The sequence below is a fragment of the Equus caballus genome, chromosome 4 (assembly GCF_041296265.1).
Source record: "Equus caballus isolate H_3958 breed thoroughbred chromosome 4, TB-T2T, whole genome shotgun sequence".
Taxonomy (NCBI): Eukaryota; Metazoa; Chordata; class Mammalia; order Perissodactyla; family Equidae; genus Equus; species Equus caballus.
The window spans coordinates 46,207,078-46,783,793 of NC_091687.1; the positions used below are offsets into that span (position 1 = coordinate 46,207,078).

The 576,716-nt window shown below is 37.4% G+C and overlaps 1 protein-coding gene, 1 long non-coding RNA gene and 1 pseudogene across 3 annotated transcripts; all 3 read left to right on the plus strand.

Moving 5' to 3' along the window:
• The first annotated feature begins 68,712 nt into the window (after nucleotides 1–68,712).
• On the plus strand, nucleotides 68,713–350,222 carry NXPH1 (neurexophilin 1). 2 transcript variants are annotated; one of them, XM_001494784.7, is made up of 3 exons: nucleotides 68,713–70,256; nucleotides 71,116–71,279; nucleotides 346,105–350,222. In XM_001494784.7, exons 2-3 carry the CDS (start codon nucleotides 71,226–71,228, stop codon nucleotides 346,864–346,866), a joined length of 816 nt encoding a protein of 271 aa, XP_001494834.1. In that variant the 5' UTR covers nucleotides 68,713–70,256; nucleotides 71,116–71,225; the 3' UTR covers nucleotides 346,867–350,222. The 2 variants fall into 2 exon arrangements, with proteins under 2 accessions (XP_001494834.1, XP_070120653.1); XM_070264552.1 differs by lacking the exon at nucleotides 68,713–70,256 and having other exon boundaries at nucleotides 70,505–71,279.
• A 176,838-nt stretch (nucleotides 350,223–527,060) lies between these two features.
• On the plus strand, nucleotides 527,061–550,071 carry LOC100064528 (large ribosomal subunit protein uL6 pseudogene; annotated as a pseudogene).
• Nucleotides 550,072–562,031: 11,960 nt separating this feature from the next.
• LOC138923955 (uncharacterized) lies at nucleotides 562,032–572,645 on the plus strand. The gene is made up of 4 exons (XR_011438333.1): nucleotides 562,032–562,417; nucleotides 565,544–565,644; nucleotides 570,132–570,256; nucleotides 572,296–572,645. It is a non-coding gene; the product is annotated as an uncharacterized lncRNA (long non-coding RNA).
• Nucleotides 572,646–576,716: the final 4,071 nt, after the last annotated feature.

The window sequence follows — 576,716 nt, forward strand, 5'->3', positions numbered from 1 at the left end:
AGTGGTAACCAGGTACCTACCTACTGACTCAGGGATAATCTCACTAGTTGTTTTTCGAGAAAAGAGGAAGAAACAACAACCTACTGCTCTCCCAAACTCTGCTTGGAAAATTGTAGGAATTTTCTCAGCCATCTGTGAGCATGAGATGATGTATGCAAAAGCCACTCAGAGAGAAGGCCTCTTTTTCTAGACACTTATCAGCCGAACACAATGCCCAACAAGGAGCTAGAAGGTTTCGTTTCACCAGGGAAGAGCTCCTGCTTTGAAATGTTTTCAAAGTTTCCATGACAAAATATTCTTTCACAGTCTCTGCATCAGTGAGCCGCTTTGTATTTCTAGCTCAGCTAAGCAATTAAAAGAAGATGAATAGATGTATTCCGGCATGTGTGATAACAAATGGCATACTTAAGGTGACAAGGTTTTCTGTGTTAACTGGCTTTGCAGTCACTTGCAAGTTTTTGAAAAATATCCACTTTTATCGGGAGTTTTTCCCTGCTTAATCTGAGCTTAAAGGCTATTTTTTCTCAAAGCAAATTGGAGGAGGACTTTTCAAGTCATCTTTGATGGGACAAAATACATGTACATATTCCCTCCGTGCAAAGGAGCTGCTGCTTTTTTTATGACAGCTCAAAATTGACTAAAGTTTTAAGCATCAAGCTGTTCAACATTACAAAAGATGCTCGTCCTGGCTGGAATGATGAGACTTCGGCAAGAAATTGAGGTGGTCCATTTAAATTGCTTCTCTATGGCTCATGCTTTTCGGTAAGGTCAGTGCAAACTAATGATGCTCTCCAAGGATTTAGGACTAAGGATATTTTTCGATCTAGACCATTCCCAGGAACAGGGAATAATGGGAATTTAGATACCATTTTGGTTGCAAATTGATGTAAAGAGAAGCAAATGACATTAAAGCCCTTTTAATTTAGTCTTCAGTTCTCATTGTCTGTTTTATTTTCTCTTGCTCTTTTGGAAAATTCACCTACCCTGGACTTCAGTTAGAATCTCTCTAGTTGTTTGAATTTATGTTTATTAAATCTGATAATTAAAATCATAGGGCATACTAACCACCTGCTTGTTCATGTGCTGTTTTGCAGCTTTGGGAAACAGGCAGTGTGGTATAAGGTGACATACACTGACTTGGAGGAAAATGAACCTAGATTCAGGTTCCGGCTCTGTCTGATAGTTTTGGCTCTGTGAACTTGGGCAAGTTCCTTGTCCTTGTATAGCTACTAATTGTAAATGTAAAATGAAGCCCTGGGATCAATGACGTTCCCTAAGGGTGGTAATTCGGTCTAGTGGTTAAGAACCTGTCTTTGCCATCAGGTAGACCTGGATCTGACAGACCTTCCACTTCATAGCTGTGAAACCTTGAGAAATTTCATTTAATCTTCCCAGCTTGCTTATTTCCTTACTTAAAAAATAATTTGAATGTTAAAATATTAGTAATTACCTCATAGAGTTGTTGTGAGGATTAAAAGTGATAATGTATGTGCTTGATAAAGAGTAGCTCGTGAGCTCAGAACTCTTGCTCTAAAAAATTGTGTACCAATGTAAGATTGTTAATAAAGAATCAAATCACAGAACACTGGAATGGGATGCAGATTATCTATCTAAATTCCTCCTTTTACACATGGAAAAAAAAAACCCAACAACCCTAAAGCCAAGTAGAGACTAAGTGACATGCTCCAAATCCCACAATGATATCCCATACTTGACTCCAACTCCAAAGCACTAAGTGTGTGTGGCACATTCAACAAATAAATATGCTGTTCACTCCAAAAATTTCAAATATAATATTTCACCCCCAAATCAGTGAACTCACCAAAAGTGTCTTCCTTGTGGGGGAAAAAGAGATCTTTAAGATCATTGTATTCACATTCCTATCTAAAATAGCAAATTTTTCATGAGTAAACAAAGAAATGGACAAATAAGACACAGAGTTCACCCTTCAGCAGAAGAGGTAAAACATTTATCAAGACAGAGTCCTTTGTCTAGGGAAAATCCATCTGTGCCTTTCAGTAAACGAAAAAATACTGCAGACCACTCACAAGAGTTGTGATAAAATTTTTATATTAAATGTTTAAATTTTGTATTCCAGTTCTTGTGCCCTCCATAGAAGATGTTTCCAACCTTCTCTAACCATAATCCTTTCAAGAATTATTTTTATTGTACATTCACAGAAATGTTTTGTCCCTTAGTTCCATTTTAGATACTTCATTTGGCTGAAACTAACTAGGGTTCCCAATGGAGAAAAGGGAAAACGTGAAAACTCAACCATAAAACAAATATGTATTTTATGACCTGCATTTTGTGAAGCTACCTTGCTGTGTATTCTGGCTAAATGGTGCCTTTAGACATAATGAATCTTACTGTCTGATAGACTAGTCAAAGAAGTTAGAGCACTTCCCAGCTATTTAAAACTCTAAAGTGGGAACATTAAATGACAGAATGCCTTCCAGTGTTGTTATGGCCTGCATGGTAAACACATCTGCCATTTCACAGTTCTGTGCATGGAGTCTTTTAAAGATATCCCTTTCACTCCTTACTCTTTTCTTCTACAGTGGAAAAGAACCTTATGCAAAGGCATAGAGAACAAATATCGTACAGGATTTATCTACAGCACATGTTGAGGCTGGAGCTGTAATGTTTACCCATATTCTCCAATCTCCATCTGAATAAATAAAGTGGTATCGTGGGATAGGCTGCTTTACAGATAACGAGTTTTAAACTCATTCATCCTGAGAAATTTCAGCTGATATAGTTTGCCTATCAAATGGATTTAAAATTGTATTGTCACTGCACTGCTTTCCATGGTGATTGCTTCTGCTCTGTGATTCCATGCCTCAATAGACGGTTTGATTGTATATATCTGCTGCTTTGTTCATACGATTCTGTTTGTAATGGTCTATAACGCACAACCCTGCTATCCAGTAATAAAGCTGAACATAATCCCTTCCATAATTTTAACTAAGGAGTTTGTCTATTTCTAGTGCTATTATCTGAGAGTAAATGAGGATATCCTTTTTGCGGATGACTCTTTTTCTTTCTTTCCTTTTCTTTTGTTCTCTCTTTTCCTTCCTTTTTTCTGGCCCCCCCTCCCTCCCTTCTTCCTCTCCTCTTTCTTTCTTTCTTTGATCTATGTATCTTTCACAATTTGAGTCTGATGAATATTTCTGCTGAATTTTTGTGAAGAGAAGATAAGTTATCAATGCATTTTCTCCTTGTTAATGGCTTCAGTGGCCTCTCATTTATTATCTGAGGGCTCTGTGCCTTGAATAGACAGTGGGGTAGATGAGGCAGCCTTTCACTTGGTCATCTGCCCCCAACTGTCAGGGAATGGTCTTGGATCTTTGATCGGAATCAAGGACTGTCATTTGCCTCATACTTCGCTGGTTCCAGGAAGGAAGCCAGGATTATTTTCCCCTGGAAAGAGAATCAGCTATATTTCCATCAGATGCCTAGATTTTACTCTCAGGCTCAATTATCTATAAAAAGAGCTTTTATAGCCAAGAGACTTCACCACAGAGAAATGATGTTAAGTCAAATGGAATATAAAGAAAACCATATTCCAAACTCTCTCTGATAAGTAATTTAATATTAACTGAAATCTGCAGTTGCAGAATATAAAAAAGAAATAAAAAATAACTCTGCTGCTTTCTCAAGGGAAAGATTACTAAGCCTCCTTGCTGAAGTTGGCCTCTGTGTCCTTTCCACAAAATCAGCCTCTTAACCACTCTCTCTGACTAAAATACTTAAAACATCAATATAGGCATTACATTTTATTAAATTTGATGCTGACTCAAAGTGACTAGGTGTAGGACATCATTGAATTTCAAACTGACCTTGACATGTTGAAGAAATAGGCAGCTATGAACAGGCTGAACTGGCTTAGTCTAGAAACAAGGTGAGGAAGAAAGACTATGTGTACAGAAACCAGAGGGGCAGGACTGCTGGTGTACAAACAGGGCAGAAAACAGGTCAGGACACACATGAGCCACTTCCTTCCAGATTCTCTTTAAATATTACCTCCTCAGAGAAAACTTCTCCGACCACCCAATTAAATGTAGAATCATGTTCCATCCCTCATTCAGCTTTATTTTTCGTTATATATATATGTTATTATATGATGCGGGGTCAGTGAGCCGAGGAGTCGAAAGAAAGATTTCTTGGACTCTCAAGGTCTGGCAGTAGTGCTCTTTTATTTAGAGAATAGTGTGGAATAGCATGGGGACAGGACCCATGGGCAGTCAGAGCTGCTGTGTGGGGACAGGGCCCACGGGCAGGAGGAGGTGCTGCTGCTGCTGCCGCCGGCATGGGGACAGGACCCATGGGCAGGCAGAGCTGGTGCTGGCAAGCTGCTGCTACTGCTGCAAAACATGGGTGGAGAGTAAGGCTAAATTTAAGGCATAGGTATGTGAGTTATCTCTTTACAAGACAAAGGAAAGAACCTGTAAAAAAGTTAAAATGGTATCAGTGCAGGTGGGCTCTGACCATTGGGTGGTCCCACAACTTTTAGATAAGAATCAAATCGGATTAAGTAAAGGCCAGAAGCCACCACCCTAAATCAGTTACATGAGGTTGCCAGACAGTAACCAACTTAAGTCCTTGCCTTCCCCATTAAGAGTTTCCAGAGATAAGGCCATCCCACCTTCCTCCTGGTGCAGAGGGGGAGGCGTGGAGATTTCCTTCATAAATGCAAATGTCTCTCATCAAAGGGCAAGCATATTCCACTCCTCGGAGCCTGCTTCTCATCTGCAGTTTTAAAATTAACCAGCCTAAAATCCTCATCATTATATACATTAAATTTATATCATAAATATGTATATTTAAAAATGTGATTATTATCTGAATTTCCCCTCTAGAATATAACCTCAGTGAAGACATTAACTTTATTTGTGGGTTCATTGCTGTAGACTCAGAACCTAGAATAGCACCTGGCACTAAATAAATATTTGTTGAAACAAAAAAATAAAAAATGGAAAATATAAATTAGTTATGTTACGTTGTAGATGGAAGGTTTAATTAGGAGCCTTGATTGCTAGTAATTCTCCCAGTCACTCAGCATTTTTTAGGCTTTACATAAGAACCATGCTCTGTTTGGTACTCAATGGTGCGATATTAGAAACTTGTCACAGATCTTGAAAAGATAGATGAAAAATACATATAGTTCAGCCTTTGCAAGAATGCCCTCTGAGGTCTATCACAGTTGGAGGAGTCAAGGTGGATTATCTCTCTTAGGGAGGAAAACATAGCAGGAGTATGAGATTTAATAGTACTTATTGAATACATGTAGAAATATCTAATATTTAGTGAGCAATAGTAGCCAACATTTCTATAGTGCCAGGCAGTGTTTTAAGTACTTTACATTTATTTGCTCTTTTAACGCTTAAAACAAGCTTTTGAGGTAGGTTTTGTCCTTTAGCCCTGTTGTATAATGAAGATTTGGACTGACATTTCTTCCTGGTTCTTGGAAGGGAGCCTCTAAATTCTTGGAATTCCCTCAGTTATGGGAGTGTCTTTGTTATTCATGGTGAGCCCTGAAAGTTATGCTAATGAGATGACTCATGGTGGGTCCCTAGAGAGTTTCAGGATGGAGGCTAACTATGCCAGAAAGACCAACCCCATGATTAGAGGGTTTGAATCATGCAATATCAGCTCATACTTCTGGGAGGGGAGGGGAGCTGGAGGTTGAGTTTAGTCATGTGGCCAATGATTCAGCCAATCATGCCTACATAATGAAACGCTAATGAAAACTCTGGACTGAAGCTTGAGTGAGCCAGACAATGTGTGCTGAATCCACAGGGAGAAGACATGGAAGTTTTACATTTGGGACCCTCCCAGACCATGCCCTATGTGTCTCTTCTTTTCACTGGTTCTGAGTTTCATTCTTTTGCTATAATATAACTGGAATAGTATAGCACTTTCCTGAGTTCTGTAAGTTGTATAGCAAGTCGTCAAACCTGGTGATGGGGACCCCTAAATTTGTAGCTGGTTGGTTAGGAGTGCAGGTGGCCTGGGAAACCCTGAGCTTATGGCTGGTGTTGAAGTGATAGCAGTCTTGTGGAGGCCTGAGCCCTTGACCTGTGAAGTTTCACCTGACTCCAAGTAGTTAGTGTCAGAATTGCACTGTAGCCCCACTAGACAGATGGAGGAATGCAGACATGCAGAGGTCAAGTAATTTGTCCAAAGTCTCATGGCTAGTAAGTGGCAACATCGGGAATTAAATCCAGGCTATCTACATGCAAAAAATGTCTGCTCTTAATCATTATGCTATTGTCGCTCTCAATCGAAGAGTTCTTTTCAGTTTTCAATAGATGTAGGATTGGAGTGAATCAATTAGAATTTATTACCCTGTCTACACTTTGATTTTGAGCTTCTGGCATCCAGAACTGTGAGAGAATAAATGTCTGTTGTTTGAAGCCTCCCTTTGTGTGGTAATTTGTTACAACAGCACTAGGAAACTAATACAGTATCTCAAACATGATATGACCAAAACTGAACTCTTGCTCTGTCCCCAGCCAAAACCTGCTTCCCCTTAGTCTTGCGTTCTCAGCAAATGGAAACCTTATCCATCCAGTTGCTAAAGCCAAAATTTGAGGAGTCATTCTTGATTTCTCTTTTCCGCACCTCCCACCTCTGACCCTTTAGCAGACCTACCTGTTGCCTTTATCCTCAAAACAGATGGACATTTTCCACCTCCATTTCTCTTCATCTCCATTGTTACTATTCTGGTCAGAACCATCATCATCTCTGGCCTGGATTACTGTAACATCGTCTTCACTGGTTTCCCTCCTTGTGTTCTTGCCCCACCACACTTAGAATAAAATCCAAGGTAAGAACCTTAGCTTACAAAACTCTACCTGATCTGGCCCATGCCCATCCCTTCTGAATTCATCTCACCTCACTTTTTCTCACTGTTGCTTTAGCCATACAGGCATTCTTTGTTTCTCAAGTCATTCTTACCTTAGGCTTTTGCACTGGTTGTTTTCTCTGCCTAGAATGCACTTTCCCCTGCTCTTGATGCAACAAGTTCCTTCTTGTAAATTAAATCTCAAGTTCAGTAACACCTCCCCTAAGAGGCTTTTTTCTGATCATCTGGTTTAACTGGACTTCCTGGTATTTACTCTTTGTCACACTAGCCTATTAAAATTTTTTGGATTGCACCCATCATTATCTACATTTTTCTTCTTTATTTGCATATCTTTCCTCACTAGAATTTAAGCTCTATGAGAACAGGGAACTTGCTTGGCTGGTTGACTAATGCTTTGCTAATGCTGGACAGTCCTCAGCATATAAAAGGAACTCAGTCAATATTTGTTAAGTGAATAACTCCCATTCTCCCTACCTTTTGCAATACCATGTAAAAAATATTGACACAATTTTTCAAGCACAGAGCCTTGAAGTCTTGGGTAAATCAGTAAGAGAGGGGTGAAGAATCATCTAACATGCTCCTTTTTTCTTTATAAGAGTTCTTTATACACTTTAGTTCTCTTACTGAATTTGTAGAGTTCTCTCTGCTGTTGGCATATACTGAACACCTAATTGGGATGACTACATGTTAAGGAAAAAATACATATTTATTTTTCAAAAAAAGTTTGGAAGCTCTAAAATTGCTAGTATTAAGGGGATCATTGTATAAAACGAATAAGTTTGCTTTTAAGTGGTATCTGCAAGCCATTAAGACCTATTGAGGCATGCCTAATTTAATCATTTTAAATCACTTACACACAGGGAAAATAATTTTTCCAGTTCACTGATAGTTTTAGAAATTTTTACTGTCATTAGAAAACAATGAAAAACAAGTCGGTAAATTTCTAAAAAAGGATTGCCTTTCAAAGAAGCATTTATGATAGTCTTCACTCTGTTTTTAAAGTATGAATTTCAATTTAATAGCTATTTAACTCATGCTTTCAGAAGTTGAATTTTAGGTTGATGTAAAAATGCTTAATAAATTCATTTAATATCTTAGCACAAGGAATATCCCAACCCACAAATATCCTGACACAAAAAATGCCTGTGTTTGTGTCATCTTAGCTCAGAAAAACATTTTTAAATGTTTGAAACAAAAATCAAAGAATATTGCAAATGGATTAAAGACTTGAATGTAAGACCTGAAACCATAAATCTCCTAGAAGAAAATATAGGTAGTACACTCCTTGATTGGTCTTAGCAGCATCTTTTCGAATACCATATTTACTCACGCAAGGGAAACAGGAGAAAAGATGAAAAAATGGGACTACAGCAGACTAAAAACCTTCTGCAAGGCAAAGAAAACCATGAACAAAATGAAAAGACAATCCATCAAATGGGAGAAAATATTTGCAAATCACGTATGTGGCAAGCTGTTAATTTCCAAAATATATAAAGAACTCATACAACTCAACAACAAAAAACCAAAAAACCCGATAAAAAAATGGGCAGAGGATGTGAGTGTTTTTCCAAAGAATATTTACAAATGGCCAACAGGCACATGGAAAGATGTTCAACATCACTAATTATTAGGGAAATGCAAATGAAAACTACGAGATATCACTTTACACCTGTTAGAATAGCTATAAACCAAGACAAAAAATAACAAATGTTGGAGAGGATGTGGAGAAAAGGAAACCCTTATACATTGCTGGTGGGAATGCAAACTGGTGCAGCCACTATGGAAAACAGTATGGAGAGTTCTCAAAAAATTCAAAACAGAAATACCATACAAGCCATCTATCCCGCTACTGGGTATTTATCTAAAGAACGTGAGATCAACAATACAAAGAGGTTTATGCATCCCTATGTCCAGTGCAGCATTAGTCACAATAACCAAGACATGGAAGCAGCCCAAGTGCCCATGAACTGATGAATGGATAAAGAAGATGTGGTAGATAGGTACAATGGAGTACTAAGCCATAACAAACACAAAATTGTCTTTGCAACAGCATGGGTAGATCTTCAGGGTAATCTGTTAAGCTAAATAAGCCAGACAGAGAAAGACAAACACCTGATTTCACTCGCATGTGGAAGATAAACAAACACCTGGATAAGGAGAAAAGATCAGTGGTTACCAGAAGGGAAGGGGTTCGGGGGAGGGCGAAAGGGGTAAAGGGGCACATATGTATGGTGACTGATAAACACTAGACTATTGGGGGTGAGCAAGATGTAGTCTATACAGAAACTGACATATAACAATGTACACCTGAAATTACACAATGTTATATGCCAGTATGACCTTAATAAAATAATTAGAAATTTTAAAAAATCAAAGAGTATTTTGAGACAAGTGAAAATTATATGAATTTTAAATTTCAGTATTCATAAAACACAGCCATGCTCATTCATTTATGTCCCATCTGTGGCTGCTTTCCCATGGCAACGACAGCAGTGAGTAGCTGTAACAGAGACCACATGGCCTGCAGAGGCTAGCTATTAATTATCTGGCGTTTTACAGAAAAAGTTTGCTGACCCCTATTCTAACGTATAAAAATATTGGAATAGTTTTCTCTCTCTGTTCATCTTAAACATCTAATTAGACAGCAATGCAGTATGTTCTAAACTCAAATAAGTATTTTCTTGTATCCAAGAACTTTTGCCGTTCAGTATAAGGACAGCAACGTGACAAGAGATTGTCACATACTGAGGTATATAGGGTAACTATTTGTGTTCAAAACCGATTCAGCTTGAACTAAAAAGCCTGACTTAAGGCCTATCAAGTATACATTGTCCATCTGCTTTAACCCTTTAAGCAAAGAATGCACTCTCTCAAGATAAGAATGCATACTTGCCCTCCTACACCCTATTGGTAATGCCCACCGGTATTAGTCCATTTCTGGACATCAGGGTCATGTTGACCTGCTAATTTGCACCTCAATACCTCTTGAAATTTAGATGACTGTGTATCCTGGGCATGTTTAATGTATGTTCTTTGTTCTAAAAAGGTGTAAGACGGTACTGAAAACTACTCTTCTCCGGAATGCTTTCTTCCTTTCTGGAAAAGGCCTCCCCAGATTATAATCCTCACTCTGGTTCAAGTAAAACTCATCTTATTTCTCTTATCTGTAGAATGCTTATTGGTTATTTTGCATTGACAAACACAAACAGATATAGGAAAATGGATCTATCCACGTCAACTGTAATGGCATATATCTCTAGAACCTATTAGTCAAAATGTTCTTCCCTAGACTGTATGGGGGCAGGGGACTGTCTTTGTTAGGGCTTCTATTTATATTCAGGTGTACCATTCAATCAAACATGTCTATAGAGTCCTTGGTGCTGTGACACAAAGATGAATGAGGAAGTCTCTACTCTCTCAGAGATCCTGACAGAGCAAGAAGTTCATATTTTCATTCCCCACATAACTCAATGAGATACTTATTATTGCTATTTTGGAGATGAGGCAACAAAATGCAGAGACCAGACAATTTGCTTAAGACATTGTGAAACAGTGGAAATTCCTATGTTTTTTCTGGATTTTGGTTAATATAGTAGTGAAGGATAAATACATCTTTACAAATAGCATAGTGCTGAGCAAGCATGTCGGAAGAAGGAAGACCCTAAAGAGGTCCAGACCCGGTAGGGGAAATCTGTCAGGGAAGACCATGCCAGAACGAATTCTAGGCCCGTGTTGTTTCTTCCAGCATCTAACGGATTCCTGTATACGCCCCAGGTTTAATATGGGTGAGGGTCAAGCACAGGGGACATTGGGAGTGAGAGGACATCAGACTGGAGTCTGTCCTTTAGCACATATATTTCAATGGATCACAGACACCATACCAACTTCCCCATTAAAAAAAAAATCTCAAAATAGACTCGGTGGAGCCCTGGAAAGTGTAATGATATGAGGAAGAACAGCATGGGTGCTGAGAGAAGCTCTGAAGTCTGACCTTTCTCAGATGTGGATGTGGTGACCCGCTTCCATTCCAGGCGGAGAATGAATTCAGATAAAGATACGTGCTGCCGTCCTGTAGAGCCACAGTGGCCTTACAAATGAGCATGCTGCCAGAGCTCGGAGCAACCCGGCTGATACACAGTGACAGTCACTTCTCTCGCTCCAACGGGAAAGGCAACTCAAATGAATAAAGGTCTAGACAGACTGTAGACTCTGCCAATGTTAGAAGGAAACGGCTCCTCCCTCTGGCCTCTGCTATATATATGACATTATATATATATAAAATTACACACACACACACACACACACTTTTTTTTCTTTCCCTGAACAATTTGAGTTAGTTGCAGTCTTGCGGGATTCATGTAACTTCCCCTTTCAGCCCACATCTTCTGAGAAATGGGCTTTCTTTGACGTAACTAAACATTGTTATCATGCTGAAGACATCTCATCTAACATTAACATAGCAGTATGGTCTAATATACTGTCCATATTCAAAATTACACAGTTGTACCAATAATGTCTTTTATAGGTTTAAACATTTTTTTTTTTAATTTAGAAATTCAGGATCCAGTCAAGGAGTATGCATTGCATATACTGGTCATGCTTCTTTAACGTCTTTTTAGGATAGTTCCCTGGCCCTTTTGGGACATTTTTGAGGTGTCATGGTTAGTTGTTTTGCAGATTGTTTCTTAATTGGGATTTGTCTGATTGTTTTATTGTAATTCAGGTTAAGCACTTTTTTGTTTTGTTTTCAGGAATACTACAGAGATGATGTTGTGCCTACGTTTAGTTAGGAGATACATTAGGCTACTTTGTCCTAGAAGTGTGATGTTAAGTTTGATCATTTAATTAAGGTGGGATTCATCGGATTTTCCCAGAATCAAACATACTTCCTCTTTGAAATTAACGAATAATCGGTAAAGTGATGCTTTCAGACTGTAAATATCCTCTTCTTCAACAATCTTTCACCCATGTTTTGGCATCTATTGTTGATTCTTACCCGCATCACTTATCACTGTGGTGGTTTGCCAATGGTGATGTTCTAATTCTATCGACTCTTCTACAATTGTTAGTTATAATTCTTCCATAAAGAAGAGCTTTTTCTTCTCCATTACACTTACAAATATTATGTATTTATAATTATAATGCACATATATATACACAAACACATGCAGATAAGATGTATTTTATATCTGTATGGACTGGTGAATTTAAAAAAATTCATTGTGTGGTAACGGGTTTCTGCCATTCTTCATTATGGTTCTCAAATGAGAATTAGTTTAGTACAGAGGTACACTAACTTCTGCTGCTGGGAATCTGACATCTGTGTGATTGTGAGTCCAACCTGGACCAGAGCTCTCCTGGGAGATGTAAGACTATGGCTCTTAAGAGTTGGAAGAGATCTTAAACATTACCTTCTCATGGACAGTAGGAATCATCTATATAATGTCTTGTATCCATCTGTGGAAAGTGTCCATACTATTTGCTTTCTCTGGAATGCCTATATTCTTCCCAATCAAGATGCCCTTACACATCTGATTCGTCACACACCTTCTGCCATCTGGTGGTATGTTACTGAGCCTACAAGAAGAGACCAGACAGACACAGCCCTTAGACATTTGGAGACCAAAGCAAGACCTGTATTGTCTAATACTGTTCACACATCAAATGGCAATGCCTACTTAGCAAGTCATTTCTTTGTAGGTAGGAGTCTTTCATTCTAAATGCTTGTGAGTTTTTGGAGGAGGACAGACAATGGGATATATTCACTGGTCTCTGTCACAAGTGCTATCTAAGTTAAAGCTCAAGAAGCTCTATGAGGTAGATGTTATTATCCTCATTTTACCGATCAGAAAACAGGGAGTTAACTATTCTGTCAGGGTCGTGCAGATTGTAAGTGGTGGAACCAAAATCTGAACCAAATTTAGATAACTTTGAAGCCTGTGTTCCTTCCATTCACTACACTGACACTAAAGTGTGTTATCCGTGTGTGTGTGTGTGTGTGAGAGAGAGAGAGAAAGAGAGAGAAAGGAAGAAACAGAGTGCTATTTACATTGTAAATCATTGGTTGCCTCCCAAAATCCCCAAGTAAAATTAATTGGGTTATAAACAATTAAGATATATTAGAACATAACATTATATACATTTTTAGGTGAATGCTGTTCATTGATATCAGATTTCCTCATTTCTACAATAAATTTAAGGGAAGCAGCAGGGTTAAATATTTAAGAGAGCCTCTATAAAGTATTAAGGATTTGATAATCAGACCTGACTTTGTTCAGATTTGTCTCTGCCACTTGAATGGGTGAATCTGGACAAGTCAGTAAATGTCCCTAACCTTTAGTGTGCTCATACATATAATGGTAACGTATATATAATGTTTGGTTTACGGGGTTGCAAACATTAAGTTAGATAATATCTGTAAAGTGTTTGGTTTGGGTCCTGACAGAATTTGTGCTCAAAAACTGATGATGATTACCATTGTTAATTATGAGATGAGTAGGAATCCTTTTAGGCCAGTAAATATTCCTCACTTCTGAAGACTTTCTTGATGCATCTTCTTAGAGATGAAGCAATGAGTTACTTTCGCTTTTTCTCTTTGACTCTACTTAACATTTAAATTAAAGTGGTTCTTAGGCAAACATTTCCAGTGTCTTAGTACCTGTTAATCAGACAGACATCTGTGACTGATCCATGGAGACTCTTAACTTCCTTCCTTCTCTAATTGTTGCTGACTAGAGTTTTCAGAGACCACCTGACTTGGGAAGAACAATTGTTCAAAGGTCATCTGGACATAACCTGTGACAGTTTTAAATCATTGGAGGATAAGCTTATTTTAGGTGACATTTGTAAGGCATATTTTGATATTTATATTAATGTTGCTGAGACAAAGAAATAGAGCATCAGCTTTTATTGTCGTCAAATATTCTTAGTGTGACGTTTTTTGCATGAATGTGTGCAATTCTTCCCTTATCTACTGCTTACCAAATAGAAATACATGCCATTTTAATTGATTTGATACATTTATTTTCCTGTTATATTTTATCATTTTGTAGAGTAGTTTGCAATGGACTCACTTAAATATATTTATTGAGTATTTCTTATATGAGAGGCACAAAGTCACTTTACATGTTAGGGTATAAGAAAAAATTAGTAAAATGTGTCAAGCACTCATGTCTGGTATATGTGATATAAAAATTAATAAGATATGGTCTTTTTCCTCAATGAACTTAAAGCCTGGTTTATCATTACAATTTAATGAAATTAGTATTATTAAATACATTTATTGGGAGATGAGGAAACCAAAGTTGAAAGAAGTTGAAAAAACTTGAATAAGGTCACACAGAGAGTAACTGGTGCAATTGCAATTTGGGTTAATCACATATTTTTATAATATTGTTTTATTTCTTATATTGGGTTTGGAACTATATCTCAGTTTTTATAACGTTGATCTGGGATGAAAACAAGCATTCTTAACTTGTTAGAGTCTGCTTAGAATCAGTATTGTACAACTTCACACATAATGTAATAATCATACTTCCATTTTCCCCTTTTTTACTTTCAGTATTTTAAACATTTTGCCCCATTGTATCCTTGCTTGCTTTGTTTCAGATGAGCAATCTGTTCTCATACTTATTTATTTATTATTTTTAAGGTAACACACTCTCCCTCTCCCCACCCCTGCCTCCTCCCTTGGTTGCTCTTAAGATTTTTTCTTTATCACTGGTTTTGACTGATTTGATTAGGATGTATCTCGGTAGTTCAATTTACATTTCTTGTTCTTGGGGTTTGTTGAGCTTCTTGGATCTGTGAGTTTATGGTTTTCACCAATTTAGAAAAATTTTTTCATACATTTTTTGAGTCTTTCCCTTCTTTTCCCTTTCTTCCTCTCCTTCAGGACTTAAATTACATAAATATTAGGCCACTTGAAGTTGGCCCACAGCTTACAGATGCCCTGTTCGTTTTTGTAAATTCATTTCTTTTTCTGTGTTTCATTTTGGATAATTTTTAATGTTACTTCTTCAAGTTTACTATTCTCTTCTTCTGGAATATCTAATCTCTTGTCATCCCAGCCACGGTAGTATTCAAGTCTAGAAGTTTGATTGCCCCAGATTTGTGGCTTCAGAGAATTTCCCTTTTTAGAAAATATTTCTTGTCTTTACTTAATATTTTATACATATGAAATACAGTTATAATAATTGTTTTAGTATCCTTGTCTGTTAATGCTAACATTAGTCTCAGTCTGGGTTGGTTTCCTTTGATTGATTTTCCTGCTCGTCATAGGTTGTATTTTCTGGCTTCTTTGTATCACTGGTAAATTCAGATTGGATGCCAGACACTGTGAATTTTATCTTGTTGGGTGCTGAATATTTCCGTATTCCTATAAATGTTCTTGTGTTTTATTCTAGGTTGCAATTAAGTTGCTTGAAAATAGTTTGAACCTTTTGGGTCTTGCTTTTACATTTGGGTAGGTATGACCAGACCATCATTTAGTCTAGGGATAATTATTCCTCGTGTCTAATACAATGCCCTTTTGATACACTACCCAATACCCCATGAATAATATGACTTTCCAGTCTGGTTGATGATAATGGGCACCAGTCTTTTTCCTGTGTGACCACTGGGTACTGTTCCCTTTAATTCTCTGGCTTCAGGTAGCTTCCTCAAATGAATGTGCTGCATACTTGAAGGAGACACTCTGGAGATTTCCAGCCTTCTGTTTATACAGAGCTCTCCCTTCTGGTACTCTGTCCTGCAAATTCCATCTGCCTTGTTTTCCCTTGACTCTAACCTTCATCTTCTCAACTCAGAAAGTCTGATGGGCTCTGCCTGGTTTCTCCCTCCCTTCTGGTGGCCTAGAAGCTCTCAAGCTAGGAAGCTGGAGCAATAGTGAGGCTCACCTTATTTATTTCCTGTCTCTCAGGGATCACTGTTCTTTGTTGACTGATGTCCAGTGTCTTGAAAACCATCGTTTCATATATTTTGTTTTTTCCTTTGTCTTATTTTAGATTATTTTGTTATTCTATCTTGGCTGGAAGCAGAAGTCCCCTCTTTTAGCACATTAAAGATGCTGTCTCATTGTCTTCTGGCAGTGTTTCTGATGAGAAGTCAGAGTCATCTCTATTATTGTTCCCCTATATGTAATAATTTCCCCCCTTTGGCTGCTATTAAAATATTTCTTTAGCTTTGGTGTTAAATTGTTTTACTATCATGTGCCCAGATATGATCGTCTCTGTATTTGTACTGTTTTTGGTTTGCTCAACTTCTTGGATATGTAGGTTGATATTTTTCATTGAATTTGGGGAAATCTCAACCATTATATCTTCAGTCTTTTTATGCCCTAATCTCTCTCTCTCTCCTATCCTCATGAGACTCTAATTGTATGTCTCTTAGATATCTTGCTACTGTCCCACAGAATGCTTAGGTGCCGTTCACTTTTTTTTTTTTTTAAAGATTTTATTTTTTTTCCTTTTTCTCCCCAAATCCCCCCCAGTACATAGTTGTGTATTCTTCATTGTGGGTTCTTCTAGTTGTGGCATGTGGGACGCCACCTCAGCGTGGCTGAATGAGTGGTGCCATGTCCGCGCCCAGGATGCGAACTAACGAAACACTGGGCCGCCTGCAGCGGAGCGCGTGAGCTTAACCACTCGGCCACGGGGCCAGCCCCAACCGTTCACTTTTTAAAATTGTTATCTTTGTTCTTCAGTTTGGGTGATTTCTATTGTCCTATCTTCAAGCTCATTGCTTACTTTGTTTCCATTGTCCAATTTTCTCTTAAGCTCTCTAGTGAGTTTTTATTTCACATATTTTATTTTTATTATTTATTAAAATTTTTTTTTGTGTGTATGAGGAAGATTGGCCCTGAGCTAACATCTGTGCCAGTCTTGCTCTATTTTATATATGGAATGCTGTCACAGTATGGCTTGACAAGTGGTGTGTAGGCCCATGCCTGGAATCTGAACCCACTAATCCAGGGCCACCAAAGCAGAGGATGCAAACTTAACCACTATGCCACCAGGCCAGCCCCCATATATTTTATTTTTTAGTTCTTGAATTTTCATTTGGTTCTTCGTTTTAATAGTTGTCATGTCTCTACTAATATTTTCTATCTATTCACTCATTCTATCCACCATTTCCTTTAAATCTTTGGAAATGTTTATAATAGTGTTTTAAGAACACTTCTCTGATAATTTCAACACCTGCATCATCCTGGGAGACTACTTGTATTGACTGTTTCTTATTTTGACTTTAGGTCATACTTTTTTTCTTGTTTGCATGTATAGTAGTTGTTAAAAATGTATACTGGATATTGTGGATAAGACATGATTTACAGATTACGGTGTTTTATTTAAAGAATGTTGAGTTTTTTCTGGCTGACAGTTAATTCATGGTGGGTCATTTAGATCTTGTAAAGTGGTAGCTCTCAACCAGGAGTAATTTTGCTCCCCTAACCCCAAGAGATGTTTGCCAGTGTAAGGAGATATTTTTGGTTGTCCCAACTTGAGGGTGGTGGTGGCATACAGTGGGTAGAGGCCAGGGATGCTGATAAACATCCCACAATTCACAAGAAAGCACCCCACAACAAAGAATTATTTGATCCAATATTTCAGTAGTGTCGAGGTTGAGAAACTCTACTGTGATGTTTTAGATGTTATTAGAAAGGGTGTATTTCAGTTTTTTCCCCCAGTCCTAGAGCATGTCTCTTATTCAGTCCTTATTTCTAATGTGTGGCCTTTCTGAGGTCTTAACTAAATGCCTAAAGTACTAAGTGAAGTATCTTTATTACACTCTGACTGGCTAGAACTCCAAAGTCTCCTAGCACTTTACAACCTCCGGTATTTTCATTCAGGAATCACTGCCCAGCAGCTGATCTCTGGTTGACCTCATTGAGTCTCACCCTGCACAAGTGTAGTCCAGTGCCTGGCCAACGTCCTGAGAGGTGCCTCCGTGCAGAGCTCTGTGGATACCACTTTTTGCATCTCCTCCATCTCACATATCTTTCCCTATAAATTCTAGCCTCCAAAGCAACCCTAAATTCCAAATTCTGTTTCCTCTGCCTAATGCACTCATCTTTTTGGTTAAATAAATCCCTCTCTTGCTTGTGTTTGTGTAGCACTTTGTACTACTCACAGTCTGCTTTGTGTCCCATCTTCTCTCCTAGGGCACAAGCTCCTGGGGAGCAGGTGTCTTGTGAACCTTTCTATCCATCTCCCACAGTGCCCAGCATCACACCTTGTTCAACGAAGATGCTTAGAAATGCTGATTGGGCAAAATTAAAAGCAGGATGTGACATTAACTGTACAGAGACCTTTTCCCTGAAATAACCTGGAAACTAATAGCAGACTATCCTCAAAATCACTTGACAATAGACTTGAGATAAACTACTTATGCACAACCTAAAAGTGCATCTAAATGTCTTCTTTTTAAAAAAATAAGAAGTAATTCCTTCAAACGGTTAACTTTTAAATAGATCTATAGTTTAACACTCTGCATTCTCTTGAAGATACTGTTATATGCACTCATTAGGTAGGAAGGAAGGTGGGAACTATCCCTATAAAAATGTATTCTAATTTCCAGTTTCCAAAAAGGCATTTTAAATGATAGATATCGAGTGTGCCTGGGATAGTGTCATTGTAGGTGGCTTCTTTAGCAATGTCATGGATACAATTTTGCATCGAGATTGGCTTTGCCCAGGAAAAGCACAACTTTTGTCAGAAAACACAACTACTGGTGCAGCGGGGCCACTGGAAAGGGTTGCCTGTGAGAGGTCCTTTAGAGAGAATGTGTATCTTCATCAAAATTCTAAATGCATTGAAACTGTCATTCAAAGAGTTAACATCTGTGAAGAATAAAAAATGCAATGGAGAGGTTTCAGGCAAAGCATGGGGAGACTGATAAAATTATCAGTGAATTAAATTCAGACAGATGGCTTTGGAAAGGAATGAAGTACACAAACCTTATGTGGAGTATAATGACTCTTAGCCTGACAGGGGCTTTGTCAACAGGGTAAGCCTCTTTTTTTTTTTTTTAATCTGGATTTTAAAGCAGTTGGAACTCAAATTCTTCTCCTTTTCTGAAGGTGTTGTTTACTACTTAAAGCAACAAAACAACAATAGCTTCTAAAGCTACCTGGATAGCCTGAGACGCTAACGTGCCCGGTATAGCCGCACAGCTTGCCAGAAGGCACATGGTAGCCATCATGCGGGCTGCTCCTCCTCGCTGGCCTCACAGTCGCTGACCACATCAATAGGTCCTTGGCAGTTAAAGTATTTCTAGAGAATAGAGGCCAATCATTAGCTCTGTTTACAACAGCTGGATGACAAGAAAGGCTTTCAGCCATTAAACACACATGCGCGCGCACACGCTAAAGATACAAATCGACTGATTTCTGCTTTTTAAAATTTCGATTTTATCATTGTTGTTGGCTGCATTAAAAAAAAAATAGAGTGACTAGAAAGAGTATCCTAGCTGATTCTAACTGTCCTACATTTAGACAAAAATGATGAGAAAATAATACGTTAAGTCTCTCTCGGGGTTTCCTTTTCCTTATAGTTTCTATTTTATCTTCACTTATTTGGTTCCAGGGCCCCCCTCTTTCAGGTGACAGGCGCTGGCATATTCACGCTTGGATGCGGATGGCCAGGCTGCTTCTTAGCGATGGACTTTGCCTTTGTTCCAGACCAGATGTTCTGTTTCTCCCTGGTAACAGTTTGCATTGTGGTACCTTATTATACGGCGCTCTCTGGAACTGGTGCCAGGGTAGACTCAGAATCAGCCAAGAGCAGCGCTGAATCAATGAGGCAGCTGGCAGCCTCCCTGGGGAGGGGACCATTTTACCTTTTCTAATTCATGCAGTCTCTGCTAGTTCAGATCAAGGATGCCATGAATGATTTTTCTTAGCGACAGGTGAGAACAACAAAAGCTCTGTAAACCTAATTCAATAGAAGCTGGAGTCTCAGTGTGCTATTGATTAAAAGGAGAAGACAATGGAGAGGTAGTGTACACACAGTCCAGTGGCATTTTCCCCATAACCGACTTCTGTGCTTCTGCCTGTGTTGGAGTTGTCAGGGTCGCTGGGAGGAAAAGCTTGAAAATCAAGAGTATTTGTTTATTGACCTAAGATTAGGGTTTTAATCATGTCTCTGAGATTGCAGGTCATCTACAAAAACAACAAGATTATTCCTTTTTCATCTTTTAGCTGTAAAATTCACTGATCTATTGCTAACTTTGCTAAAATTCGAGATTACTTTAATGGGCTTGTTCACATCATCCACGCTTCAATATTTTGGATGTGTTTATTTATTAGGGCTATGGATTTGTGTAAAAATTGTCCTCCTTTATACTCAAGCAAAGGATTACAACTCAGTTTGGGTCCTTACCCTAGGTCATACACATGTTAGCATGCTTTTTGAGTTGGGAAGAACACTGGTCTTGCACTCCCTGGCCTCCCACTGCCCCATGAAAGCAGGCCAGCTCTTGAGCCATTGTAGCCAAAGGACCATTAGGAGACAAGATGGCACTGTGCCTGGGAGCTCCAGTCCTGGTATGGCTGAGAGGCAAAAATGTGACAGTAACAGAAGTCAGGGACCCTGCAGTGCATCATCCCCATCAATCATGGCAGACATATTGGCAACATGATGGATAACACTCAACTATTGACCTTGGTGAGTCAGCCTTTGTCACAAAAGTAACCGAATAAGTCAAAGCAGTGGGTCTACCTACCATCAAATAGGAGTGATAAGATGTGACAACAGCAGAGAGAAAATGAACATTAATGTCAAATGTTGTCAATATTTCTGAGCCGGGAGAGTTGGGTATATTTTTGCTCACCTGATGAATAGGATGGGGTAAAAAATCACTGTCATCGATGCATGTTTGTGCAGTATGAGTTTTTCTCTCTTAACTAAGGTATAATTTTGAGAGTAGCAGGTCTGTAGAGTAGACATGCTCATAGGGTGAAAACTATTATAGCATAGATTTCTTTAAACCTGAGAAAAAATTAGTCTAACCAGTGAGCAAATCCCATACAAACTAAAGTTTCAAGTGCATTTGCAAGACATTGGCTCATGTACATGCATACGCCAACATTCAGTTGGTGACTGATGGCTTGGCTTGGGAACAGAAATAATTTAGTTTGGGATTCCTGGAGATTCTCCTATGATGGTCTTAGAACTTGTCTCTCAAGCAATCTCCCAAAGCTTCACAGTTACAAATGACTTATCCCAAATCCCTTTTCTGGGTTTAAATATTACTTGGTTGGTCATAGAAGGCAAGGAGAAATTCTCAATGAGATATCTCACTAATGTGCAGCAGGACATGTGGAGGGTCCAATGGCTACAGAGGATAAAGGAAACAGAGAAAAGGTTATAGTCAATTTGCTTTTCCTAAGAAAGTGAGGTTAGATCAGACTGAAGCAAGATCTGCCCATTTATTTTCCAGATGGCTTTATGCCATGTGGTAAGGAATTTGGTCAGCCTTATTAGTGGAAAGCATTAGTAGTCCTAACCACACTGCTAAGCCAGTGATCACTGAAAATCCTATGCCATCTCTTTTGGGATCAATATTAAAAAAAAGCGTGTGTCCCCTTCCAAACCAAAATATTCCCATTGGCATCCTGAGGCACCTAGAAGGCTTTATAAATTTTTGGAACTTCAAGAGGTGGGTACAAGCTGAAAATGCATATAGGGTCAGGAAGGATTTTGGGAAAAAAGGAGCAATATTGTATGCATACTAGCCTTATTAAGGAAAGGAAATCTAGAGGTATTTCAAAGCCAACCTTCCTTCTTTTAAGATTGATGTCAAGGAGGATGAATGAACGTATCCTGCAATGGATGACCTGATGATATAAGCCATTTGTCTGATCCAGTAAGACATTTCTTATGTTCTCCAGTTCTTGTGATGAGCCTAGACACTGAGAAGCCAAAGCATCTGAATGCACCGTGTTTGGCAGTGTGGACTGCTGTCTAGACAGAGAAGATATGGAGGAAGCCCTGATGGTATTCTGAATGCGTTTCTTTCCTTTCTGGATGAAAGCCTAAGATGCTGCTAGACTGAAAACTGAATTAGTTCTCTTGGTAATCTTTCCCGTTCTTCTCGGCTGCAGGGTTTATAAAACATTGCTCCTGGGGTCTAGGTATCATTTTGGGATCACATAATGATAACTCTATGTGCGTGTGCTGGGAGGGCAAAGTTGCAAAGCAATTACTCAGCAGTGCTGGGGAAAGAAGCAATTACTGGAACATGTTTTAGCCCTGCTTGTCAGAGTAAGTCTTGCTCAGGCACAAGGGAAGCATTAACTTGGGCAGTATCCCTTTTTTGAGGCTTAATTTAGTTTTTTCTTCCCTTTAATTGTGTGATTCCAGTATTTTAGCTACAATCCCTAGGCTGTAAGAACCTTTAAACAGCTCTTTATTATGAAGCAGGGCATGGGTTTTTGAAGAAGACTAAACAGGGAGCTGCATAATTTATAGAAAAACTGCACGATGGACTTTTTCTTCACAAAGAACATCGGGCTTGCCTTGGCACAAGCCAAATACCTTTTTAATGAATAGTCAGTAATCAGCAGCAGCTACAGTAAGTGCTTGAATTTTTTTCTTTTATGTCCTATGAGTCCAGAAATTAAGCATCTGATTCTGATTGCTGTCGTGAATGCCTCTGACTATCGCTACCCGCCCCCACTGCTCGGATCTCCTGCATCAGCTCGCGCTCAGTTCAGAGCATTATGAAAAATGGAGGGCAAGTCTCTTTTAATATGTTCAATTCTCATTCACTTTAAATACCATAATGGGAAAAGAATGTTGACAATGCCTTCCACTTTCCTTTTTGGATCTAGAGCAGCGTTTGCATTCGAAGACAGCAGTATTACATTCTAGAATGTTAAGAAAAAGAGTTTATACCAAGAGCCATTAAAATAATCTGAATTGCCAAGGTGTCCTTTTTTTCTTTACTTTCAGCAGAGTTTTATCTAAATTGTGGGCTTTCAACTTGCTCATTCCTCTAAGATTTTGCACAGGCTATTTTCATCACTTGGAATGTATCTCCCATTTTTCTATTCTCTGCTGCTCAATATTTCTAATTCTAACAAAAATCCAAACAAAATACTTTAGAAAATCATCCTTTTCTAATCTCATTTGCAGCAAGATCCTGTTCACTTCCCTGCTTAATGGTTCCTTGGCCTCTCTGAAGTTAGTGTGAATAGATAGTTATTAATTTATAACAGATGCTTTCTAAAAGTTTGAGTATTTAAAAAAATCTAAACATATTTTCCAATCAGAACAATGTTACATGTAGTAGTTCTGGCTCCAGGTCAAGCCACAAAATTCATTTAACCCAAAGTAGGGTTTAAATACAAATATTTAAAATTAAAAAGCAGCATCACAAAATAATATTGCAAAATTGACAATAAAATAGAATATTAGAACTTTATATATGCCAGCACTGTTTAAGTCTTTACAAGCATTAATTGATTGATTTTTTCACCATATTTCTGTAAGGTAAGTACTCTGATTTTGCTCATTTTACAGTGGCGGAAACTAAGGCACAAGGAGGTGTGAGTAACTTCTGAAGTTTGCATAGGTAATAAGTAGTAGAGCTGAAGTTTGAGTCCAAATTTAACACAAAATTCTATGATTTTAACTGTAACGTTCATTGTATTTAATTATTATTATTTTTACTTTGGTAATTGAGGTATGGAAGAAAGAAAGCTTAGAAGACAGTTTTAGTAAATATATTCAGAAGATAATCTTGGGACACTAAATGCTTCAGAAGTTGGCAAAAATGATTCTATTGAAGTCTAGATAATTTCAGCCTTCTTATCAAGTTTGGTGACTCACAAACGCAGTAGAGAGAAAAGCTGTAAAGAAAGTGGGAGAAAGCAAGTGAAAATTTTTCTATGTAAATTTGTTAAGAATTCAGAACAGACAGAAAACAGGATGGAAATTGAAGAAAATTTATGAGAAACAGATTTTTTTTTTTTAAAGATTGGCACTGAGCTAACTGTTGCCAATCTTTTCTTTTTTTTTTTTCTGCTTTATCTCCCCAAACCCCCCAGTACACAGTTGTATATCTTAGTTGCACGTCCTTCTAGTTGTGGGATGTGGGATGCCGCCTCAACGTGGCCTGATGAGCAGTGCCATGTCTGTGCCTAGGATCTGAACCCTGGGCCGCCGCAGTGGAGCGTGAGAACTTAACCACTTGGCCACGGAGCTGGCCCCGAGAAAAAGATTTTTAAAAAGTAAAAAATGAGCATTGAAAGAGAAAAATATCAAATTGTAGCATGTGCCCAAGTTCCCTTACAACTGAACCAGGAAAGAAGAAAAAAAAAGCCTTCATAAACGTGGGATGTGATAGTTCCCTCAAAGGCCACTAGGCGGCAGTGTTGTCTGAGACAGCTTTGCGGCTAAAGCCGCTTAGCCAGGGCCTAGGGTTTGTACGGGAAGTGAAGTGAGAATTTACGGGAATTTTCTTATTCAATTGCATAACTTGGAGAGTGCCTTCTTAACGATTGTCAATTGTTTTTATCCCTAAATTTTTTGTTTCATTATATTTTTCTTTAATTCAGTAAATTATAATATTTTAGTGACAGAGAACGTTGTATCACTCCATAGCTCCTGCAGTTGACTTTCTCATATTTGGAAAAATGGCAGAGGTTGTTCCTACAGAGCGAAAGCTAAACCTTGCCGTTGGAGAATCACCTTCCTGACCAAGGTATTCCCTCGCCCAAGTAAGTTTCTTACTGGATCTGAAGTAGTGGTCTGAACATCATGTTTACCCGTTTAGTATTGTTGACTAAATGTCATAGGGCATTTGGAACCTTGATTTTGTATAAGCACAGTGATTTTGTAGTTTAAGTCTGAAAAGTATCTGTTGTGTCATTCCCTCAGCTGAAGACAGTGGCTTTGCTGCTTTCTTTTGTATTTCACTGTTACGTGCCTGAGAAGGGAGCAACATGGAAGAGAGGAAACCCAGGAGATGATTTAGGTAGAACGTAAACACGAGGAAGTGAAGTGTTTAGCTTTGCATTAGGTAAGCAGAATTTCAGCAAGTCAGGATCAGCAAATTCGTGTGGCATTCTGGTAAGCCACTTCCCTTCTGCAGCCCACTCGTTAATTTTCGGAAGCCTGACAGAATGGCTAAAAGGATGATCAATTTCAAGTGTCACTCCTGGCGTGTTTTTAGCCTTATGTAAAGGGAGCTCCTGACAAGTAACCCTGTTAGTGCCCTCAAAATGTCTTCTATTATTAAATATTGAGAATAAGCTGAAATAATGAAACTAGCTTTTTTCTGTCACCAGAGTGGTTAGTTTAGAAGGTGAAGTGATTAGTGTCTATTGCTGACTTTTAGGTGGGCTTGAGCACTCAAACCAGTGAAACTTGGAGAAAAATGAACAAATTTCAGGACAACTACTTTTCCTTAATGGATTTGTGTGGAACTAATGGGATATCTCTACTCATTTTCCAAGCGATTGCATGACATTGTTACCTAGTAGATAAAATTCTAACTCTCACCTCCTCCTACTCCCTATCCATTTTTATTCTAATGGTTGCTTTAATCCTGGGTAGATGCCTGGTGTCACTGGGGCCCCTGAGGGAGTTGTGGGTGGCACTGTAGGTGTCTCTGTAGGGAAGGGACAAGCTCTTTCCCTCCTTGTATTTGCTTCTTCTCTCTTTCCCCTTCTCACTCACTCATTTTTTACCTTCTTTCCTGGATGTCACCTTTTCCAATTGACAGCACCTTCTACCCTTAAACGTTTAGGCCAAATCAGAGGCAATGTTGAGACATTTTGATGTTTATTGGCGGTAGAGCATTTGCTGACATTGGTCTTAATTCCTTTTATATCTTAATACTTGGTGAGCTCATTCTCGATTTCCTTTATATCCTCATACTTGGCAAACTCATATTGTTCCCTGTGTGCTTGGTGAGGAAAGGGGAGAAAGTTTTTGCAGAGCCCAGTTACAGAATCTCTATTGCAAAGATGTGGAAAATTCTAAGAAAGCTAGAGCTATAAGATCAGACAAATAGTGCATGGCTCTGTGTGTGGATAAGTAGTGGCCACAGGAGCCAGGCAGGTAAAGCAAGTCAACGGCACGGGCCTAGTCAGGGTGGGGAGAACGGGAGAGCAGCTAGTCCACTCAAAGGGCGGCTGCTACTCAACTCCACTGCTACTGCCCTTCGGAATGCGAGGTCTATGTGAATTGACTTGGTTTGATGCTGACTAATCAAAAAAGTATACATTGTCCTGGTGAAAAAAGAAAAAGAAAAGGAAAGAAAAGAAGATAAAGGTAACTAAGAGAACAGAAAAACTGTCTGCAGGCCTAGAGTATCATAAGCACCTTGTTTGTGACTCCTACCATCAATACTATAAATTCTGGAGACGGAGTATTATAATTTTGTTACACCTGGGAATCTTAATGTTACCACAGCATTTGGACAGAAGTTTGAGCACAAATACTTTTCTAGATGAATGTTCATCCACTCAATTAAAACTCTAACTCATCAGAATGTGAAATTCTGAAATAAGACTGGAAATAATAAACTGACTAATTAAACAGCATCACCTACTGTTAAAATACAAAGAGCCATTAATTTATAAAGCTAATTGGATTGGAGTTCAACTCCACTCAAACCAGAGTTACATTCTAATTGCTCTTCTACTTCAGAGACTATCAAAGACCATGAGACGATATTTGTATGGTGACAATTCTTAACAAGCCATGCATGTCTTCAGTAGAAGCCTTTGTCAGAGTGGTGGCATTTGAAAGAATTAAGTGTAAAAGGCCAACTTTATGGAATTGGTTCAGAGTGCGTTAGAGAAAAAGAATTTGAAAGGACTTTTACAAACACAGGCTTCATTTCATATACACTAATATCTTATAGTCTCATAATGCATTTTTTAAAACTTTTGTTCTTTGCGATGTGGTCTGAAATATCTGCTTTACAAACCCAGTCATCTTCAATACTTTGAAGCAGTTAAGAATTGTTTCCTTTGTCTTCATGGAGCTGTCAGGCTGTTGATAATCATGTGCCTTTGATGTCTATCAAGGATGGACACACAGAGAGAAGGTTGGGAGACCTGTTTGACATGACACTCCCCCACAGATGCAAAGTGACTGACTTAACCAAGTGGAAGAGCATGTACAGGCAATGTGACATGGAGTAGAGGACACACGGTCTCTAGTCTGAACGCCCACTGATGTTTGAGCGTTGGACCGTGAATACTTCCATTCGGATATATTTCTCGGATATTTGCCTTCAAGGAGGGCCTCAGATCTCAGGTGCTCTTCCTTTCATAACGTAACTTAAAATGACCTCAGACAGACCCGTGAGTCATTTCAGTCTTCCTCCTCAGTGAGTTTCCTGTAGCTGTTACCCAGCCCCTTGCACCTGTGCAGCCTTCGAGCTTTCTTGGAAGTCCTGAGCGCACCCACATCCCTCACTTCCTTACAGTCTCATCAGGAAGTGTCTGCTGCAGCTTAATCTTCAATACTGAGGATTATCAGAACACTAATCCTCACCCACTGGGGCTCTCAGTAAAGTGAAATAACACCCAGGAACAGGACTCCCGAGGCTGGCAAGGGTCGGGGTTGTGTCCTCTTGGGCAGCCCCCGCCTGTGGTGGCTGCCTGTGGAATCTGGAGCCTCCCCTTTCCCAGTCATTGCCGCTGCTGGCCATGGGCAGGTGCCTCTCAGGGAGGGCAATTTACCTTCTTGGGCTCTGTCAGTCATGCATTCTGCTAGTGATCTTTCCTGAGCGTCTCTTTACTGGGTGCCCGTTTATGGGTGCAAACAATGCCTCCTTATCAGGTCCCTCGCTCTTCTTTTGCCAGTTTTGTGTCAAGCACATCCTGTCAGCAACCTGTCACCCGTGGTTCAGAAGCAATGCTCCTGCTCATTGTTTTTCGCGCACATCTCCTCTCTGTCTGGCGTTGGATGGAGCCTTAGTGCCACACTCTGGGAGCCACTGTGGAGCACGAAGGAAGACAGGGTTAGGAGAAGCTATGAACTCAGTCACCTGTCAAAGATTATGTCTCTATGAGGCAATTTCAACTAGGCTTTAGTATTTGGTTTGTGGTTCTTTCCTGCTCCCCTCCCAGCCACTTAGCACGTATCCAGGTGCCCGCAAGTGAGAACTGTGGGACATATGTGGGACATATGGGATTTTAACCTGAACAACTTTAGGACGTGAAAGGTGGAAGATGAGGGCAATACCAAGGCAATGAACAGGAGGAAAAAACGATTGCAATGAAATTGCCACGGATATACCTCTGTGGGGAAGGTGATAAAGAAACAATGGGCTTCGAGGAAGCATTCATAAGGCACAAGAAAGTTTTGAAGTTTTGCACAAGAAAAGAAATAATCTATTTTGTTTTAGATATAGGCATATCACTTCTGAAGCTGAATGGTCTTGTCATATGACTACACTGTCTTCTTTTCAAATGTTTCATTTCTCTCTCTCTTTTTTTTTACTAGACGTAGAAACCTACTTCTTACTTTAATGGCACTGAATTCAGTAAAGCTGCATTTCCTTGACAGTAAAAGACTATGCAACCCCAACAAGTGTGTAATGTGCACATATTTCATCCCCAGGCTTGTCTTTCTGTGAGCAATGCGTTTGAACACAAATACACACTACTCCATAACAATCTCTTTGTTATATCTTTGCCTAGGTAGGTAATGTCTTATGTAAATCAAGTCTTTAATTAATTTTACCACCTTGGCAGCCTTCTGCAATTCTTTTCCTCGGCACCATTGTGTACAGAGTTAGCATAATATTAAATTTTTTTCTAACAATTTTTATTCCTTAATCTGCTAATCTATTTCTAATCTGTGGCACTTTAAAAATCTTTCCATTTTCTTTTTTCTTTTGAAATCTTTTTTTCCCCCTTAAACTGGACAGTTTTGTAATTAGGCGGCACGATAACATCAGTAAAATAAAAAAGGATTTCTCCAGATTTAACCCCTTATGTGCTATCTTTAGACAGCGATTTGCAAGATGCTGAGAATGCGTGGTCTGCAAATTTGTGTTTGGACTGTGCTTTTTTCAATAATTGAAGTAATAGCTCATGTGTGGACACAGATTATGAAGTCCTGTAACAGTTCCAGTTTGTTCCTATTTTCATCCTTGCTGCCAGCACCTGCTTTATTTTCTGACTGCATTTGTAAGTATTCTCTAGAAGCTGTATGAGAATTTAGCCTTCTGTCTTCCAGAGGTCAAGGGAAGACTGACAGATGAGGCTCTAAAGTGATTTTTTGTATCTTCGCATTTTCTAATCAAGTAGTGCATTTTACTCTGTTTTGGTTTTACGATTCACAGAGAGTGAAGACAATTTCACCCGTATCACCTCAGTCAGGGACGTATGCCAACAGGCCTGTGCCTCACGCGCTCAGAGGAATTCTCACCGCTGATTGCAGAGAGCTGCTTTTTAAAATTTCCTGGTAGTAGGATTTTTATTCTATTTTATTCTGGAGACCGAAGCATTCCTCTGGGTTCTTCTGTTTTGTGTGTGTGCAGCCAGTCTCCAGAAGTCAGAAGCTGTATCTTCCTTTGCTTTGTTGTGGATAAACTGTAGAGGCTTCTTGTTATAGACTGTGTAACTTGGCATCATCTTTACAATCGCGACAGAACTTTCCGCTTAGTTAACAGGATGTGTTTCTGAAGACAAACTAAATCTTTTCCACTGAGAGCAGAGAGATCTTTTTTTTTCCCAGCCAGAAAAGATCTAGTTAGCTTTTTAACAGAATGCTCCATATTATGGCATAACTTTCTCACTGTGCATCTTCTGAAATGCTGCTCACGTGATTGGGTGTAATCAGGAAGTGGGTGGTACAATTAAATAAACTTATTCTATCTTGGGGGTAGCCTGGAGCCAGAAGCTTCAGAAACTATGTGTAATAACTCCTCATATTTCTGTTATTTTATTTAAACAGTTTAACATGCATATTTTCCAGAATTTGATACCTCATCCTGCTCCTGATCCACTAATTATTCTATATTGTAAATACATTGAATTCTCATAATTGATCACAAATTCTAGAAAAAATACACTGATTGCTGGAAGAATCGTTTTGTTAAAGCATCTAGAGGGTGAGGCTGAAGCAAGCACAAATTAGAGGCAAAGATCCGATGTGGTTATTGCCATACATCTCAGGTTGGGTGCCTCAGGTTAGGTCTACCGCGGAGATGAGGATTCAGCTGTGAGTGATTTGCTAAAGAGACGCTCCCTGGACAAACATAAAGGAGTGAGGGAACGGAGGGTGTGATTCCAAGCTAAGTCCTGGAGGAGAGACTGGCTTCTGTCTACCCTAAAGGGAAACACTTGAGGCAAGAGAGCTGGGCTTTCTTGCTCCTGAATGCCATGAGTCATTGGCTAAGTACCCTGTGAGAGCAAAGCAAGCTGATCCAGTAGCTTGAGGGCCATCTTCCCTAGAAGAGTAACAAGTATTATCCATTGGAGGTTAAGGCACAGTGCAGTCAGAAGAGGCCACAGAAACAGCAAAGGAATCTGAGGGCAACTGGGCAAAGCATGATACAACCACATGCTACAACTCCTGTGAAAGCTGCTTTTGGCTGCGTAGTACCACCTTGGTGTTTCCTCAAAGGCTAATTGTTTTCCCTTTAGTTAAGCCTTCTAGGATCCTAGTCCATTAACAGGAAGCTTGAATGCTAAGTTGGAAGGATATTCTGGAGCCCACTCCAGTCTACTTGCAAGGGCTGATTGTGTGCATCTCTTCCTGACTCCTTGTTGAGTGGTGCATTGGTAGCTTGACATCAGCTATGGTGGGAATATTCACATATGGAAATCTGCAGTCACTACCAATCAAGGCTTTTTGTGGGGGCCAGTTAGGGAGGGAAGCTGGTTCTCAAGTGATTACCATCATACCACTCTGATGCTAAGCTAAACTGTTAATAGAGACAAAGACAATATTCAAAGCGAATCCATTAAATAAAGTATATATTAAATAATGTATGTGAAAACAATTTGTAATCCTGAAGTGTTATAAAAATGTAACTCTTGAAACAATAGCCTATTTCCAACATATGAAACATACAACATACAAAATTTCTCCCCAATGCAACTAAATTGGCAATGTACTGTAAAAATAAATATGAAAAGCGAATTCTTCAGTTGTTCTTTTATAACTATTGCTGATATTAGGCAAAAACCACCCCAGAATAGAGTTTAGTTACCATTTTCTTCTTCTTCTATTTCCTTTCCCAAGATGCCTCGTTAATTGCATTATGACTCATGTCTTATGTGCTGCTTCTCTCATAGGCAGATATAAAGTGTTTTATTAGGAAAGGTCACCAAATAAATGTGTAATACCCTCTTTTCTGGTTGGTATTGTGAGGGAAATAGGCTAGTTCAACAGAAAGAAGCCCTAACAAAAAAATCAAGAATTTCAAGCCTACCCAAGCATTTTAGAGGAGCACAGTATTCTTCAAACCTTAAAAAAATTCAGCAACAAATCTCTTAAAATACGATGTCATGAAACCCTGTTGAGGGCTGAGAGGGTCACTTCAGTTCCTTCAGCAGCCCCTGACATGCCATGACCAGTACCCAGGCCTTGGGGAATACAGTGAGGAAAATTGCCCTGAAAGGATTGATTCAGACCCTCTCTCCCGTTCCAGAATGGCAACGAGTCCTAAATTTGATAGCTGAGGTTTTGAAAGCTCAAGTATAGTAGAAAAAATAGTGTATTCCTCCTCAAAAGATGTCTACATCCTAATTCCTGTAACCTGTGAACATGTTATTTACATAGCAAAAGTGAGCTTGCAGATAAGATTAAGTTAAGGATCTTGAGATGGGGAGATTATCCCGGATCATCTGGATTGGCCTAATGCAGTTGCAAAGATCCTTATAAGAGAGAAACAGGAGGGTCAGAGTCAGAGATGGTGTGATGATGGACGCAGAGGGCTGAATGACACAGGAAAGGGCTATGAACCAAGGAATGAAGGTGGCCTCTAGAAGCTGGAAAAAGGTAGGAAAGAGATTCTCCCTAAGGGCCTCCAGAAGGAGCACAGCCCTGCCAATGCCTGTTTTAGATTGCTGGCCTTTAGAACTGCAAGATACTGAATGTGTGTTGTTTTAGGCACTAAGTTTGTGGTAATTTGTTATGGGAGCTATAGGAAACAAGTGCACAAGGTTGTGGGCTCGTCTCTCCTTTGAAGGTGGCCTGTGTACTTCCTTTTTCACAGTGCTGTTCAGTGATTTCCATGAGCTGAACAGGGACAGTAATAAATGCAGCTCCAGAGGAGAATGCTACATGTGACTTTTAATGAGCTCCAAGAACTTTTCTGTGCTGATTCATTTATCCTAAGAGATTTTTCTTTATTAGAAAGGATTTTATTCTAACTTAGCACACAGAAACATTAACAATTTCTAATATATGGAGTCTTTTCACATTTTATCTTCCTGCAAACCTGAGTTTTACAAGATAAGCATTTCCTATCATAAATGAATTAGGTATTCATTATAGAAAATTGGAAATAGACAGAGAAGAAAAATAAAAAGCATCCATTTTCCCGTTATTAGAGAAAACCACTCAATATTTTGATATATTTCATTCTAGTGTTTTCTATTCACTGTTTTTATATTTATTGCACTCGTGTATAACATTTTATATCTTGCTATTTTCACTTAACATTGTATAAATACTCACTGTATGCTTGTGAACTTATTGTAACTATAATTTTTTCTGTTCCCCAACTTATTTTCTTGAATAAACACAAACCCAGAAAGGGTTCTTGCATGGAAATGTAAAAAACCAACTCTGGCTATGGAAGCAGAAAAGTATTGCATTGAAAGGGTATTCAGGTGGCTTATGGAACCGATGGGGAACCAGGGGAGACAAGATGTAGCCAAGATCACACTGCACAGCCCACTTAGGGTCCTGGTCTTGGGCTTTCACTACTGACTGCCTGTGCCATCCTTAAATGTGGTCTGCGATGACCAGAGGGGCCCAAGAAGCATTGTGCTGGTCTTTGTGGTAGGAGGCTCCCTATATAGCAACTTGCCCTTTACGTTGGAGGGAATATTCTGACATTGGCCCCCATAAAATTCCTTACATTGTCAGGTGCTTATATTTTTATCAGATTTATCTGCCACTTTGTGATACACAACTATCTTCCCAAGGTTTCTAGGATAACTTCTACCTTGATTTCCAGATCATTTCACGCTATCATCCATATAGGGAAAAAACATGATGTCCTGTGGAGGGGTGTGATGTTCAAAACCTTTTTGGACCAAATTGTGGCATGGATGTAGAGATTCATACGATTCTGAAGCAGGATAGGAGAGATATATCATCTTCCTGGCCAGATTATTGCAAACTTCTTCTGGTCCTTTCTGCGTTTAGTGATACAGAGAGAGCAAAACGCTTTTTTAAGATTAAAAGCCAAATACTAATGCCAAGACTTGTGTTTATTTGCTTCAGGAAGGACAGCACAGCTGGAACTGCACTTTCAAAGAGGGAAACCAACTGATAAAGCTAACATGTCATCACTCCTTAAGTTCTCTAAGACCCACGCATCTTCTGCACAGGCTAAACTGGAAGGTTACATGGAATTTTCCATTCATTTGTTCCAAAAATATGTACTGAGTGCCTACTAAGTGCCAGGCCTATTCTACATCTTTGAGGTACATAAGTGAACAAAGCAGTCAAAGGTTCCTACCATGACGTGGCTTACATTCCAGAGGGAATCCTCCCTCTGCATTTTTCAGGTTCGGAGGAAGAAACATCCCTGAGATTCACTGTTTTTGGAGAGAGGGAGAGCACCAGGAATTTCCAGGTGGCCCTTTCTACTGTCGTAACACTTTCTCCCTGCACTTGTCCTCAGCGTGGGTGGTACCACCCTGAGGGATATGTTGGAAATTTGTGGGTGCACTTTTGATCACTGCAATGATTGATCAGTGCTACCTGATTTAGTAGGCAAGGGCCAGGGATGTTAGTCATCCTGTAGTATGCAAGACAGACCTCTGCAAGGCAGCATCATCCTACTCCTGCACAAACTGTGAATGACACTCCAGATATTCTATAGCCTAAAACCTTATTTCGTCTTTCACAAAAATACCAATTATTTTTGCACAGTTTTGATACTCTTTGGACCTTCCAGGAGTGGAACTACCATGTAAATTGGCAGCTGATTTTACTTTCTTTGGTTGGAATTTTTTGGGGGACTGTAGGGGGAGGGGGAGATTACCTTGAGCGAACATCCGCTGCCAATCCTCCTCTTTTTGCTGAGGAAGACTGGCCCTGAGCTAACATCCGTGCCCATCTTCCTCTACTTTACATGTGGGACACCTGCCACAGCATGGCTTGCCAAGTAGTGCATAGGTCCATGCCTGGGGTTCAAATCGGTGAACCCCGGGCTGCTGAAGCAGAGCACATGAACTTAACTGCTGCACCACCAGGCTGGCCTCTGTTTAGAACTTTTCTTTTTTAAAGATTGGCACCTGAGCTAACAATATTGCCAATCTTCTTTTTTTTTTTTTCTGCTTTTTTCCCCCAAATCCCCCCAGTACATAGTTGCGTATTTTAGTTGTGGGTCCTTCTAGCTGTGGCATGTGGGATGCCACCTCAGCATGGCCTGATGAGCGGGCCTTGTCTGCGCCCAGGATTCCAACTGCTGAAACCCTGGGCCGCCGAAGTGGAGCACACAAATGTGAGCATTCTGCCATGGGTCCGGCCCTCTGTTTGGAACTTTTTAAGAGTTGCAAACGGGAGCCAGCCTGGTGGTGTAGTGGTTAAGTTTGTGGGCTCCGTTTCCATGGCCTGAGGTTTGTTGGTTTGGATCCTGGATGCAGACCTACACACCGCTCATCAAGCCATGCTTGATGAGAAGAACTGGAAGGACCTACAACTAGGATACACAACTATGTACTGGGGCTTTGGAGGAGGGGGTAAAGAGGAAGATTGGCAACAGATGTAAGCTCATGGCCAATCTTCCTGACCAAAGAAAGAGAAAAGTTGCAAACCATTTTGCAAAATCACATCAATGGTGGCAACACTGCTTCTGGCCCTTGAGTTGCCAACATAACAGAGTATGTCAGTTTTCATTGGTAGCTGCAACATTCATAATGATTCTATGTATGGGGCAAGCATCTAAATCATTATGACTGCTAATGCAATCATGCCTACACATTTCCTTTATGTAACTATGAATTAATTTCCTTTTATTTCTTCTTCATGTTATAGGAGGCCATTCTATTGTCCTTTTTAAAATTATGTGTGTAGATTGGTTATATTTATGAAATTCATTCCAGGAAAGTAAAGCAGGCTTTAAAAAATGTTTGAAGGAACCTTGGGTCTGATTGACCTGAGATTCACCACTTCATTAGCCCCACAAATCAAAGAGCCAAGGAAGGGATTCTGCCAGCTGATGAACTGGCAATGGACACCCAGGAAATGGGGAAATAACTCATGTTTTGGGTTATTTATTGCATTATCATACCCAGGATAAGTTTAGTGTTTCACCAAAACTACTGTAATATGCTCTTGGTTCAGAATTTATTGATATTTATCAGCAGACCTACATAAACTCCTATTACAGGTGAACTCCAGTGGTGCTCTGGGTGGCCAAGATTTGAAGTGAGCTTTAGCAAGTGACCCAAAGTCCTCAGTGCCACAGGTCCCTTTGAAGACTAGGGGGGAAGGTTCGCATTAAATGCTTGTATTGTTGCAAAGTCCTCCTCAAGAATCTTGCCCTTCCCCTTCAGTTGAGGAGCTCTTCGTCTGTGAGGTAATGTGACTGTTGACACTTGTGGCTCAGGTTAGGCCTCTGTGCACCAGCCTGGAGACTTACCAGTTATACAAACCAAGAAGCGCTGTGGTGATCTGCTCATGTGTTTTGGTGCTGAGGACTAAATGGTCAGTTGTTCTCTGCCAAAGAGAATAACTGCAAGTCAACCACTCCAATTTTCACCCTGACTCTCCTTTTTGCTTCTGGTGGCCACTCTTATCTTGTGTTGGGTAGTTCAGCAGTGCTCCCAAGTCTCTGTCATCTCTGGATCCTCCTGTCCCTCATGGAAGTGAGGGAGCCCATTTCCCTGCAGTGTCTCCCACCAGTGTCCTGGCCTTAAGCAAGAACCGCTTAACGCTTCTCAGAGATGCTAGCACTCTCCTCGCCAGGGTATTTCTCAAGGCCTTGGTTGAAGCATCAGAGTCCCTGGAAAGACATAGTTAGAGGATGGGTGCGGGATCAGTTGCATATGATTAATCCATTCCAGTGTTCTTATTTCATTAGCTCTTTGTATATCTTCCTGTTTATTATACTGAGGACTTTCTTTTCTGGCATCTCAGCTTCATTTAATGTTGTCCACTATTATGTCCAGATTTCAGGAAAACCATCCATACACTGATGAAAACAACTTGTAGCAGGTTGAATTAGTTTATCCAATGCAGAACCTCTGGTGAATGTTCTTGTGCTGAATACATTTGTTTGAGCACCTTCAGAATTCATTTCCACACACATTCCTCAGATTTTTCTGATTTAAAATTGTAGGGTCCAGCAATTCTTTTGGTGTATAAACCTTCTCTGCGAGTGTTTGAATTTATAATCGTATTCCCAAAACATACTGGGACCTGACTCGAATTATGAGATGAGTGGTGGAGGGAAGTGAAGGATAAAGAGAATCGGCTTTCCCTTGCAAAGCAACTTCTTCAAATGAGGCTTCTAGAGGGTCTTCAAGTGTAGTAGGAACAGCTTCATCAGACAAGGGTAGCAGTTGAAGGGTCAAGGTACGTAGAGGTCTTCAAATCTTCCCATGTGTATTAATTAGTCTGGGCTGCCATAACAAAATACCATAGACCGAGTGGCTTAAATAACAGGGAAGTACTTTTTACAGTTCTGGAGGCTGGAAGTCCAAGATCAGATTGCTAGCTGAGTCTGTTCCCAGGTGTGGGCTCTCTTCCTGGACTGCAGACAGCTGCCTTATTGCTGTGTCCTCACATGGCAGAGAGAGAGCAAGCTGTCTGATGTCTGTTCCTACAAGGGCACTAATACCATTATGAGGGTCCCACTCTCATGTCTTCATCTAAACTTAACTACCTCCCAAAGGCCTGATCTCCAAATACCCTCGCGTTGGGGGTCAGAGTTTCAACACAGGAATTTTGGAGAGAAACAATTCAGTCCATAACACCGTCTATCCTCAATATAATTCACAAAGTCCAGTTACTTTCCAATCAATGCCCTGATTTTCACATATGACACATGGTGAACACATAAATTTAAATGATATTGTGATTCAGTAAATTCCAGGATAAACATCCTCAATTACTGTCAATTTCTGACCATCCCCTGGCTTGCTGGGTCACTCTCTCAAGATTCAAAATTCCAGATGTTAGGATCCAAGCTACTGCGCCTACGTTGCAGACACATCCCCTGGTTGTCTTCCACAGTGGGAGACAGGGCCCTGAATTCTTTACCTCTGGGGATTTCCCCTACGTCAGAAGGATGTTCAGGTCCTGTGCAACCAAAAAATTTCCAATTGTTTACTATAAAGATCTTTGGATATTTTTCTTCAGTTTTCTTGCTATTTTAGATGACACTGATAAGTAGCAAGGTTTTCAGATCTTTCCTAGGATAGATTCTCAGAAGTAAAGTTTGGTGTCAAAGGTTTTACAAAAAATTTTAGGATGTGTCATATATACTGTCAAATTGCTTTTTAAAATTTTTGTGCCAATTTATTCACACTCCAGCAATGTTTGAGCGATCCTGTTTCACTGTGTCCTCATTCCCACTGAGCTGACTTAAGATATTTTCTTTTCTGTCAAGAGTCTGTTCTTCTTTCTTGAAAGCATCAACTTTTCATCTTTTAAAGAAACTTAACATTTCTCCATGCCAAAAAAAATAAATCTTCCTCAAGCCCACCAACTCTCATGCAAATTCACTCTTGGCAGAGCTACTCACGGCATCAGAGTAGTTTAGATACTTCTAGATTCTCCAGATTGAGCCTAAGGTGCACCCCTGCCATCTCTTTATGTCTTACGTGGTACCATTATTTTTCTTATGATGACTAAAAAATTGAAATGTGCTTTCTTTTGGATTACACTGTCTGGGTCTCTGAGGTGACATCTCTGTTAGCAATATTGGGAGCCTCTGCTGAGCCTGCTCCGTGTACAATGTCATGGAAGACACAGCAATGCATGGAGATGCTGAGTGGATCCGTAATAGGAAGGATTTTCATTTCCAGATTTTTCTCATAACCCTGTTCCCAAGGGAACTTGGCCAGTTCCCTTAAACCTGTGTCTAAGGCTGAAAAACTCTTAAGGGCCTTTATAAAATCCGTCAGTGAAGCTCTCCGCCCTTGAGTACTCTCTCTCTGCTGGAACATTTCTCTGTTATGCTTCTGTTTGTTCGTTATGCTCTTCTCTTCTCCAACACACCTCCACCCCCCAGCCCACCCTCCTTAGAACAGCTCCTCAGTGTTTCCAAGAAAATGAGTGAAAGTTGCTTATGAAGCACATTTGGTTGTACTTTTGACTATTAATCTTTTCTCTGAAGAAATTAAACACACTTTCCATTGTGGGGGACTTTCGTACACTATGTTTCCAACCTACATCAGTTTGTTTTCGTGATGCCTCAGGGTCTCTCCTGCTTTCCCTTCTGTCTCCTGGCATGGACATGGACACATGGAGCCCTGCATGTGATCATGGGGCTTACTGGTCCCTCCTGCCTCAGAAGAACATGCTCACTGATGAAAATTCTTGATGGCATTTTATGCCCTTGGACATAATTACTGCTGTAAGACTGTCAGGATAGTGTTTGCTGTCTGCAGTTCAATACATGTACAGTAGCATTTCCACAAAGCGTGGCCCATGGATTACCTGTATGAAAAATCCTAGGGATGCTGGTGAAAGTGCACATTCATTTGACTCCTGTCAAACTACCACTCAGTTAGAGTCACTGAAGTCTTGAAGAAATGTTTGCATGTCTGAACTGTCTTCATTTTTCTTATTTACTTATGTATTTGTTTGTGAGGAAGATTCGCCCTAAGCAAACATCCGTTGTCAATCCTCCTCTTTTTTTTTTGCTTGAGAAAGATTCTCCTTGAGCTAACATCTGTGCCAATCTTCCTCTACTTTGTAAGTGGGATGCCTCCACAGCATGGCTGATGAGTTGAGTAGGTCTGCACCCTGGATCGGAACCTGCGATCCCGGCCCGGAGCATGTGGAACTTTAACCACTTGGCCACGGGGCTGGCCCCGTTCATTTTTCTCTTAATCTTTTTTTATTGAGGTATCATTGACATACACCATTGTAATAGTTTCAAGCGTACAAATAATGATTTGTTATTTGTGTATGTTTTGAAATGTTCACCACAATAAGTCTAGTGAACATCCATCCCCATACATAGTTACAAAATTTTTTCTTGTGATGAGAACTTTTAAGATTTACTGTCTTAGCAACTATCAGATATGCAATACAGTATTATTAACTATAGCTACTATGCTGTACATTACGTCTCCATGACTTGTTTTATAACTAGAAATTTGTACCTTTTGACTCCCTTTACCCATTTCACCCACCTTCCATCCTCTGCCTCTGGCAACTACCAAGAAATAATAAGTGTTGGTGAGGATGTGGAGAAAAGGGAACCCTCATGCTCTGTTGGTGGGAATGTCAGTTGGTACAGCCACTATGGGAAACAGTATGGAGGTTTCTCAAAAAATTAAAAATAGAAATACCATACGATCCAGCAATCTCACTTTTGGGTATTTATTCAAAGAAAAAACCCCACTAACTCAAAAAGATATAAGAACCCCTATGTTCATTGCAGCTTTATCTACAACAGCCAATATATGGAAACAACCCAAATGTCCATCGACAAATGAATGGATAAAGAAAATGTGGTATATATATATATATATATATATATATATATATATATACACACACAATGGAATACTACTCAGCTGTAAAAAAAAGAATGAAATCTTGCCATTTGCAGCAACATGGATGGAACTTGGGGGCATTATGCTAAGTGAAATAAGTCAGACAGAGGAGGACAAATACCATATGATCTAATTTTTCTCTTCTTCTTGATTGAAAGTTTTTCTGAATATATAATTCAAAACTGAAAATAGTGTTTACTTAGAATTTGAGAAAAATGTTTGGCGGCAAGAATTTCCTGGCTTCTTTCTTTGTAAACCTGGAACTGTAATTGGAAAGATAGAATGTTTTAATCAGAATCTCTTGGTGTGAAAACAAACAATCTATATTTTTAATAAGAATTTCATATTTTTATTATGGTTTGTCTTGTCTTTGGACACAACTACTTCACTCTGCATTTGACTTTTCTGGCCTTACTTTTACACCTCCATTTAATGGAAAGAGTAATTGATTCATTCTTTTAACAGACATTTCTTCACTGAGAATCTACTTTGAATTAGACACTGATGCAAAGAAGAGCCAAGGTCCCTTCAAGGTATATTCAAGGAAATACCCCTCTGAAGGGGAAGACAGACAAGTAAACAATCCACCTGAGAGGGCTGCGGAGGAGCCTGAGAGGTGGAGGAGGGCACACGGGAGAGGTGTCCGCTCAGCCTGGGGGATTAGGCAGGGCTTCCTGCAGGGGCTAACACCCAGGCAGGCAAGGGTTGAGGGCAGCAAGTGTGCTGCGGTTTCTGTTCCGTGTGTGCACATGTGTGCCCCTCTCTTTATGCTAGTTTGATTTACTTTAGTCAGTTCCTCTTTACTATTTTTAGTTCTATAGTTAAACCCCTTTCATTTCTTACATCCTGCTCCACCTCCTTTCACCCACCCCCTTTATTTCTTTAATTAAACCATTCTTAGGACCCAAACTTCTCATCTCCAATGGCCTTGACCCTGCCAGATTTCTCCAAGTCTCAACCATTTATTTCCTACTCTGTTGCTTTGTTCTTGTTGGGCCTCGAGTGAGTAAATGGATGTGTTCCTTCAGGATCCTGCATTCCCGCACCCTGTGCTGTGGGCCCCACCAGCGACTGACAGGGCTAGTCTCTGACATTGAACGAGGAGGTATGATTGGCCCAACACATGCACAATGATTTCTCTCTGCTTCCTGGTGAGAGTTGGGAGCACGTGGTTTGCCACAGCCCTCTCCTGCCCCAGCTCCCCCGAACATCAAATTCTCCCAGTCTACTTCTGCCTCATTTGGATGAGTGAAGGCTGTGATAATGCCAGCCCTCCAGAAAGACTTTGTTCATAAAGTATCTGTCATCCTCATTGATCTCTGGATCAAGTCTTGGAACATTTAAGGTGACAGTAATTTTGGTTCATTTTGGGGTCAGTTGCTGCCTTCTGTAGTGTATCCATAGCTGAATGGCAAATTATCTTATGATTGGGCCTCCTCATCCTTTCTTTCTCCTTTGGAAACCATATTCATCTCAATTTCCTTCTCATTCTCCTTTGAGGCAGACTTTAAGGTAGGCAAAGGTAAGGTATTGCAACAGTAAAAATTTGGAAGGATTTGAACTAAGAAAGATTCAGAATATGGTCAGGAAGAAGGCCTCAAAAGCATGCTGGTCACCTGTATAGGACACCACTTCAGAACCAGTTTGCATCCCATTAGCCACATTTCAGTGACCTGTTCTGTGGATCACGCAGGAGGCTTCTCACAGGTGTCATCTGGTAGCACCTCACCTCAGGTGCTGCATCTATCTTGCTTCCTGCCCCTGAGCTTTTCTAGTGCCAAGAGCTTAACCTCCGTGCATGTGCATCCTGGAAGTGCATCTGTGGAGCCATCCTTGACCAGTGGAGACAGAAGCCAATGGGTAAGATACATCTGTCTCCCTTTGTCCTCAGGGTGGACAGTTCTGATATTTCCTAGAGCTACTCAGAAGGTTGCAGGAGGGTCAAGCACGAGTCACCTACAGCAGTGACAAACTCGGCAATGTATCTTTGTATTGTTTTTTCCTTTTCCTCTGTTTCACTCTCATTGGTCCCTCGCTGCTGCTACCTGTACGTATTCTCCAAATAAACTGCCTGCGCCCAACATTTACATCAGTCTCTGCTTTCAGGAGAAACTCAGACTGTGACATCGTGAGCAATTTTAGCACATATGCTTAATAATGCTGCATTTTGTTTCTCTCTCCTTTTTACATATTTCTCCCTTCATTCTTTTACTCCAAAAGTATTCATTGAACATTTACTATGTGCTAAGCATTATTCTCCACTTTGGGATACATCAGTGAATAAAATAAAGATCCCTGCCCTTGTAAAATTTGCATGCTACTGAAGGGAGACAGACAATAAACAGTAAATCACTGTGTGATAAGTGAACGACAGTCTGTTAGAAGGTGGTAAAAACTGTGAGAAAAATACACATGAAGGGAGGGTTGGGGAAAATCAGGCATTCTGGGTGTGGGGTGGGGGTTGCAAATGTAAATAGGATAATCAGGGCAGGCTTTCCAAGAAGACGGCATTTGATTAAAGACCTGAGGGAGAGAAGAAGTTACCCACGCAGTTAATGGGAGGAAGAACTTTCCATCAGAGGCAACCACTGTGCAAAGGCTCTCAGGCAGGAGCTCCCATGCCGTATTCAAGAAACAGCAAGAATGAACGCCCCTTCTCCAGGTGCTTTTCCTTTTTGCTATTTGGCTATTCACCTTAAGGCAGGTGTGAACTTCACACACTGCGAGTTTCTCCATCTGGTTATTCAAATCTCCTGCTCTGTCTCCCATCATTCTCCTGTTTTCTTCATGCTCCTCCACACTTATAGGAAGATCTGGCCATTTCTTCAGAAGTAATCTCAGCTATCATCATGCCTCTCATACAGATGGAGAAAACATGTTTGTTTTTATTCTGTAAGATGAGAAGGAGAAGGAATAACCCAATTTTGCAAAAGTAGTGACTAAAACATACAAAATTTGTGATTGGCCCGAGAGAGGGGGAACTTCCAGTCTCATGCATTATAGATTTTCCTAGTTTGATTGTATAAAAATAAAATCTAGTACCTCACACCCATCAGGAGGGCTACTATTTAAAAAAAAGTGTTGGCATGGCTGTGGAGGAATTTGAATCCTTGTGTACTGTTGGTGGGATTGTAAAATGGTGCAGCTGCTATGGATAACATTATGACAGTTCCTCAAAAAATTAAAAATAGAACTACTGTATGATCTAGCAATTCCACTTTTGGGTATATACCCAAAAGAATTAAAAGTAGGATCTCGAAGAGATATTTGACACCCATGTTCATAGTAGCATTATTCACAGTAACCAAAAGGTAGAAGTAACCCAAGTGACCATCGACAGATGAACAGATGAACAAAATGAGGTGTATAATACAATGGTATATTATTTAACCTTAAAAAAAAGGAAATTCTGATATATGCTTCAACATGGACCAACCTTGAAGACATTATGCTAAGTTAAATAAGCCAGTCACAAAACGACAAATACTGTGAGTATAGCATTTCAGATTCACAAGATGAAAAGAGTTCTGGGGATTGGTTGCATAACAAAGTGAATGTACATAACTGCCAAACTGTACATGTAAAATTGGTTAAGATGGTAAATTTTGTTATGTATACTTTACTCTAATAAAAAAAATCTACTTTTACCAGAAGTTTTCTAAAGGCTTTGATAACCAATTTATGGATGGTACTTTGAGAATCAACAGGATAGAGGAATTATTCATATCCATGACCCTGTCATCAATTTGCTAGTCCAGAATCTAGACTATTTTCAGGGTCTGTCTGGCCTGAACTGTGTTAGTGAGTGAAAACGTGGGAAGAGGCAAAATCAATCCAAGGCTCAGATGACCTAGTTGAGTCTTGGAGTTCCTTTCAGGCCAGTACCCTAGAGACTACAGCCTGGGAACCTATGGAGAAATTCACAGGCTAAACTGTGTGCTTGTCCTGAATCCCTTTGAAGTGGAAATGGACCCCAAGGAGGGACCAGGGACTAACTCTCAGGCCAGATAATCCCCAAAATGGAAGATGTAATGATCACACTAACAGAGGATGTCAACTCTTGTTGACAATCCAGATTCTACATTCTGGAAACAGACAGAAGAATTGGCTCTTTCACCAGGTCAAAATGGTTGTGCAATGACCAGTGTTTACAACAAGGTAAACAGAGCAGTCAGCTGGGGTTCTGCAGTTTGCGTACTGCCCAAAGGTGTGGCTGAGGAATGATTGGGGGCCTAGAACCCAGCTCATGCCATTCACCAAAACTTATGCCCTCTTGCAGGGCTCCATCTGCCTAGAGAAGGGGCAACATTTTCTTCGCATAAAGGTGTCATCTGTTTGCAAGCATGAGGGTCTGCATCTTCCTAGAGGGAGCCTTTTCTAACTCATCTGCCCAGAGTGGGAGCCTTTTTAAAATTTATACAGGTACCTTATAGACTAGCATTGGCTCTCATTCCAAAAGTAGGTTATCACGTTGGGTGATTTGGCCAAGATTAAGTTCACACTAAAAATCCAAAAGTATTTTTCAGACCTTGGGCAGAGGGTGGGTAGAGGGAAGAAGAGAGCCTGAGAAAGATAATAGTTGAGAGACATCTTATAGGAGGAGGAAAACTCCTATATATATATATAGTACAGTGGGTGGCCAGTGTACTAATGATATACCTAGTTGATGTACTAGTTCTGAGCATGGCCTCATTCTCAAGTCATTTCTATGATGCCACATGGGCTGAGCTTTTTAATGGATGCAAAAACACTTTGGGGGCCATCCCAGTGGCACAGCAGTTAAGTTCGCATGTTCTGCTTTGGCGGCCTGGGGTTCACCAGTTCAGATCCCGGGTGTGGACATGGCACCATGTGGCAAGCCATGCTGTGGCAGGTGTCCCACATATAAAGTAGAGGAAGATGGGAACGGCTGTTAGCTCAGGGCCAGTCTTTCTCAGCAAAAAGAGGAGGATTGCCAGCAGATCTTAGTTCAGGGCTAATCTTCCTCAAAAAAAAAAAAAAACCACTTTGAAATCCTCACGTATACTGATTGACATTTTTATTGTTCCCTCTATACCAAGCCTTCCTCTGCAGTCTCTGCAGTTCAGGCACATGTTCTGTTTTGTCTCACATCTGCCTGCATCCCAGCATTCCCCATGGCTCCTGGAACTTCGACTGATGCACTTCCATGGACCAAATGTCCTTCCAGCTCACAAGGACACCACTTCACATGAGTAAAGTGGGCACAGTGATTTTTTGCTTTCTGCTATATTGGTCTTCAAAAGTTTTCGCTTGTATTTTCACCTCCAAAAATTTGTAAAACTATTTACAATCTGATATCTAAAAATAGGTATATAAAAATTTTAAACGGAGTTTAAATAGTTTCAGAAGATGTATTTTCTGACATATTGCATATACTTTAAATATATTTGCATCAAAACTTTACAGTCTCAAATTTAGCTCATTCAGTTGATTCAAATGCCCAACATGTAATTTAATTAGCAAAGTCAGTCCTTGCAGTGAAACTTGCAGCCAAATCAGTTTATTTTCTATTAGAAAAATGTTAGACTTTCTTTTTTAAAAATTCAAGTCAATGTGTTAACACATCCCTGTAATAACCTTCTTAGTTCTGAATTAAAATTTTTAATTTGGTAAGTTTATCAGAGTAATGAAGTAAACAGGGGAGGAGAGAGAGAGAGAGAGAGGTTGATTTGCTAGAGTTTAAAAAGGGTTCGGCTCTCATGATTAGTGCTTCCTGCTGCTCTTTTTGCTTTCCTCCCACTGAACTCGCCCTCAGAGGCATTTCAAATTTGTCTCCTGGTTTGCTTTTACAGGTTGTTTTACACCCTAGGGCAATTTACCACAGCAAGATCAAGTATGAGGAAGAAGTGTGTTTTCTTTTGTCAAGTGGGAGAAGGATCATTGTGAAATAGGAAGAAAGAAGAAGAAAACTTTCAGAAGGAGAAATATTCTCAAGCAAATCAATTTTAAAAAACTTTTATTTTGAAATAATTTTAGATTTATAGAAGAGTAGCAGATACAGTCCAGAGAGGTTCCATAAACCCTTTACCCAGCTTCTGCCAGTGGTAACATCTCACACAACCAGGGGATAGTTATCAACGCTAAGAAATTAACATTGGTATTGACTTTACAGGTTAGTACAGATTTCAACAGTTTTCCTACTAACGTCTTTTTTCTGTTTCAGGATGACAAATTGCATTTAGTCCTTGTGTCTTCTTATACTCTTTAATCTGTGACAGTGTCTTGGTCTTTCGTTGTCTTTCCTGACCTTGACACTTTTGAAGCGTACCTGTCATTATTTTGTAGAATGTCTATTAATTTGGGTCTGTCTGATGTTTTCTCATGGTTAGACTGGGGTGGCGCATTTTTAGGAAGAACACCCCGCAGGTGAAGAGCTCTCATTGTGTCAGATCAGGAGGTGTGTGATATCAACATGACATCATCCGTGATGTTGACCTTGATCTCTTGCATAAGTGGTGTATGCCAGGTTTCTCCACCATAAAGTTACTATTTCTCCCTTTCCATCATCTATTTGACAGAAGAGTCACTAAGTCCCACCCACACTCAATGGGAGAGGATTAAGCTTCACCTCCTGGAGGGAAGAGTGTCAGAGAATGTGGATATATGCTAAAACCACCACAGTAATTCACAAATATTTTGGAGGAGATTCCTTGAGGCTATTCAACTATCCCTTTTCTCATTCAAGCTTTGCTCATTAATTTTAGCATTCATCAGTGGATCTTTTCGGTGGGAATTATTACTGTGGCATTCTAATGGTGATTTTCTAGTTCACCCATTCCTTCCTGGCTTCAGTCATAGCCAGGCTGCTGTAAAAAAAATTAGTGCCTTCTACATTGATTTATTTATTCCATCATTTTTTATATCACTACAGATTCATGGACACTTATTTTATTCTTTGGGCTGTAAACCATTATTATTGTTATTTATTTTGTTGCTCAATTTCTTCCAGCTTTGGCCATGGGGAACTCTTTCAGGTTGTGTCATTTTTGACATGCTCAAATCTTCCCTCCCTCTAACTCGCCTTCTCTTTTTCTCTTTTTCTTCTTTCCTTCTTTGCTTCCTCCTTTCCTATGTTCCTCCCTTCCTCCTCCCTCCTTTCCCTTATTCCTTCCTCCCTTCCTTCTTTTCTTCTTTCCTTCCTTCCTCCCATTTTATTTTCTTATTTTCTGGCATTACAAGATATTATAGGCTCATCTTGTATTTTCCCTTCCCCATCCCTAGAATCAGCCATTTCTCCAAGAAGCCCTGATTCTTGCTTGGAATATAGTATTTAGAAACCAAGATCTGAGTCAGAGTTAAGCAAATAAATTTTAAGAAAGAGTATATGTGAAAGCTGATGATCTGGAAATGGATTCCCTTAAAGCGATCTATATTCACATGTCCTCGGAAATTCTTGTGTGTTAAATATTAGGGATTTTTAAGGCTTAACGATATGATGTGTGTAGTATAGTCTAAATTTCTGAGAAATAAGTTCTATAAAATGCTAACACATTGGCTGGCTGTGGCTGAGTGGTTAAGTTCACGTACTCTGCTTTAGGCGTCTTGGGGTTTGCTGGTTTCGATCCTGGACGTGGACCTAGCACTGCCATGCTGTGGTAGCATCCCAAATAGAAGTACTAGAATGACTTACAACTAGGATATACAACTATGTACTGGGGCTTTGGGGAGAAAAAAAAAAGAGAGGAAGATTGGCAACAGATGTTTGCTCAGGGCCACTCTTCCTCACAAAAAAAAGCATGAGCTCTAGAGCTGAAAAAAAAAAAAAGGCTAACACAGTCAGTATGTGTTTACAGCCTATGTTATATGGGATAGCTACCATGCTTTGTCAGAAATGAGAGCAATGGCAGATCAAAGCTGGTAAGGAAAAATGATGCCTGCTAACTAAATGCTAAGGATTAACCCCATTCCTTTATTCATTAAATCCTTAAAGCTAATCAAGCTTAAGTCTATAATTAATTAAGTGGCGTTTCACTTCTTGAATGCAATCTCTGAACCCTTTAGTCTCTGTTACAGGCGCTTTGGGTTGGTGTTAAAATCTCGGCATCTTTGCTTGGTATCCTCACATTTCCTCCCTTCTTCCAAATATGTTGCATTAGCAATTTCCTGCTTCACGGCTCCTCCCTATAAAACAAGCTGTAAGGTTTTGTAGTCTTACAGCAGAGTTGAGTAACAGCACTTCCATTTCTCTTTATAAAAATCAACTTTCTTTTTCTTGCCTGGTATCTGCCTTAGCATGATCATTTAGGCTTTGAAGATATTTAAATGAAAGCAAATGAATCCGAGAAAACCACCCCATCAGCTGATGAGGGATCAGCTTCCCTGTAATTCTCTTGACCCTGCACTGACTATATGTGCCTTCATCTACATTGTGGGAAATGTATAGATCAATGGCTGAGATTGGACACACACATGTAGTGACTGAGGGAGGATCCGGGCTATGCTTGCATTCACCCTGAATACTGTGGCCTTAAGGAAAATTTTGACCCTGAAGGTGGGTGCTGTTGTCATTTTATTTCTTTTTTTAGTTTGTTGAAGTATTTCTTATTAAAACATGATGGTACTTGAACTTCTCAGAAAGGGATAAAATAATTAAATTTTAACCCAATATAGAACACAGGATCATTTGAGTGACAGTTGGTTTAAAGTGTTCTGTAAGTGCATACCTTACCTAACACCACCAAATTTACACACGTACTCTGACACCTGTTTAAGTAGTTTCCAACATTTTTTAATGTAAAGAAACATTTTTAATGCCCCCCAATCTCTGAAATCTCCATAATAGTAGTTGTGTTTTTATGACCTTCTGAGAAAACACTTGATGATAAAAGCTATTATGAATTCGGAAAGGCTTTGAAAAAATTTGTGTTTTCGTAACAATATATAATACACACTTTGGAAAAATAGTGGTCTGTCCTTACAGGATACATAATATTTATTCAATCTATAAATAACTCTTGGTTCACATATTGATTCTGGGACCCCTCACATAAATTTAGGGCCTGGATCAGAGCCTGATAACCAGGTAACTGCAGATGTAAACAGTGGTTGATTTCTTTAACTGATATTACCAAGAGTTCTTAATTAAAGGGTAAGAAAACTAAGAGTAAACCTTAGGGGAGCGCTGGCCCCATGGCCAAGTGGTTAAGTTCGCACGCTCCGCTGCAGATGGCCCAGTGTTTCGTTGGTTGGAATCTTGGGCGCGGACATGGCACCGCTCATCAAACCACGCTGAGGCAGCGTCCCACATGCCACAACTAGAAGGACTCACAACAAAGAATATACAACTATGTACTGGGGGGCTTTGGGGAGAAAAAGGAAAAAAATAAAATTAAGAAGAAAAAAAACCTTAGGGGCGGAAACATGTCCCCTCAGAATATTTATTAAAAAGAACAATACTTTACAGCATCAAGAGATGCACATTCTTTTTGCTGTTTAATCAGAATCCTATACAGATAGCTTAAGTCTTTTTGGAATCACTTAATATCTGGAAGTAAGAGGTGAGTAAATTAAATTGCACTTGGTCATAAGAACAAGACTCAATTCTAGTGACCATTTGCAGAGTAGAAATTGATCTTAAACAATAATATTAAAATGTGGCAGTGAAATAATCATTCTGACAATATTGAAGAAATTAAGTTACGACAGCTTCCTATGATAACTATTTGGCAAAAGGCATTAAAAACCTTAAACACTTTTTTCAAGTAATTCTATCTCTTGGAGATATAAAATTAATTTCAGCATTTTTTATGTTGGTAAAGAATGTGAAACTCTACATTTCCAACAATAGAGACATGGTTAAGCTGATTGTGGTCTATTGGCTGGATGGAACATTAAGCAGTCATTAAAAATTATATTTACCAAGAGGTCACTAGGTATAGAAATGCACATATGTTATTTAGGAAAAAACAGTGTACCAAATTGTACATATTATACTTAAAATGACTGTATAAAGAAATTTTCCCAGATTTTTATAGTAAACCTGAATACTTGGAGGCTGGCTGGTGGCGCAAGAGGTTAAGTTTGCACGTTCAGCTTCGGAACCCTGGACCGCCGAAGTGGAGTGTGTGAACTTAACCACTTGGCCATGGGGCTGGCCCCTCTCCATTTTTATAATATCGCACAGTGATGTGTAGAATAGCAAGATCATTGGCTTTCTAAACAGGCAGACTTGGGTTCAAATTCCACTTCCAGACTTGGTATATGTATGACCTTGGGTGAGTAATTTAAAAACTCTAATTTCAGAGTTTCTAAGTTCCCTAATTTCTAAGTTCAGAGTCTCCTTATCTATATGATGGATTGTTGTGATAAGATGTAAAACTTACATGTAAAGTGCCTAATGTAAAAAGTGGTAGCTATGGGTTAACAGTTCAGAAACTGGTAGGAATGTATGCTGGACCCGGACAAATGAATAAGTGGATGGTGGATGATGGGAGCCAGGGTTCTCCTGCTGGAGAAGGAAGTTATAGACAAGCAGGGAGGAGGGACAGGAGGCTAGAATGGACCATGCGGTACTGGATTAGAGACAGAATCATCAGTATGAAATCGTGTTTAACTTAACACAGACAAAGATGGATAGATACAGAAATAATTATAGATGTTGGTATAATAATAATTATGGACCGGTTGGTATATACACATATATTTTTCTAATTCTGTCTGCTGAGAGGGCCCAGAAGCAGTGACACCCAGTAGCAACAAGCACACTTAGAGCATAGATCTTGGTTTCTAATACTATTTTCTAATAAAAGGAACCAGGGGTCCTTGGAGAAATAGCTGATTCTAGGGCTGGGGCAGGGAAAATACAAGATAAGCCTGGAGCCTGGACACAGGAGCCAACCTGAAAGAATTCCCCATGGCCAAAGCTGGAAGGATTTGAGCATCAAAATGAGTAATGGTAGTACCGGATTGTAACCCAAAGAATTAAATAGATATTTATGGGTCCATACTGATCTAAGTGATTGATTGAATAAACCAATAAATAGGGAGAAGAGAAAAATCTTCCTTACAGAAGAACTCCAAATAATTTATGTGGATACTGTACCACCACTTCCAGGAAGTGGAGCTAATTCCTCTCACCTCCTAGGGAGGCTGTGCAGTGACTCCCTTCCAAAGAGTAGAGTATGGAAAGGAGCAAAAGCACAACTTTACAGTGGAGAAATCGGACAAACACTGCCTCAGCCAGACGATCAATATTAATACCTACAGTCATAAGTCAGGTGGATAACACGTACCCTTAATGTACTGCGATTAAAAATGATACTTTACCTCTGTGGTCTTTCTCCCCCAAGCCCACAACCCCAGTCTAATCATGAGGAAAACAGACAAATTCAAAGAGAAGGACATTTTACAATAGACCTCAAAATATATCCTGAAATTGGTAAGGTCATCCGAAACAAGGGAAGCCTGAGAAACTGTTACAGTCAAGAGGCACCTGAGGAGACATGACAACTGAATGTTATCGAGTATCCTGAGTGGGATCCTGGAACAGAAAAAGGACACTAGTGGAAAAGTTAGTGAAATCTGAACAGTGTGTTCGGTTCATAGTAATGCACTGATGTTCGCTCTTAGTTGTGAGAAACATGCCATGGTAATGGAAGAAAGATGTCATTTTTGCTGCCCCCTAGCAAGTGGTTCGAAAGTTCCTTTTTGAATCTTCCTACCCACAAATCGTGGGTGACTCACCCTTCATTCCCATTCATCCACTCAATTAGCCCTGATTGTATACCTGAAGGCCCCATGCTCGGGCATTAAGGTAACTTGGTGGAGAAAATGACTAGCCTCTGCCCTCCAGCAGTGATTAGAAAGTGCATCCCTACAAGGAGCAGACATCTATTTCCATGTAATGTTCACCCAATGATCCTGGTTCCACCCATTTTGGTGTCACAAAGCATTTGGGCAACCGTCTTGCTCAAAATAATCTTCAAATTTAGGAAGACAATGACGATGTCTGTCCTGGCCTTCCTCCAGACAAAAATGCCCTCTTACCCTTCAATATTTTCTGAAATATACAGTTGTGGTTTCCCTCTAAATCCTGTTTGTCTTCCAGTTTTTTCTTATTCTTCTTGGGATATACAGTTCAGAGTAATTTTAACTACTTTTTAGCTATTCCACTAGTTGTGTGACATACTTTCATGAGCTGTTTATTTTTGATAATGCCAAAAGTTGATATTATTACCTCATGTTACCAATGAGAAACTGATACCTTGGTCAAGGACATTAATTCATTCTACAAATGTTTGTCGAGGAACCGCTTTGCTCCAGGCCCTCCTCAAAGTGATGGGGATAGAACACGGAATAAAGCAGATTACGTCCCTGCCTAATGGAGTTTATTATTCTAGAGCAGTGCTGGCAAAGGACCATCCTTGGCTCAACCCAGTATCTGTCTCCTGTTTTTGTAAATAAAGTTCTATTGGAACACAGCCGCACCCATTTCTTTACATTTTGTCAGTGACTCCTTTCCTTTACAAGAGCAATGTTGACAAATTGTGGCAGAGACTCATATAGCCCACAAAGCCAAAAATATATACTATCTGGCTCGTTGTAGAAAAAATTTGCTCACCCATGTTCTAGAGAGTTGAGAGTGTGGGGGATGGTGGTTGGGCATCAAGGGAGACAGAAAAAAATATATGTGTCAGATGATAATGACTGCAGTTGAGAACAATGGAGAAGGGTAAGGGGGACAGGGAGTGCAGCCCTGGGGTGTGTGGGTGTGTGTGATATAATTTAAGACTGGGGAGGAACTCTCTGAAGTGGTGACCTGGAAGCAGAAACCACAGGGCACTGAGGAGTAGACTGGGAGGATACGTAGAAGGACGTTCCAGCCAGTGGAAACTGCAAAGGCCCTGAGGCTCGGGAGAGTGTCCCTGGGTTTGAGAAACAGTGGCTGGAGAAGAAAACCTGAGGGAGAGTAGGGAGGAGAGTGGGAAGAGATGAGGTCAGAGAGGAGAGGGGAAGAGGAGGGGTGCAGGGCCTGCCTGCCTTGGGGCCATTTTACCTCTCTGGCTTTCCTGCTGGCTGTTGCGGGGAGTCCTGAGAAGATTGGGGCAGAGGAGTGAGGTGACAGGGTCATAATGTAAAGGATTGCTCTGGCTGCTGCACTGAGGACAGACTAAGAAAGGGCAAGAGCAAAAGCAGTGGTCTACTGCAGGGATGCAGGCAGCGGGTAACTGTGGCTCAGACCACCGTCACACGCGGAGTGCGGGGCAAAGCAGGACTGCAGCCCCAGATCTGCCTCACCCCAGAGCCATACTCTGTCAGACACGGATTCTAATAACAGAACCTGATACCTCAGGCCTGGGGCATGCACAGCAGCACTTACCTGCAAAAGATGTCATGCCGTCCTTGATTCCCTGTGTCCTGTCAGAATTGGCGACACTGATAGGTAAATCCACAATGATGAGATAATTGGAGGGGACTGTTAAATCCTGTGGGCGGTGCTCATTAGCTCTTTTGAGTCAGAGCAAGGCCATGCTTGAGCATCAAACTAAAGCTTTGAAACACACTTTCCATAAAAGAAAAAAAAAGGGACATATATACTAATACATTTTACATATATTTTTAGGTTCTTTACAACCTATGCCTCTAGCATTTAACATTGAGAACCCATTCCTTTGGGGTTATCTAAATGAGAGCTCTGACTTTAAACTTGGGAATCTGAGGTTTGGCAAGAAGGGAAGATGACACTTCACCGAGTGAGGGGAGATATTTCAGCACATGTGAAGCTTATGGCACCCTCTTCGTCACACAGAGCAAGTCACTAGGAACGGACTGTTTAGTCTGGATGTGTCTCCTATGGTATTGAAATAAAATGGTGTATTTATTAATCATTTTTCACAACATAAACTTGTTAATATTCTAGAATATTGTAAATTTTCTTTGATACAAGTCAAAACAAATGTCCCTTTTGACAAGGTGAGTACAAGGTGCTATCATAGCTCCCCTTGAGCATCAAATGCCTTTGTTACATTTCTGATTCTGTTCATATTCTATAAATGAAGAAATTGAAGCAGTTTTACAGGAAATCTAGATTCTTCTCCATCATTGACTTGGCTGGAAATGTGGGAAAAAAGGCCATTCAGGCCTAAATGATGAGCTTTCTCCTTTCTCCTTTGTCACTTGACTGAAATTGCACAGCAATGTTGGATTCTCCATGAGCAGACTAAGCTGGTTTATTACCCTGGTGAGTATCAGGATTTGAAAGATCCAGACTGCACTTCTATTTCCTTAGACAATGCTTTTATCTGACCCAATCCTAGCACTTCTTATCCAGAAGTGAAGACGTTTTTCTAGTTGTTGGATTACTTTGATAACAAAATTTGAGAAAGAGAAAGCCAGAATAAGAATAATAGGATATTGCCTCAAGGCACATACAGAGACCATCTCATTCCCACATATGTTTAAGAGTAGGGGATTTTTTTTCTTCTTAGTAGGTGTTGTGCTGTGACATACCTAAGGTATCTGACACTTGGAGTGGATCATTTTTTAACACCACCTTTTCTCTATATGGCAAAATTATTTTCCGTAATTATAATGAAATAAGATTAGAGATCTATAGCTTTTACTTGTAAGGATAGTGCTTAAAGCCTTATCTGTAAGCGGTGTTGTGTCCAGCCGCTGGTTCCGGATGATTTCTGGTTGCCTGATGCTGGTCGCAATACAACAAAATTCTGCCTCAAGGGTGTTGCCACATCTGCCTCTAGTGAATATTTCAGACAGGGTAATTTTTTGAACACTAAAAAGAAGAGAGCTGGGACTTTCTTAAACTTACAGAATAGACTGAATGAACAGTTTTGTGCTTGCTAGCTGTTGAATATTTAATAAATGTCTATGTATGTGGCATAATTTGATCTGAGACATGGTTTCATTATAATTTGGTAATGAGGTTGTAGGGGAGTAGCTGTCACACACCTTAACCTTTTTTTTTTTTAAAGTTTTTTTTTTTTAAGATTGGCACCTGAGCTAACATCTGTTGCCAATCTTTTTTATTTTTCTTCTCCTCAAAGCCTCCCAGTGCATAGTTGTATATTCTAGTTGTAGGTCCTTCTGGTTCTGCTATGTAGGACGCCGCCTCAGCATGGCCTGATGAGCGGTGCTAGGTCCATACCCAGGATCCAAACTGGTGAAACCTTGGGCTGCTGAAGCGGAACATGTGAATTTAACCTCTTGGTCACGGGGCCAGCCCCTTAATTTTCTCTTGTGACCACTGTTTCTAATAACAAGAACCTGAGAGTGTTCTCAACCAATTTTGTTTAAGTCAATTTGCAAAAATTTGGGTATTCAATGGTCACCCTTTGTTTCCGTGTTTCCTTGGCTGTTTCTGTAAACTCAGCACTTACGTGTGTAAGTCTTCCACCCTGAAATGCTCAAATGGATCAAGTATGAAGTGACTTACAAAGGTCAAACAGGATCAACCTTATAATTGCACCAGTTTGCCAGGAAGCAACAGTAATTATGCATTTATCAATGGGAATGGACCCCAAAGACGTAAAAGAATTTCTATTCAACAAAAATGACAAAAGCCCTTCAGCAATTTAAAAGTATTAAAAGAAAAGAATGGGAAATATCTTGATTATAAGATTTAAAAATCAAGCCATGAGGTTTTCCTGTTTCCTTTTATTTAGGATGTATGAATACCTTTGTGAGAAATTGTTTGGTTTTTTTTATTTAGGATGTATGAATACCTTTATGAGAAATTGTTTGGTTTTATAGGTGAGCTGGGCTACAGCAATAAGTGGAAAACACTAGGTGGTGCTGGAGGACTGTAACAATTGACCACAATTAGAGACCGTTGCAATTCACACAATCATCGGAATCAAGAAGCATGTGAAATTTTACATTAAAAATGACGCAAATGATCAGATTGCTTTCTCTTCTGACTATGGCTTTGCTCACTAAAAATCCGAGTGCAGTTTTCTCATGAGCGAAATAGAGTCTATGCAGTGCTCCTTGGGCAATAACTTTTCAAAACAAATTGCACTGGAGAAGCAACATCCCTTTTTGGTTTGGATGCTCCCATTTTCAAATTCTGTTGATCCTCAAAGTCATGGTCTTAGTTTGGCTAACAGTCATCAACTCCTTGTAAACCATCCACACGAAAATATACTTGATAGTCACCTCTCCAGTGTCTGACGGTTTCCTTATTTTGTACAGCTCTTTCTTTTTTTTAGTGTAGAGGGTCACTGTAAATCTTGGAGCAGAGCAGAGCATATGATGAAAGGTGAAGGCTGCTCCTTCATCCTCCCTTTGCTCACGTTGTAAAAAGAATGAAGAATGTCTGCTGCATAAGCTGATCTTCATGTTTCATCTTCACTCTTCAACAGGAAAATCCATTTCGTGATCATTCCATTGAGAGTTATTTTTGTCCGTTTTCATTGAAAGGTATCCACTTTCTGGAAGTCAATTAAGAGTTGGCAAATGATAAAATAGTATGCAAGGTTAACTATCCTTACATTCCTATTCTCTTTTTGAAAATGTTAAAGGAAAGCAAAGCATATACCTAGTTTTTAAAGACTTATTTGTCAAATTCCTCTGCAATATGTAGAAAGGGTCTGTCTCATTAATTAATTCTGAAACCCAAGACACAAGGTAAAAATAGTGAACTAGAGATTTAAAATATAAAAATACATAGTCTAAAGATGTAATAGTATCTTAGTCAATGGGAAGATCATTTCCGTAAAATTAACACGTCTAATATAGTTCATCTTATTTTGAAATACAGAAACTAAAATCCAAAATCTCTACATTGCAGATTCACAATTTACCATGGAAACAACAAAGACGCATTTAGTATTATATGAAATGAGAAAAATAATTATTAATATACAGTAAATATTGTTAAATTATCTCAATTTTATATTTCTTTATCAAAGATAATTTTAAAGATTAAAAATAGCACTTTGGTTTTATATATAACTCCTCTGACGATCTTCAGGTAACCTCAAGATTTGTGGCAGATGAATTTCGGGCATAAATTACAAACCAAGAGCACCCTGGGTGGGAGATTGAAAGGCTGAGTGAACTCCTTAGCTGCCTTCACTAATTGGTCTCTCACATTAGAGAAGATATTTCCTTTATAGCATCACATGTTGCCATATATCTTTTCTTAGAGTCCGTGACCAAAAGGAAAGCAAATAAAATTGCCAGGCTTTTGTTGTTAACCTTGAAGGATTCAATCATGTTGACTTACCTGAGTAAATTATTCACTCAGATCTCTAATGGTGCCCCAGTGACCTAAGAGGGTTAAAAAAGCTTTCAAAATTCACAACTTCCCACGCTGAGGAAGTAAACAGAATATCTTTTTAAATATATCTGAAGTCTGGAGTTCATATAGGCTCAGAAAGCCCTTACTTAAACTATTCTTTGTTTTCTTCTCTTAAGATCAGAAATCTGAGAGGAAGTTCTTTCTGTAGAAAGAAGTCCACTCCGAAGAGGAAATGTATTCCCAGCGAACATGTTTATCCTAATTTTCAGAAACTAAAACTTGTCAACTATTACTGTTTGAGTCAGGGGTAGTTTGACAAAGCTTCTGAGCTACAAAAGATCAAAAGCAAAGAGAGTTGTTAAAGAACAGCATACTCTGTTTTGTTATTTTGTTCAGTTAAATGATCAAACCAGTGGTGAGACTAGAAGTTCTCATGTTATTAAAGAGGAAATGAATAGAATTAAAGAAGTACAATTTCATTGAAAAACAAATTCAGCAAAACCTCGTCAATTCTAAATGAAAAGGCTTGGAGAACAGCTTTGAGTTAGGTTCCAAGTGGTTTTATATTTTTATCCAGGAAGCAGCTATTGTGGAAAGAGGAAAGAACTGGATTCTATAGTTAGAGATTTAGGTTCCAGTTATTCCTGGAATAACCTTGGGCAAGGTCAACCTCTTTAAGACTATTTCGTTACAGTCTTTTTTTTTTTTTGAGGAAGATTAGCCCTGAGCTAACTGCTGCCAAGCCTCTTCTTTTTCGCTGAAGAAGACTGGCCCTGAACTAACATCCATGCCCATCTTCCTCTACTTTATATGTGGGATGCCTACCACAGCATGGAGTGCCAAGCGGTGCCATGTCCGCACCTGGGATCCGGACTGAAGCAGAACATGCACACTTAACCACTAGCCCACCGGGCCGACCCCTCATTATAGTCTTATAAAACGTATACTACTCACATTCTATGGCTCTTGAGGGTATTAAAGAAGATAATGAATGATGTGTGTAATAACTGTACAATGTAAAGCCCTTTGCATCTATCCATCCATCTATCCATTCATTTTTTTCATTCTATCATGTATTAATCCTTTATTGAATGTCTTTATGCGTGGTAAAATTTTTTTCTCATTTGATTTTTCATTGATCCTATAAGTGCTATTTGATGGATAGAATAAACATAAAAGTAAGCTAAGTCTAAGATATTTTTTAAAGGGAAGGTAGATAAAAGTAGAATTTTTGAATCCAATAGATAATACAATAAAGGTCATTATGTTGAGGTACAGCTCATAAGCTCCAAATCTGGAGTAACTATATATTAAAACAACGAGCACCAAAAAATGAGATTAGGGTTCTGTCTTGGTTAGTGTCTGAGAGGAGAAAAGCACTTGGGTTGGAGGAGGAATTTCCCGACAAGAAAAATACCGTAATTAAAATGACAGGTAAAAATAAGCAGCCTCTTTTACAAAATGATCAAAAAACTATCCTGACTAAAGCAGAGGGCTATATAGGAAAATACTAAGAGAGAAATTTTGGGTAGGACCATTTCATGAAGATCCTTAAAAGTTAAACTAAAGAGCAGAAATTTGACCTACGAGTTGCCTAAATTACAGTCAGGCAGAAGAGCTAGAAAAAGGGTCAGAGAATGTCATTAAAAATATTTATTTAGTTCATTACATATTTTCTAATGTTCACGATAAGCATAGAATTGTGCAAAGCACTGAGGGTGGTTTGTAGACGTAAAAGGAAATATTGATTCTCTGCGCTAAGAGCTTCCAAATTAGTTGGAAAGAAGATATAAACATAATGGGAGTTAAGGATCATTGATGGTGAAATATGATAAAATACTGAAATGAACAGACTGGTATTAGATGGTACAGAGACTCAGGGAGAAGGAAAGTAAGAGGGATGAAAGCAACATCTTGAAAGAGTGGTCTATACTCACTGTGTATACGCTTTCTCTATAAACATTTCTTTCTTGAATCTACTCCATTCAGCTTCTCCCTCATCCCTGCTCTGAAACTGCTCTTGTGAAGGTCATCAAAGACTCCCATATTTCTAAATTTTGTGGTCATTTCCAATCTTACTTGACCTATCAAAGCATTTGTCTGAGTTGCCTGTTCCTCTTTACTGGCTTCCTCCTACATCAGTGAGTGCTCATTTTCAGTCTTCTTTGCTGGGTCCACCCCAATCCTGCCTTTATGAAGTGCTCAGGGGCTCTTTTCTTTTTTACCTATCCTGATTCCCTTGATGACCTCATGTCTTTAAATACCTCTTATATGCTGATAATATCTAAATTTTTGGTTTCAGCCCAAACATTTCACCTGAATTCTTGACTCATCATACTCAATATATCCACATGGATGTCTAATATACACCTCAAACTTAATATGTCAACATGTCTCAAACTCAGTTGTTGACTTCTCCTCTCCCTCTGCCTACATTCTTCTCTCACAGTCTTCCTCATAGTAATCAAAGTAATGAGTGCAAAAACCGTGGAGACAAGAGTGTCTCTCACATTCCACATTCAATCCATCAGCAAATTAAATTATCCATCCCTTCAAAGTATACCCAGCATTGGTTCACTTCTCATCACTTCTACCACAATCCATGTCACCAACTCATCATTGCCTCTTGCTTGGATTATTGCAATAATTTCCTAACTGTTCTTCCTGCTACTACTCTTTCCTCCCTTCAGGCTGTTTTTGACATGGTATTTGGAATACTCTAGTTAAAATATAAGTCAGACATGTCATTCCTTTGCTCAATGTAAGGGCATCCTTATGAAGCCAAGTCATTCCAATGCCCTTCAGATACTACTCTGTCACCTCTGACCTCAACACTTTGCCACCTCTTCCTGGCTCACTCTTCCCCAGACACATTGACATTCTTGCTGTTCCTCTAATACATGAGATGTACTCCTGTTTCAGCTTTTTTCACTTGCCATTCTTTCTGCCTGGAAAGCTTTTACTCCAAATATCCACATGGCTTACTCCTTCACCTCCTTCAATTGTTACTCAATTGTCATCCTCTCATGAGGCCTTCCCAATCATGACATTTAAAATTCCCTTCTACATTTTCACTCTTGTCATTATCCAGCTCTCTTCTCTTCTTTATTTTCTCCATAGAACAATTTATCACCATCTAACGTACTGTATATATTTAACTTATAATTTATTTATTGTCAGACTCTCCTCACTAGAATACAAACTCCCCAAGGACAAGGATTTGCGTTTATTCGTTCACTGTTGTATCCACAGGACCTAGAACCACTGCTCCTTCAATAAACTTTTATTAAATGGATAGATAGATGGACGGATGGATGGATTGGTGGGTGGACAGGTGGATAGATAGATGGATGGAGAAGCTTCAGGGAGGAAGGCCTTCATCTAGAGGATGCATAACGACTGGATTTAGAGAGATATAGAGGAAGAGGAAGTGAATGGAGAAGGGCATTCCAGTTAGGGGGAGCAGTATAAGAAAGAAATTGAGGTTTGAAATAAGTCTAGTATGACTAGGGAACAGTAGGGCAATAAGCTGAAGCTAATGTTCTTGGGAGCACTGTGTTATTAAATCTTGGTGAGTGGGATGAATACTAGACTTTGACAGACCTTAATTGCTACCACAAGAAGTTCACGTGTCATCCTGTGAGACCGAGTTTTTAAATTCCAATCCACCACATTCTAGGGTAAGGTTTCTCAAAGTGTATTCTTCTGACAGTGTTCATCAGGATCACCTGGATGATCGTAAAAATTCATCCCTTTCGAGGTCAAAGACCAATAAATTATAATTGAAAGTGAAGCCTGGTAACGTGCATTTTAATAAACCCTCCAGGTAAAAATTAAGCAAACTAAGGTTTGGAAACTACTGTCTTAGGGTATTCTAGACAGTCACTAGCTCTAGGATTGCTTGGGGATGGGACAGAGGAAAGGACGTGAGGTAGAGAAAGCTATAGGTATGGATCTAAGCATTCTACCCCAGATTCAGCCAGAGAAGCCTTGAGTAACTGTTTTACTTACCATGTTTCTGAGTGAGAATTCTCTTGAAGAAATGGCTTCTTGGAAAAAAAAATAAATACGTAAAAATAGCCCTGATATAGACATGGGAAGATAAAAGAAGGAATTTTTTTTTCGCATGTGTACAATGGAATAACAGGGAAGATATATTGCTTAAGAAATAATCTGGAAGTGGTATAAGGAATTGACCCATGCATCAGGCAAATATTTATTGACCATCTACTATATGCTAGACACCATATTAGGTGCTGAAAGTACAAAGGTGAATAAGACGTAGTCCCTACCATCATGGTGCTCACAGTAGCGAGATTAATGGGAGCTGAGAAAGACTATAGCCAGGGAAATCAGTTAGAAGGTAGCTATCCAGATATGAGATGACGAAGGTCTGGTCTAGAGTGGTGGATGCAAGAGACATTCTGAAGGAAGACTTGATGAGGTAATGTGCCTGACTGGTCTATGAGATACACACAAAAAAAATGAAAGCTAATTCTGTGGTTTAAAGGCTGTGTGCAAAGAAAATTTGGATGCCACTAATGAAATTAGGGTTTCTTTGAATAGGAACATGTGTGTGTGTTGGGGGTGGGGTGGGTGTTGATGGTACTGGCGAGTTCACTCTTGAAAAATTGTGTATCATACAACAGTAGGACATTTGAATGAAGATGCCCTCTGGTAGATAAAGATACTAGACTGTAGTTTAGGTCAAAGTAGAGGGCTTGAGATAGAAAGTTGACAACCTGGGGAAAGTTAGTTGGAAGAGCCATCATAGGTGATAAGAAAGAACTGTCAGAGAGGTTGGAAAGAAACCTGGGAAAGATAGTTTTGTGAGAATTGATGATGTGAAAATTGAGAAAATCCATGAATTCAGTTAAATGTAGGCTACAGGTTACTTTAGAGTCCTGTCAATGAAGGGATGGAAATACGATTCAGGGGTGCTTAGCAAGACCTTGGAGATCATGAAGCGGGAACTACTGTTGTGTATCATGTCAGGAGTTTAACTGTGATAGGAAGAAGTGCTAGTGGTTTTCCTTGGCCAAAGGCCTCACAGTTCTCCTTTCTGCCAAAAAGATTTATTCAGAAGCCCAGAGCCATAAAGTCTAGTGTCCTATTTTTCTATGGGAATGCCTAACCCCATTTACCAGGTCCAGAGTTGGTGGTAGTCACGATAATGGTGTTCACGCTCCTTTCTTGAACTCCTCTCTCTCCATCCCCTTCCCTCTTTCACTTGGTCCTGAAAGCAGAGGGATAAGACAGGTCTGATTGTAATAAATCTTTGGGTAGGATACTAATAAGGGATGAAACGACTAAAATGTGAGACAGGATTTGGGGTGTACCTGGGCAGGATGAAGCTAGCATTTAGGAACATCTGGAGATTTTTTGGTACCAAGGCACACTTGGCTCTGGAAGTTAGGGAAGTTAATGAATCAATCACTGAGAAACCCATTCAGGTCAAATTTCTCTTTCAGTCCCTGATTCTGAGAGGAGTCTTTGAGGGTGTTTGGAATAAGGGATCTTGTGCCTTCTGGCCCAAGTCTCCCACTCTGGTCCTGTTCCTTTTGCTCATTTCACTGAGCTGAGATTTTCCTGAAAACTTTTTCCAGTTATGCACAATTTGAGCTCTTCATAGATGAAGATTTGCTATTCCAGAGTCTCTGATATGCTCTCTTGCAGGAGGTGCACCAGGCTGCTTTCTGGACACTGTGCTTTCCGGACACTGTGCTTTCCAAGTGTGCCTGAACATTAGCTCAATCCAGTTCAAGGTAAGGTAAGGGGTACAAAACTGAATGAATCAGTCCAGTAGAGAAGACAAGTGTACAAACAGCATGGTGTAAATGATTTAATAATACGTTTTAGTGCACAAAACTCTGTGAAAAGTGGCAAGGATAGGAGGTGATCTCTGAGCAGAGGTTTGTGGGATGATTAGGATTCACCTAAGAGGTTGAGTTGAGAGGATTTAAAGCAAAGGAAAGAAGGTTCAGAGGCCCCAAGTTGGGACGTACAGTGTGTGTTGAAAGCTCTAAGGATCTTGTAACTGATGAATGAGAAGTATGTATGCAGTCAAACGGGGACCAGGAGGCAAGAGATGAAAATGGAGGAGTGGACAGAAGCCAGCTTAAAAGCAGTGTTCTTTGCTGAGCTAAAGAGTTTGTCTTGATTCTGTGAGCAATGGAAAGTTGTGAAGAGATTTAAACAAGTGTGTGATGTGGACACAATTTTGTTTTAGCTCTGTCATTCAGGTGGCACTGAGGAGGGCATGTGTATGGAGATAGAAGCTGAAAAAGGGGAGATCAGTGAGAAGGCCGTTGTCAGAAACCAGATGACTGATGAGATGGGCCTGAGTCAGTAGCAAAAGCAGGAACAGAGAAAAGAGGAGAGATATAAGAGCTACTTAGGTGAAAAATTGAGAGGTGTTAGTAATTTCACTTTTGATAGATAGGGGAAAAAAAAGGAAGGCATAAGGGAATCTGATCCTTAGGTTTTCCAGTAGGGAGTGATGTCACTAATTAGTCAGCTTTGGCTGTGATAATGGCATAAAACAATCCCCAAATATTGACGGTTAAACAACAAACATTTATCTCTCACTTTTGGATCCGTGGGACTGCAAGTAAGCTTGGCTCCTAAGCTCCAGATCACAGGTCAGGTTCTAGTCGGCTTCTTGTGTTTTTTTAATTTCAGGTTCCATGCCAAAGGATGCAGGTTTTACCTGGTGTGCGCTGTTCTCCCGGTGGCTGGAGGATCAAGTGGAAACATGCTATACCTCTTGAGGGCTCAGATTAGGATTGAAAGGAAGCTTCAGGAAGGATTTCCTAGGAAGTAAGGAGAGGAAGAAAGAAAGAAATGTGCATATATGGGGAAGTATACTTGCCTGTTCCACTGTGAGATCACTTGGCAAAAGATGTGGGCTTAATTCTATTATGAGTAGAGAACTCCAGAATCTGTCACACAGGATACGTGTGTAACGTAATGACATAATGTGTTCAGTCTGAGGGATGTTAATTCTAGGTATCTCTAGTGCATCTAAGTGGACATGTAGACAATTGAATAGTTGGGTCAAGAATAATATCGGAGCTGGACTTATGACTTTGTTGGTCATTGGGTGTAAGTAATAAATAAAACCATGGAAACAAACAGCATTGCCTAGTCAGAGTGAAAAGAGAAGAAGAGATTTACTAATGGAGCCCTGAGAAGCACCAATATTTAAGGTATGAAGAAGGGCATATAGATAATCTGGGAAGGAATGCTTAGAGGGCTAGTTGAAAAACTTGAGAGAGAATGGTGGTACTGAAACTAAAATAGAAGAGAGAGCTACAAGAAAGGAGTGGGAATCAGTGGTCCAATGGCTCTCAGATTTGTTTTAAGTCCACCTCAGTGGAAAACAAGTGTAAAGAAGGAGATTTTATCTAACGTGAGAGATTTCTTTTCAAAACGAAATTGCAGATTGATGCTCAAGGAATCACTGGGGAAACAGCAGGATCATGTAAATAAAACCCAGGGTGTAGTTCCTGGCATGTGCCTGGCACTCAGTAAATGGTAGCCATTATTATCCTATTGAAAACTGTGGAGTTTTGAGAAATTACCATCTGTTTAATACAAAATTTGATGTTAGACCATTTTGCTTTGAATTTTATCAAGATAATTTTATTATTAGAGCTGCAAGAAGCAGAAAAATATAATATTATGTGATTCTTATGACATAGACCTTGAAGTTAATTATGGTGAAGTTCTGGTATAGTTTTTTTCATTAATTTGATGTTAAAAAGGCAAATTGAGAGGGTTGTTGCATCCCAGTGTTATCAACTATTTAAAAGACGTCTAATCTCAAAGATGCTTATCATTATGCTTTTGAGTTGAAGCAGTCACTTGTTCCCTGCCTGTATAAAGCATCTTGTTTTAAAGTTCTGGCTTCATATTGCCGAATCAGGGTAAAAGTTGGAAAAACATGTATGTTTCAAAATATCCAGGTACTTTAGGTTATGGAGATATATGCATTTGCAGACTTGGTTTCAGTTTTCAGGTAACCACAGAACGTGCAACCTTTGTCCTCGTAATTTCTTCCATCCCTACATGATTCAGAGTCCCAGTGTTCTTTCTGACTGAAAGCAGATACTGTATTTGGCTTTGTTAACAGAACATTGGTTATCAAGTTCTTTGTCCTTAACAATTCTATTTAGGGAACTGCCAATTAATTCCTGGAGGGACCACCATGAAGAATTTCTGTAATTAGATTATTATGCAAAGGTTTCCTTAGTCACATATTTTTTAGGAATTTTAATTACAACTTTTGAGCGATGACCCCAATCTTCCCATCTTTTACATTCAACTGCCTTTTTAATGCTGACTTTCCTCAATTTCTCTTTTCATGTTCATTCTCTTTTTAAAGTTTGTGAGTACAATTAAAACTACCCTACCTTTGAGAACCCTCTGTCCTTACCTGGCAGAGTAAATGAAATATGGTTACAAAGACTGAGCATTTAAATTACCTCTAAAATAGAAGATGCCTTCTACATAAAGCTTTTTGATTCCCTTTATTTTTTTTAATTCTAGAGCTTGATGGCTATTTTTTCTCTCTAGTCCAGTGATCTTTTTATTAAAGCATTCTTGTAACGGTAATTTAGCACACATACCTCATAGTTATTAACCAAGTTATACTACATTCAAATACCAAATCACTTTGCAAATCATCCTTCTTTCCTTCCACTAGCGAAAAAGCTTGGGGTGTGTAGGGGCCAGGGTGTTTCCTGGTTGTCCTGAGTGGCATTTAACAGTTCTGCAAAAGTAGTGGAAATGGCTTTGGGTCTTTTAAACAAAAATTCATAGGTACAATAAGGATGCCACTCCGAGTGTAGATTCTCATAAATCAATGACATTAAAAACATGTGGAGAACAATTTATGTGAAAAAATGATATAATTAATATAATAGAGTCAATTCTTGAACTAGAAGAAAGGTTATGGGGGTGGGCAGAGACGAAATGCACAAAAAAGGCCTTGGTCCAAACCCACAGACAATTGATTTAAAATCTTTGAAATGCACTGAACAAAACATCTTCTTTTAAATTGTTACTATCTTTGAAAATCACAATGTAGTATACAATTGTTATTTGTGAGGTAAAATTTATCACCTAAGTTTTTTAAACCAGAGATGACTGTCACATTTAATTAAACAAAAAATAGAACAAAGGAATTTTAGAACTGGAAGTCACAGTAGACATCATCTAACCCCACTCCTCATTATGTAGGGGAGGGATCTGAGGCCAGGGGAATCTTCGGCACTTCCTCAAGGTCATGCAATGCAAATACCAGGTCATACTGAGGTGAAGGCAAAAGAATAATACGTGCTTTGTAAGTTTTTTAGCACTATTAGGGAAAAAATAGGTACAATGCAGTACTGTGTACAAAGTGATATAATTTGGCCTAAAGCTTAAGCAAGACCACAGCTGGGTGCTTCATAACAACAGTTTTCTGTTTTTACTTGGATTTTGGATAAAAGATGATGATATTTGTGTGTTTTAAGACAGGTTCATTTTAGAACAGAGTTTTGTAGAATTCAAAGCTAATCTCTTTCTTTCTCTCTTCTTCCCAACCTCAAGATAATTCAAACTTGCAACTCCTGTCCTCCCTCTCTGCCTCAGAAAAAGAGAATCATATAAATGAACCAAACCAAATCAACCAAAACAGCTAATTACAGTTAACAGAATTATCAGTATATTTCAGATGAATTCTAATTCTAATTTCTTCTGGCTCTAATTATCAGGAAAATGGTTTAATATCAGTGTTTCCTTTTTGAGGTCAGCCCATTTTAATTCTTTTAAAATATATGTTTACTGGAAAGAAATGTATATTATTGCTTTATACTATTCATTTCAGATCAGATTGGTAGACTTGGGGAAAAGCAGAGGGTAGAAGACTGAATTTTACTGTGGGTAACATTCATGCTAAGTTTATAATGTTAAGTTGTATCACACACAAAATTTAGAAAGAGAGTGATTTCTGAAAGGATTTTTAACGTGAGGATAGTCTGAAAAAAATTGGCACAAATATTATTCTCCTAAAGAATAATCACACTTTGGTTCCATCCTGGTAAGGCTGATTGTGGATGTATTCTAAGAGTGTATTTTAGAGTAGAAAAGAATGTATGAGAATTATGCCCTTATTGTTTTTAGGTCTTTTTAAAGCAAATGATAGGAAAGAAGGAGGGTGAATAAGCCCTTTGTCTCCCCCACCCCAATATTATGTCATTAAAATTAGGGAGGCTTTGCAGAAACAATGCTAAGTTTTTCAGTGTTATTTGGCTTCGTGTCCTTTTCTGACTGAATACTACAGGAAAAGAAGACTCCTGCAAAGATGGAAAAAAATGACAATCCACTACTGTTTTATGTCCCAGGCCAAGTGTCTCATAGAATCCAGTGAAAGTTGAATGTCTGGGCAGAAGGTCTCAGGTCATTACTGTGAAAAGCTCTTTGGCACCCTGTGTCATAGAACAAAGTGTCGGGCCAGTTCCCATTACGAGGTGCCTGGGGTGCTTTTCTTAAATAATCAGTCCCATTCAGACAGAGATTTTAAGGTCCTTGATCGTCTTTCTATTTCTCAAGCAGTAATTTTTTAAGGCTAAATGGCACTAGAGGCAGAATGTTTTTGAAGTAAGGTTTAGAAAAGAACTTGGTATATCCCAAGGCTGGCCTGATTCTTTCTCCTTTTCCCAAAGGTCAGATGCAAGTTCAGCTCTGACAGCATTGTACTTGGGCATCTGGGTAAGGAAAGCAACACTCACTCCAGCTCCACACTCCTCCAGTGTGGGAGGGCCTGGGAGCGCATATAAATGGGGATCAATTTTAGGATGGCCTTCTGAATCCTCGAGGGTGGAATCAGACAAAGCTCCCTTGCCCTACTTTGACCCTTCAGCCTCAGATACGGGTGCCCTAAGACATTTACTTTTCTTCTTTAAACTTTTTAAGAGTGTAAAAATCCTGGCAGGTGAAGATAGCTAAGATAACATTGCAACTATGCTATATATAAATGTGTATTTTTTTCTAAAGTGCATTTTCAGAGTCCCAATTAGATAGCGTGCTCCACTGCCTCACTCTGCATATGCCCCAGTGAATTCCAAGAGGTCACAGCAGCAGAGTACAACTTTTGAGATTAGAAGAGCTTGCTCTTTAAAGACCTATTTTTAGCTGGAAGGGAGAGTGTAGGCCTCAAAGTGCCTGGCAGGTATGTCTTACAGAGGGAATCTAAATTGGAGGTCTGATTCCAGACAAAGGACTCAGTGGGGCTCCTCCTGCATCTTCTCCAGAAAAGGGTGGTTCTGCTGATTGTCACTGCTATGTTGGGGGGTGGGGGAGCTTACCAGCTCTCCCTAGGGGAATTCAACCTATGGTTGCTGGGACCTCTTGTGCAGAGCATACATTGTTTCTGGGCTCTGACCCATCTAAGTGGCCACAGTAGAGCCTGAGATGTCCAGAAGCTGAGCTTGGGGCAAAGACTCCCCAAGATTCCTTAAAAACCATGATTCTAGTTTGATGCCACCAACTCGGGTTCCTGAGATAAATTTCAACCCAACTCTTATGGATTAATATCAAATGTCATAGTGCAGTGTACATCATTCCGGGCCAGATTGGCAAAGGGCAGGCTTGGAGAACCGGCAAGATAGGGTAAGAAAAATGCCCTCAGCTGAGCTCAGACTTGTAGACTGAATCTGGGCACGTTAGGAGGCGTTGGCGGCTGGCACCAGAGGGGCCTGGTCCTCGGATCTCAACAGATATGGGTGAAGCTGGCTTTCACCAAAGGACGAAGTTTGAGAGGTAGTGGCGGGGGTGTGGTAGAGACACAGATATACAGAGTAGAGAGAGTCAAAAATCATGAGAGACACACAGAGAGAGGTAGAAAGACGCCAAGGGACAAGCATAAAGCCCAAGAAATACGGAGCAAAAAGATAGAAAAAGAAAGATACTGAGAAAGACAGCAAGGGAGAGATTGAGAAAGACAGAGGCAGAGATAGCGAGAGTCAGAGCAAAGAGGTGAGACTGGGAGACGCCGGTTGAGTAGGAGGTGTCAGGAGGGAGGAGGTGGCAAAGCATCCCCCCGCATCCTCCCTCTACCAGCCGGCCGTCCCCACTCCCAATCCGCCTCTCGCTTGGCCCAGCCCGCCTCGAGGAGTCGAGAGCGCAAGGTCGCCCAGTCCTCTCCGCTGTCGCTGCTGAATGGGTGGCAGTCCGCAGAGCCCCCGCCTCGGGCCGGCAGCCACAGGTCGGCGGAGCCCCGCGTCGGCGCCCGAGGTGGGCTGGGGAGCCCTGCACATTCCTGCGCCCATCACTGCCCTACCCACCTTCCCGCTACGCTCCCCGCCACTCCTCTGGCGGTCGCAGTCCTCCCCGCACCTCCTGGGAGGGGGCGCTGCGGCCACCAGAGACACCGCAGGAGCCTGGGAGCGGGAGCTATTTACATGGGGTGTTAATTAGTCTCTGAGGAGTCCTTCACCCACGTGCCAATGTAATTGCCGGTGTCGGGAAGGTAGGCGTGCCGAGCGGCGGACCTGAGGAGAAAGCGCCACAGGGTCAGCGCCGCCAACTCCAGAGCGTCCCCCAGTGGCGGGGCAGGACCACGGACAGCGCCTGCGACTCCGCTCCCGAGTGGCTCCCGGGCTTCCCAGTGTCTCGGGTAGAGAAACAGCGGCTCCGTGCGCCAGGAGCCTCCAGGTTCTCGCCACCCCACCCCTCTCTCAGAAACTCGGACTGCCTGCGACTGCCTCGTGGCTTTTTCCTTCCGAAAGGCTAGTGTCTTATCTCTCAAGTTCACTGGAGGACTTGCCCAGTCTCCTCCCCTTAAGTCATTTCTACCATCCTTCCGCGGCCTCGGGAAGCTGGGAGCCCTGGACTGCTCTTCTCTGTGCCAGCGCTGGCAGTCCCAGTCCATCCGGCGCAGTAGCCCGGTGCATTTGCCTCTCTCCCTCCCTTTCTTTCTCCCTCCCTTTCTCTCTTCCTCTCTTTCCTCCTCTACTTCCCCCTCCCTCTCTTGCCTCTTAAGTTTCCTGCACCGTGTATTCAACTGTGCCAAGCTTAGGCTCCCACGGAACCAATACTGAGCGCGACCCGGTCACTGGGACGCCGACTACCGAGGCTGGACGAGGCCGCGGGACCTGTCTGCACCCGAGCATGGAGACGAAGCGCCAGGGAGGGCATGTTCGGGGCGCCGGAGACACCAGGCCCTAGTAGCTCCTCCATGGAGCCTGCCCAAAGCCATCCCTGCTCGCCGGATTCGCCTCCTGTCCTGTACGGTGCGTACCCTTTTCTTCCACAGTCCCAGAGGGGATACTTTAGGGTCGAGTGGCGCGGCACCATGAAGGGGCGGCAGGTAGGGCCACTGCTTGGGGGACAGAGTGCGCCTGGAGGGTGACCCTCACAGACCCAGGCAGGCTTTCACTCTAGAAGTTAGCGACTGGCTGTGCCCCTTGGATCGGAAAAAAAGTAGTGACGGAGATGTGCGTGTAAGCTCCTGTATCTCTGTATGTGCAGGGGCCTCAATGGGTAAACTGAGCCCGCTTTCCTGTATGCAAATTGCATTCCCTTTCCCTACCCCCACCCCACCGAACCTGTGGAGACACCCAGCACCTAATCCTGGTCAGCTCTACCTACCCCTTCCTCTTCCCGCGCCCCCCTCGCTCAGTCTCTCTCGCTCGCTCTCCCTCTCTCTTTCTCTCTACATCTCTCTCTGCTGGTGTGTACGTGTGTGAGCGCTGCCAAGGCTGGCGAAGAACCAGCCGCCGCCTTTAGTCCGAGCCGCTCGGCCATTAAGCATTAGGGCAGGTTTCGCCGCCAGAGACGCTTGGGCTCCGAACCAGCCTGCACGCGGCTCTGTGTGCCCCGCCACCTCTTGTCTCCACCGCACGGGAACTCTCACCGGAGGAGCGCAGGGCGCAAGGAGCCCCTCATCCTCCCACCCTTTCGCCCGCCTGCCTGTGGACCGCGCGCTCGCTGGTTTCAGGCGCTGGATTTACTCGTTTTTCAATTTTTCCTACCTCCCTCCCCCGGGTTTTTTGGTCCACCCCTCCCCGCCACGACCCTCTTTCCCTGCTTGGTCGCCAAATGTAACCTTGCCCGCGTGGTCATGGGATGTCTAATTTCATTTGTATCTAGGCTGCTGAGAGCGCTCCTTGTTCTGTAAAGTGGATGTCAGGTGGATCTATGTTTTTGAAGGAACAAAGACTCAGCGAAGGCACCGCCGAGGAAGTTTGAGACGCGGGAGGATGCAGGCTGCGTGCTGGTACGTGCTTCTCCTCCTGCAGCCCACCGTCTACTTGGTAAGTCGCTGCGGATCCGGTGCCCCCGCAATCCCACCCTGGCCGCTAGACCAGGCAACTGCGGGCGCGCGGGAGTGGGGTGAGACAGCCACTTCAGCGAGAGCAGCGTTCCTAGCGACTGTGTTGGAACAACTTTGGCAAGCTGGTCTCTGGATCCCTGCGGGATTTTCCGGGGTTCCCACCTACATTTCTCGCTCCGGTCCCCCTCTTCTGCGCCTGATTCTGAACAGGGTCTAGGCCGCCCTAGACACCCAGAAACCGAGGAGATAGGGGGACTGGATGCTCTATGGGTGGAGAGGGCAAAGAGAAGGGGTAGAAGACGTGGACCTCTCATTAGTTCATCCAAGGAGTTTAGACGAAAGGAAATGGAAGTGTAGAGTGGGGAGAACGAATCTGTCCAGGTCTGTGACTTTGAAAGTGAACCCACCCACCTAGACCCCAGTTTGGAGATATGGCACATAAAGAAGTGCAGGTAACTTTGTTCGACTTGTAGGGTTCAGACGGGACAAGTTTATCAGATAGGAGCACCACAAGATATCAGATGGTTTGATCAGAGATGCTTCAGCAAATATGTAGCAGCTCCTCCTCCCTATCCTCCCAATCTCTCCTTTCCATCAAATAACTGAACCCCAGTTCCACTGCCTAGCCCCTTATTAAGGAATGACGGACCTTGTCGTCAGGGAGAGAATGCTAACCAAAGCCACCGTCTGAGTCCTCCTAGAGCTGAGTTTTTGGGAGTCTGGACTTTGCACTCTGTTGGAACTGGGGGCGGGGGCGAAGCGCTTTATTGTGGCGGGGATGGATTGGTAGCTGTGGGCACCACGCAGAGCCAAGACGTAGAGTGCCATCTTTCGGGTCTGGCTTCAGGGAGGGCCAGGGACACTAGTACCCAGCTGGAGAAGTTGCGCTCAGTGCACCGATCCCATATCCCATCTCTGGGCCCCAGAAGCGCACTGAGGGCTCCGTGTGTTCTGACTAGGGGCGAGGAACGCTGGGCGGTCTGAGCTCTCTGACAGGGCTGGATAAACGGGATGGGGCGGGGGCGTTGCCGTCCCTCAATCCTCAGGGCTTCAGAACCCACAAGTCTGGTAGCAAAAGAGTTGCTGTCCCTGCAATTGAGAGCGTTTCCCAGCCGTTGCCCTGGTGCATGTGACTGCAGAGCTGCTAGTTGTGTGAACTCTGTGTATGTTAGTGAGTGTGTGTGTATACATGTGTGTGCGCATATGTGTGTGAGGGTGTGTGTATTTAAGGGGTTTCTGCTTCAATCCACGAACCCTCGGTGTTGCCTGTCTTTGGACCTTTATCGCCCGACCATGGCAACCGTGGACGCCAGAGGGCGCTGCGCGTCAGTGTCCTCGCCCACAGGACACCTTGGGGTAAACAGGTGAAAGCCTGGGCAGCCAATCCAAAAGAACAGCCTTTCTGACTCTCTCACCGAAGTCTGTGCCTTCCCCGCCTGGAACGCAGACAGAATGCAAAAAGTGTCCTTCCTGTTTCTCATCTTCAGTTTTTCTTGCCCCCACCTGTGTCCAGTAAACCCACTGACATTGAGAGCCCAGAAACAGAGGGCAGAAAGTTTGGCCAGAGGAAATATAGAAATTGTTTATTGAAAGAGGCGGGGGGGGGGGGGGGCTTCAAAGTGAAAGCTACAGAGGGGGAATAGTAACGATTCCATCGACCATGGAGACCCTCCCGCCCCTCTCCTTTGCGCACCTTTACGCATGACCTGAGCCTCAGGACTGTCCTTACGTCCTTGGACCGTGCTCACACACACGGTGAAGGCTCGCGGCTGTGGTGCAGTTTATTGCTTGGAGCAAGTATTTCGATAGTCTGGAAAATAATCTATCAAAAACAGAAGTGAAATCAATACGTTGTGTTAAATTTTAAATGTGTTTGTTGGCAGTTAAACCGTTTTCCACTCATTACAACAACAGTGCTGGATTTATTCTAATGCGCTGCGTTCTCAACAACAAGCGCATTAATTCTCCTTTAATTGTAAACTGGGAGCATTTGAAAACCATTCAGTGTGCAAATTATGCTGATTCAATTACCGTTTAGTTACAGACTTCATTACCTGAATGCCTTTTGGCAACACAGGGAAAGGAGACAATTTTTTCAATTTCACTCAAAACAATACGAAATGTGAACAATAAAATAGAGAAGGCGATTTAGAGGTCCATTCTTTTTTCTCCGATCTAAAGTTGTTTTGTGTGTCGGGGATTAGAAGCCACATGCACCACAAAAACAAAAGGCTGGTGGCTGTGACCCAAGGCAGTATTTCCAGAGATTGTAATCCCGTGGTTATTTGCAGCGGAATCCTGAGCTATTTCCATGGAGCAGCAGGAAGCTGACTCTTACCATGGAAATGAATTTAAGAGGGTGTATTGGGCAGTCAGGACAGTAAAGAAGGAGAGAGCCTTGATGAAAGCTCCAGGGCAATGAGACAGACCAAGAAGTGGCCAAGACTTCTTTCTCCATCTATTTTATTAAACACCAGATACAGTAACTGAATTTATCATTCATTTATAGCAGAACATCCCAGACCTTTGTAAGGAACTGAAATAGATGCATGCAGGTTGTCAGGAGCTGCTTAAAGTTATGCTCCAAGGAGGTAGAAGTGGCAAAAGCATCACTTTATTTTTTTCCCCCCCTTGAATTGACGTAAGCCAGGGAGGAGCTTAAGGAGTAATTTTTTTGTCTTTATAAGCTCACACCACAAGTGAGGTGAGAAGGGTGCTCTATTTACGCATTGTCTCCCAGCTGATACCACAGTGCACCTTTCCCTTAAGCCCCTGGAATCCCAGTTATGTTTCCCAAGGTGTAATCACCACATTAGGTCCAGGGAGAAAGATTTGTTTAGGTATCTCCTATGTTAAAAAAAAATAGGCTTCTGCTTATAGAGAAATGCCCTAAGTACTCCCTAATTTGGGAGGAATTTTTAATGAAAAGCTTCTCTATCCAGCAGATCAATGCTCCATACTTAAGCCTGTAGTCATGAATGTTTTCAAAGTATGTTTATTGGCCCAGGGCTCTTTGAATGTCTGTGCTAGGTTGAGGATTTTTGAGGCTACTTGTGTTTATTGAGAGATAGGTCTGTCCTATTTCAAACTAGAAGCTTATTTTAACACTGCAATGGGAAGTTATTTAGAAATGTGTCTGCAAAGTTACCTTTTGAAGCATATTAGTTAAAACACTCAAAAATCAACACAGCGCTAACTCTACCCATAAACGTAGGGAGACAGGAAACCATTTTTTAAAAATAAAGGCAAAGAAATTTGTTTACTGAATGTTGTGTATTATAGATTTAAAAGTCTGAATTCAGCAGGAGAAGAATCTATGGCTTAACAATACCTGTTAAAAATAAAAAAGTCTTGAAATCTTTATTCTCCTGTCAGTTTTGGACAAACTCCAGGATATTTTCAGTATGGTATAATGGGTTAACAGAAATACAGCTTTTTAACTGAGTTGAAGCATACACTGGATAAACTAGGGAATGGTGGTTTCTGGCTCTGAAAAGTGGGAGTCCGAAATTGAGTTATTCTCAGTGGATCAAGCTGAGGGATAGGCCACTGCACACACAGAGAGCACCTTTCAGCAGAAAGCTGAGGCATCCTGTTTGGGGTTCACCTGTGGCAATTTTCAGAGTTGAGAATTGAATCTAATGTCTGCTCCTGGGGCACGTCAACAAAAAGTTCCTCAGAAATTGAGTCCAGAGAAGCTGACAAGGGATTAAATGATGTTATGGTGATCAGTCATGCGTCTAAAGTACTATTTTAATGAGAAGAGGCCCCTCATCCTCCATTATAGTTCCCACCAATTCGGCTAAGAATTAAAATTGCTAATAATCTAGTTGCTTTTTAAACCAATATGGACATGAATTGAAAATTCTTTCTACACTTTGTGCTTAAGTAACATTTTGAGTCATCTATTCCCTCGAATTTAGGGTGTCTTTAAAATGTGAATTCCACACCAATTGTTTGAGATTAAAAAGTGATTAATATATTCATGGATTACTACCTCTACACTGTTGGTAGCCAGACCCTTTGCGTGAATTCCACTCATCATGAAGGTGGCTGTTAAGAAATGTGGAAGCTGAGGGAAAAGCAGCAGGAGAGAGACCACCAATGTTTATCCTGTGGCCTAGGTGTGTGTACTTCTCATCTTTTGAAAATTAAGCCTGCTGCCCACTGAAAATTTTAATCAGTTTGAGTTTATTCCTGAAAAGAAAAGCACATTAACTTAACTAACAGTGGCTATTCAGTGTTCTTTATTAAGGCCAGTTCTTGGATGCAGTACTAAAAGTTCCCCGACCCTACCACATTTCCCGATTCTTCTACCCCAGAACAGCCTCCCTGATAGAAGATTAAACCTAGAGTTTTGGAGGGATCTATGCTCCAGCAGCACAAATGAGAACTCATTTGTCCCAAGACTATTCCAGGGCTCTGTGAGAGGAGAAGTTGCTGCTATTCCAGGCATTTCCCTGAAATGTTTAACTCTCCACTGACCAGAACATCCGCTCCCGGCTGTGAGGGAAGCACTTTGGCAGACGCCCTTCTGCGTTGCTTCCCGGAGGATTACCGTGGTCTGGGGCCTTCTAGTGATAGTTTTGGGGAAACTGCCTTCAGTATTAGAAGGAGAGAACCAGAATTGCTCCAACTTTCTCAGCAGTATTTTCCCAGAAAGCCATTAAGTTCGTGGCTCCTCTTTGTGTGAAGTTGATTTCTATTTGGCTTTGAATTGTTGACGGCTATTTCCTCTTTAATGAAAGTGTTGTCTGGGTGAAAAATATATCGGGTGGCAGGGAAATTGGTTGATTTTTTTGAGATAGGTGCCCAATGTCCTACTTTTCTAGCTGAGGAAAGATTTTCTGCAGACTACAGAAATTGACAGCATTGTCCGGGTAATAACCACCGTCGACAATATTTTCAAAAGGGCATTTGAGTGATGAAAGCATTTGGATATTGCTTTTTCAAATAAGCAATTTTCTGTCTTGGGCTTCTTTGATTTTATAGGGGACGGGGGAGAAGGGGCCACCAATTGGCAAAGGGATGCCTTGCCCCTTTCGCCCAGTCCTGAAATACCCAGGTGTTTGCCAGCCTCGCTTAGAATTTCCGGGTCTGAAGAGCCCTCAGTGAGTCTGGCTGTCGCGGCGCTAATATTGTGTCAAAAGGGAATCCTGGGAATGAGGAATAACACTCTTCTTGCACTTCTCCACCCATAAAGAAAGCCGATGGAAGCTCTGAAAGTTTGCCTGCTCTCGTGGCGAGTTAGGAAGTGTGAATTCTTACTGGTTTTATTTTCTTAAAAGAAAGAGCCTAGCTTTGCTTTGATTCAGAAGAGTTCCCTTAAAGCGACCACGTCCTTTAGGAGCTTCAGATCTCCTTCTAAGACCTTAACAGTCTTCTCCATTTTAATTAATAGAGAGAGGCGGGCGAGGCCGCCGGCCGGCTGCCGTCGGGTCAGCGGCCTCCCGGAGCAGCCGGGCGGCTGGGAGGGTCTGCTCTCTCGCCTTCCTCTGCATTCTCCGAGCAACCACTCGTCTGGTCCCGCCGCGTGTTTGCCGGAAGCTGCGGTCTTGATTTATCCGATACTCAAGCTCTCGACCAGCTCTTTTTCTCCTTGTCAGCACTAACCCCTCCCGGAGCTTGGTAAACACGGCGCTCGCATTTTTCTGCTGCAGATTGGCATGTTGACGACTCTGCTTGAAGGAATGTGACAATAAAGTGGGAAACCAAAGCTTGGCAAGCACTTAATCAAGGATAAAAAGGTTCCGCTGTAAGGATGTCACTCAATTTATTGTGAAAGTCGAATGAATTACGTTTAATGAAAGTGCTCCCCAGATGAATATTACCAGCAATTTCCTGAGTTGGCTCTGTCAGCTCGAGATGAGGAAATGCCAACCCAGATCAGAAAAGAGCGCCCATCTCAATTACTATGCAAGCTTTCCAAGAGCGGCTTTTTATTGAGATGATATATATTGGCGGCTTCTTCATGCCCCTCCGCGCGCCCGGCAGCGCGGTTGCGCATTTTGCAAGTTTGCAGTCTGCCCTCGCGGGTTACTGGCTGTTGTTTAAACTTCTGATGGGCGCGCCACACTTCTGCTGCGGGCTGAAAACCTAATTACCTCCTCTGTAAATAGCTTTCCCTAGTATATTTTGTTTGATATGGAGGTGAGGCTGGCAGGAGTGTGTGGGGCGGAGAGAATTCACTTGCCCGGTGCCCTTTGTACAGAAAGTTCCTTAGGCGTCTAGAGAGGGCTCCGGATGGTGGAAAGCGAGGTGGCGACTGGAGCCCGGGCATTGGGATAGTGTGAGCAGTGGGGTCCCAGGAGCAGCGGGAGTGCAGCACGTGCCTCTCTGGCCGCAGCTAGCCGAAAGCCTTCTCTCACTCCTACTTCCCACATTAGTGAGGGTATTTTACTTCTTCAAACCGGAAATACGATGAGGAGGGGATACACAGGCCGCAGCCACAGCGCATCGCTTCATCTGCATGAGAATGAAGAACCAAGAGGCTTTTCTTGTGCTGTTTCTTTCTCCCACAATAAGACAAATTGCTGTTTAGAAAAACCCAGTATTTCCTTAGAAACTGGCTCGTGGGGGCTCTGCTCGTCCCTGTTAAACCTGACTCCGGCCGAACCTAGCCCATCATCCCCGCCACCTTAATGGATTCTGACGGGAAGGATCCGAGGCAGCGGCGAAGGGCGCAAAGGGAGGCTGGGCGCCCTCTCCCCAGCGGAGGGTGGGGGCGGGCTCCCGATAGACGCCGCCCTCCGTCTCAGATCCCCTCCCCATCTATTGATTTTAAAGGTCATTTCAAGTGGTCTTCAACAGTCAGGAGCAAGAAACTTTCTTCTACGTGGGCTTCGTACCCTTGACTCGGAAACTCAGTCCTCTGACCGAAGCCACAAAGTGTTCCGGGCCCGGGGAAGTTCCCCAGTCACCGCCGTCGCAGCTGCGCGCTCTATTTTCTGCTTTCAGCCTCAAGTGACCTCGAGCAATCCCAACTGGTTTATGAAAACACAGGTGCAGCCCTCTCGTGTCTGGACCGCAAGCCGTCACACCAAAGCGTTGCTTCTAGGGAACTTTTCTTCGTCGCTGCTGAGCTTTGGTGCTCCTGGGGCAGCAGGCAGGACTGCAGCAGTTCTTCGGAGAGGTCGCGGGCACCGAGATGAACGGGGCGTAGCCGGCGGCCTGGCAAGTCTAGGCCCGCAGACCGATTGTTCAGAACCACGGACAGCGCCACAGGCTCCGCCCCGCCTGGGGTCAGCAGCTCAGCTTCCCTCCCACTCCGCGGCGCGGTCTGCGTCCTTCTGGAAGTAGAGTTGGCGCTTTCTGCAGACACCTCCCTACTGCCCAGTCGCGACTGTAACGACCCCCTTGCCTCAGTCATTCGGGAGCACTAAGCTCCGATCTTTAGGTCCTCAGTGTTTCCTGCGGTCAGAATCTCTCTTGTGCACCCGATCCCCACCTCCGGTTGCGGCGTCACGTGATTGCCACAGAGTTTATCCTGAGGGGAGGTGAATCCATTCCCTCACTTTCTCCTCTCCTGCCTCTATTCTCTCGCACAGTTCGTTAAACTTACCCCTCCCCCCAAACGGAAATGTGAATTGTGTAATGTAGAGCTGTAAGCGTCTTTAACAATGTAAAAGCATGGTTTAACAGACAAGGAAACTGAGATGCGGAGAAGGGAGTCAACTTTCTCGCAAGAGCAAAACCAAATGGGGAGTAAAACCCCTGCCCTATTTCCCGCTAGCGGGGGCACTGCTGGAGCCTCCAAGACGCCCTCCAGGATCAGGCGCCTTTAAAAAGCCGCGCGGGTTGGGGGGGTGGGAAGTCCTAATTATTATGAATTTCTAAAAGAGCAGTAATTATTCACGGCGAGCAGTACAAACCACGGCCCGGGCAAGGGAATCGATATATTTGCTATCGAAAGTGCCTGGCTCGCCTTTAATGCAGATGAATGGGGATGCAACCTCATTATTTTCCATGGTTAGGCTTCCCGGCGCGGGGCCTGATGCAGCATGGAATCTATCATTATTAGCCCCGGCGTGGGGTGGGGAGATGTTCTCCTTATTTACCTAGCAAAACTACTAACCAACCAACCCCCCACCCCCACCCCTCAAACTCCCAGACAATCTCCAAAACACTCATACATAACCATTGTCCCGCCTCCCTTTCCCCTCCCCCCAGTCCCTTGCTCCGGCTGCAGTTCCACAGTCCCCCGGGGCCTCTCGGAGCAGTCTAGAGCGGACACTGCGGTCACTTAAAGTGTGCTCAGCTCCTCCTTGGCGGCGGTCACAGCGTTGATTTGGTCCAGATATAAGCCAGAGTACCGAACGTTGGCGCTAGGGGTTCTCTGTGTCAAAGGCGAAGGTTGGTCGGGAAGTTCTGTCCGTTTCTCTCGCCTCAGTGTAAGAGTCAGTCCTTTCAGGGCACCCGATTCTGCAAATCCCCGCAGTATTAAAGGAACAGAGGTCTGGCAGTTAGTGCTCCACCAACCCGTGTGAGAAGCCAGCTTGGAGGAAGTCAAGCTCTCGAGAAAAGAACGAATCTGGAGGTGAAGAGAGATCGAGATTTCGATAGGAAGGGAAGGGTAGGGAAGGTTTAGGCGCAACGCGTCCAGGGTATTCTCGAAGGCGTGGGTGAGACGGGCCTTCTTCCTTCTCCAGGCGAGATGCTGGCCTTTAGCCTGCAAGCCAGCCCGCTGCAGTTTTCCGGGGCTGGGAATGGGTCCCACCTCCACCCACTGAAGTCACTGAACTGTTCAGGGTCCAGCCTGCTGGATTGCACAGAGTTTTCCCATTTCTCCTGCTGTCTGCAGCCGGCACTCTCTGGCAGTCTTTCTCACTCTTAGAAGTTGCCTGACATCCCTGGTGGGCAGCTGCTGGGAGGAAACTTGTATTCCTGTGCGGGTGGCTTCACTGTTCCTTGCAATGCCATAGTTCTTAGGGTCAATTGAGGTATATGTTAGAGTGTGTTTCTCTGTGTGTATTTTTGAGTGCTTGGCCTTCATCTGGCATGCCCCTCCCTTATTACAGCAGATCAATTGCTGCAGAGAAGATAGGGTGTGGCACTTAAATAAAACTAACTCCTCCTCAATTGCATTTGTAATAACATTAATGAGCATAAAATAGAAAATTGTGGATTTCCAGGCCCTGAAGTAATAGTAATGCTCTTCTCCACTTGGATTTCCTTTCCCTCAGAGCCTGGCCTTTCATGGTGTATTGTGATAACCTGAGTGTCTTTGTTTCCTTGCGGACTGAGACAGCCAGCCAACATAGTACCAGGGCTGTATGATCTACTGGCATCATTTCCTCCTGCCATCTTCATTTTTAGAGGCTTTATAATTAAACTCTGTGAGATATATGTAACATACATCCAGTGGAGAGCCTTTTTATTTATATTTATGTAGCACGCTGAGGAAAATTAAGGAAGTGCTTATATTGAAGTAATAAGCCTGCTTTGATATTAACAGAAATGTCCTTTTAATTTACTTTTCTCAAGTCTAAAAGATTATCTCTGTGAGACCAGACCCCACAGTCATGCTTTTTTAAGGAGAAATCTCAATAAAGTGAAAAAGACATTTATTAGCTTGTACTCACTTAGTGGAATAAAAGGCCAGGCTAGGCACTCACTGGAAATGTACACTAGGCTTAGCATGGCAAAGTTGTGGTGTGATACAGGAAGCCGAGCAGAAAAAGCCAGCTGGAAACAGCTGCAAGGCCCTGCATTTTTCTGCCTCTCCCTGCCCCTAACATATCACAATGCACACATTTACACATAGTGGAACAGGGCCTTCCAGAGCTAACACAAAGACGTCACACTGCAAACCGGCAGGAATTTTAATAAAATTGAAAGTCACAGACTAAAAGGAAGGAGGCGCAGATTTTCTTCTCTAAGATAAGCTATGCCAGAAAAATTATGATAGAAGGGCTTGGAGAAAATTTCCTAGCTTAGAAGAGCCTTTTTCATTTACTGGTTAAACACGCATACACACACACAGAGCAGAGCAAGACTGGATATATATCTGTACATCTACTCTTTGAAAAATTCCATGGAAAATTTTAGTGGGAAATTCTTTTGTTTTCGTAAGCTGTTGGCCTTGAAATTCCATCCTAGGTTTGACAGTACTATTTCCTTGATAGGAATCTGGTACCTGACACTGCACTGTTGTCCTATTTATGTCAGTATTTTCAGCTATAGAATGAAAGCAAATTTGGTAAAGAGGAACTACTGGCATGATAGCTAGAATTGTAGTTACGTATATATATATGCCACCCTCTCCAACTGAACTTTCGAAAATGGTTCGTCTCCTTGTAACCTTGTAGCTGAATGTTATTAGAGGCCCACAGGTATATAAAACAGCTTATATAAAATTAATGGACTGCTTTACATTCACAATCTCTTACTTGTGAAGCCCTTGTAAAATATCACATCTATTTAAAACAGGAAGAATATAAAGTCAGGTTTGGTGTGCAATCAATAGTTGTAAATGGTTCGATGAAATGTTTGATTGTTTTGAGTGAGTTTGACAACGTGCTGGAAATTTATCATCCGTCTTTGTGCACTCATGTGCTAATCATAAGGATGCCCCCTTTTTTATGTACTTGACCAGTTTTGAAACTGATTGTAAGATTTCAAGGCAACATCCAAATATATCTCAAAATTTTAGGAAAGGTGCATTTATTGACTTAACAGATTTCAAAGAGATCCATGGGTCACCACGAAGTCGCAAATGGGAAAGAAAAACCCATCCAATATTGTTTTATTATTTTCTTTAAAATGATCAACATAGCATATTTATTAGAGTTGTGTATACTGTATATTTTTTATGCATCTTTGAAGAAGGAAATGAATAGAGGTTTTAATTTAGCATCAAACTTCATAAAAGTGAGACTTTCTGAATATAGTGGAATTATTAAAATAAATCTCTTCTTGTGTTCCATAAATGTGGGCAAAATTTGGAAAAATTGGAAAATTGGAGGTCCTTTTTCTTTTCTTCTTCCAAACATATATTAAAGACTTTTTCTTTCTCTTATTTCTGTTTCTTGGTTTATGGATTTCCAAGACATGCCATAAGCCTACTATGAATTTACTTTTTTCCTTGCTGTGCATTTTCATTTGGGATGAAGAAATTTCTCTTTTCTCTTGCCATATTGGACTGAGAATTACACATGGCCAAAAACCATAGTGACATTTTCAAAACCTTCTTCCTCTTTCCCCCCATTTCACTTGAAGTTTACCCAGAATAGTCATACTTTTTTTTCTCCTTGTAAAGATGGCTACTGAACTATTGTGTTAACATCTCTTCTAAATAAGAAACAATGCCCTAACTTACCAACCAGCTGCATACATTTCTGATGCTGCTCAATACTTGATGTAAAACTGTTAAAAACATGGGCTGGGTTTCATGAGATCCATTATACTTTCTTTTTGAGAAGTTGTCAATGAAAATACCATAATTAAATCCAAGTTTGATTCTAAAATCCATTTGTAGAATGATGCATTGTGATTTGTTGTTGGAGCGGCTGTGATGTTGGTAATTAGGCTGACTACATGATCTCTGAAATTGAAAATATAAAATACCATTACTCACCTATCTTTTCCAGTTATTTGTGAGTAATTTCTTGCACTGTTTATTTATTGTTTTACAGAATTAAATGCAGAGAAAGATGCAAACCACTGCATATGAAAGTAAGTTATTTATGCATAGTCAGTGTAGTGTTTCTCTGGTCTTGATGTGAAACTTAATTACTATTGATGTGGAGATTTTGCAGAACATGGCAGAGTTTTTGCCTCTTTCTCAGGAAATATGTAACTGAATGATGAGTGCCTTGTGTTAGATTTTCAACCTTATTTCTTTTGGTTTAACACGGCAGAGTTATGGATAGCTGCACCAAAGAGGCAGCCACAATCTCTAGCCATTATCAAACTGATGCAGATTTGGAATTGGTGCATGTGAGCTGAGCTCCCACTTTTGGATCTGCAGCTCTGCTCTCAGGTTGAAATGTTCTGGTGTGTGAAGCATGAAAAGTGGATGATTTGGCCTGAGATGTTTAATCCTGCCTTGCATTCTTGACTGAAATCCTTCACAATTATAATGGCTCTAATTAATAGGTGGCCAGATGCATTTGCACGGCTCTCAGATTGATGGATTTTTCCTTCCCTGGTGTTCCTTGAACAAACAGTGAAAAAAATGAGAGGCTTTAAAGGGAAATCCACATGCCAAAAGATGGCTGATATCCTGCCAAAGACCACTACTTCCAGCTAGGTGGGTAATGTTGCGGCATCTGTGCAAGTGTCAACACTGGATTCATGGTAGAAACAGAAGAGTTATGATGAGAAAGTGGGTGACTTCTTGGCTTCGATGAGAACCTGGCTACAGGAGAGAGAAAACAGGCCCTTTTTCAGTCATCCCAAGATCTCTTTTTTTGTCTCTCTCAGATCCCTCACTTCAATTCTTAAGGGAAGCAGCATTGAAAAAGATTTGTTAGGAGAAAAGAGGAGCAGAGAATGGCAAAGTATTTTCTTAATTCTGTGACCTTGGGCAAACTTTTTAACCTCTTAGACCTCAATTTCTTTATCTGTAAAATGGGGTTAACAATACCTCCCATCCCATAGAGTTACTACTGAGGATTAACTGAGTTAATGTGTCATAAAGAGTTTAGAAATGTGCTTGGCACATAGCAATGGTGAACTAGCAAACAAAAAATGTCTTGTTACCCTTTAGAGAGAAAGGTTTCTTAACCAGCTTCCCATGCGCCCAACACAGCCCTGATAGGGGTGAAATGCAAGGGCTAATTCTACCCCAGGACCATCCTACCTTGTTTTCCTCTTTCAGCTGGTTGATTGCTGTACAGTTGCACAATGCTGTCCAGATAACCATATGTATTTAATGTGAATAATAGCCATTATGACTAAAGCCAGAAGAAAAAGTCCATTTCTACATCAACTGGTCAAGTGTTTATAGAAATGAAGAGACAAGACAGGCCCAGTAAACAGGTTGCCTAGTTGAGATGATTCTTGTGATGTTTTAATTTTGCTTGGCAAATGCTGTGGACATTTATTAAGATCTGATTTAAAATATTGATTAATTTAGGAGCAGTATTTGCTTTTAATTACTTTTAACACTTGAAATTCTCATAAAATTTGCACCCCAAGTAATCAAAATTTATAGCCCAGTGGGTTTTAAAGTGCAGGATGTTTGGCCAAAGAATGCAGTCTGCTTTTCTCCTTTGAAGTTAATTCTAGCTGAATGCCTGGATGTGGAAGCATCTCAGCTCCCCAGAAGTACTAGATGGAATAGTTTCATGGAATGAGAGCCACAGTACCCTCTCACATGCTGCTCAAAATAGCTCCTGTATGGCACCAGATACCTCCTGCCAAGGCATTGCCCTGGGTACTGAAGCAGAGTTCCTAGGCAGAAACACTATTTTGTGTCTTGGATTTGACATGAAAGTGGGGAAGATGTGGGGATGACTGTAAAGGATAAAATATTCTGTTTTCCTGTTTACACCTTGAGCCAAGCACTGTGCCAGGACTTTAGCATGGTTTTTTTTTTTCATTTAGTTCTCTTAATAACCTTATAAGATGATAGGTACTATTAATATCAGTAAGGTACTGTTGATATCATTAATATTAATATATTCATATGCCCATCCTCACCATATCATTAATAATACACCATTTTATAGATGAGGAAATTGAGGCATTGACAGTGTGAGTATCTGGTGCAAGGTACCAAGATTCTATCCCAGGCAGTCTAATTTTGAGCCAGTGCTTTTAGTTACGATACCATATTGTGTGTGTGTGTATGTGTGTGTGTGTGTGTGTGTGTGTGTGTGCGCGCGCGCGCACTTGTGTGCATGGGCGCATATAGTGTAGGGGAAGGACAATGAGTCTCATTTGAAAAATGTTTTTAAAGAAGTCGCTATGTTGCTTTCCACTTTAACGAATAGTTCTTCTTTCCCCTTCCTCTCGGTAAACCTTATTTGGGTAACTGGAGTGTGCATAAAATTGCTGTTGGTGCTACTCTAATTTTCTAGTTTTATTAGATGTAGTTCTTATTCTTGAGGGACTTCCCATCAAATGAGGGATACAAATGTCACAAATGTAGGTTTGTGATGGTTGTGACTCTAGCTTCTATCGATGGCATGGGGGACACAATCTCTTTAGGAAGTCTGCATCTATTGACTTGACCGATATGAAAAATGACCCTTGGGCCTCAGAGTAAGGTAATAAGTGAGACCAGGGCATAAAGCACAGCCCTCACAGTCATCTGTGATGGAGTTTAAAATGATCCATAACATCTGTATCTCTCCTAACAAATCACACACCTGTTTTTTGAATTACTTGCCATGCCTGGGCTGGAGGAGGTGGGAGAGGAGAGCAGAGTTTACTTGTAAGGGGCTAACCACATGTAAGAGGCATAATCTCTATGAGTTTTGTGTTTCTGACAGCTTACCAGATACAAAAGGACATGCAAATCCATATTCTTTTAAAAGAAAAATCTTTGCACAATGTTGCAAACTAAGAAACTTAAAAAAAAAATCTGTTTAGCTTAATCCCTTGCAGTCAAAACAGTCCCAAGCATTCAACTAGCTTAGCACAGGTATTTTCATTGTAGTCTGGATATGTGATTTGAAAATAGAGTAGAAAAATTCTCACAAAATATTTTATAGAATTACTCAGTCTATGTTGGATTTAGAAATTTTTGTGTTTCTGAAGCATGAAGGTAGATCCAAGATACTCCTGCCCAAAGTGAGAGCTCTCTGGCATGAGATGATGTGGGGAGAGGCCGGCTTCATTTCAATCTTGTACTACATTTGACCTTGGGAGAGCTTAGTTATGCCTTGGGGCAAAAAATTAAATGTTCCATTTTGCAGCAGTACCATCTTTCACCTTTATGTGGATTTAAAAATGTAAATAAAATTGCTTTCTGTAAATGGTACACATGAAGGTCATATTCATATTCTCTGCAAGAATTCAAAATGCCATTTGACCCATCATTGGCTCAATAGATAATAATGTGTTCTATTAGTTTCTAGTAATCTACTTTTTAAGCATTTTATGACCCAATATTTTTACGCCAAGTTCCCAGTTTGTGAAATAAGAAATAAGAAATAAACCTTTTAGCACTTCATTGTAGATTTATTTATAGAACATGTGCCTTCAACTTTGAACTTTTAAAAATGCCAAATCTTCCCAGAATACATTTCCTTAGTTATAAAAGTGGTCTGGCTGAAAATCTGCAATGAGAGAAGAACGTACTTTTGAAAAATTTCAAGGGCTCGAGCTTATTCCAATTGTCATCCCTGTTCCTTTTGCGTATTATTTTCCTTGTAGCTCAGTCAGGGAACACATTTTGGGAACCCTATAGCAGAGTGCAACCGATGGGCTTAAAAAGTAAAGTAGATGTTCTTCTCTTTGAGAGAGAGGGTGTTTGAATTCTTTTCATTGAAATTTCGATAATAAGACCCTGATAGATCCTTGTATTTAATTGTCATGATTTTGATCGTTAATGACTTTTGATTGCTTCTTCTGGAGGCACCTGTCAGCCGTTTCCGAAGCACAGATGGCTTTATCAGCAGCAGGAGGAGTTTCTTTTTCCTACTAACCTTGAGCTGAATGAATTATTTTGGGAAGATGAGCGGACCAATGTCATCCCAAGTTTTTCTGTCTTTGGGAGGTTATTTTGTTTATCGAATAGTAATGAACTGAGATCACTCTGTTTCAAAAGCTTCTAGTTATTTTTTTAGTTGTGAGGAGTATTAGTCCTCTCTCTGAGTAGGTATGCAATGAATATTCAGTGACCAAGGCCATAAGTCTAAGATGATAAGACACCCTTTTTACTTTGGGTAGTTCTATTTTATGCCTATTATTTATATCAAAAATACTTTCTCTTATTTTCAAAAGTGTCTTGGTATGGATGATAAATTATATAGTCATCTTACATACACTTCAGTATTCAATGGCTGACTGAGAAAGGTTGATTATAAGGCTTTATGAAAGGCTTATGATTATGAAAGATTGTTGAATAGGCAAGAAGAGTGTTCCTCTCTCTCTTTTGTGCTCTCTTTTTCATGAGGCATTCATGGTCCTCATGAACTTTGGTAAACAGGGTCTGCTACCATGATGTGCTTCATGGAACATATCCCCTACACTTTTATTTCAAAGTATAGCAAAACTTTTTATTAAATATTGTGCATTACACACTCATGGGTAAACCTGATAGGAGAAGACTGACTGATCAGCCACAGAGGTCCTGGGCACGGCCTCAGCCTGGTGAAATTGCTTTGGGCCGCGGCCCAGAAACGGAACTTTGGCAGTGCTTCTAGAGTGAACACTCAGAAATAGACTCCCTCTAAGCAGAATATCATTTTGATAATGCCCTTTGCCTGTGAGAAGAATATCTGAAACGTTATTCAGAGCACGTTCCTTTCAATATGGTAGCTCTGGAGAGTCCAATTAGTAGTCAAAACTTGACATATAGGTATATATAAATATTAACATATTAATATAAATACATAGGAAAAGCTTTGAGGTTATTTCATAAGAGGCATGGCAGAACCCAAAGTAGAGTTGAAGTTTCCCTTTTTCCATCTTGTGTCTTCCTGCCTTTGAGAGTGGAGAGCATGCATCAGTTTGCTTGCTTCTCTGAGTCCATTTTCTATGCTGACAAACCCGTTCAGTTTCTTTGATACTTTCTTTCTCTAAATGTGTTATCAGTGATGAAACTTCAAACAGCTGCTCCTGTGAACTGTTGAATATTCTTCCTATTCGCATTTTGTATTGATTTCCTTAGATCTCCTGAAGGTGTTGTTTCTCCCTTAATATCTTGGTTCTTATGGGCTAGAATCTCATTGACACCCTTGACTCTCTACCATGTTTTACATCTTTCCTTTTTTAGGGCTCTGCAGGCCTTGAGACTGGGAATGTGAACATGTGATGTTGATTTAATAGCTTTCTCTTTCACATCTCAACTTGGTGTTGTTCATGGTGGGTAATTCAAGCAATTAGATGAGCATCTAGGCAAAGCCGTTTAGTGTGTGGTGGGAAGAGGGGGGAAGAAAGCATTTTCCACTTCTCTGTTCAAATGCTTCACTTGTTTTTACAGTAGGCATCCTATAGACATGTCTTGGTTTTTCCAAATTTCTTGGGATTGTAGAAGTTAGTGCCTGGTAAAGCATTAAAAGGAGTGTGGTGGGGTGGGGGAGGGGAGGGTGAGGTGGCTGTGGGATTGATACTAGAGCCACTTCACAAATCCTCCTCTATTTTGCAAATACACTGGCAAAAATTAACTGGATTCTCCTTGGTAGGAAGCATCAATGCAGATGGTTCCTTCTGACAGCTCAGGAGGTGAATGTGCTTCCTACTTTTCTCCTCTGGGAAAATCTCATGAGGAATTGTTCCATAGGAATCTAAATTGTGCAGGTCTCTGGCGAGGATAGAGTTAAAAAGTTTTTTAAAATTTATTTTTATTTTTAATTGTGATATAACATAATTGTGATATATAACCTAAACTTACCATCTTAGCCTTTTAAAGTGTGCAGTTCAGTAGTGTTAAGGACATTCACATTGTTGTGCAACCAATTTCCCAGAAATCTTTTCACTTTGAAAAACTGAAGCTCTATACCAATTAAACAGCAACTCCTCATATCACCCTCCCTCAAGCCCCTGGCAACCACCATACTACTTTTTGTCTCTATGAATTTGACTACTCTAGATATCTCATATAAATGGAATCATACAATATTTGTCCTTTTGTGACTGGATTATTTACCCTAGGGTAATGTTCTCAAGGTTCATCCATGTTGTAGCATGTGTCAGAATTTACTTCTTCTTTTTTTTTTTGAGGAAGATGAGCCCTGAGCTAACTGCTGCCAATCCTCCTCTTTTTGCTGAGGAAGTCTGGCCCTGAGCTAACATCCATGCCCATCTTCCTCTACTTTATATGTGGGACGCCTACCACAGCATGGCTTGCCAAGCGGTGCCATGTCCACACCCGGGATCCCAACTGGTGAACCCCGGGCCGCCCAGAAGCAGAACGTGCGAACGTAACCACTGAGCCACTGGGCTGGCCCCTCCTTCCTTTTTAATTAAAATGTTTTTTAATGTGGTCATATTTAGAAACCTTTCTGTTGCCTGTTGATTTTGAGTCAAAGTTAGAAAAATTTAGCCACCTGTTAATATAGGGATTGACCCATATTTTCTTCTTGTACATATGTGGTTTTATTTTTTTACATTTAGAACCCTCATCCATTTGGAATTTATGTCTTGTGTATGGTATAAAGTATTAGTCTAATTTTTTTTATTTCAAACAGCTAACCAGACATCCTAGCATCATTTAAAATCCCCTGTTTGCTTTAGTGATTTGAGATGACGCTTTTATCATATACTAAATATCCTTTCATCTGTTTCTATTCCATTGGTCTGTCTGCCTCTGTATGCGCCAGTACCACACTGTGTTAATTAGAATGACTGTCTAGTTTTACTTAATATCTGTTTGAGCTGGTCTCCTCCCATGGCTTTTTTCCTAGCTTTATTGAGATATAGTTGACATATAGCATTGTATGTGTTTAAAATGTACAATGTGATGATTTGATATATGTATAAATTGGGAAATATTTACCTCAATAAGTTAGTTAACACCTCACTCACCTCACATAATTATCACTTCATTGTTGTTGTTGTTATGGTGAGGACATTAAAGCTCTACTCTCATAGCAACTTTCAAGTATTCAATACAGTATTGTTAACTGTAGCCATCATGCTGTCCATTAGATCCCCAGAACTCATTCATCTTAAACTGAAAGTTTGTACTGTTTGACCAGCATCTCCTCATTTCCCCCATCCCTCAGCCCCTGGAAACTGCCATTCTACTCTCTGTTTCTATGAGTTCGATGGTTTTAGATTCCATGTAGAAGTGAGATCATACAGTATTTGTCTTTCTCTGTCTGACTTATTTCACTTGGTCTAAGCCCTTCAAGTCCATCCATGTTGTTGCAAATGGTGGGATTTTCTTTTTTTTATGGTAGAATAATACTCCCTTTGTAAATATATATCACATTTTCTTTATCCATTCATTGGTTGATGGGTACTTAAGTTGTTTCCATGTCTTGGCTATTGTGAATAGTGCTTCAATGAATATGGGAGTGCAGGTGTCTCTTTGAGACAGTGATTTCATCTTATTCTGATTTATATCCAGAAGTGGGATTGCTGGATCATGTGGTAGTTCTATTTTTTATTTTTTGAGGAACCTCCATACTATTTTCCCTAGTGGTTATACCAGTTTACATTCCCACCAACACTGCACCAGGGTTCCCTTTTTTTCGCATCCTTGCAAGTATTTGTTATGTCTTTTCTTTTTGATAATAGCCATTCTAACAGCTGTGAGATGATATTTCGCTGTGATTTTGATTTACATTTCCCTGTTGATGAGCAATGTTCAGCACCTTTTCATGTACTTGTTGGCAACTTGTATGTCTTCTTTGGGAAAACATGTATTCAAGTCCTTTGCCCATTTTTATTTATTTTTTATTTTTTATTTTTTTTTTGGAGGAAGATTAGCCCTCAGCTAACTACTGCCAGTCCTCCTCTTTTTTTGCTGAGGAAGCCTGGCTCTGAGCTAACATCCGTGCCCATCTTCCTCTAGTTTATACGTGGGACGCCTACCACAGCATGGCTGCCAAGCAGTGCCATGTCCGCACCCGGGATCCGAACCAGCGAACCCCGGGCCGCCGAGAAGTGGAACGTGCGAACTTAACCGCTGCGCCACCGGGCGGCCCCCTCCTTTGCCCATTTTTAAATCAGATTGTTTGTTTTGCTATTGAGTTGTATGAGTTCCTCATATATTTTGAATATTAATCCCTTATCAGATAGATAGTTTGCAAATATTTTCTCTCATTCCGTAGGTTGCCTTTTCATTTTGTTGATTCCTTCCTTTGCTGTACAGAAGCTTTTTAATCCAATGCAGTACCACTTGTTGATTTTTGCTTTTGTTGCTTGTACTTTTGGTGTCATATCCAAAAATCATTGCCAAGATCAATGTCAAGGAGCAAGGAAAGAGTTAATAGAATATGCCAAGAATTTCACTCCAGCCTGGAAACTAAAATTGACTAAAAGATAGAAATCATCAGTCTTTTTCCAAAGATACTTTTTTTTTCTTCCTATAGAGTTAGGAGGAAAGAGAGAGGAGGAGAAAGAGGAAGAGGAGGGAGGGAAAATTTGCATCTATTCTGTATTTAGAAGCTATCATCATAAAAACATTACCCTCTCCAGTGAGCTGAACAGTTGACGTGAGCTCCTGCCTTCTTAGTCACTCAACATCTGAAAATGATTCTAAATATTTTAATCAGCAGAAAAGAAACCAAAGAGAGGGGAGAACCCTCCCCCCCCCGGCAAATAAACAAACAAACAAAAACCATGTGCAACCACCAAAAATTTTATGAACATATCTTGTTAGTTTCCAAGATGGTTGTATATCCTAAACAGGGCATTTTGCAGTGGAGTTGTTTTTCTAAATGTGGTAAGTGGGCAAATATACTCTTAATCAAGAGCTGTAAAGAACCATTTGCTCTAAGAACACTCAGTGTTTTATTTTTTAAACTCCTTTAGCTGAGGAATTTCTGATTTGTGCAGGTTACAATTGCTCTGAAGGCTATCATGGTATTGCTATTAGTGAATTCCAAAAGTGAATGACTTTCTGACATATGCCTTATACATAATTTTGAAAGAAAAAGTTAGAGGACTGCCTTTGGGGCCTGGCAGAGTACCAGTGAACAAGATGTGGCTGAAATAATAGATTATTTTCTATGTATTAGGTCCTTAGAGTTTAAAGGGGGTGATCAATTTTAACCACCACAAGGTCTGGGACAAAGCATTTCTCCTCTGCACTGTGCATCATGCTTCCCCTGCTACACAATTTTTCATCTTTTCCAAGCCCTTAGTTCTTTTCCATATTTGGCTTCCAATGACTGTGGAAGTGGTAGAATTAGGGCCATTCATGGAGAAGGATGTAGAAGATCCTCTGATGACGTATTTTGGCCACTAGCTCCTCTTTCTGACCTCTGTTGTATCTCTCTTCCTTCTATCTATGATATACTGAAAGTTAATAATGACTGAAAAAGGGATCTTTAAAAAGAGAAATGTGGTTCTAGAGAAACATTGTTGGTTCATGGTAAAGGCAGAAAGGATGCGTCAACTTTTCTAGCAATCAGTGTTCATTGGACTCCCAATGTTGAAACCAGAGTTCACATCCCCATTGGGCAATATAACACTTTTTGGTTTTATTTGGTGAGGAAGATTAGCCCTGAGCTAACATCTGAGCCAGTCCTCCTCTGTTTTGTATGTGGGATGCATCTACAGCATGGCTGATGAACGGAGTAGGTCTGTGCCCGGGATCTGAACCTGTGAACCCAGGCTGCCGAAGCCAAGAATGCGGAACTTTAACCACTCTGCCACTGGCTGGCACCTGGGCAATATAACGCTTTTTGTGAATTATGAATTTCTCTATTCTTGGGGGTTACCACAGCTAGACATTTGTCTGTCCTAGGAGCCATTGCATTATGTTTACGTGCTTATGGTAAGTTGTGTTTCAAAGACTGGAAACAGAGATAAGAAGAGATTGTGTAGAAGTCTTTTTTCTTTGGTAAATACAAATGACAAGGACAATTAAAAAATAGAGTCTAGAAGTCTCACTTATGTTACTTATTTCATCATTTGAGTTGCCATGCACTCTGCTGTGGATGGAGGGCCAGAAGGGCTGGATGTTAGTGCCTTAAACTATCAGAGGTAAACTTGCAATGGTATGCTGTGCCAATACTTTCCATAAGACCCCAAATGAATCAATGAATTACTCCATGAACTATATTGTTAGTTCTCCTATATGTAAATTTAACAAAAGGAGACTAAAGCTGTGTTTGCAGAACTGTAGTATGGGGCTGAAAAGAAAATGTATTGGCTTAAATTAAAGATCACTTTAAAAGACTAATCCTGAGACTTTAATCAGCTGACGTAGTAGTCCATGCATGAAGAAAATTGATGTACCATATATTGTGTCTTGGTGAGTAACCTTGGGTCCTATTTTAACTTTGTGCTGCCATTGAAAAAGGAAATGAGTGAAAAAGGAAACAGCTTTAGCAGAAGGGTGAAAGGTAAAGCTTTATTTCCGAGCCAGGGCATTTCAGCTCACAATGAGAACAGACTTCCTTCTTTCTGTATGCCATCTGTACAATCTTGTGTCCTGGGTTGCCATTACTGTCCAGAGAAAATGGCACTTCCCAGAAAGGATCAGAATTTGAGCAATGTTCCAGCCAGGAATTTTAACATTCACAAGGTGTTTGTGAGCACAAGTTGGGAGGAAATTGCCTGATGCTTATCAGGGTCCACTTTTTGTCAAAAAAGTGCAAAAGTGTTTGGGCCAATAGTCAATGTGAGATGCTGTTGGAAGCCTTTAACCTATGAAATATTAAGTGGCTTGTTACAATGCACATCAGTGTGCTTGTCATTCGTTCAAACCAAATATGAGATGCCAGGTTTTCTTTCCATGTGTCCTAAGGGCTATTTCTTTGCCAATCATTTATTTGCTGACCCTTACAGAAAAGGGCAATTCCTTGGAATGGTACACATTACACTTGTGAAGTCATTAGGCACTTTTCTAGATGTAACCTCTGCTCTGAAATGGTAAGAGAGGGAAGCTAGGTGTTGGTAAGTTACTTTATAAGTGGTGAAGCTGAGGCACAGGATTGGTAAATGTCTTACCTGGGTCATGCGTATTGGAGTTAGAACTCCAGTCTACTAAGGAAGAGAAATTAAGAGCCACAGGATTTCCTACTATTTGAGTGTTCCCTGTCTACATAAAGGGGAAAGCCTAATATACTGATTTAGAGGGATCTTACCTAAAAGCAAAACATTTGTAAGGGAGATAAAAATTCTGGTTCATCCTGGTGGGAGCTGATTACCTCATTGATCCCTGGCTTGAGCATAATAAAGCATGAATAATTGTGATTGTTTGTCATTATTTCTTGATTCTAAAGTTTCCATAGTTTGAGCAATTTCATGAAATAACCTGCCCATCTCTTTAGAATTCACAGAGGCTGTGGGACCTTGAGTCTGATCCAAGTGGCTGTGTGTGCTCAGCATGTGACAAAAATGATGAATGGAGATGCAGGTTCAAGGAAACAGAGGTCTTATTGGAATGACATCTGCTTCTCTTCCAGGCCAGACATGACATACCAGGGATCAGTGAATCATGGTGGAAGAGGACTTTGACAGGCTTGAAAACCTAACTGTTTTTCTGGTATATTTGATTTTGAGCAGAAAAGGCAACAAAAACAAAAGTAGTTGATTTTTCTATTTTCCATACTTTGAAATCTAAATCTATAAAGCTACATTACATTAACTGTAAAAGGAAACACATTTTTGGCTTTATGAGACTTACAATTTAAGCCATGGTTGCCATTTTATGTCTATGCACTTATTAAGGTCCAGCTTGTTGAAAGCAAACTTTCGTTTTCGATTTGCGTTTTCAGTTTATTTCTTTGCCAATCATTTCTAACTCTCTATTTGCACCACTCCCCCTACCACTGTCTAAATAAACTCTCCAACTCTCAAACCTTATTTAATGGGCAAAATAATGACCCATTATCCTAGGTACACTTCCAAATACTGGACCTCATGTCTGGAATAGAGAATCTCTTATTTCCACACAGCTCTACTGAGTATTTATGCTCAACAGGTGGACTTTTATTTTATTTTATTTTATTAATTAATTAATTAATTTATTTATTTTTGAGGAAGATTAGCCCTGAGCTAACTACTGCTAATCCTCCTCTTTTTGCTGAGGAAGCCTGGCCCTGAGCTAACATCCGTGCCCATCTTCCTCTACTTTATATGTGGGACACCTACCATGGCATGGCTTTTTCCCAAGCAGTGCCATGTCTACACCCGGGATCTGAACAAGCGAAAGCCGGGCTGCCGAGAAGCGGAACGTTCGAACTTAACCGCTGAGCCACTGGGCCGGCCCCTCAACAGGTGGACTTTTAAAAACACGTGGGAGGTATGGGTTTTCACATTTTCAAATGGCTTTTAAGAGGTATTTTCAAATTCTTTAGTGATGGAAGAGGCATTACTTCTTGGTTTTTCACTTAATTTATGGTGCCTTAAAGAAATGTCCTTGACTGTGCAACCATTTTACAACAGTTGGCAACTGATGCAAATGAAACAAATCTTTACTTCTCTGGTCTAAGTAGTTTAATTTTCTCTGGCAGTTCTAGAGCCTCTTCTTAAACAGGGGAAAGAAACAACCCAGAGATGCAGTCTGTGACTCGTATACGCTGGATCAGAATTGGTACCCCGACGCAGAAAATATTTGTCAAGCTATGCAGCTAAGACTCATGATGCCTGTGACAGCTTAGCCTGGAGGCCCACATTCTTAACATAGTTGAGAAATCAAGGATCTAGTCACACACTATATTTTTCATTGGTAGGATACTTTTCATTGACCTAATTCTTACTGAATTTTTTTCAAAAACAGTTGAAAGGAGCCTCAGAAGGCAGGTAAGCCAATTTTATTGGTCCATTAGGTCTCATAGCTTCTGGCACTCTCCCCCGTTGTTCATACTTAGATTTCGTCAGCATTCTCTTTGAATTGAGCTCTCAGTTAGGGTCCACATAAAGTACTTGTGTATCTATCCCTTGCTTCTCAGCCTTCTGGCAAAGACTGGGTGCAGGCTATTTTTCCCCCTCTGGATGTGCATATGTGTACGTTTTCCTTTAAGGACTAAGGTAGGCATTTCTATCCTCTTTGTTGCCATTGATTCAAATAATTAAAACACTTTTTAGAGCTTTTTAATTCAAATGATTAAAAACTTTAGAAGTTATTCAGACCAATTCCAGTCCACTTACTCTTTAAGTTCAGACAGCTGGTCAAATGCCTGAGTCAGGTTCTCAGAGCAGTTCTTAATGATATCATATTAAATGTTTTATTTAATTCTTTAAGACATGTTTTAATTGAATTGACATATTTTAAAAATTGTGAAAATAAGTGCTAGCCCACAAAAATAATATAGTGGTCCTAATGAACTGATGTCTAATGAGATTGCATGTATTCTGCTCTTTTTCTGTCACGGTCCGCGGGACTGTGCTTATGTGAAGCGATGAACAAAGGTGTTCCAAGGAGGCTTAGAGGATCCTTTACTTTCAGGTTTATTGACTTGTGGAGAGAGGACTAGATGAGTAATTGAAGACCTGTATCCTAATTCTGATTCTCTCAGTCTTGGAGAAGGCTTAGAGTTTAGAGCTAAAATGCACCTTAGAGTTAATTTACACTAGTTCCTCATGTTATTGCTAAGGAAAGTGAGCCAAAGAATGATGAGATGACTAACTCAGGAACATATAGTCGAGTACAGAAGGAATAAGGAATATAGTCCTGGCCTCCTGATTTCAAATCCTTCTGTATTTCTCCTACACTGAACTGCTCTCACACTCATTCAGCTTCTCCAAGCCTCAATTTTCTCATGTGTGAAGTGATGATTGTGGTATTTGCTCAACTGTTTAATAGGGTTGTTGAAGAGAGTAACCTGCCCAGTAAAAAAGAGAGAGCGAGAGAAAGAGAGAGAGAGAGAAGAAAGGACATGTTACAATAGTTTAGTGGAGTAGGAATTATGAGTGAAACATTGCAAATTTAGCAGGTTGAAATAATCTTAATGGAAAGGACCACCTTACACAACTATTTGAAAAGATGCTTTCTGGCATGGAAATGGAATTTTGGGGCAAGGTTAAGAAGGAGCAAATGATCCCCTCCCTTTCTTAAACCAAGTTTATTAATTGATTATTGCCTTGGGGACATTTTTATCCATAAACTTATAATTACATAAAACAGCCCCCTTACCGTATAGTAGCTTTTTGATGCTGATCTATTAATGATTTTTTTTCAAGCAGAAGAAGTTAACTTAATGAACATCTTGGGTTGTCTCTGTGGTCTAATAATTTAATGCTTATCTAAGAATTTTAGTATTTTGTAGGAAAAGAGGTTAATGAGGACATAAAATTATGCATTTTTTTACCTGAATTCTAGATGAAATGATATGAGAGAAGGATGATTAATTTTATCATGTGGAGGCTTTACTGGATTTTACAAATTAAAGCCAAATACCCTTCATGAAAATTCTTGGAGATGTGACAAACCAATTTATATTCCATTAATTTAACTCTATTTAGGCAGAATTGTGGACTTTTGTAATAAAACACAAAATTAAGTAAATTGCCCAATAGTATAATTACAGTTTCATCAACAGTGAAAACAACTTTGAGTGCCAGAGTTCTGAAATGTTAAACTGCATTTTCAGTTCAATTTGGAAAATGTGTAATTGTGTGCTGCCCTGCCATCTTCTTCCTTCTAGAAGTATTAATGCAAATGCACACACTACTTTCCCCTACTAATGACTTCAGCTCTGATTCCAGTCTATTAATTGTGTCCATTGTGGTTCCTGAAGGCTGGAAGAAACTGAGAGGTTGGGGAGATGAAAGCATCGAAATGGAGTGGAAAGGGTAAGGGAAATTTAAGGGGAAGAGAATAAGGTTAGGTAGTAGATATAATTCCCATTATGAAGTCTATGTGTCTGTGAAGAGAATGACAGAAAGCAATATAGAGCTAGATAGGCAATAAATATTTGTTGCATGAATGAATTCATGAATGAATGATATAGGGCTAAAGACCCCTTGAAAATGAAAGCAGTCATGAGGTATATAAAATACGGATGCTTAGCCAAACTGAGCTATGCCATGATGACCCACAAAGTTTAATAAAATAAATGGCCTTCTTTAGGATTACAGTTCAATATGTGACATTTCCTGTTTTCATATTAGGTCCTCTGTTAGTTTCGTTTAGATGAGTAAATCAAAAGCTTCCTTGTCTTTAAAAAGAACTTAAACATTTTATTTACAAATATAAGAATGATGTGCTCTATCATTTTTTACCCAGGCTAAATTTTTGAAGTTAAACTTTTATTAATTTTATCTGAAATTTATTATTTACCAATTTTGCATCTCTTTTCTTCTCATTTATTCTCATAGTCCAGACTTCCCATTCTAAAGGGAGATGAAGGTAAAATGGAGCTCTCTTTATATCTTTTCTTGCCCATCTAGTCGTTGTTTTGGACTAGATTCCATTAAGAATCAATGTAAAAAAATTTTTTTTAGAAAGATTGGCCCTGAGCTAACATCTGTTGACAAGCTTCCTCTTTTTTTTCCCTCCCCAAAGCCCAGTACATAGTTGTATATCCTAGTTGCAAGTCATTCTAGCTCCTCTGTGTGGGATGCTGTCACAACATGGCCTGATGAGCAGTGTGTTGGTCCGTGCCCAGGATCCAAACCAATGAACCCTGGGCCGTCAAAACATGCAAACTTAACCATTTGGCACAGGGCCAGCCCTAAGGCTCAATTTTTAAAAAATCAAACAGCAGTTCACAAATTTAGATATTTGAGCCTTGAGAGCGAAATTGATTCCTCTTTGTATGATTCTTTGCTTAGGAGTTTCCTGAAGCAGGTCTATTTCATTAATAGTAGAATGGGAGCAACGGGGAAGTTTTCAGTGGGGAGGCTAACTTTCAAATCTTCCATTGACCATTGGACATACCTAGCTCAGATCTTTCCAGATGAGCAGTATGTTAGGAGAAACAAGTCCACAAGGTTTTAAGTGGTTTTTACTTCTTGTACTCAAGGTTTTTATCTCCTGGCATAATGGGAAATGGAAAGTAAAACAGCATGAGCCTTGGACTAGACATACTTGAGTTTGAATCTCAGCACTCCTAATTATTGCCTGTCTTCAGCAAAATTACTGAATAGCCAAGCCTCTGTTGCCGCATCTGTAAATAGAAAGATTATAGTAACGATCTCCTAGGACTTTGTGAGGAATAAATGAAATAATATATGTGAAAGTATCTGGCACACAGTAGGACTTCATTACATTTCCTCATCTTCTGTGTCCTTTCCTTTCAGTTCTTTCTATCTGGAACTTTTCAATATTAGGTACTAAAAATGACTGGCTTACACTGCTGACAGAGTACTGGATTTACTAAAAAGTTGATAGCTACTGTCTGCTTAGAGGATTGGGAAAACACACGAAGATCTGAGAGCTGCTTCGAGATGATCTCAGCATTGAGTTGCAGGGGAGGAGAACATCTGGAGAGTGGACACTGTCCTCCAGCACTTGTGCCTAAATGTTCAATTTTTAATTCTCCTTTCTCCTTCTCTCACGTTGCATGATCAGAATGCCAGCTGGCACAAATCCTTTTATCACTTTCCAGTTCTGTCTCTCTCTCTTTGTTTAAAACATCAGTTGAACAAAGAGAAACTTCAGTGACTACCATGTTCTAAGGAAGAGGAAAAGAAAAAGAAAGAAGGAAAATAAAAAAAATTAAGGAGCATAGAAGACAAAGGAATGCCTTGTGGAGACTCTGGTATCAAGTATCATTAATTTGAAGTAAATAGTATATCTGGGTCACTGAATTTCCCCCAAATCCAAGTAACTTTATTGTTTGCTAACTTTAAGAATAACAAACACACACACACATACTTTCATGTGCAAATATGCCAATAGTACAGATTCTTAGAAGTGGAATTGTTGGGCCAAAAGGCGGGCAAATTTAAAATTATGATAGATATTTCCAAACTGCCCTCCAAAAGTTTTGTCCCAAATTATATCTCCACCAGCAATGGATGAGAGCTATTTCTCACATCCTAAATTTTTGATCATTAGTGTTTTCACAGATGAAAAATGGTAACTTACTTTTACTATTTGTACTTATTTAATTTTGACTGAGTTTAAGCACTTTTCACGTGCTTAAAGCCATTTGTATTTCTTTTTCTGTGGACCGTTCGTGTCGTCTTTTGGGTTGGTCACTTAAGCTTTCTAAACATCCGTGTCCAAGTCTGTATACTGAGGGTTTCGAGGACTAAGTGAGGATGTAAGAGCCGTCTGCACAGTACCTCGCAGAAAATGGGCAGTCAACAAATGCTGGCTGTTACTGTTGTTTTATTATTTCTACCACTCTATGGCAGCACCTTTTTTCTCTGTCCGTCATCTCATTTGGACCTTTCTCTGGAGTTCCAGATTCATATTCCTATCCCTCTTTTTTGCTTAAAACAATATCTTTCCAGAAACTTTTCTCCTCTTCTCCCTCCCCTCCTCTCTGTTCTCTACCTTAGTGGCTCCTTCGTGCTCCTATATAATCACGTTTGACAATTTTCAGAGCTCTTGACTCCTCTTTCTCGTTCCCTGTATCTAATACACTGCTAAATATTATCAATTCCACCTCAATAATCAACCCATTTAATCTCGCTCCCTAGACATCTTCTTTATATCCATTGGCAGAGCCTTTCCTACGTTCCTTAACTGTGACCTCTGGTCTCTTTAATCCATCCTTCTCACTGCTTTGGTCATTTTTCTTTCTAAAAAACAAATGAGCTGTGATACATCTTTTTCAAATTATTTGATAGGTGCCTGTTGCCCACAGGCTAAAAGTCCAAACTCCTTAACCAGGCTTTCAAAGCACTTTGCAATCTCTTAGTCCACTATCTGAGTTCTCTCCAGGACCCCAAAGCATCTTCCTGATATTTCACCGTTCTAATCACTCTGTTCTCTACTTCCTAAACATGCACAAGCTGTCCCCTCCATACCTGTCATTTATTTCTTGAAGCTTGCCCATCCCTTAGGGACAATTCAAATGCCTTAAGTGGTATTCTTACATGTATGGGGCTAGAATTAAACCTCTTTATATGAAAACAGCGCTTGGCACCTATATAGCCTTGTGAAACAATGTGACTTGTTTTAAAGTAGGAGTTAAGCAGATCTAGATTTGAATCCCAGTTCTGTTAAGGTAAACTGGGAAGGTTGTTGAGACTCAGTTTCCTCATTTATTAAAATTTAGGATAATAAAGACGAAATGATGATTGTCAAAGAGTTTAGTGGATGAGAGGCACTTAGTAGATATGTAATGCATGCAGTTTTATTTTCTTATCCTTGAAGACTGTTCTTGACAGCTCGTCTGGAAGTCTCCTGAGAATTCATATAGTGAGTGTACTGCTCATTGGACTGGCACAATTTATTGCCAAGGATTCATATGCACATGCTAGCCTAAGTAGTTTAGACTTTGGACTTTTGATGTTTTTGAGTAAGGGAGGGATATGATCAAAGTGTACTTTGGGAAATTAATCTGGCGGTGTGATCTAGGCCACATGGGAGAGAAGGAGACACGGAGGCCAATTAAGAGGTAGATGTAGATACTAGAACTGGGGCTAGGGGGCTGGGAAGCAGCTCTAAATAGAAATGGTGGCACTTATAACAGAAAGGACAAAAGGAAAAGATACAGCACAAGAGGTCTTCCAAAAATCTAAAAGAAAAGTTTTCAATTGCATGAGGAAGTCTTAGTTTGATGGAAAAGCATGAGTGAAATCTAATTAAAACATCCAGAGGATTGTCATGGCATCCTTATAGAAACACTTGGTTTTCCTTTAGAATTTCTGACATAGCCCCTTTTCAGTGTGATCTCTATAAACAACGTAGAATAGTGGAATTTCCTACTTGCTCCTCTATGTTCAGGTGACATTGGGGATTGTGCCTCCTTCAGGATTAATTACCATAAAAGTCCTCTCACCCCTGAAAGGCTTCCTTTCAGGTCATGGTCTAGCTTAGCCCGGGTCAAGCTGGGAAGGCTTGTACATGGGATGCCTGCAGTGTCCCTGACAAGTAGATAGATGAGCTCTAATTTCCCACATTGTGCTGTTAGACTCCTGAGTCAGTGTAGTGCAGGATACCAGGAAAGTATTGCAAAGCAGGGGGCATTGTCACAGTCCCTTTCCAGCTGCTGGCTGTTAGCAACAACATCCATTCTGCTGCTGACACTCTGCTCTCCCCAGCGGCACTTATGCTTAGGAATTATTTAAACTACTTAAAGACAGTGGAATATTTAAAAGTCAAAATGCCTGCTTTCTAATTATTCCCTAGACCTCACTTAGCAATAGCTGGCTTCATGTCACACAATGTGACTCTCATGGGGATTTCAGCAGCCCCCTGAGCAGAGGTGATGGTGGCGTGCTGTGTATTAACAAAGCTGGAGGCTGCTCTGCCCGCAGCTTTGAAGAGGAAAGCGAGAAGTCCCTCCCCACCCTCCCCCTCCCCATCAGTTCCAAGTCTCTAATCCAGTGGACAGGGCAATTTCAGTGGGTAGTTCCTAGGTGTTGAGGCGGAATCTTGAGGCTATTCCTTGGTTTACTTCAGTTCACTTAGGTCATTCTTAATGAAATTATCTGTGAAAAAATGGGAAGTAGTGAAAGGGAATTTGATACTCTTGGCCTCTCTTGACTCTTCCTGACTTTCATGAGCATCTTGAAAAGTGGTTACAAAATGCAAAGAATTAATGAATTAAAGAAAATCAAGACCAGCACCATCATATTGTCAGGAAGTTTGTTGAATGGGCTTTTGAATTTGCTTTGTTAAATCTTGAAAATGACATTAAGCAGCTAATGGGGTTGATATATTAAATACAGTCCTAGTCTGTACACACATTGGACGCAAGCTAATCAGTGATTTGGTCCATCAATTAATATGAGGAAGATGAGCTCTTTTTATTAGGTCAGCAGAACCAGTGATGTATAGAGGCACTAAAACAAGGGAACAGATAAGGCTGTTCTTTGCAATTTAAATGATGAATTTTTTTGAAAAGAAAAATAAAATATAGACATCTTTGGGAGAATAAAGGTGTCTGCAGTGTTAGCTGGAGTGATGATTTATTCAAGTTCCAATTTTCTTTAGCCCCACATCTAGATAAAGATTCTAAGGGATATTATGAATTCATATATTCTTAGTTTTTAATATATTATTGAGGAAGATGAGATGTGAAAAATCCTTTTATCTGATTTCCTGTGATAGTACTCATATTACCCATTTAGAAAAAAAATCAGAATTTTAGACCTAGAAAAACCTTAGGAGATGCTGAATCCTAGTCCTTTGTTCCCTAGTTCTGAAAATTCACTTTTCTTTCCATTTGTGACCCCAAGTTATCAGTGTGGGAGCTGGTGTAGAGCAGTGGTCATGAGCCCAGTGGGAGGTGGTGTAGAGCAGTGGTCATGGGCCCAGGATCTGGTCATCAGGACTGATGCAAATATGGACTTTGCCACTTGCTAGCTATGTAACCTGGGACCTTTTCCCTCATCTTTCTAGACTGTAGTAGTTTCTACCTCTGTAAAATGGAGATAATAGCTCCCTTAGGGCTGTTTTGAGGATGAATAATATAAATGAGGGAAATATAAAACACTTCGCACACTGCCTGACACTTAGTGTTGAATGAATGTTTTTTATTATTTGGGTACAAGTCCTGCAAAATCCTCCCATTGTGGAGTACCTTTTTCTGTATGGAAGCCTGTGATTAGTTTGGGCCTCTTCTGTATAGCCAAGTTTAACTCAAATCTGGTTGAAAAGGTCAATGTATTTTATAGGTCTATGAAAGGGTATTAGTAGCTAAATACTGCTAAATGAGGAACCATAGAAGCACCAGGTGATGAGGCCTCTTCTAGAATCTCCCTAAGGCCATATCATGCACATTTGCATATAGTTGGCATATGATTTACAGACGCTTCCTATCTGTTCTGAGACATTTTCAACTTAGGCTTTTATTATGGCTCCCCTTAGGACACTAATTTCCTGAGTTTCCCTAATCTTCTTGCAGACTTTCTTATATCTTATGCTCTTTATGTAGTTAATTTTCTAAAAGCATGAGCCTGAGACAGCAGATATATAAGCTAAGCGAGGGGTAGAGTAAGGAGGTGGCAAAACCTTTGCCAGGTTGAACTGTTGAATTTTCAGTAAAGCATCTTTAGATCTTGCTAGAGCATCTTGGAAGTTCACAGGTATCAGGTTGTAATTAGGACCAGTTGGTTAATGTGGTCAGCAGTAACAAGATAGCAACCATTCTCAATTTAGAACTTTTTGATTTAAAGTGAATAATCATGAACAGACATTTTCTTGGAAGAAAGGCATTAGTGAGTATTCTGCCTATTTTCTTCAAGAAATTTATTACCAAGCACTGCTATTTATTTTGAGGCCCATTCCAAGTTTTTCGGGCAACTCATGCTGTCAGTGTTATTGATTGCACTCTGTAGGGATGCCCATAATTTGAATGCAGTTAATTAATAAAGTTTATTGAGCATTTAGTTGTGAAATAAATTGCAGAAAAATAAAAAGGAGAAAAGAAATTGTGATCTGTCCATACTCCATTTAAATGGAGCAGAAAAAATAAGTAAGGAAAGTATTTTGTACCATGTTTTAATATGCTTTCACCAAAATTTCTAAGACAAACATATCAGGTTATAGGATAAATGATAAACATAAATCCTTACAGAATATGATATATAGGATGCTATGTGAAATCAAATCTAGAAGTTGGCTAGAGCTTTAAAAATAAAGTCAGACAAATGTCAGCAAATGGCCAAGTGAAAATGATCTTATCTTAGAGTTTCTTCTAAGAATGATATGCAGATGAGTTTGGAGAAGTTGAAGAGGATTTAAAAGCAGTTAAAAAATTTAAAGCCTATTTGCATTTTGACTTGAAAAGCCTCTTCTCTGAAAATGCTGACTATTAGATAAAAGTCATGCTTGTCGCAGTCTGCATTTTTTTTCTCGTATCTCATTCTATCTATGCGATTTCGTCCATAAATAGAAAACCTTATGCTTGGTTTTTGGTTTTGAACTTGTGTTGTTTAACCTAAGATGTGTCCCATGTCCTGCTACCACTACTCACCATTGACCAGGGAACTCTGGCCTGCAGGCGTCCCCTAACTTAACGCGCCGCACTTTCCCTGGCAGCCTCTGAGTTAACACCAGCCTTAGACAGAAGGTTCAAAGTTTTGGGTTAAATTTCTGTGCTGCTTGCAGCTGATCTGTTGAAGATACTTTAAAAAAATTTATTGGTAAATTCTTCTCTAGTAGTTATGCTATCATAATTTTAGATCTTAGATTTGAGCTATAATTCTAAGTGTGCTAGTATAAAAAATTACCTGAGATGAAATTCTGGAAAGGTGGTTTCATCTAGAAGAATTTATCTCATTTCCTTCTATTTCTGGAAAAACACATAAGGCAGTTAATCAATTTTTTAAGATTGTTACATTTTATCTGTGGTTTTAAGACTATTTCTTTTCCTTGATAATATTGATATACGAACCTTGTTTTTAACTAAATGCTTCTGTTGAAATGCTTATTTTTTTAATTCGTAAATTCAAAACTCACCTAAAAGTAAATATTTAAGTCAGAAAAAAGATAAGATATTTAAAATGCAGAAAAAAGAAATGTTTAATTTAAGAATTTACATTAAATAATTTAAATATTTAATATAAGAAATCTTATATTTAAGACACAGAAAAAAGATATTAAAATGTAGAAAAATCACGTCAATACCCTCAGAGTTCTATATTATACAAAGAAAAAGGTGAACATGTTAAAAAATATTTTTTAAAGCACTAGTGTGAATTTTGGAGATCCTGCAATCTCTGGAATTTTAAGACTTGGACTTTTCTAGACTTGCACAATGAGTTTATCTAGACTTTGAAAATGACTTCTTTTATAGTGACCCATGGACTATCTGTGATAATAGTCACACGAACATAAATACAACCCTTATTTGTCAATACATTTTTTTTGTTATTCTTTTGAGGAAGATTATCCCTGAGCTAACATCTGCTGCCAATCCTCCTCTTTTTGCTGAGGAAGACTGGTCCTGAGCTAACATCTGTACTCATCTTCCTCCACTTTATATGTGGGACGCCTACCACAGCATGGCTTGCCACGTGGTGCCATGTCCGCACCCAGGATGTGGGCCGGCGAACCCCAGGGCACCGAAGCAGAATGTGTGAACTTAACCACTGCACCACCGGGCTGCCCCCTCTTTATTTGTCAATACATTTTTATTGAGAAGTTGTTGGGTGCCAGACACTGTGCTGGGTGATTCCGTTCTAGCTCAGGAGCTCTCGGCTTTGTGAGAACAGTCATCTAGGACATAATGATACAAAGGGACAAATAGGTCTTTGTGCTCTCAGCTGTTTCTTTCCTGAGTCCTGTTTCCCCCAGTAATGGTTCCTTCTCCCCTTACCCTTTCGTGAAACTACTGGTCTTTCATCTTTCTTTTTCAAAGTATCTTCTCAGGAAACAATCTGATAACTTACATCTTATCTTGAATAAGTTAACTATGAATAAGTAGAATAAGTTCACTATGAAGGCTCCCAGAGATCTTTACACATTGCTTCTATCTAGTTGTGGATTGAAATGCACACTATGTTGAGGGTAAAATACACATTGTTACTATTGTTGCTACCTCTAGAAGTCTACCATGTACGTAGCATCTACCATAGGCTAGACATTATGGTGAGCATTTTATATACATTGTCTCTAATCCATGCAACAATCTCTGTGAAATGTCATTATCATTACTCTAATATTACATGAGGAAGCTGAACTTTAGTGATCATGGGCTTGCTCAAGTCCATGTGGCCTATGATTGGAAGAGCTGTGATTCCATCTGAGTCCGATCTTTTCCAAAGCCCATACCCTCCTCATTCTACTACTTGGCTTCTGAATATATCTTAATATTGAAAATATTAGGCAATGTGAATTGTATCTCTTATCTAGTTAAATCTAGTTAAATATCTCTTATCTAGTGTGTTGTGAAAATACAGTTTAGGTGCAGTCAAATTCATTGAAAGTACTTTTGGGCTGAGTTTAGCTTAAGAATCTAGAGTTGGCCAGGGCTCAACTTGTCAGGCTTACAGAAGAGACTCTATTTGCCGTTCATGCTGTACTTGCATTGCCAGATGGATCTTGCAGAGACCTACGTTGACCACTAAGATGGCTGAAATATAGATTCTAATTGATGCATGTATGAGTGGTGTTAGTAGATATCTAAGAATGAGAGGGATTTAAGGAGTTGAAGTTTTTGATATGTGGTCAAGAGTAACAGACTAAAATTTCTGACAAATCCTGAATCTGGAAATAATTTTCCTACAAAGGGAAACATTTCATCTTATTCAAGCTGTGCTGTTTCCAAAATTCTCAGAGAATTCATACTTTGTTTAAAGCTGAACCACTTTTGAATTTTAGACCATTTAAGGCCAACTTCAGCTTTGTAGGGAAAACTGCAAAGTAGGAATAGGGATAGATCTCAGGAAGGGACACTTGGCTGGGCCAGAGGGATGGGGCAAACCTGTACTGGAGGTTGATGTGGGTGTGAGTATAAAACAACACCCACTTTTAAGATCCTCATTTATGCATTTCATAGTCTTGTTTTCATACGGATTTTTATAACGGTTCTTTAACAAGTTCTTTCAAATGCCCTGTAATAACCATAAAAACCTTTTTGCAAGGGACTGCTTTTTTTTTTTTTTTAAAGATTGGCATCTGAGCTAACATCTGTTGCCAATCTTCTTTTTTTTCCCTCTTCCTCTCCCCAAAGCCCCCCAGTATACAGTTGCACATTTTAGTTGTAGGTCCTATCTGGTTGTGCTATGTGGGACACCAACTCAGCACAGCCAATGAGCGGTGCCGTATCTGTGCCGTGGATCCAAATCCGTGAAACCTTGGACCATTGAAGCAGAGAGCACAAACCCAACCACTCAGCCACCAGCTGGCTGCAAGAGACTACTTTTACACAATGTTTTCAGGGCCGATTATTATGAACTCTGCTCCTCCCCACTAACTATGCCTCCAGGGTGACAAAAAAACCATTTTGAATAAAAAAGAGGAAAATGGCAGGATAGCGTGGATGTGAGGATGGGATCTTACAAAATTCTGCGGTTTAGGAAGATAACTGGAGGTTAGGGCAAGGGCAATAAAGGGAGTAACTACTTGGACCTTTTTGGGTTTCCTTTTTGGACAATCAGGCAGTGGGCAGATGCAAAGTGATGGCATTTCGGTTTCCAATGGGTTCATCTCTGAAAATCAGAGCTACTTCAGCAGGCCTGGTTTTATCCATATTGGGTCTGAATGACTTATGTGGAACTGCCAAGTTTAGCATCTCAGAATTAACGAGAACAAGCAATGGGACATCGTCATCTTTGTGTTTCACTCTTTAAGGTGGAGATCAGGCCAATGAGGCAGCACTCTACTATAAAAGTTGCATTTAAGGGAATTTATAAGTAGAATGAGCCCTCACTCTAAGAGGAAGGATTTGTGAGGAGTGAAAACTCTGGGTCACAGGAATATCATTAACATAAAAGATATAGTCTCATAAAACTGACCTGTAGTTCAGAAGAGAGATGGAAAGACAGAGGTTTGAGAAGGATGAATATTAAAAAGTCAATATCTCGGTTTTGCTACTCAGGGTAGGAGCTGTTGAGTCCGAGATTGCTTTGGAAATAGATTTCAATACAACAGAAGTGACTTCTCTTGGAAACTCATTTTGTTGCTTCTAGAGACCAGATCTTGACTTAGCATGGAACGTTAGGAGGATGGATGTGTCCATGGCCTTCCACTAACTGGAGAAACCATTTTTTAACTTTTTCATTCATGTGCTGTCTATATTTATTCTTTGATTCCCTGGAGAATAGATCAAGAACTTTATGGAGGTTTCCTTTTCTCATGAAACCAAGTGCCTTATAACTCTTTCATTTTTTCATTATTAACGTGCTTCACAGATTTTACTTTGTTGGAAGACATAGAATGGCATTTTTAATTCTTCTCACTCAAAATAACAGATTACAAAACAGTAGGTAGTGTGTAATCTCATGGTAAGCGGTGTTTACCATCATGTTAACATTGATATATTTCTTGAGAGATGGATGATGAGTAATTTTTATTCATTTATTTATTTTATGCTGCCCTATAGTGTGGCCATAAAAACTGAAAATGTAAATAATATTATTTTATCATGCTTACAGTGTAATAACAATAAGCCATTTATTATGTATTCTAAACTTGGTGGCCTCCTTGATTATTTCCTTTTATTTCTATAGGAATTGTGGGGTTTTTTTGTGCTAAGAAGAAAGAAAAATAAGCTATTAATATATTTGCAGTCACACTGGAATTGTACTCATTTGTAATAATTGTGCTTTGACTTGTATAGAAGCTCTGCTTCTGTTTGACTTTGTTCAAGTGATGTCAGCACTTGGGGACTGTTTCCTCATCTTTATAAGGGACTGCACTAAATGATCTCTAAGGTCCTTCTAAAATTCTGTAGTTTTATGAGTGAGCATTTTTCAAAGTACTTTCATATTCATGATTTCATTTGACTCCCTGACCACCCAGTGAGAGAGATAAGATCATCACTGTTTCACAGATGAGGAGCTGAGTCACAAAGGGGTTGGATGGGCTGTCCAAAGTCACCCTGCATCAGAGTCAGAGCCTGTGTGAGGCTGTGGCTGTCCTTGTCTCGGTCTGTGTTTCCGTCACTGGACTGCCTGCCTTGTTGCCTCCAGTGCTCTCAGAGGTTGTGGTGTCTGGAAATGCTGTGAATGCCATCCTCCTGGATGGGCCCAAGTGCCTGGGGGGAAAGAAACTCTAGCTGGGACGCCACTCCCGAGAGTTCCCCTGTGGCAGGAGAGGAGATAGAAGAAATCACCAGGCCGAGGCAGAGGAGCTGTTGGTCGCAAATCATCCTTAGCCTAATAAAGAGTGAAACCAGCCTGTGGAGGGAACCAGCTCATTAGCCACAACAGATTCCACTTGCCAATGGAGGCAGGAGGTTGAATACAAGGATCTGGACTAAAAGAGGGAAACTCACTTGGTTTTAACACCTAGACCCAGCTTTCCCACAGGCTTCTAGAAGTTTGGAAAAGCCACTACTGCTCTGATGTTCCGTTTTCCCCATAGTTGAATAACAGAGCCAATCTACCTCCTCACTGAAACATCACCTCGTGGACCTTACATAAAAGGGGTAGATTACTATTAGTGTTCTGTGCTGCCCTCTGATTCTAAAAGAAGAGAATGATCTGTGGCCAAGAGCCACTTTTCCAGTTATGGCGTTTAGCCACGGCATAACTGATGGTCCTTTCTACTCTTTCTTACTATTACCACACCTGGAGTTTTCAGGGAACACCTCTGGATTACTTCTTCGATGTAGGGAAATGGCCACTGTCAAGTGCCTAGAACTGTAAATGCTTTAGCAGTGCGGCTGTTCCCAACCAAGGCTTGAAAATCATTGACCGAAGCAGACTGCATCATCTAAGTTAGTTGTTTCAATGCATTACACCCAGGCTGTGTTATCCATCATAAACGTACAAGAAAGGCTTTTTCCCACTGCTATTGATTTTCCATGGTGACTATTTGTCTGTGCTCTTGACAGGATGACAGTTGGCTGACATTGCTAAGCTTGAGTGTCCTTTTATGCCTCCTGCAGCCTAAAACTAACATGTGGGTGGGAAGATTCAGATGAAAACTCACTTAAATAATTGCTCTCCTATTGGAATTTTTTGCATATCACTTATTAGTGTACAGTACTGTCTGTTCCAACATCTTGTCTCCTTTCACCAAACTTTGGCGTTATTTTTTCAGTATTCCTTCTCCTTACACTGTTTTCTGTCTAAATAGATTATATTCTCATTTATTAGTTCTAAAGTCATTCTGAGGCAGTAGACAGTGACTTGAGGTAGATATTAAAGTGCCACGCTTTTCTCGGAGAGAAGGCAAGTTGCCAAACCCCAGCAATGATAGACGTTCCTTTTAGTTAACTTCTCAGTCCAATTTGACTAAGCCTAGATGAATCCACCCCCAACGAACAGACGTTTTCAGCTTGAGCAGGATGTCATTTCCCCTTTATAGGCTACTCAGATTTCATTTTCCACTTGAACTGCTGCAGGTATCCTGAGCTTCTTCCAAATTACCCAGGGGCTTGATAAATAGCTGGACTCACCCGTGAGTGGACAGCTCATTAGCCAATCTGTGAGGGCCTGCTGTGACTATTCTGAATCAAAAAGCTGGGTTTCTAATGGTGGATAGCCAATTAACAGCAAAATGTACCCTCATGAATTTTAACTGTTGCCTTGTCAGAAATCTGAGTTTGATGTTCTCTTTCATGATGTTTATTTTCCTTATTGTAATTGGGAATATGGGAGGACTTGGTTGGAATTAAGAATCAGGCAGGTAAAGACAATTTTAGGATTGTGATGATTGTTACGCATACTTTGTGCTATTTTTTTCTTTCTCTTCAATTGGTACAAACAATTTTGATCACAAATTTTCATCAGATGGGTGATGGGAGAAAGATGCGGAAAAAGAAGTAGTAGCAAAGCTTTCTTGTTTTTATTAATTACTAGTATTATTGTATGTATTGTAAAAAGTTGGAAAGTATAGAGAAGCACAAAAAAGAAGAAAATTGTCAATAATCCTATCACACAAAATAAACTCGTGTTAGTGTTTTCTTGTACATCCTCCTGTCTTCTTGGCCTTTGTCTGTATTCCCATCTCTCTCTCACACACCTAATATAATACATACATGAGTATACTAACCTCTACATGTTTAGATATATTTACAAAAATGAGTAGATACTCTGCAAACTATTTTGTAACTTGCTTTTATCATAAACCAGTACACTGTGAACATCTCCCTTGTATTATTGCATATATTAGCAAAGACGATTTCCATTGTTGCATAGTAGTTCACAGGGTTTGACTCAACCCAGGCCTAATCACTGACCATTTTCTTCTAGTTTCCTTCATCCAAGCCCACTGTTTTTCATTTTTCTTTTTTCCAACTTCACTTTCACGCACCTCTCTCTATCCTTAGTATATTATGCGGCTCCCACTGGCTTTTTCTTCCCTCTCAGCTGGAGTTCAAGTTGAATATGTCATGAAGTTGGGGCCACACTGGTTGTTGCAGGAACCTTCTCCCAAGGTGAGTAGAATACATGTAAGTGAGGCCTGAGGAAAAAGGTAGAAGCAGGTCTGAGAGCAGGGAGGCCACAAGCAAAGTCCTGACTCTGGACATCACCTCTCCTTGTGGGAGGCCAGCCTTGGCTGTGCAGAGGCACTCTGATTTGAAGGGTAATGAGGCATGGTTTTCCTGTAGCGTGTTAGTCTCTTTGCTTTTGCCTCCACCTTCCTAGACTCCTTCAGAAATCCCTAAACTCCAGTTGTTTAAATCTTGTGTAGAGAGTTCTAGGATGTGAAGCCTGAGTCCCATCCAGGCTTGTCCCCCACAGGCTCCATTTCAGCTCTTCTGCTTGGTCTCCTTAGAGGGAACCTCAGAGGCTTTATGCATCCTTTGATGTTTCCCTTTAATATGAATCTTCCTGTTCCATAACCAAACTATAAGGTTGTACCACTTAACTTTGGTCTAAAAGTAATGGATCATTTGAGAAGATTTGAGATGAAGTATATGAAGGTAAAGTTGGATGTGATTTACCATTATATCATAATTAAAGAAACCCATGGAATGGAGAGCATTTACAAGAAATAGCAATAGTCATATGGAAAAATCAACTAGACCAAAAAATAACCCTCTATGAATTACATGAAACTGGCTGCCTTCATATGCCTTCCCTTTGTGCTGCCCAGAGCACGGCAATCATGACCAATTATGGAAGAAATTTTAGTGTGCCAAGTGTTTCCTCTTTGGTGGGAAGATCTTTCCTCCTTCAAGTTCATAATGCTAGTGTTTTCCAATGTTTTTATCCTTTTACTTCTCTATTCCTTCTTTTCTTTCCTTTTCTCCCCCATTAAAATAAGGAGGATCTGATATCACGTACGTAATCATTGACTAGGGACTGCTAAACAATTTTGTTGAAGTAAAACTTACTCATAGTAAAATGTTATCGCAAACAGGCTTTGGATTCTATGACCTTTGTCACTAATTGTTTTTATTCCAGCTAGTGGCCATGTGCCCCACCCCTACCCACCCTCTCCAGGTTCCTCTCACCTTGCCAACAGGGAATATGTTTGTTTGTTTGTTCTTAGGGTGATGCGATTGGGAGTGAGTCTGAAATGATGCTAACATTATTCTGTTGATCCTGAAAGTAATTTAAGTTCTTCTATGGAAGATTTCTTAACATTTGGGGGATTAGAGTCCCTTTTCAGAATATGAAAATATTTATGGATTCTCCCTTTTAAAGATGTGGTATTTCCTTCTCCCATTATGTATATATTTAAAGGAAGTTCATGAATCCCTCACTATGGTACCCATTCTTAGCAACACGTTGAGTGGCATCAGTGAGTATGAGAAAGCCCTGATTCTTTCTCTATCAGCTGACCAACTTCTTCACTGAAGCACTTGACCTACTTTTTAAAATCTTTTTCTCTTCCTTTGGGCCTGGGTTTGTGTCTTGATGTCCCCAGCACGGATATGCTCTTTGGATCTCTCCTAACAGAACCCTCTTACCCTAATTCATTTCTTATCTGAGATCAGACTCAATTCATTTTCTGCCCTTTCTAACATTATTCAGATCTTGTCTTGTTTTCTTTCCCCTCAAGACTCTCAGATTCATATTTGACACATAGTGTTATTTTAGTTAATGTTTAATGATATTTTAACACTAAACATCCTCTGATCTGACATCCTGAAATGCAACTCTATGCAGTTGTTGTTTTTTCTACCTTAGCTATGAAGTATGTCAACAATAGGCCTGCTTTCTGTGAATAAAGATAATGACTCTATCATTGCATTTAAAATCTAGCAACGTGAAAGTGTTCCATGAGCTGACTTCTAGAGCAGATTGCAAATGTTCCTCACTCCTTGCAGGCACCACAAATTTATTTCACTTCATATATTGGCTGGGAATTTTGGCTAAAGGTAGGTATCTAAGTTCAAATGTGATCACATTTTTGTGAGACTTGGGGCTTGTCTGTATGTTAAATAGTACCCCAAATGACATTGCGTCTGTGTAGTTGGGAGAGTGAACAGATGAAGAATTCATCCCCTCCTTCTTGGTTCTAAAATGGAGACAACAGTCTGAGGCACAACTCTAAAAAGGTACTTCCCTGGTAGACGGCCTGGGGCAGAAAACTCCCACAGTTCCCATAAGCAATAAAAAAGAGAAAAATCTGATCTGCCCAAAGATTGGTGTATTTGTCCACCTGGCGTTTACTCGCCCTTTCTTGTTTCTTTGTAATTTTGTTGCTAGGGTGCAAGTTACTGATGACTGTAGGTTATCTCTTCAGCTGAAGGAATATATTTCCTTGAGGTGAGGGTCACCGGGAAACAGCAGTAATTCTCTTTCCTTCCTAGCTTTTGCCTAGAAGTGCGTATTAATGTACCATAGGACAGAGAGAACTATATAATTAAAAAAAGGAATATGCAAATGTGCCTAATTTTGTCACAAGCCTTTAATGGGCCTCTTAATATATTTCTAGGTTTAATGGCATTTTAGCGCTTGAGTTAGACCAACAATTCTTAATAGGAGTCACCTCCTGCTGCGGGGGTAGTGGTGGGGAGGATGGCTGTATCAGAAGCAGGTGGAGAATGGTTTGATGTGCTGCCCTAAGGAAACATGTTTTCTGAGCTGAAGAATCATCACTGCCTAGTTAGCCTATTGCCTATTGCTGTTCTATCCCTCATGTATGTTATGGTAGAAAAAAGGTTGGGGACCACAGAGGTGGATTGTCTTTAAGGATTTCATTATAATTACCTGTTTGATTTTCTGACTCCCTTATTAGGTTGTAAAGCTGTAATGGCTGAGACCATGTCTGTCTCATTAAGCATTCATTTTATTAGTCATTAAGAATCTTTTTAATAATTTGATCCCCATTCCAACACATATAGTAGGTGCTCATTAGACGTTGTTGGCTGAATAAAAGAATGAATGCATGATGACTGGGGAGGTGTAGCAGATGGAAATTTCTCTGAGGTTTAAGTTGGATCGTTTAGTTAGGAGTTAACTTGCACGGGCACTTGCAAAAATTTACCACTTCCCTTTACCCTTCTAAAAACCCACCAGAAAAACATGGTTAAAAACTGTAATGTATTATTTAAAAGTAAGCTAAAACATTAAGAAATGGCTTGATGTATGGATCAATCTAATCCAAATGAAAAATCCTTAGAAATGAGGAAATGTGACTCAGGAAAGAATCAGAAATAAAAGAAAACTCAGCTCAGAAATAAAGACTAAACTAGAATAAATACAAAAATGAATCAGCATAATAGATACTGCCTTAAAAGAAATATAAGGTGAAAAGGAGAAAAATTTTAAAAGTCAAAGAGAAATGAAGAAAGAAGCAAAAAAGTTTTGAAAAAAAGAAGATCCAGCATCAGTATAATAGGAATCTCTGAAGAAGTAAACCAAGAAAACAGAAGAAATTCTAAAAAGTACAATTCAAGAAAATGTTCCTGAAATTAAAAAAAAGATTTGAAACTCCATATTGGAAAGATGTAGCTGAGAGTCTCAGTCCAGAACAATTAATGCCAAGACTTATTCCAGTCAAATTTGATGAAAAAAATCCTTCAAGCATCTTGACAAAACAAAGTGACTATAAGGGAAAGAAAATTAGATCATCATCAGACCCTTTTCTGTTTTTGACAGCAGTGCTCTATGCCGGAAGAAAATGGAGTAACATATTTAAGAAACTCAAAGAAAGAAAATACGAACCAAAGATTTTTGTAGCTAGAAAAACTGACTTTCAAATGTGAAGAGCATAAATTTTTATTAACAGACAATTACCTAAGAATATTGTTCCTATGAGATTTTTCTAAGGAACCTGCTAGAGAATAAACTTCAGGCAATGAAAACAGCTAGAGAGTCATTGCCATTTGGACTAGGGAAGATTATTAAATGTACAGTTACTTGTAGAATGAAGACTAAGCAAGGGCTAAAAGGGAATAAGTATTTATAAAATACCAGTATGCTGTAAAATGCAGATAAAGAATAAATATAAAAATGGGGACACAAATGGGGGAAACATTTGGAAGTAAATGTGTCGAAACTGTTCTCATTAATTATATTGGTGGTGGTAGTATCAGTATTGTTATTCTGAGAATTATGTATGTAATATGGGAAAAAGTAAATGAGTATGTGATTTTCTAATTCTATTATCCTATGTGTCTTCAAGAATTATAATTTTTGGTGTGGAAGCAAGGAGATATAGATGTAATATTGAAATGATTGAATAAAAAGCACTATTTCTTGAATTAGGAACATCAGTATGAACTTATGAAGTATTGCATATGTATAAATATACGAATGTATATCTATTTCCTATCTCTGCCTACTGGAGAGGCCTAGAGACAATGATCAACCCAGTGGCAAAGGGCACACCTAACATCCAGATTGTAGCTTTGAAATAACATTTCCAATTAAAAGAAAGTAGGACTTGGAGAACTGACTTCTTCTAGGTCTGTGACAAGAAATGTACAGGATTAATCTGGAACATCTTGTCACATCATATAGCTAGGAAGCTATCAAAACTACTGGAGTTATGTCAAAAGAACTCAGGAACCAACTTTAACAGCTTCCCATTAGGACAATTTAAGCTTCAAAAGAGATAATAATTGCAATTAAATGAAACCTATAAATTATGCTTAAATTTTTGAGTACATAATTGTATTTTAAAAACTTGGCCATTTTCAGAAGATTCTAGAGAACCAATTCATTTTCTTGAAAATGAGTGAGTAGAAGGAAAGAATCAAACATTTATCGTGCTTTTCCAATGTGGACCACTGGGAAAACAAATAGTAGATGAAAGGAAGCATTTCTTTACAAAAATATTTTAACTAATAAATGGATAAAATTTAACTATCACCATTTTACAAACCCCAAATAAATTACTAGATTTAGGCATAAGCCTCAACAGCTGCTAACAGAAAAAGAGAGACAGAACCAGACATTAAGTGCTTTTTGATGAAAGACCACACTAATTAGGGTCTTTGCAAAGGGGTGGAACCCAAACCTACTCAAGGTTCTGGATCCAGCTGTCGATTTGCAGGGAATACACAGGGCAGAGGAACCTGTTGAACTGTACTGTGTCTGTCAGCAGCATCTGGACTGTGAGAAACTCTGCAGGCCAAATGCCTCAGATCCTTGGACAAATAAATTGTAAGGCAATGAAAGGGATAGCTGAGAAAACTGTGAATTAAAATAGACTTAAAATATGTATCCAAATAATAAAATGGCCATGACTAAAATATATCTAGGAAAGTGCACTTATGTGATAAAACCATAGAGAAGTGATTATTATAAAAATTAGTATAGTGGTATCTTTTGGGAGGAGGATGATGTTTGAGATACAGATGGGGTGTTTTAGGTGAATTGCAAAAGTCTCTATCTTGACCTAGGGGGTGGTTGCAGGACGTCTGCCTTATAATAACTCAAACTATATATAAGCTTTGTGTGTTTTTCTGTGTTTTATTTTACAATTAAAAAGTTAAAACCAAAAGGGAAAATAAGATTGGATGGGATTTTTATTTCCCCTCCCAGGTAAATTCTGTGATTCTTCTCCTGCTTATATATGTGGTCTGAGATCTTATTTAATGCCTAAAGTCCAAAGACTTTTAAAGTAGAGGGCAAATCCACTTTTGCATGAGAGCATACCCAATGCTCTAGAGAATTGACGTGGTTCAAAACAGGTAATTTCTTTTTGGAATCGAGCATTTTTCTGCATTTTATTTGCCTCCAGGGAAAACAACGTGACTTTATAGGCTTGTTGTCTTCAGTGAGAATTTCTAACACTGAGGCGTCAGGGAGCTGGGCAATAAATCTCAGTGGACTAAACCACTGCCTAAGTGGCTTTCTCATGCCTTAGCACTCCTTGAATAGCTGCTAACAATGACTACAAGCTGTACTTTGCAGAAGCTAGAGTTGGTCTTTATTTAATCTATCCATCCTTTGTGTGAACTTGGCCACCTGAGAATTGTAAGAAGAAAAATGAGTCACCAAGACTGGTACATTGTGGAAGGCAAACTCTCCTTCTCCCACAAGCAGTCCTAGAAATTAAGTCTTTTTTTCCTTAGTGATTCACTAAGTGTTTGCAATCATGGTGTACACATTTAGTCGTTGTCAAGAGGGATGTTTCTAAAGGAATTATTTTTTCATTTCATGGTGAGATTCTTTTATCTTCCAGACACTTCAATTGCTGACAGAAACTGGACATGAGGGGCTCAAGTAGTGAGGTTTCATTTGCACACCAGTGCTCAGGGATGAGGATCACACATGCCCTGCATCCTGTCCAATGTCTGAGGAGCCACAGTAGCCTTTTCATGGACATTGATGGAGACTTTTGAAACCCCATTCAAGGTCTACCTTTTCAGTCAACATCTAGAAAAAGAAAAGGAATACCCAGCTATGATTACACCAGTCAACTCTCTTTTCTTCTTTGCAGAACTCATGTAGAATAAACTGCTTCATAAATAATGCCAGAGTGACTGGAGAGGACTGAAGGGAAATTATTTGCATTAGGCCATGGAGTATCTATCAGAGGCACTTGCAAAGGTGCAATTTACTCAGCTGCAATGGTGATGGGATGGGTATAGAAACATCCTGGGAGAGAAAATAAACTTCCATAAAAATATTTGTTGGAAAGATTTTTTTTTTTTTGCTGAGGAAGATTTGCCCTGAGCTAACATCTGTGCCAGTCTTCCTCTATTTTGTATGTGGGTTGCGACCACAGCATGGCTACTAACAAGTCGTGTAGGTCTGAGCCTGGGAAGTGAACCTGGGCCACCAAAGTGGAGTGTGCTGAACTTAACCACTAGGTCACAGGGTTGGCCCCAGGAAAGATTTTTTTCTTCTTCTTTTTAATTTTTTTTAAGAACATTAGCCCTGAGCTAACATCTGCTGCCAATCTTCCTCTTTTTGTTGAGGAAGATGGGCCCTGAGCTAACATCCGTGCCTATCTTTCTCTACTTTATATGTGGGGTGCCTGCCACAGCATGGCTTGATAAGTGGTATGTAGGCCCACACCTGGAATCTGAACCTGTGATTCCTGGACTGCCAAAGTGGAATGTGTGAACATAACTGCTGTGCCACTGGGCCAGCCCCAGGAAAGATTTTTGAATTTGAGGGCTTGGGAGTATTAGAGAATGAAATAAATAATATAAAATGAAACACAGAGGTCAGAGGTGAAATAGGAAGCTTGGTTGCATTGCTTTTGGGTTTGTTTGTAGCTTAGAGATATTTTACTAGGAGGAAGTTAATATTCAGAGGAAGCAATGTAACTTATACTAAAACAAACAAACCAACCAACCCCTCTACCACCATAAAAATGCTTTATCTTGCTCTAAAAAGTGGTTTTTAAAATAAATTCTGATGACTTCGGTTTTGAGAGTGGTCTGGAGTTTTTGCACAGACCAGACTCTGTGCTGTAGAACAAGCTGACCAGGACCCAAGGCCCCCTTCGGGCTTCTTCATTTTGGCCTGGACCTAGGAACATGGAGTCCTGTTGACTTTATGGAGCTCCGTCTAAGACTGGCTCGGGAGGCCCTGAGCATCTGGCCAATGTAGCAGAATCCGTGGGCTGGGACTCTGCAGAAGCTTTGGCCCAACAGAGTGAAACTGCTGAACTTGAGGTTTTCACCAGTTTGCTACACTTTAAAGAGCAGCCTCAGCTTGAACAGCTGGGGCTAAATTACAGGGGAGAGTGTTTCCATGAGCCTCACTGGCTTTCCCAAATGAGTGCGTGGAATCTGGCCACTGTCAGCAGTGCCCAAACACAGGCATCTGATTGTGCCTCAGTGAAATGAGGGTGGTTTCATTTCCCTTTTTAAAGTCCATTTCCCACACAATCGAACCTCCTCTAGTCAGGCCACTTCAGTTTTTAGCAAGGAGCTGTTTAGGTGAAGGAAATGTCTGGAAGCACTTATTGTTCATATGACTTTGGGGGCCTTTAGGTCCCCTTCTGGGCTTCCCAAGCCTAAACTGGCAGATAATATGACTTACATGAAGAGCTAGCCTGCCCTCGCTCAGGATTTAAGCCTTAGTATTCCAGCCTTTTACTCTCTTCTGAACTTTTGGCATTTTAAATCAAGAATGGTGACAATGACATGCATGCCTCGTTTTTCCTTTCCTGTGCCAAAGGCTCACACTGGTCATGATCATTGACTCCTTTCTGCTAAATCTGTAATTAACCTCAGAGTACTTATTAGTATGGTCAACCAATGAGTTAGCCTATGTGTTGAGTCCTAGTTTCCATCTTTGGTAAGAGGCACTTGAGTGACAGTGGAGTGGAGTGGCCTTGCCTCGGTGTGGTAACGAATGGAGTCTTGGATAGAATGGTTAGAAGAGCTGCGTTCTTGTCTCAGCTCTGCTACTTACCGGTTAACTACAACTACATTTGATCTCTTCAAAACTTAGTTTTCCTCATCAGAATAAATGGAATACTCGCTCTAAATACCTTGCAGTTTGTTGTAAATACACAGGAATAAGCAAATGGATATGAATGCCTTTGCAAACTGCCCAGTGTGACATGCATAAAAGCTGTTAGCAACATAATATATTGCTAACTTCTGCTTCCCTATTTCCTCGACTTAGGAACTTTTAGGTGCTAGGTACTATAAGTACCTAGAGTTCCCAGTATTAATAGTGCCGTGGAAGGAGCACTAGATTGGGATTTAGCACATCTGGATTTTTGTTTACATCTTGTAACAAACTGCTTACAACATCTCAGGTGTTTGGGCTTTACATCCAGATTTGTAAAATTAGAAGGTTGAGTTAGATGAGTGGATCTTAAACGTTATTTTTAGCACTTGAAATCACACTGCTAATGAAATCTTATGAAAGCTTGATATGTAAATGAGATACATAAAAGGAGCTATACTGGATCATATGCGAGTGGGGTGTCCAGAGGCCTGCCTGTTTGACCTCTTCTGCAAGTGTCCTAGAGGCACACTTGTGGCACCCTGGGGTCCCCTGGAACACAATTTGAAAACCACTAGGTCAGGTGTTCTCCAAGTTCCATTCAAACTTTAACATTCTGTTATTCCAACTGGACAAAGAAGACTAATTTCTCAATGTCTTGATCAGCTTTTTTATTATACAGTAGAAATAACTAGAAATTTACAGCCATGCCTATGTAAGCACAGCCAGCAGCTAGACTAAAATGACATACTCATTCCTTTGTTTTCTTTTAAGAGGCAGATTATAGAGGACATCAGAAGTGTCTCTTACAGTCTGTGGAACCGTCTTGTGTATGGAGCTATCTGTTTCATTAAGCCTTGAATCTGCCATACTCTCTCCCTGCAACAAATTCAGGTCAGAAATTTGTTTAGTGTTGTTTATGTGCTGAGCACAGTGCTGCCTGAGGTAACTTTGTGCTGGAGTTACAAAGGTCACTAACATACAGCCCTACCACAAGGATCTCGCACAATCACAGTAGTTTTCAAACTGTGCTCAGCAAATTACAACTGGAAATTTATATCTTGGCCATTACGTATCAGGATTTTACTAGATTTTTAAGAGTTGATACAACAAAATAGTTTGATTTTTGTACCTGAAATATTTGTTCTGCTTTATTTGCTATAGTTTATCTAGGTCTATACCATCAAGCAGGACGATGGCAATGCTTGTGACTCAGAGCTCAGTGATGGCAAATGTCAAGGACTAGGTTTTGGCCCCGTGTGTGAGTTCTACAAAGCTTTTGGATCTTCTTTTTAAAAAAAATAAGAAAAAAGTTAGAGATTTAAAAAATACACTTTTTAAATTTTACAAATTAAAGCAATCATGAAATAAAATTAGCCCTCCCTTTTCTAAACTGTACACAACATAACCACTCCATTATGCTTTAGGGTTATTTATCCTGAACTTTGTTGAGTAAGTGTCATATAACTGAGCTTTTTTAAAAATGATGAAACAATCTTCCATAAGCTATCACTTTGGGGAGTAGTAATAGGAAAATGGGCATCTGTAGGTGTGTTTAATTTTCTCTTTTCCTTCAATAAAAATACTTGTCTTCCTTTTTCATCCAGCAAAAATATTGTATCATTCAGTAATATACTTTTTACCTTTCAGATTACATTCCAAATGTAATCAAATTCCAGTGATGATCTTTAAGCTCTGTCATTTCAACTATGCTTAGATATAGAGACCAGCACCTAAGCAACTTGCAAAACATGTAAGCTTCTGACCAAAGGGAAAAGAGGACCGGTGTGGTAATCATGAACATGAAGTACACTTGTTAGGATACCAACGCCTGAACTGAAGTCAAACTAAATGTCAGTCTCTCAACTCATCCTTCAGTGTCCTGTTCATGGAGATCTCAGAAGTTCCTGTGAGAGGGACTTTTGATTTCTCATCACCTGCCCTCACTCCACAAAAGGATGACCCAGAGAGCTAGTTATTCTCTAGGTCCCATGAGACTCCATTCTCTCTCAGGAGGTAGGTGGAGGTGGAGGTGGAGCTGGGGTAGGCTGGAGGTATAGGATTTTGGTTAAGTGGGGGAGGGGGCTCAAAAGACAACTTGCCATTTGGCAAACATTTTTTGTGATTTAAATACAATATTAAAAAAGGGAAACCTATTTTTTTTAACTTCAGGCTAATACATTTCAGGGGATACATCAGAACACCAGCGGCAATAACTACAAATTATTTTCCTGAAGTGAACATTTTGAATTCAGGTATTGATTAGGGCCCTCTGTGAAAACTAGAGGAAGCCAGGGTTGATAAGCTCAAATCAATGCCAAGAAAACCGGAATAGTAGCTGCCAGAACCATTTATGGGTTAAACATCATTGGTGTTTATCTGGCATTGACGCTGGTTATAAAGATCAGTTTCAGCATACCTGGTTTTCTCTTTCCAACCTGACTAGCTAGGACAAAGTGCTTAGAAAAAGAGTTCCTCCCTAGATGTTAAAAATATACATGTGCTATGGGATTTGAGATGCCCCCAAAAATATCACTTCTTTCCTACCTAAGTGTGAACCAGTTGAAATGTGTCAGGAAAATGGGTTCAAAAATATCATCTTTATATCTGATGAAACTGATTTTGGAGAGGGTGGCTTTTATCTGCTCACAAGGGGATTTCCTCATCTGAAGGCAGAATTAGGCAGAATTCCCATCAGCCAAGGCAGCAAAATGGTATGGTGTGACTCCTGATCTAAGACATGGAGGACCAGTGGGCTTCTTGAAGGAAGAGAAAGGGAGGAAGCAGAGCTGAAGTTCTGAGTGCCCCCTTTCGCCTTCCAAACTCACCTGTTGGATTAAGTTGCTCGTTCTGCAGGAGCAGAGAAAGGCTGGCCCGTTCTGCTGATGGAGTCTCTCATTTGGAAGGAATCATCTGTAGGGTAAGGAACATTTCCTCGAAGGATATAAACTTATAATAAGACCACTCTCCCACTGAATAGCTGTGTGAACTCAGAGAATTCACTAATTTTTCTGAATCTTTTTCTCGTCTGTGGTAGAGACATAATAAAGACCTACCTCTCTCACCAATTGAGATAATACACACATGATAAGCTGGATCTAGCCCCCGCCTACCTGTCCAAACGCATCCTGTGCTATTCCATCTTTGTTCTCAATGTTCTGGCTTTACAGTCTTTCAGTTCCCGCACACATCAGGCTCTCTGTCTCTCGAGACTTTTGGTACGCAGTTGTCTCTGCCTGGACAAGCCTTCCCACTTTTCTAGATCTGGTTAATTCATACTTATTCTCAGCTTAAATATAATTCCCTTAGTTAAGCTTTTTCTGACCCCCTCATTGTGTAAATTATCTGCCCTTTATTGTTTCTCACTCATAGCCTTTATAATTCAGAATTTCTGTTTATTTAAATGATTCTTTGTTAAATGTCTATTTTCCTCGACCAGATGTTATACATGGGAGAACAGGGACTGTATTTATTTTGTTTTCCATTGTATACTGGGAGCCTTGCAGAGTATCTGACATATCACAGTTGCTCAATAAATATTTGTTGAATGAATATGTTGTGTCTGGCGTGTAATGTGTGTCTCATCAGTTAGTTTCCTTCTCTTCCTCCTCAAAAGTCATCAGCTCACTGGTTTCTATGATGGTAAACCCATCACAGGATAGCTTCTCTCCTATCCTTCCATTTTATGACTCTACCTCCAAAGAAGAGTACTAGTTACAAATTATTACTATATCTTTTTAATCATTATTGAAGATTTTTAAGTTTTTTGAAATATGAATCTTTTTATTTAACTTTACTCACCAATTTGCCCTGAGATAAGTAACTCTACCCAAAATAGAAAGTCATAGTAAAATTGTGGAATTCACTTAATGAGGGAAACTTCCCCATCTAGGGTGAGACCATGGGACGTTGTGACAGTGTGGGGCAGTGGAGAGAGCTCAGAGTTTAACATCAGAAGATGTGGTTCTGAGTCCCTCTTCCCACACTAAATCACATGATTAAGTCGTTTAAACTTCCAAAACTTAATTTCCTCATCTGTAGAATTTTGAGGGTTGCATGAAATAACATATGTTAAAAAAAACTGTAAAAGGCTGTTATAGGCTTATAGGGGTATAGCTTGGTGGGATTAGGGGCTTATCAGCCCCTACAAAGCTCTTTAGGGAAATCGTTTTACCCATCATTTTATCTCCCATAGTTCTTGTTCTTAATTTGTTTAACGATAATAGTAGTATCTAACTTATAAGACTCATGAAGACACTGCATGGAAAGTATCAGCCTATAGTAGTCACTTCTATTCTTTCCCACCATACCTTACTATGCTGCCTTAGAAATATATTACATCTGAGACATTTATGTACTACCATAATTGATCTCTCAGTTTATAAATCGTACATTAATTGTGATATCAAAAAAGCTAATGACTTCCCTCTCTTAATACCTACAACATCTGACCACTTTGTGAATGGTTAACCCTAGAGATTAAATTGATTAAGTGATTTTCTTGAAAGCATGAAGCTAATCTCATAGAGAGCAAAATGACTGAAATCCAGGCCTCACCTCTCTTAGTTTTGTGTTCTTTCTTCCAACTGTGGCCACTTATGGTACTGTCAGAAGCTACATAGTGGGAATTCCATTTTGTGTATTTTATTCTCTCTCTCTTTTTTTTTTTTAAGATTGGCACCTGAGCTAACAACTGTTGCCAATCTTCTTTTTTTTTTTTCCTGCTTTTTCTCCCCAAATCCCCCCAGTACATAGTTGTATATTTTAGTTGTGGGTTCTTCTAGCTGTGGCACGTGGGACGCCACCTCAGAGTGGCCATACCAGTGGTGCCATGTCCGCGCCCAGGATCCGAACCAGTGAAACCCTGGGCTGTTGCAGCGGAGCATGCGAGCTTAACCACTCGGCCATGGGGCTGGCCCCTGTGCCTTTTATTCTAATTTAGATTATTTTGATCTTCTGAAAGTTAATGGAGGATTTACCTCTTTCACATATCCTTTCACATCGACATCTAAGACTATGTCGGCCACCTACTAGCTGTGGGACCTGGGATAAATGACTTAACTTCTTCCAAACTGAGTTTCCTTATTTGTAAAATCGGCATGATGGTAGTACTCATCTCAAAGGTTATGAATGTTAAATGAGATAATCTATGAGTTGCACACTGTACAGTTTCTGGCAGATAGTAAGAGCTCAATAAATAACAGCTAATGCTATTGATTCTGTTATGCAATTGTCTACCAACTCTGTCTTTGAGCAGCCTACTGAACCTCAATAACTCTCTTCTGAATTCTGTAGTAAGTCTTCCTAACCTCTCAATATTTGTTCTGATGAAGGGTCTTCAGACTCAGACCTTTCACAGGCATTTTATTGACTTCTTCAAATTTGCAAATCATAACATATTGAGCTCTGGAGGATGGGGTGTGGATACAGAATCCTGCTTAAGGGGATTTCGAGTGATCGGCAGTCCCATTATCAGAGGCTGAAAGGTAAAAGTAAAATTACAGTGACATCTACCTCCCTGTGTGCTGCGTGGATTTAGCCTGTCTGCTTTCAGCATGTTCCCTTCTTCCTGCTGTGCTTCATATGGGACCTTCAGGAAAGTGAGTGTCCTCTCCAGATGGAAGAGAAGACTTCTTCATTCAAGAGTGTCTGAATTTTTATGATGTCAGTAGTCATTTTTCCAGTTCCAGAAAATTCTGCTGCCGTAATAAAGGGCATTAAATCACTAATCACCATAATGAAGGAAGGGAAAGGAACTAAAATTTATTGAGTGTGTGTGATGTGTCAGGTACTGTACTTAGGCGCTTTAGAGCCATTCTCACAGTTTGTGCCTACAACAGCCCTGGAGGTCTGGCTGGGGCTGACGGTTGAGTGGGTGGCACTGTTACTATAATTGAGTGGTTGATTCATTCATGAGTCCCTAGGCTGTGCAGGGGGAACATTCTCTTAGCTAACAGTAGCCCCTCTGAAAATAGCTGTCTATCAAACATCAGGACCTCCCAATTTAAAAAGAAAAGCTCAAGGTTTCTGCCTTGGAATTCCAGTCTATAAAACCACCTAGACTGGTGGCTTATTAGTGTTTTGAGTGGCTTGTTGAAAGAATCTGACTCAACATACACTCAATTCCCTAGCTGGACACCCGATTGCAATTCAGCTGTGCTCCTGGTTCAGAGACCAGTTTAACGGTTGGATCAGGAGGATTTCTTTGCATCTCAATAGCTTTTCTGGATCCTGTTTTGACTTGACATCTGGTTCAGGGTAATTGAGTCCTTGATTTAATTAAGTCAAATTCCACTTTATTCTCCTGAGCCTGTATCTTGGTTCCTCCCCAAGTCCTGTTGCAAACTCATTGGTAAAGCCAGAGACTCACAACCCTAAGACCCAGCTTTGAGAGGGGTTCCTTCTGAGTTACCTGCTGACTTAATCTTGCTGTTTGGAACATCTCTCTCAAGATAAGCTCTTGATTTGGGCATTTAAATTCTATAATTCTCCAAACAATATACTCAACTACTTCCCTAGTAATAAAAGGGCTTTCAGAAAGTTCTCTTACAGAGGAAAAACCAAATCACCGTGGCAGTACTTCAGATTAAGAATAAATGAAAAAAAAAAATCAAGAGAAACTAAAAGAATCGAAGAACAGTATTCTAATTAGTACAGAAATTGCTGGACTAACTTTTCACTTCACTTATTCCAATATTTTAGCGGAAGGCCTGGGGAGGGGAGTTAACTGTGTTTGTCCTCACATAGACACAGGCTGTTTTTCCAACACAGTTAACTCACCAACTGCAGCTTTGTAACCAAACTTCCTACTTGGTACTCCATCCAAAGGCCCTTATTTTCCATTCTCACTCAGCCTTTTGTGAGTGAGGAATGTGGAAATGATGATTCATTTTGTGTGGTACTACACTTATAACTGGCAGCTCTTGGCTTCCTGTGAAGCAGATCGGTTCCAACATTCATGGGAACTTCTGACTACCACTGTTTATTAGCATAAAAATCTGTGTTAAAAAATGTGAGAATCACGCTTTTCTATGTAGGATGTCAATAGTTTTATAATGGAAATAAACATTTAAGGGAGGAAGGAGGCACAGTGTTTAACTTATTCTGAAGCTTGACGTCCCAAGCTATATAATTTAATCACAACAGCCCCACCCTCCAGTGCTTTAATATTTTACCAAGTACATTTCATGAATAAATATTAGCCAAGTACTTCTGGAATTTGTGATTAAATATTAACAGGGTTATTTTTACAAAATGCACAGGAACATTTCTCAGGATTGTGTCTATGAATGTAAATAGGTCTACAGACATTTTGACAGAAACTTGTGGTTTCTTTTAGCGATACCTGCCCTAGGTATTATTTGTTGTTAGAAAGATTATTTTTGCTAATGTACATCATTTGCCCTCTTCCTCATCAACGTAGCTTACAGTTTATCATCATCTGAAAGTGTGATATTACCAGGACAATGAACAATAAAAAATTTTGTAATTTATTCTAATAAGCTTGAATGGGAATCCACTTGCTCTGGACGTTTCCAGCCAGGCATAATTTATCCCCATCCTTGGCTGTGAAACAGTGTGGATCTTCTTAACTGAGTCCCTGACAGATGGTTTCAGCGTTTTCAGGACTCCATTTCCAATCATTTTGCCCATATTGCAAAATTGGCCTTGAGAAAGGGTAAAGAGTTGTTATGCTGCATTAACATCCCTTCAGAATTGCCTGCTGTGAAGGGCATGAAGAAATGAAGGAAATCAAGAGAGCAATGGTTGAGAAATATGCTTCTGGAAGTTAGAAATGTTAGCGACATACTGATGGCCCCAGATTACATCACAATCTCCATTTAATTTTGATTATAAATCACAAAGACACCTTAAATATAAGAATAAAAACACAAATATTCAGTTAAGTTGGCTCATAAGCCATTCTGACGGCATCTATAATGTGGAAAGTTAGAAAGGGCTCTAGTTTAGGCTGGCTTCCTGTCATCTTAAATCCTGCTGACAGTTGCCACTACTGACTATTAGGTGAACAGGGATTCTCATAGTACCGTTCAAGTCTTGCTACTGGCTCATAATGAAAGCACTCAGATATCTACATTCATTTTCCAAGAAACATGAATTGATCACTTTCAGCATGCCAAATTTTCATTTTCTTTTGCAGCTTCAGCTGACTGACTTCTTCATCTAAAGTGCTGTTCTTTTCTTTTTGTCGCCTTTTAGTTTATGATCAAAATCAATGAGGACTGAAGCTTTCCACAGCCATCTATAAAATGCAATTACTGTATACAACACACAGTAAAACTCCTGTGGTGTATATGTTAAGACATAATTTATGCCACTTACCTCCAGAGAGGTATCGATCTTTTTCTGTGAATGTTTTACAAAAGGGTCTCTTGAGTGCAAGCGCAAGGAAATATGTGGCTATTGGGGCTGATCTATAATTTGATTAATAATGACCAATCTCTTGAACTTGACTCCTCACTGCACTTTTATTGTGATCTGACCTTAGATTTTTTTCTTGTGCCATTCTTTTCAGAGGCATAGTTATTGCTACATTTTGACATGCTGATCATATTACTTGCCCTATCCATGAGGTAGCTTTCATCAAACTTGGCAGTACTACAGGGGGATGAATACTAAATTTGGAGTCAGAAGACTTTAGATTGTCTTCTTAAGTTTGTCACTTAATAGCATATACCTTGGGCAAACTGCTTACCTCCCTGGGTCTCAGTTTTATACTGTGTAAAATAGAACCAATAATCCACTTCAGGGGAAATTGTTTTCTGAGGATTAAATAAGGTATTTAATATTTTTATTGAACAGACATTTACCAACCAGGCATTTTGACAGGCATCAGGCATTTTGACAACCTCTGGAGGACACAATGGTGAATAAGACAGACGTGATACTTGCTTTCATGGAGCTTGCTTAGTCAACTGGTATGTAAATAAACTCCATATCCTTGAATATGTTATACGTACGGAAGGTGGCATCACCATCATTATTGTTATATTGCCGTTGTTGTTGTCATGCCTGACAGTGGAAAGCAAAATAATGCTGATACTGTTCCTGACAGTCGGTCCCATTGGCGGAGGGAGCAGTTAGAGCTAATGACATGGAAATTGTTCTGAAACTGCACAATGAGCTTTCTTAATGCTCCAAAGCTTAGCATTTACTAGTTTATCCCCTTAAGTTTGCCTGGAAGCTCTGTTTATTGATCATTTCCCTTGTAGCCAGAGTGTTCTAAGTGAAAGAGACAGAAAGAAAAAGAAGGAAAGGCCTTTTCTTTATACTCTTCTAAATGTAATCTATCAGAGTCAATGAGCATGGGAAGTTCATTTTCAAAGAATAAACGTTCCTGTTTCACCAACAATCCCTCAGGATCTTACCTTGGGTCACCATGTGATGGATAATCCGCCATTGTCTCAACTGTCCTTGTAAGGCAGGACAAATATGTGATTAAGAGGTTGTGGCCCTTTGAACTAGAAGGTTTTAGTCATCACCAGGGTTATATTATAGGAATTTACGTCTCCCAAGTAATGTGGGGACAATGGTTAGCTTACTTGGAGGGATGTCTCCTTCTGATCCTCCTGTACCAGCCATGGAAGGAAGTGTGTTTTAAATTACTTGCAGTTTCAACCCTATAGCTCTGGGTGTCTCAACCCTGCTGAATGAAAGGTAGGGTTCAAACCCAGTACTTTGCTGGTATAAGAAAAATGGCAGCAGGTAAGAAAATGATAAATGATCAGATTGCCTTGTACTTTGACTTTGCTTACTGCTGTTCTCAGAACCTCATATTCTCCTGAAATATTTGTTTGTACCTTGTGACGAAAGAACATTTTGTTCTGATAGAATGAGGGAACAGCTAAAGCTAATTTACCTTGAGCAGAAACCTGGGAAGTAGTATAAACTTCATTGTTATATGACTATAATATATTTTCCCACCTCGACCTGGTGTTAAGTGTCCACTTTTGGGATTAGAGGAAAATTAATTGCCTATTTTCAGCTCACTGAGGTCAGCAACATAATATATGCAACTAGAAAGATTATGTGGTCAAGGAAACTTTCCAGTGAGGTCAAGGTCCATCTTTTGGCTTAAAAACACAAGTCTGGAAGAAGCCACTTCTAGTCAGATGAGATCTTCATGTATGCATGAAAGTGAGAGCTCTTTCTCTTTTAGTTGAGAGAATTTTTTGCAAGTTTGAAGCACTGAGAATTAAATGGGAGTGCTGCTGGATAAGATCCATAGAATGGAACAGTTTACCCTAATTTGTTTGCTCACGTAAGAGTGAGAATCCAAAAGCAAAATGAAGGAGAGCATATGGAGCAGTTAGCTGATTTTTAAAACCATTTCTTTATTAGGAAGGAACATACCTATGTATCTTAGGTTTTTCACTGTCCCCAATGTTGGAGGCCCTTCCTGAGAATGAGGTAGGCTCACAGGAGGTACTTATTGGCATACTTTGTTTTCTGATTCCTTCTTGAATTTTCACAGCAGAATAATTTTTGGGGGGCAGATAAGTATATTTTCTTTAGCTGGACATTTATTTGTGCAAAGAGGAGAAGGAACTAATATTTCTTGAATACACAGAATGTGTTAAGCCCCGTGATGGTACTTTTAAACATATAGTTCCATTTTCCTGTCTTTGTATCAAATTCTGAGGTAGGTATTATTTTTTAATTTTACTGTTGAGGGAACTAGGATTTAAACTTACTCATTTTTCAACCTTATTTGACATTTGTTACCCTCTGTTTCTTACTTTTTCAAGGAAGCTAATAATACTTTCTTCATAGATGTTTAATGATAAAATATCTGTAGAGCAAAATCACACATGGTAAAGATTCAGCAAATGATTGCTTTTTAAAAAATCTTTCCAATTTTTTTGCTGAGGAAGATTGGCCTTGAGCTAACATCTGTGCCCATCTTCTTCTATTTTATATGTGGGACACCTGCCACAGTTTGGCTTGCTAAGTGATGTGTAGGTCCATGCCTGGGATCTGAAATGGCAAACCCCGGGCCCCTGAAGCAGAGCATGTGAACTTCCCCACTATGCCACTGGGCCCGCCCCCAAGTCTTTACTATTATTACAAGTGTATTTCCTCCCGAAATACCTTGACAACGCAAACAACATGCAGTCAGTCATGTGAATGGTTTTCTTTGCAAAGTGCCAACCGATTGGTTCAAACAAGTTGACAGAATTATCTTGAGCTTAAATCACTGCATTAACCGTTCTTGTCTTAGGCATACATAATTTCCTGGGTGAATCCACATATGAGATACAACTGATTTAGTGGCTCAGCTTTTATGGGCATGCGATAATACTTGTGGTGGGGAGAACATGGTCCTTGGAGTCTGAGAGACTTATTCAAATCCCAGGGCTACATCCTTACAATACCTTCACTGAAAGCTGTCTCCTTGATTAAGTTTACACTTTATTGCCTCATCTGTAAAATGGGAATAATATAGATTTTCATGACATTTAAAAAAGGATGTTAACATAGAAATTTCAGCAAAACATGTATTTGTCAGGGTTCCCAAGAGAAACAGAACCAATAGGAGATACATATATATGTATATATATATATATATATGTATATATATGTGTGTGTGTGTCTATGTATCCTTTTTCACACTCTGAAAATACGAAAGAGGTAGGGAGAAGTAAGAGGAGTTAATATTTGTGAAGAGATGTAGTTGAAGGGAGGTATAGGGTATAGTGTGTTGTGGACCTGCACCTCCCTTACCCCAAGGAAGGGGGGTGGGTGTTACCTCCTTTGTCTCGAGCTTTGTGAGGGAGATTTCCATAGGTCTATTTGGAGAACCTGAAATGTGTTCTTTGCAGTTGGGAGAAGACCTAGAGGACCAGGGCTTACATATTCATGAGAATGTTAAAGTGGGCCTATGGCAGCAGCTTAGAAATGGCTGCTGTGGGATTGATGTGTATTCCTGGAACTTGTTGGGGCAAGATATGTAGCAGTGTTTCTGGTGAGCCACAGGAGAGAGAGTTAACGTGAGTGGTCATGGCCTCCTGAAGGGAGAGACGGACCTTGTGGCAATAGTCTAGAGGGTCAACACTAGATTTCTAGGGACTGAGGAAGCAGTAGGTGGCAGCAAGTTAGAATAGAGGTATACCAGATGACTTGCAGCACTGCGATTCTCCAAATTACCAGCTACAGCAGCCGCTGGAGAGTCAGCTTCAAACTTTGCTTGAGAGTGTGTGAAGGCTGCTACAAGTTCATGTAAGGTCTTTCTTCATCCTTTCTGTCCCTCTCTTTTCTCCACCCCCACAAGATACCCTCCGCCAACCACAGAGGAGCTGGGTATGTAGAGGAGAGGAGAGCATGCGGCAGAGAAATCCAGAAGCCAGCCATGCCCCTCTTTCCCACTCTGCCGTCTCCCAGCCTGAGAAAGCCTGAAGAGGAAGAGTGGAGAAGTTTTAATATTAAGTTCAGAGTTTTAATTAATATCATAAACTGGACATTCTATTTTTTGAATGAGGTTGTTTATAATTTAGAGCAATTGTATTTGCAATATGAAAGAACTCAACAGAGAGCAGAAAAGCCTTGGGACCTGCTCAGGTGGGATCAGTGGCAGACAAAAGAGAATTGTGTTTTGAGTACCTGACAAATGGTTCTCAAAGTGTGGCCCGCAGACCCTCCACATTAGTGTTGCCTGGAAACTTGTTAGAAATGCAACTCCCTGCTCCCTGTTACCCCTCTCCTGCAATTCACTGACTCACAAACTCTGGGCAGTGGGGTTCAGCAATCTTAAGCCCTTCAGGTGATTATGATGCGTGCTGAACCTTGAAAACACTTATCCTAGAACAATGCCTGACAGCAGCACGAGAAAAAAGTGGTGCCCTCCTACTATGCTCAGATAAATCTATGTAATGACCAATGCCCATTAGCAAATATAAAGGAAATATGTAAATAACAAAAAATTTAACCTGTTTCCTTACAGCAATGTATTACAACTGACATTTCCTTTTCTGTATGAGATGATCATCTCCGTTATGCTTGTTTTGTGAGAATATTATATCAAATGGGCTAATCCCTATATTGGAAAATGCTTTTTAAACCATGAAGCAGTGTGCATATGCAAGTTAATATTGTTACACGAACCTTATTTACATGGACATCAACTTCATTTTGAAAGTGATATCTCTGGGATTTGCTGATCATTTAGCTTTCATTATCACACCTCTCAACAAGTTCCTACCACTAACCAATAAGGTAACAAGCAGAAGAGCCAAATCAGAGGGGAAAAGTTGTCAAATCATGGCTGAATGCTTTAATTTTAGTGAGAAAAAATAGAGTTGATGGATTTTGCCAAGGCTGACATTGGATATTAAAGCAAGTTAATGACCACGGGTTTATCGATCTCCCTCTTTTCTTCCCCCACGTTCAAAAATGTTTCTGCCCGTCACATAGACACAGTCTCGGGTGAGGTTAACACATTTGCAAACCACAAGGAATTTAAGGATGAGATCAACTGTTCTTGAAAGCCCTTTCCATGTTGAAAATAGTCTCTCATTTTGCTTGTTCTGATGGGAACACCTCTTTTTCAGTTCTGTTGGGGAATTTGAGCCCAATGGGATTTTGTCTTCATAGATACTGACAATCGTGTGTCATGAACTTCAGTATTGCTAGCAGTTTATGATCATACTATTTTGAGGAGCTATTATGTGCAAAGTCCCAGGGGGACATATCAAATGTGACACTCACTCTAAGTTGTTCTCAGAGCTTAGTTAGATAGAGGGATAAGATTTAGACCCAGGGAAAGCAAACGTGATGTCAGTCAAAAGAGTGGTATGAACAAATAGAGTCTAGGTTTGGGTAAATATTCCATGGGCGTGAGTGGCTTCATTGAGAATTTGGGATTTTAGCTCTGATTAGTTGGTATGTATTTTGTTTAACACGAGAGTATAATATTGGCATTTGGCATTCCAGTAGCTTGGACTTGTGAATATTTAGCATAAAGTAAACAGGTTCTGCACAGTGCAAACCTCATATCAGGCAAGATGAGATGAAGCAGTAATGCTAGTGGGAACCCTTACTACAGGTGCCTGGGTGATGATTAATGGAGTTAGACAGGAAAAGTCTTTGAGCTGTACCAGTGGAAGATTCTTTTTCAGTTCTTACTTCAAGCAAGAAGAGACCATTCTTAAGGAAGCGGCTTTAAAACCCCTCCCATCACTGCTACGAAAGAGAACAAGTGGTTTGAGCACAAGAATACCCCCTCTGGCTGAGGCAGCATAGACAGAATGCTCAGGAGACCCCCAGACAGGGCAGTTTCATACAGCCACTCATGAGGTTCACAGCAAACAGCCAGTACTCCAATCTGTGTTTTATCAAGTGCCCAGGCAAAGACCAAGACTCGATGGTAAGGGCCCTGATGCAAACAGCAGATAGCCCAGCTGAGCTATGCAGCCCACAAAGGCCTATTTGGGTGTGAAGATTAGCAACAATGAGACTTGGATTTGGCTTAAAGTGCTTATAGTTTGGTTAACTAGTGAGCTACTAAAACATGGAACATAAAGATAAGGGTAGAATGAGTGAGTGGGTATAGCAGCTTCCAGGTGCTTCTCAGGTTCCTCACAAAGATAGACGCCCCCAGCTTCTGCAACTGATACTGATGCCTGGTGGGAAACTAGGTCACAGCAGCAAAGGCTGGGCTTGCTATACCACTGGGTGGGAAAAGGCCCGATCAGCCCTCAAATGTCTATTTTAGGGATCTTTACTCTCCATGCCGTAGTTGCACACTTCTGAATGTGGGCCTGTGCAGCTGGCCTAGCGATGGCTTCCCACACCACCACAAACTTCTTGGGAGAGGGAAGGATGGGGCTGGCAAAGAGACTCCTTCTGCAGCCACATTAGTTACAGGTGAACTCCACTTCCCTCTTGAGGAAGAACCACAGACAGACAGAAAACTCTCCTGCTCCTTTATATAAACTTTGTTTCGTATGAAGTCAGTGAACTCTAAAATAAAACGAATAATGTTTTTACAATAGAATGTAGGTTCCAACATTCTGAACGAATCTTTTTGTCATTTTCATGTATTTGTGTGTTAAAATACTGCATACAGCTATTGCTATGTGTAGATTTGCCCTGGCAGAAGTGTCCTGACCATTAGGGTCAGGATTCTGGAACCCCAAACAAGGCAAGGCTTTCTTGGTGTCTGGGCATGCATGGGTTTAAAAAGACGGTGAAAGCTCAGTGTTCTGGATGTGTGGATGTAAGTAGTGGTCCTTTCTGCATTTTAAGTCTCAGTTTCCCTTCAACAGCGTTAATTCCCATCTGTCATATAGCTTCTGATGGTAACAGCGTTGGATGAGGCGTTTGAATTTCTTTATTTATGGTTTCTCAGGAAAACTGATGACTCACTGATTTGTGGAAACAATTCCTGATTGGAAATATTTTTGTTTGGTGAGCTGGGAAGAGGCAGGATATCATGACGATTAACAGCACAGATTTTAGGATTAGACTGTTGAGTTAGCATCCAGCCTAGTATTTCCTAGCTGTCTGACCTTGGGCAGGTTGTCAATATCTCTGCGATTCAGAGATGGCACCCGCCTTATTTGGCTGTTGTGAAGATTAAATGAGTTGCTGTGTTTTGCAACTTTATAACAGTGCTGACATGTAAGTGTTTGCTATTATTATTTCCAAACACAAGCCTCCTCTTTTGTGAAGGGCACAGTATCGTCTTGAGTGCTCAGGGTTTTGCTTGCCACTGTAATACAGAATTTTTGAAAGAAACTTGTTTTTTAACTAGAATGCTAATAACACTGTCTGTACCCGTTGGAACCAGCTGATGCATTATCCATAATCCTGATAGAAAAATACCAATTCAACATTTTTTACTTTCTTAGCCTTACCTTTTGAAGAATCATAAAATTGTAATGCAGATTTTCTCCAGTTGGACCTCTTCGTTTTTCAGACATATGACCAAAGGTTAAGGACACAGGTAGCAGTCCCCTAGCTTGTACTTACTGAGTCAGAATTTGAGCGCTAGTCTTTATACTCTTAGCTCTAAGAAGTTTCCGGTAAAACATAATGTTCAAAGATAAATACCATAAATGAGGTCTCTGTAACTCTGATCTTGAAAGATTTGGTCTGTGATCATGAAAGGTGTCATTAAATCCTTTCATGATACTTGTTTCTGAGTTGGGATCTTCAGCATATGTTTTTGGATTTTGCTTTTAGAGCTTTGAAAAATCTGTCAGCTGTCACAGATAGGATGATTTCTGTCATCTGGCTCTTTCAAGCACTAAGGATCTGTCATTTCTAAATTTTATAATATAATGTGGCTATCAGTTCTCACTGCTGAACTGAAGTCGGCCTTTTCATGTGCACAATGCAAAGATGAGAAACTGTAATTTGTAATCGAGTAACGAAATGGCAAATAATCAGTTTCCGGAAGCTTTTAGAAGTTGTGCTGTATGAGATATGAGTCTAAAACAATGATCCTGAGTGCCTGGAAGCAGAGATTCTCACACTCAGCCATGCAGTTGCTGGTACCCAGGACCTTTTAAAAATCTAGATCTCTGGGCCCATTCAAGCCCTTGGAAATGGTATATCTCACGGATGGAATTATTCTTAAAAAATGCCATGGTGATTCTGATGAACCACTTTCCCAAAAGACGCATTAAGATGGTCATGAAACTCTGGAGTCACATTTTAAATATTAGAATCAAAGCGCTTGGGCACTGGTAGGAATTTAATGTAACTCCAGTCCAATTCCACATTTTATAGATGAAGAAAGTAAGACTGGGAATGCCTTAGCAATTTTAGGATTGTAGAGATTTAGAGGAGAAAGAAAGCTCATAGATGATCTGATATGTCATGAACACTTTAGAGAGGAGGAAACTGAGACCCAGAAGGCTGTGTGACTGACTCCAGGTCACAGTCTGAGCAGCAAGCTGAGATCTGTCACCTTTCACAGAGATACGGGCACTATACTGGGACATATTCAAGGTCCTTCTGAGGCCGTGGACACATTGGTGGTGGAGAAGGGAATCAGAGGGTAAGGCCCAAAGCCTACATACCCATCAAGTTGGCCTGCATGGATCTTGTAAACTTGTCTTGCAATATTTCACATTTAGAGAAAAAATTAATTCAAGATGTCACTTGCGGTTGGATCAATCTTGATCATTGTTGTTGGGGAGTTCATACAGCAGAGGGAAAAAGTGTTTGGCTGAGAATCGAGAGATCTGAGATCTGTCCCCACATCCATCACGCAGTAGCGCTGTGGGATCCTAGGTGAGTCGTTTGACCTCTTCTAGCTTCAGTTTCCCTGTTTCAGAAATTACAGGGATGCTATCTTCCCTAAGTACTTTACAGGATCATTATGAATAGACCATTAAAAAAAATCTATACGGAAGTACATTGAGAAGTATAATGTATTATCCATTTTAATCTTGTTATATGGGAAACATTTAAATAGAAAAGCCTTTTTATGAAATAGGGCAATGTTAGTAAACTTAAGTTTAATTCATCCTCCTGCCAGTGCTAATATTGCCCACCAATTAAAAACACTAAAAATATATATGCTTTCACTATATATTTGTTTTTAGTATCACTTATTTAATGTAAATGCTTGGTCTTTACCTAGCAAGACAGGCAATAGGTTTTGTTGCACTAAACATATTTAATGGCAAAAATGGTAAATAAAATAGAGGGAAAACATAATTTTTCTTTTCCCAGAGATACCAGATCACAGAGGACGTTTACATGATGTTAGATCTAAAACTATACTTATTCCTTTCCGTTCTGGCTGTCATATTAAAAGATTAATGTAACAAACACTTTAAAAGTGCTTATTATGTACAAGGCACTCTTTTATAATTAACAAATAGGATTTTATTAATCCTCCTACATCAGTCAGGGTCCAACCAGGAGACAGAAACCACACAGTAATGTGAATAGTGAAAGTAAAATATAAAGCATTAATAACTCTAACAAGGGATTGGAGTAATGAGGGATTGGCTAGAAGAAAAGAGAACTCCAAAAAATATAGGATTAGCAAATACAGGAGCAGCCACTACCCCCGGGCTGAGATAGAGCTCCCAAGGAAGAAATAAACTCAAAAGTGGATCCCCTCTCCTCAGGATTAAGATCCGGACCTCACTGGAGAGAGTGTGGCCATGGCACACTGGATGGCAGGGGAGATGCCAAGGCGTGTCACTGGAGGAACCTCCTGGAAGCGCATCCTCTGGGGTGCTGGGGAAGCTAGTCACAGGGATGTGTGGAACGTCAGTACTTGCTGCAGTATTGCTCAAGGAAGTGTTCGGTTGGTGGGGGAGGCTGCTGGGTGCTGGGTTCTGGGTGCTGCTGGCTGCTGCACACTACAGAAGCTGAGTACTAGAAAACTCATTCCGTAAAAGCCTGACACTGGAAAGACCACAGAGAGAAGCCTGATGAATGAGACAAGCTGCACTGGGAGGGAAACCCCTTCCTCCTCCAGTGTCTCTCCAGTGCCCTCTAACGATAAGGCTTAGCATCCCTCCAGTTAGCAAAGGAGAAATATTTAAAGAGCTCAACTCCATTTGGGCAGAGTAGGCAGCAAAGGTTGAATTTGGAGCTTTGAGGGAAGAAATTGATAACTGGATCACCTTTCAACAGTTCTGTGAAATAGTTACTGCTATTATCTCTATTTTACAGACAAGCAAACTGACACACAGAAGGGTAAAACAACGTGCCTAAGGAAGGGCACATGGGTCGTAAGTGGCAGAGCCAGGATTTGAACCCTGGTATTCTGGCTCCAGTGTCTACTCTAAATTACTCCCCTGTGCAACCTCTGTGTCTGTGTCCTCAGCTGAGATGCGTGTTCAGTGTTATTTCGTGGCTTCATGTGCAAGGCTTGCTATAGTCCAACTTGACAATTGGTTCCCATATCTATAGACATTATATAAAATCCTTAAACTTTAGCACAAAGTTTTCTTGTTGCTTTTCCTTTTTAACTACTCTCCTGTTTGTTTTTCATATTTGTTTTTTTTCTAAAATCATATATCCAAACCAAACCTCAAGTCTACTCCTTTTTAACATTTCCTGTTGTGTACGAGGGAGAAAATGTGAAGGAGCAGAAAATGTAGATTCTCTCTGTAACATTTCTAGATCTATACATTCTGTATCTATACATGTCTATACCTGCTTTCTGCTTTCCATCTCACTACAGCAGTGCAGACCCTTAGTCTCTCTTACCTGACTATGAACACAGCCTGCCTACCAGGCTGTTTGCTGCCAGTTGGAGGTCCAGTTCATCTTGAACACCACCAACGCATTAGCCTTCACGAAGAGCAGCTCTGCTCTGATCACCCCCTCCTCCAGCGTCACCAGTGGCTCCTCAGGCACTACCCCATTAAAGCACATTCCCTTAGCCCAGCCTGAAAAGCCCTCTATGCTGTGATCCTGACCAACAGCTTTCCAGTCCTAACTCTCTTCCTTCTACTGGCGCTGATTCTTCTAGCTAAAGTGACTATTTGGTGTTCCTCCAGCTTTTTTCCCACTCCTGTCCTTTCTTTCCGGTGTACATTTTGCTGGAAGCTTTCCTGCCCAGCTTCATGGATCCAGTCCCTCCTCGTCTCAAAACCATCTCAGAAACACTTCCTTCCACAAAACTTTTCTAATTTTCCAATAATCTTTTTCTTGTTTGAAGCTCTATAGTGCTGGATTTTTCTCCTATCATAGCTTTTTAGGACAGCAATATTATTCTTGCATTCTACCCTATTATTAGATCACAAGTTCCTTGAAGGCAGGGGTAATATTTTATTAACTTTTCTTTCTTTTTTCTATCTACCTACCTACCTATCTATCTCTCTATCTATCTACATACTTACCCAACTAATTAATTGATTGTATTTCCCAAAATCCAAGAGACCACCAATGTAGGTTTCAAGGTCTGGATCATCAGTCAATCTCACAAGACTCAATTAGATTTACTTACCATCAAATTTACTTTGAGAGAATATAGAATAGGGGATACAAGTATGTACAGCAGCAACATCACAGACTGCAGCCATTCAGATGCAGTTTCTGTCTCCTGATCGTTGCTGGGACATGTTTCCACCTCAAGATTAACAGTAAATGGATTAAATAGAAAGCAAGGTGTATCAAAGAAATCACTGGTTCTGGGGTCCAGCAGGTTAAATGCCCTGTTAGCTACGCAGCCCCAAAAGGATTAAGGACATTCCATAACATGGTACCCTGCATATAATAGGAGAATTAAAAACGCTTTAAAAATTTAATTTTATGTCATTTTTGGATTAAATTTTTGGTTTTGCTCTGTACTGAAATCAACATTTTCCCCTGGGCCTCTTTCTGGCTCTGCGTCTGTCAATATATACCCTTACCAACCTGTTTCTAATTCCTAACCTCATTCACACCTCCAACTTGATCTTTAAAACATTCCTAATGACCTGGGCTCATTTTCAATGCTGACAACCTGGTTGATCCTTGAAGACTTGCCTCAGCCTCCTCTCTATCTCTAGTTCTAGGTCCTTATTGTTTGTCTATAATTTGCCTGAGAGTAACCTGAGGGGCCAAAACAGTCATTTATGAACAATGTGCCACTAGAATGTCCATGTCTAGAAAGAAATAATAGAGTTCAACACTACAGAGTGGATTCCTGAGCCATTCAGCAAAGGTTCCTGGTGGAAGCAATAAAAGAAAAAATAGTTTTAAAATCACATTTTTCATATTAGCAAACTTTAAAGATATATCACTATCTCTAGAGAGTGTATGTTTATTAGATAATTTCCATAAAAGTTTTTGTAAAACTTGTACCTTTTTGTGCCCATTAGGTTTTCCACGTGACTAATTGAAGATTTCAGTTTGCACTAAAGTTTTACATACACTAAGCATTTAATAGCCGTTGGCTGAATAACTGTGTAAGATGCAGGGGGTGTTTTTGTTCTCAGTTATCAGAAATCTCATTGTTTCCTAGAAAATTAACTTTGAAGAGCAAACAGGTATCTCTATACAAGGTCTTCAATAGGTGATTAGGCTTCTCCTTGAGGACACTTGCCTTGTAAAAGCAGTCTTGCTGCACATAGATCACTGCTTCCAGACTTTGATGTGCAAGAAGAGGGTGATGTTAGCATTGTAGGTGAAGGAGTCGGGGACAATGTGGCAGAGGGTACGCGGTACATTTGAAGGATGTAAACAAATGCTGGGGTAGCTGGAGGGTGAAGCTCGAGGGAGAAGGTGGTGTTAGGGAGCAGGCACCAGACCCTGCATGCTCTGCAGCTCACGTAAGGTTCAAAGCCTAATCCTTGAAGGGTGTTAAGTGCATGGGCAGGTGTGTGTGACGTGACCATATTTGCATTGCCAATGCCCACTCTGGGAAGATGAAGGGTTATGGGGGGAGGGCAGAGAATGCCAGAAGGCCAACTGGGAAGTTATTGCGACCATACAGGTGAGAGACGATGGGTGACAGTGGTTGTGGTAGACCTAGAGCAATGCTGGTATATTTGAAATAGATTTAAGGGATGATTAAATTTGGCTAGGGGTTCTATGTGGAAGATGTGAAGAGAGCGGTGTCTAGAGGACTCCTAGATTTCTGACTTGCATAATCGAGTAGATGGTGGTTCATTCACTAGGATATGGAACACTGCAAGACACAAAGTTTGAAGTCCAAAGAGGAGATTACGCGTAAAGCATATGTAAAGGACTTAGAACAGTGCCTAACGGTCAATGAACGGCAGCCGTGATGATAATGGTGATTTTAAGATGCCTTCAAGGCATCCTAGTGGATATCTTGAGCCGTAATGAGCAATACAAATGTTGGTTATTACTATTATTTTGGTCATAAAACATGGCTAGCAATATATGAATTCATATTTTAGTTTCTTTAACTTATCCTCAAAATCACTCATAACATGAATCCTTCCCCCAACAGTATAAAAGCAGGATTTTACTGCATTAAATAGGAACCCATGTTTCATAATCTTCCAAGTTTATTGATTGAAGCTGAAAGCTTCAACTAGATCATTCCTCAGAGCTCCTCTAGGGAGTGTTACATTAGAAAGATAACAGCAGGCTTGTAAATTAGTACAGTTTACCAACCCACAAACATTTGTCACACTCTCCCCTCTTCACAAGAGAGCAGAAGGAAAATAAGCAGTCTTTCCTCAGTGCCTCCTGCCTCATGATTTGTTTGGCATAAATTGCTACCTGCCTTGTGGCTGGGCAGTTACCTAATTTACAGGCTGAGTGAGAAAGCTCTGAAAACAGCCAGAATGTTCTATTGAAGTAGATGGCCAGTCGATAGGGAAAAGGGGCAATAAGCTGATTAATGGTGAAATCAGGAACACCCTTTGAAAAGAATCCCTACGCTTTGCCAAGCTGCTTCAAGTGGACTTCATGTTCCTGGTCACCTGGTGCCTATCCAATGTTTCTGATTTCGACTTTAGATAGTTCCCACCATAACCTTATTAAATCGTGGCTGATATTTTTTCAATGGACCTAGACTCAGATAATTGTGACTTAACTTTTATTTTTATGTTATAAATTTAGTTGCTTCTCCACCTGTGAAGCAAAGTCATAATTAGATGAATACTTGCATATTGACAGGTGTTTTTCAACCCAACAGAAAATCTAGGTGTTTTTGGCTCTCAAAGTTAGAAAGATTGCTAAAGGCACACGGAGTTAGTGGTTCTTTGATGTCTGACTTAGGTTAGCATTCTGATTGCTTCATTAATTGTGTGGCATTGGCCATGTTGAGTAACCGCTCTAAGCTTTGCCTTTCTCATCTGTAAAATAGAAATGATAATAATATTACCTCCCTCATAGGATAATTGCCAGAATTAAATGAAGCTAAAGTCTGTTGGAAATAGCTACAAAATGTTTTGAACAGTGTCTACCACATGATAAATGGCTTAGTCTATTTGGGCTGCTATAACAGAATTCTGCGGACTGGGTGGCTTATAAACACAGAAATTTACCTCTTATAGCTCTGGAGGATGAGAAGTCCAAGATCAAGTCGCTGGCATATTTGGTGTCTGATGAGGACCCACTTCCTGGTTCAAAGATGGCCATCTCTTTGCTGTGTCCTCACATGATAGAAGGGGAAAGGGAGCTCTCTGGGATCTCTTTTATAAGATTTTTTTTTCAAGCTTTGTCTGCTTTATTTCACTACATTAAATTAAGCAATACGGCAAAACATAACCTGTCATTCATAAAGCTTAAGGAGTGCCTCTCATTCCCAAAAGGAACTAAAAAGAAGTTTCTTCACAGACATGTATCACATTTAGCTCATTCATGAGGGCTCCACCTTTAGGACCTAATCACCTCCCAGAAGCCTCACCTCCAAATAATATCACATTGGGGATTACGTTTGAACATATGAATTTTGAGAGGACACAAGCATTCAGTCTATTGCAATAAACATTCATTCAGTGAAGGCTATGGTTATTGGTAAAGAGTCCCTTCCTAGCTCAAAATGGAGAGAGAGAATGTAAACATTTTTCCATCTTTGGGTGAGCACTGTGGGTGGAGTATGAGCCAGACGAAAAGAAGTTGCTCTTCACTTATGACATCGCCTGTTTGCTCAGCATCTTTCTTCCAAATTTCTAATGTTTAGAATGTGATCCTGGTGGGCCAAGTCTCCACCTGTTTCTCTTTATAACCCCAGTGTCTGGCCCTGTGCACTCTATGGAGTCAATCAACGTGTGTTGCATCGATGAACACTGAGTACAGTGATTTGTCAGCTTTTCGTTGGTCCTCAAGTCTCTGTGGAAGGAACAAGTCAGAGTCTTTTAAAAGGAGAGGAATCAATCTGAGGCTCTTACTAACATTCCCATGGTCATTTGGGGATGTGGGAGGCATTAGAGGAACCACAACTGGATCCATGGCAAAAGAGAAGGCTGATTCTCACAACATGATTTCTTGTAGCACAGTCCCGACATTTCTGGCCCTGATATTTGTAAAAATAACTCCATATTTGTGCATATTTCCTCATTTTAGATGATCAGATTGGTCTGAAGTAAGCGTGAAGCGCCATGAAACAAAAATTCCAACTTTGCATAATTTTGATATCTTTATTAAATGATATTATCCAGTAGTGCATGACTGCTGAGTCTACTGTTTATCAGCCTGAGATGAGCTGCAAAACTTGCTCACATATATTATTTAAAAATTAAAATATTGATTCCACAGGGTTATTAAAAAATCCAAGTCATGCTGATTTAATATTGCAAGACGGAATTAATTTTGGAAGACACTTTGTATAATTTGAGTAGCTTAATTCCACATTAATAAATATATTGCCGTGTCTAGGATGAACACCTTGCTTTGGAGGAGCACGTTTATTTTCCAAAGTCAGTGTCAACTTGTGCCCTGTCATAGAGAGTGATATCACCCTATGTAGAGTGTCTTTTTCTTTCTTCCTTTCTCTTTTTCTTTTTTCTGTCTCTGACAACAAATATCTTCATTTGCCTAGGGTCTATAGTGATCAGCGTCACCTTGAGGAAACTGATGATGGGTTTGGCTCTTCCTCTCTATTGTGTTCTCCACCCTTTTCCTGTGTGTGGGGTTTGGACAGGGGTTTATAAGGGTCAGCTGTGGGCAGAACCTTGTGTTTGATTTGAGGGAGAGGAGAGTAGTAAAAGGGGACTGGGAAAGTTGGGCGTGACGTATCCACTCAGGGTGACCTGAGTTTCTTGGGATGTTTTTAACCACAAGCTTCGCTAACACCAGTGAAATGGTTAACACACATTGCAAGAAAAGTAAAACCAATAGGGGGACATCTCATCAATGCCTTTGGGTGGTAAGGAACAGGAAGTATGGGGGACGACATTTTATCGCGTAGCTGAGAATTAGCAATGATTATTTCTTCTTAAAGCATCTGCCTAATGACAGCTCTTTTAAACTTCTTCAGAAAGAGTTAGTGAAAAATCCGTCGTTATAAATCTTGCTTTGAAGGGTTCCATTTAGATGTTTACTGTTTCAGAGTCACTAGCTCTGAGCTAATCTCAAACTTTAGGATGCTTCGTATAGACCCTGACAGTCTGACTATGTGCCAGGCACTACTCTAAGCAGGGCTCCAGCATATGGCTGGGAAAGTCCTTTATATACAAGGAAGCCTAACTGAGGGCCAAGTGGGGCTGACACCCAGGTGTGGCAGAAGAGTACGCTGGGGAGGCAGGAAACAAACTTGACATTTTGCCTATTTCTGGCCCTAAAATGACTATAAGTCAGCGATGAATGTAATCATAATCTTATTCATAATTCCTGTTTATCACTGTACACAAATGTTAAATGCAATACTTTCACTAACATTATTTCACGTAATTCTCACAACCTCTCTGTGAGGTAATTATTATTATTTTCATCTCACAGCTGACAAAATTGAGGCTCAGAAAGGTTGAGATATTTGTCTGTAGTAGAATTGGGACTTCAATCCATGAGTTTTTGGTTTTTTTTTACACACTTTGCACATATGCTTCTAGTATTAGCCCCATTAATAAGATAGGGTCACAGGGAAATGTATAACAATTTCAAAGTTTTTGAAGTTTGCTGATTGAAGAAATATTACATTTCAGTTTTAGGTAGGATGAGAAGTATGGGAACAAAAGCATAGAAAGCCTGCTCCTTTTTGGGGAATTATATAAATATATACTCATGTAAAATATAGGGATGTGTAACTTTAAAAGATACTGTAGGTGCATATGTTCGTGTATGTATGTATTTATATATACCCACCATTAATATATATTTTAAATATTCTGTTATTGGGTCAAAGTGAGGGAATAGTACAGATTTCAGGTAGTTGTTACTCCTCGCTGAAGCTATAATCTCTCTCAATAAACACTTGCCTTTTGACTCCAATTAATTTAAGTTTGAACTTCTGAACCCATTCACTGGAATATTCCATTTATTTTGTCATGGGGTCTTGGGAAATAAATATCTGTAGTATGTGCTACTGGTCTGATCCTCTTTTCTTCCTTGACCTTGGATCAATAAAGGAGAGGCTGCGGTAGAGGTTCTCAACTTTGCAAACAAACCTTTTAAATAGAACAATTGAGCTTGGTTTTACCTGGAATCCAAAAAGAATAAAACTTGAATTATGAACAAGTCTTCTGAGGAAATAATGCATTGTGTATAGCATTAAAGAATCCTTCTAACCCTTAATGATAAAAGGCAAAATGGGGCGCTAAGAATACCTCATTTATGAATCCTTGCTGTATAACCAGGCTTTGTGTGGGTGACTTTCTGGGTTAGTTCCTGAAGAGTTTATCTCCTTTTCTATAGAGGCCACAACTCCTGTGTTGGAAGCTGCCAGACACAATTTTGCATTTCCTTCTTAAGTATAGAAACTGTCCTGACTATGAGTATAGTTCTGGCCTTTGATTTCGGATTTCTGCTGCAAGTGGTCTTTGGTTCAATGGTGTCTGGCACCCTGCCTCTTCTCTCAGGTGTGAGGTCATGATGTACAGCGTAAACCGATCACTCACTCAGCTCGAGACTTTGATATGTCTCCCTCAGTTTATAAAGACTGGGCAGGAGCAGCCTAATAGTAGAACCAAAGGGAAGCTGCACATTGTACCCAAGGGGTTTGAGGAAGACTGTCCACCTCTAACCCTACCCTCTGGCCCCAGAGAGCGGGTGGGCTATACGCCACCGGCACTACCATAATACAGCTAATAGCAGTTGTTTCTGTTCTGGTGCTGGATTGGATTCTTAGCTTCAAATCCTCACACAGCGGGTTTGTAGACCCTGCTGAAGATTCTGGCACAATTTCAGTCCTAGTACAGGCAGCTTCAAGAAAACATGGGCCAGGGGACTGAATTGAAGGCATATTTCCTTTTATCAAGGTTGACTGAAAGCAAGTAGCCACCAGGAGGTTCTGACAGCCCAGGAATGGGCGACCCTGCCTAGGCAGTTCTGGCCTTGAATCCTGGCCAGGGCAGACACTAGGGACAAGTCTCACTATAGCTGCAGATGCCAGGGCTCAAGATGCATAATCCAGAGCTTGACAGCTGCCAAACTAGCCCCCTGAGTGCCCAAATGAGTTGGCTCTTCTGAAGGAGATGACAGGAAGGAACCAGAGGGATTGCTGTGGCTCCTCTCCAAACGTAGCATTAAAGGGAAGCCAAGAGAACCTTGCAGTTTCCTCTGTATTTTAAGAAGCACAAGGAATACAATAATCCTAACCCAGTGTATCATTGCAATACCTGGAGGAGGTTGTGAGCTAAATCCTGTACATTTTTGTGATCCTTTTTGCTTCTTAAAGCATTGATTTATTCAATCAGTTGATAAACATTTATTAAATGCTCACTACATGGCAAGCAACAAGGATACAGAGCTTCAGTAAAAGGCTGGTAACTTACCTTAAGGTAGTGGTTCTCAAACATTCTGAACAGAGCCCACTTAGGAGGGGCTGAAGGCTCCATGGCTCCCCAACCCCATCTTTTTCCTCCTTCCAGGTGGATAATTTGAGAGAGTGATTATGATGAATTTACTTTAGGATTAGCGATATATATGGTTCATATCTGAATCATAATGCTTAGTCTAATAATGTAAAACTATAGGCTAAAGTAATTTTGATGCAAATATACATTTCTTTGTACTATAGAATTAACCATGTAACCCAAAGTAAATTCATGATGATGAAGTTAAATTAATAGTAAATTCTTACTAATTGTAACAAATGCAAGGTGTTTTTCCTCCAAATGCAAAATTTCATTGATTTGCTTGTGTGTGTGTGTTTAGAGGAGGAGGTTTGCAATGTTGAGCAGCATTGCATTGCAGCCAGACTTCTTAGCGGAAAACAATTAGAACTCTCAGAAACACTAATTTTCAATTGCAAATACTAAATGTTAGAAACTTCTGGTACCCTTAGTACTTTACTAGCAAGTAGCCCTTAGTGCTATGTTAAGATGAAGCTGTATAGTATTGACCTTCGTTATCCCTAAGGACCTGGAAGAAGGTGTTCTTTTTGGATGTGTACACAGTCAATACAAGAATTTCTAAAATAGAGATATGCATATAGAAAGTATCATGGAAGAAGGAGGGGAAAGTGCCCAACTGCCTAAGTAAGGAGGGAAGGTTTTCTTGGGATCAGTGCTCTTTGAACAGGATTATAAACAGGGCATAATAATTTTACAGGTGACTAATGATACCAGAAGGGCATTCTGGGTGAAAGAAACAGAATGTACAGGGATATTGGAGGAATAGAATGATCTGTAGGTTCTTAGTCAATTACTTGCAATTCTGAAATCCCTAAAGCTTTAAAACCTGAAGGTTTTCCTTAACTTGTTTGGCAACAAAACTGACCTGACTTGATGTGAGGCTACACGTAGTTTCTATATATCTCCATTAGTATTAATATTCACATATTTAGTTGCAGAAATATTAATACGTTGGTTATAGGGTGTACTACCATACCCTACTGGGAATTTTACACTAAAGATGCTACATGCACTATACTTTTGTAAGGTCTGAAGATTTCTGAATTCCACATCACATCTGCCCCAAGGGTTTCGAGTAAGGGATTTCATGTCTTTGGGCAACTACAGGCATTTACTTGCTGTTTGGGGAACAAGGGACATTTGGAGTTGTGGTGGGAGATAGGATGAAAAAGGTAGGGAAGAGTCATGTGAACCTCTTGATTTCCCTTAGAGCTCACCACTGAGGGTTTCACCAAGAGCTGTATATGTCATATGGTTTGTTAGACTCGCCTGTGTCTTGCTGCATGTGTTGGTTTCCTAGGGCTGACATATCGAAGTACCATACACTGGGTGGTTTAAACAACAGAAATTGGTCTCTCCCAGGTCTGGAGCTAGTCTGAAATCAACATGTCAGGAGGGTTGGTTTCTTCTAAGGGCTGTGAGGAAGAATCTTTTTCAGGCCTCTGTCTGTGGCTTGCAGTCGGTCGTCTTCTCCCTGTGTCTCTTCACATTGTCTTTCCTCTGTGCATATCTCTGTGTCAAAATTACCCTTTTTTGTAAGGACACCAGTCATATTAGATTAGGGCCCACCCTAATGACTTCTTCTTAACAAATTGTATCTGTCAAGACTCTATTTCCAAATAAATTCTCATTCCACGGTACTAGAGGGTAGAACTCCAACATGTGAGATTTGAGAACTCAATTCAACCTATAACCCTCCACATGTTGCCTGTTCTCAATTCCTTCTGTTTCTTATATTACTAGACTGAAGATGTAAGTGTTGCTTCTCCCTCATGGCTACTCTTCCTCTCCAAACATGTATTAAGCCTTTAATATTCACAAAACCTGTAAGTTACTTATTATTGTCCTCACTTCTAAGGATGGCTCAGAGAAGTCCAGTAACATCCCTAAGTTTACGCAGTAAATAGCAGACTTGGGATTCCACCATGGGCTTTTCTACCTCTATAGACAAGCTTTGGGGTTTTTCCTGATATATAGGTATTGGAAAATGGTTAAAACAAAATGAGGAATCTGGGGCCGGCCCGGTGGCACTGCGGTTAAATTCGCACGTTCCGCTTTGGCGGCCCAGGGTTTGCTGGTTCGGATCCCGGGTGTGGACATGGCACTGCTTGGCAAGCCATGCTGTGGTAGGTGTCCCACATATAAATTAGAGGAAGATGGGCACAGATGTTAGCTCAGGGCCAGTCTTCCTCAGCAAAAAGAGGAGGACTGGCAGGAGATGTTAGCTCAGGGCTAATCTTCCTCAAAAAAAAAAAAGAGGAATCCATCCCCTGTACTACCTCAGGATGGTGTGTAAAACCTCACTTACCCCTTTTGCTACTTGCATCATGACCACGGATTCTTAAAAGTCATAGGTATAGTCATGCCAGACAGGTAGGTCCTGCCATCTCTTTCGTGTTTTACACTGTCAGCTCTGATCCAAACAGGCACTCTGCAAGGCAGCATGTCGAGGTTTCCATGCTGTTCTGTTTCACCAGGTGAATGTCTATCTCACTACACCTCTTACCCATCCACTCCCCTCCCCTTGCTAAAAGTCAGTGGTTCAATTGAGATGAAAACATAGATTACACACTCTAAAGAAGTTTACTTTACTATCTTATTTTCCAAATGTTTTACTGTCAACTTGATTCCTGTCACTCTGTGTCCTCTGTCCCACACAGAGGCAGCTGCATGCTTCGTGCCTCTTCTCCCTTTCCAAAGAACATTAGGATAAACAGAGCATTGTGGAGTGATGTGCGCGTGCACACACACACACACACAGACACTCACACACAGGCAAGAGAGAGAGTAAAACTGAGAAAGAAAGAGAAAGAGATGGTTTATGCTTTACAAAATGTTTGCCAGCTAAAGTGGCCCTTTTCACTAGTTTCTAATCTAGCTGGGCTGAAGATGTTTCCATGGGGACTGATTTTGAGTGAGGCAAAAAGTCCGCATTTCTGGGCAGATGTGTGTCTAGGTGGGAGGTGGGATAAATAAGAGAACAGTTCTGCAGAACCCCCACTAGTCTGTGTGATTCTGCTTCATCATCATCAATTAATATTTACTGAGTGATAGCTCATGGGGCACATGGCACTGGATGCCGCTCCAAAGAGTAATATTTTATTTCCTGCCACGGGATCCTGGAGAGTTGCTACATTTCACAGCTAAATGGTGGATACTTGAACAGTTGGTTAAAGGACTCTTTCATATGTTGTTTATAAAATTATAAACAGTTATAAAACTGTGAAGTCACAGTCCTTAGAATCAAAGAAGGCTTTTATGATGATGTATCATTTTAGCTGATTATCACAGAGAGGAAGAGGGATGTATATATTACAGTAAAAACTAACTTTTAATTTTTCTGCTAAGAGTATAGTAATAACACAACTCATGAACTCCATACTACTTTTTACCAAAGTGTTCTGGAGTGCTTTAGATAAGCCCTAATACATATTTAGAATTGTTACTGGGAAATGTATTTATTGCAAGTGTTATCACATTTTCCATTTAACAGTTGGGAGAACTGAGACACTGAACATTTTAATGATGTCAATAAACTCACACATGGAACATGGGTCTGATCACATGGGCACTCTAAGCCAGGGAAAATTGAATACAATATAAATTTCTTTTCATTGTGGCCCAAGGGTTACATGTTTCTCTATAGTTGTATCACCCTCTAAATCTTCTCCCTTTCCCTTCTAACTGCCGCTTGACCCCCCACTCCACACCCCGGCCCTACTCCCAACTCAGCTACTCACACACTCATGCACCTGGTACTCTTGCTAAGATAGACTATTCAGAACCTTCTATCTTAGTCATATATTTTCCTGCCACCAAACCTTAGATTTTATTGTTTTTGCATCTGTAACACTGTGTGCTATTATCCAAATTCTGCTTGCTTAAACCTTGAGCATCTTTAAGGAGCTGCTCAAATTCTACCAGTTCTCAAGGCCTCTTTAGATATCCTTTCCTTTTTTTGCTCTTCTACCATTACACACCGTTTGGATCATGTATTATAACCACCACCGCCCCCCTCCCAGCCCCGGACCATTTCTCATGCTCTATCTACCTGGGATTTGTTTATTAGTGGGTAAATATCCTGTGTCACTGGCTGGATGCTCTCTTGGACCCTAAGGCATGAGAATGATCAATCAATAAGCCAATCAATCAAGAACATTTGTTCACTTGTCCACTGTGAAGTAACAAAACAGACACAGATCAAAGAGCATTACAGTGAGCTTCAAAGGACTTTTTTATACTGTTTTTGGTGATTCGGAATTAAATTGTTTTGTATCAAGTACCTTTTGAAAGTCTTCAGATATTATCTGGGGCTCAGAAATATCTTGATCCTGCTGAGATTTTCATCAGGTTGATCAGTAAAAGTAATGGTTTGCACTCAAGGAAAGTATTTGCCCAAGGTCAATGCCTGGGTGGGGGAATTGCTTTATTCAAGTTATTCTTGCCCTTATGTATGTGTCCAAGTACATAAATGGCCAAAGGGAGGTAGAACACTAGAGTCTTTTGAGTTTAGAACTTCAAAGAGAATGAGTCTCTTGTCGTTCATTCTCACTCAGATGGGTTTGTAAAGCTCTTTATCAAACAAAACCATGCCTAATTGCAGATGGGTTCAATACCCAGGATATAGAAGGGTTGATGGAAAAGAAAGAAGGCAGATATTTTCCCATCATGACCCATGTTTGACCACCGTAGGTTTCTCTTTTGGCCCTTTTGGGAATAAATCTGATAGGATTCATCATGTAATATTTAAGAAAGCATGCATAAATTAATAAAATATGAGCAAACATTAATTTCTGGATTCATTCAATCCAAAAATACTTACTGAGCACCTATTTGTGCAGGCATGCTGTGAGGCACCGAGAATACACTAGCGAAGAAGAAACAGACAGCATTTGCCCTACCTGAGCTTGTAGACTAGTGTGCATAACAGCAGTTCAGCAGTGAGCAGCAGTGGAGTGTGAGCAGGCTGTTACAGGGGAAGGACAGGGTACTGCGGAGGCAAGGAGAGCTACCTCACCCAGATGTGGGGGCTCAGAAGCAGGGTCATCCATAAATTGGGGACTGAAGGCTAAGTAGGAGTTAATTGGTTAGAATGAGGAGAAGAGGGTTGCAAGTAGAGGAATGGACGTGTGAAGGCCTGGGATGAAAGAGAACGTGATGTGTGTGAAGGTCAATGTGACTGCAGCACAGAGGCCAGGGGCACGATTCAGTGCTGCCCAGATGTGAGGTTTGTTTCTGTGGGAGCGTACTTCCTGGATAGGGGAGAGAGAAGCGGAGTCTGGAGTGGTCCTTGTTCAGTAGCTTTTACATAGGTTGCTTAAGATCTGACTGAGTTTGAAACAGATACTCACACAAAGGCTAAAGAGGTGTTCTGACAGTTTCTCTTTAAAAAGACCATATGGCGCCGGCAACCTGAGCCCTCCCAGAAGAGAGCTCTACCCATATTTGTGCCTGGGCTTCTGTTTATAGGAATAGTAGAGAGGGGTTCAGGGAGGGGAGAGGAATAACATTTATTTTTTTAATACTCTACTAGGGACATTTACGTAGAGGTAGTTCTTGGCAATTCTTGGAGATAACGTAAAACGTGCGCTGGGGAGAGGGCTGCGGAGATGATCCTTGACATCTCTGAAGAGCTGCTGGGAGCCAACAGAGCTTCCGGGATTGAGTTTTGGTAAACAAAATTGTGTTAGAAATTGAAAGTTTCCCGTATGTTTGATGCCCTGAAGCAGTTTCCACCATTGTGATATTTGTGAAACATGCAGAAGAAAGGTGAGTAGAGAGGGTGATGATTAGGTGCAGAATTTGAGTAGTTGTATTTCTGGTACTTAGCAAGTCTGAGGTATGCCTTCATGTAGATTAGGACACAGTACTTTGTGCATAGTAGGTGTGCAAAAATATTATTGAATTGAAGTTGACTTTTGAATATGTCACTAGAGACAACAGATCAATATGGAATTTAAGGAAAATCCCAGATTCTTCTTCCATCTTAAGAACAATTTATTTACTTCTTCTGCATTATCTCAAGTACTGAGCCAGGTACTGGATGTGTAATATTCACATGACATGATGAAGAGGGGTACTCCTAATTAAGAGGAGCATAAGAAATGCCTTCACCATCAACAACACAGTTATTATGATGTCTCACTGTTCCCAAGGCGTTTTCATATGTATCTATCCTAACTCACAAAAAATTATAAAAAAGAGGAAAGAATATTGGTGGTAAAAGCAGAGAAGAATTTGTAAAATACACATTTTTTTCAAGCTCCAAGTAGCTCTTTCTGGTGCATGGATTTTGGAGCCATGCAAATTTGTGCTTAAATCTAACTTTTTCACTGGGAAGAATATGGGGCAAGTTCTTAAATTCTTTGTGTCTCCTCCAGGTCCTCCTACCTCCTGATCATTTTTTTAAGAAATGGAGATAATGCCAATTTCATGGGATTTGGTGACGATACAATGAGATATGTCTCTCTGTAAAGAGGGCCGGCCCAAAGCAGGTGTTCAATTGTGATTTGTCTCTTCTTTCAATCACCCTTTCCTTTGATCTGAAGATCCAAGCTTTTGAGCACAGCTCAGCCTTATCAGTGCTATCTATTTGTTCTGAATTATTTATTATTTTGCCAGGAATAGACAGAGGTTTACTTTTGTAAACTCTATAAGAGCAAGTTTTCTTAAATAAATTCTGTCAAGAAAATTATAGGAAATGTGTTAAATACACTTAAAAAATACTTTTCTAAAAGGTGAAATGAATAACATAGACATTAATTAAAGCTGCCCCTTTGTATATAGATAGTTCCTAAAAGAGTAAAGTGTTACACACTCTCTAATTCACTCCTTCAAATTCAGAATGGCTTTGCCATGTTGTTTGACTTAGTAGCAACCTTTCTCAACATTACAAATGCTATTTTGTTTTTAGCAATGAACACACTAAACTGAAAACACATTTGACCTAGGGGATTCCAAGGAGAGAAAAGAAATAGACTTCACAAAGAAAGAGTGATAATATGGAACAAGCATGTTCACCACTTTTTTCCTATGAAATTGAATTGTCAATACTCCTATTTTGATAAATTGCAAAACGGCATTCGTTTTCCTCTGCTTTCTTCTCTGCCCCCCACCCCCCGCCTGTCTTTTTACCTTTTCATATTTGTGTGCATTACTTGAAAGCCAGGTATGGACTGAAGGAGGTTGAAGTAGAAAAAACAAGAAAAAGACAAACAAAAGCTTATTGATTTTTGTGGTTTGTTATCATGAAAGAATATATATTGTTGGATATGTATATGAATTAACATATAAGTTGGAATGGGAAAGTTTATGAGAAAATATCATCTCAAAAACTCAGCACTATATATAGCTATATAGTAGCTATAGAGAAATGTGCTAATGTTACTCCCTATCTTCATGATAATGCTCCTCAATAATTATTTAAAGGTATATATAATATATACTCTTTATTATGTAGAAAGAATAGGAGTTTAGATCCCAAATTTAAAACTGAGAAATCTGGACTGAGAAGCTGCTTGCCCATGGTATCATGGGACTCTGGAATAGTCTTCCAATCTTTCACGCTGACCTGGATGGGGCACATAGAAAATCCATTGCACTGATCCAGCCTCTCCTAGCAGTGGCTAGACAACCTAAAAGAAAGGTTTTTTGCAAGTCACTGTCTGACTTTTCCAGGCAATTCAACAATTTCTTTTTAAGGAAAAAAAAAGCAGCGTTTGTTTTCCTTCAAAGCATTTTTGTTCTATGATTGAGATGACATGGTTTTCGGACTGCTCCCTGCAGGAGGAGAAGCCAGACGGAAGGCAGCTTTCTCTCAGCTCTGGCAATTATAACAAAGTCATAAAACCCCAGGTAAATGGGAACTCTTTAAACATTTGCAGATATAAATCCGACACAGTAGGAAAGTGACCCAAAGGGAAGTGCTTATTGATCCATTTTCCCCCAAAGCTGTCAGTGACGAATGAACATCATCTAATTTAATAGGAATGGCTCCAAGTCTGCAACCTTGCAGGTACTCTCCCTGGCTTTTCTTTGGTAGCTGTTTGACTGTGACCAAGAAACTTAACCTTTTCAAGTATCGCTTTCCCCATCTGTTAATGGGGATAGCAATGTCTCAACTCTGAGCCTTCCTATCTAAGGCAGCTTGAGGGAAATGCACTGTTGTGTTGTATAGTGTCATAAATACATTTCTTGCCAGGTTTTGTCACTTCATTTTCTCTTCAGTAGGGCTTTGTCCATCATTGTTGATTTCATTCTGTCATAGAGGACAAAGTAGTGAAGGGGGAAGTTTCAAAGTTGTGGCATTCACATGTAGTCAATTGAGATAGCCACAAGAAATTCTGACATTCCTGCCATAATCATTTGTCTTGTAAGCTGCACTGTTTCTGCAGCTAGAAAATGGTGCAAAGAGCTCTGGAAGAGACATAACTTGATCAGATATGATGTTTTCCCTGTCAGTGTTCAGGTTAAATCCATCAATGAACACTTTTTAAGGCAATTCTAGTATATATGAGGCATAGTTCTAGGAACTCCAGCAGAATCCCAAAGATGTGTATGATGAGTGCCTTACACGTAAGGATCCTAGAGAGCTCAGACAAGCCAACCCTTTGCCAAATGACCTAAGTGCAGTTTAACTCCAGTTAGCATCACTGATGTCCCGGTCTATTTGGGAGATGTCATATAAACTCACTGTGGTAGAGAATACTAGGGCTCACCCATATCCAGTTCTCCTATTCTTTTGCAACATTTGGGAATACCATGCTCCCCAGCTTCCTTGTTGGTAGGTGGGCTGTGTGACTAGCCAATTACATGTCAGTGGGTGTGACGTGTGTCTGATCGGGGCTGAAACATTTAAGAACTGAGAAAGCTACCTCCATGCTTTCCTTTCTTACCATGGTGTCTTTGAGGGTCAGGTGTTGAGATGGCAGCATGTCTAGATGGACAGAGCTTGGATCTCTGAGTCCTTGAATGGTGGAGAGACCCTAATAATCCTCATTGGACTTTATATGAGTGAAAAATAAACTTTGGAAAGATTACGCAATCAAGATATAGGGTTTCTTTTTTAGACACCACAGCATAGTCTGGCCTATTCTGCCTAATGGAAGGTTAAGTAAAATCCTAAGAATTAAGTGGCAACATAAGACAATGAGATAGTAATTGTCACCAAGAATAATCATCAAATGAGAAGTAAGCTCAGTGAGTTTCCTTAATACAAGGAGGGGTGAGATCAGTGCACATGGAAGTGGTTTGAAGGATATGAAAGATTTGGATGAGTGGAGGACAAGGACAGGAGGAAAGATGTTCCAAGAAGGCAATAGTATGATGTTGTGAGCCAAGACATGCACGGCTGCATAGGAGGGCCTCAGTGTAGTACACTGGCACTGCTACCTTGGAGAGGGGAAGTGAAAGGAAACAAAAGTTCCTATCATTAAATATTGAAAGCTACAAACCTATAGACATATAGGTAGTTATTGTTCTTAATTAAAAGGCAGGGTTTCAAGATTTTGGGCTGCATTACATTACTAACATTCAGGGGAGAGAATATCAGAGTTTATTATTTGGAAGAGAACAACTGAACAAAGACAATAAGGACCTCTGGGCAATAGGCCACTCTTGTGAAATCAATGATACCAGCTTGAGTCTAGCTCTATCCGTTGGTCCCACTCCCTGCTGAGCCGTTTCTCCAGAGGCGTGGTTTGGACAACAGCAAACTTTCACTGCACAGTGTTTGGGCCTGTAAATCAGTTAGTTTATACAGTTGAATGTGATGACTAATTATGCTACAACATTGCTAAAAGTCCCATAGAAAATGTATCTAATTTGTTTTATGCAGTTAATATTATTTTATTGAGTATGCATTATTGATTTTACAGAGTAGACAATTCTTTGAGAGATATGTTCACGAATTTGTATCAACTCTAGCACCATTCTTTTAAAGGACAGAAGATGCTGGTGAGGGACTTAAAATTCAAGTCCACATTTTGTGATTGTTAATTTTATTCCATTGTCATTTAGATTAATTTCCTCCTAGGTTACAGAAAACTAATTTTCCTATTTAAAGTCTGAATTGCCATCTCAAGCCTGGTTCTCTCAGCCTGTGTCTTCCATAAATGGCTACAGCTGGGTCCACTGCTGCTTCCCGCCTGTGGGGCCAGGCCCTATGTGCACCCCGTCTCTCTGACGGTGATTGTGATTAAACCAGGCTCTGAGTGTTAAAGGCCTGCAGGCTCTTCAGTCTGTTGGACACCTGTGGGGCTTCCCTTTGAGAGTGTTACAATGTGACAGAGATGTGTCTTTGCAGGCAGACAGACCTGGATTTCAATCTCAGCTCTGTCACATATTAGTTGCTTGACTTTGGGTAAATCAAGTTACCTCTATTTGATTGAGTTTCCACACCTGTAAGATGGGAACAGTGCAGGGATAGTAGTGGTGAGAATTAGAAGAGATGACGCGTTTCCTGTTTGAAGATAACAGGTACTATATAATCATTGCATGATCATAACTGGCAATGCTGGCAAGGTGCTATCCCAGGACTTCCTGTGGCTACATTGGGCCTGATTCGGTGTTCATCTTGAGCCTACATCTTCTGGATGTACTTAAGGCAAACTCCTCTGGAGTGAAGGCAAAGAGCCTATTCCTGCCTCTCACACCTGGTGCCTTATCACAGTTACACTCAGAATTCCCTAATATTGGGAGATGCTGCTAATTTAGCCTTTGTGATATCTGCATCTTGAAGCCAGGGTCTTCCTAACCAAGGTACCCCATATGAAACTTCTGAAAATAGCTTTTTTAAAAAAATTGAGGTTATGATAGTTTACAACCTTGTGAAATTTCAGTCGTACATTATTATTTGTCAGTCATATTATAGGTGACCCACTTCACCCTTTGTGCCCACCTCCCACCCCCCTTGCCCCTGGTAACCACTAATCTGTTCTCTTTTGTCCACGTGTTTCCTTATTTTCTACATATGAGTGGAGTCATACAGAGTTTGTCTTTCTCTATCTGGCTTATTTTGCTTAACATCATATCCCCAAGGTCCATCCATGTTGTTGTGAATGGGATGATTTTATCCTTTTTTATGGCTGAGTAGTATTCCATTTTATAAATGTACCATATCTTCTTTATCCAGTCATCAGTCAATGGGCACTTAGGTTGCTTCCACATCTTGGCTATTGTGAATAATGCTGCAGTGAACATAGGGGCGCATGGGTCTCTTTGAATTGCTGATTTCAAGTTCTTTGGATAGATGCCCAGTAGTGGGATGGCTGGGTCATATGGTGTTACTATTTTAGTTTTTTGAGAAATCTCCATACTGTTTTCTATAGTGGCTGCACCAGTTTGCATTCCCATCAGCGGTATATGAGAGTTCCTTTTTCTCCATGTATTCTCCAACATTTGCTATTAAAATAGTTTTTTTTAATCTTAGGATTGTATGAAAACGACTGAAGGATTTGATAAATATGACTATACACTTGCCTTTTAATGAGAATTAAGTACAATTTACTCTATACTAGCATTTCCAAAACTGTGTCCCAGGAAATACTAATTCTCTGAACCGGTCTAAATGTTAGAAGGATAAAACATAGGATTCTAAGGATTAAATACAATTGAAAAATGTTAGGTTAAATCACTGTTTTCTTTTAGTTCAGTATTTCTCACGGCTTTTGTATTCTAATTTGCACCATGGATCTCTAAGAGACCTGATATAGAGTGGGCATGCAACAAATATTTGTTCCATGGGTGAATAAACAAATGAATGGCTGAGTTAAACCTAGATTGCTTTTCTGGATCCAGTTTTGGAGCCGTATCAGCTTCGCTGTGCCCCTCACCTCTCATCCCTTCCTAATGCAGGCCTAGACCCAATTTGTTCTCCTTCTCTACTAGCCATATATTTTTGCAGAACTGCGTGTGCCTGTCCCAATTCTCAGGTTTGAGAGAAGACACCAGAGCTTCTGGTTAAGGATTCAGGAAAGCTACTTTCATGCTTATGAGTCCTTATAGCACGGATATAGTGACCCCAATAAGTCTCAATCAGTATCCTGTCAAGGTAGACCTCTTTTCTTCCTGGAATGCTCGGCTCTTAAAAGAAGCACCCCAGGTAGGCCTTGTCTGTAGTGGTCAGTCTTGCAGGTCTTCTTCAGAGGCTCACCTGTCTTGTCCTTCTGCTCCTTCTCTACACAACCTGGCAATTACCCTTTGGAAATCACCAGGTGGTTTGTTAACTTGTTTCCCCAAGCAAAATAAGGGGTCCTTTGAGAAACTGAGCACCGCCTTTGCTTTAGAGAGACAATTCTAGAGGTGTCTCAGCAGAGGTAAGGCACAGGTAAAATGGATCATTCTGCTTGGATGATGTGGGCTATTATAGCTTTTAATTCCTATTCTCCTTCTCATACCATCCAGGACCACTGTGATGTGTGTGTGTGTGTGATGTCTCATCGGGAATTTTCCCATAGTCATTTACCAATAGAATTTCCAAAAGAAAGTACATAGAATTTTCCTACTACCTGACATTCAGCTAAACCAGACCTAACAACCCTCTCCTCTCTCAGCAGTAGCTGGAGAAATAACAGCCATTGGATAGGAGAAGGTGAAGCCATTCTGAGTGGCAGCTCCTTATTATGCAGAGATTCTGGCTAGGGTCGTTGTTGCCAGGGCCCCTATGTTGACCTATCACTTCACATGCAGAGCACCAGGGACTGAAGGCCTGATCCATGCATGATGACTGGGCAATAGACAGGGAGGAGAGGGCTCAGTGAAGCTCAGATGGTCTCTGCGTTGCCCTCAGGATCTTATCTTCAGTGCTTTCAATTGATATTCCTGCTTCAACATCTTGTCCTTTCAGATAAAAGTAACAAGTCTCATTAAAAAAATGACAGCAAGTATGGATTTGGCAAACTGATATAGAAGACAAGTCAGGCCCCAGCAATCAGAAGGGGAGGACCTATGTCATTAGTTGATTCGAGGACTTAATCATCTATAAGTTTGGTGTGAATTAGTACAGGTGGTCCATAATTTGAATGAGACTTCTTCTCCACGAGCCCCCAAATGGACATACTTTCACGGATCCAGACTATGGCAAGGAGAGAAACGCACTTGCTGGATTAGCCGAATCTTTAGTGTGTCCTCCAAATACCTCATTCACACAGAATCCAACCTGAAGTTGTTTCACAGACATTTCTCCCTCCTTAAGAGGCCCAGCTATAGTGATTTAAGATGGCAAAGAGATACACACAACTCGATGTAATTTTTAGTGGGAGAGTTAGGGAAAGAAGGAGCATGGGATGTGGGAATTGATTGGATGGATTTTGATCCACTATTAATGGCCCGTGACATGCTAATTATGTTTCTAACTGTTTGGTGAAAAGAGTTTCCTGGGGAAGACGCTTCCCTCTCTTGACTGTTTTCTTTGCTTTAGTCTTCACTTTGTGGCTGACAGAACTCACAAGGGTGGTTCTTTGACCCAGCTCCAAAAGCATAGTAACTGATGCTTTGAATGAGAGAGGAGCTGTGGTGTGAAGGAGCAGTTTCATGTATAGAAAACAGAGGCTAGAGGAGGGAAGGAAGCAAAAGCTTCTCTTGCAAAGGGCTCTTTCCGAGCTTGGAGGCCTGTGGTGGTGCCACCAGCAGCAGCACAGATTGTGCCCTTCTCCTCAAAGCCTGGGCTGCCTGCTGTGGTGACAGCTCTGTGGGGAGCCCGAGTGGGTGGGAGCACCCACGCGGCCCGGGGCTACAGGCTGGACACATTTCGGGAGAATGTGGTGGAATTTAGGCATGACTTCGGATTGCAGAAACGCTTTTGTTTTTCCAACAGATTGGATCCCACAAGTAAACAACACGCACAGACACATGATTCGTTTTAACATGAAATCTGCCCAGATGAAGTGCAAGGCATGGACCATATTGAATTGTCTTTGTTTTAAGACTCTTTGTCTGGAATGATGCCTCATTTGAATATGAAAAATATGTTCCTTTTTGCAATGGTCTCTTCCCCCTCATTTTTCTTTCAAGGAACATCTCCCATTTACCACTGAGAAGCATAAAGTTTTTCCTTTGTTAAAGAGTAGAGGGAACGGCTTAGTGGCTGAAAGGAGAGATGTCAGGAAAATTGCACACACTTGCTTAAAATTTTAAGTTTTATTTTAAGATTGAGGTATCTGCTTTTCTTATCCCGGGTGGACTTTGAAGGAAGAGTAGAAGCTTACAAGACAGAAGGCAGTGTGTTAATTTTCTATTGCTGCCATAACAAATTGCTACAAATTTAGCAGTTTAAACAACACTCATTTGTTATCTCACAGTTTCTGGAGGTCAGAAGTTCAGCGTGGTGTATATGGGAAGGTAAAGGGAGACATAATCAGTATTTTTAGTATTTTACAATCATTAGGATGATTGATTGTATTTTAGGAAGAACACTGGAGATAAGGAGACTAGTTAGGAGTCATGATGTGGTCTACACTTGCTAACACCCACTCTTCATGCTGTCAGCAAAGGACCTCGCTACTAGTACTGTATAGTGGTTAAGTGGGGAGTGAGGGATCAGATGGCCTGTGTTCAACTCTTGGCTTTGCTATTTATTAAATTTATTACTGTGGTCAAATTATTTAATTCTACTTAGCTTGAATTTTCTCATATGTATAATGAAGATAATAATAATACCTAGCTTATAGGGATGTTGTGAGGATAAGTGAACTAGGGAATATCCTGGCATAAAATTAGTAGTCAATAAATGTTTGTAATTTTTGTGATTACTTCCTTCTGTCCCTGTATCAGAAAAATGGTTCAGAGTAATCCATAACAAGCCAGGAATGGTTTGAATTTAGCTTCTGTTCTCTCTCTTCCATCAGTTAGCTGTGTGATCTTCCCTTGTTTGTGTCACAGCTTTGTCACTTTTAAAATAAAGATGATGTTACTTATGCTAATCATGTCAAAAGGAAGTTGGTGATGTGAGAGCACTTTGAAATAATTGTTGGTTATTTATGAAATGTATATGATTATTCAGAAGAAAAAAATCCTAATTTCTTTTAGCTCATTCTCTATGAGAGTCACCCTACAACTAATGGAAGAAGTCCAGGAAATTTCCTGTGGGCCCATCATTCAACAGGACGTAGAGAAAACCACTCATCATGAAGAGCATGTTGGGAATGGACTTCCCAATCGATGGGCAAAGTAGCTGGCTAGCTAAGGGATGTGACTTAAGAGGTGTCAAAAAGTCAGACTGCCCCCAAAATCTCTTCTATCAATCCATAGCAAATGCCCCAAATACTAGAGATTTTTTCTTTTCCAATATTAAGATCTAAAAAGCAATGTGATAGAGTACAAAGGACACTTGACTCAAAGCAGGAAATCTGCATTCTAGTTTGGTTCTGGGACTAAATAGCCATAAGTCCAGTACCCTTTTGGGTCCTATTTGTGAATGATGGAGGTTGGTCTAGGATGATCTCTAAGGTCCTTTCTTTCTTTAAGATTCTATGAACTAGATTGCTGAGACAGGGTGGATTTGTAAAATTTTTGATCTTAGTGTGTAAAAGTTGGACAACCATTGTGGTGAACAGCACATGCTCCAGGAGGATTACTCTGAGAGAGGGCCATTGTAGGGTTTCTGCAGGCAACAGAGGAGATTGGCTTGGATGGGACCAGAGTTGGGCCTGAAGGGGCATGAGGGAGAGGGTGAGGCAACAGAGGAGATGGTGAGGTGCAAGGAAAGGATGCCATGCAGGCCCTTGACCACTTTCCCGGCCCTGCTGACAATCTCTGAATAGAGGGATCATCTATTCAGACATTTGATCCATACTACAAAGTTACCAGCCTGTTTCCTGGGGTGATTGAACTCTATTGGAGAAAGCTGCATCTATAAATGAGGCTAATACTAATTTATTTGTCTGAAGAAAGGGGGTCAAGGTATATAGCTTTTGGATGTTCATTTAGCAATGAGGTACATTTATTCCGGAATGTATGTTATTTCGCTTGCCTCAAAAGAAGCCCCAAAATTTAGGGTTTGTATGTCACAGTTTGAGGAAAACTAGAATGGGGAGCAGAAAACCTGATTTTAGTCTGAACTCTGGCACTAAACAGAGATGTGAAGTTGGGCTCTCTGTAACCCATCTGGGTCTCTTCCCTTAACAGTGATGTAGAGATAATAATAGCTGCCCTACCAGTCTATAAAGGTATGTGAAGTGCTCTGCACAGTCCTTTGCACTTAGTAAATGCTCCATAACTATGAGCTATTATTTTCCCAGCCCTGGGACAGTACCTGGAAAATTTGAGACAGTCAAAAACTAGTCATTGAATCAAAGAATGAAAAAAAAAGGAGTGTTGTGAAGTACAAAATAAGTCAATATGTGAAGTGCCACATAAGAATAAGCTATACTCTGTTAAATGAAGCAGCATTTCCACACATATAGCAACATTGTAGAAAAATTCTTTGACGTTAAAAATCTCTTCTTATCAAAGTGAAGTGGATGGTATAATTGCTAGTCTGTTACCTTATATCAGAGATAACTTCCCTGAACACCATATCTAAAATAGAAATCCCTCTAATTACTCTCCTCCTTTTATTTTGCCTTATTTTCCATCTCAGCATGTACTGTTACCTGATAAGTCTATTTTTATTTGTTTATTATCTGACTAGCCCCACTGAATGTGAGATCCATGAAAGTAGGTCCTTTACCTGTTTTTGTCTTTTCTCATTGCTGTAAACTGAATTTGTAGAAAAGTACATGATACATAGTAGACACACAAGAAAGATGATGAATTAATATCTTTTGGGGATGCTTCAGCTGTGAGAATGGCTTTTCTTACTTAGTCAAGCCCCTTTTACTCTATCAGCCATTACTGAAAGCCTATAATGCATTACATCTAGTTTTAAAGCAATAGCAGTCATTTTTCTGGATGGCTCATAGTAGTTATCATTGCATATAGATGAATCTTATGATCAGGACCTGGAAGTTGTTGTCGCATTAGGGATGGTCAGGATAATTGCTTCCCAAATGGAGGTACCCCAATCCCAACAGCTACAGGGTTGTCTAAGTTAGGAGCAACACCAATAACTCTGCTCTGTGCCACATAAAAAATTAATAGCCATAAAAGTCAAATTGGCTTCCTCACTAGCAAATGAACTTTACTACCCGCTTTAGCTTACAGACTCTTAGTAACCAATATGTAAAGAATACCAACCAGGGAAAGATATTTTCCTGCTTTATAGGCTTTAAAAAAACCATTTAATTCAATCTGGCACCCAGGCTGAATGTAAAATAGCTGCAAAGCAGTATTGATGGGACAACACATGATATAATTAAATCTATGTATCAATCCATCAAGTGTAAGATAAAAATCAATCCCCTGCAAACAGACACCTTCAGGCAGGAAAAAAAGCAGAGGTTTGCTGCAGCCCTGCTCCCACATTGTTCCCTGTTGGTCCCTTCTTGGAGCCATGCTCTCGCCTGCTCCAAGACTATCCTTTGGTATTTTCTGGAGCTTTGGTATTTTGTGAGGCTCTGAATAAAATCTGAAGTTTTGAGCTTACATGGAGCTTTTGAAGTTAGCCCTCTCTGGAAAAATGACAGAAAGTGACTTTCCCATGTAGATCACAATGTGGCAAGAAGCTCTGACCTAGAATCTAAAATCCACCTGGAGAAATTGTTAAACTTGCAGATTCTTGGGGTGCATTCCAGAGATTCTGATTTTACTGATGGTGGTCCCAACACCATACTTCAAAAAATAGTGTCATTGGCAGCCACAAGCCCTGGGTGAGAATCCAGGCTCCATCATCCACAAATTCTATGGTCTTGGGCAAAATAATGACTTGTTTTCTAAACTTTAATTTTCTCATTTGTAATTTAAGTTTATGGATGATAAAGTGCTCTGGATACAGTCTCATTTAATCCTACTTTATAGGATAGTGTGGGAGTAAATGAGGCAGTGGATGTAAACCATTTAGCTCCGAGTCTGACAAATGTTGTACTATTGTTGCTGCCTGTAGCTAGATGTACTGAGTTCTTCCTGTATGAGGTGCACTGTTGTAAGTGTTTCACATGGATCCGCTTTCTTAAATCTCAGGTAGGTACTGCTATCATGCCTGTTTTATACACTTGAGAAAACTGAGGCACAGAGAAATTGAGTAACCTGTTTTAGGTCAAAGAACAATGAGATGGTAGAACAAAGACAAGAATCCAAGTTTGTGTGATGTCAGACCCCACATACTTCATCTGCTATTATTACTTATTTTCAGCTGGATCCCCCCTTTTTTCTTCTAGCCTTACAACTGGTTGTCATTAGCCCCACATTGATGTCATCTTCTTTATTACTCTGTTGTTCTCCTACACGTTCTGTCACCGATACATTTATTGGTGAAGAGGAACTCAACATATACATTCTAAAATAAGAACCTACCTCACAGAATTTAAGAAGTGCAAATAATCTACTATTCCAAAAAGTTCCAAATAACCTACTATTCTAAACAAAAAAATTACATATTTTTATGTATAAAATCAACATTAGGTGACAAGTCAGAAAAACTATTGTAGGTTTTTTGGTTCAGGGTAGTATGCATCCTCAAAAGGGATCAGTAAGGAAATATCTAAAAACCAAATTGAAAATGCAGTATAACAAATTTAGTTTGTTTATGGATAACTATGACCAGTGGAATTGTGGGTAATTTCTTTACTCCTTTAGAATTTTTGTCTTTTCTGAATTTTGTACCACGATGAACTCATGTTACTTTTGTAATCAGAAAAAAAAATGCTTTCTTCAAATAAAAAGCAAATTAATTGCAAATAGAACTTCACAGTATTAGTCCTGTATTTCCTCAGGCAGCTCGCTCCTAGGCAAGCATCCTGGTCACCTCCATAGGACACTGAGAGAAAAGCTGATCTATATTTTGGTGCCAAGGGGAGGAAGGAGGGGCTGGTGAGAGAGGGAATATTTTAAAACTCTGTGAGCTCTGTTAGAAGCATGCCTCAGTTCACTGACCTTGAAAATTAACCTAGGGTAACCAGAGGACTAAGCCCCAGAATAAACAAACAAGCAAGAAAATTCATTTCCACTTCCTACCAAATGTTAACAACATGTTGTGTTTTCATGATGCCAAAACTTATTAATTTAATGAAAAACAACATCAGTCAAGTCATTGGAAACACACAAAAATCAATATGGGTGTTATTTTATAGATCAAGCTATCACTTTATAGATGGAATTTCTCTACTATTTATGTATTTGTTTAGTTACCACTTGACATAGTTAGAGGTCATACTGGGTTCTGAACAGATCCTGGTGCCTCCAAGAGAATCATTATGAAAATACTACGTTGCAAAAGGAAATGTGATGAAAAAGGCCCTAGTACCTTTCAGGGCTATAAAAGAACCATTGGAAACGTTCCATTTTCTAAAAAAGTGATCGCTAAATTTTTTTTGATAGCACAGTGCAATCCATTTACTACTAGGTTGGAAACCTTTTGGCATAAAGAGATTGTAGACTGTATAGAACAATCTTCCACACCAATAACAATCTCCCAGTCACACTGATGCATTAAACTACTTATAATAAGAGTCGCTTGGTAGCTAATGGGAAAGGAGGCTCTGGAATTAAGCTATTTCATAATCTTTTATATTAAAGCAGAGCTTCTGAGGAGAGACATTATTGTACATTCCTGAGAGTGTGGAGAGGAAAAGCCAATTACTTGAGTTAGCTAAAGAAGACATACCTACAATGATGATATTTCACATTTATAAATGATAATACTCTCAAATATTTGACGTGTTTTCTGATCTATTTTATCTCTCTGTTCCTGTCACAGCTCTACATCAGGTAGACATTTTCACTGCAGATTGGTGAAGAAACCAAGGCATGGTTAAGTCATTTGCTCAGTTACTGGGAGCGTAAAAACTATAATAGAGGCCATTATACCTGCTAAGTTGGGCCTTACTTACACACCTTTTTTTGTCTGTTTTGAGGATTTGTGTCATGGCTTAAAAATATCTGTGTGAAAAGTAAAAAACAAATGAGCAAAAAGAAAAAAAACCCAGCACCCAGTTTTCTTTGCCTGCATAACATTTAACATCAAGACTTGCCCAAATCAATGAATACAAAGTGCAGTGTTCCAAAAAGTTTGGGTAATTGACTACTATTTTTCTTCTTATCCAGATGCTTTGACATCATTTATACCCAGCTGAAGTTAAGATATGGGCAGATGTAGAGATGCACAGTAAAGATTATCTACATCAAATTATGCATTTTATAGGAGTTGTGATTTAGGTTTTAATATAGCTAGATGTTTGTCACCTTTAGATTTGTACCAAAAAGCAATCAGTGGAAATAATGAGGACAAATCGAGTGATACATAATAGAATCTCATGCTTCACGTAGGATTTTTGGAAAAATTTATTAAAAAGATTTTCCAGTTTAGGCTCTTGATGATGTGTTGCTGACTACCCTTGGCTATTAACAGGAAAAGAGATTGAAATGAGGTAACTGGGATTCCTATCACATGGGCCTGATGTGCTGACACTGTCTTTGTGCCGGGGATTGACTGAGATACAGCACAGAAATAAACAAAAATAAGAACAAACTGAGACTCTGCTCCCATGGTGCTTAGAGTCTAGTGGGTGAAGAAAGAAAGAAAAAATATATACCATCACAGGTGGTAGTAAGTAGAAGGATGAAAAATACAAAGGTAAGAAGAAAGAGATAGTAACTGGGGTACTCTTTCAGATAGGGTGGTCAGGCAAGGCCTTTTTTTTTTGATGAGGTACAATTTTAATAATATATTTCAATCAATTTATGCTTATGTTAAAAAGGCTGAGATTTCCAAAGATAGTGGACATGAAAAGATTAAAGCAATCTGTGATGACACAATCACATTATGTTCATCTTTTGTCCACCACGCTGCTTCCTCTGCTGGAAGCTTCTCCTTTGCTCCCGCATCCCAACCTGCTTTCCCCTTTACCACGATTCTGGTAAGTTCTGTTTATTCTTCAGTCTCAACTTAGATGATCCCTTGCTCAGACAGGCATCATCTTTTCAATTCCCCCTAAACACTCCATATTTGCACTTTTGTCATAGGAATCACACTTGCAATGGTGCGTTTAATCATGTGAGTCAGTTACTAGAGTGCTAGATCGTTCTTCTCTATTCACCTTTGCATTTTCTTGCTTTTCTCCCTGTAAATGTAGAGACTTAAGGTACGAACAGAAGAGTTTATTTTCTATTTGGAGGATTGGAGTCGCATGTCTAAACATATAAAATAATACAGAATGTTTGAAATTCAATTATAATCACATTATTGAGGGCAGCAAAGATGGGCAACAGTACGTGGATTCTAGAGTGACAAGAAAATGGTTTTAGAATGTTTCTGTTTTTGCATTGTCAAGATGGAACTAGCAGTGCACTTTTCTGCTGTTGTTGTCTGCTCTTCTAAAGAACCATATCATGTAACATACTCTGGTAACTGAAGTCACTAATAGCTCTTTCAGCTAGTAGGTTGAAGTTGACTAGGGATGCTAGTTGCACCTTCTTGGGTTTATTTGGAAAAGCACTTCATAAGCTCAGTTATAAACTACAGAAAGGAGCCTATTATGACTATCAGTAGACTTAAAAAAGGGAGTGACATCTCTAGCTCACTTATCATTAAAAACATTCTGCTTGCTAGGTAGAAAATGTATTGCAGGGGATCAAAGAGTAAGAAGAGAAACTATTTAGGAAGCTATGTTAATAGCCCAGACAAGAGAATATGGTGGCTTAGACTAGAGTTGTGGAAAGGGAGAAGAAGAGAAGTGAACATATTTGAGATGTGTCTTTGAAACAGGATCAAGAGGACTTATTTTATGGATTAGATACAGGGTGTGAGGGAGCCAAAGGTGCTTGTTGGTTTTTCCATGAGAAGCTGGCTGAAAGGTGGTGCCATTTACAGAGACAGTGAAGCTTAGACAGTAGGTGAGCGAGACTGAGTTCCGCTATGGATACTTCAAATTCTAATTGCCTGATTATATGTCCAATTCTCCTTTTTTGGATTTAAATTTGCAAATTATTACATTTATAATATTTTAAAATGATTTCCTAAACTGTTCTTTTCTGTTTTATTTGAACTCCTTTTAAGGATAGAATACTTTTGTACTCCTTGTATTTCTGGGGAATTAGTTCCACATTGCTTACTCTTTGTCTCCCTGTCTTGCCTCTTTCTTTTCATTCACTCTATGTGCCATCTCCCTGCTTTCCTTGGTTTAAGAAAAAGCACCAAACTGAGAACATCACATTTGGGAACGAGCCTCCACCAGCTGTATGACTCTGGAAGAGCCAATGAATATTTTTCTGAGCCTCATTTTCTTCATCTGAAAAATGAGGCAATTAGAGGTGATCTCTAAAGTTCCTTCTATTTTGAAAATTCTGTAATTGGTATTTTTTTCTCTGAGATGTTTCAAATCCAATATATACTTGTAAGTTTTACTTTCTAACTGTTTCAAAGGAATGCATTTTTATTACTTATTTATTGATTTATTTTTTAATTTTTGAGGAAGATTAGCCCTGAGCTAACATCTACTGCTAATCCTCCTCTTTTTGCTGAGGAAGACTGACACTGAGCTAACATCTGTGCCCATCTTCCTCTATTTTATATGTGGTACACCTTCCACAGCATGGCTTGACAAGCAGTGCATATGTCCGCAACTGGGATTCGAACCCTGTGTCGCCGAAGTGCAATGTGTGAACTTAACCATTGGGCCACTGGGCTGGCCCCAGAATGCATTTTTAAAAAGAGACACTTTAGAGGTAGTCAATTCAACCACTCACATGAAAGGCGAGGGAAGTAGAACCTTGAGATATGCTTCCCTACTTAAAAAATGAGACTAAAGATGGTAATGGTCGTAAGAATAATAACAATAATGTAAGAAGAACACCTACATCAAAAGATTCTTGTGGGACTAAAATCAGATGAAATATGCAAAAGTGCCTAGCTAGGAATAAATGCTCAATAAATTTTGGTTCTCACAATGATTATTATAGTTAGATATCATGTGACTTGACCAAGGATGTCTGACCAGCAAGTGGCAGAGCTGGAACTACACTGTTTCCTTCAGAGACACAAGCCTTCCATTTCCCTTTGAGGCCCTTCCTGTCTTCTCCCCCAGCAATCAGAGCTGAACATGCTTCACACTCTGTGCAGACAGTGCACTAAAATGGTGATGAGTCTACTTTAGGGAAGAGATAAAACCTGGGTTTGAAACCAGGTTCTGGGACTCTTTATCTGTGTGACCCTGCATGAGCTACTGAATGTTTCTGAATCTCAGTCTCCTTGTCTGTAAAATGAGGATAATAATAATGGGTACCACGCTTAAAGAGATGTAGTGAGGATAAATGATGTAATGTATGTCAAGTAATTGGCAATGTTCATGGCATGATAAGGTCAATAAATAGTATGTCTCCTAATTATCTGCCCTCCCAACACTTGCTAGGTGGCAGAAGTTCTCCACATTGCTTACGTAGAAGATATTACATGTAGTCTTTTTTTTTTTTCAGGGAAGATTCACCCTGAGCTAACATCTGTTGCTGATCTTCCTCTTTTTTTTCCCTCCCCACAGCCTCAGTGCATGGTAGTATATCAAAGTTCTAAGTCTTCCTAGTTCTTCCACGTGAGCTGTCACCACAGCATGGCAACTGACAGACAGGGAGTGTGGTTCCACAACCCGGGAAGCCGAACCCAGGCAGCCAGAGTGGTGAAAGCGCCAAACTTTAACCACTAGGCAGGCCATCTGAGCTGGCTCGTACATGTACTCTTGAAGGAAGCTCTAGACACTGCCAGTGATGGCAGACAAAGATATCAATTTAAACACTGCCCTGGGAAATACTGTCAGAGCAGTTCAGTTTGGGTAGAAGATGACAACAGTGCTTCAGGCCTAGACAGCAACGAGAATGGATTGGACAGGAGGATGGAGGGCCATTGGAGGGAGGTCTCCAGGAAAGAAATGAAACTGTTAGATTATCCAGTGTGTTTGAATATGAAAAATATTATTGGTATTTGACAGATCTGTTGAAACATTTAAAAATGTTAGTGATACATCATGTAAGTCTAACTAAACAACACAAGTAATGTCAAGAAAATATGAATAGTAAAGAAAATATTATCATTATACGTCATTTAGCTTGATGAAGGTTATCAGACAGTCAAAATCATTTAAACACTGATACCTGTGTACCTAAAAGTACTAACTTCACTCTATTGGGAAGATGGGGGGGGGCGTGGAAGGGATGGAGTTGCGGCTGGTGGTGATGAAGAGCTAAATTTTCATCCAAAATGACAAGACGTTAAAGAATAATATCTAAATTTAATAAATAAAAAAGCAGTATTTGTATTTAGAAACATGAAGGCAATTGTAAGAAAAAGCAGCTAAAGGAGTTGAAAGTGGTCATATGCGGAGAACAGGACAGGGGAGTGGGGAGTGGTGGGAAGGAGGCCACTGTCTTTTCTTGTATGCACATATGTACCGCTGGACTTTTAAAATGATGAGTACTTTGATTAAAAAAATAGAAAAAAGACGTGATTTACATGTATCTTTACTTTTTGTATCGTTCCTAAATGAGATAAAAATGAGTGATCTGTAAAATTTGTGTAAAGCTTTTTCTTTTAAAATGCTTATCAAGACTCACAGTGGTTTTAGAATGATAAATCCCACACATTATATATAAGGATGTCTATAAAATGCAATATTGAGCAATAGATTTTTTCTGACATTTAGATACAAACTTATTGTTAGTGTTGGAAATAAAGCTTGTATTGATTATATTATATATGCAAGATAGTAAACCTTTATATTTTAATTTAGATAATGGTTTACTTAGCCAAAAAGATGATTGTGATAGGCTCATTTTCTGGTTTTGTTTTATACTTTTCAGGAAAATATCCTACCATGCATTAATTTTGTATTTATTAGCAGATCCTGTAATCTTAAAAACAATATACTGGTAATTCTTATTTGGGGAAGGAGGTGAATGATGTGCTAGTGTAATCATAGAACCAAATGGGAAGTTAATTTCTTAAATTACTTCCCACCTTGGGTATTCAAAATACATCTTCGATGCCATGGGGAACTCAGATGTAGGTTCTTATCAGAATATGAGAAAAGTGGTTTTTGAAAATATTCCTTAGGTTGATTCTATTAAGACCTTACTGAGACCTACATTATAAACTCAATCCATTATTTCCACGGTTATATTAAAACCTGATATTCCCATATAAAGCTTAAAAATAATATTAATGAGATTGACTCAAGTAATTTTTAGGCATGATACTATATTTAAAGTAATCCACTTGAAGTGGGGCTTCTGTTTCCAGTAAAAACGAAGTAATAGAAACTGAATTTACACTTCTACCTAAAACAACCAAAGATGGACAAAATGTGTGAAACAAGTTTGAAGACATTGGACCTCACATTCCAGGCTATAAAGCAGTCTCAATAAATTTAAAAGGATTCAAGTCACACATTCTCTGACCACAATGGAAATAAATTAGAAATGAATAAAGTAGTCCATTTAATAAATTAGCAAATGAAATTATTTATATTATACAACAATTCAAGCAAAAATATCTTTGAGTTTTAGGGGAAAAAATCCTCTCAGTTTCCATCCCTCAGGAGGAAAAATCATGTTGGAGTACAAAAATGGGCAATATAGAAATATCATTTTAGGTATGAGTTTCACTGGCAAAATAATGTGAGTACTAGAAGGAAATAAAACTTATTCAGCAAATAAACGTGCTCTTGAGAAATGAAATGAATTAGGGACTTTGAGATCTAGAAGGTTTAATGCATGGGGTAATTTTATTTTCTTCTTGAATTGCGTATATATCCTAAAAATCAGTGAAACACATTTCAGTCAGACAACATTTAAATAGAATTTAAATGTCTTTGAACTAATTTTTTTCCATAATGGCTGTCCTTTGGGGAGGATAGACATTTTCAGATTAGTTCTACCATACGTGTATACAGCTAACTCACTTTATCTATTATTTCTGCTGAACACATCTATTGCTATTGTGGAACTCTTCACTGACTTCCAATTACATCTCATCTACTCCCACGTCTGTGCCTTTGCTCATATTGAAACTCCACATGAGTGCCTTTCCTGGCTCTTTCGATCTTACTCTCCAAACCCTGTCTATTTAAGTCCCATCTTACTTGCTATAGACTTTCCTTCAACTATTCTGACCTGCCAGTGATGTTCCTTTCTCTGAACTCCTATAGAATTTCGTATACCGTCATGTGCTGCATAAGACCGTTTCTGTTAATAATGATCTGCGTATATGATGGTGGTCCTGTAAGATTAGTACCATATAGCGTAGGTGTGTAGTAGGCTATGCCATATAGATTTGTATAAGTACACTCTGCGATATTTGCACAATGACGAAGTGATCTAAGAGGCATTTCTTAGAACATATCCCATCACGTGCCGCATGACTGTATAATCAAGACTAAAGAAGTATAATACAGACTCTCTTATTCATTAATTTTTAATTCAGTGGGTTTTAAACCATAGTATACATAATAATCATGTGGGAGTGATTGTAATAATGCAGGTTTTGAGCCAAATTCTCAGAAAGATCAATCCACTAAAACTAGAGGATCAGGAATTTGTATTTTGCCAAAGATCTCAGGATATCCTGATGTGGTCTGCACATTACACTTTGGAAAAAATCACCACCTCTTAATGATTTTCTTAATGGATTTCAATAATTCAATCTAGTTTACTGATGGAGATGCACAGTGTCTAATCCTTGCTTTATATCTTTATATCAACAAGTAGAGTGCTAAGCACATAATGGATGCTCAATAAATGCTCTTCAATTTATTGAAGCAGTGCAGTTACCCATTTAATGTATGTACTCTTCACTTATTTCTGTTTATAATGATTGTATAGCCAGGTATCATAATTTCTAAAACTTTTTCTAAACTTGTGATTTCGTTCTTTATTTGAATAGTAGAATTTTAAAACTGGAAGGGATTTCCCAAATTAACTTGGCTTAGTTCTCTCATTTTTTGATGAAGCTATTGAGGGCACGGGAGGTTAAGTGACTTACCCAAGTTCACGCAGTTCATTAGTGAGAGAGCTACATCTACAGAAGCCAAGTCTCCAGGCTTCCCAGCCCAGGGTTCTTACTGCTGCACACGTCTCTTACTAAGAAATTTGCCCAGTAACTCTAGGTAGTGACACACGTGATGAGATTTTGAACATCCATTTCTCAATAAGTTAAGTGACTAAAATCTTCATGTCATTCTAAAGAACTCACAGCAGCTGTTGCTTTAACTTATTTGGTCTGGATAATTTTGGGTCAGATAATTCCCTGTTGTGAGCCTGTCCTGTGCACTGTCGAAATTTTAGCAGGATCCCTAGTCTCTAATCGCTGGTTGGCAACAGCCCCCTTTACCCTAGTTGTGCCAATAAAAAATGTCTCTAGACATTGCCAAATGTGCTCTGGGAAACAAACTCACTTCTAGTGGAAAACTTCTGCTTTATGCAGACAAGGACATAGATGCTGGGAGGCTTGGATTCTTAGACTCTTCGAAGAGTCATAAAGGGTCTTTCAAGACCCTTTCAAAGCAGAGATTTGTGCATGCAAGGATGCTTTGCATTTGAAGCAATCACCGTCTGAAGAAACTGTACACATACATTGTAAACAAAAGGATAGTGAAGAGTGCAGTGTAATGTTATAAAGTAGAATGTACTAAGGCATATGATGGTGTGAGTTAGATGGAATTTTATGGCTTTTTTATTTATATGAATTTTTATTATGCTCCTTTTTATTTTATTCCTCGGTGCTGCAGAGCCTATTATTTCTTTAAGTGGTACATTATGGTGTAAAGAGTGGTTTTCATCTTCTATAAACCAACGTATATAAATTGTAGACATGAAGTATTTATCTTGCGGATTTTTCAAAAGCCAAGAAAAATTATGCAGATACACTCTTTGGAAAATGTAAATACATACAATGCTTTGTTATATGTGTCTTATCTCTTTTTTTCCCCTCCCCGTTCCTTGAACGCAGATTAGGGGAGCTTATTTGACCACTTTAGTCAGGTTTGACCTTAATGGAATAATTCCTTAGTGGATATCTGCTCGTCTTTGCTACTGTGCTGAAAGAAACAGCATCTTTTTGTTCTCACAGGATAGGAAATATGAACTGAAATTTAACAGACGAACAACGTATTATTGAAAAGCTGCCAGAAAAAACATCTCTTTAGTGTAAGTAAGAGTCCAAAATAAGAGAAATACCACTTAAGGAAAACTTTATCCCAAAGAATTGCTTCTGAAATAGAAGCTCCATCGGGGGAGTGGAAGGTGGAATTCCAGTCCTGGCTCTGTCACAAGGACACTCTCTGATATTGGGTACAATTTTATTTGTTAATGATCACGGTGTTTGGCTGGATGGTCTTCTACATGCCTGTACGTTGCATCTACAGAACAAATTCCAATTATTTATATTGCTCAGAATAGAACATTTTTCAGCGGAGGGAAGAAAAATAGCACTGTAGAAATGCTCTAGGTAATAATGTAAACTCCATCAGGAAAAACTGTCCCCTTCTAGAGAGATGAACATGGAATTTTACTTAGAAGACACACACACATAGAGATCTCATACACAATGGTTCTAATTAAAATAAAACAAAACAATAACCTCTAAATGATTTTTTTCTTCTGTGGCTAAAACAAAATATTGTATTTGCTCTTAGCAATATTCTGCTCAATTAAGTCAATTAGTGGATTATACTTAAAGGAAATAATATTCAGTGATTATAATGTTGATGATTTTATAATTAAAATATAGAAATTATAAGTACCAAATGCCTAAACTCCATTTAGCTTATTAACATGCAGTAGAGAATACATACCTACATTGTTGACATAACTTTTCTTATTTAATCCATGACAACTAAGCACCGTCAGCCCTTAATACGATTATGTCAAGCTCTCATGTAAGTTAGCTCCCAGCCAAAGTCTGACACAGGCAGTCAATATCTGGGCTTAATTATGTTGATGAAGAAAAAAAGTCACCTTTTTGTGTGTGGGCTAAATACTCACCGTATGTAGAGAGACCAGTTGTTGCACTTTTGATTTCACCCTAAAGATTGGAACAAAAGTTCAGGGATCTTTTGATGCAAGCTAATTAAAATATCAATGATTATGCACACCTTGTAACCTTGTTCTTGGATCAGTGTGAAAAGCAGAAATTTCATTTTAATGTATATTATGACTGTGCACTTTGGGCTAATGATATAGACGTGTAAGTGCCAATAAGATCTATGTGTTAACCTTTGAAAGAATACTCAAACATTCCGGGAGCTGTTTTTTCTTCCTTTACAAAATTGGGTACATTAATGTATGTTCCTCCTACTCATGCCAAAGGGCAATTGAGTTTGGGAAAGAAAATTGTGAACATGGAGAAAAGTAGGTTCCATCAGATCATTATTGAAACCAGATGGGGATATTCTTCACTGGTGGTTGTCAGGCCTCTGGTGGTGTATCTGTGGATATTCCAGCTGAGGCAATTGAGTTAGCTTTCTTAGAAATTTTTCTCCTTAGATCAAAGTATGCTCTGTGGGCTACATACCTTGGAATCATCTGTCTTTCTTAAAATGCACATTCCCTGGCCTCACAACCAGGTATTCTTTTCCCATAAGTCTGGGGCATTGCTTGGGAATACACTTTGCCAAAAAAATTCCAGGTGATTCTGACACTCATTAAAAGTTCTCAAACCACTGGCTTAGGCAGCAGCAGCCAGAACTCAGTCAAGGCAAATATTTTGTCTTTGGCTTGCCTGCTTTTCTGCTCATTCGTTTCCCAGTGACCACTCATCCCTCTTACAACCCCTACCATCAGCTTATCTAGGTTTCAGTGAACTGTCAACTAATGTGTGCTAATGAGAACTTAATGTATTAGGCTTTCTAGGGGACATTTCTATTTTAACAACAATGACAATAACAATATTTTATGGCTCTATACCTTTCAAAACTTGTGCCTCTTCTACACACATACTTCTGGCACCAGAGGCTGCAGAGCATTTTCATATTGTGAAATGACCTTGGCTCTGGACTTCCGTGTGACCACCTGAGATGAGTGGGCATATTGGGTAGTAGGAAGTACTCCTGGACACCCTCCTAAAGCGAGATGGTTAGCAATAACTTACGTCTAAATGGAAGTGACTGTAAGCCACACAAATATATTCCATTAAGGTCCAACTAAATGTAACTATTCACAACTCAGTTTCCCCTCAGGTGGATGCCCCCGGATCCCTGCACTCACTCCAAAGCCACAGTATACAAGGAGAGGAAGTGTGAGAGAGGGGAAGTTCAAGGGGAAAGTGACAGTGGCCTTACCTGATTGTAGTTAAAGTATCTTCTTTTGCAAAGTTTTGAAAAATATGTGATTGTGAGAACACATTATTGTCCCCCCTCTGTCAATTCTTCCCTTGAAGGGGCCCAGGAAGTGTGCGGCCCTGAAACTCAAGCTTCATTAGCTTCTCAATAAACTCACTTCTGCCTAGCCCTACTTCAGTGATAGACACCTCACAGCTGTACAAAATAGATATATAATAAATGGATGAATGAGTAGAAAAGGTATAAATCTTATTCTCAGAGCATTTCAGATGAAGAAATTAATATTCTTGAAGTCGCATGACTTAATAAAATGACATTCACATTAAAAAGCAAGTTTCCTGTTCACGGATTTTGCTATATGTCTCAATGATCGAACTTTCAGTATTGTTGCTTGAGTACCATGTATTAGCAATGCTTTGGGTTCAGGGAGTAAGCTGTACATTGATAGTCTCTCTCCAAGAAAATTTTCACCCACATGAGTCCCATTCTCTGTTAAAAGTAATCCAGAAGAATGTGAGGGCTATCAGGTTATTTTTTCCAGATATCAAAGCTCTCTGACCTAGTTAACTTGTGAGTTCTTAAGAAGGCTATTAAGTGGTTGTATAAATGCTGGAGGATGGAGAGGGAGGGATACTAATATTTTCTCGTGATGTTCCAATAGGACTGCATCATATGCCTCTGTTGCTACCTTTGCCGTGAGAAGGACTTCCATGTCAGTTCACTAGAGTCAGTGTGCAATAGGGGTTGAGAGTATGGTTTCTATACTTGGAGTTCCTGGGTCCTCAGTGCAGTCTGCTGCTTACTATGTGATCTTTGGCCAGTCATTTAATCCTATTATGCCATCGAATTTTTGTTATCTGTTAAACGGGACTAATTTGAGCATTGAATGAATTAATATCATGATTTGTAAGTGCTCAATAAATGCTAACAAGTACTGTCATTATAGTTGATCTTGTCTTTGACATTAACACCTCTTGACTTTGGCAAGCAAGTTATCTATGTGGCCTTCAGTTTCCTCATCAGTAAAAGGAGTAGTTAAATTATAGTTCAGATTCATAAAATTCTTTAATAAGAGTAGCCTTGAATCACTATGCATCTCACTTACAAGACATTATTTTGAAGTCAAAATTGTTGTGAATCTCTTGTGTTTAATAATTGAAAGATAAAAGCCCACTCACTCTCTAGTATCTTGAAAAATAAATGAAAAACATCCAACAAGTTGGCTTCTTTCTTTCTTTGTGGAAACAAGTATACTGAAGAGCCAGTCTTGTTGCCTAATGAACCAAGAACCCAAACCTTGGATTTCATTACTGTTATGACTCTGGATCCCACCAGAGTCTCTTATTAAATGTGGCCTCATTAAGTGCAAAAGGCAATGCACTTCTCCATGAAATTGTGCTGAGCTGACTTGTGGCTGACAAGAGCCAAAATGAAATGTAATTATTTTAAGTCTGTTCCTATTGGACTGTAGTTGCACATTACAGACAGATATAAACACATGCAAAACTATTGGAAATCCTCATTTATCCAGGCTCTATTCTGAGAAGGAAACTGAATATCAAACCTATTTAATGAGGCTTTATCAATAATAAAAACTAAATATAAAACCACTCTAATGTGTTATCCTGTTTTGAGTAAGTTACCTCTAAGACTAACCTAATTGCCTGGCTTATTTTTTTCTTTTGTAGAAGATGGAACTGTTTATAAACAACCCCTCTAATACTTGCTCTATACCAGAAAGATTTTCGGTTCTATCCATCCATGTGTTAACTAATTAACTCAATTAACCTGTTTTACAGAGGAAGAAATGGAAACACAGGGAGACTATGCAGTTTACCCAAGATCATATAGCTTGTGAGTGATAGAGTTGGATTCACAGGCAGGAAGTCCAGTTTGGGTCTCTGGTGGTAACCACTAAACTATTATTTCTCAAATTTCTCCTAAATTATATTGGTTTCCCTAAGGCAGAGAGACACACTAAGCACTGAACAGTGAGAAATGAAACTAGAGAATGCAAGTTTGTATCTGGTGATATTTATGTCTTATTCTGTTTCTCGGTGAGGAAGAATATGATATCAAATGCAACCCGATTTTGAAATAGGAGAACCAGCTAATAGGTGGTTATAAAACTTGCCTGAGGTGAGCTGGAGATGTTAGTGAAAGCAGGGATAGGTACAAGCTTCCGACTGACTCTATTTCTTGGCTAAAACCACTAGAGAATGTGTTTTTCCAGTGACAGCCATCGATGGCTGTAGGGGACAGAAATAACTAGGAGATAATTAGTGACTCCAGAGGGAAGTGACAGAACATGATATGCTTGGGGGAAAAAGGGGGGCTGCAGAAATCTGGCTTATGTTTATAACTTCACTGGCAAACTGAGCTTAAAACAAAATTAATGATATGTTTTCAAATGGCATTCCAAAAGGATCTTACTATTCAACTCTTGAGTTTCAAGCATCTGTATTACAGAATTAGCCCACAGTTTTCATCCCTGAAGTCTTTTTTCAGAGGCAATGACACATGGGTGGTCCTACAAACTCTTCCCTAGACTAATGGGAAGCATTAGTGCTTCTGCATTTCCTTGATTTTGAAAGTACAGTAATAATTTATATCAGAAACAATGGCTTTTGAATAGATGTATTTTATGCAAAACAAGCTAAAAATCTACACAGATTGGAAAACAAAAATCATTTATAATCCCACTATTCAGAAACTAGAAGTTAACATTTTTTCCCATGCATATTTATAGTTACAAGAACTTTGGGATCACATGCATCTATAATTTTGAATCCTGTATTTCACTTTACATGAATATTTCTCCAGATCATTACAAATTTTTAAATTTTGTATTTGAAAACACCATTTAATCAGTGGAGAATAACTCATTGCACATTGCACCATAACTTATTTGATATACACCTATTGTTGGACGAGATTGTTTACAGATGTCTGTTATTTTGAATAATAAGTATTTTTATACGTGAATCTTTGTCTGAATTTTTTATTATTTTTAGGATAGTAATCCTTAGGATAGGTCTTCATTCTTGGAGACTGTACAGTTTAAAATAAAACATTTAATATGTATTATAAAATTATTTTACAGAAATTTCTCACTGATTTTTGCTCTATTGTTGTATAAATGGGTTTCGGTGTCACCAAATCTTCAACCTCACAAATAATTTTTTATATTTAAAAGCTAGGACATTATCATTAAAAATGTCTTAGTTCATTTAATAGGCCAACCATCAAGTCCTATTCAATTCCTATTTCTCAAATAAGTTTACCTGCCATCTGGATTTCCTCTTTTGCATATGAATTGTCTACTTACATCTTTCGTCTAAGATCAAAAATATTAAGGAAGTATTAAGTATGTTGTGATCAAAACGTGGGAAAATCTGAACAAACTTGTTGCAAGAGAAACATACTAAGTGCCAATCAAACAATTTCACAGGAGTTTAAAAGTTTTCCTTTACCAATGCTCATCAAGACTGTTTTTATGAGAAATGTGGAAAGATTTAGTCCAAGCAAATAATGTTTATAGTATCTTGTAAATGGTGGTAAATTGTAAATAAGGCAGAATTATAGTTTACAATTTTGGAAGAAGGGAAAACATTCTTTATATGTAGATATATTCGTGAGCCTTATTTACTACTCTTAGGGTATAATCCATTGCTTCTGCATTCCTATAACGGTTTATAGTAATTTGGGAGAGAAAACAAATGAGCCAGAAAGCAGAGTTGTACAAACATTGTCAAATGTCTTTTCCCCATGTCCAACCTCTATAGGTTAAACAGTCTAATGGCTTCTTTGACTCTTTTCATCAAATTAGTTTCCATTTGTTCAAGTAGATATACAGCTTTGAAGATGTGCATTTTGTTTGAACCTTTCCCCCTTCAACTCCCTGGTGTCTCTTTCTCTTATACAAAGGTCACAAGTTTGCTTAGCTGCAAAATTTGTCTGTATTTTTCAGAAATTAATGTGGATCTTCCCAAGTCTGAGAACAATAATTCCATTTGGCTTAACTCCAGTGATCCTCAGAAATAAAAAATAGCAAACTGTAAGGAGAGTAATGATTTGTAGAAATCTGCAGGAGGGCTTGGTCCTTGGTCCAGGAGTATTACTGCTGACAATTACACAAATGGTGTTCCTATGCAATTATCCAGGCAATAACCGATAGCAAGCAAAAATTATAGAGGCCTAATGCGATTTATGCCCAGAGGTTTCTATGCAGTACTTTGAAGCAAAATGGCTATCTTTATTTTTTCTTTTCTTTAAAGAAAAGAATCAGTCAACTCCTTAGGAGAATATAATTTTCTCCCATCTAGTTTTAAATGGCATTAGCAGAGCAATCAGATGCCAAGGTGAAAGATAAACAAGTCTGCTCCTGGATGCATAAATGGTGAAAACACCAGGTAATATGGTACCATCTCCCTGGCTTTTGCATTTTAAATAGCATTAACCTTGTGCAGTGTAGAGTTATGATTTCTTAAACTATTTTCTCTCTACAATGGGCAATCAGTTCCATGGTTTAAAAATATACTGTGTACTGTCAAATATTTCCATTGGATGTGAGTGCATAGAAGAAAATTCAATTTGTTTTGTTCTTCGTTTTTGCATGATTACTGCATTGTATTTATTTCCACGATTCCTTCAATGTCACCATTCCACTACTCTTAATTGAAAATCACTCATGTTTACTCTTTGCCCAGGAGATTACGTTTCAAGACACGTGCAGTACACTTTAAGCAAATCACATTGGAGGAAAAAAATATATTTTTTCCTTTTTAAAGATGCAAATATTAATGGTCATGTGTGAAGTGTGTTTAAAAGTAATAATAACCTACGGGTCTGTTTCATTCTGGTAGCCATTTTAACAAAAACTAAATGCAATTACAAAATGGAAGAAGGAAAAAAACACCTGCGTACCAAATCACCCTCAACCAACCCCTCTCAAAAACGACTAGAGATGGAAAGAGAGTTTTAGTGAAGCTGCCTTTGAAAACTGTGCAGACTCTGTTTGGCTGAAAGAGAAAAAGGCAGAACTGGAGAAACAAATCTATTTCTCTACTCTTAACACACTGAGTGGAAAATGGATTCCGCTGGACAAATAAGTTATCTCCTCATTGGAGTTAAAAAAATGACATCTCAAAGGATTGGACATTTGATAGCTTTTTATACATATTTTTTTCTGAGAGACATAGTGGGCATTTTTTTGCTTGTTATATCAATTAGAAAAGCAGAACCAACCTAATAATTTTTTATATTTAAATACTAGAGTGGAAATTGTCTGGTACATGGTTATTGCTAAATATACGCTTGTTAGTTTAAAAGTATCATTTGGCATAATCTTGGCTTGAAGCCTGAGCCCGTTTCATAACTACTTGTGTTATTGGGACTACCTCCAGGTTTTAGTCCTAATCCAGGATGGGTCTTAAAGGGATGGAGGAACTGCTCAACAAATTTTCTTGGTGTGCTAATTTAGCATATAGGCAGCAGTCCATCTCCAGGTTGATCTATCCACCCAACATTTGCTTTGTCCTTCAGTCTTCCAACTAGCCTATCTCTAAGGATTTAATGAATCATCAAGAAGCATCAGGTTAAGATGCTCAAAGAAGGGAATCAATCATCCTGAGTCCTGATCATCTTAATCATTTGTTCTGTTTTATAAAGACTATGAAGTCCATAGGTCCTCCCCAGTTAAGCCACATTACTAATTCCATATTATTGCATAGTCCTCTGATTAGCGTTGAGATTCCCCGTGGCACTGGGAAAACTTTCAACTATATTTATTTACAGGCACATTTCTTAGAAGAAATTCTTTGATTTAACTGTGGAATTTAGTATTGAATCCCTAGAGAGCTGAAAAAGGTCATATTAGTAGCCAAGGTGTGATTTTAATCCGCAAAACCTTAAGAGGTGCACAGGATGTTTAGGATGGGAGCTAAGCTTGTTAAAAGCTAAAATCTTGGTCCCCACAGGATGTGGGATCTAGGGAGCTTATAAAATGAAGGAGAAAAACAAAACAAAAAATAGAAAAAATGTTATGTAAATGTTTGCTAATGTCATTGCTTAGGTGTTAGCCTTCTGGCATTTAGGATGATACCGGAGTTGTCTAAAAATACAATAATAGCCAGGGGCAGTCCTTCAGTCTAATGAGACAGATGTGATCCAAACCTAGAAATGATGCACTCATCAGTGGAGGAGAGAGGTGGACCATATGGTGTGAGATCAGCTCACATCCATCAGGACGAGCCCATCAGTGTTCTTTGGATTTGAAGCTGAGGGTGTTATGTTAATGGATTATGCACATGTTTGGATATATCTGGGTAGGTAAGTGAGCGGCAATCCTCAGCACCATGAATTGTGGTACATAAATACACTTAAAATAGAAGGGTTCTTATTCTCTTAGCATATGTTATTTACATTTTCCTCATACTTCCACATCCTTTCTCATTTTCACAATTCAGGAAAAGTAAAACAGTATTTGGGAACAAAAGAGGCTCTGGAGATATCTGTTTAGACATTAAAAAATAAACAGAATATGGCTGATCTGTTTCCTAGATTCTTTAGCTTTTTCAATTTTAAGTCTTTCTGTTCCCTGGGAAGGCTCTTTGCTCGACATGTTACCAGAACAATAGGGTTTGTAACAGAATGTGAAGGAATATTTTAAAGATTTTAAAAAAGAGAGAAACAGTGAGACCTCAGCTTTTCTAATTGGAATTCTAACTGGAATCAAGTAAAACTTTAAACTGCAGAGAGGGATCTCATATTGGTGGGAAATTGCCATGATTTCCTGATTTTCAGGGATTTTAAGTCCCTTTTGGATCGGAATATATCTAGATGCCATTTTCTGCCAAAGCTTGACTGTAGAGAAGGATAGCCCTTGGATGGCATTGTGGTTGGGCCCTACAGTTTGGCTTCATTTCTGATAAAAGGTAGGTCCTCAGTGAAAGGCACTGAATGAAACGGTAACAGGTAACCCAGATATGCTGGTGTCAAGAACCTGTAGTTTGAATGGTCAGGAGCGAACAGAGTCCACTGGTTTGGGAACACTGACACACAACTGATAGACCGAAGTCCAGTGGGAGTTATTTTCTACTCAGCACTCCATTGGTGACTGCATTTGTGAATCAACTAAGAGCAGCTTTTATTGATATGGTCACTTTGCTTTTAGTTCCCATTTTGAAGTGTTCCCCTTTGATGGATGTGTAAGGAATCTGCTTAGACACCTCTGACAGAAGACACTAGGCAGAAGATACAACTAGATTTTGAGCAATCCCAATTCCACAAAAGAGATGACATAGACTGCTGAGTAAAACACAGCAAGCCAGTTTGTAAAGAGACCAAGCATTATGTGACAGAAGCACCTAAGTCACTGTTCAGCCTGCTTGTCTTTGAGGGCTGGAGAGAAGGCTTCTGTCTGAAAGGGGAAAAGAAAAACTTTCTCAAGGCCAAAGCACACCAGGTTGTAAAAGATTTGAGTAGAGATTTGTTGACCCCTTGTCCCGATCTCCTCAACCTCATTTCTTTGTTCTTCTTGGCAAGGACCCTCTGCTAGAATTTGGACAGTCTCCTTCACAGGTCTTGTCTATGGCTTGTTCATTACTTGTTTTGAGCCTTCACATCTGTCATTTCTAACTTACAGAATATATTCTCTGCCTGCCATTTGTATATCTATTCTCTGTTTTTGCTCTCCTCCAAAAATTTGGCTTAAATCTAACTCTTGTGGAAGCATTTCACAACTAAGCCAGTCCTAGCTGTGTACTCCTTGTTTAGCCTTTCATCTGCATTTGGAATAAATGGATCTGGTTCAGGCTGCTATAATTTGTAACCCCTGCACTGGGGTTAAATATTTGATAACTATATATTTTGGTTAATTCTGCATCACCTACTGAGGACAGGAACATTTACTTATATGATGTATTCTTCCCTCCTCCCTCCATCCAGCACAGACCAGCGATTGGCAAACAGCAGGCGCTCAGCATATGTTATAGTTATAGATCCTAAAATAAGAAGTATCTTTATGATGGACCCCCTTAGGAAAGGTAAGTACCAGGGAAGTGGAAACAAAGAGTGATTACATAAAGTGCTGTGTTCTGGGTATCTGCTGCTGCATAATAAATGATCCCAAAATGTCATGACTCGACACAACAATAATCTACAATTTAGTCAGGGTTTCAAAGGAACTGCTTAACCCTGCTCCATATGGAGTTAGATGGGCTTTCTCAACTGAGGCTGGAGGATCTCCTTCCTAGATTGTTTACTTACCTAGTAGGCAAATTGGCTGTGGTTGTTGGCTGGGAGTTCAGCTGCAAGTGTTGGCTGGGGGCCTTGGTTTCTCTCCGTGTGAGTGCCTCCATGAGGTTACTTGTGCTTCCTCAGCACAGTGGATGAGTTCTAGGAGAAAGCGTTCCAAAAGGCAGGAAGTTAGCCTTTACTGGCCTCTTAGCCAGTAAAGGGCTGTGTCTAGAACAAGTATAGACTTACTTCATCAGACACAAATTCTGCCTCTTTATGGGGGAGTGGGATGGTCGTATTGTAGAAGACCACATGTGATAGAAGATATTATTTTGATTATATTTGGAAAATACAGTCTACCAAATGCTGCTTCACTAATGAAACTACATGAAGTCACATAGTGTAAAGGGAAGAAACCCCTTGATAGTGAACTTATCTCAATATTAATTGACGATAGTTAATGTGCATTTGTTTCTTATTCTGTATCAGGTACTGAGTTAAAGGTTTATACATGATTGCTCATTTGATTCTCACAAATTTGAGTTGGACATTTCCTATTGTCCCCATTTTACAGATGAGGAAAATGAGATCAAAGAGATAATGTAATTTGCTCAAGGTCACAACTATTAAATGGCAAAGGCAGGATGTTAAACCAAGTGGTCTAACCCCAGAACTCACACTCTTCTGTCTCCTGTTCAATGACTATATAGAACGAGACGTTGTAATGTAGCACAGAGACACAAGAAATATCAGCAGTCATTCGTGCAGGGGTTAAGAACCTGGGTTTGGGTCCATGTGTTCATGGGGTACTAGAAGCCTCTGTGAATAATGCACAACATAGTCATGTGTGTGTTCTTTGCTTTTATCAGTCCTAAAAAGTATGCATCATAAACTCTTGAATGTTAAAAAAAAGCAATGTAATTAGTTCCCCTTTTATTCAGGCAAGCTTACTCTCAAATACCTTTCAACAAGATCAGTTAACTTCAGCCTTTAAACCTTCAGAAAGAGGCATTCATAGTCCATTAGGGGCATACCTGCTTGGGGCCTGTGATTTGGTCCAAGTCCCAGCCACTCTCTCACAATCCTTATAATTTTGTGTTAACTACTGATCCCCACTTCCCCACCCCGGTCCTGGTTTCCTGGTTTATAGAATAGGGCTAATCACCTTTAAGGGTTGGGAGGACAAAATAATATACTGTGTATAAAGTACCCAGCAGTAATAGGTTTTCATCACTGTTATTTCCTTTAGAGGTGTTTTGAGTGTTGCACAGAACTGGTGCAGCAAAACCATTTCCTTCTCAAGGTGCTACCCTCTAAAGGCAGGACAAATCCCCAAAGAAATCCATATACCAAATCACTACCTGTGACTACATAGATGGCCCAGCTCACGTTTCAGTATTCAGTAGCATGCTAGACTCCATATTTTCCTCCTTGTGTGAAGCATTCTGCAGATTTAGTACCAAGTGAAGGGATACAGAAAATCAATCCAGGCAATTGCTTCTTCGCTTTCTGATCAGTTCTTCCCAGTTTACCCCCAGCTTTGAAAACACTTAATTTCTTCTGTGTAGACCAATAACTACCCCAACCCCAGTCCTGTGATAAAAAGAAAGACTCAAAGCGCTTCACACACGTAAGAAGACTTGTTATTAAAATTTCCATCTGTCCTCCCTAATTTGATACTTTCTTTGTAAAGTCTGAGAGAGATTTTCACTTGAAATTGACATCTGAGCAACACTTTGATTTTAAATTCTTATAATGACTTAGGTTTTGGATGGGTTCCTTTGTTATCAGCTTTTATGAGGCAGAATTTCATCCGTGTTTTTTAAGAACAAACATGAACGTATCTTCGTGGGAGGCGGGAGCTCTTGTATGTGATGGAGGTGGAATGGGTAATTCTTCCAGAGGGCTTTGCTCAAGTGACCACCTGGACATCCTTCTAGACATGAAGAGTTGGAGCAGCTGAGGTTTGAGAGAGAAGGTTAATAAAGGTTAAGGGTGAAATAGGCTTTATCCTTTTAATGTCTAAGAGACAGAAAAGTCAATAAAACTTGGTTATTATTTGGAATGACATATATTAACAATGCTTCCAGTCTGGTCTCTTTCTTTGTCCTTGAGACCTTTTCTTACAGGTAGTTTTACTTCCTCAAAACTTTGAAAATGGCTGAGATGGATTCTTAAATCTCTTAGGTCCAAGTCACCTATGACCCCAAGCCATGCTTTTGTCTTACCTGTTTTCATTAAAATTCACAGCAAACTCATTATTTGGATACCAACATTTAATAGAAGTATAAATGCTTTTGGTTTGCATTTTCTTCCTAATTCCTTAAGACGTAGTAATCGCCTTACACTGAGAGCACTCATTTTTATCTCATAGAAGAGTTCCCTAAAGCTTTCAGCCGTTAAGTCCATAGGTGCATGTGCTTTTCAGCTTTTATTAATAGAGCGCTTGGTCTGATTCTGGTGCTTAAGCACAGCCAAATGTAACCTCTATCAGTTTAGGTGTGTAAATTTTATTCTTCCTTCAAGATAACTCTACAGAGACACAGACTTCAGTCACAGAACCTCAATTACTTCATTCAATACAGAATGAGTCATCATCATGGCACCAAGTTGAAGTGGTCATGACCTACTGGGCCAGTTCTCAACTTGCTTGCCGACTCTGATCCATTTGTAGTGGTTGCTGGAAGCATTGGTTTTCTGAAATCACAACCGGGCTGACATGAAAGATTGATGATTCATGTCTTTCATGGAGGTAAAAATGGTAATGAGAGAGCCATATATTTGCCATCTTTATTATAGGCATTCATTATTTATTAAGAAAGGAAAGGTCTCCTTTTCATTTCATTTAGATGCCTCCACTGCAAAACAGGATCCTAACCTGAAGGGTTACCATAACACATTTCTGAACTTCTTAGTACCCACTTAACTTCAACATATATGTTATAGTCAGGTTGTATTAAAAAAACAGCAACATATGCAGAAATTTGTCATTATCAAAAGATTTCAAGTTGTGAAGTTTGATTTCTCAGACTAACCTTCTCATTTTATGAAACTAAAGATAGTCACTGACCTGCTTTACTCCGTGGCAGCAGATACCTCAAAGCCTGCTGACATTTGAAAACCAGAGAAGCTGAACGCTGACTCTCTCAAGAACACACTCTAATTCTAGAAAAAAGGAGATCTGATCTGTATGACTGTATTTGATGTGATACACTGCAAGGGAGTGTACTCTGCAGCCACAGAGATGCTCTCATTTCGACAACAGCCACTTGCTTGAACCTGTATTATTTCTGTCGCGCCCTCCAATGGTAGGTTGTTGGCAAGTATTTATTACCCGTTCTGCAGTGTGTAAGTTAAATTCCCTTTCTAAGGCAACGGGGGCCCTGAGGGAATGTCAAGGAGAAGGGGAGAGGGAGAGGAGTCCGGGATGAGACGTCTGGTTCTGTAACTTCCTTCCAGGCCATTAGTTGATCTATTAGATCAGCTTTTCTCAACCTTTTGTGTGCAGCTTTCCTGGAAGAGTTCTTGAATTATGTGCAGCCACTCTCAGCAAGCTGCTTAGGTCAGGGGGCTTTTCTTTGGCATTTAGCTCCCACGTACTTAAACAAAACCTCAATTTGCTAAGGTTTTTAACACTAGAAGCTTGTCCTCCTTATCCGTTTTTATTATTTCTTCCACGCATTGTTATTCATAACACATCTGGCTGCAGGTTATGGCACTTTGGCTGCGTTTCACCATGCTAACCTCTGTTCCCTCTCCTAGGGTTTAGGAAACAGTCCCCTCTGGGTTGAAATATTAATGATCATAAGTACAACAGCAACCCCTCTGCTTTTCAAGTAATGCAATTCTAAGCCGAAGGGCAGCAGCGCCAATTATAACTACAGGAATCCTATATACTCTCCCAGTAGGATACACAGATGCACACACGGGGACTCAGCTGGCCTCTGATACTTGCAACTCGATGCTTCCTTGTGCTTTGGTGTTTTGAGGCTCTAAAAGAGAAAAATGATGCCAGCAAGGAGATTTGGTTGGTGAGAGAGAACCGCTCACAACTGCTGAGCTAGCTGTGTAGGAAATTGCCCTTAGGTGCATGATGGGGTCTCCTTACCTCCTCTTCTAACACTCAGTTGTGGAGATGAGAGAAGCCTGTGTGACTCACTCTCTCAATTTCTCCTCTCTCCTTTGGGCTGTTTCCAGTAATTAGAATAGTGTACCAGGGAATGTAGTAGTAGATTTTATTTTCAGTTCCACTGCTACCTGAGAGACAGGCCCTCTGCACCTGGGGACATTCAGCCCAAGGGTGAAAACAAATGAGCAAAGATTATAGAACGGGTTGAGTCACATGGTGTAGGGAGCCTGTTGGCAGAAACAGATCCACAGACCAAATCTTTTAAGGCTGACTTTTCTGCTAGACTACTCCCTAACTCCAGGCTGACAGTCAAAAGCCTTAGACTATTAGAGGGCATAATCAGGTTTGTAAAGGTCTGTGAGTTCTCAACAGGAAGAAAGGAGAAAGAAAATGTAGAGCAGAGCACCAGGCAAGGAAAAATTGAAGTATTTACATAAAAGGAAAGTTATGCCCAAACAGTAAAACTAGAGAAAATGGGAACACAAAAATAATTGCCAAGAAACAAAAAGAAAAACCCACACGTGATTAAGGAACCAAATGAGAGTTACAGATAATGACAAAGCATTTACTGAGTACCTGTGGTGTTCCAGGCACCATTCTAAGTGCTTGATATACGTTGACTTATGATCCTTACAGCAATTTTATGAGGAAGGGAATATTTTCATCCCCATTTTACAGATGAGGAAACGGAAGCACACAAAGTTTAAATAACTTGCTCAAGGTCAACGTTATTTTCTTAACCATATGCTTCAGCTTCCTCCCAAGAGATAAAAAAGCCTTTCTAAGAAATGGTTGAAGCAGTTGGTCAGGTGGAGAAGATTGGTCCACAAAAAAAGGTAGAATTGTTCTAGGCAGATGAAGAGTATTAACAAAAGTATTTTAGCAAAAGGATGTCTTTACAAAAGGGGCCTGTGTAAATTCATGGCTTTCAAGGCTTGGTTAATTTTCTAAAAGTAATTGATGAACTTACTTTCCTTTGCCTCCACAACTTTGGATTCTACACTAGATGCAGTGAAATGCTGAATTTTTCTTTTCTTTTGCTTAGACCATCAGCTTCTTTTTTCTTTTTCTCTCTCTCTCTTTTTTTTTTTTTGCTGAGGAAGATTCACTCTGAGCTAATACCTGTTGCCAATCTTCCTCTTTTTGCTTGAGGAAGATTTGCCCTGAGCTAACGCCTATGCCAATCTTCCTCTATCTTGTATGTGGGTGGCCACCTCAGCATGGCTGCCAACAAGTGGTGTGGGTCTGTGCCTGGGAACTTACTCAGGCCACCAAAGTGGAATGCACTGAACTTAACCACGAGGCAACAGGGCTAGCCCCAACCATCAGTTTCTTGAATGTGATTTTTACAGATATTCTTTAATGACTATCATTTTGGGATTTTGAAGAATGTTAACTGGAACATTAATGTAAAAATAAATACTGTTGGTGGAATAATATTAAGATATTTAATATAATTGGGAGTGCTCATTGTATACAAATAATATGTGTATTATGAGCCTAATTTTGTTTAAAAATGTTTATATGACTGTGCACATATTCTAGAAGACTGGAAAGATACACCTCCAGTTATTTCTGGGTGATGAGAATATGAAGGATTTACATGATTTTCTTTTTCTCTTCTGAATTTCCCAGTTTTTAAAAATGACATGCATTACCTATATAAGCAGACAAGATGCTATTAAAAGTGGAAATAAATACAGTTCTGGCATCCTGTTTTAGAGATGGCTCTGGTAGATACTTAATCTAGTTATGAATCCTGACCAACCAGCATACACATAACTCTGCGTTTTTTTGTTTGTTTTTTGTTTTATTTTTCGGTGAGGAAGATTGGCCCTGAGCTAACATCTGTGCCAAGTTTCCTCTATTTTGTATGTGGGACGCTGCCATGGCACGGTCTGATGAGCAGTGTTCAGGTCCACACCCTGGATCTGAACCCACAAACCCCGGGCCACTGAAGTGGAGTGTGAAAAGTTAATCACTATACCACTGGGCCGGCACCGAACTCTGCTTTTTATTTGAATTAAATCTTCTGAATTTATAAGCAAGATAGAACATTGACTTCCAAATCTAAAATAGGATTTGTCCAGCTCCAGAAGGTCAGAATGGAACCAATTCTCTATCACACATCGCAACGAAAACTGTCAGCTCCCATTCTAAACTTTGGGTCTGTAGAGTCTTTTGATGCTTTCTTAGTTTATAGCACTATTTATTTAGGGGAAGAAAAACAATTTTATGTGTGAAATAGAGAAGACACTATATCTCAAGGCAAAAAATCAGCCCTATTTTATACAGGTTATATTCAGCCATTGGTTCTGAATTCTCAGAGCTCTTAGAGACTGCCCACTCATTGAGAATTTGGATACACACACTCCTAGTTAGCTCCTAGATTGGAAAGTGGAATTGGTGTGTAGTATCTGGAAATCAGCCAACTTATGAAAGTATAATATGTTGATGTAACCATTTTCTTTGATGGCATAAGAAGGGAGGGAGCAGGGGGACTGAGATGAGACTCTAGGAAGCACCTTCTGACTATGACCATGAGAACATTCAGAAGCAGTATGAGGGCTGGTGAAGGAAAAGGATTTCAGGAGAAGTAAAACTGCTTGGGATGATTCTAGTAGGGGGAAAGGGTACCCTCTTGAAAATTCCTCCTTTTTATAGATTGAGACAACCTTCACCTGCAAATGCTTATCTCTTTACCTAGAGTAATGGCCTCTGTGATCTCCTAGTAATGTACACAGAGATTCCTTAGGGATCCCTCTTATCCTGGTTAACTGGCCTGCCCAAACTATAAACCCTGGAGAGAGCTTACTTAAAAATTGATGGGCCATTGAAATTAAAAGAGCAAAACAAACAGCCACAAAACAAGTGAATAAGTGATACTTGTTCAGTTAGCTAAGACAGAACTGCTCCTTGCCAGTCAGAACTTGTGCAAAGGACAGGGGAAATGTCCATCTCAGTTCCATTGTGTGGAACTCAGAGCCCCTCTATCCTTTCTATTGCATCCAGAAGACAAAAATGATAGATTTAGCTTATGCTTTTTGCCTAACTGCTCACTCCTTGGGCAGGAAAACCAATAACCTTGCCAAACACTTGCTCTGATGGGGCTGTGTAGTCTTTCCTTGTTCATTGTCTGCTCCCCATCCTAATTTTTTCTAGTAAAACAGATTCATGCCAACTGCAAAAATAATAGAAAAGTAAATATTTTAAACCAGTGTAGCAATAAATTAATTTCATGCCTGTTCTAAATGGTCCTGTTAATAAAAATAGAACTCCTCTGGTGCTTGAGAATGTACAGAAGATGTGATTTTGTTGGCTTTCTCCTAGGGATGTGACATTGCTCACAGCTCTTTCCAACTGCTGCCAGAAGCTGTGTCGGTCGTTGGTTTTGGGTGCTTAACAGCCATCTGGAAGGAAAGTTGGCATCACCTAGTTGAAGGCATATCTCAAATCGAGGGATTGTTGTTGCCATCTCAGTTAGTAAACAGTGTAGCTTCCCCGTTGGATTGAATGTCGACTCCAAATTCCTGACGGGAAGAGAAAATCAAGAAGGAGAAAAAAGGATAAGCATCACCTGAATGCTTTGCTGCCTGGAATTCATTAAGGCATGATGTTTTTCTTTTATTCCAGAACTCTATCCAGGCGAAGTGTGGCCCATTTTTGTTCTCAATTTCATTAGCCAGGGCTAGCCAATTGCCGCCCCTGCTTAGAAAGAGTGTATGGACTGTGTTCTTTAGAAATCAGAGTTTGAAACAATCTTTGCTGGAAATAAACGAAGGAGCAGGAGGCATAGGATTATTTTGTTCTTTGTTTACTTGACACTTCAGTTGCCAGTCCCAGAAGACATGGGCAGTCATTCTGTCGAATCTTCTATTATTTGCTGGATTGTGTCTTTTCAGGAAGTGGACTTCAAGAGTCCCCTTAAACTTTGGATCAGAGGTAACAAGCAGTAGAGATAAAACAGGAAACTTTTCTTAAGAGCTCTTCCCAACCTGATCACCTCTGGCTTATAAAATGGTACCTCAAAGCAGATGTGACCTGGTGTATCCTTTCTCATGATTATGCTTGCAGTTTTCAGGGTCATTCCGAGAAGCTTGGAGAGTGAAGATGGATAGATTCCAGCCCTCTTTCACCATGGGTGGTTTCTTTCAAAACAAGCAAAATGTGCTTTTGCTGTCATTAGAGTGTTCTTCTCTTCTCTCTCAGGAGTTTTTCCCTAAGAAAACATCTGGATAAAATTTGTCTTATATCCATCTTTTAAGGATGCATACAATATAGGATCTTGGCATTTTTAAAGCCAAAAGCACCAAGGAGAGCATGAGCCAACAGAAACGAATCCAGATTTGTTGCTTAAATTAGATTAAAGAGCTCTGGATTTAACTGGGGGAATAAGCTGATATTTGGGGACTAAGCTGATATTGTCTTTTGGCCCACAGTTGCATTTTACTAGAGTTTTGGGGACAAACAACTTCACAGTGGGTTTGCATTTCTAAGGTCATAGCCTAGTAGATTGTAGGGTCACAGAATAAATACCAAACTATTCTTTAGATTCAGTCTTCTCCCACAAATCCCACTGTAGCATAACTCCTTTCTTTGGATTAGGGATGGAGGATTCCTTGTGCGCCTTAAAGTGCTGACATTTCTTTTGAAATTTCCATTGGCTTTGACCACTCCTAACTAGGTGGGGTCCCACCAGATAAGATTTCCAACGTCAAGAGAATCCAGTTGTTATTTGCTTCTTCCTTGTCCCCTTTGGTTTCCAAGGAAGCACAGCATTGTGTTTTCTGAGTCTCCCAAAAACACCAGCAAAAGAGCTTTAATCTCTCTAGTTCCTTAGCGCCATCTCATCTGCTGATGACTCAGGCACATGTCCATATGGAATCATTGGAAGGTTCTCTATGTGACAGCACTATGATGCCCTCTCTTGTATGATCATGAAATTCTTCCCAAACTAAACCTGTTGCTCAACTTCATTTGAAAGTTAAGGCCCATTATTTACTCAGATTATTTCAAGCAAAAGGGTATTTAGAGTAAGGATTCTTGTGGCCTGGAATTTCAGTGGGAATACTGTGAGGAATCTGGGCCTCTCTGTTGACTAGTTGGCTACTTCTTCTCTCCCACAGACTTCCAACTTTGATGGAAGTTTTGCTTTTCTCTTACTTCTGTTATATCTTCTCTACTAACTGATTTTCTTTACTCTTGTCTCTGGTCCCCCATACTTTCAACTTACTCCAAGTCTTATGGTTCTAACTCTAACTATGGTTTTAGGTCTCTCAAGTAACTATTACAAGTCTTCTGGGGTTTCCAGAAACTATATCCTGAGAAGCCCTATCCCATTTTTATTTTAAATGGGAAGTCTTCTCATAGGTCAACTGCTAAATTTGAATGATTTGCCTTTGGTTTATGTTTCCACTTCTGCTCAAATCATCTCTGGCAGGGGTCTTAGAGTAAATACTGTACCTGCTTATTGTGAGCAGGACATTTGTCATTGGAAAAGACTGTGGGCAGGGCCTAAGATCATGGACATCTGTGTATTTGATTTGTCATCCTTAGAATAGATCTGTTTCTATAGGACCACTACGAGTCAGACCTACATTTAAAGATAAGTGAGGGACAAACTTTATTTTATTCTAAACTTGAACATTTTTATCTGCGTTATATTTTCATGACTTTGAAAATAAACAAAAAATGTGAAATTATGAAACAAAATATTCTGACCTACACCAAATCTTTTCAAACTCTACCATTCTCTTTGTCTTGGGTATTCAGTGCTACTAGATTGAAGCCTGTGCATTTCTCTGAGGTGGACTGTATTTGCTGCTCTCTGAGGTTACTTCTCTGCTAGTGAGGCTATGTGGAGTGTGATGTTCATTATAGATCTAAACATAGTTTTGTTCAAGGAGAACATATGGTCTTTTGGTGTTGCTCAGGGCATAATTTCATTGGACTAATTTCAGTCATGTACTTTTTTTTGTTTAGCACTTAGCAAAATCATAGACAGTTTGAGCTGGGAGTGGCCTTGTACTGCCTAGTCCAATCTCCGAACATTGTAGGAAAAGATTTGTCCAAAAACAAATAAAGTGTGGGTGTGGAAATTAGGAGCTAAGTCTGCTGAATTGCAGGACAAGGCTTTTTCCAATGCCCCATGCTATTTCCAAGGATGGATGAAACATAAGGCTTTAAAATTGATGCTCATCATAAGCCTTTTAAATACGGGTAAATAGGATAAAGCAGATTAGGTAGATACTAACTAGAAATATCCTGAGGATAGTAGAGAACTCTGACACCCATAACTGGTCCTGAACCAGCATACTAGGCTTTAATTTCCTCAAATGCTTTTAGTATTTGATATTTCCCTTGGATGTTTTTCTTTGGGACACAATTTCCTCCACCAAAGAATAGGCAAACAGGAACTAATAATGTGCTTTCATTAGCTACATTCTCCTCCTTGATGCTATGAATTTCTTTATCTGATGTTCTGTGTAAATATTTTAGGTGATAAGTTTTTACACAATACCCAGCACAGCGGCTTATCATGTAGATCCGCAAAGAAAAGACTATATTTTGAAGAGTAGGCTATGTTAATGCAGTGGGGAAAATATTTCATTTAAGTTTCTCTTCACAGTATTATGACCTCTTGACTATGATTCTATGTTTTGTGTAGATCTCCAAAACTGATGTTTTGGTCAAACTACAGGTCATCAAATATCTCTTCTGTGATGCATAAAAGAGTTTACTTCCTTTGCAATATCTTGGTTTTAACATGATAAACGTTTATTGAATCAGTGCCAAAATGTTCTGTGAAGAACCAAGTACTCTGCTGGTACTTGAGGTCTATGTCAACTATAGTTTGATGGAGGCCTTTTTCGTTTTCCCTGCTATGGATAATAATTTCTAAGACTAGAGACCTTTGTTTATCTCTAAGGCAATACTGAAAGCAATGTTTGATGTTTTGGTGTTTATACCCTGATCCATTTACTGAGTAACCCGACAGGGGGTTGATGATCAATAAGAATCCCAACTTACAAGTGCAAAAGAAATTATAGAATTAGAAAAAAAAATCATCATTTCAAAAACTCTTAAAATATTGGCCCTTGAAAATGGAAGTCGATGACTTCTAAAACTGTTGATAAATTTTGTTGGAATGCGGAATAATTAATAGATCAGGCTGACAATTCTTGAATCCACTGATGGATCTTACTCTCACAAAATTTGGGACCTCCAGACATATGTGCATCTTGATTGGTGCCATAGGAATATATAGCACTATCCATGAAGGTTTTGCCAAAAATAATTGAACCTGAATTTAATTAAGCCCCTAGACATAGCTACCAGTTTTTCAACAAATAAATAGCATGAGAAAAAAAAAAGGTAAGGAGAATTATTATAGATTAAAAGAAATTTAACATACTTAACAACCAAGACTGATGGGTTGATGTTGCTAGGATCTTACACCAAACACATCACTGTAAGAAGACATTTTTTTGAGATAGGATCTTAAACCAAACACATCACTGTAAGAAGACATTTTTTTGAGATCAAGGAATAGACTGGGTATTAGATTATATTACAAGAAATTTACTAATTTTGTTAAGTGTGATGGTTATCTTGTGTCTAGTTTAAGATACCTGGTAGAGATATATACTGATAAATTTACATGTGAAATGATATAATATTTGGGACTTACTTTCAAACAGTTCAGTGATAGACAAATAATTGTGGGAGGTAGATGAAATCAAGAATTGTGTACTGTTGATAATTTTTGAAGCTGGGTAATGGATCCATGGGAGATTATTATGGTGTTGTCTCTATTTTTGTGTATGTTTCAAATTTTAAAAAGTTACAAAGTAAGCAAACAAAGAAGACTTTGTCTTCTTCTTAGAATGTGCAAGAGTTTTAAAACTGGAACCCAGGTTTCCCTTGGTAAGAAAAATAGACATTCTTCAAGGTCCCACGCTACTCACCACTAAAGACTGAGAACTTGTCTCTTTGGATAGGCCTGCTTTAGGTACTGTTTTTCTGTGTTGCTGGTTGTGTGTCCATGGGCATTAACCCCTATCAGCCATAGAGTTAGCATCTGTATTATGAAAATAATAGTATCCACAGTACATGGTAGTAATGTGGTTTAAACATGACTTTGTGTGAAACACCTGGTATGATGCCCAGCATGCCTTCACTCCTCGATAAATGGAGCTGTTACTACCTTTGCTTCATTTAACAAAGACCAACTAAGTGTCTCGCATGTGCCAACCTGTGCTGAATCCAGGAGATTTTTATGGAGAAAAACATGTGGCATCTGCCAATGAATTGTTCTTAGTTTATTGAAAAAGTTGAACCATAGGAAGTTGTTGTTCATAGGCGTAAAAGAGTCAAATGCCAGCAATTTCACATGGTTCAACCTGATAACTGAAGTGAGATATTTTCATAGAGGTAGTGTGGTACAATGGTTAAGATGATAGAATCTGCTATCAGACTGTCTTGGCTTGAAACTTGGCTCTGGCACGAACAAACTGTGTGATCCTGAGGAAGGTCACCTTTAGTGCCTTTACTCATGGTCTGTAAAATGGGGATATAATAATACTTACCTTATAGGATTGTTATGAAGATTACACATAGAGTACATACAACAGTACTTAGTATGTAAGTCCTGTATATTATTGTCATCAGTGCATGTACAAAGCAACACGTGAATGTATCCAATTGTGGGAGGTGCAGAAAATTGTATTAGGTGCTGAGGATTGGTGCTGAGAGGATGATAGGAAGTTTCACAGAGAAAGTGTGACATTTGAACTTCACCAGGAAGAAGGAGCCACTCAAGCAAAGAAGATGACTCTAAGGACATTTTAGGCAGAGGGCCTGGAATGGACATGTGCCTGGAAGTGGGAAAGGAGAGTTTCAGGAGGAGAAGGAAGTGGAGTGGGATTAGAGTTTAGAATGTGGGTCTGGGGGACGGAGAGGAACTGGACATGAAACTGTCCTGGTAAACTGAGTGGTTTATATGAAAATTTTACTGAGAATAGTGACTGCAATGTGACAATTCTTTGTAATGAAAAGAAAGCTTGCTGGGAATCTACAAAAATAACCTAGAACCTTGCTATTCAAAGTGTGTTTCCCGGACCAGTAGCGTCAGTATCACCAAGAACCTGTTAGAAATGGGATTCTTGGGCCCCACCTAACCTAGGAATCAGAACCTGCATTTTAACAAGATCTTTAAGTAATTCATGAGCACACTGAAATTTGAGAAACACTGGTCTGGAGACAGCCTCGGAGAGCCTGGGCTGAGGCAGGGACAGTGGGGACGGAGAGGAGAGAATAAAGACCACTAACAGATAATTTAAGAGGTGAAACTCAGAAGATCCGCCTGATAAGGAGAGGAGGGGGTGGTTAAAGAGGATGCATTGAGAATAAATCTGTGATTCCTCATTAGGATTTCTGGATGGATGACGGGGAATACAGGCAAAGGGGAAGTTTGGGGGAACAAAGGGGAGAAAAAGAATTCATTTTATGGCATGTTGATTTTGAGCAGCCTTTGGGATGTAGAAGAACATCTATAAAAAATGGATTGAGGAAAACGGAGTCATATTATTAAGAAGAAAATCTGAAGAAAGTAGTTATCTTAATGCCAAGGAAGAATCCAACAATGACAAATGCTAGACATATTCCCTCTACCATTCTTCTATAAAAGAACAAGGGCACATTAGAATTGGTTCTCTAGTATGCATTGAATGCTCTGAAAAATTTTGGAGCTCATAAAGTCATACATTTCTGGCTCCTCTGTTAAGTATAAATGAATAAAAATAAAACTATAAGGCACAACAGAGCTTGATAATTTGTGCATAATTCTCTTGTATGGACTTGGCAAGAATTCAGGCTCTGGAATTTGGAGAGGTTAGGGAGTCCTGGTGATTCCCTGGCATCAATATTAGTGGATTTTCTTTTTTAAACTTGGTTTGGAAGGATGTGGAGAATTCAGACATCTGAGTTGACTGTCTGCTGAGTTTAAAAGAAATGCTGCCCAGGGGCAGGTTTGAGAGGTTATTTAGCCAGATTGTGGAGTCTCTAAATATGCAATCACTCTCCCATCCAGAGATGCTAGACTTAGCAAATAAAAATACAAGACCCCCAGTTAAATTTGAATCTCAGGTAAACGTGAACAATTTTTTAGTATAAAAATATTATACCGAATATTACTCGGGATATACATACACCAAGAAAAGATCACTGTATGATCTGAAATTTAAATTTAAGTAGGTGTCATATATTTTATCTGGCATATGTACATATATACACACATATATACTGCAAATATAGCAAATTATAGCAAATATTAGTGTTTAAAGGCAAAGCTGAGAATTTTGCAAGATGTTATGTGGAAATTTATAGCATTAATTCACATGCACATCTATACATCCAATTTGGAGGAAAAAAGCAGAACAGACTTGGTGAGAGAATTATGCCATGATTTTTCTTGCTGTGCTTGTGATAAAATTATTGGTTTATTCTTTTTAACCCCTGCATACATTTTGGCACCTTGTTCCGTAATGTTAATACAGCGTTTAGTGAGAAGACAGTCTATAATTAAGGCATAAGTTTTCAAACAAGCTGCAGATGTAGAGCTGCGAGGACAGCCTTGATGCATGGTTTGTAAAGGACACTGATGTTAAACAGATGTGACATTACTGAACAAGGCAATATTGAAAATGAAACTGCATTACAGGTAGCATCTAATGTATATAGAAACCTCCTCTTCAACTGGGTCTGTTTTTAGAAATTCTAAGACATGGATCTATGTTGGGTCTTTTTTTTTCAATTAAATTCAACAAATATGTCAGGCAGAAAATGTGATGAAAAATAGTTGAAAGTATTATGGGACCACAGAGAAATAAGGAATTAATTCCATCAAGGGTCTTTGGAGAAGGTATCACAGAGGGTGGCATGTGAACATCTTCTTAAAACATAGGACTTTTAAAAAAACCTTTTCAATGTGTTAGTTTTTTCTGATTATTAAGGTACTATATGCAGAAGTTTTGTATAGCAGAGGAGAGCTCATAGAAGCAGCAGAAAACAATTACCCCCAAATCTCAAGACCTAGATATACCACCATTTTAGTATAGTATTTCCTTTCAGTCTTCTAACTCTTTTTTATGTATATCATATTACGTACGTGAATTTTCTATACTGCTATTTCACTTAACGCATGTCTTAAACATTTCCTCTTGTCATTAAAAATTCTCTGTTAACATCGTTTAAACAGCTAACCAATAATCCATTATATGAATGAATAATGATGTTTTAGTATAATCCTCTAACTTTGGGTTGTTAGGTGTCTTCCACGGTTTTTTTCTTTTGCTATTATAAAGCACATTGTTGTACATTTAAAAAAAATATAGCTCTGATTATTTCTAACACTTAGAAGTAGAATTATTGGGTTAAGCATATAAAATAACATTAATAGTCTTGACACGTACTACCAAACTGCCTTCTGAATAGAGTGTCCCAATTTAGACTTGAAGAGTCAACAGAAAGGATGAAAGGGGAGCGTTGAAGCACAAAGGTGGGAAGGTATGGTGTGTAGTCAGTAACAAAGAATAGTTGGATTTGTTTGGAGTGTAAGGAATAAGTGATGGATGGATAAAATCAAGCTAAAAGGGTAGTTTAGAATCACATGATGGAAGATCTTCAATAGCAAGCTTTTGTAACAAGCCTTCCTTCTGCAGGGAGTTGTGAGCCATGGAAGGCTTCTAAGCAGGAGAATGCCATGACTTTAGAACTTTCTTCCAGTTAATTATAGGTTATTAAATGTCCCTGAACTTTTGGATCAGGCCCAAATAATATTTAAGGTCATCAGCTATCAAAATTTGAATGTCTGGAAATAAACTATGCCATTGGCTCATCATGTTTAAAGATATCATTGACATTTACCTTATTGAACATAAATTGATTTTTACACACTTCTGTCAGTGACTGCATAAAGCACCTGGAAGGTAGAAAGTGCTAGGTCAACTCTATGTCATGGAAACCTTTTAATGTGTTTGCCGGTGGTGTATAGAACTGTGAGTGTTATAAAGATTTATTGAGGATTTAAGATGTTTCTAGGACTTTCTTGTTTAATGATGTGCCCTGTAACCGTTCCTGGCTCAGAACAGGGCTAGAAGAGCAAGAATGCTATAAAAAAGTCAACTCAGGTACATATTGTCTATTTAAAATCAGGACGCAGTGTACTCTTTTTCCCCAAGTGCTTCTGTTTATCTACGACACTAAATATTTATATGAAAAGTTAAAGAAATAAATTACTCAAATATCTAGATTTATTTTATGTCTTGTAGGTAAAACTGGCTGATTTTATTTTCTCCCAATGCACAGATGCTTTCATGGAGCAAGTATAGACTCAGATTAATGTTGCTCAGTCTGGTCAGTGGAGATTGTCTCTTTCTGAAGGAAAAAAATAGAATCTGTGAATTTCTTTTATATGAGCACATGCCCACAAAAAGAAAGATGAGACACTGTCTGACTCTGACAATCACATGCTTCTTACCACGGGTTGTTTTCCTGGTGTCATTGTATCCTTTACGCTGGAGAATGCAAGCTTCCAAATTTGAAATCTGTTTAAACGTTGAAGGTTCTGAGTTTCAAATTCAACTTGATCTTTTCAGCCTTTGGATTCTGTCTCCTGCTGTCACAACATCACTTCTTGATTCAAAGGGGAAAAAAGAGATTCATAGCACCTCAAATAGAGCTTCTCTGGCATGGCCATACGTCAAGCGTAAATGAATCAGAAAACCGAGCGTTAACTTTTACTTGAAATAGATAAGACTTTAAAAAATAGAGATAAACTTGCATTGATGGTTTGAAATAGCTATTCAAGTGTTTTATGACACCTACCACCAGATATACTTGGTTAAAAGCGTGAAGCACTCCTTCTACCTTACAACAGTCATTGAAGACATTTTGTTAAATCTAAAATGTAAATAGCCTCTCCCTTTTATTCTATGTTGGACTCTGACATTAATGCTGCATCATTTAAGTGACTAAAAGAGTATTTCTGACCAGGCTCTCTAATTTGTCACAAAATTTTGCCCAGAATGTATTTTTGCTTAAAAGGCCAACCATTCAATATATTTTTCTTTCAGCCAATTTAAAGCAAATAAATCAGGTCAGTTCTTTTTATGACACAAAAGGGAAAAATGATAAGTTTTCTTACTTCAGACTCTTTTATTTTAAATTTGTACAACTGAAATGTCTCTTCTCTCGTTTAAGTACAAGCTGACAGGTCATTAATCCTTAATGTGGATTTGTACCTCTGGGTATTTTGGGGAGAAAACTCATTAAAATTCTTTTGTTTTATATGTGACTGTCCTAATAGAAATTTGGAGTTCTTGTTTAGAATTTGCTCAAGTGAATAGAAAGCATAGAAATTCTATTTAAAAGAGTTGAAGTACATGAACTCACTTATACCTATAGTCAATGCTGTCACTCTATTCGTGACCGTTTGCTGCTAACTTTCCTACAGAAAGAACGTAAGTTCCGTAAGCTCCATATTTTCAATATGAATATATTTATTCCATTTGCATTATCTGGGAGGGTCATATGCACTCGTAATTTTCTATAATACTTTCCTGTATTTCTGAGAAGCATTGGGTATGTTTTTCTTTAATTCTACCAAAAGGTGAGGCATTGGGCAATCATCCTCCTTTTCATTTTAACGAAATAGGCTTTTGTTTGGTGAAGGTTGGCTAGAAATGATTTCTCGGTAGGCAGTGGGGAATGTTTTACTAATACCGGGGGATCTATTCTGCACTGTGTGGCCACACCGTATTTTCCCCTTATTTCCTGTTTCTCCTTTCCCCTCTCTTTTCTATTGAATGTTTGAAGTCCTTCTAAATGGAAAAGAACTGTCATCCACAAACTTACATTTCAAGCCTGTCTAGAAAGATTTTACTCTCCGTAAAAACCTCCCGACTAACTTGGGGACTGGGATTCCCCATTCCCTGATTGTCCAAGAAAGCTTCTATCTCTTTCTATTTTAGCCATTGATAAAAATACAAGAATTCATAGAGAGAAGCATTGTACTTTGCTTTTTATTTTATTTTTCTTAAATAAGTGTGCCAAATTCTTCTAAGTCTAAGCTACATTTTGCGTATGCATTCGACATCTTCATTTATTCAATCCCTCTGTGCATCGTGAACATTAGCTCTGTGTTGAGCCCGGTGTTGGGCACTGGAAGCACTATAATGAGCACAGTAGTCACTGTCTGTGCCCTTGGGTGGGACTGGGGAGAATGGGGAAAACGGGAGATCAATGCTACTCGATCTGTCTCACAAGGACTAAAAATTACAGTTGGGATAAGAGCTACATAGGAGATACAAGGTGCTGTAAAGTGTGTAATAGAAAGAACTAATTTCCACTGAGGCTTTTCCACTGAGAAAAAGCTTCCTGGGAGAAGGGACTTTTGAGAAAGGACGTAATGATGGACGTTCTAGACAAGGTAGCTCACAGAATAAAGTGGTAAGAGAGCATGTATTCAAGGACTGAAAGATGGCTGTGGCACAGAGTGTGAGACGGGGTTCTTGTTAGGTGAAGCAGGAGAGTTATATCTGGACCAGATCATACATGACTCTGCAAGTCATGTTAATGATTTTTGTCCTTAGTCCATATTTAAGATGTAAAAACCTTAGAAAACTTTCGAAGAGGAGAGAGAAATGAAAGATCCTTGTTTTTTAAAATGTCAGTCTGGTTGTTAAGGGAGTACAGATTAGAGTCAAGGGAATATGTGTGTTGAAATATGTGTGGGGCTATTGTGATGGTCCAGAGTGGTGGTCGCAGAGAGTAGAGAATGGGTTTAGGGGATATTGATGGATTAGGTAAGGGAGGTGATGGAGAGGGAGGTGTCCAGGATAACTACCAGATTTCTGACTTGCTCCCTATGTGAATGGCAGTTGTTCTTCATTGAAATACTGTCCTACTCTTGGGTTCATTAGCTCATAAACTCCTATTGGGTCAGAGCTATGTTTCCAGAGAGAGCTAATAAGCTTGAATATTAAAGTAATCCATTCTGGTCTGCAATGTTCCCTTCTTACTCTGAATGGTCTTTACTGTTTCATGGTCATAATTTACAAATATTTACTCAAGTATTTAGAAATTCTTTCAAACAACAGTGTCAAAGAAAATGTAAATAATGTTATTATTAGAACTTTGAAATGATAATTATAGTAATGCTTGTATTAGTCAAAAATTCTAAAAACTCAAATCCCCCTGTATTGTTTAATGTGTTTGCATAAGATTCATGAGGGTATCTAAATTACAAATTTCCATAACAAGAATAATGCAAAAAAAAATTGACTTTGGCAGTTTCTAAGCCTCTCATCAAATTTTTTTGTAGAAGAAAAGTCCATTTATCTGTACATTTTGTTCTCAGCTATGCTAGAGGGTTAAGAGGAAGTAAGACTGGATTCAGAAACTTGAGAATTACTCCAGGGGCACATGTACTCTTCCACTATCACTAACCTCTCTTTTGTACTCTTCCTAAAACTAGTAGTTACAATCTTTGCTGTGGTGATTGGGGAGTGTGTGTGTGTGTGTAGTTTCACTAACGGCTTCAGTCTTCCTTCTGATTTTTCCATCACTAGCATCAGAAACTATGCAGCATCCACTACCTGCCCACCCTTTTATCCATCCATCCATGATTCCAGCCATAGGTCCTGTTAAACATTTATTTTAGAGTACATATTGTGCATGAGGCACTGTGTTAGTGACTCTGGACAGAGAAAAACTCTATGGAAGCCAGACCTAAGGGCTCCCAATGTTCCTTGCTTCCTGGTGTTCATGTCCTGTGTAGTCTCATTCCACAGTGAATCAGGGTTTGTCTGTTTGGCCGATCAAGTATGACAGAGGTAATGATGTACAATTTCCAAGGCTTGGTTTTAAAGGACATTCTATCTTTGATCTTGTTTCCTTGGATCCTTTGCTCTGAGGGAAGCTAGTTGACATGATGTGAGGACACATAAGCCACCTTGTGGAGAGGCCATGTAGGGAGGGACTGAGGCATCTGTTCAGTACCAACTTGTCAGCCATGTGAATGAGCCCCCTTGGAAGTAGATCTCCCAGCCCTACTCAAGCCTTCAGATCACTGCAGTCCCAGCCGACATCTTACTGCAATCTCATGAGAGACCCTGAGCCAGAATCACCCAGCCAAGTCCCTTCCAATCCTTTCCCCACAAAAACTGTGAGAGATAATAAATGTTTCATCTTGTTTTAAGCTACTAAGTTTTGGGGTAATTTGTTACACTGCAAAAAATTCTCCTACTGGTCCCTACCATCATATTGTGCTTCCTTCTATAGCAGGGGAAAATAGTGTTTACATCTCAGCTATGTCCCCATCAATAATAAAGAAAGCTCAACCATGGCTTCAGCTTAGAGAGATTTAGTTATAATTTGAGGTTTTTGGAATTCAGAATGTACATAGATAATGGTAGTGACTTGGATTTCTACAGCAATTTGCAATTTACTTTTGCAGTTTTCAAAATGCTTTCACACAATATATTATAACTACAACCCTCTGAAAGTAGTGAGGATTTCAGAAAAGGAGCTAGTTATTAAATCTGTTTTGAGTATCTACCATTTGCCAGTCAGTGAGCTAGGTACTGGGGTCATGGCAAAGATCAAAGCAGAAAAAAATCTCTCTGTTTTCACTGAAGAGGGCAGAAACACTTAAATGATTACAAGAGTGATGCTTACTGCCAAGGTTCAAGTGCAAGTTTCTATGAAAACATAAAATAGAGGGAAGCCGAAGTAATACGAGGGTAAAAGAAGGTTTCTCTGACAAAGCTATAGTTTAGTTGAGACTTAAGATTGAGGTAGTTATCTAAGGGAAAAAATGTGGTAGGTGAAGGTAAGGCTGAATATTCTAGGTATGTAAAGCCCTGAGTCAGGATAGAGCATGCTTTGTTTGACAAACTGAAAGAAGTCAGATATGGATGAAGTAGGATAAAGAATGGGACAAATGTCGCTAGATGATGATAGAGAAGTAGGCAGGAGTCAGCTATTCACCATCTTAGACCGCGTAGTACTACATACTTCTAAGAGTTAAGGGGAATCACTTGAAATTAAATGCAAGGTTGTATGTGGTTGAACTAGGATTTGAACTCAGTTTCTCTTTCTACCCCCTTTCATTTTATAGCATTTACTATTTCTTTGTTGTAGTATTCTTGACAGATAGACAGTAAGCAAGCAAATACTTGCTTTATAAGAGATGAAGGAAACTAAGTTTCGGTGAGGGCAAGGAAAGGCTTACCTAAAATTATAACCTGTCCATGGTAGAACCTGGAACTTGGATGTTGGTCTAATGGTCACGGAGTTCAGGTTTCACGGCTGAAGATTCAGTATGTAATTCATTTTATCCATTTGATTTCATGTGATCCACATGATTGTTCCACCTGATTGCTGGAGGCATCTTTAGTGTGTGTTGCAGAGGATCGATCACTGGGTGGCTATCAGAAACCTTGGCTTGTCCAGCTACAGCCAGACCTGACAAACCCCTCAGGGACTTCTAGGGACCATCCAGAAGGGAGTCAGGCATTTGTCAGCTTTGAATGCCTCTAGCTTCAGGATCTATAGAGAGTGGAAGCAAAGTCTTTACATCAAAAATGACTTGTGTATTTGTCATCAGGAGCAGTGAGGAGAGACAGTTGGGAAGAGTCTATGCTATTCCACAACTGCTTTGGCCAAGAACTGAAAGGTTTAAAACGGGTGGTGGCTGCCAGTTAAGGAGTGCACGTTAGATTGAGCCCTGGGGCTTGCTTCACTGGGGAGTGGGGACATAAGGATATGGACTAGGCTTCTGACCTTTCATGTAAGAGAACATAAAGAAGGGGCATAAGGGCTCCAGAACACTGCTAGAGGATGGATAAGGGTGACAGATATTGCTAATGGAATATGGAGCTTACAGGAGATTGTCACAGGCTGCTATTATTAAGAGCTTATACTTTCACTGTCTATGACGCTTTGAAAGATTGAAGGGACAGAGAAGGAAAGAGGGTTTTACATGGGCTCTTGCATTTAACTGGCATCCATTGATTTATTCCTGGTAGAAAAAGATTAGGAAACCAGGGATTCTTGAATTCCTAACCAGAGACTGCTTCCCTAGGCAAAGAGAAGCTATTACTCTGTTTGAGATTAGGAGCCTGAGAATAGGAGACGGGCTGATCCTTGGAAAATTGCAAAGCTGCTGAAGAGGCAGCAGCTGAACATATTTTCCTTTTATTTTTGAATGTTGCGATGTCTGAAGAAAAAGATATCAGTCATAGTAGTGACTGGCAGTGATCCAGCCAAACCTCTGGATAGCTTAGAATTCTGGTGATTGGCACTTGAGTGAAGTTCCCTGACATCCAAGCTAAATCTGCTGTATTCATGCAGGCTGACTTGTGTTGGTCATTTTTTTTCTTCCTGTGGGGAGGGAGAAAAGTATCTGTACATGGTACTGGGCCATAAGGAAGAAGCTCTTTCCTTCAAGCTTCAGTCCCTCTATTAGTGAAATACTTTATATTCTGGAACTTAGCAGACAGAATTATTCTTATTTTCTTAAGATTTTCTTTTATATTTGAAGTCTTTTTTACAAAGATCTAATCATCAATTCATTCAGTCCTCTGGAATTTCTGAATACATCTTCACCCCTGAGAAACGTCAACGCCCTCAGCAGGAAAAAGAGTTGTACTCACGGACCAAATGCAAGTCCATTACACCCACCTTCCACCTCTGTGATCATAGAGTTCGTTGGTTTAAAATTCTACGATGCTCCAGGTTTATTGAAATTTTCTCTACAGAGGGATTAGGATGGAAGAAGAGAAAGCAAATATTTTACATTTTTCTTTTCTCACTTCCTTTCTTCCTTCCCTTTAATAGAATTTATCAAAGACATAAATGTCTCAAGCATCGGGGGAAACAATGGTAAGCATGATATGCTGGAGTCCTCACAGAGTTTAGTGTCTAGAAGGAAAAGTACTATTAAAGTCTCGTGTATTAAGAGCCATAATAGGAAATTGTAGGGAGCTAGAGGACAAAGCAGTGACACTCAACTAATTTGAGAGGAAGGTTGGGAGGGGATCAAAAAAACTCCCCATAGGAATGACTTTTAAACGAAGTAATAGGGAGTCAGGTGAAATGGAGCAAGGCAGAGTGTTCTCAGCAGAGAGAGCAACAATTTAAAGAGATCCCGAATAGAGAGATGATGGGAATGTGATAATTTGAGGCTTTGAGAGAAGTTCATGTGGGCAGGGTGAAGTTTGGTGGTCAGAGTGTTGGAAGAGGGTGTGACTGTGGATGGGGCTGGAGATCATGAGAAATGGTGCTGGAGACATAAGCTGGGCCAATCCATGGAGAATATGAAGGTCATGTTTAGGAATCTGTTCAGTTATAGGCTAGAGGCTCTCTTACGCACAAGGCTTTAAAGAGGACCCCTGCGGGGACTTCTATATTGTTTGCAGAGTGGGTATGGAGACCTGGCATTTACAGAGCACCTGCTGTATTGCCAGGCACTGTGCAGTGGTTTATAGGCTCTGGAATCACAGTGTCTGAATTCAAATCCTGGTGCTACCTATAGCTATGTAGCCTTAGGCAAGTTACATGAACTCTCTGTGCCTTGGTTTCTTTACCTACATGCAAAGCTTAAATATTAATAGTACCTATATCATATGATGGTGTAAATTTTAAATGATACAGTGTGAGTGCTCTATAGATTCTAAGCATTCAATACGTGTTTACAGTTATTATCGTTGTTCTTATCCACATTGTACAGACAGAGAGACTGGGCTGCAATGAGTTTCAGTTGTGTGTTGCTCAACACTTGGTGACAGAATTGGGGTTTGCCTGAGCTTGGTGAAGGATGCTGCTTTTCTCTATTCTGGAAGAGGGAGCAAACATTGAACCAAGGAGTAAGACAGCAAGTCCTGGAGGGGTCCAGAGCAACAAGTGCAGTGATAATGGTTCACAGATACTTGCTAGATGGTTAGCACTTGAGACCTGACAAAAGACAAGGGGGCAGGTAGCCCAATCGCGTTCTCTCCTCATCTCCTGTTGGAACTCCTCTAAGAGGTGGGGGAGAGGAAGCTGTTCTTTCATGCTGCAGAGCCTAGTAATGTGGCTCTTGTGCAGAGATGGGGAGATATAAAGAGGTCTTTAAGTTTCCAGTTGCTAACGGCATGCAGTCAGAATGCACTTATCTGTGTGGTCTTGGGCAGGGAATTGAACACATCTGAGCCTCTCAGTTCCCCAAATCCGTTAATAAGCTAATAAGCTAACTTTTCTTCAGATATGGCTCTGTATCAGGTGCTGTTTCATATACTTTATATGCATTAACTCAATGAGTATTCATAACAAGTCTATGAAGTTGTTACTATTAAGATCACCAATTTAAGTATGATTAAACTGAGGCACAGAGAGGTTAAACAACTTGCTCAAGATTGTACAGATAGGAAGTGGAGCCAGGATTTGGCCCTAGGCAGTTGGACTCCGGAGCCTGAACTCTTAACCTCCCTATTTAGAACCTTTTTTGTTGTGAACATTAAAAGATACTGTTGAAGCATCAATAACATTGTACCCCAATCACTCTTGGAGCGCAGAATAAGTTAGTTTCCTTTTTTCCCTACAGATTTTCTTCCTCAGCAGGACAGATTAGTTCTTCCTGATTTAACAAATGTGCATTCATATTTTTATTATGTGTAAGTTATTACTTTAGGTCTCATTGGGGGATCAAAGATGAACGAGATGTCTTGCAAGAGGTCAAGATCCAGTGAGCCAAATTTTCGTACAGAAGACAGACTTACACACAGAAGAAGTCTAACCCAAGACAAAGTATTAATTACTATCTTAGAGGGATAAAGTGACATAGAAATATTATCAATGTTATGGCTTCTGAGGACTTGTTCAAAAGGCATTTGTGACTTATTAGATCTCTAACCACTGATTCCAAGCAGAATCTGTGGAATCAGAATGGAGACTGCCCTTAAGGTTTGAAGCTGTTTGTGACCATCTTTTTACCAATTAGTTCTCTTTACAATCCTATTGTGGTCAAAGTAGCCCACTTCAAATTATTGTCTATCTCAGTGGCCTTTTCTCATTATTCACAATCTTATATTTCTTTGTGTTGCAGATATTGAAATATTTCTCTGCCTCATTTTAGTTTCTTTAGACTGATGATATAAAAATTGCTTAGGTAACCAGTACAATCTATGCCTCTTTCTATGTTAAAAAAAAATTGACTGAAGGCTATTCTACAGCACAAGAAATGTTATCATTTTTCATTTTGATTGCTTTTCTGTACCAGAGATTTCAATAGTGTTCAAAGTCTGGAGAATAGGTCTACGCAGTATTTTTATAGATCTCTTTTCATTGGGAAATGTCAATAATTTGTGGGAATTTCTCTAAAATCAATCTATTTCTGCAATGTCTAGTAACATGAGATACTTCACCTGGACTGCTTATACTTCAATAAGACTCTTTCTTTTGTGTTTTTAAAATATCTAGTGATATATACCTCTTCAATTTCCTGGTGCCTTTCAACAAGAAATCCAACCTGCTGATAGGTGCCCATCCTTGCCTGTGGTGTCCAAACGTGTTACGCTTGCTCAGCCAAGGGTGGGGAGCTCACTTGATTTTGTGTTTCTGCTACAAACAATATTTCATTAAGGATCTTGAACTGGGGTTTTCATATAATACAGAATTTCTTATAGAGTAACTCAGTTTTTTCAGTAAAACTTGATATGCTTATCTATGGGTAAATCATAACCAGGATCATTGATGGCACAGTCAGTTTTAGTAGAGAGAGTCTCAGGAACTGGGAGACCATGCTCAGTCTTGCGACTCTTACATCTAAGTGTTTCACATCTAAAAAACCTTAAATCTTGAATCAGTTTTATGCACTGTTTTCAGTCTCACTTGCAGTCTGGCAATGTGATATGCTTTGGCTGGACTGTTTTATTTCAAAAAGCTTCTCTGTGTTTTAAAAATAAAAGGATGAGTATGCATTACATATGCCAGAGCATTTGCAATTTGTTGGTGTTACACTCTTCAGTGATTGGGCAGGGAAGGCTGACTGCCAGCCTTGGCAGTATTTTCAGATTCTTTTTCATGCCAATTTGCTTTTTGTGACAGTGCCATGTTTTTATCAGGAGGGTTTTATTGAACTTTGGGAATGACTACTTCTTGACCTGACTAGGTGGATACTTAGCAAGAGTCACAAAACTGATTCTTCTTCAAATATTTTTCCATAGAGTTATTTGGGAGAGTAATTCAGGAAGCTTGGTGTGGCATAGATATTGCCTCATTACCAGCTATCATGGAGGGATTTGGAATTGAGTTTTCTATGGAGATCTAGAAACAGTGACATAGATAGTCACAATGGACACACCCTGTCTTAGTTGGTTAGATAGGAATGGAACTGGCCAACTGAAGTCAATTGAAAATTTCAATCTCCAAACACTGAGGAACCCGAAACACTGAAAATTCTGATCCAAAGACATTCTGTTTGGGAAATTGTACTAGAACCCCAGAGGGTGAGAGTGGAAGGGGAGAAAATTGTGGAGGGAGGCTATGGTAAAAATGGGTTTAAGAATTAATTTCTGGTATTACTTTTTTCTTTTTTCTTTTTACATTTGACTCCTTTCCCTGTTTCTCCCGCCTCCCATCCTCCACCTAAGGCAACCACCAATGTGTTCTCTGTATCTATGAGCACCTCAAAGAGTAGGTAGTTTAGTTTGGAATTCAGACTTGATTCACAGACACCCAATTAATAGAATCCCATGTCATATGCTCAGGGCCCAACTGTAGCGTTGGAGTGCAATGAGGACTCTGTGTCTGAGAGGAAATGAGGTCCCCGAGTACTGAGGCAGGCAGAGAGGATGCCAGGGAAGATGGAAGTTTTGTTTATTCTTGAAGGTAGATACAAGTCAGAAAGGGGGAAAGTGGGTCAAGGAAGAGCATGACTGAAAATTCCAGGGGTAGGAAGCCATAGAGAATAATGAATAAATACACATTGAACAAAGGCCTACAAACTGTAACATAAGTTGGAGATTTGTCTTACAACAAAAGTAGCAATTGTCAAACCTTGTTTCAACCTCTCGTATTCCTGTTGGAGCAGCACCAAGGTCTTTCTCTGGGTTGGTTTTTCTGTCTTGCTTTTATGTATTCTCACAGAAGCCAAATCTGATATGTCCCGGGTAAAGTATTTCAATTGATTTGAGTTGAAGACTTTAATTCATAAGACGATGAAGGAAAATATAAAACACCATGTAATAATCTAGCTCTTAGAAAAAAGACCCGTGTTGACATTAGGTAAATATTCAGGCAATTCTCTATGAATATGTTAAGGTAGGTGGATAGAAAATTGATAATCGGAAATAATTTTACTAAATGGGATCACGCCGTACATGCTTTAAAAATTCTATCCTTTATTATTTTTAGTGATAAATAATTTCAAGATATAATTAAACATTTGCATGTGAGAGAATTCAAAATAACATTTCTTTTCATTGCCTCACTGTATCTTAAGTACCATGTTCCTCATAAACTTTAATATGTTGTATATGACATTTATTTGAGAATAGTTGTTGTGGGATCCTTCATTTTAATTTTCTGGGCTTGTGTATGTAATTCCAAGTCTTATCCACAATGCTGCATTTATTCAGGGGTGGATTTTTTTTAAACGTTAAAAATATTGTATTAATTGACACTCTTGGATTTAAGTAGCAGAAAGATAACTTGAACTCACTCAGAAGAGAGAATCTACTAGAGCTATACTGGGTCGTCTAATGTAAAGCAAGAAGGACAGGAAAGTTGGGCCCCCAGAATGGAAAAATAAGGAATTGAATTTCTGCTTTTCTCTGCGTGTCTGTCTCTCCTTGCACAGTAGACCAGGCATCCACATGGCCTGATATCCCACAGCTCTCCAGAGAAGGACTGACTCTCTTCTCTTAGTTCTAGCTTGAAAGATTTTGAGGAAAGTCTGATTGGTTTGGCTTGGGTCAAGTGCCCAATCAACTTTTAATGGAGTCACCTGGCACATGTTGCAATTAGAGTCCATTCTTGTATGTTTGGTGTGTTCCAAGATGAAAGAGCTGAGCAGCCACACTCCCCTAATTGGTGTTAAATATATCTATAAAACTACACTTGGCTTAAAATGTAGAGAAACAGCGAAGGGCAGTTAAAATGCTATTGTAAGACCATAAAAGTTCAGAACATCCTAGCACTTCATTTTTACAATTATAGAAATAATGTTTGATAAATGTACAGTTTATTTACATGCATGCTATCATCTTTCTTTTTAGCCCTTTACATATTAGCATTATATAGAAATTCATGGATAAAGTATCTAGGCTGTTCAAGTTTATAATTTAAGAATAAAGCAGTGTGTTGTCAGTACGGAAAAAAAGCTTTAAAATAAGTTTCTGGTGGAATAAAGTTTGACTGCTTTCACACCTGGATAACTGACCTTTAGAAGAAGAAAATTTAACTTCTAAAGTATTTTTCCTCTGCTCTGGGCTGTGGAAACAGACTATAGATGAATAATCAAAAAGGGAGACTTAATCTTAAAGTATAAGATTAAAATAGACTCCTAAAATAGAATCTGGGAATCGGAGAATGATAGGTGGAGCTGAACTATCTTTCTTTGGCAGGCCTGGCCACTTCTATTATATTAAGCCATAGGGTGTATGATTGAAGAGCAGAGCTTCTCGAAATTATAATTTTTTATGGGTCCAATATTGGTTCCTAACATGTACTATCCAGAGGGAGAAAGTAGCTATGCTCACCAGTAGCCCGGAGAAGACAGCTGAGGGCTATGTGGGTGGAAGCTTGCTAAAGATAGGACATGGGGAAGAGGGGTTTCTGAGGGCGTATGCACCAGACAGGGTACCAGGATCAGCCCATACCCAGCAAAGGTGTGTTTGTTAACATCAGCTCCGACACTGGGCTCCAGGGACAGGAGAGGACAGTGTGGGCCACACAAACAGGTCAGGTCGGCAAATCAGAAAAAGAAAAAAAGATAACCTGAAAAAAAGTGGGTGAATAAGTATTAAATCTTGAATCAAATATGAATGTGAGGCGGGCTGGTGGCTGTTAAAAAATATGTTCAGGCAAAGGACAAATAGATTGGATGGCAGGGCTAGTATTCCAACTGCACTGTCCAATAAGTAGCCACCAGCCACATGTGTCTATTGCACTATATTAAAACTAAGTAAAATAAAAATTAAGTTCCTGTTTCACTAGCCACATTTCAAGTGCCCAAGAGCCACATAGGGCTGTGCAAATATAGAACATTTCCGTCATAGCAGTTCTATTGGACAGGACTGAGAGGCTCTGGCGGTGAGCCTGAAGGCTTGACCCAACATCACGGCTTTATTTTTCTTTTCGTAGTTATCGGAGACTGACTGGGTTGGGAATCTGCTTGGATCCTAACACTAAAACGACATGTTGGGGCGACTGAGACTTGGTACCTAGCATCACTAGAGAGACAAATACTGGGATGGGTTTACATATGTAACTCTGCATCTAGAATCTTCCACTTCTTCCTTCCAAAAAAGTTATGCCTCTCTGTAGGCCACCAGGCAAAGACTTGTGTTAGTCATGGTTAGTCAAACCCCAGAGCAAGTCCCTCTGCTTTCAGCCAAGGGTGTACCTAAGCCACATAAGACAGTTGACTAACCAAGCTGGTTTTAAATGTTGCCTCACTTCCCAAAGAAAATTCTTCCTACATCTGGGATTTAGTAGTAAAATCAGATCCTTCATCTATATCAAGCAGATACTTTTCCAAGTCTCTTTTCATATGTAGACGGTTCCTGCTCTATTCTAAGAATGTAGTAGATTAAGATTCTGAGACTAAAGCCATATATTTTCTTGCAAAAATTTAATCTGTTCAAGGGGAGAAAAAAGATGTTAAAAATTGGAATCCAGGGCCTGGCCAGGTGGCGTAGTGGTTAAGTTTGCACACTCCACTTTGGCAGCCTGGGATTCGCAGGTTCAGATTCTGGGCGTGGACCCACACACTGCTCATGAAGCCAGGCTGAGGAGGCGTCCCAAATATAAAATAGAGGAAGACTGGTACAGATATTAGCTCAGAGACAGTCTTCCTCAATCAAAAAAAAGAGGAAGATTGGCAACAGATGTTAGTTCAGAGCCAATCTTCCTCACTAAAAAAAAAAAAAAGGTATCCACATTTTACCATTTAGAAATGTTAATTCTTTGACTTGGTGTATTTATTTTAGCTAGATTTTAGCTTAGATTTATTTAGCTTAGATTTATTTTCCTTGCCCTCATCAGTGATTCTTTCCAGGGATATAAACCTCTTTTCACAGTAATTGACTCCAATTTTGTTGAATTGGTGAGCAATTTGGATTTATGTATTTATTTATTTTTTGCTAGATTTTGCTCTTTTTTAAAGGGTGTTGAGGAATAATGTCAAGGCAACTCATAGAAGCTCATTCTCCGACTCCCTGAACTGTTCCTATTTTTAGCTCAACATTCTCCTTTTTTTAAAATTGCAGCAGCTTTCTGAGGCTATTAGGCTACTATTCAATTAGGTACTGCTTCTGTGTACACAATGGCACCCCAAGAGCTCTAAAGTGCTCACGCAGTTTCAGAAATGCTTAATTTGCTACCAGGGGATAGTTTGGTTCAGAATAGCATGAGGAAAGCAGAAAGAGGAAAACAGGATAGCATTTCTCACACCTGTGGGTACTAAGGAAAGATAATAAGAACAATGAAAGCTGACATTTACTGAGCTCTTATCATGAGATAAACATTGTGTTTTCTCTTCATGCATTTTATCTTATTGGACCTGCACAAGAACCATTTGAGGTGGGTAATATTATTATTTCCATTTTGCTGATGAGGAAACTGAGGGTTGGAGAGAGAGAGTAATTTCCCCAATGACACAGAGCTAGTAAGTGGGGGATTTAGGATTCGTTCTCAAACTGTTTGGTTCTAGAAACCGCATTTTTAACCACCCCGTTTCCTTAGTTGACTAAGATGGCTAAGCTGGTGCTGAACATATTCTGTGCTTTCCCAAATGTCTTTCCTTGAGCTGGGCTGGAAACCCTTCTTCTCCTACCTGACTTTTTAAGTTCTATCATCCTTGAAGATCCAGATTAAATCTCATCTCCTCTAAGAAGGCTTTCTATAGCTCTTCAGCTGAAATTAGCATTCTCTCTTAATCCTATAACACTTTCTGTTTCCATTATTGTCATTTTCAAAGTCTACCTTGTATTAGAGTTTTGCGTCTGTCCTGTGAACTTTTGGAAAGTCAACATTTTAACTTATGCAAATTATTTTTCCCCTGGTGCCTGGACTAGTGTCTTGAATATAGTAGGCACTCAAAATGCTTCTGTTGATAATGATTTTGAAAACACGCTAACAACTTAATGAACGTTGTACTTTTCTAATTCTGGGTTAAAAGGAAGGGTACAAAGCTGAGTTTTCTTTTTTGATAGTCTCTTCATTGCACTTCATTATGTTTAAGGACACATTGTTCTTTAAAAGTGATCTCCAGGGTTGCAAGCATTTATTTACCAGATACTAATTGTCAGTTTTCAGGGTTCTAGGAGCTGGGCACATAATGGTGACAGAGAGAGATTGTATAACTCTTTTCTTGGAGTTTAGAATCTAATGGGGAAGACAGATACTCGTAAGCAGGTTGCCACCTAAATATATAATTATAAATGTGCTGTGAAGGAAAGAGGAGATGCTAGGATGGAGTAATTGAGGAAATGGTCTTTAAGGGAAAATGATGGGTGGGGGCAGGAGAGAGCCGTGGGATGAGCAGAAGGAAGATTGTATTTAGCAGACAGGACATCATGTGTGAGAGTCCTGAGGTGGAAAAGAGCTTGAAGAATTGAGTCACCATCCACTCAAATGTCCCGAAATAGATAATACAGCGACAATTACTTTCTGGTGGTCAGTTCTCCATCATGCATGCATGACAGGCACTACATGTGTTGTATTGTTATGCTTAGACCATGTCAATATTTTAATTTTTTTAGGAGCCTTATTGGCTAATTACTTAATGGGTAAGTCATGCCTTTTGTAGCCTTATTTACCTTTGAAGTTGTACATTTGTTTCAAATTATAGTATCTCACAAAATAATCATAATATATACTATTTATTGAGTGCTTTTATGCCAGGTTCCATGTTAACCATTCTATTCATATTATTTCTTTTAATTCTCTATAACAGGGTTCTCTGCAAATTTTTCTGTAAAGGGACAGATAGTAAATATTTTAGGCTTTGCAAGCTGCTTGACCTCTGTTGCAACTGTATGACTTCCCTGTTTTAACACAAAAGCAGCTAAACACAATATGTAAATAAGTGGATGTGGCTGTGGTCTGATAAAACTATTTCTGGATACTGAAATTTGAATTTTATATAATTTTCAAATATTATGAAATATTCTTTTTTTAAAAGAAAACCAATTTATCCTCTTAAAAATGTAAAAGCCATTCTTAGCTCACAGGTCATACAAAATCAGGTGTTGGGCAAGATTTGGCCTATGGGCTGTCACTTGTCTGTCCCTGCTCTGCTCATTGTCCCCATTTAACTGACAAGGAAGTGAAGGTCAGTGAGAAGTGAGAATTCTGTCAGGTTCCTGGAATGATTTCCTAATTGTTTCTGGAACATAAACCCTATTCCCCAGCCAGACTCCTGTTTCTTAGAGGAAGAGACTCTTTCTTCCATTTGTCTTATTTCCCTCCACAGCCATGATGGGGGGTTTGCACTTTGCACTTCCAAAGTGGCTTAACTGCCCTTCAAATAATTTCTCTGAAAGTGACTCAGAACTGTAGGATTTTGGGGAATACATAGCAATCGTATTTCTATTTTAGTCTCCTAAAATACAGCCCTGAAGACTGATGAGAAATGTGATTAAAATTCTAGTGCAACTCTCATGTGACATCGTAGAATTAGTGTGATATTATCTGTTTTCACATGCAAATCTCATAAAACACAAAAAAGTTGATTCTCTTCCTTTGTGGAATAAATTGCCCTCTAGTCCCCTAAACCATGGGAGATTCTTTAATTTCTTGTTTTGAAATTGTGCCTGTGGAGTCAATTAAAGGTGAATGGAGCTTTTAAAACCTAAAAAATGAGTAAATAAATGGAAAATTCTTGAAAAGATTCATAATTGTCAAATAATATGTGGATAGACTGTCTTGCTGTGTTGCTGTCTCTCTGTTTCTCTTTTCATGTCCCTCCCCAATAACCTTAAAATTAGAATTGACATGTGACAAAGTTGTCACAGGGATGTATTAACATCTAGAAAACGGCTAATTGTTTTAACAATGAGCGCAGTCTTTGTTATTTAGGGTACTGGTTATGGCAGACATTTTCTATAAATTGAAAGACCTAGAATACAGAGTACTGAGGTTTTGGTAAAAAGTACATTTAAAGCAGATATACAATATGTCACCTGCCAGAATACATATCCTTTTACAAACATTTCAGCTTATGATAAAATTGTAAGATGTCAACTTAAAAATGTGCGAGAAGATACAGTGTTTCAAAATTCTTCTGGAGGGTAGGATAGCAACAAATTTTGGAGACTACTGATTTAAGGAATTCCTTTTAAGGTGGTGTCTCTGGAAGCTGGACTTTCAAGATCCCGAATGACGATCTGCCTTTAGAGGCGTACTTTTTCCTGGACCACCCTCTCCACCGTCACATTTGCTTGAATGGTAAATGTAAGCACAAGAAGATGGACAGCCAATGACATGCACATAAGCTACAGTGGTTTTGAAATAAATCTCTTTCACTTTCTAGTATTTGAAGGAAGAGGAAATGTTTTGATGTTTACTCTGGATAGGAACATGAAAGGGCTGTTTTGAAGTTTCCTACATTTCAGACATGCAGAAGTATGTCATTGTCGAAAATGGTAAACAGCTGGAGAAGATAACTGCCTTGAACAGCTGGAGGAGGGAGTTAACAGTGCCGTGTTTAGAAGTCTGGAAACAGAGAAAGCATATTTTCTTAACCACAGTGTACCTCAGCAGCATAGATGCATAGTCTATATGCCTATAAAGCAGCCATTCAAGCTTTAAAAGTATGCTTCTCTTTGCTTATTTGCGGGACAAGGCTGTGGCCAAACATAGATTAAGCCAGTAGGTTCTGACCTCAGCAGCGAGGACTGACAGGAAGAGAAATGAAGTTTATTTCGCCTCAATGGGGTCTTCTCAAGAGAAAGTTGGTGGCAAGTTATATTTCTTTGGAAGTCGACTTGACTTTACTGTGGTTCAGTGAAGGGAGATTGTACTTTAAAGAGCCCAGATGTCCCCAAAGAATCAATGCTGCTTCCAATTGGCACTTTCAAATTTAAACAAATTATCATTTGAGCCTCCACTAGGTTTTCATGGAGGATAAACTTCCTGCATTTGCTGCAGGCTGAGTATGTATGTATTTCCATTAATTAACTAGGCAGAAAGCAAAGAAGCCAAAAGATGAGCCAGCCTAGGTAAGACTCAAGGTCTTCTTGAACCTGACTAACAGCTACCTGGGTTGACAAAAGCAAAATTATAACTTCTACATGGTTAAGTAGAATCCCAAGGTGACTGGCTGGTGAATTATTTGGCCACAATTTTTTAATTGCAACATAATCACAATCTTCTTTGGAAAAATACTTTTATCTATAGTTTTAAAAGTGATAGTTCTCTGTGGTATAAAGAAGGAGAGTAATGAAACAGTAAATAAATAAATAAGCATTCAATTTTTTTAATTTTTATTTTTTTCGGATGTACATCATAATATATTTCGAATTCTGTGTAGATTACATCATGTTCACCACCTGGAAACTAATTATAGTGCATCCCCTCACATGTGAGCCTAATCACCCCTTTTGACCTTCCCCCTCCCCCCTTCCCTTATGGTAACCACCAATCCAATCTCCAATGCTGTGTGTTTGTTTGTTGTTTTTATCTTCTACTTATGAGTGAGATCATATTGTTATATGACTTTCTCTCTCTGACTTATTTCACTCAGTAAAATACCCTCAAGGTCCATCCATGTTGTCACAAATGGCCGGATTTCATCATTTCTTACGGCTGAGTAGTAGTCCATCGTGTATAAATACCGCATCTTCTTTATCCATTCGTTCCTTGATGGGCACCTAGGTTGCTTCCAAGTCGAATGCTGCAACGAACATAGGGGTGCAAGTATCTTAATGCCTTTGTGTTTTCAAGTTCAAGAATTTAAGCGTATATTATTTTGAGCAATCTCAATACAATAAAATATGAAATAAAGATGACAAATATGGATTTAAAGAAGGCATGAAGAGAATTTTAGAGCATTTAAAATGTGATTGGATTCACAAATAATTATTTTTGACAAGAAAAAAATGAATGTTAAATCATGTTTACAAGTTGAAAAGCTGAAAAAGAACCATTTGGAAATAATTTGGTGAAATTGTCTAAAATTAAAAAGTATATGTAAGTACCTCATAATGTAGTCTGTATTGTGGAGGTCCAGTAAACACTGTCCATCTAAACTGGTAATGGGGTATATGATATTGAGCTAATCTGCTAGGCATTTGTTTGGAAGGTGTTTGATGAAAATCAGTTTCTAATCCTGTAATTTCCCACAATTTGTGAAGGTATAACTTACTTGTATAGATTCCAGAGTGTTCTTAGTGTATTTTAGTTGAGCTTAGTTTTCTTATTTGTGGTTTTTGGGGGCCTATTTTTGTGTTGAATTTTAAAGCTTCATGTTCCAGTGAAAAAAAGCATTGAACAAAGACCATCCTTCACCATCTCTTTTAGTGGGTCATGTAGCCATTTATGGCTCAATTTTACAACGTGTTGTCTGTTCTTAAAAGGTTATCATGAGACCACATAAATAATAGACTCAGTGATTTTTAAGTTACTCAGGTGAATTAATTTATAAGTTAATGTTGTATTAACACAAAACTCTTTTAAAAACTTAGTATATGAATTTAACATGTCTATAGAGTGCATGTCACAGAAAAGACAAATGGTATATAAACACAATGTATTTTTTTCTGAGGACCTTATATTATTCCTCTGTTATAATGATATAAAATTCGGTAAAGTTAAGGACTAGTGAAACTGGATTCTTTTCCAAGGTGAGCAGTGAAGCTGAGACTGGGAAGTTATTTCCTGCTAAGTAAGTTCATTAGCTCTTTCTGACTTACCTGGGGAAGTTCTGCTCAGGACAAGAATGACAGCATTGGTACAGAAATACAGCCCTAGAAAGGATGAGTGTGTTTGAGAATTAATGTTTGAAAAGAAACAGAATAACATTACTGAAAGGAGTTAATGAAGACATTGAGGTATTAGGGCTCCTAGAAGAATGTTTCCTGCTAAAATGGCCCACAAAATCTGGCATCGACCATTGCCAGAATGTTTCTGTTGGAATGAACTTTACTATTATTTCTTTCCTTAAGTCGGTTTACACAGTCTAGTTCAGTTATCATGCCTAGGTCTTTACCATGTGTCCATTGCAGATTAAATACAAACGCCATTGGCATTTCAATCTGATAAATAACATTCATTAAACATTTACTATGATTTACAGGAATCAGATTTTCTAATCTCACAATAGCTCTCTAAGGTGTATATTGTCATGGTCCTCATTTTACATTTGGGGACACAGAGTCACAGAAAGTTTAGGTAACTTGCCCTCAGTCACACAGTAAGGAGTGGTACCAGGATTGGAAAGCAGGGAGCTCCAGATCCCCTGTTCCTCATCAGTGCTTTGCTTCAGGAGCAGCACTTGAAGAGCTCGCCCTCTACTACAGGGGAATAGGAAACACGTGCTTTAAATATGGTAGGATAAGTGCAATCAAAGAACTATGCACAAGATGCAGGAATACTACAGAAAAGGGACTGTTAATATTGTTTATGGGGGTAGTCTTGTGGAAGGAGTTTACAGAGCCAGTGACATCCAGCCAAAGAATTGAGGATGAAGAGAAGCTTTGCAGGAGGGCAAAGTGGGGATGAACATTCATGGCTGGGGGAAGGGTACATACAAATGCAGGAGGCCTGGCTCTCCAACATGAGTTTGTGTAGCTACGAGTAGTTCAGTAGTGATAAATGTGAATGGCGTGGGAGGGGGTGAAGTGAACAGGAGATGAGAATAAAGAGATTGGCAACGACCACAAGAGATGAGTCTTTTCAGCCAGAGTAGGGGGCTTCAGCCATTAAAGCTCAGATTTGTTATTAGCTAGATTGGTTAGGTGGACAGATTTGTGGTGGCAGATGGGATGAGTGGGAGACCAGTTAGGGGGCCAGTGCAGGAATCTAACCAAGGGCAATACTAGCTCTGAGGTGGGCACGTAATTGCATGGTGGAGCATCTGTGTTAGAGAATACAGAGCAAGCGCAGGCTTGGGAAAAGTAGTGAATTTGAATGAAGGTTATACAATTACTGAATGAGTGACATGGTAGTATTTTGTATTTCCTTTTTGTCTAGAATTTCCTTTAATGCAAATTTAAATATACAAGTGTTCTAAATATTGACTCTGAATGATCCATTTCGTGGGGACAGATAGTCAGGAGACCCAGTGCTAAAAACCAAACAGCCTCTCTCTATCTGCTCATCCAGACTTCAGAGTTGTCTAAAGAAGGGTCAGACCACTGTGACTAAGTGCCTCCAGCTCTGCTCATAGGGTCAGAGCCAAGACACAGACAGAGGGGGCAGGGAGGGGTGAGCAGCAGCTGTAACTTTTCTGTTTGGCAACATGCCTTCCTACTCTGAAGACCAGTCATTCTTTAGCTGCTGCTAGTGCTGATTATACAGAAAATTGCACAACACTTCACTTTGATTTGGCCAATTGAAATGCCCTTTTAGGAACACGAGTGGCATCACCAAATTGCTCAATTCCTGGATCAATGCAAATCTGAGAGGTTTTTTGCTCCAGACAGTGGTCGTATTATTTCAGTGTAGTTATTTAGCAGAGGTGATATGAAAACATCTAGCTTTGCTATAGAAACCACATAAGCTTTGGATGATTATTAAGGAATTTTTCTCATGTGTTCCTTCCTTGATGGAGTTAAAGGCATTAGGTCCTGAATCCTGCCCACGCTCACTGTATAGAGCATATGTCACTCTCTCCATCTTTATTGCTATTCAGATTGAGGTCAATTATGAGCTGCTGTTTAATGTCACCATGAAATTGTTCAATTATTTTCTCTCAGCATCTAAGCAGCTATCCTCAAAACGATTTAGAAGGAGTGGTATTAATACTGAGGAATTCTGAGGAGGCCAGTAGCCCTAGATGGCTTTCCTTTTGTATTTCACTCCTTCTCAATTATGGGATCCAAAATGCCTGGTAAGTTGTTAATGAATAACTTAGTAACCAATCTTCTCTTTGGTTAATATTGGGGAAAATAAACATAGTTCCTTTCCTTGATGGTGGAGTCATAATTAAAGGAGAAAAGCTGTTATCTTTGCCACTTCCCCCCCCCCCCACCTCATAACTAGACTTTCCTTGATCCCCAAGAGCTTGTATTTATTCTTGACTAGGGAACCATTAGGGTGAGTTTGCTTTTTCCATTTTAATGTTGGAATGGAGGGAGGAGAGAGGTAAAAGTAACATTTTTCTTTTTTGCTGTGAATCACAAGTTTCTTTGTACAATGCCAGTATTTCTCAGTTTGCAGTTTACAAATAAAATGCCCTTGGATCTCTGTTACTATTGTCATGATTTGCAGGAGATGCACAGAGAAATCTTTCAATAAAGAAACAAATATCAGTGCTTACCTAGAGATATCTCATGTGTCAGTTCCTCCTTTTTTCTCTGTAGCCTAGCTTGGGTCTTCTGAAGTTGCCCTGTTGTTCCTCATCATTTTATGTCTGCTCTTGGCTCTGGAATTTGGTTATCTCTGTAGCAATGCAAAATCAGCAAAGTGTTTCCTTGAGGCATTTCAGTTTCTTCATTTATTCATCCAAACTATTATGTGCAAGGTACTGTACTAGGTGTTATTGGGGGAGGGGAATAGCGGGATGGGATCAGCCAAGGACCCTCTTTCAAGGAGTTTGCGGTATAATGGAGGCGGTACACATGTGAACTGCCAGATCTAACACAAGGCAGAACGAACTGAATGTTATGAGAGGCAAACAAAAGGCTGTGGGAGAACAGATGAAGTTTTAGAGGGATGACTTCATGGAAAAAGACGCATTTGAGCTGAAGCCTGATAGCGAGAAGGACTTTTGCAGGCAGTGTGGGGTTGGGCTTTCAGGCTGAGGAAAAATCACAGCAGTCACAAATGTCATTACCCTCTATGATTTCATCTTCTTAACCATTCCCTGCCGCTGCTTTTGTCCTGGTTTTCAGGATCCTTCTCTTTTCTGTTGTTGTACCCTCTTCCAATCCAGTCTCATTCACTTTCTTATCTCATCTCCATATTGCTACCACAGTAGGCTTCATAACTCATAAGTTTCATACTGTCTTCTGTGCTTAACAAGCACAATAGTATTCCATTGCCCCCAAATAAAAACTGAGATTCCTGTCTTAGTCTATAAGGTCTACCATGATCTGTAGTGCCTGTGTCTGCCATTTCATGTCTTTCTGCACTCTAACTCAGGATTACCTATTTGGAAAGCATACCTTCGCACCTATTTGTCTTTCTGCCATTAATACCTTTCTCTCTCATCTGCCTGTCAAACACTGAGTTCAATCTCTTTTATCTCTACTATAGTTAGCCATCAAGACTTGGTTTACTCAACTAGTACTGCAGGCTAGCATGACTGCAGCAGCTAAGTAGCACCATTACAGAGCACTATTTAACCAATCTTATTTATATTTAGTTGTGCCCATGTTATCCTCTATGGTAGAGATTTCTTTTTGTGGGGGAGGCGTTGTTGGTGTTAATTTATTAGTAAATAGAATTTTCAGCTTTAGTGATTATTTATGTACTTTTCTGTCATATTATGATAATTAAGCAGATACTACAATAGGTTAATTTTGAAGAAAGCTTACGAAATGAAAGAGCAAAGGAATGGAGAAACAAGAATTATCTGAGAGGAATATTGGTAGTTGAAGGGGAGGAGATGGCATGGTGGAAGGTGTTTTCCAACATCCACAAACCCTTTAGTAAGAAAGTATATATTTATACAATCTTGGTCTTCAAATGAAAAGTTGGATTCATTCATTCATTATTCAGTAAATAATTATTGAAAAAAGGCCAATTGTAAGACACGGGGTATATGTTTGATCTGAGGCCTCTGCCTGTTTTTTTCCCTACATTGACTCTTTTAATGGATCCCAGTAAACCCATGCCAGTGGTTGAAAGGAACCAAGTAGAAAGCTGATTTGGAAACCTGGAATCCAGCTCAGCGGATTTTGCAAAGCTCAGTTTATTTCCTCTTTATGCTTCACCTCACTCAGAGCTTGACCCACTTGGCTTCTAGTGCTGTTGGCTCTCCTTTCTGATCTATTTAGGCTTGGTTACTGGGGTTCAGATTGCATTCCCATACCATTCACTTGACAAGTGGGAGGTCGACTGGTCTGACATAGAGTGGCTTGCAGACTCTGTAGTCTGGACCTGTAGCAACTTGCAGGCTCTGTCTGCCCAGGGTGGGGTGGGGGAGATCAGACACAGATGTTCAGAGCAGACTTGTGGATTATATGGTATCATCAACCAGACCTAGTCCTGAACTTTAAACCACTTGCCTTCATTGAATCTTCTTTCTACCCTACGCTAGGATTTATGTTTGACCTTTAGTTTGAGAAGAATATTTCAATTTTGTTGCATAATATAAATGAACTGCTTTGCTTTCTTCAGGAGACTCTATACAAATGCAAATATTCCATTTGTTAAAGAAAAAGTATGTATATATATATTTCACATATTGTGATCATAAATTTTTCTTTCCTGAAGATTATGTAATGTTACTATCATTCCTCTTCTATGGGTGTTTTCTTTTTTAATCTAACTTTAAAAAGTAATCAAACTTCTTTTTTTAGTATATGAATTTTAATCTACTATGGTGGTAGGTCATAGGGAAACCAGACTAAGAGGAAGTAAAAAAGAAGAATTTTTTTCCCCAAATCACTTCTTAATACATTAAGAGAAAAGAACTAAAACAATGCCACCAAAGTGGTAAATCCCTGAAGTTACCTAAGTCCTCAGGACAATAGCTCCCAGAAGTCTCTTCACCATTTTCCTTTTCTTCTCCACATGCAGTGCAAGTAATCTTGCACCAGGAAGGGTAAATGATGCTGATCCTTGTCCTCACAGATGTTATATCTAGATTGCCTTTTATTAAAAAAGGGGACTGAGCCCTTAAAAGGAACCTCTAGTCACCCTGGAATATATCACGTCAGGACATGATTTCCTAAAACCCAGGAAGTCAGTGTGTCCTTGAGCTTTTCTAGTACCTTCTTGCTTTCTGATAAGAAACTCCTTCACTTCCTAGATTTGTGATCCAATTGGTTCTTCTTCCTGTAACTCAAGGAGTCACAGTGCTATTCTAGGACCAGACCTCAGGATATTCAGGAAAGTGCCATCATTTCCCAGCTGCTGGCAATATTTGGCTTTAAATCAATTTCAGTAAAAGTTTTGACCAAAGACCAATAGCTGCATTTTGGCTTAATCATTACTGAAAGTTAAATACTTACATGGCTTTAGATTTTTTTTGCCTCTAACTTCTTATATTTATGTAATAGTAATAATGGTATATTTATATTGATGGATATAGTATGTCATAAAAACTTACAATTTGCTTTAAAAAATACACCATTCATGTTCATTGTAAAACATTTAGAAAATATCAATAAGCAAACAGGTAATTGCTGTCATCGTTAAAAAATATGACATATGTGAGTATTTTGATATATGTTTTTTATTTCTTTCTTTATTTAAAATAGCTCAGTAAATCCTTCATAAATGCTTTCCAAACTTTTCTTTTGAACCAGAGGTCTGATAACATTACTTCTTAACTCAAAAATCTTCCCTTGCCTTCCTTTCTTACAGAATAGACTCAGATTCCTCGGCCTGGCTATTGAGATCTCTCATGATTTTCTGACTGTCTCCCTCAAACCTTCTGATCCATCTTCTGGTGTCTGTCATTTGAATAGGTGTTGCTTTGGTTACTAGATCCTTTCGTCTCAGATCCCCTTCCCCCATTGTTACCCATCTCACTAAACCTGTTGAAATGCTCTTTCCCTTAGAATGTCCTCAGTTAGAATTAATGCCTTGCGTTACTCTGTTGCACAACTCATTTCTCTCTATTAAGTGTATCTCTCAGTCAGCCTTACCTTAGCTCTGTGTTTGCATGCCTCCTTTCTCTACTAGATTTTAAGTCTGTGGGGAGGGCATTATCATTCTCATAATTTGTTGTGATGTCTTGTTTAATGTCAGTTTCTCTCACTTTCCTATAATCCAAATAAACACAGGAGCCACCTTCATTGCTCCAGCATCATGTTCCTGTGGTTGGAGACAGACTAGCACAGACTCAACAATATTTGAGTCCCATTTACCCTTGTGTTGTTTGCAGCTCCTAGCATAGTGCCTAGATCATGGTAATGCCTAAGAGATATTGGTTGAATTGAATTATTTGTTTCTGACCACAAATAAGGAACATGCATAGGTCAAACACGGAAGGGCTATGACTTGTTCACATTCTTTGGAACATTTTCAAAGGAAATAAGCTCGTTACTTTGAAGCTTATTCAGGAGTATAAAGCATTTTGAATAGAAATACAGTAAGTAAATATTCCAGGCAGCAGGGGTATTACAGGGTGTTCTTAGTGACCTCAATAGCCACCATAACCTTTTGAGACATTATTGCTCTTACTATTTTTGTGTTTTGTTCAGCTGGCCACATCATCATTAAGACTGGATCAATAATGGTGTCATCAGCTATATTCCAGGCAGAGTACCACTCCTTTACTTAAGAAGATCTTTCAAGCCTGCCTTCATTATTTTGGGTTTTATTGGTCATCATTGTCATTTGCTTAGCTCTTCCACAATTCATGGTACTTTTTCAGATTTTACCTATTATGGTTGGAATTATCTTTCCAAGTCTACTTTTGGACAGAAAATGATTTTAATTTTTTTGGTCGCTCTCTAAGTGACATTGAAATGTACAAGCTTTTCTTATTCTTTCTGGGGAATAGGAAATAGTACATTTTATTTTCTATCACACTGTGCAACTCCCAAGTCCCTCTTTCTTTATTTGTTGGATTTTTCTTTTAATTAAAAAAAATAATGTCTGGTTATGTTTTTGCTTATTTATCTTTCTTTCCTCATTTACTGTCTGGCAAACTAATTAAGAAAGGTTAGTCTTCAATTCTGTCTGAAAAAATATAAAAATTCTTGTTGAAATCTATTCCTTTGTATTCTTTAAAATGAATGTCCCAAATCATTGCTCTCTCATGGAACAGATGCAATGACATTGGAGTGTTTGCTATGTTGTATTAGTGACAGTGCATGTAATTGAGAAAAACATTTTAAAAATGTGAGTAGTCCTATCCTTTCTTCTAAAGATTGAGCTGATAGCTGCATTCAATGTTGGTGGCATTTTCTTGGTCAGCATCTTGTGCTACTCAATGAATTCTGAATTTTTTCTAATAAGAGGTGGTTTGGATTTAGTTGTTATGAAACACCATGTATTTTTAAAAAAATGTCTGTTGATTTAGCATTCTCTACAAGCGTTTCTAATGTAGCCTGGTCCTTTAATTTCTAGTTATCTTCTGCAAGTCTTTCCTGAGTATTTATAATACCCAAACTGAAGTAGACTCTCTGAGGGGCACAAACAGAGTATAAGATGTTGCAATTAGAGAAAATACTAAATTTTCACCTGTGTTTTCTCTTTAGTTGCATTGTTCTTACTTTTTGACTACATGATTTTCCTTTCCCTTCCATAGCAGACTGCTTTTCCCTCACACAGTTTTGGTTAAAATTGACTTATGCAAAAGGGGCTTTGATACCAACAATATTGGAAAAATATAATTTCCAGTCTGACTGAAAACATATAATTTTCAGTCAAAGTTGGCACTTCATGTTTACAATTTTTCCTTTGCATTTTGGAATCTCTAATATTTTATCACATTATATATATACCCTTTCTTGATTGAAGTTTATATTGAATCCTTTTTTAAAACAAAGTATTGTTGTCAGGTTCTAGTGCGGTAATGGACTAATGATGACAATAGCATAATCAAATATCAGTCTTTGGATTTGTGAATACAAATTCCTTACAAGTTTGTGGCTCGTCAAAAGGCTGACATTCTGATAAACTGGAAGACTGTAGCCTAAAATAAACCGGACCTGACTTACTCATTTCATAAAAGAGTTATATAGGATACTTCCAAATAATTTACATTATGTGAAAATAATAACATACTTGTCATTTTTACCATTTTAGATTGATGCTTAAATGTCACAACATTATTTATCACTGCTAATTCTTGGAACTGCCTAGCATACACCATGTTTATTTTTAAGGCTTTATACTTGTATTTAAGATTTGAAATAACATCAAGTGAATTCATTCAGATTCATTCTTAATTACTAGATTGTAGTAGGACTGTTTAAGGAATGCCTTCTCTTTGGTGTGTGGGAAATGAAAGGTGATATAAAAATGCAGTATTGTGGGGTGTCTTCTGTGTAATTTTGGCTCACTAGAGTGCCAGTTGGGGAATGGCAAAGGCTAATACTCAGCAGATGGCAAAGTCCTAAAACCTATAATAATGGTTGCAGTTATTTTCATTACTGTCGTTTGATGACACATACAATAGTGTGAAAAGGCTTGAACTGGGTAATCACAGTAAATATACTCAAAGGGACCAGATGCATTTGAAACAATCAAAACAGTGATGGATATTCAGGCTGAGTGCCACTTCTGCACATATTCTAGGTGCATTTATTGCTGGGAATTAGAAGCGACATTACTTGTCACAGAGAGGAGCTCCATTTCCCCTTTTAGTAATAACAAGCAACAAAAATTGACATCTGTTGTAACACAGACAGATTATTTCACATCCTTATGATTGTGTGTCATTATCATGCATATAAATTTAGTTTGCAGATGTTCAACGTCAGAGATCAAAATACCAATTTTGCCTACAAAGGAGTTGCAATGGATACCGAAAACCTAAGCACTTTTGAAAGTAGATAAGTTAAATCTTTTAGAGACGGGACAATAAAAATCAAATGAGATTAGGAAGAAAGAGCATCAAAAGGCATCAGAAAGGGATGTGCGGAAGTTTCACAAGATCTTATTATTTTTATTTCTAACTTTGTCAAAGCACCTGTTCTTGATTTTAATCTCCAGAAACTGCAGTTTTGGATATCTTTGTTGGTTTCTTCAGTACAATGAGTAAAATGAGGCCATATTTTTTATTGAAAGGCAGAATCTGTCATTCTAGAACAGTAATTAGATCATATTTGAATGTTAATAATTCTTCCTGTGTCTAATAAGTAAAAATAGTTCTGGGTGATTGTCTGGGGGAGGCGGGGTGGAAATGACCTAAAATGATGCTGTTAAACATAGTACAACAGACAGTCTTACCTTTTGAGGTGTTTAATACCCAATTTAACATCATTGTTTGTTCTACGTATATTTTGCCTTCTTAATTTTAGGAAATAGGGATAGAAGATGAGAGGGAAGTTTTTAATATTTTGTGGTACAATATAAAACATCTAAGAATACAAAGATAATTGTCTTTATGGAAAACACTTCTCCTTTTCCTCACCCCCGAGCAACCCCAAACCACAAACAACTTCATCCGAAGGAAAGAAACCCAAGCCGTTCATTTTAACAATCCTGTGCCTGCTTCAAAGGCACTGTTAACAATGTGGATATATTTTGTATTTGCCTCTGGGGATTTACCACTCAATATTAAAACACTTCCCACTGTGACATTTTTTAAACTGTCTCTTTCCTCTGCTGAGCTAACAACATAATGGGGATCAAGAAACAGTCTGGAACAAGCACAGCACAAAATCCCTGCCAAGCACTGGAAGCTAAGGCATGGTTTTGACCCTCTCTTTGTAATGGGCGAAGGTACAGGACTGCTGTCCTCTGATACTCTGCCTTTTCAAGACTTGTTAAATGAATTGGCTCTGTTATACTGTAAATTTGAAATATTTACACAGAATCCTTAGTTCAAATCTACGTGAATATCCTATTAGATCAGTGAATACATATAGAATAATACATGTAAATCGAGAAGTGATACTGATGACAGTATTTGAAGAATCTAAAAGGGCATAGAGTTGGGAGGATACTGTGATTACATGAGGAGAACGTGTAGTTCCCTGGAATATTGAAAAAGATCTGTTTTCTTTTTCCTAGATATTTTTCTATCTTGAGAAGTAGGTCACTAAGTTTAATGATTGTGTATTTTCTGGTGCTTTTTGGATATAATCTATTCTTAGTAAATTTGATAATCTGAGGATGTATTTTATTGAAAAATTTTACTTAGGGCTTTGATTCTGGTTTGTTCTGTGACCAAGAAGTTTAAAGATACAGTAAATTTTGATAAAATTAATTCAAAGAAGTTTGAACCTGAGCAACATGAAATCTCATTGGATCATTTTAAATTTAATAACAATATTTGGCCTATCCGTAATTAAAGAAGTACTAATTATTATTGCTCACATAGCTATTTAAATTTTACATGCTCTGGATAATTTTAGCTTAAATGGGTTAAAATCACAGTTTAATTAAGACCAATGAGATGCTGAAAGAATGCATTTTGCTTCATACTTTGCTCTCTATACAGTACTCATTTACCAGTGGCAAATAAAAAAGTCAATAAATCCCTGTTTCCATCAACTAGACTAATGAACTTCATTAGTTGATCATGTTATCAGTATAATTACTACAGACTACATTTTGCCCTTGGTTATTAATGCAACAGACTTCTGCAACTTATTCTTAGGAGAACTGGCTAAGAAGACAAGAACTCAGTTTAGCTCTGGGAATAACATCAGCTCTTCTCTTTCCAAACTCATCATTAAATCCACCTGAAATACTTAGAATATTTCATGTGCCCAGTTGCAATGATTTTGACACTCCGTTTTGAGAATACTTTGCTGGACACCTTTGTGTTGTTATGGTTGGCTATGCCTCTATGGGATACTGTTATGAGTTGAATTATGTTCCCCAAAAGATATGTTGAAGTGCTAACCTCTGGTACCTGTGAATATGACCTTGTTTGGAAATAGGGTCTTTGCAGGTGTAAGTTAAGATGAAGCCATACTAGAGTAGGGTGGACCCTTAATACAATATGGCTAGTGTCCTTATAAGAGGAGAAGAGACACAGGGAGAAGGCCATGTGATGACAGAAGCAGAGATTGGAGTGATGCAACTGCAAGCTAAGGAGTGCCATGGATTGACGGTGACCACCGGAAGCTAGGAAGAGGTAAGGAAGGATTCTGTCCGGAGTCTCAGAGGAAGCATGGCCCTGCCAACACCTTAATTTTGGACTTCTACCCTTCTTAACTGAGAGAGAATAAGTTTCTGTTGTTTTAAGCCACCCCATTTGTGGTACTTTGTCAGAGTAGATTTCTTACTTGAATTGCTAACCATGATAGATTAACTAGTTAGGTACCCAGAAGGATGTAATCAGCTGTTCTCAGCGATGAAGGGGAGGTTCAGAAGTCAAAGTTGTTCATCAGGACAAACTTTCAAAAATGAAGTGAGATTTCTAACAGAGCTATAGGAATGGGGGTAGTGGCAAGGAAGGGGCAGAGACGGAAAAAGAGAAGATAGAAGTAAAATACAGAAGTTGGAGGAAGTCACCCAGGTGAAAGAGCCCTTTCTGTGCCTTAAAAATGTGTGGAGTTTGGTCTTTTTTTTGATATGTCACTGTGAAAACTTTCAAGTTTTTCATGCATTATATGTCGTTACAGACAAAATTACCCAACAAAATACTACTGTGAACTTCAGATGAAATGAACCCAAAATAAAAATTTTTTTGATGTGATAAGAATGGCAAATGATTACAAGTAACTTTAATAATTTATTTACAAATCTAATGCATCATATCATATGGTTGATAGCTATGCTAGGGGAGTTTGGGATCACATTTAAATATCATCTGTGTAAGTAGGTACAGCATTAAATGAGAACCAGGGAGATACAGACACACACACACACGCACGCTGAGTGTTATTAGGTCCAAAGAAATATTAAGGCCAAATATCGATCCTAATATCACATATATTAGGTCCAAAGATATATCTCAGGCTTTCTTACCTTTCTACGTACAGCTGATATCTACCAGCTATGCTAGCTAAGCCAGGAAAAGCTTAGAAACTCAATATATGTTAACAACTAAAAACTCCAAAAACATCTTTTTGATGATTCTTTAACTTTTTGCTTCAAAACTATAGCAGGTGTTATGAAGAAGAGCTTTACAGTTTTTCTCTACTGTTTGTAAATGACAAATATAACAATCAGGAAACAGTATAAAAGACTGGCAATGGAAGGGAGAAGGAAGAGAAATGTAAGCCTTAGCTAATTCATGGATTTGCTTCAAATAAGAAGCTGGTGTTACCCAAACAGATCTTATGAGGGGGAAGGAGATTGGGATTGTGACTGTGAGTACTTTGAGATACTCTCAGAAGGGCTTAAGGACGAAGCTATTTCTTGGTGCAAAGTATGTTATTATCGATGACTGTTTTTGGACAGTATCTTTGAACTAATATTACAAAGGAAAATCATTATCACTTGTGTAATCCTCCATTGTGTACCGAGATTTTGGTGGTCTCAAGTTTGTATGTGAATAAAGAATCATCTGAACATAATACAATTTTAATATTTTTTCTTTGCCAAGTCCTCGGAGCTATTTTTTCTGTTTTAACATAACAGAGAGTGTAGTTTTCTGATTGTGCCATTCTAAAGGAGAACTATCTTCGTCTTTTACTTTATGCTAAGTAAAGGAAAAACATTTGTGCAGTTAAAACGAATGAGGATGATTATTTTTGCCATTCAGACTTTCAAATCCCTTGGTGAAGAAGGTATTGCATTATTAAAATTTACTTTGATTTAGAAGTCCTGCTTTTGGACATGGTAAGAGTTTTGAACTTTAATTTTGATTTATTTGCTTGCTATAGTGATAGCTTTGAAGAATTCATAACATTTATTTTAACTGGAAAATTACCAACAGAAATAACTAGACTTTATAGTCTTTTTGAGACAGTTTTGGTTGCAATTTCACATTTGAAGATGGCATTAAGAGAGACGATTCCAATGAAGGGAGGTGGCAACTATTTCCCTTTGAATTTTGTGAAAAGCGCTGAGTGCCTTTCTATGAACCAAAGCCTAGCTTGACATACATAGCTATATGTAATCCAAGCACCCTCCGTAACATGACAGAAAGGTTGAATTAGCTAGGAATTTACATTTCAATGCCATTTTATTCACTTATCAACTTTCTTCCCATCTGTTTTCATTTCATTACTGTCTATTTCCAACTCTTCATTCCCATGACTATGTCACACTGGACTTCGTAGAAGGAGTACAGGCACTATTGCTTATGACTTTTCAATTGAAGGCCAGGCAGCTATCTACGTGGTATGATTTGATAGGTTCTGTGAGGTCTCTCTTACCCCAAATCTCCTACCACGTACCCCTACACCTTCCAGTCATCCTCCTATTCCTCTGGGTTAAATCATTGTGTCTTCAGAAGGTGTCTTAGAAAACAGACGTGTTACATGGGAGGGACAATCATTCTACACAGATTACCTGCCAGAGAAATGGACTTAAACAAGAATCTTGACAGAGGAAAGGGGACAGATAGGTTTGTATTGTGGATCACTATCGGTAGCAATCAGGTGAGGGGTTCTGAGCCACTGGGATTCAGTGTGAGAATCCAAAATGCTCAGTGGGAATTTGTGAAGGGAGACACTGAAAAAGAAAAAGTAAAACTAAGATTGTGTTCGGTCAGTGAATCCTTGTGACGCATTTAACAAATATGCTTTCTATATTCCAGGTGTTCTCTTAGTATGCTGTAATTTCTAATTTTCCTGAATTTAAATCAAGTTCATGGTGAAGTGATGATAGGAGGCTTGGTTAGCTAGTAGACACAGCTAACCAACCACATTGCATGTGCTTCTCAGCAGAGCTTTGTTTGTTCTAGCACTATGAAACCCACGGTAACAATAACACCATGGAGAGTTATTTTAAAATGGTCTCCCCAGTGAAACTTCAGGCAGTTAATTTGTGGTGTCAGGAAGTTCCCAGCACACACATACCTCTGGAAGGAAATGTGATTTCAGAGTAAGCCAGATGCGCTTAGAAACTTTTCAAGACTGCGACTTTCTTGAAGTTTTCAAAGATAATAAAGAATATCAAGAATTGACTCCCTGGGAATCCAGGGTGTTAGGAAGGTAACTGAGTATGTGAAGTTTATTTTATAAGCATGTTCAATGTTCGAGTTTCTATTCTCTATTTTCTTTTCCCTCTTCTCTTCTCTTCCCTTCTATTTCTTCCCTCCCTTTCTTTCTTCCCTTCTTCTGTTTTTTTCCCTTTTGAATATTTATAGTGATACAATCAACCAGCTCAGAGAATTTGGCTGCAATAAAGAGTTTTTTGGTGAATCTCTTCTACTCTTTCTTTCTCTCAAAAGTATTTGTAAAGAGAGGAGATTGAGTAAGGGCTAGTAGGAGCAGTAAAGAGAAGTTTGTCTTATCTTGTAATTTTATCAGCATTCCACTGCTATCACATTAGACCTATAAAAGTATTGATGAGGCCAATTTTGCCAAGAGTGAATTAATAAGCATTTATTTATCTTAGGTTACAAGAGAACCTAATCAGTGCTGCAACCTTACAGTATCTCTTGTTCTACTTCTGTTACAGTTCAAAGTGAATATTTAAGATATTCTGTGTTTATGTTCCGATTTTTTGCTGTTAGATCACTACTTATTCTGTTAGCATTTTATCTTCACAGTACTTCTCTTTCATTCATCAAACCCTTCTCCCAGCATGGTATCATTAACCTTGTTTTGTAGACAAAGAGACACAGAGGTCAACAGTCTTGGCAAGTATTTTTGTCCACTCATTGCTATTGCTGATATTAGATAAAAGTATTGAAGAAAATACAGCTTTATCTCCTTGTTTACCTTGTATGAAGTTAGGTCTCAATTATGTATCAGAGCCTTATATGCTGCAGTGAAACTGCATAAATTGAATAAACCATAATAAAGAAGATCAACATGTTGCCAAATTACAGATATATGTGTTTTTACCAGGGGCTATACACGTATCTATCCACGTTTATATACCCATGTGTTTGAGTTTCATGCTACTAATACCTTCGATTTGTTTGGGTGAAGAGCAGATGATCCTGGGTCTTCCTAGTGTATAAGATTCAGAGGGTTTATTTCATCATTAGCTCCATTACTTTTATACAGCCAATTTAATAATTATAGTCATGTTTTAAAGTATTTGCACATTTTTTTTTCAGCCAGATAAGCTTCCTTTTAAATTCTATCAAACTCAGTAAGTCGAAAGCTTTCAAATATAGTCTATTGTCCAGGGCTTTCATGGTGCATTTCAACAAAGACAATCTCTGTGCTCACTCAATTTGCAAACATCTGGAGGAAAATAATGTGATAATTAGGAGGCAACATGGGTTCATCAAAAGCAAATCATGCCAAACTAACTTAATTTCTTTCTTTGATTTCTTAACAAGCTGAATGGGAACACAGTGGGTATTTTTATTATAGACAGAAAGACACTTGATGTAGCTTCCAAACATTCTTAAAAGACCTAGGGAAAATGCAGATTAGGTAAAATGACTGGCTAAAGTAGGATATCTTTGTAAAAATGAAAAAGCAGCCATTATCTATCTATGGCTCAATATATAATTAGGAGAGACTGTTGGGTACATTTTATTTTATTAATTGTATCCTCATTAAGGTTCTTAAGCCTTAACTCCGGTTGTACATATTTTATTTCTCATAGTTTTTTTTTTTTAAGGTAACTGGCTATAGGGATTTGATTTTTAAAAATTAACAGTGGTAGTTTTCTTTTCAGAAAGAAACATACCCTGGCCAATTTTTTTCATTGGAAAATTGTGAAAATCATACACACACACATATATATATATATACACACACACACACACATATATACATTGTAAATACATGTATTTGTGTGTATATATAATAATCCATAATCCCAGTTTCCATATACAACTAATATTATTTTGATAGTCGTTCTTTCAAATTTATTTCTGTTCATAATATGTATGTTTTTACAAAAGTGGAAATATACCATGCTTACTATTTTCAAACTGATTTGTTTTCACTGTTAAACATAGTCCCAAGTCAAGAAATGTGCTTCTGTAGCATCTTTTCTAATGGCTGCATAGTATTTCAGGATCTAGATGTGCCATAATTTATTGGCTGATTGTCTCTTGTTAGACAGATTACATCTTTGTTGTTGTTACTATAAACCATACCAGAGGAACCATACTTATAGTTGTCTTTCTGTATCATCACAAGGTAGATGCCTAGAAATTGTGTTATTGGGTCAGAAATATAACATTATAAGAATTTGATATATGCTTCCTAATTGCCTTGCAAAAGTTTGAATCAGTTTACATTCCTGTCAACTGTTTATGAGAGGAAACTGTGTATATGTATTTACATCTACAGACATGAGCATATATCTCTGTTTCTCATGCACTCTTGCTATATATATATCTTCTTGAAGAGAAAAGGAAAGTTTCTCCTTGGGAAGAATGAAGTTCACTGGAAATATTTAGTGGTGAAAGTTTCCATAAATATTTTATAAACTACATGTTTCATTATGCAGCTGTGATGTAAGAATTCCAATGTATAGCCTTAAATTGACTTTTCTCTTATTTCTCTCTAAAGATTTCCCTGAAGGAGAGATTCATTTCTGTGGCAGTTATTGTTCTTATTGAACATCCTGAAATAAGAATTATTCTATGCCTCAAACTGACATCAAATTACATTCTTTGTTAATATATTAAACAAACCAAGGTCTTTTAAATGGTGTTTGAGATGAAAGATTCTGTTTTGTGCTTTAATACTGCGGCAAATACAATTTCTTAGATTCTGTTAGGTGGCTCTGATTTTCCATTCTCTTCGCTTCCTCCTTTTCACTTGTTGTGCCTCATTAAAATTTCAGATGAAACTGTGTGACACTGATTGGAATTGTTTTTGTTGGGGAGAAATGTACACACTAGATGTGCGGCAGAAATTCATCTGCTCTTGAATCCTGCTATTTGTTTGACACAATGGATTCTCAGGAAAGGGGTGGCAGGAGCTAAATCTTTAACAAAATTGCCATTGACTGTCCCTGCAGGAGGCAGTGTGCATGGCGGCTAAACAGGAAGGTTAGAACCCACAGCTCTGCAGCTTATTGGCCATGTAACTAATCTAAGTACATTTACTCATCTGAAAAATGTCATGATACAAACCCTTAAGCCCATTGAGAGGATTCAACAAGATAATTTAAATAAACTACCTGGGTCCTAGTAAGCTCTCAATAAATGTTAGCCTTTACTGCTATCTCTTGGTGATCCACACTTCCCTTGGACGGTAGGGCATAACCCTTCTTATGTCCTTTGCAAAAATTTCTACTCTGTTTGCCCCACATTATTGTGTCATTTTGGAGCAATTATACCAGAATCTGTAAAATAACTCTTGTATCAATATTTTACCTTTCTCCTTTTCCTTTCTCCCTCCCTCCCTCCCTCTCTCTCTCTCTTCCTCCCTCCATCTTTACCCTGCCTGCTATGTATTGCATGCCAAGAGTTTTCTACACTTTTCTAGGCATTGGAGAAGGACAAACTGATTGGATCTTTTCCTGAAGGAGCTCATAGACAAGTGGAAGAGACGAATATTAATCAGATAATCACACAAATAATATGAAATTGCAAGCATGCCTATTGCTACATAAATGACAGATACATGGGTTATAAGAGCATATAGGAGACTGGAAAAACTTCTTTGAGGAAAGGAAACAAGGATACAAAGAAAGTATAAGAGTTAAATAGGTGAAGCAGTAGACTTCTAAATAGTATCCCTATTGCTGCCATTTCCCTTTTACAGTCTATTCTCCACGTGGAAGGCAGGGTTGTCCCATTAAAATGAGTCAGGTTACATTAGACCTCTGCTCACATCTCTCTCATCATGACTTCCCATCTAACTCAGAGTAAATCTCATAGTCTCGACCTTGGCTTATAGAGCCTTATGTGATTGGCTTCTGTCTATCAGCCTGACCTCTTCTTCATCCACTCTCTTCTTTCATATTCCTCTGCAGCCACACTGGCCTCCTTGCTGGTCTCTGAACCCATAGGTAAACTCCAACTGAGTATCTTTCACCTGCCTGTGCCCCATAAGCACCCTCACCACATCAGTGAGGTCTCCCCTGATGATCCTATATAATATAGCAAATCTATCTCCATCAGCACTCCCCATCACCCTTACACTGTATTTACCACCATTTCACATTTTATAAATTTTGTTTGTCTTTTTCTCCCTCCCCATCTCTACTGAACTTGAAAACTTCGTGAGGTCAGGGGTTTGTGTTTACTGATGAAGTCCCAGATCCCAGAAAAGTGACTGCAAGGTATTAGGAACTCATTCAATATTTGAGAAATGAATGAAGGATGAAAGGACATGGAGGTAAGACCATTTAGGACAGAGGGAGAAGCATGTGCAAAAGCCCCAAGACAGGCAGAAGTGTGCCAGCTGAAGGAAGTTAAGGGAGGGACAGTGCTACTGTGAACAGAATGAACAAAAAAGAGTGGAGTGATAAAGGCTAAGAAGGTAGGAGAGGACTGGGTGCCGCAGTTGTTAAGAATTTTTTCCCGAAAGCAAATGGAAACTACTATGTTTGTTTTAAGCAGGGCATGAGGTGACCTGATCAAATTTATGTTAAAAAAACCCTCACTGTGGCTACGGTGTAGATATAACATTATATAAGATTGGAGGGGGCAGAGTGGGTGTGGGTAGGTCAATCAGGAGTCTGTTATAGTAATTGTGTGTGCCAAGAGACAGTGGCAGCTTCAGCCAGTGGCTTCAGTGGATCAGAAGAGGAGTAGATAATTTGAGACCAGTGGTTCTCAGTTAGGGTGATTTTGCCTCCCAGGGGATATTTGGCAATGTTTGGAGACATTTTTTGCCATCTCATTTGGGTGGGAGGTGGAGGGTGGAGGTTGCTAGTGGCATCTAGTGAGTAGAGACCAGGAATGCTGCAAAACATCCAACAATGCACAGGTCAGCCTCCACAACAAAGAATTAAGTATTCAGCACCAAATGTCAATGGTGTTGAGACTGAGAAATTCTGTTTCAGAGGCGCATGAGGCAAAAACTCAGAACTTGGTGCTGGAGTAGATATGGGGGTTAAGGAGGGTAACTCCCAGACTTGGGGCTTGCATAACTAAATGAATAAGAGCATCATTCACTGAAGAATTATAGTACTTCTGCCCATATGGAATCATTGATTTCTGTCTGCTTTATATTTTGTCTTTTCTTTGATAGTGACAACAGCAACTGAAAAGGTAGAATGGTAGTCCTGTCTGTACTTTGTGACTGGGATGTGGGCATTCTGGGATATATTTTATGGCAGTGGTATGGAGGTTAGGAATGATGACATTTGGTTTTATATTTTCACTCAACCAATTGGTGTCATTGAGTCACTAACTATTTTCGCACAGCTGACATGTGTAGTACTGATTCTCAGAGCATGCTTGAATAAAATAACCATTGAATCTATCCTTTGAGAACATTAACACTCTACTAACAACTTGGATGTCCAGCTAATAAGTGGCTATGTAAAGGTAATTAAATATCTTATTAAGTTTCTACAAAAAAGTCCAAAGCATTTTGGTATCCAGTTTTCATTCATACTCTTCACATCCTTATATTGACAGGAAGAGGCCAAATTAGCTGTATTGTATTATGGAGGAAACTTTGAGGTGCTGAGACATTTGTGAGGCTTCAATTTCACTTGAAAACTAGGAGAGGAGCTGGAAATGAAGTCAGGATTTAGCCTTTGCTAATGTATTGTTTTCCCAGAAGTGTGTCACTGCAGCGTTTTTTCCTTTTGAGGGCCTCCTGGGGTTATACAAGATATTTAACCCAATATCTTTGTGTGTTGAAAGTATTCTAAAACTTTAAATAGAATTTGCTCTATTCTTTCTGTATTCTTTCTATGTATTTTTTTCTATTTCATTTGTTTGAATTTATGCTAAACACACTATCCAGAATTCAGGTAATTTTTTTTTTTTTTCTTAAAGATTTTATTATTTCCTTTTTCTCCCCAAAGCCCCCCGGTACATAGTTGTATATTCTTCGTTGTGGGTTCTTCTAGTTGTGGCATGTGGGACGCTGCCTCAGCGTGGTCTGACGAGCAGTGCCATGTCCGCGCCCAGGATTCGAACCAACGAAACACTGGGCTGCCTGCAGCAGAGCGCGCGAACTTAACCACTCGGCCACGGGGCCAGCCCCCAGAATTCAGGTAATGTTTAATTATGTGCACCTCAATTGAAGTTATTTGGACCCCAGTTCCTTCTCTTCTCTTGCTGCATATTTCACAGTAGGAAATTTGTAGAAGAGGAAAATTGTAAAATTCAGGTCTTTTCATTTTATATCTTACAACTTTCAAGCAGAAAATGTTTAGTATGAACAAAAGAGGTGGGGTAAATTTCTGTGGCATCAGTTGGTTATTTTCTCTCTTTGCAAAGTTGAGACGTCACTGAGCTGGATTTGGAGATTGTGTCGGCCCTGGTGAACATTTCTTTGTGTGCCACGTGTTCATGGTATGGCTCTGCATTTTGGCGTATGCATTTTGCAGGAGCATTCCTTTCTGTTTGGAAGAAATCAGGCTCTCTGTCTAGTCAGCACTCTGTGTCTTGTCTCCTTATTCAGGTTGCCCTCTAAATCTTCTGTTCCCTGCACTTAACTTCTGTAATTTGCTCCTGTGCTCTTATTAACATTTGTCCCTGCTTAGGGAATGAAGCTTATAATTATGTGTCCGTTGTGAACCCTTCACTATGGTTTTGGTTAATCCTGATTTTATTTTGTTTTTGTTTGCTTAGGCAAATGATGCTCTGGGCTCTTTCAGATAAAATGGGATCAATAATCTAAGCTTTAACAAGTTTTCAGATCCTGGCTGACCCTGTTCTACCATCATGTGTCCATGGTGTTAGTTGTATCTACATTGAGCAACCTCATTGATCCCTATGGATTCATTTAGCTACAAAGCAGAATCAGATAGTAGTGTAAATTCAGTGTAAGAAAGAATTGTAGAGATCTCCTATCTCCCGACTTATTTTTCAAGTGGGAAACTGAGTCCCAGAAAATAAGAATAAGACCTCACATTTGTGTAACACTTTATAGTTTACAAAATACACTGATAGCTGTTACTTTATGCGCTATTTTTCAGAATTCTGGAAGTAGGCTAGGACTATCCTTATTTTACCAATGAGGAAACTAAGATACAAAGAAGTTGAGACTTTCTTGCCTCAACTGCTTCCAGCAAGTAAGTGGTAAACCTGGACCTAAAAGCTAGGACTTGAGGCCTCACTTGATTAGGTGCCCTTTCCACAATACTATGCTGCGTCTTGGACAGAGGGACAGAACTTCCCCACCCATCTGCTGCTGTGCTGTGCTGAAATACCTACTTTCTCAGCATAGAGAGTGGCTTGGGCTGTGTGACACAGCACTATTATTTTCTGTATATCACAACATTAAAAAAGCTTGGAAGCACAATCCTTGCGTATAATAGAAAAGAGAGACTTGCTTAAGTCACTGAATGAGTTTATTGAAGGGTGACTATGTGCATAACAGTCTGTGAGTCCTGGAAATGTTTCCACAGTGTGCATTCATCCACCCTCAGATGCCTGTATCCCTTTCCCTCTAAGGAACCACCCTGCCGCACCTGGTCCCTGTGGTACCAGGAAGCCAACTGGCAACACCTCTGACCCAGGTTGGAGATGTGGGCCTCAGTAGGTCTATGTGCTGTCTCCTCTTGTCATGGTGATTGGCTCAAGGGTAATCATGGGATTCAACCAGAGTTAACTGCATCTCATGAAACTTTCTCTGTGATTTTTTGGGAAAGAGAATATTGCTACCCATTTGGAACTGAACCACAAAGCATGCAGGCTGGTACTACTGACACCACTTGGCTTCTCCTGAAGCTAACACTGGAACTGAGGGGAGGTGAGAGATAAACTGTGCCTTACTATATCATTTGATGTCAAGCTGAACAAAACAACCAAAACTAATTTTGTGGAGTTATATGAACCAATAAATTCCCTCTTTCCTGAAAATAATTGGATTAGATTGTTGTCATTTGAAGCCTGAAGAATCCTAATATATTACTGGTCAAACAACAACGAAAATCATCTGCACTCTTTCACAAATGGTTAAAAATTCTGATTTGTCATTATAAAGGCCTTGTGGAGACATTTAGAAATGAATGTTCTAGGTTGATCTTATCTCTTCCAGCTTAAGTGTGTTTTTCTTCTACCTTTAAAAACATGATTCGTAACCTACAAATAAAATCTATCACTATGTAAAGATTCACGTAATCTATGAGTTTCCAGAAGGTGCTTTTTTCATGGTCAGTTACCTATATTAATTCAACAAATAATTATTGTTATGACACTGAATGAGGCTAGGGAATAAGACATAATTTTTGCCCTCAAAAAATTTGTAATTTAGGTAGTAGAAAAGATGCGTTATTACGGAAAGAAAGGTAGGTAAAAGTCAACCTATAGCTAAATGTGATATGAGTGTCACTGTGGAAGTCAAAGGAGGACAAGTCCATCAGAGAATGAAAAATGACAATCTCCCTTAAAGAGACAGAGATGGCATCAAATCATCAGACTTTGGCCAGGTAAAGAGGAAGAAGGCGCTGCAGGAGCTGAAGCATAGCACAGGCAAGGCTCAGAGACAGGAGAGAACAGTGATTGAGGAAAGCAGTGACTCAACAAGATGGGCTGCGGCAGGGGAGGAGGGCAAGGAAAAATATAGCTGGGAAATTTCCATCTATTATTTTTGAGAACAACTTTGGAACAAAGCCCTTTGCTTAGGGCTTGTATTGAGAAACAACACCACGGTAGGAACACTTTATTGAGTACTTACTATGTGCATGGCATTAGATTAAACACTTCACACGGATTATCTCACTTAATGATAATACCTTTGAAGTGAATGTTATTGTGGTCTGCATCTTATACAGAGTTGCACGTGTTTACCAAGCCTGGAAGTGGTTGCGGCAGAACCAACTGAGGTCACTTGGCCTGAAACTCATGCAGTTTCTCTGGACATGAAATTCCCTCTCCTCTCTAAAACAAACGGAGCAGTGACTTTGCACAAGCAAGCTGATGACAGTGCTCTGCATGGTTCAGTGATTGTTCATATTTTTGGAAGTTTAATATTCGGTCTTACTATCTGCAAATTCTTAGAATAACTGAATTTCAAGCATTTGAAGAGCCTCTCTTTTAACAAGAGATTCATTGTTGTTTCTTCTAGTTTTCAAGCAAGAGAGTAAAATCTCATAAATTAGATTCAACTAACAATTATTGAGAACATCACAACAGATAAGGATTAAGTTAATGTAATTGTATCATTATTATTTCATTTTTCCCCCAGCAGACTGGGAAGGTGTCATTATTCCCATTGTGTAGACAGTAAAACTGAGATCAAAAGTATTTAAAAGCTTGCCTGAAGGCATATGGTTAGTGTGGGCAGAGCTGTGAACTCAGGTCCTTTAAAGTCCAGTTCTTTCTCACAACTTTAGGCCATCAGCAGCTGAGGGTATGTTTCTGAAATTTGCCATTTGGATTTATTGCTAGTTAGTATGAAAATTCAAAGTAATAATTGAATATTGATGATTTGACAAAGGTTAAGCTTCTTTCAAACTCTAAGTTTGCATTTCTCACTTGTCTGGTTATTTTTCGCTATGATCTATCAATAAGTCAGATAACAAATATTTATTAAGTACCTATTATTAGGTGAAATTATGCATCAACTTAAAAAGAACTTTGCATGACCCGATACTACTGGAACTTAAAATATGATTAAGGAACAAGGTGAAAAGTTATACAACAGTACATGAGAAGTAATATAGTACAAGTGGTGAGTAATCTATGAGGAAACATCAAACGACTGTTTTGAGCCAGTACATAACTAATTGCCAAATGAATGATATCACATGAATTCCAAGGATTATGAGTTCAGAGGAAGAAAGTAATCGTAAGCACTGGAGTGGTCTGGAGAAGCTTCATGAAAGAAGTGTTTGAACTTGTTCTTGAAGGCAGGACTTGAAGAGGTGAGAATGTCCAGAAAGCAGAAAGAGTAAAAGCTGAGAGACAGAGAAGTACGTGGTGTGCTCCAGGGGGCGGTTCATCTGAAACCAAGATTTAAACAGGGGAACGGCTAGGGATAAAACCATAGAAATGGGTCAGGACCAGCTTGAAGAGGTCTGAAAAGGGAAATTCAGGGGCCTGGATTTTATGATGCAGGAGGAATGGTGGGTGGGAGGGGTTGGTGCAGAGGGAGGAACAGGGAGGATTTTAGCAGAGGAATTAAAACGTGTGGAAAGTAGCGATAAAGATTCATTTGCTATATGAAAGACTGGGAAAATTAGAAGAACTAAAAAGGAACAATTACGGTTGGCCTGATGGCACAGCGGTTAAGTTCACACTGCTCTACTTTGGTGTCTTGGGGTTCGCCAGTTCGGATCCCAGGCATGGACCTATGAACCACCTGTCAAGCCATGCTGTGGCAGGCATCCCACATATAACATAGAGGGAGATGGGCATGGATGTTAGCTCAGGGCCAATGTTCCTCAGCAAAAAGAGGAGAATTGGTGGTGGATGTTAGCTCAGGGCTAATCTTCCTCAAAAAAAAAAAAAAAGAAACCATTAGAAGGCAACTGGAACAGATCAAGCTTCTACAAGTTATAGGGGAAAGACGTAAAAGAGAAATAGTATTTTAAGGAAATAATCAGATGAACCCAAGTTATCTGACATTCTCTTGGACGAAGTAAACTGTCATGAAAAATAAACAGAAGGGAGGGAAATAAAAATGAGATCAAAGAAAGAATAATTAATTACAACTTGTGAACTGTGATTGAATTGTAGTTTTAAAAAAAACAACTATAAAAGCCTGTTAGGAGGGGATCAGTGGGGACTTTTGAATGTGGATTGGATTTCAGATAATATCAATGGATTATTGCTAATTTTTAGTTGTGCTAGTGATATTGTGGCAATGTAAGAGAAAGCTCTTATTCTTAAGAGATGTGTGACATGTGCTGAGAAGTCTTACGATATCTGCCCCTTACTTTCAAATTGCTTGGCAAAATATTTGTGTATGTATGTGTATATCTGTACTGTATCAGTATCTATACCTACAGCTTATTCAGGTCTATGTCTTTATTTATGTCTATGTTCTTACCTATACCCAACCCATACTCACCCCTATCTCTATCTCTATCCCTACAGCTATCCAGATATAGATGTAGAAAAAGAAAACATGATGTAATGTAAAAAATTATTAAATCTAGTTTGAGGGTATACAGATGAACACTGTGTTATTCTTTCAATTTTTCTGTGTGTTGAGGATTTTTATAATAATAATTGAGCCAGAGGGAACAGGGAAAAATAGGTCGGGCCTTGGAGCTGAAAGCAGAAGTAGTATGAGTGGAAAAGAAGGAGCAGATGTGCAGGGATAATTGGTAATGCTGGGCGATTTGTATAACCCAAAGCATCAGAGGACTCTCTTAAGCATGAGTCTTGGCTGATTGGATATGGTCACATTTTGTGTCAAGACAGGAAAATCTTCATGGGAAGTAGGGTGGGTGGAGAGTACGTATTCAGTTTTTGAAGGTTTAGTTTCAAGTGAATCTGAGCTTTCCAGTTGAGGAAAGCTAGAGGACGTTGGCCCAAATTCTGAGGAGATGTGGGCTAGAGATGCCACTTCGTCATTCAGTCTCAGAGGGTGATGGCTGAAATAGTGGAATTGGATACAAGTTATGAGTAAAGAAGCTTATAAAAGGAAAACTTAGAGAAGCCTTGAGAAACGACCATATTTAGGTGGTGGGAAGAAAAAGTGGTGCCAGCAAAGCAGACAGAGCAGGTCAAGTCAGAAGGAAATAGGTTGGCGTCATGTGGAGAAATTGAGGGAGGACATGACACACAGTAGGCACTCCATAAATCTTTTTGAACAAATAAATGAGTGGAGTTTTACAAAAGAGCGAAGGTCATCCAAGTAAAAAGATACGGAGCAGTCAAGAAAATTGGGAAGCAAGAAAAGGCATTTGGGGTTGGTAGTTAAGAGAGGTAAGAGGTTATTTTTAACTCAGACTAGAAGTTTGTGAGAGGATGTTGCAGTGGTCCATTGGTGAAGCACAGTCAGCATCAGGAAGAGAGAAGCTGAGGTGAGGAAGTCTCCTCAGTGCAGTCTGGAGATAGAAAAACCCAGATTCAAGTCTTGGCTCTTAACTCACAAGACTTCCCTGGGCTTCAATTTTTATTTCCCTAAAAAAGTGGCTGCACTGAGTGATGTCCAATATTTCTTCTAACACTTACATTTTATTGGTCCTTCTATTAAAAAATGTATTTAGACTGGAATGTTCTAAGTTCCATATTATAGTGTCATTTTGAGAATCCTGTGTGTAACAGTTGTGTTGACCATTGAGACCATATGCAGAATTAGAAACATTTTACTCTTTTTTGCAACTTCATTGACTTATAATCAATTATTGGAATGGGCATTAAATACATCCCTATAACATTTTGATAGAAACAAAATGTGACTTGGTTGAATAGCAAAACTATGCTTTAATTTTATATTTCTAATATCAAAGATTTCTTTTTAAGAGCTAAGGAACTGTCACGATAGGTTGCTATGCATTAGTACCTATTTCTAGTAGGAAGTTTTGGGGGAGATCTGCTCAAAAGTTTCTATCTTTTTCCTACTCCATTATAAACTTTTCAACATCTTGTTAGGTCCAAATATGCAGGAAAGAATTATGCAGACAGTACCATTCTACTTAAATGACAAACCTGGAATGATAGATGCCTTCCCTAGTCAATTAACCTCTGCCAGAGCTCTCAGTGACTAAAAGAAATGCTGTGGAATACAGTCTCAAGTAGACTATAAAATACACGAATTACAGATCTTCTGAAGAGGATAGCATTGCGTTAGAAATCTACCAACTCCTTTAGCTCTATGGTTCCCTATTTCTCAGAACATTTACCAGAGGCTTGAGCAGAAATTGGCTCCTAATAAGTTTTCCTAACAAAGATTTTAGATCTTTGTTATCACAGAAAAGAGATAAAAAGTCTGAAATGCTCCTTACGATTCAGGTATCATCTGTTATCCTAGATCAATGTCGAGCTAAAGATTTTTGGAAAGGATTTTGGCAAAGTGCAATTGTAGATTAACCCATAGCATTCCATTAGATAAGTGACATAATGGGAGAATTTAAACAATGAGTCAGAGGTCTGGGCTCTAATCTTGAGATGACTGATTTTCTCCATGACCTTCAATTAGTTGCATAATCTTCTTTAGGTCTGTAAATCAGTTATGTTATCTGTGATAAATGGAGACTGTTTTTCTGTTTGTTGGTTTAGGGCCATAGGAAATGCAAGGTGCTATTATTTCTCATGTTTTGGGGAGATCCATTCTTCTTTACATTTCTGCCAAGGGACCAATTTCTCTTTAAGCATTCCAGAATTCACTGACAAATAAAGGATGCATTAACCTGAAGAGGTAAGTCAATCCCAAAAAGAGGAAGAAATTTTGTTACGAAAAGTGCTGGCATGTCCAATAGTTGGACATGCATAATGAATCTTTGGGTCTTGGTCTCTGTTGTAACCTACAACTTTGTTGAATTTTGTGGATCGTAAAACTGTATTTCAAAAGAATATAATCATTTTCACGTAGTTTACTTTCTTTTTGGCAACTTGTAGTACTTTCCCTACTCCAGGTCCTTATTCTGCTGAGGGTAATTTGCCAACCAGCTTAGACCCCATGACTTTTTCACTGTCCCGGAGGACTCCTGACCAACCATTTGAGTTTCCACTTTTTTCTTTTAAATGACTTTTTACAATGACTGATAAAGACAGGCTTCATTAGCACATTTTGCCAGCACTTTGTGCTAATATTACACTTGAGTTTGCACTACTCAGGTCAAACAGTTACCCCTTTTGCAAGTTCAAAATGCTACATATGGCCTTCATAATCTGGCTCATGATAATTGATACCAAACCTCTTAATCTCAGGATCATGTGCCCAATGAGCAGTAAGCCAATCACTGAGACACTGGTGCTTGGAGGTACAGAAAGGTTTATACAAATTGGCCGAAAGGAGAAGGCAGATCTCTCAAGTCTGCCTTAACGAAAGAAGACAGTAGGGGGGATCTGTAGAGCTAAGGTGCTTTGGCAGGAGGAGTTTCAGAGAAACAAAGGGGAAATCCATGCTTCTTTCACTTCAGATAAGCCCTTGGGCAATCAGACTTCTTGTTGTCAACAGCATCTGGGGACTGGTTATCTGGTGATTGTAACTTCCTTAAAGGCATTCTGTTTCTTCAAGGCAAAACAAGCTCATAAACACTTGTGACACTTGAGTCACCCCTCAGGTTAAACAAGAAAACAGCAAATTAACCAGATTAACTTTTTTTCATTGGTGTCTGTGTTGAGAACAAGGTCAAAGGGTAAACATATTCTTATTGAATATTTATGGTAACATTTAGGTACCCGGCTTCATAATGTCTTCCATTCTTTGTACTGGCATACTCCACTCAGATTTTATATTTTAATAGGAGCAAACAAGTAATTCTCCAGATGCAATGTGGTGTTTATCATCTCCAAGCCATTATTCATGCTTCCCTTCTTCTTAGAATGCTTTTTCCATTATTTTGCCAACTTAACTCCTCTGCTCAGACTTTCTCTTTCCCAGTTTATCTTTCCTGACCTTCTCACTCTCTTCCTCAACTGGGCTAAGGGCCTCCCTGCACATTCTCTTAATATCCTGTAACACCTCTGATCATACATCTCCCATCTTGTTTATATTTCTGTTTATGTATGTTACCTCCAATAGACAATGATCTCCTTGAGAACAGGAGTAGGATTTTCTTAATCATTGTATTCTAATACCTAGCTCAGTGCTTGGCACACAGTAAGCGATTAATGCATGTTTAGGTGAATGGCCTACTTGGAAGGAAGAATAAAATTGGAGATTCATGCAAATTTTCATGTACACTTGGTGTCCCAAGAACTATCATTTGGGTAGCTGAGCCCTTGTGTGTGACCTTAGGGAAGGTAACAAGGAAATGATCATTGGATAAATGAAGCATTTGTTAGTCTAGAAATAAAGGCCATATGTAGATAGGCAAGCATATATGGGAGGGAAAAATGGACTCAGAAGAAGTTGGCAATGAAAAAAGCTTCTTTATTATGCAATACATTTTTTTCAGGTAATATCTCATATAAAACAAAGAAAAGACTTCCAGGCCTTCAATGCTCCAAAAAGCTGTGGCAGCAGCACCATCATTCCTGGCTCTTTGAGTAGTAGGATTGCAGGCAAGAATGGGCTGACACTAGTAGGCAGATTGCCAAGGGGCTGGGAGAGGTTACTGAAGCATTTTATTACTGACACTGAAGAAATGATTATAGATCTCGAAGCAGGAGAACCTACCATACCGTGGCAATGAGATTCATTGGTTTCCAGAGAGCTGCATTTTGACTTTTAAAAGGAGATTTTAAAAAATGATAGTCAAATGTACTTCATTGGATTAAAAAGAATAGCCATTTTAAAAGAGAAGGGTAGAAGCTGCTAGAGAGTGTATTCAAATCCATGCCTCTTAGCAACCAGACTAGATTTCACCCACAAAGAAAGCTAGAGCTACAATAATAATAAAAAAAGCTTCTTTGGTTCTCTAGAGAATATAAAGGCATATTAGAGAAAAAAGAACCACTCTGAGATCTTTAGATGAAAGGCACGGCATGGGCATAAAGTATTTTTATAAAAAGAGAAGGATAAGGAAGAACTGATGTCTAGACTGGACAGGTTATCTTGGATATATGTGAGAATAATTGCCAAAGTCAAAATGAGGGAAGATCACGATAACTAGAATCAGTGTGTTCAGAAGTTACTATTTTTTTATCGTAATGGATATGATTTTTTTCCTGACTCAAAGCAAGGGAAATGTAAAGGGTGAATATGTGGATGACTTGGCAACTTGAGAATATTTCCTCAAAAGGTTTTCACAGTGAAGAGTGATGAAAAGGTGCAAATAAAAACGTCGCTAATGTGTTACAGAGTTAGATGTCATCTATTTTCAGACAAAGTTTCAGTGAAATCCTACCCAAGCACTTGGTTCTTAGTGATTCAACCAGGTAGGGAACATTGGGGCACTTATCCCTAGTTCTTTGATAATTTAAGGTCAGAGGAGTCACCATAAACAAGACAGAAACCGAAAAAAGACAAAAAACCCCAAACCCAACAACAAACGTCTTTTTAAAGAGGACAGTCAGTGGCAAGAATGTCATTTCTGGTGATAAGATTGAAAAAATTTACTAGCTAAACTAGAACTTTCATTTTCTTTGATTAAAGGAGGCCTTTTGGTGTACACGGACAGAAGGAGCACTATGGGCTGTGAAAGAAATGATTCTATTCACATGCCAAAAACAATGCATAGGTTATCTGCAGAAAGATTCAAGCGTGTTCTTGAGGGGTATACAAGAAAGTTGATGTATTTGAAAGAAAAGAAATGCAAATCAATGTTTTCTGGATAAACAAAGAACCTAAGTTTGGAACTAGAATGTGTAAATTTAGCACAGATTTGATGCCTTGGTTGGAACAAACTGTGGTGCAGTTGCTATCTGCCGAGGTTATTTTGTGATGGCTGCATTTTCCCTTGAAGCCAGACCCCATATGGGGTGGGATGACGAAAGCCTCATATATCTCACTATCATTAGGCTAATGAGATTGGTCAAGGCCACATGCATTCTAATTCTGGCAAAATTTAAGATAAATCCAGTAAACCCTTCTAATTGCTTTCTGCTATTTTTGGAAAGAAGGAGTAAAAGAACTAAGGAATGAATAAAAACAAATCTTCACTAGATTCTACTTCAGAAACACTTGTATTATCAAAATCATTCTAAGAAAGACTATTTATTCACATTATTGTAGAATTTTATGGTCACAGAAAAATTCTAATCAGATGTTTATGAAAATCCAATATGGAAACAAAAAAATTATACAAAATTTGTTTCTTAAGCATTCCTTTTATACAAAAAGTTTCAGATTCAAAGTTAAGAGTTTTGAAAATTATGCATGAGTACTGAAAATAGGTTGGCTTAGGTCTGGAAAGTTTATTCTTGAAGTAAGGTCAACTTTTGGAAATGATGGCCGATTTATAATTGCTAAAAAAGTTGAATTAGTAGGAGCCATAATGAATGCTTTCTGATATAAGGCTTATAATGACTTACGTGTAGTTGGGGGAGATATCGTTTCATTTAAAATCTTTGGATAGGTTTTCATAGCTGGTTAAAAATAATGCAAGCTCATTTTAACTTTGGTGTATGAAAATAATAGTACAAGCTGTTATGTGGATAATTCATTGAAATTACTGAAATTGTTCTTTATTTTGGGTAGGTAATAAGTACATTGTATTGTCCATAAAGTGGAGGTTACTGGTGAAAAATGTTGAGATTACTGTCCAAAGGCTGAAGTTATGATACACGCAGAGCAACACTCAGTAATAGATGGAAGTACCGTCTGCAGTATATTACAAATGAGTCAGTTTAAAGCCATGTGTGGGACTCTCTAAACACAGTTGTAGCTACACAGACAAAGTGAAGTGAAGAGTTTAGAAATTATCTGGTACATTTATCAGCTTAGGCAGTCACGGTGAATAATTTAAGTCCTACAACCCCTCTCTTCTCTGAGAATTAGATGTTCTTGGCCTGAATATTCTATAAAATGGCTTTAGATTTATATATTTCTTTGCCTGATTTGGTTGTACTGTGCTAAAGAAGGCAAGATGGATGGGTTGGTGAATATTTCCCTCCTTCACATTCTACCTCTAGGTCTTAGAAAAAATATGCTGTTAACTTTGCCAGAACAGCTCATGTTGTGCGGCTTACTGAAGGGAGTTCAGTAGCATCACACTGACATGATGTTATTGTAGTAGATTCAATTAGAGTGACGTTATAATGCTGGGTCCTGTGCTGATTAAGAGACTGCACATAGAAAGCCATTCCTAGTAAGAAAATTTCTAAAATTATAAGGGTTGAGTTAAATTCAATCCAACACTGAATGAAAAACCAATTGAAGCATTAAATTATACAATGTTTTGTAATTACTCTCTATTCTTAAAGACATTTAATGCTACATTTTACACCTGGTACCGGATGTTGTTCCAAATGCAATGCATTCCCATGAGTGCTCCAAGATTTGACCAAGGGAAAAACGAAAACAAATATTTTGAGGAATTAGTGCAAACAGAACTAGACATTTTGGTATGATATTTATAAAAACTTTTTATAAGTATAGGTAATAAAATCCATTAATGTTCTTAGTAAGTTGTCATTTTACCAGAAAAAGAAATATACCCAATTTAATTAAAAATATTGAACTAATTTTTTATGTCTTGAATTTCCCAGTTCTCTTTTTGTCTGTGATATTAATGAGCCAAACAAAGTAAAACTATTGAAGATTATGCATAATTTGACTTCATTTTATTGTTTGAAAGTACAAATGCAGGGATTTTTTTTTCCAGCGTGCCATTATTAATAGAATTAGTTCTATTTCAACTGTTTTACTTTCAATTACTTTGCTTTGATTTGTTGTTTTGTTAGCTCATGAAAATTACCTCTTACAAACACTTTACCAATTTTCAGTCATCCAAATGTTAAGTTATTCACAAGTACTGTGGTCAACATCCACAGGGCCATAGATTATTGGATATTCCAGGTATTAATTCATTTTAATTTTATTCCATTCTTTTCCAATGTTCTCTTGTTAGAAGCAAGTTATACCTTATAACTGTTGTTAGGACATGAAATTGAAAACCACAATTCTAATTTTAATGTGCTTTACATTATTTCAGATAGATTTAATTAAGATGAGTATTGCATCTTTCATAGTACAAATATCCTTAGTCCCTGGTCTGACAGAAGACACTGTTATACATGTGTAGGGTGCACCCTGAGATATCTACAATACTGATAAAGAGCTAGAGACTCAAGTAAGCTCTGAAACCTTTGATCTGCCATTTGGGAAGCTGCCATCAGAGGCTGTGGCAAACCTGAAAATTGCTTGTTCTTCCTTTTCTCTCAAGGGACGAGTGGCTGGGGAGAAGGGATTTATTCATAATTGCAATTTTCTGTCTTCTAATTAATCTCTATTTAAAATAAATATATTGAATTAGGAAAATCTCTTTACGACGATTAAACAAGGAATTTTAGCTTGAAGAAAGATTTTATATATAAAACATCTCATGACTCGTCCAGTAATATTTTCTCTGGGTATTTTATCTATTAAGGTTGCTATTTACTTCTGTATTGGTGGTCTTGCTTCTGTTGTTCATTTGTTTACATGTAACTGTATCTGTGACTCTGTGTCTTTGGGTCGTTTTTCTCTGAAAGCCTCATTTCTGGCTACTTTGAGTTTGCCGGAGGTGAGTGGGATATGAGTCACTTTAGGTGCTTGCCTTTGATTTTTCTCCCTTATACGCTCACTGGCAAGTCTCCCTGTTTCCCAAATGTAGCAGCTGCAGCAGTGACTGGAACATGGACTCTCTCTGTTTTTCATTCCTCCTGGTTCTTCTGAACTAGAAAGCACTCTCGTCAAAGATGCTAGCTGTGTGACTAGCTTTCTTCTTGTAAGTTAACATGATGTCATCTCAACTCACCTTGAATCCCTCTTTCCAACACAGGGATTTCCATGGTGTAGAGTTGGAAATATAAAGTAGGGCTCTGAAGGCTCCTAGAAATCTTCAAGTTTGTTGGAAGATTTTTAATATATCTTCCTGGGAATTTTTTTTTGAGACATATTCTATTTAGATGAGCATTCTAGTAGATCAAATACCTAGTGATGAAAAGGAAACATGGTAAATATATTTTGGACAAGACTGTTTACTCCTCTGTGCAATGTTCTTTGGCCATAGAACAATGGGCGATTCTTTTTCAAATTGCTATGGATTCCTGTGTCTAGTATGTGGAAGACTAGTTGATGGAATTTTACAGACTTTATCAGTGATGAATCCATGCACTTCCATATGCAACCAAACAACTCAAATGAACTCAATTAATAATAATGAAGTTAATATAACCATAATGTATCATTAAAAGAGGAACAATAGCAAGCGAAAGCCGTAGTCACCTCCAGACATTCCTGTTGGTGATCTGACAACAAAGATTCCCTCCCTAAAATTGTGGGAATGTGAAAGCACACATTGTACCCCACTGTTGTGTGACAATCAAATTTCTCAATAGAATGCTTAATTTCAGCCTCAGTAAGCTCTAGTGATGTGCTAACATTTGTTTATGAACCCCAAACTTTAGAAACACTTAATAAACGGTTCAAAAGAATATTTAGTAGCCTTCAACAATTTGTAAGAAGAAATTTCCAGTCAATTACTCATAAGAACTGAGGAAAGGACTTGTAATTTTTATACAGTCCCCGGCTCATCAAGCTGGCCCCATGTGAGCTGACAACAATGAACATATTTGACAATTACTGTTTCAGTTGAACCCTCCTTTTGCAGATGAAGAAAGGAGGTCTAAGATGGAAGTGACTTGTCAGGTTGTACTAAAGATAAATATTTTTCTTTTACTTTGTCAAGTATTTGCTGAAGAATCTGAATTCCTAGGTTATATACTGGGCCTGGTTTCCTTATTTATTGAAAAACCTTTGCTTAAAAGCATCTGTAAATAGGGATTTCTGCCCATAATGGGGCCATTTATTCCATTACAGAGCAATTCGGATGGTTTGGAAGTTGAGTTTGATGTTAGGCTGAAATCTGTCTTATGGTAGCTTCTATTTATTTTTTCATTTCCTGGGTAATGATAAAATTTGTTCTGTTTTGCTATCACACTTGTCTGAGTGTCTCAGGCCTATAAGATGGCCACATCTGCATTAATTTACAAAGTAATAGGAATGAAATTCTTTGGAGTCAAATCTTTCTTCTGTAGTTGTCTGCATTGTAGAGATTGTCCAGAAGATTTCTTTCCAAAGAGAGCTGCCTCCTCTTCACTGTGTGATTTGCTTTGAGATGGAAATGGCCCAGGAAATGATAGGGTTTATATTTGTTTGCTTACCTAATAGGAAAGCAAGCAGACACAAAGAGTTCATCTTTGGCACAAATCTCTGATAATTTTCCCAAGAAGAAGTATTGAGAACTCCAGAATTCAGAAGTTCAACTCCTTCACCAGGCATTTTTGAAGTACTTGAACAATCTAATAATTCCTATATCACTTTCTACCCTTTATACAAGTGACTCTTTTCTTCCTTCCATCAACATATTACTGAAAACAAAAACAATATTTGAGGATGTCGTTATAATATTGGGAATTTGTTAAAATAGTGATCTGTAATCATTTTTGTCAAAAGCAGTCTATAAGTCTTATCTGCCAAAAGCAGTCAACCAGTAGGCAATTTTTCAAGGGGCAACCTGAGGTGCTGAATAAGACTTGCAAACAGAAAAAAATGCTATGTCACTGAGGGGGAGGTAAACTTGGAGCCCAAGCGCTATACGTATTTCTTCAAAGGTTATGGGAATGACAGTTATTAGCAGGCTGAAGGTACAATTCTTTAAGAACTAATGCACAGCAGTATTTGCTGCCTTTTGCCCTAAAATCTCACATCACATTCTATTTAGTTAGACAGCTATTGAACTCAAAAGAACTTTAGAGTTTCTTTTAAGTTTCCTTTTCTCCCTTTCTCTTTTTGGTGTTATAAATACAGTGAATCTCTTGGGTACCATTTGAATGATTCCATTAAATTCTACAAGATCTTAGTAATTGGTTCCTGAGACTTCCTCTATTATCAAGACCACTGTTAAATCTTAAGGGCAATGCCATGGCCATAGAAAAAAGAACATAAAGACATATCAAAATAGATAATTTGGATGAAGAACCATTGTTCAGTCACCTGCCAGAATGGTGGACAGTGACTTGGCAACATTGGGTCTAGACACATTTGTAGTATTTAAATAAGTGAAAAAAAATATTTAAAAAAATATCAACACCCTGTGGAAATCATGTTTCATTCTACTGAATTGTTTTTTGAAAGCATTTGTCTTAAGTCTTTAACCAATGGAAAGATAGAATGATTTTTTTGACAATTAGAAAAATTGGTCCAACTGAATTTAGAACATATACAATTGCAGTTGAACCAGTTGCCCAACTGTTTCAATTAATTGGTAGAGTTTTAAAATATGTATTAATTTTACCTCCTATTTACTAAAGAGTGTTACTCTTTAAGAGAGAGAATCCAAGGAATATGATGCTTAAAAGTAATGCTTTTTACTTACACCTACTGAAGGTCACTTTATCCAAGGGTAAGCCTTTCTTTTCTTTTATTTTTATTGAAGTTGGACTGCAGCCTGCATAGACTTTCTTTTTCCTTTAAAGATATCGTTTTTTGCTTAATTGTGCCCAGCTTCATTTACACCCTGAAAAGGATTGTGTTTGAGCTTATAGACTCAGGAGACTCTTTCACTCAATAGCCAAACTCCAGCCATAGCCCTTTGGGATATTTGAGTAAATGTAAGGGAAAGCTCCCTGTGTTTGTCTCTGTGCTCCCTTTAAACAAAAGTTTAACTCAGGACACTATGGGAATATTTAAAGAAATTTATCTGTAGAACTGTCTTCTAGATAAGATATGAAAAATACTTTTTGGCCTGTAACAGTGTTCATCAGTCAGCAGAATTTTCAATTGCACTGCTGATCTTTTCAAGCCACCTTCTCCCCACATTAGTAGGTAAAGGAACTATGTCTGCCTACAGGAGATGATGACACTTCTTTAAAATTTTCCACAACAACCTAACAGCAAAGGATTATAAAGGAAAGGGCAAATCAAGGATAGCAAATTGATTTCACTTCCAATGGAGTGTCAATTCCAATCAATTAGTGATTATGACATCAATTACAGGCTAAGGCAGATAATGAGAATCTATCTGCATTCGATGGGAAAGCATGCTGTGATTGATTTTTGATGTCTGCCATGGGCATGGGAGAGCAAGTCCATATTTGAACATATGTTCAAATGTTGACATATTCTACCTCTAGCTTAAATCCTCAACATCAGGTTTGAATAGATCTACAATTATAGTGACCTGTTTGGTTGCCTGATCTGCATCACTCACCTTCTCTTAGTTTAGGCTGTGTGGACCCAACTGAAGACTCAATTCATTAGACTAAAAAGCCATTGTACCCCTACAATAAGTGAAATGTTAGGATCTGAGTAATAATTGAAGCTTCAAATAACAGGTTAACTTTGCTCGCTTGGTCCTCAAGTTCCAGAACTAGGGGTTCTGACTTTAATTTTATGATCATAACCTTACGTTGTGTTGCAATTCTAATTGAACAGCTGGCTTCCTCCCCCTTGGAACCCTGTGTATCGTATTCCAATGCTTTTGTGTACTATTTTGGTCTACCCTCTCCTTCCATGGAGTAGAGCCTCGGCACAGATCACAGCCTGTGGGCAGATGTTACATACAAACTGAGGAACTTCCAGGACCTCTGCCATTTGTCCAGCTATAATCCCTTAAAACCATGTTCCTCACGCCTCATGTCCTTCATCTTGACTGTTGCTGGGACTGACTCACTTGCTGGTCTGGCCAGTGAGGCTGGACTGTCCTTGGTTACCCTGCTTTCACCACAGACTGATCTGCTCCAGTAGCTCCTTTTTGTTTAGATATTACCTGCTGTCTTTTAAGCTTTGAGCTACTCCAGCCTTTATTAATTTGAGGAATAAACTCACAGTGTTTCACATGCTCTTCAGCTTCCTTGAATTTTTTGCTAAAATAGACATTGGTATTTCTATTGGATATGTGGTTTAAGACAGAAAAGAAATAAGTTATCCAACTGGGTAAGTATATTAATAGGAGGGACTCCAGTGACATTGTGTAAGGCAAATCAAAGGAATTTATTTTAAATGTGGTGTTGGGTTAAAAAAATGCATTGTACAAGCTCAGTGCTTACCTGAAGTAGAAATCCCATTCTAGACTATCAAATCAAATAAGACAACTTCTCTCAAAAATGAAAAGCCTGCTGAAGAAAATTGAAGAATCAAAAACAAATATGGATAAAGTACAGGGGGCCATTACTTTGAATAGAAAATACTCCAGCTTGTAGTGATGAAGATGAAGAGCCTGGAGAAGAGAATGCTGATCTAGTGAAGCAGATGGTCCAAACAAACATGAGCTAGGAAAACAAAGCAGAAAATCTGGGAGGAGAGCCAACATCTACAATGGATTAATAAAAGCAAACAAACACCTCGGCAGCCGTGTCAGACAGCTAGGAACCTGAATTGGCACTACTCAGCTCATTGTCGTGGACGTATCAGAAAAAGCAGAGGGACCGCCTGTCTGCAGATGCTTATGGTCACTGTGGCCCAGCAATCACTGGGGAGAGTTAGAGTCCTCCTGGCACCAGGAAGCTTCTTCAGCTTTGCATATTAGCCATTGCTGGTACTATTTCTATTTTAAATATATTAGCAAACCAAGGAATTATGTGATATTATATGAAGAAATTGTTTTTTACAATGGGAATGTTTAAAGAAGGAGAATGGGGAGAATGAGTAAACTCCTTATTTAGGGATTGATTGTTGTATCATATTTTTCATAAATAGTAATGTTTTTGGGTAGATAACACTTTCAGGAGTTCTTGAGAGAGAAGAGCACAGTAAAAACTCCCTTGCTCTGTGCAGTGCTGTACATATTAATTCAGTGAATGATTTATTTTTTAATGTTTCAATAGTGTGATTCTAACGGCGGATCCTATAGTTCATTCTATGCAATAAAAATTCATTATATAACCAATCTTGACTGCATTATTCTTTACCCTTTGCAATTTATTTATTGCTTGTATTATACAATCATAACATAAGAGTTGGGATCTTTGGAGACAGTCAGATCTGGGCTTGAATTACCTGCTAACTTGCTGTGTGACTTTGGACAAGTTACTTAGCCTCTCTAAAGCTCATCTCCAAACTGAGGATAATAATACCTCATAAATATTATAACTATGAAATGAACCATATATAAAGTGCTTAGTATAGTTTCTGGCATGGAGTAAGCTATCACTAACTGATAGCTATTAACATTTTTTTCCTGTCAGTGTTGCATATACACAAAACTAATCACATAGTTGTTAAAAAATATTTCATATAAACTAAAAATGAAACCTCTAGTGACTAATTAAGGATGAGACTAGTATTTTGAGAGTTCTGACTTTTCTAATACCACGTTATCAAACTTTAGACCTGTCTAGAGCTTGTTTAATGTGGAAAAAGATTAGTCTGCTGGCTGCATCTCTATGGGCAGATGGAGACACAAAGAATGATCTGGTGAATTCTACTCTGTGTAGTCACGTAGACTTTCACACAGCTTGACCCTAGACACTATGACAAAAGACATGGGCATTTACTTTAGATAGATATTGCTAAGTTGTCTGCCAAAAGATTGTACCAATTTGCCTTACTACCAGTATTGCAAAAAAAAAAAAAAGACAATATTTTTCTACATCCTTTTTAATTTTTCCCAATTTGTTGGCTAAGAAATTGTATCTCTGCATCTTGTTCTTGGACATTTCACTAATTATGAGTGAAGCTGAGCTTATTTTTTTATATGTTATTGGCTATTTACCTAGCTTCTGTGAATTGTTTGATCTTATTCTTTGACCACCTTTCTATTCAATTATTTGTTTTTCTCATTGATTTATAGGAACTTTTTATATAGGTATTGATTAATAACATATATAGCAAATCCTTATTCTCAGTGTTGCCTTCTAATTTTTGATTATGTTGTATTTTAGTCCATAGAAATTATTACTGTTCATGTCAGTGTAAATCTTTTCCTTTAAGGCCTCTGGGTTTTATATCCAACTTAGAAAGATCTTTTCAACTCCAAATTTAAAGAAAAATCTGCATTTTAAATGCTTTTAAACTTTTAAAAAATGTCTAAATTTTTTTCTGAAATTGATCTTTTAGTGTTATATGAAATAGAAATCGAAATTAACGATTCAAGTTAATATTTTCCCTTTAAGAATATCCACTGGTTTTCATGTTATTTTTGAGTACTCCATTTTCTCCCCACTGATTTAAATATTATATTTATTAGTGTATTTTTTAATTTCTGTGCCCTATGTCAATAACATAATCTTTAAATAAATGTGGCTTTTGGGTATGTTTTAACATAGTATAGCAGGTGCTAACTCCTTATTCTTTTTTTTTAATGATAATCTCCTATAATTCTTACTCTTAGATTAAATTTAGAATCCACTTATAAAATCCTATTAAAAATCTATTCAGATTAGATTGAGCTTTCAATTAATTAAAAAATTAATTTGTGGAGCTTTCACACTTTAATTATGTAGTCTTCCATGTAAGAAAGTAGTCTCTTTTTGGCCTTTAAATATCTTTAGTTAAGTTTTCTAATTTTCTTGATATGGATCTTTAACATTTCCAATTATGTCTATTTCTAGGCATTTTATAATTTTTATTACTTATAATAATGTGATCATTTTTATTACATTTCTTGTTTGTTTTTTTGTTTTAAGCTATCACACCAACTAATCTATTAAGTATTTGTTTATTATTTTTAAAGTAATACGTGTACAGAGTTTTAACATCAAAACACAGAGAATAGCTATCCTTGGATTTAGAACACTGATGTGCTGGGGTCAGTTCGTGTGTGTCTCTTCCCAACTCTGTGCTCAGCAGTGATGCGCTGGTAGCTTTAAATCAGCCATGATGGGAGTATTTCCACCAAGGAAACTGGCTCATGCTGCCAGTAGGGCTTTGCTTTTTTTCCAGAGAACAAATTTAAATTTTTTATTTTTTATTTTTTGAGGAAGATTAGCCCTGAGCTAACTACTGCCAATCTTCCTCATTTTTGCTGAGGAAGACTGGCCCTGAGCTAACATCCATGCCCATCTTCCTCTACTTTATACATGGGACACCCACCACAGCATGGCTTTTGCCAAGCAGTGCTATGTCCGCACCCGGGATCCGAACCAGTGAACCCCAGGCCCCTGAAGCAGAACGTGCACATTTAACTGCTGCGCCACCGGCCACCTCAGAGAACAAATTTTAAACATTTGCCAGCCTATCACTGGATCAACACTACTCTACTCCAATTCCTACCCCCAGAAACAATAATTTTCAACATATTTAGCAGTTTCTTTGGCTATGTATAGCTGTTTCTAAATATCATGCTTTACTGGTAAGGGTTTTTTCCTTCATTTTTTAGACATTGTTTATGATATTTACTTCATTCTGTGGGCGATGAGAATTTCACTTTCTTATACCATCCCTCTCTTTCCCACCCTATTACAGTTACATCACATTTTAAGTTAATTCATTATTCAGGTACGTTATTATAACTATGCTAATATTTTTCATGAGAGCTGTTTTATTTACTATAATTTTGGGGTTTTATTCTTTTTGCTGAGGAAGAGTCATGCTGAGCTAACATCTGCCACCAATCTTCCTCTTTTATTTTTTGTACACTAGCTGCTTCCATAGTGTGGCCACTGACAGACGAGTGGTGTAGGCCCATGCCCAGGAACGGAACCTGGGCGCCCTAAGTGGAACGCAGCCAGCTTAACCACTAAGCCACCAGGGCTGGCCTTTGTTTCCATTTTTAAACAATCCTTTCATTCTTATTGGAGTTAATAATTGTCTTATTTTTCTCTACCTAGTTTTCTATGAATCTCCTACACTCACAACCAAATATGTGAAACTCCTTTCAATAAAGTCAAACACACTGGGCAGTCAATACCAGTTTTGCTTCTTCCTTCTTGGAGACATTCTTTTGGGATCCTTCCATCTTCCTGTTCCACTCTGCTCTCTAGGTCTACAGTAGAACTGTCAACCTTGGGCTTTCCTTCACCATCATTCTGGGAATTTCTTGAAGTTCTGTTCCCTTGAATTTCTTTTTCCTGGGCTATTCCTTCATTCTGAAGCAGTCTCAATTAGCTTCCTTAAAAAAGTGGATGGGAGGCACACTTTTTTCTGGGACTTTGCGTGACTGAAAGTATCTTCTTGCCTCATACTTGGTTGATAGTTGAACTGAGGCTAGCACTCAACTTGAAAATCATTTTTCTCTCCGAATTTTAAGGGCATTGCTCTATTTTGTTATAGTTTCCAATGTTGCTGTTAAAAAGTCTGATGCCATACTCATTCCAAATCATTTGTAGGTGGCCCCTTTCATTCTCCCTGGAAGATTTTAAGATCTTTTTTTTTTATCCTGGGAATTCTCAAATTAAAATGGTATGTCTTAAATGGGCATTTTCCCTTCATTTGGTAGGTTTTTTGAGAATGGAAGTGAATGACCAGTTACCTCTGGGATTTATTAATATTTTTAAATTGATTACTGATAATATATAGAAAAGGTTTTTTTTTTTTTTTTTTTAATGTTGTCTTTTAGTTGGCCTCTTGATTGATTTTTTTTTCCTAAAGTTTTCTGTTGATTTTTTTGGATATTTTAGGTAAGCAATCCTATCATCGACAAATAATGACCCTTTCCCGCTATATCTTTTCATATTTATTCTTCATTTTTTCTTATCTTATTTTATTGGCTAGGATGTCTAGACTAATGGAGAATAGTAACTGGAGTAGCAGATAGCCTTTTCTTTGTATGACTTTAATGAGAATGTTCCTAATATTTTGCTATGGATATCTGGGGCATATATTTTTCAAGTCAAGGAAGTTGCCTTCCATTCCTAGCTTAGTATGATCAGCATTAGGAATAAGTGTTAAGTGTTTACTAATTTATTTTGCAACAGTTTTTAACTAATATATATGTATACAAAATTTTGTTTCTTGGATAATTCATTTGAAGCCATGATGCATTGTTTTCTTAAGAAACTGCTGGATTGTTGCTAACATAGTTTTTAGGAATTTTAAATAAATCCTCACAAAATAGGTGTCCTGAGACTACCTATTTCATGCTTTTCTCCTCCTGTTTTGTTATCAGGTTATAGCTGCCTTTAGAAATTTTCTGGCTAGCTCCCTGTTGTTGATATGAGAATTTGGCTAGTTTATTTAAATATCACTTATATGAAGGTATTGAGACTTTTTTTATTAGCCTTATATGTCTTCAGATTTTATACTTATTGCAAAGGACAATTGAAAGAATGTATAGTTTCTGTCATATACAAAATTTCTCTATATGTCTACTTATTGTAAGCTTACTAATTTATTATTATTAAAATGACTAAAATCTTACTTTTGGATACTTTCTTACTTTATAGTTTTTGTGTAAAGGTGTATTAATGTGTCCCACTGTAGTTTTAACTTGTGCCAACATCTTACATATCTAAGAGTGTTAACCTTCAATGCTTTGTTTGATCTACAAAATTTACAACCATGTGCATTATGCCTTGTGTCAATATAAACATGCATATTGTTTCATTTAATGCTTTGGTCTTGTATTGGTCTCCATTTTATCTGACAGCAAAGGTGTGCTCATGGAAGGCTTTCTTTGGGCTTCATGGGCAACAGCAGGCTGGCAGTCTGCTCTTGGGGTAGAGAAGTCTGGTGTGTTTCACTTCTGGGCCCCCATGCTACTTAGTTATCTCCTTGCCCTTTGTGAAAGTTTGGTTTGCTTGTCTCTCTGCCCTGGATATCTAGCCTTCTCAGGGAAGATTCTCCTTTGTTGAAAGTAATTCTCGAGGTTTTATCCTTGGAAGCAAATGCCAGTGTTGCTAGCTGCTTTGTTTTGTGTCTTGGAGAAGGAGAAGGAGGTCCAGCGCTGGCACAGCAGCTTCTTTTTGACTGACGGTCTTTTAATTAATTGCCCCGACGGGTCGTCCTGCTGTGAATTTGCTGACTCCGAGCTTTCAGTTTCTCTGGAGCTTCTTTGGGGAGAAAGGTTCTCACCCTGGCAATGACCTTCTCTTAGGCCATGTGGGTTGAAGTTTTCTCACTGTGGTTTCTGTTAGCTTGATCCATCTTTATTCTCTCTTCTAGAAATCCTTCAGTAGTTCTGGTTTGTTTATGGCATCATTTTTTCTTGATCACTACAGGTATTGTTGAATTCTTAGGATCTGTTTTTTTCTGCCATATTGAGATTTGCAAGAAAATTTTTGCTCAATCTGCTGTCTTGACTTGATCTTGCCACATTCTTTAAAGGACCAGAATTTCAAAAAATGAATATAAATTATCTAAAATATCTAAATATAAGAAATAATATCATAAATTCCACCCAGTTTAAGAATTAGAAGATTATAATGACCATTGGATCCTACTGTGTATTACTGCCCAATACCCCTCCCTCCTTCTCTCTAAGTGGTGACCTGTATCTTAAATTTTGTGCAAATTGTTCCCTTGCTTTTATAATGATTTTACTCTGTATGTTTATATCTCTCAACACTACATCTAGTTTTCCATATTTTTGTTCTTTACGTAAATGGAATGTCATCTTTGGCAGCATATGTTTTTGCTTAACAAATTGTTTGTGAGGTTCATCCCTGTTGATAAACGCAGTTCTAATTCGTTTGTCATTTTTTTCAGATGTAGAGTATTCCACTGAATAAAGATGGCTCTTGTTCTCTTGTTGGTGATCATCTGAGTGGTTTCTAGATGTTTTTGTTAGAAACAATACTGCTATGATTCTCTTACTTTACTCCAAATGTATATAGAGGAGAATTCTCATAGTTAGGATTAGAATGGGTGAGTAATATACATCTTTGATTTTATTAGATAAATTATAAATTTTTCCCCCCAAAAGCTTGTATCTATTACGTTCCAAGTCCTATATAAAAGTTTGCAAACTCCACACCCTCAGCAACGTTTTCAAGATTTTAAACTTCTGCAAATATGTTGTATATGAGATTGTATTTCACTGTGCTTTTAATTTACAGTTTCTTGATTACTGATGAGGTTGAACATCTTCTCATATGTTTATGGATGTTCAAATTCCTCTTTCTAAGAAATGCTTCTTCATATCATTTGCACATTTTATTTGTTTTTTTGTCTTTTTAATTCATTTGTAGGAATTCATCAAAATAAGTTTGAGATATCAATCCTTCCTTGATGATATGTAATGAACATCACGTGTGCTACTAATATATTCCCTCTGATTTTTAGTTCATCTTCTAATTTCTTCAGGCTTTTTCTTCATGATTTGTGCTATTTTTGTCTTTTTATGGAAATCTTTCCTTATCTTGAGGTCTTAAAGTTATTCTCCTATATTTTCTTCTAAAAGTTTTAAGGTTTTATTTCTTATATTTAAGTGTTTAATCCAACTGGAATTGAGTTTTTGGGTATGTTATGAGGTAATTACATGATTTTATGGATTTTTTTCCATATGAAATTGGAAAATTCCATGTGGAATTCCCAGCAGCATTATTTCCCCCACTGGTCAACAATTCCTCTTCTTATATATTAAGTTTACATATATTTGTGGGTCCAATTTTTTCCATTCTGTTTGTCTCATTATCATCTTTTTGCTAATCCCATGTTTATTATATTTTTCTAATAAATGCTAATATCCTGAGGGAAAGCATGTTATCATTTCTGTGTACATTTTAGTATCATCTTGTCAAGTCCTTTGAAAATCCTGTAGCTATTATGATTTTGATATGCATTAAATCGATTTGAAAAATTGCCATCTTTTAAATATATTCATCCTATCCATGAATATGGTCAATTTCTCTATTTTGTAAAAGGTCTTCTTTAATGTCTTTCAGCAAAGATTTTATTTTTTCCATGAAGATCATGCACCATTTTTCTTAGAAGAGTTACCGAGTATTTATTATTTTTTTTGTTGTAAATGAACTTATTAGAGAAACATTTTTAAACTCTTTATGGCTGTTAGATATAAATGCAATTGATTTTTTTCTACATTTATCTCATATCCAGCAATTTTGTTAAACCCTTATTAATTCTTACAATTTGCATATTATTTCAGGCTTTCTCTGTGAAACTTTCGTTAAGCAAAAAAATATACTGCCAAAGATGACATTCCATTTATGTAAAGTTTCTTATTACAGTCTGTGAATAATGACAGTATTGTTTCTTCTCTGCCTATCTTGATCCATCTTATTTCATTTTCTTGTCTCATATTCCTGGCTAGGGTAATACAGAGCATTTTCTTGCTTTTAAGGGAAATATGAATATAAGCTTTGTTGTATTGTTTGTGGTTATATTTTTAAAATTATTTTCAAGGCATTCTCTTCTACTCCTAGTTTTTGAGGTTTTTTAAATCTTAAATGTCAATTTAATTTTCCCATGTGCTTTTCCTAATTTATCAAGGTGATCATATCCTTTTTCTTGTTACATGTGTTAATATGATGAAATATATTAATAAATTTTATACTAGTAAATCAATCTTCATACCTAGAATAAGCCCAATCTCACCATGATTATACATATATAATGGTTATTACATTTAATATGCTAGTATTTTGTTTGGGTTTTTGTGTCTATATTCATTAGTGGGTTTGTTAGTAATTTTATTTTCTTGAAATGCTTTTGTCTGATTTTGATATCTGTAAATGATTTGGTGTATGTTCCCTAGTTGTTAGTCTCTAGTGACATTTGTATAATATTCGAATTATGTGTTCCTTCAACTTTGGTAGAAATTTCTTACAGGCAAGGTGTTTTTCTTATGTGAAGACTTTTAACTACTGATTTCATTTCCTTGATCATTTAGGTCTCTTTCTTCTTGCATCAATTTTGGTAAGTTACATTTCTTTTTAAGTAATTTGGCCATTTCTCCTAATTAATCTTGACCCATTAGTTACCCACAAACGTGTTTAAAACTACCCATATGTGAGTTGTTGTAGTTATCTTCTTGTTATTGAGTCCTAGCTTGATTTCATTTTGGTCAAAGCAAGTACATGGTCTGTATGAAACTGTCAAAACTTGCTCTGTGCCTTTTCATGGTAAATTTGCAAAATCAGTCACGTGTGCGTGAGAAGAATGTTTATTCTTATATTGTTGGGAGCAGACTTCTTTATATTTTTATCAGATTAAGTGTGTTAATCGCCTTGGAAACATCTGAACCTAATTTATTTTTCTTTTGTTTGCTTAATCTGTTAATTACTGAGAGAGGTACCTACTTAGAAAGCCAATACTATGATAATGGATTTCTTAATTTCTTCTATTTCTATTAGTTTTTGCTTTATATTTAACTGAAGCTACATGAATAAATAAATACAAGTTTAAATTTGACATGTTCTTGCCTTAGACTAAACACTATTATTATGAGGACCCTTTTTGCCACTATGCTTTTTTGCCTTAAAATCTGCCTTGTGTGATACATTTATACCCCTTTGCTTTTGATGGTATTTAATTGATTAATATTCTATTCTTTTTCCTTTATATACATCTCTTTAAAACAACCCAAAGATGGATTAAAAAGATTAAAATTCTGTGTGCATATCTTTGTCATTTAACTACAGAGTTTAGTGTATTTACATTCATTGTGATTATGAATATAGTTGAATTGTTTTTTGCTACCTTTTTTTGTGCTTTCTGTCACATGAGATTTACAGTTTTTAAAAAAATTTCTTTTCTTTTATTATTCAATGTTTATCTTCTTTAATTTTCCCCTTCATTTTAGAATTTACACTCAACCCACCTATATCACACAGACAAAAACCACCATGCCTCTCCACACCTGTGCATGTGCATACACACACACACACACACACTCATATAACCAAGAACAGGAAAAATATTCCCTTACTATCTCCCTTTGGAGGGTGGATTTTCTTCTTTTTTAGCTTACTTTTTCACTTATTGTGTAGGCTTTAAAGAGGGTTTTCTTTTCCTGCTTTATATATCCAGATTCCAAGTCTACTGCAAGTGGGCCAAAGCCTTGTTTTTTGTCCCTATTGGTTATTATCAGAAATAAATTTCCTGGGTTTTAGATACCCTTATAATAGCCACAGGCTTAAATTACTCATTAAAATTTTCTACTTTACTCCTACTTTAATTCTTCTCTTATAAGTATTTTCCTTACTTCTTTGCAGAATCAGCTCTATATTTTAAGAAACTTAATTTGTAAAATCCAAAACTTTTTGGTGTTTAGTAGTGGGAGTGTCCCAGAGGATATCAAACACCAGCAGGGTCACTCATAGTGGATAGGTTTCAGCAGAGTTTTTACACTAAGACAGACTTGGAAGAAGGACCTGGCCACCCACTTGCAAAAAGAATGGCCATGAAAACCCTATGAATAGCAGTGGATCATTGTCTGATACAGTGCTGGAAGGTGTGAGGATGGTGCAAAACCCCGGGCCGGGTTCTGCTCTGTCATACACGGGGTCGCTAGTAGTTGGAATCCACTCACTGGCACTAACAACAGCAAATACAAATAGAGAGCAGTGAACAATTTTTATTTTAATTTCTTTTTATTTAAAGAAGAAAAAGAAACAGGCTTTGAGTGATACAGGAAAAATTTTATTCAGTGACTTTTGTTCTTAATGCTTCATCTGCAAGATTTGAGATTAAAATGAATTGAAAACTTCCAGGCTTGCTTTTATTCTTCTTTTCCTAATGAAATGATTAGTTGAAAATATGACAACTTAAAAATCGCTTAACGAAATATTAAGGTTTACTAGGGGATTTTCGTCTTTCAATTAAAGCTTCTATCACATGTGATTTCTATAAAATTTAAAAAGATGTGACGTAAAGACAGTCTCTTTGAATGAGCAGTAATCAGGAAGATGGGCCGTCTGAGCTTTAATATTGTCTTGGTCACTGAGCCAAGTCGGTTGGTTTCCATGTTTCAGTTAGTTTCAGATGTTGGTACATTGTCTAGTACTTGCCCGACTTTATTCGAAGAGGTGTGAGAATATAGCGGGTTCTCGCAGACCTCTTCTTTTTATGTTTAACTTTCAAAATACTTGCTTGTCTATAAATTACAATATAATATGCTCTTTTTGTCATTTAATAAATAGTTTTAGTTGCCACATGGCAATACTCTTTTCCAGGCACCAGTTCAGTTTTGACAACATACCTGTCATTATTCATTAGAGTACAGGCCATGATTTAGAAAAAGGGAAATAATGCTGTTATGACAAAGGTGGGAGCCATTAAGATGGACTGAAACAGCAAACATCTAGCCCCAGTCAGGCATTCACTGTACTGATTATGAGTTCAATTGTGAAGAAAATGAACAAAATTAAACTGCATGGGTAAAATGTTGGAAACATATCATTGAAGATTTATCCAAAAGATAAGGTCTAATATGAGACGTTATAATTTTAAGTTGTCAGATAGAATTCCTCTGTACCTGCAAGGCTTTTGGTGACCGATTTTAGAACATTTAACTTTACGTCATCATTTCAAGTTCATATTTCGTCTTTATCACATGTTGTGATACTTGAAAGAAATGTTTCAAAACAGTTCTAAATTAGAGTATGATCGACTTTGGGTATTATTAGAGTACTGGAAGTATTTTTCAATACATTTTTTGTAAATGGTATAATGGATAATTCATGGTTAAAATATGTGTCTTGTCCTCCTTTTTGTGTAGTCTACAAATTATTGAGAACGAATGCAATTTTCTTTTGGAGATTTTCTCTTACTTGGACTTTTTCTGTATTATTTTTCTGGCACACAGAATAGGGTCATTTATCCTCCCCCATTCCCCCCACACACTTTTTTTCCTCTCATTTTTTAATCCCAGAAGGATTTTTAATTCTTTTTATCCCTTTCTAAGTTTTCAGCAATCTGTGAAGGACTTTTTCACTTTCTGGATCTCTTAGATTCAGTCTCAACTTTTACTTGATCAAATCAGCCTTCCATGTAAGCGTATATTGGGCCAAGCTTCCTTTTAAAAGCAATATAAAAATTCCACAAATGATAAATTCTTTTTATAGAACATAGCACATGAGAAAAAGCTATAATAAAATCACCTGTATCTCCAACACCCAGAAATAACCAATGCTACATTTTGACATACACTCCTCAAAGTATGTTTATGTGTGAATATAGCAATTATTGTATTTATTTTATATACAGAAATGAATGGGATCATATTTGACCTATGGCTTTATAATCTTTTCATTTATTCAAGATAGAGAGCAATCTACATCATGGGCATCTTTCTACATCGATAAATATACCTCTAAACCTTATATTTTCTATATGCCCAAATTCAATTACATGGATCTACCAAGATTTACCCAACTAACCCTCAATTATTAGAAATTCAGGCGGGCCAGCCCCATGGCTGAGTGGTTAAGTTCACGTGCTCCACTTCGGCAGCCCAGGATTTGCTCATCAAACCGTGCTAGGGTGGCATCCCACATAGAAGAACTAGAATGACTTACAACTAGAATATACAACTAGGTACTGGGGCTTTGGGGAGAGAAAAAAAAGAGGAAGGTTGGCAACAGATGTTAGCTTAGGGCCAATCTTCCTCACCAAAGAGCCTAAAAAAAATAAAACTAACTAACTAACTAACTAAATAAATAAAAGAAATTCAGGAGGTTTCTAAGAACATTAATTTATTGAACATATGTTTTGAACACCTACTGTGTGCCAGGCCCTATTCTAGGCACTGGGACTTAGCAGTTAACAAGATGGGCAAGTTTTTGCCCATATGGAGCTTATTTTTGGAGTGCAGCGTTCAATTAATCTCTCTGTTTTTTTGAGTGAGCTACTGTCTCTCATGATCACATAAGTACCTTACTTTGTTGTCTACAGATGATCCTTTTAATACAAATTAAGGGGAAAATGCCTTATGTATACTTCCCCATCCCTCTCCCCCTAACTGTATGAATAACTGTTAGCTTTCTGTGCTTTTGTTTGGAGACTTTGATGGTATAGAAAAATGAGCGTTCTTGTAGAAATCTAAAAGCATAGCTGGAATTATTAGTATTTATTGACTTCAGAGTCATCTTTTAATGTCACTCATTAAAAATAAATGTTCCTAATTGAACACATTTTAGTATGGATGAATTATGGTATAATTGCATCTGATTCTCATAGGCTACATACATTTTAGTAGTTGTTTTGGTGGTAGAATGTAAAAAACTGATTTGTACTCTAGTGTTGCTGTGTGGCATTGCTCTATATCCTCAACATAAAAACAGAGTTTGACTAGATGATTTCTACAGTGCTTGCCAGCTCGGGCCAGGGAGCCATTGCGTTATCATAATATAGTTCTTAAGACTTTGGCTCAAATGACTTCAAATCCTTTTGATGTACACATATCCATGCCATCTCTCAGCTTCTGGTTCTTATTTTTGTTAAATACGATTTACTGTCTTAGTCACAGGATGGGCAGGATTTTCAATTAAACATAGTCTAAACTAAAACCTGTACTTAACTTTGATTTCTCTCCTCTCAAAGCTGGAGAATGTTTGCTCTCTCAAATGTAGAAGGGCCACCCATCTACCTCCTCAGAGAATTTTCTTATCTGTTAATTTGGTCCATAAACTGATAGAAGAAATTTTCACAGGATTTTTCATTTTATCAGAAAAATGATGCACCATTGGACCTCATTCATTTTCTTGTTTCCATTTCTAATAATACATACGTGAATATTTCCCCTTCTATATACTTTTATATGGCCAGATTCAACTACTATCATTTGGAAAATGTAGACTAAAGATGGTGCTATTAACATACCACTAGTTAACCTTGTTTGGATTCAGCATGTGGAAGTTCAGAGATAGAGCATTAATTGGGCTTTCATTGTAGTTTTGCTTTTTAATCTTTTGATGTATAAATCTATTTTCAGAGGATGGACTGCCAGTAGGACAGTAGAAATCAAAGATCTCTCTAGCCTTTAACTCTTGGCAAGCACTTCAGGTTACTTTTGGATATTCTCAATTTCTTCTGCCATTTCTCCTGGGAGAATTCAGAATTAGTGTTCAAGAGTTTTTCTTCTTTTTGTCAAAAACAAACTCTATTAGGTTCTTTCAAGTGAGTCACTTACTACAGATTTTATAAGGTCAGATTGCAATTAGTATTTATGTTTTTAATTGACATTCAGGAAAGATTTTTAGTTGGAGTTAAAGACAAAGAGAGGAGGGATAAGCACTTATAGCTCAATTGTTCTGAAAATGGTCTAATTTTAAAAAGGCCACAAAATGAATATGATTATCCTATTATTCCTAATCTGAATTTACACCATTAAAGACACATTCTATTGAAGGAATGTATAATACAAATTCATTACCATATAGTGTCTCATTGAGGGACTCAGGTGCAAAGGAAAGACTCAGTCCTTTGAAAATCAGTCCACTCACCGCTGTCGGTAGAAGGATTTGCCTGGGCCGTCTTTGTGTGGTTCAGAAAATATCCCATGGGGCATGTGGCAGTAGCTGTAATGATGGTAGTCTCATCTCCACCCATCTTTTCACTCCCACTTAACTCACCTCTTTGCTTAGCTACAGACTTTGCGATTGGAGAGATGTGCTGTAGGTGTGAGACCTCCGTCTGATCCAAGTAATTCCTACTGACATCCATGACAGGTTCATTCTGTTTCCCAGAGCTGGAGACTTTGGTATTCTGGAAAAGAAGTGATTTGGGGTAATATCAGCCTAATGATTTTGGCAGTTTCTTCCCGAGGAGGAGGGGATGGGTGGGTCTAATAATCCAAGGGGAATGAAATGCAAAGGAAGCTGTATGAAAGATCCAAGGGCAAGACGTCATAATTATCCAGACCATTTATTGCATAGTCAGAAACATTCAGCTATCCATGAAGGCAAGACTCTCCACTGTATCTTTTTTTCTGGAAATTGACTAATTTCTGAATACGTGAAAAAAAATATGAGATGGCAGCATATGATCTGTTAAAATCTCCAAAGAGATTTTCTTTATAGAATGCTGCCCTTTTATTGAAATAACTGTCCAAAGAAGAGGACAACAGGCAGTTCAAGAAAAGGGTAGGTTCATATGGCAGCCATGTAAATAAGGCTATCTTTGCTCAGACTCTCCCCTGTGCCTAAAATTCTCTCACCTTCTGCACATGGAAAATGTGACTCACTCTTCAAAGCCTCTTTCAGATGTTAGATCATCAGAAAAACTTTCCTGGACCTTCAGCAGAATTCATGACTCACCCCAATGGCATATTTTACATACTTTGATTGTCAACACAATTGTGTTTTAAAATATCATATTTTGTTGTTCTTGAGCCTTTCTCCCCATACGTTAAACTATATAGGACTAGGAAGGCATTTAATTTTGTATCTCTAGTGCATAAGAATTTGCTGGCACAAATTAGATGTGAGATAAAATTTTATCAAGTGAATGCTTTTTTCTTTGAGGAAAATTAGCCCTGAGCTAACATCTGCTGCCAACCCTCCTCCTTTTATTTATTTTATTTAAAAAACCTGAGCTCTTTTTTTTTTTTAAAGATTTTATTTTTTCCTTTTTCTCTCCAAAGCCCCCCGGTACATGCTTGTATATTCTTCGTTGTGGGTCCTTCTAGTTGTGGCATGTGGGACGCTGCCTCAGCGTGGTTTGATGAGCAGTGCCATGTCCAATGAAACACTGGGCCGCCTGAAGCAGAGCACGTGGACTTAACCACTCGGCCACAGGGTCAGCCCCTGCCAACTCTCCTCTTTTTGCTGAGGGAGACTGGTCCTGAGCTAACATCCGTGCCCATCTTCCTCCACTTTATATGTGGGACGCCTACCACAGCATGGCTTGCCAAGTAGTGCCATGCCCACACCTGGGATCTGAACTGGTGAACCCCGGGCCGCTGAAGTAGAATATGCGCACTTAACCTCTGCACCACCTGGCTGGCCCCTGCTCTTTATCTAAAGGATAAATATCATTGGCTTCAGTTTAGGTTTACATCTTGGTTGCCTGTACAAGGAAGATATATATATATATATGTATATATACATATATATATATATATTTGCATGTAGGAAATATAGCTAAGTTAGACTCTTCTAGTTCATTCCTGATAATATGAATAGTAGGGGTGATTAATAGTGAATATCTAAATATTATTTCCTTTCTATTACAAAAACACATAGCAGGTTCTTAGTAATATTTGTAGAATAAATGAATAATCAATAAAAACTTGTTTTTTAAACACTTATGTGCTAGACACTGACTAAACTGCTTTATTTATAATATCTCATTTTACTTATATTACTCTGTGAGTGAGGCTATGATAATCTCCATTGTAGAGATGAGGAAATAGGCTCAAGGAAATTAAATAACTTTACTGAGGTCAGATAGCTCGTCCGCAGTAGGTTCAGTATTTGACTGAGATGTGTCTTATTCGCTTTCTCGCTATGCTCTTAATCACTCTACATGTTGCCCATGAATTTATAGCTCTTCATTATGGACTTTTAATTTTGGTCCTCATTCCAATTATGTGTGCCAGAGTCAGTACTGAGTTTCCACAGTTGATGCCTCTTTGATTCAATAAATGTTTATTGAACTTTTATGTACATGATATTTGCTATGGGATGTACAATCTTAGCTACTTAAGGGCAGGAATTTCTTAAAGCATACAAACACTTAATATGCAATTCTGAACAAACGTACCGCAAACAAAAAAACAGTACCATAAATTCCATAAGGTAGTATAAATGCCAAAGAAATGTTATAGGCAAAATGAGCCATGAATTCGGAAGTGAGACAAACCATTGTGGGTGGGCGTAATCAAGACAGTTGGATTGGTAACTTTGAAGGTATTTTGAAACTTCCCAACTTCGGTTGCTTTTGGTAGTTCCTAACTGCTTTGCAGCAGCAATGTGCAGGACATTTCCTTACATGAGAAAGCTCTGAGCACTTGTCTTGGGAAGAGTGTGAAAGGTGAGAGTGGAGGAGCCCTGTTCCACTCCTGGGACCTGGGTGGGGGATGGTGGTGGGGACCAGCACCAAATCAGAGATGAGGTCATGGCGGCTGAAAGAGAGTGGACAGCAGGCTGGAGGGTAAGATTCAGGTGTCATTTATAATCAGTAGTCCAGCAGCAAGAGACATCAGAGACCACTGCAACATCATAAGCTTCAGAAACGAAAAATTTCAGGGCCTCAATAATAATGGGAATGTTGGGAGAGTAGTTGTTTTTTGAAGGAGAAAACAAATTCAGTAAAACGCAACTGTTCAAAATTAATTTCACTCCAGACTCCTGTTTTCAGACAAGTATTTGTTGATTTTGGAAAAACAGTATTTTTAATAGGTACATTCATGTATACTTTCCACATCAATTTTGAACCAAGTAGTCCTAATACTTATATGTCATACACTATCTAAGTGCCTAAATTATGATTTCTTAATGCTATGTTTTATTCATCTTTTTATCCTCGGTACTTACCATCATGTCTAATTTATAGTAAGTGCTCAATGGGTGTTAGATTAATGAACAAATTTCCATTTAGTGTATTAGCATTGTTAAGCACTGAAGAAAGAAATTCGTTCTTGAGTTTCAATTTCTCTATTGTTTCAGAAGACATTGTAACCACAGCTACAATAAATCTACTATGATATGAAGCACATGGCACATGGCAAAGCAAACTTTGTTTTATTCTGATTGCTTGTTATAAACCGATTTTGAGATTTTTAAAGAACATGTAAATTAAATGCGACCACATTCAGATATCTTAAAAAATAAGCCCCTTATTTATCTTTGTCATTGATTTGTACAATATACAATCAAGTAAATTAAAGCACTCATTTGAAACCCATCTGGGTCCCTACATCATCACTTATTTTTAGCAGTTTATATCCAGCTCTCATTGAAAAATATATTTAAAAATACTTAATATGGTCCTGCTTTCCAGGTGCTTACACTCTGGTAGAAAAAAAGATCAATCGATTTAGGTTACATATGAGAAAATAAAATAGTATAAAATAACATTTATAAAACAGTGTGAGGGGAGGGTAGATTAGTTTTGAACAGTCTAAAAGAAATGATTTATACGGGCAAAATTTGTATCTGATCCTTAATATGTGAATGCTGTGACTCAGAAGAATGGTAAAAGGGAAGTTGGCATGAGAATAATTTTTTTTGGCTGAAATAGAAAAATTTGAACTGGATAGACTGGCAAATGGGTTTGTTTCATGGCTTGGAGCCAAACGACAGGTGGCTTTGTGTAGCCATGATTTTGAGCCCTGCTTGACAGGCTATAGGAGAATGCTGGCAGTTTTGAAGGCTAATTAACGTACTTAAAAGGGAAGATTACCAGAGTGCTACTGACAAGAACTGAGTAGAGATAAAAAGGAGCTTAGACAGGTTTATTAGTCTGGGAAACATTACTAATATCTAGAAACACATTGGCTGTCCCCAGTACTAAGAGTTATTGTTTCTTAGACCCTCTATAAAGAGCTATGAGAAGGAAATAGCCTTTAAGAGGAATGGATTAGTATAATTTAGTAATAAATGCATTTATTTATTTAATCAATCAGCTTGAAATTATTATTTATTGTGAAGTTTCCTGAGGACGCACAGTAAACTAGAGAGTCTCAGCCCTGAGGAACTCATCCTCCAGGGCTAGGCATGTGTGAATGGTTGCACAGACAAGTGATCCGGGACACTCCACAACACAGAGAGAAGGGCGGGACGGGATTGTGGTAGGGTCCTTGGGAACACATAGGCGTGTTACAGTCCTGCTTGGAAAAAAACATGCATGATTTCCTTCAGCTTGCAACATTACTCTAAATTAATTTATATTGTTAATAATATGATAATGAAAATGGCTGAACGTATATTGAGCATATTATTATGTGCCAGCCCTGTGAAAATGTTTTATGTGCATTCTCTGATTTTAATCCTCAAAACTGCTCTACCAGAAAAGCACTATTTGTTCTGTTATTGTTACTATTTTACAGATGAGGAAAGTGAGACTTAAAAAGATTGAGTAACTGTCTGATGGTCACAAAACTAGTCAGGAGTAGAGATAGGCACAAACTAAAATGATACTTTAACTTTTGTAAACACGTGTGAAACTTCTGAAAGGAACCACTAAGCAGGAGCACAGAGTGTGTGTAACTAACACAACTACTGCTCAAAATTAATTAACTGCAAACCCTCCCACACTCAAGGAGCGATAAATCTTTAAAATTACAATGGTACACTTGTTGAATTATTGAGATCAATAAGGCTCAACTGTAAAACTCACTTTTTTGGCTTCTGAGGACAGGAAGTGTAAATTTAAAATGAATTGGACAGGCCACTCACTGGAGCAGAAATTCCTTTCAATAATAATAACTGAAGGCTTCTTTGGCACAAGAATAATTGTAAAATATTTATGTATGATTGAAGCAGCAGTACCAGACCAAAAAAAGACTCACAACCCTTCCAATAATAGGTTTGGAAGCAGGCAAACATCTTTTTAATGTAGTGCAGGAAGCAGTTGAAGGTTAGTTTTGAAGGTTAAACATTTGATTTTTAGCTTTCTTATTTGTCTTCTGTATGTCAAAAATCTCCAGCTTAAAAATGGTTAATTTTACAAATAAAGGGAAATGCCAGTTACATGAAAATCAGAGAACCTAATTTATATATCATTCCCTTATTTAAAAAAATGGCTAACACTGTTACACATAACCTAGGCTTAGATGGAATGATCTTTTCCTCAGGTAATCTCTTTTGATTAAGAAGCTGCTCAGTGGCATAGAAAAGGACAGCAGAGTGTTTGCTTCCTCTCCGAATCATGTCTGAATAATAAGTAGTCAAAGCAAGAATAATTTGGAATATTGAGGTGTCTTTATTTTGTAACCTCAGAACATTTCATCAATTGTTTTATCCTTACAATATAGATTTGAGACTTTTAGCTGTCTTAACGTTATAGCACATAAACGATATTGATGGAGAACAGCTGGGACTGTGGACGGGTTATAAAAAAGACACTTTTTCATCCTGAGTAGTACCAATATCAGAGCGATCATCTCCTGCATCTTATTCTTAAATAACAATTTGGCTCATCAAATACAGACTTATCAAAAGAACTCAGTCTCATTGGATTTAACAACTGCCTAGAGCAATAATTAATAGATAAAGAGGGGGGACGTTAAAAAGGCAGTGCAAAGCAGGGAAAAAACATAATGTAAATGGAATTAATGACTTTGGTCCAATTAGACCCAAAATATGTAGTAACCACAAGAAATAACCAAACTGAGGTAAAAATTCTAAGAATTGCTAAGGTTTTAATTTCCTAAATGATGAGAAGTCCTAGGTCCTGTATAATATTAAAATAATCCATTGCTCATGTTTTGAAATAGTTAACTACCACGTATGAGTGACACATAGAATTTTGCATCCCAAAATTGAGGAAAACTTACAGATATTTGATACACACCAAGTACAAAAAAATAAACAACTTAAAGTTCTAAATTAACGTACGTTAAGTAAATAAAATATAAAGACTTTTCAGGTAGCTTCCAACCAAAAACTTGCTCAGGATCTTGAAAGTGACTTCATAAGTGCCTTATGCCTTGGTTCATATTTAAATGATAATTGCATACTTTTTAAGATATTGCATCTATCTATCTATCTATCACCTATTATCTATCTATCTATATCTCCAGAGGAGATGCAAAGTCTGTATTTGTTTCCATGTTTGATTCAACACCGCTGTATAAAACACAGTATACAGTATACAAAAAAAATGTTGTATACAACAGTACTTGTAACTAGCACTAAATAATGTTAATTCCTTGTAATTCCCATAAATAAGCAAGGCAGGCAGTTGCTTATCATTTAGTTTAGTTTGTAACTGTCAGAATAGGTTCCCTTAAACTTTGGAGATAGATTTGGCTTAAGTTACTAGAACTTATTCGTGAGCTTATTTAACCACAATGAGAAAGTGTGCTGTGACAATTTCAAACATAATTATGATTTTATTTCTTAAATATGAATTGTACAAAATTAAGAATTTTACCTAGATATATTTGTAAAGTTTGTGAAAGAAAGGCTTTTAACCCTTCATCAGTTCTGGGTGATAGGTCAGTGTAATTGCATTGCCTTTTTGCCAATTAGAAAATCAGGAAGTGAAGTTCCTTACCTAATGTCAGACAGAAAGTAAGTATCAGAGTCAGGGCTTAAACCACAGCTATCTGACTTCAGGTTGAATACTTTTCTCTGCCACACCACAACTAATGTTTAAAATCTATTCAATATTGCAGTGTTATCTAAAAGTTATAATCTGTGATGTTTGTGCTGCTGCCAGTGCTATTACTTAAATATTAATAAATACGTGTAATTATTAAATATTTGGAAGATGCCACAAAAAGTTTATTCTTTATTTTCCAAATTTATTGAGGTATAATTGATAAATAAAAATTATATATATTTAAGGTGTCAACGTGATGGTTCAATATGCAGATGCATTGTGAAATGATACCATAATCAAGCTAATTAATGCATCCGTCACCTTGCATAGTTACCTTTTTTTTTTTTTTTGGTGTGGTGAGAAAACTTAAGATGTGCTTTCTTAACAAATTTCAAGTCTACAATTCAGTATTATTAACTATAATCACCATTCTGTAATTAGATCCCCAGAACTTATTCATCTTGTAACTAAAAGTTTGTACCCTTTGACCAAACTCTTTCCATTTTCTCCATCCCCAGCCTCTGGTAACCACTATTCTACTGTCTGATTCTATGAGTTTCAATTTTCTGGATTCCACATATAAGTGAGATCATACAGTGCTTGTCTTTCTCTGTATGGCTTATTTCACTTAGTGTAATGCCCTTAAGTTTCATCCGTGTTGTTGCAAATGGCAATATTTCCTTCTTCTTTATGGCCGAATAATATTCCATTGTATATTTATACTACGTTTTCTTCATCCATTCATTGGTTGATGGACACTTAGGTTGTTTCCATATCTTGGCTATTGTAAACAATCCTGCAATAAACACGAGAGTGCAGATATCTCTTCAAGATACTGATTTCATTTCCTTTGGATATATGCCCAGTAGTGGGATTGCTTGATCATATGTAGTTTTATTTTGAATTTTTTGAGGAATCTTCATACAGCTTATGCATTTTTTAACAAGTGAAGGCATTTCTAAATAAGATCATCCATGCTATCTGTTTTTATCTCTATTAAGATGTTCAGTGGTTGTAACACAGTAAGTACTAAAGAATGGAAGGAATGGGTGCAATACTCCAATCTAATATGAGTGCAGTATTTCGTTGTGTTGGGAAACAGAATGTCTGCCTACAAAGGATTGACAACAAGATCAGAGGGCATCAAGGTGCCATCCCACAGAGAGCTTTAGGCTAGAAAATTGGGACCTGGGAGTCACTTAATATACATGGAGTCACTTAATATATGTACGTATCAAATGTTGTTGCTTGTGAAAATGAGGTGACTGGTGGAGTTTAGGGTACCCATGGTGTCTGCTGGCTGATTCTTCCTTCTCTTCCCTTTTGCAGGCATGAGGCACACAATTTTCCTTTTTAAATCCGATTTTCGTAACACACACTTGACATTTCACCATGGGTCCCTTCACTCTCTCTAGTTTTAACCATCTGTCTGATTCACACGTTTGTTACTTGTCTGACCCCAAAATAGATGAATTCCAAGGTCTCTTCTTGCTCAAAAATTCTGTAGCTTTTCCATCTACAATTAGCTGATTCTATATGTCATTGCTCATAAATAATAGCTAAGGTCTGCTTCTGTTACAGACTGTACCATTTGGGGGCTAAAAAAATCTGTTTTAAATGTCTTCTCTGTTCCTCAATTGCCAAAAAAATAAAGATATCCCTCACAAAATTAATAAAATTAACCTAATATTCCAACTTATGGAAATTCTTAAGAAGTGTATTATTTACTGGACTTATCAGCTGGGGGAGCCAAAGTGAGCTTTCTCAAACCTAACCGAGCTGATGGGAGTCTGATCCTGTGACACACAGAAACAGTCCAATTTCCAAGGTCTGATGGTCACGATTCATGGAGACACAGCTGCCCTCTCTTAAGGAGAGCTAGTCATCTCCTTTTTATTTCTGATTATGTCTGGCTATCTGGGTCTGTTAGCCCCTCATCCAAATCCTGATTTTCTTTTCAAAGAAGATCCCTTTATCTGTTTTACTGAGTTTAGGATGCCCAGTAGGATGCTTTAACCTTCCATCCCTAACACGTTCTCTCTATCTCAGGTTTTGGTATTTTCACTCATTCTCTTCATTTTGTCTCCTATCTCAGAGGAAGACAAGGCTAATCCCATCCCATCTCCTCCCTCAAGTACTGTCTCTCTCTTTTATCTTTCTCTCTGCTGTTTCCTTTCATACTGCCAGGACCAAGAAACCCTTTCCTGGGGCCAGCCCGGTGGTGCAGCAGTTAAGTGCACACATTCCACTTGGCCGGCCCGGGGTTCACCAGTTTGGATCCCAGGCGCGGACACAGCACTGCTTGGCAATCCATGCTGTGGTAGGCTTCTCACATATAAAGTAGAGGAAGATGGCCATGGGTGTTAGCTCAGGGCCAGTCTTCCTCAGCCTAAAAAAAAAAAAAAAGGAAAAAAAGAAGGAAAAAAATGATCAAATTAAAAAAAAAAGAAAACCTTTCCCAGTGCTCCCTGGGACACTTGCCCTCTTTCTTCCACCTTTCATTGCTAAACTTGTAGAAGAGTAATCTGCACGAAGTTCACTTCACGTGCACCTCAGCTGCTCACTCCCTAATAATCTCTTGCAATTGGTAATCTTCTCCTACCGCCCGTCCAAAATCACTTCTCCCTCTCCTTGACTGCATTTATTGTTTTCTTTCTGATTTTAAAAGTGATCAATCATGGTACAAACTTAAAAAGATGTAAAATAGAAAGAACAAGACCTTTAATTCCATTCTCCAGAGATGGATATAACCACAGCTGATATTTAATAACATTTGGTTTTATATATTTACATTGATAAATTTGCTTTCAGTCTTTATCAGTAGTTATGCATATATTGTCTGAATATAGGAGTGTATATGGATATACATAATATATGCAAGCATATATTCGTATATACATGTACACTATGATATATATCATATGTATGGAAAAGTATATATATATATATATATACTGTTGTGAAATTGTTGTAATATTAATAGATATTAACTCTTTTTGCATATCTCTATAGCATGAAAACTTTCTCACTGCATTATTATTTGAAAATATGATTTTTAATGGTTGCTTAGCATTTTGTTATGTACCATAACTTCAGGACTTAATCTTCAGTCATTAAGCATTTAGTATTTTTCTATTATACCCAAGTATTAGAATTGTTCTCTTAAAAGTTAGCAACAACCACTGGTTATCCAGCCCAATGCCACCTGGCATTTGAAATGGCTGCTACATCTTCTGCGGTGAACTTCTCCCTCTGCCATCGATTCTTCTTCTTTGCTCTGACTTTTCATTCCTCTCCCTGTCCCTAAGTGAAGGTGGTCCTCAAGACAGCGTTCTTGGCTTTCTTCTTTTAATAGATTCTCCTTTAAAAAATTCGTTTTTCCAAAATCTACATTTTAAGTCTTGAAATCTCTCACAAGTTCTGTCACCTCTTTTCTTACTAAACATTTCTGCCTAAAACCAATGTTTAAAACCAAATTGGACTTATACAAGCTTACATAAGATTGAAGTGAACTAACGGAAATTCAGGACTTTTTGTGACCTCCAGATTTCTTTCAATGGTACCAACTCTTGCTGGTCTGTTGTCCGATGAATTGTCCAGTGCAGAGCTTCTTATGTAAACTCATTCCCATTCATCTTTTCTGCCGACATGTCCAAGTTCTTTCTTTTTCTTCCTTTTCTTAATCTCACTGAAATTTATCCCTCACTGTTTCATTTGAATGTGCTTCTATTTACTTCACTATTACACTGCCCAATGTCCTCATTAAAAAAAAAAAAAAAAGCTAGTCTTTAAAATGGAAGTCAGTGGTAAAACAGGTTCTCACATGTAATATATCCCAATATAAAAGCAATTTGAGGAAACTTTTGATACTTGAAATACCTGCATCACAGAAGAGTTTTGTTTGTCAACACAGCGGGATGGGGACAGGGGTATCTTTCTTCCTGTTTCTCTAAGGGTTTCTGGCCTGTAAGCTCTTTCACTATGTGCACCCCTCTGGGATTGCTTTCTAATCCTGAGATCAATATGCAGTGTATTCGGTGTACTCAAACTGATAGCACCTTCAACATTGTCTGACTGACCTGAGATGTGCCCATCTCTCTGAATCGCCATCATGCTCTTAACAAGAAACTCCCCTAAAATTGCCCTATCATGGTCTGTGGACAAAGTCAGGTCAGGCCTTCCACAGATGCGTGTCATTCAGCTCTGATAAAGGATATACATTTTTCAGAACTCTTTATTTATTTATTTAAAGATTGGTATCTGAGCTAACATCCATACCAATCTTATTTTTCTTCTTCTTCATCTCCCCAAAGCCCCCCAGTACATAGTTGTATATTCTAGTTGTGAGTGCCTCTGGTTGTGTTATGTGGGATGCCACCTCGGTGTGGCCTGATGAGCTGTGCCATGTCTGCTCACTGGCAAAACCCTGGGCCACCAAAGCGGAACACATGAACTTAATCACTCAGCCACGGGGCCGGCCCCAGAACTCTTATTTATAATGGCAAAAATATTTCTGTACAAAATTGTTAAATAAATAACATGTACTATTTATGTGAGTTGTTGTGCTTAAATAAACAGTTTGATTTCTATGTGAGAAGAAAAAAATTGGGAAAGTTATTATAGGAAAGTACTATTACATGGAGAAGACCATAGGTTTGCCCAAGGATTTCATCATATTAAGTACCCAGCTGTCTTTGGCCATTGCAGCTTTTCTGGACAGACATGTGCCTGGGTGTTCTAAAAGCACTTTTCTGATTGCCAATAGAAAGTTTGGCTTCAGGGACTATCTCTCATATGTTTGCCAGAAAGAATGAAAATACTGATGCTTTTCCAGAGTTTCAGTGAGAGAGACATTTTAGAGCATTGGAATGAGGTACTGTGGAAGGTTGTATAATTACCTCCCATTAAGGCCTTTTAAAAACAGAATAGCTATTTATATTCCCGGAGTTCTTAATGAAGCTCTTTTCTACAGTGAAGGAGCAATTCTGTGATGGTTTCTGAGGTCATTCTGGGTCTTGTTTTGAATGGTTCTAATGTCTTAGATAAGTTTGGTTCAGGAAATACTCTTGTTCAGAAAAATTGGGTCTGGCACTGGCTTTATCATAAAGTTATTGCATAAATCTTAATTTTTTCACCATTTCTGAAGAGGGCCTTTAAGGATAAAAGAAATAATAAATGTAAACAATTTGTTGCCTCTTTACAAAAGAGCTTGAAAAAGAAGTTCACAATCGTCCTGTGCAATTGCTTTCTAATCTCCGTACAGCTCAACTGCTGTGATGGTTGAGGCCATTAATAAAGGAGGTTTGTATTTTGAAGAAATAAAAAGTGAAGCCCAAAGTTGAAGAAGAAGCATTACTTCATAGAGATGACCTACGTGCTTTCAATTCATACGGACATTATGTGCTAACTGCCGTGGGTTGCAAGAAGGGTCTTTTCTCCCTTTTCAACTTTGAGGATTTTCTTCCTTTCTGTCCCACGGTCCCCTCTGCCATCTCTTTCTCCATTACTTTTTGCAGCCCCAGCATCTGTTTCTTTCCCCTGTGTGCTGTCAAGGGAAGAGGCAAGGTGGTAGAGTGAAAACCACATGGGTTTTGTATCAGACAGACCTGGGTTTGAATCTTGCTTTGTCACTTAGCACCTGGACTGCCTTAGTCAAGTTACGTATCCTCATCTGAAAACACTGAAATAATTTCTACCTCTCAAAGTTGGCACAAAATTAAGTGATAACTTGAAAACATCTTAGCACAGTTGTTGACACAGAATGAATTCTCAGTAATTATTAGGCATTATTGTTTTATTTTCATATGCCATATCAAAATACCACTGCTCATTTTGAATATAATTATTTTGAGCTTGAAAAAGGATACAAGTTGACTTTAGAAAAAGGAGTAAATGATAAATAAAAGTGAAAGATATTTGAAAGAGAGAGTCAAAAATAAAAAGAAGCAATGAATATTAACACAATTTCAATTGAGATATATGCTTTTAAGCCAAATAAATACTGGCAATAGTGTTAAATTCTCAAATATAATTTGATGATGGATGCCTCTGGTAATCTTCCTAAATTAGAGGCCACCACGGAGAAAAATATTCTAGAAGTACAAGTGTAGAGGGAGGGTGTATGTTTGTGAAAGCCATGTCTTCGTTGAGCACGGGGTGTTTTCCATGTTAGAAAAGGTATGTAGCATGGAGGTTAAGAGCATGGGTCTGGAGCTGAGTGCCAGGGTCGGTACTCCAGTTTCACCAGTCAGTAGCTGTGTTACCTTGGACAAACTACCTAACTGCTTTGTGCGTCATGTATAAATTTGGGATCATAATAGCTCTCTGCAATGTAGTTCAAATGTATGTGGTCATTAATTGTTAATTATCAGAGTTAATACGTGTAAAGGGATTACAACAGTGCTTGGCAAAGAGCAAATGCTCCATATTTATTAGGTGCTATCATTATTATTATGAGTAATAGTAGTAGCTACAGGGAGATAGTGCTACTTGGAAATGATTATGTTTAGTAAACTTCCAAGAATTATTTCATGGCTAACATTGACTAAGCATTGCCTATCTTCAAAGACTAGAAAAGGCCACTATTTGAGCCTAAAATAAGGAGATTAATATTATCAGTATTTTATTTATTCATTGATAAAGAATTTAAAGACAGCTACAGTTCTTAAATCTACACCATAGGACAGAGAAAGATCTATCATCTATTTTCATTTGCAAATAAAATACAGTATTGGGATTGCGTCTAAATTTAAAAAATATTTTTTTCAAGGAGGTATAAATCTATTGTGAAGACATGAATCACACCTTTACTTTATTGAAAGATGCAACTCTAATCTAAGTCCCTAGTACACACACACACACACACACACACAATCAACTCAATCTTTGCTGCAAATCTGCAAGGCAGATATTAATATTTCTATTGTACAGATGGGAACACTGAAGACTAGAGAGATTTTGTGGCTTGCCTAAGACATGCACTGAGCACGTGGGAGATTTCTTGACTCTATTGTGTCTCTTTGTCTCTCTAAAAGTATATTAATTTCCTGAGAGTATTACTGTTATGCCACTCTGTGGACTTTTGCTATATTTTACTATGTTTAGAAAAATGTATCAAATTTAAAAGAAAGTTCATTCTTGTAAATCAACCTCTACTAAGAAACAAGGGTAGGTTCAGATGGGGATCCACTGAAGTTCTGAGGCTGCACAAGCAAAGCTCTGGAGGCAGAAAGGGGAGTAAACTCACTCTAGAGGAATCCAGGGCTCTGGCCTCAGAAAAGCAGAAGACCAGAGATGAGAAGCTGATCAGTGGAGGAACCGGTAAAATGTGAGCACAGCGACAGAGAGGGGGGATTGCAACCACCTTAATGAAGCAGGTTCTTGTCAGTTGTGGGTGAGTCATGCTGACATGCAGCGGCAGGCACCAAAGAGTAAATCATGCTCCCTGGAGGCCAACCCAGAAGGGATGCAACTAATGAGATTCCGTGCATCACTCTGATGAGGAATGAATGAACACTCATCAGGAACAACTGACCTGGAAACTGAGGCCAGTATTTCAAGGGGTATTTTGCAGCCAAGCCCCTACCCATGTAGGCAGTTCCAGATGAAATATGTGATTTTTCTAAGCCAACTTAGTGACAGAGCAGCCCTGACTTTCTCCTACTATTGCTGACAGGGCTTTTTGGACACAGTGTGTGTGGGTAAGTCCTAAATGGAGCAAAGCAAAGGTAGACTAATTCTTCCTGGTCTTGGGTGAGGGAAGGGAATAGGAACTCTGGCGTCAGAGAGCCCTAGCTTCAAATTCCAGCTCTTCCATTTATTTGCTGCAAATTGAGTAGGTTACTGACTATTTTGGCAAGTTTATTCATCTCTAAAATGGGACTAAGAATACTTACTTCAAAATGCCTAAGACAAGATACGTAATACCCTGGCATACAACATGTATTTAATAAATATCGGTTCTATCAGTCCACTTCTATTTAGAGACAAGAATTGATATACAGTGAGCTATTCATCTTTTCCCGATTACAATTTCCTCTCATTCTTGCTCCTTTGCTACAATTTAAGATTCTTTCATTCATTCATTCATTCAACAATCAGATATTGAGCATTTACAGTGTGCCAGGCGCTGGGCCAGGTCCTGGGATTATAGAAACAGAGGACACAGCCTCTGCCTCCACATTGCTCACTGATCCCTGAAGAGTAAGTGGAGAACTTCAGTGCAGTATGATGAGTACAGGCCGCCAAGGGAGCATCTAGGCTAGATGGGGTGGTGGGTCATCTGTGGAGCCTTTTAAAGTATGAGTGTGGGTCATCCAGGTAAAGGAGGGTGAGGTTGATGGTATACTCCTCAGCAAGGGTAACATATACAGAGATATGAAGGTCTGTGTAGACAACTATGGCTCTCTTGCAAGTATTTTAAAGGCTGTTTATAAGGTTTAAATGGCTTCCAATAAATTAGTCAATTCAACTCTAGTCAAGGACACACATTTCCATTTAGTCTCCTCCTTTGCTACTCATTGCCTCCTACTGTTGGCTCCATCTACATCTAATTATCAAAACTTTTCCATGATGCTTGGCTGTGTAAACTAACCAAGCTCTAGGGCTGGGCCAACTAACCAAGCTCTAGGGCTGGGCCTTAGAATTGTAGGCACAGTCTTAGATGTTTTTATAAAGAATTTAACAATTTAACCACTACGGTCAGTGCTATAGATGTGTTACATGCAGCCTTGAAAAAGAGTATTATAGACTGAATAAGCAAAAAGGATTATGATTCCTTGTTCTTTTTCTTTTTTTAAAGATTGGCACTGAGCTAACATTTGTTGCCAATCTTCTCTCTTTCTTTTTTCTTCCCCCAACCCCCCAGTACATAGGTGTATATTCTAGTTGTAGGTCATTCTGGCTCTGCTATGAGGGACACTGCCGCAGCATGGCATGATGAGCAGTGATAGGTCTGCACCCAGAATCCGAACTGGTGAAACCCTGGGCCACTGAAGCAGAGTGTGCAAACTTAACCACTGGGCCATGGGGCCGGCCCCTTGATGCCCTGTTCTTAAGATGCATGTTATCCTAAGCTTCTATGGTGTGCTATAATGGAACTAGCTTAAAAACATGCTTTAAGTTTTGTTCAAAATATTGTCAGAACAAAGCATAGAGTTCTGAAGCTCCATACCTTCGTTGTGTTGTGTGAACTAAAGTGAGTAGCAATAAACTAAAGTCGTTTATTTGCATAATGACCCAACTGAGAGCCCCAAATCAGTATTCACCTCTACACTTGTGGGGTTTTTCTTCCTGCTTTTTCCTCCCCAAATCCCCCCAGTACATAGTTGTGTATTTTAGTTGTGGGTCCTTCTTGTTGTGGCATGTGGGACTCCGCCTCAGTGTGGCCTGATGAGCGGTGTCATGTTTGCGCCCAGGATCCGAACAGGTGAAACCCTGGGCCACCGAAGCAGAGCACGTGAAATTAACTGCTCAGCCACTGGGCCGGCCCCACACTTGTGGTTTTTATTTTAGCTATCAAAAAAAATGGTAGAAAAGATGTTTTGGACAAAAAAGTCCTTTTGTTTGTATGTTATTGGAACACATTTCTTTAAAATATTACTCTGCTGAGCAAAGTCTAGTATAGGGAAATGCATGGATATGTAGAAAAAATTCTGAATATATACATTTACATTACTAGAAAAGAAGGGATGGCTAGTGGCTCAAGATTTCAAGGGGTGCTTATTTATTTGTATGGAGCTTGGCTGTGTCTGTATAGTTCCCAGTGCTTCTGAGATACTGGTTAGTTGCTTAACTGGATATAGGAATAGCGATTTAAATAAATCTGATACTTCATGATATGGGACTTAAAGGCCAGAAGAAAAACATGTTGATGGGACCTGTAGTTTAATACTCTGTTGTTTCAAATCTTATTATTTATCAAGAACTAGAAAAGCCAACTAAAGTGATTAAGGAGGAAAAGGCTCTGAACCAAATATAACTTTACTTATCATTCTGAAATATATGGGTCAGTGCAGAAAATCTAACCCTGCTATAAACTTATGCTCTTGAACAGATATTAGGTGTTTATATTTTGCATTTCAAGAGCCTCATTTAGCTTGTAGTCTCTGAAAGAGCATTACAGGTTAGATGTGGTGTCCACCTCTGGTGTCCTGTCTGCTAGATCAGAATTGTCTTGATGACAGAGAGCAGTAAGTTTAGAGATGTTCTTTATTCTTCCTAATGTGGTGTTGAAACCTAAGGAAACTAAGACAACAATTACAAAGGGTATTTTTTGAAGAAATTCCCCATGCTACGTTTAACCAGATTGATAATGGCAGAACTGGAGAATAAAATTAAAACTAAAAATTTTCTAAAATAATTATATTTATATCAGAATCTTGACTCTTTAGAGAGTAAATATATTAGTTGGATTCTATTTAAGTAGAAGGTTATCAGAGTGTAAAAATAGAGACTGTATAGATTTTTAATGGAAAGATATTTAGAGGTAAATTTAAGAAATGACTGTCCAAAGAGAAAGCATTAGTTTATTAATAGGAACAGTGGATATTAAACAAATTATTTGCTAAGATATTTACAGGGAAAAGCAGGGGACAGATGCCAGCAACAGACATGAAGTTCCCTGGAGAGGAAAGAAGAACTGTGATTGCACAAACCCGCATGATCAAGGTATTAGAATGGGAAGTCTGACAAAAGCTCCAGGCCATATGGAGCCCATCTCAGAATCATGAAATGGAAAAAGGAAGTGATAACCTTCTCCCCAGCCTTGGTTTAGAAAGAAACAAGACCTCATATCACAAGAAAACTCAAATATATTTAATTTAGAGCACGGAAACCAAAGATAAATTTAGCTATAGAAACAAGATAATTTTTATTGATAATAAATCCATGCATTTTTCCAAGCTATAAATTAATTAAGGTTTATTTGAAACTTATAAAATGAATAGGTAAAATGCACTCTCAATGTAATTTATTATGCCATGATGTGATTAGATTATAGTATCTCTCCATTGCCCAAAGTATTAGTGCATAACAGATATAGATTATATTAGGTTATAAAAAATAATCCTTAGCATCAGAAAATATAAGCATTTCAATTTTATATATTGGTTGATTTTTGATCAATGAAAAATCAAGACTAATTAGAGAGAATGCGTTAAAGCGTGAAGCAGCTGGAGGAAACTTCTGAGAAAACCTGTTGAAAAGAGGAAGAAATTCATCCTTATTTTAATCACTCTCTAAAGAAGGTGATTTCCTAAGGTTCTTAGATTGCTAGCACTATTGTTTAGTAGACCAAGGGTCTACAGGACTCACCAGGTTATGGATGGAGAAGGAGGTTAAGCTGGCAGTTAGTCCAAATTCTCAATAAACCCCACCACTTTGGTGTCTGGTCTAATTGCCAACGTAGAAGTTCATGTTTCACTCCTTGAGTAGAGAAACTTTTCCTTTTTCTGCATTCTGCTTAGGACCTCGCTCGGACTTGGCGATTTGTCTCTCTGAGGTGCCATCCCCAATTCCAGAATATCTCTGGAAGTCTGTGGGACTTTGTCATGCGGTTTTTCTCCAGCTGCGTCTTTTCTTCCTCTGGCTGTCGCTCACTGAAGCCTGCCCTGGAGCTGCTCGCATCGATGGGCAGCGCTGCTAGCTTTCGGGAACGACGACCTCCCTTGGATCACTACCTCTCATGCCTCCCACCCCACTGTCCTCAGTCAAACTACAGACTCTCACAGGCCCCTTGAGGCCTCCTGCTGCATAGTGGGTCACTTTGTACGGGTTGCTGCTTCTGCCATTTGCAACTCCTCAACACTTCACCACTGCCTCCAGGTTTGTGGTCTGCCCATGAACCATCATAAGAAATAAATAATTTTCTCTTTTTGTTATTGTCATTTTGTTTATGTGGAATGGACCCACTGCAGAGTTGCTTGGGGCTCTAGTATTACATTTATTTTATTCTCACAGTTCTCTTTCTTCATTTTGGTTCACTTTTCTAGATTTATCTTTGCTTTACTCCACTCACCATGATATCGCAGTGTCTCCTAACACTTTAGGAAATATTTACATTTAAATGTAATTCACTACAATTTTCAGCTTTATGGACTAGATAAATATATTCTCAAGGTACTAAGGTACTAGAAATCTTTATGAAAAAGAACCTGCCTTTTACTTGTCTGTGTATCTCACGTATTGGCCAGATTTTTATCTTAATCAATGTAATCTGTTTAATTGATAAACAATGATCAGGTAAAGTAATGGACACTCCAGTCACAGAAGAATTGTTATTAGTTAAAATCTTATTTTCAATTTTCTCTCTAATTTTTATTTGTCATCAATTAATTCTTCTTCTTATTTTTGGTACGAGTTGAAAGTCCTTTGGTGAAGAATAGATATGTATTTGATCAGCTGTGTCTGAACTGGCTGAGAGACTGTTTCTTGTTGGACATAATCACACAGTTCTATTTGTTACAATCTATTAAGATTTAAGCTAAATCAGCTGTTTGAAAATCTATTATTTTTTCAGACATGGAGTTGTACTCCTTCAAGCTATGGTTACTATCACCAGCATCAGAAACCTTTCATTCAGTGCCATTTGTGGGTTTGCCTATGTTGGTAATTGTACAAAAGAAGTTGAACTCATTTCAAACATTTCATGCATAAAGTACTATGACAGGTACGGGGGCTATGGAGAGGCATTCACCGTGGTAAGGGTGTGCTATGGTGAAGACGGAGAGAGAGAGTTTGTTTCAGAAGGAGGGAATAGCACGTGCAGAAAGCATAGAGTGTGGAAAATACATGGGCTGTGACATCAGATGAATGGTTAGCCACAGCTAAAGTGACAAACATAGGGGTCTGTTCCTCGAAACCATATAATCTAAGATTGCACATTGCACTGAACAAAACAAATCTCATGTCTTGTAAATTATTTCCCCAAATGATTCAGGAGTAAATGCCAGGTAGTATACACAGATGCCTCAGTAAAACTCATTTGATGACAGGAAAGCATTTAAAAACAAAACAAAAACATGTTTCTGATAGAATTAGGAAGATGGTGTATGTGTGTTTTAAAAAGTGAAGTACTTTGTCAAGAGACTTAGTAGTGACTGAGGAAAACTGTAGAATTATCATGCAGTAATCAAAGGAGGGAATTCACTTAATACAACAGATCATTGTAAGAGTTAGTGACATGAAGGTAACACCTGGTGCTGCCGCTGCTAATGAGGTAGCTTCAGTTGAAAATACCTGCTATCAGCATCTTTCATAAGCACAGAAGCACTAAAAGGCTCCCACGTAATCCAGGAGGGAAATTTCTATTAACAGAATGTAAGTGCAGGGAAAGGATCATCGTGATCTGCATCTATCAGCAACCTTCTGAGTACTTCAACTGGGACCCCTTAAGAGAACATCTAGTTCAATCGCATGTTTTACAAATAGTCAAAGTGAGGTTCAGAGAGGAAAAGTGAGTTGCTCAAAATCACACAGCTGGTTAGTAACAGAGATGGTCCTAGTGTCCAGCATAGTGCTTGTCTCATACATTTTGTTGCCCTTGTCCTGTGCCTTTACTTTTTTTCTGTACCGTCAACACGTCAGACATCAAATGTGTGGGTTTTCCACACGTTGCAATTCTGACCCTAACTAGCTGGAGTTAACACAGACTCCACAAGTTAAGAGTTCAGTCCTCCAAGACTGACATCCACTTCAGATGCCAGTTGCAAGCCCCAGGTTGTTGCCTGTACCTCTGATCAACAGGCTATAAATCAGGAGTTCCCACAACTCCCTCTTCAGGTTCCATAATTTGCCAGAATGGCTCACAAAACTTAGGAAAGTGCTTTACTTCCCGTCACTGGTTTACTAAAAACAGTCAACTGAGGAGCTGTCAAATGGAGGAGAAGCCCAGGGCAAGGCATGGAATGGGGTGCAGAGCCTCCGTGTCCCCTCTCACGACCTCCATATGTTTACCAACCTGGCAGCTCTCTGAGTCCTTTAGGTTCCTGAGTTGTTTAGGGTTTTATGGAGGTTCCATTACACAGGCATGATTGAATCGTTGGCCGTTGGTGACTGAACTCAATCTTCACCCTTCCTCCCCTCCTGGGAGGTCTTGGAGGTGGGCTGACAGTCCCAACCCCCTAATGACAAGCACTTGGTTAGTTCCTCTGGCAAACAGCTTCCATTCTCCCAGTCACCTCATTAAAATAAACTCAGGTGTGGTTGAAAAGGACTTGCTATGAATAACCAAAGACACTCATCACCTCCACCATTCATGAAATTCCAAGGGTCCTAGAAGCTCTGTGCCAGGACCCTGGGACAAAAACCAAATATTAATTTATTGTATTACATTGGTAGTTCTGTGCCAGAAAGTGAGGGGTAAAGAAAAATATATATATATTTCTTATTATACCAGCTATTAGGTAGTTAGATAAATAGATATTTGTGGGAGAATTAAGTGACCTTTCCAAGTCATTTGATTTCTGAGCTATAATCATCATCATCATCATCATCATCCAGCCTTTTTACTTTTAGATTTGTGATCTTCCTACTGTATCACACCAACTTTTGTGAATAAGTACTTATTTTCTGGTCAAGGTGATATATGATGCAGCAATACCAAATTCCAACTAGAATTGATTTACGTTTCTTTTTGTGAAAGTTAAGTGATTTTGAGATAATTTTACCAGTGACGTGGATTGCTTTAACTTCCCGGAAATCAAAGGGACCTTATATTTATTATAATAAATATGTATGATTTATTGTTTAATATGCAATTTAATAAAACTACTCAGAGTGGGGAAAGCCCATTAGGTGGGATAGTGCCACTGTCCTCACCTCCACTGGGTCAGCAGACCACGATTCTCCCTGACTAGACGTAAGGTCACGGGACTTCTGAGAGGAGTGTGACTTGTGGAAGGCAATTACATTAGGCGAGGCATTTCTTCAGTATTAACAGTCATGTCTAAGGATTTCGATTTCATGTTATAAAATGTATGGAAACATCCAATCTTAATTATTTTACTACATTAAGAAGTTTGTGATTGTTCCTACAGGGAGGTTGAGATCCTTGAGAAACATCAGCCCCATGTCAGGCCGGGTCCTAGATGTTTTTGAGACATCGCCTGTTTGGCCCACTCCATCCATGTTTGCTCATTCTCCCTCTACTACTGGGAGATCTTGTCTGGCTCCTATGGGCCCTGTTCATTGCAGTGAGACTGGTAGAGGCTGTGGGTCTTTTCTAGAAATCTGAAAGCTGAGATCCAAAACCAGGAGGAATCCTGGAAAAAATTAGCAGCAGCCAGAGGGGAAAAGGAGGAGAGGAAAGAAGCAGGAGGAGGAGAGGAGAAGTGATGGGTGAGCAGGCCAGCAGAGGGTGGTCTGGATGAGCTCTGGGGGTAGATGGGGTTGATCGCCCTCCGTAGTGTACTTGGGTGAGCCTACTACATTGTAAGGGCAAACAAGGTCAGAGTACATAATGGGGATGGAGTGGTCACTCAGGGTCCAGGGAAAAGGCAGAGAGCAGAGTCTAAGGCTGAAACCAAACACAGGGACATAAAAATCCCCTCGGATACTTTGGGTGAGCATGTGAGAATGCAGAGCTCCCAGCCAGGGTGGCTGGTGCAACAAGAGCAAAATCTGAGTGGATATACATAGGTGGAAAAAGAATTCAGACTTCTATAAGAAGTGCAGGCCTTTGGAGTAGTAATTCCCTAACTTAACTATGCATCAGAAGCTCCTTGGGATCAGATTCCCAGGGTGGTGCTTAGGAGATGCATTCTGACTTTATAGGTCTTGGGTCGGGATCAGGATTCTGTTTTTAAAAGCTATCTTAAAGGATTTTGATATGCAACTGGATTTGGGAATGTACTTCTCTGGAAATTCTTTACAGTGCTAACAAAATTATTCAATGATTATAATTTAATGTTTAATAAAGTCTTTGGAATGCTTACAAGAGACTATTTTCATTTTACCAAATTTCTTTGGTCCATAGAAAAATCATAAAAATAAGAGGCAGGACTTTACTCTCCTACTCTTACACTGTTGGAAAAAAAATTATCACTTGAAATAAGCATAAGTGGGATCAACATACAGATACAAAATTGAAACAGAATCTCATGCCCCCAGTGCTTGATGGAAATGAGTACCCAATGACTAGACTCCGGGCATGAATAAATAGAAGTATTGACCACCAGTCAGAAGAAATCATTGTAGCATTTTATAAAGGGTGAATGATGCCTCTTCAGAAATGTAGCACAAAATATGCCATTTGAAGGAATGCACACACTATTAACCTTTTTTATAGTTCAAGTCATTAGAATGTGATGTTGAATATTTTCAGACATCAGAGAAGATATATTTACCATGAGGCAGCTTGTTCGAGGAAAAAGAGCCCTTGATGTTAGTTCAAGAAATCTGGGCTCTATCCCTCATTCAGCTAGTGACCCAGTGTCCCAAAAGAAAGGAGCAGGGCTGTGTCTCCAAATTTCCCAAGATCTGATATGCTATGATATTTGTCATTGTAACCGAGGATTCTCAGACAGAAATGGGTCAGATGACAGCAGTACGGTAGTGGTTGGCAGAAAGAGAACGTATCAATACAGCTTATGTACTTCCAGTCAGGCCACAACTGACAAGATCATTTCTGTGTTTGCCATTTATATTCCCTAAATCCTTAAAGCTCTTTTAATTCTTTTAAAAAAATGACAACTTGTTTTTTCTTTGCTCCTTAATCTATTTTCTTTGTATAGATCATCCTAACTTGTCATTCATTCATTTAACAAATATTTGTTGACACATATTGTGTTCAAGATACTGTGATACTTACTATGAAAAATCTACTCCCAAGGAATTTAAAGATTAGTAGAGATGATAAGAAATACACAATGTTCCAAAAAAGTGGAAACAATATATTAGAAAATCATGATTATCATAAGAATTCAAACTAGAAGATCTTATTTCTGGTGTGATTCATATTTCTAGAGATGGCGTGTTTGTTGCATCCTAAAGTTCAGGTAGGTTTGGGGACTAGAAAGTTGGTGGGGAACAGTAGTTCAGCACAGAGAGATGGAGGAACTGGATCGTATTTAGAAAATAGTGAATAGTTTAGCTTGATGTACAGGATATGCGAAGGACATCCCTGGGAAATGAGCTGAAAAGATGAGTTGGACTAGTAATGGTGAAGTGCCTCAAGTGAGGCTCACAGGTTTGAGTTTTCAGGAAGCAATTTTCTACCGATCAGGCCATTTCTGAGCTTGTTAATTTCTTATATCTGCCTTCGAGGCACCTTTGCCTTCCACTGTGATCACCACGATCGTGTGTGTATGTTGCCTCACATCAGGGCTTATTTTCAGGAAGACATTTGACTGGTATCCTGGCTTTGAAATTTGGCCTTTGATATGTGAGACTGGGATGCTAAAGGTTAGCTTCAGTCTTTCTGCTTTCTTGACTGTTTTTCTCAGGCCATACTCTGATTTTATTAATTCTTAATCTTATCCCTTCAGTATGTTTCAAGATGGTATGTATGTTGGAAGAAGAGACTGTTGCTTGAAATAAAAGAGAAAATCTGGCCTCCTGGTACTAAGCACTGGAAATCCTAGGTGCTCAGAGCTTCATTATTGTCTTACTAACAACTTCGCATACTTACAGATCGGTAACTGCGGGAAGAGACTGTACGTGTTTGATAAAGCTTTATCTTAAAGAACAACCCAGACCCACTCATTAATTACATTCGAAAGCCTACTTTTGTCGCTGAGAGAAAAAAAATCCAAATCATTTCCTCCAATATGCAATGTCTCATATTTCTCTGGAACTATTTTGCCTACTTCTTTTAAAGCTATGAATTTTGCTCCCTCAGTGACATTTAGAATCTTTCATGGGATGTATTTGTTGTGTTAATTGTTTACATATCTTCCAAGAAAAATAGGAAGTGGGTTTGATTTCAAGTGTGGCTAATCTAGAATGTGACTCAAATTCACTGTGTTGCTTTGTCTAACTGCATTAGGTGTATTTGGGGCTGATTCTAGGCAGGTAGGAAGTAGGGAACTTCGTCTTCTGGTTCCTTAGCCTTCTCTCTTTTTCCTTCCCTCTCTTGCCAGTGGCTCTGGCTTTTCTCTCAGGTGCAGTTTCTTCTTATTCCCTTCAAAACCTGTGCTTTGGTAATGCTCCCTTAAACTCACTCACACAAAGGTTTAATAAACTGATAACTCTCTGTGGGTATCCTTCTTCATGCCTATTTGCTTTTAACAACTTCTAATATGCTAAGCTAAAGGAGTTATTTTCTAGTTAGGTGTGTTTGAAGTAGAGAGGCATTCCTGGCTTTCCAAAATAACTAATACACCCTTTACCCTCTCCCATCCCAACCAAAAAGAATCATTTTTTGATTAAGTACTTGTTAGATATTTCTAAAGCTCCTTGTTGGGTATGACCTTAAGTTAGGTGAATGTGCTTGATATCTTATACCTATAAGCTTCCTGCTTTTAGTTTGCATTTACAATATGTTCTATTCCTCAAGTGTTTGGTGTTTTCTGCTTACCTCTAATGAAAATTCCATACTGCTGTCAAAATTCAGAAAGCACAGTTATCATTTCACTGTAGTAGTTCAGGAAAATTTAAATTAGATTTGAGCTCTTCAAAATCATAGTCTGTTTAGGTATAAGCAAATTACATGCAAATAATGTTGAAAATATCAGGTGTACTTTTACATTTGGATATGACTTTTGGGAAAATAATATTGGAAAGTGCCTGGCTGTGATATAGGACCAACAGAGAGGTCTGGCAGAAAGGGGGCCATCTGCACACAAAGAAACTATAGTTTCTTTATGCAATCAGTCACTTGAGAATTGGTTTCCTGCTGTGATAAGCAAGGGAAGAACCAAGGAAGGTTAACCCAAGAATGTGCTCAAGACAAAGGGACAAGTGGCATTATGTCAGCTGTCTTAGTGCTAACCTTCTTAAATCAAGGAAGAAAAGACAATGTTAAAAATGCGATGTTAGGAATGCCACATGCAACTCAAATCTACTTGCTTCAAATCAGCTTAATTTTATGATGAACTTGAACTGAAGTAATTCATGTCATTATTGTATTTGTGGCCCAGAATGCTACATTTTATTCTGATTTACACATTATGGTAAACAAATTATGCTAATTTTGCCGCCTATAAGAAGTTGTCTGAAAGACAAAAAGCAGGCAAGAATTGCACCGTTTGGCAAGATGAGTTTTCCATGAAGACAAAGTAAATCCCTGTCAATGTGAGATAGTTTGGGAAGTGCTAACTGAAGGTCTCTCAGACTCGCCCCTGCCCCCTTGACTTAAAGCTATGCTATGTGCTAAAGTTATCCCTCAGCTTACTCCTCCTTTAGGTAGATCTCATAGTACATGATCCGCCAGTGCTCAGGTGCTGAGGATACCATACAGGTAAACTATGATGAGGTGGGCCTGGGTGGTGGAGTGTTGGGATCATAAGGCTGGGTCTGGATTTTAGAGGATTGGGCACTGCCAAGTGAGCTAACAGAGGTGCTGGAGGCACTTGTGTAGCTAGGAGAAAGACAAGGAGAAAGGGGACTCCAAGGAAGAGGAGTGTTAAAAGGGGGACACGGGAAATCCAAATTTTGTCAAATCTTTAATATCGAGGAAGACTAATTGTACATCTAGTTGTTCATTTTTTCCCATTTGATATTTAACTTTGGAAAGTCAACATGAAGACATTTGGTTGGGAAAAATATTATATTAAAACATCATTTTAGTCTCATTTTTCTAACCATAGAAACGTGGTTCTTCTTTCTGTCATATTTATGTCTCTGGGCATTTCTTTCCCTCAAAATGCGTAGACACAGAATTAGAGAGAAATGGGTTTAAATACTAGTATTGCTACTCAGGATCATAGTGATCTCGGGCAAATGAATTAGTTTCACTGGCCATCCATTTTCTCATTTGTTGAGGAGAAATTGATGATATCTGTGTATCGTTTGGTGGAGTGCCGGTACATAGTCAATATTTAACATTAGCTAGTATTGTTACTATTGGTACAGCTCCCTCTCTGCTGACACATTCTGAAAATTATTTTTTCCTGGAAATAAGCCTATTGGTCAGATTTAACACAAATGAAAGAAATTTCATTTCTCTACAACTTTGAAATCAGAACCATTGAGCTGTGTCATTCTCTTTTCCTCAAATGGTACAAATATATGCATAGTTAACTTGACGTCAAATAAGTGAGTTAAGAGAATCTTAGTCTAACTTTTTTGTCAAGAAATTTAAAGGTTTCATTTTTGAAAACGGATGTGGTTCTTTGTGCAAATATACTCCTTGTGACATGCATGTTATGACCTGCTTCTCCCTGGCATCTTGGGCAGAGGCCCCTGCCTACTTTGGCTGAGCTCTGTCTGTAAGAGGCTATCTCCCAAATGTCGAGCAGATGAGCTGATAGGTGTGCTGGGATCTGATGTTTTAATGTGGACAAAACTTACTATTCAGAAAGTTGATAAAAAGAAATGTAAACTTATAGTAACACTAATACAATTAATAACACTAATCGTTCATTATATGTCATAAATGCCTTTACACGTCTTGTGGTTAACTCAACATTTTCGATAAGTTTATTCTTTCCTATAGTCAATGTACTATCATATGTGTCTCAGTAATGCGGTTCTCATTTTTTCCAGTTATCACAATATCTTAGACTGCTCCTTCTGCTCTTATTTTGCATGTCCTCCTCTTATTAGTCCAAACCAATCTGTAGATTTCTCAAATCCAAAGTTTCCCAATAGAACTGGGAAGAGTAGTAAAGGAAGCAAAAGGTCATAGATCATTGATCTGGGCCCAGCAGACAAAAGACGTGATAGAAAGTAAGTGACATTTGAGCTTAGTGTGTTGTGTTCAAATTAGATAAATGGATTTAACTTCTTTTAAGTTTAAGACTTTGGTACTCATCAAAAGTCAGTTATCCTTATATGGAGGGAGCCCATGCTAGAAAGACCATGATAGGTCCTGTTCTTATCCAGCTCATCATCTGACAGTCTTATTGAGAAACTGACTTTGAGATTACAGATAGATTTTCCTTGTTAGGACATAGCTAACAATCAGGATTTCAATTTATCAGAATGTAATCAATAAGAATTGCAGAACTGGGTTATTACTTTCAAACACATCCTTCTAAAGATGCTCTTGGCTGCTATATTGTCACATTTTAAAGTTGACATCAGTTAACATTTCAAGGTACTTTTGCTTTTTATGGCCTGTGCTTAGACCTCTTCTAGTGTTTTCCTGAATTAGCACATTACCTAATTCATACTGGTCACTTGCTCAAATAGTGTTTGTTGAATGAATGTATGTTCATATATCATTGGAATTTTAGAGAGCTTATTGCATCCTTCATTATCTAATATAGGAAGAGAGTATACAAGTTCACTAACTTGACATAGGAGGATAACCCATATGTTTCAGAGTCAAGGCACCCAGATTTGAATCACTTCTATCATGTACTAGCTGGAAAAATAAAGTAGCTTCTCTGAGCCTTAACTTTTTCAGAAACAAAATGCATATGCTTTCTACTGCCTAGGATTTCTGCGTAGATGAAGAGAAAAAATAATTCTCAGTCAGCTTCCTGGCAGGAAACATAGGGCACATTCAAATGAGAAATTGAAAGGAGAGACTATTTTATGAAGGTATGGGCAAGTTAAAGATCATCTTCAAGGAATTATGAAGCATCCTGAGGTCAGCAACAGTGGGGAACCATTGCTATTCCTAGGTCTGAAGGAGCAAGGGTAGTGAAGAGTTTACAAAACCCAGAAATACTGCTGTGCGTGAAGGAGAGAGCCATCTGAAACTGTGGCCTTTGGTTGAGGGATTCAGCTAGACCATAGCCATGTGGGGAGTGAGATCAGGGAATAAATATCCTGACTGCTCTATATTCCCACTCTCCCACTTCCTGCTAATGCCTCTGACTGGCCAACACACTCAGAAGGACCATGATAATACAGTTCATATGGGTCAGCCTCTGGGGAACAGAGCAGAGTGGAGTAGAGAAAATCTCTTTCTCTCTCTCTGCCGATCTATGGATCCATCATCAGCGTAGTGCTTGCTACCTAACACACAGGGTAATCATTTAATTTATTGTCTAAATTGCAATATTTTGAAGACTGAAAGGGGACACTACTATTAATAATTACTCTGGGACAACAAGCATAGAATAGAACTGTGCTAGGCAAGTCAGGGCTTACTGTTACCTTACTAACAGAGCATAGTAAGCCTAGGTAAACGTGAATTTCCTTCCCTTCCTTTATCACTTTTCTCAGATTCTTTCCTCTTGTAATTGAGTAACGTGGGTATTTTGAGAAAGAATATTGGATTATTTTAATAAAACAATCTAGACTTATCCCCCTGTGGCAGGTTTTCTAAATTTGGTAATTATTACTGAGTCCCTTGCTAAAATCTGCCAGAAGAATGAGAAGGATTTAAGTTACTCTTTAAATTTAAGACCTGATTATCTTGTTTGGTAGTCTCCCTCTGCTTAGAAACCTCAGCTGAACACTGAAGAAAGGAGAAGCTACAGAAAGTCTATTACTCAATAAATGGGATGGACGTACTATGCACAGGGGAATTTGGTGAGCTATTTATTCTTCTCTGGCCATGGCCCTTCCATCTTGTTTATATCTTAAAACCAATTACTACACACATTGGTTGCTTTGATTTGGAAGACACCTGTGATTAACATTTTTAGTCTGGGTAAATATTGATGATTGACCAGGAATGGTTTTCAACGTCATTGTATATAACACAGAACAAGAAAAGGGAGAATACTAATGAACGCAGGGAATTAAGGAGATCAACAAACATTTCAGCATACGCTGATAGGTACGTATAAGTTCAAAGACAAAAATAATTTTAGTTAAGCCAAGCAATATCAATACAATCAAATGTGACAAAGTAGATCTGGCAGAAAGGAAGCTGTAATTGTGAAAGTTGTATGTGGTTTACCTCCTACATGTACATTGGCTGGAATTTTTGATGACATACTTGGGAAATAAATACCCTTGGTATTTCTGTTTATCAATATTTCAGCTTTCACATTTATGTTTTTGCTGCCCTGTTTATGACAGCCCTGTCAGCATTAGGGCTGATGCTTCCCTTGGAGGTTCCTGAGATCGTGGACAGCCAGGGCTTGAACTCATCTCCAGTGCTCCTGCTCCTGGGCTGCTGACTTTCTTGACAGCATGACCTTTGTCTAGCTTGCATGAGTCTCTGTGCTTATAGGCTCTTGCACAGCTCTTTTGCCATTCATTCAGTTTTGAATAAGGTCTCCCCAAGTGACTTACTCTTTCCTCTAGAGGCTTCTACTTAGTTAACAGTCCGGAAAGTCACTTGACTGTGACTCTAATTAGTTGGGGTGACATATGGCTCACTCAGCCCTGGTGTTTTCCACCCCATTGGAAGATAGGATATATTATTTAAGGAAAATGTGTACTAACTTTCCAGTGAATTTTTTTTTAATTAAACATTTTATTGGTGAGCAAACATTCAACCTGGTCATTCACCCTGTTCTGTGCCTTCAAAGAAGTCTTATCTCTCTGGAATTAAGGTGCCTTGGCCTTACACTATATGAAATTGTTCAACTAGGTGCAGATGCAACATTATAGAGGCAGGATTTTGTGTCTCTTAATTGGTGTCGTGCTATCAGCTCTCCTAAACCCAGGTTGGCCACAGCCCCAATTAAGGGTCAAGTCTTCCTAAAAGTACAGATTACAGGCCTCACCAGTTTTTTTTATAATATATTTATGGAAGGGTTTGTAGTTTCAGTGAATTCTTTCTACAACTTTTTTTTTTGTGTGGAAGATTAGCCCTGAGCTAACATCTGTGCCCATCTTCCTCTACTTTATATCTGGGACACCTGCCACAGAATGGCCCAACAAGTGGTGCGCATGTCCTCACCTGGGATCCGAACCGGCGAACCCCGGGCCTCCGAAGTGGAACATGTGAACCTAATCACTGCCCAACGGGGCTGGCCCTTCTTTTTACAATTTTTTGAGGTCACCTCCACAAAAAGGAATCAAGGAATTTACACAATTTGACATTGGTAAACATACTTTTTAAAGTCACATATAATTATAAGGAAAGATTTTTTTTATTGTTTTTTTACGATTTTATTTTTTCCTTTTTCTCCCCAAAGCCCCCGGTACATAGTTGTATATTCTTCGTTGTGGGTCCTTCTAGTTGTGGCATGTGGGACGCTGCCTCGGCATGGCCTGACGAGCAGTGCCATGTCCGCACCCAGGATTCGAACCAACAAAACACTGGGCTGCCTGCAGTGGAGCGCGTGAACTTAACCACTTGGCCATGGGGCCAGCCCCTATAAGGAAAGATTTTTGTTACCAAATATGTTTTTACATTGGAAAGTGGAAATTGAAAAATTTAATCCCTTATAATTATCATATAAAGGTAAAGCAAAAATTCATAAATAAATTGGTTGACTAATTTATTTGTTCACCAAATGCTTTCTGAGGCCTGTTGCGCACTAGATGTTCTTCCAAACACAAGGGACACAGTGGTGGCTAAGATGGGCATGTTCTCTAATCTGGTGGAGTTTACATTTTCAGTAGGGAAGACAGGCAATAAACAACTACAAAACAAGTTAATAAAAAATAAACCATCAGAGTATCAAGTGCTATGTGGAGATTACTATGTTAGGAAATAATGGAGGGGCTGACATTTAGGTTAAGGAAGGTCTTTTGGAGGAGGTAACTTTCAAACCTTGGTCTGAGTGACAAGGAGCACCAGCTAAGCAAAGATCTGGGGAGACAACCTTCCAGTCAGCAGGAATAATGAGCACAAACGCCCTGGGGCCAGCACCAGCCTGGCACATTCCAAGCACTGGAAGAAGGTTGGGGAGACTGGAGCAAGCAAGGAAGAGAGTGCAATAAGAGGTAGGAAGGGTCTGCAAGGTGCTGCTGGGGTTTGTGAGTCAGGATAAGGAGTCCAGATTTTATTCTAAGTGCTATGGGTTGTAATTGGAGGGTTTTACGTAAGACAGTGACGTGATCTGATAAACAGATTTAAAAGATACTTTGGCTGCCCAGAGGAGAATTAACCATAAGCAAGCAAGAGTGGAAGCTTGGAGACCACTGACAAGCTATTGCACCACCAGCGAGAGACGGTGGTGACTTGCACTGGGGTGCTGGTGATGCGGAGGGAGAGAAGTAGGCAGAATGGGGAGAAGTCTTGCTTTGTGGATATTTGACTTTAGAATACAGTCTACATGAATATGAGAGTCAATGGCTAGCATCAGAGGATTGTTTGTTTCTTAAGAACAGAACAAGATAAGAACTCAAGAGGGATTCATACGTGTCCTTGCCATACTACCTCCTCCTTCCTTAGTTTCCTCGGCCTCTTGTCTAGAATAGTGCTACTTAAACTTTCTCGTAAAACTGTAAGGAAACTCCCCATAGTTGCCTTTCAATCTACTCATATTGATGGAACGTTTGTGTTAGCCTTCCTCCGTGCATCATTTGTGTACACAATGTAGTATAGAGATTTTCATGCTGTTTAGAAAGGGGTGATGATAACTTCTCAAGCCAAGTTGAAAAAAGGACAAGTATGACAGAAAGGGATGCCGTGGATAAATTTATTTGGAGGATGAAATGACCTATGCTGAATAAATTTGATAAGAAAGAAGGGGATTTGAACAAACCACCCTCAGACAAAACACAGCCTGTAAGTGATGTAAGGGATAAATTACAGAAGCTCCTTACTAGTAAGCTAAGGTTTCCGACAAGCCCAGGCCTGACATCTTGATTAAATATTTAGAAGGAGCTCTGAGAAAAAGAGTAAAAAAGACACAAGCGAGAGGGCAAGGAGGGGAAAGTTTAGAGTGGAAATGGAGCTCAAGCAGAGTCAAAGCAGGAAGAGGGGAGGGGTTCCACTCCTCTCCCAAAAACCCAAACCCAAACCAACCAAACAAACAAAACCTCCGTCTCTGAACAAAGCCCAGTCAATATTTTGTAGAAAGAACACTGGAGTCAGGCAAGTCTGAGTTTGAATCCACATTCCAGGTTATATGTGAATCCTTGAACAGAGCACCGTCTCTGAGTCTGTTTCCTCATTTATAAAATGAAGATGCTTAAATCATAGTGACCTTGGAAAAAATGTAATGAGCTGGCACAGTGTTTGAATCCAAGTTCCATCTTTTTATCTAAGTGTCTTTGGCAAGAAACTTCACCTTTTCTAACTTTGGTTTTCTTATCTGTAAAACAGGATTAATATCTGTCACAGATTGTGGTCCAATAAATTATCGCTACTGCGCGTGTTATTCTTCTCGGAGTTTTTAGTGTTTAAAAGCTTGGCCAAAAGCAGGCAATTAATCAATATTATTTTCTTTCTGCTGTTTTCTTTCCTTCCACTCTTGTATCTCATTACCACTCATCCTACATTAGAGAAAATCTTTTTATTCTCCCCACAATGTTTACATTTTCGTCTTCAAGTTTGAATAAATGAGTATATGCTTACTTTAAACTATTTTTTTCTTAAGATCACTACACGATTTCTTCCTCTCTTTTTGGCATAATTATTTATAGTTTCCCTATTTGTTCTCAAATGTCCTGGTTTGAACCACAGATTATATGGTCACTCCACTTATGGTTCTGGTTACTCATGTAATTATTCAATATGTAATTGAAAATATATATCTTTGGAAAACTTAGTGCTCTGTGAAGGAAATTTCAAGTCAAGATTACATTTATAAAAATGGTTTTCTGAGAAAAGCACTGTGTTTTTTTACCGGATAACACAATGACTCCACCAGCAAGCTCTGATTGACAGGGACACTCATGATGACCTGTCACTCCTAGAACATTCTGGGGCAAACCAGATGCACTCCTGTGGGCAGTTTCCTCAAGCTGCACGTCACAAAAGTGCTTATGATTTTGGAAAACATTCATGGCTCCACTCTCTCCCAGGCGCAGGTGCAGAGTTGCCTGTGTGATTCAGGCGCCGTTACATACCTGTGGGGGGAGGTTGAATTGTCCTTTGCCACCCATGTCATGTGTGCATGTCAGAGAACCACAGCTTCCTTTGGGAAAGTGAGCTTTCTATGTCCCACCAGAAACTACACCAGGATGTGACATTTTTCTGGGATGGTGATTTCATTTCTCAACCTGTCCATTGGTGGAGAGAAATGCTCTTTTAAAAATTTAGTCTGGACCTAGCCATAGCACCATGTCAGATTGGAGAAAGCATGAAACTTTGAACCCTGAATATTTCATTTCTGTCTAAACAGGTTATAGTAACACATCTATTTTCTTCATAGGGTGATATTTGATTCATAATTCAGTTGATTATTGTGCATTCCAGCAGGAAAGGGGCAGAGGAATTCATAATGTTATAATTAACAAATGTCAGGCACTTTTAGCATTCATCTCATTCCCCTCCCGTTACCAACCCATTCCTTACCGCAGTGTAACTAGAAATTCATGTTCAGCAATCACACGAAATAGCCTCTGCCTTCAGGTTGCTTGCTAACTTCTTAGAGGTATACACATGAAAAAAAGATGAAAAAAATGGGAATATGTTATAAAATAAGTGCTCAATTAAGTTAAAAATGAATGCTTCAGGACAGGATTTGGAATTGTGTTGACTATTCAATCCATCTAGCAAAGGAAATCTATGAATATATTATTCCTTTAAAACCAAATATTAGATGGTTTAGACTTCTAAAAGCATTGGATATAATTTTAGATGTCTGGCAGAACTAGGGTATGAACTTTTATTAAAACATTTCTTTTAGGAAAAAAGATGAAATATTCATTGCTAATATTAAACCAAACTTCCTTTTATATTAAATCTGGAATTGGAATACTTTTAATTTTTGTAACAGTAGGTATATTATCCTGTAACAATAATAGCTGCAATTTAAGGACTTGGTGGGTGCTGGATCTGTGATGTATACTGTGTTACATAACCCTCCCAATCTTCTTACCAGTTAGAGATTGTTATCTCCGTATCACAGATGATGAAACAGAGGTTAATAACTTGGTCAAAGTCACACAGTTATTTACAGAGAGAGTTTTCAATGCCAGGCCTTCGTGTTATTCACTATGTTGCGGAATGCTGTTGTTTACCAGGGTTATTATTATTCTATTTTTCTCCCAGATGTCATCATTACTTTAGTGAAAGTTACAATTTGCTGCTGACCTAAATGCTTGCGGAATGCCTTTTTATGCCTTACTTATCAGATAGTCATTACCAGTCTTCACTGCATTCCTATTTCTGCGACCCCTACCTCTTTGCTCCTGAGGATTAGGTACATGTGAGACAACTTGGGCTTTCCTTATTAAAGAATTTTGGATATCTCTTGGTCCTCGTCTTCTAGCTTGACCTCTAATACACTAAGCATTTGGTGCTGTAGTTAACATTTATTGCCACCGACAGGAACCAGCAGCACTCAAAGCTTTTCTAGAAAGAAAAAAAAAAAACCCTCACAAATGTTAAGATTCAGAATTTTGTAAATTACCCAACAAACAGGAAATTTCGTTTATCTCTATTGATTTTTTTTAATAGAGCATTTGCTTGCTCCAATTATTGTTCATGGAGTCATTCCTTTGTTTCTTAAGTTTTTTTACATCAGTGTAATCCCTTACCACTGAGAACAATATACATGGGAGATCTGGAAGCATGGTCTGTAAGAACCACTAAAATTATGAAATTTCACAGAGACCTCGTTTTATATTAAAAATTCATATAAGTAGTATGTTCTAGTTCACGACATTTGTTATCTATTTTGATATATACATATTGTTTTAAATATTTTCACGTAAAACTAATGTTTCAGGAAGATATGCCACATTTTCCAGTAGTTTGAACTATTTGGCAAACTAACTCATGTTTTCTAGTGATGCACATACTCTAGTTTGAAAATCATAAAGTTAAAGAATTTTATCCAGGGAGATCCTGTTCCAATATTGAGCCGCTCATTCATTTATTCATTCCACAGATGTTTTTCAGCATCCATTCCCAGTAATGACTATCCAGGCATTGGGTACAGACTTATGGCTAATTTAATCAAGGTTCTTGCTTTCATGGATCTTATATTTGGGGAAGGGGCATTAATAAATAAATAGATATTGTGAGATGGAGTAAGTGGGGATTCCTTCAGACCTGGTAGGTCAGGAAAGACCTCTCTAGGGATGTGACATTTTAACCTGACACCTGAATGATAGGAAGAAGCCAGCCATACAAACATATTTTGCAGTAATTTCCAGATATATAATTCCATGATAGAGCAAAAGTCATAGAGTGGGGATAAGTGTGACTTGTTCTTTTATCAGAAATAAGGCCAGTTGCATATAGAGTGAGTGGAAGAAAGGCGGATGATGAGGAAAGGGAACCAGATTGTCAAAGCCCTTATAAACTATGGTGTGCAGAGTTTGGATTCTATTGTAAGTATGAAAAATCTCCATGGAGGGCTTGAAATGTGGGAGTGACATGATCTGATGATTCTTTTTTAAAGATCATTCTGATGCTGTGAGGAGAAAGGATTATAGAGGGTAAGGATGGAAATAGCATAACTAGTTAGGCAGCCTGCGAAATGATACAGGTGAGAGATGATAGTGGCTCAGTCTGAAACAGTAGCCATGGCTCTGATAAATTTGGGATATATTTTAGAGGTAAAGATAAAAGGACGTACTCATTGATTAGGTAGGCAGAAGTGTTGGGCTAAAGAGAAGAGAATTGTCAGAGATTTTAGCCTTAGCAACTGGCGTGCCATTTGGTAAGACAGGGAAGATGATGATTTGAGGAGAGAACAAAATCTCTGCTGTGGGAAATTCGATATCCAGGTGAAGAAGTCAGGTAGGACACAGGAGCCAGAGAAAGGGTCAGATGAGTGTGTCCCAGACAGAGAGAACTCAATACACAGCCCCAAGTCTGGAAAAAGTTTGATGAGTTTTAAGACCAGCAAGAGAGACACTGTGTCTGGAGCATGAAGCAAAAGGACACTGGTAGAATTGAGGTCACAGAGGTTGGCTACAGGTAGGATCATTCAAGGCTTGGAGGTTGTGAAAAACATTTAGACTGTATTCTAAGTGTGACAAGAGATCACTGGTGGGTTTAGCCCAAGTAACACAGTCTGATTAACACTTTTTAAAGGATCACTCTGGCTGTTATGTGAAGAAGTAGTGGGGGTAGGGTGGTTCAGGAACAAGAGTAGAAGAGGAGGAAGAAAGAATTCAGTAGAAGGCTTTTAGAACCAGGGATACAAGACATCTTGCAATGTGTGGGTGAGTTCTGCACAGTCACACATTTTTTCAACCATATTCCATATGATCTTTGAACACCCAACTGGAGAGTCATAGAGGTGAAAACTCTATTTACAACTATATTTTATATATAAACACAAATTATTTATGCATAGTTCTAGTCTACACTAAATTTTCTAGGAATGCAAGTTTTATGTATATTGAAGGAAGTACTGTACTAGTTTTGTTCAGAAATGTACAAATAGCTGTTCACCAGTTTGGAAAAGCAAGTCATTGATGACAATATCACCCATGGTATTTAAGTGGCCAGTACTTCACATCTATGTCTATTTGCATTTGTAATTGTCATCTTATTGATGGCTCTATGTATAGGTACAAGCATCTGGTACCAAAGTGTCTTGTAGAGTAGCAGTATCCATACGTTTACATATTGAAATACAACTTATGGGACGCGATACTGATATTTTGAAAAATGTGTAGGTTGTAATATTGATGAATTTTATTTTAGAGTTATAAACTAATGTTATATAAAGGGAATCATGAATCTGATAAGTTGAGGACCACAGATCTAGGTAATGATGGATTACGTGGGAAGCTTAGGTTTCTAGTGATGACCGATGTTAAGCAGAATAGAATTAGACCTGACAGTCTCTTAGATTAATGTAATTTTCCCAAGAACACATAGCTAATTAGCCATGGATGCTTGTTTTGAACCTAGCTCAGAATGTCTCCAAAGCCCATATTCATTACATCATACCCATCAGTGTAAAGACCTGTTTTCAAAAGTTCGTTCATTCATTATAGTGGAGTGTCTTGCTTAAATTCTTAGCCCAAGGAAAGTATACTAAAACTGTGTCTCTACTGGTAATAAAATAAAGTTGATAATTCAGCCAATTTTGTGATTAAAATAAATTTGGAGGGTGAGAATAGATATAATAATTGTTTGGTCCATAATATGAAGAACAAATCCTGATTGTGGCTTTTTTTCACTTCTGGTTGTTGAGATGTCTTATAGAAAAGCCTAGGTTTTATTATGGTTTCTAATTTAAACTTGAAAATATGTTTTACTAGTTTTTAATTATCTTCCTCTTATCACAAGCTTCTCTCATATTGGTTAGGTAAATGCTTCATGACTACTACCAATAGAAAACACATATAGATTTTTTCCTTTAAGATTTTAAAACTGATACTTTTTTACTACAAAAGCTGTTCAGTTTTTATTTCTGAGTTTTCCTTTGTAGAAGTTCACCTAGTAAAATGTTCTTTTGCATGTCAACGTTTTCTCTCATGAAGTACCAACAATATTATAATTCTGTAGAAGAATAACTGAGAAGAAATTAACTTGGCAGTAATTCTCATGTAAAAAAGTAATTTTGAACAGGCATGACAGCTTTGTGAGCCATAGTTCTAGGGACTATCACCAAAGCATTTTAATTTTAATGTTGTAAGAATTTGCAACATTTAAGAAAAATAGTTGTGAGGGAATATATCAACCACATTTTGTTACTATATCAAGGGATTTTTTGATACAGTTTTGACAATGGGAAAAATATAAGTTAAAATACTAAATCTGTCTTCTGTTTGGGCCATTTTGCACCAGAAATTGACATAATATTAAAAGTGTGATTTTTAACATTTCACTTTCATTGTGAGGCGATGAATGGCTTGGATCCACAGCATCGTAGGAGACTTCTTAATCTTCACGGTGCACCTTGCTCTTCATGGTGATTTGTGTCTGGCTTTGTCTTATGGATAGAAAGAGAAGATCCACTGACTGTGTTGAAGATATAAAAGAAATTAATTACATTGCCTGTGGTTACTATCTGCACAGAATCAAATTACTTGGTTTAGGAAATATTTCATCTGTTAGAACCCCAGTGTGGGCTAGAGATATTGCACCTCAACCAAATAATGGTGAAACCTCAAGATAAGTTTACTCTTCGTTACTCTGCCTGTGAAAGGCGGGGCAGCACGCGTCTAGAAAGCTCGCCAGTGAGGCACTGAGACACTGTCATTCTTTCTTAACCAAATTGAATTGTAAACTATTCCTATTTATGATCGTTTCTGAGTGATTTCAGTGTTACTTAACAGGCATAATGTTGTGGAGTAGTGTTACATATTGCCTAAGAAGGAGGTTTCTATGACTTCTATTTATCTTTTGCATCAGTGTTTGACAGGTAACAAATGAAATTCCTTTTCAAAAATTAAATCCAGCTTCATTTCTGTCTTTCACTCATAAAGGATGAAGCATTATTTGCTTCTTGGACAGTTCCTGTGCTCTATCATCTTTCATTACTTTTATTAGTTCTGTCATAAATGTGTTAGCTCTTTGGCCTTGGCTTCTAACTGCCTATTATAGAGATAAGTGTCTGGGTTTGATAATATAAAATCCTCAAATGTTGCTTTACCTTCAATTAAAAAGTACTTTAAAAGCAGCATTAGAGTACGATATCATCTTTCATTTCTCTATTGTTTTACCTTCTCACATAGTTTGGGTTCTTTATGACCACGAAGACCAGTATTTCTAGAGCATTTGGGACAGCTCCCTTTACTGAGGTCCAGACCTGCATACCTGCCTTCTGGACAGCCTCACCTGGGTGTCCCACGGCACCTTAAACTTAACCTGAATGCTGTTCTTTCCCATGTTTTCTCTTTTGTAGAGGCTGGTAATTTATGGCCGTTGGGTCAAATCTAGCCCACTGCCTGTTTTCGTATGGTCTTTCAGAAAGGTGAGAATATTTTTACATCTTTAAAAGAAAATGGAAAGACTATTATTTTATGGTGTGAAAATTCAATGAAATTCAAATTTTTGTACTGTCTGTGGCTGCCATTGTGCTTCAATAGCAGAACTGAGTAGTTGTGATGATGCCATCTGGCTCTCAAAGGCTTAAAATAGCTTAAGCTATCTGGCCCTTAACAGAAAACGTTTGCTGACTTCTGATCTATTTGAATGGAAGATTTCAGCACTCTCTCAACTCTTAATCTCTGAATATCAAAACCTCTGAATTATGCACCAACTTTTCCTTTCATTCATATACTTATCTTGCTGTTGTATATAAGGAATATCTCCAGACCAGACTCCTCTGTTGCCTAGACAACTGCAGTAGCTCCCCTTAACTCCAGTTTCTCCCCAATAAAATTCAAATTCTATACTAATAGCGAAGCTATCACATGAAAATTAATAAATTAGATTATTCACTCCCTTGTTAAAGATGTCATTGGGACACTGCTTTCCCACAGAATTGGGTCCAAACTCCTTAGTATGGTAACAAATCCCTTCATTCATTGGTCCTGACTTCTTCTCCAGTTTCATCTCCCTTGGCTGCCCGTACCCTCCACTCCCACTCTTGCATCCTAAATTCCTGCAGCACAGTACTTCTTATTGTCCCCCTAGAATGTTGCTGCCTTTCATGACTCTCTGCCTTTGCCATGCAGCTGCCTTTTTCTTTACTGCCCTTTTACTACTTTCTAAATAGCCAACTTGATTTAGGTTTTTGGGATTCAGCTTAAATGTCACATTTGAGCATTCTTTCCTGGAGCCTTCAGGTAAAGTTAATTGTTCTCCCACTGCATCTCAGCACTTAGGTTGTAATCATCTGTGTAGATATCAGAGCTCTTCCTCATTCTCATATCCTCAGAATTTAGCATTGACAAAGAAGATAGTAAATATTTTTTGGCTGAATGAACAAGTGCTCATATACTTTTAGAGAGATTCTCCAGTTTAATTCAGCAGAGTTAAAATTCTAAAATGGTAATAATCAAGTCTGTTAATTCTATCTGGTCTGGATTGAAACTCTGAATCTTTGTGGGTGATTACCCAGAAGTCTCTGATAGGCATCAGTAAGTGCTACAGTCTTCATTATTTAATTTTATGGTTCCCTCACTTGCAAAGTTATTGCAAATGCACCGATTTATCTATTAACTGTTTCCTTCCTAAATAGTTATTCATGACCTCAATTTTTTCAAAAAGTTCCCTTCTATTCCAAGTTTTGTTATTTGCTTTACGTTGGCCTACTTTTTATTCACCTATTTATTTATTTTTAATTTTTGCTATTTGTGTAGTCAAAGGTTAAATTTTCACATTCAGCTTTCAAGAGGAGCAGGTTGTGTATAAATAGTATGTGTCTGTGTTTCAGTTGTTCAAATTGGCCTATCATTTGGAGAATCAGCTAAGCTTCTGACATCCTACCATTCTCCCCTGGTACTACTCTTGGATTCACATACTGCTCATTAGTATCTCTGCAGAAGGCTAGACATGGGGTTTGCTGAGCTGTTTTGTATGTGCCCTGCAAAGACTGGTTAGATGGGAAAGAATATAAAGCCGTCTAAAAGAAGATTTTAAGATTATCTATGAGTTTCAGTCATCTATTATTTTCCTGACTCCATTTAGTATAGATAATAACAGTGAGACTAGCTTATGATTACATAGTGCTGTATACTCATTCAAAGTGCTTTCACCTACGTTATGCCTCCTGTGAGGAAGGCATGGATGATATTGTTATAGTGATTTTTTCAAGGGAAACTGTTGCTCAGAAAGGTGAAATCACCTGCTAAAATTCTTACAGCTTGTTAGAGATGTGGCTGACACTAAACCCTGGTTCCTGACCCCAGGTTATTTTTCTGTGATTCTGTTTTCTTCATATAAAATACATCGTGGTTATCAAGTTATTGTCTCTTGGCTTTAAAGCTACCCTTGCATCCTCTGATTTGTGGTACTCAGGTTTGGACTCTGCAGAGTATTGTTCTCCTTTATCAGTTGGCTTCCTGTTAGGTCCTGCCAGTAGTCGGTACATGAGCAAAAATGTATATGAGGAGGGGAAGAGAAAGGACTTTACCACTCCCTTTTAGCTTGCTGTTCCTGTCAGCATATACTTAGCGAGAGAAGTTGAACAGAAGCTCATCAAACCTCCTCAGAATTATCGGCACCTGCTAGGCAGTACCTGTATGCAGGGGTATGGGTCTTAGTCCCTTCTATCAGCTTCTAGATTCTGAAAACTACAATCACTTCTCCTCATTTCTCTAGCTTTAGAGATGAGAGCTGTTTCTATAATTATTATCTCTGTGTTACTTTAGTGTTCCTTTTGTGTTTTTTCAGTCCTTCAATACCTGTGAAATCAATTCCCCATGCTATCTGCTCTTTGTTGAAATACTTGGTTTGGTTTTGGTTTTCCTGACAAAATGCTGAATGACAGCATACCTCAGATGTGGTCCCAGGAAACACGCTCTCAAAGATGATATCCTAGCACTGGTTAGGTTATGTATTTGTCTGGAAAGTAGTGCTGACCTCCTTGCTTGTTGTGTGTAGGGGCACACAACTAATTAAATTATTATCTGTGTTGATCGAAGTAAAGTGTCTACTGAAGCAAAGTTTTGGGGGGATCAAATGTGTGTTGAACTTGACTTGTACGGTAATGATAATGACTACAAACACCATGAGGTGGGATGGCTTTTTATGACTATCCTGGGGATCTTAAAGAAAGAAAATAACAAACTCACTGCTTTAAACCCTTATTTCAAGTCACTGTTAGAGAATCAGAGAGCTTTCATAGCATCCCTAATAGATTCCCTTATTTCATGTTGCTTCTGAGTCAACTTCACTAAAAACAGACACAAAATTACGCTAGGCTCCCCTCACTTGATGTTCCCGCAATTATGTACATGTTGAGATGGCAAACTTGGTGGAAATTTGTGAGTTAGTGTTTTAGTCTGTGCAGCTGGATGCGGTTCTAAAAATTTACTTGGTTAGTTGACTGAAACTTTGATTCAGTGCTGGCCTACATTTAATGAGGCTGAAATTCCTGTGGTATAATATTGAGTAAAGAATTAAAAGGTAAATGGGAGTAGGTATTTTGGAGTAGACTTATTTTACATGACCTTCACAATTAATCCCTGCCCCCATCACTGTCACCACTACCACTACCACCACCACCACCACAACACATGCACACTATATTTCCAGAAAGAACCCAAAGACATTCCTTCAATTTAGGCATTGGAAATACATTATTGAGTAGAACACCCCTGAGGTCATCGTCTTTTATAGGCCAGATCATGGGAGATGCTGACATTGAGATAGGCTTCTTGAATTCACTGGGGATGTTAGAATTCTGGAGGGGCAAAGTCCAAGTGGCACTGCCTTTAGAGTTAAGGTGAAAGCATTAGTAGAATGCAGTGGGGGTAAATGAGTATTGAGTATTTGTACCTACATGGGTTTTTGGGTTGTAATAATTATCATAGTATTCATAGAAGGAAAAGATATGATATGGGCACCTTACTAAAATATCACTTAAACTATAGGAAGACAAAACTCTAGGTCTGGTGCCCATAAACCTGACTTAAGTCACCACAATGGAGGGTCCTGGTCTGCCACTAAGTTTCCAGACTAAGACAGTTCGCAGACCTAGAGGCCAAGTCCTTCTAAAGATAAACCTTGAAACCCTGCCACAGTCTATGTTTATTCTTCCTCGAAGCTTTCCCCAAAGGGATCTGCAACCGCTAACTAGGGCAATTATATACTTGAGAGAGGAAACACCCAGAATTCTTAGGGATTAGTAAACATTGTTTCTAAATTTATGCTAATTCATGGGGACCCAAAATATTACTGCAATTCACCATTCGAATTGGGAATATGGTCATGGTCAAGCGACACAGGGCTTAGACTAGGGTGAAGCCAGAGAGGTACTTAGGGCACCAGATTAGATTTTAGAATGCACTCACAGGTGTGTGCAAGTGCCGATCTGCCTGAGGTCTCAATCCTGAGGTAACAAATGGTGTTTTGGACAAAGCTTATCCCCTCAGTGAGTTTATGGAATCACCCTGTGATTATTACCCTGGTGCCTGTGGGTATAATTGGAACACACTTATATAGTAACTGTAAAGTCCCACACATTTGACCCTGACTCCTGAAATAAGGACTATTATGGCAGGAAGGGCATGTGTAAGCTTCTGGAACTTTCCTTCTCTGACAAGATGGCGAACCTAAAGTAGTGTAGTAGCCCTAGGAAAATTGCAGATTAGTGACACTATCAAAGACTTGAAATATGCAGGGGTGGTTATTTCCATTATGTCCTCATTTAATTCACTTGGTTGGACTTTGAAGAAGATGGATGTATTTTAGAGAATTACCGTGGATTATCTTAAACATAATCAAGCAGTGTTTCCAATTGCAGCTGTGGTTCCAGATGTGGTTTCTTTACTGAAGCAAATCAACACAGCCCTTTGGACCTGGTGCACAGCTATTGATCTGGAAAATGCTTTTATCTAACAATTTGTAAGGATCAGCAGCAGCAGTATGTTTTTACCTAACAGGATCAGTAGTGCATCTTCATGGTCTTGTTTTAGGGTGGTGGCAACACTCCTTCTCTCTGACCTAATTTAATCCTCAAAGATTAGGGTAGCACAAAGTTTGGTTGGTTTATTTGGATTTGGAAGACAGTATATACCACATTTGGGTTTGTTACTCTACCACATTTACTGAGTAACTCAAACCATAGCAGGAAAAGTCTCTGCAACAAGTAATGTGGCAGTGCAAACTGCTCTTCTTTTTGAGCCCAATGACCCATCGGACCCAATAATATTTTCTGTATCTAGAAATAGAGATCCTTGTGAAACTTCTGACATATCCTTGTAGGAAAATCACAGTTATGATCTCTGAGGTTTGGAGCAAAGCTATGTCTCCTTTTTAAGATATCTTTTTGAAAAACAGTTCCTACAAGGCTCTCAGCCCTTGAAAGAGTTGGAATGCCTGACCGTGGGCTATCAAGTGGCCATGCAAATTTAGCTGCCATCATGAACTGGGTATTCGGTTAGGCACGTGCAACGGTGGTTCATCACTAATGGAAAAATGTGTTCAAGATCAGGCTTCAGAAGATCCAAAAGGCATAAGCAAGTGGCTCAGACTTACTACACATATTCCTACTATATTACCCCTCTTCCCTCAATGCATAACTAAAGCCTCAGAGGGGAATTTCTTATGACAAGCTGAGTGCTAAGGAGTACTCAACTTGGTTAAGGTGAGTTCACAATCCTCTTGAAATGGTCAGAGTGTAAAGATGTTCATGTTCCGTGTGAATGTCCAACAAAGGGCATTTACCAGAGAACCAGCTCTGAATGACCCTGTCGTCAAGATGACCCTTGCTCTGATTGTCAGTTTTCTTCTTTCCTCAGCCATTCTCATTCTTGCTCAATGGGCCTGTGGACAGAGTAGCCATGGCTGCAGAAATAGAGGCTATTCCTGGACTCAACAACATGGACATCCCCTTACCAAGACTGGCCCGATTACTGTCAGTCCTGAGTGACTAACCTGACAACTATAAAGGCCAACACTATGTCTTCAATATGGCACCATACCCAGTTGGGGAGGGAGGAGCCTCAACTGGGGGCAGGTTGACTACACTAGACAGAACTCTTTTAATTATCTAAAAAATAAGTATTAAGATGTTTTAATGACTTATTGGCTCTTTTAGGTTGACTGTTACTATTTAAGCTAGAAACCTATATGTATCTTTGATTTCCATTTCTCTCCCTCCAGCTCATTACTCTCTCCCAATTTCCTAGAGTTAAAAGAAACTTATTTGGCCTTACTCAATACATTATGCTTTTTTACACTTTTGTGTTTCTGGCAGACCCAGCTTCTCTATCCTACCTACCAAAATACATCCAAAATTCAAAACTCATCTCAAGTATCACCTCCTTTAATTCCTACAACACTTTATACACATTTGTAGCATAGCACTCCTCAGGCTGTATTATAACAACTTATGATAAGTGCATGTTAAATTGTGTCCCCCAAGAGGAGCTGGCAGTGCTGTCCACTATTGCATACTGCCCTTCTATTCCCAAGTCAATGACTATCATGTTCATGGTTCTCCATACATATTCAGTGAGTGAGTGGAATATACTCCTCTTTCCTTTTTTTTCCCCTCTATTTTTAACACTATATTGAGTTACAATGATGTTGGGGTCAATTACAATGATGTTGGGGTCAGTTTGAATAATGATAGTAGAGCAGTGTGACATATGGGAGACAAGCAATGGTCTTGTAGTCAAAGGCCTAACTCTGGGATTTGTTAGCTGTGTGACTTTGAGAAAGTCATTTCAGCTATGTGAGCCTCAATTCCTTCTTTTCAAAAAGGAGGCTTCTTTTAACTTTGTAATTCTACTGTTTCATGATTTACTTCAAAAAAGAAATAAATTACATTATGGAAATAATTAATTTTAAAAATTTTCCTTACTTTTTAATTTTTACATAGTTTAGAATAATTGCTTAAATATTGCAGATGAAAGTTTTTTTTTCTTTTGAAGATGATCAATGCTTGAAATTTTGCTTAGAAAGAAAACATAAATCTTTAAATAATTTAACATGCATTCATATATATGAATATGCAAATTTTACATTGAATTAATTTAAAACTGTTATTACAAAGGATTCGGCCTACATTTTGAATCACTATGATGACAAAAAACCAAATCATACTCCGTAAAGAATTCTTAATTCTTTTCTTCACTCAGAAAAATCATCAGACATGAGGAACTTAATGCCTATTAGTTCATTCATTCAACTGACATGAAGGAAGATATATTGTTCACCCTTTGCTTGTCCAAGTGTTTTAAATTTTGCCTTTGGGCCAAAGTAGACATTCAGAGATATGTGTGCCTGGGACACATGTTTTTATACTCCATCTCATAAAATTACTTTTTACAGAATTTCACTTACTGTATTGATGTTATGCCATCAGCATACTATGAGGAACGCTATAGGAAATTAAGTTCATTATTGATGGATTGCTAGCAAGAATATCCTTGATATTGTCTATATCCTGCTACTCAACATGCTGTCCACGGACCAGCAGCCTTGGCATTACCCAAGAGCTTATTAGAAATTCAGAATCACAGGCTCCAACTATAGATGCACTGAGTCAGAATTTGTCTTTTAATCAGACCCCCAAGTGATCCATATGCACACTATAGTGTGAGAAAACCAGACAACATCACCCAGTAGTGTTCTTTTTCTGAGATTCCTCATAAAATTATTTCATGAAATTTATTTACCATAAAATAATAATACAATTATTATTATGAGTACACATAATCAAGAAAAAAACCTGTGCTTCTCCAAAACAAGAGTTTTTGTTATAGTTGTGTTTTAATCTTTTTAACAGTGAATTTTGTGGTTGATTCTGTTTCCCATTCTGCCTTGTCCACATCTTGTAGCCTAGGTACCATTTTTTATCCTTTTGCTTGATCATTTATATGTCATCCACATTTTCCTTTTGCCCTGATATTTTCAATTAAAAAAAAAGTTATGTGTGTATTAGATGCCTCAAATCCTTTGCAGAATGAGGTAAAGTATAAACAAATAAGACCAATATAAAGAGCCTAAATATTTCCAGCTTTGTTATATGATTTGAGCATTGCAAACCTAGGCTCTTCCTTCTTTGCCACTTACCCTTCTGGGCATCATAATTAATGTTCAGTATGAAGATCTTAGGCACTCTGGGGCTTACAGTTATCAGAGAAGTATTAATTATACTCAGCACATTATACTGTACTTACTGAGCCAGAAACATGGACTAATGTGTTTTATAAAGAGTGGAAAACCCAAAAGATTTCTGACTAAATCAGAACATTCCCTTCAATTGAAACATCCTATTTCATGAGCACACTGGTAAATATCAGTCTTTATGTCTTTTATAGACAAATTATTTTTCTTCTGTCTTTTTTTTAACCAGGTACAATAATTTCCTGGGAATTTAGAAATCATTTACATCAAACATATACTGATAAAACAAGTAGCAGGTAAATTCCGAGCTAGTGTCGGGCTATATATCTCTACCAGCAGGCAGCCAAATCGCTGAACTTACTGCCTCAGGAGGCCATTGAACCAAGTATGGTGGCTGAATAATTTTATGACCAGTAATAAGACTCACGCGTTATACATGCTAAGAGAGGGGTAATCAAATCTTACGCTTCAGGGCATAAATTAATCACTGCAGGGGTCAGAAAAGAATCTCCTTTGCTCTATGAACAGAATTGAATAATTAGGCAGTGGCTGTATTGATATTTTAAAAGCCTTCTTTGTAAGGATCAGCCCTGGTTTTAAGAACAATTCTGCGACTTCATGGGGGTGTTTGAGCTCTTGATTAGAAGAGGCGGGCGCTGCAAGTTGAGCAGTTTATTCTCACAGACAGACAGGTTGGGCAGCTTCCTGATACCACACTGTTCAACCTGATTTTCATTAAAAGCTCAAAGTGCCTGCTGTTAAAATGTCTCCAGGCAGCTGGGGCAAATGGGCCTTCTTGTCTATCTGGAAATCTTGAGGTGGATTTTCATCTTTTAATCAAGTCTCGTTGTAAGGCATGGAGGGTGCTTTACTAAAGTGTGCGGTTCATTCTCTTTCTTCTGCAATTCACATTTTACATTTTCAAAAGACACATTTCTCTGGGATTGGGGAATTAAACCTTGAATTCTTTTTCTGTAAAACAAGCTCAAGAGGAAACCTGTTAATGAAATGGCATTGAAGACCAAGTGTGATCAACTGCCAAACACATAAATCTTTTCCGGTTTGCCTACCTGGTTATTGGACAAACATGTCAAGTATAGTTTTGTGATAATGCAAGGATGCTGTATTCCATGGAAAATAAATTTTATTTCCTATATCCTTGTACTACACCTCTATATTCAGCAGTTTTAAATTAAGATAAAGCAAAATAACTTTCAACTTGTATCCTAGAGTGTTCCTAGTAAAAGGAAAATTGAAGAATGACTCGTTTCCAAATGGTGACTGCAAACAAGTGACCTAGATACTCAATACTCCTAGAGATGAAAACAAAAACTTTATTGACATACCTATTTATTGACCCTGGTAGCCTTTCAGATGTTTGCATGTGTAGTTTTCTTTGCCTTTTCCCTGTCTTAACTTTGAAATCAGTCAAATATTACTGTGTGGTTAGTCCAGCAGTGGGTTATATGTATTTACCTGTGGTGTAAAATAGTATGATTTTTTAATCAAAGGATTGACTGTATCCTTCCTATGAGTCTAACACTGAGGCAGGCATGGAAGTTGAAATGAAGGCAGCAACTCTTCCCTTTAGAAGCTCATGATCTGGTTGGGAACACAGAACATAACAACTAAATACAGTTAAGTCACATTACAAGCTGCGTCACAAAAAAATGGTGTCAGAGAGGCCTTTGTATGTTCAGAAAAAGGGAGATCAGCATGGTCTGGTATGATTCTTGGCAGGAGACAAGACTATTGCTGGGCCTGAAGAGTACACACGTTTTGAAGGGCAATGGGGAAAGAAGTTTTGTGTATGGGCCTGAGAGTGTGTGTGAATGTTTGTATATACGCCTGTGTGGGGGCATGCACCTGGTAGGGGACACAGATTGTTGAAGAATGAACAAAGACTTGAACTTAAGCAGGAGGTGAGCATGAACTGGGAAGGACTGAGGGTCTGTTTTATTGATAATAGGGAACAGGTTTAGGTAACTAGAGAGGAGCCTGATCCTTGTGGAATTTGAATGCCAGGCTAAGAAATATCCTACAGAAATTAGGAAACCATTGACTTTTTTGAGTAGACAATTGGTGTGTTGAAAGCAAATTTTGGAAAGAATACTATGGTTACAGTATGGAAGATGGACTAATGTAGAGAGCGGCTGAGGTCAGGGATACTGGTTTGAATGCCGTCCGGTTGTGAGACAATTATGTTTATATTATCTGCCATTAATTTTCTAGCTTCATAACCAGAAATTCTACTCTATCATATTGTTTTGCTCATTTGTTTTTTTCCGAAAGCTCAAGATTGCCCTTTAACAAAAGAGAGATGAAAGATGGAGTTTGATTTACTGGATGTGTGCTAATGTGACCACAGCATTGGCATTGCCTGTTAGGTACTGGATTCAAGTGTTTCTATGTATATTGACAGTGGACACAATTAAGTTATGTGTCCCTAATTCAATGTTGAATTCAGTCTGCTTAATTTCAGGATCACTTCTTTCTCTTTTTCTTTTCTTTTTCAGTAAAATATCCAAAAGTTTTACCAGGCTGTTTCTGAATTAAGTCTGCATTAAATATCTCATCTAGATAATAAATCTTTGTGTCAGCAGCTATAGTAATCCCCACCAGGTTTTGTAATGCTACATTTTCATGACACTCTAAGATAGCAAAGTAAATCAACTCTTCAGACAAATGAGTAGTTCAAACTCTTCTGAAAAGTCAGTCAATATTGCAGAGTGCCCAGTGAATGAGGAATTCTTCCCTCTTGTGTCTTGGGAAGATATGAAGTTTTAGATGAGTAGTCTGCCCTTGATAAGACTGCAATAGAATGAAAGAAAGAGGAAAAGTACAAATTAAACATTAAACTAAAACCTAGGAAGACCCCTAAAATAGCAACAGCTCTGAATCAAATAATGACTCTGTACCAAACAGTTCACAAACATGATCTCATTTACTTCTTGTATCAGCCCTATGGATTATATGATTAGCATCCCTAATTTTGCAGATGAGGAATCTGAAGCTCAGAGGGGATAGCCATCTTGCTAATGGTCACACAATGGCAGACCCAGAATTTGAACTTGCGGCTCTCTAAGGTTTGAGCCAGGTTTCCTTGCAGGCTGCTATAACAGGTTACGGAAAGGCAAAATGCCAAAGTTACTGTTTTTTGATTCCAAATAAGGTGATTTGGGAAGGTTATAAAGAGACATGATTTGAAGGCAACTGGGGTTGTGAAAAAGAAAGTAACACAGGTTACGTAACAGTCTTTGGGAGAACATTCCAGATCAGGAAAATGGCAGACTTGTAATCAGAATACAATAAGCTACAGGTGTGGGATAGTAAACAGGAATAGTCAATTGAAGTAGGAGATGAAGGGAGACGTGTCCCCAAATTAGGAGCATTATCAGGACTTGAAATCCTGATCAGAAAATTTAGTGCTGGGCACAGGTAATGTGATTGACATATGCATATTGAGACGATGATGCCTTGCGGCGCTGAGCACTGTTGGGGGTTCACGTGGTGAAGACAACAAAGCAGGAAAGCAGACAGGGAGAAGGAACTGGCATCTCTAGGAGTTAAAAAGAAACTCAAATTATTCTTTAAAACTTTCTTCACAGTAGTGAAGCAATGTGAGCACCGGGTGAACTTCAGCTTCCTCTTTGCCATATCACACACCCCAAAACATCACTGAGCCTTCTCATTTCATTTCCCCTTCAAGGTGGCTCTGAATATAACTTTAGTCTATAATCCTTTGTATAAAAAGCACTAAGGAAGGGAATTTAGCTAATATAATTTTTCCAAATCCTAGACTCTGCGATTAAGTTTAATGGATAAAAAACCAAAAGGACAAAAAAAAAAAAAAGAAAAAAGCATTAACATTGTTTCATAGTCTCATGCAAAGGTAAGTTTAACAAAAGTATTTACTTAGAAAATTCATAATTAAGTACAGTAGATTTTTATCCAATTTATCATATCAGTGATAATGCTAAAGAATTCTACCTATGCATTACAGAGGGTATATGTTAAAGATTAAGGAATTTTTAAAAGTGCGCAAAGTGTGTTTCTACGCTTTCCATTGCCTTTTAGCCATTCTGAATTCCTTGGCTTTTGGTGTTAAGTGGATATTATTGAGATATATTTGTGTTTCTAGACAGATGAATGGTGAAGTGTAACTGATGAAAAAAACGGGGTAGATATTTAGCTAGTATGCACCAGTGTTAAAATATTTAAATACTTATGTAATAGTTGGTAAATAGCCACTGCCTTGAGCCACTGGAGTGTCCCCACCCCCACCCCGCCACTCCCACACCCACTGCTATGCTGGCCACTCTGGTTTCTGGCTCTTTCCCCAGGATAATTTCCTCACCTCCCTAAGGCCCAGCCTCTAAAGCGTCGACTAGCACAGCAGCAAGACTCCAGGACACTGCCTGGTGCCCAGCATGTATCCTCATGTTGCGCAGGTGTTAACTATTTAACATGCCAAAACAACTGGTTGAATGTGATTGGAAATGTGTCCATTTCTTCTCTTACCCAAGTTGTCCTATTCCTATTTCTTTCTCCCTCTTTCTTTTTTCCCTCCATAGGCTCCCAAAGGAGCATAAAAGCATGACTTTAGGGGTGATGCATCTTTTGTCTTGAATTAAGGGTGCCTCTAGGCATACTAATTTTCCGATCTTCTTGCCCTATTTTATGCTCTCGCTTGTGAATATGATTGAATAATGAGAAACATTTTGCTTTTTACAACATTTACATCTGATTTTAAATGACTTTGATAGTAATGGATTCTAGATTTCCCTAATAAATGTTAAACAATAAAATGAAAAAATTGCATCGTGTGTATATATACATGTATGTGTGTGTGTATTCACAGAAAAAATCTTGTTGATATGTGTGTGTACACACACCTATATATATACATACATTCATTTTGACTTCATAGTTCAGGGTTTGAAAAGTCATAGCTATTAATAATTAATAATATAGGAATGTATTCCTGAAACAATATTTCTTTAGGTGCTTGTAACACTCCTTATGATATGGCACTGTTCTTTCTTTGCGTTTCTCCTTGAAATGCATTTGCCCCTTCAAATTAGAGTATTTATGCAGTCTTACTTAATGTGAAAAAGGAGTCTTTCTTTGCAAATATTATATGTAAAGCAGGCTTGAACTCAGCTTTTGATTAAAACGCAGTGTGGCCTTCTAGCTCAGCTTTAATTGCATTTAAAATTTCTTTCTGCACCTGTACTGAAGATTGCAAACCAATATTAATAAAGTAGCTTAGAGCAGTGCGGCACCTGAGCAATAGGTTCTTGACAAAAGTTATTTACCTAACTAGAGTTTCATTTCAAAGTTAACATGTCTCTGTGCTACTTGAATAAAGCACTCATCTGAAAACTCTGTTAGACGTTTTAACCCAATTTAATTTATTCCCTGAAAGTTTAATCCCCTGCTGAAAAGAGTAGTTGCAAATTTTCCAGAGTCACAATCCACTGAAGTGAAAAATGTTTAATGACATCATAGGTACTGAGCTTCAAGAGTTTAGTTAAAAATCTTCTTCAAAATGTAAAACAGGGGGCAAGAGTTAATAGGATATTTTATATAGTTATATTTCAATCCTATTCCAAATCTTTCTAAAGTCACTTCCATCTCTACCATTAAAGCAGTATGAAATGAGTTACTTAGACTTCTCCAGGGAGTAGGGAAAAAAAACCACTTAAATTTTAAACCATAAAAGCAAACATCTTCTGAGCTTTGACATTTAAGTGGCCCATTCAGTCATTTTACATTTTATAAAACTCTCTTTGTAAACCCATCAACCAAACAAAGGAAATATGAGGTGCTGACCATCCACAGCATTTTACCCAACTGTACAAGAAAGCAGCCAGAGTGCACAGCACAGAATGCTTTGGCACCCACGTAACATCAACCCAGACTTGGTTCTATGTGCTAAATTGTGCAACAGAAGTCTATTTATCTGTTATTGAAATATTTTTGGTATGACTGCCAGAGAGTGAGGATAAAAACAGAGGAGGAGAGAAAATAAAATCTGAATTGACTTTGTTTTTGGCACAGTAGAAAGCATTTTGGTCCTCTTTATCGTCTCCTAAAAATCTAATTATTCATTTGGCAAATATATCTCTATAGTGCAACTGGATAGTTGTTTTAAAATATGCAAAGCACAGATTTCAGATTTAATAGGAGATAATGACCACTTTATAGCCTGTCAGGTCATGGCCTATTTGGCCTAGCTACAGAGATATTGCTTCATGGTTCAGTGCTCCCAGAGCTGATGATGGCTCCAGGCCAGCGAAGGTGTCGTTGACATAATAGAAAGTAAGGGTTTCTCCGGAACTCTAATGGGATGCTGTGTAAAGACTAGATCAAAAATGTCATGGCTTGGATAGTACAACTCTGATGGGTGGCATTTCTCTCTCTTGTGTCTTAGAAAGAAAGAAAGGGAAAAAAACCAAACGTAATAATCTATTGTTTGAATCAGGTTTCTCTGTAAAGTCATAATTTCATTTTCTAAAACTAAGATTATTAGTGAAAATCATATTATGTTTGGAGAATTACTACTTGAAAAAGATAACAGTTCTCTGGTTGCCAGAATGACTTGGAGAGTCACCATTTAAGCAATTCCCATGGACAGGGGCATCTGCCTTAGAGCTGGGATGTGAGCCCGTGGCCTGGCTGCAGAGTCCGCACTCTTACCGCTATGCCAAGACACGTAAAACGTGAAAATTTTTCTACATGAATTTAAATTATGGAAATTAAATTCTTTCACACAAAGTTAACTACATGAACCAACATAGCCATCTTGATGAGTAAAAAAATAACCAAATAAATTAAAGCAAGTGTTATTAATATCTATTGTTTATTGAGAAGAAACATTCACATACATTGTCTCAAAATAATGCTGGGGCAAGGATATTAATATGTCTAATTTCGAATGAGACAATTGAGGTTTAAGAGATTATGGTTTTGAAATTAATTGTCATTTGGCCATGAAGCACTTGCTGGTTATATAATTGAGGGTCTGTATACCTGAGCACCCGGCATATAATGAACATTGTGATCTGCAAGTCAGCTCTTTTTGGAAAATGATGATTCAAGTTACATTTGAACTTGAAGTTCTACATCTGGGGTTGAAGCATGAGGATACCTCTCCTTGGTCAAGGTCAATTGGCTCACACCCATTCAAGGAATTGAATCACTATGTATACTCTTATTAAATAGTAGATGGTATAACCACTTTTCTTTTGCTAACAGGAAAACAATCCTGGGATTTTCATTCAGAATTTGAATGTTGCTTCCTGGATGTGTAATTCTAAGGAAGTCTCTTTGCCAGCAAGGCTCAGTTTCCTCCAGTCTGTCATTGGGTTATTGGTATCTACATCCCAGGAAGGTTGTTGGAGATCAATCCACTCACATAACATGTTAATATAGGAAGGAAATAATGAACACTATTCAGATATTGCTTTAAAAATCTTTCTGATTAAAACAAAAGAATGTCAGTTTCAGACTGATAAGTTTAGTGAATCAAGGAAATAGATGTTTCCTGAAATATTAGCTTCATTTAAACACAATGTGAAATGAAAGAAGCCACAAAATGACAAAATTTAATGAGTTTATTACCAAAAATAGGAAGAAAATTATATGTAATGCAAATTAATTACCTGTAAAATTATATTAAATTGTCTAAATGACTTACAAGGCTATGGTTTAGCAGAGTCCAATAATATTCTCTCTGCAACTACTCAAAGCTTTGCTTCCTACACTCTCAAATCAAGGAACACGCTTTCCCCACTACCATCTTTGTCCATCAAAAGCTCTAGAACTTTGTTATAAAATGATTTGCAGTGTACATCAGACAAATCCAAATTGAGGAACATTTTACAAATTAACTAGCCTACAATCTTTATATTTAAAAAAATGCAAATGTAAAGAAACAGAAACAAAGGCTGTGGAAGGGTTCTGACAATCAAATGCAGTGCATGACATTGGACTGGATCCTGGACCCAACAAATTAGTAAGTGTAAAGGATATTATTGGGACAGTAGATGGCATTTGATATTGACTGTAGATTAAATTATAATAATGTATCGAGGTTAAATTTCCTGATTTTGTTAGCTACATTATGGTTATATAAGAGAACGCAATTTTTCTTAGGGACTAATATAAAACCTGTTTAAAGGTAAATGGGCATGATGTCTCCCACTTACTCTGAAAATGGTTCAGAAAAAATCTCTCTATATAAATACATACATACATACATACATGCATATGTAGAGCAATAAAGCAACATGTGATCAAATGGAATTAATTGGTGAATCTGGGTAAAGAGTACATATAAGTTTCTTATAATTTTTAGTAAGTTGGAAATTATACCAAAATTTAAAAATTACAAAAATATAAACATAAATATTATTTTCTGTGCAAATTCGAATTAAGATGGATTATCCTTGCAGTCTATCTAAAGAACAAAGAGTACTTAGCAACATGATTTCATTTGTAAATACATTTCTTGACTATTTAAAACTAACCTCCACTTTAAGAAAAACACATAAATCTCACAGCTTCCCTTAACATCACGTTGAACCATGAAATAAATATTTTGACTGAAAGCAAATCAATGGTACATTTGGAATATGCTATTTAATACTGTATACATTCCAATACCCACACTGCCAATTACAACAAGATCCCCAGCACACAGTACAGCTCACGTTACCCTGGCTTTTCTTTAGTGCTCCCAGTTGAGCATTGCTGACTTTCAAGGCTCATAGCAGGAGGGGGCCTCCAAAATCTAGGACCTTCATCTGTTAGAGAGTAAAAAGCACTGATGTAGGTTATCGAGAGTGAGCTTAACAAATGCTTGTGATGAATTTACAGAAGAGAGAATCTGATAAACTTTTGCCTTAACTTTGCTTTTTTAAAAAATAAATCTTCTGAAAATAGGAGCTAACAAAATTTTTAGAAACAAATATACAGCATTTTCTCTTTTAGAGACTGAAGAATGGTTCCCTCTGTGTTATAATTTGCTTAACTGAAAACCTGTGACAATGGTTTCCTCGTTTTGATCCTTTCTTTCCTTAGAGCTGTCACCATTCAGACTTAAGTCTTGGAAGGTCTGAGCCTAAGTCTGTGTGCACAGTCAACCCAGGGGACCCCAAGCGGTAATTGCAATGCACTAGATTAGTGTGCGTTTGTTTTAGGGTTGGCAAAGGATGCGAAATTTCCATAGTATCCTTTCTTTTCACAAAATTAAGAGACTCTTTAGCCAAGATAAGCCAATTTCTTTTTTTGAATTTGGCATCCTGATTTCTAGAACTTTAGTAAACTCTGAAGGACATATAAAGTACCAGCTCTCAATAAAAGAAAACTTTAGAACACAAGAAGAGTGGACTGGCTGCCAGAAAACCTTCACTACAGTTTTAACTCTGCCCCTAATCATCTTGTGAAATTTAGGCGAGTTACTTCAGCTCTATGGGACTTAGCTTCCTTAGTTGTGAAATAATTTCTAAGGCCTCTTCCAGCTTCAGATGTTTTGTAATTCGTACTCTCAATGGTCATGGATTTTTGCAACACAGCCACAAAGCAGAAATGTCAGTCATACTGTATTTATTTATACTCTGTCAGCACTAGGGTAAAGCCAAAAATGCCTTTAAGACTCTCATTCTTAAGAGCAATTTAACTTGTACTGTTAATGGCCACTTTTGCAGCTCAATTTTGAGCCTTTGCAAACACATTCATAAAACTGGTTGTGTTGCTTCACATTTATTGCATTTTCCAAGCAGTATTTATGCAAAAAATAACCTAATACATGTGTAACTGTCTGTTTCAAAGCAATTATTATTTGTCAATAGAAATGTCCACTTGAATAGTGCAAAGAACATGCCCCTAGAAACTCTGTTAGGCTCTTAGTGAGGGAACCTCTGCTTTTAGAATACCATTAGCATTTTCTTTCATTACTGTCTTAGGATCAAATTTCTGGAAATTCAAGGAAGAAAATCTAGAGTATGGCACTAACTTTCTTTCCACCCAAGGGAGCACACTTGTGGTTTCATTAATCTTTTCTGATGTTTCTCAACCCCCCAAAATACAGTTACGTTCATATAGGCATTTTTGCTCTCCTTTGCTTTTCATTTTTATTTAAAACAAAATACTCAGATGTATTTGGAAATTTTTGATGTAACATTCTCAACTCATTATAATGGGCTGTAGCCTCCACTCACTTGTATTTTCTTAGAAAAATGTCACTTTTTCTCTTGCATCATTGTGCATGGTACCAGAATTACACAGAGCCTCCATGAAGGCTTACAATATAAAGACGCTGATCTATGTCAGAAAATGAGCTGTCTATCTGCTTGTGGGGCAAGCTCATCTGCAAAGGGATATCATTATGTGTGGGTAGACACTCCATTCAAACATGCATTTATTCATTCAACTGATGTTTGCAGAGCACCTACTTGGAAACTGGTATTTTATAAAGTACAGTAAAAAATAGTGACCAAAGTATTGAATGGCTCCCCCGATGGAGATGACAGTTCGGGGAAAGAAGATAGATAAATAGATAGACAGATAGATAAACAGATAGACAGATAGATAGATAAAGAGTATTACTTTTATGAACAAACAGGACAGGGTGCTCTGAGAGAATCAACCATTCCTGTGGAAATGTTTAAGCAAGGCTAGAGAATAAGTTAGCTAAGCAAATGGGAATGGGTAGAAAGGATTCCAGGATAGGGAAGCAGCCTGTGCAAGTCCCTGAAGTTGAAAGGGAAGGAACACATAAAAAGTCAGATGTGATCGAAACTCTGAGGCCAAAGAGAAGAGTAGCCAAGATGAGTGTAGAGATGTAGAAATATGTTGCACTGACCCAGATTATTTTCCAAATAAATAAATATAAATACCTTACCCCTGAACACACCCTCTACCAGAGATCAAAGTATCACAACAGCTTCTTTAGTTGGTAATGACTTCTGTAGTAGTTCCTTGAGCAACAGCAGCTGCTTTGTGGTCTCTGCAGCTCACAGAAGAGGTGGCTCCTATGGGTTACGTCAGTTAGCAATTACCACAAATGTTCCTGGCCCATTTTCGTTTTCCAAAGAGCCCTGGGACCCTTAGTGACATAATTCTGTCTGACTTCAGTACCCTGAATAAAGACAGCTGTCAGATGTCCTACCTGTGCCCTCTAGTGGTAGCTGGAGTGTTACCCAGCTCTCTCAAAAAGGGTAAACTACCTCTCAGAGTCTGGAAATAAGTGAGTGTATGGACTTACTAGGGGCGGAAATTCTATCCTAACAACCTGTCCTTCTTTCAGTTCTCCTGTGATACTTTCTATCCACAGTGTTCACGGCAGTGCAAACTACTGATGCTGTGATAAGTCATTTTAAAGTACATTAAAGGTCAAGGGGAACTCAGAGCTCTGACTGTGCACACACTTTCATCCAACTTCTCTATTGTGACTTCTCTTACAGCATCCTCAGTCATTTCTGAGCTCTGTTTGCTCCATTCCTTCCATGACCTGTCTCCTCCTATGCCATACTGTTTGAGTGAACGTTCTTCTTTGATGTAGGGGAACTGTTTACTTAATTCCCTTCGTAACAAAAAAAGCCAAGTCTTCTTCTTTTTGGACTCCAAGTACACTACTCCATTTGATATCTGATTAACTTAAAGCCACAGCACCTAAATCCAGAGGCCATCTTTTTGCTTGTTTATGAGATTTCTCTGCCTCAACATCCTTTATCCTCAGCCCCTGGCTCTTTGGTATGAGATTCCACATGTCGTACTTTAAAAAACTAGGAATAGGACAGAAGGCAGATGCAAGACCGAAGTGAAATCTAGCCCAGACTCTAGACAACAGGTGCATCTGGTTCCAAAGCTGGCAGTAACTGGGTAAGAGATCTGTGGAGGACAGAGTGTGCTTACCCAGTGATAGGAATCCTTAAAGGAAGAAACAGAAGGTCAGAGAATGGATGCTAATCTTCTTTAGAAAATAACAGGTTGATTTAAGAGCTTTCCAGGGAATTGTCTCCTCATGGACATAGCAGCTGTCAAAGTTCCCTCAGCACATGAGCTGTGTCTTCCTTGAGCTATACTTAAGAGCCATTGTGGGGCCTGGTGCTCTAGGCCGGATGTGCTTTTATCAAATCATGCTCTGGCTAAGGCATGATCCAAAAATATCTAATTACTCAATGTTAAAAATTTCTGTATAATTTGAACGCCAGCATCACCAATCTTTGATGAAAAGGGGAGCGATCCATTCTCTCTACTAGGTTCTATCTCTTCTTCTCAGAATATGGATATGCTTCACTTCAGCAGGTTGGAGATTCCCAGTCCACCAGACTTTTCCAGGACTGGGGAAGGACCACATTTCTAGTATCTTCACCCCTTTTGGTAATTCTGGGATGACTGTCTGGCTTGTTGTTCACTCCTCTTCTTCCCAGTCTGTCTCGGAAGCTCTGAGCAGTGTCCATGCACTATAAAGCTATAAGAAAGAGGTCCTAGAAGAATTTTTGAGCTAATCCAGAATCTAAATGGCACAGGGCTAATATTTCCCTGCAACTAGTCTCTATCACTTCATTTATATAATGATTTCTTCCTCGTCTATTGGAAAGTTTCCAGATCAACCTCTGGATAATCAGAGGGTAGGCATATCCTTTCAAAAAATATCAAAGTCATTATTTTCTCAGAAATTTGGGCTCATATTGGATAAGGTGTACTATTGTTACTACTCAGTATGTTCTTATATACCATACCAACCTAAGGTACAGGTTGCTGAAAATAGGGTTGGAAGGTGAGCCAATCCTTTCTTATTTGGTCCATTCTAGACAGATATTCACTTTGTCTTTGAGAAGCTATAAACTTCCATTAACATCCATATAACCAGCCTTGTTTTGGACAATCACTCATATTGACCTTCAATTCAGATAGAAAGACTCTGGATCTAACCCAGCTATTCCTATATGTGCAACATGTCTCTTTTCCTTAAAGACATCTGAATTTACTGACAAATTCAAATCTCTTTATGGGTAATGAAAAAATGATGATTAAGTGGCTTTGTTTTAGCCAAGAAATAGTCTTTCAACATGTTATTTAAAACTTATGTTTATTATTATAAATGTGTACCTAGGGTCTCTTGCCATATATAAGGCCTTCTCTATATATTTTAAATGGAAGGAACACAAAATACTAACAAAAGGAGCAAATTTTGCAGTTCAAATCTGGGTAATCTGTAATTATGTTTTGAGAGAATGGGCTAAGCAGAGCCATGTGGAATAATATTTCTTAATTTCTCATCAATATTGTATCTGTATGTCAAAACTTATTTGTATGTGTGTCTGTTTATAAAGTGAGCATGAGGGAGGGGACAATATTTTCAAAGAATAAAAAATTCAATATCTCAGAAGCTGAAACAATAGTTCATGGGTCTTCACAAAGCATGCTTTCCTCCCACGTTAAAGACCTAAGAACATTTTCAAGGTAATTTTTGTAAGAGTACCTACAGGAAAAGGAATTAAAGGGAAGGATAATTATTGTGGTTCTACAAACTTGAGAGGAGCTCAATTACCATGTCTCCAATACAATAACATAGGGAACAGCTGGTACACTATGTTAGAAGTGAGCCTTCCTCCATGGGGTCAAGAGAGCTCATGGGGTAACATACCTAAAATTCCTAGCCATTTGAGGATTCTTCAAACTGATAGAAACATACCATGTTTCCAGTTCTTGAGGATGACTTGGAATGCCCAGGCTGGTCAGAATGTTTTCTCTTAAAGATGTTATTCTAAAGATAAATTGCCCACATTTGCCAATACTAAATCATAAGATAATCAGCATGGTCTCCTCCCACCACCTACTGCTAAAGATGATCACAGAGTTGTTATAATTATGCTAATTTCCATCTCAGTTTGTTTGAACCATTTGAGCAGATGTGATGTCTCCAGTCAGAAGACAGGAATAGAACAGTAGTGTGCACTCTGAAAGCCTTGTTTTCCTTTTATTCAGGGTTTCATGACCTAACTAAGTGCAATAGCTCTCATGTGTTGAACTCAGACTAAATTCCAGACTCAGTGATATGTGCTACATATAAAATGGTTTATTTTATCTTCGCAAAAACCCAATGAGTTAGATATCATCTGTTTTCTAGTTGGAGAAAATATGGCTCTAAAGGGTCATTAGTGATAAAGTAGCAGATTTTCGATTTAGCCCTGTGATCTCTGACTGCAAAGCCCAATTTCTTACTTTCTGTGCAATATAGCCTCCCAGCACCTTCTGGGTTAAGGGAGAGACATGGAGTTCCTTTTTTGCTTTTCCATTGTTAACACAGCACGGCTGCTCCTAGAGCACTGCTTTGTAGCAAAAGGAAATGGTGTATTTTTGATGTACTAAAACACTAACCCATTTCCTTTGGCTTATCATATAAGTTAAAGGCACTCCAGGCATTGTAAATGAAGTGCAGGCTGTAAACTTGTAAGAGAGAAATCCCTGAGGACCACATGTCCCCCCCAAATTTTGATTGTGACTAAAGAATCAATGAATCTTCACTACTGAAATAGATACAAGTAAGAATATAAACCATGTAGGTAATTTATTGAGTGCTTACTCTATGCTAGGCACTCCCCTTCCCAACGTACAAAATAATATTGAAAGAGTATAGAATATAAACATATAGAAAAATCACTCAAAGATTTTGTAGTCCCCTTGGGGAAACTTTAGGAAAAAGAGCCTAATATATGTAGAAATATTTGCATGTTTTTCTCTAATCTAGTTAAGAAAAGGATTGGAGAAAGCATAGTACACGTAGCTCCTAAAAGTATTGGAGAGAGGGGCTGGCCCTGTGGCTGAGTGGTTAAGTTCGTGCGCTCTGCTGCGATGGCCCAGGGTTTTGCTGGTTCGGATCCTGGGCTCGGACATGGCACCATTCATCAGGCCACATTGAGGTGGCTTCCTACATGCCACAACTAGAAGGACCCACAACTAAAATATGCAACTATGTTCTGGGGGGATTTGGGGAGAAAAAGCTGAAAGAAAAAAACAAAATAGATTGGCAACAGTTGTTAGCTCAGGTGCCAACTTTAAAAAAATAAAAGAGTTTTGGAGAGAAAAAAATCAAACAGAACAATATGAGTTAAAGGATGAATGAATATTATACCCAGTGTAACCCCATGGCCAACAAAGGCATTTTTAGGCATTGGCAACTCAAATTGTTTATCCCCTATTAACTCTTTCTAAAAGAATCACATAAACTTGTATGAAAACGAAAATCTCATGAGAATGAAATCCAACCCAAGAGAGAGTGGAGTGAGGTATGTGAAATAACAGTGAGCAGAGACAGCAATGGAATCAAGGCTAAAAAATAACTGTAGGTAACCTGGATATGAAACAATGCAATGATTGAAGACCTATCACAAAAGATACACGAATGTAGAAGTATGATATATTCATATTATAGAATTCTATATTACCACTTAATAAAGATGGTATACTTGGATATACTAAGATGTGTGCATCTTTAAGATATTCTGTTAAATTATATAATGAAATTAATAAAATATAATAATATTATAAATTATATTATAATATTTAATATTATATAATTATAATTATATATAATATATATAATTATATAATTATAATTATAATAATATTTAATATTATAAATAATATTATAAAATTAATAATATTCTGTCAAATTATATAATGAAATTAATAAAATATGACATTATGTATGAAAAATATTTATAAATGAAAAATAGTGAAAATATTTAGGAATGATGTGCACGAACACATTTGACAAGTTTTACCTCTGGAGAGAGAGGTGTATTTGCAAGAGAGTGGGGGTTGATGATGAAGACAGGCTTTTACTTTTTACTGAATAAATCCTATAACATTTGAATGCTTTGATAAGCATATGTTAACATAGAATTGCTTGATTAAAATGATTTTTAAAAATAAAGGACATACCTTGTGGAGTAACTAAGAATTAGATCTTTCACTTACCAGTGGTGATCTTGGATAAGCTCTTTTTGAGCTTCCATATCCCCATCTGTAAGCAGAAGATAACAATATGGACTTCAAAGTTTGCGTGTGAGTATGTGCGTGTGTGTGCACATGCACGTGTGTGTGTGGTTCAATGAAATACGATGCCATGTGTAAAATGCTAATTACAATGTCTGGAATATAGTGTGCCTTTAACCGAGAGCAGTTAATAGTATTAAATATATATTCAACATAGCAAATCATAAAACTGCCAGAATGAAGTTGTAATCATAGAGCCAGGCCATTTTGTTGATTGGTTATTCACTGATGAGAGATATTGCTTAAGCATCAGGTTGTTTAAAATTTTTGTTTGGCTTTAAGTATTCATACATTTGATGAAATAAATACATGATTTTCAAAGTAATCTTGAGATTATTTATATTGAGCACAGATCAAGAGTAAAATGTGCAGATTGGTAGAAATTAAAGGGTATCTTATTGCTCTTTTATAAAAAGAGGTACACAGGGACCGACCCAGTGGCACAGTGGTTAAATTTGCACATTCTGCTTCAGCGGCCTGGGGTTCGCCGGTTCAGATCCTGGATGCGGACCTATGCATTGCTTGTCAACCCGTGCTGTGGCAGGCATCCCACATATAAAATAGAAGAAGATGGGCACAGATGTTAACTCAGAGCCAATCTTCCTCAGCAAAAAAAGGAGGATTGGTGGCAGATGTTAGCTCAGGGCTAATCTTCCTCAAAAAAAAAAAAAAGAGGTACACAAACATCTGGAGACACCTCCAGTTGGAGATAGTGTATGTAAGAGAGTGAAATTGTTATGTAAAATCTCATAAGGTCAGGAAGCATAATTGAGGTGGCAGTGAAATTGAGGAAGGGTTATTTTCCAAAAGTGATGTCTTTCAACAATATTTTGAAAGATAACATATTGACATTATGATTGTAAGCTATAATGAAAAAATATTAGAGAAAGCAATGTGAAAGTAACTCTAAGACGTATAAAGAAGGAGCTAGATCGAAGTGTGGAAACTCTTTATGTGTTTACACTCCCACCAGCCAGTGGTGGTCTTTTCTCCTTGGCCCCTTACACAGGCCCTTCACTAGACATGCTCCCTTCATGTTAGAGCCGAGCTCTATCTTTGTTTACAGTTGAAGGAAGTGACCCTTCTTTTTGTGCCTATTTCTGAATGTTCTCAAAAGTAACATATGCTTTAAAATGAATATACCTACTTATGTTAAGAATCCTTATGATCCTTGGTGTTTCTAAAACAGTGAGACAAGCAATGCATACAATGTGTGGAAATGGTATCCCTGAAGCGGGAGCCAGGGCCTTTCTAATGAGCATTGGCCACTTTTGACAGGAAAATTATATTCAGTTAGAGGGAATGGTTAGTGTTTTCATTGTTATATTGTAGAAAAAATACTATTATTTGTAGAAAAAGCCTCGCAATGCTTTGCCTTTTTGGATTTGGGTTAATTAGAAGTTGTCAGGCTTTTCTTTTGTACTCATCTTTATGCCATAGTCCTCATCACTTCTGTTAGTACTCAAAAGACTGACAGCATAGGATCTTCAGGTGACTTTTAAAAAGAAACTCCTTTAATATGTTTGCAAAATCAATGGTAGAGGGTGTTCTGGGTATAAAGTTTTCTTTTTCAATGATATTGCTTATTCAGTAACATTCAAAATCTATTTCAATTTTCTATGTATATTTATGTGTTTCAAAAACAAAAGCTCTTAAGATGCCAAAGAATATGATAGAATGAAAAAGCCAATGATACCTGATTGCATCTGGGAGTAGACATATTCAGCTGGTTGCTCTTCTTTCTCATCTTGCATTATCGCTTCACCACTATGGAAAGCAGCCTTAATAAGGTGGAATTCAAAAGTCAAGAGGCTTCTTTTTAAGTGCTTGTACTATTAGACTTTCCTTGGGATTTGAATCTTACCCATGCCTGCTTTTCTTCCTCACCTCTTCTCTTTGTTTCTACAACATTATTTTCCTTCTAATACCCCTTTTTGTCTGTATCTAGCCTGGCTCCTCTTCTGCCTGTCCTCAAAGAATTGGCATTTCTTAGACGTTGTCCCCAGCCTTCTTCTCTATCACCATGCTCTGTGTGCACAGTGCCGTCTACTCATACCACAAAATCAATATCACCATCCCCTTCATTTCTCCGGACCTTCAGACCAATCCTACCAACTTTCTTTTTGAATAGCATCATCAGAATGACTTGTAGGAACATCAACCTCCAATGTCCTTATGAGATTTAATTTTATTTTCTAGCTAACTTGTTACTTCTTTATTCCTTATGGTTGCAAGCAAACTCAGTGATTCTCAACTTTTTCATGTTCCTGGTTAGGCAATAAATCATCAAGTTGAAATATCTCTTATATCCACTTTTTCTTTCTTTTTCTCTCTAGCATTGCCTTGGTTCAGGCTCATTTACTTTCTCAAATAAAGTATTGCAATTAGTTATTTAACTAGTCATTCCTCCTTCAGGATCTGTCCCTACTAATTCACCCTTCACTGTCCAATCAGTGGTTCTTCTAGAACCAAGATGACCTACTTAAAAACAAAACAGAACAAAATTTAGTGATTCCCCATTATCTATAAGTTTAAGTGTAAATGGTTTAGCAGGACCTTCACAGTTGACATTCACCTACCTTCTTCAAATTCTATCAGCCTCTTGCAAGTTCTTCTATTTCTCCTCCCTATCAGTGATCCCTAAGATTCAGCAGTAAGGAGCTATCTTCCATTCTTACATTTGACATATGCCTTCTCAGCTCTGTGCTTCTTCACAGTATGTTCCTTGTGCTTAGAAGAGCTCCTTTGGCCTATTCTCTGTCTGTCGAACTCCTAAACCTCTTTTACCTCCCAGATCTGAGGATCATCTCTTTTGTTGCATCTTCTCTACCTTTTAACTTTGACTATGTCTCTAAGAATGTCGTACATAGTGTTGATCACATCATGCTGTTAGTTGTTTAGCTGATTCCTCCATTAGACTGTGACCTTCTTGAGGGCAAGAACCCCATCTCATTATCTTTTTATTCCTATGTTTAACTTAATATTAGCAGAGTCTCACTATATAGTTGTTGAATTAATAAAACTAAATAAATAGGGTTGTTTATACTGGGCAGGTCTGAGGACTTTCCTAAGGACCCTTCCTGGTTTTCCATGATTGATATTCTCTTTTAGACACTGCCCTGGTCCTCTCCTAACGTAAGCGAAAGGGAAGGGAAGAGAGAATAGGAATATTCAAGACAGTGTTGACAATTAGAGCTGAAAGCTGCTTTGATTCTGTACCCAAACTGAGACGTTCCAGAGAGGTTTCTTGACTGTCGGCACTACTGGGAACCTTTCACATCATACCATTGAGGGCAAATAAATTCATTGCATTTCATAGTTGAGCAGTTTAATAGATGAACTTATGTTCATCCTTTGTTAACCTGATATCTACTCGACCTGCCGTATTTTTTAGGCTATCACAGCAGCACTTTCAAAAGTATGTGCTTTTTAAAAACATTGTTTGCTTCAGGTTTTTGGTTATGTAAAAGGGAGATTTTCTTATAAAAATACTTTTTACTCACAAATCCTGTGATAAGTTATTCGTTTGCATAAAGTATTACCCAGTGAAATTCAGACTTAAAAATATTTGAAGACGACGATAGTTAGTCATACTAACGTTGAGCACTCACCACGGTCCAGGTACTGTCCTTAGTGCTTCAAGTGGAATGTCCTATTTAATTCTCATGACAGCTTTGTGAGGGAGGTAGGTATTATTCTCCTTTTCTCTAGAAGAGAAAAACAGAAGCTTAAACAAGTTAAGCAACTTGCCCACATCCTCCGGCTGTTAAAGATCACCGTCTGGACTGGGATTTGGGCAGTCTGGCTCCCAAGCTCACACTTGTAATCACTACAGCTGTGCAGAGTATAATTTAAATGAAATTTCTATTCTACCTGAAAACCAGAGGTTTGTCTGCCTGTCAGAGTCTTAGCATCTTTTTGAATAGATTGGTTATTCCTCCTTGAAATCATAGCTCCCATTTCCACGTTTTTTTCTTTCATTCCCCATATGCCACTGGTAAATTGCACTCTAATTCCCTTTTACCTCCTTCTTTGGGACAATCTCATTACTGCTTCATGAGCCAGTGCACCATAGATGCATCTCATTACAGCTCCTCTCCTTGATCAACTGTGTTGATGCTGAGATACAAGTACCAAGCTGATATCAAATGCATGCCTGTATTTATTCTTCTTGCCACCCAAAGAATGGGAAACTTTCTATGCAATTCCAGTTAAAAATCAGAGAATGCCTTATTCATTTATGTCTTTTATACTAAGGATAAATATAGAGGCTGCAATAAGAACAATGCTTATCTAATTAGGCAAGTACAGATTTGGATGTTCGACCAATCAATTAGATTTCATTGAAACAAAACAAATACACACCCATGCAAAATAAACTCCAAAACCAAAGATCTATACTACTCTTGTCAATTAATGTTTGTCTTAAATTTTCTCTTATAGCTACTCTATATTATAGAAATGTAGCGTATGTTGAAGTGTACTTCCTTCTGTGAATTAGTAGAACTTTAGTTGTTTCTATTAGTTTTATAATTATAATGATATAATATTAACAATAGAACTACTATGAAACTCTTACAAAGTACAAAAGGATTACACTTTTTATATTAGAGTAAAAATTATCCCATAGAGTACTGGCTTTATTATCAGGCAGTGAGGATAATGAGAAATTTCATGCTTTTCCCTTAAGAAAACTCGTACATTTCTATGCATCATCCCCCTCCCTGAAGAATATTGCCCTCTCAATTTCATCCCTTTAAGACTTACTATTTAGTCCTTGTTATAAAACAACACAAATCTTGATAAAGCAACTACTTTGCTATCATTCATATACTGCTTGAGTGTGATCCATTTCTAGAATGATGTTTTGGCATGAAGAGAATCTGTAAAGAGGAAACAGTTCTGGTGTAGAGGAGAGAGGAGAGAGAACAATTCAAAGGTTGAGCAGAAATAAAGGGGAGTACCTAGAACTAAAGAAAGTGGCAGCAAACAACCTTCTCTCAATTCCCAATATTTGCCCCCAAATCAACAATGGCCCATCCGATAGCCATCTTCAATTCCACACAAGGGAGGTTGTTCATTTTTGTTAGGTGATATGTTTGAGAGTTTAAAGAATGAGTGTGTACATGAGGCTTGTCTGTGCTCCCTTAGATGTGACCCCACTCCCACCATAATCTGTCCATCATTTCTGGGCCTCATCCCATCCTTAGGATCTGATTTTCTATTGGTTAGCTTTTGTCTCTGTTTCATTAACCCATGTGAAAAATGGCCTTCAAGATCTTTCTATGAAGTATCACTGTGACCTCGGGGATCACAGGAATGCAACTGGACCAGACAAGTAGCCTGAAATAGTTGACATGCTTTTGTGTTAGCCTATCCAGTGTTTTAGTCTTGGTTTTTCAGAGTGCAGTCATGGGACATAAACCTGTAATAAAACCTCATTTTCTTTTAGATGCAATGAATTTATGTGGGGCTAAACTTGCAGGGTTTCTTAAGCTCAACATTATTGGGAAGAGACCAGCTTTGGCCTGTATTTTTTTCCAGCTGAGCATAGACCCACACCATTCATGTTGTCCCAGTTTGAACTGGGCAGAGAAGAGACTATTTGCCAGCTGGTAGGCTTTTGTTAAAAGGCAAGATTGCAAGATCTAAGTGACTTTGTTCTAGCTTATATTACCAGGAACCCCTGCATCTATGCTTCTTGGGGAACCCATACCATGTTGGGTTCCAAGTACTTGGCTGTACAATCAAGAGCAAAGCTACTCTCAGGAAAGACTTACGTCTGTACCATTTGGTGGACTTCTTTTTCTAATTGTCTTTACACATAGGTTTGGGATTCATAATAACAGCTAAATTTAATTGAGCCCTTCCCATGTACCAGGTACTCTTCTAAAGACTTTACATGTCCTGGGTCACTCAGTCCTTACAGCAATGCTATGAAGTAGGTACCATTATTATCTTCACTTTATAGATTCAGGAAACTGAGGCATAGTAAGGTTAAATAACTTGACCAAGAGCATGCAGCTTGGAAGGGGCAGAGCTGAGAGTAGATCCCAAGGAGTCTGGCCCTAAAGTTTGTGCTCTTACTCCCTAGGGATTGGGATAGAGTCTTCCTAGAACAAGTGGCAAAAAAAAGGCTATTCTCAGGCCAGGATTGTGTCATAGCAAGAGGCCTTCACAGCTATGTCTATAGCAAGGTCTCTAGAATGCATCTCTAGTTCTTAGGGGACCTGAATAAAAGCTCTCCAGGATTGACCTCTCACTTCGAGAATAGTTTGGAAGGAGACTAGAGGGTCCAATGAGACTGCTGAGTGGTAGTCAGGCTCATGTCTGAGGCAGGATTCAGAACAGGTTCTGAAAGGGCCTGGCAATAGAGGTTTATTGTGAAACTTAGCTTTTTAGTGGGCAGCTGAGGACTCCCTGTGGTAGCCCTGCCCTAGAACAGTCAGTCCACATCTTAAGAGGTTTGTCTGTATTGGCTGGTTTGGTTCCTGTGGGTTCTTGGCTGTGTTCTCTTCTGTCCTTGAGCCCTCCATGTCAGGAACAGAACTTTAGGCCAATCGGGCCATTATGGATATATATTTATTTCTTTTATACTAAGGCATAAATATAGGGGCTGCAATGAGGACAATGCTTAACAATTAAGCAAGTACAGATTTGGATGTTTGATCAATCAATTATATTTATGGTATATCTGAATCCCTGGTCCAGTTGAGGATCTAATTCTTTTCAAAGAGGCAAGACTGGGATCCCAGGAGAGCAATTTCCGAAGGTGACTGTCACAGTCTGACCTCAAGTGACCTCTCTGTCATTGATCACGTGTTTTGCTTCTCTAGAATGACAATTATTTATAAGACATTGTGTATTAGATGTTTCATTTATGTCCCTGTTTCCAGGCTGCATTTTAAGCCCTTTAAGATAAAAAATTACATCTTATGCAATATGTCCCTTACTTATAATAGGTGATAATCAACATGTTATTTTGTTTGACCAGTTAAAATATACTAGAGTCTCTTTGCAAAACTAAGTTTTCTAACTTGATTGTGGCATGGATTACTAAATAGGATGTTGGTCAACATATTGCAGAGAATCATATGGTTTTAAAGCTTATGGTAATTTTGAAGTAGAAAAATAACAATGGTTTGCAAAATTTTACTTCAAAAGTGTTTGAATTTTGGTTCTAAAAATAATTACTTTAGTTTGATTTATGTTTGAATTCAATTTGGTTTATTCACTTAGCCATTTCCTCGTCCAAGTCAATGTTTTTACATAGTTTTTCAGTCATGTTTAGTGGTTTATATCTGCCTACATTTCCTCACTCCCACAATTACATAAAAATTGAAGTGGTGTTTTATCACATCTTAATAAAGATTGGCCAGATGCTGAAGGTACTTTAAGAAGAAGTGTCATCATTTAATTCCGAGCCTCTGAGAAAAGGCTTAGATCTGTGTGTTGGGTGTTCTCAGATACAGAGATGTAAACGCCATTTTTCTGTTCCATTTTCAGGTCACATGTGCCAATTTAACGAACGGTGGCAAGTCAGAACTTCTAAAATCAGGAAGCAGCAAATCCACACTAAAGCACATATGGACAGAAAGCAGCAAAGACTTATCTATCAGTCGACTCCTGTCACAGACTTTTCGTGGCAAAGAAAATGATACAGATTTAGACCTGCGATATGACACTCCAGAACCTTATTCTGAACAAGACCTCTGGGACTGGCTGAGGAACTCCACAGACCTTCAAGAGCCTCGGCCTAGGGCCAAGCGAAGGCCCATTGTTAAGACGGGCAAGTTTAAGAAAATGTTTGGATGGGGTGATTTTCATTCCAACATCAAAACAGTGAAGCTAAACCTGTTGATAACTGGGAAAATTGTAGATCATGGCAATGGGACATTTAGTGTTTATTTCAGGCATAATTCCACTGGTCAAGGGAATGTATCTGTCAGCTTGGTGCCCCCTACGAAAATAGTGGAATTCGACTTGGCACAACAAACCGTGATTGATGCCAAAGATTCCAAGTCCTTTAACTGTCGCATTGAATATGAAAAGGTTGATAAGGCTACCAAGAACACACTCTGCAACTATGACCCTTCAAAAACCTGTTACCAGGAGCAGACCCAAAGTCATGTATCCTGGCTCTGCTCCAAGCCCTTTAAGGTGATCTGTATTTACATTTCCTTTTATAGTACAGACTATAAACTAGTACAGAAAGTGTGCCCTGACTACAACTACCACAGTGACACACCTTACTTCCCCTCGGGATGAGGATGAACATGGGGATGAGACTGAAGCCTGAGGAATTAAAGGTCATATGACAGGACCGTTACCTCAAAGAAGAAGGTCACATCTGTTGCCTGGAATGTGTCTACACTGCTGCTCTCGTCAACCGGCTGCAAATACGCTAGTGGAAAACAATCTGATGTAATTTCTGCCCAGTCAGCTTCATCTCTCAGTATAGTTGTAAATCACCACAGATTTTAAAGTCACACTTGAAGACATGCTCTCACACGTAGATGTACACAAACACACACTCCTACACATTTCAGCTTGCATCTGTCATGATTCCTGTCGAGAGGGCTTTCGTTGTCTGACTCATAATGGTTCAGGATAAACTATCATCAAGCAAAAGGATTAACTTGACAGTGAATGGAAATCTCTTTTAAAGTCTTGAGTACATGCTAATCAATAATCCCCACTCATGCATTTCCTACTGCTTGGAGTAGCTGTACTGGTAAATACTACTGTAGGAGTATATGCTTGTTAAAATGGAAAAAATGTGTCTTTAGAGCTCAGTATTCTTTATTTTATGAACACAACAAAGTGTAGTAACTTTTTTCCAGCATACAGTAGGCACATTCAAGGTGATACAAGATGGCTCTTTTTTCTATGGAGGGAGCCTGTTCTCAGTAAAGATGAGCAAACATTTGGAATTTACATGTGGGCAGACATCGGATTACAGCTTTCATCACGAATCACTGGACTTGTGCAAAGTGAAGACCAGCCAAGGTTGCTTGAAACAGGTTCTGATCATTATGTAAGAAGGGAAATGCCTGACAGACACCATGTAAGTTGTAAGTGTCTGTCTTATCTTTACTACACATATTGTAACAAACTCAATACCCTAGTCTTCATTTGTATGAATGGTTTGTATTGTACATAGTTTAACCAAGTGTTATTCAAGCTGCTTATTAATATTAACTTGTACTTGTCTCTCTGCTTGTTATTGGTTAAAAAAGAAAAAAAAGATATGAAGAATCCATTCTATCAACGTAGCTGTGAACTCCATAAAAAAAAAAACAATGTACAAAGCATTTATTCAGCTCAAGTATCGTTGAAAGCTATACATATACAACATTACAGTCTGTCTGTATTTAGATATTTTATTTCTGGACAAAACAAAATGTACATAAAAATAAAATGCTTAAAGTTGAGTTTCAATATGTACTTGTGTAAGATGATGATTTAAATGGTTCTGACAAGAAGAATGTGCTGGAATACAGTCATGGCTTTGCAATTCGTGTGTCTAAATTCGTACAGAACTATCTAAATTGCTATTAGTTGCCCAGTCAAAACAACTTAGGAGTTTCAACCTCAAGCCTGGGAAACAGTTGTGGCATACAGCATTGCACACATTTTTGGTTTACTGTCATGCTAGTTATTCAAGAATATCAGAAATCAGTGAGCATAAGGACATAACTGAGGTCTCCTAAATTAATTATAACTAATTGTTTTTTTTCCTGTATAGAGTCTCTAATTAACAGGGGGATTGAGAGGAAGGTAATTTTTTTTCTTTGAAAGAAAGTCAAGATATCTGAAGATTTTGGCTGACTTTTCCTGATCCTACCGTAATGACTCAACTGAGAAAATTATAATAGCATTGGAGGGCTTCGATGCTCAATTTACCCATACCAAATGGAATCAATTTATCTATATAGCATTATTTATGGACATTAAACTTTCTTTTTAAAAATAATTACTGTACATAATCACAGGAAATAAACAGAAGAAGAAATATGCAAAGTAATCCATTTTTAAAGTCACCAATCGGGGTTTGAGATATGAAGAGTCTTAAATGTTAACCAAAGAAGCCAAATTAAGAACACTAACCCATTCTCATCTTCCCTTCATACTGCATAGGGATAAGTGTGTTTTCATATAGAAAATAATAGAAGGACTACAGGGAACAAAACCACAGAGTTCTAAAGTGAGAACTAATTGACTTGGCTAAAGATTGCCTTCAACTACAAATGAAAGACATATCATTCTGTTAAATGTCCATCTCTCAAAGTCCTCCAATATATCTAGACAACCATTTACATCAGTGTGTTAATTAATTTGCATGGAATTTGGAAGCTAATGTTAGAATGCACTCTCTTTGGCACAATAGGCAATAATAGCTTCTTCGGTTCTGGCTGTGGGACATATTTGCCATGGATAAATCTTGTTATTCTGGGTTTATTTATCCAAGTGGTCACTTAGGAATTAGTTTGCTCTTAGCAAAAAGGGGAATAAGTGAGAAGGGGAAAATCATTTTTTTAGGGTCATTTGATAGTGGACTGTGACTTTCTTTATGTGGTCTAATCTGTCTTTTTGTAATCCAAAATTCAAGATGAGATAAAAATATGCTTTAATCTCAACCCATCTGCCCTGTTGTCCAACCTCCTCATGAAATGTCACTTCTACATTTTTATAAACATATAGAACATAAATAACTAATATTCAACAAATTGAATTTATTTTTCTGTTGTTTTTCTTTAGAAGAAAAATGGAAAGAAAATGTAGCAAACTTCCAACAAGGATTTCAATTTTTAAAAATCAAACTTTTAGGTCTCTTTTTCTGGGCCTGTACACTGTTATCCCAAACTCCTACATCTGTAATACAGAAAAGTCATGAGGACATAGAACTTTGTCTCAAAAGAAAGTTTACTTGTATCCAATATACTCTTCCTGTTTTAGGCAAGGAAGTAGGAAAAGCAAGATGATGTATACGATGGTTCAAAGGTTCAGGTTAAAAGCTTTATTAGAGCAACTTGTTGCTTCAGCAAACTGGTTACTTAAGTTTTAATTATGCTAGAAAATTATTTGCTACTTGGAAAAAACAAACTTTAAGCTGCACTAAGGAGATTACCTTCTCTAGAATCTTAAATATTATTTCACACTTTTGCTAAAATATAGAAAAAACTTCAAGGTGGAAATAGATAGCATCTGATGCAAACATGGGTTTGTCATCACCTATTGTTCTTTTCAGAAATATTTTAGTAAAGTTGAAATTATTAAAAAGAAATGATTATTGCAACTTTTTGCCTCATGGAAGAAAAATGATACAAGTTACTGGTTTATCTGTTTATGATGAAAACAATGAATTGTCATGGTTTGGTTTCAGTTGGGCAGTTTTTGGGTCCATGGTTCTTGTGAGACTTGCTCTGCCTGAGTAGAAGGGGTATAACTGTTAACAGCACAGTACTGAAGTTCCGGAAGTGATTATTCTGCAAGTAATGGAGATACTTGTTAGATTTAAGACTGTGGATTGGGAATCTTCATGTTCCAACACTTCAGCAATAAACTGTAAGCGATATTTTTGCACAGAATAGATTAAAAAAAATCATGAGAAGCCTGAGAAAGTGTTTGTCTTTTTCCTCTTCCCCACTGATTTACATGTAACAAGCAGCTTAACCAATAGAAACAGCTCTTTGCAAAAGCAATTTGCATCTCCACCATCAACTTTGAATGTCAAGTTTTAGCCTGAAGCAAACTCAAATGGTTGTGTTTATAAACCTTTGAGACACTTGATTGATATAGCAGTTTCAGACAGTTATTGACATTTATTCAATTATCAATCTATTTTCTATTATTTATCTTTACATCTCTATTTAAATTAAATGCAAATCAGTAGATATATTAAAAACTTAATGAATTTAAAAACATTAATTTGCATAAAAATGATTACTATTTACCTAGTTTGTAGGCGATGAAAACTGAGTAACTTGGTAGCCAGCATTGAATCCTCAAAAGCTGATTGCTAAGTCAGGCTTTTCTCAGGAGTCCCATGCATATCAAAGAATGATTTCAGGGGTTAGGAGCATAAGGAAAACAATCTTTCTTAATTTAAAATTGTGATATATCATTGAGTTTTATATCCAATACCATCAGAAATATTTTTAGGTAACAAATTTATGATTACTTTTCGTTTTACCAGGACGCAATGGACAGAAATCTCACGAGAGAGCTTTAGTTTCAATTTGTTTGTGTGAGCAACGTCTAGAGAAATAGCCTCAAATTAGGAAACTACAGTTTCTGAGTAGTTGTCCAAGTGTCCCAAGTTTGATCAAAAGCACTTTAATATTTATAATTCTGCACTTGCAGGAATATGCCTTTTATCACTGATGGATTGGAGGATGACTTTAAAGGTCCCAGAAGTGATGAATGCAGAAGGATTTGAGACCTTCTGTCATTGACTGCGATGGTTGTTGCCATTGGAAGTGCCAGGGTGTTGATTCTCCCAAATTCTAACCTGTGAATTAGGCATACGGCTAAAGCTCTGTTCACATCATCCTCACCCAGCAGCCTCTGGTTTCTGTTTCCTAATCCTATGTCAAGGCTCCAAAGAGACAACTAGAATGTTAACTGCTCTCTGATGGTCAAACTCCTTGACTCAAACACAGGAGTAAACTTGGCCATTGAGATGGTGACTATTTAAAGAAATAAGGCAAGAAAGTTGTTAGAATGCCACTATTGTCAAATAAGTATTTTTTAAAAGTAAAATATCTACTATCATTAGTTACTGTCAAAATTCACTTTGTGAATTTTCTGAAATCCAGTTTTATTATTGCAATTAATTTCTTTTTGCATATTATAAAAGTTTTTAGTACAAAGCATGGTCAAGTGACATATCCTAAGCAAGTCGAAAATATTTCATGAACTTTTTTTTAAATTAAGGTCTAATTGATATATAACATTATGTTAATATCAGGTGTACAACATAATGATTCGATATTTGTATATATTGTGAAGTGATCACTACAAGAAGTCTAGTTAACATCTATCTCCATACATAGCTAAAAAAACTTTTTTTCTTGTGATGAGAACTTTTAAAATCTACTCTCTTAGCAACTTTCAAATATGCAATGGAGTATTATTAATTATAGTCACCACATTGTACATTATATCCCCAAGACTTGTTTATTTTATAAGTAGAAGTTTGTACCTTTTGATCCCATTCACCGGTTATGCCCACCCCACCTCTGGTGACCACCAATCTATTCTCTGTATCTATGAGCTTGCTTTTGCATTTTACATTCCACATACAAGTGAGATCATATGGTATTTGTCTTTCTCTGACTTATTTCACTTAGTAGAATGCCTTCAAGTTCCATCCATGTTGTCACAAATGGCAAGATTTCATTCTTTTTTTATGGCTGAATAAAATTCCATTGTATATGTATATATACCACATTTTCTTTATCTGTTCATCCATTAACGGACACAGGTTGTTTGCATATTTTGGCTACTGTAAGTAATGCTGCACTGAACACAGGGGTGCATATATCAGGATGTGTGATGCCTCCAGCTTCGTTCTTCTTTCTCAAGATTGCTTTGGCTTTTTGGAGTCTTTTGTGGTTCCACACAAACTTTAGGATTGTTTGTTCTATAGAAATACAACAGATTTCTGTAAATTGATTTTGTATCCTGTAACTTTATTGAATTAATTTATTAGTTATAACAGTTTTTTTGGTGGAGTCTTTAGAGTTTTCTGTATATAATATCATGTCATCTGCAAATCGTGACAATTTTACTTCTTCCTTTCCAATTTGAATGTCTTTTATGTCTTTTTTTTTTTTGCCTTATTGCTCGGACTGAGACTTTCAACACTACTTTTAATGAAAGTGACAAGAGTGGACATCCTTGTCTTCTTCCTGATCTTAGAGGAAAAGCTTTCAGCTTTTCACCATTGAGTATGATATTAGCTATGGGCTCATCATATATGTCCTTTACTATGTTGTGGTAAGTTCTCTCTATACACATTTTGTTGAGAGTTTTTATCGTAAATGGATGTTGAATTTTGTCAAATGCTTTCTCTGCTTCTATTGCGATGGTCATATGATTTTTTATCCTTCATTTTGTTAAGGTGGTGTACCACATTGATTTTATTTATGGATGTTGAACCATCCTTGCATACTCAGAATAGATTCCACTTGATCATGGGGTATGACCCTTTTAATGTATTATAGAATTTGATCTGCTGATATTTTGTTGAGGATTTTTGCATTAATATTCATCAGAGATATTGGCCTGTAATTTTCTTTTCTTGTGGTGTTCTTGTCTGGTTTTGGAATCAGGGTAATGCTGGCCTCATAAAATGAGTTTGGAAGTGTTGCCTCCTCTTCTATTATTTGGAAGAGTTTGAGAAGGATTAGCATTAATTCTTCTTTGAATGTTCGGTAGAATTTACGAGTGAAGCTGTCTGGTCCAGGACTTTTGTCTTTTGGGAGGTTTTTGGTTCCTGATTCAATCTCCTTAACAGTAATCAGTCTGTTAGATTTTCTATTTCTTCATGATTCAGTCTTTAAATCTGGAAAACAAAACATTAAATAACCAGTAATGATTTAAATGAAGTCATAAAAATTATAATCATCTTTATCAGTTAATTCTGTCTCCTATAATTAATTCTTGTTTTGCTTCATCTTGGGTTAGCAGCTTTATGAATCAATCAGTTTTCCATTAGAGCTTAGAAATTCTTACCTAGTTCAGTTGTTGTGATCCTAAAGTTATCAAACCTGTAGTTTTCAGAGTCTTTCCTATGAATCTCCTTGAACAGTTTACCCATTTTCCAAAAAGGCACAAGATCCTGTCCAGAGTGGGTATGCATATAGGGAATAGGAGTTTTTTGAGGGAAGTGGAGAAAGAATTTTAGATCAAGTGGCACCCATCTTTGCCTTTAGATTCCCTAAGACATCTTAAATATGAGGGGACCTATTTCTTAGCAGCTGTTCCAAAACACAGAATAGGGTGACTTACCAAGACATTTCAACAAACAAAATACAGGTAAGTACAATAAAATTGGAGAGTTCAAAACACAAAGAAAGCAGAGCTTGGATGCAAGAGACACCCTCAAACTCCAGGGTAGGTGAGAAAGCAACAAGCCCAGTAGGCTCTGTGGGTACCAGCATCTGTTTGCTCACTGGCCTCGAGGTTGCTGGGGTTGTGGAGGGTCTTCACTGGATCCCACGTCTGATGCCATGAATTGTCAAAAGTTCAGAAATAATAGAAGAAAAGCTATTGAATCATCAAAGCAGTAATTAGCGACAGTTTATTATGCACATACCAAAAACACAGTTTGCAAACCGCAAGCATTCAAACCAAAACATGGAATGAGGCTCAGGGGTATATTGTTATAAAGCGGCTCATATAATGAGAAGGTAGTGACTGTTTATTCTTCATAGTGATTGGTTATAATATTTACATTTTCTTAAATGATAGGGAATTGGCTGGTGGTTATCTCATATCACTTTTGGGAAACAGTTTAAGTTTTGCTTATGATTTCTAGAGGCATAAACAAGAAATAACCCAGGTCAAATTCGTCTTGCAAAATAAGCTAAGTTAAGCTTTGTTTGTATGACTAAACTAGTTTTGTCTGCTCAGGAAATTTTCAAGGCTGGTCTCTGATTGTTTTTAATGTTAACAAGCGGAATAAAAAAGAAAAAGATGGTGTCTGCAAGCTTTAGCAAGGCAGAGGGAGAGTGTGAAGATGGCGCCCACCAGCCCCGCTCCGCAGAGTACCCCAGCAGGCCTCTGGCTCTCAGTCTGATGCTTTACACTTGGCAAATGCTAGCCTCTTTCATGAAAACTCTGGGTGTTTTTTGAAGGGCTCCTTCTGTGCCGAGCCCTGCACAGGCGAGTCTGCACACAAGCACTTTAAAAACCATTCCTCAGCTCGCCACAGTCCAGCGGATCTCGTGGCCATCGGACCTGTTGGTTTTCAAAGCTAGATGTTTTGGGGGCTTGTCTCTCAGGTGCAGATCTTAAAAGTTGGGGTGCTCAATGTAGAGTATGAACCCTTCACTTCTAAGATAGAAGCTCCAGGTTTTGTGTTCCCTCCCGATTGTGGCTCTCTGTACCAGGGTGGGGTTTATGATGAGATTGTGTCTTAGCCTTTTCTACCTGCTTCGGTGTATTTCCCTCTCTTTTGCCCGACGTGAAGCAGTGGCTCTGCTAGTTTTTAGTTTTCTTCAGAAGATACTGTTCCATATGTAGCTATAGATTTGGTGTGTCTGTGGGGGGAAGCAAGTTCAGGATCTTTCTGTGTTGCCATTTGAATTGGAATTTCCTCACCAACTTTTTTAAGAGAGGTAAGCAGTGGTTATTCTCTCTTAACTACTTCCTTCACCCAAAAGACAAAGGGATACAAATCTCTGATAATGGCTAATAGTTATTGAACAGTTAAGGATGAACCATTTCATGTGCTAAGCAGTTTCCATGTGTTCCCTCATTTAAGAACCTCAGCTTTATGAGGTAGGTACTCTCATTAGGCACCTGCTGCAGTGAGGAGTCTGATGCTTGGAGACAAGAAGCAAATTGCCTGAAGTAGCACAGCTCTTAAGCGATATATCCAGGAGTCAAATCCCAGCTCCTTGACTCCAAAATCTGACTTTTTAAACTGTTACTCCTCTCTATTACTCTAATTGTTCATTTTTCAAGTTGCATTGAAAAAACTTATATGCAAAAGTAGCATATTTAATGTGAACATAGGCATAGCATCATTACATGGAAAAGAGATGAATAATCCATTTAATCCATTTGTTTTTCTTCAGCTGTTTGCTCTTTCTTTGATTTTTTTCAGGACCCCTTAGAGTCCTGTGGCACATTCAGTCCTCGTGCCTGCTTCGGCAGAAACCAGCTCGGCCCCAGATTGCCCATTCCAAGCCACTGCTGTGGCAGCCAGTGCTGTTCCTAAACCACTTTTTGTGAAATCATTTTGATTTGGGGCCAGAAGTGTTTTTGAGTTTGATGAGTATGAAAGTTGTAGGTCAGGGATGAATAGAGTATAATGCAATCTTGAATTCCCGTTCTCTGCATAGGAATCTCGTCTCCGGCAAATCCTACTGTATGTTCAGGAAACTTTCAGCAATGTGTCTTCATTCCTCAAAAATGAGTCAAACAATTTTAATACAGTTTTTAGTCGACTCTTTTTATGTCATTTCATAATGTGTCTTTCTGCCCTTCTCCTACAGACTTTGAATTGGTTTTTTTCACAGAAGGAAAACAAACACACATGATGGCATTTTCTGCATAAAGCTTAAACGGATGGAGAGATTCAGAAAGATGGCTCAATCCTCTTTTCTGACATGCTTCACTATTCTTTTGCCACGTCTTATTCTTAAAACAAACACACCAAAAAATTGTAATGATTTTCGGGCTTTACTTCTTCATGTTTTTTAGAGACCAGGCTCTACACACAAAACAGGGATTGGAGTACTCTTAATGGTTTCTCCTGTTGTAGCCCTCCGACTATCATTGTGATACTTACATTTGTTCCAGTTTTTTCTCTTACTCATGCTTTGCTTGTGTTCAAAATTACCATTCTTTAAGGGAAATTATATGTGTGAAGGCAAGTTATACTCCATTGGTTTAACTAGAATCCTGGCCAAATTCTGTCATGTTACAAAGAATTTATGAGCTCTCCTTTCATTGTTAGCTATGCCTGATCTCCACCTTTTCATTTTTCCCTAAATTTTAGGGAAAATTGCATTTATCATTAAAGCGACATTGTGTTCAAGTCTGAAACATTTATAATATTTTACTTTACATAAATTATAAAAACTAAGGGATTAGTTGAGTTTACAAATGTCATTCTTCATTTTCTTTAATTCACAGATTTTTCTTTTCTTTCTTTTTTTCAGTCAGATATTATTCATGCAGGACATTTTGAAGAACATGCTCCCAACCCCTTCACACAGACATTTCCCTCTTTGGAACATGTGGGTTTTCCTCGAATTAGGCAAATACAGCTTTTCATATTCAGGCCTCTGTTGCTCCTGCAAATTTGTTTTTGAAAATGTAGCAGACCTAGTGAGTTTGACCAAAAAATGTTTCTTTGTTGCTTTGTTTCTTTTAGCTTGAGTTACGTATATCAAAAGGGAGGCTTTGGAGCATAAGGGCACAAATTCTACATCACATCTAGTAGAGTTGGAATAAGTTATGATCAGATCAAACCAGTCCCTCCTCTCTCATTACCTCCACTCAGAGCAGGTGCTCCTTATTCACACTATGAAGAAGAGGAATTCACTAGTGGAGGCAAGACTATGAATGCCAGCCTGTCTCTGGGAAAGAGGCTTGTGCTCTGGGGCCTTGGGGATTTGAGAGCAGAAGATACTTGCTTTGGGATGGAATCTGGTGAAACAAGAAGCCTTGCAGCGGAGTTGAGATGGCTGTACAGAGTATCTAGGCTGTCGGGAAAGGGGTATAAAAAGTGTCATGAGAACAGCAGAAAATTTTCTTTTGTATCCCAGAGTGGCATAAACTTGACAGAGCCCAGTGCACCCAGGAGGCCTTGAGGTTGGGACAGGAGTATGCAGGAGCAATCTACCAGACCTGACTACTGGAGCCCAGATGAGATCTGTATCTCTGGGGTGGCCAGCGTGGGCTGATGATGAATGAGAATCAGGTGCCATCTCTTGCCAACACTATGGCGTTATATATGCTCCATGAATGTTCTTTTGCAACCTAGGGGACAAGTTGGGAGAACCCCTAGAAGGACAGAAATTGGCCTTAATAGGCTGAGAGTTTAGTGTTCTCCATATGGTAGAATTTGGGCTTAAGATAAAAATTAAGTTATAGAAAGGTAAAATTACATTTATTCCACAATTGACTATGTGACTTGAAAGTAACATCTGCCAGATATTATTTCATTCATTTGATAGAACTTCTTGATATCTGTTTTGTGGAAGATGCAATGCTGGCACAGTGATTCTGAAACAGAGGAGTTTTAATATAGAGAAATCTATATTGAAGGACAAAATAATTTATTAAAATGCAGAGAGGATTGTGTGACCTTATGATACTTTCCACCCAATATAAATCATTAATTTTTTATTGCCTTAAATAACATCATAAGTACTAGTTTTGAATTAAAGGGATAATTAGAGAGATATGAAGGAGATAGATAGATGGTAAATAATGTTTTCAACTCACACCTTCAATCATTCTTTTTTCCTCCCTTTTCAGTCACATTTTTACGGTTTATGGATAAATGTAGAACTTAATTCCAAACACTGACACACTGAAAGGAACTGAGTTTTTAGGAACTCTTATAGGACCCTGCCAAGGGAAATGCCCTGCAGTGGGAATAGGGCTCAACCTAACTCATCAGGTTTCAAGTCGAACACTACTTCCACCACACTCCAATTACACTTTCCCCACTCTCCCTGGGAGCTCCTACTTGAATATTTGTACAATAGTGTTTCTAGACTAGAGTCATGGTTTGCGAGTATGTTCCAAGAATCCCTAAATTTCCAAAGTGGTGCCTCCTGGGCCTCTGGGGTGGGACATGAAGGAGGCTAAGAGGGAGTAGTACTGAGCCATCTGTGTAACTTTTCTCTCGAGTATTTGCTTTTTCGTTTGACGCATATTTGTGGAATGCCTATTATGTGTAATGCACTGGTATTTGTTCTAAGGTATAGCAGTGAACAATAGTGACAAAGTCCTTGCCATCATGTAGCTTAGAATCTGGCGGGAGAAGACAGAACTGACCAAATAAATACATTATGGTCTGGTGATAATAAGTGCTATAAAGACAGAGAGAGGGTGTAGAGGTTTATTCCTATTTTGTTGTTCTTTGTTTATTTTCATATTGCTGGTTTAGAAAAGTGGCTCTTCCACAGTGACATTTGAAAGAAGTGAGGGAGCTAGGCATATGGATATCCAGGGCAAGAGTATTCCGTGGATGGGAAAAACAATCGTACATGCCTGAGCCAAGGGCTTGCTTGGTGTGCTTTTAAGGAAAGGCAAAATGGCTAGAGTGGTGGAGCAGAGTGAGCACTGGAGAGAACCTTAGAAGATGAGCTGAGAAATGAAGCAAAAGTTGGACTTTACCTACGAATGTGACAGGAGTCTTCAGAGGGTTTAGAGCAGATGAGTGATCTGATGTGACTATGGTTTGAAAGGATCACTCGGACTGCACTTGGGAGAATGGACTATAAGGGGGAAGGGTGGAAGCAGGGAGGCCAGGGATGAAGCTACTGTAATAATGCAGGTGCGAGGTGATGATGCCTCAGATCTAGACCATAGTGGTAGCAGTATTGGCAGTGAGAAATCATTAACTCCTGGATGTATTCCGACGGTGGGGCCTAGGATTGACAGATGGGCTGGTTGTGATGTGTGAGAGAAAGAGAGGATTCAATGACGCCTTCTTTATTTTTTAAATTCAGATTGCATATAAACACAGATGCTTTATAAAGACAAACATATTTTAAACCTCTTTGAAATTAACTGGAAGTTACAGATACACATGAACCTTCTGATCTCTATCAACTAATAAGTTTGCTCTGTCTCTTTGGAACCCGTAGAAGGAAAAAGAACTAACCTGACATTTCAAAAAGTCTGTAATATCATCTTTGGGTCCATTCTGACAGTCACTTTATGGCTCTTAAAGCATTATGAGATTAGCATAGTTCTTTGTTTATGTGTTGCTTTTTAAAAATACATGAAGAATTTTTTCATATAAGTCTTTGTATTGATCTATTGTTGAAAATTTGCTTTCATGTAAATTGGAAGAAACAAGTGAACAGAAAAATGCTACATGTAAATCTCTTCATGTTCAATTTTAAGCTCATGTTATCTAGTTCATGTCTAAGCAGATCTGACTATAACTTGAAAATGGGTTAGGATTTCCAGAGCTGACTTTTATGGGAGGCCAAGAAACTCCAAAAATTGTATGTATATTCCTTTTTCTTGGAAGAGAGATTCTATTTTCCATCATATTTCCAAAAGAGTTTTTAAAAGTAAAAAAGTTGAAGAACAACAAAATTGGGTGATAAGGAGTTATGCACTAATGGGAAGGACCAAAGCTATCAACCAAGGGAAATTTTGAAAGATTTTAGAGAGGATTACTTAAAAAGTGTATCTACAGGAGTCTCCCCTTGTCTGCAGTTTCATGTTCCATGGTTTCAGCTACCTGCCCTCAACTCAGATCTGGAAGAAGATGACCCTCCTTCTGAGGAATCATCAGAAGGTCAATAGTAGCTTAACACTACATCACAATGCCTGTGTCATTCCCCTCACTTCATCTCAGCACGTAGACATTGTGTTATCTCATATCACCACAAGGAGAAGAAGGAAGAGTACAGTACAATAAGATATTTTGAGAGAGAGAGACCACATTCACATAACTTTTATTACAGTATGTTGTTATAATTGTTCTATTATTTTTTATTGTTGTTAATCTCTTACTGTGTCTAATTTATAAAGTTTATAAATTAAACTTTATCACAGGTATTTATATATAGGAAAAACGTAGTATACATAGGGTTCAGTACTATCCTCAGTTTCAGGCATCCACTGGGGGTCTTGGAACATATTCTCTGCATATAAGGCGGGACCGCTGTATTATGTACTTAGCAATCTGTAATTTTAAAAATTATTTTTGATGCGAATGGAAAAAAGTGATCATTTTTCATATATTTTTAACGTCTGAATAAAAATTGAGCAAATAAAATAATAATTTAAACTTTAAAATATTACCTCATCCTAAAATATCTGGAAACATATTTGAGGCATACTTTAAAATCAGATGTTGGCATCAGAATTATCTGTTGTCCTACAAACCTTCTCAAAATCTGTGAGTACTAACATTAAACTCAGATTTTCCAGAAATGTGCAATCAAAACTTTGAAAAGTGAGAATCTACAAATCACAAAATGGAAAGCCTTAATAATTCATATGGTTAGAAAAAATGAATTAATTGTGTAATTGGGCATGTCATTGTGCTCTGGCTAATGTATTTAATCTATATAAATGGGCCATAGTGGGATAATTGACTCAAAAGTATTGCTCTTGGAGATTAAATATGTAGAATTTATATTCATTTGGAAATTTAAATATATGTCGTGGTTGAATAGCCTGTTATAGCCATTGGTTGATGCTGATTCTTCTCGTGTCATTAAAAAAGAAAACAAGACAGTGACAAGTCTAATTCTTTCACTTCCTGTGTGGGAATTTATATTCTCTTACCTTTCTAGGATAACATCTAGTGTTCTTATGTTGCAGAAAAATAGTTTGATAGTTATAACAGTGAAGTGTCTTAAATACCCTATTTATCCCTAAACATATTGTTGCTAATGATTGATCCTGGGAGAATGTAATTCTATGCCACATAAAGACCACTGCAGGAAAAAATAATTAGAACATTTCTAAATTGTGTTCCTATTTTGTCTTTTCTTTACATTGATGTGTACTTAATCTTGTGATGACTAAATTTGATGATATTTACATTTTCCAGCATATTTGAATAGTGTAAACCTGACTTTCAAATTTGTGATCAGTTCCTGTGGCTTACATCTTTAAAGTTGTAAAAGACGTGTTAGTCTTGCAAACAAAGTGGAAAAGAAAGTATAAAGTAAACATGAAAATCAAAATTGTCTTTAACTATAATATCTGTATGGCTGAAGTTTCTGAATTAGCAATGTACTTTGAATTGTTGGGTGTTCTTTTCCAGTAATATTGTAGCAAGCAGTGACAGTGTCCCACCCAAGTCCCCACTCCTCTCACTACTTCAGTTGATATTAGCTCAACCTTCCATTGCCAGGCACCTGCATTTCTTTTCCCAGAGGCTTTCTCTGTCCCCTGGGGCCTGCTTTGCTCCTTGTGCAGAAGGCCAGATGTGCCCAGGAAAGAATGCTCTGCAGGTGCACAGGGACAGCTTCCAACAACGACTGGAGTAGCCCTCAACCAGTGGTCCTCAGGTGGTATAACTTCGATGTGTGTTTTATATACTGGTTACGCCAAACCCCACAGTAGTAACTTCCTTAATGGAGCACACTTTATTGAATTTCTTCCCTCCTCTGCCTTACTTCTTTATTCCGTTACTGATGCCTCCTTTGATCACCTCCAGTATAAACTGCTTTCATTCAAATCTTTGTGTCGGGAAATGCTTCTGGAGAATCCACATTAAGACAAATGTAGCTTGCAAAACTTTCGTTTGATTGTGATATTTGCTGTCAGTCATAAATGTAAAATAATATCCTTAATGAATATAGATTTCTAAATCACATTTATTGAGGTATACTTCACGTGCAATAAAGTGAAATCCTTTTAGATGTGTGTTCAGTAAATTTACATGCAACTGTGTAACTGCCACCATCGCAATAAGACCATCACCCTGAAAATCTCCCTCACTCCCCTTCGTAATCAATCTCCCACCACGTTCAATCTGCCCTCTCTTGCTATAGATTAGTTTTCCTTATTCTAAAATTTCACCTAGAAGGAATCATGCAGTGTGTACTTCTTTTGTCTGACTTCCTTTGCTCTGCATTATGCTTTTGAGATTCATTCTTTGTGTGTCTTATGAATCAATTGCTTTTTTTAATTGCCAAGCACATTCCATTGCTTAGAAATACTACAGTTTGCTTATACATTCGCCTGTTGAAGGACATTTGGGTTGCTTCTAGTTTTGGGCTATTGTGAAAAAAGCTCTTTGAACTCTTGTGAACAAGCCTTTGTGTGGACCTATTTTTTCCATTCTTTTAGGTAAATACCTATGTGTGGAATTGTAGATTGTATGATAAAGATATGTTTACCTTTAAGAAAAAAATAGACTCATTTACAAAGTGGCTTTACACATTTTGCATTCCCACCAACAGTCTCTAAGAGTTACACTTACCCTATGTCTTCCCCAATACTAGGTATTGTCAGTCTTTTTAATTTTGGTAATTCTAGTGGATATGTAATAGTGCCTCATTATGGTTATGATTTTAATTTTAATTTGCATGTCCCTCATGATCCCTCATGATATTGGATATCTTTTCAGATGCTTATTGGCTATTTAGATATCTTCTTTTTGTGAAGTGTCTGTTAAACTATTTGACCATTTTAAAATGATTGAGTCATAGAAATTCTTTATATATTCTGGATATCGGCACTTTGTCACTTATGTACTGCAAATAATTTCCCTCAATCTTAGCTTGCCTTTTCATTTTCTTAACAGTGTCTTTAGAAGAGCAAAGTTCAATTTATCTTTTTTTTTATGGTTTCTGCTTTTTGATGCCCTGCCTAAGAAATCTTTGTCTAGTCTTAATTTTCTTCCAGAAGTTTTAGAGTTTTGGCTTTTTAGTTTTGATCTATGATGCATTTGAAGTTAGTTTTTGTTTGTGGTGTGAAGTAAGAGTTGATGTCTTTTTTTAAGTGGATATACAGTTTTTCCAGCAATATTTGTTGAAAAGACTATCTTTTCCCAATTGGATTATCATGACAACTTTACAAAAATTAATTGAACATGTATATGGGGTCTACTTTGGGACACTATTCTGTCCCATTCATCTATATGTCTGTACATTTTGATGTGTTTTGATATATTTTCTAAGTTTCCTTGTCATTTTTGGGTCATGGTATATTTAGAAATATGTTGTTTAACTTCTAAATATTTGTGGATGCTGCAGACATATCTGTGTTATGGATATTTACTTTAATCCATTTGTGGTCAGAGAATATACTCTACAGGATTTTAGTCTCTGATTTACTGAGATTTATTTTATGGGTCGGCATATGGTTTGTTTTAGTGAATGGTTCATATGTACTTGACAGGAATATGTGGCCTGTTGTTTGTTATAGTGTTGTATACTGTCAATTATGTCAAGTTGGTTGATAATATTTAAATATTCTATAACTTTACCAACTTTGTACATACTATTTTTTCCATTACCAATAGAAGATTGTTGAAGCCTGAAACTATTAATTTTAGTTTTATCTGTTTCTTTTTTCATTTTTACCACTTTTTGATGCCTGTCTTTTGAATTTCTATTATTAGGTACATGCGCATTTAGGATGTTATAGCTTCCTGGCAAATTAAGACATTTTCATTATGAAATATCCTTCTATTTTCCCAGTAGTATTCCAAATCTTAAGTATACTTAAAAAAATTAATGAAGTCACTCTTTTCTTTTGATTAGTGTTTTTACAGAGTACTTTTTAAGAATCCTTTTATCATTAACCTATCCATGGCTTTGTTTTCACATTGTGTTCCTTATAGACAGCCATATATTGAGTGTAGTGGATACTCTGATGTTTCACTCCTATTCCCCATCAGTAGAGGACTTCTAGCCCCAGCTTTTGAGAGTGCTGTTAGTGGACAGGCTTTAGCTTTCAGCTTTTTCATGAATTGCCTCTGCTCCAGAAGTTGGCCTCGTCATATCTTTTGAGAAATTACATCTTTGTCTCCAGCGGACTTATCAGGAGAGGATAAGGCTAATTTGAGTATTTTGGTTCCTTGTAGAATACTCTTTCTTCGGAATCACTTTTACGCTCTACCTTTGTTCTGATGCTTCATTAAATTCTATAGGAAATCAAACAATTATCTGCAAATGTTTAAGAATTTTAAGAGGCATTTGTGTGATTAAACTTCTTCTTCTATATTAATCAATGAAATATGGCCTTTCAGTTAGTTTCATGGTGTTTGGAGCTGGGAACAGATCATATGTGTTAATCTAGGAAGGGTCATATTTTCTGTAAAATATGCCAGTTCTTTAAGGAATTGATTTAGATGAGACAGAACAAAATAAAATATCAGAATCACATGGAAAAATCTTTTGGTAAATTCTCATCAGCAGCCTCAAAACAGATGTACGGTTAGTTTATCCCTTTTTCCTCTAGAGGTGTTGTACAAGAATACTTACATAGTAGGGGCCAGCCTGGTTGTGGAGTGGTTAAGTTCACATACTCTGCTTCGGCGGTCTGGGGATCGTATGTTCAGATCCAGGGCACAGATGTGTGCACCACTTATCAAGTCATGATGTGGCAGGCATCCCACATATAAAATAGAGGAAGATGGGCACAGATGTTAGCTCAGGGCCAATCTTCCTCACGAAAAAGAGGAGGATTGGGGGTGGATGTTAGCTCACTTCTACTCTTCCTCACCAAAAAAAACCCCAAAAAACCTTACATAGTATATATGAGCTGTTAATTTCTGTAGGTAGTCAATTTCCAATTTGATAGCTGAATTGAAAAGGCAAGAAACAGTAACTGAATGTATATTAGGTCCCAATCACTCTCCTAGGTATTTTACGTAAGTTAACTCTTTTAATCCTAAAAGTAGCGCTGTGAGATCTATAGATACAATCATTCATGTTTTACCGATGGTGAAACTGAGGTTCAGAGAAGTTAAGTCTGATTCTAAACAGAGTGTTGCTCTTGCACTATCATTTGTTTTTAAGTTTTGGACATAATTAAATCCATGTTGGATATAAACATGTTTTAGGCACTGATTTCCTAGATGCCTAGTGAAAATACTGACATATCTCTGAGTGTGATTTTATTGTTGGTAAAGATATATAAAGAAATTATAAATACAGAATCACTCAGCTTATGTTTGAAGAAGGTGATATAAGTAGTTTATTCCAAATAATGTGCATGAACTGTTTAACTCTGATGACCTAGAAACATTAATGCTGTACAGTGGTATCTGAATAACTAGCATTGAAAAATGCACTCACTTTTAATATAAACCCTTATTCTGAATCAAAGGGTCATGATATAACATTTATACTAAATACCCATCAGCAATGGCAGAGGTTTGACATAACTAGGGTTGTGACTTGAGGATCTTTTTCTCTCTCAAGGTAACTTTTTACGCTAACCCTTGCCTAAATATAAGGATAGGAATGTGTACATAGCATAGTTTGGCATGAGTAGCACATAATGTGCAAAACAACAGTCTTTAATGTCTGAACACCAGAGAAACTGTTATTTTTTAGGTTTATTTTTTTTACCTCACGTGAATAAATTGCATGAAAATACATTTTAAAAAGCATATGGATTTTCACATAAAAACAATTAGTTTACGACATACCACAGATGTAACTGGGAAGCTAATACATGGCTATAATTTTGGCTTAATATTCTGTTTCTCAACCATTGCTTAGCTTTCTCTACCCAGATTGTTTGTCTTTTTTTCTTGCATAATGTTGATTTCTCACTTTATTAGAAACATTTGACGGGATCAAATAATTGCTCAAATACTGGGCTCTTTGTTACACTTTTATTTTTTTCACTTTTAATTTTTTAACTGGCTTTACTTTATTGGAGTAGTTGAGGTTTACAGCAAAATTGAAGGGAGGGTACAGAGATTTACCATATACCCCTGTCTTCACACATGATAGCTTCTCCCATTATCAACATCCCCTATTAGAGTGGTACATTCATAAAAATTGGTGAACTCACATTAGCACATTATTACCACCCAAAGTCCATAGTTTATATTAGGGTTCACTCTTCGTGTTGTACATTCTATGGGTTTAAATAAATGTACAATGACGTGTATCTATCATTATGATTTCATATAGAGTATTTTCACTGCCCTAAAAATTTTCTGTGCTCTGCCTAGTCATCCCTCTCTCTTCCCCAATGCCTGGCAACCACTGATATTTTTCCTGTCTCCATAGTTTTGCCTTTTTGCAGTTATATTTTTAAAATTTCGTTTAACAAGTAATTATTGAGCACCTACAATGTTACAGGCATCATACTCATACCAGGTACTGAGAACACCAAGGTGAATGTTTTTAGGAGCTGACACGTTATAGGGGGATAAAAGCAACTTATGTCACATGATTGGTAATATAAAATAATGTAGCATAATATAAAATAATATAATATGATATGATATAATGAACAATAATGTGATATAATATGTATGATGTATTGCTTTGATAATCCTGGTGAAGAAATAAAATATTATGCCTGTAGATAGTATGAGAGGGCATTCTAGTCTATGTTCCCTGCTAGCATACCCTGAAAGACAGGTTTGAGTGAAAGTATTTATTTGAGAAGTAGAGAAGCGAGATTGGGCAGGAAGCACAGCCAATAAAGAGGTCTTATAGGTAAGCAGAGGTGATTGTTACACATGGGACTGAAACAGCATAAAAATAAGCTGAGCATTCTCTGAAAGCTGTGACACTAACTGGGAACCTTTATTAACACATTCATCCTTGGTTCTAAGATAAAGAACAAAAGATTTCAGTGGCCTCAGACTGAAGATAATTCTTTAAGAAAAAAAGTGATCTATTGAGTTCTTTCCCAATATGTATACATTTCAGAATTTTCTTAATCAATCCAAGGCACTTTGAAGACTTAATGTGAAAATATCAGACCAGTATGAAGCTGATGTTCTCGCCTGAATATCTCATCTGTGGGCAGGTTGTATGCAGCAAGTGGATAGCTTTCATTATTCTTTTTTTGCTTAAGATTTGATAAGAATCTGTGAGGCAGATGGTTGGAGTTGATAAGAGAACCTCTGAAAAATAGCAACATTCTTTGCTATCCAGATTCTACACAATTGGAGAAATAAATAAAGTGTAAATTTGGAGCTCAAAAGAGCAACTCTCATTGATAGTGGCTCTCTATTAGGATGTAATTTATTGTGAGAGCCCAATCCATCTGATATTCACACGCCAGAATTAGGTTGACTTGTCCAATGGTCGGGGCAGTGTGCTGTACGTGGATAGCCTGCCCAGGGAAGACTGAACAAGTTGAGAAGAATCCCTACTCTTGTAGGGCAAGCTGGTTCTTTTTTTTTTTTTTAATTTTTTAATTTATTTTAAAGATTGGCGGCACCTGAGCTAACATCTGTTGCCAATCTTTTTCTTTTTCTCAAAGATTGGCACCTGAGCTAACTTGCCACCCCCTCCCCCCGTTTTTTTTTCTGTTTTTGCTTTTTCTCCCCAAATACCCCCCAGTAGACAGTTGTATACTTTTAGTTGTGGGTCCTTCCAGCGGTGGCATGTGGGACGCAGCCTCAACATGGCCTGATGAGTGGTGCCATGTCTGTGCCCAGGGTCCGAACTGGCGAAACCCTGGGCCACTGAAGCAGAGCGCGAGAACTTAACCACTAGGCCACGGGCCAGCCCCCAAGCTGGTTCTTAAATAGAAGGTTGGAACTGAGTTGGACACGCCCAGTCAGTCTTCCTACATTTACTCATGAGATATGTCACTCTGCTCTGGAGGGGTAGATAGTGAAGGGGTAGAGAGGAGCTGGGAGTATCTGTATAATAGATTTTCCCTTATGGAAATGAGGGTTTGTGTTGAAGTGGTGGCAAGGGGCATATACTCCCTCTTTTACAGGGATTATGTAAAAAAGATAGAGATTAGAAAGGTTAGAGAAGAATATAATCTAATATTTTTCCCATTAGAAGAAACATTTGAGGGTTGTTAGTGTTTAGCACAAAATGAATAAAATCCTTTATTTTATAACCACTCATAATGCTGACAATATGGGAAATCAATATCAAAACAGCCCTTAAACTGAGAATTTTCTATTTGTTTAAAATTTGGTCATTACATTTTAGACACCACCTTTGTTCTAATTAGTAAGTTTAAAACACAATTTTAATAATATACTTAGCTGAAATTTAACTTTGCTCCAAATTAAGCCTAATTTAACAGTATCACAGTGCTTTTTAATTTAACATGCTCTATACCATCTTCCAAATTATACTCTATGCATCTAAGCAGGAAGATGCTGACAGTCAAAAAAGGGCATGGTCAAATTAGTTGGGGAAATACTGAGTTAAAAATTAAGTTTTACAGATTTCCTCACTATGATTATAGGACTTCTTAAAATATTTAAAATTTGAATATAAATTGTAAATCTTCTAGCATTTTCAAAACTTACTTGACTGCTGTCCTTTCTTTCACAGACTACTTCATGGGACCAATTTTATTTGTACGTGCTTTGGGAAATAGTGTTTTTCAACTTTTAAAATTCCTTCATACATGTTATTTTATTTTGTTACTGAAGTTTTTTGTTCAGGTGGGTCTAATATTAGAATATGAGAGTTGAGAAATTTTAAGTGTTAGGTTATGTCGTTGAATCAAAGCACACAGGTCTAGAGAAACCTGGGAATTGAACTTGAGTCTTCTGACTCCCATTCAATTAGTCTTTCCACCATGGTGTTATTTCTTATTAAGTAAAATATAAAGTCCACATACACAGGTCAATACAGTCAATAGAAAAGTGAAGAGAGAAAGGTAACTTAAGCACTTTAATAATAACAGAAGAAATTTATGTTATTCAAAATAAATGTTTTAGATATATTTTGTCTTACTGGATTGATGAGTTAGTATGGAGTCATGCATAAAAGATTGAATTACAATGTTTTGTGCCAAATGGTTTCCTTGAACCTGAATCCAGTTCATTTCTTTGACTTTGAGATAAAGTGCCGAGGTGCTATCAATGTTCTAGAAAAACTCTGGCATGATATGAATAGAAGAATATCACTCTTTCTTATAAATATGAGAAAATTTTCTCCTTCACTTGATATTTGAAGATGAAGTGTTCATTGATATATTTTTTCCATTAACCAGTAGATTACAAACTACTATATAAGAGGTTCTTTATTCAAGATTGTAAAGAAAATAAACATGAACCTGATCTTGATTTCTGAAAAGCTATTTCTTGTGAAATAGGAATGGGATAGCTTGTTAATGTAACCTCTCTAAAAGTGATTTTATAACTTCACTGAGAAGGGCTTTACTCATAAGAGCTTCATCTTCTACTTGTTTGCATGACATTTTATAAGTAAAACATCCCCTTTAGCTGAAGCTAGGCTGGTGAAACATTTAGGCTAGAGGAAAGATTTTTACTTTTGAACAAATTTTGTGTATCAGCTGATAGCAAAGGATTCTACAGTTTTGGGTTTTTTCACTTTTTCTTTAACAAGTGTTTTTGCTCAGGGTTGGTGTTTACTAGTAGCTGAAAATTGCATGGAGATACATTGAATTTCAGTCTGCTTCTGAGATGATTTATGTGCAAGTAAATCCTGTAAACCGTCACTCCAAAGCATATTTATGGCTTCAAATATCTGTTTCCTCTGCTCTTAGGCAGGCGGGAAGCATCTCATTTTGGATTCAAGTCTTCCAAGAGGGAGAGAAAGTAGTTAATACTAGCTTTTGAGGATATTTTCTTAAAGTTTGTTCCCATTATTGAAATCTTTTTGAAGCCAAAATACAGACAATTGTGTCAGCATGCGATTCTTTACGTTAATTAGTTGAGGAGGACAGTTCCCACGCTCTGTAATGTGTTGACTTGACTCCACGGTGAGTAGATATAAGGCCAGATCAGTTTTTGTTTGAGAAATTGGAGATAGAATTGGAAAGCAGAGGGACGTTGGGAAAGACGCTCCATATGGATTTGCTTTGTAAGCTGTTTTGGCTTCGCTTAGTGCAAATCGTTTTACCTCTCCCGAGTCTCAGATTCCTAATCTGTGAAATAGATGTAATAATACTTACCTCCGAGGGTTATAAGGATTAAATATGATAAAGTTTATAAAGTAACCTAGCCTGATACTTTACACATAGTGGACACTCCAGGAATGCTGGCTGCTATTATAGACTTTAGTCCAGGATATCTTTTAACCTGAGAATCCAAATGTAATGTTAATGACAACACAATGTTGTTTTTGCTTTCCACAGAAGAAAGCAAGTAGGCTTCTGAAGGTCTTAGGTCAAAGTTATTTATAAATGACAATACTTTTCACTACCTAAGTTTATATGTTCATAAATGCATCTTTAGTCTAAAGCAGTAAGTTCTCAACCAATTGCATATTAGATTTGACAAGGGAGCCAGAGAACTTTAAAAAAAATACAGATACTCAAACCGCCACCTCATACCATTTAACTCAGGATCTTGAGAGTAGAGCCTGTGTATCAGTAGTTTGTAAAAGCTCCTCAAGTAAGGAGCAGACATAGATGAGAATCTTTGGCCTAGTGTCCATCTGGCCCCAAGACTGATGCATCATTCGCATAAATTGTCTGCAGTAAGACAGTCAATGTAGGTTGAAGATATGAGTGTCAGCTTAGGCTGTGATGCCTAATGACCCACCGTAAACACTTACTGCTTGGTTATGAGCAAGATTAGAAACTTGCAGTGAAGACAAGTTTAGAAGAATCTGCTTAATAGGCGGTTGGGAAGTGCAAAAACTGTAAGCAGACAAGGGAATTTTCACTTGGGCAAATGCTGAAAATCGTAGGTTAATGGTTACTGATAAGCCTCCTAATTTACCATTATTTGAAGAAAAGAAGAAAAAACACGATCAACTCCTAACTAAGGCTGACCTCAGAAAATTTTCATAGGTGAGATCGAACAAGCTCTGAGGCTTTTATATGGCCGGCTCCTCTCCTTTGCTATAAGTTATCTGCCTGGAGGCTCATTCGGGGTTTGGTCTACTCAGCCAGAGTGAAAAAAGGAAGAGGCATGTTCCATTAGCAGATGAACTTGGAATTGACCAGCTGCCCAATGTGGATGATGCAGCCAGAGTTTGCTTTGACTCTGACACCCTGGATTTAATCAGTGTTTGTGAGCCTAGTTCATACTAACACCCCCTAGGCAGTCAGCAGCAGTGGAGTTCATTTAGGGTATCAATCTTTCTGCCCACATTGGAGTTGTAAATCTGGACATTCATAGGACTCTTGCAACAGTAATTTCAATGTGGGTAAGAAGTGATTTTTTATTCCCACGAGATTTGGATAGCTGTCATTTTATATAAAACTGGTATATCCTTGATGACTAGAAGACATTTCTCCTCGTAGGTACATATGTATTATAGTGAATGTATTCACAGACACATCTAGATAGCACGTGTAGCGAGAATGCATCTCTCTGTTTCTAAAAAGCATAAAGCCATAGTTAACATATATCACTCTACCTTACTCCTTCTGCAAAGACTATACACTGGTCACAGTATTAGTAAAGACATACTCTGCTATACATTGTATAAGAACTGAGTTAAGAAAATCACAACTATTTGCTCTGCTGGAATCGATGCAAGAATTAACTATTTTAATCCATAATGTTTTGTCCAGTGATAAATGAAGGTGTTGGTGCCTAAAGGAAGGACATGGCATCCTCTGGGATGCTAGATAGATTGAGATATGGACTACTCTGAGAATGATAAACATAAATATGAAAATTTTTTCCAAAATTATGAAATATAGTATTAAAAAAACTCTTCATTCTTGGACAATTTAGATTGACTATCTACCTTGAACTAAAAAATACGCAAATTACAAACTAAAAAAAATGCAAAAAGAAGAAACTTTCCTTGTTCTTTATGTCTGAGTGAGCCATTTCTTTTGATATGTGGTTTTACATTGTTGGACCTTTGTTGTTTGCGCAGCCTTGTGTCACCAAACTGCGTCTCCTTGATGCCTTACTGTAACCCAGTAGAGTCTACTACAATATTGAGAGTATGTCTCATGTGCTTAATGAATTTGCATCGAATCAAATTATGCCATTCAGTGTTGCTCTGGATAAACAGTATTTTCCTTGTTGTTAATTTCTTAGAGAAAAAAGCTTGTTTTCTAGTTAAAATATATGTTCTTATATATAATTGTATCCCAGAGATGTTAAAAGTGTTTCATACATTTTGAAGTATATTCACTTTGAGTATAATAATGGATTGTATTAAGCAGTGTAATTTTATCCACGAAGATCAAGGTAGCTTAGTTTTATTATATGAACTTTTCTGTGAATAATTTTATGAAAAAATGTTAAATACAACTTGGAAGAAAAGTAGTGCACACTATAACTTTCCTCTGTGCTTAATGAATTTCAAAACAAAACAAAACAAATTTATGTGTAAGGAAGCATCTTTTGATCCAGCTTTGTTTTTGAAAATTAAAGAAATTCTTATTGCTTTTTAAAAAATTGTTGTTCCAAATTACCTTATGTGCAGTCAGTAAAAATTATTCAGACTCAATGTACTTTGTATATTTGCTTGTTTTTTTAGTATAAATTACTTCCAAAATGCTCATAGTGGGGTATTAATAAATATTAGTTAAATTGCTATAGTATTTTACCCACTCTTTCCATCTTTGCCGCCTGTTGTCCCTCTTACAACAGAATAAGGAGAGTAAATTGGTATCAAGATTTTGAAGGACCGTTTGGAAGTCTGTACTGAAAGCCTTTAAAAATGCTCATAAATTTTGACTCAAAAATTCTTCATCTAAGAATTTATCCTTAGGTGATAATCAAAATTCTATACAAAGATTAATGTACAAGGACCTTTATTACATCTTTTAGCATGCAAAAAGACCATGTAAAATGAAAAAGGTTAAATGTCTAATAACAGAACTATTGAATAAATAATGGTATATGCATACTGTGGGATAGTATAAGCTTTTTAAATTTATCTTTCCAAAGGGTATTTAATGGCATGAGAAAGTCTCATAGCATGATGTTACCTGAAAACCTCAAGATCGCAGGCCGTTTGAATACCAGGGTCCTGGTTGTTGTGATGTGGCGGTAGCAGCACTGCGAGTGTGACATTGTATGTTTCAATACATTCAGAAGGAAATATGCTGAATGTTAAAAGAGAATATTGCTAGCTAGTGGCACAGCAAGTAATTAAGAATTTCTTTCTTATAGTTTTCTATCTCTTTTCAAAGTTTTTAAAAGTAAATATGTGTATTTTTGCCATGAGAAAGATGTTACAAAAGAAAACTGTGTCACTCTATTGCTCAGCAAAGATAACAACAGACTCCAAGACCATCATTTAAAAGCACAGTTTTTTGTTAGTAGCTGAGGATCAGCCTGCCAGGTGACTGCTCCATAACCAGAGAGCAGAACATCGCAGTCAAACAGAGGCAGATGAAAAGCATTCAGAAGCTGCCACTGACCTCATGCCAAACTCAAAGACTTAGTGTCAGCTCTGTTATTCGCAGGTTCAACAGCCCTGCTAGCAGCAAACATTTTGTTCAGATCAAACAGTAAAAAAGCTGATGTAGTAAAGTTTTAAACACCATACTGTGAAAAATAATATAACAATTTCAGAAGTAATTGGCAATAAATATCATGAGCCTTAAAAAGGTGTGTATTTTTGGACTTATTAATTTCAATTCTGAGGATGAATCCTAAGGAACAAATCTTAAATATTGAATAAACTTTATGTACAAATCTGTTTAATCAAGTGTTATTTTCCCTGGAAAAATATTAGATGGGAGCAAAGTATCTACTAGGAGAATCACTAAATTGATTATAGCATGTTTACTTGGACTATTGTGCAGATATTAGAAATATGACATTTTTGAAAATGCTTAAGATATTTTACGTGAGAAAGCAGAATCTATCAATGAATCTACATAAAGAATTTTAACAACTTTGTGTAAAGGAGGCTTTTATGGAAAAAAAGAATGGAATAAAATATACCAAAATGATTTGTGCTTCTGGTTGAAGGTAGGGTAATTATTTCTTTTACTTTTCTCTGTCTTCCAAATGTTCTTTTTCTGGGTCTCCTTTTATAAGACAACACAGGAATCTGCAGAGAGAATGTTTAATTGCACGTTCTTTGTAGTGGAGTAGTCAAAGGAATTTTAAGAGCTGAGATAGAGTATTCAATTCCTGTTTGTTTATTCCTCTGTCATGTAAATCTCATCCATTGACTCTAGTCTCCAGTAAAAGTCAATTTCAGACATAACCTTTTATCAGTGACTGTTTTGGGGAATAAAGGAATTAGGATTCTTTCCAATATGTAGAGATTCAGTGAAGGAAGAGGACAATATATATGGAACAGCCAGGCAAACTGAACTAATTAAGAGGAAAGAAGGACTTGAAGCCAGAAATGACTAGGTAGGATGTAAGCTCCCAAGAATTCCAAGAGAGATTGAGAAAGATACCCACTCCCATTTGTTTGCCAAAAGCAAATTTTATTTTTATTTCAAAAGGCAAGTTGATACCAGTTGGCATATAATTTATAGCTGTAAAGGGTAGAATTTATTGTATAAGCCTGGGAACTAAATAACAATCTAACTGATATTGAGTAAAATCAGAATGGCCAATCTCCCTTGCCTCTGCCAATTTTCTTTTACTTCTAATAGTTAGAAGATGGTTCTAACATCACAGAGATAAAGGAATTTATTTTCTAAAATTAATTCATTCACTCAACAATATTTTACACTGGCTAATATATGCCAGGCACTGTTATAGGCACTGGGGACATGTCGATTAGCACAACATACAGAAAGCCCCACCTTCTTAGAACTTACAACTATTATAAAGTTGGAACCTCAAAGAAAAAAAAAATCAACAACAGAACCAGTGAAATACAGACAAGTTCATTGCATTTAAGTGCCCATTCAGTCACATTCTAGAAGACAGTAGTTATCCTGCAGTGATGTTAGAAACTTTACCAGGTCTGGAAAGATGAAAACATTATCTTTACACAACTTTGACTTATGTTGGATTCTTGCCACCAAATGGGTGATTTAAGATTGAAAATCCTAGAGTTTTAGGGCCAAAATAGAGCCCTCTCAATTCTTCTAGCTCAGCTAATTTACAGAGTTGTTGGATTGCGAATACTTACTCCACTCTCTGGTTGAAAAAATGGAAGTAGATGTGGGTAAGAGATGAGCTATGGAGCTAAACAGTGAAAATGCTGTTCAGAATGGATCTGAAGATAATTTGATATTTTCATCTAACATTACTGATTTTATTTATTTCCAAGCCAAATGGTCAGACCATATGGTTAGAAGTCTCTTGACAACGTTGAGAATTGGTTCTCCCTGAATCACTGCAATATACTCACATAGCAACTGAAGCGAAACAAAACAGAGAAACACAGAAGCAAAATCCAAGGAAGCACCATAGAGATTGTGTGTTTTTACTACTGTTTGGTCACAAATACTTAATATGGCTGTTATTAGGAAAATGTTGTAAAATAGTAGCCTCTTATGAGTCTAGAAAAAAGATTCAATGGTCAAACTAGTTTGGAAAAGCACGTCTTTCATGGAGGTTCACAACGCATATTGGTCCAGTAAAGTCCCAAAGACATCCAACAGTAAAGAAATCTCTTTACCTTGTGCTTACTTAGAGTTTTTTGAATTTTTTGATCATGAAATATAGTTTATTTATGTATTTGATGTTTTCTTGTTTTGAGAAACATCAATTATCATCCCATGAATATACTTTGAAATATCACTCTAAAATGATGTAAGTTTTACACTAAAGGGATAATTATGTTAAGAAGAGAATTCATTTAAAGTTCATGAATGGTGCATAAAACAACATTTGATAGGCCTTGACAAAACTGAAAAATATTTTTGAGGTCTTTGTTATTCTTTTTTTCTATTCAAAGTCAAAATGATTTGAAAATAGCAAACAGGTTCCTGGGCCATATGTGGCTGTTAGCAATTTGTTGCATAAATTTGCACTGGTACATAATCGAATTTTTATCACTCATTTCAAACTGATTACACTCTTTGAAGATGTTCTGCTTTTTCCCGACTTTTCATCTGAGGCACACATTAGCTGGGCAATTGCTTGCAGTTTTTGTTTTCCTTTCTCTAGCTTTTAACGCCATTTGAAGATCCAAAAACTTTCGAGAAGCAGCAAAGCAAGAAAGTACTAGCCTGCTTGCTAAAAGAAAATAAAACCATTTTCAAGGTATGCTTATTTTTCCAATTTCATGGATGCTAAAATCCATGAATGGGTTCCATCTCAAGGCCATCTTGAGCAGAATTACACTGCTTTGCATCTAATGTTGCATTTTTCCACCTGGGAGTCTTTTTCCTGGAAGAGCATTTCTTATTAAAGATGAGCAGCAGCATTTCCCACAATTAAAACACTCCGTAATGACTTGAGTTTTAGACACCTGACAGGATATGTTAATAGAAGCAAAACTACTTCTCTGAAAGAGTGACACCATCCTCTGGGCAAAAGAAAACAACACTTTGCCGTTTTTACTTTTGCTGCTAATTAAAATGTTATAATTATAAAGCCAATGAGTAGATTTCTTATCCTGTATAGAATTATCTTTCCTTATTAAAATATTTTTAACATTTAAAATCTATTTATATTTCATTTGTGCAGAGAGACCACTATTCTGGACTAAAGTTCAGTTGAATGGCTGGATCATGCAGGAAATTAATATCAATCATATATTTTGTTATCTCTAAACATAATCCAATAAAAGAAGTCAGCTTCAGGGGTCAGCCTGGTAGTGTAGTGGTTAAGTTCGTGTGCTCCGCTTTGGTGACCAAGGGTTTGTGGGTTTGGATCCCAGGCATGGATCTACACACTGCTCATCAAGCCATGCTGTGGTGGCATCCCACATGCAAAATAGAGGAAGACTGGCACAGATATTAACTCAGACTCATTAAATCTTCCTCACCAAAAAAAAAGAAGTCAGCTTCAAAGTAAGACAAAAACAGCTTTTAGTTAGATTTTAATCCTATTAAAAAGAAGACCCAAAGTAAACTTGCTAGCTATATCAGCTATCAAAGCAAACAAAAGTTAATTAAACTAATATCTATCAAACTGACATGCATTAATCTTATATTATGGGCTAGGCATTATGATAGATGTTGGAAAGATAGAAAGCAAAGTCATAGTCCCTCTCCTCAAGAGGTTACAGTAGAGAAAGCACAGTAAATAGGCAATTCTGCCTTATCCAGCCTTAGGAAGTAGGAAAGGAATGGCAATTCTTGAATGTTTCCAGAGCTAGTAAATCTGAATTGAAGTTTTAAACGTGACTGACAGTCAGGCATGGTAAGCTGAAGAGAGTAGGACACTCCAGGTAGAATGTACAATATATGCAACAGGGCAAGATGAAAGGAAGCATGTTGAGTTCTGACAACAGAGGTTAGTTAGGACAAGGCCAGAGTGTAAGGGATTGGGATGGAATGATGCTGGAGAAGTGGGCAGGAACCAGATCACAAGGAACCTTGTATGCTGTGCTAAGGAGTTGAGATTTTATCCTGTAGGCAATGAGGGTTGTTGTTAAATCTTATTCAGGGATCTCATAGGTTAGGCCCTATCAGGTATGTGGCTATGGTTAGGGTGGGTGGCATTCAGTATATCAGATGATGGTGGTGGTTGTCATGTGTGTGTATGTGAGAGAGAGAGAGAAAGAGAGAGATTGGTTGTAGAACTCAGCAATGGAGGGGTTTATGGGGTTTGGTGGTTGAGCAGCAGTAATGGTGCAGAGTGGATGTTGGGGTATGACAGGCATGCTACAATGCTAGTAGATGCAGGTAAGCTTCTTTTTGTTATTAAGAATAATTCAGCATTTGGAGCCAAAGATTAGAGATTTTCTCTGATTGTTCAAGGAAATAGTGGTGATTCCACTTGTGGTGAGTCAAGAAGGTGGATGCCTCTGGGAATTGGACCTCAGTCTGGGTGGTAAAGATGCCTCCTTTCCTGCTGCAGTCACTCTTCTCTTCCTTGATAGACTTGTTTTACTTCTTCAATCACTTATCTATTTTATGTCTTTCAATTTTTCTTCATTCCATAATGTAATTTAAATTTTTCCCAAAGTGAAATGTGCAGTTGATTATGAAATAAAAACTAAAGCTGCCTTGTGCTGAGAGTATATCAGCTTTATTAATCAAATGTTCAGACATTTCTCCCTAATTAATCCTTCATAGAGCTGTCAGACTCTTTCCTCTTAAAGTAATTTTTTCAACCTTCTGTGTACGTACAGTAAAATCTTTAATGACCCTTTAACTCCTCTTTGATGCAACACAATTTCCTGACATCTGGCAATGTTTATTTTTTAAAAATCATTAATACTGATTGGGCCCCAAGTTTTCTTAATACTTCAGTCATGATTTTTTTTGGATAAAAAGTGTTCTTTAGCTATGAGGAACAGCATTCACTTAAAAAATAAAGACATGAGGTGAGGGGACTTTTGGAAGGGTTCAGGAGTCAGATTTCAACTCAGGGTCAGGAAGTGTTGGCCAGGCACTGGGAGCCACAAGAACCAGAAATTTGAAAGTCAATTGTGCTGTTTTTTCCTCTGGGACTGCATGGTCTCTTAGCCCTGTTCCTCTTCAAGTACCTGTTTCAATTCTTCTGATATGAAGGAATGGCTCTGTTTAGGCATGAGTGGAGGTCTTAATCTGGACTGGATGTAACCTCTTCAGTCAAGACCTCAATAAAAAATAGGTAATGTGTCTGTGATGCATTTCCAAAATCACAGGAAAGAAATCCTAATTGGTTCATCTCAAGTCAACTATTAGCCCACTCCCATCATTTAAGAGGAGGATCCTAGGTCAGATGGGCCAGTGCCCACTCTGTGGGGGTTTAGAGCAGAGTGTCTAAGAAGAGAGAATGGAGAGCTTCTCCAAGGAGGGAATGTTGCGGTAGGAAGAAAATAATTGGCACCTGTGAATCAACAGCTGAGCCTTATATCTGAACCTGCTCCTACTCTCCCACCTTTTTTTCCTTAGAGCATCTAACAAACCTCAACTTAACCTAAGTTCCAACTCTTTAATTTAGATTCTAATGAGCAGTGGAATGACCAAACCATGGACAGGAATAAGGAAAAAGTAGAGAACAAAGGTCTAAGGGGAAACTCATGAAGAAGATAATGAACCCTTAAATAATCCAGCATTACCTGGAATATCTGTGACCTACTGTCTGTAGGGCAAGAGGACTCACTCCATTGATGTGGTTACAGGAATCTGAATTTTTGCCTGCCCAAATAGAACAAGCTGAATTAGTTCTATGAATCTTTCCTGGAAATCACTTGGTACTTAACCTCTCCTCACCCTCTGCTAGAAATTCAGAAGTGGTTATTTGTCTTGTTTCTGTTTGTGCTGTTTTATTCTTCTCTTTTCACAAACTGCACCCTTAGTATATTTCTTAGCTTCCTTAATAATGAGAATATAAATGTCTCTAGAGGCAAAGCATGTAAAATTTAACCTTCTCTGCCTTTTCATGTGGACAAAAGCTCTCTGGAGTTTCTTTCCTCCCTTTTGTATGCGTGTAAGGACAAAGATTTATAGGTACAGGAACATTTTCTTTCCCCTTTGGGTGATCCAGGATTATAACTAGGAGTAAGGAGAATGGTCTTCTAGTCACACCACTTTTATCTTTGGGTGAAGTAACAGTAGATCTGCTGGGCACAGGCAAAACCATTTTGATGCTAAAATAGTGGCTAAAAAATGAAAATACCCAAACTAGTTTTCAATGGGTTTAAATAATTGTGGTTTGATATCTGGTCTCTTTTCAGGGTCTACCTTCCCTAAACAATACCTCTCCATTGAACAATTGTCTCCTTTGCCATTGGCAGAAAAATAAGGGCAAAGAATTTAATTTGTTTAGAAAGATCAGTCACTAACTTAAACCAACATTTTCGCAAACTTTGGATGCCAGGGGTTCCACAGAGGTATGTCTGAAGCATTAAGAGAACATAGGAATGAGGTTGAGTGGCTAATTCCCTTTGAATTAAAGGAGCTCCATAATCTCAAGTGTTTTATAATCTATGTGGAAGGTAGATCACTATCTTTCACTTGTCAATTCATCGATCTCATTTCTAGTTACCTCTTTTTCCTTCTCACCTCAACAACCTACCTCTATAATCATATCTTGCCCCATAAGTGCTCCCTCCTATAATTGCTAATTCAAGAATACAATTTGTGACCCGAATCTCCTCTCTTTCCAGTGTATTTGTTCACTAACTCTCATGATCCTTATTCTTAGATCTTTTCAGCTCCTTCTATGCCCAGACTCATTTCCCAGTTCATCAGCTCCCTCCTTTCTTCACTGCCCTCATACACAGTTTAAATCCCAAGACCTACCACATCAAAAAACTCTCGCTAATATCATAATTTCCTAGATGAACTCAACTATCTGTTTTATTTGTACCTGTGTCCAGGTGAAACAAATGTCCTAGAGAAAATTTTACAATAAAACAGATTATTGCTTCTATAAATTCATGATTTTCAACTGCAGATCGACTCAATATTGTTCAGCAATCCTGGATATTTCTCTGGCCAACTCTCACACCCTCCATATTGATATTCAAAGTTTCTCCCCTCTTTTCAAATCTCTAATGTTCACTGTCCTACTTCCTGTTTGATTCCCTCAGTCTCAGCATATTATTTTACTTTCTATTTAAAGAGACATAAAGGGATAGAAATAGACAAAAGAGAACTCATTCTCAAACTTAGTTGTACTTCTACTCATTCTCCTCTCTTCCTATTACAATGGAAGAACTGGCCCTCCAAGTCCTCTTGGCCAAGACTAAAATAACTCCATCTGTTTTCTCAGAAACAGCACACTATTGCTTATTTCTCTATTCTTCTTTTTAAACGGCTTCCAATTTCTCCCTCTCTACTGGATTATTCCCAGTGACAATTAAGTGTGTTCAAATCATCGCTGTTAAGAACAACAAACTCCTACTAAAAGAACAAATAAACAACGTTTTGTAACATATTTTCTGAAAGGAATTGTCCATACTCACTGCCCAATACTCAATAAGTGGTTTGGAATAAATGAAGAAATTATTTGAAAATATTTGGTAATTTAGCAATATATTTTATTTTGAGAAAGGTCATCACTGCATAAAAGTTTTAAAACAACTGAATAAATATTTATGGAGGTCCTACTGTACTAAGTGCTGTGGATAGAGAATATGTAGCAGTCCTCTCTCTATTCTGGTGGGCTTACAATCTAGTAGGGAAGACTGGCATGTAAACAAACATTAACAACACAATTTGATATACACTATATGAAGGTGTATGTCTGGGACTATGGAAGCATGTCCATAAGCAATTGAAAATTTAAAATGGAAGCACAACACAGTTTTCATGGAAGAAAGATAAAACTAAGACAAATGTGTTTTTGAGTTAAGATAGACAAAAGTTCTAAAAAAAACTCTAGCATTGTGTGTTCTGTCTACAAATTTTATATAAATTCCATTTTGTGATATCTTTTAATTTGGGTCAAAAATTGAACTAGGGATTTTAGTTGCATGCCAAACTCTACTTTAAAATCATCTGCTTGGCCATCGAATCTTTCCAATGTTTAAATGAGGTCTGTTTTTTCAAGGTACTGCTGTGTTTTCCTTCTCTGGTGAGTCCCTGGTGTTGATTCACAGTTCACAAATTCCTTTTGAGTTTACCAGCTTTGATAAACTTTCTTGTGTCAGAAAAAACTTCTCAGGAGGAGCAATTATTAACACTGTATTCAAAAATAATCTGAAGCTCTTGGGAGATTTACCAAATCACATAGAACTTACAATATGAAAGAGTAAATGTGTGGGTAAAGCCAAATAAATACTGAGTGATCAAAATAAAAAAATAATTTGTTGTGGAGGCTACACATGTATACACAAAGATGTGTTTGTTTATATGTGTGTCTGCATTTGTGAAGTAGTAATACATAAACTTTGAACTATCAATAATTACGTTAAATGTAAATGGACTAAATAGTACAATTAAAAATATTGCTAGAATAAATGAAAAGATTAAAATCATTTAGATATTACTTATAAGAGGGGTAGCTTAAATTTAGTCATGGAAAACTTGAAAGTAAAATATAAAAGATACAAACCAAAAAAGGCTAATACCACTATCCAGTATCATAAAAAAGCAGATTTTAAGATAAGCCATGTTCTAGAGATAGAGGGATAATTTATAGTAAAAGTGGGTTAATATATCAGGAAGGTATATTATAATTGTATGGACCTAATAACAAATCTTCAAAGCATATGAAGAAATAATATGTAGAGAGAACTAACCAAATCCATAATCGTAGTCTGAGATTTGAACATATTTCTCTGGATAGATGATAGAATAAGCAGAGAAAAGATAAGTACATAGAAGAATTGAAGAACGTAATCAGCAAATGTATAATTATATTAACACAAGTTTATATAATATAAAAGTTCACGTGTACATACCATGAACAAGTATATGATTATATAAATATATATAAATATAAACACAAAAATATGTGTGTGTATATGTAGGTTATAAAACCAACTATGCAAAGCACACAATCTTTTCAAGGGCATTTGGAAAATTTGTTAAAATTGACCACATGATGCTGCATATAGCAAACTTTAACAAATACCTAGGAATTGAAATATTACAGACTATGATTTCTGACATTGAATTAAGCAAGGAATTAATAACAAAAAGATAAAGATAAATTAAAAATTTTAAGCAATACTTTTCTAAAAATTTTTTTGATTAAAGAAATGAATCATAATGAAATTTACAAAATATTTTAATTGAAATACAATGAAAAGATACATTTCAAAACTTGTGGGATGCAGCAAATCAAGACTAAAAGAGGAGTTTATAGCCTTAAATGAGTATACCAAAAACAAGATTAAAAAAGTATTGATCCCAATAAGAACAGCAAATTAAATGTAAAGAAATTAGAAGGAAGAAAATAATATAGTGGCAAAGATCAGTACAATAGTAAGCAGACCTATAACAGGATTAAAAAAGCCCAAAAATTAATTCTTTATAAAGATTAATGAAATTAATAAAGTTCCAGCAAGCTAGGTAAAGAGAGAGAGAGGCAAGAGGCATAAAATTTCAATATCAGTATCAGTAATGTGAAAAGAAATATAAACAGAGATTCTACAAACTTTCTAAAGATTATAAGGGAACATTATGAACAACCTTATATTACTAAAATTGAAAATGTAGGAGTAAAGACAAAACTCAGAAAAATAATTAATCAAAACTAACAAAAGAATAAATAGCAAACCTATTAAAGAAGCTATGGATAATTTTAAAACTTCCTACAAAGAAAACTTTTAAGCTCAGATGGCTTTACTGGTGAAGTATTTCTTCCAGGAATTTTTAGGAAGAAATAGTATCAGTTCTATACAATCTCTTCCAAAAACAGAAAAAGAGGAAATACAAACATATCAGCATAATCTTGATAATAAAATCTGACAAGGACCTTACAAGAAAGGAAAATTATAGACCAAAACTCTTCATGAACATATATGCAAAAATTTTTAACACAATATTAGCAAACTGAGCACTGGTGGCATATGAAATGCTGTTATATCGACGAATGAGAACTTCTGATAATGAATTCATTTGATAGACTCAATATATCAAGAGAATAATAGATGCAGAACAGTCGTTTGATAATTTCTTTATCCAGTCATGCTTATAACTCTTGGAAATATTGAGAATAGAAGAGAACTTCCTTAATCTGATAAAGAGGCTGCACAAAATAAAAGCTAAAGTGAAAATCACATTGAATTGTGGAATCTTGACATTAAATCAAACTTATAAAATGGAGGGATAGAGTTTATTCTTGGATTAGAAGTATCTTTGTTGTATAAATGTCAGTTCTCCTTAAATTGATTCATAGATTTAATCCAACCTAATCAAAATCTCAGAACCTCAACAGCGTTTTTTTGTGTAAAGTTGACAACATTAGTCTAAAATTCATGTGGTAGCTCGTGTGAGAACAGCCAAGGAAAACTTGACAAAGATCAAAGCTGTAAGTCATGTACTGCAAGTAGCAAGACTTATTATAAGTTATATTAATCAACAAATTTATTATTCATGCAAAGAGAGAAAAATGGGCCAATTTACCAGAAAAGCTATCCAGAACAAAGGACCACGCAATTTGCAAACACTTGATTTATGACTAAGGCAGAATTCGAGGGCAGCAGGCAGAAGACAGGCTTTTCAATAAATGCTGCTGAGTCCACTGAAAATCCATATAAAAAATAAATTTTAAATCCTCTCTCACACCATATACAAAAGTCAATTCCAAGAAGATTACAGATTTAAATGTGAGAGGTAAGAAAACATCTTCTAAAAATGATCATAAGAGAGCATGTTCATGGCCTTTGGGTATACAAAGATTTCTTAAATAGGACAAAAAATTACTCCACTAAACATTAAGAAAAAGTAAGCTATATTACACTTTTACAAAACTAAAACATGTTTTTTTTTTCAACGAAAGTCACCATTATGTGCTAAAAAGGAAATCCACAGAGTTCAAGATCATTACAGTACTATGATTGAAAAAGGGAGCTATTATCCAGAATATGTAATGGTCTCCTATAAGTCAGTAAGAAAAAAATGGAAAACAAACAGAAAATTAGGCAAAATACTTGAACAACTACATTACAAAAGAGGATATCCAAATGGCCAAAATAACGTATGAAAAGGGGCTCACCCTCATTAGGCCTCAACTGAATGTAAATTAGTCCATGAGCTCCAACCACACATTTCCCAGAATGGCTAAAGCTAAATGACTGATGTTATTCCTATCGGCAAGGTTGTGGGGTAACTGAAGCTCTCATACATTGTAGTGGGAGTGCAAGTTGGTACAACCACTTTGGAGAACTGTTTGATAGCATCTGCTAAAGCTGAACCTAGCCAAACCCTATGACTCAGTTCTAACATATCTGGGTATGTATGCATCAGAAATACATACATTGTTCGTTAAAATAATAATAAAAAAGAATGCTCACAGCATTAATAGTAACAGATAAAAACTGGAATCTACTCCAAATGTTCACCAAAGGCAGTATGGACAAATACATTGTGATATGTTCATATAATAGAATACTATATAACAACGAATATGAATGAATTATTTCTACACCCAATAGCAAGGACAAATCCCACAAACATAATGTTCAGTGAAAGAAAGCTGTCACAGAAGTGTGCAAACTGTACTATTCCATTTATGTAAAATTCAAACCCCGGCAGGATAAATCTCCTGCATTAGGAGTCAGGCCACGATTACTGTTGGGAGGAGAGGTAGCCTCTGAGAGGGGCACAAAGGAGTTTCTGAATTGCTGGTTGTGCTCTCCCTCTTGTCTGGGTAGAGTTAGACGGATGTATTTACCCTCCGTACATTCATCAAGCAGTACCATTATGATGTATGTGCTTTTCTATATAAATGTTATACGTGAACATAAACCTTTATTTAAAAAGTTTGGAGATGCCTGTAATTCAGAATATTTAGAGTTACAGGGAGTTAATGTGAAACAACCCCTGTTATTGTTTTAAGCAAGGGAAACTTTTCCATCAAAAAGCGAGACAGTATAATAAAAGAGCATGTACTTTGGGACCAGGCAGTTTTGAGTTCAATTACTAAATTTATTGCTTGCTAGCTTTATGACCTGAATACATTACTTAATTTATCTAATCTTCAGCTTCTAAAATAAAAAGGCTTTAGAGAAAATATAATATGTGTCAATAGACCTAAAGCCTTTTCTTTTCCCAGAACTTTGTGTGTTTAGCACTGCTTAAAGAGTAAAGCCATCATGCTCCCAGGATGGCTTACAGCCGATAGACGTGGCTTTTGTGGTTACTGTCTTTCCGCCTTTACTCATTTGGAAGAAGCCAATTTAGAAAAATACAAGGCACTACTTACACAGAAGCCATAATTGCTTTGCTCGTGACTATTGCTCTCTCCTAGTTAGCTCCTAGGTACACTAAAACACAGTCAACAGAGTAATCATTCTCTTATACTGAAGCCTCAGTCAGGAAACGCATTTATCTCATCTGTGCCAAAAGCAAATATCTTCACAGTCCTCCCTGCTTTGCCTTTTAGGTGACTCAGAACACCTGGTTGCCAATTGCTAGCTGACGATAATTAGCTTTCAATTATCACCAGTTACATTTTCACCTGTTCAATTTGCAAATTTCTGAATTTTTTGGCTTGTCCTCTTAGCAAGTTCTGATCTCTTCCATCTTCGGTACACCTGCTCTGTGAGAGTGGGGAAACAGGTCTCCCACTGGGGAGTTCCCCCTTCATCTGCCGTCCTGTCCTGCTTTATCCATCTGGCGTTAGATGGGACATGCTACATGGAAAGAAATTCAGAGAGACTCAGGTTCTTGTCTCAGTCTCTTACGTTTCCAGGGCTGTCTTGCTTTCTTGGAAGTATTTCCATGACTCTCCTAACTTTGTTAAGAAATAGCCAAGTAATTCTTTATTTCTGTAAATTAGCTTTCTTAAGAGATAACCAAGACAATGTAAGGAATGAGTGAATTTTTAACAATGAGGGGCCCCCAAATTCCACAATGGATTAAGATTCAGTTAACCAGGAAATGAGATGAAGTTAAAGGAGGTAATGCAGTAAGATTTTAAGAGAGAACAAGAAAAGTATCCTAGTGAGATTTGTCGGAGGTTGTTCTTGAAGACATTTATGTCAATTAAACAGAATATGTTCAGGAAGTGTCTGATAGGTGGTCTTGGAATAAACAAATAGTAAAATAGAATTCTCTAAATATTGTGATAACACTGTGCACAGGGCACTGTTACAATGTAGGATATTAAACCCAGTATTAAGTGAACACATGACATTGATTTATGCATTAAATAACATGAACATAGCTCATATATAAGGAATTTTAAAGTGACATTGAAAACAAAACACATAACGGAAAATGATTTACTTGCACCATATAGTTTCCTTTACTATCTATTTAAAATCATTATTTAAATTAGAAAACAGTGACCGGCCCCCTGGCGGAGTGGTTAAGTTCTCAGGCTCTGCTTCAGCGACCCAGGGTTTCACATTTGGATCCTGGGCGCAGACATGGCACCGCTGATCAGGCTGTGCTGAGGCGGTGTCCCACACAGCACAACCAGAAGGATCTACAACTAGAATATACTATTATGTCCTGGGGGGTCTTTGGGGAGAAGAAGGAGAAGGAAAAAAACGAAGCTTGGCAACAGATGTTAGCTCAGATGCCAATCTTAAAAAAAAACAACAAACCAATATCCTAAAAATAAATAAATAAATAATAAAACAATAATAGCAAAACCGTGGCATAAAAGAAAAGTTTTCAAAAGAAAAGGAACACATAGTACCTTTCTGTAACTTTATGAATATTTAATTTTGCATGTTGTCTTATCTTTGTTGACATACATTCTATATCATTGTAACCATAGTTTACAATAAATGCTATAATATGTTTGTAATTTAAGTTTTTAACATTTTTCTATGTTTCCATAGTTTCCATTACTCTAATGAATGCAGATTAGCTCACCAAAAGAATATATTATAATATAAATCATTCACTTATTTTGGGGGATTTGTCTTGCATCTGTTTCTTAAATTATAGTGAGTAACACTGCAATGGAGATTCTTCTGTTTTTATCATTTTTAGTATATTTAATTATGTGGCAAAGGATATGATCCAATTCTTATGTGCCTTGCTGTATTGCAAACTGCCTTTCCAAATATTGTTTATCAATTCATGTTTTCCAATTCCAAATCTGCATTATTAAAATGGGATTTTTTTAACTTCTTTTACATTTTTTGTCAGAAAGATATATTTTTATTTTTAATATTACAAAATAGCTCATGCTTCATGAGCAAAACTTATAAAATTAGAAAATTACAGAGAAAAGCAAAACCAAAACTACCATGATTCTACGACCCAGAAAAGCCCTTAATATTTTGGCATATATTGTTTCAGACTTTTATAAGGAACTATTTTAAAACTCCATTATAATGCTGATGATTTGAAACAATTAACAATAACCACTTCGTAGTCTAGTCTCCTCAATTACATTTTGAATGTTTTAGGCATAAGCATCATGCTCTATATTTATGTTGAGTCTACACAATGCAAATCATAGTTCTATCATATGAAAGAAATTCAAATTCTTGAAAAATTGTTGAGGTTCACTGTTTTCTTGGAAGCAGGCATTCACATTTTCAAAAATCCAAATTATTGGGACTACAGACTTATTTTAATATTTCAAGGTTGTGCTATCTCCGAAATATTGTTTACTTATATATTTATTCATTCACTCAAGGGACACATTAAATGGTAAGCAAAACACAAAGAAGGACATGGCCTTCTCTTAGGATGGGCAATAGGCTAGCTAGAAAATGCTTCATTGCATAAGCAAAGCTTCACATGAATATTAAAAGCCAAATAAGTCTTTATGAGTGTCAGGCAAGCAAGAGAAGGAAGAATATTTCACTAAGAAGATGCAATATGATCAAAGACTTGAACGTATAAGAGAACAATAATACCGACAGTAGGTTGATGGGAGCAAGAAGTGATAAGAAATGAGCCTGGAGAAGTAAGCAGGGACCAGATCAGAGCAGACATGATGTGTCATGCTAAGGATGTTACCAAAGGCATTACAAAGCAGGTATTGACTTAGTAATAGGAAAATACCAAACTGTATTGCAATTAGATGTTAGACATTTATTACATCAAACCCAAAATTTCCTACATTCCCAAAAACACTTCATCCAACTAGTCAGTATAAACAAGTATACATGGAAATTACTTCTTAAATACCAAATCACATAATCGTTGTTTCACATAAATGCTCACAATCTACGTGATGAAAACGGTATGTTTCATGAACATCTCCTTCTTATGGTGAATGTGTGAAAAGGCAGTTTTTAGATTCATCTCAACTAAAATTTAGCCCTCAAGTCTCTAAACATGATCAAATACCGCCACATCTCTTAAAACAACAGGTTCTAACTTGGCAAATATAGGTACTAGATGAAGACTTACTCCCGTATAGACCTTTTCACCTTGAAACTAACACCCTGATTTTTTTTTAAATGGCAATAAATATAAAGAAAACAACAAAAAGATTATATTTACTCAGGGATGATAGCTAAACTGAACTGCCATGGATGGTCAGAGACCAAAAATACACTTAATGCGTGGTCAGCAATTTTAAGTGACGTAGGTTTGTCAGACCAAAGGATGTGGCTCCCAGCGCACATCAAAATATGCACAAGTGATGCCATTTGACTAACAGCAAACATTAATGTTGCAGCTGAAAGTGCTAGAGCCAGTATAATGGAATTCAGTGTATTCTATTTGTATTTAAACATTTCATGAGTACTACAAATATCATGTTTGAAGTCTCTGTAGGGTCTCCTCCATCAAGATTTGACTCATTTTATTTCAACTGCCGGGAGACCTGTTGCACCAGGCACTATAAGATAACACTGTAACTTTTCATCCCTCAGACTTTTGCAGGAAATCAGTGCAGGATAGAGAAGAATTTATAGTAATTACTGAATTCCGTAAATTGGTTTTGATTTCTGAGCCTCAGATAAGAAAAGCTGAGTTTGTAATTGATTCAATTACTTAATACCCTCTCTATTTTTTCCTGATTTCAGGACATTCATTCTCAATCCATAATAGTGGTCTCTGGATTTTTATGCACTTGTACACCACTGAAGTTTTTTCATTACAAATACTGAAAAATGTAGTCGACAAGAAAGAATTTATGAAACCTTTAAAGATACGGCATATACCAGTGAGTTTGCTATGTCCATTTATTTGGATAGTCAGTAATTGCTTGAATTGATAAGCCACTAGTATATGAACTCCTGGCTTTAGTGGTTCACTGATTCTGTGATTTATGTTTGTGCAATTTAGCACATATCATATAGAAAATATGCTCTCTTGTATTTGGGACTTTTAGAGTAATATGATTTTTTTATATCTTCATTCATCTGATAAGACTTAAGTGTGTTGACTATTTTCCACTCCTGGTTATCGTGAATGGTTATCATATCATTATGGTTATTATACTCCTTTCAAAATGAAATCATTAGTAAAGACAGATAATTTCTATCATCTACCTGAGGAGACAAGGAGTGAGGAAAAACTTCAAAAAATCCAGGTCTTTTTTTCATTTCCACTATGGCTTCTCATTTCCTGATAATTGATGAGTTTATGCACTTGTTCTCTTAAAAAAAAGAAAGATCCTAGAGCTGAGATGGCATCTAAATGTTGAATAGCAGGGAATCAATTAATAAAATTATAGTATGTCTATACTACTGAATACAAACTACCTATCGCAAAAGTTGTAGTATATTTAATGAAGTGTGGCTTCCAAATGTTTCCTTTTGGTATGGGAATGTTGACAATGTTCCAGATGTGAACAAATCTACATCTCCCAGCTTTCCCTTATCTCAAGGTGTAGTTATGTGAAATAATTATGGTCAAAAAGATGTGAGAAGAAGTTTCCAGGTGGGAGCAGATTCAGCTGGCCCTTGCCATCTGTCTTTTCCCTTCATTTCCTGGAACACAGATACAAAGATGAAGGTAGAGCAACCATTTTGCCTTTGCAAGACAACAATAATGAGAGTGATATCACTTTCTAAGGAGCATATATTTGTGTTGGCATCATTACCTATCTCTGAACTTCTTGTATGAAAAAAGAATCCCTTCTTGGCTAAGCCTTTATAGATTAGGTTTTCTGTTATTTGTAGCCAAGTTCAATTCCTAACTCATATAACAAATACAAATATTTACTAAATAGTACTAATTAAAAAAAAAGAAAAAATGTGAACTTTTGCTTCTGACCATAAGGGAATAACTGGTATGGAATTATTCTCTTCACAGAAAAAGCAGAAAAATGGAAACACAGTGAAACCACTATTTCAGACACCAGGCAGCAGAGAGCTGACATCCCTGAGAGAAGAGAAACAAATGAGTCAGGCCATACTTTTGACTAGGCTTATTGTCTGGAGGCAATTTCTAGATGGCAGCCCAAAAAAGGGGAATCCATGCAGAATCTGAGTCTTGCTGATTTATGAAGACAAGAAGTTCTCCAATAAAAAATTAATAGATATATGAAGGAAGAAATGTGATGCAGCATCAAGAGAAAAATCAATCAGTAGAAACTGTTTAAGAAATGACTATGATGATGGAATTTGTCAGACAGAAACATTCAAAAGCTGTTATACTCAATATGCAAAAGTAAAAAATGATGGTATTAAAGAAGTAAGTTGGAACTTTTAGAGATGAAAAATACAATGTCCAAAATTAAAATTTCACTGGATAGGGTTAACAGCAGATTATGCCCTGTAGAATAAAAGACCAGAGAACATAAGACACTGATCTTTGTATGTCTCCATAGTTTTTTCTTTTCCAGAATATAATATAGTTGGAAGCATACAGTACGTAAACTTTTCAGATTGGTTTCTTTTACTTAGTAATATGCTTTTAAGATTCCTCTATGTCTTTTCATGGCTTGATAGCTCATTTCACTAGAAACTATCCAAGATAAAACACAGAGAATGAAAAGACTGAAAAAAAATGAGCAGAGCCTCAATGACCTGTGGGACACTATCATGTTTCTTAACATACGTGAAATTGGAGTTACAGAAAGAGGGTAGTCAAAAAAAAATTTGAATAAATGAGGGCCTACAGCATTCCAAATGTGATGAAAACAGTATCACAGACCCAAGAAGCTCAATGAACCCAAACAGGACACACACACACACACACACACACACACACACACACACACAGTGGTGTAGCAAAATTGAATATATTAAAACTAGTAATCAAGATAAAATGGTAAAAAGCAGACAGAGAAAAGAGATACACATCTCACAAAGGAATAAGTATAAGGAAAATCAGAGATTTCTCATCAGAAACTATGCAATATCTCAGACAATGGAATGACATCTTTAAAATGTTCAAAGGAAAAAAATAGCTGTCAATTTAGAATTTGTCAAAAAAATCCTTCAAAAATAAAGAATAAATACTTTTTAAACTCTTTTTTAAAAATTAAGACTTTATTTTTTGGAGCAGTTTTAGGTTCAGAACAAATTTGAGGGAGGAGACACAGAGGTTTCCCATATATTCCCACACTTACCCTCAGCCTCCCCGTTAGCAACATCCCCTACAGAGTGGTACATTTGTTACAATTGATGAGCCTATAGTAACACATTATATTCACCCAAAGTCCATAGTCTACATTACGCTTTTATATTGGTGTTGTATATTTTACAGGTTTGGGCAAACGTATAATAAGATGTACCCATTATCACGGTATCATAAGGAGTATTTTCACTGATCTAAAAATCTCTTTGCTCTGCCTATTCAACTCTACCTTCACCCCAACCTCTGGCAACCACTGATCTTTTTATGTTTCCATAGTTTTTCTTTTCCAGAATGTCATATAGTTGGAAGCATACAGTGTATAATGTTTTCAGATTGGCTTCTTTCACTTAGCAGCATGCATTTAAGATTCCTCTATGTCTTTTAATGGTTTGATAGCTCATTTCTTCTTAGTACTGAATAATAGACCGTTGTTTGAATGTCACACAGTTTATTTAAAATCCATTCACCTACTGAAGAACATCTTGGTTGATTCCGAGTTGATTCCAACAGGGAATAAAGCTGCTATAAACATTGGTGTGCAGGTTTTTGTGTAGACAGAAGTGTTCAACTCCTTTGGATAAACACCAAGGAATTGGTGAATTATTTGGCAAGAGTATGTTTATGTTGTTAGAAACCACCAAACTGTTCTCCGGACTGTATGATTCTGCGTTCTCACCAGAAATGATTGGGAGTTCCTGTTGCTCCACATCCTCACCGGCATTTGGTGGTGTCAGTGTTCCAGATTTTGGCCATTCTAACAGATGTGTAATCGTACCACATTGTTCTTTCAATTTACATTTCCCTCATGACATATGATGTAGAGCATCTTTTCGTATGTCTATTTGCCATCTGTATATCTTCTTTGGTGAGGTATCTGTTAACGTCTTGGCCCATTTTTTAATTGAGTTGTTTGTTTTCATATTGTTGAGTTTTAAGAGTTCTTTGTATATTTTGGATAACAGTCCTTATCACAAGAGTCTTTTACAAATATTTTCTTATTCATAATTCCCATGTTTTCTTCTCAATGTTATTCTTTATTTTATATATTTTTTCAAATGAACTCATATTGACTTTATAAATAGAAAAAATATTAAAATAGAAAATGAAGGGTTGAGTTTTCAAGGCTGACATTAGGTTTTGACCTATTAGGCAGGTTAATCAACATGAATCCAAGCTATTTCCTCTGGTCTTTTATACAAACATCATAATCATTTATAAAAAAATAAACTTTGTTCCTTTAGCCCTGAACAATCTGTTAAAATTATCAATTTTTATAATGTATCAAGGACAGCATTACTTTTCAACTGAAATATAAACAAGCCCTGATTTGATTTAACAGATCGATAGAGTGTTTAGAAAAATCTTACATTTATATATCCTAAACCCAGCATCTAGTGTTTCCAGAAAATCATCTATAGAGAACATATTTTAGCTCATTTCACACTGTGTTAATTGTGTAACACACTGTAACCATTACCTTTTACCAACTACAATTACTCTTCTAATGAAAACTGATGAATTTAACAAGAAATTATTAGATCTGTTTGATCTAAGCATGAAGTGGTTGATGGGATATGCTTCCTAATGAATATTTCACTCCTTTTACCACTCCCTCCTTCAATTTTATAATTGAATTACATGGCTCAATTTAGTTAAAGAAAGAAATAGTTACATAAAACGTTTAGTGTATAAAATACCATATTATGTAACATTAGCTATAAGGAATAGTCTCTTTATTTCAGACCAGAGAAGATATTGCCCTCCTGACTGTTTTGCCATTTGCTTTTAATTCATCCAATATATGAAGGCAAATATTTGGAAGTTACTTTTCTCTTAAAAAGTATTTCTTCTTTCTCAGTTTCCTGCCCTCCAAGCATCTTTGAAATATATTCAGATATTCTCTTCTCCCTTTGTCACTGTCTATGCAAACCACCATTATTTCTGGGATCCTGTTTGCTGTTTCTATTTTTTCCTTCCCATTTTTCTGATAGGAAATTGGAAGAAATTTCTTTAAACATGCTTAAATTCCAACTTAGATCTTTCAGTAGTCTCCCATTGCCTTTAGAATAAGGTGCTAACACCTTAGAATAGTGTAAGAAGTCCCTGGGATCTGTTTTTTGTCTATTTCTCAGTGTCATCTTCCCTGTGTTGTCCAGTGCTCCAGCAATATTGGACAATTTTCTGCTTTTCCAACATTTGCTGATGTCTTGTAGGCATGCCTCTACATATTCAAATTTCTCCGCTTGAATGTTCATCACCAGAGTTTCTCTGCCCTGTGCCCCACTTAGTAAATTTCCATCCATCATTCAGGAAGAATGTTTAAATATTTTTTCCTAGTAGGAGGGCAAGATGTCAAAGCATGTCATAAACATAAACGTCATCCTAAGGATGCTGTAAAATGATTTATTTTTGAACCCATCTTCCGTATTAATTTCCCATTTCCCTATTTCTACTGTGTTTACAAACAAAGCCTTCAAAGAATTCATAATGAAGTGGAGTGCAGGTCAATTCTCCACCCATATTCCTTCTTTCTTACCTCCTCAGTGGACACTAGAAATGCAGAGAATCAATAAAGCTCTGGGAGCAGTCCTCAGCCCATTATGGAGGAAAGCTCCTTTGCCTCTAGGCTAGGGTATATGTGAGGTGTTCCTCAAAGAGATTAAGATCCTCTTACTAGTAGTGGTAACTTGCCAGACAATTCACCTTTCATTGCTTCTCTTCTCTTCCTTCTCACATTGCCTCAATTCATTTCTTGAGATAATCTCCAAAATAAACTACTTGCACTAAAATCTTTGTCTAACAGTCTACTTCTAGGAGAACATATCCTAAGAAAGATAGTGATATAGTACCACTTATACATTAAATTGTTTTTGCATGTTATAATCTATTAATAATAAGCTTTGCTAATCAGAATATCTTAGGGGCTTCAAAGTAAATAATGACAGCTTCTATAGACGTATATAAACTTGTATATAGTTCATATATAAACAGAGTTCATATAGTTCATATACAAACAGAGCATATAAATTCCATTGAAAATCAAATAAATGAAAGTAATTTGAAGGTTAAAGAATAGCACAAAATAAACCAGGGATAGTGAGGTAAAACCAGTCACAATCTATGGATATTTTGGCATTATTTGACCTATAAGATTCTTCTGTTAGCACTGGAAAAAAAAATCCCTAAGTCAATCTTAGTACCAAAGTATCACTTAGATCTATCTGTGTTCTTAGCATCTTGCAACACAATGTTAGGCTTTGGCTAAACTTTAGGTTTGGTTTTGTTGTTAATTTATGCCATTTAGTCCACAATAAAAGTTTAGAGCCAGCCCTGATAGCCTAGAGGTTAAAGTTTGGCACACTCTGCTTTGGTGGCCTGGGTTCGGTTCCTGGGTGTGAAACCACACCACTCGTCTGTCAGTAACCATGCTGTGGTGGCAGCTCACGTAGAAGAACTAGAAGGATTTACAACTAGAATATGCAACCATGCACTGGGGTTTGGGGAGGATAACAAAAAAGAGAGGAAGATTGACAACAGATGTTAGCTCAGGGTGAATCTTTCCCAGCAAAAAAACCCAAAACATACAGAGACCCATTAAAAAAATTTTTCTTTTTATAACAGAAGATAGTAAATCAAAAAGAAAAAGAAAATGAAAACTATAGCCCTCATCATTTATCCCTAAAAGATATCACTATTAAAAATCCGACATAGTTTTCCCTACAATTTTCTATAAGTATAGGTTTACGTAAATAGGCTAACACTGTTCATATCGTTTTGTGAGGTCCCTTTCCCACTCAATAGATTCTGAATTTTCTCATATCATTAAATATTATTCTGCAAAGTTGTTTATTTATTTATTTATTTGAGGAAAATTAGCGCTTAGCTAACATCTGCTGCTAATCTTCCTCTTTTTGTTGAGGAAGATTGGCCCTGAACTAACATCTTTGCCCATCTTCCTCTATTTTCTATGTGGGACACCTGCCACAGCGTGGCTTGGTAAACGGTGGGTAGGTAAGCATCCAGGATCTGAACCAGAGAACCTCTGGCCACTGAAGCAGAGCATGCAAACTTAACTGCTGTGCCACTGGGCCAGCCCCTCTGCGAAGTTATTTTTGATGGCTATACACTACTCCACTTAAGGGGTTTTGTTTTGGTTGGGTTTGCTATTATACGTGACACATTTATAAATCCTTAAAGTTAAAGTTTGTAAACTGATACTGGCTACAGGGCCTACTCATGGTAATCGCTTTTTGGTTCACAGAATCTTGGAAAATTTTACCACTGGCATCAGAGAATCAAATAATTCAATGTCTTAAACCTACTTCATATGTCTCTACTCAAATTTTATTTTTTAGTGATCCTTTTCCTATATAAGAAGCCTTCCCAACTTTCACTCTCATTTCAAAACCAATGATCCCTCTTGTTCTGCTTCTCCTTATAGCACACATTACTACCTCACTTATTGCATAGCTATTCATTTTTTATTTTTATTGTCCATTTCCCCAGAACAATGAATATGAATGCAGTGCCTGGCACGTGGTGAGTGTTTAACAAAATTTTGAAAAATAAAGTGCAACTTGAAAAAGGCCTTTTCCACATTGTATAATCTCTAATTCTAGCTATTGCCTCCCATTAGCATAAGAACCAACATTCCAAAAGAATCAATAGGTTAGATCTTTTCTTCATTTTGGAGATTTTTGTCCATGGGTTGCTCAGTTGCTAATTTTTCTGTGGGTTCTTGGCCTATATTGATAAATGTCATCTGTTCATTTGCCCTGGAAAAATCACAATATGAAACTGGATGATCTCAACACAGAAGAGGAAAGGACTGATTTCCAAATGTGAATGTAAACTCTGAGATCTACATGAGTTATCTCAAAGCCCAGCATCAAAATTAGGTTACACACAGAACCATTACAACGATTATAGGAGTAAACGTAAATTATCACTTGATAGGTATCTAGTATCTATTATATGTTAAAGTCTATACCAAATGGAATATCTTCCTAGTAGAAATAAGTGCGTAAACATTTTAAGGCTGTTACACGTTCATTATTTTCAGTTAGATTTTGGTATGTTAAAGATGTATGATATGATTTGGAGAAAGGGAGTAAAAAGAATTTTTCATTTAGTCACATTTTGAGTGCTTTAAAAAATTTATTTCCCCTTGCTTACTGCTTTTGGGGGCAATGCTAAGCACTTTAAGAGGAGGAGCTTTCCCTTTCCACTGTTAAGCTCAGGCAGAAGTGTACCATGAGACTGGGAATTCCATCCTGATGCTGCCGCTACTCAGAACAGATTTTAATGCACGAGATTTGACTATTATCTTAGCTCTATAATTACAAATGTTGTTGTTTAGCAAGAAATTGTTCATCTCTCTTTGGAATCAGCTTGGTAGTTGGCTCTACGACCTTGAGAGTTGAGTCAATTCCCCCAGCAGATTTATCAGATTCTATAGAAAAAGGAAGAGGTCACTTGATTAAAATCAGCTTGTCATTAATGCAACCAAATCCCTTTCTTGTCCCAGAAAAATAAAATGATTTTCAACGATTATATAGCATCCAGAAAGAAAAATAAAACATATAAACATTTAGATTACAAAAACTGAGAAAAGTAATTATTGGTTGTGTTTGTTACACTGTGGAAATTATTTATGGTGCCTTTTGCTGCTAGCATGACTCAAACCCTATGCTTGCATTTGGAGGATTAACGCCTCAGTTTATCCAGCCTTAATCAGTACAAAGCAACAAATAAAAACACAGAAAAACATTGATAATTTGTTTTATTACAAATTGAATAATTTACATTCAAGCCAAAAAAGGCACATACACAAAATTAAAAGATAAGCCAGAGGCTGAAACGAAATTTGCAATGCATAGGACCCTCCAAACACCAAGACCCAGAATATATAAAGATTCTTACATTCAGCAAGATACAACCCCAAAGAAAAAGAGGCAAAAGATATAAAGAGACAATCCAAAGCAGAGGAAAATAGTATGTCCAATACACATACAAAAAAGTATGTATTCTCAATAGTAAACAGGAAAATGAAAATAAGACATCAGTGAGATACTTTTTCAACTCCAATAAAAAGTCTGACAGTTTCAAATATTGATGAGCATGTGAAAAAATAGTAGCTCTCATGAGCTATGTTGATATAAATTAGTACAACCTCAACGGAAAGCAACGTGGCCGTATCTAATGTAACTGAGGGCGCAGAAAACACACAATCTGGTAATTTTACCCCTAGTCATACACTCTAGAGAAAATCTTATGAACATAGACTGCCAACCACTAACACATGAATAGGTCCAACCCATGGGTCCACTCATATCTGTCTGATATCTGAGTGCAGCTATTACACAAATCAACCAAGACCAGAAGACTTGTGAGAAATAATAAACACAGTTTCAAGCCACTAAAGTATGGAGTTATGTGTTTCACAAAAAAAAGGCTAGCGTATCCACTCACATCTATGCTATATATGGAGTATAAATACAAATACATTGAAAAAAGTAGGATCATGTCACCATTATGAAATAAAAAAGACTAATATTTTTCACATATGGGGCAAGACATTTGTTTTTATTCTTCTCTCTACTGCCAGAGAAAAATGGCAAAATAAGAGAGGAGTATAGTTCCCTTCCGATTCCAAAGAAGTAGCCGAGCTGTTTGTGTCCTGAATCGAGACTCCCCTGCATCAGAGGATCGTCGGGGACCTTGGTATTTCATGAACACACAGAGAATTTGCTTTGTCTTCATCCATGGAGAAAGGCTAGTTCTTCATGTTGAAGTGGCTGAGTGCCCAGATCTAGAAGGAAAAGAAGATTGTGTCAGTTTATGTTATCCCAAAGCAGACACTGACAAAAAGATTTGAGCGCCAGAAATTCATTTGGGAAGTGCAGAAAATAAGGGAGAAGAGAAGTGATGCAGGGAAGGGAAGGAGACACATCAAAGGCACACTATTTGCCTGCTCTCACTGGGGTAATTGGCACACAATCCTGTAAGGAAACCATGAAGTGATATAAAACACTTGACTCAAAATCATCTCCACATCCCCTATCACCTCCCACAGAGGGATGAAGGAGCTGCGGGTTTTGTACACCAACTCCAATGAGTTGAGACCTGTTCAATGGAAGGGTGGTGTTAATTCCCTGGAATTTCCCACTGCTACACAGGAGAAAGGCCTTTCCTGACTCTGGGGGGCGAAAAACAACCCAAATCTGTCAGGCACAAAGAAGTTCTTCAGAGAATACTGGAAGGTCTAAGAGATACAGGCAGGGCCTGACTGTGTTTGCTCCAGGATCTTCCCATAATCGGGCAAGAAGGGTGGTTGATTTGGAAATTTCAGAGACTGGCCTAGTTGCCCAGAGGTTGGGAACAGGGGACTGGGATGGCAAAGCTTAGTCTGAATGGAGACCCTGAGATCAGAATAGAGGCTGACCCCAGGTTTGCTCTGCTGGCCCCTCAGAGCACCAGGCTCTCAAGGGTTCACATGCTGCAGAGAGCAGGCCTTAAGGAAGCCAGGTATAGCAAAAGGAGGAACAGCGATTTCAAACCTGTGAGCCCTTGGAGACTTGTGTATTGCAGGGGTGGGAAGCCTCCCTGCCAAATATAACCAAGATAAGGTGTTTGCTTCACTGGTAAGCGAGGCATAGAGCCTGAGAGATCTAGAAAAATAAAACCATACAAGGCTTGCTGCACCTAAGTAATATGGAACAAACTAATACCTGCAATGCATATACTAATATACTTTATGTTATTATATTGTTTTATAACCAGTCTCCTATAGTTGGACATCAATGTATTTTGAATAAAATCAGATGATCATCCTTGAATTTTATCTGTGTGAGGCTATCTCAGAATTTCCTGAGGAGAAACCCCTAACTGTGCAATTCTGGATAAAAGGTGTGCACAGTTTGAGTTTTAAAATAGATTGCAAAATCGTCTTTACAAAAGGATATATTGATTTGTACATAGTTCTACAATGTGCTTGGGGTTTTAACAATGCATAAGCGGCATTTCATAGCAAATCTTTTAACTATACACAACTCTTCCCAGCTTCCGTGTCTTAATCTTCTCTTATTTCACAAAACAACACAAAATCATGAGTTATCAGCACAAGTGTATCAACTGGTGTCAAATTGTTCTTAATTAGACTAGTTGACATGCTTCCTACTTTTGAGATATTTCTGGAAACTTTGAAAGAATTTTTTTCTTTGATATTTAAGTTATCCAAACTCATTTGCTAAATTTGCTTGCTTTTGTCTAATATTAAATTTAGGTTTGATTTAATGTCAGGGAGTTACTGGAATTCTAGTTCTGTAACTCATTTTTTCAAGTTTTGTTTTTTATTATCTTATTATTTATTTAGTTTGCCCAATAAACAGAATTCCATGTATATTATAAATACCACTTGCTTGATTTATAACACTTGAAACTCCCAGTAAGTAAGAGGAAAATGAGAGAGATTGCATCTTTGATAAGATTAGAGTCTCATCAAGAAGTAATATTAAAATTGGCTTTCAGAATATACTGAAGCATTTGTCCAGTTATCTTTAATTGATCTGCTATGAAAATGAGAATGCAAATTGTAGATGAAATTGCAATGCATTACAAATCAAAGAACAGGATAAAATAAAGCAATAAGATAGGATGTGGATTTTCTTTTTTTTTTAATCTGAGCACTCATGGGCTACTTAGTACTTTTCAATACTGCTAGTGAGGGGAAAATAATCCAACAGCTTAAAATGAATTTAGACTTTAAAATGAAATAAAAAAGTTTTCACACTTTTGGTTACTTTTCATTCAAAATGGGAGCTCAATGACAGGCTGCTTGCTGCTGCCTTGTCTGACAGCCCGCAGAAGCTACTCAATCAGGCAGCATGGGTGAAGGGCTAATTATGGCAAGGGGGGGAGAGCGGGGATAGAAATTAATGAGCTCAAATCTCTCCAGTGCTGGTCCTCCCTACTCCCCTTACTGAGTTAGGCTTGTAAAGATGCCCATTTCTTTTATAGCCAGAAATGCTCAGAAAGCAGATAAGACCGTGGACTTGGACATCATAGACGTTGAAACTCACCTGTCTCTTACTAGTTAAATTGCAAGTTCTTGAATCTCCTTGAGCTTCAGTTTCCTTGTTTATAAAGTGAGGAAAATAGTAGCAATCTCATTGGGTAACTTTGAGGATTAACACAGAAAAAAATGTGTGCAATGTCTAGGTTTGTATGTGACATATATTGAGTCTCGAAGGATGGCTATATTATTTTCATTTTCAGTTTTTGCTACTACCTTTATTGCTACTATTATTACATTATTGTAATGCTTTACTTTGGTTGGGGATTAAATCATTTACTAGAAATGAAGGAAGCATCCCATAGGATTCAACCTTCCTACAAATCACACTTAAAGATGAATTCCAAATGATTCCTTTTACTGTTGTCAGTAGAATGGTCTTTCTCTTAGGTCTGTTGAAGGCAGATTTTCACTGAGTTCTTACTAAGATGCTTATAAGCCTGTGTCATCGTCCAGAAACAAGTACACAAATGTGAGCATTTATATAATTCATTCTTGAGAATAGCTGTAATATAAAATAGTTCAGTAGTTACCCAAACTGGATGATGCTCAAAATCACTTGGGGGGATTTTAAGGCATGTAGAAATTCAGGTCCCAGCCCAGGCCTTCTGAATTAGAGTTCCCAGGTGGGTTATCTGTATAAGAGGGAGCACTTCTGATTGTCAGATGCATGTGACAACTGCTACTGTATTTGAAGATTAATTTTTGGAAATATTATGCCTTTAGTAAAATGGAGTAAATACACCCTCACCCCTCTTCTGGTACTTAACATTGTGCTAGATTTGAGGATTAATTTTCAGAAATGCTTTGAGGAGTAAATGTATTGCCCCCCTTCCCTTTCACTTTTCTAACAATGTAGACCTTAGTTATTCTAGTCTAGTTCCATTCATATGCGAGGATCCTGGCACTCTTGACTTACTCAACAAAGGGAGTGTATACATCACTCCACGGATGCATCTCATTTAGTTCACAGACATCCACCCCCTTGGAGCTGAAAAACGCCTCTTTGCAATGTTCACAGAAATTTGGGGGGATGATCCTTTCACATGCTCCTGTTTATACGTTTGGGATTATCTATTATTTAAAAGCCAACAATTTACACAAAATACTGGGAAACAAAATTCAGCTGTATTTGAATCCCACAGGAGAGGGATGCGAGAGAAGTGCAATGACTTTTCTATCTATTGGGTTTTCTTCATCTAAACCACCATAGCTCTCTATTCAGATCAGGTTTGCAAAATTAAATGCCTACAAGGACCAAGCAGGCAACATAAATGGGTGAAGAAGGTAGGGAATCTTACAAAATGATGCTTCTAATTGAGTAAATTGAATTCTTTCTGTATCATTTTATTTGCATGTTAGGTGTGTTGTGATAGTCTTTGCTTCTCAGAAGGTGTATCTCTTCTTTCAATTCTCTTGAAAGCCATGGTCCTGTTGGTAGAGTTTTATTTTTAAATTTTGATAGAGAGATGAGTCGAACAAATATTTCATTTTTCTCTTTACTCTGCTTTAAGAAAACTGACTGTGCAGGTGTGATGATAAATGGCAACTGACACGGGACTTCAGTATCTGGAGACAACAGGGAGCAGCGAGGATGATGATGAATGGAAGAGTTCATTTACTATCTCAGGAGAACAGCCGTTTCTTAGCTTACTGTTGCAATGTAGGAATAAAGACTCAACGTTTCTGGATCTTCTTTCTTCAAGAGGTCTCCATGTTTTTAAAAATTAAAAACCTATTGTTGGTCTATGCAGTTGAGGCCAATCGAAACACTTTATTTATGGGATAAGATACAGCCCATCTTTTACCTTCCAATGACCTCCATGCTAGACCTTGGATTATTTCAAATATACAAAATAAACGTGGACACTTGGCATTAACTCACAGTGATGACATGAATTATTTTTCCATGTTTAATCAAAAATAAGGTTTTAAATTTTGAATTGTATGCAGCTTTTAAGTTATACTTTTATAACATTTGGATAAAATATTCACTGTAACGTAGAGTCACAGGAACATCAGTTGAAAGTGTTCTTAGAGAAATTCACATCTATTCATTTTGCAGATGAAGAAGTTGTGAAGCAAATAGAGTTGCTAAAAGTCCTGCATCTAGTTAGTGGCAGAGTCAGGAATTGAACACAGAATTCCTGATATCACTCCAGTACTTGCTCTACCATTTTACCATCGTGCCTTCAATTTGGTTGTTAGTTTGTTTATTATAAGGCATGGGAAATAAGATTCAACAGATGATTTCTTTATGCAAATTTCTCCACTGATCTACTCCATAAGGTGAGACACACATGTATTTGACACTTTAGACTTCGGCAAAATTAAAAAGTGACCTAAAAAATGAGTGCTTTGTTATACTTCAACATAACTTAGATTAAGTGACAGCAAAAGTAAAATTGTCAAACTACTGCCTTATTCCACACATTACTGAAGAACTAGTTTTCAGGCAGCCCAGTGGTATAGTGGTTAAGTTCATGTGCTCCACTTTGTCCCGGGGTTTGCAGGTTCAGATCCCGGGTGCAGGCCTACACACCACTCATGAAGCCATGCTTTAGTGGCATCCCACACACAAATAATAGGGGAAGATTGGCACAGATGTGAGTTCAAGGGCAATCTTCCTCAAGCAAAAAGAAGATTGACAACAGATGTTAGCTCAGGGCAAATCTTCCTCACCAAAAAAAAAAAAAAAAAAAAAGAAGAACTAGTTTTCTACTTAATTGATTATATGGCCTATATTTTAAACATTGGATAGTAAAGCTTCATGAACTGGAAAGTAAGGCATACACTGTACTACTTTTATTATTCTTAATTTTTCTCTTGGAATTCATGAAGAGTGAGCTTTCCTTGAGTCTTGTTTTGGTGTCTTTTTTTTGACCTTGTTCAGCACATTTATTATAACTAGTAAATTTCAGACAATTTTCCGATAGAATTCAGATCCTCTAAATCAACCATATTTAGGAAATAGCAGGTGATAATGCAGCTATTTAGTTTCTGCTCAGAATCCACTATTTCTTGGTGCTGAAAGATGCAGCCCAAATTCCATTTGCAGTGTTTATTACCTCTCAGAATCTGTGAGCAAGCATCTTTCCTGGTCCTTTTACCTGTCTGTCTTGTCTATTGGCTATCCATTTTCCATTGTTGTCCCAGGTTGGCTGCCAATGGTACATTTCTCAGCCACTTAATAACTTTACTTAGACAGATTTATAAGAAGCCAAGTGCTGTCAAGTCCCTGAGATGTATAGATTGAGGCTCCCCTCCTCCACCCCTTCCAACTTTACAGTATAAGTCTGTCTCCTTAATAGCACTGGTCTTAATAGAGTGTGTCTCTCAGGGTCCGGCATCAGCTGCATTGTTGGAGCATGGCTCATGCTCATCTCTTCTGAGCTGGACTGCAGTTAAATAGGAGCAATTTATTTCTGCTGTTGTCAATATCACATTTCATGAACCTGAACCTCATTACATTTTTTTTTTTCAAATTACCTTGCTCTGCTTCGTAAGGGCATTTCGTATTTGCCACAGATCATTCTTTTAGATTTGAAAAGAACTGAAACTTTTTGTTACCCTTCTGATTGATTTAATTGGGAGCCATTTAGGCTAAAGGTGGGCAGGAGAAAAATGCACAGCTTTCAACTATAGAAACTGCGCTTGCCGTGCTCAGTTGCAAGGATATTTGTTGTGGAGCTTCTAGCTCATAATGCAAAGGGAGGAAAAGGAAGGGCCTCTTGCATTAAGAAGTTTATAGTAAAATATCATAGAGACTGGAAAAATTTTTTCAAAAGGAATTTAAGAAAAACATCTGAGGGGCAGCATTGAGTATTATAATAGACAATGTCTTAGTGGACGTGGCAATACTGGACCCAAATCTGTAAATATTTACCCAGTGTCCATAAATAAAGGTTTATTGGAAGACAACCACACTCTTGTTTACATATTAGATCTCTGGCAGCTTCCATTCTACAAGAGAAGTGTTGAGTAGTTGCCACAGAGCTTGTTTAGTTCCAAAAGTCTAAAATATATACTATTTGGTTCTTTGTGGAAGAGTTTACCAATCCCAGGTCTAGAGCACAGTGCTAGGCTACAAGGAGTAATTTTTCTTTTCTTCTTCCCATATTGCTACTTAGAGGAAACTCTGATAACAGGAGCTACAAAGTCAGGGCTGGCTCTCTGCCCAGATAGAGTTGCGCAAATGAAATGATTTAAGGATATAGCAAACTTTCCTCTAACTACCAATATCTCACTCAGTGTTCTGTCAAGATACAACTCTTCTATTCTTGTCTGATTTGAGTCATTCCTTGAGTTCAATGATCTAAAGGTGATGGAGAGGGTCATTATTCATAAAAGAGCACAGAAAAGTATTTTAGAGTGGAAAAAGTCCTAGACTCAGACTCAAGAAACCTGGGATCTAATTGGGTGTCACCAGTGAATGACACAGCTACATGCATTTGAGCAAGGCTTTGAGCTTTCTGCAGTTTTCTCATCTGTATGGGATGATGGCCCACATGCCCTCTAAGGTCTGTTTTAACTTGGAAGTACTGATTCTGTATTTCCCAATATACGAGAGGGAAGCCCAGCGCGTTATTTGAACTTCTCTCATTACTGTGATTGAATTTACTACCTTAAAGAATTGTTACTATGGAAAGATGTAGATATTTTGTCTCTTAGTGCACGTCATTCACTATCTATCGCCAACACCTAGCACAAAGGAAATGCTTAATCATCAGTTTTGAATTAATGGATAAATGAATGCATGAATGAAATAATCTAATCATAACATACTTAGCCTATCTAGCACTGGGTCCCTTAGAGCTTTAGAGTCCTCTTTGTTTTTTACTGGAAAACAAATCTTTGTGATTTGTTTTCTTATTTATAACCTTACCTGATATACTGGTGGACTGGGGTTGAACACGCCCTTTTGCTATCCTTCTTACAACCATGGCCTAGATTCTCAGACAGCCTTATGCAGGCTTTGCTTACTTGAACAAACAAATCAGTCAATTCAATTGGTCCACTAGACCCTTGCCAGAGCTCCCCATGCCAGCAGGCTGAATTCCAAGTGGGAGCTAGAATCCTTAGGAGACTGAGAAGTAGCCCTAGAACACTGAGTCAGAGGAGATAGCGTCTCGTTTCACGGATTAACTCGACAATTAGACCACTGTCAGTGACAAACTTTCATACTTCTCACATTTGCTCAGAACCAACGCGCCATGAAATGTTACAGTGCTGATGAGCATATGTTGGCTCCATAGGTTTTTGCACTTAGAAGGTCCTGTAATTGTAGTTTTTTCTAATTTCAGAGGGCTCTTTATTTCTAAACACCAGCTAAGCATGTTTAAGGAAGCAAAAATACAGTCTTCATCATTAATTTTGTTTTAAACCTTAAGAAATAGGGAATACTTATAAGTGGAATGTTTGCCTTGGGAACGAAGCTATTGTAAAGGAGGCTCTTTTTCTTTTGTCACTTAGTTGTTGATTTTTTTTTTTCTTTTTGGTCACTTCTGCAGAGGCAATACTTTCAAATCTCAGCTTTGCAAGATCTCGAAAGATGGAAAAATTTATTAATTTGTGTTGATCTAACACCTACCTTGACTGAATTATGAGAATTTAATAAAGGTACCCCTTAGCCAAGCAACTGTAGCATCTCATAAATACAATGAAGTAAATACAAATGTTTGCAAAAGACATTCTTAGTTACCCTCATTGCCCTGTGGCTTAAGAGGGAATGGCTATGAGAAGAGGGCAGTTATTATAAGAGGAGAATGGACAAAAAAAACAAAATTTGAAAAATACCTATAATTATTCAGTCTTCCAAGCTGAATGATATCAATATATCTACGTGTGTGTCATACTGCTCTCTGCTAACAGTCACTATCAATTGTTGATCAGAATAAATAGCCATTTGTTTATTGTCATTGTGTACCTCACATTGCAGTGAAATTCAATGATTATAAAATATGAAGAACAATTTTGGGTCTCCCTATAACTAAAAATCTCAGTTTCTAGAATGCATTGGGATGGCTGAGGTTCAGGTAAAGAGGGAAACTTGATATCTCCCCAGATGGCTATTTCTTTACTTACTCTGATTTTCTCTGCCCGAATTGAAATAGCTGCTCTACGTGCCCTCACACAGGTAAGGTAAGCCAGGTAAGAAGACCTACTTGCATTTTTAGGTCAATCTTTGATAGGTCTCATTTTAAAGACTTTTATAGGAGAAACTTCTTAACTTTCTCCATAAAATCTTTGTCAGCAATTTTTAAGTAGCTGTTTCTCTTTCCACATTTAAAGGTTTGAGTTCTTCCACCTAATTCAAATGTTTATAGCAAAGGTGGAGGGAATGAGTATAATGGCCTCTTTGACTAACACATCATCATATTGATAGTTATGTTTATTATAGACACGTCGATACCATAGCGAATGATAAATAAAAAGCCTTGCCAGAGAACAGCAGATTACAATAATTGCTAGTGTTTTTTGACAACTTCAATATGCCAGGAATAGTTCTAAATAGTTTGTAAGTTCTAACACTTATTTTCAAAATAGTCCCATGAAATAAGTACTCATCTTCCTCTCCATTTACAGATGAGGAAACTGAGTGTTTAGGCAACTTGGCCCAAAGTGACACAGCCAGTATGTGACAGAGCCAGAATTTGAACCCAGGCAGTCTGAGTTCAAAGCCCATGTACCATCTAATTAGTTTCCTTTTAGACATATTTCTGAACTTGTTGTATTTCTCACAAAAAATACTATTAATTTATTAGGTTCAACTTCCATAGTTGCATTTTCCAAAACTCGTTCCCGCCAATAAAAGTTCCATGACATAGTAACTCATACTTGCGGGCTCCTTGGCAGAATATGTTTGGGAAGTGATGTTTCTCTTATATCGGCCTCCTCAGGGCTTTTACTGTGCTAATGCACATCATAGTGCCCCAAGACTGGGAGAGAGCTTGCAGTATTTTCTCCTCCTGATCACACATTGAAAATACTTTCATACTAATTTTAGCTTATGAACCTGCACTGTCTAATCTGATAGCCATTAGTCAAACGTGCTATTTAAATTTAAAATTAATTAAAGTGAAAAGTAAATTAAAATTCAATTACTTAGTTGCATGATTCACGTGTTAAGTGTTAAATAACCACATGTGTCTAAAGGCTACAACATTAGGTAGTGCAGATACAGAACATTTCCATCTTCACTGATATTTCTGTTGGATAGCACTGCTGTCGACTTTTGTGCCTGCATTTCTGGCTAGATGGAAATAATACTTCTTTAGGGTACTAAACTATACAGGCAGATACTTGTGGCACTTAAAGTGAATCTAGCGATAAAAACAATGCCTTTTGACTGACTTCGTTTAGTTTTTCTACTGAAAATGCACCCTTTGATTGAAATAGAATTGCAATATTTATAAATCACTAATTCCTACCTCTACAGCAAAATTCAAAGGATTTATAGGACTTGAAGTTCCGAATTTAAATAAACGTAAACAGCAAAATAAAATAGAGGAAAGCATGAAGAAAGGATAGATTAGTAATCTTGAAAGCAAAAGCTGGATGCAAGGATTTCCCTTTTTGTGTGCTGGATACATAAATCAGATCTAACTGTGAGGTGTGAGTTGCATAGTTATGGCTCATGCTCCAAAGAAATAGCCGTTGTGATACCCGGCTTGATAAAGCTAATGATACAAGACGGCCTCTCCCATCAAAGTGGCATTAATGGGGGCAAAGCAATAGTCTAGACCTAGGGTTACTTTTCAATGAATTCTGAAAGCAATAATCTTGAGGATCAGGCAGGTGAGGTAAATACATGAAGGGAGAGCTAAGGGAGGTAGGACAGCGATTGGGAGGCTGGGTATAAACACAACAGGGACCTTTCCCCAGATCTATACTTCTAATGCTGGCTGCCACTGTGTGACATCTGAATTTTAACTGCTGTATAGTAAATGGAAATCGAAATCCCATATTCATTAAAGTGAACAACGAAGCTATTTTAAGTGAGGGGACAAGGTAAATATTTATATTACCATGCCTGGATAACCAGAAAGTAAGACATCACCACCATCTGGAGGTAGCCGCTCTGAATTGCCAGCACACCATCTCAGAGATAAAAGTTTTGAAAGTTTCTTGAGTGAATACCTAGAAACATCTATAGTGTTTGGTGGTGTTAAATATTGTCCACATTAATGAGACTTAAAAATGTTGTGGTGGGGCCAGCCGGGTGGAGCAGCAGTTAAGTGTGCACGTTCCACTTTGGTGGCCTGGGTTCCCCAGTTCGGATCCCGGGTAGGGACATGGCACCGCATGGCAAGCCATGCTGTGGTAGGCGTCCCACATATAAAGTAGGAGAAGATGGGCACAGATGTTAGCTCAGGGCCAGTCTTCCTCAGCAAAAAGAGGAAGATTGGCAGCAGATGTTAGCTCAGGGCTAATCTTCCTAGAGAAAATAAAATAAAATAAAAAAATAAAAATGTTGTGAAGACTGAGGGTTCAGAGATATAGACAAAATTAGGATCCACTTGGGAGCAGGGACAATGTCTTATTTTTAAGTTATTCTTACCAAAGCAATGCATATATATTACATTTTATAATATACATAGTTATAAATCTATATACTTAAAAATATACATTGATAATATATATAAGTGTAATATATATTACGTCTTTCTATAAAGGAAAAATAGATATTTGTGTCAGTCATCAGTATTTCCAAGACCCCTCCCTAAATTTGCAACTTTATATGGTTAAGTAACGTGCTTCTACTCATACTTCCCACTCATCAATTTTAGATGTAAAATTGACTTCCTATTAGAGAAGATAAAGATAGCTCTCTTTCCTCCAGTTATTTAAATCAATATTCAACATTCACATTATTATAGCTGCGTAAGTATCATTTCCTGCTCAAATATGTATTATAGATTGCATTTCTGTTTTTTATTCAGTTTTTCCTGTAATAAATAATCGCTTTTTTTCTTTTTGTTTAGGTTTCTATGCCATCACTTATTTTTACCTAAGTTTTCATTAAAAGTCTAAAATATTTTATGCAAATCCATATATATTAAAACTCTTGCTCCTCCCCCTTTTTCTTGGAATCGTTTTCTCTGCAGTGGCTCCATCTTTCTCCTCCAGTCTGGACTGGATGTTCTCCAGTTCTCCTGAGAGGTTGTCGTTCTGGGACTCCCCCGTCCTGTTCCTCTGGTTGGAGCTCCTGTGTTCTGTGCCTGGTATTCAGTTTTCCTCTTTGCTGCTGCACGCCCTCATTTGGTACTAGCTGCACATCTTTCTATAGTTTCCATAGAAAGAGGATATGAGATTTGGTATGTCTAAAAAGATCTTTATTTTATTCCTGACAATAATTTTGACTGGGTGAACATTTCTAAATGAAATATGACTTAATGGGTTACTACTGAAAAGCACAATACTATCTTGCCTCTCAAGTCTTGTATACAAATCATTTTTTTCCCACAAAGTCTTTTACAATTTTCTCTTTATTATTTATCCTCTGAATTTTACAATGATTTGACCCAGAGTAGGTTTATTTTCATTTATTCCTCTAAATACCAGGTAAGCATTCTTGAATATTTTTCCTTTACTTCTGGGAAAATTTATTCTATATATATATATATATATATATATATATATATATATATATTTATTTATTTATTTTTCGGTGAGGAAGGCTGGCCCTGAACTAACATCTGTTGCCCATCTTCCTCCTTTTTCCTAAGGAAGACTGTCCCCAAGCTAACACCTGTGACAACATTCCTCTATTTTATATCTGGGATGCCACTGCAGCATGGCTTGATGAGTGGTGTATAGGTCCGTGCCCAAACCCACAAACCCCAAGCAGCCGAAGCGGAGAACGCGAACTTAACCACTATGCAACCAGGCCGGCCCCTATTAATACTATTTTAAACATGCATTCCTCCTCTCCTTTTGTTATCTCTTCAGGACATCCTGACGGATTGAGTTTTCTGGACTGTTATTCTTATTTTCTCATCTGGCCCCCATATCTTTTTCTTTTCAATTTTCTGGGAAGGTTTCTCAACTTTATTTCCAGCACTTTCATTGTCGAATTTTTATCTCCGTGGTTGTTTTGCATCTTTTGAAGATTTTTGCTGAAGTCCAAAAGTGCACAAATCATTAGTGTACAGCCCAAAGAACGGTCACAAAGTCAAGACAGCTTGTTACCATCACCCAAGTCACGAAATGAAATGCCCCTCATGACATTTCATGTCTGTTTTCATCACAATCCCTTCGCTCATTCCCAAAGGTAATCACCATCCTCACTTCTAATACCATAGATTAGCTTTAAAAAAACCCCCAAAAGTTCATATTACATATCAGAGGCTCTCAACCCCGCCATAAATCTCCCCTACCTAACTGTGTGAGGAGACGGATTTGTTAATTAGCTTGATGGTCATAATCATTTCACTATGTGTATGTATGTCAAAACAGCATATCGTACACTTTAAATATGTACATTTTTACTTTGAAAATAAGGAATAAAAATATGATTGTACCAAAAAAAACCCACTTTATAATAATGGAATCATATAGTTCGTACTTTTTCGTCTACCTTCTTTCATCTTAAAATTACATTTGTGAGATATATTCATTGTTATTTCATCCACGAGTAGTTGATTAACTTTCATTGCTGTATGATTTTAAAGTGCACATTGTACAGATATACCATAATTTATATATTCATTCTACAGTTGGTGAACTCTTGGGTTGCTTTCAGTGTTTGATGTGAATAATGCTGCTTTGAATATTCTTGTTTATATGTATATATTTTTTGTGCACTTCTTGGAGTGGAATTGCTGGGTCCAAATGTGTGTATGTTTATAGTTTGTCAACACTACCAATGAATTTTCCAAAATGGTTGCATGAGTTCCCGAGTAGTGTATGATAGTTCCAGATGCTCCATATCCTTTCAAACACACTGTATGGGCAGTGCTTTAATTTGTAGCCCTGCTAGTCAGTTTGTAGTGCTATCTTATACCGTTTAAAAATTTTCTTTTCCCAGATGATTGGTGAAGTTGAAAAGCTATTCATATATTTATTGGTCATTTGGATATCTTTCCTTTTGAGATGGCTGGCCATTCATTTTTCCATTCTTATCCCATTTTTCTACTGGATTAATTATCTTTTCTTATTGGTATATTAGAATTTTTATACATTCTCAATATGAGTCCTTTATCCATTAAACATATTGCAATTATCTTCTCTCACTGACTGATTTGCTTTTTTTCCCCTCTCTTAATGGAGTCTTCGGTTGAACAGAGTTCTTAATTTTAACGTAGTCCGTTTATCATCTATTTCCGCCGAGTCCAGCGCTATTTTGTCTTAGTCAAAAAAATTTAACTACCCCAAATTCATGAAGTTTTTTTCAGTCATCTTGAAGATTTTATATTTCCTTTTAGAGTAACAATCCACCCGGAATTATTTTTATGTAAGGTGTGAGGTAGCGGCCAAGTTTTATTATTTTTCTTCCCTATAGATTTACAGTTAACCTGCCTCGTTTATTGAGAAGAACACCCGTTCTCCACTGTGCCACAGCGCCAGTTTATGATAAATCATATGTCTCCATTTGTGTAGACTGTTCTGGATTCTTGTGTTTCTTTCATCTCTGCATCTACCCTTGCATCAGTACTTCAATATTTTACTTAGTGTAGACTACTTCAAGTCTCGATATCTAATTGTGTAAATTCTCCGCTTTTCTTCCTCTGAGAGTTTGCCTTTCTACATAAATTTTAGAACTGACTTTTTATTTCTAAAAAACTGAGATTTTGATTGGGATTATTTTGAGTCTATACTTTACTTTGAGGAGAACTAAAATACATACTCTTTCAATCCATAAATATCTGCATTCTCCCATTTATTGAGAATTTCTTTAGTTTCTTTTATTAATATTTTTGCTGTTTTACTCTGTTGAAATCTTTTTCATCCATTATAAGATTTATTGCTTTGTTTTTAATGATGTATTTTAAATGTTATGTTTATTAAAATTTCTTTTTCTAAATGTTGCTTGCCAGTGTTTGGAAATACAATTGACTTTAAAATAATGATTTTGAATTCAGTAGCCTTTTAAAATTCACTTATTAATGCTAATAATTCATTTAGAACTTTTTGGAGTTAAAAATATATTTTATATAATCTGTGGATAGTAACAATTTTATTTCTTCCTTTCCAATTCTCCAAAATTATGTTTCTTTGTTCTTTCCTTACTATACCAGTTAGGACTTCCAGTATAATATGGAATAGAACTGGTGATAGTGGATATGTTGTTTCATTCTTGATTTCAAAGAGAAAGCTTTTCATGTCTTTAATAAGCACTCTGCTATGCATTTATTTTTGTAATTAACCCAGTGTGATTATGATGTCTTTTCTATAGCTGAATTTGATTTGATAATTATTTATGTAGGATGTTTTTAAACTTTGTTTACAAGTGAGTTGACTTGCTAGTTATAATGAATAACCTAGAGATGATAATATGCAACTTTGCCTTACTGAAATCTAATATAAATGATGCTTTTACGTTTAATATAGGGAAATTAGAACATTTTAATGTCATTTATCTCCATCTTGACTTTTATGAAATTGTCTTGCACTGTAATTCAATATTTAGTTTAGACACCACGATACATTATTATTATTGAAAACACAGTCAAGAGTCATTTTGATTTACCCACATGTTTTATATTTGATCTGCTTTTTATTACATCCTGCATTTTGGGGGTCATTTTCCTTATGAGTAAAAACACATTTTAAGCATCTCTAACTTGATGGTGATAAATTCTGTCAGTTTTTGCTGACTTGAAAATAATTTTATTTTTGTCTTCATTTTAAAAAGTTATTTGGACTGGCTATAGAATTATAGATTGATAGTTTTTGTTTGTTTGTTTTTTACCTCCTAGTACATGGAAATATCAATCTATTATCTTCTAGCTTCTATTTCTTCTAATAAGAAATAGTTCTTACTGTGTTTTTGCTCTTTTGAAGATTTTGTCTTCTTTTTCTCTGATTCTCTTTATGGTTTTTTTCTGTATCTTTGTTTTTTTTTACCAGGTTTAGTATGATACGCCTAGGTTTTCTAACTTTATTTTTAAAAGTTTACTCAATTAAAAAAATAAATATTTTTTATTATTTAAAAATTTGGGTTATGTTTAAGTCACATAAGGCTCATAGCAATTCTTGAATCTATTGGCTTTATTTTCATATAAGTTTTGGAATATTTTCTTCTTTTTTCTCTTCAAATATGGCTTCTCCCTTATTCTCTTTTCCTTCTGGGATTCCAGTTACGTATACTTTGGAACTTTTAACCCTATTCACATATCTTTAAACATTTTATGTATTTTCCATTCTTTTATCTATCTGAGATGGATTTTTTTCAGATCTACTTTTCAATTTTTAAATTTTCTCTTAAGTTATGTATATCAGTCTCCTAAACCTATATGTTGAGTTCTTACGTACTTTTCAGTTCTAGAATTTCCATTTGATTCTTTTAAAGTTTTTAGTTTTCTCAAAATTCATCATATTTTCTTCTAATTCTTTGAATGTGTGAATCATAGCTATATTTAAAGTGTGTTTCCAAAAATTCCATTATGTGGCTTTATTTTGTTTTTATCAGCAATTATTTTCTTGGTTTTCAGTCAAGTCTTTATATGCCATGTTCATTTTTTTATGGCATATAAGAAATTGCACATCAAAAATTGTAGAGATATTTTGAAGCTCTTGACAAAATTATAGTCATCTAGAGAAGATTTACTTTTGTTTCTGCAAGACAGCCAGGTTACAGACACATGTAATCACAGATTGCATCAGTGCAATCAGGGAATTGGGGTAATGCTGGCTTTCAGTCTCTAACAGTGCTCAGTATATTTCTGCTTCACACTTATTCCTAGACTATAGTCTTTTATGATCAAAACTCAAAGTGTGATATGTTTATCAGACTTTGGCATCTTTGGCAGATTCTCATTTTCCCTCCTACTCTTGTGAGCCTGAGGAAAAGGTGCTTAGATTCTCAGCCTCTCAGCTGCCATTTTGATTTGGGAAATGACTGAAAGTGAAAAGAATTGCCAGGCTCACCAAGTTTCTCTTGCTTTCTTGGTCCTGAAAATTCTTGCAATGTTGAGAGCCTTTTGATGCTTATAGAGTAAAGTTTAAAAGAAATAATTGTCCCATTTTTTTCTAGTTATTGGAGTGAGATAGTCGTTTCAAAGCAATGCAGTCTACCATTGTCAAAAGTGGAGATCCTCCACTATGTTTCTTTTAGTTTCTTTCTTATTCTTTGCTTATATTTTTTGGCCTCCCTTTTTCATTCTTGGCCTCAATATCTTCTTTATATTTGTAAAGATATCAATTACCTTTTTTTTGAGAGAGATTAGCCCTAAGCTAACATCTGTTGCCAATCCTCCTCTTTTTGATGAGGAAGATCAGCCCTGAGCTAACATCTGTGCCCATCTTCCTCCACTTTATATGTAGGACGCCTGCCACAGCATGGCCTGATAAGCGGTGCATAGGTTTCTGCCTGGGATCCGAACTGGCGAACCCCTGGCCACCCGAGCTGACGTATGGACTTAACTGCTGAGCCACTAGGCTGGCCCTGATATCAATTACTTTTTAATTTATTTTGGAGTTTTCTTCTATTTCTTGTGCTGTTTCTGTTTCATTCTAATTTTGAGTCCCCACACTTTTTTTTTTTCTGTTGGTCCCTGTCTTTCATAGTGGGGACTTTTTTAGGGTATATGGTGATGTGTTGTGACCTAAAAGTGATATAACATATTCCTATAAAAAGCTATGTTTGTGGGGTTGGGGCTTTAAAACTGGTCTACTTTTTTAAAGAGGTATCAGCTGCTTTGTTGGATGACTCCCACGTGTCAGTGTATGTCGTGCTTTCCCCTGGGGCCTGGGGAGAATCTTTAGATATACTGCCTCTCGTGTATCTAGTGGGTTGCTCATGTTATGGAGCCATGCAGTGCCAGCGGGTTTAAGGTTTCTTCACTCAGCATATTGATTTTCACTTATCTCCCCATTTTTAGAACAACTAGCTATTCCCTACCCATCCCCACCTTCAAGTGTGCCTGGGATTGCCAGCTCTTGAAACTCTTTGACTAAATTTCTCCAAAAAGAAAGCCTATATTTTACTGATGGTGTAATGGAGAGTTATGAGCAAGGCTTCTTGATAAGAGGATACTAGGGGGTCCAATAGGTCCTTAGAGAAATTTTCAACCAACCCTCTCATTTTTCAGTTCTATGCCTAACCAATCCACTGGGCTTTTAGTGTTTCCAACATGAATTAACTGCTTTTTACACTGGTGGGTATGGCGAAAGACAGAGATAAATTAATCTGTTTAGTAGAACAAATTACCCTAGAATTCAACTGTCCTTTTTATTTTTGTGTACACTACCTAGCCCAGTGCTTGCCAAGGGTTGGATAGTTACTTTGTTGACTAAATGACTCTTTGGAAAACTTGGGGTTTTTTTTTACATTTTTGACTATTTTAAAATAAGAATAATGTTAAGAATTAAAATCCTGTATTTACATAAGCGTTTGCATATCGCTCTACATAACAAATACTCTAAGGTCAAGTTTAGGGACTATTTAAGTAATAATTATTTCACTGGGTACAATATGAGTCTTCACTACTATGACCAAAAAATTCATTGAAAATGCCAAAAGTTCTGAACTCTGAAAAAATTAATGTAGGCAAAACGTGAAAGGCTTTAATGTAGACAAATATTTGACAGTTTTAATGAATCAAAAAGACACTCTACCAACGAGTCACATGAGCACTACCTAGTAGAATCATCAGAGGGACTTTACACGGAGGAAGGGGAGCCAGGAATATAACTCTAGTAAAGAGCAGGACAGCATCAATATTACTTCACACTTCAAGAGCAGAGTTCATCTAGGTTCCATATTTTGGTTTATCTGCTATAAATTTCATAACTGAGGTTACTGACACTATTCTTTTTATTTAATCATTTCCTTAGATGTAATTGAAACAAAGGTGCTAAAATATACTCAGTCCTGGAAGAGAGTAAAATTCTGTCTAATTTGAAATTCTATCCTCCCTGAAGCCACATGTAGGTGAGACTGGGGTAAAGGGTTAGAATGGGAACACTGGCTAACCAATGCTTCCCAAGCTGGGCGTTGGTGACACGTTGAATTGAGGTAGAAAGGCCATGGGCTCTGAAATCAAGCTGATTTGGGTTCAAACACTGATTGGACCACTTACCACTTCTATGATCTTAATCACTTTAGTTTTAGCATTGAGATGGAATAATAATATCCACTTGAGCACAAGAAATAATGTTTGTAAAATCAACGTAGCACATAGTTAATACTTAGTAAAAGTTAGCAGCTATGATTTTAACCTCGTCCCAACGTTTCACTTTAGCTACTTGTCACTCTGTTTACCCCTAACATACTCTCCTGCCATACAGAATTCTAAAATTTCATCAATATTCCAAGTATGTTTTCACCTGTGGCTTGCTTTTCCCCTTTGCTGAGTGTGACTTTGCCTGGTTAAATCCTGCTCTTCTTTGAGGCTTCAGTTTAGACACCTCGTTCTCTGAGAGACCTTGCTAAACCTCCAGGGTAGGTTCAGTGCCCCTTCTCTGGATTTTCTCACAGAACCCAATCAAGCACTTTTCACACTGCATTGAAATGGCCTATTTACTTGTCTGTCTTTCTTACTATGCGGTACGAGGGTAGAGATTATATCTTTTTTATTGTTAAATCCCCAGTGCCCGCTACTAAGCAGTGACTCTGTAAAACGTATTCAGTAAATGACAGAATGTTTATTAGGTATTCATCTATAAATATGACACAACTGATAAATAGGATCTTTGGTTTAATAGACATAGCACTCCAGAGATGGAAAAATACATTACATGAGTAATTACATAAGGGGCCATCGAATTACAATTATTATAGATGCTACAAAGAAAAATAATGACAGTCATAGAAGCTTGTAACAGGGAATCTTGGCTAAATTGTGATTGGAGAATTGTCAATCTGTGATGGTTAATCTTATGTGTCAACTTGACTAGGCCATGGTACCTGATATTTGGTCAAACACTAGTCTAGATATTGTGCTGAAGGTATTCTTTAGGTAAGATTAACATTGAAATAGTAGACTTTGAGTAATGCAAATTAACCTCCATATGTGGGAGGGCCCCATCCAATCAATTGAAGACTTTAAGAGAAAAAGACTGAGGTCTGCAAGGAAGAAAGAAAGCCTCCAGACTGCCTTTGAACTCAAGACCACAACATCAACTCTTCCCTGGGTCTGCAGCCTGTAGGCCTGCCTTGCAAACTTTGGACTTGGCAGTCCCCACTACTGAGTAAAGCAATTCCTTATAATAAATCTTTCTCTCTTTATACATACATCCTTTCTGTTCTGTTTCTCTGAAGAACCTAACTAATATACAGCCATTGAAAGACAACATTGAGGAAGTAATGTTTGGTTTGAACTTTGAAAGAGAAGGATTCAATACATGAAAGAGGAGAGAGTAGAAACAACATTCTAGCAGAAGAAAAAACATGTCCAAGGGGCTTTGGATGGGAAGACACTCTGCATCTTCAAAATATGAATGCAGACAGAACTGGAGGAAGTGCCACAAGATAAGCTGGGTAAGGCAGGTAAAGTTGGATTATGCAGAACCTGGTCATTTTATTTGAAGAAAATTCACAGAAGACCACCTTTATTTATATTTGACTATAATTATTAAACTTCTTTATAAAATTAGATCCACATAGCATTGGTATTAGCTGTAATTTAAATTGCTTGTACCCTTTTCTTTTCTCCATTAATAAGATGATCAAGAGTGAATGAATATCTTGTTTTTACTATCCAAACTTAGGCACATTCTGAGAAAAGTAATGGAAACAAATCCCATGCAGCTCAAATAGATGTTTGAAAATGTGAGAAAAGATCAAATATCTGGTACACTGAATCAAAACATCAGTAAAACATTAGCAGAGCTTGAGTGAGCCTGACAAAAGTTCACAAAACAATTCATTTGAGATAATGAGAAGGAAGTTCAAGTGTGAGGCAGGCAGAATGAGATTCAGATTATTTAACATTCCTTAGTTGTATTTTAAAAAAATACAATATAGCCTTCTCTTAAAATGTCAGTGCACATTTTTATAAATTTCACTGCACATCTATTCTTTGTACAGCTTCTTTTAGACCTTTTAATGCTGTAGTGCCTGTTCTCAGCAAACTGTCAAATTTTTTTCAAATATTGCTGAAACCATACATGTTACAGTGTTAAAGAATTAGGAAAAAGCAAAAGAAAAATTAAAAAAGAAAAAAATTGAAATAGTTTCATTATAGATACTTTTGCAACAATCATAATTTTAAAAATTAGAATAGATTTTTAAAGGAAGAGCTGTGAGGGCAAATGAACACATTAGGTGTTTCCTATTCTTTCTTAAATGAGTATTTCATAAGTGAAAAATTGAGTGTGATGGTGGGAGAAAGAGTTCTTTAGGATATCAGCTGAACACAAGCTAGTTTTTTCTAAGAACTTAGTGAATAACCTATAGGTTATTAACTTATAGGAAGTGCATTAATTTGTGTGTGTTGTGGAGGAGTCTGAACAGGCTGAGGTGACATTAATGAGGACACAGTGATGGTAGCCAGGACCCGCTACTGATCAAGTGGCCTATGCTTTAGGGAGCAGGTGTGGCTGACCAAATCTGGGTGGTAAGTGAACTGAGTCTGTAACCAATGAAGTGTCATTCTTTAGTCAATTGTACATCTGGCCATGGAGTTAATTTAATTAAAAGACTTACTATGCATTTTTCCTCCAAATTTTCTCCAAATTGAGGTATAACTGACAGATAACACTGTACAAATTTCAGATGTTCAACTTGATTTTATATATGTATGGGTAAATACATAGGTATTTAAAAATGATTACCACAATAAAGTTAGGTATCACATCCATCACCTGATAGTTATTTTTTGTGTGTGATGACAACACTTAAAATCTACTCTCTTAGAAAATTTCAAGTATACAGTAAAATATTGTCAATTATAGTGACCATTCTGCCCATTAGATCCCTAAAACTTATTAATCTTATAATTGATAATTGACTCATATCTCCCATTTTCCCTTACTCCATAGCCCCTGGAAACCACCAATCTACTCTGTTTCTATGAGTTCAACTTTTGTAGATTCCACATAGAAGTGAGATCACGTAGTATTTGTCTTTCTCGGTTTGATTTATTTTACTTACTATAGCGCCCTCAAGTTCATCCACGTTGTCTCAAATGGCAGGATTTCCTTCTTTTCATGGCTGAATAATATTCCATTATATATATCACACTGTCTTTTATCACTTTATATATCACCGTGCTTCATCTGTTGATGGGTACTTAGGTTGTTTCTGTGTCTTCGCTATTGTGGATGATGCTGCAGTGAACATGGGAGTGTAGATATCTCTTTGAGATATTGATTTTTGTCTCCTTTGGATATTTACCCAGAAGTGGGATTGCTGAATCATATGGCAGATCTATTTTTAATCTTTTGGGGAACTTCATACTGTTTTCTATAGTGGCCATAACAATTTACATTTCCACCAACAGTGCACAAAAATTCCCTTTTCTCTGCATCCTTACCAATGCTTATTACCTTGTCTTTTTGATAATAACCATTCTGAAAGGTATGAGGTGATATCCCTTTGTGATTTTGATCTGAATTTTCCTGATGATTAGTGACATTGAGAGTGTTTTTATGTACCTGTTGTCCATTTATATGTCATCTTTAGAAAATATCTATTCAGGTTCTTAACCCATTTTTCAATCAGATTATTTGTTGTTTTGCTACTAAGTTGTATGAGTTCCTGATGTATTTTGGATATTAACCACTTATCAGATATATGGTTTACAAATATTTTCTCCCATTCCATTGGTTGCCTTTTCATTTAGTTGATTGTTTCTTTTCTGTGCAGAAGCTTTTTGTTTGATATAGTCCCACTTTTTGATTTTAGCTTTTATTGCTTGTGCTTTTGGTGTCATTTACAAAAATACATTCCTGAGACTGATGTTAAGAAGTTTTTCCCCTATGTTTCCTTCTTGGAGTTTTACAGTTTCAGATCTTACATTTAAGTCTTTAATCTGTTTTGATTTAATTGTGTGAATGGTGTAAGATATGGGTCTAGTTGCATTCTTTTCCATGGGGATATCCAACTTTCTCAGTATCTTTTATTGAAGAATCTATCCTTTCTTCATTGTGTACGCTTACTCCCTTGTCAAATATTGGTTGAACATATACCCATGGACTTATTTCCGGGCACCTTATGCTGTTCTATTTGTCTATGTGTCTGTTCTTATGCTACTGCCATACTGTTTGATTATTATAGCTTTAGAGTATAGTTTGAAATCAGAAAGTGTGATGCCTCCAGCTTTGTTCTTTCTCATGATTGCTTTAAATATTTGGAATCTTTTGTGGCTCCATGCAAATTTTAGGATTGCTTTTTCTAAATGGTTATTTCAGTGAAAAATGGCATTGGAATTTTCATAGAGATTGCATTGGGTAGTATGAACATTTTAATGGTATTAGTTCTTCGGATTCATGAAAATGGAATATGCTTCCATTTATTTGTGTCTTCTTCAGTTTCTTATATCAATGTCTTATAGTTTTCCGTGTACTGGTCTTTCATCTCCTTGGTTAAATTTATTTGTAGTATTTTATTGTTTTTGATGGTGCTATAAATGGAATTGTTTTCTTTATTTTTCGGATAGTTTATTGTTGGTATATAGAAATACAACTGATCTTTGTATGTTAATTTTGCATCCTGTAACTTTACTGAATTCATTTATTGGTTCTAACAGTTTTTTGGTCGTCTTTACAATTTTCTATATAAAGATCATGTCATCTGTGCACAGAGACAATTTTACTTCATCCTTTCTGATTTGAATGCCTTTTATTTCCTTTTCTTGCCTTTACTGTGGGTAGGACTTCTAGCACTATGTTGAATAGAAGTGGTGAGAGTGGGTAAACTTCTCTTGTTCCTAATCTTACAGGAAAAGATTTTACCTTTTCACTTTTAAATATGATGTTATAGCCATTCTGACCAGAGTGAGGTGATACCTCATTGTAGTTTTGATTTGCATTTCCCTGATAGCTAATGATGTTGAGCATCTTTTCATATGCCTGTTGGCCATCCGTATATCTTCTTTGGAGAAATCTCTGTTCAGATCTTTTGCCCATTTTCTACTTGGATTGTTGGTTGTTTTGTTGTTGAGCTGTATGAGTTCTTTGTATATTTTGGATATTAACCCCTTATCTGATATGTGGTTTGCAAATATCTTCTCCCAATTGTTAGGTTGTCTTTTCATTTTGTTGATGGTTTCCTTTGCTGTGCAGAAACTATTTAGTTTGATGTAGTCCCATTTGTTCATTTTTTCTTTTGTTTCCCTTGCCCGGTCAGACATGGGACTTGAAATGCTGCTCAGGCCAATGTCATAGAGCGTACTGCCTATGTTTTCTTCTAGAAGTCTCATGGTTTCGGGTCTTACATTCAAGCCTTTAATCCATTTTGAGTTGATTTTTGTGCATGGTGTAAGGGAATGGTCTACTTTCATTCGTTTGCATGTGGCTGTCCAGTTTTCCCAACACCATTTATTGAAGAGACTCCTTTCTCCATCGTATGCTCTTGGCTCCCTTGTCGAATACTAGCTGTCCATAAACGTGTGGGTTTACTTCTGGGCTCTCAATTTTGTTCCATTGATCTGTAATTAACAAGATAGGAAACAACAAATATTGCAGAGGGTGTGGAGAGAAGGGAGCCCTTGTTCACTGCTGGTGGCAGTGCAAACTGGTGCAGCCACTATGGAAAGCAGTTTGGAGTATCCTCAGAAAATTAAGGATGGATCTTACCATATGATCCAGCTATTTCACTGCTGGGTATTTATCCAAAGAACTTGAAAACACAAAGGCATAAAGATACTTGCACCCCTATGTTCATTGCGGCATTATACACAATAGCCAAGACTTGGAAGCAACCTAGGTGCCCATCAAGGGACGAATGGATAAAGAAGATGTGGTATTTATACACGATGGACTACTACTCAGCCATAAGAAATGAAGAAATCTGGCCAATTCTGACAACATGGATGGACCTTGAGGTTATTATGCTGAGTGAAATAAGTCAGAGGGAGATCTCACTCATAAGTAGAAGATAAAAACGACAAAAAACCCCACAAAAACACATAGCATTGGAGATTGGACTGGTGGTTACCATTGGGGAAGGGGGGAGGGGGGAGGGCAAAAGGGGTGATTAGGTTCACATGTGAGGGGATGCACTATAATTAGTGTTCAGGTGGTGAACATGATGTAATGTATACAGAATTCGAAATATGATGTACATCCGAAAAAAAATTAAAAAAAATAAAATAAATATGATGTTAGCTATGGCTTGTCATATATTGCCTTTATTATGTTGTTATACATTCCTTCTATACATAATTTGTTAAGAGTTTTTATCATGAAAGGATGCTGAATTTTGTCAAATGCTTTTTTTAAAATCTAAGATTAACATATGATTTTTATCCTTCATTCTACTAATGTAGTGTATCACATTTATTGATTTGCATATGTTGAACCATCCTTACATTCCAGGGATAAATTCCACTTGATCATGGTAAATTATCTTTTTAATATGCTGTTGAATTCAATTTGCTGGTAATTTGTTAAGAATTTTTGCATCTATATTCATCAGTGTTGTTCATCTGTAATTTGCTTTTTTTGCAGTTTTGTTATCTGGCTTTGGTATCAGGGAAATGCTGGCCTAGAAAAATAAGTTTGGGAGTGTTCCCTCCTCTTATTTTGTTTTGTTTTTGTGAAAGAGTTTGAGCAGGATTAGTGTTAATTTTTCTTTAAATATTTGGTAGAATTCACCAGTGAAGCCATCTGGTCTTGGGCTTTTCTTGGCTGGGAAGTTTTTGATTATTAATTCAATTTCTTCACGCTTTAATAGTCTGTACAGATTTTCTATTTCCTCATGATTCAGTCTCCATAGGTTGTATATTTCTAGGAATTTACCCCTTTCTTCTAGGCTATCCAATTTCTTGGCATATAATTGCTCGTAATGGTCTCTTATGATAGTTTGTATTTTTGTAGTATCAGTTATAATGTCTTCTTTTTCATTTCTAATTTCATTTATTTGAATCTTTTCTCTTTTTTTCTTAGTCTAGCTAAGGGTTTGTCAATTTTTTTAATCTTTTCACAAACCAACTCTTAGTTGTTTTTGTTTGTTTGTTTGTTTTGGTGAGGAAGATTGGCCCTGAGCTAACATCTGTTGCCAATCTTCCTCTTTTTTTTTTTCTCCCCAAAGCCCCAGAGCATAGTGGTATATCTTAGTTGTAGGTCATTCTAATTCTTCTATGTGGGATGCCAACACAACATGGCTTGATGAGCGGTACATAGGTCCTTGCCCAGGATCTGAGCCACTGAACGCTGGGACAGCAAAGTGGAGTGCATGAACTTAACTACTTAGCCATGGGGCTGGCCCCAACCAACTTTAGTTTTGTTGAACTTTTCTATTGTTTTTCTGGTCACTATTTTATTTATTTCTGCTCTGATCTTTTTTATTTACTTCCCTCTGCTAATTTTGTACTTAGTTTGTTCTTCCTTTTCTAGTTCATTGAGGTGTAAAGTTAGGTTGTTTATTAGAGAAATTTATTTTGCCCTATGTATTTTGGAGCTAAACTGTACCATTAAGAAGGTACACAAAGGTGCAGTGGTGAGTGTTGGGGAGAGCTTTAATAAAATAGAGAGTAGGCTTGCCCTTATAGATACTGGCCCTCATCTTTTAGGATGGACAGTCATAGGTTTTCTTATGATAACTACTTTTTATCAAAAGGCAAGATTCTAGGGAATATGGGAGTGCAATTTCAAATATTGCTATACTTGGCATTATCTCATTAATATTCATTTTAAAGTGTGGAAGTAGAATATAGATAGTTGAGCGACTATCTCAAAATTTAATGCAAATGAACTCATTTAACAATGTCAACAACTCTGTCAAGTGGACATTAAAAATTTCATTTCATAGATTTTAAAAAATGGCTTAAGGGTAAAATAATTTTTTCAAGAAAATGGACACGAAAGAGAAGAACTTAAATTCAAACTCATTCTATTCACCTCCTAAACCTGTTTATTTTCCAGTATACTCATTTGAGGTAAAATAAAATGAAGATAATACTTAGCCCAGAAATACCCCATTGCCAATGTTGTACTCCAGAGGAAATCCAGATTAATATATAAATGTTATATATTCTGAGAAATTAAAAATAATCCATGTACTCCTGACACCATGAAGTTCTTTTGAAATTCAGCTTGACTTGCATAATCTTACTCATGTTCCTCTTACGCAGGTCACCAACTAGTTTATGCTGATGCTGAAGCTTTTGCTCCTGAATTCTTGTGTCTTTATGTTCTCAAATGGCTATGTGCATCGTATTTTATTTTGGCTAATATTGCTATAATCAACCGTCTTTTTATCTTCTTTTTCTCTTTTTAGCGAGCCTGTTGTTGTTCTGGATGATTAAGAAGAGGAAAAATCAGGTAGATTAGGAGATACTGAATGTCCATGATACAGTTAATTGTTAAACCTTTAAAATCCTGTTTGGAGCCACTGGAACAAGAGAGAGGGAAAAAGAGAACCACTGAAGGCTTGACTTTCAACAGCTGGCCACTTCCTGCAGGGAGAATATAAAAGCTATTTAAGGTTTTCTTGTTAGAGAATATTGCTGTGATACTATTTATATAGTAACTTTTAAACTCAGATATAAGATGATTTATAAGTTAAAGTAAACAAGTCTCATCAGAAGCACTAAAAATGACCAAGAGATCACTTATACGAATAAAATTTATGTAACTTCTGGGCCACTGACCAGAGATATTGTTTAAGATCCAGGAGATTGGCTTGTTTCAGTCAAAGACAATGTCATTCTGGATCACTTCTATTTAATATTGTTCGTTGATTGTTGATTTTCATAGCTACTTCCAGGTTGCATTTTACAAGAATTTCATTTAGTAGAATGCATCCTTATAGGTATTGGGGAATTGTGGAATTAGATCACCAGGGACATGACTAAATCAAATATTAGGGTAAGTTCCCTGAGTTAGAAATAAAGGATCTCTTTTTTCTTCAACTCTGAGACTGTTAACAATTTTGCTTCCCTCTGGTGGGACTTGAACCCACAATCAGAGGGGACTCGAGGAAGAGCCCATGGCTGTGGGCCTATATCCCACAAGCAGCCCTTTCTTCCTTGGAGGGTAGTTTTCTGTTCTGCGTCACAGATTTGAAAAGAAACTGAAGCTGAGCCTTCAACAGCACAAGCTTTATTCAAGGGCCAAAGAATGGAGAAGTGGGAACTAAGTTTACAAATCATCTTGTCAGCTCCTGGGGTGATTAAGCAGCTGTTAGAAAGGGTCTAGATAATGAAGGGGAGGAATATTCATAGTTATTCTGGGAAATGGGCAGGCTATTCTGGGGAGCAAGGATGCCGCCTCTTTTCTTTCCTTATTTGGTTATATCCTGCCATTGTCATGGCAGTTGTAAACTGTCATGGCATCAGTGAGTGTGTTCTATAATATGGTAATATGTTACAGTGAGCATGTAATGAGCTGTGGCATCTATGTCAGGTCAAGTCAGACTGCCATGTTGCCTTCTACAGTTTTGACTGGTTTTGTTCAGCCATCTTCTCCTCCCTTTCTTTGTCATTTCTTGCAAGCTAAAGACAACACATTAGACTTGTTCTGAGCACTGTTGTGGTTGATGTCTTGTGGGACCAGGGGCCAGGGTAACAAGACCACTTCTGGGTTTTTGTCTGTTTAGTCTTTTTTCTGTCCACCCCCACATCACCAATATCATCTTGATGTGTAGTAACCACATATCCAGTCTCAATTAAAGTGAAAATTCTTAGTTCCTAGCCTAATACTCCTTCCACCATTGCGTACTGTCTCCTGCCCTTAAGGAGAGAACAAGGCAACAAGGAACAATTTGAATAGAACTCGCCAACATAAATCATCACTACTCTTCTTCGCTTCCTTTTGTGCTGCACATTCGATGGCATGGGAAATTAGCAATGTGAGTCGTAGTGGTGGATTTTCTTGCCAGTAGTGTTTGCCATGCATCTACACAAAAGTACTGAACTCTTGCTTTCTTACTAAAATTCTCTTTCTTCGTTGAGAAATAGATAAGCTGCAACTACTGATTAATTGTATTACAGAACAAACAATTACTGAGAAGCAATTCAGTATTAGAAATTAAGCTATTGGGGTGGAGTGAGGACTTTGATTAAACTTCATGAAATAATAAGTCAGCTACAATGTCCAGGGAGAATAGGACTGACTTTTGTTTGTCTTTGGAGGCCAGCCTTTGGTATCAGATATAAGATATTATACCTACAAAAGATTAGTGAATGGCAATTTTAAAATTATAGTTCTTTGCCGCATGAAGAACATTTTAAAAAATGTTTCTTCTTGTTCAAATAATATTGCTTCCTGAAAGTGACAAAAATAAAAGATCTAGCTATCCCTTAATTTCAAGCAGTGTTATCTCAAGCAACAACAGTTCAATGATTTTGTTCTTCTTTTTAATGACCTAAGCCTGGGGTAAATGATTGATAACGTTTGCTTCACAGTCACACCAGTAAAATCTTATTGTGAAATGATCTTTTCATTTTTCATGATAGATTACTTTGAATAAAATCATATTTGGGCAATATCCAATATTTACCAGACTTTTCCAGATATATTTAAATTACAACAAACAATAGGCTCCTCTAGCTGCAAATTACTGTTATTTTCTTTCTTTCTTATAGCTTTACTCAGATGGTAAGGGTAAATAATTCTACTGATAGTGATGTCATCATAAAGTTATGTGGATTATTTTTGCAGAATCCCAATCAATCTCTGGAAAGCAGATATGAAATAGACTCTTGCTGCAGGAATATCATAATAACTTTATTAATTTAGTGAAAGTGAAATAAACATATTTTCATGTGCATATTTATTACACACAAATACAGTTGAAAGTGATTTTGACGTTATCTTATAGGCCTAGAATACTGTAGTTTCTCTTAGTATTTAAATTTTAAATACAGCTTTGTGAATTAAAATGAAATAAAATAAAATCTTATTGAAGGCTTTCTAACTGAAATCCAGAATTATTTACTCTACAGTATGGTTTGGAGGATTTGAGCTGTGCTATGTTAACAAAAATTAATACGGACTTAATTTTAAATGTTTTGTCTTCTATTAATCCTAAATCATTTTCAAAAAGAATACAGTATATAAAATAAGATTTTTGGAGATTGAGCTTCTGTGACAGTTCCTTAACAAAGCAATTTCTGAGAAACTTTTTTAATAACTGCAATTTAATTATTATAAAATAAAGCGTTGTTTTCAGGGATTTTATTTCTAGTATTAATATTCTATAAATAAGTTTCATGGAAACAGGCCTTTGTTTTGTTTCTGAACACGTCACTTGGGAACCTTACCAAATCTAAAAGCACTGATCTGTTCAGCGCTTTGTATGATGAACTTAGCTACAGATCAGATTTATATCAAATATAGATTTATAATTACAAGAAATAACTTTATAAGCAGAATATAAAATTCTTTTCTGCCAAAAAAGCCAGTAGAAAACTAAAGAGAGGACCATAAACAAGAACTGACAGAATTAAAAATTTAAAAAATTGAGATCATGAGGTCAAGTCCCTCAGTCAGTCTTGGTTCCAGTCCAGACTGATGTGTGACAGAAACCTATTATTATTAGTCTGTAATCATACTTTACACGTGATAATCTCTCCACACCTGAAAACTGGGGACTTTTTTGCATAATTTACATGCCAACGAATGGTATGGGATGGGAAGGGAGGAGGTCATCTACAGGTAAGTGTTGGAACACAGTTTTGACACACATGTTTATTTCCCTTCTTTGGGCTAATTTCTTTTTAGAGAGGTGTTACCAAGCATGGAATGAGAAGAAGAAAAAAACACGTAGACAGAGCAAATATGCATAAGCAAATTAAATTAATTAGGAAAAAACCAAAGTTTATCTCTTGCTCTAGGATTTAATATGACTTTGAGAGTACATAATCTCTATGAGAACAATTTGGAAAATAAAAGAATGGTATTCTAGTTTGAATGTATAAAAAAGATTAAGTGTTCTGAACATAATAATAATAAACTCAGAAAAATAATGAAATTCACTCTGATGCTAATATGCAAGCACCAGGGGGGCTCTAGGAAAAAATATAACAATGAAATCTAGTTTCACATTAAATATGCCATTTGACAAACTGAACATTGAATTGCCTATGTCCAACAGCCCTTATATAGACGAGATCACAGACATTGTCTGAGATGTTAAAATGCTGGAAATCCGTCTTCCCAGGAGGATTTTTGCCAATTAGTTTGGGACTAAAGAATCCTGCCAGGCATGAGGCTGCCCAGCAAGGTAGAGGATCAGAAACAGGAAAAAAGAAATATTTTATAAGAGAGGGCTGAAAAATCAGCAACTCAGCTGGCAGCATAAAACTATGCTTGAAAGCAACTTTAGGATTTGGAGGTTTTCATAGTGGATTGCATGATAATTTTAGATGTTTGTTTGGGGAGATGTGCAGTATTTCTGGCATTAGGAAACTGTGAAGATTATATGATGTGCTGCTTACTTATTACGATAGCCCACACCTAATGAAGACTCTTATTAAGCGCTGTGCATGTATTACAGAGCAATTGATGGGACCAGGATGGGCCTATTTTGTCACTTTAAAATCAAGGAAAAATTCCTGGATATTTAGACATCTATAACAATTGATTAAATGGATCTTTACTTTCTACGTCTTTATTTGGAGATGAAGGATCAAGACATGTGGGAAAAAATTCCTCTACCCAGTAAACCCAAAACTCAAAATGTAAATATAACATTCAAATAATTGAGCAGCTCTAACACATGGCAAGAACTAAGGTATGAACTTTATTTATGGGCCTGAGTTAGCTGCATGACTTTTAAAGAATAAAGGGAAATACATTTTCTGTTCATTCTTTTCTCATCCTCTTATTTCTAAACTCTCTAGCCATGATTTTATTCTGAGATATCAGAAGCCTATGCTTATTAGGTAGAGAATGGCATTCTAGCTGCCCTTTGAAAACCTGCAAGAGTTTGCTTGCCTTCATTAGGACTTTTGTTAATTTCCAGTTTGTGTGTCATGATACAATCATCAAATGGCAGCAGGAGTGACTGAATGACAAAGCTAGGAGAATTTAGAAATCATGAATTCACTCTGTGATCAGAAATGACTGAATATTCTGGCTGAATATTCTGTCTACTCCCTTGGCCTGGGTGATATCACACTCTTCCAGTTTTGTTATTTCTTTTTGGAGTTAGAAGCAGATAAGATTGTCAATATCGTCCAAAAACATTCGGGGTACTGCTGAAGATTCTGTAGATATGCAAACTATTATCAAACTGTAGAGAGGTGGCCAGTTATAAGGCGCCAGACCAACACTGATCAAGTGAGACACTGCCTCTAGAAAGAAATTTTTCCTGGTACAGAGGCCAACTTTATGAAACTAAGGTCCAGAACATGTAAATATTTGGATATGTATCAGTCAGGTTCCAAGCAGAGAAAGAGAATCAGCAAGAGATATATGTTAACATATGTGTTGCAAAGAATTGCCTGACTGGATTGTGAGCGCTGGCTAAGCAAGTCCAAAATCCACCGGGCAGACTGTCAGGAAGAGCAGCCTGGAACACTCAGGCAGGGGCTGAAGCCGACTTATTCAGGAAGCCTCAGCTCTGCTCTTAATGCATTTCAATTTATTGAATCAGGTCCATGCAGATTGTCTGGGATGATATCCCTTACTTGAAGTCAATTAAGTACAGACTTTAATCACATCAGTAAAACACCTTCAGAGCAACACCTAGACCAGTGTTTGGTTGAATAACTGAGGACTATAGCCTAGCCATGTTGACACATGAAACTGACACGCAGGTAATTCTCAGAGGACTTTCTGGCACAGAAGAAGAGGAAAACTTTGGATTTAGTGAGGTTTGGGCATTAGCTTAAACTTCACCTATTAATACTTGTGGGATCTTGAGTAAATTACAAAACCTTTCTGTGCTTATTTCTTTCTAAAATTTGACACGTTCTTGTTAATGAATTCTATCATTACCAAAATGGAGATAGTATTTAATACACTTCCTGGCACACAGTCAGTCCTCAGTGAGTGTTAATTCCTCCTACCCTTAGAAATCACGACTTACAGGAAGTACAGTGCTGTTTCTAAGTAGCATTGCTTTGTATAGTTTTATACAATTAAAATAGTAGCAAAAACAATGACGCAAAGGTGCAAAATAGATTGAAGGTTCTGTAAGGTATAGTCTTAAAGTTGTTGGAGTGAGACCTAAAATTGAGTGTTGCCTTAATTAGTGAACAATTGTGACACCTTGGCACATCATTAATTATTTTGAACCTCGGCTTACTCACTTACAAAATGGGGAAATAAGTACTTGGTGTGCTTACTTTATAGGAAAATTATGAGGAACAAATAAAAGTGCATGAGGATGGATTCCATAAACTACAAATATTATTACATTGATCATTAATTCTTATCCTCCCTCTGTTGAGTGGATGTAAGGAAACACTTTCATGCTTCCTTAAAAGATTTAGAAGATCATAAGGTTGTTTTTTTAAACCACTAAAAGCAAAGGGAAAAAATCCCAAAAGCTCTCAGCTATTTATTATTGTAAAAACTAATTTCTTGGGGCTGAGAGAAAAAATAACAAGTAATTAACTAAGATATTATGGTGTTTTGCCAGGCTTTACAAAAATTATTTCAAAACAATTTATCTTAGGAAATGGTGCAGCTAAGTAAGTTTAAAATTCTATTATGACACAGAACTTAGTCTGTACAGGTTACGAAATTTTGAAGTTATCAGCAATTTACTTCTGTGTTAATATAATTAAAGAGCAATCTCCCTGTGCTTTACGAACAAGAAATTTTTATATATGTGAAGTTTGTGCATGTTTATCTTCCAGTTATCTATGCTGGATAACAAACCATCTCCAAATAAAATGGCATCAGAAATAACCAAATTTGTGTGCTCAGGGATCCTGTGGGACAGGAGTTCAGACAAGACGTAGTAATGACCTCGTGTCCCTTCTCTATAATATTTGAGGCCTCAGCTGGGAAGAATAGAATGTCTGGGGGTGACTTGAACAACCGGGGGCTGGAAACATATGGGGGCTTGGCACCAGGCCTGAGATATTTCAAAGGCTAGCCTCAGCTGGGACTGTCACACATGACTTCTCCATGTGGCTTTGGCTTCCTTATAGTGTGATGGCCATTACATAGTTGAGTTTCTTCTATAACGGCTCAGAGCTCCTATAGTGATCAAGGCAGAAGCTGCAACACCTTTTATGATCTGGTCTCAGAAGTCACAACTTATCACTTCAGCCACATCTACTGGTCAGAGAAGTCTCAAGCCTACCCAGACTGAAGGAGAAGGGACATAGAACGCAAATCTTAGTGGGTTGAAAAATCGGTTTTAGCTTTTAAATTTAGTTCTATGATACATTTCAAATCAATTTTTGCATATTGTTTGAGGTCTATATCTTTTAATATGGACATCTAATTTTTCCAGCTCCATTTGTTGAACAGATTATAATTTCACACAGTATTAAATATATGTATGTATAAGATTTATATAATGTATAAATTTATCATGAAAATATTATATATGCATACATACATATGTAGTTTTCTACCTGAATTGGACCTTTAGAAAAGAAAAAACTGGGAATATTTAGGATTGTCACTACCTCACATTATATAATCTGAAGGTTAAAGGAAATAAATGCAACTTAGAGTCAGAATCTGATGTATTTTCTCTCAGAATATGACATTTTTCCTAATAAACTTCCACAAATCCTTGCTGGTCTGGAAGATCAAGCAGATGTGCAAAGCCGTGCACACACTCAGGAGAGACCAGAGTCTTAGCCACCTATTCCTCCCTGACTAAATGTTCAACTTCGTATAGCAGAAAGTAAAAACCAGAGCAGACTTGTAAACTGTTTAATGTTGGAAAGCATTTCCCAGCCTACACACAGGCCAAAGGGTCAAAACGTGACTACCTCAAAGAATTAAGCACATCCTCTTACCAATTATTGGCTGGCCTCTAAGCTATGTTGATGCAGGTGTAAGTCCTAAGAAATCAGGCTTAAAAATAAAAATGCTACAACACCACAGAAGAGACAGACTTTTCTGTATTAGTCCTGTCAAGTAAATAAGCACACAACCACAAAACAACACAGAAACAACAGAGAGACAAGAATCAGAGTTGCCACAATACAGTATCTAAGATGTCCAGTTTTCAACATAATTATGAGAAATAAAAAGAAATAGGAAAGTGTAACCAACACACAGGAAAAAGGCAGGAAGCCATGTTTAAAGAATTTAAAAAATATATGACAATAATAACTCATCAAATCCAATAAATTTCTGAATTACTGAAATATTACTGAATTAAAATTTCGGAATTACAACTGCTGAAGCAAAAAATTCCCTAGTGATCCAACAGCAGGTGTGATCATATAGAAATCTTAAACATGAAAATAGATTAATAGAAGAAAATAAATAAAAAAAGAATAAATGAAAATTAATAGGCCCTCAGAGACCTGTGGTACACCATCAAAGGTACCAACATATTCCTAACAGGTGCTCCAGAAGGAGATGAGAGAGGGACAGAGAAAAGTGCAGAAAAAATATTTCAGGAAATAATAGCTAAAATCTCAAATTTGAGGAAAAACATTAACTTACACATCCAAAAGCTCAACGAGACCGAAATAGGAAAATACAATGAAATCCACACCTAAACATATCAGAATCAAACTCGTGAACGCCAAAGACAAAGAGAAAATCTTGACAGCAACAAGAGAAAATCAGCTCATCACGTATGGAAAAACCACATTAACAGTTAACTTCTCATTAGAAACAAAGAAGGGCAGAAGAAAGTGTTATAACATGTATAAAGTCCTGAAATTCTATATTCAGAAAAACTATCATTCAAAACTACAGTTAAAAAGGAGATGTTTCCAGGTAAAAAAAAAATTGAGATTTTGCTATTAATAGAACTACCTACAGGAAATACTCAAGGAATTCATTTAACCTGAAGGAAAATGATACCAGAATGTCATTAGAGTCCACACAAAACGTATGTAGCACTGGTAAAGTAATTATGTAGGTTAATATAATACAAATATATTTTTCTCTTATCTTCTTTTGTTATTTTAAATAAACAATTGCATGAAATAATAACTGTAAAACAGTATTGTTGGGTTTATAACCTATAAAGCTATAATAGCACAAAAGGAGGGATGTGGCTGGAACAGAGCAGAGCTTCTATATTTTTAAATCAATAGTAATCTGAGGCAGATGTTTTCAAATTAAAATGCATATTGTAATCCCTAGAGCAACTATTAAGAAGATAACTAAAAAAATAGTAAAACATCCTAAAAAATAAAAAAGAGAAATTTAAAATTGTATACTAGATAATACCTGTTACATACACAAAGAAGACAGTAAAAAAGGAACAGATGCAAAAGAAAACATGCGACATAGACCAAACTAATAGCAAAATTCTTTTACTTTCTCCTACTTTCTCCTGCTTCTACCTCACCCTCCCTCAACCCTCCCCCTCTGTTTTCCCCTCTCTTCCTCCTCTTCCTCCTTTTTCTTCCTTAGTGCTCTAGCTAGGACTTCCAGTACAATATTGAATAGGAGTAGTGAGAGAGAGGGGACAATTTTGCTGTATTCTTGATCTCATCAAGCAAGCATTCAGAATTATACCAATAAGTATAATTCCAGCTGTAGTTTTTTCAGAGAAGCCTTTTTATAAATAAAGTTGAAGGCTCCATCGCATTCCTAGTTTTCTGAGAGTTTCTGTCATGAATGAGCTTTCTTTCTTTTTTTTTCCCATTTCCTTTTTTTTTTTTTTTTAAAGATTGGCGCCTGAGCTAACGACTGTTGCCAATCTTCTTTTTTTTCCTGCTGTTTCTTCCCAAATCCTCCCAGTACATAGTTGTATATTTTTTTAGTTGTGGGTCCTTCTAGTTGTGGCGTGTGGGACGCCACTTCAACATGGCCTGATGAGCGGTGCCATGTCTGCGCCCAGGATCCAGACCACCAAAACCCTGGGCCACAGAAGCAGAGCAAGGGAAGTTAACCACTCCGCCACGGAGCCGGGCTCCCTAAGGAGTTTTAAATATTGCTAAATGTTACTTTCATTTCTTTTATTTGATTAATGTGGTTATTTACCTGGATTGATTTTCAAATGTTGTTCCACACTTGCAATCTGGGGTCAAACCTACTAGGTTGTGGTATATTCTCTCTTTTATATACCTTGCTAACTTTTTGCTGAGGAATTTTAGATCTATGATGATGAGGGATTTTAGTCTACATTTTTCTTATCTTGTAAACTTTTTGTCCATTTTTGGTATCAGTTGTATTGTGATTTCAAATAATTATTTAGGAAGTGTTCCTTCATACTTTATTTTCTAAAAAAGTTTGCATATAAATTGGTATTGATTCTTTTAATGTTTAGTAGAACTCACTAGTGAAATCTTTTGGGCATGGAGTTTTCCTTGTGGGAACTTTAAAAACTTTTAATTTTAAAATGTTTAGATTTATAGAAGAGTTGCAAAGATATAACAGAGAGTTCTTGGATATCTTTCACCCAGCTCCCCTGGTATTAACACATTATACACTCAGGATGTCTTTATCAAATCTGAGGCATTAACATTGGTAAAATACTTTCAAGTAAATTGCAAAGTTTCTTCAGATTTCACTAGCTTTTTCAGCAATGTCTTATTTCTTTCTAAAGATCCAATTCTAGATACTACACTGCATTGAAGCATCATGGCTCCCTGGTCTCTTTCAATCTGTGACACAATCTCAGTTTTCCTTTTTTTAAAAAATAATCTTGACACTTTCAAACAGACAAACTGGTCTGAATGCCCCTCCTTTTGGGTTTGTCAGGTATTTTCTAATGATTAGACTTGGGTTATAAGTTTTGGGGAAGAATATCACAGAGGTGAATTCCCCTTCTCATAAATCATATCAGGAGATTCATGACATCAACATACCTCATTATTGATGATGCTAACCCTGATCAGTTGCTTAAGGTCATGTTTTCCAGGTTTATCCACTATAAAGTTACTAATTTTCTTCTTTTTGGGATGTTTAAAAATTACAAATTGAATATCTTTAACAGATATAAACTGTTCATATTTTCTATTTTTTTAGTGAATTAGTTTTGGTAACTTGTGTTTAACAGAGAATTTGTCCATTTTTGTCGTCAAATTTATTGGCACAAATTTGTTCTGAATAATCCCTTATTATCCTTTTAATGTCTGTAGGATCTATGGTAACATCCCAACTTTCTTTCCTCATGGTAATAACTGGTGCTTTGTTTCCACTTGATTAGTTTTGCCAATAGTTTATCAATTTTATCTGTTTTCAAAAAACCCAACTTTTGGCTTTGTAATTTTCTCCATTCTGTGTTTCTATTTGATAAATTTATTGTCTTTTTATAATTTTTTTCTATTTACTTTGATTTAATTTGCTCTGGCTCTTATAGCTTCTTAAAGTGGAAATGTGGATAACTAATTTCAAGCATTTATACTGTAGATTTCTGTCTACATGCCGCTCTAGTTCATCTCACAAATTTTTATACATTGTGCTTTTATTATCATCGTTTGAAAAATTTTAAGTTTCTCTTGAGATATTTTCTTTAACTCATAGGTTATTTAGAAGTATCTTTTTAATTATCTAAACATTTTGGGGTTGTCTAGGTATCCAATATTTATTGATTTCTACTTAATTCCATTGTGATCAGACAATATGTTCTGCAAGGTATCAATTTTATGACATTTTTTGAGAACCTATTTTATGGGCTAGCATGTGGTCTATCATGGTGAATGGTACATGTGCACTGAGAAAAATGGATTTATTGCAATTGGGTTTTTTAGCAGTCATTTGGTGGTGTGTTCTTTTAGTTTTTGCTTCATTAATTTTTATGCTTTGTTAATAAATGCATACACATTTCGGATGTATGTTTTCTTGTGATTGTTCCTTTTAACATTATATGTCCCTCTTAACATTCTTTGCCTTGAACATCCTTTGTCTTGAAATCTAGTTTGTCTGATATTAATTTAAACATGCCTGATTTCTTATGGCTACAGTCTGCATGTTAAAACATTTTTCCATTACTTACTTTTAACCCTTCTTTGTCTTTATATTTAACATGCATTTCTTGTAGATAGCGCATAACTTTGTAATAAACTTGATTTTCTAAAGAACCTGGAATCCAGGCTATAAGATGAAGGGCTTGCTTCAAACCCATGAAAAGTGTACTTGTTTTCAGGGGTTATTCCAAAGTTTCTTTTCATTCTGGAAAGGAATCAAAATTGTTTCAGTAGTATATTTATTAGAAAATTGGGCAGAAGTGTCAGAACAGCTCTATCAAACTTACTGGAAGTAGTGATAAGAGTTCATGGTCAGAGATATGGAACTTTTGGACAGTCATAGTTCTCCCAACTCCATGGAACTTTCCACAGTAGTTTGGGATATTGGAAGTAGATCAAGGGTTTTATTAATTAATTAGAATATATTTTATTTAAGTAGATATAGTATGTAATGTTTTTTATGCTGTAATTTCCTATACAAGCACTTATTTTTATTTTGATTCATTTAAAAATCAGTAGTGTTTTCATGTTGGCAAGTAGTAAGAAATCATAGCTGTCATATTTACAAGATTTTGATCTTGGGAATTGAGAATTATTCTAAAGTAAGTTATTTTATTTACTATTTATTTTCTCCAAGTGCTCTTGGTAAAGTCAGAATATTCAAATGTTAGTTCTAGTTAATTTTTTAAAGTCCTATTTATTAGACATATAAATATGAAAAGTGGTATGGTTTCTGATTTATTATTCTCATTTCATTTGTCATTAATTTTCTTGCTGTATAAGACATACACAACTCTAATTTTGTTAAAAAAAAATAGGAGGGGGAAGCAATAGTTAGAAGACACAGGTCTAAAAGATCATTTCCATTTAACATTAAGCAAATCTGAGGTGTTGTATAAAAACTCTTGTTCATTTGACCAAGTTTAATATTAATCAGTTGAAATGAGAAGTTTTAGTTATTTTACAGATAGAGTTTTTTAAACTGTAAACACCATTTGTGCCTTATTTAATCAGAGTCTTTCAGATCTAATACATTGCTTGTTATATACCAACTTGTCATTTATTTGCAATCTGGGACCACTTATATTCAGCTGCACCTGTGAAGTTGTCTAGCACATAGTAGGTATTTGGGTTTTCATTGATCAACACACACAAACAAGCACACATACTCACAGCTATAACCAGTTCCCCTTGTTGCCATTAGTTGATAAGTGAATAACACCTTGGAGCAAAGTAACGGTGGTTGATGTGACAGAAAGCAGTTTGGGTGGCAGGACAAATTTTAGAAGTATTTACCTATATTGAATTGAAGATCCCTGAATTGGACTACTCAATTTCTCAGCCAAAGACATGAAAAAACTACACAAAAAATTCTTCATCTAGTCTAGAGTAGGAGAAATTCAAAGACGTTTCAAAGAGTGTGATCCACCTATTTATTTGCATTATTTGTGTTATTATTTTTAGTAGATCAGACACATTTGGATCACAGATTTGGCTGAATTACCTTAAGCATATGTGAATATTGTCCTAATATAACTACTTACAATGTGAATTTTAGAAAATTTTATATCAGGAAGAGTCTTTCAGCTTTTATCAACTCAGTTAATCAGTGAATTGGCTAGACCCTTACCAATTCAGGGCCAATCAGTCTGAATAAGAATCCCTTGTTATAATGGACAGATGCTTGGATATGTAACAAAGGGAGTATAAAAATGTTATTTGTAAAATCTAGGTTGGAGATATATAGATGTACAATCCACAATCTTTGCAGTTCTTCTGAACATTCAAAATTTTTCATAAAATATTAGAAAAAAAGAATTAAATCTCATTTCTTGAAAATCCAATAAGTATTACAGCAATAGACAAACCCTTCACAAAACGCCATTTTTCTGCATTCTAATATCTCTAAAAATCTTATTTAAAACTATAGCTATTTAATTCTTATTTCTAGTTTTTGTCATTTTTTCCAAGGAGTACATGTTGTCAAAAGTAATTCTCTTTACCAGTTCCGACATGGAACATCCTTGCATATACATAAACTAACGCAACTATATTATCGCTGTGCTGTTTTGGAAGGGTTCTATGCTTTATATTACCAATTATTACTTCATTAATCTTCAAGCAGAGTGTGTTACTCACAATTAGTGAAATAAGATGGATCTCCCCTCCTTGCATTTAGTTGCACACTGCATGACATTTCAGTTGAGTCCAATATTTATGTTCCTCTTTTATTTTAATTTTTTTACCATATAATATTTTAAGTTTAATCAAAAGTCAACTTAGAAAGGCCATTCTGCCTAAGGGATATTTTCCCATTAAGTATTATGACATATTGGTGGCCCTAAGGGATTATTGGTTTTTGAAGAAATATTAACAGCTGGAAATTTGCATTTTAATACAGTTCTCCTCAGCTACTCAAGCAATTTTATTTTTAAGACCTATGACAGGTTTCAAAGCTTTAGTTCTAAAGCAATCTAGTCAAGTAGAGCTAGTATAATTTTATTACAAATAACTAAGTTTCTAATAGTTTTTTTTCATCTGAAAATTGTAGTTTGAGATGTCGGGGAAATCAACACCCAAATTTTGTATCTGCGGTAAAACCAGACTTGATAATTGGAACAAGTGACGAAGAACTCTTTTTAAGCCTCTACTTTCAACACTTGAAGAATAAGAAAATAGTACATCTAATTAGCTTTCTCTGATTAGTAGTTAAAAATGAAGTTGAGGCAAAGCAACCCTTCACAACAATTGTTTCGGTCTATCTAGTTGGTTGTCTCTGGGGGAAATGAATCCTGAGACAGCAGAAGAAGATGCTATGATATGAGAACAGAATCCATCCTCCTTGATCCTGGCATTAAATACATACTCAGAATTGCTATTGAAATTAATTGAGGATTTTGAATCAGGATCAAGTGACTTACCATCATTTAAAATGGTGCCAGTGAATAGACCTGAACGGTATCCTTAACAATTACAAATGGATTTTTCTTCTAAAAATGACTAGGTGGCTAAATACCTTAGGATGGTATTTAGGGAAGAGTGACTTTCCCCTTTCATTTTGAGGCTGAAATGAAAATTTTATCAGTTAAATCTAGACATCTGAAATGATAGGACTACAGCATGGTCAATTGCTCATTTGCTAATGACCAAATCAAATCCCCATGGTTTTGTGTCCTCAACACGTTGTAGTATATACGATGTCATTCTGGGAGAATGCAAGACGGGAGAAGGAAAAGTAAGAAGAGGGCACCTGGGGAGAGGGCAAAAGGGGTGATTAGGCTCACATGTGAGGGGATGGACTATAATTAGTTTTGGGCTAGTGAACATAATATAATCTACACAGAATTCTAAATATATTATGACGTACATCCGAAAGCTATATAGTGTTATAATCCAACGTTACTACAATTAAAAAAATTAAAAGAAAAGAAGCGGGCACCTGAATTTCTAGCAAATGGATGTGTGCAGTTACACAATACTAAATTAGCATTATCGCTATTATAACGGTTTATTAAAAAATTCCTACTTTGCAAATGTTGTCACCTAATAAATCACTAAATTCTAATCCTACAACCTTTTTAATTTAAGTTCATCTATATTTAGTCATTTTCCTTAATGTTTAACTCAGTTTCAAGACAGGAAAACATGTCTAAACATATATTATGTATAAACTATAAACAGTTTCAAGACAGGAAAACATATATAAACATAAACAGAAAACTAAGAGGTTTTCTTTTTGGGTAAACTTTTTTTAACTTTGTGCATATGTTGTTTGCATATGTATTAAAACCACAAGTCAAATGGGTAGGAATAATTTCTAGCCGTCTTCTGAGTAGTGCCTATAGTGTTGCTTTTGCCAGGTGATATTAAAAAACAATATAACAAAGCTAGACTCTTGTTCAAAAACACAGGTGATTAAAGTAGATTACTGTTTCCTGGATAGAAAGAAATACTTTTCCAACATAATTCAAGCCAGAGTGGGTTTTTAGGTCTAAATTATATGAGTATCTGGCTCTATCACCTGCATTCTATTGCTTAGAAGTTCTTGCCAGCAATATCTTTTGATATAGACTTTTCATGAACAATATCAAATATAAAAACAAAATCAATCTATGACAAAAACTTTATTTGCATATGGGATATTTACTTACAATACTTGACTTTTAGAACACCACATAATCTGTGGTATTATACGTTGCACTATGATCTTGAGTACCTTAGAATTTTGGTGTATTAGAAAAGGCATGTGCCGTGGAATTATACATAAGTGGGGTTATCTCCTGTTTGTATCCTTATAACAGTGTGATAAGGACAAGTAATTTGATTTCTGAACCTCAGTATACTCATCTCTAAAATGGTGATCACTCCTGCTCTGCTCTCAAGGGAAGAACAAGACAGAGGATTGAACAAGATACAGATAATGGAACACTTTGCAATTTGGCACAGAAAATACGCTCAGTAAATACTGGTTCTCCTTCTCCCTTTGCTTCCAGGAAATATTTCTCTGTTTTTTCCACAGTTCCTCAAAGACAAACAATATTTTCACAGTACTGATTTACTCGTAAAAACACTTGGGCAAAAATTCTGAGTCTCTGACAGTTAGGAGATGTGTTGTTTGTTCTAAGGTAATTGCAAGGATAAGAGAAACCAGAACTCTAACAGTGCTTTTTAATTTAAACTCCTGCAACTCTCCTGGCTTCCTCCTGCCCCAAGTCGAAGTCATATCAGCACAAAACTGTTCCATCAACCTATGGATTTCTCATAAGATTTTTTTACTGGATGTTTCCCCTCTTTTTTTTCCCCCGTGGTTGATCTTGGGGAGAAAGGGAGGCAGACACCTTGACAGTGCTAGTTTAGCATTTGGTAACAAAAGAAACAAGAACCAAACTATGGGGGCTACCAGGCACTGTGCTAGGTGCTGTGTATAAATTGATGAACAAAACAGATAAGACTCTTGAAACTTAGGGTTTTATATTTCAGTGGAGAGACAGATTTCAAACAAAGAAGCATGCAAATAAGTATGTAATTCTCATGAGAACAAAAACATGTTCTTTGAGATAGATAGTGGCATTTAAGTTTAGAATTGAGAGATAAATAAGAGCCAGCCAGATAAAATGGTTTTTTTGGTTGGGGCTTGAGCAGGTGGTAAGGGAGAATATTTCAGGTGGAGGGCAAAAGCATGTGTGAAGACAGAGCAGTGGGAAAGATCTTGGCTTCCTCAAAGATCAGAATGAGAGCCATGTGGCTAAGTCACAAAACATCCATATAGCCCATGGGAACATGGACTCACCTGTGGTTTTCCACTGCTGTACCCAAGTGCCTGGAACAGCATCTGACACACAAATGGGCCCCAGAATGATTTGTTGAATAAATGAATTCATATTTAGTGGCCTGCTAACAGATGACAGAGCCTTTAGCAAGTGCTTGTTTCAGGTTTTACTATTTGGTTCCAAGCCTTAAATCCTTGAAGTGTTTAAAGATATCTTTAAGGTATTTTAACAGATATCTTGCTTGGTATCCATTTCTCTTTGGATGTAGTAGTGTGAATGCCTATATACTTCTTTTGACAATTTTGGGAATTGCATCCATTAGTATTGGTGTTAGGACAAGCATATTATCTGTGTGCACATGCCCAGAAGTTCTAATATACAGTATTTTAAAGTCACAAATAGCTTTTTAAAAAATATGTCCAAGTAAAATATCTGATAAATAGACAGAACAACGACTTTCATCCACTGAGCAGTAATGAGGAGAACACTAGGTCGGGAGTCACGTAGAGCTGGGACTGGTCTCTGCTTTATGAGTAGTAGTTGTGTAGGCCTATGCAAATTACTTAACCTTTTCTGTGGCTCAGGTTCTTCAACTACGAAATAAGTCTAAACATAATAAAAAATCAACGAAAGGTTGAATAGATTCAATCTGAGACATGTCAAAATGGAAGGTAAGGAAGACCACTGAGAAGCCCAGATAGATGTGACAGAGTCCTTCCCCAAGAGTCATAGCCAGGAAGATGCTTAAGAAGTGACCACACAGTCTTAGTTTAATCAAGGAGTGCCTACGTGTTTTCCAGATGCATATTAAACTAGACACAAGACTAGTAAGTGTTGCCACAGGCACATATAGTTTGACAATAGAGATAGGAGAGAAAAAATGTCTACAAACAAATATAAGGCCTCAGAGAATAAAAGATCTGGGGGTACATGAAGGAGTGGGGGAAACGACCCATATAACCTGCATAGGCTCCAAGGACAGTCATGTATAACAATATAATAAAAATAGATAGATATTATGGAGGCTCTAGTCCCTCAATGACCATCCAACCTAAAAATATAAAAACTTCCTACCTTCTGGGAGTTCTCAGTTTAGTGGGGGAAAGAAATATTTGAGAAATTTTCTTATGAAGATGAGAGATTTTTGTGTTCGTCTGAACCAAGAAAAAGAGGAAAAAGTGCTCCACCTTTCTTAGAGAGGTCAGGTAAGGCCCCTGGGGCAGGTGACATTTGTACCAGATTAGATGTATGCTGATCTGAGAGACTGCTGAGAGATCATCCTCCACAGACCAGACAAACTCCTCCTCAGCTGTGGTTTGTTTGTCTACCTAAGCCACTTAAGCATGGCCTAAAATTTTCATAGTCTTCGTATATTCCTTTGAATCCTTCCAATCTTTAAAATCCCATGGGTCAGTAAAGCATTTGCAAAACATGCTCTAGATCTTTGGATTAAAACTCACTTCTAAGAGCAAAACACCCCATCTTAAATGTATTCTTTTGTGCTTCTTATATCCTTCTTGCTTGTTTTTCAATGACCTCAACCAAATTATTTTATTATTGAGAAAAACGAAGTTGCTGTCAATGTGAAGATCAAAGGCAAAACTCGGTCATGTGCACTCTTGTTTTCTCTTTAAATTTTTAGGTTAAAAATAAAATGAAATAGTTTGCATTAAAGTACTAGCCCTTTTGCAAATTGATATAAAAATATTAGACCTGATTGCAGAAACAATGTCATTTTAAGTGTCAAAACCCTTTCTATAAAGTGAGCCAATAGGATTTGCTGTAGCCAGATGCAGCACTAGTTCATTATTTGTTGAACAGCAGTATCCAAGTTAGCAGATTAATGGGAAAGGAATGGAAGAGAACTAGAGACACAGGGCAGGATTTATGGGGGAAGTAAAAGGAAAAAAACCCCTGAAATTCATAATATAGCCCTTACATTGTTCTTCGTGAGTCAAGAACTTAGAGAGATTAACCACACAGTTTCATAGTGGTTCTAGGTACCACTTAGTGAAAGTAAAAACTGTTAAAGCTTCGTTTTATACGTGACTATAGGATCAGTGTTCGTTTGCAGTTTGAATTTACATGTTAAGAAGTTTTCTGTGTATAAAATGCTTTCACACATTTTATTTCCCTTTTAACTCCCAAGAATCTTGTAGAATAAGATTTAGACTCACTTTCTAGATGAGAACACTGACTCTTAGAAAGAGTTAAATGGTTCTGTGTAATAAATACAGTGCTGTACTATGTGTCACATACACAGACATGTAGGGAATGGCTGTCATTGCTACAGTGATGAAAGTAGACAATGCTGTTCTTGTGGAGCTTATGTTGGAGTGTGTTCCTATGGTGGAGGGAGAAAGAAACCACAAATGAATAAACAGAGTCATTTCATCTAGTGATAAATACTATGGGAAGGAGGTGGTCTATGCCGAATTAAGTGGTCAGGGAAGTCGTCTTAAGGAGGTGACATTTGAACTGGGAACCGCGTAATGAAGAGTCAGCCAACATCTGGGCAGATGTGTTCCAGGTGGAAATTTCTATGAGGAGATACTGCAGGGTTGTTTTTATACCAAGTAGAACACGACATAGAGACAAAGCTTTGTTTGAGGTCTCCTTGGCACATAGCTGCTTTGGAATGTTTGGTGTAGGTACCACCTTCTAAAAATGTGTTTATACAATTATTTGCTATATACATGCTCTTGAGTGTTCAAACGTGTCCTTGTAACTCCGGCAATAATTCTAAGGGTAAGTTTAGGACCAGGCTGTGCTGTCTTTCTTTAAATAATTTTTTATATTCTCTGGCAGCTGTAATACACCATGAATATTAAATTAAAATCAATTGCACACTTACTTATCCTACTCTAGGGATAAAAAGCATAAGTTAACTCAGAATTAACTTCCACTTTAAAAACGTGACTTCATTTCAAATGCTTAGGGTACTCTCTGAGAAAGTTTGATATCCTTATGTCTCTTCATTAGAAGTCTTATGCAGCTAGTTTGGGTAGAAATAGGAAAAAAGGAGCAGTATTAAAATGTGCATCAAGCAGACATGAGATCAACTCAGCATTTTCCTGGATACTTTAGTACCTTCAGAGTGTGTAGTAAATGGGAACTGGATCTTCTCCAAACTCATGTGTTCGTTACTCCCACTGATTAAGCAACCATGTTCTAAGCTAGGGAGAATTTGAATACTCTACTAACGATCACTTCAAGGACTGACTGCTACAAAGAGGGTGCACTTATGAAGTTCCAGAAGAAGCACATGTTTGAGCAAGTAAGATCCCAAGGCTCTGGCTAATGCTGAGGCCCAGGAGCTTGGGCTGACCATGGAGTTGTCTAGTCTGTCCTCAGATTTGAGCACAGAGAAATGCATCCCAAGGTTATTTATGATCTTGATAACACGCTACTTAAAATGATGTATCTATAATCGTGTGGAAAGTTACAGGGAAAGGAGCACTATAATCCATGCCTTAGGGAAGGGCCAACTGAACAGCAAGGACATTCTATCAAGGCCAAGGAAGATGGGGCAGAGAAATTCTCAGCACAAAGTGGTTGGCTATATGATTTTGTAGGTCAGAATGGATATTTTAGATGGAGATATAAGTTAAAAGGTCATTAACAAAGGTGTGCTATTGAAGGATGATTGGTATAGTTTAGGGAGAAGGTACGAAGATGGGAAGGTACGGCTTCCAACATAAGAAGGAAATGGATTCAGGTATAAAATGTGAGGAAACTCAGAGATGCAAAAATACCCTAGGACATTTTGGGTTATGGAAGCCAAGGACAAGAGTGTTTCAAGGAGTAAGAGGTCAGTTATGTTTTACCAATGCTAAGATAAGAAGGTTGAGGACAGAAAAACCACTACTAGGTTTAGCATCCATTAGCTTTAGCAAAATAGAGGTTATTGGTGATCTTCCATAAACAATTCTGGTACACTGGTGGGCAGGAAGAAGCGATAGCGGAGTAGGTTTAGGAGTGAATGGGAGGTGAAGAAACGGTGACAGGCTGTATATTCAAGGAGTGTTTTCAGGAAGTTAGAAGTGGATCTGAAATGGAAATATATTGGAAAGTAGTTGGAGTGGGAACATAGGAGATGATGAATGTTTTGCTGGGAGATGGTACAGATTTCAGAATGTTTTAACAATTTTGGGCCAAATCTACTAGGGAAAGGAAAAAAAAAGGGAGAGACGGGAGTGGGAATCCAGGTGGAAGTGCTGACCTTTAATTTGAGGGGAACCACGTATTCTAGAAGGATTAAAGGAAAATATGGATAGAGAAGCAAGAAAGGAAAAGGCATGGAGTTGGTAAGTTTCTCTTTTCTGAAATATAGCTGGTAGGAGAGTGTGGAAAGCTATTAAGTACATGGAGCTACCTCAGATGCAACCTTTAAAACCATCAGAATTCTACTCCAGTGGCTCCTCTATATGTACTCCATGCTCTTTCCCAAAATACTCATAACTACCTTTCAATACCCACTTCAAATGATTGAACTGTCTAAAGAAGGAATTATTGAATAGATTTTCTAATTCATAGAACCTAACTGTGTTGTCTGGAATTTAGTAAACAAGCGGTTAATGTTGGTTGGTTGAATAAACGAACAGTGAAAATAAAAAGTAGTGCTTCAGTAACTTTTACTATTAAACAATATCCATGGCATCTCTGGAAATGATGCTCAGTTAGTGAGAAGTGTACTCTTAAAGATTGGTTCCATCCATGCTGGCTCATGATTTGATCATGACTCTATCATTGATTCAACTTCTGTAGCATTTAAGGACATAATATAAGTTATTGTGGTTACAGCTTAAATCAAATTGATAAAAGGCTTCCAAAATAGGCAAAGGAAAATCTATGAAGAACTCTACCATTTTTCACCTTTTAGTTTAAGTCAGGTATGAATGATTCATAGCACTTCCGTATCTGTGACATTTTCGTTATTAAAAGTTTATTTAATTATCAGTATTATGCCCCTTTCTATTAAGAAAATCATATTTTACATTGACCATTCCTTATGAATGGAGTTTTCAATGTCATTCAATCCACTTGGAAACCTGAACGTCAGTTCCATTAAGCTGATGGGGTTTGCTATTGACAGATTAAATAGAACACATTTTCCCAGGGCTCTGGCAACTTTTTGATGTGTTTAATTGAACTCTTTTGTGCTAGTAATAGAATATATATGAAATGGATTTCTTGTTATTTCCCACTTATTTCTTTTAGGTTCTGGAGTGCTGACAAATTCAACGACAGTGCCCACTCCTTACTGTTCTTTACATTGATTTATTTTGCTGCTATTTCATTATAAATGCTTGACAAGAAGCACAATAATCACTACTTGTAAATTAACAACTGGACACATAGACAAACTGCATTTGTTATTTTCTGTTAATGTTGGTTGTTTCCAGTTTGTAAAAGTACATTAAAAACATATTATGATATTATGTGAACACTAAAATTAACATATTTTAATACGTGCGCTTATTTTTGTCTTCCATCCCAGATTGAAACCCATTACTAAGACTGATGTTTTATTCCGCTTGTGCTCGAAATTGAATTCTTCATCAGAATAAGATAGTAACTATCGATATGAGAAAATTAGAATTCCTCCAAACAAAAGAGGATTCCCCCCACTAGTTAAGTTAGTTGTCATGCTCAAATAGTATATTTTGCTTTGTCGGTATTTCCAATTGTTTTTGACTTGGAAGACACTTACTATGTCATTGAATTATTGTAAGTAACATAACAAAATAAATCCTAAGATTTCTTTGCTTTGGTAACCCCTTGCCAGGAAGGATTTTTTTCTTTGCCACGTTTTCATCCTTGCCATCTTCTCTGGTAACTGGTACCCTGGCACAGAGTTCTATTCCCAGGAAGTGGTTTTCTTAATATCTCTTGGAGCTTATATTATAGTTCTGTTTAGAAATTACCAGGACAACATGTATTCTAATTATACTCTATCAGCCTCAGTAAATCTTATTATATTTCTACATATTTTCAAGGGAGATGCTGGTATACCCTTCTCTTGTGTGGAAAGATTTGACAGAATGAAAATAAGATAGCGACACTAGACTATAAATATTAATTTCTTTTCTAAGACACTTAAAAAATTAAATTGTGCCAATAGATTTTTTTAAGGCATATCTGTGTCTCTACAATAGGAGGATAGCATTTCTTTCTGTTTCATCTTAAATTTTATTATAGATAATTTTGGGCACACACAAGTAGAGAGAATAGGACAATAAAAGTCAGTGTACATCATCTTCAGAATCTCAATTTTCTGACATAATATAAGTGGCTAATCTAAGTGAATTAATGACTGTGGGTTCATGAGTAACTAAAAAGTTACTTCATGGCCCTTATGCCTGAAAAAGTCAAAAGTGTTTCTCCAGCCTTTTTCTCCTCAACTAATATAGCACCTGATGTTAAAGTCTGAGATTTTATCAGATTTAAGCAATTTCACCATTATATTAATACAATCACATTTTTATTGAGCAGCACATTTTCTTTCTATGAAAAAATTATGGAATGTAGATTAGACTTTGTTCTTACCCTCAGGAATTTTACCTATTTATTGGAAGAGAAAATGTAAAGATATTGTATATGTATTAGTCCAAGCTAGACTTGGATTAATATCCATGGAGAAGAGCTATTAGCATATTAATTAATTAGGACAACATTTGCATTTCTATTGTTATGAAAAATATCTGTGTTCTAATTTAGATCTCCCTGTTATATTACTCTCATTACTGTCTCTTGGTAAGAGACAATAGCTTGAAATTTATACGAACATGTGGATAATACTGGTTTACATTTGGCAGAAGGGACTCATCCTGGTCAATGTTTTACAGCATGACACTTCTCCAATATAATAGGGTTGCACTTAGATTATTAGAGAGTTATGCTTTACAACATAGTTATTAATAAATGAAACAACATTGGTGAAATTTGCTTATAGTTCTTTCGTGTATTTGAACATTAACCCATGTTTATTCTTTATCCAAGAAAATGACAGGCAGATACACTCATGTATAAAATATATTTGTGTAGGGCTGGTCTGGTGGCATAGTGGTTAATTTGCACACTCTGCTTCAGTGGCCTGGGGTTCGTGGGTTCAGATCCTGGCACGGACCTACACACTGCTCACCAAGCCATGCTGTGGTGAAGATTGTCACAGATGTTAGCTCAGTGACAATCGTCCTCAAGCAGAAGGAGGAAGATTAGCAACAGATGTTAGCTCAGGGCCAATCTTCTTCACCAAAAAAAAAATTAAAATAAAATAAAACATACGTGTGTACTCGCACTGAGAAAACAATAATGGTTTTAAAAGTAAGTGTATGATTTGGTGCCTGGCTTGTGCTGAGGAATATCTCACAACGTGAGTAAATTTTGCAATGTGAAATAAAGAGTAGGAAGTGCACATCTGGTGATTGGAAAGATGGTACAAGACTACTACATGTAGGGGACAAAAGGAAAAACTGCTCAGAAGTGGGAAAACAATGGACATCAAAGGAGACTCCAAAAAGGCTGAGAAATGAAGTACCCTGAGATGTTTTGAGTAGTTGTATCCAGAAAGCACTAGAAATCTAGAATTAGACTTTCATATTTTAATCGTGGAACATTTGGAAGCCTGAAATAGTATTTAAAGATAAAGTCCTCAAACATTAGTAAAATAATGAGTAATGAGTTATGGTACAAGGGCTAATTTCTCTCATGCTCAATATAGCTGAACATGCCTATCTATGCCGAATTTGGAAATAAAAGAATAGCATAGGTGGGCCATGTTGTTATCTGATCAATACGTATTTAATAACTATACCATCCTAATTTCCCAGTAAAAATATGTCCTTTTCACAGTGACTAATCAACAATTACAAATTTTGGCTGTTTGCTAACGAATTCAGGAAACGTGCTTGGTTTATTTTACAATACTAAAAGTAAGAATTTTATTGGTCTGATTTTTTTATTGTTTAAGGAAAAAAATTACTTGAGTTCAGCGTATCATCCAGCACATAAATACTTGTTGAATCGAAATATTCAGCAGAAAAGAAAGGCTGATTTGACAGCGAAACTTGGCTCCCAGAAGGAATTAGAGTCCATCACTTTGAGGAAGATTCTCTTTATTACAGCAAATGTGAAGATGGGTTTGCTTAGTCAGCAGGGTGTACAGTGTTAACCAACTGTTTTGCTTCAATACACTTATTCAATCTCCAATTATTATGGAAAGTCTTTTTTGATTAATGTTGCTATTTCTATTTGATGGCTTTGCCTCAAGGTTACAACTGTTTTGTGGAACATAATGCAGTTTAAGCTTATTAGATCGATCAATTCCCATATCAGATAATCATAAACATATACAGGCAACTTTTAATCTAAAACTTACATAATAATATATTTCAGAAGCTCTTTAGTGTAACTCATACTAACCAGCCGTCCATGCATTTCTAACAGTTTATGTTTATAAAAATATTTTAATATGAAAAATGATACAGTAGCATATAGGATGTTGAAAAATTTTGTGAGGGATGGATTAATGTATTATTGACTTCTATATGAGGCCTTTCACGATTTTTAAGAAGACAAAAGGTATTGCATAGTAAACATCCTCAAAACATTATCATTTTGTGGTAGAATACATTATATATAAAATATGACTTGGTGTTCAAAGATAAGTATCAATACAAGCAAACGCAGACAACTCAAGGTGATTTGCAATCTATACGTATTTATGCAGTTAGTGCTTCTTTGAACCTGAAGGGGGACTAATGTTTGGAGAGATACATTTTGGTGTCCCAGCAGCTAGACTTTTCAGATGGCTGATTTCATTTGGCTCATGGCTGAGGAAGATGTCAGAATCCAAAAGGGAGCTTTGAGCACTATTGATACTGGCTTATATAAATAAGTATAAACACCTTGTAACTAATGCAAAAATTGACAGATAAAAACAATAGCCAAATAAGAATGGTCAGCTACTCTTGCTTAGAAACTTTGTCAGTATATGCAGTAGTTATTGTAGCATATTAATCAAATGAGTCAGATTGCCAATAAATAAAGCCTTACCATACTTCACAAAGAATACAAAAGGCTGATCTAACATTTTACATCATCCAGAAAGGAAAAGCAAGACAAAAGTTTAATATACTCTCTGAGTGCAGAGCACTCTGTGGTCTTGTGGAAATCAGTATCATTATTATTTTCCGTCAATGTCCCGTGGTGTAATTGGTAGTATATGTTAGATAGCAAAGAGAAAGAGACTCTTTTGGAAGATCCACATGACTTGATAGAACAATATTCATGTTGATTCTAAGTACTACTGGCTATTTCCTCACACAATGGTGATTTTGAAAATAGCAGGACTAACCAAACAGAAGAACGCAGTAGGGGCTCAATAGTGATTGTGGCTTGGATCAATCAAAACTCCATGATCCATTGTCCATAATACAGAAAATAATACCGTACACAGAAGGAGAAGTGGATATTCCATGTGGCTGGGCTGGTGTGAGGAGAATCTTGGAGCCCGATTTTGATGATTATGCCTCTCAGTGAAATGAAGGAAGTACCCTAGTCAGAAAAAAATTAATTATTTATTCTCATAACGTCCACTAATAGAAAATATAACAAAGCAGTAGACATATTAGTTTTCTTAATTCTTACACCACTTGAACTATGTATGGCTTTCCTTGAGAAAAATTCACGTATAGAAAGCATAGTGTGATTAAAGGTAAGCAGACACAGACCACATTAAATAAGAGTATTGTTATTTTATCACTCATTACTCATACGTTTATATGGATACATAAACTTAAATTATGCATATTTCTTTTCACATTACTGAACACACATAATATATATAGTTATATGGTCTTAAAGTTAATGATCCTTATATGCTGATAATGTCTAAAGCAATGATAAAAATTAAAAAATTCTTTAGAAATAATTTTGTGTTTATAGCTATTTCCAAAATGAAGTACTGTTTTAAATAGAAAGTTACATTATAATTTAAGTCCTTACATATATATTAATTTGAGTCCAATACATCTGTCACTTTCACATCAGAATGTCTCACGACTCATTTTCTTGAAGCAGTCAGGGCTTTGGCCTGAATCTTGAGTTCTGATCCTAAATGCACCATTAACTTGTTGGCTGACAAATGACTTCAAATCTTAACTAAATTATTTGGAGAAACAATAATTCTTTCCTCTCCCTCCTGCATCCTTAATTTTTTCATCAAAATGATTATTCACATTAGTAATGAAACATGCTGCTACTTCTCCCATCATAAACAATAACAGTTGCCACAATCTTCTGTAGATGGTACTTTTCCTTCCACCTGATACTCTATTGCAATACTTCCCTTCATTGAAAATGTCCTCTAAAAGCGTATCTATGTTTGCAATCTTCAATTCTTTTCTTCCTATTCATTCCTAAACCTGTGCATATCTGCCTTTCTCTCCAAGCAGTCATAGAAATTACTGCTAATAATGTCAAGGTCACAATGATTCCACACTATAATTAATTCTCAGCTTGCATCTTACTTGATCTATCAGTTACGTTGGACATAACTGATCATTCCTTTGATCTACAGACGGTTTCTTCACTTGGATTTCCACCTCCTTTTGATCGTTATCCTATCTTATCGTCACCTTTTCTTCAGACTCTATTGCTTGGTCTTCTTTTTTCTGTTTGACCCCTACATGTTGGAGTATGCAGGGCTCAATCATTAGACCTCTTTTCTTACATCATATTCTCTGTTTCTTTTATGTTTATGGACTTAAATACCATTGTATCAGTCAAAATCAAATCAAGATACAGAACCACATAGCAATTTGAATAGGGAAAGTTTAATATTAGTAGTCATTATGCATAACAGAAGATTGCCTACTAAGGGGAAAAGAGAACTCAAAGAATACAAGAATGCAAATATAAGGATTAGCCACTATCTCTAGGGCTAAGACAGAGCACCCAAGACAGAGAAAAATATGGAAAAGGATTTCTTTTCCCCAGGGCCCAGATTTTATTGGATAGGCAGTGGCCATAGCCAACTGGATAGTGGACAAGTCACTGAGATACTGTCCCACGTAATTCTCTAGGAAGCTGCCTGTGCTGCTGGTGCTCTGGGAAGCCAACTTTTGGGGTTCCAGGGAAGGCTGCCCATGGGGAGGTGTTGCAGACTCCTGATTGCCTCACAGCAGAAGACTGTCAAGAGGAGCGCATTCCCAGGAAGCAGAGCCACTACTTCTCTAGTGTCCTTCCAGAACCTTCTTCTTAGCAAGTGTTTCCTGGTACCAATTGGCAAAGGACAACTATGCTAGTATGACAAGCAGGGTAAATAAAACTGGATGTGAAACTGAGAAGAAATAGACTCACTGATACAAATCTCTCTTAAGCTGTTGAGTCACATTCATACACACACACGTGTATTTATGTGTTTACCTAACAAATACATAGATGCCTATAGATATCTACATATTTTTTATATTTATTCTATATTTGTATGTCCATATATCTACATATCTATAAAATAAATAACTTTGTATATATATTCATGTCCTCTCCCTGGCTCCAAGCTACTATATCCAATTGTCTATTTGGCATCTTCACTTGAATGTCTAGTTGACATCTCAAATGTGACATGTTCAAAACTGAACTTTGGATGTTTCCCTTAAACTTGCTTTATATGTAGTCTTCCCTATCTTATTAAATGACAACTCCATCTTCCCAATTCCTGACTCCAAAAGCTTTGGGATTATCCTTAAATACTCTATTTCTCACTTTTAAAATCCAATCTGTTAACATATCATATTAACTCTACATTTAAAATATTTGCAAAGTTTCACCACATCTCATCACAAGCAATATTGCTACCAGCATGGACACCACGAGCATCATCTTTCACCCATTTATTTCAGTGCCATCCTAACTTGTTTCTCTGCTTCTGTCCTTGCTTCTCTTACATCTATTCTCAACACAATAGCTACAGTGAATCTTTAAAAACAAGTCAGGCCATGTCACTTTCCTGTTCAAAACCCTTCAATATCGTTTTGTCTTATGGAAAGAGAGAATCTCCTTATACTGGCCCATAAGATACAAGAAAATGATCCCATCAGAGAAACAGTGATTTCCTTGCTATTCCTTGAACACTGAAAATATGCCTCCACCTCAGGAATTCCGCATTTGCTCTTCCAGTATTTGAAGAAATACCACTATCTCTGGCCATCTTAAATAAAATCTCTATCTCCCTTACAGACTCTGCACCCTCCCTCCTTTTTCCATCTTAGATCTTGTCATATGAATCATCTATATCTAAAATAGTGTAATTTCTTTATTTATTTTACTTATTTTCTACTCTGACACTAGGATTTACATCCATGAAGCCAAAGTCTTTTGTTTGTATTTGTTCATTGTTGTGTGGCCAATGCCTGTCCCAAAGGACACATTCAACAAATATTTGTTGAATTAATAAATGGATGATCATTTGACAAAATATTAGGAAGAAAATGATATCATTTATGTTAAACTCAGAACAATATTTAAGTTTCAGAAAAAATGTCCATTAAATATAATTTTAAGATTTTTTCCAAAAAATAAAGTTAACATTTTATTATACTTAAAAATATTGTCCTTTTCTTCCTCCCTCAACATAATATAAGTAAGCATAGAGAGAATTCCACTTTTTCAATGCTGTGTGTTATTGTAATGTAAAATTATTTTTCTTTCTTTCTCTGTCTCTGGCCAGGCTTAATGTCAAATAAATCATAGTCATGAATAAACAGGTGTTTGAAAGTAGAGAAATAACTACTGTTTAATTATTTAATAATTTAAAAAATAGCACTATATTGTAGGTATAAATATACGATGCTCATTGCATTGATTAAAGTAGGTGATTAAATACACTTGCTATAAAGTATGCATAAAGAATATAAATATAATGTTATTGTTTCATACATTATGTAATGAATATTAAATAGTAACTTTATCATAGTTATGTTCACCTTTATTTTGGAATAGCTTCTTATAGTATATTTTAGATGCCACAGATCTTTTTAAATACCACAAAAATTAGAACAATTACCCCTTTTTCCTCTTGAGAGAAAGCTAAGGAATTCAAGTCATTCCCCTTACTGTGGGGAAGTCATTCCCCTTACCAACATTAATTGTAGCACACAAAAAAATTGTAGTTGATGATGATGTTATTTTTTCTACTATGAGTAATTTAATAGTAAGATCTAAAGCATCATTTATCTCTAACATCTTCTGTCTCCTGAGATGACACCATACTACAGGTGTGTCTGTTCACTAGCAATATGGCAAATAATCCATAGTTCTGTTAAATAACTCTCTCAGCTTTTACTGAGTTGGTACAACAGGAGCAATTCACACATCATTGGAAAGCCAAGGAAACTATTTCCAGATCATTATCACAACTCTGAAGGATTGCTCACAGGATCGCTTGCTTAGCATTAATATTTTCTTCTTTGAGAGGGATTCACTGACCAGCTTATTATCAACCTTACCAAAGCACACTTGATCAATCACCCTCCTGTCTTAGCATAGCATTGTAGGTAGTACTCTATTAACTTTTGTTTTTTATAATAAGTATTGCATAGTCTCTGGCTTATAGATACACAAAAATTCTCATTGAATATATATGACTATGAATATATATATGACTATATACATAATAGTGGGAATACAAATACAAATAAAAGTACAACCAGATCAGGATTCTATATTTAGCAAAAAATAATCTTTAAAGCTGAAGGTAAAATAAAAACTATTTCAGACAAACAAAAGCCAAGAGAACTTTTCATCAGCAGACTTGCTGTATGAAGTTTTTTAGGCTAAAGGGAAATGACAGAGATAAAAATTTAGATTTACAGAAAGATTTGAGGGCACCCTAATTGGTAAATATAGGAATAAATATGAGAGGCTATCTTTTTTACATTTCTCTTAAATTTTTAAAGAGACAACTGACTAAGTAAAACATGATGACTTTTTGTGTTTATAATGTATGTATAATTAAAATATATGATTCAATAGCACAAGGAATAGATTTAAGTGGTGTAAATAAAATTGCATTGCTTCAAATTTATTACATTTTGTGAGAAATGATACAACAATAATTCCAAGTATACATGATAACTTGAGATGCACATTTAACTCTTGGTTCTCAATAATACAAAAAACTGTGGAGAAAAAGCTAATAGAACAATTTAAACAAATTATTAAAAGACATTCAGTTAACTCAAAAGAAATCAGGAAAGGAGAAACAAAGAAACAAAGTAAAAAAATAAACAAGAAACAAACTTATAGAGGTGGTATAAGTAGAAGAAAAATAACAGAATAGTGAATCTAAACATAACCAAATTACATGAAATGTCAATGGACTAAATAATTAAAAGACAGAGATTGTTGGACTGGATCAGAAATTGGCAAACTGTGCCATGGGTTGGCCATCTGTTTTGGTAAGTAAAGTTTTATTGGAACACCGTTTACATCCATTGACTTACATATTGTCTATGGTTATATTTGTGCTATAATTGAAGAACTGAGTATTTGCAACATATAACTCTTTAAAAACTCCTAAAATATTAGACATGTGGCCTTTTAAGAAGATATTTGCCGACCCATGGACTATATATATACTGTTTGGCTGTTTCTTATAAATTTGAACATACACCTACCCTATGGATCCAAATTATTTACTCAAGAGAAGTAAAAACATATATGCACAAAAGATTTGTATACAAATGCCCATAGCAGTCTTATTCATAGTGGTTTCAAACTGCAAACACATTGAATATCTATCAATGAGAGAATGGAGACACAAATTATGTTATACTCATATATCAAAGTGCTGCCCACTGATGAAAAGAATGATACAACCACATGGATGAATCTCAGAAACATAGCGTTGAGTAAGAGAAGCCAGAGGGGAAAAAAGCGCATACTGAATGAATCTGTTTATATGAAGTTCAAAACCAGGCAAGATTAATCTATGTTTAAGAGAATCAGAACAGTGGTTATCTATTTGTGATTGGAGATTGATCGAAAGGGACTGCACAAGAACTTTCTATGATGATGGAAATATTATGTTTTTGATTCTGTAGTTGTAGCAGTGTATAGACACATAAAAACTCAGAAAGTTCTATATTTAAGATACATCCATTTGAGTTGAAGTAAATTTTTCTCAGTCAAAAAAATAGAAAAATACAAAAAATAAAAAAGCAACAGGAGAAGATTTTACTCCTGGAATTCTAAATACATGTTACTTTTCACAATGTAATAAGTTTTTTTTGGTCCAGTACAATGTTAATTTTATTTTGAATACTGTTCTAAATAAAGATGATGAATTGCCCTCAGCAAATGACCTAAATTATTGTTTTTATTTTATATTTTAGAAAATATTTTGCTGTTAATAGTTTTATTTACTGATTTCCTGATAATATAAATCGAGTGAGCAGGGCTGGTATAATCCCACTCATCTGTTGCATTGAATCCAACTTATTTTGTTTTGTTTTTCAATATACACAAACTGTTAAGCTTTCAGAAGAGCCTTTCAGGATATACACTGATTTCACTACCAAGTATGTATTTGATCTTTATCTCTAAATTTCTATAATAGCCTTGGAAAATGTTTTTTTAACTTTTGAACATGTGTGAGTAAATTGTAGGATGCTATAAACTTTATAGAATTTAATGATAACTATAATAGCGTTACTAATAAGACATAATATAAAATTATAAGAGGGATGTACTGTACATAAAAAATAATTATTATTATAATAGGGGGTTGGGGAATTATTTGAATTAAATCAATGATAAAAATGAAAAAATCTCTAAAAGTATCTGTCAGTGAGAGAAAGAAAAAGAGATCATATGTTTGGATATCAGGACTTAAGGTAATTTCTTTGTATTAAGGACTAGCTTAATAGTAATATTAAGGAAAAGTATTAAGGAAAAGGTAGGATTGGAAAAATTACCAAATAAAATAAACAGCAATGCTATGAAAGAAGTATTTATGCAACTCCTAGATTATGTAAAAATGACACGTAAAACTCACTATTTCTATCTAATTTAAACTGTACCTCACTTCTCTTTTTACTAGAGCTAATTACTTTGAGTGACTATAGACCACGTGTACAAAAGTGGGTATATGCGAATATTTATTTGCCTACTTCACCCTCTCTTTGTGCTGCTAATTACTCTAGTTGTGGTTCTAAGATAAACACATCAGGAAAGAAGTCGGGATAGCAGGTGGGGGAACGTGGACCTGGCATGTTCCCTGCGTAACTGGCTCAGTGTACACATTTGCCGTTCTCCTTTATGACTACATGCAGCTCCACACTATAAAAAGAAAAGCAACCTACTGTTTAAAATGCATTTAGGAGGCTATGAAGGTCACAATTGAAGTGTGAATTTATCTTAGTAGGTTTGAGTTTCAATTCTAAATGCTTTTAGTATACTGTGTAAAATCTCTCTCTTGCTGTTTTGAAAATTGCACCTGTGCAGAGAAAGGTCTCATTTAATTCAATATTACTTTACTTTTATATATAGTCTTTCTTTAAAATCATGTTCCAAAAGGCTGAGTTAAATAATACTGCTTCAAAGAGAATATTAAAAAGTAAAGTCAGGGAGAGAAAAAGCAAGTGTCCCCCATAATGGTGAAACACTAAGGCGATTAATTGTAATATCACTATTGAGCCAGCACAGGAAGCTCCATTGCTAAAGAAGTACCTGTGGTATTGGTATAGATTGTTTCCTCTATTCTTTTCTCCAAACTTTCAGACTCCTTCTCAAGAGTTGCTGTATTTAGCAAATAAAAATACATAATACGAAATTAAATGTAAATTTCAGAAACACAATAGATGCTTTGTTTTGTGTAAAGTATGCCCCATGCAAAAATTTAAGACATATTTATCCTTAAAAATATATCCGTTTAATTTAACTCATTGTCCTATATTTTATTGGCATGCTATGTTTCTCACTCTCAAATACCCAGGAGGAAACAAAGTGGTGGTATTTCTGATGAGCAGTGGGTAGAAGAGAGACCAATGTAAAGTTTTACTTAAGACATTGGTCTTTAAATATAACTCATGCTATCATTTTGATTTGGCAAAGGGACAATGAGTATATATTGGATGGCAATGATGGCTATACATTCTAGAAACTTTTCTACATAAATTTTCTGAGGAAGGTTGCGTGACAACCATGTATATATATATATTTGTCTTTGTCTCTCAAGATTCTAGGTACTTCCCAGATCCATAGCTCCTTAGTACTGGCTCACCTCTCATCATACAGACACTTGCTTCCATTCTGAAGATTCCAACTCTTCATCCAATGGCAATCTCCAGTCTCCAGAACATTTAATCACCATGAAACCCCATCTATTTGCCTTTTCATGAAACACAATAACATCATAAGAACAATATTGTTTTTTCCTATAAATCTAGCTTTTCAGATTTAAAAAAAAATGAAAGAGTCTCATTGCTGATACATTTCAACGTTTTTTAAAACTATTCTCTTTAGCCACTCTTCAGACTAAAATTAATGATAAGGTATCATAGTTTTTCAGGCCGATGATACTTTTCACTTTCACATGGGGTGATTAATTCAATAGGGAATGTATTTCCCTTAACAAGTAGGCTTATCGTCCAAGACAGATTTATCCATCCTATTAGAGGATTAATGATAGTGTGAATATATCAGGAATTCAAAATGCAGACCTTTCTCTAGAATATTTTATCTACTCTTGATAAACCCTACTTAATTCTACCATACACTATACACTTTATTTACTTTACAACAGGATTTAATCTCTAAATATATTACAACATTTTATCTCGTGAATTTATTTACCATTGAGAAGGATCAAAACAATATGTATGGTAATGACACTTAGAAAAACTAATATTTCCCAAAACCTAGTGTCACCTCATAGATAGCTATGGAGAAAAAAACCTCTGAGCCCCACTGAATACAATTAATACAATCAGAAGCTTTATAATTAAGAGGAATACATGTGTAATCATCCTTAATATTGGTGTCTGGCGAACAAGCTTTTCAGGATTCATTAAAGAGTTTCACTGATACTCTGTAATAAGATGTGAATAATAGGATTAATATAGCCATGGGCAGTGTCAGGTCAGCTGGCAATAGATCAATCCAAAAGCAGAGCATATTAAAAGGATTATAGATTAGCAATTAGATGGCTTCACAAACAAGGAATAGTTCCTGAGCATCTCTAAATGTTCTCAGAGATAGAATGTCAAGTTTTTCAGTTTATAATCCAGTAGTGCCTGAAGATGAAAGAAGAGATGGGACTTAGGCTGTGATCACAATTGACACAATCAAACCAAACCATCCTTTAGTATCAGCATCTGGATTTCAAAGGGAAGAGAGCTTAGTATAAGGTGAAGTGAACATTTACAATATAATAATGAAGTAGTTCGAAGGACAAAGGTTTAGGTGATAGAATTCTGAGAGACATGTCATAGTCAGTTATGCAGATCTTACATTCAGCATTAAGCTTCTAAGCCTTTCTGTGATCCCGTGGTATGTGTAAGTGAATTCTCAGTTTCTGTGGATGAAAATCAATGCTGTGAATTACGACTGTCACGTTTTATTGGAATTTCATCTTGACACATGTTTTAAATTTATCAATAATATATAGCTATCTGGGTTTCTGTCTGCTTTATTGTTTTCTATTGAGATATTTCCAAGTGGTGGTATTATACTGCTTTTGATTCTACCAGATATAAAGAAAGTCTGGTATAAGAACCTGCTCATATTTTTTATTTGATTTTTGATGATTTACAAGTTCATGACTAAGGAATTTGCAAAAAGGTGCTACTGTAACCAAACTATTTCCAGGAAACTTTTTTTTGATTGCCCTCATAAAGTAATATAAAATTACTATTATTCAGGACTGTAGAGTATACACCACTATTTATTTGCTTTAACAATCAGTGTGAAAACCTGGGAAATATGCCTGCTGTATCGCATTAAACAAGAATGTGTGGAATGGGCCTCACGTCTCTGACGTTTTAACCCCATTACTCTGACCTTAAGCTCTTCTGCAGTCTTTGACCTTCTTGATTAGGCAATTTTGCACTGTAAAGAGAGAATTTTAGTGTTTAAGCACCAAGTTCATATAGGGTGATTTCTTCATGTGTGAACTTCTCCTTAGCATTTGAGCTGTACTTATTGATTTCAGGTGGTTTTGAGCTCACAAATTTCCATTCACAGTTGCTGGTATATTCAGGTGCATAGTTCTCACGTCTGACTTACTACATATAATTGGTAAAGGAATGCAGTATGTGGGTAAGTCAGTCAACATGAAAGCTTATAGTCTTAGAGTCCTATTTCAAATTCATTCACCAATTAATAAATATATGTTGAAGCAACTTTTGTCAAAATTGACATATTTTGTCTTGATCTTCATTGATGCTAACACAAAACTTATGGTAGGCAATTAACTGATAATCTAAAATTATCCAAGAATTATCTGCTCATTTTGAAAGAATGGATTTTCAGAGTTATGTGGAATCTTGGTATAAAATTTTTTACTAAGAAGACATTTGGCTTTCCAAAATGATAGGAAGAGTGACTCTGGGCTTGTTTGACTCAAAAGGTTCAGAACTAATTCCCACATACCTGCTGCTAGATATCTGCTGTCCAGGGACTTTTCTGACACTTTGTACTTTACAAACGTTAAAATGGGGCTCCATAATGCTGTAATGCCTGGAAATAATAAGTAAGTAAATGAATGAATGAATGAATAACCAAACAAACAAACACCAATATGTGTTGATAACTATCTTATAATATCACTCAATGATTGAGTGGTTGGGTATTTTAAAATTTGGAAATTATTTGGAAACTACTACGGGGATGATATGGCTTAAATAGTAGTCATATTTGCAGATGTGGGATTCATATTTTGGAGTCCAGAAGACACCTAAAGACTCAGGCAGGCATGCACCAGGGGAGACGGGAGTGAGAGAGGAAGTTGCCTATGTGACCGTGGCAAAGAGAGCAAGGCCACATGTGGACCGGCCCAAAAACTAAAAGTCAGATGTTTAAATGGCAGGCATAGGTTTGCTATCCAGCTTTTTTTATTTAGACAAAAAATTTTTATGTATAAAAATATCAGACAAGGTAATCTGGTCGGTATTCATGCTACAGAATAGGGCTTGCCATTAATAATCTAATTTTTTTCAAAAAGAGTTTATGAAATATTAAAATAGTCTGTTCCTTTTTATAATCCTGGAGCTTTTCAGGGTAACTTTCTCAATTACTTTGTAAGTTCTTCCTCTTTTCAGGTATATTTTGCTTGGGTTAATTATCTGTTAATTTTTTATATGAATGGCATTGATTTCATAGATATTTTAAGGTTTAATTAGAGTAAAATTGCACTTAACGTAACTGGGCTTTTTATCTGTGTTTATTTTTTTGAGGAAGATTAGCCCTGAGCTAACTGATGCCAATCCTCCTGTTTTTGCTGAGGAAGACTGGCCCTGAGCTAACATCTGTGCCCATCTTCCTCTATTTTATATGTGGGATGCCTACCACAGCATGGCTTGCCAAGCGGTGCCATGTCTGCACCTGGGATCTGAACTGGCGAGCCCTGGGCCGCCAAAGCAGAAGGTGCAAACTTAACCACTGCGCCACTGGGCCAGCCCCTATAACTTGTTTTTTTTAAATAGTTCACTTTATTTATCATTATTTTTTTTCACAGTTTCTAATTTTAAAAATGATTTATAACTTACCTGATTTCATTTTATCTCGTATTTTTTTAACTTTATTCATTTATTTATTTTGCTGAGGAAGATTCACCCTGAGCTAACATCCACTGCCAATCTTCCTCTTTTGCTTTTTGCTTGAGGAAAATTAGCCTGAACTAACATCTGTGCCAATATTCCTCTATTTTGTGGGTGGGTTGCTGCCACAGCATGGCTGACAAGTGGTGTAGGTCCGCGCCTGGGATCCAAACCCATGAACCCAGGCCACTGAGCACGCAGAACTTTAAGCACTAGGCCACAGCACCAGCCCCAGTTTTTGAAATTTTTTATATTAATTTTATGATTTATTTGTTAGAATGAATTCACTTAAAATTAAAATATTTTGCTCAGTACTACTTAAAATATGGATTCTAAATTTCAATTCTTATATTTCTATGTCATTTAATATTTTAAGTTTTATCTTTGAATTATTTTTAAAATACTATTAGTTGGATTTTTGTTCATATCTTGAAATTAATGTCTGCTTTTATCGTATTATGGTAAGAGAATATAGTCTAAAAAATGCATTATTTTGATTTTTAAGATTTTCTTTAATAGAATGATAAGTTGTTAACAATAAGAAGTTAATTGCTTTTGCCTCTCACATTAACATATCAGTTTTTTTATCAGCTTAGAAATGCCTTAGGAACTGGCCCCATGGCCAAGTGTTTAAGTTCGTGCACTCCGTTTTGGCAGCCTGGGGTTTCACCAGTTCGGATCCTGGGCGCGGACATGCCACTGCTCATTAGGCCATGTTGAGGTGGCATGCCACATGCCACAACTAGAAGGACCCACAACTAAAATATATATATATATATATATATATACACAGCTATGTACTGGGGGGATTTGGGGAGAAAAAGCAGAATAAAAAAGAAGATTGGCAACAGTTGTTAGCTCAGGCGCCAATCTTTAAGAAAAAAAAAGAAATGCTTTAAAGGTAATTTTTAACCCTAAACTAATGAGCATAATACAAAAGGAATTCCAGGGAAGTAATTTAAAATTCACCAAAATTTCCGCTTATCTAATATGACTGGAATGTCATGAAATGTTTCTCAGAGGAGAAACTTCATAATTAAGTTGTACAGGATGAATTGATTTAGTACCAGAAGCTGGGGAAGTGTAGGCCTGGCAATGGGAGGACGTGCAAAAAGGCACTCAGGTAGAGAGGACCCAGAAAAGGAGGCGTCTGGCCTGACCACAGGTTTCTGGATTGGGTGACTGGGTGAACAGTGATGCTGTTTATCAAGGTACAAGTACAGGCAGATTGGGAGAAGGAAGATACCAAGTCTATATAACATGCATTCATAGCTCTATTTGCACATTTCAAAGCAATTTCAATGTAACAGTCCCATTTTATCCTCTCAAGAAAATAGTGTAAGAAATAAGGCAGTTAATAACTCTATTTTACAGATGGGGAGATTAATTAAGTGATTTGCTGAAGGTCGAAGAGCAACTCAAGAGTAGACTCAGGAATCAAATTCTGGTTTCTAATTTACAAATCCAGGGCTTTTTTCTGCTATACTACTAGAGATCCACATTGTAACTATTTTAACATTTCCTTATGCACATGGGTTCTTGACTGTTTTGAACTGAAGTAAATGCTCATTCATGTCCTTTAATATATATTTGCATATCTGTGTCTACCTGTCTATCTGAGAGAAAAGAGCTGACTTCCCGGTATAATGTTATTAATTATGTGACTTCTTTTTATAGTTTTCTAATATTAAAATTTCCTCATTTTCAACTCAAGAAGAGACTGCAAATGATAGCAAAAAATGGTAAAGTTTTTACACCATGACACTAGTTCTGGAGGAAAGTTATTTCTAAAGGCAAGAATTTAGCTTAACTGGTGAAACGAAAACCATTCCTTTCATTACAAATAGCTTAACCCTGTAGTCTCATAACTTCCCCCAGCCATGAACTTCAAAGCCCTCCCAGAGCGGTCCTGGAACAGGTTTCTGATTTTCCATTTGAACTTTTAATCGATCTTCTTCACTACCTACTATTCATGCTTGGAAGCAGAAGGAAATATGAATCCGACTTTTAGCTGAATCAGACATAAACAAAAGCTAGGAGCTAGAGTGAAGTCTGCCATTCAGTCCAGCTCTTTTTTAACTAACCCTGTCAAACTTTCTGAGCTCTATCTTCTTTTTTTTTTTTTTTTTAAAGATTTTTATTTTTTCCTTTTTCTCCCCAAAGCCCCCCGGTACATAGTTGTATATTCTTTGTTGTGGGTCCTTCTAGTTGCAGCATGTGGGACGCTGCCTCAGCGTGGTCTGATGAGCAGTGCCATGTCCGCGCCCAGGATTTGAACCAATGAAACACTGGGCCGCCTGCAGCGGAGCGCGCGAACTTAACCACTCGGCCACGGGGCCAGCCCTGAGCTCTATCTTCTTTATAATAAACCAGATTGAGTTAGTCACTTGCATTTGCTAAGAAGTTTGTACTTTAAAAAATGGATTGATTTGTGAAAATGCAGTGGCGATTTAATAAGGAACACAAGAAAATAGGTAGTGGGCGGACACACTGGATATGTTAACTCCATTCTATTTAGTCTGTCTGTATGATTTCAAGAAAGTTCACACTTGTGATAGAACTCAGTTTATTGCAATGGTTTGTGTTTATTTACTGCCATGAGGAGCAATGCATAGGAACTAGGATCATAAAGAGGGCAGAAAGTGGCACAGGGTGAAATGAGGCAGAGTGCATTTTTAAAAACTGGCTACAGTAACATTTCTTGTCTTATATATTTTTCTAGACCCTTGTCAAATCGTAGAAGAAGTAGAGTTGATTTTCCCTCCCCTTAACCCTGGGTGGGGCTATGTGACTGCCTTGATAAACAGTGTGGTGGAAGTGACACTACATGTCTTTTAAGGTTATGTCATAAAAGTGGGATTGGGTTTCCACCTGGCTTTCTCTCTCAGGAAATACATGTGGGGAGCTCTAAGACTATGTGTAAGAAGTCAGGATTCCAGAAGCTGCCACGTTAGAGAGACTACAATTGGAGGCCACAGAGAGATAAAGAGGGATGCCAGAAGACCCCCGGGTGTTAAAGCCCCCAGCTCTTTGAGTCTTCCTGGCATCAGCCACCAGGTATATGAGTGAGCAAGCCTTAAGATGATTCCCTCCTCGGTTTAAAAGCTGTGCCAGCTGACACCGACACTGACAGAGACAAGCTGTCCCTCCAAATTGTGAGGAGACTAGACGTGGTTACGGTGTTAAGCCACTAAATTCTGGAGTGGTTTGTTACACAGTATTTGATAAAAAAAAAAAAATATGTATACTTTGAATTACATGATATCAATAAATTCAATTCCTGATGATTTAGGAAACAGTATCAGTTTATGCTTTTTTTATGTACTTTTGTTCTTCTTCATATCTCTTCTGCCCACCTCTTAGATAATGTATCCCTAATAATGCTATTCTGGGAATGTGAAAAATTAAAGTGACACTAGGTAATTTGTTTATGTTATCATCTTTTAAAAAGCAATAGCTGGAGAGACAGGATGGGGAGGAAAATTTGCAATAGTAGGATGAAATAAGTCATAGGCATGATTTTATTGTGGTTTTCCATGGGAGTCAGTGTTACTTCAGGCAACAACCGTTTGCTGCATTACGGTTGGAAATCACTAAGTGATTTCCACTACACATAATCTTCAGAGTTTCTCCCCCAAACTGTAGGATGATATTTTTTAAAAAGTCGGTGTCTCTCCATTTGGACTACAATTTGACATTTTCCCCATGTTAGATTGTTAATCTAATTAGACTGAATAATTCTCCATGTTCCATAAAAGTCACAAACACAAGTCTTTGCAATGAAAAGATGGGATTATTATTTAACAATGAGAACAAAGAGTGAATACAGCTTGTCCTCCAGCATGCATGCTGCTAAAGACCATTTAGCCACAGAAATGCTTTAGGTTCTTGTTCCAACGGGACAAGGGCCCTGCCCTTCGTAGATACTTTGCTGCTGTCTCCTTCCAACATATAGCAGTTTTCTCAGGGATGGAGTCTGCAGTGTTTAGAACCCATTAGCTCTTTCCACGCCTTTGCTGGTTAAGAGGAATTGGGCTTCAGAACACAGGTTCATTCCTTTGAAAACAAAGCCTACATTTTCTCCCTGCCAGGGCAGTTATTGTGTACTTAGAATTATCAGGTACATCCGCCAACTTCCAGTCATACATTTCCCTGTCAGGGCTGTTTCTGTGGGTGCTCACTGGCACTCTGGCATACACACACATGCACATACACGCACACACACACCTATTTCCGGACCCCTTGGAGAGAGCACTGATAACACTTACAGAAATGCAAAACTACCCTGCAGGAAGAATATAAGGAAAAGGGTGGGTGGCTTGAAGAAGGAGATAAAGTTCAATGGTCTCAAGTAAGACTATAGCCTGAAAAGAAAAACAAGGCCATGATATTATATAATTAAGCACTTTATTTTATTCCACAGAGCCACTAAGTCACTAAGAAATGCATTGTTTAAAGGAAGCAATGTTGAAATTTTATTTCTAAGGCTTAGTTTATGCCAAGTTGCAAATTCTCTGAAAAGAAAATACAGATGGCTATTAAATATAGGAAAAAGGCACTTAACCTTACTTAAAAGAAGAGGAATAGAAAAATTCTACAAGTTTTTATTTTCTCACCTATGAAACTGGCAGAAGTTGAAAACTGGTAAGCAAAAAGAAAGGGGCACACTCATACGTATTGCTGGCGGACACACAAATTGGTACCACATTAGTGGAGGATATATTCGTTTTCTACAACTGCTGTAACAAAGTAGCAATAAAAAACCTGAGTGGCTTTGAACAACACAAATTAATGTCTCACAATTCTGGAGGCCAGAAGTCCAAAATCAAGGTATTGGCAGGGAATGATCTCTCTGAAGGCACTAAGGAAGCATCTGTTCCAGGCTTTTCTCTTAGCTTCTGGTAGTTCCTCGACACTTGTGGCAGCAAAACTCCAATCTTCACGTCGTGTTCTGTATGTATGTGTATCTCTGTTTCCAAATTTCCCGTTTTTCTAAGGACACTATTCATATTGGATTGGAACCCATCTCAACTAATTACATATGCAATGGCCGTAATGCCAAATAAGGCAACATTGTGAGGTACTAGGGATTCTGAATTTGGGGGCACATAATTTAACCCACAGCAGAGAGCAATTTACAAACAGATGCCAAAATGTTAAATGCCATAGCCATTAAATCAACACTGTACATAAGCACATACATTTGGAAGTGCGATAAACATAAGAAATTAATTGCAGCATTGACTGTAATAGTAAAAGGCTGGAAACAACATAAATGACCTCTAATAGATGACTGAAGAGTAAAGATCCACATACATTCATAGATATGTCACCAAGTTACACTGTTAAGAAAAAAAAGCAAAGTACACAACTGTTACATGACATTTTACCATTTGTATGAACGTGTCTTTATGTATGTGTAGACACACACACTTACAAAAACATATCTACAATATTTTACAGCTTCCCCTGTGAAATGGTGTTGTCTAGTCACCATCCCTTCAATCTGAGCTGGCTTTGTCACTAGCTTTGACCAACAGCATGCAGCTGAATTGACTTTGTAAGAGTTCCAAGGCTGGGGTTCAAAAGGCTTTCTGTCTTCTGCTCTTGCCCTCTTGTTGTCCTCAGACCACCACATGAAGAATCCAGGCATGGCTCTTCTGGGATGAGAGACCGTGTAGCCACAAAGGCCCAGCCAGAATGCCAGCACCAACTGCTGGAAATGGAAGTGAGGCCATATCCAAGCTTTAGCCCTCTTTGAGCTCCTGATGACGGCAGCCGTATGAGCTACGCCAAAAGACGTCAGCAGAATAAGCCCCCAGGTAATGCCAGCCCAGCCCAAATTGCTGAAGCACAGAATTATGAGTAAAAAAAATGGTTATTCTTTTAAGCCATTAATTTTTGGGTGTTGTAAGGCATAGTAGTAGTTAACCAACACACACAAATATATAAATGGGCATGTATGTATGCATCTATGCACACACACACGTATATGTTTGTGAGTAAATCAAAAATTTCTGGCTGGAGATGTAGGAAATGCGTTAACAGTGGTTGCCTCCAGGAAAGGGAAACGGGTGTGTAGGGGATAGAGGAAGAAAGGAGACCAATTATATTATTTCTTTTAACGTGTACACTTTTTAAATCTTTCGAATTTTCTGTCGTGCATATATTATCTATTCAGAAATAAAATAATTAATATACCAAGCAATACGATCTATTGGTAGGTTACTTGTTTGTTCTGGTACCTGCCACTTTTAAGAAAAAAGAATTGGCAGAGGGAAGACTACAGAATAGCTTTGCAGTGGAAATAGTAAGATTAGTTTCTGAAGTCTTTTAATCCTAAAAACTCAAGAAATCTTATCATAAAATAAGTCAGATGTGTGGTTTATTAATGAAGACCCAAGCCGTTTCTACAAAATACTCAGTGATATTTTGAGGATGGACTGATAATCAAAGTAGATGAAAAATCTTAAAACATCTTACACAGTTTTTTAACACTCTGTCCAAAAAAGCAACAAAAATAAAAACCTTGTGATAATGTAAAACAATAAAAACCAAACATTTATTTTGTTACTTAATTTTTCTATATTACGTATTAGAATAACACACATGTATTTTTTAGCAGAGAGTGAAAATTTTATACCAAAAGCTCAAAGAATATGTGTGTATGCCTGTTGGGTTGTTCCATTTATCAAATTGTTAATTAGGAAGAATGTCTGTATCAAAGAATTTCACTGTGAGATGTTGCCTAATGGGGATTGGGAAAAAACCCCCAAAATACCACAATTGGAAAAAGTTCAAATTTCAGGTGAATAGTGTAATGGGAATATGGAATAATTCCAAGTGCAGGGAGTGAAATACATCTATATAATTCAGCTAATTAGGTAAGCTTTATTTGAAATGACGAAAAGCGAATTTTAAAAATTCTTCTCTGAAATTTTTATTACAGGAGAAAAATGAGTTGTTTTTTCTCTCTCTCTCTCGCACACACACAAACTTCGTTTTGTTATGAAAACAGCAAATTGTTCCCTGGGAGCAAAATGTTCCCAGGAAGGCATGCTTTATTGTTTGAAATTCTATGCTTTTAACAGTCATAGGTCTATAAACTTTGCTGGTCACTGAAAACATCATTTTAATAAATGACAAGAATTACATTGTTGCAGTAGTCTTTAATTATAAAAAAGAACAGAATGAATTAAAAAGTAATGAAATTATAAAACTACTGTTTGAAGGACCTACTATGTGCCAGGTATTTTATATTTATTATCTTGAATCCTCAAAACTACCATCCCTCCAGTGGCTTTGATGTTTGCCTTTCCCGACCTCAATAGTGACTGATGTTTCTGCTTCAGAAACATACCGCGAATTTATCTCCGTTTCCACTGCCTCCAACCCCTTCTCGGCCACGGAATCTACCACAGCCTCCAACCCCCTGTTTCTCTGTATCTTCCCTTACCACTGATTCTCCACCTCACTGCAAGTTGATCTCAAATCACAGCTAATTAAAACTCTTCAATGGTTAACTATGACCCTTAGAATAAAATACAAACGATTACTATGGGATGTATATTCTGCATGACCTGGCCCTGCCTATCCCTCTCGCTTCATCTCTAATTTCTCTTCCTTCAATGGCTAAGTGAAAGAGGCCCCTGTGTTCCCACATTGCCCTAAAATGCCTACCCCAAACCCAGAGACTTTGCGAGAGCTCTGCTTGGCTTGCAAAGATACTTAAGCTACTCTGCACTTTTAGCTCCTGAACTCTGCTTAAATGGCCCCATAGTGGAGGGGTCTTCCTCAAGCATATTATTTAAAGTAGATGGCACTCTATCCCTTCATTATTCTCTGTCTCAGTCACCAGTATGAAATCTCCACAGTGCTTCTTACAATATGCACTTATTTTTTTTCTGTTCATTTATTTCTCCCTTTCTATACTCAGATAAATTATTCAAGCATAAGCACAAAATAAAGATATTTTCTTTTCTTTTTACATTTTTTATTAAGTTAATGATAGGTTACAAGCTTGTGACATTTCAGTTGTACATTATTGTCTGTCAGTGGTGTTGTAGGTGCACCCCTTCACCCTTTGTGCCCACCCCCCACCCCACCTTTCCCCTGGTAGCCACTAATCTGTTCTCTTTGTCCAAATGTTTAAATTCCTCATATGAGTGGAGTCATGCAGAGATTGTCCTTCTCTATCTGGCTTATTTCACTTAACATAATTCCCTCAAAGTCCATCCATGTTGTTGCAAATGGGACAATTTTGTTCTTTTTTACAGCTGAGTAGTATTCCATTGTATATATATATATACCACATCTTCTTTATCCAACCATCTGTTGATGGACACTTAGGTTGCTTCCACTTCTTGGCTATTGTAAATAATGCTGCAATGAACACTGGGGTGCGTAGGACTTTTGGAATTGCTGACTTCAAGCTCTTTGGATAGATACCCAGTAGTAGGATATGTGGATCATATGGTAGTTCTATTTTTAATTTTTAGGAGGAATCTCCATACTGTTTTCCATAGCGGCTGCACCAGTTTGCATTCCCACCAGCAGTGTATGAGGGTTCCTTTTTCTCTACCACCTCTCCAACATTTGTTAGTATTAGTTTTAGATATTTTTGTCATTCTAATGTGTGTAAGGTGATCTCTTAGTGTAGTTTTGATTTGCATTTCTCTGATGATCAGCGATGATGAGCATCTTTTCATGTGCCTATTGGCCATCCGTGTATCTTCTTTGAAGGAATGTCTGTTCATGTCTCCTGTTCATTTTTTGATCGGGTTGTTTCATTTTTTGTTGTTGAGTTGTGTGAGTTCTTTATATATTATGGATATTAAGCCTTTGTTGGATGTATTACTTGCAAATATTTTTTCCCAGTTAGTGGATTGTTTTTTTGTTTCAATCCTGTTTTCCCTTGCCTTGAAGAAGCTCTTTAGTCTAATGAAATCCCACTTGTTTATTCTTTTTATTGTTTCCCTTCTCTGAGAAGACATGGTGTCCGAAAAGATCCTTTTAATACTGATGTCAGAGAGTGTACTGCCTACATTTTCTTCTAGAAGCCTTATGGTTTCAGGTCTCAGCTCTAGGTCTTTGATCTATTTTGAGTTTATTTTGGTGAATGGTGAAAAAGAATGGTCAATTTTCATTCTTTTACATGTGGCTTTCCAGTTTTCCCAGCACCATTTGTTGAAAAGACTTTCTTTTCTCCATTGTATGCCCTCAGCTCCTTTGTCAAAGAGTAGCTGTCCATAGATGTGTGGTTTTATTTCTGGGCTTTCAGTTCTGTTCCATTGATCTGTGCACATGTTTTTCTACCAGTAGCATGCTGTTTTGATTACTGTAGCTTTGTAGTATGTTTTGAAGTCAGGGATTGTGATGCCTCCAGCTGTGTTCTTTTTTCACAGGATTGCTTTAGCAATTCAGGGTCTTTTGTTGCCCCATATGAATTTTAGGATTCTTTGTTCTATTTCTGTAAAGAATGTCAATGGGTTTCTGATTGGGATGGCTTTGAATTTGTAGATTGCTTTAGGTAGAATGGACATTTTAACTATGTTTATTCTTCCAATCCATGTGCATGGAATGTCTTTCCATCTCTTTATGTTGTCATCCATTTCTTTCAGAAAAGCCTTGTAATTTTCATTGTATAGGTCTTTCACTTCCTTAGTTAAATTCACACCGAGGTATTTTATTCTTTTTGTTGCAATTGTGAGTGGCATTGTGTTCTTGAGTTCTTTTTCTGTTAGTTCATTATTAGAGTATAGAAATGCTACTGATTTATGTAAATTGATTTTATACCCTACAACTTTGCTGAAGTTATTGATTACTTCTAAAAGTTTTCCAATGGATTCTTTGGGGTTTTCTATATATAAGATCACGTCGTCTGCAAACAGGAAGAGTTTCACCTCTTCCCTCTCTATTTGGCTTCCTTTTATTCCTTTTTCTTGCCTGATTGCTCTGGCCAGGACCTCCAGTACTATGTTAAATAAGAGTGGTGATAGAGGGCATCCTTGTCTCGTTCTTGTTCTCAGGGGGATGGCGCTCAGTTTTTGCCCATTGAGTATGATGTTGGCTGTGGGTTTGTCATATATGGCCTTTATTATGTTGAGGTTGTTCCTGTCTATCCCCATTTTGTTCAGAGTTTTTATCATAAATGGCTGTTGGATCTTGTCAAATGCTTTCTCTGCATCTATTGAGATGATCCTGTGGGTTTTATTCCTCAGTTTGTTGATGTGGTGTATCACATTGATTGATTTTCGGATGTTGAACCATCCCTGTGTCCCTGGTGTGAATCCCACTTGATCATGATGTATGATCCTTTTGATGAATTGCTGAATTCTGGTTACCAAAATTTTGTTTAGAATTTTTGCATCTAAGTTCATCAGCGTATTGGCCTGTAGTTCTCCTTTTTTGTGCTGTCCTTGTCAGGTTTTGGTATCAGTGTGATGCTGGCCTCATAGAATGTGTTAGGAAGTGTTCTATCCTCCCTAAATTTTTGGAATAGCTTGAAAAGGATAGGTATTAAATCCTCTCTGAAAGTTTGGTAGAATTCCCCAGGAAAGCCATCTGGTCCTGGAGTTGTATTCTTTGGGATGTTTTTGATGGCTGTTTCAATCTCTTTCCTTGTGATTGGTTGGTTCAAATTGTCTGCTTCTTCTTGAGTGAGCTTTGGGAGATTGTAGGAGTCCAAGAATTTATCCATTTCCTCTAGGTTATCCATTTTGCTGGCATATAGTTTTTCATAGTATTCTCTTATAATCCGTTTTATTTCTGTGAAGTCTGTTATTATTACTCCTCTTTCATTTCTGATTTTGTTTATGTGAGCTTTCTCTCTTTTTTTCTTTGTAAGTCTGGATAGGGGTTTGTCAATTTTATTTATCTTCTCAAAGAACCAACTCTTTGTTTCATTGATCCTTTCTACTGCCTTTTTTGTTTCAATAGCATTTATTTCTGCTCTGATTTTTATTATTTCTCTCCTTCTGCTGACTTTGGGCTTTGTTTGTTCTTCTTTCTCTAATTCAGTTAGGTGTAGTTTAAGATTGCTGATTTGGGATTTTTCTTGTTTGTTAAGATGTGCCTGAATTGCGATGAATTTTCCTCTTAATACAGCTTTTGCTGCATCCCATATGAGTTGGCATGGCCTGTTATCATTTTCATTTGTGTCCAGGTAGTTTTTGATTTCTTCTTTAATTTCTTCAATGATCCATTGCTTGTTCAATAGCATATTGTTTAGTCTCCACATCCTTGTGCCTTTCTCAGCTTTTTTCTTGTAATTAATTTCTAGCTTTATAGCATTATGATCAGAGAAGATGCTTGCTATTATTTCAATTTTTTTTTAAATTTGTAAAGGCTTGCCTTGTTTCCCAACATATAGTCTATCCTTGAGAATGTTCCCCGCGTGCTTGAGAAGAATGTGTATTCCGTGGTTTTTGGATGGAGTGTTTTATATATGTCTAAGTCCAACTGTTTTAGCTTTTCATTTAGCTCCACTGTTTCTTTGTTGATTTTCTGTCTGGATGATCTGTCCATTGATGTGAGTTCGGTGTTGAGGTCCTCTACTATTATTGTGTTCTTTTTGATATCTTCTTTTAGGTTTGTTAATAGTTGCTTTATGAACTTTGGTGCTCCAAAGTTGGGTGCATAGGTATCTATAAGCATTATTTCTTCTTGATGAAGTGTCCCTTGATCATTATATATTGGCCCTCTATGTCTCTCTTTACCTGCCTTATCTTGAAGTCTGTTTTGTCTGATATAAGTATTGTGACACCTGCTTTCTTTTGTTTGCTATTAGCTTGGAGTATTGTCTTCCAACCCTTCACTCTGAGCCTGTGTTTGTCCTTGGAGCTGAGGTGTGGTTCCTGGAGGCAACAAATTGTTGGATCTTGTTCTTTAATATATTTTGCCACTCTGTGTCTTTTTATTGGAGAGTTCAATCCGTTTACATTGAGGGTGAGTATTGATGCATGAGGGCTTAATGCTGTCATTCTGTTGTATGTTTTCCAGTTTTCCTGCGTTTCCTTTGTTTCTCATCCTGTGTGTTTTGGCCTACCCATTGACTTCTGCAATTTCTTATGCTGGGTTTCTTAGATTTTTCCTTATTTATGTTTCGTGTCTCTGTTCTGCTTTTTAGTTTAGTGGGTAGCCTGAAGTTTGTATTCAGAATCTCGTGTATAACATAGTCCATTTTCTGGTGGTCTCTTACTTCCTTAGCCTAGACTGTTTCAGTCCCTTTCCTCCTCCCCTCCTAAATTATTATTTTCATCTCTTATTCCAACTTGTGTTGTGAGTTTGTGGTTAGAGTGATAAGATTGTCTTTGCTTTGGTGATTTCCTTCCCTTCATCCTAATGCTATATTTGAATATTTGCTAACCTATTCAGATTTTACCTATTTGTCTCCCTACTATGTGTTTTGCGACCCCTTACTCCCTTTTTTTCTTTTTTCAGGTATGAGCGCCTTCTTGAGGATTTCTTATAGTGGAGGGCTGGTGACTACAAAGTCCCTTAGCTTTTGTTTGTCTGGAAAAGAATTAATTTCTCCCTCATATCTGAAGGGTATTTTTGTTGGATAGAGTATTCTTGGCTGAAGATTTTTATCCTTTAAAGTTGTGAATATGTCACTCCAATCTCTCCTAGCTTGTAAGGTTTTTGTAGAGAAATCTGCTGAAAGTCTGATAGGGGTTCCTTTGTAGGTTATTTTCTTCTGCCTTACTGCCCTGAATATTCTTTCTTTGTCACTCATTTTTGTCATTTTTACTACCACATGCCTTGCAGTAGGTCTTTTTACATTGACAAATCTAGGAGATCTGAAAGCTTCCTCCACACACATTTCTCTCTCAATCCATAGATTTGGGAAGTTCTCTTCTATTATTTCATTGAGCACACATTCTGCTCCACTTTCCTTTCCCATGCCCTCAGGAATTCCGATGATTCTTAAGTTGCATTTTCTCATTGAGTCAGCTATTTCTCTGAGATTTTCTTCAGTTTTTTAAATTCTTAGTTCTCTTTGTTCCTCTGTCTGGAGCCATTCAGCCTGTCTATCTTCGATTATGCTAATTTGCTCCTCTGTGGCATCTACACGGGCATGCAGGGAATCCGTATTCTGTTTTATCTGATCCATTGTATTTTTCATCTCTAGTATTTCTAATTGATTCTTCTTTATAATTTCAATCTCTTTTGTGAAGTAACTCCAGAACTCGTAGACCTGTTTCTCTATATTCCCCTTTACCTCATTGAATATTTTGATAGCTATTTTGAACTCATCTTCACTTAGTTTACCCATTTCTAAGCCCTCAGGACCTACTTCTGTATTTTTATTGTTTTCCTTTTGGACTGGAGCTTTTATAAATTGCTGGATGGTAGAGGAGCGGTTTTTGTGCATGATGCTGTTATTCGGTTGCAGTTACAGCCTGTCACCACTAGATGGGGGTCGAGAGCCTTGCATTCTGAGCCCTCGGCCTTCAGCTGCAACGGCGGCGCCCAGCATGGGTTGAGGGAGGAGGGGCAGTTTCACTCACACGACCTGGATTGGATCAGCTCTAGCTTTCTGATCTCCTGGGGCCCTGGCTTACTGGGGCTTCCCCACGCGAAAGCTTTCCCCCATTAGAGAACACAGTGCACAGTGGTGGGAGTCCTGGATGACCCCCAGATGCTCGGCCCCTCCCCTGATCCTTCCCTCACTCGCCGCAGTGATCCCAGTCTCTAGGGGAGGGAGCAAAGTTCTCTGTTATCCCATTCCAGCTCCTCCAAGAGCAGCTCCAGTCTTTCCGCCTTCCGTCGTTTGGCTGCTGTGGGTTTCTGATGATTTCTGTTATTAGGATCTTTTTTTGGTTGGAAAGCAGTTGCTCTTTTTGGTTGTAATTTCGAGGGGAGAGAGTTCTGGGTGAGTTCACACTGCCATGTTGCTGATGTCTGAAGACATTTCCAAACAAACAAAAATAAAGAGAGTTTATCCTGAAGAAATACTAAAACATACGCTAAAAACGAGCAGGTAAACCCAGAATACAGAAGTGGAATAAAAATAAAATTAAGTAAAGGTACTCTATTTCTATATTAATGGTTAATTACATTTATAACATTGAAAAATAATTTAAAAGGGTACTAACTTTCAGCTGTACGATGAATATGGTCTGCAAATGTAATGATAACCCTGTATTGTGTAACTGAAAAAAAAAGGTAAATATGTGAGGTCATGGATGTGTTAATTAACTAGATAAGGGGAATCCTTTCTCAATATATATGAAATCACTGTGACATACTCTTTAAATATCTCTTATAATTTTATTTGTCAATTATACCTTAAACCTTAAATTTAAAAAAAAAAAAAAACGGGGCAGTGGGACTGGCCTGGTGGTATAGTGGTTGTTTTCATACTCCTCTTCAGCAGCTGAGGCTTCACGGTTCGGATCCTGGGCATGGACCCACACACCACTCATCAAGCCATGCTGTGGCGGTGTCCCATATACAAAGTAGAGGAAGATTGGCATGGTTGTTAGCTCAGGGACCATCTTCCTCAAGCAAAGGGAGGAAGATTGGCAACAAATGTTAGCTCAGAACCAATCTTCCTCACACAAAAAAAGGAGGGGTGGGGGAGGTGGGAATGACTTTCTATCTTTAAGTTAATTTCTTTGAAAACTCAGATGGTGTGAACTATTTCCCAGGAAAAAATAACTCAATAAGTTATATAAATATAAATAGAATTTTCATACTTATATAAGTTAAATTAATATGTAAAAATATCTCCTTCCAAAAAACTCCACATCAGAAATTATTTTCAAACATCAAAGGAACACATGATACATATTGTATAGGAACTGTTTCAGAGAATAAGAGGGAAAAATCTCCTTCAATTGCTTTCACTGGACTGTTATGACCTTGACAGGAAAACATTGGAAGAACTTGATAGACTCTAAAATTATAGCTTAACTTCATCAAGGAATATAAATGCAAAATTCCTAGGTAAACTCCTAGAAAATTGAAGTAGGATATAAAAATAAAATATCTTGACCAAACTGAGCTGTTTCTACAAATGAAGAGGTAAGTCAATACCAGAAAAATCTATCCATGCATGCCACCATGTTAATGGATTAAAGGATGAAACTCAATGTAATTTCAATAAGACATTTAACAAAATTTAACATTCACTCATAACAAAACATTAAGCCACCTTGGAATGGAAGAATATGCTTTTAATTGATAAAGTATATTTACCTAAAGCAAGTTAATCATGATTTTTAGAAGCATTTCAACAAAAAGTCAGAAAGAAGACAAGGATGGCTGTTGTCACTCTTTCCATTAAATATTATACTAAAGGTACTGGTCAAAGCAATTGAAGAAAAATGAGAGAGAGAAAGAGAGGGAGAAAAGGGGTAAAACTGTTGATTCTTATGAACATGATAATGTCTACATAGGAAATTCAAAAGAATGGAGACATGCAATTAGAATAAGATAATTAAGGGGTCCAGCTCAGTGGCAGAGCAGTTAAGTTTGCACATTCCGCTTCAGTGGCCTGGGGTTCGCCGGTTGAGATCGTGGTGTGGACATATGCACCACTTATCAAGCCATGCTGTTGGAAGGTGTCCCACATATAAAATAGAGGAATATAGGCACAGATGTTAGCTCAGGGCCAATCTTTCTCAGCACAAAGAAGAGGATTGGCAGCAGATGTTAGCTCAGGATTAATCTTCCTCAAAAAAGAAAAAAAATTAAGATAATTAAGAAATTGTGGTGTATAAAAGGACTAACATACAAAACACCTTATTTCATCACCAGCATTCTGATAAGAAAATATAGGGTAAATTCTATTCACAGTGACCAAAAAACTAAAAACATTTCCAGAAATAATTTTTCAAGATACTTGCATAATATCAGTGGAAAAAAAGTTAAAATCCCGTTGCAGGATATATAAAACAACCTGAAAAATATTCAGGGATGGGAATGCTCAATTTTATAAAGAGGTGAGTTCTTCCAATTTTATGCCAAATTTTTACTACAATTCCCATCAAAACCCCAATATGGTTTTTGTATGGAACTTAATTAGCTGAATCTAAAGTTCATGTAGAATAGTAAATGTCTAAGAAGAATCAAGATAATAAAAAATGGAAGGAATAATAGAGGGAGAGGAGTGTTGTGGTGATGTATCCATTTAGTTATCATGTGCTCTGATGGAGAATACAGTAGGGTACTGATGCAGGAATGGAGAAATACATCAATGGAAAAGAATAGAAATCCCTAACCTGAGCATATATGCATCTTAGAATATGATAAGAGATACCGCAGGTCAGTGGAAAAGTAATTACCTGCTTAATAACTAATGATGAGATAATTGGCTTTTCACCATAATCTATTATAAAATGCACTTTTTTTGCATTTAAACATCTTTGAAACCACAATGTGTCCTAAATGACACCTTATCATCACCATCAACCAGGTGAGAGTTGTCATATCAATACAATAATGTGCTTCTTTATTTCTGTTCATGTTGATAGATTTCACCAAGCAATGCAAGTCAAGGCAAGAGAAACTGGCTCATCTTTTGCAGTAGGTAAAAATGCAATGAGTATGTAGAGTGACTGATTTAAATAGAACTATTGTTAAAGGATCAGATGTTACCAGCAATTTCTTGTTTTCTTTGAAGAGAAGTTGCTCAATTTCTAGCAATGTGTGATTCAACCAAAGAAAAAACCCAAAACGAGTGTCAAGCCAAAAAGCAAAATGAATTGAAATTTGCAAAATAGGCTTCAATCAATTGAAAGAGACTCCCAGATATGACGTGTCACATACTTTTAGGGAAAGATATGTCACAATGCTAAGTGCTGGTGAGAATGAGGGGGGAATTCTCTCAGACATTTGCTGATACTGAAAATTAGCTCTAGCTCTTTAGAGGGCACTTAAGGAACATTTGGTTAAATTGAAAATGAACACGTGCTGTACCTAGCAATCTTTTCTCTAGTTATCTTCTACCTTTGCAACTCGAAGTGAAGTGCTTGGACCAGGGGCAGCAGCAGCAGCATCACCTGAGATTTGTTAGAAATGCAGCGTCCAACGTTCCACCTCTGACCTTGAATCAGAACCTAGAGTTTAACAAGATCCCCTGATGATTTCTATGAACATTAAAATTTAAGAAGCATTGTCCTAGAGAATCTCTCACATACCTTTCAAGGAAATATGAATAAAAAATGTTCATTTATTCTTAAAGACACAAATAGAAAAAAATCACAAATGTCAACTTGTAAGAAAACATAAATAAAATGAGATGTACTCATATGATGAAATGTATGGCAGTTGAAATACACAAACTAAATCTACAGTTTCAACACTGATCATTTATAATATTGAGTAAAACATCAAGTTACAGGACAGTAAGTAGCATACGACAACATTCATATAAATTAAAAATAAAACAAAAACACTATATTATATATAAGTAGAAATACATAGATAGAAAATATACACTCAAGCATGTGTCAGTGGTTTTAGGTCTGAGAAGGGAGACAAAAAGGGGGACGGAAACACAGAGGAGAAGGTGAGGACCTTCAGCCATATCAGTGCTGCTTTTATTTCTTTAAAAAAAGGAAATATTGACAGATGTCACCATTAATTCCTTTTATTCACTGGGAGTAGTATTAATGCACTTTTTTAGAGAATATTTTTAATTTTTCTAATTATAGTTTTAATTAGAAAATGAAAATGTAGAAAAATTGAACAAAGAACAAAAGACAATTCACAGAAAAAGAAATATGAAAACTGCCAAGCATATAAAAAGCTGCTCAGTTTCCCTAGCTAAATAAATGCAAAATAATGAGATAGGTTTCTTCATTAAATAGGTTGACAAAGAATGATAAAGAGTTTTTAGTAAATTAAAACAAGAAAGGCTCTCATATACTGTTTGTGGCAGTGTAAATTTGTGAAGTTTCAAATTTGATTTATATCTATCAAGACTTCCTAATGTGCAAACTTCATTGACTCAGGAATTCCAATGCCAGGGATTCAGTGTTTAGAAGTTGACGCTTGTGTGCAAAGATTTGTGTTCAGTAATGTTGATTACAACGTTGCTAATAATGAGAAAAACTAAAATAACAAAAAATTAGAATAAAAAATGATTTGAGTACATCATAGGGGATTAGTTAAAATAGGGTAGATACATCAATTCTGTACAGTGTAGGAGTGGTCAGATTATGGGAGACACTAACTTTTACTTTATGAATTTCTGTTTTATTCAACAAGAACAGTTTTATTGTTTTTGAATTTAGAAAAATTACCATTTGTCAAAATACGGTCCATTTCTTATTTTATAATATAAATATTATTTTCATAATATCCTTCTTTTTAATCAGTGCATCACTCTCTCATTTCTTCTCATGTGAGTGCAGAATATATCATTGTTGACATCACAGCAAGATACCATGAAACAAGGAGGACGTTTTATTTGATATTTACTAGATTCTGAGAACACAGCTAAATAAAAATCCTACTGTGTCTTTTTAGTTCTTCTCCACTCAAAATAAAGTACATAAAATCATTGTGGATACCGCTAGGAGATCTTCACCGTTAACAGTGAGGGAAATGAGAACATGGCCAAGGTGCAGAGGTTCATGTAGGTCATGGATTTTGGTATTGCTTTATGAGAAAGTATAGTCTTTGTATTAAGGAATTCCATAGATTACACATTTTCAATCATCATGAATACTTAAATTTTATGATTTATTTAACTTTCAAATCCTCATTAACAGTTAAGCATTATGATTTATTTAAATTGATAATATTTCATTAGATTTTAAAATTTAACATTAATCAAATTAAATCTAAATCATTAAATCCAGTGTTATTGGAGAAGGATCATGAAGTGTCAGGAAGATGAGAAAGTAGTGCATTCCAGAACTCATATATATATATATGTATATATATATATATTTTTTTTTTACTAAAAGAGTACTGTCTATAGTCATTAATTGTTTCAGATAAGTGTACTTGAAAGCATCGATTTCTAGAATGTAGAGTCTGGGTTTGCTCGCGTAAGTTTGTCTTCAATTATCGTAAAATTTTATATATAATTGCTTAATAAATTATTTTATTAATGACTGTTAAATTTAGGTGAAGTATGATAAATCTATATATATACACACATGTAGATAGAGATATAAAATTCCCTTTTAAAAATTATGACGTTAAGATATGATCCTCATATTTATGTATCTATGTTACGTGTGGTCACTGCATTATTGGGTATTCCTTAAATACTACCTAAATGCAGCTTGTTTACAGCCAGAACTCTTTGTTTGCTAGGGTAGAGAAGGAAATGAAACCCTATGGCTTCTTGTCCATCTTATTCTAGTTTCCTGACAAGTAGGTAGAAAGTGTCATCAACTGCAGTTTCAGGTTCTTAGTTATGATGATTTCTCTTCATGTAATAAAATATCACTTCTGTGAGTTTATTTCTTTTATTCTGCAGTCACTGACCTGGCCCCAAAAAACACAACTTCATAGAGCATTTTCGTAGAAACTACTTCAAGAAATGTCACTATAGCACTAGAGAATTGGCATTTTCTGTGCCAAGATGTCATTCCTAATAATACTGTGTCTGAGGAAGTGAAGCTGGGAGAAATAGCCAGCTGGGTGGTGAAGGACAGGTTTGCCTCATCTGTAAATAACAGTGATTTGTGGGATGACGATCTCACCAACAGGGCTTCTCTCCTCCTCCTCATTAGGATGCTCTGCAGTGCAGGCAGAGGCTGTCAAGGACCCCGATGGAAGCTAAGCATGATGATGGCAAGCTCTCTGTTCTGTTTTGCATTTTAAAGCCATTCGTAAATGTTCTCTAGCTCTTTCCGTTGCAAAAGGTAGAGACTGGGTTGTGATGCAACTCTTCTCATCTCTCTTTGCTGATGGGTACAATTCTTCTCTGTGACAGAGTTCTGTTTACTGTGGGATTCAACCTATAACTCTTTAAGGAGGCGTAGTTAGGTAATGGTGGAAGAGTCAGTGCCCATATTCAGGTGGGAATTTAGTAACTTACACTATGGCTGCAACTGCCAAGCTCTGGAGAGAGTTTCCTCAACCATAGAAACCAGAAAGGAATTAATGAGTTCGTTTAAGTTTTCCCTAGGCAAAATTGCCCAAAGTATAGCATCCATGCTCCTTTGAATAACATTGCTTAGGACCTTCAATAGCACCACACTCAAGATCATGTAATGTTTTGCCACAACATTGCTTGATGAGCGATGTATAGGTCCGTGTCTAGGATCCAAATCCATGAACCCTGGGCCTCTGAAGCAGAGTGTGCAAACTTAACAACTACACCATTAGGCTGGCCTGAGAATATATTTTAAAAGAGAGATTCACTATGGACCAAAAAGCAGGGACCTGCTTCCACAAAAGCAGCTGCCACAAGGGGCCGCCCCATAGCCTAGTGGTTAAGTTTGGTGTGCTCTGCTTTGCTGACCCGGGTTGGGTTTCTGGGTGCAGTCCTACACTACTCATCAGGGGCCATGCTGTGGCAGCAACCCACATACAAAATAGAGGAAGACTGGCACAGATGTTAGCTCAGGGCCAATCTTCTCAAACAAAAAGAGGAATATTGGCAACAGATGTTGACTCAAGGCAAATCTTCCTCAGCATACACACACACATACAAAAAGCAGCTGCCACCGGGGACCAAAATGTACAATTTCAGGGGATTTAGGGATGGATCCTTAGAAAAGGATCCTCCCTCCACCTTAGAAAAGTGATGTCACTCCATGTTTTCTATTTGAAACCAGTAATGATCCTTCCAAATTCTCTCTCCATTTTTTTTAGATGAAAAAATTGAAGAGGTTAAATAATTTGTCTTTTAAGTGTCAGATCCAGCACTTCAGTTCAATTTGATGTAAAATCCATGCTTTTTGTTAACAATGCTATATGGCCCCTCATCCTTTCTCAGTTATAATTAACAGAAAATCCAAGTTCAACTAAATTTAAACAAGGGTTATTTCCTAGTTAAAAAACTGAAAACTCCAGAGGCAGCATGTTAGGCATTACTACTAGTCCAATAGTCAATCTCCCCCTGCTTCTAGCTGTGTCTGAAACCTAGAAGGACAACAGACCTTTCTCTACCTGGAACTCGCATTCTACGAGAGTCCAAAGTGTTCCATAATTGGGTTGGTCTCAACGGCTTTTTCAAAATTGTGTTCCTCTATTCAACTATTTGTCTTTTCTGCTTCAACTAGGCAGTCAAAGTACTGGTCCAAGAGCACACACTTTGTGTCCATATTCCCTCACTTAAAAGGATCCTGGCATTGCTCTGTCTAAACTTAATTCTACTCTGCTTCAAGACCAACTTCTTCATCAAAGCCTTATGTTCTTACCTTTAGTCCCTTTTGATGAATTCTTATAGATTTTGTGGGTTACTGTTAAGAATTAAAAGTCAAATCAGAGCTTGGACTACATTAAAGAAGATTAGCAAAGAATGGGTGTGATGATTGTCCTGTCTCACCCAACTCTTCTAACAACATATCAAGGATAAATGATGATGGTAGCTAACACTGAATGAGAACCATCTTCCAGCCATTGTTTAAATTCTTTGCATGCATGAAATATTTAATCCACATGAAGACTTTATGAGATATGTACTTGCATTATCAGTATTTCACAAACGAAGAAATTGAGGCAATGACAGAGTGAGCTACTTGCAAAGGCCATGGAGTTAGTAAGTGCCAAAGCCAAGATTTGAATCCACACTTAACCATCAGAGCATATTTACCAAAGGATATGGTGCTTTAAAAAGATTACAGCCTAGCAGTTTCTTACCCAACAGGTAAAAATCAGGATGAAAAAGAACTTAAAATAACTTTAAAGTCATTTCAGAATGAAGTGGGACAAGAAGACTCAGGGTAGAGATGATAAAGGGAAAATTTAGAGTAGATATGTTTACTGTCTTCAAGTATTATGCAGGCTGTCAGATAAGAGAGGGATTAACTTACCTTGAATAGCCCCAAAGACTAGAATTAGAAGCATTAGGAACATAGTTTCAGCTAAATATGAAAAAGCTATTTCTACCTGTCAGAGCTGTCTAAAAATAATTTCAAAAAAGCTTTTGTGAGAGAGCATATTTGCCATATCTGGAAGTTTCCCCACATCTTTTGGCAAAAGTTTTGTCAGTAGGATTCAAATATCAGAAACTAGTTAAAACACACATGTTTTAAGGGCCTAAACATTCCATGAATTCTCAGATTGTTCCTCCTGGATGCTGGAACTGGGAGGTAATGTAAAGCTATGAGTATATCAGGGATGGAAAGCAAAGGAGTGAAGTAGGAAAATAGAACATAAAAAGCGAAATAGGAGTTAAGTGGGTGATACCTTGGAGATGAGTACAAAAGGTAAACCATGTCATCCAAATCCGTGCCCAGCAAGGCCCCGCTGGGTAGAGTAGCTAAGGCAGAGAGAGTTGAGCCACCAGATGGCCTTTCTCTGACCTTTCAAATGTTCACACATTTAATGGGGGTTTAGGGTTGCCTTAGCTTGGTTGTTATTTTTTACTCTGCGACAGCTTTTTCTTCTTTAGTTAGGAAGGCAGAGCTCTGACTCTGTTGTGGAGAAAAAGCTATTAAAAGGAAATTGTGGTATATAAAATGGAGACACTTTTTTTGATCATATTTCAAAGAATTTGAAGGGAAAGACAAGAAAATCAATAAATGCATGGATTCCTTTACACTTTAAAAAGACAATTCTTTCTTTTCTAAAGTCTGTTTCTGGGTGTTCCTGCTGTGAAATCAGCCCATAACACACAGATTTAATGGAAATTTACTCTTAAAAGAATAAAATGGTAAACAGAAACGTAAAGGGTTCAGCTGCTTCTCTCCCTTTCTACCTTTGGAAAACAAGTGACAATACCTGCAATGGAAACCATGTAATTTTCAATCTGATTATTCATTTGCTTGCTCATTTACTTATTTATTTTGTTAGAGGAAGATTGGTGTTCACTTTCAATTCTGAAGTGTAGAATCAAGTCCTTTTTAATCATCATAATACTCAATAATAGTTTGCACATTTTTGTCTCTGACAAAAAGTTGTCCATGACACACAACCTTCTATCTCATTACTATTTTGGATAACAAAACCATAGAGCAAATGTTGTCATATGTAATACTTTAGAAAAGAGAAAATCACAGTAATAATATAATCCCTGGCAATTTGTGAGGGCAGATCTCCATTTTAGATGCTTGATGAGTTATTCTAGAAAGAATCCATCTTGAAAATAAAGAAGATTCTTTGCTTGAGGGGATTTTCTCCAAATCAAATCCTTTCCAAATCCTACTCTTTTCAGTAAGTATAAAAAAGGAGGACTCTGCTGCCTGCAATTATTCTATGCAATAGGAAATTTTGTCCTGATTTATCTGCATATTTGATTCTTCCTGGGAATACTCAAGCTTATTATTCTCTCTCTCTCTTTGAGATTTATAGTCAGTTTTAATTAAACGTTTTTATTTTGAGGTATTGTGGCTTCATGTGTACTCATAATACATAATATAGAGAGATCCTATGTATGCTTTACTCTGTTTACTTCAATAGCAGCATTTTTCAAAACTATAATACAATAACCAGGATACTGACATTGATAGAGTGAAGAAACAAACATTTTCCTTACCACAACAATCCTTCATGTTGTCATTTTTTTAACCACACTCACTTTTTTCCTGCTTCCACCCATTTCTTACTTCCTGACAACCACTCATCAGTTCTCTCTTTCCATAATTTTGTCATTTCAAGAATATTATATAAAAGGAATCATATAGTGTCTTAGTCTGCTTTTGTTGTCATAACAAAACACAATAGATTGGATGGCTTTAACAACAGAAATTTATTTTTCTCACAATTCTGTTGGCTGGGAAGTCCAAGATCAAGATATTGGCCAATTTGGTTCCTGGTGAGAGTTTTTTCCTGGAAAAGACTGCCTTCTGTGTTCTCACATGGTGGAGAGAGAGTGCCAGCAGGCTCTCTCGTGTCTCTTCTTATACTGTTCCCATCATGAAGTCCCTAGCCTCATGACCTCATCTAACCCTAACCACCCCCCACAGGCCCCATCTGCAAACACCATCACATTGGGGTTAGGGCTTCAATGTATGAACTGTGGAGGGATACAAACATTTAGTCTATAATATATAATATGGAACCTTTGGGGATTGGCTTTTTTCACTCCTCTTAATTTTCTGGTTCATTCAATCTGTTGTATGTATCAATAGTTTTTTTTTATTATTATTGAATAGTGTTCTCTAGTATGAGTTTGCCATAGTTTGTTTAATCCTTCACCTGTTGAAGGACATCTGGGCTGATTCCAGTTATTAGCTATTACAAATAAGCTCTATAAACATTTGTATACTGTTTTATTGAGTGTAAATGTAAATATTCTTTCCTCTGGGATAAATGCCCAGGAGTGCAATCGCTGAGTCACGTGACAGTTGCATATTTAGTTTTTAAAGAAACTGTCAAACTGTTTTCCAGAGGGGCTCTACCCTTTCACATTTACACCAATGATTTTCCCATTTTCTAATTGGAACTTTATTTTTCAATTGCTGAGTTTTGAGAGTTAAATAATCTATATCCTCATCTTTTGTTGGATATGTGATTTACAAATATTTTCTCCTAGTCTGTAGCTTGTGCTTTCACTCTTTTAACAGGGCCTTTAGCAAAGCACAGGTTGATCATGTAATTGATGTCCAGTTTATCAAATTTTTGTTTTATGAATTGTGTTTTTGGTGTTAGGGCTAAGAGCTCTTGCTTAGCTTTAAATCCCAACAAATTTTTCTCTGTGTTTTTCTTAAAGTTTTATAGTTTTACATTTTTACATTTAGGTCTGTGATTCATTTTGAGTTATGTTTGTGTAAAATATAAGTCTTAGGTTGAGGTTCATTTTTTTTTGCCTTTGAATATCTAATTACTCCATCACCATTTGTTGAAAATTCCCCTCCATTGAATTGTATGGCTTTTTTTTTAATGACAGAGTATTCCAAATGAAGCACAGAGTTTAGCTTCCCATCTCAAGCTCAATCTAATTTTTTTAGTAAAACCCCTCCCATACTCTATAGGCCACCACATGCCTTTGTACCCAGGCATTAACACAGGACACAAAATTGGTAACAATTCTCTTATTTTTCCAGTCAGCTACCTAAATTCTTACTTGTCTTATTTACAGGGACATCAGCAACTCTCCCCTTTAAACCTGCCTGTATCTTTTCTATTGTCAAAGAATCAGAATAACTTACACAGTTCAAATGGAGTCATTTGGGCTCTTCCAAGCCAATTGTCATGTGATTAGTTTATTACTATCATTTCATCTTACTGCCAGCAAAATTGCATTTGGAGACTGTCCTGACAGATGAAGCCTAGGCCCTGCCATAATGACTTTTTGCAGGTTCAGATGCTTGCAGAGTCTGTGGTGGTCTTTAAGAGGAGAATGGCCTCCCTTTTTCAATGCCAACTTAGTCAATAGAGCTATGACAGGGATCCTGAAGTAGAAGGTCCAAACTTTAGCTGTTTCAGTTAATATACAAAATCACTCACCTCAGTACAAGCCAAACCTGAGAGTACAAAATCAGGCCTGGTTTGGGCATCTGCTACCTAACCTTCTCAGAAACACTTTCTCCCCTACTCCCTCAACTCAACCCTCCTCTGAGTTTACCCAGGGAGTTAATAAATTATCTTTGTATTCTGAAAGCACAAAGGTCTTCCGAACTCCTTTCTTAGATGATTGAGCTGCTCACTCTCAAGCCATCCTTCCAAGGAAGTATACTCACAGATACCAAAATAATCTATTCCTAATCAATAAAGCACAGTTCATGGCCTTTCTTTCACCAAATTAAAAAAAAAGAATCTTTGACAGATACTCCAAATGAAAATAATTTTAATCTCTGAGGAGATAAAATAGGCATGGTCCCATACTTATATGATGTTACATTCAGTTTTCACAGTATCTCTTGGGGCTGGTGTATTATTAACATCTGTATAATATTTTATTTTTCTGAATCGTAAATTAAATAAGTGGAAAAAGTTTCTAAAGCAAAAGAATGTGGAATTAAGAAGGTAAAATGACCCTCTCAGGGTCATACCCAAAGTTCTAGTCCAGGTCTGTGTACAATTTATCTTCAAACTGTTTTACAGAAAAGGATCTGCAAAATGCCAGCTCCATTCCAGGAACTGTTATTCACCCTGAGCTAACATCTGTTGTCTGTCTTCCTCTTTTTTTTTTTTTTTTTTTGTGTGAGGAAGATCAGCCCTGAGCTAACATCTGTGCCAATCTTCCTCTATGTTGTATGCAGGATGCCTCCACAGCATGGCTGATGAGTGGAATAGGTCTGTGCCTGGGATCTGAACTCTTGAACCCAGGCCACCAAAGTGGAGTGTGAGGAATTCTAACCATTTGGCAATGGGGCTGGCCCCTCAAAAACTTTTTATTTTCAGAATAGTAAAAGAAAAAGAAAATAGGGACCTGTATTGCACAAATATGCAACATATGCAATCTCTGGTGTCTTAGCTTTGTGTTTATTAGTCAGGTCACTTGCCTGCCTTGTGAGTCATCTATGCTTCCTCTTTTCAATCACTGAAATGAATGTCTTTGTAGAAACCAAATAATCTTGAAATTGAAATGGGTAAAATGTTGTCCCAATGATAGAGAAGTTATAAGGAATAAAATGCTACAATTTTTATGGTGGGCATTTGAGGTGGCAAGTTAATGTCATAATAGTATTACCAACTTTGTGAGTTGCTCCTTTTTCAAAGTCACATCTTCCAAAAAAATCTCAAGAAAGGGTAGAGCAAATCTATTTTTTGGGTGAAAATATATTCATTTTCTAGTCTGAATTTCTGCCTGTTATCTATATAATTACTGGTTTGACTTAACATCAGTATACAGGAAATTCTTTAAAATAGTTTTTTTATGTTAAATTGTGACAGCTGCTTTGATTTTGACAGACATCCAGTGAAGTGTTTCCGATGCAATATGACAGTGCCAGCCATGACGTTAATTGCATCTTTTGTTGGAAAATGCCACATGTAACATTTCAAACAGAATCCAAACACCAGGATAACTATTCATTTATTTCACTTTGCAAGAGAACTATGAAATATTAGCCTTCATTTTGTCTTCCTCAGTTTCATAATTGACTATTTCAACTATATGCACTGATCACATTAGCCAGCACTATCAGTTAACTAGACAGTCTAATCAAGTGTATCTGTTATCAACAATATATTATACCCAATCCATTTAAGGAGAAGGTGTTAGAGTTGTAAATTTTATTTTACTTTAAGGATAAAATTAATTTGAGAAACAAACAAGTCAGTATCATTTTCCATAGAAAGTCATAAAATGTGAAACATAACTTTAAGTTTGAAGACATTGATATGAATGTGTATAAGAGAATGTAAATTAATCACTTCAACTGGAATTAGAGTTTCCTGAGTTCTCTGTTGCCTCCTCTTGTTTTTATAGGAATATCTTTCTTAGCATGAGTTGCAATAGTGTTTAAATTATTGCATTGTATGCATTCGTATATTTATTCATTCATATATTGATTTAATAAATATTAAAAAATCTATTCAGTGCCAGGCACACTGGTGAGCAAAACAATAACTGGTTGCTGACTTCATGAGGGGTGCATTATGTCAAATATTGCTTTAAAATAATGTGTAGTTAGTATCATCCAGTGACCCACCTTTTCTTGCACTTGCGATCAATAATAACCCTGCATATAGAATCAGAAAGTCCAAATTTTACCTTGGATGTACTGTAATAATTTTTATCACAATTCCATTTCTCATAGCTTCAAGTTGCAATTCTCACCTACCTATTTCTTGAGAATTTTTTTTTCAATCTGTATCCATTTTCAAAACCGCAATGCCAACGTTAGGAAATTAAAATATCCCTGTCCGTTTTCTGATATGTCATTGTCATGACAGTGCAGAGAAAATAAATAATGTCCACGGCATTAATTTAGACTAACCACGGGAAACACTTTCCCTGAACTGTACATTGTCTTTTAGGTTCAGTAACGATGATCAGTTGCTATTTCATAACAGTTATTTCCACATTGATAATGTCAATGCATTTACCAGATTTGTATTCACACTGTTTCAGTTTTTAAAAATTTGCTACCAGCAACGGATGCCATCTGACGTCCTTGAAAGCATTAGCCAAAATATAAAAGTCCAATCTCCATTATTGATGAGGCCACTGGAGAAAGAGACATTTAGAAATGATTAAGAGTGTATTGATTATCAGATGTTATTAAGATATTGAAGGGGCTAAATGTCCTCAATTTGCTATTTAGAATCTTAGGACATTAATCAGCACTGAATCAAATGATACATCATTCACTTGATTACATAAGATGTTATCATGGCTGTCCAGGGAGAACCGGAGCATGCTTTCAGCCTTGACCCATTACTAAATGTGAGTGATCTTCAAGGTTCTGTCACCATCTCTCTTATGTTTTATCTTTACACTTGCCTTGAGTGAATTTGTCTATTCTTATGACTTTGTTGGCTCTCAAATCTAAACCTCTTTTCTAAAGATAATTTTTAACAGTTTGCTCTGTCTTTGTATTCTTTCTTCTTTATTATAACATCTTCAAAATTTAAATGTGTTGCTCCCCTAAATTCTGTTCATTGCCTTATGTTTCCCAAATTGTTGTCTGTTTCATTTAGCTAGTATAAAATATAGGTAATGGCTTTATTTATCCCCTCATCCTAACCTCCATCTCTAAGTTACGAAAATGGGAAAATTCTTTAATCTTCTCTCATATAAGTGTTCTATTTTTCATTCCTATTGCCATTTCTCTACTTCAGGCCATATTGTTTACACACACCCACATACACACACATTGGCCTATTACAACAGCCTTCCAACATGTACTTTCCCATAGTTCTCTTTAGAAAATACAGAATTGGTCCTATTCTTCTACTGCTAGAAAATCTTTATTATCGCATCACTCCAGCTCCTAAGCCTGACTTTCAAGGCCCTCTAGACACTGCAATCTCCTCCTCATTTGTTTTCCTGCTTCTGCTCATGTGAACTTCTAAACTGTTCTCCATGTACACCAGAGGACCATATTAAAAATGTAAATCAGAGCATGTCCCCACAGTGCTTACAAAAACAATGTTAAAGCTTCTCATTGCTCCTAGAACACAATCCAACTTCCATTCCCCAGCCGAAGGGCAGTGCATGATCTGGCCCTGACTACCTGCCTACCTCCCCAGACTCAATTTGTGCCGCTCGATCCCTTGCTTGCTAGCTTCTGGAAATATCATCCTGATAATCAAGAGCACATGGTTAATAAGGTATTTTCTGAGTACTAATTTAGATGACAGAGGAAATAATGTGCCTTGCCAACTTAAAAAAGGGGAAAGAGAGAACTACATGGAAAATAATTGCTATAAATCACTTTACATTACCACTAATAAAGAAATGCAAAGCAGTCTTTACCACTAGGAATTCTCATCAGTATGCTTATTTTATCATGGAAGTCTGAAAATGACTGAGTTGTGGTTTTTGACATAATTCATGAGTTTGTATGGATGTATAGATATAAACGTGCAACTTGTAGGAACAAAGTCAAGTTGCAAACATTACAGCTATACACAGGTTGTCCTTAAACTCAGAGTGAGTTATGTTTCTGGAAAAAAGACAGACTTTTCATAATTTTATCAGATTTTAAAAGAGTCAACTTTTTCACAATCTTAGTTGGTGTTCAAATAGTTACTCTATTCAAGTCATTTTCCATATTTTTTTCTTGATATTACTTTTGGTCCGGTCCACCATCATCAGGTTACCAGTCTCACTATATTGTATTCATAGACACAATTCCTTGTTTCAGAATTTAATATTTGCTGAAGACCTGTTCACGTGTGAATAACTACATTATGTGCAAGACAGGAAGATGAGCAAGGGAGATTGAGTTGCTGCAGCCTGGTTGGGAGACTCCAAGAACACTAGCCACCTTCTTTTGTATATTTATATTTCTCCTTTAACTTAGTTCTTTTATTTCTTCTCCTCCCCGATGGGAAGACCCTTATGAAGTCTTCTAGTGAGCTGAAGGAGAATCGAAAGACAACAGGTTCTGGAGGTGTATTATTTTGGGGCTTGAAGAAAATCTTTATGCAGGAAGTAGATTGACCCTTAAGAAGTTTTTGTTGCATTCTTTGTATGTTTGTCTTGTTAGTTGTTGGCTGCTATAAGAACTCTGTGTATCTTAAACAGATTTAGTGAAGGGTTTATCATTTCTGTGTGAGACAAAAACTGAAATTAAAGTCCTGATTATGTCCTGATGTATTATTGAAGGTCATACAGAACAGTATCCAACTGTCCACAGATCAGTGAGTTGGCATATCATGGTATAATGTTACTTTAAAAACAATTTAAAAATTAACTGAACATCTCTTTTTGGATTATATCAATAATCAACATTTACTAAATTTTGTAAACTGAGTAATCAGATAATAATTTGTGTTAATAATGGGAAAATTGGCAGTTTTGTGTCAAAATTAAATTAGGAATTTGCCAGGGGGAAATTGTGTTTAATTTGAAATACTTTTTTTTAATTCATATTCTTGAAAAGTTTCCTTCAAGAGAATATATAATCATTCCCTTAATTTTTCTAGGATCAGCTTTCAAAATTCTCTGCTTTACCTGTTCATTCATTTTCATAATTAGAATACTAAAAATTTTACAGTAAGCTGTCTGTTTTTACACTCATGAGAACTGTATTTGTGGATGGTTTAGGGATAGAGAATTAAATCTGCATGAAATCATCACATTTCCCTAGATGTCGCCGTGAAATTGATACTTTCCCCTGAAAACTTCCATGAAATTACAAAAATTATTGCATCTTTGTCTCTAAACATCTTGCTTGGATATATGAAGGAGACTGAGTCAATCTTTCTTGTACTTCAGTTTCCGGGATAGCTAATCATTCGTGAATCTGTTAATTAAGCACTAGGAGAAAAATGTACATGATTGATATAAGAAAATTTTAGAAGAAGGTGAGTCTTATTAAATGTCTAAATTCAATGATGAAAGGGCCCTAACTTCTATTTCCAGTGAATGACAGACTGTAGCATACACAAATTGTCCATTTTTGCCAGTTTCACAATTAATGGCAATCACTATAGCCAAATAACTCGTAATAATATGCATTATCATTACGATTGGCTAAATTAATGAGTTAACCATAATGAAGCCTACTCTTTTTTATTGTCAGTGGAAATGGCCTTTCAAATACCGTTTAAAATAGATACTTGCATCACACACACACACACACACACATACGTACACACACACCTCTCCTTTTAAAGTTGGTATAGGAGATCTTTAAATATAATTTTACCCTCCCTTTGTCGGGATTATACATCCAAATGCTTTTCATGTCATGTTTGGACATGTGGCTTGCATTGCCCCTCTCTACAAGATGGTTATGGCTTCCTGCTGCATTGACATCACACTTGACATATGATTTGTCTGGGCAATGTGAGGTAAGGGATTTTGTGCCACTTCTAAGTATATACGTTAAGAGCCATTGTATGATTCTGCCATAGAGTCTTTTTCTTCTGTCATAAAACTGGCAATTCTCTAGATAGGGGCTCCTTTTTTACCCTAGACTGCCTGAGTCCTGAAATAACGACAAAAGAAGCTGAGTTGCAGCCAACCCACATGAATATGTGACATGAGTGAGAAATAATCCTTTATTCTTTCAAGGTAAATCCACTGAGAATATGAATTGTTTGTTATTGCAACAAAACTTACCTGAAGTTGACTTAATAGAGTGAGCAAGTCAAAGTTAAAATTATTTTAACTTGTTGAAATAAGAAGGCCATTTATTGATACTTGTTTTCTCATTTTTTGAATACAAATAAATGTGATTATGCTTCTGATTATCTGACTATTGCTTTTGACATAGAATATCAAATCATAATCTAATTGATCAAATGTAACATAGAATTAATAGTAATAAAGTGTTTCAGCATTTTCATTTTATTTAAAATGTTTATAAAAGTCCCAGCTTCTGATCCTGGAGAAAGCAGATCCGTAGTTAACTCTTTAATGATATATCCTCTTTGTATAGTGTATTCTCATAGCAGAAAAGAAAAGAGATCTAATACCAACTATTTTATCTTAAAAACATCTAGTTTTAAAATTATTTATTTATTTGTTTATTTCATAAATAATTTAACAAGCATTTATTTGCTGCCTACTACTATAATAGAATTTTAATGTTTATTGTTAACTTTACACCAAGAACTGCTTTGAGCACCTTTACGTTTATTCACTTAATATAATACTAAGGTGGATACTATCATTATCTCCGTTTTACAGTTGAGTAACATTTTATAGTTAGACATGGGAAGATTGCTCATGGTACATAGCAGAATGAGGATTTGAGCCCACGTAGTCTGGCCCTAGAGTCCACACTTCTTAAACACTAGCTAAGCCGCATTTCACACTGGTATGCTATTTTTATGTCAGCTATTATTTTAGTTTCTGGAAATATAGCAATGAACAAGAAGGCTAACAGTCTAACATAATGGAGCTACAATAAATAAGGAAAGAACCATTATAATTTCAATTTGTCATATATGCTCTAAAGAATAAAGAAGGGAGAGTGAAAGAGAGGACTGAGAAGGAGCAATGTGTGTAGAAAGACGAGAACCAGGGAATTGTGATTCCTGGAAATCAATGAAAAAATACTTCAAAAATAATGAAGTGTACCAGTGTCATCTGCTGATGAGTATTCAATAATGAATATTGAATAGCCTTTGGCTTTGGCAACCTGAAAATCTCTGTGAGGTTTAAAAGGACGGTTTTAGTGGATTTGTGTGTATGAAATCATGATAAAGATTAGGGAAAGAATGAAAACTTCTGTTTCTGCAGTGCAGAGTACTTGATGCCCTGAATAAACATGTCCCTGGGAACAACAATCACAGTGACATAAGCAAGAAAAAGCTAAAAAAAAATTTAAAATAAAATTTGGAAAAAAATTTAATAAATTGCCAAGTGGAGAAAATGAGGAATCCTCAAAAGGCAAAGACAGCATGAATGTTGGAATTCAGAAAGGCAAGAGTGCACTCAAGCCAGTTTTGAACCTGTAGACCCCCTCCTTACCTCTGGTGATAATGGAAGCTTAGTAATGGTAAACAGGAGTCAGGGGCCTAATCCTGGAGCCTGCCCAAATGAAAAATCTAATTAGGGACACTGGAATAAAGCTGAAACCCTAGATGGATACAATCTCAATGTAAGAGGAAACTAAAAATAACCTTACCCCCCCAACTGAAAAGTGAAGAAAACTTGTCTATTCAAACTTGCTTCTGGAGAGGGGATAAATTCTGCCTTGAGTATTTGAAAGCAAATTTTTGATCTCACTCTAAATTCATGCTTATCTGGTAAAAACAAACAAAAGACTGTAATCCAAAAGAGTTTTTAAAACATTCTTGAGTTTGTTGTGATCCCAGAAGCCTCGCAAGCAAAAGCATATCATCTCTGGAGGAATACATTTCACTATAAAACTCAAAATATGAACATAAAGTACAAGAAACTGTTGCATAAAATGACAGGGAAAACCTGAGAAGCAATTGCAACATTCACAGTTCAGAAGCACAGGCTCATTAAAAAACTGAGACTTAACTATAGGACTATAGAATGCTTCTCCTCCCCCTACACTTACTAACACATTATTAAAAGCCTGTTTACCTCAGTTCCTTTTACCCAGTACATAATGTCTGGCTAACAAGAAAAAAATTACAAGGCTTGCTGAAAGGCTAAAACCACAGTTTGAAGAGATAAAACAAGCATTAGAAGCAGACTCAGATGAGATAGGGATATTAGAATTATCAGAATGTGAAGTTAAACAACTAAGATTGATACACTAGGCAACATGCAAGAACAGATGGGCAATGTAAGCAGAGAGATGGAAATCCTAAGCAAAAATCAAAAAGAAATTCTAGAGGTCAAAAATTCTGTAATAGAAATGAAGAATGCCTTTGATGGTCTCATTAGTAGACTGCACACGGCTGAGGAAAGAATCTCTGAACTTGAGGATATGTCAATAGAAACTTCGAAAATAGAAAGGCAAAGAGAAAAAAGACTGAGAAAATATATATAATAGAGTATACAAGAACTGTGGGATGACTATAAAAGGTGTAACATACACATAATAGGAATGCCAGAAGAAGAAAGAAAGGAAAAGAAAATACAGGCATAAAAAATGTTTTATTGTGCTTTGCTTTACTGTGCTTCACAGTATTGCATCTTTTACAAGTCCCTCCACCAGCAAAAGATTAGAATTCACTGATGGCTCAGATGATGGTTAGCATTTTTTAGCAGTAAAATATGTTTTAATTAAGGTATACACATTTTTATTATTGCTCACTTAATATACCCTGCAGTATAATGTAAATGTAACTTTTATATGTACTGGGAAAACAAAATATTTGTGTGGTTTGCTTTATTGAGATATTTGCTTTATTGCAGTTGTCTAGAACTTAACCCTCAATATCTCTGAGGTATGCCTGTATAGTTGAAGAATAATGACTGAGAATTTCCCCCAAATTAATGTCAGACACCAAACCAAAGATCCTGGAAGTTCAGAGAACACCAAGCAGGATAAATGCAAAAAAAAAAAATCTATACCTAGGCATATCAAATTCAAACTACAAAAAATCAAAGATAAAGAAAAAGTCTTGCAATAAACCAGAGGAAGCAAAAACTTACCTACAGGAAGAAAAATGAGAATTACATGTATCTTCTTTTTAGTAATTGCACATACAAGAAGAGAGTGGAGTGAAGTATTTAAGCTGAAGAGATAAAAACCACCAACCTAAAATTCTTTACCCTGTGAAATTATCCTTCAAAAGTGAAGGAGAAATAATGACTTTAACAGACAAATGAAACTTGAGAGAATTTGTTGCCAGTAGATCTGTCTTGCAAAAAATGTTAAAAGGAGTTCTTAAGAGAAAAGGAAACTGTATAAGTCAGAAACTTGAATTTACACAAAGAAAGGAAGAGCATTGGAGAAAAAATAAGTAAAGGTAAAATAAAAATTTTTCTTTCTTTCTTTTTTTGTTTTTCTGAGAAAGTTTCACCCTGAGCTAACATCTGTTACTAATCTTCCTCTTTTTTTGTATGTGAGCCACTGGCACAGCATGGCCACTGACAGACAAGGTCTGTGGTCTGTGCCAAGGAACAGAACCCAGGCAACTGAAGTGGAGTGCGCTGAACTTAACCAGTAGTCTACCAGGGCTGGCCCTATTTTCTTATTTTTAATTAAGCTAACAGATAATAGTTTGTTCAAAATAATAATAATAATAGCAACAATATATTCAATTACCTATAATTAGGGACAATATAATAATAGGTTATATATACGTGAAATGAATGACAATAATGATAGAAGAAACAGGAGAGAGGAATCAGGATTATTTGGTTACAAGACATTCACATTACCTATACAGTGGTATAGTATTATTTGAAAGTGGACTTGGATTCATTGTAAATGCACATTGAAAACTCTAGGGTGACCAATAAAATAGGTTAAAAAGAAAAGGTATAACTGATATGCTAAGCAAGGAAAGAAATGGAATCATATGAAATGCTCAATTAAAACCACAAAAGGTAGAAAAGGAGCAGAAAACAAAAATACAGAAATGCAAAACAGGGCAACAAACAAAGGCTATAAAAAATATGGTAGATATTAATCACTTTAAGTGTCAATGGTCTAATTATGTCAACTAAAAGACAGTGAATGTGGGAGTGGATCAAAAACAAGACACAACTATGTGTTGTCCACAAGAAAACCCATTTAAATATAACTACACATTTAGATTAAAATTAATGGGATAGAGAAATACATGTCATGTTAACCCTAATCAAAAGAAGGCATGAATATTAATTTCAGACAAAACAGATTCAGAGCAAGGAAAGTTATCAGGGTAACAGGGGCATTTTATAATGATAAAGGATTTGACTCTCTAAGAAGACATAGCAACCATTAATGTGTATGCTCCTAACAACACAGGATCAAAATGTATGATTCCAAAACTCAGAATTGCAAGGAGAAATAGCTGAATCCACTATTACAGTTGGAGATTTCAACACCTCTCTATCAGAAATAGATTCAGCAGGCAGAAAATCAGTAAGGACATAGTTAAACTCAGCAACACAATCAATTAACTGTATATAATTGACATTTACTTCATCCAACAACAGCAGAATACACATTCTTCTCAAGCTCACATGACACAGTCACCGAGATAAATAATGTTCTGGGCCATAAGACACACCTTAACAAATTTAAGAGAATAGAAATTATGCATATCTGCTCTCAGAGCACAAAGAATTTACCTAGAAACCAATAGTGGAAAGATAGCTATACTTCTAAATAACACATGGGTCAAAGAGAAATGTGAAGAGAAATTTAAAAATATTGAGACTGAATGAAAATAAAAACACATCTTATCAAAATTTGTGGGATGTAGCAAAAGTACTGCTTAGAGGCAATTTATAGCCTTGAATGCATATATTAGAAAAGAAGAAAGATCTAAAATCAGTAATCTAAGTTTCCACCTTAGAAAACTAGGGAAAAAACAGCTAATTAAATTCAAACTAAGTAGAAGAAAAAAAGATAATAAAAATTAAAGCAGAAATAGAAGAAATTGAAAACCAGAAACCAATAGAGAAAATTAACAAAAGCAAAACTAGTTCTTTGAAGAGATCAATAAAATTGATAAGACACTAGCCAGGCTAACTAAGAAAAAAGAGACAAAACACAAATTACTAATAGTGAAGATGAAAAAGGGGACATTACTACAGACTCCATGGACATTAAAGGGAAAATAATGAAAGATTATGAACAATTCTATGATCACAAATTTGATAACCTAGATGAAATGAAACAAGTTTTTGAAAGACACAATCAGCAACACTCACACAAGAAGAAGTAGACAATTTGAATGGACTTATATCTACTAGAGTAATTGAACCAACAATTAATAACCTTCCAAAACAGAAAGCACTAGGCCCAGATGGGTTCACCAGTGAATTCGGCCACACATTTAAGGAAGAAATTATACCAATTCTCTAAAATCTCTTCCAGAGGATAGAAGCAGAGGAAATACTTCCTAACTCATTCTGAAGGCAGTATTACCCTGGTAAAACAGAACCAGACAAAGACATTACAAGAAAAGAAAACTACAGACCAAGACATCTCATGAACATAGATGCAAAAATCATCAACAAAATATTAGCAATATTTATGAACAACTCTATGACCACAAATTTGATAACCTGGGTGAAATGGACCAACTCCTTGAAAGATACAATCTGCCAAAAGTCACCCAAGAAGAAATACACAATTTGAATGGACTTATAACTATCTAAATAAATATATTTTGATTTAAACTCACCAAGTTACATAGATCTCTTTAGCATACCATATTGGAGGTTTTTTTCAGCAAACTGCATTATTGGTTAATTACATTTGGTATAAAGTAATTATGCAAGATTATGAAACTGAAGCTTTGATGGGACTCGATGATGAGTGGAGAACAACTTGGGAGATCAGCTGTCTCAAGCATTAGCTCATCACCAGATAGATTTTATAAAGTGCACAAGTGGAACTTCTCTTCTCATCTTAGATGTACAAATGCTTTCATAAAAATAAAATCAAGGAAAGTTTTGCAATTTTGCAGGCCTCCACAACTGTATAGGTTTGGTAATCTTTATTATTCATAAGGGAGAGAATCAAAACCTCAAGAACTGTGGCTATACTGGACTTTTGTCCTTAGTATTGGGGTACATACAAAGAGAGCTGAAAGGGACCTTGAACATCAACTAGCCCAGTTGTCCATTAATAGGAAAGAAATGAGAGCCAGCCTTCCCTAACTCCTCAAATTCTATATGACATGCCCATTTACATATGTTCATGGCATTTGTGTATCTCTTATCATAATAGTGTACTAAAATTGCTTTTTACTTGTCTGCTATCTATTAGGATGAAAACTCACTTGGTGGGGAGGCTGGCCCCATGGCCGAGTGGTTAAGTTGGGGCACTCTGCTTCAGTGGCCTGGGGTTCACCAGTTCGGATGCTGGGCACAGACCTACACACCTCTCATCAGGCCATGCCGTGGGGGCATCCCACATAGAAGGACCAGAATGACTTACAACTAGGATACACAACTGTGTACTGGGGTTTTGGGGATTAAACAAAAAAAAGAGGAAGATTGGCAGCAGACGTTAGCTCAGGGCCAATCTTCCTCACCCTAAAAAGAAAAATAAAGCATAAAACCAACCAACCAACCAACCAACCAACACACAAAAAACCCACTACCCAAAAATCCCTTTGAAAAAAAAACTCACCGAGGCCAGTAATTATGATGTTAGCATTGAATCTCCAGAATAAACAGGGCATTTTCTTATCTAGAACTATAATGATAACAAAATATCCTATGATATATCATATATACGACACATGATATATATTATATAAGAGATATATATCCTCTCATATCAATTCTTTCAATCTTGTGAGGATTATGCTATTATTTGTTATTCCTTTTCTACAGAAGAGGAAATTATGACAGCAAAGTGAATCAGCTTGCCCAAGGTCACTACACACGTAGTAAGTAGTGGGTTCGGGATCCAAATGTAGCACTTCAATTGCAGAGCCTGCACTCTTAACCCTTTCATTAAACTGCCTCTCATAGAGTAGAGGCTCCTTAAATATTGCTGAAAGCAGATTAAATAAATCTAATTGAGGGAACAGACATGTAAAGCACAATTATAATTCAGTATGCTAAGTTATATAAAATCAGTAAATATATACACAGGAACACTGTGTACTGTTATACTATTTTATACTATGTGCACTTGAAGCCGACAAAGAAGCTTCACAGAACAGAAACATTTTGAACTGAAGTTTTTACTACTATTTTTATGAAACATTTTTAGTTCCAATGAAATATAAGAAATTATTTTATCTTCCTCAGAGTAACCCTCTTAGGTTCTTATTCTGCTTTACCAATTTGTTTAGTGAGGAATTAGTAAAATATACTGTAAATCATTCTTAATAAACATGTGGCAATGATCCTATTTGCATTTCTTTATATATATTTGGCTATACTTTTGTTGTGAGAAATGAATGAAAGCTAGAGTGAATAATAACCTCCTGTGACTGCCGAGAGTGCTATATCCCACTCTTTTCATCATTTGTTCAACTCCTCGTTCTTGAAGCAACAGCATTTGGTTTAACACACTCGACTTTTAGGGAACTGTATTCTTTTTTAGATGAAACTAAGGAATTTGATGACACTGATATGCACTTTATATTTTCAAGACTTAATCTGATGGAATAATGGAATCTTGTATGTTTATCTAAGATATAATTATTTTAAAACAAAGCTTCCCAAATGGTTCCTTTTTTGATAAAATTTAAGATGTTCATAATGCAACTAAATTTACTGATTTTAATTTTATAAAGACATTATCAAGGTTATTTAATTCAATTTTTAATTTCTCTGATAATTACTAATGTTCATCTTGCCTTACCCACTCCCCTCTACCTCTTCCACTAACTTTGGATTAAAGTACGGAATAATGTTTAAACATTTAAATTAAGAGAACAGTCAAATGCTAAAATGAAAAAATACCTCAAAAATCATGTTATTTTTGGGCAGATATAATATTCTGGTGTTTAAGTGTTCTGCCTACAGGGAGAGACATACATACAGGTTTTATGAGTTGTTACATCATTGAAATATAAGATTTAAATTTTCCCTAAGTTTTCACACTGCTCTCCACTCCCAATTTGTTTTAAGATGATATCATTTGAGACATACTAAATAACTGTTTGTTCCTTGAAATGGAGATTTCCAGTTAAGCTAAAATTTCCAAATTTCTAATACCAGTCTCCAAAAATGGTAATAGGTCTCCTTGGAGAAATGGCTGATTCTAGGAATGAGGTAGGAAATATGCAAGATGAGCCTGGAGCATCTTGTAGTCCTCAAAAATAAGGAAATGCCCCTGTTCCTACCAAAATATCAAAATCTACAATGACAGAGGTGTGTCGAAAGAACACAGGAGTAAATTGAAATATCTCCCAATGGCCAAAGCTGAAATAATTTGATCAAGAAAATAAAGTAGAATTAATGTAAAACCCAAATTATAAAACAAATATCAATGAGTCTATCTTGGTATAAATAAATGATTGAGCAATTAATGAGGAGAACAGAAAAATCTTCAAACCAGAAAAATTCCAAATAATTTATATAGATACTTAGCCCTCTAGAAGGTGAAGCATAGCTCCACACTCCTTTAGCGTGGAATGTGCATTGTAACTTCCTTCCAAAGAGTACAGTGTAGAAAAGGGATATAAAAGAGTAGCTTTTATAGTGGGGAAACCTAGCAAACACTATCTCAAGCCAGGTGATCAAGATTAATACCGAGAGTGAAAAGTCATATTGATAGTATGAACTCTTGGTATGAGATGATGAGAATGACACTTTACCTCTGTATTCTTCCTTCCCAAAACAAATTATCCAGGTCTAATTAGAAGGAAAAACATCAGACGAACTGGGGGACATTCTACAAAATACCTGACTAGTACTCCTCAAATCATCAAGGTCATCAAAACAAAACGAAGCAAGAAATCCATGAAACACTATCACACTAAGAGGAGCCTAAAGAGACATGACTATTAAACACAATGTGGTGGGGCTGCCCCGTGGCCAAGTGGTTAAGTTCATGCGCTCCGCTTCAGCAGCCCAGGGTTGGAGGTTTTGATCCCGGGTGCAGACCTACACACCTCTCATCAAGTTGTGCTGTGCTGGCATCCTGCATAGAAGAACCAGAATGGCTCACAGCTAGGATATACAACTACACACTGGGGCTTTGGGGAAAAACAAAAAGGGAAAGATTGGGAAAACGTATTAGCTCAGAGTTACCCTTCCTCATCAAAAAGTATAATGTGGTGTCATGGATGGTATCCTGGAACAGGAAAATAACAGTAGATAAAATCTGAGAAAATCCGAGTATAATATGAGCATTAGTTAATAGCAATGTATCACTATTGGTTAGCTAATTATAACATATCATACTAATGTAAGATGTTAATAATACAGGTAACCAGGTGTGGGGAGTTCAGAAACTCTTTGTGCTACCTTTGAAATAATTTTGTAAATCTACAACTATTCTAAAATAATAAAAGTTGGTTAAAAAATATTTAATGGTTTGTTTATGCAGATTAGCGGTTCCACCAGAAAGTCCTGAAAGATTGAGCACTCTTGGTTTTTGCCCATGAGTAATAAAATTGGGACATAAATGTGTTTACTGTAGTAGATGAGAGAAAGCCTGGTGAATCTATTTGAATACAGATATTCAACATACCCTACTACCAAATATTCACATGCATATTCACACTTACATGAATAATTCTACTTTTCCATATATTGATGTTTCAGTGCTATAACTTATATGTGAGGGAAATATGCCTTAATAAAAACCACCCAATGTGGGTGGTCTAGCTGACTTGGAGTTATGACCTTTCTTTTCGATAATCCACATGTCCCACGGTGTCATTTGTTGTATCATTGAGGAAGGGCATCTCTTTAATTAAAGAGAGATAAGTAACTGTGCTCCCTTCTGAAGCAATTGTATTTTGGGAATATAGGTACATTTTTTCATTACTTGAAAGGCACAATAAAAAGCTCCATATAAAAAAAATAAATCATTCAATATTGGTAACTTAGAGTCTCTTGACATAATGACATTCCATAAGGACAAGCCTTTAAGCATATCTGTCTCTAAAACCATTTAAGCCAACTTCTCATCTTGGAATAAAGCAAATAGTATCTTCATTGCCTCTGCTCATTGTATGCACGACTGGACCAGGATTTGTTCAAACATGCTCTCAGGACCAGGATGACTATTCAGAAAAGCCGGAACTGTAAAGCCCAAAAGCCAGCTAATTTTCATGCCTCACAGTTGTAATTTTGTCCCCCACCTAAATTTTAACATTTTCTATTCAGCTATTCTTTTTTCCCCAGTCAAAAAGCTTGGCTCATCTTATTAATGCTCTTCCCTCATCCCTAAGCCTTTCACCTGCTCCCTGCAGAACCTCTTTCATTGAGAACAATTTACGAATTTCTTTAAGTTAATATGGACAATTTACTCCATTCTCTTTTTGATTAAATTGGGGGTGTCCCCAGGATACTATTTCCCATACAGACCTCTTAAGTAGTCTGTTTATTTGTCTATATGCCATGTGTCCCCAAAGGTGAGAAGAGAAGTCATTTGCATTTTTTCCTAAAATTAAGAATAACTATTTTGAACGTTGGTGAGTAAAAAATATCAAATGTTAATACTGATGTGTTTTGAGTCATGATATCTTCTTATAGACCTTTGTTTTCTTCCTTCTTTCCCTCTTCCTTCCCTTCCCTCTTTCCCTCCATTAAAAAGTATATTGAGCATTTTCTGTTTGTGAGGCACTTGGTTAAGCTCTAAGTACAGTGAATGTTTTAATGAATTTTACATTTGTATTAGTTATCTATTGCTGTGCAATGACTTACCCCAAAACTTATAGGCTTAGCACAACACACATATATTATCTCACAAATTCTGTTAGCTGGGAATCTGGGCATAGTTTACCTGGGTCCTCTGCCTCAGAGTCTCTCACAAAGATGTAATCAATGTGCCAGCCAATCTGCAGTCTCATCTTCATGTGGTTGCTGACAGGATTCAGTTCTTGGTGGCTTTCTTCCTGAGGACCTGATTTCCTTGCTGATGATTGGTTAGAAACCACCCTCAGAGACAGATACAGAGAGAGAGAGAAATGAGAGAGAGATGCTGGTAGCAAGAGCAAAGTCAGAGTCTTTTGTAACCTAATTATGGGAGAGACATCCCATCACTTTCCCATAGTCTTTTACTTAGACCTTAGTCAATAAGCCCGGCTCTCCTTCAAGAAAAGGGGATTATAAAGAGGCGTGAGTAACCATGAAGTGGGGATGACTGAAGGCCATCTTTGATATCTGCCTACCACAAAGTGCCGGCAGGGAACCTCACACTCAACTTTTCCTTTACGTACCACCTCCTCTCTGCCTCCAGTCTTTACATGCATTTTCCCTCTGCTTGAAATGTGCTTATACAGCTGCCTCTTCACTCTCTTACCAGCATATTTCTTCATCTTCAAGATACAGTTCAGGGTCTTCTCTCTGGTAATGTTATCCTTAATTTTTAATGTAAAATTTTATCTCCAGATAAAAAGGTATAAGAGGTCATTAAAAAAAATATTTTTATAATCATAGGATGCTGGAACTTAAGGAGACCAAAGATAGTATCTAGCTTCTTTGTAGAGGCACTGAGTAGCTAAATTTAATGTCCCAGTGTTATATTATAATAAACCAGATAAGAAACTCTTGGTCCTGAGATCTTCCTGTCAACCTTATTGCTTCTCCAAAGCCAAGTGATATTCTATTTCCGATTAGTAAACTCATCAAATGACTGTTTTAATTATAAGTAATGGCTTTGTGTTCCCCTGGTGGTAGCCGTATCTGGACAAACGCTGGTGGATATTTCAACTTGAAGTTAAATGTTTCCATAGAGACAGGTGTGTAAACAGAGCCTTTTTCTCATAGATGACCCAGAATATTTTTCTATAGTAGAAGTAATTTTAAAAAGGAGAAATTAGCTATTTTAGATTATTCATTGTGGAAAATGTGCTAAATTTACAGAATTGACCTTATAGGTTATAAAACAAGTTAACAGTCTTTGTAAATAATCACACATTAAAGACAGAGGCCAGTTTCAATTCAGAAGATGTTGACCTTATCCGCTCAATTGGTTAATGTAAAATAGCACTCATTTCTTTAAGATGCACATTGCTTTGGAGACTTCATGCAAGCGTGTGTGTACATATATATGAAGTTTGTGAACACACACACACAACATTTAGAAGATAATTGAAGACAATGATCCATTATCCAATAATCCTCTTATCCAATAATCCATTATTAACTGATACAGAAAAGGTACTGTTGAACAAGCAAGAGTACATAGCTTCTAGAGTTTGAAGGTCCAAGTTACAAATCTAGGTAGTACACAAGGATGTTGAAGTCTGCATTTACTAATAAAATGACAAACATCAGTGGCTCTGCTTGATTTGTGATAATGAAATGAATGCAGGGCATAGTTGCCTCTATAATTGCAGGACTTTTACCAAAAGAATGTGAATTTCAGCATGAAGTTTTCTCTCTTACTTGAACACTGATTCATAATTTGATCATATTCATGTTACTCAAATATGGTTGACAACAAAAAAAGGTAAGTTTTCCATTCTTTTCTTGAATTACTCCAATGGCCAATTACTATGACATTAAGAGATTATTTCAAAACTGTTCTTTGACCTCTTCCAATCAGATTAATTTTTGAACTATCATCTTACATTGAATTTCTTTTTCATTAATATAGGGAGAGGGATATGTGTCACACTTAGCAATTAAGGTGGGTAGAGGTAACTTAAGTGGCTCTACAGTAGTTAGAGCATGAATGCCGTGAAGCACAGACTTTTCTCTATTGTGTCAAGCATTTCTGTGACTGTGCTTAATCTAGAAGTGGAACTATTTGAATTATGATGAAAAAATGTCATGGCTCATGGGAGATAGGGGATAATGATAATGAGTCAAGGCTTGTAGCCCATCCCAAGCTGGCTGTCTGATGTGTCCTGATGGGCTTGCTCTTCTATGCCTGGAGGGTTAGCATTAGTATTTGACAGCATCCCCATTAAAGCTCACTTTGCAAAGAGCTAGGGCCTGGGAACCAGTTACTTCTCCTGTGCTTCTGTGATGTGTGACAGTAAGAAACTCCTACCACCTTACGAAATACCATGGACCCCACTTAAAGCTCGTGCTCCTGAAAAAGTCACATGATAAGGCACAAATATCTCCATCTGAAAATAAGAATTTTCTTTTTTTGGAAAAGAAAGTGCTGTTATTAAACTCAGCATGGGAGACAATTTGAACCAGGATCTTCATCAATCAGATTAACTACTTTCCAAGATGAAAACAGACGAGGCACAGTGTGAGACTGAGCAGATATTTATCAAAAGCCATATTAATAACCACTTTCAGCTTTTTCCTGACAGTTTCATCTGAGGTTCCATGTTTAACATTTGAGTATCATATGTTTTTGTCAAGATGAGGCTGCTAAGAGCATCAATTAATTAATTCCTTTGAAACACGGTTCAGAAAGGTAATAAAGTAACCGTCCCTAAGGCCACAACTAGTAATGGTAAGCAACATTCTGTAGCTAGACAATTTATTACTTTGGAGAGAAATTAAAAGCAAAATGTCTTCTTGAGCCCATCTAAGAATAAATTCAGGTATATTTTTGTGAAGTGGCAACAAGGTATATATGCATTTATATATGTATAGACACAAATACATATTCAGTATGCATAATTGCTTACCTAGCTGAGATGTTCCTCATTTACATTCCAGTGTACAGTCTAGCACAGAAAAACAAAAAGAAAGAAAAAAAGAATGGCCTCTTTAATTTGCTTTATCTAAATGGGCTGTAAATAGGGCAAAATTAAACTTGGAAAAATAATGAGAGTTTTATATTATTAAGATTATCAACTGCACTTTCGTGTTTGAGAAAATTAATTTGGTGGGTTGAAAAAAAATTCTCAGCTCGTGAAAATTAACACTTCAAGAATGCGACTCAGAGTGTAGAAGGAATTTGTACCTTGTCACAGCCAGATGTAGGCTACATATATTCAGGGATGTATTCTGCCATCTCCACTTTATGCAGGGCACATCAAAGGCATGGCTAATGTAGTTCTCATTTCAATGATGTAATATCAGCAATTGGCAATCAACCAAATCACAGTAATCTTGGAGAGACTGTGTATGTAAGGTGTCAAGCCAAAGTGGGAAATAAAAATAGGGCAGGTGTGTGCTGATGTTGGTTCATCTCACGTGGGATATTTCTTCAGTCTGGAGGCATATTTCTTATGAATAATTTAGAATGAGCTCTTTCTCTGTTACTTGAAGCTTCACGTTACCTCTGTCTGCTTACTCTGATCCAATCTTATGACAAAAATCTGTTTCACATATTCCTGGATGAGATGGTCCACTCTGTGAAACACTCAGACTGACAAACAAAGTGGCCAATGGGAAGTGCATGACCCGGAGGGGGAGCTGGTCTGGGAGTTAGGAGGCTGGTCTGGGTAATGTAGGTAAAGTGCCCTCTCCTTCCGACGGCCCTTGAACGACAACTCTCAATTACTGTGCTCCTGCAGTAGAGGCTTGGATCGTAATATTCTTACTATTGTGATGTGGGTCCATATATTTTGCTTCCCTTTATTTGTCTCTTATTCTCTATTTCTACTCCAAGGTAATTTATTTTTTCTTCTAATTGATTGGACAAATAACATAGGAGACAGTGATGCCTAATCAATTTCCACTCAATCTTCCAGGATAGGAGTCTTAGCAGTTTTGTGGTCTCATTATCCATTTTTGTCAGCTGGGGTTTCAGAGGTCCTTGAACTGCTACTGTCTTTATGGAAGGCTGGCATCTCGGTTCTCCAGACATGTGGAGAGTGCAAGTGGAGTGATGATAACACATTGCTGTTGAACAAATGATGAAGCTAAATGTTAGCATAGTCATGGGAGTCTGATTCATTAAACAGAACCCTTTCATACCTTGATGGTCAGATATTTTTTGAATCACCCCTTCAAAATAGATATTTATAATGTTAAAATAATCTATTGCCTTGTACTTTTACAGTGCATTCACATATGGCAACTAATTTCCTCCCCACCAAAAACCAAGACAGGACAATTTTTGAACATATGAAGGAGGAGGTTGTCATAGTGGAAGGTGAGCCTGGGGAGAGACTAAGCTGTCTGTACCACCTGCAAGTGACACAGTTGGCCCTATTTTAATTATAGAGCCACAGCACCTGTGATGGCAATATGAGCTGAGAGGAGAATGAGTCACTGGAAAAGGTGAGTGAGGGCGGGAAAGAAGGTGAGACTGTCCACCTTCTCTAGCAGTGGCACTTTCCAAAACATGGCACTTAAAAAAATGAAGCTCTCTCATTCTAATTATATAGGTGATTGACTCCAACTGATTATTCCTTTCCCCACCACCCTTCTCCCTCTTTGTGGTGTGTTTTACTAAATTACCATTTTGAGTTTCTGTTATAAATATTTAGCTTATGGTAACTTGGAGTTGCTATAAGTCATCCTACTGCCTTGATGTTTGCTCCTGTTTTAGGGTTCCTTTTAAATCCTGTCTTGTCATTTGCTTCATGCATTTATTTCCTTTAAAAATATTTCTCTTTTAATCTTATTTATTCTTACAGTTTATTTTTCTTAACTTCTAAAACATTAATATGGCTTAAATTTATTACTTAATATTATTAAAGTAAGAACAATTTATTTCATACTTATTTATTGAATACTTATCATATGCTAGGCATTATCCATTAATAATGTATGAACTAGTTTCAATTTAGAACCATATCTAAGCCCCTTGCACTGGCCTGTTTGTTATTCTGAGTGTGAGGTTTAATACTGTTTCTGATGTTTTTCACCATTTGCACTACTCTACTAGGATTTTTCTTCATATCTGCTGCCTATTTTTCCTTGAAGTGTTTACTTTTTTACATTAATTTTAAAAACGAACCCTATAAAATCAGGTATATTAATACGTATATTATGTCTTTGCCTTCTTAACCAATATTTGATTCATACTGTCTGCTAGTGTTTGTACTAACTTTTTATAAATATTATCTTATATAATTTGCTTGATAACTCTATCAGATTGAAATTCCCATTTTAGAGTTGAAGAAAGAAGGAGAGAAATTTTCATAATCTGTAGAAAGTCACATAGCTGGTAATAGAGCGGCTGGCATTAAAGGTACATATATATCTCATTTCACACCCATGTGCTTAACTGCATTTGGTGCTGCCTCCCTATCTATGCTGTAATTATTTCCCCCAGGCTTTTTCTTTTAACTTTGTTAACAGTTTCTTTCCCCATAAAAATTGTTTAATATTTATGTAGTCAAATGCATCCTTATTTTCCTCTAGGGTATGTGCTTTCGCCGTTGATCTTAGAGAGTCTTTACCTGCTTCAATATTATATAAATATCGCTTATATGTTTCCCCTAGTTTAGTGTTCTAAACTTAAAAAAAAATTTAATTACAGATCCTGTCATAAAGCTTATGAAAAATAAAGCCTCTCACTCAGAAATATGCACAAATGCCCATATACAGAAAATGTTCCCTGCCACTTCGGGGAGTTCATAGAATCTCTGAATCCTATGCATCAAAGTCAAAAGGGTCATTTTTAAAAAAAATTCTTAATTATTTTGAAATTCATTTTATATAAGTGTTATGGATTGGTGTCCCCTTCAAAATTCCTATGTTGAAATCTTAACCCCAGTCCCTCAGAATGTGATGGCATTCGAAGATGGGGCCTTCATAAGGAGATAATTAAGGTAAAAATGAGGTCGTAGGGGTGGGCCTTAACCCAGTGTGCCTGGCGTCCTTCCAAGAAGAGGAGATTAGGACGCAGTTACATGCAAAGGGAAGACCGTGTGAAGACACAGGGAGAAAGCCATCTGCAAGCCAAAGGAAACAGCCGCAAAAGAAACCGGCACTGTTGATACCCTACTCTCACACTTCTGGCTTCCAGGATTGTGGGAAAATTCATTTCTGTAGTTTAAGCCGCCCAGTCTGCGGTACTTTGCTATGAAAGCCCTAGCAGGCTAATACAATGACATACGGACCTTTTTGTTTGCTTTTTAAAATTTTTGCAAATGAGTTTATCATCTCAACACTAGTCATTTAATAACACGTTATGTACTTATTGGAGAAGCACACAGTGAATGAATCATATTCTAAGTCATACTCCGTGTGTGTGCATAAAGTGTGTGTATTGACCTAGGGAATGTATATACTACACACACATGAATTTATTCCATTTTCATTCTTGTGCTAAAATCGTGTGTCCTTAATTATCCTTGTTTTTAAAGAAGTTAGAGTTTAAAGAAAGATAAGTCCTGCCACATTTCTTCTTGTCTTTTGGTCTTTTTGTATCCTTTATATGTCAAAGGAGCTGTAGAATTGTTTTTAATATTCCAAGAAAATTCAGTATTTAGTTGGAGGTGGTTGGATTAAATTTATTGTTTCACTTGAAATGAATCAACACCTTTGCAATACTTAGTCTTTAAATTTAGGGTAATGTGTATGGCTCTGTATTTGTTGTGCTTATTTTTTGTCCCCCAGTCTGGCTTTCTAGTGTTCTTCCCAAGTTCTTGTGTATTTCATGTTTATTTATTCCTAGATGTTTTATATTTTTGGTGTTATTATAAATGGAATTTTCTGCATATTTTATTTTCTACTAGGTTTTTGGCAGTATCAGTAAACCATTGATGGTGATGATAATAATGATGACAACTAAGCATCTATTACAATCACAGCTTTGTCATTATCTCTCTTTATTTTCGTTTCCTTAGACTAGCTCTTCTTTTTCCTTGCCTATTCCTTATGATATTTATTTTAGGATTCAAATATATCACAGAGTCATTAACAAACATTAGGATAGGTGGTCCCAAATGGTTTGGCTCTTAGGGTCTTAGAAGAACATCAATTCTGAAATTTTAAAGATCTTTTCTGAAGACTCCTTTTTCATAGTACCTATATTCTTATCTGTTTTAGGAGCAAGAGATACTTCTGCTCATAGATGGCCTTCAGATCTGAAGTTTCCTGCTAAATCCTGGCACTCTATCTTTTTTTCTTTCAAGCCAAATAACAGGAAGGGAGCGTGGCAAATCTTTTGCCTGTCTGTGATACTCGTTGTTACCTGGGAGTTTACTACATTGTCTTTGTCCATTTTATTGTGTTTTCTTCTTTGCTTTTATATCCTTTCTCTCTCCTCTATCACAACCACATACGTACGCACTCACAAATTTTCTTACATTTTTTGAATCAAAGCTATCACTTAGAAGCTTAACTATTTTACAAGCTATTCCTTCCCTACTTAGTGAAAAAAGCCCTATGCATTCTGTCTATTGGACTCTTTTACGTGAGATCAAATGAGAGACCTAGTTGGGAAGACTGCAAGCAGTGGTATAGGTTACAAGGCAAGAATGGGAAAGAAATATGTCGACTATTTGTGTGAATGGGAACATGGAGAAAGTGTCTAAAAATAAATGTTTTGGAATGCTGACACTGAATTATCTGGGAGCCTTCGGAGACTTGGTAGTTGGAAATATAAATTTAGAGCTTAGGAAAAAGATTTTCTATAAGGTAATACTGGAGAATCATTCTTAGTTTTGTGTTCTCCTTCATTCTCTGAAAAGCCACATATAGTCACAAAATTCACCTTTGTCACATTTATGGTGTTTCTCCAATTTCTTTTTTACTTTACATCCCATTTCCATTGACTTACAACCACTTAAAAAATTGTATCTGTTTGCAAACTCTTCCTCCTTTCTCCCTTTTATAAGGTCCTCTTCAGACTAGGATCAATATATTCACTCGTCAAAAAAAACTACTGTAAATTATTTGCAGAATAATAATAATAATTTTTAGCAAGAGATAGGAGCCTGCTTAATTCTCTCCTTCCTATACACGTTAAGCGGGCTCCTGTGATGAACCAAGCTATTCAAGGTTTACAGCTGTGAATGAGAGAGTCTTCTCCCTCATGTCGCTCACAGTACAATGGAGAGGTCAGAAAGGTTAATAAAGCCACCTTTGCAGTCAAATGAGCTGTGGCACCTTACTTTGAACCTTGTGCAGCAGACACAGTCTACCTGCAGCAGTTGCTGTTTCTAGGACACATATGCTCTTATCTCTGCAAATGTCTCCTTTGACTGTAATGTCCTGCTTTCTTCCAACTGTGAAGTATCACATTGTGTTGTTAAGTGTTTATCAAATCAACATTATTGAAACTTATAATGGACTTTCAACTGACTTCTTTTAAAGACTTCTTAGATCAAAAATCCTGTTTGTAAGTTAAACAAAGGTTTCTTCTCAGATGGTCCCCAAAGTGTTTATCTTCCACATCCCATCCCAAAGTTCTACCATTTCCTAATTTCGATCTAAAGTGAATTGCTACTTCTAAAATGATTTTTTCCAGTGGGTTTAGGCAAGCTCCAACTTTCACACAGGTTTTATTTATAAACAAGAAAATAGTTTATTTGGCCAGCAAAGGACATACGCAAATCCGTTTGCAAGAAAAGAAAATACATCAAACCCATATTTGGAATTAGCACATACTTTCAAAGAAAGACTGATGAGGTTAACTGTGACTCACTGATAAATGACAACAAAGCAGATTTGTATTAATGTCAGTGTTTGTGTTTGCTTTTCCCTTATATTTCGTACTTTTTTAATCTCAGAATTACCCTGCTAACATCAATATTGCCTGATTTCTGAAAGTTTCTTATTTTAAATCAGATTCTGTTACTTTACTTCTCTATTACATAATTCTAGTGATCAAATGACATCAAATACATTTAAATCAGAGAATTTTTAAATCAATGGAGCAGACCATAGTGAAAAGTTGTGGTCAGTATAAAACATAAACTTTAAAGAGCATGCACACAATAGAGTATAACATAGGCAAAATAAATTATATCAAATAACATATCTGTTAATTTTAATTAATAGTATAATTTATTTATTATCTTCTTTACTAATTATATATAGTTTCAACCTGTGACCAAACACTTAAAGCATACTTTGGCTGTCTAACAAACCCCAGAACCAATAAACGTTTTATTTCCAATATTTACTAAAATGCTTTTCTTCTTCGAAATTTCTACTTGTCAATACACTAACGTCAGGAAAATTACTTATAGACATGCATGCAGAATACACAGAAACAATGAAATGTTGGATAAAGTTATGTTGCCCAGTTCTCATGCTGGCATAGTCTTTCTTGAGAGAGATAAAAGTCAATACCCAATATCTTGTTTGTGGGTGATCAGTAGAACATTTTAAAAAGACATCTTCTGTTCTCTTTATTTGTCAAGAAACAACAATAACACAGTATGACAAGAGGCAATGAAAAGAGACAGCCTTTACTGAAAGACTTACTATGGTGAAAGAATTGTAAAAATGAGTCAAATACATACAACTCCCCAACAGGTTGGTTAGCAGCTCTGGCTTTGGATTGTTGCCATGTGCTGACTAAGAGACCTTCAGTAAGTTTCTTAATCTTTTTACATATCAGTTTCTCATTTGTAAAGTGGACTTAATGGTAGGGCCTGCACAGGGAATGATTAGGAAGAAGTAAGAGAATGCATGTAAAACATTTGGCTCATAGATTTTAACAAGTCAGCTCTTTTGCTATTTTTGTTCACAATGGGGATCACAGTGATATATGTACCTCCCTGAACCAGGTTGTCGAACCATCACCTTCGTTACAAAGATGCCATTTGGGGTTGGCATTGAGCATTATGAGTGCTAGAGAGAAACAGTATGGTCCGGTGTGAGATAGGGAGCACTGGGTTTGGAGTGAGAAGATCAGTTTGAATCTGGGTTCTCCCACATATAAAACATGTGATCTTGGACATTTTTCGTAAGTTTTTTGAGGGTGGATTTCTCAAGTATAAAAAGTGGATAAAAATGATTACTTTTCAGGGTGTGAGTGAGAAATAATTACAATGTAAATTGCTCAACACAATGACAAACATGTAAGTTTCACAAAAAAAAAATAATGCTTCTTTTTTCTTTAAATCATAGGGGCTCCTTTGGGTGAATCACCTAGGCTTGATTCTTTGTCCGTGTTGATGTGAATTTATTGAACTGATACTATTCAGTTTGGATGACTTGAAACCATTTATTAAGCAGTTCATTGAACAACTGCTCAGTTATTGCATGTCAATCAGAAAGGCTACAGTCACCAGCCAATTACTCATGTGGTGACCTGACAGTCAGAAACACCATTATAATAATGTTTTGGTCTTTATACAACCGATCCTTTACAGATTTCTTGTGTGAAACTTGTAAAATTTCTGTGGGGGTGAGTAGAGCAAACAAATGAGAAAAAAAGGCTTAAGTAAGTAAATAGCCTTACTTCCGCCAGTGCCTTAGGATATATTTGAACTTCTATAGTCTTGGTTTGCTGAGCTTATTCTTTGAATGTTGAATGTAGCTCCATCAAGGGAAAATGGAAACATTTAGAACTTACAATGCTAACAGCACCAATTTTCACTACCATCTCTGTGGTCTCCCTTCAGTAAACCCTCCCCATTCCTGGACTGCATTCTCCTGGAAAAGTTAATAGAGTTAGAGCCTGTCCTCCTTGGCCTTTGACTTGAATATATTAAGAAGCTACGACCTTGTGTTAAGGTAGTGTGCCTTCAACTGGAAGGCAGGACTTTGGTCAGGTTAGAGAGCTCACAGGAAGCACTGCAGACCTTTGTGGAAGCAATAGATATGAGTGCTGGTGTTTCCTAAAAGAAGGTCTGGTCATGGTGCCCTGTGTTGGTCCAGAATTGAGAACCAGCAGACCAGATGGTTTCTTATTAGTGTCAGTATCTATCATATAAACTGAGAATTATCTTATCTTTGGTTTGTCACTTCAGATGTTTGCCTTTTCATTGTATTAATAGCATCAGCCACAGTAGTAGTAATAATAATAATATTTTAATAGTATTTTTTGCAGCTTGTAGATTAAAAAACAATTTTTTTGGAACAAATTTTTTAGCCAAACAAGTCCAAATTATTCTTGCAAAGAAATTCTCTAAGTATTATAAATGTGAGGATAGCACAACTTAAATGGGTTTAGGTCTTCTTGTGTAGGGAGAGTGCCTGGGAAGAAAGGGGGTGGAGCTGCTTTGGCAGAGTGGGAGTGGTCAGATAATGTGTTATTTCTCTCTCTCTCTTCAAAGTGGAGAATATAACCCGAGAGTCTTGTGGTTTGAGGCAGGAGTGAAACTGATTGATCATTGCAAGCTCCACTGGCTTCGATGCAATCTAGACAGCAGAACATATTTTTGCATTGTTTTAAAACACATAACATAATTAGATAATTTTATGTTTCTATTTATTATAACTGTGCTACATTTCATTAGACCTCAGGGCATAGTAAAATGTGAAAATGCCAACAACTAAGTATTTTAAGACATTTAAAAATGAGCAAAACCCAAAGTCACACTCTTTCTACTAATGTACTATGAAGGATTTCAATTTAGACTACTCTTGAAGGAGAACGTGAGGCTGGTCAAGTTTACAGGAAAATATGAGAAAGTGCTGTGGTCCTGATAGCCTGTTGTACAAATTAGGCAAACATAAGCTAAAATAGCCAATTCATAGTGCCATGACTCATATCCAGGCCCATGAAAATTCAGTATTTTTCATTTGACTCAATTCTTTCCCCTAAGCTAGAGAATTTGAAATCTGATCTTTAGCTCATCTATAGTCCAGAGTTTTCTCTGACAGTAAGACCAAGGGAAATCAGAGAGAAAAATCCACGTCCTGTGGCACCTTTCAAAATTTAAGGATACCTTCATACTTTATACATTACTTTATATCTTTTAATTTTTTTTATATTTTGAGGATTTAGATTTCAGGAAATGTAGTAAACATAATTTACACTTTTGTTACCTGTATAATCTTTCATTGCTAGGAGGTAACATAATTAGTATTTATTCCCTAATGCTGGAAATTTAGATGATTTGTAAGTGTTGGCTATTATAAAGAATTCTGAAACAAACATCTTTTTCACTAAATGTATGAATTTTCCCGATGATTTTCTTAGGAATATTAAGGTAGAAATGTCAGATATTTTTACACCACTGAATGACAAAATACATTTTTTTTTAAAGATTTTATTTTTTTCCTTTTTCTCCCCAAAGCCCCCAGGTACATAGTTGTATATTCTCCGTTGTGGGTCCTTCCAGTTGTGGCATGCAGGACGCCGCCTCAGCGCGGCTTGACGAGCAGTGCCATGTCCGCGCCCAGGATTCGAACCAACGAAACACTGGACCGCCTGCAGCGGAGCGCGCGAACTTAACCACTCGGCCACGGGGCCAGCCCCGACAAAATGCATTTTTGATTGCATAAATATTTGCTGGATAGGACAATAGGAAATTGAGACATCATTCAAAGTTTTTCCAAAAATTCTTGTGAGACACAAATAACTAAAATCAGAAATGAAATGGAGATATTAATACTGGCCTTCCAAAAATAGAAAGGATTATAGGAGAATTCTATGAATATTATATGTCAACAAATTAGATAACGTAAATGAAATGGGCAAATTCTTAGAAACAAACAAATTAAACTGATAAATCTAAACTGACTCAAGAAGAAAAAGAAAATCTCAATAGAGCTATAACAAGTAAATAGACTGGATTAGTAGTCAAAAGCGTTCCACAAGGACAAGTCCAGGATCAGGTGGTTTCCCTGGTGAATTCTACAACATATTTAACAGAAGAGGAGGAAACTCTTCCTAATTCATTCTATGAGGCTGGCATTACCTTGATATCAAGCCAGTTGAAGACATTATAAAAAAGAAACCTTTTTCAACAAATCAATATCCCTTATGCATATAGATATGAAAATCCTCAACAAAACGCTGGTCTTCCTTGACTTATGATGGGGTTATGTCCTGATAAACCTATCATAAGTTGAAAATAGTGAAAGATGAAAATGGATTTAATACACCTAACTTATTGAACATCATAGCTTAGCCTAGTCTACCTTAAATGTGCTCAGAACACTTACATTAGCTTGCAGTTGGCAAAATTGTCTAACACAAAGCCTTTTTTATAATAAAATGTTGAATAGCTCATGTAATTTATTGAATACTGTACTGAAAATGAAAAACGGAATGGTTGTTTACATACAGAATGGTTGTAAGTGTATCTACTGTACTGAAAGTGAAAAACAATGGCTATAAGTGTATTGGTTGTTTACCCTCGTGATCGTGTGGCTGACTGGGAGCTGCTGCTCACTGCTGCCGAGCATCATGAGAGAGTATCATACCACGTATTGCAAGCCCATGAAAAAAATAAAAATTCAAAATTTGAACTATGGTTTCTACTTCAAATGTGGAAATACATGTCACTTTCACACCATTGTAAAGTCAAAAAATCATAAGTTGAACTATGGTAAATTGGGGACTGTCTATACTAGCAAACCAAACTGAACACCCTATTAAAAGGGTTATATACCATGACCAAGTGAGGTTTATCCCAGGAATGCAGGAGTGGTTCAACATAAGAAAATCAGTCAATGTTATACACCACAGTACTAGGATGAAGGAAAAAAACACATGATCATCTGAATTGATAAAGAAAAGGCACTTAAGATAGTCCAACATCCTTTTATGATAAGAACACTCAATAAACTAGGAGTAGAAGGGAATTTCCTCAACATGATAAACAGTATTTATGGAAAACCTACAGCTAGCCTCACATTTGAATTATGAAAGAATGAAAATATTCATCTAAGATTAGGAACAAGCTTTTTTATGTAAATGAAAAAGCTAATTCTCAAATACATGTGAAATTGTAAGGAGACCCAAATAAAACGATTTTAAAAAGAACAAAGTTGGAGGACTCACACTTCCCAGTTTCAAAATTTATTACAAAGCTGCAACAACCAAAACAATGTGGTAAGGGCATCTGGATATGACACCAACCATGAGCAACAAAAGAAAAAATAGATAAATTGGACTTCATCAAAATTAAAAACTTTTGTGCATTAAAGGATATTATCAACAAAGTGAAAAGACATCCTATAAAATGAGAGAAATCATCTGAAAATCATTTATCTGATAAGGGTTTAATATCCAGAAGATATGAATATACTTAGAAGAATTCCTAAAAATCAACAACAACTTAAAAAATGGGCAAAGGACTTAAATAGACATTTCTCCAGAGGAGATATACAAATGACCAATAAGCATATGAAAAGATGCTCAACAGTACGGTCATTAGGGAAACGAAAATCAAAACCACAATGAGATACAGCTGCACACCTACTAGGATGATTGTAATAAAAAACCCCTGGAAAATAGCACGTGTTGGTGAAGATGTGGAGGTATTGGAACCCTCCTACATTGCTGGTGGGAATGTAAAATGGTCCCAATGCTGTGTAAAATAATTTGGTGATTCCTCCAAAAATGAAACATAGAACTAGCAATGTATACCTGGAAAAGAGACTCAGGCAGATATTTGTACAGCATTGTTTACAATAGACAGAGGGTGGAAATAACTCAAGGTTCCATCAATAGATTAATGAGTAAACAAAATGTGGAATATACGTAAAACTGAATATTATTCAGCCATAAAAACTAAAGAAGTTCTGATATGTGCTACAACATAGATGGACCTTGAAGACATTATGCTAAGTGAAATAAGCCAGACACCAAAAGACAAATACTATATGATTCCACTTATAGAAAATATAATAGAGGTTCCCAGGGCTGGGGGGAAGGAGTAATGGAAAGTTATTGCTTAATGGTTACAGAGTTTCTGTAGGAGTGATGTAACAGTTTTGGAATAGTAGTGACAGCCGTGCAACATTGTTAATGTAATTAATGACACTGAATTGTACACTTAGTGGTTAAAATGGCAAATTTTATGTTATATAAATTTTATCACGATAAAAAATATTTTAAAAAAATTTCTTGTGGGTCATTAGAAGACAATCTATAGTTAAGCCAGCAGTAGATAACCTTTACCTAGAGCCATATTCCTGTTTCCGTTCTGAGCACTTTTCAACAACTAACTCATTGTCCACTTAGAATAACTTTACGAGGAAAGTTATCTTTGTCCATATCCGTTTTACTGATGAAGAAAGTCAGACCTAAAGATGTTGAGTGATTTCTCCAAGATCACGCAGCAGATTAGTGGCAGATTCAGGATTTGAACTCAGTCAGTTTGGTTCCAGCGTCCGCACGTACTGTACTGCCTGTATTCAACCACCATATTCTCTAGTCATTACTTTTCAGAATATACTTAGTCTGATGTTTCAAATATTTTACCAAAAAAAGATACACCTTAAGTCATGTATCGTTAAATAGTGTATGAGGTTAAATAGTGTAACCCAAAAATTCATGTCGCCTCAAACCTACAGTTGTGACATTATTTGTGTATAGTGTCTTACAGATGTAATCAAGTTAAGTTGAGGTTATACAGAGTTAGGTTGCGCCCTAAAACCATTACGACTTGCGTCATTCTAAGAAAAGGGAAGTCTGGATACAGCCACAAGAGAGAAGCCCATGCGGCAAACAAGGCAGGGATTAGAATGATGCAGCCGAAAGCCAAGAAGTGCCGAGAATCTGGAGCAACGCAAGGAAGAGGCGAGGAAGGGTCGTCCCGCAGAAACTTCAGAGAGAGCAGGGCTCTGCTGACACCTTGATTTCGGACTTCTAGGCTTCAGAATTGTGAGAAAATTAGTTTCGCTTGTTTTAAGTCATTAGAGATTGTGGTAATTTGCTACGGTGGCCCAAGATAACCAATACAGATAGCGTACAACAATTGTTTTTTTTAATTCTTGCAGGTATAATTCTGCAAAATGTCTGCAGTTATGTTTCATTGAGATTCAGCCTCCTCTTGACTGATGCTTCAATCTAGTATATTTATGTCTGTTTATAGGGAAAGAAAATCTTCTTGTAACTTTAAATAAACAGCTATGTGTTACAAAAGTTGTAAAATTCTAGTGGTTCTAATGCTGACATTAAATTTTATGATAATAAACTTTTGTCCTAGCAGGTGATGGATAGCATTAAGAATGATCTGATAAAAAGAGTTCTATGATTGAAATTCATTTGAAGGAAAAAATGTCAGCTATGGAGAATTTATGATTGTATATTAAAAACAAAAAAAGTAAGCAAACAAAATGCACAACAATCGTTCTGAAGTATCACTGATGAATACATTTAATAATCTTCTGCTCTCCTTCCCCCCTAGTAGGCGTAGGTTCAGGCCCAGTTTACCTGGAAATACTATTACATGCAGCATGGTGCTTATTTCCATTGCTAGAATTCACGATTAAAAAAAATCAAACCCATATGCACATAGTTGAAGAAAACTTGAGTAGATATTTAAAACACAAAAAAATTAAAGCTATTTACATAAATGGAATGTTGACAATGTAATCTTATGGATCTGTCGTGGAGGAGCAAAGTATCTAAACATTTAAGGAAAACAATACCAGAGCTTGCACATTTTTTTACTGACATTTGAAAACATATTAAAAAAACATATATAATATTTGTTTTTAAAATGGGGTTTCTCTATGAACGATGAGCTCCCAGAGTAATTTTAAAAGCTCGTTTGTGACGATTAACCTTAAGATTGCTCTTCTTTACTAAAAATGAGACTCAAGCCAGTTGACTTGGTCAGGAAATCTAATCAAGGTTTGACGCTCTGTTTTAGGTGCTAGTCTCTATATAGGATATTGAGCTGATTTATAACAAACAAACAAAAAAGGTAAGAGGCAATTTTCCGTCACCATTACTTAAAATGTTTAGCACAACAGAATTTGAAATATAATTTTGCAAGCATTTTAGTGTTTATTGGAAATTGATTCAATGTTTTGACTTATGTTGACCTTCTACTGGGACGAGGGGAGAGAAGTAAACAGGGCAGATGTGGTCCCTGCCTGCATGGAGTTTATAACCTAGCAGCAGTGATAAAGACTGAGAAAATAATTATAAATGATAATTTTATTTAGATAAATAATAAATTAATGAAATAATTAATTGCAATTGTAAGAAATATAATGAAAAATAGTGCACTTTATTAGTCAGATTCTTGTTTGTAAGACATGGAAACCCAACTCAAATTATTTTTAACAACAGTGCGAATTCACTGGCATATCTACCTCAAGAGTCCCAGGGTATCTGACTTCAGGCATAGCTGGATCTAGGTGTTCAATCAAGGTCACTGGAAATCAGTTTCTCTCCATGATTTGACTTTACTTTCTTCAATTTGTCTTTATTCTCAGGCTGAACGGAGTGACTAAGCTCACCACCATCAGTTCTAGGTTTATATTCTACTTGCTTAGTAACACAGAAAGAGAGTGTCGCTTACCTAAACTTTGCAGCAAATGCCCAAGAGGTGACATTCATTGGCACAGTCTGTCCATTTGTGAATAGATCACAGTTGAGTTCATTGGCTGATCCTTGGTTTCCCTGTTAGGGGAACTCATATACCTGGGGCAGCTAGGATCAACTCATCCCAGACTATCTGGACTAAAGGAAGAACATAGTTAATTTTAGAGAGGAAAACTGAGATATTATCTAAAAAATAAATAAACAAACAAAACAGGAGAAGAAATACTGAGAAAGCAAAAAAGAAATAAGTCTGTATTGCAGGTGGATATCTTTCACTCTACTGCTCATTTTGTATTGAAAGTATAAACTAATTACATGCAAATGCAAATCTTGGGTCCAATTTAAAATTTAGGAGTAAACTAAATGAAAGATATTGTCTTTAGCTTTTCTAAGGTGGAATATTTCCATGAAATGCCAAGGTTACACATTTTCTACATGGCTCCAAAGATTGCTTTGGGTTTAAGGTACCTTGATTTTATTGGCAAGTCAAGTATAATTTCACTGTCTGAATGTTGTTGCATGTTGAATGGTGGCCTTTAAATATTGTGCCTCTTGAGATAAAAATGATATGATTATATCTTAATCTTCTGAAAAGATGATTGAATATTTCTGAAGACATATTATTTGCTCCATGGTACAAAATATAAAAGATTCAACAGCAAAATGTGCCTCCCTTCTACCACTGTTCCTAAGCCACAGTTTTTAATGCATGGATGCAACTAGTATTACAAATTTTTCATGTATTTTCCATAGATACATGCACATCTATCTTTTTAAAACGTAAACGATATTGTTAAAAGGCATGGCCAGTCTTAGAATGGCCAGTATGGAGGTCAGCTTCCACCAGGATTGGGATGTAAGTTAGTGTCAGATGATGGAGAACACTGTAGACTAGGTGATGGTGTAGGGAATTTGTTCTCAGAGAAACTAAAGAGTTTTGAATAAAAAATTAATAATCTATCTATAGTTAACATGTCAGCAACGTCGAAACTGAAATCAAAAGGGAGACATTTGGAGTTGGTGGGAACTGTAAGGAGGTAAAAGCTATAGAAATGGAAATATGTGAAGTAGTATGAGGGTAGAGGAATGAAGAGTATGAGCTGAAGGAGACGGATATTTTAGATGTGAAAACAGTTGGGCTTCTCAACCAATTTGATGGAAGAGAAAGTGAGAGAAAGGAGTTAAAAGGAGTCTGAGCTTTTGACTGCAGTACCTGGGGGCTGGTGGTACTATCAAATGAAAACAGGAAACATGGCTAAAAATTTGGCTAGGAGTAAATCCTCCAAGAAAACTCAATATGGGGAAAATCAGAGATCAGAAAAGTATAAAAAGCCAAGGGAACCTATTAATAGCTACAGGGAAAACCAAGAAATAACTGTTGGTTTTGGAGACAGAATATCATCAAGGGCCTTTGAGAAAGCCCTTTTGAAGTTGCAGTGGGGATGGAAGCCTATGTTAAGATACAGGTGTTTTGCTCTAGTGTCACCGTCAACGTTCACTCATTCTTGCCGCCTTAATCCTTGGCATTATGCTCAGTCCCCCCCCCCCCTTTTCACCACTTTTCATATCCAATCCATAAACACTTTCTATTGCTTTTACTCACTGAACATCTCTCAAATATGTCCACTCCTCTCCTTTCCCTTTCCCACAACAAATTTTCCAAGTCAGGTCCACCAGTGGCTCTCTACTTAACCACTGCAATAACATCACTCAGTCCATTCTCTGCATAGCAGCTAAAGTGATCCTTCAAAATACACATATTGGCACTATGCAGTTGACTACCCTTTAATATCATCCTATTTCTCTTAAGACATAGACTAAACTCTTTACTGTGGCTCTCGTAGCTATGAACATTTTGTATGTGCTATCTACTCAGCCTCCTTTAGCATTACTCTTCTCCAAACATCACAATCCAGTTACAGTGGCTTTCTTTGAGTTTTTCAGATACATTAGTCTCTATTACCTACCGGATTGAAATATCTGTTGGGCAGGAAGATTGATTATTTTCACTATTATTTCCTTTTTCCTCCCTCAACATGAGGCAAAGTAGGGTAGTAGGTTTTCAATAAACGCTTGCGGAGAAAGTGCATGGTACATTGCTGCTCATGATGGTGACAGTGCCCAGGATCATAGCAGATAGTTTTGGCAGACATTCAAGGTCAGTAACCTACTTTCAAAGCATCTTTTATGAGCAGGAAGAAGTCTTTTTGGATAATACAAATGAATGAGAAAACTGCTGATTTTAGGTATTTAAATCATAGAGCTGCCTGTTCAGAAGCATGATTTAAATCATTATCTGAAGATGTTTACTCTTTCGTGGAGTTAAACTAGTGAAACTACTTAGTATCTCACACTACCTCTGACCTGCAGTGTTTATATTTAAATTTCCATGTTAGTTCTGTCTGTAATCTCTAGGGCAAACATTGTTCTTGTTGACTTGCACGGAATTTGGTATTATTGTGTACATAAACGTACAATGTCATTGGGATGATTTTAAATGCTTGCTAATATTTGCATTTCTGGAAACATTAATAGATACAGATTTTGAATTAACACAATTAAAAAATATTGATTGATTTCCTGGTAATTTAATTTATGTTAACTGCTTAGTATTTTATATAATTTTTATAACAAAATTTATTTTCCTTGTGCAGGTTATTTGTTAGTTGGATTTCTTTACCTTTTCTGCCTGCCCATGATCCCCTCCACTGTGACTGTAGGTTTCTGGTCCGCTGCAGCATCAGCGGGAGTGTAGACTTTTACATTCCTGTAAAAATGCTGGTTACGTTTTTCTAATATTAATTTTCAGTTACTAGCACCTCCGTCTTCTTTGGGTGAACCACAATCTTCCCTTTCCTTAATCCCCACATGTATACCATCAGCTGCAACAGCCACACGAGCACAGTGATTTTGGGCACAGGGTAACACGACTTTCCCCTTTGCTTCCGACCATAAGGTAGTAAGTCGTTTCCTGAATTATTAATACTAATGTCTGAATAATCCCATTTTTTTCCCCAGCCTTCTGAAACTTTAACGCTATATCAAATCTCCTGGTTGAATGGATGTGGAAGGATGGACTGTGCTGGCTATTCTGCACTATATTCTTTCCACTATATTTCAGGGAGCCAGAAGTAAGATTAAACAGACTTTTCTGACAGTAGGTTTCTTGTTAAATTCTTCAAATGGAAGTACTCAGAGATGATACTGAAAACTGGCAAAAAGGGAGAGGCGCTTTTTATCTGGTCCTGGTAGAGTCTCAGGAAACAGAAGCTCAGAATGGATAAGTGCAGGCACCTGGTTATCTGCGTGGGCAGCGTGTTTCTGGTAGTATGAGAATTGGTGACATCAGTCAATCCAGCAACCTCAGCAGCTCCCCACTCACTGTCACTGAGCACACGGCAACAGTGAGTGCTCCCTCAGTCTCAGTGACAGACTATTTGGGGCTCTCGGTCTGGCTGCAACAGCAGCATTGTTGGGATGCTGCACTCCTGCAGTGCCTGTGGCTGTTTGGCATTTTGGCTTCCTGTGGAGCATCTGTTGTGGTTCCTACAGTAGATTCAGCAGCATAGCAGTCCTGGACTCTCAGTGACATTGTTTTTCCTTATATTTTTCTCCTCTAAGGAGTTGTGTCACCTTCCTGCATTTACTATTCTTTGAAGATCCTAGTTTTCCTTTTATTTCTTTTTTAAGCATTTTCATCACTTTTGTATCTAATTCCCTGCATTAAATGCACTTTGTATGAAATACCTAGAATAGTTTCTGTTTTCTTTTTTTAATTGGACACTTTTTTTTTTTACATTTTAAAATTGTACTTCTGCTGTGTCTAGTCTGCTCATACATACTTCTATTGATTATTATTTACTTATTTTTCAATTCCAGAATTTCTCTTTAGTTGCTGTCTATAGATTCTAGGTCTTCAATCACATTTTATATCTGTGTGCTTATTTTAGGGACATATCGATGACAGTTATTTTACGTCCTATCATCTAAACTGTCAAGTGAAGAGTCGTTAAGACAACGAAAGCTATGAGTACTGTGGGGGGGGGGAGTGGTGGTGAGCGTTATATAGATTTCACAGTGTTTATTATCATTATCATGACAAAGTCAATTCGTGGCAAAATTCAAGCTAAACTATGTTCTCTGAGAACCCAATATCTGGACTATCTAATGGTCTCATTTTATTATATGTTTGTATTTTGTTTTTTGACTTTTAGTCTTTTGGTGCTTTTCCTTCCTCAACTTATGTTTTTGAATAAATGCTTATTGTTTTATATGAAATAATTTTAGAGACTCTGGATCATGGTATAGTAATTTCTCTCTATTTTTGGTAGTTAAAGTCACTGAATTAGTGAATATTGAACCAATGCTTCTAGGGGAAACACAAGGTTAGGTTCCTGGGGGCCTCTGGTCACAATATTCTCATCAACCAATCTATACGGAACCTTGTTTTATGTCTTTTTCTGTTTAAAGAGACTTTATTTAATATACATTGTTGATTCATTGACATTGAACTCACAGCCAACAGCACTATAACTCATGCTTAAATGTGCCTTATCTAACATGTGTATTTTCTCCACAAAGCAAAAATAGCCTTAGGAACACTAGACAGCACTTCAGTACTGTGCTTTGGGTTCATTTTAAACAATGAAATCGCAAAAGAACAAAAACATGCAAAAAATTTGGCACTAAATATATCACAAAAAGGAAACTTGTTTACAGTATGAGAGCTGAAATGAAGGCAGAGTGTCACCTTATTCTACCTCAGCTGAGAGTGTGAGCATTGGGCAACTCTAATTTTTCACTGTTCTGTGCATGTCCACAAATGACTGTGAAGACACTCTAACTATTGATTTTTGGAAGCTACAAATAAATTTAAGTGAGTAGGCAAATTTGCAAATATGGAATCGTTGAGTAATGAGGATCGACTATATCTGTCCAGGACAGAATTTAATTTTCTCCTCGCAGGGAAATTATCTTTGTTCAATCAGTGATTGAGATGATTCTGAGATCTCAGCTGAAAGCATTTAGGAATGCTCTTCTTCTTTGGTAGTCTACTCCGAGTTTTGTCTCACTAACATCATAATATTTCCAAAATCTGATTTTAACCTCGTAGCAGCTGTCTGTTAAAACCTTATCCAGTGTGTGTGCAACTTGGGGATCCCCAAATGACTTCAGAGGAAACCATATAAAATATTCAACTCTCGTCTTTATTGTCTCCTTATCTCCAGAACAATCTTAGCTCTTCCTTTTCTTCTTGCTTCACTGGAGCCTCAAAACTCCAATTTTTGACTTCTTAGCTCAGTAAGACTTGTGTATCCTTCAAGTTGCAACTTTCTATTTGAACTCTATGCCCTGCAATGCAAATTAGAAAATAATGCCCTGAGGGAAAAAATGGTGGTGAACGTAGGGCTCTCTTCAATACATTTTATCTTTTTCTCTAGGACCTTCATCTCTCAAATCCTGAGTGCCTTAGTTGCTCTTCTATGCTTCCAAAGGAATGTTTTTGTATTTCTCAATTTATATTTGCTATTGGTGAGAAAGTTAGTTTGATACAAGCTCTCCCTTTTTTTGGCTGATAGAGCAAGTTTGAAATATTATTTATTACATGAATAATGAATAGACATTCAGTTCACTTACCAAACGGTTTAATGATTATTATTGAAACACGTATTTTGACAGCTACTATGTGCCTAGCATTTGGGATATAGCATTGAATAAAGCACATATAATGGCTTTTCTCAGGGCTTTAGCATCTAATGAGGAATATAGAAAAGTTAAAAAAAAACATTGTGCTATAAGGGTGATAAGAGCAAAGATTCATTGTGCTATAGGAATACATATGAGGAGCACTTAGCCAGAACTTGTGTATTCAGGGAAGAGTTAATAGAAGAAAGGGCATTGAACTATAACCCAGAAGACTGACTAGAAGCTAGTCAGTAGGAGGAAGGGAGATTCGGAAGAAAAGCAAAAGAGAAGTTTTAGCAATGAGAAAAAAAAGTTCATTAAATATCATAGAAGAAAGAACTGGCCTTTAAAAGAACTAAAGAGAAGCATATGCCAAAAGAATGATAGTAGATGAGGTTAAAGAGGGAAAAAGGTAATAACAGTTCATAAGAAGCCTATAAGTTGTGTCAAGAAAACTGAACTCTATCCTAAGATCAAACCGGTTCATCTAGGAGTGTGAGTATGAGCAGTAGTAGGATAACTTTTACATTTGAAAATCATCATGCTGGCTGCATTGTTGACAATATTTTGGAAGAGGTAAGATTAGAAGTAGGAGACCCGATAGGAGCTTATAAGAGTAACATAGAAGAGTGAAGACAGTGCATTGAAATATCTATTTTACACAAAATACATAAAAGAATAGTTTATTTTTATTGTAAGGTATTTGAACAAGCAAGACATGTATGAACATAGAGATTATGAGTCTTCCTGCCCTCAACCTTACTCCCCAGAGTTCACTATTATAAATACTACCAATAGCTTGGTGAATACCATCCAATAATTTTTTAAGCATATATGTAGTCATACACAAAACGGTGCATCGCAATTTTATTTTTTCCCAGGAGGATAAGCATTTATGAAGTATAAACTCTTCATATGCGTTATTCTTGGAACTGAGAGAATTAAAAGAAAGCAAAATTGCTTAAAAATAATGATTTAAAGACTAAGTAAGGGAAGGAATAAGGAGTTTTGGGAGGAAAGTTGGGGTTGGGGAGAGAGAGAGATTGATTGAAGGTGATGGTGAGAAGACAGGGGCAAATGATAAGTAAGAGGACTTGACAAGAGAATAGAAATGTCCCACAAGGGTTAATAAATTATTTTTCTATGCTGTATGTAATGTTTTCCCTTCTTCTATTTCTCTACAATACCTTGAGTAAAAAAATTATCTAAAGCTTTATGGAATGGATTTGATTTGGGGGGAAAGTTAAAAGTTTTGGATCTTGCCTCAACCTTGACTGAGACAGAAACAGAGTATGCAAAAAACAACCCCTCATATGGAACCACCTGTCTATTTATTGTATTCTAAACATCCATATCCATACACAAAATCTATGCACATTAACATATGCATGCATACATATGTGAATTTATGTGTCCATTATATGAATAGAAGTGTGTATATCATGTTATACATACGGTTGTGCAACTTGCTTTTTTCACTATATATGGCAGCCATCTATGTTACAATATATATCAATTCACTAGAGTTTTTCAAAAGTGTTCTCATGATTCCACCACCTTACCATAATTAATTTAGCCAATTGTCTTTTTTTTGACTATTTAGTTTTTCTATTTGGAATAATTTTGGGTCAAAACTCCCGAAGAACGTTCTTGAAGGAAATTTTTTTTTTTGCTTATTCTTGTTAAATTCTAAACATTATATGTGTGGTAATCACAAGATATCAGCAGGTTTGTTTGAAGATTTTGTTATGTGTTCTGAATTTGAAGTTTAGAAAATCTTTACCTCTTTGTGTTTCCACCAGAGGCACTTGAGAATGTTGAGCTTTTTCTAGTCTGGACGTTATGCTTTTGGTAAAAATGCCACAGCAGTGAAAACCTTTCTTTCTGGAGGCAGTAAATTTGCTTCAGAGGCGGTTCCTCACTGTTTGACGCATCTTTTTCTCAGTCAGAGCATTTTGATAAAGACTTCTCTCTGGCAATTTTATTGCTGATTTGATTCTCACAATACTTATCTACCTGACGCGACAAGACATCCTACGATTGACTTAGCGTGTTTCTGATTCTCTGTTCACCTAACGGCAATTTAGTTGTTAATGGTTTACCCCATTCCAACACCTTCTTGGCCAACCAAGGGGAATATCACTTTCCTATAATGACTTGAAGTCACATCTTGTCTAGAACTAGTCTATCATTCTGATAAAGTTCCTCTCAAAAGTAAAGTTATTTTATTGGGATAACATTTTAGAATTAGTCTATGAATTTTATATTTACAAGCATACTCAATTATACTCACTCAATACCAAAAGATATAGTAGAGAATTTTAATTAAAAAGATAACATTGTTTTCCTAAATTGTTAGTAATATAGTAAAGCATTATGTGAATCATGTATAGTATAAAGCTGGCAAATTATTATCATTAAACATTTAAGACTTAAGCATTTAAAATATAATTTTCTTACTATATGTGCAAAGTTTTGCAAATATTTAGCTTAAGTAGTCAACATTTTATCTAAAGAATTACCTATTTTTAAGGTAATTTAAAATTTATCCCTTAAAGAACTATATTAGATAATGATTTGTACCTATTGTTAAACAGAGATAATTTCTAGGGAATATGCTCATTATTGGAATTTTTTTGTGTTTGACATTATAAATTGATAATTTATTATTTTCAGAACCAGTATATTATAATGCCTTTTTACTAAAGAAATGAATTGCCTTAATTAAAATGATATATTAGTTTATGAAACGCTAAGAGAATTTGTCAAAAAGTAATTAAACTGTAGTAAGAACATGCTATGGTTTCTGTTGGGAAGTCACTGGTTATTGGGCAGCAAAGTTCTCCTGACCTTACGACACCTTTTCCCTTAGCATGGCCTCACAGTCTTCTGAAAGAAATGATATGGAATGCGTGAGGACTTAGGTCAAAACCCCGTTTGAATCAGTATTAAATGTTAAAAACTTACTGAGCTTTCAATAAATTATGACTGAAAATTATGTCAGAATTAATTTATACAAAGATGCAAATGAGCTTAATAAAAATGTAGTTTAAGCGTTTAAATTCTTTCACAATCAACATTGAAATGTATTGAATATGTTAATCAAGACATTAGAAATTTTTTATTATAAGATTTACCATTCAAAACTTTAACTATTCATGAGAAACCTTGAATGTCTAGGAGCAATGTATCTTGCTCACCACTGTGTCTTCAGTGTCTAGCAAACTACTTCAGCCATAGCAGGTATTTAATTAAAAAGGGGTACAATGAGGTGGTGTGAAAGAGTGAATCAATTAGAGAGTTAGCCTAAAAATCTATTAACATCTGCATTTAAGTAATAATTTCTTTTAAGTCTCATATAATGCTGCAGTAGTTATTGCTATCTCCATTTTCCAGGAGAAAAAAAAATAGTAGTATTTGCAAATTAAAGTTTATCAATTTCTCATCTAAGTCAAAACAATAACACTACTAGTATAAATGTGATTAGTTGAAGGAATAGCTAATGTATGTCACATGCTTATTGTATGCTAGTAACTGTTCTTAGTTTTTACAATTGATCTTCATATTAACTCCAAGATAGATAGTAGTATTTCTTCCAATTTATTGTTTTATGAGTTAGTATTTTAAATACTTCATCTATATATATTATGGTAGGGTACACTTTTTTGAAAGAATGATGAATTTTCTCTTCTGTTAAAATTATATTCAAGTATTATAGAAAAGTCAAAGTAGTCCAAAAAATGCAATAGAGAAAGAAAGTAGCAGAGATATAATCATTTGTTAACAATTGACTAACATTGTTCCATTCTTATCTCTATAAAAATATAAAGGCATATAGATAGAACTAATTTTAAAACCTGGGATTGTATGATACATGATTTTAATATAAACCATTAAATAAAATGTACTTTGCAAAAGGAAAATAAAGTCAAACTGAAAGAATTGCTAAATTTCTGATAAATATTTCTTTATAATAAATGATATAACTGTCTAAAGAAATTTCTCAGCTTATAAGAGAAATATTATGAAAACTCTTAAGATTATGAGTTCACTATGTGTATTTCTCTTAATATTATATTTCAATTTTAGGCTGTATTGAATTCTTGAGAAAAATGATGAGCAGATTATCTCACATATTTCTTTCTCTTCCATCTTCATATTGTTTAATTATACTTTTATAAATAATATAAATATAATTAAATAAATTTAAATATAAATATAATATGTATGCTATATTCTCAGTGTCCAAACTTGTTAGAGAATGCCTATTTGTTATGACATCTTTGAAAGACAAACTTCCACTATCCTTTCTCTCAGAATTTTTTAGATATTACTCTGCTGTATTCTGAAGTTGAGTGTTATTATTGGAAGAAGCTAAATAAAATATTTTTAAAGCATATTTTTATAAGGTTTACTTTATTTTTTTTAATTCCTCACGTTCAACTCTTTAGTTTCAGAAATTTTCTTCAATTATATTTTTAAAATATTTTGGCCCATTTATTCCATCTTTCTATTTTTTTCTCCAGAGTTACCCTTTATGTCCTTTGTCTTCCATATAAAATATACTCTTTATAACATCTTTTATAAGTGTATACTTTCATATGTTATGGAGTTGGATAAGTAGGGGAAACTTTATAGATGGGCTTGAATAATTGGCTAACTTTTTTCGTAAAAATATCTCTCTTTAAAGTGCTAGTAGAGTTGTGGGTTAGTCAATTTTAGCCACTAACGTTTCCAAAGCTCTGTTTCTACTCAGTATGATTTGAAAGTTAGAAGAAAATCTTAGAACATTGAGCCATCTTGGTGATCATGCTTATTTTGGCACTATTTCTGTGAGAGAAATCTTTTCTCTTTGTCTTCCATCTTGAGCTTCCAGTGATCTAAACAATGGATTATTTTATAGTATTTCAGTTAAGGGATGTTTGTTTTCTCATCCTTCTGGCATAAATCTTAGCAATATCTTAATATTATCTGATCATCTCTAGCAAAGTCCAATTTTAGTAGCATTTTCAGTCTGTGCAACTCAATTTCTAAGAGATTAAACTCTCCAGAGCTGCCCTGATTTTTATTCTTTCTCTGAACTTAATGCTAAATTCTTTCTTCAACTCTGGGAACAGCCTATTATCTTATAGTTTCTTTTTTTTTTTTGGTTGTTTCTATTGCTTGCAACCAAATAATCACTCGCAAGTAAGAGAATAAAATGCTTCTCCCTACCCTTCAAAAAATCTCTGATCTCTGACAAAAAACTCTGGATGTTTACAAAGTCGTACTTAGCGTGAATTATTCATCTAGAAATATTTGTGATCGTTTTATAAATCCTTCTATATAAAACCTAAATTTGATCTTTACTGTTGCTCAATCTGTTCTTGGAATGAGATTTTTCCTTGCATTAAAATTTCTTAGTAGTAAATGTTGTTAATGGTTAGAAAAAGAGTAAAATAGAGATGTAAAAGTGAAGGGTAGGTAAAGCATAGGAAAACTGAAGTAGAAGTTTTGAAGTGTGGCTTGGGAAAGGCAAAGCAAACTTCTTGTCTTTGAGACAATAGAACCCAGATTTGCATGAAGGGGAACACAGAAGGATACATGGTGTCTTGTCGCATCCTAATATGCTATAGGAGAAAGTCATAGGCATAGTGTCAGGCTGTGATTAGTGTATCAGACAGATGATTAGAGAAATACCATGCATCTATATGAAACTACACTTATGGCTCTGCTCAGATAATACAAATATTTTAAAGAGTTTGCCCCCTCTCTAACACACAAATTACTCTTTCTCCAGAGGCAGCAAGTACTGGTAATTTCTTTAAAGTCTACTCTACTTGGTAGCAAAAGGAGTTAGAGAAATTCATTCACCTTTTAGGGCTCCAAATTTATGAAGAATTGAATGAATTTACTATTCTGTACATGAGTTTTGTATTTTAAAATATGACTGACAATTCAGTTCAAGTTAAATCTATACAAAATACCAACTAAAGGTTCTTCTTGAGAAACCTCCCAATTCTATATTTACATAACAATAACAATTACATTTCTATAATAACAGTTGTAATTCCATCATTTGATTTGGACAAAAAGAGAGTTAACTACACTGTTGACCCTGGCAGTTTGTTCCAAAGACAATTTTAAAGGAGACTTGAATGCCAAATGTGTTGTTTAGTTTCTATTCTAATTAAAAGATTTTTACAAAATCTTAGTCATAATAAAAAAGTCCAACAAAAATATAACATCTTACATTAATAGTCAACCCAAAGACCTATAAGAGTGATAATAGAATGATAGATATGTAACAAAACACCCAAGAATTTCCTAATTGACTGTGTTCATTAAAAGAAAATCAGTTTAATAGCAGTAAAATGATAGCGGGAACCAGGACCTGGCCACATGCACGTATATTCCTGTTATGGGCTGAGTTATGTTGCCCTCAGAGTCATCTGTTGAAATTCCAAACCTCAGTACCACAGAATGTAACCATATTTGGAGATAGGGCCTTTTAGGAAGTAAAGGTGAAATGAGGTTATGTAGATGGCCTTAATCTGTGTGACTGTATGTGGAGATAAAACCTTCAAAAAGATGACTAAATTATATGAGGCCATTGGGTAGGGCCCTAATCCAATATAATATGTGTCCTTATAAGAAGAGAAGGAGAACGAGAGATACATGCATACAGAGAAAAGACCATGTGAGGACATGCCAAGAAGACTGCCATCTGCAAGCCAAGGAAAGAGCCCTCAAGAGAAACCAAATCTGCTGACACCTTGACCTTGGACTTCTAGCCTGTGCAGCTAATAGAGTTCCCATCTTCCCAAAGTTTTCTTTCATGATAGTGTTTTTTTACCCTCTCAGTATAAATTAGATCATTTTCTCTTCATGTGGAACCACAATAAAATCAAACCATGATTTATGGTCTAGCTAATTTTTCAAGCTTCTGAGTGTCTGATGCAGCACAGACATCATGCATACTAAATTCACACAGTGGCTTAACTATTGCTGTGTTCTTTCAGAACCCAATCTTTAATTCTACAGCATATGCTCTGATTCTTGTGGTATGCTGAAAATTCAAGTGCATCCTGTTGAAACTCCCCCAGCAGCAGAGAATAAATCTAGCAAAAGAAAAATATTTTACTGAATTAAATTCATGGTGCTTACACAGCCAGAGAACCTACTCTCAAAGATCTCAATATATTTCACTGTTTTAGTAGGCTACTAAGTTTCCCAGTATAAACCTTTGACTGAATTATTATTCTAAAGCCTATATTGACCAAAAACATCAACTGAATACTGTATCCTCCTAGCTCAATGAAGTGAAATATAGGTGTATGAAATAGACAGACGGCTGCATTCAGTCTTGGAGGATTTGCTGTTATTTATCTACGTTTACCCAGTTTTTGATTTGAGACTATTGGTGACCACTGAAAAATTATAAGTAGTTTTCACTTCTAAACTCTGATATTTTCCATTGAGGAAACAATTGGTCATGCTTTCATATGAAAAATCCCTGGTCAAGATACAAGCTCTGGAAATCATTTGTTCTTTGCAATGAAGACTGCTGAATTCAAATTTCTTGTGGCGTTCTTTTATTTATTTATATATATTTTATTGATGTAACATTAGTTTATAACATATAAATTTCAAGTATGCATGGCTATATTTTGATTTCTGTGTAGACTACATCATGTCCACCCCTCAAAGAATAATTACCACCCGTCACTGTACACATATGCCCTTTTACTCCTTTTGCCTTCTCCCCTCTCCCCTCTCCCTTCTGGTAACCACCAATCCACTCTTTATATCTAAGTGTTTGTTTTCGTTGGTGTTGTTTTTATCTTCCACTTATGAGTGAAATCATATGGTATTTGACTTTCTTCTTCTGACTTATTTCACTTACCGTAACACCCTCAAGGTCCACTTATGTTTTTGCAAATGACAAGATTTCATCCTTTTTTTATGGCTGAGTACCATTCCATTGTGTATATATACCACATCTTCTTTATCCATTCATCCATTGATGGGCACTTAGGTTATTTCCAAATCTTGTCTGTTGTGAATAATGCTGCAATGAACATAGGGTGTAAATATTCTTTTGAATTAGTGTTTTTGTGTTCTTTCAATAAATACCCAGAAGTGAAGTAGCTGGATCTTATGGTAGTCTTATTCTTAAGTTTTTGAGGAATCTCCATACTGTTTTCCATAGTGGATGTACAAGTTTACATTCCCACCAGCAGTACATGAAGCCACCCTTTCCTCCATACCCTTTCCAACACTTGTTATTTCCTGTCTTTTTAACAATAGCCACTCTGACCGGCATGAGGTGATATCTCATTGTAGTTTTGATTTGCATTTCCCTGATAATTAATGATGTTGAACATCTTTTCATGTGTCTATTGGCCATCTATATATCTTCTTTGGAGAAATGTCTCTTCAGATCCTTTGCCCATTTTTTAAATGGGTTGTTCATTTTTTTTGTTGTTGAATTGTATGAATTCTCCATATAGAGATATACATATCAGATATGTGATTTGCAAAATTCTCCTCCCAATTGTTAGGTTGTCTTTTCATTTTGTTGATGGTTTCCTTTGCTGTGCAGAAGCTTTTTAGTTTGATGTGGTCCCATTTTCTTGTTTCTCCCTTGCCTGAATGAGACATGGTATTCAAAAAGATACTGTTAAGATTGACATCAGAGAGCATACTGCCTGTTTTCTTCTAGGAGTTTTATGGTTTCAAGCCTTACATTCAAATCTTTACCCATTTTAAGTTAATTTTTGGGTGTGATGTAAGATAATGATCTACTTTCATTCTTCTGTGTGTTGCTGTCCAGTTTTCCCAGCATCATTTATTGAAGACTTTTCTTTCTCCATGGTACATTCTTGGCTCCCTCGTCAAAAATTAGCTGTTCAGAGATGTGTGGCTTTATTTCTTGGCTCTCGATTCTGTTCCATTGATCTGTGTATCTTGTTCTGTGCCAGTACCATGCTGTTTTGATTACTGTAGCTTTGTAGTATATTTTGAAATCACAGAGTGTGATACCTCTAACTTTGTTGTTTTTGCTCAGGATTCCTCTGGCTATTTAGGGTCTTTTATGATTCCATAAAAATTTTAGGATTCTTTATTCTATTTCCATGAAACATGCCCTTGGGACTTTGATATTGATATGGATTGCATCGCATCTGTAGATTGCTTTAGGTGGTATGGACATTTTAACTATGTTAATTCTTCCAATCCATAAGCACAGAATATCTTTCCATTTCTTTGTGTCTTCTTTGATTTCTTTCAATGATGTCTTATGGTCTTATGGCTTTCTTTAGACTGAATTCCAAACATAGCAGCATGCATAGAGCTGGACACCAGCAAAAGGTACTATCCTCCTGATTGTCAGCTACCCTTTGTGACAGTTCTGCCTATTATAGGTCTGGTCTACTCTTGAATATGTAAATTGACTTGGACTGAATGGAGTTGCCAAATTCTATCATTTTTACTGTTTTTAGGAACATACACAAGAAGCACCAGACAGGCATGTGAAAAGGATGAAGAAAATCAGTAGTACAGAGTGTCTAACTTGTGTCAGGCTCTTGCTATGAACCTTTCCTATAGCATCACATTTATCCCTTCCAGGAGCATTTTAAAGCAGTATTTGTAACCCCAATTTAGAGAAGCAACTGAGGCTTAGATTAGGCTAAAATATTTTTCAAATGGATATCTAATGCTATCTCAAGATCAAATCCTCCAAATCATTTTAGACCAAGTCATCTGTCTCTTGTAAATACTTAGTAACCCACTGTGCTTCCATTGTTCCTTGTGACATTTGAGGTCACTGTAAGCATGGAGATACAGCAGTTTCAACAGCAAATGGCCATACCAAAGAAGAACATCTTATATAATGAAGCATTTGGCCAGAAAAACAGTGTCAGATGGACCATGAGTCAGCACAGTTTTTTCCCCTCACCACACGATTTAAATCCACTCAGTTGTGGTCCTCTGTTAAAACTGTGTCCTGATTGACTTTATTCCACAATTTGTAAGCAAAAAACAGTTATATTTTGAGTTATGCAATGCTTTCTCTTCTGAAGGCGTTAACTGAACTTTAAAAATTTGACGTTAATACATGGAGGAAATACATTATGGTTTGGAGTTTATGAAAACAGCAATACTATTTATTTGGAGCCCCTGTGTTAGGCACTATGTTAAATGGTTTCACACATGTTAGGGTGAAGAGGCAGAATAGCTTAAGTTGTTTATTTGAGAAACAAATCCTGTATGAGTGGATCATCATTAATATGTAAATTCACTGTATTATTGCTTTACTAGCACATTTCTTTCTTATTTGTCCCTTTCACAACTCAAAAGAGAGTCACTCAAGACTCTTACTTGTCATTCCTTTTTGACTAGACAAAAAGCAAAGAAAGAAATGAAGGAAAGCATTCGCTCATGCTAAGAAAGCCTCCTTTAGGAAGCTGAAAGGGGCTGTAATTAGTTCTAAAATGCCATCTTATATCCACTGTGCATATATTTTTCACACAAAAAAACTTGAACATTGGAGACCAAAGGGCCCGGAATGTAAAGTGATGCAGCTAAACTCCTTTTGGAAATAGTTGTAATGCAATTCCCAGTTGCTAGATTGATTTGATCTTCTCATCTTGGGAAGAAATTAAACCCTGCAATATCACCAATATTTTCTACCTCTTCTCTGATAATTGTTATAAACTGACAGTGATTGATTTTGAGTAATTATCCTGAAAATAAATTAGATTAAAAAATAATCTTCCTGATTATAGAGGAGTCTAGTCCGTGTTTATAATTAGTCCCTTTTTAGAAAGAATGATGATATCACATTTGACTAACACAGTGAATTTCTTATATGCTACTTGACTTTGCCTTGAAAAGAAGCATATAAGTTAAAGGCCAAATTTTTAGTAAAATCCCAATTGTAGGTAAAATTTTTCTGGAAGGAAGCAGCATTTAATTAAAGGAACCAGGAAATCAGAATCAGGGGGCCCGAAGTATACTCTTGGCTTAGCCGTCAGTTATCTTTGTGAGCCCAGATGACCTCTCTGGGTCTGATTCTCTGCATCTGTAAAATAAAGGAGTTCAATGAGATGCTCTCTAAGGTCCTTTCCTCTTCTGACATTCTGTTTTTATATATTACATAATTCCACCTTATGTAAATTAGTGGTCCATTTTCCATGTAGGGCTCTAAAGTAACATTGGAAAGCAATTAAGAGAAAGTGTAGAGAAAGACTAGCTAATAGTTAGGAAATGATTGTTCCTTTATGTATCATTGCTCATAGGAAGACGCTCTCAAGAGCAGTACTTCTTAAACTGTAACTTGCATTCAAATCACTTGGGGATCTTGTCAGATTGCAGACTCTGATTTCATAGGTTTGAGGAGAGGCCTGAGAATGCGCATCATCACTAACATGTCCCCGAGTGATATCCTTGCTGCTGGTTCCATTTTAAGTAGCAAGGCTCTGATTGTAAAACTAAAGTGTATATAAGAATCTGGGGAATAGCTAAAAATTCAGATTCAGGACTAGCCACAGAGACTCAGAGATGGGGTTGGGGTCACCAACTCTGAATTCTTAATAAGTATCCTGTGTGATACTGATGGTGGTGGTTCAGGAATCAAAATTTTATCCACTTGAGAATTATGATCATAGAGTCACGGATTTATCTGCTAGTCCTTCTTTATTCTGTCCAGGTTCTCTTTTCAAACCCAGCCACTGACTAATTTATTATTGCATTTGTTTTTAAAATAACTTTGTGAAAACAATTCTATGGTTTGCTTGTACTAGTCTTTTCATTTCATGAATTATCTGTTGTCTAGTTTGAATGGCAGTTGAGTATACAGGGCTTTTGTTTGTGTGTCTTTGTTTTTTGAAGTCCAGGAATTTTTCTACCTCTTTAACAAGTGTTGGTGAAGTCACCATAAAGGAAGTATGCCGCAGTGAATAATAGACCATGGTAGAAGTAAGAGAGCCCAAGCCCTGGTTCTAGCACTGCTAACCATTCATTCATTCATTCATTTATTCTGGGCTTTTCTCGTACTTAAAACTGGGAGATCTTGGGCATTACCAGTTAAATTAGTTACTAAATTACTAATTAAATTAGTTAGACTTGCTCGACAGCATGCTGGTCTAGTGAGAGGTGTCAGTAATGAAAATAATGATTAGAGTTTAAAGGGATAAGTGCTATTATTCACAGGATGTTTTAAAGTAGTCATTGAAGTTTTTTTGATTCTAAGTAAAATATTTGACCTATTTTATTTGTGAGCATAATAAGAGAAAATGTGAGATCTATATGTGAACTGGAAATGCTATACATATGACCATGTACATGTGACTCTCTTGAGTGACACTGAAAGCTTGTTAAACAGTCACTTTCATTTTGGAGACTGTATCAGTCGAGGTTCTCCAGAGAAACAGAACCCATGGTAGATGTATATATATAGATAAAGATATAGATAAGAGGAGATTTGTTATAGGAATTGGCTTACACCATTAAAGAGGTCAAAAAGTCCCAGGATATGCTGTCGGAGAGCTAGAGAACCAGGAAACCCAGTGGTGGAATTCAGTCTGAGTCCGAAAGCCTGAGGGTTGGGAGACCAATGGTGTAAGTCCTGGTCTAAGTCAAAAAACTCAAGAACCAGGAGCTCTGATAACCGAGGGTTTGAGATGGATGCCCTTGATCAACCAGAGAGAGTGAATTCACCCTTACTTCAGCTTTTGCCCTATGCAAGCCCTCAATGGGTTGGATGATGTCTACTCATTTTGGGGAGGGTCATTTGCTTTACTCAGTTCACAAATTCAAATGCTAATCTCTTCTGGAAACTCCCTTACAGAGACACCCTGAAATAATGTTTCACCAGCTATCTGTGCATCCCGAAGTCCAACCAAGTTGATATGTAAAATTAACCACCACAGAGACAGAGGTAAAAAAAAATGGGCATCAAAACTTAAAGAAAAAGTTTAGAGACAAAAGTTGGCAAATTACATTTAAAGTCTTAAATAATGTCTGTCATGTGATGCAGTAATTTCTCTTCTATTTACACCAAGAATGCTCTCTTGCCTTTCCCATGTTAATCTAGAGTACTTCACCACAAATATTTATTTATTCGTTCCCAAGTATGTGCCAGAAACTATTCTAGACCCTAGGGATAAAGTAGGGAATAATTAAAAAATATTATCCTCAAGTATATCCCAATGTTCTAATGGGATACATTCTGAGGAGAGAAAACAAATAAGAAAATTAAACATTTTAGCGTATACTAGTGGTGGTGAAAATTTCTGTGCAAAAAAATGAGGCGGGAAAAGACAATGGGGCATGTTGGGAGGAGGGTGATTGTAATTTCTTAGGGAGGAAAAGCTTCACTGACAATGCGACACTTGATCAGGGATGGAAGGGAGATGTAGAGTGAGTTTTACAGTTACACAGATGCTGATGAGCTCTCTAGACAGAGAGACTAGAAAGGACAGATGCCCTCATGCATGTGGCAAGTTCAAAAACCAGCAGAAAGATCACTGTGGCTGGATCACAGGGAGCAAAATTAGGGAAACATATTATTTAGAAATCTGTATGGCATATTAAGAATTTTGGCTTTTATTGTGTGTGAAATGGGGAATAAGAGCAGTTTTGAGTAGATGCATCATGTGTTACGATTTTCATTTCAAATGATCGCTGTGGCCCTTTTGTTGAAAATAGATACTACGAAAGAAAGATGAGTCAGGGAGATGAACTAGAACAGGTGTCGGCAATCTAGAACCCATAGATCAAATCTGGCCAGCTTCCTTTTTGGCAAATAAAGTTTTATTGGAACACAGCCACGTTCATTACATTGCATATTGCTTATGACTGCTTTCACATTGTGGCAGAGTTAGCAGTTGCAATGGGGACCTTATAGCTTGCAGTATACTATTAGATCCTTTACAGAAAAACGTGCACACTCCAGACCTAGAAGGTTATTGTGAGAATCCAATTGAGTGATGATAGCGGCTTGTATCAGGGTAGGGGGAAAGGAGATAATAAGAAATGTCCAGACACTGCATATATTTTGAAGATAGAAACAAAAGAATGTGCTGATGGAGGAGAGGCATAGGAGAAAAAGAGTAATCATGAATGACTCATTTTGTTATTATTATTTTGGCCTGAGCAATGGGAAGGACGGAGTATTGATTTATTCAATGATTTTAGAAAGATTGTGGGAAGGGCACGTTTGGAGATTTGGAGGTAGAGAACACGAGTTTAGTCTTTGAGATACCTAACACATCCCAATAGATATGCTGGTAGACCGTTGCACATCTAAGTCTAGAGTTCAGCAGAGAAGTCTGAGCTGGTGATATAAATTTTGAAGTTTTCAGCATATAAAATTCATGGATGAGATAAGAGAGGAGTGATGATATAGAAGGAAGAAGTTTTAAGCTTAGAACTGAGGCTTGAGGCTTTCCAGTTTTTGGAGGTCCTGTGGGTATTTTGAAACCAGCAAAGCTGAATGAGAAGGAGCAGCTAGTAAAATGGGCAAAGAAAGAAGAGCATATGAAATCCTTGATGCCAAGTGAAGAGAGTATATCAAGGAGACCATCATCAGTCATATTAGGTACTGCTGGTCTTTTAGATAAGATGAAAGTGGAGAATTTATTATTGGCTTTGAACAATGTGGAGATAATGATAACCTTGAGGGATGGTTTGGTGGCATATGGGGTGAAATCCTGATTGGAATGTATTCAATAAAGAATGAGAAGAAAGGAACTGAAGCTTATAAAGGAAATTGTGTAGAAGTTTTCCTCTAAAGGGATGCAAATAAGGTTGCAGAAAGATGTGATATTGAGGATTTTTTCCTATTCTTTTTTTTAAGATGGGGGAAATAGGAGGATGCTTGTATGCTCTTGGGATAATCTTGTCAAGAGGGAAAAATAATAATATCCAAGAGAAAGAAAAAGTTCTCTGGAGTGATGTGCTTGAGCAGGTGCACAAGTGGCAGGGATGTCCTTCAACAAAAGCACAGGCTGCTCATTCAAAGTAACAGAAGGGAAGGCAGAGTGTGTAGGCTCAGATACAAATAGATGAGTAGATATGATTGTAACAGCTTGGGGCATTCTCTTCTGATTCCTTCTTTTTTTTTTTTTTTTTTTTTTTTTAGCATAGGATGCAAGGTCAATAAGCTAAGGGGAAAAAATTAGAGAAGAGATCTCGGAGGCCTGAAAGGGGTGTAGGAGTAGGGAGTATGCAAACATCCTCTAAGAGAGAAGGCAAGTGAATAGACTAGAGGAACATTGTGGAACTTCTGCATAATACCAGGGATTAAAATTCACAACAAAACATAAATTGTAACAATAATGTAAAATGAAAATATTCTAAATATCCAACAAGAGGATGGTAGTGATATAAATAATGGTTTAGAATTTTCAGTAAATGGACTATTGCAAGCATTAAAATAATTTTCTAATATGTTTAATAATATGGAAACATTCCCTCAAATAACAATTGTGGAAAAAGAAGACTACAACTGTTTATGCTCTAGACTATTATTATCACAATTTGGCAAGTGTTATTGACATTAAGACCCCAAAGTCATGTTACTGGGAAGTGATGCCCTGAATTATACCTCAGCTCTGTCTGATTTTAAACTGATTACCACAAAGCTTAAATTTGCATTTTAAGTACTTGCATCACATGGTTAATTGAAATTTAACCTTTATTTATTTTTATTTAATTTTATGTTTTTTTGCTGAGGAAGATTTTCCCTGAGCTAACATCTGTGCCAATCTTCCTCCATTTTTTGTATGTGGGTTGCTGCAACAGCATGGCTACTGACAAGGAGTGTAGGTCCACGCCAGGAACCAAAGCTGGGCCTCAGAAGCAGAGTGCACTGAACTTAACCACTAGGCCACCAGGCTGGCCCCTAGCCTTTATTTTTTAAAACTCCAAATTTTTTTTCTGATAATTTTATTGAGATCATAATTGTTTATTATATTGTATACTTTCAAGTGTACATTATTATTTATCAATTTATGAATAAACTCCATTGTGCTCATGACCAGTAGTCTAATTTTCATCTTTAACTGTACATATGTGGCCCTTTACCCCTTTCGCCCACCCCCAACCCCCTTGCTCTGTGGTAACCACTAGTCGGTTCTCTTTATCCATGTGTTATCTTCCACATATGAGAGAGATCATGCAGTATACATTTTTCTCTATCTGGCTTATTTTGCTTAACATCATACCCTCAAGATTCATCCATGTTGTTGCAAATGGGACTATTTTGTCTTTTTTATGGCTAAGTAGCATTCCATTGTATATATATATATATATATATTGGTATATATATATATACCACATCTTCTTTATTTATTCATCTGTAGAAGGGCACTTGGGTTGCTCCCACATCCTGGCTACTGTGAAAAATGCTACAATGAACATAGGGGTGCATAAATCTCTTTGGATCATTGATTTCAAGTTCTTTGGATGAATATCCAGTAGTAGGATAGCTGGATTGTATCATATTTCTATTTTTAATATTTTGATAAATCTCCATACTGTTTTCCATAGTGTCTGCACCAGTTTGCATTCCCACCAGCAGTGCATGAGGGTTCCCTTTTCTCCACAACCTCTCCAACACTTGTTTTTTGTCTTGGTAATAATAGCCATTCTGACTGGTATAAGGTGATATCTCATTGCAGTTTTTTTTTTTTTAAAGATTGGCACCTGTGCTAACAACTGTTGCCAATCTTCCTTTTTTTAATTTTCTGCTTTATCTTCCCAAACCCCGCCCCTGTTTACAGTTGTATATCTTAGTTGCAGGTCCTTCTAGTTGTGGGATGTGGGACGCTGCCTCAACGTGGCCTGACGAGCAGTGCCATGTCCATGCCCAGGATCCAAACCCTGGGCTGCCGCAGCGGACCGCTCGAGCTTAACCACTCGGCCACGGAGCCGGCCCCCTCATTGTAGTTTTGATTTGCATTTCCCTAATAATTAGTGATGTTGAACATCGTGTCATGTGTCTGTTGGCTGTCTTTATATCTTCTCTGGAAAAATGTCTGTTCATTTCCTCTGCCCATTTTTTGATCAGGTTGTTTGGTTTTTTTGTTGTTGAGTTGTATGAGTTCTTTACATGTTTTGGAGGCTAACCCCTTGTTGGATATATGATTTTCAAATATTTTCTCCCAGTTCGTGAATGGTCTTTTCATTTTGCTCATGGTTTCCTTTGCTTTGCAGAGGCGTTTTAGTCTGATGTAGTCTCATTTGTTAACTTTTTCTTTCGTTTCCCTTGCCTGAATAGAAGTGGTATTGGAAAGGATGCTGCTAAGACCTATGTTAAATAGTGTGCTGCCTATATTTTCTTCTAGGAATTTTATGGTTTTAGGTCTTACGTTCAAGTCTTGAATCCATTTTGAGTCAATTTTTGTGTATGGTACAAGACAATGGTCTACTTTCATTCTTTTGTGTGTGGTTGTCCAGTTTTCTCAGCATCATTTGTTGAAGAGACTTTCCTTTCTCCATTGTACATTCTTTGCTTTTTTTTTTTTTTTGAGGAAGATTAGCCCTCAGCTAACATCTGATGCCAATCCTCCTCTTTTTGCTGAGGAAGACTTGCCTTGAGCTAACATCCGTGCCCATCTTCCTCTACTTTATAAGTTGGATGCCTACCACAGCATGGCTTTCCAAGTGGTGCCATGCCTGCACCCGGGATCCAAACCTGCAAACCCTGGGCAGCCAAAGTGGAACTTGGGCACTTAACCACTGCATCACTGGGCCAGGCCCCATTCTTGGCTTTTTTGTTGAAGATTAACTGTCCATAGATGTGTGGGTTTATTTCTGGGCTTTCAATTCTCTTCCATTGATCTGTATGTCTGTTTTTGTACCAGTATCATGCTGTTTTGATTACTGTAGCTTTGTAGTATATTTTGAAGTCAGGAATTGTGATGGCTCCAGCTTTGTTCATTTTTCTCAGGATTGCTTTGGCTATTTGCAGTCTTTTTTTCTTCCATATGAATTTTAGGATTCTTTGTTGTATTTCTGTGAAGAATTCATGTTCGGATTCTGACTGGGATTGCATTGAATCTGTAGATTGCTTTAGGTAGTATGGACATTTCAACTATGTTGATTCTTCTGACCCATGAACATGGAATATCTTTCCATTTCTTTTGTCTTCTTCAATTTCTTTCAATAATGTCTTATAGTTTTCAGTATACAGGGCTTTCACCTCTTTGCTTAAAGTTTATTCTCGGATATTTTCTTCTTTTTGTTGTGATTGTAAATGGGATTGTATTCTAGAGTTCTCTTTCTGCTAGTTCATTGTTAACGTAAAGAAATGCAACTGAGTGTTGGCCTGGTAGCATCATGGTTAAATTAGCACACTCCTCTTTGGCAGCCTGGGGTTTGCAGGTTTGAATCCCTGGTGCAGACCTGGCACCACTCGTCAAGCCATGCTGTGGTAGCATCCCACATAAAATAAAGGAAAATTGGCACAGATGTTAACTCAGTGAAAATCTTTCTCATGAAAAACAAAAAAGAGTTGCAACTGATTTTTATAAGTTGATTTGTACCCTGAAACTTTTCTGTAGGTGGTGATTATTTCTAATAGTTTTCTGATGGATTCTTTAGGATTTTCTATATATAGTATTTTGTCAGCTGCAAACAGCAAGAGTTTCACTTCTTCCTTTCCAATTTGGATTCCTTTTATTTCTTTTTCTTGCCGAATTGCTCTGGCCAAAACTTCCAGTACTATGTTTAATAGAAGTGGCAACAGTGGGCACCCTTGTTTTTTTCCTCTTCTCAGAGGGGTGACTTTCAGTTTTTCACTGCTGAGTATGATAAGTTTGTCGTATATGGCCTTTATTATGTTGAGGTTATATTACTTTCCTTCTATACCCATTTTATTGAGACGTTTTATCATAAACGGATGTTAGACACTCTCAAATGCTTTCTCTGAATCTATTGAGATGACCATGTGATTCTTATTCATTGTTTTGTTAATGTGCTGTATCATGTTGATTGATTTGTGGGTGTTGAACCATCCCTGCATCCGCAGGATAAATCCCACTTGATCATGGTGTATGATCCTTTTAATGTATTGCTGTATTCAGTTTGCCAATATTTTATTGAGGATTTTTGCATCAATGTTCATCAGGGTTATTGGCCTGCAGTTTTCCTTGTTTGTGTTCTCCTTGTCTGGTTTTGGTATTAGGATGATGTTGGCCTCATAGAATGAGTTAGGAAGCACTCCATCTTCTTCAACTTTTTGGAATAGTTTGAGAAGGATAGGTATTAAATCTTTGAATATTTGGTAGAATTCTCCAGGGAAATCATCTGATCAAGGAATTTTGTTTCTTGGGAGTAAACCTCTACATATTTTTAATGTAAAAACTGTTACATAGATAAGTATCTTCCATCTTCTACTTGAATAATTGTTTGAATTGCAATACATAACTTTTCATAAAAACTGATTTCATTTATTTTTAATGTTCCAGGTCATCAGCCTGAACTACTGAGTTTTTGTGAAAGCTATTTTTGTCATTCAACACCTGAACCATATCTTTATCAACACATTCATTAGCCAGCTCTTTGTCATTTGTAGATTTAAGTGTTCCAATGAAGTCATCATGTAAATGACTAATATCTTTAACATGTGAGTTCATTCTTTGAAAATAGTATATAAAAATGATAGAATTACAGGAATTTCTTTGAACAACGTGAGAGGCTTTGTATAAGTAAATACAGTGAATTTAAGGCATAGATGAATCATGAAACAAAGACCAAATTTAGTGTGGGTCACTCTGTGATGGTTTCTTTAGCAAAAATGGTTTCAGGTTTTAGGTTTTAGCCTCAAAAGACTCTTTAGGTTTTATCCACACATGTGACTTACCTCTCATCTCTAACAGCTGGCACTTAGTTGATCTTATCTAGTCCCATGACCATAAATACATAATATTTACCTGCAAGCTAACAACTCCCAAATTTATATCTTCTGTCCAGATCTCGTCTCTGAGCATCAGTCACATATATTCAATTGTCTTCCTGACATCTCCTCTAGGGTAATTCAAACATAATACACTCGAAACAGATCATTTGAGCTTTTTGCCACATCTACTGTGAGAATAAAGACCATTCTCAGCATTCAGACTGTCGACATTCCAGAAAATGTTGACATCACTCCGAAGGGATGCTCAGTTATTTTCAAGGACCCCAGAAGAACTCTGAGGAGGGATTTCAATTACATCAATGTAGAATTCAGTCTCCTTGGAATAAGAAGAAGAGGCTCTGCATTGAAAAATGGTGGGGAAATGGAAAGGAACTGGCCACTGTTTGCACTATCTGTAGTCATGTATAGAACATAATCATGGGTGTCATACTGGGCTTCCTATTACAAGATGAAATTTGCTCCACTCCTCCATAAACCTCATTATTTAGGATGGATCTCTGGCTGAAATGAGAAATTTTGTGGTTGAACAATACAGCTGCAGGGTTCGCATGAGGTGAAGCATTGCTTGTTCAGTATCTCAAGTCCAGAAAGATGTATTAGTTCTTGAAAAACATGACACTGAACTTGTATCAAATCCAGCTGTTTTGATTCATCAAATAACAACAGTTAAAAACAAAGATATCAGAAAATTTTGGTATAATATCTGTGTGTCTGAAAAAGGAAAAGTTCAGCAGGCTGATGAATAGCATCTAAGATTTATCTAGCTATGCAAACAAGATGCCAGATGATTCTTAAGACATATTAATGATATTTTAAAGATGCAATAAAAGCCCTCTATGGAAAAAACAACAACAAAAAACAAGTAGATCATCTGATTTCCCTCTATACTCACAAGGTATTTTCTGTTTTTATAGTAGGATCATCACTTGCTCAAGCCAAGAATCATCCTTAATTCCTCTCTTTCTCTTTAAACTATATTTTCTCAGTGAACAAGTTTTCTAGTTCTATCTCCAAAATACATGTCTATTCAATCCATTCTTCTTTGTCTCCGCTGCCCCTCCCTAGCCCAAGCCCCAATCATCTCTAGCCTGTATTACTACAACAGCCTTATAATTAGTCTGTTATCCCCGTTTCTTCCTTCTAATTTCTCAACAAAACGATCTTGAAAGATCATTCAGATCACAACACTTTCCTATTTAAAACTTCTCAATGGCTTTCTGATGTGCTAGAACAAAACTGAAACTCCCTACCCTGATCCACTACATGATTTGGCTTCTATCTGGATTTCTACCCATTATGCTCCCCCGATCTTTTTCTTCAGTTGTACTGTTCTTCTTTGTTTTCTTTGATGACCTGGGGCTTTTCTGGTCATAGGTCCTTTGTATCAGCTTTACTCAGATCATTTCACATGACTCTTCTTATTCTTTAAATCTTAGGTGAAATGTCACACACTGAGAGAGGTGTTTCCTGAGCATCCTAACTGGAATAGATTTCCCACTTTGAACTTCTGTTTTCTCTTTCAAAACATCTCCTTATTTCTCCTACAGAACCTATGATAGCCTTTGGGTATTTTGTCTATCCATGTGTTTCACTGCTTATTTTGTGTCTTATCAATTTCTCATTGTTTGTCACTGAAACTCCAGTGCCTGTCACCTATCAGATTCTTAATGATAAATTGTTGAATGAATGAATGACTATACTATTTTCACTCCTTGCAGAAGCTATAGTTCAGTTTCATTTATAGTTTGTAAATCCTTAGAATCCACGGGCAGTAAGTTGATATTTAGATTACAGGTGATAATTACCTTTTTAACGCTTTCTTATTCCCCACTTTTAGCATGAAAGGACTCTATTTAAGCAATTTCTAGAGCCCTTTGATATATCAAATTTCTAAATCTTTTCTTGTCTTCCTTCTCCCTGAATAATTCCAGTGGATATTTATAGGGAAACCATTTAGCTGGACACCGCAAGCTGTTTCTCATTTTCACTCAGGTTCTTACCTCTGGATGGATGCTTTCCCTATTTAACCACCTTTGAACAATTTCAACATCACACAAATCAAAATGCAAATTTGCAAAGCAAAAGAGGATTCTTTATCCCCCTTCCACCATTTGCACAGGCTGTCTACATAAATTTGTGGAAGGTAGTAAAGATAAGACAAAAAATGGGTTTGAATCAGGGGGGAAAGGGTTTAATCCGAAAAGCTCATCTCAAGTGACTGAAATCAGAGCATGAGTCAGTGCATTTATTAAGTTGCTGCATAGCCAGCTGAAATAGATCATATTTTTATATCACAAACCATGCCTTTGGCAAATAAACATGACCATAGTCACTCAATTTTAATTTTAGAGATGCCATTTCCAAACTTTCAGTGATCTTTAACACAAATTCCAGAATCCCACGGAAAGACGTAATCGGAAATCATATCATGTCATACCTCAAACTTCTGCAATAGAAGTCATTAAAATTAAATTATCTTTGGGGATTTAATGAATTTGTGCATAAAACATCTACTTGGTTATCCTTTTGTGTCACAGAGAGCATTAACCATGTTTCCTTTCAGCTGTTGCCCTAGAATCTGGTGGACCAAGTGGACAGAGTCAGAGCCCACTGTCGCTAGTCAATATGTTGGCTCATATTACCCCATGTAACACATCCCCAGAATTAGAAAACACGTTTACTCTCACAATCTCATTTGACCTTCTTTTATCCACCAACAAGCACTTAAGGACCTAACGACCTTGCATTAGTCAGAGTTCTCCAGAGAAATAGAACCAATCGTATATAGAGACAGACATCTTGGCTCCAGGAAAGGGAAAAGCAAACTGTAAGCTCAGGAAAGTGAAGATGAAAGTAGCCATTCTCATTGCCAGAGGGGGAGCTGGCTAGGCCAAGACAGAAAATGAAGGATAAAACCAACCTCTTTGTCCCCCTCTTCTCAGTTGCTCAGTCTACAACATCATAATTCCAGCAATAGAAACAGCCACACAATTTTTCAAGAGTTCTAGAACAAGGATGTTTGTTTCTCACTATCCTGGCTACATATTAGAAAAAATTCAAGATTCCGATAGAGGGAATGGCAGTGCAACATGCAGCCACCCAGGTGGTATGTAAGGCAGTAGTGTAACTGGTTGAGAAGGGGCAGAGGCAGACACTCAATTTCCCACAGGACTTTCTAGTTTTTCTTTAAGCTTAGAGAAGGAGGCAGCAGATAGCTGGGATGTGGTCTGGCTTGCCATCTCACGCCAGTGTCTATCCAGTTGGGTAAAAAAGTCCCAGAGAAGGAGAAGGAAGGGAAGCAGTTATGCCTCTGTGGTATCCATAATGCCATGAGGCTGCAGAGAGGGTACCCAGCTGGGTGTCTGAAGACCACTGAATGCACAATATGGCAGAGAAGCGGCCCTCCTATCCAGACTAGGTAAGAGCATCTTTAGCTTGAGAGATCAGTGAACAGGCCACAGGTTTCAATTTTTATACACATCAGCAGTTGATGCCAGCTGGGCATTAGATATTATTCTGGAGCCCAGGATATTTCACAAGAACCTATATACAAGAAAATTGAAGTCAGAGTAGTGGATAATATCATCTCTGTAGAGTATGTAGTATGAGAGAAGAGAGGTGTAGGACAGAGCTCTGAGTTTTGAATCAAAGTTACCAAAAGAAAAGAGTGTTCTGAGTAACAAATAGTCAACTGCATTTACTGCTACTGACTAATGACTAAAAATCTCCATTGGACTTGGAATTTGCAAGTTGTTAATGACCATAATAAAAACAGATTTTGTGAAGAGGAGAAGAATCAAAAACGGAATGGAGTGGCTGTTCAGTAAGTGAGAAAGAGAAGGATGGATGAGGAAATAGAGGCAACAGCTATTGTCCCTTCAATAAATTTGACATTGAATCGGAGAGAAATCGGGTAATTCTTGGAGAAGGAAGTGGAGTAAGACAAGGTTGTTTTTTGTTTGTTAAATCATGTATTTGTTTTCAGGGAGAATTCTGAGCATATTTTGTTGTTCTGGGGAAGGAACCAGAACATAGGGAGAGTAGATAATACTCCCCATAAGCTCTGAAGTGAGCAGGAAAACCATCATGGCCTCTATTTTGCAAATAAGAGAAGTGAGATGTTAAATTAATTGGCTTGTTAGGGGCTGGTCCTGTGTAGTGGTTAAGTAAGGTGCTCCCTGCTTTAGTGGCCTGGGGTTCTTGAGTTTGGATCCTGGGGGCAGACCTATGCCACTTGTCAAGACATGCTATGGTGGTGACCCACATACAAAATAGAGGAAGACTGGCACGGATGTTAGCTCAGGGCTAATCTTCCTCAAGGAAAAAAAGAAGGAAGATTAACAATAGACATTAGCTCATAGCAAATCTTTCTCACCAAAAAAAAAAATAAATAAAAATAAAAAAGATGAGATAACTAGTGCTAGTGAGTATGTGGAGAAAAGAAAACTCTTGCACACTTTTGGTGGAAATGTTACTTGGTACATCCACTGTGAAAAATAGTACAGAGTTTTCTCAAGAAAAAAAAATTAACTGGCTTGTTGAAAGTCACAGAGAGGGATGATCCACTTGGACAGGAAGCAAGGCCTTTACTTCATGAAGACATTGGTAGATGCTGTGATTGCTTAAATGACCTTTAATATCCCATTCCACGTCCATTGAATTCTGATTATCCAGGTGTTTAATAAACACCTGAAGTTCTTGTGACCTTTGCATGTGAGGGAGTCATGGTTGTAACTCCTGATACTGTAATTGCTCGGTGCTGTTTACTTACTCGGAGTACAGAGGGCTGCTGCTTTGTCCTTTCTAATCCTGGGGAAGAGGAAAAGAGGATGCTTAAATGGAGAGAAGAAGATGAAAACAATTCTAGTCTCGGGCAACAGGTAGAGGGAGATGAATGACTTTTCCAGTCCTTAGTGCTGGGTCAACTGAAGAGCAAGATTCTTTACTCTTTTCATGAGATTGGGGGAAGCCACAGTGTGGTTTTTTCTAAATGTAAGGGAATTGGAAGGAAAATGGGGCTGACGTTATTGGCACCAATTTTTAATTATAACAGCTAATAATAGCTAATATTTATTGAGTCTGGCTAAGTGTCAGGCACATTAAGGTGATAGCAGTTAAACATCTCATTGAGTCCTTATAATTTTCTGAGTAGGATATGTTTGCCCTATATTAGTAATAGAGACTGACTGATTAAAACCCTCACTACCACTTATAAGCTATGTAACTTTTGGTCAGTTATTTTGGTCAGTATCCTTATCTATGAAATTTGAGTGATAACAATAAACCTATCTTTGTAGGGTGTTATGAGGAGCAAATGAGTTCATGTTTATAAACCATTTAGAATCTCACAGTGAGCAATATCTAAGTATTTATAAAATAAAATAAATATCTGAATTTAAAGTACATATTCTTTCCACTCCACCAGCCCAGAACTATGTTTCAGTTTCCTGATTCCCTTTTGGACTAGTAATGCGGTTTCCTAGAGCAAAATAGGCAATCATAATTCTCGTAACACTGTAATTCAAATAAACCATAGATTAAATAGAATTTTGTGGACTATCTAAGAAACTAATCACCATGCATCATAGTTGAACCTGAAATATATTTTTCTGTAGGAGCAAAAAAGAACATCAAAGAAATATTTCTTGTGGGATGGGTTGGAGATTGCTTGTCAATTAATCACAGGAAATGGAAGAAAGATAACACCTTCCAGTGAGTTATCAGTGAGATGGTTTCTCCATTCCTGTTCACCTGGTTCAGTTTAATTGCTTAAACTGGAAATACACGCAGGAACAACAGCATAAGAGTATCTGAACGTTTGAGAGAGCAGTGAAAATTACCCTTCTGCTTCATGAAATTTCTTACACTCTAGTCTTCAATGAATTTTAGGGACAAGAAGTGGTTACTGAGTAACTGAAATCATTTGAACTTATGTTAGACTATCTTCTTTTTTCCTTTGGACTGCTGACAATGTCTGTTTTCCATAAAATTCAGAGATTCCACTACCTCAGCCAAGCATGAGTGTCTTTTACAATAACGTTTTCCTTACCAGTTGAGTTCTTACATGTGAAAATGCTTTGAAAAATAAAAAGCATTATAAAAGTATTTCTTTTTATTGTGGTGTTATTTTCTATGTTTAAGAACTCTACTGGGCTAAGTGGTACTGAGTTTATTCTGAATTACACTGAAAGTGGGAATTTGCTTGAGAAATTACCTAATCTTGAGAAATGGGATGGTTTTCCTGCATCTGAAATATCTGTTTAAACTGAGGGTAGTATGAAGGTCAAGATAAGACTGAGAGAAGCAATTGGTCAAAAAGATAAGTAGAACTTGAATGAATTAATTATGTTTTTATATTCTAGAAAATCTCTCAAATGCCCAATACACATTCAATAACTCCTAATAGTAATTTATAAATGTCTGATTTGATAGTATAGAGATAAGTAAACATGCATCATTTTTTCACTGACATACTGAATAGAATAATGTCATTAAAAATAAATTCCATAATATATAAACTTTATACATCATTGCCCAAGAATAAGAACACATTAACAACTTTAATAAACTAGTCATATTCATGAATTATTACCAGAAATATGTATATTTTAAATCTCTGCACATATGTGTTCTCTCTGAACAAAATATAGTCAGTTCCTAACAATTTAGTGTGTACATGAGTATACTTGGGGTGAGTTAGGACAATACGTTGTTATCTTCTGTTTATTGCTTCCAGTTTATTTTCCACCCTGCTCTGTCCCCAAAAGCCTAACCGATGTGGGCCACATCAAAGCATTTCCTTACTATCTGGCTTCTGACTGGATTTGGTCAACAGGCTGCACCAACAGGAGATCAGAGGGAGAGAGGAGAGTGATGCAGGGGTGTTTATTCACTTGTGTGTCTCTCTGCCAGCTTGTGATTAGTTGAATGTGTCCCTTTTGCCTGTAACTCCCCTCAGGAGGCCCTCTCCATATAGCTGTCCTCTTTAGGTTCCAGTAATAGCTTGCTCCCATTGACCTTTTAGACCTAGAAAGTAGTACTTTTTTTCTTGTTATTACTAGCCTCAATGTATTACAGTATCTATTGATAATGTCTTTAAACCTTTGGAACTAATCTCTTTATTAAAATCTCCTCAAATTACCCCATTGGAGTGATCCTTTTGTTTCCTGGCTGACAGTTATAGTGTACGAAATGGATTTCCCACAGTACTGAGTTTTGGGGCAATATCGTGCATGCCAACATCATCTCTTGTGTGCTGTGTTTCAATAGCCTCCTATTGGTCTCCCTGCTTCCACTCTCACTCAGCTAAAGTCTATCTTCAACACAATAACCAGAGTGATCTTGCTAAAATGTAAGAAAGATCAGATCATTTCTCTACTTAAAGCTCTTGGAGGGCTCTAAATCTAAAAGTTCAAGACATCTATGGCCTCAGAACCCTAACAATCTTCCCCAGTCCCTTACCTTCCTGCTCTGATTTCTATTAGTAACCCCCTCTCATATTCCACTGCTCTCAATCTTTCACTGTTTCTTGAATACACAAGGCATTCTCCCTGCTAAGCATCTTAGCACTTGTTATTCCTGCTGCCAGTAATGTTTTTCCTCTTGGCTCCATCACTCACCAATCAAATTTTAGCTTCTAAATGTGGGCTTTTCTGAATACCCTATTAAATGAACCCCCATCCTGCCTTAGGCTTCCTTACATAGTCTTATTTTTTCCCCCAAAGCTCTTATCACCAACAAACATATTTATTTTGTGCCATGTTTCCCTAAAATTTTTTTAATTACATAAAAATTGGTTTATTTTTGTTTGCCCCTGTACTCTAAATGTCTAGAACAGCACCTAGCACTTAGGAACTTACTACATAGTAATTGAATGAATGAATGGGTACAGATTACTCCCTGGAGTTCAGTCACATTTTATTCAGGTCACTGTGACTTTAGTTGCAGTGTAGTACTAATTAAATTAATTAAATCAATCATCAAAGAAATTATTGAAACTAACAATTCTATGCTGAAAATTTCATTGCTCTCTGATACTTACGTCTTTTTAGTATACACAAATAGGCAAATTCAAGTCTTAACTTACTCTTAAATCAATGGTTGAGAATAATGTAAGTCAAGTGACTCTGTAGCTCTAGACTTTTAAACTAGTTCTACTCGTGAGTTATACTGACTGCAGAGCCTGAGACAAAGTCACTTTAATTTCTCTGTGCTCCACTTTCCTTAGCTGTAAAATTAAGGAGAGGATCAGATGATTCCTAAGGTCCATTCTTCCTCCGAAATTCTGAGAGTTGGTTATCATACAAAATACCTTTTGAATATGTTTATAGATTTTAAAATGTCATCTAAAATTATAGTGTAACTAGTGCAGTGCTATCACTGGGAAGTGATCTCTACAGGAAGCACATAGAACTTATTATCGTTTGTCTTCCATCTTCTTTGCTCACAATATATCATGAAGTCTCTTTCTGGAGGATAAGAATGGATAAAATAATCAGGAGGCTAATGATCACAGATAACCCACTGGCTGGAACCAAAGTATAATTTTGAGTTGATTGTTCTTTACCAATATATTGAGAATATATTGAAATATGTATGAAATATGTTGTGAGAGATGAAATACGTCAGAATTTCAGATTGCATTGCGATAAATATTTTTGTCTTTTATATTTCTGGAAATGTACTGGGTACCATCTCACAGATTTCCAAATCCAATCAAAGACTTTAAATGGTCTTAAATGAGTACTTTAAGTTGAAGATGAACCTTTTATATTTGTCATATTTTTCACCTTTAGGTTTGAAACTTGACCCATGAAAAATTCATGTAAAATTGAAGGAAGTCTCCAGATGGTTCTCTTTATCTATTTATGGATCGGCAAATACAAAGCCACAGATTTCTAAATTTTTCTCAATACCTGTATTGTGCCAACACAGCAAAAATCAGATGCTATTTATCACTTTTGAAATTTCACCACCAGAAATGTTATTAATTTTAATGATAAAATCCTGTTATACCTTACATGGCGTTGACCTTTTGAGCTCTCAGACAAAATGTGCCATTTAACCATAAAGTGGTATTATTGTTATTTGGAAATGAAATAGAATTTCTTATCCTTCTGTAATAGCATGACAGACAAAAATATTTGTATCTCCTGTAATTTTTTTCTCTGTGCAAAGTATTAAGTGCAATATTCATTTCGAAATAAATGTTGCCTATATACTTATATGTGCATTTTCTTTGAAATTTCTAGAAAGTAAAAACAAATAAATATACACAATTATTTATACACTTCCAGCAGATAGCTGGAAATCACACTTTTCTTACATTTATTGTTTTATCTGCCTCAATTGGTTTCGATAAAATATGAGCTAAAATCAATAGTTATTAATATACCCAGCCCCATAAATGTCTTTTCATCCTCCTACAAAATAATTTTCTTATCCTGCATCAATTCATCTTGATTATGAAACTGAAACGAATTCTCAGTTGAGCAAAAGATTCAGTGTCTGCTTGTCAGACATTTGGACAGTGGAAAATTCTTTTGTTTGGAAAACAAAGAGCTCACAATTTCTAGCCTCTTACGTTTGATGATATTTGTTTCCATCATGCCATTTTACTTATTGAACAATACATGGGAGAATGCTTTCTACTGGCTTCAAACGTAGTCTTATAACAGGCATCGTTCAAAGAAAAGCCTCTCTACATGCATCACAATTTCTTCCTTGCTGCTGCCATTTCGTATACACTTAGGTGATACATCCATCCTCATTACAAACCACTCTTCCTTATGGACAGACTATTCCCAACAATCAACCAAGCCACTTCTTCTTCTGGATTTAAAATATCCTCACAACATTCATTCTTACCGCTTTTCTTTTTGTGGTCCCCAATTAACACCATCTCTTTTTTTTTATTTTTTAGAATAATATCTCCTACATTTATTAATGCCAATATAATGTAAAGACTTTATGGGTAGGAGGAATCAAGCACTGCCAAGTAGTGGATTTAAAAATAAGTAGAATCCCAAAAGAGCGGCTCTTAAAAAGTATGTTTAATCATTGCTAGAAGCTTAGAGCATAACTATCTTATACTTCTAGTCACCTACCATTTAATATTTATAAGGCACATTTCTACTTTTCATGAAGCTTAAATATTCTATGATTATTGTTTCCATAATTTCACAAGAGTACCCTCAGAGAAAGTATACTGGAAGTTAGAAAATTACTTGATGTGGAAAAGGGGACAATGACGCATGCATTTGAGACCCTGTGTGATATAGAGGAGTAAAAGTAATTAACTAGGAGGTAGGGTATATGGGTTGCATTTTGGCATCTGTCACTTGCTGCGTCTGTGACTGAGCAAATTCTTTGATTCCTAAGTTCTTTAGTTTTCCTACCTGGCAATGAAAGAAATGACTGTCTTGCTCTATCTTTTATGTTATTTGAGAGTTTATTGATAATGTGTGTGAAAGCACTTTCAAAATATAAAATGTTTAAAAATATTACCTTCAAACATTACTTAAAACTCTGTATTCCTGTCTATATACCACCTACAGAATCAACTTTCTTTTCCCTCCACACACCCCCACACAAAAATTGCTCCTCCTTTTATAAGAATATAAACAGTTGAAAATTCCCCGTCATGAGCCTCCACAATGCCAGGTTCCCTCTTCTTTTCTGTATTGATTTTTCGTGTGTGTGTCAGATTTTGTGCCAACTGCCTCATGTCACTTTTAAAAATACTTAAACGATAGGGTTATCAATAAATAACAATAATGAAACTACACATGCTTGGCTGTCAATTTCAAGATACTTACACCCAATTCCACTGTATCTTAACACAGATATATCTTAAAATAGCCCTTTCTGAAGCTTGTGATCCACTAGGCTTAAGCCCAATTCTCATTCCCTGTGCAAAAATATCGTTTTGTTTTTTTCACTTCTTGAACTTTTCATTCAAAACATCTATGGATAGGCCAATTCCTACCTTGTAATACCTCTTACGTTCGTGATCACCAACTTTAGATGACGTCACATCTTGTTTACTGGACTACAGAAACTACTGCTGCTACTCCTACTGTTCTATATCACTACTCAGTGCCTTATCTTCTCATCTATGAAAAAGGGATGGTAATAATAGTACCTAGAATTTTTATTTTGATTAAGTTAGTAAATAAAAAATAATGTAGATATACATTCCTTGAAGGAAGGAGCAGTATTGTATTTCATAAATTTTTGTATATTCCCCACAATATTTAACACTATAGCAGTTTTCTGCCCATGTACATAATATTTATCCTTTGAGCACACTGAATGCCAGATAGCTAATATATTTGTGTGTGTTCATAAATATTATATACGCATGTATATATGTATATGTGTGTTTACGTATATCTGTCTATATATACATAGTATTCATGCATACTTTTTGTTCAATTTCTTACTATCTAGTGAATAGTACTAAGTACTAATTACTATTCAAAAGAACTCTGAGAGATAGATGTTACTGTCCTCATTTCACGGATGAGAAAACTGTGGCTTCAGGAAGTTACAACATTCTTGGAATTACTCAGCTAAATAGTGCAAAACAGGATCCCAAACTCAGGTTCTTCTCTCATAAGTTAATGCTGCTTATACCACTTCATTTAATTGCCAGAAACTATTTTAGCCAAAGATGGCGGCATCGTAATTCAGAGCAGCCGCCTGTGTCTAGTCTCCCTTCCTCACTCAAGCCTGAGAAGAACTCCTTCATCAGCTGTTTCGAATGGATGAGACAGGACATCATTTTCCCATGTTGGAAACTTGAGCAGAGTATGGCCACTTCCATGCTCTACTCTGAGAACATGTGTGACTTCATCTACATTAAATCTAGTGATCAAACATCTTTGTAACACCCCTCAGCCCATCCAAGCATTATTAGCTTTCAGTAAGGAAGTTTCCTTCTTCATGAATTGAGTCGAGAAGATACTCCTTGAGAATGCAAGAATCCCTTCATATCAGTTTAGCTGTGTTTTTGAAAAAATTGATGAAATTCTGTTATCCCTTGGATTCAGCATAAAGCTGGCATCAGTAGTGCCAAAAAAACACACATGAATTAAAAATTTTGATAAGCCAATTGGTTCCTCTGGCCTATGATTCTCTCAGGTTTAAAAGTGAGCATGTTTCTCTATATTACTCATCAATTATTACATCATTGTACTAAATAAAGTCACATTTTCTGAGATGTTTCTGAAATACACTTTATAATGTATTTTAGGTAGAAAGTTCTTGCGTTCCTGGCTGTCCGCTTCCTGAAACTTAGTAGTTATTCACCTTAATCCTGTAAATTTAGTGCTCTGTAAAGTAAATTTACTTCAAATGAAGAACACTTTTCTATAAACATCCATGTGCATAGTTTTATTCTCCAGTGAGTCTGACTTTATTGCTCTAAGCAAATATTCCTTGATTTCATTTGTAAAATATTTCTGAAGAAACAAAGATGGCTTTGAACATATTTTCATTTTTCCCCTTTTACTGAGATTATGATGCCTTTGAACAGTCCTCAGATGAATTTCACCTTTCCTTTTTGTCTATTTCAAAGAAAGGGAGCCTTTGAAGAGCACTTTTTTTTTTTATATATATATCTAAAGCTTCTCTTACACATAAATGAAATTTCCATTTAATACTTTGGGTTTTCACTGAGAATAGGCTATGCTCAGTGGAGACAGAGGAAAACAAATCTATTTGTAACTCTTCCTATTCTCTATGGGGACACATGTCCCGGTCACTTGTCACTCCTGCTGCTCTGCACACAACAGGGATGCAGCAGAGCCCCAAAAGAAGCACAATTTGCCACAGGTATGGGGACTCTGAGTGAGCATAAGGTTGGTGCCTTTTGCATTTCATTTTCATGCGTCAGGGGTTAGTGAAGAAAGTATGACAGAAGAAGAATATGGGGGACATGAGAAGCCGAATTCTACTTTACCTCTCCTGTGCCCTTCCAAATCTACCTGATCAGAGATACAGAGAGAACACTTTCACTCTTTCACTGTGGTGGTTATCAGAATCCTGTCTACTTCTTTACTCTTAATTTGTACAAAAGAAACTGAAAAGGTAAGAACTATTTTTATGGGATGCAACAGTCATGCTATGGCTACCATACACTTTCTGGGAATGGCTTTTCTGTTTTTCATCCTTGATTAAAAAAAATGTATTCAAGTTATGTCTAAGATTGTGAATTCTTGTTCAGTGGCAATTCTACTTAGGGTGTTATGTGCGAGCAGAATATACAAATCATGGTTTAATTTTAGAAATTAAAATGTGATAGGATATTGATTTTTATCTTAAAAAAAGGAAACTACAACTTGCATGGAAATAGACTATAAGGGGGATACTTGGGGCTAAATTTCAGGGGGTCTGCTCATTAATTTTAAAATTCAGTTGAATAATGACAGTATTTCATATAAGTACATGACAATGTAAAAGTAAGAACTTCTAATTGTCCTTCTTTTCAATATTTAAATAAATCAAAACTTGCATGACAGCACTAAAGTAGAAAAAATAGATGTTACAGGTCTGTGATACAGGCTAGAGACTGGAGACAAAAAGATTAGACAATATTTTAAAGTCGTACCCTGCGCAGTGGCATCTTCCATTCTTCTCGCTTCCTGTTAACAAATAAATAAATAAATAAAAACACTGTAATTATATATCTTCTTGCCAAATTTCTGTGTCTCTCCATACTGAAAAAATAAGTCCCCAAACTTTCTTTAGCTATTAAAGTTTCTGGATCACATGTCCCTGATTTACCTTTTCAGCACTCCTCTACAAAAAAGAATTCTACTATCAAATGGCTCTATTTGTTGTCTGATATTTCCCATTTGCTTCAGTTAGGCTTATGCCAGAATGTAATGTCTTAATATAAACATCTGTCTACGTAAGCATACCTCAACCCATATCTTCAGTCAAAGCTCTCTCTCTTCTTCAAGTGTGTCTTCAAATTCAACCTCAAACATAAAGCCTTCCTGCTCAACTCACCCAATTCATTCTTCTGAGCACTTGTTTTGTACCATTTCTGGTACTTATCCTTAATATGTTAATATATACTTGATAGATCTCAGTTGACTCAATTACGCTTTTAATTCTAGGGAAAGGGGCACCAATATTTTAACATCTTTGAATTCCCCCAGTACTTAAGGTAATGTCCTGTAAAAAAGATGTGGGTGAAAGAATGAATTGTTCTTGAATGCTTTTGAATAGCTTGTTTCCACTAATTATTATTATTTTATAGTTTATAATTTATCACTTACATACTATTAAAAATTTAACTTTCAAAAAGAAAACCTGTGGATTAATTTTACTGAGTTCCCCGTGTAGGGGAGCAGAATTTGCTACCCCAAAGTGTGGCTCTTTGGTTTGATTATTTTTAAGAATAAAGAATCAGGAAGAAATTTTGACCTTTCCCCTAATTGCCTAAAAGAATTTAAGATAGAAGGCATGGTTCAGGAAGGAGCTGTCACCATAGATAACTATAGTATAATATGAACTAGGTGTGGTAGACAGGGAGGCATCCAGTAAGTCCCATTTGATCAAAGTCCTCTCCATGTTTCATTGTCTTTGGAAGACATGGCAAACATCTGTCTATCAAACATTTGCTTTTCCATCTCCATGTGAATTCCCTGCTTCCCCTTTGAAGTCCAAAATGACTACCCCCAACACCCTCCTTTGTCTTTAGCTGAAGATGGTTTAAGGTGGTTGCTTCTTTGGCCATTTTGGTGAAGTATTCAGGTTTCCTGGATTTATCCCATGTATACATGTTATTAAATTTGTTTGACTTTCTCCTGTTATTCTGTCTCCTGTCAATTTAATTCTTAGACCAGCCAGAAGGACCTAGAAGAGGAGAAGAATATTTATTCCTCTCCTATACCCCTCTCACTTCTTTGTTCACATCTCCACTCACACTTCACACCACCTTTACATATTATTTAGTCACTCTTTACCACCCCACTTTATTTCTCCACTAAAAAACCTTCGATGGACTCTTGTGCTTACAAGGCAGAGTCCAATTACCTCAACCTACTCTTTCAGTCTTATAATCACTCTTATGCAACTTTTTTTCTCCTCTAATCTTACCCTTCTAGCCTAGTCAGTCTCTTCATTTTCTTAATATAATTATTTTTATGATGTACGTATTTCCCTTTAAAATAAGGAAAAAGACATGAATGTTCTCTCTCTTTATATATAATTACTTAACGTTGTTTGGAGTTACCAGCTAATGCAATTATTGAAGAGACAGAAAAAGGAGACATAGAAATTAGAGAGCAGAATGTAAAATGATCATTATCTGCAAATAATATGACTGTTTGCTTGAAAATCCAAGATCATCAACTGAATTTTTATGAAAAACAAAGAGAATCTAGTAAAGTGGGCACAGAGTACTATCAGTTACCTTCATGCAAATTGACTTCATAGAGTGAAACAAGAAACTATAAGATATAACAAAAGAAAATCTTGTTTTACAATTACACCAGAAAGATGAACTACCTAGGACTGAAAGAACAATCAAGACCTAGGTGAAGAAAACTTTAAAACATTATGGAGATTCATGAAAGGATATTTGAACAAATGGAAAGCATATCATGTTCTTGCAGAGAGAGACAGGAAACCTTAAAGATGTCTATTCACCCTGAATTAATATATACATTTAATGTGATCCCAATAAAAATACCAGTAGGATAAATTTATGAAACTGGAAAGGCTGTTTTTAAAATATATGTAGGAAAAGGAGATGCTTTCCCCGTGTCACTGTTGTACCCTTGCTCATGTCATTAGCCTCACTCATCCAAGCCAAACTCATCTTCCCATAGGATGGGCAGAGACCCCACCTCCTTTAGGAAGTTTTATTCTCCACTTTCGACCGTCAGCTGACAGAATGCTTATTGATCCCTTCACTCTTTATTGACACTTTACTTTTTGCTATCCTTTGGCATGGCTTCCTGTGACTATATTTCCATTTCCCACCTAAATATTGAGTCTAAGTACATTGTGTTATACATCTCTATGTATCTCTAAGTGCCTATTCTGGCATCTGAATAGGGATTAGCAATTTGGAGTGTGAACTTTTATCATGCTTAATTTTTAGTTGTTTCTTTGATCTTGTTTTTAAATGTCTCCTGCACATTGGCAGAGTTGATCTTAACCAAATTAAGCCCCAGGTTTACATTTGCCACTTTGTCCCAGGTGTTCTGAAATGCTGTGCTGGATAAAACTGGACCTAGAAAGTTGGGCCTCTGGTGTAAACGTCTGTAACCCAAACAAGCCTGGCCATTCCGTGGAAGAGGGTTCGTACTTTGGCTTTGTCTCATGACCACAGGCAAAATATTAGCTTCCTTAATAAAGCCAGCCTCAAGTGGCTCCACGTTGCCAGGTCCAGTCTGGAAGTTAGAAGATGAGGAGAGAAGGCAGAAGTTGAATCTACTATGATACGTGAAACTTAGCTGCAAGAAAGAGCAAAGAAGAGCTAAAACAGAGAAAAGAGAGCCTGAGGAGCACTCCTCCAGCCTTGGAGTTGAAAACAACTCAGTCTCCCATCTGAAATATGAATCAACAGAGTACAGAAGCAAAGATCAATTCATTTGTCATTATCCTGATAGTTTTTAGCATTGGGTCGTCCTGTAAATACTCTTTCCTTTTACTATTGTTATATTGTATTCAATCTGGAGGGTTTAAAGTACTGTAGTCCTATGATATAGATTTAAAATATCAAAGAAAACAGAGAGATATTAATCAGCGGTGATTTCAGAGCCTGGGCTTAGTGAAATTAGCAGACTGAAATCTGAATTCTGGCCTTGCCACTATCTGTCTGTGTGACTATGGGCAGTTTACTTAACTTTTCTGAGTTTCATTTCCCCATCTAATAAAGGGAAGAATCTACCTCACTGTGAGGCTTAAAGATTAGAATCCATTAGTGAAAATGCTGAACACTCTGCCTAACCCATAGCATATTCAATAAATAGTAGTTTAAAATTGCAGCTTTTATTTTTCTAAAGTTCAAAAATATTCTAGTTCTCTTAAAAAACTAAATCCTGTTGGAAAATTGTAGTTGCACTTGCCTTGCTTTTACCTGTCTATAAAATTCATCAAAAATCTCCTATCATTGCTGAGAGCATTGTATGTAGTAGTAAGTTTATTCAAGGGTCAAGGGAAACGTTAACATCACACAATTTAATTAGAGCTTTCACCGGAATTGAACTTTGAAGGTTATTACAACTTCTGAATTAAACTCAGTAGAATTTTAATTTCATCATTCTGTTGTGGCAATGAAACAATGACAAACAGGGTGATACCTAAAACAAAACAAATACAATCCTAAAAAGTTCTTCCCTTTGAAAATTTTGTATGAATCTTAGTAGGTACAGACATTCTCCAAGCTTCTCTGTTACAGTCCAGATAGTCTTATGGATGTGGTGTCTGGGGGAAATCACAGATGTTTTCTGCAAGCCATGCTCTTCATCTATAATAAGAGAATAATTAATACCTGGCTGCCAAAGTGTGATGGGGATTAATTGGATGTTTGTAAAAGTTTTTAAAAATACAAAATGCTATAGGGGCTAAGTGTTTCTTTGCTTTTTTAATTAGTCATAAAATGTGGAGATTTTTTTTCCAGGAAAAGTATTTAAACTATTGGAATATTATAGCTCAATTTCAGAAGATAATTAAAATATGCAGCATCTTTATTATAAAATTCTTGAGAAGAATCATAGCTCTTTTAATTAAAGGACTGAGGAGAGGTTAAAATCAAATTTCCATTGATTGTTATGATCATATAGCAGAGGTATTTCCTCATGAAAATTATTGCAAATGAGAAACGAAGAATCCACAAAACTATGTGCATTAGCATCCCATTTATGTTATCAAAAGAGCTCTGAATATCTGAAAAAGCTGACCGTTCTTTTCTCACTTCTAAACCATGGTACCCTATTTCCAATGCTGCCCTCCTTTGGACATCTTATTAGTTTTAATTTAATACAAAATAGCAAGTTTAGTTCTTTGTTTTCCCAGTTCATACAGAAGCTCTTGGAGCTAGCACAATGATAACAGGAGAAATTTTATTGATGGTATAAGAGAGGCTGAAGAAAGAAATATTGCAGATTTCAGTACACTAGGTGATGGTCATGCTACCATGTTCAATGGTCTGTACAGGGATGTAGGAACACTAATGAAATTCTTTAACGGCATATCCATTAACAAAAATTGAGAATAAAGCATGTGAAAGCTGTAGCACTTGAAGGCTTTAGTTTAGACCCTGGAACATTTTGAATATGGAATATCTTTTTGTTTTACAATGTTACATACCATGAGACTCTGCTACAAAAAAATTCGCTGAAACCCCCTGCCCTGTATTTCATTATATAAGTGCAGAAATAGCAAAGTAGTTTTTTAGAGCATTCCTGTGTAAGCCCAAACCTAAGCATAGGTTGTGCCCAAGAATACTTTCTCTCCAGTTCTATAGAGCCAATGAGTCCCTAATGAGCCAAGCAGAACTCTGAGGAAGAGAGAAAGTATGTGTGTGTGCATATGTGTAAGTGTGTGTTTTGCACACATTCAAGTAGTGAGGGAGGTGTTTCGAGGTAGCCGTGGAGGGTGCTCCTCGTTCCACGGAAAGGCAGTATTGCTGGCAGATATAAGACCTTTGAGTTGAGTTCAGGTTGGCTTTAAATCTCAGATCCACCCTTCACATAGTTGGGAGACCTTGAGCAAATAACTCTGAAACTATTTCTTGTGTAAAATGGAGGTAACAGAATTGCAAATTATATAGATTTGCTGTTAGGAAGTCTTGTGTCTATAATCAACAGAGTGTCTAGTAAGCACAGAAGAAAAACTTAAAAAATATTAGCCATTATTATTATTATTATATCTCATTGTTAGCACAATAGTTCTAGTAATAGCCTTGAAAACAACGAGCAGTTTATGTGCTAGCAGCATAGGACAAAATTCACTCTCCATCTGCCCTCCCTGTCCTCTGCACACCAATACCTAACTGGTTAAATCAGCAATTCTTAAATTTATTCCAAGCCCAACAACCAATGGGATAGAACTCATTTTAGTAACTGGGATCACCAATTAGTATTAAGAAGAGAGGGTCTCGGTAGGTAGGAGGAGGTGGGGTGAGTTATAGAGACCTGTGTAGTGCGCAGGAACCACTTAAGTTTTCTGATATCCATTCATTCCTCTTTGAAAATCTCTAAGCACAACACTGTTGGAGGAGGTCATGGAGAGGACATGACCACTGTTCGACCCGCGAGCTGGACCTGGGTAATCAGAGGCTTCTCATGCCCTCCCTTTTCCTTGGAAGGTACATTATTTCCCCCATTCCCACACTAGGAGCTGTTGCAATGACATACCCTTGAGAGAATAAGGTGTCGTTGAGACCATCTGGACTAAATATGTGACGGATTCCAGGTGAGGCCTCTATACAAACTTGTAAGATTTTGGCTGGCAGGTATAGAGATTTATTTGTCTTGCAGCCACCTAAGACAAGCCTCATTTGTAAGTTGCCTTGCACATTAAAACTGCCACCTACCAATCTGGAGTGGCCGGCTTCTTTCTTCCATCTCTCCTTGCCTTCCATGTATGGGAGCCAGTTTGCAAAACAATAAACACAAAATGAGGACTTCCGGAGAGTAAGAAAAAAATCTCAGGACTAAACCCAAGGCCAAGTTTTTAAAAGTGTTTTGAAAATCCTTTAAAAACTTTTTGGACATTTTTCAATTCTTTTGTCTTCCTGTCACTGTTTTATATTCTTATTGAGTATGCAAAAGAGAACAATTATGGGGTTATTGACTGAACACAATTCCAGATTCAAAGTTCATTTCCAGGAAGAATTCCGGCCTTATAATTGCAGAATCATATGTAGATTGTGTAAGAGACCTTTAGAGTCCATCTTAAGAGGGGTGGTACTGAAGCCAGACAACCTCTTGAAAATCAGCTGTTGTCTCTTACTGGATGGGGTCCTTGAGCAAGTTACTTAAGCTCTCTGTGCCTCAGTTTACTCACTGTAAATCAGGGTAAAACAAAGATAAGAATAGTTGTTATTTCATATGATTTTGAAGAGATTAAACGAGATAAAAGATACAAAGAGCTTAGAATAGTGAAATTGTTTCAGGCTCATAATAATTGTTCATAAATGTAAGTTATTATTGTTGTCATTATGTTGCCCTGTGGTAAGGTTGTACTCAAGTACTATATTAACAACCAGTTAATTGAACAAGGGCACTATATACATTTAAGAGTGATCCTCAATTTCCTCATATTTCCAGGTATGCTTACAGATGGGGCGAAAACCAGAATGAAACTACTTTTCTACAGTTATGTAGAGTTGTACAGTTATGCTTAATGGAGAAATCAGTAACTTCAGCTAATAATAACACCTTACATTTCTTTAGGGCTTTATAGATTACAAATTTCTATGTATTACACTTGACAATTTGCAAAGAGCTTCACAATTGTGTCATTTAGTGTTGGCAACAATCAAGCAATGCTGGTTGTTATTTTCATTTTTAAAAAATGAGACCAAAGGCAGTTAAGTCATCCAACCCTAGTCAAACAGTAGTGCCGGTTAGTTTAAGTCTAAGAAAACAGGCGAATAGAGTTAGAAACCACATAGAGTGCTGCTCTTTTCTCTTTGTTTCCCTCATACTCTGTTCCTCCCTCTTCTTCCCTCCCCTTCCCTCCTTTTCTTTCTCCTTCCCTTCTTCCCACCCTCTTTCCTTTCCTCCTTTCCTCCTTCTATCCTTTTTTCCATCTTCCTTTGCTTACTCCCTTCCAGAATATAAATTAAACCTGACCATGTGCCATGCACCGTGCAAGATGCTGACATGGAGTCATGAAATGCAGACACGATTCATCTTTCTTTGGAGATAACATTCTGGTGTCAGAGTCATCAACAAGTAGGTAAGGAAACAAACCTGTAAACCTAATGACTCCAGATTTTCATACTGTAGAGAAGCAAATCAGTGGGGAGTGGGGGATACTTTAGGCAGGATGGTAAACATATACTTCTCTGAGGAATTGGCAAATCTGAGAGCTGAAGGAAGAGGAGAGTCTGTCAAGTGAGAAGCCAGGTGAGGTGCTGCATGGGTGTGTTACAGGCAGACAGGCATAAGTTGTTTTAGGCCCCAGATATCTTTCAAGTTGAAGTACCTGAATTGAATCTGGAGTCCAAGCCCTTCAGGGAGCAGAGAGATTTTCAGGGTTCTGCTCATAAGTCTTGCACTGAATGTCTGCTTGTACTTTGTTACGTGATTCTGGAAGGGCTACCACAAGGTGTCTATTCTGGAAGCACCATCAGCTGTGACCAGCGGGGCTTACCACATATTAATTCAACCCATCGCCAAATACATCTTCAAAAACCCTTTCTTATAACTGCTATATTCAAGAAGCGTTTTAAATTTTTCTTAATATTTGTTACAAGCAGATTATGTTTTTGCTGCTTTGATCTCTAGAGCTCTTTGTTAAACCACCAATGAGAGTCTAACTCACCATTGCCAACACTGAAGTCTAGAATTTTCATTCTGCTCTGGTATAGGAGATACAAATCTTTTGAAAAATAATACTGTTCTAGACAGAATTAAAAAGAAATCTTATCCCCCAAAGATGTAGTGTAAATAGAGCAGCACATGGCCAGCTGTCAAAGAAAATCTCTTTGGCTTTATTCTTCCCCCAGGAGTACAGTGAGCAGGTCCTCTCAGTGTATATCTACCGGGATACTAAGAAGATGCTAAATGAAAACACCTTTAAAATATCTGTATCTGTCAACACATCCTCAGGCTTATAAATCCAGTGGATATGACATGCTGTTATTACGTGACTTACATTGAGTATTTATTTTACATCACCTAAGCCAAGCTTTTCAGTATCAGGTACAGAATGTCAAAAGATGCTTAATACATTACATTTAAGGTACCCTGCAGCATCTTTGGCATTTCCCATGAGACATCATCATGTACGTAGCTTTGAATGCAGAGTGATGTAATAAAGCAGGATAAATTATGGCTGAGAATACAGTGATGGCACCACGGCAGGCCTCTTTAGCTTTTTTCATATTGAAAATTCAGCAGGACTATTAAAGTGTAATGGCACAGAACATCTTGTTAAAAAAAAAAGCCACAACCCTGTATGGTATTCTTGTTTATGGATGATATTTATTGCTTTTGTATTCTTATTGTGTGCTTTCGAAGTCAATTGAAATGCAAGAGCTAATGAAACCTCCACCATAACACATTTATTCTTCCCTACCCCAAATGAGTCTACAAGATGTAAATGACTTACATATATCAACTGCTCAGGTTTTATTGTTTTGGGTTAATTTATTCACTGTAATATTCTTAATGAAAGTAATGACTCTTACACTAGTTTGTATATTCACACACTACAGTTTTATTAAATCATGCTGGGAAAGTTCACAATGAAGGCCCTGAAATAAAGCTCCATGTTTAGTCAAATATATAAATGTAATCCATTTACCAAATATCAATGCTCTGTATTTTTCAATTTGTTATTCTTCTTAATTTCAGTTCATCAGAATTTTAAGTTTAGGGCAATCCAGGATCTAACATGTTAGTCATGTATTCCTATTATATAATTTTTAAAAAGAATAATTGTCAGAGTTGTCAACTGTTCTTTAATACCCGAAGTTCATTGTACACTTTATTGGGTATGAAAACCTAAATCAATCACTTCCAACTTTTATCCTCAATGTTTACATTCCTATAAACATTTGAACTTTAAACATAAGTCAACATTTTTTAGAATTATTGAAATTCCAGACTAGGTAAAAACAGAAGCTGTCAATGTGTAATTAATTCTAAACTATATGCAAGAAAACTAACAGCAATCTAAATGGGAGGATTGTGTGATATAACTTCATAAAGTAACCTAAACTATTTTTCTTCATATCCATTCCTTTTCATGTACCCGACACCTGATACGAGGATGGCACCCAGGAGGCTCTCCCAAAATTTTGCTGAACGAGTGAACAAGCTACTAGCACTAAACCTCTTGTCATCGATCTCAATCTGCCCAAAAGCTGGTCCTGTTATTGTCACTTTCTTCCCTGATTATTTATTAGAAATTAGTTCTCTTACAGGAATTTACTCTTAAAATTTTGGAATAATCTTCAAATCAATCTCCGTAGAGGACCAAGTTCTGTCACTTATACCTTCAAAAGCCATTTCCAAATGTGTTCCTTCCTCTCCATCCCTACTGCATGCTTCCGTGTTATTGTTTCATGTTTCCCTCTGCAAATAATCTTCACATTGGCCTTGCCAATATTTTCTACCTCTGATCATGCCATTTCACTGCTTCAAAATTGTAAAGGCTCCTTATAATTCAAATTCCCTAGCTTAACAAGTAAATCTAAGATCTAATGCCAACCTACCTCTTTAGATCTTTCCCATCACTTCTCCTCATTCATCTTATGCTACAGTGAGTCTTGAGGTCTCAGCATCTTCAGAATGCATTCCCTGTGATCATTCTCCCAACTTAGATTGCCCTCTTGACTCTTGAGTCCACCGCTACAGCTGATGCTCCATTCAGCTTTCTGACAACATACCCCCCTCCCCACTCAGTGATCTGTCTGAATCTCCTTTAGATCTACTGAAGAATTAACTGCAAACTATAAATCATTTCTGTACTTTAAAATATTTGCCTTCTACATTAAACCCCTTTGAAAGTCAATTTCCTGGTTTGTTTCTTCTTCACATTCTTTTATGATGCCTAACACAAAGTCATGCGCGTGTTCAGTGTTCAACAAACATTTGTTGAATTAAATTGAATCAACCGTAAAATACTTTACTCTTTGAAAAACTTCAATTCTCCATCTAATGTCTGCCAAATAACTCCTAGCTCCTTTAGTCTCTATTTAGTGCCTTATTTTCTAACTTACAAGTTATTTTAATTGCTCTTTCTTGAAACAGAAGAATAAAGGAAGCAGAGAGATGAAGGAAAGACATGCAAGATGTAGGTGTTATGAAGGCACCCAGTAAAGTTAAATCTTGCATGTGATCTGAAGAAAAAAATCTGAGAGCTGCAGTGCCCAGAGGGCTTGTGCCTGCTTCCTGAAGTAGAGAGTGGTTTTATCCATTATATGAAAAGCATTTATCACATGGTCAGCCTTTCCATTTTAAAGAAAATATGTTTTCTGAGTTTACAAAGGCACTTTCTTCCTGATACTGATTTTCCATCCATGTGGCAGCAATTTTAAGTTCATCTCTGAGTGACAGCTAATGTTGCATCAGTGCGAACTAGTGAATGATAGCTTCCAAAGAAACAGCCAAGAAACCCTTCAAGGTATCAAAAAGCTTTTGGTGAATAATCTGTTTTTGATTTAGAACACTGTAGGAAAAGGGCTTTTTAAAGATGTCATGAGTTTCACTGTCCTTTTCCTTCTCTCTACCCCGATTCAGCCTGGGGTATTTATAGCACAGTAATGGTTACATTCTTTGTGCTCAGGGCAGAAGATTTTCATTTCTTTATAAAATTAATCATTCATATGGTAGGAAGGATTTTTTTTTTAAGTTAGTCTTCGCATTTTGATTTTTGACTTAGTTTGACACCAACACTCTTTTTTTATTTTTGTTTTTATTTTCTGGATGACAGCATTAAGAATTGACAGAAACTGTTTTTTGCAAACTCAATGCACCCAAGAGAATCTGGGATGACTGCCAATTACAGAAACGGAGGTGGGAGGTGAACTTTAAGTATCAAGTTATACTTTTCATTTTAGTGTTGTGCAGTGTTTAATTAACCCATGATCGAAAATTCTTTCTTATATTCAATGGATTGTCTTTGGAGTAACAACGTGAGCCTATTTTTATCTGACACTCTGGAGTTAAAGTCAGACTTTTCCTAATAATAGTGACCATTTATTTAATGTTTATACATGTAGGCTCTGTGGTAAGTAGCTTACATACACTCCTGATAAATATATATTAGTATTCCGATTTTACAGATGAAAACATTTAGGTAAAGTAAGTTGCCCAAAGTTACATGGGCAGAATCTGGACTTGCATCAAGGTGTATTTGACTTCAAAACCCATGTTTTTAAGTACTCCATTCTGCTGACTCCCAACAATAAATCTTCAAGTATTTAAACCATGATAATGTAAACAACTTTCTTTTCTCATTCTTTTAGCATTGCCCATGAGAATATTGACTATTCTTTGTTTATGATATATGACAATATTCTTCTCCAAGCAGCATCAGCAACTGCTGACTATCTTTTCGGTTCTTACTTGGTGATGCTGGCTGTTAATTGGACCTGCAACATACATTAGAACCACACAGGCTTCACCACTGTAAGATTTTCATTTTTTTTTTCTATCCCCAAGAGTCCTTTCCAATTTTAAATGCAAGCTTGTAGGGTTGGTTTTTATTTTCAAGATTTTTTTTTTGCTTAGATTTCCATTTTGGGAGCAGACTAACATTGCTCCTTTCTAATGAAGTGCTCTGCGATGTGAAAACTGAGACCTAGATTGGAGATTTTGCATGACGGCAAGTCTGTTGTTTCAAAATGCTTGAATTGACCATTAGCACATTTTCTCTTTTTTGGTTAATTATTCTTATTACCTTGTTCATACTACAATCTAGTTACTTGGAAGCAAGTTTTTCTTATTCAGCTTCCTATTCTGTGATTTTTAGGGGAATCCATCTCTAAATTTGGAGACATGATTGTGAATCATATTAAGGGATATATAAAGCCTCTGCATTCTTTTTAAAATGAGAATTTATGTGTTATGTACCGTGGGCCATAGATGGCTACTAAGACATGGCCTGCATTCTAGAATAGTAAATAGAAATTTACATGATTATAATATGGATGGAATGTAAAGAGGATTGTCAAAGAGTTCCAAAAATGGGTAGTGTCATGTCAGAGAAGGAAGAGATTAATTCTGGCCAAGGGATTACTGGAGGATTTCTTGGAAAAGGTGGCGTGTTGTTTTCTGTTTTAATTTTCCCATAAAAATGTGTTAAATCTATAATTAACCTAAATTCTATTTTTAGAAAAGAGCGAATAGTATTTTGACAAGTGGATGGAAGGCATCAAGGTGGAAAGTATATATTCTACATATTTTAAGTACAAAACACAAATTTTACCTTGAAAAATAAAACACGTGAGCTTTGCTACTGACTTTTCTAACATTACGATAACAAAGAAAAAAGAGAACAGGGAAGGTAAGGAGGGAGGAAGGGAAGAATGGACAATGGCTGGCAGGAAGGAAGGAAGCAAAACCAAATACTTGCCTAAACTTCTTAACCACAACTAAAAGCTGGAGGACGTAGCTGAAGTATAGGAATACCTGTAGTTTCACACAATTTCACAGTGTTTCTTCCTCTGCTTTTAGTCAGTGTCTATATATAAAATTCAAATTGATATTTGCAGGCTTTTCTTAGTTGATAATTCTCTCTTTATGTGCACCTGATCCTCCCCTTCAATAATGCAGAGAGAGTTGGGGAATTCTCTTTTCAAGTAGTTCTTGGTCATTTAACTCTTAATGTGCTCCATTCCAGAGAACAATCCAATCCCTCTTCCAGACAATATTAGCTTGCTCTCAGGTGTCTAACAATTTTTTTAAGAACCAATTTTATCATGTCATAGTACTGTGTTGTACAAATGACAGTTAGCTTATAAATGACAAGTCATAACATTATAGTGTTTTCAATGCTATTCAGATTGTGAACAGCCAGAAACATCAGAGAGCTAGTCTGCTATTTAAATAGTAAAATAAATATTTTTATTGAAATGCGTTAAGTGGTTGGGGAGTCATCCATTGAAATAAAATAGAAAAGGAGCACTTACTCAGAGATAAATTTGACAGGGGAATCTCAGCACTGCTTCCGATATAATCATAGTACAGGGAATCAGAGATCCTGTGATGGAATTTACAGTAGTGGTTTAATGTTGAATGACTATAATAAAGAAAGTATGGAGGCTGAACATTTTATCAATTATTGAAGGATATTTGATGCTGCTTGGGCTGTCTGGATGTCGTTCAGTCTCTTCAGTTACAAATGTGACCCAACCAAATCGCAGACAACTGAAACAATCAGGAGCAGTTTGCATTTCCTAGGCTGACCCAGAGAGTAAATGTGCAAACACGAAGCACACATTTACTTCCCCATGTTTGTGGGGAGGTCATGGTTATAGTTGTCACTATTTTCAATTGTAAGTGTGGTGATGAAACAAGAAATAAAGAGAAAAAGGACAAAGTATGAAATGAATCCCAGACATACGTATGAATTTCCTTTTAATGGATTTGTTTGAAACAAGAAGCTGAGTTCAAATCTATTAGATCTTTTTCGATAAGAAACAATGAATGATCTGTAGTTATCATTCAAACAATGCATCATTGCC

Bases quoted from the DNA above. Each gene is read 5' to 3' on its own strand.
- NXPH1 (XM_001494784.7), top strand. From the start codon at position 71,226: ATGCAGGCTGCGTGCTGGTACGTGCTTCTCCTCCTGCAGCCCACCGTC. The intron at 71,280-346,104 runs GTAAGTCGCTGC...TTCCATTTTCAG, and splicing joins TGCAGCCCACCGTCTACTTG to GTCACATGTGCCAATTTAAC.